This window comes from Saccostrea echinata, unplaced genomic scaffold, assembly GCF_033153115.1.
Source record: "Saccostrea echinata isolate AGI-Se365-2 ecotype Australia unplaced genomic scaffold, CSIRO_AGI_Sech_v1 ptg000002l, whole genome shotgun sequence".
Lineage (NCBI taxonomy): Eukaryota > Metazoa > Mollusca > Bivalvia > Ostreida > Ostreidae > Saccostrea > Saccostrea echinata.
Genome location: NW_026889751.1, coordinates 21,881,262 through 22,330,000, shown reverse-complemented (window position 1 = coordinate 22,330,000; position 448,739 = coordinate 21,881,262). Strand labels below are relative to the sequence as shown.

At 34.3% G+C, this 448,739-nt stretch overlaps 25 protein-coding genes across 28 annotated transcripts in view; 13 read left to right on the top strand and 12 right to left on the bottom strand.

The window, feature by feature from the left end:
* Positions 1-12,002, bottom strand: part of LOC133174818 (polyribonucleotide nucleotidyltransferase 1, mitochondrial-like) — a 30,228-nt gene extending 18,226 nt beyond the window's left edge. The window contains exons 1-15 of the mRNA XM_061309922.1: positions 11,833-12,002; positions 9,489-9,549; positions 9,327-9,401; positions 8,652-8,757; positions 8,489-8,538; positions 8,283-8,346; positions 8,002-8,055; positions 7,435-7,545; positions 6,548-6,740; positions 6,246-6,297; positions 5,433-5,490; positions 5,115-5,211; positions 2,785-2,887; positions 1,573-1,643; positions 1,120-1,156 (exon numbers count right to left, since the gene is read on the bottom strand). Coding sequence (XP_061165906.1) covers positions 1,120-1,156; positions 1,573-1,643; positions 2,785-2,887; positions 5,115-5,211; positions 5,433-5,490; positions 6,246-6,297; positions 6,548-6,740; positions 7,435-7,545; positions 8,002-8,055; positions 8,283-8,346; positions 8,489-8,538; positions 8,652-8,757; positions 9,327-9,401; positions 9,489-9,549; positions 11,833-11,939 — 1,239 coding nt within the window. The 5' untranslated portion in view covers positions 11,940-12,002. The remainder of the gene's footprint in view (positions 1-1,119; positions 1,157-1,572; positions 1,644-2,784; positions 2,888-5,114; positions 5,212-5,432; positions 5,491-6,245; positions 6,298-6,547; positions 6,741-7,434; positions 7,546-8,001; positions 8,056-8,282; positions 8,347-8,488; positions 8,539-8,651; positions 8,758-9,326; positions 9,402-9,488; positions 9,550-11,832) is intronic.
* An 18,787-nt stretch (positions 12,003-30,789) lies between these two features.
* Positions 30,790-262,076, bottom strand: LOC133174849 (tripartite motif-containing protein 2-like). 2 transcript variants are annotated; one of them, XM_061309962.1, is made up of 2 exons: positions 262,051-262,076; positions 30,790-32,610 (listed from the first exon to the last, which is right to left on the bottom strand). In XM_061309962.1, the coding sequence occupies exon 2, from the start codon at positions 32,596-32,598 to the stop codon at positions 30,904-30,906; it is 1,695 nt and encodes a 564-aa protein (XP_061165946.1). In that variant the 5' UTR covers positions 32,599-32,610; positions 262,051-262,076; the 3' UTR covers positions 30,790-30,903. The 2 variants fall into 2 exon arrangements, with proteins under 2 accessions (XP_061165946.1, XP_061165936.1); XM_061309952.1 differs by lacking the exon at positions 262,051-262,076 and adding an exon at positions 32,883-32,992.
* LOC133201537 (zinc finger MYM-type protein 2-like) lies at positions 39,382-41,226 on the bottom strand. The gene is made up of 2 exons (XM_061337343.1): positions 40,305-41,226; positions 39,382-40,139 (listed from the first exon to the last, which is right to left on the bottom strand). The coding sequence occupies exons 1-2, from the start codon at positions 40,993-40,995 to the stop codon at positions 39,481-39,483; spliced, it is 1,350 nt and encodes a 449-aa protein (XP_061193327.1). The 5' UTR covers positions 40,996-41,226; the 3' UTR covers positions 39,382-39,480.
* LOC133201527 (uncharacterized) lies at positions 60,103-68,961 on the top strand. The gene is made up of 8 exons (XM_061337333.1): positions 60,103-60,338; positions 61,087-61,267; positions 62,897-62,985; positions 63,597-63,734; positions 65,389-66,038; positions 66,453-66,592; positions 67,493-67,683; positions 68,753-68,961. The coding sequence occupies exons 2-8, from the start codon at positions 61,089-61,091 to the stop codon at positions 68,959-68,961; spliced, it is 1,596 nt and encodes a 531-aa protein (XP_061193317.1). The 5' UTR covers positions 60,103-60,338; positions 61,087-61,088.
* LOC133178151 (uncharacterized) lies at positions 69,022-69,567 on the top strand. Its single transcript, XM_061312903.1, has one exon. It carries the CDS (start codon positions 69,022-69,024, stop codon positions 69,565-69,567), a length of 546 nt encoding a protein of 181 aa, XP_061168887.1.
* On the bottom strand, positions 78,865-128,866 carry LOC133174916 (polyribonucleotide nucleotidyltransferase 1, mitochondrial-like). 2 transcript variants are annotated; one of them, XM_061310011.1, is made up of 16 exons: positions 128,720-128,866; positions 127,622-127,682; positions 127,463-127,537; positions 126,777-126,882; positions 126,614-126,663; positions 126,407-126,470; positions 126,125-126,178; positions 125,558-125,668; positions 124,389-124,581; positions 124,084-124,135; positions 122,973-123,030; positions 117,530-117,626; positions 116,195-116,297; positions 115,738-115,808; positions 115,257-115,293; positions 78,865-78,990 (listed from the first exon to the last, which is right to left on the bottom strand). In XM_061310011.1, the coding sequence occupies exons 1-16, from the start codon at positions 128,824-128,826 to the stop codon at positions 78,910-78,912; spliced, it is 1,320 nt and encodes a 439-aa protein (XP_061165995.1). In that variant the 5' UTR covers positions 128,827-128,866; the 3' UTR covers positions 78,865-78,909. The 2 variants fall into 2 exon arrangements, with proteins under 2 accessions (XP_061165995.1, XP_061166003.1); XM_061310019.1 differs by lacking the exons at positions 78,865-78,990; positions 115,257-115,293; positions 115,738-115,808 and adding an exon at positions 88,454-88,563.
* Positions 85,429-86,937, top strand: LOC133174933 (uncharacterized). The gene has a single exon (XM_061310029.1). The coding sequence runs from the start codon at positions 85,660-85,662 to the stop codon at positions 86,935-86,937; it is 1,278 nt and encodes a 425-aa protein (XP_061166013.1). The 5' UTR covers positions 85,429-85,659.
* On the bottom strand, positions 94,668-95,926 carry LOC133203161 (polyribonucleotide nucleotidyltransferase 1, mitochondrial-like). Its single transcript, XM_061339007.1, has 3 exons — positions 95,736-95,926; positions 95,480-95,531; positions 94,668-94,742 (listed from the first exon to the last, which is right to left on the bottom strand). Exons 1-3 carry the CDS (start codon positions 95,924-95,926, stop codon positions 94,668-94,670), a joined length of 318 nt encoding a protein of 105 aa, XP_061194991.1.
* On the top strand, positions 100,992-102,205 carry LOC133203150 (polyribonucleotide nucleotidyltransferase 1, mitochondrial-like). The gene is made up of 4 exons (XM_061338998.1): positions 100,992-101,071; positions 101,281-101,341; positions 101,430-101,504; positions 102,092-102,205. The coding sequence occupies exons 1-4, from the start codon at positions 100,992-100,994 to the stop codon at positions 102,203-102,205; spliced, it is 330 nt and encodes a 109-aa protein (XP_061194982.1).
* Positions 106,621-108,492, top strand: LOC133174944 (uncharacterized). The gene has a single exon (XM_061310039.1). The coding sequence runs from the start codon at positions 107,058-107,060 to the stop codon at positions 108,333-108,335; it is 1,278 nt and encodes a 425-aa protein (XP_061166023.1). The 5' UTR covers positions 106,621-107,057; the 3' UTR covers positions 108,336-108,492.
* LOC133175031 (kinetochore-associated protein 1-like) lies at positions 129,636-186,703 on the top strand. The gene is given in 64 exon segments (XM_061310124.1): positions 129,636-129,761; positions 130,259-130,373; positions 132,077-132,192; positions 134,751-134,817; positions 135,561-135,647; positions 135,995-136,101; positions 136,491-136,578; positions 136,997-137,061; positions 137,166-137,275; positions 137,700-137,844; positions 138,079-138,116; positions 138,240-138,302; positions 138,450-138,525; positions 138,636-138,761; positions 139,204-139,293; positions 139,543-139,611; positions 139,713-139,774; positions 139,876-139,984; positions 144,278-144,421; positions 144,643-144,699; positions 145,824-145,940; positions 146,433-146,552; positions 147,024-147,167; positions 148,882-148,980; positions 149,078-149,181; positions 149,976-150,072; positions 150,182-150,322; positions 153,824-153,943; positions 154,205-154,280; positions 154,383-154,447; positions 154,860-154,955; positions 155,081-155,109; positions 155,265-155,366; positions 159,352-159,610; positions 160,205-160,361; positions 160,683-160,840; positions 161,140-161,159; positions 161,161-161,236; positions 161,331-161,459; positions 161,738-161,854; positions 169,804-169,913; positions 170,006-170,183; positions 171,367-171,456; positions 172,273-172,365; positions 172,548-172,635; positions 172,785-172,843; positions 172,948-173,188; positions 173,484-173,557; positions 173,687-173,888; positions 174,021-174,142; positions 174,305-174,390; positions 174,482-174,551; positions 175,097-175,224; positions 178,784-178,812; positions 178,815-178,918; positions 180,257-180,352; positions 180,751-180,862; positions 181,762-181,825; positions 181,921-182,044; positions 184,590-184,676; positions 184,783-184,860; positions 184,862-184,929; positions 185,943-186,045; positions 186,437-186,703. Coding segments are annotated over 64 exon segments (6,540 nt in total). The 3' UTR covers positions 186,485-186,703.
* On the bottom strand, positions 150,945-152,994 carry LOC133174895 (pyrin-like). Its single transcript, XM_061309996.1, has 2 exons — positions 152,954-152,994; positions 150,945-152,680 (listed from the first exon to the last, which is right to left on the bottom strand). The coding sequence occupies exon 2, from the start codon at positions 152,663-152,665 to the stop codon at positions 150,974-150,976; it is 1,692 nt and encodes a 563-aa protein (XP_061165980.1). The 5' UTR covers positions 152,666-152,680; positions 152,954-152,994; the 3' UTR covers positions 150,945-150,973.
* Positions 223,545-225,246, top strand: LOC133174884 (uncharacterized). Its single transcript, XM_061309991.1, has one exon. It carries the CDS (start codon positions 223,552-223,554, stop codon positions 225,244-225,246), a length of 1,695 nt encoding a protein of 564 aa, XP_061165975.1. The 5' UTR covers positions 223,545-223,551.
* On the top strand, positions 238,371-318,510 carry LOC133175019 (kinetochore-associated protein 1-like). The gene is made up of 61 exons (XM_061310115.1): positions 238,371-238,500; positions 239,453-239,567; positions 240,602-240,717; positions 241,685-241,751; positions 242,498-242,584; positions 242,932-243,038; positions 243,425-243,512; positions 243,931-243,995; positions 244,100-244,209; positions 244,634-244,778; positions 245,014-245,051; positions 245,175-245,237; positions 245,385-245,460; positions 245,571-245,696; positions 246,139-246,228; positions 247,344-247,412; positions 247,514-247,575; positions 247,670-247,778; positions 252,836-252,979; positions 253,201-253,257; positions 253,455-253,571; positions 254,064-254,183; positions 254,793-254,936; positions 257,949-258,047; positions 258,145-258,248; positions 259,027-259,123; positions 259,233-259,373; positions 263,804-263,923; positions 264,041-264,116; positions 281,249-281,313; positions 281,649-281,744; positions 286,720-286,748; positions 286,904-287,005; positions 287,413-287,671; positions 289,105-289,261; positions 289,618-289,775; positions 293,834-293,929; positions 294,028-294,156; positions 295,902-296,018; positions 296,233-296,342; positions 296,434-296,611; positions 296,725-296,814; positions 297,135-297,230; positions 297,421-297,508; positions 297,658-297,716; positions 297,821-298,061; positions 298,357-298,430; positions 301,236-301,437; positions 304,000-304,121; positions 304,278-304,363; positions 304,466-304,535; positions 304,874-305,001; positions 305,213-305,348; positions 309,116-309,211; positions 309,347-309,458; positions 313,384-313,447; positions 313,558-313,681; positions 316,720-316,806; positions 316,913-317,058; positions 317,680-317,782; positions 318,184-318,510. Exons 1-61 carry the CDS (start codon positions 238,375-238,377, stop codon positions 318,229-318,231), a joined length of 6,546 nt encoding a protein of 2,181 aa, XP_061166099.1. The 5' UTR covers positions 238,371-238,374; the 3' UTR covers positions 318,232-318,510.
* LOC133201517 (myb-like protein X) lies at positions 270,612-273,629 on the top strand. Its single transcript, XM_061337323.1, has 3 exons — positions 270,612-271,828; positions 273,334-273,436; positions 273,569-273,629. Exons 1-3 carry the CDS (start codon positions 270,638-270,640, stop codon positions 273,604-273,606), a joined length of 1,332 nt encoding a protein of 443 aa, XP_061193307.1. The 5' UTR covers positions 270,612-270,637; the 3' UTR covers positions 273,607-273,629.
* Positions 318,511-319,566: 1,056 nt separating the features above from the next.
* Positions 319,567-324,891, bottom strand: LOC133178150 (tropomyosin-like). Its single transcript, XM_061312902.1, has 10 exons — positions 324,856-324,891; positions 323,299-323,385; positions 322,971-323,078; positions 322,617-322,708; positions 322,278-322,449; positions 321,925-322,005; positions 321,121-321,218; positions 320,765-320,782; positions 320,191-320,326; positions 319,567-320,001 (listed from the first exon to the last, which is right to left on the bottom strand). Exons 1-10 carry the CDS (start codon positions 324,889-324,891, stop codon positions 319,597-319,599), a joined length of 1,233 nt encoding a protein of 410 aa, XP_061168886.1. The 3' UTR covers positions 319,567-319,596.
* A 1,751-nt stretch (positions 324,892-326,642) lies between these two features.
* LOC133174625 (ATP-binding cassette sub-family G member 8-like) lies at positions 326,643-345,980 on the bottom strand. The gene is made up of 12 exons (XM_061309729.1): positions 345,909-345,980; positions 345,005-345,415; positions 342,449-342,684; positions 340,888-341,020; positions 340,343-340,466; positions 340,000-340,145; positions 334,100-334,310; positions 333,701-333,900; positions 333,453-333,529; positions 333,156-333,250; positions 327,876-328,048; positions 326,643-327,152 (listed from the first exon to the last, which is right to left on the bottom strand). Exons 2-12 carry the CDS (start codon positions 345,330-345,332, stop codon positions 326,887-326,889), a joined length of 1,989 nt encoding a protein of 662 aa, XP_061165713.1. The 5' UTR covers positions 345,333-345,415; positions 345,909-345,980; the 3' UTR covers positions 326,643-326,886.
* A 221-nt stretch (positions 345,981-346,201) lies between these two features.
* Positions 346,202-359,442, top strand: LOC133174636 (ATP-binding cassette sub-family G member 5-like). The gene is made up of 11 exons (XM_061309738.1): positions 346,202-346,415; positions 350,434-350,709; positions 351,652-351,884; positions 351,985-352,117; positions 352,339-352,608; positions 352,862-353,081; positions 353,323-353,522; positions 357,114-357,252; positions 357,849-358,034; positions 358,851-358,978; positions 359,106-359,442. The coding sequence occupies exons 2-11, from the start codon at positions 350,436-350,438 to the stop codon at positions 359,267-359,269; spliced, it is 1,947 nt and encodes a 648-aa protein (XP_061165722.1). The 5' UTR covers positions 346,202-346,415; positions 350,434-350,435; the 3' UTR covers positions 359,270-359,442.
* LOC133174615 (testis-specific serine/threonine-protein kinase 1-like) lies at positions 359,379-362,104 on the bottom strand. Its single transcript, XM_061309718.1, has 4 exons — positions 361,765-362,104; positions 361,412-361,560; positions 360,358-360,565; positions 359,379-359,900 (listed from the first exon to the last, which is right to left on the bottom strand). Exons 1-4 carry the CDS (start codon positions 362,044-362,046, stop codon positions 359,592-359,594), a joined length of 948 nt encoding a protein of 315 aa, XP_061165702.1. The 5' UTR covers positions 362,047-362,104; the 3' UTR covers positions 359,379-359,591.
* Positions 362,105-362,163: 59 nt separating this feature from the next.
* On the top strand, positions 362,164-363,572 carry LOC133174604 (testis-specific serine/threonine-protein kinase 1-like). The gene has a single exon (XM_061309708.1). It carries the CDS (start codon positions 362,236-362,238, stop codon positions 363,301-363,303), a length of 1,068 nt encoding a protein of 355 aa, XP_061165692.1. The 5' UTR covers positions 362,164-362,235; the 3' UTR covers positions 363,304-363,572.
* A 1,214-nt stretch (positions 363,573-364,786) lies between these two features.
* Positions 364,787-386,897, bottom strand: LOC133174716 (WD repeat-containing protein 64-like). Of its 2 annotated transcripts, XM_061309800.1 has the most exons (29): positions 386,564-386,895; positions 384,976-385,106; positions 384,323-384,431; positions 384,022-384,128; positions 381,777-381,806; positions 381,491-381,601; positions 381,077-381,306; positions 380,526-380,666; positions 380,280-380,413; positions 379,971-380,098; positions 379,744-379,828; positions 379,505-379,653; positions 379,306-379,429; positions 377,257-377,420; positions 376,823-377,014; positions 376,478-376,602; positions 375,936-376,073; positions 375,581-375,713; positions 375,085-375,187; positions 374,329-374,513; positions 373,561-373,666; positions 373,230-373,291; positions 372,890-373,002; positions 372,582-372,699; positions 372,408-372,499; positions 372,191-372,311; positions 369,104-369,184; positions 368,861-368,956; positions 364,787-365,133 (listed from the first exon to the last, which is right to left on the bottom strand). In XM_061309800.1, exons 1-29 carry the CDS (start codon positions 386,718-386,720, stop codon positions 364,990-364,992), a joined length of 3,609 nt encoding a protein of 1,202 aa, XP_061165784.1. In that variant the 5' UTR covers positions 386,721-386,895; the 3' UTR covers positions 364,787-364,989. The 2 variants fall into 2 exon arrangements, with proteins under 2 accessions (XP_061165784.1, XP_061165792.1); XM_061309808.1 differs by lacking the exons at positions 364,787-365,133; positions 368,861-368,956; positions 369,104-369,184 and adding an exon at positions 371,398-371,599 and having other exon boundaries at positions 386,564-386,897.
* Positions 386,898-390,175: 3,278 nt separating this feature from the next.
* On the bottom strand, positions 390,176-395,829 carry LOC133174593 (retinal homeobox protein Rx1-like). Its single transcript, XM_061309697.1, has 3 exons — positions 395,603-395,829; positions 391,773-391,990; positions 390,176-390,658 (listed from the first exon to the last, which is right to left on the bottom strand). Exons 1-3 carry the CDS (start codon positions 395,769-395,771, stop codon positions 390,254-390,256), a joined length of 792 nt encoding a protein of 263 aa, XP_061165681.1. The 5' UTR covers positions 395,772-395,829; the 3' UTR covers positions 390,176-390,253.
* A 9,310-nt stretch (positions 395,830-405,139) lies between these two features.
* On the top strand, positions 405,140-407,218 carry LOC133201511 (uncharacterized). The gene is made up of 2 exons (XM_061337311.1): positions 405,140-406,593; positions 406,851-407,218. The coding sequence occupies exons 1-2, from the start codon at positions 405,346-405,348 to the stop codon at positions 407,073-407,075; spliced, it is 1,473 nt and encodes a 490-aa protein (XP_061193295.1). The 5' UTR covers positions 405,140-405,345; the 3' UTR covers positions 407,076-407,218.
* Positions 407,219-430,135: 22,917 nt separating this feature from the next.
* On the top strand, positions 430,136-434,291 carry LOC133174561 (uncharacterized). The gene is made up of 4 exons (XM_061309670.1): positions 430,136-430,454; positions 432,213-432,773; positions 432,870-432,955; positions 433,284-434,291. The coding sequence occupies exons 2-4, from the start codon at positions 432,241-432,243 to the stop codon at positions 433,496-433,498; spliced, it is 834 nt and encodes a 277-aa protein (XP_061165654.1). The 5' UTR covers positions 430,136-430,454; positions 432,213-432,240; the 3' UTR covers positions 433,499-434,291.
* Positions 434,292-436,832: 2,541 nt separating this feature from the next.
* LOC133178149 (deleted in malignant brain tumors 1 protein-like) lies at positions 436,833-445,431 on the bottom strand. The gene is made up of 7 exons (XM_061312901.1): positions 445,298-445,431; positions 445,025-445,134; positions 440,466-440,630; positions 440,113-440,203; positions 439,879-440,003; positions 439,397-439,645; positions 436,833-437,158 (listed from the first exon to the last, which is right to left on the bottom strand). Exons 1-7 carry the CDS (start codon positions 445,429-445,431, stop codon positions 437,013-437,015), a joined length of 1,020 nt encoding a protein of 339 aa, XP_061168885.1. The 3' UTR covers positions 436,833-437,012.
* Positions 445,432-448,739: the final 3,308 nt, after the last annotated feature.

The window sequence follows — 448,739 nt, the reverse complement described above, 5'->3', positions numbered from 1 at the left end:
TCAACAATCAAAGTACAGTTGGAAATGTCTAGTCAAAGGTAGTGCACAAGTGAATTATGAATCTCTTGTCTCTACTGGAACAAAAGGTAAATTTTGAACAGCAGGTCAAACTTAAAGGTCAAGGTTATGGTGTCAAAAATCATAGTACATTCAGAAATGTTTTGTCACAGAAAATGCACAAGTAAATAAAATATGAAAGCTCTATTTCCTCAAGTGCATAAGATTTGCTAAGGTTAAAATTTTTGAAAAGTAGGTCATGAGTTCAAACACCATAGCACATTATAAAAAAGGTGTTGTTATAGGTAAGTTCATGTGAATGAAATACGGAAACCTTATCTTTCTCTCACTCAAAAGTTATATTCCATATTTTTTTTAAAAAGTAGGTAAAACTTAAAGGTCAAGGTCATGAGGTCAAAAATTATAGTACATTGGAAAGGTTTCAGCACAGGTAATGCATAAGTAAAATATAAAAGTCCTAACTTCTCTCATTCAGAAGTTATGACCAGGATACCAGTTTTTGTGATTTGTGACAGACACCAGACAACAAGTGTTCACTGATCAGAAATACTTGTACTTGAAGGAACTATTCGTATCTATGTTATCATTTCTAACTAATACTTGTACAAAACAAAGAAAACTTTAAACCAACATCTTAAGGTTGTAAATGCAGATATCATGTGTGGATACCATGGTTCAATATGGACTGTATCTAAAGTTGTAAACTAAAAAGACATAAAACAGATCACCAACACTTTGTGAAAATGCAGTACATAGATAAATCTACTGCATTCTAAGGAAATGGTGGTGATCTGTTTTATGTTTTTAAGTCTTTTAATACAAGTATAATGTATGTATTTCTTTAGATTTCAAAAATATCAAACTCTATTCTTGTCCATTTTATTCCATTAAGAAGGAAATGAATATCGTTCATTCAAGTTCCTTCAATTGATCAGAAGTTTTGAGACAAATTCCATATGTTCTGGAGAAAAGGTCAAAATGTGGAAATTTAACAGAGTGACAACAGAAAGGCAAATGGAAAAACAAGTTCATAAAAAAAGCTCACTCGAGTCACTGATTGACATGAGCTACATGTAAAATATATAATATTCTTTTACTTGCCTCGTAATGTAACATAAAATTCTTCTCCTTTGCACCACTGGAAAAAAGAAATGAGAACAAGTTGTAGCCAAAGCTTTACTAATATTGACAATATTTCAAACAATTTTCTGGAGATAAATTTAGAATTCTTTTTAGTTTCAAATACACTATACACCACCTGTTATTCTTGTTTGTCAAACTAATTACACTTTGAAAGAAAAACATAAAGCAACACAGATATCGGCATTATTATAACCCTTACTTTCAAAAAACAAAGGTGAAATGAAGCAGATTTTTGAATGTCTGCCTAAATATGTTTTGCACTTGTAAATTTACAAATGATCTTTGAATACAAAGGCTTGGAAGCAAATTTTGAAAAGACAAGACAGATTTTGTAATAGTAAAATAGTGATTGATCTCAGTGAGTTATCTCTCTTATCAGAGGGTCAATGAACCTTAATATAACAACATTACCTGATGAGCTGTGCAACAGGATCAAACTTTAATGACATGTCTAAAGAATCGTAAGCCATGGTGCACAGAACCTAAAAAATAGATGAGAACAGTTTCAGAGTATATGTGTAATGTTTGACAGACAATTTTTAATTAGTCTATCAGTGGGTTATGTCGTATGAGAGAAGTCAAGTTCATGTATATCTGTACTACAACATTACAATGTGTAACTTATAAACATGTACAGTACTAAAACTGTATACATGTACTTTAGAAATACAGTAAAACTTGTTTAGTAGGAATAACAATATATCAAATTTTTGAATAAAGCAAAGTTTTTTTGGACCCAAGCAAATTCTTATCAATTCAAATCTAGTAAAATTTTACAAGTATGACAAACTCTGTTCAAATGAATTTACAGAAACAGAAACTGATTTTTTTGTGTCCCATAGAGGATAGAAATTAAAAATAAATTGGCATCTTTTAAATGAAAGTTTTAAGATCTTAAAATTTTAAATACTGAACTGATATTGCTTTTTCTAATTTGAAATTTAATTCAAGGGAAAACTTTTGTACCTAATGGTAAGTTTTATATTTAATACTTCCCTGAAAATATATTTGGTAGTCATATTTGAAAAAAAATATTGCAAAAAACTGTAAATGATAGTATTGTTCTGCCACCTACCTCCAAGTCAAATTTCAAAAGTTAACATATTTGAATAATTTTTCATATTTATATAGATATTTATGTAAATTTTCATAAAAAATAACTCATTTGGGAAAACAAAGAGAGATAACTCTTTAATTTTGGTAAAAATTGCATTTTTTCACTATAGAAATCAACAGAAAATGGACATTATTTTTAAAACTTCTCCCCCCCCCACCCTTCTGAAAAGAGTTGTAAATAAGAGCAACTAAGTTTTAGACAGTGGTTTAAAAATTATTAATCAATTATTAATGCACTCTTCTTTGCATTCAGTCAAGTTTTAATGGCAGAAGTGCCATTTATATTGAATTAAATTGGTGTAAAATGTTGGCGGGAATCGAGAGTTAGCTTGCGTGGTTCTCTGCTACAATGCTCATAATGAATTTGTTAAACAGATGTAACAAACTTCATTGTAGGAATGTCTATCTCATAAAAATATCGCTGGAAAAAAGATGAGAGAAGAAAGGGACCCTTTCTGCTAATAATTTCTATAGATCACATATTGTATTGTGGTTTTTCTTTCTGACCTGTGTTTGACCTCTCTGGAAAAGAGAGGATCCATGCAAGGGTTTGAGTACGTCTACACTACAGGAAATGTTTCTGAGCTGTGTTAAACTTCTGCCATCACACCTGGTCAGGTTGTAAACAAAGATGTTATACATAAGCATAATTACAATTAATAGTAAACATTGCACAGTCAAACCTTATTATTTCAAACTTGATTGGGCAGAGAAAAAAGCTTCAATTATATCTAGGAATTCAAGATATTGTGGTTGAATTATGGTACCTAAAGAACAAGAGGCCAATGGACCACAATGCTCATCTGAGTTACTATATATAGCCCTTTTGTTCTTCATCAGCAGATTTTTTCCTATACAGTGGATTTTCGGTATCTGGAACACTAATATCTCCAAAACCATGGATGTGTCAAAGTGATTTGGAAGTCCCAACCATTTATTCTTTAAGTATTTTACCCTTTGTATCTCGAATCCTTAGATATCTCAAAGTTTTTCCATGGTTCCATCGAGTACGAGATAACTAGGTTTGAGTGTATATTCAAATGTAAAACTTAGATTACATATTGTGGCCCCACCCTACCCTATGGGGTCATGATTTGAAGAAACTTTTATCTACACTACCTGAGGATATTTCCATATAAATACAACTAAACACAACTTTACTTTTCTTGAGTAGAAGATATTTACGAGGGTTGTCCGGTAAAATCGTGGACAAAGCGTTTTTCTCGAAAAATAATGGGCGCACTAAGCTGAAATTTTCAGCAAATGTTTATTCATCATATTTAAGTGCATCTTTATTTTTTTTATGAAATATAGATTAAAATAAAGATTTTATTAAGCTTGAATGTGCACAGGGTACGGCCCTACGGCGCATGATCAAAATACCAGGGTTTCATTAGCAAATTCAGGAGTATTATTTCAAAATAAAGGTATCAGGGAGATAAAGTTGGGGTAAAAATTATCCCATTTTTAATCCACTTTCTATTATTTCGACTTCTGTAAAATATCAAGGCATTTGCTTAATTTTTGGCAGCTTCCCGAGCATTTGAAATGGGAAAGTGGTAAACGCAACACATGAAAAATGGCGACGTTTGGTGACGTTACGGCACACCGGAGAGCAGTTCATTTTGATTTAGGTGCAGTAATGATGCCCTTAGAAACTTTAAATGACTACAGAAGAAAAAAATATATAAAAATATCACTAGATCTTTAGTATACAAGTGAAATGGGAGTTTTCAAAGTGGAAGCTTTTGATCGGGTACCCGGGCAGAACAAAACATACAGACAAACAGCTACTGGCAATAGCAAAACACGCTGTAACTGTAGACCGTCGATATAAAATAGCCTATTAAGTTGAATGATAGTGAGAGTACTGTCCATAACTAATAATTCTTCAGAAGTAACTAATAAATCTTCAGAAGGTCCCATGTGTGTGCGAGATTGGTTCCTCAACTGTTTGGGGGGAAATAAAGGGAAAATCAAGTATGTGCTTCAATGAAATCCCCTAATTTAAGTGGGGCTTATCCAACTTTTATTTAGCAAAGAGGAAACGTGACGCTGCTTTAGACACTTTGATGTTATCATCCGTGCGCCGTAAGTTGATACCATACATAACATAAAGTCTCATATTTTTATTATTTGAGCAGAGATCTATTTGAAATTTGCTACGTATATTAAGGAAAAATGTACTAAAAAGTAGTGAAAGTTTTAGAATGGATTGATGATTATTTTTCAATCTAGACAACTTGTCCAAGATTTTACCGGACAATCCTCGTATATAGATTTATACTCTTTTCCATTATATTCCTATATAAAACTTTGATTTCCCATTTAGGCCCCACCCAACCCCAGGGGCTATGATTTAAACAAAGCTGAATCTACATTACCTGAAGATGCTTCCACATTTTCCTATAGAAAACTTTGATCACCATTAGTGGCCCTATCCTTCCCCTGGGGGTCTTGATTTGAAAAAAATTGAATCTTCACTATTTCAGAAAACTTTCACATAAGTTTCATATTTTCTGGCCCATTGGTTCTTGAGAAGTAGATATTCAAATGACCTCATCCAATTTTCATTATTTCTTAATTATCTCCCCTTGGAAGAGGGTATGGCTCTTCATTTGAACAAAGGACTATATATGATTAGAGTCAATTTTGGCCCCCCATATATTAACATTTTTTAAAAGTGATTCAGGTATGTAAAATTGCTTTTTATTTGTAGAAGAGTTTATTATAGAAATATTTTCAATATATTTTTCTCATTTATCCATGGTATTTAAGATTTTGATTTTCAATATATAGAAGTTAAAATGGATTGAAAAACTGTTTAAACAAAATACCTTTTCCCCATAGTAAAGATACTCTCCCTGAAGACTTGTTTAATACACCTCTGTATGTACTGATTTAAATCATCTTCTGTCATGGATGGATAAAGATCTACAACAGAGAAAAATTAAATGGTTTTAACTCTAAAACTGACAAAGCAAAGTCAATAATTATCTGAAACATATTTAAATATTTTGCATGATGGGCATATTTGGTAAGAGAGTGTGTCTCTTCATTTGAACAAATTCTAATCCCCTGCTTTGTGGAACACTGACATTTTGAATTGTTAATATTCTCTATTAAGCTGAGATAATTCTGACTATCTGACCCACCTTTTAATTCATTCATAACACCACTGACAATAAGCTTCACAGCTGAATCTCTTGAAAACTAAAAAAAAAAACCAAAATAAATGTGTACAATTCAAATGTAAAACTTATCTAAGTACAAATGTTTTTCTATATACTTTTACATGTACATGTAGATCTGAATCACATTTTTTATGACTTTTAAACTTATCAGATATTCCAGACCACTAAAGTTTTTTGCATTGCTCAATCGAATATGTGTGTAACTATAAAAAATATTACATGATTTTAGGATAACGTGAAATTGCCATCCTGCAAAAACCATTGTTGACAGAGGTTTTCATGGGTTAATAATTTCACATGTTACCCTAAAAAACATGCAATATATTTTTTGTTATACTGAATGTATTTAGAATGCATTTAAAGGAAAACATCAATGTGAACCATATGCACAAACATTCTGCACAGTTAACAACTTTTATACTGTTACCTGCCGTCACGCATTTTCAACCGTTGAAAGGTAACGTTACCTGGAGAGCATGATAAATCCCAAGTCGGGTAATAGTACTTTATAACAAATGTTTTTAAATAACTCAAATTTGACCAAATAAAAAACAATATAACTGTGCATACTTCCTATGGATCAACATCTAATAACATCATTATTTTCAGAATTTCTAAGTAGTCTCTCTTGTGAGAGTTTACTATCTACAGACATGTAATTAATGATTAAATTTCAATTAAAATTGACCCAATTAAAAATGGCCTTCAAATAAACTTATAAATTTCCATCTCCTGTTTAAAGATTGGGTGTTTTTCACAAAAAATTCATGCTACCTTATCATGATTGTAATCTGTAAACACCGCTTTCAACTTTGTATTGCACAACCTAAAAAATACAAAAAAGTTTGTTTAAATAGTGTCTTTCAAAAGCACAGCCAAGTAGAGACAATTTCTTCTAGTACATTTGTAAATGTGGTAATTTTTCTGCAAAATAAACTCTATTTTCTAAATTGTTTTTAAGATTTCCCTGTGAAAAATTCTTCGCAAAATAGATAAAAATGGCTGCTTTTAAAATATGGGAGAAAAACACTGATAAGTTTTCAACTCTCTCTCTTTATGAACCCTGCAATGAATACCTGTACACAGCATCTTGAATTTCTGTATCCTGAAATCTTGGAGGCAGACGTTTAGGAATATACTTATTTTCACTGGCTGATTTTCTCAGATCCTCAATACTTTCAATGATACTAAAAGACTCTTCGTAACCAACCTTAATGGCTTCCTTAAACAAATCGTAATCTACAGCATTGGCTCCTCCCTCCAGCATAACTATCAAAATTTATATCATTTAAAATTTTCTATCCACAATAATGTTAATTAAAACACACCAAAAACACTTTTAAATGTTTAAGAATGATATACAGTTCACTAGCAAGTAGTGGCATCTCGATATGAGAGAAAAATTCTCAAAAGGGATGAGAAACAAATAAACATTCCTTGCTTACCAGATGTTACCTTGAAGTCCATACCTTTAGACAATGTCTGTATTGTTCAGTGTCATTATAAGAGTGTTAACCTATTCATTGTTTAATTACTGGATATTTTTGCACCTAAATGTCATTATAAATGTGTTTACATATTCCTCATTTACTTAATGTAGACATGAGGTCCCTAGCTAAGGATTGTGTTGTTTATTGTTATTGTGAGAATGTTTACTGTTTACCTATTTATTGTTTACTGGATTAGAGATGAGGTCCCTAGCTAAGGATTGTGTTGTTTATTGTTATTGTGAGAGTGTTTACTGTTTACCTATTTATTGTTTACTGGATTAGAGATGAGGTCCCTAACTAAGGTTTCTGTTGGTTTTGTCATTGTATTTAACAGTACTTATTCCTTGTTTACTGGATGTTGACATGAGGTCCCTATCTAATGTTTCTGTAGCTAAATGTCCCTGCTTACTGGGATTAGATATGAGGTCTCCAGCTAAGGTTTTTATTGTTGAATGTCGTTATAGGATGTTTACCTATTCCTTGTTTACTGGATGTAACCACTAGGTTAATTTTACTCTGCTCCAGCTCACGGCGAAGTGGATTTATTACAAATTTATCATCTACATATCCAACCCTGACAGCTCCTACAAGAAAGAAGACATAAATGTATACCAAGTACTAAAAAAAAATTGAAATATAAGAATCTGAATGACCTTGACCTTGGAGATACAACAAAAGTATAGTGGCAACACAAGTGACAATAGGGTACACTTCTGGAATTTTATGTACATGCCCATTTTAAATGTCACAAGATGGGAAAAAAAGAACAAAAAGTCAAATTGATCTGTTAGGACTTTAAAAAACAAATCCAATACACCCTTGACCTTAAAAATAATCTTAAGAGAAATAATTCAGTAAACCAAGGTATTAATAAGCACTGTTTAAAGTATGATAAGTAATACTACATTAATTATAAAAATCTGACCTCAAAAAAAAATAAATGCATTGACAATCTACCTATATAAATATATGTGTACACTATGATTTTCCAGCATACAGAAGAATTAGTTGATAAATACATAAAAAGGACAACAACAGACCTACAGGACCGTTCCATTGATACTGTACAGAAGACACGGCTATGGCAGCTGATGCTGTATACAATAAAAAGAAATATACAATAAAAATTAAATATACAATAAAATGAAATATACGATAAAATAAAAATAATTAGATATTCTCACATCCCCAAAATTAAAATATTCCTTAACAGTTCAAAGAATTAGATGCAAGTTGAACATGTTATAGCTTTTTACTTTTACATCATTTATATACATTAATTTGTATTTGATTGAAGAAAATATGAATGATGTACATGTACCTGCATTGATACTGAGAATTGCGGGATCATTTTCTCCATCAACTGCTAATACATTGCAACACACCTAGAGAAGGATTGTGAACATTAGGCATAAAATAAATAAAATTCAGGCCGAAAAAAAATAATATCCAGAAATTATTCTTTATCATGTTTATCAATCAAAAAACATATACTTAAAAAAATTTCAAATTATAAACAATATGCACCTGAATTTCCCTGCTGCTTTCATCTGGAAAAAGAGGTCTTATTGATCGATCTGCAAAATTAAAATTGTTAATGAGTGCTTTGAACCTTTCACACCAAAATTTATCTTTTATTTTTTCAATCTAATCAACAACTTTTTTATGATGTTCATATGTCTTTATCTACCTATAACACGACTTGTGAGGATTTCACTCTCTGAAGGACCCCGTTCTCGACGGAAATAGTTCATAGGAATCCTCCCTGCTGCTGCTGCTTTCAGTCTGTAATCAACCTGCAATGTACAAGCATCATATAGCAAGTTAAGACCCTGTTGAAGTCTCTAACTAAAACTATTTCTCTAGACAAAATTCAAGTCATAAAAACTACTTTTCTGTATCTGGTTGCAGTTGATTGGATGAACATGACATATGCATAACAGTAAAATTGACGATGCCCTTTTTTATTTATTTATACACATTCAGTATAAAAATCTATGTGTAGCTAACATTTGTTTGTAAGTATATTTGCTGTAACATCTACCAAGAAACCCAAAATGCATCTCATATATCTACACTGTAATGTACATGCTGTAAACATTATACATGTACATGACATGTAAGCAGAATTAATCCTCACCTTATATTTCATAGAGAAAAAAAATATGGAAGATTTAGAAAAATAGCAAACTCTCATCCCCCTTGAATGCAAAAACTGAGTGAAAATTTTCAGAGATTTATATGCATTAAGTTTTGTTTTTAAGATTTTAGTTTAACTTTAAACATTAGTATGTAACAATATCGAAAAAAAAAATCAATCTTATGTATGTTATAATAGTGACATAACTGGCAGAGAGTCACTTACAGTGAGAGGAAGAAATGAAGATGGCTGGGATAGAGTTTTTGTCACTGCTGTTACAAGAACACTGGTTTCTCCTTGCTGAAACAAAATAAGAATAAACTGTCTGTAATGCAGAAAGTCTGATCAACAATGAAAACTCTCATTTAATGAGAATTTATAGAATACCTTTATAACTGCTGCACCATCTGCAAATTTGGCCAGTTTCCCTGTTTCTATGGTAAGTGTTCTGAACAATAGAAAAGAAAGAAATTGTTTGTTGTATTGTCATTCATGTTCAATTGTTCAAGAAATAATGTCACTCACATCACTGCCTAGTGCCTAGATTTCTGACCTTCAGCCTTTTGATGGACTAAGTATTATTTAAAAAATGGATTTGATTCAAAGTTTAGAAATTTAACTACGTACTTATTCATTGATTAAATTTAATACTGTAGTGAAATTGCATATGTAAATATATTCCCTATGACCTTTCATCCTGACCTCATAGCCACCCACCAGTGCCAGCATGCTTCCCAAGTCAGTTGAGTCCCGTCATCACCTTATACTAAGGTAGGCAACATTATAAAAGTAAAATCCACTATATTTTACTTCAATACTGTTGCACTCTCTACTGTGCGAGATCTCCAATGAGCATGATAATGAGTTATTCTGTGTAAGTTGACTTCTCATTCATTTATGTAAATATCACAATTTATAAAGGCATTATCCTGTTATTCGCTCCGCGGGGTGAATAATATTTGACGTTATGTCAAATGAAAACCATTGGTCGATGTGAGGTCAGTATTTGAGAGTTTTATAGGTGGAGGTGCTACTTAATACAGGAAACGGAAATCAAGAGTTCAGGACTGAATCTATATGTAGCCTACAAAATAAACATACAAATTTCAAGCGTTGTTTTATGTGTTATCTTCACAATATAAAATAAAAAATTTATAAATGAAATTTGAAAGTTTGCCTGTGTGCATAAACATTTTATGCAAGGACAAAGGGCCATACTTATTCACACCGGTGCGAATAACAGGAGTATATATATACCAACGATCTTTCCATTTTCAAACTAAAATGCTCTGGAAAGGGAAGATTTCCTGGGAAAAGGGTTTCTTTGGGGGAGAGTATATAAAAAATGGGGCTTGGAGTTTTTTGGGGGATATTCACTCTAAAATTGGCATTTTCTGAAAGGACATAGGGCCATTAGATACTTATTCGCACCGGTGTGAATAACAGAAATTATATACAGACAATCTTAATTTCCATTTTCAAGCTGAAATTCTCTGGATTTTGGGGGGATATTCATTGTGAAAAAGGCATATTTGGATGAAAATAGAGTTATACTTAATCGCACTGGTGCAAATGAACAGAGGTAGATTTTTTACAAATGCCATTCTCAATTGTTTAACAGTGTTAACTGAACCATAGGTGAACGCTATTCATGCATCTGTTAGTCATTGTTCCTATTGTTAGGAGTAAATGTGAAAGCGTATTTTTCTTTAATTGTTGTTATGGCATTGGATTCAAAGGTCAGATACAGTAAAGAGCGAAGAAATGATATCATGTATGTACAGAGATGTATTCCTTGTTTAAATGATATTATGTGGTTTGTAAATTCACATAAATATACAGGACTGTGTCTCTGCAAACGCATGGCTTCCTTACCTAATAGAAATTATAATTGAAATGGCATGAAAATAGGTTTATTCCGTTACAGGTGTATAAATAAACATAAAATATATTATACAGTTGAGTACATGATTAATTTCCTCAGTTTTAAATTAACGTGTAAACAAACAATAGATAAAACATGAAGATAATTATGGTTTATTCCCTAATAAAACAAGCATGAAAATATAATATATTTCACTTTATTCCCTGATAAATGAATGAACATGAAATTATTAATGAAAATAGGGTTTATTCCGTTACATTGTACAGAGAGTAACTTGATGAAATTTATTTCCTCTCACAAAAGAAATAAAGAAAATCACGGAATAAACGCTCTATATTATCTCACATTTAAAATTTCACTCAGTACTGAAATTTAATCGGGGTTAAAAAGAATTCCGACGAAATAAACGCTAATTTCTTAAAATATATATTCTTTCAAAGGGAAGTTTAAAATACGAAAAACATCATTTATTTGGGGTTTAAGAATATATGATAATCAAAGAAAAAATTACGACAGAATAAAGGCTAATTTCTTGAAATATATATTCTTTCAAAGGCAAGTATAAAATACAAAAAAGTCATTTAATCGGGGTTTTAGAATATAAATGATAATCAAAGAAAAAATTACGACGGAATAAAGGCTAATTTCTTAAAATATATATTCTTTCAAAGGCAAGTAGAAAAACATAACGTCAACAACGTCAAATATTATTCACTCCGCGGAGCAAATAACAGGATAATGCCTTTATAAAAACAAATTCAGCAAAAATTAACGTTAATTGCTTTAGCCTATTGCCTTATATACCATTCGTTATCATCAGCCAGAATTTTCTCTAAGAATTATTACCTGTTTCCAAGATTCACGGTTGACGCAGCTGATTGAAATCGTTTGATCACGTCCCACCGCTTGTATTTCAGCCATGTCTTTGATGGCATTTGAATTAATTTTGACATCGTTTTTATATGTAAGCTCTTTTTGATATTTTCATCATTTTTCACGCTGATGGCCAAAACACAAGGGCGCAGACATTTTGAAAAAAAGATAGCTTGAACATGATGTAATTCGAGTTATATTTATCTCACAATTTAGTCGGGTTTTCTACTTCCTTGATAAATGCTGTTTTTTATTTTCATATTTTAGTTATATTCTTCGATGTGTTATTTAAAAATATATAAAAAAGTATTTTTTTTTACCTTTATATAAATATACGAATAGATCAATCATTCAAATAACAAGAATTTGGAAAGCGCGCGAATTTTGTCTGCAGTATTTTTCATAGTATTTTGACATTGTGGACAAGCCTTATTTTGAGGTAAAATATGGTACAGCATGGTAAAATAATTGCAAAATACACAATTTAGCATTTGTTACCATTATCTATACCAAGATTATGTTACATTTATAAACTAAAGTCGTCTGCTAAACGTTGATACTGTGTGTTTTGAGTTCTATTCTTCATGTTGCATGTTGTCTGACTTTGAGACCCATTTTTTCTCCTTAATCCATTTGTCATTTTTAATACTAATAGTAGTTCACAATCTATAATTTTTCACGATATATATGTATAACTTGATGAAATTTATTTGTGTATTGCCATAGGCTTTGAAGAAAGGATTACCTATAGAAACTCAAAACAGGATTTGGATACTGTAAATCATGTTAATTTCTTATGTTTTATTTCCCCATAAATGTTAGTACATAAGTCTTTATTCATGTCATCATTCATTTTACCACCTGTAACTCTTCAGAAAAAATGCCATGGGATATTGTCAGTTCAGATTTTGGGGGAGAAGAAACGGTCAACTTTGGGCCGCGGGAGGAGTCAGGGTCAGCACTGTACCAGATTGATACCCTGGCTACAATATCATCACAAGAAAAGGTTAGACATGTAGAAGTGATGACTAGTTTTACTTTTAGTGCAGAACAGAGGAGCTCGACACAATTTATTTTGTCTCCTTACTTTTGATCACTCTAAAAATAGAAATGCATGTTTTTATTGGTAGTTGTGGTAAAAAAGTATGTGCCTAGCCCCTGAAAGTAGAAAGCAGGTCTGTCAATTCTACTAAAATTTTAAGAGATCTTTTACAAATCTTAGATGATCAATACTTTGCTTATATCCCATGTCACAAGGCAAGTGAAGATATGTAAAGAAAACTTTCCATTGAGTTTGTTTGTTAGAGTCACCAGATAGTTAATTAGTTATAATTTCTGATGGTAGAATGTCATATTCTGTATTGATGTTACTTATGTTGTACTTAAATTTGAATGGTCAATCTCAGAACTAAAGATATTTTACACTCTTGCCAACAAGAATCCAGTCATTTACATCATTTGTTGGATTCACTTTCAGGTATAATATTTTGTATATTTGTAGGAAACAGGAGTTCCCCATATTGTGAGTTCAATGAGAGGAGAATTAGCTTGCCTGTCTGTAGACAGACATGTCTCTGTGTTCACTGATTGTCAACACACCACCACTCTGGCTTATGGTGAGTTAAGATTGCCTGTCAGTATAAATTGTTTGTGATACTGCTACTATACTTAATCTTCAATATGCAGTCAAGGTAATTCAGGGTTTCAGATAGCAAAAACAAATAACTTCCTCACTGCACTGCCCATTAGTTCTCCATTTTGACTTTGAAAATCACCACCTACATTTATATTATTCTTTGCTCAGAAATATTAAAAAAGAATGACTAGATGTCAAAATGTTATGACCAAATGTTGATTAGGAAAGTATCCATGTTATATAAAGGAAAGGATCCAAAGTGGAAAGTTCGTTAACAGTTCAAAATCATAGGTACAAACAAAATCAAATTTTCTAAGAATTTAAATTTTTTTTTAAATCTGTCAGAGATTTATGTATCACAATAGATCTCCCAATAAATATTCACAATTTTTTTAAAGATCCCTTTTCCACACTTGAAATTTTCTTATAAAGTGCTGTTTTTTTTTTTTTTTTAATATTAATATTACAAGACTTAACTTTAATTACAAGTCTAATGTGATGTACACATAGATGCTGTTATAGAAGAAATGGCCCTGAGTGAAGATGGGGAGCTGATGATTCTGGGGGATTCTTCAGGGAGGCTTCATATTCTGGACACTGAGGCCTGTAAAATGATCTTCTCTCATGTGTGTACAAACTCTTTCCATCTTGCTTGCATGTTTAATGACAAATTAAATAAAGTTAATTTGACCAACCAATATCCCTGACATTAGGTATTAAAAGTACATGTATGAACTGTTATATGAAAAGCATCATTGTGTAGATTTACCTAAATAAGGCTCCAGGTCTTATTTCATTATAAATATGATAAATGGTCGAACCTTGTCACATGTATCTGGAACTCGTTGGGACCCAGAAAAAACTTTGAGTTATCCGATGATTCAAGATATCAAGGGTAGAATGCTTAAAGAATTAGAAGTTAGGATTTCCAAATCTTTTTGATATATCCATGGTATTCAAGATATCAGTGTTCGAGATAACCAAAGTGCAAATGTGTATGAATTATTTATTTTTGCGTCATTTAAACAGTCAGAGATCATTTAAAACATGCTTTAAAAAAAAACAAAAAAAAAGTTTTCAAAGAAAAATTTAAACATTCAAATGCTATAATTTAAAAAATGTATGAAAAACGGGTTTGGGATGTGTGTAATTAAACCATTTTGCTATAATTTAGATAAAGTAAATAGGCAGATTTGGAATACTGGAAACATTTTTTCCTATCTAAAACTTAAAAGTCTTATCCTTTCATGTCCTTGTAGATTGTTACACCACCTAACAGAGTGGGGAAAACATTTAGTCGGATCAAATGTTTTGACGCAGAAGAAGGTAATGTGGTATTTGTCTTTAGCGTACATTTATGTGAAATAATGTGAAAAAGTTCAATCCTCTTGTGATTTACAGTTTCAAATCTGTGTCTCCCCATAACTGTAAGGCATTGCTTCTGATTCATAGGAACAATATGTGAGATCTGTGTTTTTTTAGAATTAGAGTATGTTGTTTTTAAATGGAATAGATATACTTGCATTTCTATTTTGTTTCTCCATTTTAAAAATACATGTATTTTACTTCAGTTTAATGATTTGAATTAGATTAAATTTCTTAATATTGAATGAAGCACCTGTGTTTGTAGACATGGGCTCAAGCTCTGTTATTGTTTATGTTTACAGTTTACCAGGTGTGTTTGATTTGCTAACATTGCACACATCACTGAACACAACCTGACAGCACTTGTGTGTTGGTTTTGCTTTCTTACATTTCTGTTGTGACTTTTCCTGATTAACGTTTTAATATCTTTTGTGAATACTGCACAGATTTCTGATTTTATTGATATGTGAAGGATAAATTTTTGTTTGTGAAAGTACAGGAAAGTAGGACACTCAAACATGCCTGAAAATAATAATTTTGATAATTTTCAGCTATAAGGAGTTTCTAAACAAGTTTTTATAAAATATCAGTTTGAAATGCTTTGGCAACATGTACATATACATGTAGCTGCAAGTCATGAAATTTTACTGAAGACATAAACTTCATTACATTAACTTCATTACATGTATGTACTTGATGTTAAGTTGCCTATTGCTTTTTCAGGTTTGTACAATTTATTTGTGCTGGCAGTCAGTGGAGAACCGAAGATCTTGAAGAGTTTTAACAAGGAAACATTTTTGGCTGGAGGGGGTAAGGTCCTTTATCTATTTTACATGTCTGTCTATGGTTAAATGGGCAGAAGTAGAAGATAACACGTAATTTTAATAAAATAAAGCAAGTCTGGTTTGATTATCAAATCTTTGGAATGTTGCATAAATTTACAGGTTTTATTATTATTTCTTTTGTGTTCATGTTTTGAATCCCATCGTTTGTTTCTAATGAATACAATATAGTATACAGCCTCAGTATTACATGTATATATCTGCAAGCATCTGTAATATTGTAAATATCTGTAAGCTTGTTGTTCATTAAAGGCATGTATTTTGTAAGCTTTAGTATCATACAAATATCTGAGAGCCTTAGTATCATACATATACTTGTACAACTATATATTAAGTCTTGGAAGTATATACATGTATCTATGACTTTTTCAGATGGGATTCGTACCGTGCTGAAAGAGAAACTTATCTCGACCAACGTTAGTCAGGTCCATTCCTCAGTAACTGACTTGCTGTGTTTGGATGACAGCTTCATTACTATGGTAATGAGTAAACAGTGTTCAAATTTTACTTTTTACAAAAGCAACAGTGTTCAGTCTCTGAAATCCTTTAAACAAAAATTTATAAAGATAGTTTTCCTTGTGTACATTTTTAATAGTAAATATATAAGCATTAAGACTACTCCCAATAAGTATTTTTTGTCAGAATTTTTATTATAGATTTTTCTGCTTGATTTGATTTATAGGTACCTACATTGAACGTGTATGTAATTATGCTACAATGTACAAATCATGACTTGTTATTTGATGCAAGATTAACTGATGTTGAAAATCATTGCTTCTTGTAGTGTTTTCTACATGTGCTTCTTTGGAGGCTAAATTATCAAGAATACTAAGTTTGATTATAAAAAAAAGATGACTTGTTTTATTATAGGGGATTGGAGATGGAATTCTGGGAGTTTGGGAATGGGAAGGCAGGGAAGCAGTACTGGATGAGGAAGTTGGAGATTACTTAATCTCAGGTAAAAGTAGGAGATTACTTAATCTCAGGTAAAAGTTAAAGAAAATTTAATCTCAGGTAAAAGTTGGAGATTACCTAATCTCAGGTAAAAGTAAGAGATTACTTAATCTCAGGTAAAAGTTGGAGATAACCTAATCTCAGGTAAAAGTTGGAGATTACCTAATCTCAGGTAAAAGTTGGAGATTACCTAATCTCAGGTAAAAGTTGGAGATTACTTAATCTCAGGTAAAAGTTGGAGATTACTTAATCTCAGGTAAAAGTTTGAAATTTATTTTATATCAGGTAAAAATTGAAGAATAATTAAACTCGATTAAAAGTTGGGGATTTCTAATTTTAACATTGGAGATAACTTAATCTCAGGTAAAAGATTGAAGGAACATAATCTCAGGTAGATGTTGAAAATTGTGTAATCCCAGATAACAAAAAATGTCATTGATATATTAAAAAAATACCACATACTATTATATTAATGGTGATGTTACCTTTTACATGTTTTACAAATAAAGCTGCTATACTATTATAATTTTATGAAGAATTGGATGTACATGTATTTGTAAAACAGGGAACCTAAAGCCAGCAGTTCTAATTTCAGCCTCTGGAATTGTTCAAGGAAAAGTCACCAGTGATGGAAATTTCTTCTTCTCTTTCGATACCAAGGTATCATTAATATCTGATTTCTAGCAGTGAAGATTTTGTGTTACATTTATATAAAACATGTACAAATTGTTCTAATGATAAAAGTTGATTTATTCCTGTTACTGTTTAAGGGTAATTTGTGTCTGTGGACCACCCAGGCCTGGTTTCTTCTGAATCAGTGGACAGAGGTCCAAAGAGGTCAAAGTTCAGGAGTTTCAGTTAGTAGAAACAAGAGAAGTTCAGAATCAGGGGTAAGCATGCTAAATTTCAAACAAGAGAAGTTCAGAATCGGGGTAAGCATGGTAAAAGTCAAACAAGAGAAGTTCAGAATCAGGGGTAATCATGGTAAAAATCAAACGAGAAGTTCAGAATCAGGGGTAAGCATGGTAGAAGTCAAACAAGAGAAGTTCAGAATCAGGGGTAAGCATGGTAAAAGTCAAACAAGAGAAGTTCAAAATCGGGGTAAGCATTGTATAAGTCCAACAAGAGAAGTTCAGAATCAGGGGTAAGCATGGTAAAAGTCAAACAAGAGAAGTTCAGAATCAGGGGTAAGCATGGTAAAAATCAAACAAGAGAAGTTCAGAATCAGGGGTAAGCATGGTAAAAGTCAAACAAGAGAAGTTCAGAATCAGGGGTAAGCATAGTAAAAGTCCAACAAGAGAAGTTCAGAATCGGGGTAAGCATGGTAAAAGTCAAACAAGAGAAGTTCAGAATCAGGGGTAAGCATGGTAAAAGTCAAACAAGAGAAGTTCAGAATCAGGGATAAGCATGGTAAAAGTCAAACAAGAGAAGTTCAGAATCAGGGGTAAGCATGGTAAAAGTCAAACAAGAGAAGTTCAGAATCAGGGGTAAGCATGGTAAAAGTCAAACAAGAGAAGTTCAGAATCAGGGGTAAGCCTTTTATATTTAATTTGAGTTGAAATGTACCTGCAAAACTTTTGAAATGTTTTGAATGATTTATTGTCACTTTCCAGCTTACAGGACATGAGGCTGGCTCTGATCACTACACCAGTAGAAGGACACAGTACACTAATGATCCAGAGTCTGCCAAACTTTGAGAGTATCTACAACCTACAGCTGAATGCTCCCTGCTTCATCTCCGACTGTCTGCCTTCACAGGTAAGCTTATTATGTATCAGATCTTCACAGGTGAGCTTATTATGTATCAGATCTTCACAGGTGAGCTTATTATGTATCAGATCTTCACAGTTAAGCTTATTATGTACCAGATCTTCACAGGTAAGCTTGTTATGTATCAGATATCTGACTGTCTGCCTTCACAGGTAAGCTTATTATATATCAGATATCTGACTGTCTGCCTTCACAGGTAAGCTTATTATATATCAGATATCTGACTGTCTGCCTTCACAGGTAAACTTATTATATATCAGATCTTCATAGGTAAGATTATTATGTATCAGTTCTTTAATATATGTTGTTTTTTATACTTTGAGTTGTTTTTTTTTCATTATGGCAAAGTGAATCTGATAGGGTAAATGAAAATGTTTACAAATGCTTGATAAATAAACTTTGAAAAAAATGCTTGATAATTAAACTGTATGATAAATTAAGTCTTTGAAATAAATGCTTGGCACATACATGTATGCTTCATAATAAATATTGAATGTATTTTCTCTTTCAGGAATATTTATTTATAGTCGAGTGTTGTCCCCAACAGAGTAAGTGGTAACTCATTAAAAATTATGTATTTCATCATCTTCATAGATTGATTAAATATGATTCATAGATTGAAATATGGGTTAAAGAAGGTTTCATCAATATTAATTTCAATCTCTGTTTAGATATCCCAGTTTAGTATCCACAGTGAGATTCCGTTGTCTGATGGAGACCAATCCAGAAACCAGGTAATTGCAGGAAATGTGAAAATTTTCAGAAATATTGCAGAGAATTTCTATTAAATTCCCATGATGGCAGATTTTCATTGTCTAATTTTGGTAGCACATTTAATTTACATGTACATTGAAGATGTATCATTGATTATTTTTTTTTAGACTGTATCGTATCCTCTCCAAAAAGAAATTTGAAGAAGCAGTGCTGTTTGCCAAGATGTATCATTTAGAAATTGATGTAAGTGCACATTTGCCTAACAGAAGTATGATTATCAGACTCCTTTAAGTTGGAATTCTATGCATCATTGTCTCCCTTTTCTTGTAGCATGTAAATTCTTTGTTATTGTAGCATGTGTACAAGGTTAAAGTGAATTATCTGCTGGAGCAGTTGTCTCCCTGGAATATGAAGAAATATACAGAAGACACCACTAATGACCTGATAGAACAGCTCTGGGAATGTCTACAGTTTGTCAAGGTGGGAATTCTAAGAGACATTTACACTGTTTGTTCATTTCAGGATATACAGTCATGTGCATGTATGTAGTATGTTGACTAGTGCTTCTCTCTTTTTGCATCACATTAATGCTCACCTGTATAAGAAGTAGTAAACTATGTGAAGTACCCAGCTTTTATCTTGTTAACATATGGTGCTAAATTATGTTTCTTTGTATTAATCTGTGAAATACACACAGATGAAGGACTAAAATAGATACAAAAACTGGACTTCAGATTGTTTTTCTTACATTTTTCTTCATCTACATGTAGCAGTGTAATGCCAAAAGCAGGTACATGTATGTTTATGAAATGCTTATTAATATATAGAAAAGGGAAAGACAAGTGAGTAGCTCTGACTACATTTTGTTGTTTTTAGTCTTTACAGCTCTTACATTTCATTATAATGTGTTTCAATATTACAGGATGATTTAGAGCTGATAGAGAACTGTATGAACTCTGCCCTCCCAACACTGGGCCTCACACAACAAATGTTGGAGCATTGCAGAAAAATGGTGATTTTCTTGAATACAAGCAAACAAACAAATGCATGTTTAACACCCCCCCCCCCCCAAAAAAAAAAGCATTATGAAAAGATGCTCAATAACTAGTATTTACTAAAAAAAAAAAAAACTTCTAACAACAGATTTACAGTTGTAGAAGTTATCCCTTACAAATTAAGAGAAAAAAAAAGTGAAATTGTGTTTAAAGATGTTTGAATGGTTGTTCAGATTTTTCTTTTATTTCAAAAGTTGATGGAATTTCCTGAGCAAAAATTAGATACCAAAGGGAAGAAAAAACAGCACAGTTTAACCACCAAGGTAATTATGAAGAGCTGTTTCAAAAATAAGGTATATACATGCTGAAAAGCACTATTAACAGACACACAATTTTGAATTTATGATATTTTTTCTGCTTCAGTTAAATGAAATCTCTTGAAGGTTGAACACGTATCGTATGGCATACAGCTCCAATCAGTACAGGTACTGAATGAAAATAAAATGAACCTTATGTTTAATAATTTACTGTACACTGTACTTAAAAAAGAACAAGACATAGAGTGTTTATTTCTTTTTTAGTGCTGACAACTGGGACCATTTCAGAAAGGCTGATCTACTAGAGGAGGCTCAACACAACATGAGGATGGGGAATCTTAGTGTGGGACTCACCATCTGGGTCCAACATCAGGTGAATTAGGGGAATCTTAGTGTGGGACTCACCATCTGGGTCCAACATCAGGTGAATTAGGGGAATCTTAGTGTGGGACTCACCATCTGGGTCCAACATCAGGTGAATTAGGGGAATCTTAGTGTGGGGCTCACCATCTGGGTCCAACATCAGGTGAATTAGGGGAATCTTAGTGTGGGGCTCACCATCTGGGTCCAACATCAGGTGAATTAGGGGAATCTTAGTGTGGGGCTCACCATCTGGGTCCAACATCAGGTGAATTAGGGGAATCTTAGTGTGGGGCTCACCATCTGGGTCCAACATCAGGTGAATTAGGGGAATCTTAATGTGGGACTCACCATCTGGGTTCAACATCAGGTGAATAAGGGGAATCTTAGTGTGGGACTCACCATCTGGGTCCAACATCAGGTGAATTAGAGGAATCTTAGTGTGGGACTCACCATTTAGGTCCAACATCAGGTGAATTAGGGGAATCTTAGTGTGGGACTCACCATCTGGATCCAACATCAGGTGAATTAGGGGAATCTTAGTGTGGGACTCACCATCTAGGTCCAACATCAGGTGAATTAGGGGAATCTTAGTGTGGGGCTCACCATCTGGGTCCAACATCAGGTGAATTAGGGGAATCTTAATGTGGGACTCACCATCTGGGTTCAACATCAGGTGAATAAGGGGAATCTTAGTGTGGGACTCACCATCTGGGTCCAACATCAGGTGAATTAGAGGAATCTTAGTGTGGGACTCACCATTTAGGTCCAACATCAGGTGAATTAGGGGAATCTTAGTGTGGGACTCACCATCTGGATCCAACATTAGGTGATTTAAGGGAATCTTAGTGTGGGACTCACCATCTAGGTCCAACATCAGGTGAATTAGGGGAATCTTATTGTGGGACTCACCATCTAGGTCCAACATCAGGTGATTTAGGGGAATCTTAGTGTGGGACTCACCATCTAGGTCCAACATCAGGTGAATTAGGGGAATCTTAGTGTGGGACTCACCATCTAGGTTCAACATTGGGTGAATTAGGGGAACCTTAGTGTGGGACTCACCATTTAGGTCCAACATCAGGTGAATTAGGGGAATCTTAGTGTGGGACTCACCATCTGGATCCAACATCAGGTGATTTAGGGGAATCTTAGTGTGGGACTCACCATCTGGATCCAACATCAGGTGATTTAGGGGAATCTTAGTGTGGGACTCACCATCTAGGTCCAACATCAGGTGAATTAGGGGAATCTTAGTGTGGGACTCACCATCTAGGTCCAACATTGGGTGAATTAGGGGAATCTTAGTGTGGGACTCAGCATCTAGGTCCAACATTAGGTGAATAAGGGGAATCTTAGTGTGGAGCTCACCATCTGGGTCTAACATCAGGTGAATTGAGGAATCTTAGTGTGGGACTCACCATCTGGGTCCAACATCAGGTGAATTAGGGGAATCTTAGTTTGGGACTCACCTTCTGGGTCCAATTTCAGGTGAATTATTATTGTATATTCATCAGTCTACAGGGAATATTGGATCCAACAATAGGAGAAATGTAAATATAGCAAGAAATTTTGAATTCTCCATTCTACATCTGCAGATGTCAAAAATTGTGTTAAGAAGGAAAGATTCACTGTCTTTTGCTCCTGTCAATGCATGAACACAATGTTCATTTGGAATTTGTGTTCTCAAGTTTGACTTGTAGAATTGTACTGCTGCGTAAGAAAGGTTCATGAACTTATGCTCCTCTGGGTTGATCAGGAGAGAGTGCTTGATTTTTAGCTCTGCTGCTCAGAAACCAAAAGAGATGTCATAGTAAGGTGACAGTTGACTCTTCATGTCTGTAGCTGTCTATAAACTTTTTTTTTCAAAATGCTGATTCTACATTTTTGATCAAATTTCAATAAAACTTAGTACACAAGTAGGCTACCCTTAGATACATAATTCTCTTTGTTGTTTTTAGCTCACCTGAGCCAAAGGCTCAAGTGAGTTTTACTGATCACATTTAATTTGGCATCCGTCTGTTTGTAAACTTTAATATCTTTGACTTTTTCTCAAGAACCCCTTGGGCAATTTCAACCAAAGTTGTCACAAAGCACCCTTGGGTGAAGGGGATTAAAGTTTGTTAAAATGAAGGGCCATGCCCTCTTTCAAGGGGAGATAATTACGCATTAGTGAAAAATTAATTGCTCCATTTAAAAAAAATCTGAAGAACCACTTGGTCAGGAAAGAAAAACTTATGTGGAAATATCTTCAGGTAGTGTAGATTCAAATTTGTTCAAATCTTGACCCCTGGGGTATGGTGGGGCCACAATTGGTGATCAAAGTTTTACATAGGAATACATAGAAAGAATCTTTAAAAATCTTCTTCTCAAGAACAGCAAAGCTATGATTGGTCATATTTATATGGAAGCATCTTCGGGTTGTGTAGATTATAGTTTGTTCAAATCATGACACCCCCCCCCCCCCCCCCCCCCCCGCCCTGTAGGGTGTGGCCAGAATGGGCAATTAAAGTTTTACATAGGAATACATAGGAAAAAGCTTTAAAAATCTTCACCCCGGGAGTAGGGTGGGGAAACAATGCCGGATGATCATAGTTTTACAGAGGAATACATAGGAATATTTTTTTTAAAAGTCTCTCAAGATCTAGAGCAGCAATGCCATGATTAGTCATATTGATACAGGAGCATCCTCAGGTAGTGTAGATTTAAGTTTGTTAGAATCCTGACAGTAGAGCTACAGTCTTGTCAGAGACTTCTGGTTTAAAATTTCACATGGTTCTCAAGGATGAGGGAAGTGAGTGCTGAATTGCTTATGATTTGAAATATTTTTAAAGTATGAAAAGAAGAGAATGCCACATTATTATTTTGATGATTTATTATTGGCAAGAGAACCACATTAATCATGATGTTTATGTAATTTTCTAGGCTGGAAGAGAGTATTGATGTTGTTTTGTACCAGTAATTAGAGAAATATTATTATTTTGCCATTTTTAGTCTGAGTGAAAGAGAATCCTGAACTCTGGTATTGTGGACACCTTGTCTTATATACCAGAGAAAGAGTTGGCTGTAGAAATACTGGACATTATTATTTAGATGTTGTTTTTGTAGCCTGAGTGGGAGAGAATCCTGAAGCCTGGTGTTGTGGATGCCTTCATGTCTTATATACCAGAGAAAGAGTTGGCTGTAGAAATACTGCATATTATTATTTAGATGTTGTTTTTTAGTCTGAGTGGGAGAGAATCCTGAAGCCTGGTGTTGTAGATGCATTACTGTCTTATATACCAGAGAAAGTGAGAGCTGTAGAAATACTTGGTATTCTGAGGGACAGCATCATCCCTTATGTCATCAGACTCATTTCAGATAAACTGGTCAGAGGCCTATGAAATATTTTATTTTTAGTATTACAAATATAAAGTTATATTGATGTTTTGTTTTGGAAGTTTTCATAATGCAATAGGATATTATACTTAGAAAATAATTATTAAACATATTTCTTGCATAACCTAGGTCTGGAATTTCTAGTTGATATTGTTCTTAAACTTATTTTATGATGTTATTTTTCAGGAAAGCCTAGTCTCTTGGGTCCTCAGAAAAGCCACAAATCTTGAACTGATGGAAAAAGTAACAATTATTTATGATCATAAAGTGAATTACAATGCTTTTTTTCCCAAAGATTTTAATTCTCAATTTTTTTATGTTTTCACCAGTATTTTATGTTTACTGTAAACATGTTATTTCCTAGTACACTATACAATGTAAAGTACATGTATAGTAACATAGTAAGTACACTGATTATAAACTGTATGTTGTCTGTCAGAGTGCTTGGCCTCTGAATGGTCTGGAGTTTATGCGGTCCATCTATGATTATCTGTGTCAGGCCCTGGAGATACACTATACTGAGGATACCTGTGACCAGTCAGACCTCGTCAATAAGGTCTGTATAAAATCATACCTGAAGAAAGGGACCTCTGTGGTTTAAAATCTGTAATTTTTTTTAATTTATTTTTTTTCTATTGTTATGTAAAAAATATCAAGTTACCACTTGCAGAAAAAGCATTACTAGGCCATGTTATTACTTTTTATGTCCCCCTTCAAAGAAGGGGGGCATATTGCTTTGCTGCTGTCTGTCGGTCGGTCTGTATGTCTGTCGGTCCACCAACAGTTTTCGTTCATTTTCTTCGCAGAGGTAACACATACTGAAATGTAATTTGGTATACAGATTTATCATAAGAAAATCTAGGTTAAGTTCTGTTTTGGGTACGATCCAGCAATTTTTAGCTCACCTGAGCTGAAAGCTCAAGTGAGCTTTTCTGATCACCCGTTGTCCGTCGTCTGTCTTTCTAGCTGTCTTTCCGTCCGTCCGTCTGTAAACTTTTCACATTTTCAACTTCTTCTCAAGAACCACTGGGCCAGTTTTAACCAAACTTGATACAAAGCATCCACTGGGCCAGAAATGCTGAAACTTATATGGAAGCATCCTTGGGTAGTGTAGATTTTCAATTGTTAAAATCATGACCCCCGGGGGTAAGGCGGGGCCACAAAATGGAATCCAAGTTTTACATTGAAATGAATAGGAAAAATCTTTTAAAATCTTCTTCTCAAGAACCACTGGGCCAGAAAAGCTGAAACTTATGTGGAAGCATCCTGGGGTAGTGTAGATTCTAATTAAATTGTCAAAATCATGACCCCTAGGGGTAGGGTGGGGTCACAGTAGGTATTACAAGGGGGGGAGCATGGCCTAAGTTATTCAAGTGAGCGATGTGGCCCCTGGGCCTCTTGTTGACAGAGTTGTGCCCCTTGGACTTCGAAAAATACTTAATATTGCGATTACCTCACAGTTGTATAACTTAATGCCAATCTTTTGCGATGAAGTTGAGGAAACTCTTAATCTCGCGAGATTTCCGGGGCATGAATTACTTACGCTAGTGACAATCGAATGATTCGAACAATTAGGCCTAGTATGCCGAAAGTACAACGTATTGCAAGGGTTAAACTTCAAATAGTCATTCTAATTTTGAATGTTTAAAGTTGTTTTTTTTATCAGCTTCTAAAAGTAACGAATATCAGAAAGAAATGGTTGAATTTAATTAAAGAGTCGGCTTAGTGAAAAAGTATCAATAAAAATGTAAAACATGAGGACTAGATTCTCTTAAAATTTATAAGCGTGGTTCAGCGAATGTTCCGCAAGATATTTCACCAGGACTTCTTTCATATCTGCCCTTAAGAAATCCACAATGCTCGATCTTGTGTTGTATGCAACAGCACATTGCCCCCAGCTAACAGATGTTTCCTACCTTCACCTCGAAAGAGTTCCATTGAATTAAGTAATTGCGATATCAAGTAATCCAATTACATGTATTTGTAGTTTCCGTTCATTTTCTTCGCAGAGGCTGCACATACTGAAATGAAATTTGCAACTGAAATGAAATTTGATATACAGATTTATCATAAGAATATCTACATGTAGGTCAAATTTTGTTTTTAGGTATGATCAAACAATTTTTGACAGAGTTATGCCCCTTGGACTTGAAAAAATTCTAATTATTTGCAGTTTCTATTCATTTTCTTTGCAGAGGTTGCACATACTGAAATGAAATTTGTTATACAGATTTATCATAAAAACATCTAGGTCAAGTTTTGTTCTGGGTTTGATCGATCAATTTTTGACAGACTTATGCCCATTGGACTTGGAAAAATTTCAATGATTCAATGATTGGGGGGTGGGGGGGGGGGCATAAGTGTTTCACAAACATCTCTTGTTAATCAGGTTTTGAATCAGACACTTTAAATAAAGTTTTCATGTAGTTGAATTTGATTTTAATTTGCTTAATTTAATATACATGTAGATGTATATCTTATTCTTTACTCAGACCAAGATCAACATAACAGCTGTGTTGGACCCTGTGAAGAAACTGATCACAAATTTACAACACCTGTATGACTTCTACCACAAGTACAGGTGTTATCTGACCTTTGCTCAGTTCCTAGCTGTAAGTTATCACCTGTATGATCTGTACCACAAGTACAGGTGTTATCTGACCTTTGCTCAGTTCCTAGCTGTAAGTTGTCACCTGTATGATTTGTACCACAAGTACAGGTGTTATCTGACTTTTGCTCAGTTCCTAGCTGTAAGTTATCACCTGTATGACCTCTACCACAAGTACAGGTGTTATCTCACCTTTGCTCAGTTCTTAGCTGTAAGTATTCACCTGTATGACTTGTACCACAATATGTATTACAGTTAATACACATGTGTTCATGTGTATTACATATGTAACTGATGAGATTATGAAGGCAAATGATTTGCAATAAAGGACAAGATTAATATAAGTCTTATTCAAAATATTTTCCTACGATGCCACAGTTGTCAGAGACTATTGACGTTAGTATATTCTCTGTCATTATGAAATATTAATACCACCAGCTGGAGGTATTATTAAATGTTAGGCTATCTGCAGTAATTAAGCTTTATATTAGTTTAATCTAAGATTACAATAAATTTGTGATTAGATTTAAATAATTGGTTCTAGGAGACCACAGAGTCAGTGACCTTTAGGATGTTGGATAATGTGGTTGCCTTGGAAATGATTCAGACCCGCCTGACCCAGCAGATCCGACCTTACATGCAGGAGCATCACCTGAAAGAGGACACAGTCTTCACTAAATATGTCAAGCTTAGGTATAGAAAGAGGACACAGTCTTTTCAAAATGTGTCAAGGTCAGATTAAAAAATGATGAATCATACTATATTTTACTGTTATACTATATGTGTGTTGAGGTGAGGTATAGAGATAAAAAGTCCTGCAATGTTCCTGTCAGTTTAAACGTCAAACATTGCAACAGAAATATTTTTGTTATGAACAAACCATAGAATGCACAAAATAAATGTAAAGAATCATGAAAAAACACCATGAATTTTCTTTTGATTTCTTGAGCAAAACATTGACTGAATTTACAGTTATTCCCCTTTTCTTCAATAATTCTAATTGGTAAATAAATCATGCAAATATTATGCTTTCCACTCATTAGATTTTCTAGATCTTTTACTGCATAAATTCTGTGTGTTAGATTTCATTTATAGGAAAAAATAATTTCTTTGCAATTTTAAGTGTAGCCAGGCACAAGTGAGCTTTTGTGATCAAAATTGTCTGTTGTCATTCATGTGGTAGTTGTTGTAAACTTTTTATAATTTCATCTGTTTCTCCAGAACCACTAGGGTAATTTCAACCAAATCTGCCACAGAGTATTTTTGGGTGAAATGGATTCAAATTTGTTCAAGTGAAGGGGCACACTCTCTTCCGAGGGAAGATAATTATGAATTGGTGTAAAAATTAGTGGCATCAGTTAAAAATCTTCTCAAGAACAACTGGGCCGAAAAGATGAAACTTATATAAAAGCCTCCTGACGTAGTGAAGATTCAAGTATTTACCAATCATGACCCCCCTGGGGTAGGGTGGGACCACTCTGGGTGAACAAAGTTTTGTGTGGATATATACATGTAAATAGGAAAAATATAAAGGAAAATATTTAAATCTTCTTCACAATAACAGCAAAGCCATGATCAGTCAAATTTTCATATTTATAAGTAGTGCAGATTCAAATCATGACCCCTGGGGTAGGGTGGGGCCATAATGGGTAATCCAAGTTTTATATAGGAGAACATAGGAAAAATCTTCTCAAGAACAGCAAAGTCATGATTAGTCATATTTGTATGGAAGCATCCTATGTAGTGTAGATTCGAATTTGTTCAAATCGTGATCATTACCACCAACCCACCCCCACCCCCCGGATTAGGGTGGGGCCACAATGGACAATCAACGTTTTACATAGGAATACATAGGAAACATCTTTAAAAATTTTCATTTGAAGAACAGCAAAGCCATGATTAGTCATATTTATATGGAAATATGGAGACATCCTGAGGTAATGTAGAATCAAGTTTGTTCAAATCATGATCCCTTGGGGTAGGGTGGGGCCACAATGGTTGATCAAAGTTTTACATAGAAATACATAGCAAATGTTGCAATTTTGGTTGCATTTTCAGGATTTGTTAGAGAGAAGCATGGGACTGACCTCATTCTATGGAGAAGCTCCATGGGAAGCCAAAGTGACAGCAGTCATTGGTTGTATCAAAGATCCCAGGGTAGGGATAAGAAAGGCTCTCCAGAACTCTAGTTTTATATCCAGGCTTACAGTTGCACATTTGCTTCAGTAACTACATTTTACTTCTTTCTTTGTTGCAGTCAAAGTGTGAAGCCATTCTGGAGACAATGAAGATGGCACGTATTCCTCTGTCAGCTCAGATTGAGAAACTCATACAGGAGGGCATGGAATTAGAACATCCCAAGTCAGTGTATACTGCATATCAACATTATACCTCACAGCTACACTATTTAGCTATTTTTCATTCACAGATATACAGTGTTTATGACAATTATCATGATTTTTAAGTCAAAATTTGTCTTTTCCTTCGAGTTGCCTTAGCAATTAAGATTCATTGATCCTTTAAGAAGGGAGCTAACTCTTACTAGAATAATGGATTGTTAATCCTTTATAAATTGTTTAGTGAAAAACCCATTTCTTTCAAATTGTTTCCCACAATGTACAACTGTATGCTGAAATTGTACGCATTTTAATTCTAAATCTGATTTCTTTTGGAAAATCATAAGTGTTAGAGCAAACTTTCACATAAGTGTACAAAGGGAGGATAAACCTGTATTATTAGCTCATAACAACAAACTTTTTTGATTTCTTTTGTCCATACATGCCAGCTTTTGAAAATTCCCGTGCAGGATTTTGTGCATGATGACAATTTTCGAAGTTTTAAATAAGCGACATTTTGTCATGAAAATAAATATTTATCCCATTCTTTTTGAATTTATAATACTGATACATGTATCACTTATTAATACAGCTTAAGGATAAATAACACAAACATAATTTTTCCTTCCAAAATTCAATTATCTTAATTTGTTTAAATAGGTGGCTTTCTCACTAAAGAAGTGATATCTCTTTAGTTAAATAACATCATGTTTGACCAAGACACATAATCTGGTGAAAAATGGGAAAATGTACAACTTTCAGTTCAATAATTTTTGTCCTTGCAAAATTGAAAAAGTTAGCCTCACAGGAAGCACAGTTTATTGTCAAGACTTTCTTCATGACATCTAAACTGACTTGTTTTTAGATGTTATTTTCAATCCACAAAAAGTGAACTTAAGCAATTTTTCTCTAAAATGAGATAGATTTTTTTCAGAGCCACAGAGATACAGGAGCAATACAAGATGGTGACTGTCAGAAAACTGGTTCTGAAGTACGGAGTCAACCGGGTACCAGACAAACAGTCCAATGAGGTGTGTTTCTTTTACATATGTACTGTACATACAGTATAAAATATCTTCCTTCAAAACTTATATTCCTAGATAATTATTTGCAGGTTTCTAAATATAAATCTTTTTGTAGGACCTGATTAAGTACATCCTGGTCCAGGACAAGCCAGACTGTGTTCAGGACGCCCTGAGTGTGATGGAGGCATACGGTAACACAGAGTACGAACAGGAAATCTATCTCTTCAAGTGTAGAGATCTCATTCACAAAAACAAGGCAAGAATACAGCTTGTTCTGGTAACTTTTAGTTATCCAAGATAATAAAAGAAATTCTAACCCTAATTAAAAAGTTTTCATCCAAAATTGCAGTGGAAATCTTTTCATTGTCAAGTTCATTTTGCAGTGGGAATTACTTTATTTAGAGGAAATAATTCTTTTATATTGGGTTTGAAATATACATTGTATGTATTTTGAAAGTTTTTAGATGATTCTTAGATAGTGCTTTGTTTAGGGGGAAATGTGCTTAAACATATTTTTACACTACAGGACCAACACAAACCATTTTGAGAACCATACGTTATAAAACTCATTCAAAGTTTCACTTATTTTCTGTGGACACTCATTTCTTTTTGAATGATAAAAGATATGCATTGATAATAAGATTGAAATATGTATTATTGTAAGATTTAATAGAGCAGCATACTGATACATCAGTTATATTACATACCTTGTTAATTACATAGAATACAACACAGTTATGCATTTCACTGTACATATTTGATTTTTTTCACTTGTTTGTTTACCAATTGAGCAACAAACAGATTGTCATTTGTATCTGTACATAGTCCCAGGGGATCACTCAGTCCACAGTCTATGTAACGGAGGAACTGTCCATCCTGGTCTATGATGTGGACACATTCATTGTTAAAATCAGCTATAAGGATGTGACTCTGACTGTCTGTGGTGATTCCTAGTGGACTGAATGGTTTGTTCTTTAGAGCAGGAGTATGTTCAGTGTACCTGAATCTCAGTTTCCCGACCTGATTGACCACCACTACTGCTCTAGCTCCCAAGTCAGACACACAGATATCCAGGTTCTTGTTCTCAGTTATGTATCTTAGATAATCAGAACTAGGTGAATAGAGAGGTTTATCTTTATCATCAAACTGAATGCTTTGTTTCTCTGTGGAGCCAGAGTAACGGACAACTTTTGATTGTTTGTTATCATCACTGTCCATGATAACCAGGAGGTCACCAGAGGAGGTACTACAGACACCTATAGGTCTCCAGTTGTGTAGTCTGATCACCTCCTCTATCTTCTTATTCTTCACAATGTTCACAGTTCTATCATTGTAATCAGTATAAACTAGATCTCCACTTTTTGTCACTGCTATGCTATATGGTCTGTTCCCTGACTTGGTTGTGATTGACTTGAGTAGTGATCCCTGGTTGATGCTGTAGAGTTTCATGATGCTGCCACGTCCACATGTCCAGATTTCTTCATCACTCAGACAGGCCACATTGCAAAGGTTTCCATACCCAGTGTCTATGGTGGTGACAGTTCTTGGTTTATCAAGCAGCTGTTTGACTGGAGGAGAGGATCCAGCTTCTGGTGATTTCTGTGGTGTCTTCATGCTGTACCCATATTTATCTGATGTTAAAGAATTTGATGATAAAACTCCAAACAGTTTACTAAGTTCTTCTCCTTGGATTTTTCCTGGAATGAATTTGGGTAAAGATGGCATAATTTTGTGTGGAAGATTTCTGTATGTGTGTACATTGGATGTGACACTAAATAGTTTTGACAAGTCATTAGTGTCTGTTACAGTTTCCATTGAATTGATTTCTTCCTTGATGTCAGACATTGTCTTGTTTATTTCATCCAGATGTTTCTGTAGAGTTTGTAACTGTGTGTTTTTCATGACATCAACTTCAGCTTTAAGTTTCTTGACAAGTTTGTCAATTTCTCTGTGCCAGTCCTCTCCATGTTTTGTTATGGCTGTTGAGAGATCTCCATATTCCTTTTCAAACTGACTCATTCTGTTTTGTACATCAGAGGCAATGTCCTGGTAAGTTGGATAAATTGTATCAATTAATTCATTTCTTTCTTTTATAATTATGTCCTTCTTTTCATCCAGAACTTGCAAGATTTTAGACAATTCATGACCTAAATGTTGTTTTGATGCAAGACAGCTAAGACAGACAGGTATGTCACATTGTTTACAGTACATTTCACATCGATCTTTGTTATGAGATGTACATACAGGGTAGAGGGGAGTGGATTTCCTGGCCTGAAATTTAACAACTTTGTGATCCTTGGATTCATCAGATATCATGTGTTTTCCTACACAAGCTGTACACAGGTTGACAAGGCATGTATCACAGTGCATCTGTACCACAGCTGTCTCACACAGGTCACATCGCATCACGTCCTGGGCACTGGTACAGAGGTCCATCATTAGATTTTTTGACTGAAGAATTAAAATTCTACATAAATGATTTTGCATTTATTGACTGGTTTTGAGGGCAACATGATTTTTTTTGACTCCAGAACAACAAACTGCTTGAAGGCATTAGGTAGAGAAACATGTTGATAGACATATCATCATATTACATATACAAGGTATATTGGATCTTTATGGGAAGGAAATTTTATTCACCATAGTTAAAGCCCGCAGTACTGAATTGTTAATGACTTTTAGAATTGTTTTCATATGCACAGAAAAACTTGAACATTTTTTACCTGATTTCAATAATGGTGGCCGTCCTTGATCGATCTCCAAGTGCAGTCTCTATGTACTGTGATCACGTGACACACCTGTGTTATCTACCTGTCAGGTGTTTATACTTCCTGGTCTGGAAGGGGGATTTAAATACCTCAAACAACTGCTCTTTTAAATGCAAGATTTATTTTGTATAGATCATGAATTTTTTCATTTAATTTATTTCAAAGAGGTTAGAAAATTCCAATGTGCATACATATAAATATGTATAAAAAGAAAATTAATTTCATTCTTTATACATGTATGTAGAAATGAACTTAGATAGGGACTTTAAAAGGATCTTTTATACAAGTTTTGGGCTCCCTCCTCTATAATAGATTCTGAGATTCACAGTGGCCACTAGTTAGTCTATGGCAGAGAAAAGGCTTGTGAGGAATTTTGAATTGTGTTTTAATTCAAATATTACCCCAAAGATTAGGGCCGCAACAGCTAGTCAAAATTTTAAGAAGAAAATTATAAGAAAGATGGTAGAAATGTTCTCCTCTGAGACAGCTGGACCAAAGTTAATTATTTAAATTTACAGCATCTTCATGGCCCCTGGAAAGGAATGATGCCACAAGAGGAATTGATTCATAACTCTACATGAAAATGTAAAAAGGGGGGGGGGGTCTATAATAAGTTCAAGAAAACAAATAAGTCTATCTTGTTATCCAAATGTGATATAGATTCAATTGTTAAAACTGGTTTTCACAGGGATTATATCGATCATTCAGTAGGAGAATGGTGACTCAAGTAAACATGGGGCTTTTCGGTTTTTTATTTTTTAAACATTTTATGAGAGATCTGTGTGATATGTTTATTTTCTGTTGACAGTTATATGAGTGTATGGAGCTGCTGAGACAGTGCCCCACCCACTTGACCTTGACCTGCTGTCGTCACCTGATTGGATTTGTCATTGTTCACCTTAAAGACCCAGTCATCTTTGATAAAAATGTAAGCTCTAGCTGTGGGGAAAAACATTTGTGGTGAAATTTTAGCAGATTTTTTGTAAAATCAAAGAAGATGAAGGAAGTTCAAATATTCATGTAGATTTCTGATTAGGCTAAATGAAATTGATATTACACATTACCAACTTAAATTTCATTCAGAAACTGTAATGAGGATACCTCACAGGTTTTGGTATGGTAATGGTCCTAATGGGCCCTAAAACTGTTATTCAATTTTATGAAGCCTTATATAAATCTTTATTTCAGGTGTGCTTCATCAGAAAACAGCTGTTGTGTGAGGCTGGGATTTACCTGATCAAATTCATTATCAGCAGAATTCCAGGTTTATATCATAATGTCCACTTTTTAGCTCTTCTGAGCCAAAGGCTCAAAGAGCTAATGCTATGGCCATTTGTGCGGTGTGCGCAAACTTTTTAGAATATGGGCCATAACTCAAGAACCCCTTGGCCAATTATTGTGAAATTTGTCACAGGGTATCCTTGGCCCAAGGGCTCCCTTTTGTACTAAAACTGGGGTTGTGACCCTTTAACAAGGGGAGATAATTAGGAAAATAGAAACAAAAATACTGGTTGCTAAAAAATCTTCTTCTCAAGAACCACTGGGCAGATTATCACCAAACTTACACAAAAGGATGAGGATATGTTGTAGATTAAAATTTGCACGGAGATTTACCCTGGGGCAAAGGGCGTGGTCTCAAGGTCACTTCAAAGTTGACCAAAAATTACATTTTATTAAAATGTTGATATTTTGCTTACTATAAGGACTAGGATCATCAAATCTTGTCAGTTGGGGCATCTAAGGACCTCATATCATGTTGACTCAAAAGTAGGTCATGGTGACCTACTTTTTAGCTCACCTGAGCTGAAAGCTCAAGTGAGCTTTTCTGATCACATTTTGTCTGTAGTCCGTCTGTCTGTCCGTCTGTCTGTCCGTCTGTCCGTCCGTCTGTAAACTTTTCACATTTTTGACTTCTTCTCAAGAACCACTGGGCCAATTTCAACCAAACTTGCCACAAAGCATCCTTGCGTGAAGGGGGTTCAAGTTTGTTCAAATGAAGGGCCACGCCCTATTCCAAGGGGAGATAATTAAGAATTGGTGAAAATTTGGTGTCATCTTTTAAAAATCTTCTTCTCAAGAACCATTGGGCCAGAAAAGTTGAAACTTATGTGAAACCTTCATTACATAGTGTAGATTCAAGTTTGTTCAAATCATGACCCCCGGGGGTAGGATGGGGCCACAATGGGGTATCAAAGTTTTACATAGGAATATATAGGAAATTTTTTTAATAATCTTCTTCTCAAAAACAACAAAGCCACAATTAGTCATATTGATATGGAATCATCCTCAAGTAGTGTTGATTTAATTTTGTTCAAATCATGACCCCCGGGGGTAGGGCGGGGCAACAATGGGGGATCAAAGTTTTACATAGGAATATATATAGAAAAAATTCTGAAAAATCTTCTTCTAAAGAACAACAAAGCCAGAATTAGTCATATTGATATGGAATCATCCTCAGGTAGTGTTGATTCAATTTTGTTCAAATCATGACCCCCGGGGGTAGGGCGGGGCAACAATGGGGGATCAAAGTTTTACATAGGAATATATAATAGAAAAAATTCTGAAAAATCTTCTTCTAAAGAACAACAAAGTCAGAATTAGTCATATTGATATGGAATCATCCTCAGGTAGTGTTGATTCAATTTTGTTCAAATCATGACCCCCGGGGGTAGGGCGGGGCAACAATGGGGGATCAAAGTTTTACATAGGAATATATAATAGAAAAAATTCTGAAAAATCTTCTTCTAAAGAACAACAAAGCCAGAATTAGTCATATTGATATGGAATCATCCTCAGGTAGTGTTGATTCAATTTTGTTCAAATCATGACCCCCGGGGGTAGGGAGGGGCCACAATGGAGGATCAAATTTTTACATAGGAATATATAGGAAAATTCTTTGAAAATCTTCTTGTTAAGAACAACAAAGCCAGAATTAGTCATATTGATATGGAATCATCCTCAGGTAGTGTAGATTCAAGTTTTTTCAAATCATGACCCCCGGGGGTAGGGTGGGGCTACAATGGGGGATCAAATTTTTACATAGGAATATATAGGAAAATTTTTTAAAGATCTTTTCAAGAACAGGAAAGCCATGATTAGTCATATTGATATGGAAGCATCCCCAAGTATTGCAGATTCAAGTTTGTTCAATGCATCCTCCAGTAGTAGGGTGGGGCCATAATGGTGGATCAAAGTTTTATGAAAGAAAATATATAGGAAATATCTTTAAAAATATTCTTCTTAAGAACAACAAAGTCTTGATTAGTCATATTGATTTGGAAGCATCCTCAGGTAGTGTACATTCAAGTTTGTTCAAATCATGACCCCACCCCACCCCCCAACCCCAACCCCCAGGGTAGGGTGTCGGACATCTTTAAAATTCCGTTTTAAAGAACAGCAAAACCATGATTAGTTATCTGAATATAGCAGCATCCTCAGAAGGTTTATATTCAATTTCATTCAAAACATGGCACCTGGGGGTAGGGTATGCTTAGAACAGGCCATCAAAGCTTTATATGAATATATAAGAGGAGAAATCTGCTGACGAAGAACAACAGGGCCATATTGACTCAGGTGAGCGTTGTGGCCCATGGGCCTCTTGTTAAATTTTGCGGCCATTCTTTTTCAAAATGATTTAGAGGCATATTTTCAACAATTTAAGGCCTATGATCATCAATCTTTGTCAGTTGATGCATCTTGGGTCCTCAAAGTACGTCAACTAAAAAGTAGGTCACCTTGACCTACTTTTTGAATTTTATGGCTAATCTTTTTTAAAACAATTAAGGTCATTAATTCGAATACGGGGAGGCTTAGAATCATTAAATCTTGTAAGATGATGCATCTTGGGGCCATAAAACATATTTATTAAAAAGTAGATCACAGTGACCTACTTTTTGAACTTTGCAGGCATTCGACTTTAAAGAGTTTCAGAGGCAGAATTTGGACATTTTAAGTCCTATGATCATAAAACTGTGTAAGTTGATGCATCTTGGGTCCTCAGAAAAGGTCAACTGAAAAGTAGGTCACCGTGACCTACTTTTTAATTTATATGACTATAATTAAATATTTCAGGTACTAATTGGCTTAGAATCATCAAACTTTGTCAGTTGATGCATCTTGGGTCTGCGGAGTAGGTCAACTAAAAAGTAGGTCACAGTGACCTACTTTTGAAAATTTATGGCGTTAATTAAATATTTCGGGTACTAATTGGCTTAGAATCATCAAACTTTGTCAGTTGATGCGTCATGGGTCTTCGGAGTAGGTTGACTAAAAAGTAGGTCACCGTGACCTACTTTCGGAAAATTTATGGCTTTAATAAAATATTTCGGTTACTAATTGGCTTAGAATCATAAAACTTTGTCAGTTTATGCATCATGGGTCCTCGGAGTACAACAACTGAAAAGTAGGTCACTGTGACCTTTTTTTGAAAATTTATGGCTTTAATCAAATATTTCGGGTACTAATTGGCTTAGAATCATTAAACTTTGTCAGTTGATGCGTCTTGGGTCCTCGGAGTACAACAACTGAAAAGTAGGTCACGGTGGCCTACTTTTGAAATTTTATGGCTGTATTTAATATTTTCAGGAATTATTTGGTTTAGAATCCTCAAAATTTGTCAGTTGATGCAACTTTGGTCCTCGGGGTAGGCTGACTGAAAAGTAGGTCACCGTGACCTTCTTTTGAAAATTTATGGCTGTAATTAAATATTTTGGGTACTTATTGGCTAGAATCATCAAACTTTGTAAGTCGATGTATCTTTGGTCCTCGAAGTACAGCAACTGAAAAGTAGGTCACGGTGACCTACTTTTGAAAATTTATGGCTTTAATTAAATATTACAGGTACTAATTGGCTTAGAATCATCAAACTTTGTCAGTTGATGAATCTTGGGTCCTTGGAGTAAAACAATTGAAAAGTAGGTCACTTTGACCTACTTATAAATTTTATGGTTATAATTTTAAAAAATATTTTAGGTATTAATTGGCTTAGAATCATCAAACTTAGTTGATGGGTCCTCAGAGAATGACAAGTGATAAGTAGGTCACCACGACCAACTCTCAGGTACTAATTGGCTTAGAATCATCTTGGGTTCTCAGAGTGTGAATTGGAATTTCAAGGGTTTATCTAAATATACAGGATACTTCGAGGCTTCAAATAGAAGTGATAGGTTGTACGTTTATCAGAAGAGCGATTCAAGGCCCATGGGCCTCTTGTCTTTACACAAAATGATAAAATAGAATCAGTCCATAAAAAGAATGTTATGATATACATTTATATGTTCTTTTTTCCCCAGATCAATTTGAAGTTGAGGATTTGGAGGTCTTACTGATTAATGTAAAAAATGTCCATGCATTGCTGGTATGTTTTCTTCTATACATTCAATGTCTTAGTAGTCTGTTTATTCAGGTATCTATTCTATAAATTTGACTGACAATTGGTCAAGATAACTTTATACAACTTGAAACTGCCTTTTTGTTAGCAAATATAGTATATGTTGTTCTATCGTTGTTATAATTGAAGGTATTTCTTAATATTAAAACATAATACAGTTACATGTGTACATATGTGTTGTTTTCCTTTTGTCTATAGTATTGTATGATTTTGATCATTTTAGAGAAATACTAAGAACTAGGTGAAATTAACAGCATACAGAATTGTTTTTTTTTCAATGTGGCAATGCCATTATGTCAAGTTCCAGTCTGTGTATTTGTATTTCAGAAAGAATTCTCCATTTATCTAACACTAGACCAGTATGTTAAACCAGACTTCAGAAGGAAAACCCTGCATAGCTACATGGTGGACTTTTTCAAAAAGGTAATTTAATAAGGCTCAAAATCATTTCCTGACACTCTTGAATTTCATATTACATTAAAAAAAAAACATTGATAAAAAATACACAAATGTGAACTTGTAATCTTTCAGGAGAGCAGACATTGGACTGAAGCTTACAGGTGTGTATTGTGCTGACAGAAACAAATGTTAGGAGAGCTATTCTGATAAACCCAGTGGCATTCAGGGCTTGGGACACTAGGTTAAAGTTTCCGACCTACAATGCAATTAATTTAAAATGTAGAGTTGTGTAGATCTATGTAATTTTATGTTTCAGACTGGCAGAGATTTTACAGGTGTCTAACATTGAGATGGAAGGGGAGATGATCATGCAAGCTGCTAAAAAAGGAGAAATTAAAGATGTTCTCAGAATCTGCAGGTATGTACTAATAATAGTACTCTGTAATATTATACACCTATTTACTGTCTATGAGGACAATAGCAAGTTTATTGTCCCCCAAGACAGCAACTATTTCCCGAGGCGCAGCCGAGGGAAATAGTTGCTGTCGAGGGGGACAATAAACTTGCTATTGTCCGAATAGACAGTAAATAGGTGTTTTATTATACCGAAGTAGACTTTACTTGTGTCAGACTCTTCATTACAATAGAAGACAACATACAGAGCTCTTCTTGTTTAATAAATTTTTGAAATCAACAATAATAAAAATGTTCAACAATTAACATTTACACAAAAAAGTTCAATGAACAATGAATCATTTTTGCAATTTAATTCTTATCAAAATGGAAATGGATATTTGATCCACTAATATTTTGAATAGAAAAACCATGAGGGAGTTGGAAATTGTTGGTGGCCATATAATTAGGGATTTGGACATTGTTTGTAGCCGTGTAATTGTTTTCAAAGTTTTCTATGTTTTCGAGAACACTGTCCGTCAGAATATCTGGAATGTTTAAAGCATCATCCAGAAAATCTGGAAAGTTGGGAGCTTGTAAAGTCGAGGATGCTTGTGATTTACGGGGAATTTTCGGTGCTGGTTCGGTTTCTGATTTCACACAGCTACTCAGGATGTTGGAAATCTCCCTCTGCTTCTGCTCCCCAAGACGTTTAGTATATGAACGAACAGAGCTTTCAGACTTGTGCCCACTTATTTCCATGATATGTCTTGTCTCGATGCCATTTTCATCTAAATTCGTAATGCATGTCGCTCTTATGCAATGGTTGGTGTACCGTTTAGACAAACCTGCTTCCTCGCTCACTTTTGCCATAATTTTACCGAGGGTATTTTTCCCCACTGCCATGTTATCATACCATAGGTTCTCGGACATATTTTCTACTTTTTTGGGGCGTTGCCAAAAATAAGGATTTTGGGGGTGAAGCTTACTCAAGTATAGTTGAAATGCAGCAACAGGGCAGTCTTTGTCACCTGAAATATTAGTACATCTTATTAAAATAAAGTAGTTGGTGAAACTGTATCTTTTACATGTATAACATGTAATATTTATCATGTTTATAGCAGCTATATTTCACTTCTGATGTATCATAAGGATGGGTCTAATATTTTACCGTTACATTGTATAAAATGTTTTACCTGGATTCTCGTAAATTCGGCCTTCCTTGTCATCATGATCTCTAATGTCATCTCCTCGATGATTTTTTGTCTGTCTTTTTGTCTTCATTCTGATGTATTTACGTCCTAAGGAATCAGTGTTTATCTCGAAATCCTCTTTCTTCACCTCCCTCACATTTTCTCGTCCCCTGTTACAATTGTAGTAGATAAACTCAAAAAACACTCTATTCTGCAAAGATTGAGGATTGTCCAATTTAAAACAGTCACTTTGGTAAAGTTTTCTCAAGTCATCCTGCGTTATACTGTCCTTATGTTTTACGTCTCCGATGCCCTCTTTTTTCAGCTTGACCAAAACAGCTTTAAAAATTTCATTGGCGGACTTGTACTGTTCATTGTTTACAATATCTTCCTCTCGCGTTTTCAGGAAGTGCTTCTGTAATCCGAATCGCAGGGTGATCATGGACTTTTTAGCGTAGAAAGAACCATCCGTTTTACGAACCTCGCAGTAGAATTTCCTTAGTATCGTTACAACCTGAAGGGTTTCTGCTTGCTCAAGTTGCGTAATGTCTGTAATTTCACTGTTTTTAGCTCTCAAATATTCATTCAAGATGTTAGTAGATGCTTTAATTACTTTTTTAGTATTGACTGCATCCCTTTCATCCAATATACTCTCTAAATCCCCTTCCGTCAAGGATGCAAAGCGCTCTGCCATGATTGTCGTCTGGTAAACAGTTTAGAGTTATCGGACTTTGTGACGTCTTGATTTAGATAAAATCAGAAAAGATCCGAGATGAAAAGCGAGGGAAATCGAATGCTGCCGTTGAATAGTTTGAGGACTATTAATACCATGGGCAAATAGCACAAAAACTATTTAACGGTAGGGGCTGTTAAGATAAAATAGAAAGTTTATTCGACATATTTTTATATAGAAAAAATACACAGAGGTATAATAATTATAAATGTTAACACTTTTATAAGATATTTGCTAAATCTTATCATTATCTAACCTTTGACACTCTAAAAGTCACAAACTTAGAGAGAGAGAGAGTGGTATTGTAATTTACAGAATTTATTTTGGCTTTCTTTTCAATTGTCCTAGGACATCTTGTCATAAATAATGTCAATATTTTCTATCAAATTTTTACAATCTGAGTAACAGCAGTTTTACTAACCAATACTTGCAAGGATTAACTGGGTACTTGTTGACAACACTAGCAAGTAGAGATGTTAAGATTTTTGAAAAATATGTTTTTAAACTATTGAGTACAGTATGATTCTTGGGCCTGTTGTCTGAGATGTAATTATTTATGATTTAGGAAACTGCTGGACTCGGGTCCCTCAGAGAAGACTGCTGAGATTTTCTACAATGTGGCCTTGGTGCTACAAGAACTGTTAAGTGAATCAGAGAATGGAGGAGAGAACCTGAGGAGCTTACCTAAGATCACACATCACCTGGTGTGTCAGGCCATGAACATGTGCTCACCGAGTCTCCTGCCGAGTCTGATCACACTCAGTAAAGTGACGAGTCTCTGTGAAGCTGTAGACAGTCAATGTGAAGCAGCAAGCACCTGTCAGGTGAGTTTACTGCCTGTGTTTGCTAGGTAACAAGTCTCTGTGAAGCTGTAGACAGTCAATGTGAGGCAGCAAGCAGCTGTTAGGTGAGTTTACTATTGGTTTTTGTTAGGTAACAAGTCTCGGTGAAGCTGTAGACAGTCAATGTGAGGCAGCAAGCACCTGTCAGGTAAGTTTACTGTGTGTATTTGCTAGGTAACAAGTTTAGTTGATGGTGTAGACAGTCAATGTGAGGCAGCAAGCACGTGTCAGGTGAGTTTACTGTGTGTATTTGCTAGGTAACAAGTTTGGTTGATGGTATAGACAGTTAATGTGAGGCAGCAAGCACCTGTCAGGTGAGTTTACTGTGTGTATTTGCTAGGTAACAAGTTTGGTTGATGGTGTAGACAGTCAGTGTGAAGCAGTAAGTAACTGACAGGTGAGTTTACAGTGTTTATTTTATACAGTGTGTATTTTATTCTGTGTGAAGCTATAGACAGTCTATGCGAGACAGCAAGCCCCTGTCAGGTGAGTTTACTGTTTGTTAGATGATGAGAAGCTGTGAATAGTCAATGTGAGGCAGCCAGCACCTGTCAGGTAAGTTAACTATTTGTGAAGTGATATGAATTTGTAAAGCCATAGAGAGCTATTGTGAGCAGCAAGCACCTGTTAGGTGAGTTTATGGTGTTTGCTTGTTAGATGAGATAACTGGTTAATCTTCAAAAAGCTGTGAACAGTCAAATTGGGGCAGCATGCACCTGTCAGGTGAGTTTACAGTTTATTTTTGTCAGATGACAAGTCTGTTTTGTCAGATGACAACTCTTTGTAAGGCTATTGACAATCAGTGTAAGGCTGCAAGCACCTTTAAGATGAGTTTTAAATGCATGTTCAAGAAGAAAACAAGTGTGTGTAAGACAAAGTGTACCTGTCAGTTTAGTTTGCGTTAAGATGGTGAATTCATGTACACCAACACCTGTCCCGTGTATTTGCAATATGCATATGGAGAAAAAAATAAGCTCTTTCAAACTAACTTGTATGTCTTTCTTTGAAATGCCTCATATTTTTCCCCAAGCTTTATGTACAGTATTTACCTAATATACATTGTACAATACATTGTAAAATCTACATGTACATGCAATAACAAGGAGAATTTTGAGACAAGATTTACTGAACTAAAGCTCTATTTTTCCTAATTTTAGGATGAGATTTGGGAGGGAGTTGTTCAGGGCAGGACAGTGGACAGAGATTGGAGAATTGATGACTCGTTTCAGGATGATGCTCTTGTGATGAATTCACAGTTTGTCCTCCCACTGGTCGCAAAGTATGCAAAGTCACAGCCAGCTACCACAGCTAATGGTAAACTACAGACACAAATTATATATTAAAGTTATTCACCCATTTGAAAGGCAATGTTTTCAAGAAGAAATTTGAAATATATTTTAAATGCAAACAATTTTAGTATACCTTTTGGTGCAAATTATGAATGAATTCAAGATTCTTTGATTAAAGGATTGAATAAAACAGAGATGTTTGTAATACATGTAACTCCATGCAACTTTCAAGATGTAACTTTCTAAAATGTTGAAAAAGCATGTTTTAGAAAGTAAAAAAAAAGTTTAAAACTGTTTTATATATGCAAAATTACTTTTCTCATAGTTTGCTGAACAATTCACTCTCTTCAGAAAACTTTAATGTTTCTTTGATTGTCTACAGGAGATAAACTTAGCCCTGACCTGACAGCCCAGAAACAGACTGTGTTACCTGTCCTCCAACATCTCAAGGACAACAGTCATCACCTGCTGGCTCTACAGTTTGCCCTTCATATGACCTTCACTGCCATGGAAACCATTATGCCAGCCACAGAACAACATGTAATTTGTTTAATGGTGTCTAGAACTTAATAACTCAGTTGAGTAGCTTAGTGTAAGGTTATTTCTTTGCTGCATTTTAAAGTTTAATCTTTTTCCATATCTTTATTAGAGTAAGCAAAACCAGGAAATTTTTAGTCTTCACTTTCAATATAGCCAATGTAATGAAACAGCAAAGAAAGCATTAACAAAATGAAATCAGATTTAATTAAGAAAAATTGCAAAAAAAATTCCATTGTATGTTATGATATCTGGAGTGTATTGAAAAAAAGAATTGACCCATTTATTGATACTTTTAACACAGGACTCGAGCAACCCTGTGGATAATAATAAAGTGAATCAACTGATGCAGCAAAGTTCACCCCTCATCAGAGAGTTCACCTCAGCTCTTCTCATGAAGGTATGCTTGTGAGGAGATTGTTATAAAGCATAAGTTGTCTTGTTTTTTAGCACTACTGGTCAGAGACCAGAAGAGCTTATGCGATAGTAAGGTGTCCGACTGTCCGTCCGTCTGTCTGTCTTTCTGTCTGTCTTTCTGTCTGTCTGAAAACAATTTTTCAAAACGCTACTCCTCCTACAGTTTTGGTCTGATTTCAATATAACTTGGCACACAAGTAGACTACACTAAGATACATAATTCAGTGCATCAGTTTTTGATTTCAATGAATGTGTTGCCATGGGTACTAAAAATAGAAATTTCTGTGAAATTCCTTCAAAATGCTACTCCTCCTACAGTTTTGGTCTGATTTCAATATAACTTGGCACACAAGTAGATTACACTAAGATACATAATTTAGTGCATCGGATTTTGATATTGATGAACGGTGTTGCCATGGTTACTAAAAATAAAAATTCTGTGAATTTTTTTTAAAATGCTACTCCTCCTACAGTTTTGGTCTAATTTTAATATAACTTGGCACACAAAAAGACTATACTAAGATACATTAGTTATTCCATCGGTTTTTGATTTCGATGAACAGTGTTGCCATGGTTACTTAAAATATAAATTTCTGTGAAATTCCTTTAAAATGTTACTCCTCCTACAGTTTTCGTCTGATTTCAATCTAATTTGGCACACAATTAGAATACACTACGTTACATAATATGTATTTTGGTTTTGATTTCAGTGAATGGTGTTGTCATGGTTACTAAAAATAGAAATTTCTGTGAAGTACTTTCAAAACGCTACCCCTACAGTTTTGGATTGATTTCAATATAACTTGGCACAGAAGAAGACTACATTAAGATACACAAATCTATTTATTGTTGCATGTTGCAAAGTTTCAAATCCAAGTGCTACTTTGTTATACATACAGTCCAGTAGAGCTACAGTCTCATCAGAGACTTCTGGTTTCTTTGTTACATGTATATGTACAGACCAGTAGAGCTACAGTCTCCTCAGAGACTTCTGGTTCAATTCATAAATCTAATTGCATGCATTGAATACATATACAGGTTTTTAACTGTCAAGAAGTGGATCACAGACTGGCCCTGGCTTTACTCATCAACCGACCTAAAAACGAGGGACTGAAGATGATGATGAGCCTGATCAAAGCCTCGGGACACAAATATAAGAAACTGAGGGTAAGATTCATGAATTCATGTACGGTGTATGTAATGACAATATAATGACTATATGTTTTTAATTGTGTTGAACATTTTACGCTAAAAATATAATGTAAGCCTCTTCATGATAAAAAAATAAAATAATGAGAAAAGTATATGGTGTTACATGTATGTACACAGTATTCACTATAATATTAATAATTTTGTTTGGATAATGAAAGTGAACATGATTATTTTATAGGCTGTGGGTAATGTGTGTGCACTGAAAGTGAACATGTTTATTTACAGGCTATAGGTAATGTGGGTATAGGCATTGGTCAGCTTTATAGAGAGGCCTCAGCGATAGAGATGTGTGAGAAACTGAAAAAGAATGCCAGCTGGGGACACAGACTGGGGAAAATGAAGTTGAGAATATAAGGAGAAATACCATACAGACTGGGGAAAATGAAGGTGAGAACGTAAGGAGAAATATCACACCAAAATTTTTTTTCATTGGGAAGTAGAGAAACAATACTTGCCTAATCTACTAAGAATTACTAAAAACAAGGCAAATGTAAAGAGTTAAGGGAGATATCAATTTCTCAAAATAAATACACATGAATACCACAAAATTTCTTTGCTGAGTGTGCAACATTAAAACGAGTATGTGACTTATCAATTGATGAAGCTATGGCTTTTGTAGATTAATTTCAGTGAAGTATTTGGAAATCCTGACTGTGAAAAAAGAAAGTTGCTGCCGCAACTTGTTCAAAGTGAGGCAGCTTCTGTGTCCCTGATCCAAGAATTCTGTCGGTAAGAATTCAGAAATTAAAACAAAAATTCAACAAGATACACTATTGCATTAAATGTCTAGCTTTTACTTTCACTGAATTTATAATTGAAAGGGAGTTTTGTCTGGATGAGGATGAGGCATTGATGCTGTATCTGGATCACGTCTTCACCACACCTGAATATCCGGATCTGTTGAATGGAACATCAAAGCTAGATAAAGCTCGAATTGCTATCAGAGAAATCAGTGCCAAAGAATATCTGATGAAAAAACTAGTAACCATGTACAGCAAGGTACACCTGAAATTATAAAACGGAATTTCTTGATCATGTGGACTTTTGATGATTTTGGATGTGAAGCATGAAATACACTGCATTTTGAAATTGATCTTTTAGCTTTCAGACAGATTCCTATAATTATGAAACCTTGGCTTTCCTTTTGAATGAGATGCAGAGACTGGAAATTCAGGTAAATCAACTTCATCCAGACAAGGTACATGAAAAAAGAAAAATTAAAGGGAAACAATAATGTCCTTTATTAAGAATCAAAAATTTTATCTTATTTAATGAGGTTAGAAGGAGGCCACTATAAACCATCCATTATTCAAAACAACATTTTTAGGTCACCTGAGTGACTCAGGTGACCTATTGCTATCTCTTTTCGTCCGTCGTCATCTGAAAATGCATTAATACTTTGAAAATCTTCTCTACCCCTGGAGATTATTTTAACAAACTAAGTGCAAGATTATGATAGGCAAGGATTCCTCTTCCAAAATTGTGAAATATATTGCCCCAGGGTCAGGGGTTCTGGTGGAAAGGGGGGGTCTATTGATTATATAGTGATGAAGCATAATATCTTTGAAAAAGTTTATCTCTGCTTCTGGTTATAAAGCAAAGAAACTAAGTGTGTAGCTATAATGAGCAAGAGTGCTTCATTCAGAATTTTGAGATACATTGTCCCTGTGTCAGATGTTCTGGTGTAAGGGTGGGGCACTATTGATAATATAAAGAAAAGGCATTAATTCTATTAATTAATCCTGTCTGCTCCTTAGTGTTGAGCATATAAACAAATTGCATAGTCATGATGAATAAGAGTGCTTCTAACAGAAATTTTAAAACTTGTGGTCCCATCCCAGGGTCAGTGGTTCTGGCATTACGGGGAAGGGGGTGGGGCTATTGAGCTATTGATAATATAGTGGAAATGTGTTAATTCTTTGAAGTGCATAGTTATGATGCTGGGGGTAAATCTTCCAAATTTGAAAATTTCTTGACCCTGGGTCATGGGTTCTGGTGTTAGGTAGAGCTGTGTTGAATCTGTACTGAAAATACATTATACATGTGAAATTCTCTGCTTCTGGGCATATCAGAGGCAAACTGAGTAAAAGTTTTAATAAGCAATGGTATTTTTACCAGATTTTGATTTGGTCAAGCAATCAGGTCCTGGGCAGGGCTCTATTTTTATTCTACTAAGAGAAGTTATTCCCCTTTTCCATTCACCTACTGTAAATAATGTATTTGAAAGGTTAATAGAATAAGAGAATTATGCTAGAATTTTTATTTTATAATACAAAAAGTACTTTCTTAGTTTTAATGATCAGGTAGACCTGTAAATAATAGATAAATAGAAATGAGACAAAAATATCTTATTAAATGTTCTTCAAAGACCAAAACAGGTCAATGTGAGAGGTTATATTATGGCATTAAAGACTGATAGTTTGTTAATAGTCTACATGGTGATAGTGATGAGAAGGTTACAGATTAGAACTTAATTTATGAGTTGTTACTGAATATTAGACCAATTATTTTGTTGATCCTGATCTTCCTACTTTTCTTGCTTTTGGGAAACAAAGCTTCATCTATCAATTGATTTTATATCCTATGATCCTCTCAATTGCTGTGTAATACTCAGGTGACCGTTAAGGCCCTTGGGCCTCTTTTTTATGCCCCCGGATCGAAAGATCCCGGGGGTATATTGTTTTTGTCCTGTCTGTCTGTTTGTCTGTTTATCTGTTTGTCCGTTTGTCTGTCTGTTTGTCTGTCTGTCTGTTGTCAACTTTAACCTTGCCCATAACTTTTGATTGGTTGGAGCTATGACTTTCATATTTCACATGTGTATTCCTTGTGACAAGACCTTTCTTTGGGTACCATCATATTTGACCTTTTGACCTTAACCTTGGAGTTTGACCTACTTTTGCAAAATTTTATGAGACTTTAACCTTAGCCATAACTTCTGAACAGTTGGTGCTTGGGCTTTCAAACTTCACATGTGTATTCTTTGTGACAAGGCCTTCCTTTGGATATCAACAACTCTGACCATTTGACCTTGACCTTGGAGTTTGACCTACTTTTGAAAAACTTTAACCTTGGCCATAACTTTTGAACAGTTGGTGCTTAGGGTTTCAAAACTTCACATGTGTATTCCGTGTGACAAGACCTTCCTCTGGATATCAACCACTTTGACCCTTTGACCTTGACCTAGGAGTTTGACCTACTTTTGAAAAACTTTAACCTTGGCCATAACTTTTGAATGGTTGGAGCTAGGGCTTTCATACTTCACATATGTAATCCTTGCGACAAGACCTTCCTTTGGATACCAACCACCACTTTGACCCTTTGACCTTGACCTAGGAGTTTGACCTACTTTTGAAAAACTTTTACCTTGGCCATAACTTTTGAATGGTTGGTGCTAGGGCTTTCATACTTCACATATGTAATCCTTGTGACAAGTTCTTCCTTTGGATACCAACCACTTTGACCTTGACCTTGACTTTTATTCAAAAAACTTTAACCTTCGCCATAACTTCTGAACAGTTGTATCTAGGTCTTTCAAATTTCATAGGTGTATTCCTCGAGACAAGACCTTTCTTTGGGTATCAACATTTCTTATCTTTTGGCCTCGATTTTGACTTGCATTTGAAGAAACTTTAACCTTCGCCATAAGCTGCCATACGGGGACATCAGTGTTTCACAAACACATCTTGTTTTTTTTTTTTTTTTTTTTTTTTTTTTTTTTTTTTTTTTTGCAGTTTAGTCAATTTGAAACCCATTTGTGACTTTTTTTTGACCAACGAAACTTTCTCCATAAAAAAAACAATGGCCTATGGCCACATAAAATACAATGTACATTTTTGACAGTTAATATACATGAGTTTAAGTATCCTGTTTTGAATGTATCCTTTAATGTGTTAAGTCACTCACAGACAGCTTAATTTTTTTGTAGGTCTTGTTGTTGCTCAACTACTTGAGAGTTTATAAGAGGAAGTCAGAACCCACTAAGTATGAGGTACAGCACCACTCAGGAGAAAACAGGGATGATGTGAGTTTGTTGTTGTCTCATTATTTCCTAGAAATCATTCCTCTTGCATGTAAAAAAGGCATTGTAATTGCATTAGAAAAGAATTATAATTTTACCAAATATTGAAAAGAGAATTTCAGACTTTATTTGGTATGCAACTCAGGGATGTTAAATTACGAGCTACTAAAAAAAAATTACAACATTTTAAGCTTCAAATAATGAAGTGTTTACCTGCTGCCAGTAGAAACCATCTTCCATTTCATCCCCTGGTAAATGACGACTCCTGCAAAATCATCAATAAGGAATTTTCTATTATAAATACATTGTAAAAGATACAAATATACTGTTCCTTGTTGAACAGTATTTTTTATGTTTACGTGATAAAGTGATAAAGTATAGAAATCTCAGAGTGAGAAGTACATGACACAGAATTATAATCAATATCTATATTTCATTTGCAGCACCAGAGTTGACCAAGGAGACTATAGCTACCTGGTTGAACATGGCACCACTTTTAAAGGTAAATAATAGGCATTCCCTTTACTAGCATTCTGAGAGTTATCCATATAGTTTCTTTGTAAGGCAGTGTTTGTTTATCTCTACTTGTTTGTTTGATTAGCTGGACCGAGACCAGTTATTCTTGATGACCATCAGAAACATGGTACAGAGACACGTGGGTGTGGAAGAAATCCGGTCATCAGCCCGGAAATAATGCTGTGGACAAGGCGCAGTGGAACTGGGAGATGAAGGAAGCCAACACAGAACTTCTCAGTGATGTACAGGAGCTTCTGAAGCAGGTGTCTAACTGTGAAACAGCTATAGTCTGTGCTAAATGGATGGTAGCTGAGCTACCAATAGGTGAGTTAAGAGACAATTAGCAGAGTAAGTGGTGATAAACAGCTATGGCCTATGCTAAATGTATTGTTGATTCTACCTCTAGATGAGGAGAGAGACAATCAGTAGTAACCTCTAAGTGAGGTGATGAACAATCACTGTAGAATAACTACAGTGAAGTGATAAGACAGCAGAGTTACCCCTGTAACCAGTGAGGGAGAAGAATGCAAAGGACTAGTCCAGGGTTTGAACCCAGGCCCCCTAGTTAGGTGCTCTACTAATTGAGCTATCTGGCCACTGGCAGTCAAACCTGTCTGACTGCCATATTCCTCTTTCCTTAGAGGTCTTTGCCCCTGAAGAAATCCTGGCAGGTCTTTCACCTGTCACTTTCAGGGCATGGTCACGTCACCAGATGAACTGGCAAGGGAGAAAATGTGATGGTCCAGACCAGGATTCAAACCCGGGCCCAGTCTCTAGTTGGGAGCTCTACTGACTGTGCTCTCTGGCAATTGAACATGTCTGACCACTACACCTCTAAATAAGGTGATGCTATGGCTAGGTGAGGTGATGGATAATAAACGGAGTTACCTCTAAGGTGATGATCAAATAGAAGTGTTACAGCTGTGTGAGGTTGATCTGTTAGAGGAAGAAAATTAATAGAGCTATAGCTTTATGAGGTATATGTTATTATCAACTTTTTGAATGAGAAGAGATAAGCTTTCATATTTCGCATGTTCATTATTTGTGATAAGACACTCTAAATATATTATTAGCTCACCTGAGCCGAAGGCTCAAGTGAGCTTTTCTGATCACATTTTGTCCGGCGTCCGTCTGTCTGTCTGTCTGTCCATCTGTCTGTCTGTAAACTTTTCACATTTTTGACTTCTTCTCAAGAAACACTGGGCCAATTTCAACGAAACTTGCCACAAAGTATCCTTGGGTGAAGTGGATTCAAGTTTTTCAAATGAAGGGCCACACCCTCTTTCAAGGGGAGATAATTAGAAATTAGTAAAAAAAAATAATGGCATCATCTAAAAAGCTTCTTTTCAAGAACCACTGGGCCAGGAAAGATGAAACTTATGTGGAAACATTCTCAGGTAGTGTAGATTCAAGTTTGCTCAAATCATGACCCCCAGGGGTAGGATGGGGCCACAATGGGGGATCAAAGTATTACATAGGAATACATAAGAAAAATCTATAAAAATCTTCTTCTCAAGAACAGCAAAGCCAAGATTGTTCATATTTATATGGAAGCATACTCAGGTAGTGTGGATTCAAGTTTGTTCAAATCATGACCCCCAGGGGTAGGGTGGGGCCAGAACGGGTGATCAAAGTTTAGCACAAGAATACATATGAAAATTCTTTAAATCTCTTCTTATCAAGAAAAGCAAAGCCATGATTGGTCATATTTATATGGAAGCATAGATTCAACTTAGTTCAAGTCATGACCCCCCAGAATAGGGTTGGGCCACAATGGGGAATCAAAGTTTTGCATATAGGAATACATAAGAAAAATCTTTTTCTCAAGAACAGAAAAGCCATGATTAGTCATATTGATATGGAGGCATCCTCGGTTTGTGTAGAATAAAATTTATTCAAATGAGATCCCCAAGGGATAGGATGGGGCCAGAATGGGGGATCAAATTTTTACAAATAAATATATTGAAACATCTTCTGCTCAAAAACAGCAAAGCGATTTGTTATATTGATATGAAAGCATCATCAGGTAGTTTAAAATTCAAGTCCCCCTTCCATGTAAACTTTTCAGTACTGAACTCACTCAGGTGAGCGATGTGGCCCATTAGCCTCTTGTGAATTTTGACCCTGTGACCTTGACGTTTCAGTGTTTCACAAACATGTTTTTAAGATATCCACAAGGTGGCTGAGGAGATAGCTAGAGTGACCCACACTGACTTTCATAAGATGAGACTGACCCTCATCAATCAATGGCTTCCATCCTCATCCTCCAAACTTGCGGATGGAGAGTCAGTAAGTAATAAAATACAGAGAAGCTTTCCTCAACAATAATAAATAAATCTATCCAGCTGATGGAGAGAATCAATAAGAGGTTAAAATTCAGGGGAGCAATCCTCAGTATGTTTATATTGAGCTTTTTAGCTCTTCTGAGCCAAAGGCTCAAAGAGCTAATGCTATGGCCATTTGTGCGGTGTATGTAAACTTTTTAGAATATGGGCCATAACTCAAGAATCCCTTGGCCAATTATTGTCAAATTTGTCACAGGGTATCCTTGGCCCAAGGGCTTCCGTTTATACTAAAACTAGGGTTGTGACCGGAAAATAATTAGGAAAATAGAAACAAAAGTACTTGTTGCTAAGAAATCTTCTCAAGAACCACTGAGCAGATTATCACCAAACTTACAAAAAAGGAGGAGGATATGTTGTAGATTAAAGAAAATTGTTCAAGTCATCACCCTGGGGCAGGGGCATGGTCTCAAGGTCACTTCAAAGTTGACCAAAAATTACATTTTTAGAAATGTTGATATTTTGCTTACTGTAAGGACTAGGGTCATCAAATCTTGTCAGTTGATGCATTTAAGAACCTCGTATCATGTTGACTCAAAAGTAGGTCACAATGATCTACTATTTAAATTTTGCGGCCATTCTTTTTCAAAATGATTTAGAGGCAAATTTTGAACAATTTAATAATTCCTATGATCATCAAACTTTGTCAGTTGATGTATCTTGGGTCCTCGGAGTACGTCGACTAAAAAGTAGGTAACCTTGACCTACTTTTTGAATTTTATGGCTTATCATTTCAAAACAATTAAGGTCATTAATTCAAATACTGAAAGGTTTAGAATCATTAAATCTTGTAAGATGGTGTATTTTGGGGCCATAAAACATATTTATTAAAAAGTAGGTCACAGTGACCTACTTTTTGAACTTTGCAGGCGTTCGATTTCAAAGCGTTTAAGAGGCATAATTTGGACATCTTAAGGCCTATGTTCATAAAACTTTGTAAGTTGATGCATCTTGGGTCCTCGAAAAACGTCAACTGAAAAGTAGGTCACGGTGACCTACATTTCAATTTATATGACTATAATTAAATATTTCAGGTACTAATAGGCTTAGAATCAGCAAACTTTATCAGTTGATGCATCTTGGGTCTTCGGAGTAGGTCAACTGAAAAGTAGCTCACCGTGACCTACTTTTGAAAATTTATGGCTTTAATTAAATATTTCAGGTACTAATAGGCTTAGAATTATCAAATTTTGTCAGTTGATGCATCTTGGGTCCTCGGAGTGCAACAACTGAAAAGTATGTCACTGTGACCTACTTTTGGAATTTCATGGCTGTATTTAATATTTTCGGGTACTATTTGGCTTAGAATCATCAAAATTTGTCATTTGATGCTTCTTGGGTTTTCGGAGTAAGTCAACTAAAAAGGAGGTCACCATGACCTACTTTTGAAATTTTTATGGCTGTATTTAATATTTCAGGTACTAATTGGCTTAGAATCATTAAACTTTGTCAGTTATTATATATTGGGTCCTCGAAGTAGGTCGACTGAAAAGTAAGTCACCGCGATGTACTTTTCAAGTTATATGACTATAATTAAATATTTCTGGTACTAACTGGCGTAGAATCATCAAACTTTGTCATTTGTTGCATCTTTGATCTTCGGAGTAGGTCAACTGAAAAGTAGGTCACCGTGACCTACTTTTGAAAATTTATGGCTTTAATTAAATATTTCAGGTACTAATTGGCTTAGAATCATCAAACTTTGTCAGTTGATGCATCTTTGGTCCGCAGAGTTAGCCGACTGAAAAGGGGGTCACTGTGACCGTTTTTATTTAATTTTATGGCTTTACTTAAATATATCAGGTACTTATTGGCTTAGAATCATCAAACTTTGTCAGTTGATGCATCTTGGGTTCTGAAAGTATGTCACCTGAAAAGTAGGTCACTGTGACCTACTGTTGAAATTTTATGTTTACAATTTTAAAAATATTTTAGGTATTAATTGGCATCGAATCATCAAACTTAGTTGATCCATCTCAGGTCCTCGGAGAATGACAAGTGATAAGCAGGTCAACAAGACCTACTCTCATGTACTAATTGGCTTAGAATCATCTTGGGTTCTCAGAGTGTTTCAGCTAAAATGTAGGTCATGATGACCTACCTTTGGAATTTCAAGGCTTTGCCTAAATATACAGGATACTTAGAGGCTTCGAATAGAAGTGATAGGTTGTACAGTTTATCAGAAGAGTGATTCAAGGCCTTGGGGCCTCTTGTATTATCCTCCAAGTTGTCTGATGGAGAGTCGGTACAATGTAAGTGGTCCGAATTCAGGGAAGCCTTTCTTGATGATATTATTTGTATACATGTATACATATGCATGTATTTATCTAACTCTCTTTCATTCACAAATAGCTTTTGCAAGATTATGCTTAAAATTGTGAAAAAAGGGATATTTTCCGAAAAGATTTAGGTTTGTATTGAAAATTAAAATTGTTGTTGATTGTGATTTCAGACTGTAACATTTAACTTTGAGAGTCTAAAGTTGGCAGAACAAAGCATGATGAATGATACAGAAGATGAAATTATCAACTTAAAAAGGTAACGACTTTGTATAACTCATGTCTGGTGAACTGGAGCATGATCTTTTAGTGCTCAAACAACTGATGTTTTGTCTTTTTCCTTTGAGCAGAATTATGTACCTCTTTCAGCAAGGATCAGCTGAGGAGAATGTCACTTTTCTCCTTAACTTTGTTTTTGAGGTGAATTTTCCTTCAAACTTTGTTTTCCTTCAAACTTTGTATATTGGTAACTTTTTTTTTTTTTTTTTTTTTTACAATTTTGATGGTAATTTTTTGGACCTAGAATTTGATGATTTGACAAAGCATTAAAAAAGCAATTTGATTAATATACATAAGACTAAATTTTGTAGATGTTATCTACTTGTATAAGTGAGACAAAGCCTTTCATGAAAAGGCAAACACTTTATTTACAGCAAAGTTATATTTACAAGGAATTCTATCTAAACTGCTTTCAAATGATTCTAAAGCCAAGCACCTTTTTGTATCTTTTATTTTTTTTTTCACCTTTATTTGTATTCTGTATGCTAGAATCAGAATACTGGAGAAATGACTTCAGTCACAAACATGTGTAAGATGCGAGCCTTGCATTGCTTGCTGGAATTACGTCAAGATGAGATTGTATAGAAAATGTGTGGTCGTAATATTGAGGACCTTAGGTAGGGATTTTTTTTAAAAGTGATTTAATATTGAATATTATGGTTTTGTATCCTTGCACTAGAAAAATACATGTATACAAAAAACATAATGTAACTGCTTTTTTCTGTATGCTTTATTGATTTTTTTAAGTGGTTATATTGTTTAACTTCATTTTAATTCATCATCTTGAAATATCTCCCATGTTGTTTATCCAGGAATCTGCAGAAGAGGACCAGTTACCTGATAGCCCTGGAGAAGCTCCGCATACTGCACTCAGTGGAGACGTTTGAATCCTCCAACAAGGAGGGGCTGATCAAAGGAATCTGGAGGAACCACAGTCATCAAAAATCTGTAAGTCACTGATCAAAGGAGGAACCACAGTCATCAAAAATCTGTAAGTCACTGTAAAGGGAGGTAGGATAGATGTTGAACAAGCATTTGAAGGTTTAATGCCAATTTTTCAGAGGAGCCAGAAAAATTTAAAATAAAAAATTGCTTATTCATAGTTGCCCAACATTTTTTTATGCACAGATTGATATCTGAACTCTCTTCCTAATACTCCCAATGCAATGTCAAGAAAATGTGAAAAATGAAAATATCAAAGATTGGGATACATCATAACTAAATCTACTTATGGAATTCTACTTCTAGAATTTTCATCAATTCCCTTTCAATACAAAGCATGAAGTCTGACAATAAATTTTTTTCTACATAATTGCATAACCAGATTAAGTTTTATGGAATGGGTCCATTCCAAAGGATTTTTACCTGGACTAAATTTGCGTAGATGATGTATGTAGAGATACCTTCTTGCTAAACGCTGCAAGTTACATGTATAACTATTTTAAGCTGTTTAATGAAAGAAGATCTGATAATGAATTTACATAAAATGAATGGAGCTTACTGAACACTCACTTATTGTGAGACTTTACCCTGCTTACAGGTAACATCTTACAGGTAAGATTCATCAAAGTGAGCTTCATAATCTCTCTAACCTACTGTACATGTATGTCATAGCTGTTTGCCTGAGTTTAATCCACAGTGGATTTTGACTCTCTTTAAATTGATTACTTTCACAAATTAAAAAAGAAATGAACATTTCTACATCATTTGTCATATTCAGGCCTGCATGCTGGAAGCTGCCCTGTGTTTGAACTATAAAATTTATGATGTTCAGATCTGGAATGGAGTTTTACAACAGCTTGTTCACTTTGGTTTGGTATGAATTTTGTATCAACTCAGTTTTACAATAATACATGTAAATTCATACAAATTTCTAGAGGTAATTTTCAGGTAATTTTAAAGTAGAACCACTAATTTTTGTCTTGCGGTGTAGGTGTACAAATGTTTTCTGTTTTAGATGGACCAGCTGGAATATGTGGTAGGAAGACTGAATGCAGCACCAGAAGTCTGGCAGGCTTCCGTGTTCTCCGGAGCTTGGCAAACCATGTTAGTCACGCCACTTACAAAAGGTTAAATATTTATACCTCTTGTAAACAATCAGTTATAAAATCTTGTGAATAATTTGCTGTGTTCAAAAAGAAATGTTACACAGTGTTTGTAAATCTTTTGATTTAGGTCAGGTTAATATGTTTATGAATTAAGCTTTAGTTGTCTGGAGAAATGCATAATGTATGTCAAATTGATCAAGCTTATAAAAAGCCAAGCAAACCTAATTGTTTTTGTAGGTAAAGATCAAAATAAAGTTTATACTGTACTTTTAATACATAAATTAATTTATTCTACACTCAACTTAGGAAGTCGCCTTCAATTCTTCTTGTTCTTTGTTGATCGTCATTAGAAAAGGGACATTACTCTAAAATTCAAAGCTACATTGTTACATTGCCCCAAACCATAATTCATATTTTTTTAAAAGAAGAAAATAATGTTACAATTTAAAAAAAAAATAATTTGACTTTTAATAACCATACTTAAAATGACTGTATTCTTAGTTGCCATATTACTGTCTAAATAATAGCTATAGGCTGTCCACAATATATAGATGGTAGGTAAGCGACACCAGCTATCCAATGATAAAGTGACATCTTAGAGGTGGAAAAAATTGAGGGCAAGACAGTTGGCTAGAAATTGGATTAGATACTGATTTTCTTGTATGTTTCAATGGTTGCCCCATTGACAGAGGACCAATTAGACACTTGTGTTCACATCTTCAATTTGATAATTAGGTAAAACAAATTTAAAATACCTTTACCCTTCTATGAAGTACCTTAACCCTTCTATCTTTATTCTATTTAGATTTATAACCTGTAATCATGAGTACACTAATTACCAACAGGTGCCCTGTGCTGAGTGACACTAACATTATATCTGTGGTGAGACAGCAGTACCTGAAGCTGGAGCTCCCTCTGTGTGCGTTTGCTTGTGTGTCATTGTCAGACAACTCCGTACAGGAACGTCAGGTAAACATTAAAAAATACACAAAGTTATAAAAAAAACAGGAACGTCAGATAAACGCTAAAACACACAATCATAGTGACAGCAGGTAAACATTAAAAACATACACAAAACCTGCTGATTCTGAAAACAAAAATTGTGTTCTTTTCGTTAAGGTTACCTGGGCACCTGTGATGTCAACTATTACTAGCTTTAATATGCTTCTTAGATGCATGGTTTTAAAATGAATTTTATTTTACTTTTAGAATAAAAGAAGCAGCCTCATTACTGGGGATGTTATGCTCCCGGAATGCTCTACTGGCTAAAAGACTGGAATCCTATAAGGCTGATTCTGTATTTATGCTGAAAGTAAAATACCTAACTAATATCAAGTAGAGAATTTCTTCTCAATAGTAAAAATTGAGTACCGGTAAAAGTGTTTTTTCAAAGTTTATATTTAAAAATGATATGATTTTGTGAAATGAAATGATATTGTTTAAAGATGTTCGCTCCTGACACTTTTGAATCCACTGCGCAACTCGAAATGTCGTTATTCGATCTAATGTAAAATTTCTGATCAAGGAGCTTTCAAAGAATATAATGTTAAGACTTATTTTATTTAAACGTTTTATAAGTAGATACTTAAAAAGCACTTATATATATTTTAAGCCGAGATCATTCTTCCGAATGCGTTTCGCGCAATTTACGACATGCACTATTGTCGTCTGTTTACAAAACATCGACGGAAGGTGAAACGTCAAAAATGGGTAAAGTTAACAAGAAGAGTTGGTTCTGCACCGCTAAGGAGAGAGAGAGAAGAGAAAAAGTATCCAAACGTTTTCGAATTCGGTCTGCGATTAGAAAAGATCATTCCTACGCGGGATGCCCAGGGCTACGTCATGCCGCTCCTCAGACTTACCCAGACATTGGTCATGTCAACGAGGACATCATTATTGACGGGGACAGTTCCTCTGAGCCGGACAACACTTGGTCCACTGGCCGCCGGATTGTGGAACTCGGGGTTCTGGCCGAAGCCCTCAAAGCCTGTGATAAGTGTGGTGTCCCACTCCATCTCCATCACACCATAGGGATTAACACTTACGGATTGGCCGCTATCTTAAAGGTAATCTTATACTTTTTTGGTTGTTTTTTTTAACAATATATGAAAATTTGTTTAGGTAGTGTATATATGTTATCTGTGTAATTTACTGCCTTTTAAATGGAAAGATTACAGGACAAGGTATAATTCAGAGTTTTAACTTCTAAGCCTCTGTTCTCAGTACCCTGGCAGAATGTAGATTAGAAATAAATAATCTGTTCTGTTCTGTGTGTTTCCTGACAGGTGTTCTAATACTAGCTGACTAGACTCCCTCTATAGCATATATAAATTAGCAGTATAGTGGGCCATAGCTAGAGGCTTGTGTAGAAAAAAATCTCTCACTGTTTTATCAGTTATAACTGTATATCGTGATTTTTTATTGTGCCATATGTATGACTATCATGATATGAAGACTAACTACCAATATTTCATGCATAATCATAAGTTCTGAAAATAATATATATATAATATATTTTTCCATTCATAGCTTTGAATTATAAAAAAAAAATTAAATAATAAACAACCGTAACCAAGCATTTAGATATATATTTTTTAAACTTATCTTAGATCGATCCCAACACTTTTTAAAAAGTATTTGGTCCATTGCATGCATATTACAACTGGGGGGGGGGGGGGGGGGGAGTAATATGTGCAGTGAGGGTTGGTACACATTTTCGCCAGCAACTGCCAACAACACATACAGGATGAAAATATGTACTGTCGCAATAGCATTGCATGAAATAGACACGTCTGTCAGAGTTACACTCCAATCTACATTCACAAAATTAACACAAAAAAAATCTTCAAGAATCCTTATAACCATGGGTCGACAGTATGTGCAGTGAGGGTAGGCACATAAATGTCATCAGTGACAGTATGTACATGATTACTGTATAATTTTTCAGCCAGTAAAATTATAAGTTTATGAACGTCATTATGTGCAGTGAGGGTTGGTGCATAGTAATTGTCACAGACATCAATTATGTACAAATCAACAATATGCACAGTCATCCCCCTCCCCTTTAAAGAAATGTTTCTTCTATGGGGAATATTTTTTTATACACTATCACATTCTTAATACGCCAGCTGCTTGTTTTTATTGAAAATAAATTGTGTCAAACTTTATTTTAAAAAGTCCCTGTAATAGTATCATATACAGGTATATTGATTTTAAATCCATATTTTCATATATCCATCCCAAAAACTAGAGTAATGTAGCACACAAAACCCAGAATAAGGAGGTAAATAAATCCAAATTTTCTATGACCTTAGAATCAAAAACTGAAGGTAGGGTTTGCTGTTCATTTTTACAGCCAAGCTAGTTGCTTGAATTGAGAGAGTCAAACATTGTGAGAATGTTTTTAAATTTTTCAGATTCCATGTAGTAATTCTAATTGCAACTACGTGAATAATGTCCCAACAGGAAAGAGGCATGGAGTTCATCCTTCAAGAACTTGGGATGTAAATTCAAAACTTGGAACTGGTGAGATGTTATTTTTTATTATATGATTGAATAATTCCTAGGTCTGAGATTGGCTTAAATGCATATAAAAAGCAGTGAAAAACATGAAATATAGCTATAATTATATATGTATAAAACATGTGAAGAATGTCCCAAGGATTGTGGTTAGATATGGCTTTTTATCCAACTGTTGTGTGTTTTTATTCCCTTGTCAAGGCTTGGGTATCAAAACACACAACTTGTTTTGATATAAAATCATATCCAACCACACACCATGGAAGATTCTATATTTATTTTTACTGCATTGGACTAACAATACATCAGGAACTTCCTAATTGAAACAAATAATTCTTACATGTAAAAGTTAATTCAGGTGCACTCAACTTCATAACATTCAGGCACCTGTGGGGGGGGGGGGGGGGGGGGGGGGGGGGGGGGGGGTTGCAGGGTGCCTTGCCCCCTCTCAAACCTTTTTTCTGAAGGTTAATTTTTTTTATTTGGTATGTAAGTGTTCATTGAAAGGCTGGTCCCTCCTTTTTTTTATACGACCATCTATGACATGACAATCTATGACACGACATATTATATGTTATGGCTATCATGTCCATCCATCTGTCTGTCATATAATAAAACAGTTATTAACAGAATCACTGGTATACAATGATATTTGATTAATGATCCAATAGAGTATAATTATTTTTTCTTTAGGTTTTTTTATTCATCAGATAAAAGTAATACATGTACATGTACTGTTGACATTTATTTACAGCAATGATCCATGCGGGTGGAGGAGTTTCCCAATTTAATAGCATTTTGGCAGCACTTAATATACATCCGATTCACCATAAGATGGTTGCCAGCAGGCAGGCAGAGGTTGGTCCAGTTATAGAAGCTATTGCAGCAGACTCGACTAAACAAAGTTTAGAAGAAGAGAGCTTACTAACAGAAAGGTAATGAATTTTTATAAAATATCAGGAATAAAACATCAGATTTAAATCATTTCTTGTCATAGGGATTGCAAATGATTTTTATGTTGAATGACATACATGTGTATGAATTACATTTACCACCTTGTAAATATACTGACTACACGTATGAAGTTTACGGTACATGTATTACACATAGACCCTCATTTTTCATTAATTAATACATGTAGTTTTTAGGAATTTCATTCTTGTTCAGCTTTTGCTGATTTTGTATTGTACAGCTTAATAGGCATTCATTTACAAAATTTTCTAATGTCCTTAATAATTAAGAAATAAATAACAAGTTTAAAAACTTCAATGGGAATTGAAGTGGGTCGGTCACGTGATCAAATCCTGTGAAGGCCGAAGGCCTTCTCAGAAGATTTGATCACGTACCGACCCACTTCAATTCCCATTGAAGTTTTTAAACTTGTTATTTATTACTTATATATACATTTGAGATGGATAATCGAATGTAATCGAATATAAATATTGCACTAACTGTACGTTGTAGATTTTGACAAATTACGCTAGGTGTAAATTGGCTTGAAAAGCGGTTACGCTTCAAATTCATCTGGCAAAGGATTCTGTTTTGAAGGGAATATTCTGTGAAAGGCTACTTGTGATCAATCATATTGGTGTCTGGGAATTTTTGTATTCACGAGAACCCATATTCGATGTTAAAAAACACAAGAAACACGTCCGATGTTTGATAATAAAAAGTTGGAGGAATTTCGGTCGGAAAGGGATGGATGGAGACACTTGTCCGGACCAGATAGCTTGAAATCAAGTACAAAATTTGATAAAAACATAAAATCTACGATTTCAGTAAGGCATATTTATTAATTTATGATGTTAACATGGAGACACTGGCGACAGTTTACATTGTTAAGACAACGTCACAACGATCTCGATGATGGAGGTGTGCCTACCGAACTTCCAAAGTGCAGTATTTGTCAGTTGTTTGTGGCATGATTGCATTGCATTGACATTTTTCAACAGATTTTCAAATTTATTGTGAGTAAAGTTTAATGAAAAAAAAATTATAGCATTCAGAGGTCTGCGAGAAAAATAAGGGTAAACGTTGAGACTATGCAGCTCAGACATGAAACTTGTAACACGTAGTTTTCTATTCTCTATGTAAAATCGATCAAGAACTGTATTAAATACTCGTTTACATTGTAAATAAAATTATAATTATTTTACTTGCGTATTTTGTACATTTTTATGCATGAAAAACATGCTATATTGCTTAGTGGAGTAAGTCTTTTTATGTAGATATTACTGCGCTGTGTGATTAGGTCACGTAATGACCTATGACCTTCGAAAAACTTCATACAGGTATGAAGATATTTGCTCTCTGCATGTTTATATAACAGAGAGATACCACAAATGTATATATTTAAATATGAATTATCAATGAATTAATTACCAGGCTATTGTCATTGGAATTAGCATAAATTTTATATGTATGTATGTACTTTCTTGCAAATTGATAACATAACAGGACCACAAATAACGGCTCCTCGGATTATTTGTGAGAGGGGTGTTTCACTGTGATCTTGTGTGAAAATTTTTACAGTTATAATATGTCATATTGATATTTTTATGAAGGAAAATGGATGGTGAGAGAGAAATTTCTGCTTCTGTTGATGCGGGCTGGCAGAGAAGAGGTAGTGGAAAAGCTTACAACAGTTTATCTGGTAAGTATATTTACTAATACCTACATATATAATTATGTAGGCAGTTTGTGTTAAGGTCTTTTTGAATCTGTTTCATAGCAGAAGACCATGTACGAATTGTTCAAAGCATGGCCCCCAGGAATAGGATGGGGCCAGAATGAGGGATCAATTAGTCTTACATTGGAATATATATGAAAAAACTTTTAAAATCTTCTTATCATGCTCAAGAATAACTGAATCAAGAAAGAGTAAATTTCATGTGGACCTGAGTAAGAAATTGACTAAAATCAGGATCAAATTTTAAGAAATGCAAGTATACAGATAAAAAATTTTCTTCTCCATAGCTTCAAGGCTATGCTACATGTAGTCATATAATTTATAACATCCCCATATTGTCTTGATTCATAGACTCTTTGGAGTTACGATGGGGCAGTTGTATAAAAGAAATGTATGTTTAAACAGGGGATACACATTGGATGAATGTAGAAGGGGTAAAATGTGATAAAATATATTATTGCTCCCATCTCTGGAATTTCCAGGGGTCCCTGTTTTATGCCAGTTGTTTTGTTTGTAGATTTTTATAGATTGATCACTGTTTGTTATCTTCATCTTGTAATTATTTTGTCATTTAGGACATGCAACTATGATAGGAGCAAAGACTGGAAAAGTGCTAGATCGGAGCTGTAGAATAAAGTCATGTCGTATATGTGCACATGCTGCAAAGGAAAACCTGCCAGCAAGGCCCCACGTTTGTCAGAAAAATTGGGAAGGTATTGAAATCTGTTGTCAATTTATATGACAAAACAATAAAACCATAATTAGGCCCCTGTTAGAATTTTTGGGTGTCCTATAGTAATCACTCTGTCTGCCCATTTGTCCATCCATCTGTAAATTTTTCTGTAAACTTCTCAAGGGAAATCTCTGTGAAACCATGACATAATTCAACCATGCAATATTATACATTTAGCCCTTTGGGGAATATGATTTTTTACTTGGCTGAATAAATCTTATACTTCCCTCACGATCATGCAATAACAATTGTTTATTATACAGAAACAAGCAAAAACTTTAAAATTAAACATAAACTTTCAAATTCAGCACCCCTCTCAAATTCACTTTCAATTTTAGCATAAAGTTACTGAAACAATTTACAGAAGTCCCTTGGACAAATTATACACTCGGATGAAGCAATCAGAAATTTTGTGACTTGAATCAGGCTGTTGTGATGTCGACTACTCTAGGGAGTTTTCATTCAATGAACGATAACTATTACGGGAAAATGCACTAGGTTTCCAAAGAGGTTGAATATGATGAACAGCATGAAGATGACAGGGAAATATGAAGTTTTATAGCCCTGTCATGTGATAATCTACAACCAATTAGATAACCAATTAGATAAAGCTTTGTATAGAATAATTATATTGAGGTATAATAATATATAAATATTGATTGGGGTTGAGGACAACATTGATTGTATAAGTTCACAAGGTCCAAGTTCAAGATCAAATTACTATGCTATGATAAACATCTTCTCTATTACCTTAGGAAACATTTGCTTCATGGACATCCAAATTTTTAAATTTATTGCCTCCAGATCAGTTGACCTGTATTTATTTTTATACGCCCGTCTCACAAATCTGAAAGCTTGGGGGGGGGGGGGGGGGCTGCAGATGAGCAATTGTCAAGCTGTAACACAACCAGTTGAGGATCTTTAATGTAATATTTGTTATAATTAAAGCCTACACTACAGGAGATGTATAAACAAATATTATAAGGAATGGAAAAATCATTGAAATACTTGTATCAAGGTTGACATGATTTTCTTGCACTCTAAACTGTTTATGACAATTGAACAATATTTGATGGGTGTATTTAAGCAATGAATCATTATTTTTTGAAAGATATAGTCTCATAACTGCAACGGTGTGTGCAAACAAATTGAGTAACGCGCGTTAGCGCGTCATGAAAATATGCACACACCGTTGCAGTTAAGAGACTATATCTTTCAAAAAATAATGATTCATTACTTATATGTACATTTTTTAACTCTCTGCCTTGACTGCAAATGTGATTTATATTTCAAAACCCACGTATTATCCTTGTGTAAGCTACAGTAAATGGAAGAGCCAATGTAACAGCTTCTGGTCAATGTGAGCATGATTTTTGATTTTCACTTATGACGTTGTACTTCCTCGGCGATCAACAATTGTGACGTCAAAATAAAACGCATGCTTTAACCTTTTAACCCCCTTTCCGTGTTATGGTGTTTTGAATGCCATAGATTTCCACACACTTTATATGCAAAATACATATGTAATGTAAATATCATGCTGTGGTGGGCACTTTATTAGATCATTCAATTTGAGGTCCATGCATGCCTTGCGCTTTGTGATTTTTGATTACCAGAACCTTTGTTTATTTTAGGGAGTTCCAAAGCCATGGAACAAGACATGGTAGTGGAAATGGTGAAGAAAGTTAAAGAAAGTGGTGTCAGAGTCGCAACCATCATTGGTGATGATGATGCAGCCACCATATCACGTTTACGACATGAAGTTGATCCCACAAAAGAAAAGCAATCAGACAGGAACCATCTCAAGAAAAATCTTGCAAATCATCTCTACGCTCTGCAAAAGGTACACAAGTCTCTCACCACTAAAGTTATAAAATATATTCAAAAGTGCTGGAACTACATGGTTGCTCAAAATGTTGGAAATGAGGATGGGATTTCAACTGGTCTTGATGCCATGTATAAACACCCATTTGGGGACCATTCTTCATGTGGGGATTGGTGTAGCCATCGTGAAAATCCCAATATGAACTATAAGTCACTACCCTATGGAAAGTGTCTTTCTGACTCAAAGTTACAGAGTTCTTTGTTAGATCTTTTTACCAGATATAAGGGGATCAGCAAGAAGCTAGCTCACATGGGGTCAACTCAAGCTAATGAGTCGCTTAACATGACCATTGCCTCCAAAGCTCCCAAGCGATGTCATTTCAGTGGTTCAGCAAGTCTGGGGTACCGAGTTGCTGCCGGAGTAGCACAAAAGAACATTGGACACTCTTATGTAGCCAAGGTACCAAAAACATTTTAGTAAGCTTGAGTGTAAATATCATTTTTGTTGAAAATTTGTCATTTTCCACCTTTCAAATAAGTCATATAATTATCTTATTTTATTTAAGGAATGATTTTAATAGCTAAGCGGTTTATAAAAAAGCGTAAACTGTTCCAACCCACTTAATACCGTATAAATTGGGTAGCTATTAATTTCATTCCTTATAATTTAATTTTCATTCATTTAATGTAAGAAAAAAAGAGGATTGCCTTTCAAAAATGACTTCAAATTGTACAAAATTTAAATGTAACGTCAGGCGGATCGATACGTTTTTGACGCACGTCATTGTGACGTAGGTAACCCAATTTATACGATTTAAAGTAAATTTTTTATCCAATCAAATGGCGCGTTACAATCAGAATTAAATTATTACAGGTGAACATTAGAGCAGGCTTATCCCCTGGCACCTTCACTCATAAAGTAGCTGTACTGAGGGATTTACAGCACCGAAAGCCAAAAGCCATTGCCAACACCGTAAAAGCAAAAAGAAGGAGAATGAATCTGAAAGCCCAGAGGTAATTTGATATAACATGCTCAATGAGAATACATTAAGGTATTGACTTGAGACACATATCATGTAGAGCAGGAAGGCTTCTTCCATAATTGTCAATTTCATGACACTGGTAAAGAGTTCTGATCAAAATTTCTCTATAAATGATCAACTGTTATAAAGATTTTAACCCACCCAGTGGATTATATTATATTTACATTACCAAGTATTTATCCCTAACCCTTAATATTCTTTGCAAATTAGAAAAAATTCATGTTCATGTGAACTACCACGAGTGAGCAAGAATATCTCCATTTTGACGTCATAATACCATTTGCCTCTAAAAGACCTCTGAAATTTAGGTGCCAGCTGGCTCCTAATAAAAAAATATTTAGTCGCCAATACAAATTTTTAGTCGCCAGGCATATTTTACTTAGGCACCAATTTTAAAAGCTAATATTAGTCAATATATGAACTTATTGGTGCGACACAGCGGGTGTGGGGGATGGATCTAATGCGATTGTAACTATAGTAAAAATCAACAACAAATTAATATAAACCAGCTAAATTCCAAAAGGTTTTAACTTAAGCATGCTTGTAAAACTCTGTCATCTCAACCACTGTCTGGAGTCGTTTTAAGAAACTTGGACCTTATGAAATATTCTTTAAAACTAATAATATCAAGAATTGTATACAAAATTGTACATGATTTACAATTCGTGCAAAAATGATTGTTGGATGACATAAATTTGTGGCAAGTTGTCAGAAAAATAATGTATATATACATGTATCTTGATGATATGAAGGGGTGAAGCGTTGTAGTTCATGTACCTCATGAATTCTCAAAAAGTAGATTCATTTCTTAGATGATGTCTTATGGAAACTCTTGTCTACAGTGTATTACAATCATGTTATTTTTTTTTAGATTGCAGAGGATTGCCTGTCAAGAAAACAGGGAAGGCCCCACATATTCATCTGAGATTGGATTATGTCAGCAAACTGATACAATTCTTGCTAGTATTCCAAAACCATGCATTCGGCCAGAACCAGAAATAGTAAACTTCAGTGCAGAAACCCATTTACCTGTTTACTTTGACTTGGAAACAACTGGCTTGGGTACTTATATATTATAATCTTCAAATGTTTAGGTTTTTAGCTCACCTGAGCTGAAAGCTCAAGTGAGCTTTTTTGATTACATTTTGTCCATCTGTCTGTCCGTCTGTAAACTTTTCACATTTTCGACTTCTTCTCCAGAACCACTGAGCCGATTTCAACCAAACTTGCCACAAAGCATCCTTAGGTGAAGGGGGTTTAAATTTGTTCAAAAGAAGGGCCACACCCTCTTCCAAGGGGAGATAAGGAATTGGTGAAAATTTGGTGTCATCTTTTAAAAATCTTTTTGTCAAGAACCATTGGGCCAGAAAAGTTGAAACTTATGTGAAACCTTCATTACATAGTTTAGATTCAAATTTGTTCAAATCATGACCCCCGGGGGGTAGGATGGGGGCCACAATGAGGGATCAAATTTTTACATAGGAATATGTAGGAAAATTGTTTAAAAATCTTCATTAACGTTTATATGACGGAAAAGATAATGTAAAATCTATTTCATGTTTCAAAAAAATGGAGTCTGAACCCATTCTATATGAAAATTGAACATTTCTGGAAAAAAAATTTACGCTTCAACAAACTTGTTTATTTAAATCACACTGACATTAAACAGTACAAGCAGTCTTCGTAGCGTAGTGGTTAACGCGTTCAGTCTTACTCCTAACCGCGAGCCTTGGCCAGAGTTCAAATCATGCGTGAAACTATTGTTTTCTTTTTCACATATCTTAAAAAAATTAGTGAAAAATAAATTATTTGTCAATAATTTATTAAACAAAATATAGGAAGCAAATGTGTAAAAGATTATATTGACAATATAATTTTTGAAAAATATTACTTTTTATGAACAGTTAGAATTGAAAAATTTTACAGTAATGAAATTTATAATAGCATATAAATCTAGGACACTTATATTCATAACTGTTGTATTTAGGATAATTGGCTTCATGAATTAATTACTCAAAAATCAAGATTTAAATTGGCAATCTACATGTCATTTTACCAAGGTAAAGAGAACTTTTCAATACTTTGTATGATTTGGTTGATTTGTGTATTAATTATCCATCTAATATTTCAGATAGAACATGTCACATTACTCAGTTGGCATTTCTGGAAGAGGAAGAAGAGTTTCAAGTGTATGTTCTTCCAAAGAAACCAGTATCAAAAGAGGCAGAGAAAGTGACTGGAATAAGTGTAAAGAATGGAAAATTATTCCACTTTGAAAAGGAAAAAGATGCAGTATCAATTTCTGCAGCTATTGACAGCTTACTTAGTTTTTGTAATTGATTTGGTAAAAAATTGATTTTGTTTGGACATAACATCCAGTCATTTGACTGTCCCGTTCTTATGCATGCTTTACGTGCATGCAACAAAATAACTGAATTTTCAGAAGTAGTGGATGGTTTTGTGGACACTCTGAAACTCTTCAAACTTGTGAAACCTGGATTACCATCTTATCGACAGGAAAACCTTTGTGAATGTCTTTCAGATATAGTCTACTCTGCACACAATGCTGTAGATGATGTTGCGGCTTTGAAATCCCTAGTTCAGAGTTATTTCACACCAAGTGTTCTGAATAGCACTGATGTCAGAAGATCATCAATCACTGTTCAAAGCGTAATAGCCTCCTACTTCTACTCATGCCAAATTAGAACAAATTTGCCTTCTCTCCAGTCCCTAGTTGCAGGAAAAATCAGCAGCCAGGGTATTGCCAGAAAGATTGCTGGAAGTGGCCTTCTCTACAATCATCTGCAGATGGCATTTAATGCTGATACCGTGAATGGTATATCTAAGTTGTGTCAGGAAAAAACTGGAAACTCGGTGAGAGTTACGAAATCCCAAAAAATTATTAACAGTTTGAACAATTACTTTGCACAGTGTAATGAGAGCTGAAATTTTAATGAGTACATGTGTTTTCATAGTTTAAGTTTTGTTACTATTATGTTATGTCGGTTGCAGTAATTGGACTTTCCATGTTTATGTAAATCATATTATTACTATTTAGTCAAAAGGAGTGTTATAGCAGGGGCGGTAATTGGCCGCTCCAAGTTTTATGTATTATTTACTAGTATTTTGTTGAAAGGAGTGTTGTATTGGGGGCGGTAATTGGCTGCTCCAAGTTTTTTGTATTATATTCCAGTATTTTGTTGAAAGGAGTGTTACATCAGGGGCGGTAATTGGCCGCTCCAGGTTTTATGTATTATTTACTTGTATTTTATTGAAAGGAGTGTTACATCGGGGGCGGTAATTGGCCGCTCCAAATTTTATGTCCATCATATAATAACTTGCTATTTTGTTGAAAGGAGTGTTACATCCGGGGCGGTAATTGGCCGCTCCAAGTTTTATGTATTATTTACTAGTATTTTGTTGAAAGGAGTGTTGTATTGGGGGCGGTAATTGGCCGCTCCAAGTTTTTTGTATTATATTCCAGTATTTTGTTGAAAGGAGTGTTACATCGGGGGCGGTAATTGGCCGCTCCAGGTTTTATGTATTATTTACTAGTATTTTATTGAAAGGAGTGTTACATCGGGGGCGGTAATTGGCCGCTCCAAGTTTTATGTATTATTTACTAGTATTTTGTTGAAAGGAGTGTTGTTTCGGGGGCGGTAATTGGCCGCTCCAAATTTTATGTATTATTAACTAGTATTTAATTGAAAGGAGTGTTACATCGGGGGCGGTAATTGGCCGCTCCAAATTTTATGTCCATCATATAATAACTTGCTATTTTGTTGATAGGAATGTTACATCGGGGGCGGTAATTGGCCGCTCCAAATTTTATGTATTATTTACTAGTATTTTGTTGAAAGGAGTGTTGTTTCGGGGGCGGTAATTGGCCGCTCCAAGTTTTATGTATTATTTACTAGTATTTTATTGAAAGGAGTGTTACATCGGGGGCGGTAATTGGCCGCTCCAAATTTTATGTCCATCATATAATAACTTGCTATTTTGTTGAAAGGAGTGTTACATCGGGGGCGGTAATTGGCCGCTCCAAGTTTTATGTATTATTAACTAGTATTTAATTGAAAGGAGTGTTACATAGGGGGCGGTAACTGGCCGCTCTATGATTTATGTATTATTTACTAGTATTTTGTTGAAAGGAGTGTTATATCGGGGGTGGTAATTGGCCGCTCCAAATTTTATGTTCATCCTATAATAACTTGTTATTTTGTTGAAAGGAGTGTTACATCGGGGACGGTAATTGGCCGCTCCAAGTGTTATGTATTATATACCTGTATTTTTTGAAGGGAGTGTTGTATCGGGGGCGGTAATTGACCGCTCCAAACTTAATGTACATCCTATAGTCACTTGTTGTTTTAATTTGTGAAAGGAGTGTAATGTCGGGGGTGGTAATTGGCTGCTCCAAATTTTATGTGCATCTTATAATCACTTGCTATTTTGTAAAAGGAGTGTAATATTAGGTGCAGTAATTGGCTACTCCAAGTTTCATGTACATCCTATAATAACTTGCTATTTTTGTTGATAGGAGTGTTATATGGATGCGGTTAATTGATTTGTATTCATTATTTGACAGAGAATGTTTGGCTTAATATTCCACTAGCTTGGTCAACACATTGTGTTAATTTAAATAAATATTTATAAATATTAATGAGAATAGTTTTTTTGTTTGAATTCGGATTATCAAAATAATTAAAACTTGTTCTAAATGAGTGATTCTTGCCGCATTAATTGTTTGAAGTTGGAATCAGTAAAGAAATAATTTGGACTTCTTTTTGTATTCTGTGACCTTTTACTTGTTTATTAATGATGTTAGATTAAATACAAGATTACATAAACAATTATAAAAAAAAATATAAAGGTGATTTGTTTATTAATTGACATACACGATATGTGTTACAATATAGACCTCATAATAAAGGAACAACAGAGGAAATTCGGATTAACACTTTTTTTTTAAACCCAGAACACCAGATTTTTTATTGTTTATTGGAATCATCATAAAAATCCCTATACATATTCAAAGTATCAGAAAATTGACAATATTAATATTTTATTTTTAACGCATTTAAAATTGGTAGTTATTGGCTCATGTAAATTACCCCCTTTTGGCTATAAATTGGCCACAGTGTGTGTTTTACAGGGGAATGAAAATCGTATTATCGTTTTGAACTGATTAAGAATACTTGTCAAATTGAAATTATTAAATGGTTTTTATATTTTATTGATTTGACATACTTTTGGGGGGATTTAATTATGACATTGATTATTTCATGCAAATTTCAACATTTTACTTTCAATAAAACAGTACCCCCTTTGGGGCCCCATATCTGAATAATATGCACCACTTGAATATACACCACCTACATATTTTAGAACCACAATACTTATTAATTGTAATTAATGTGGTTTCCGGAGATTTTTTTATTTCAAAACTTCAGGAGCCAACATCCTTAAATGCATTTCTATGAATCTTGAAAGAATTATTACTACAAAATATATGTACATGTATGTTATTGGTCTTCACATATAAATTTCTTTTAAAAAATTTTGGTGTTATATTCTTTTTATAAGATAAAAGAACCTGTTGTTCTTTTTTCAACAATTTTTTTAAGAAACATTTTCATTTTTAGCTCACCTGAGCTGAAAGCTCAAGTGAGCTTTTCTGATCACCTGTTGTCCGGCGTCCGTTCGTCTGTCTGTCCATCCGTCTGTAAACTTTTCACATTTTCAACTTCTTCTCAAGAACCACTGAGCCAATTTTAACCAAAGTTGGTACAGAGCATCCTTGGGAGAAGGGGAATTAAAATTGTTAAAATGAAGGGCCAACCCCCCTTACAAGGGGAGATAATCAAGAAAAGACAAAAACAAGAAGTCTGTGAGCGAATGCTCACTAGTAATACCCCCGCTCTGATGTGAATATATGGTTACCCTCTCATGTTGACATCGAATTCATACAAAAATGAATCCCACCATCTGGCATGCCTTAACAAAGATTGTGCTAAAATTTCAAGCATCTTCGCTGAGTAGTTGCAGATAAAACTGTGAGAGAAATTTGGTACAGACAGATGCACGGATAAAATGGAAGTTGACGTCAGATATAAACAAAAATAAATCCCACCATATGGCCTGCCTAAACAAAGAGTGTGCTAAAATTTCAAGCATCTGTGATGAGTAGTCGCTGAGAAAACTGCAATGAAAAATTTGCTATGGACAGACGCACGGATAAACAGGAAGTTGATATCTAATTCATATAAAAACAAATCCCACCATTTGGCATGCCTAAACAAAGATTGTGCTAAAATTTCAAGCATCTTCGCTGAGTGGTTGCTGAGAAATATGCGACGGAAATTTGGTACAGACAGACGCACGGATAAACAGGAAGTTGACATCGGATTCGAACAAAAATGAATCCGACCATATGGCATGCCTAAACAAAGCTTGTGCTAAAATTTCAAGCACCTGCGCTGAGTAGTTGCTGAGAAAACTGCGACCAAAATTTGTGTTATGTATGGTACGGACAGACACACGGATTAACAGGAAGTTGACATCAGATTTGAACAAAAATGGATCCGACCATATGGCATGCCTAAACAAAGATTGTGCTAAAATTTCAAGCATCTGTGATGAGTAGTTGCTAAGAAAACTGTGACGAAAATTTGTTACGGACAGACACACAGACACACGGACAGACAGACAGACAGACACGCAAGGGTAAAACAGTATACCCCCTCTCCTTCGGAGCGGGGGTATAATTAGGTGGGGTCATTAAAAAATCTTCTTCTCAAGAACCACAGGACCAGAAAAGCTGAAACTTATGTGGAAATATCCTTGGGTAGTGTAGATTCTAAATTGTTCAAATCATGACCCCCGGGGGTAGGGCGGGGCCACAATAGGGAATCAAAGTTTTACATTGAAATATATAGGCAAAATCTTTGAAAATCTTCTTCTCGAGAACCACTGGGCCAGAAGAGCTGAAACTTACATGGAAGCATCCTTGGGTAGTGCAGATTCTAAATTGTTCAAATCATAGCCCCCGGGGGTAGAGCGGGGCCACAATAGGGAATCAAAGTTTTTCATTGAAATACATAGGCAAAATCTTTGAAAATCTTCTTCTCAAGAACCACTGGGCCAGAAAAGCTGAAACTTACGTGGAAGGATCCTTGGGTAGTGTAGATTCTAAATTCTTCAATTCATGGCCCCCGGGGGTAGGGCGGGGCCGCAATAAATATTACAAACGGGAGGTCTTATGTAGAACAGCAGGGCCAAAGTAACTCAGGTGAGCATTGTGGCCCATGGGCCTCTTGTTGTGCAAGTTGGTGGTGTGTGAATCACAAGGAATTGTCATGTAGGCATATTTCATGAAGCGTCAGCTCATGACATGTACTAAAAAGTGTGATATTTTTCTCTTTTCTTAGAAATATTTGGAACTACAAGGACATCAGGAGGTGAGGGAAATGATTTAGAAATTCTGGAAAATGTCAGCCAAAGGGAAAACCCCACAGTTCAAACAAAAAAATAGTGTTCATTACTACTAAAGTCTGCAATATTAACACAGATTCCACATAAAATCTATATACATGTAAATTCAAGAATTTTAGAAAAAGATTTTCTTGTATAAAAGCAATGCTATACATGAACTGTGGATAAAATGTTAATGACAAAATGTGTTCAAATAAAAACTTGAGATATAATAATATACATGCATATACAAGTGAATATAATTAACACACTGTTGTGTCTAATTTGGTCTATAATATGTTCATTTCAATAATTTATTATGCCATATTACATATATATTTACATGGAAATGTTTATGGATAAATATATCATTGATACGATGAAGCACTAGCTTATTATTCTCTGATTTTTTTTTCTGCATAATGAACAAGAGGCCCAAGGGCCTTAACAGTCACCTGAGTATAATACAACAATTTAGAGGATCCATAGAGTATAAAATGAACTGAAAGGTGAAGCTTTGTTGCCCAAAAGCAAGAAAAATAGGGTGATCAGGATCAACAAAATAATTATTCACTGATAGTTTATGAATTAGGTTCTAATCTGTTCCCCATTTATCACTATCACTATACAGTGTATTAAAAACCTATCAATGCTTCTGTACTATTTTAATTTCTTGCTCAAATCTCTTACATTGGCCTCTCTTGGTCTTTGATGAACATTTAATAAGACAAGTTATTTTTGTTCCATTTTTATTTATCTATTACTTACAAGTCTATCTGATCATTAAAACTATGAAAATACTTTTTGTATTATACAATAAAAATTCTTGCTTAATTCTCTTATTCTATTAACCTTTCAAGTACATTGTTTACAGTTATTAATTATCAAAAGTAAATGGCAAAGGGGAATAACTCCTCTCAGTAGAATACAAATTAATAGAGCCCTGGCCAGGACTAGAACACTTGAACAAATGGTCCAGATGTTCAAAATCTGGTAAAAATACCCTTCCTTATTAAAACTTTTAAACTTTTTGCCTCTGATATGCCCAAGTGCAGAGAAAATTTTTAAAGAAATAATGCAGTTTTACTTCAGATTCGCTATATTATCAATAGAGCTCCCCCCCCCTCCCCACCAAGAAACACTAGAGTCTCTCACCCTGGGACCAGAAGTTTGCTCATCATAAGTAATCACTTTGTTTATCTGCTTAACACTAAGGGGCAGACAGGATTATTTAATAGAATTAATGCGTTTTCAATATATTATCAAGAGCCCCACCCTTACACCAGCACATCTGACCCGGGTCATGCAATTCACTACTCTGGAAGAAGCACTCTTGCTCATCATAACTATATACTTAGCTTCTTTGCTTTTTAACCAGAAGCAGAAAAGAATATTTTCAAAGAAATTTTGCTTTTTCACTATATAATCAATAGAGTCCCCCCCCCCCCCCCCCCAAACCTTTTCACTAGAACCCTTGACCCTGGGACCATGAAATTCACAATTTTGGTAGAGTCACTCTTGCTTATCATAACTATGTATTTAATTTGTTTCAAAAATACCCAGGAGTAGAGAAGAAGATTTTCAAAGAAAGAATGCACTTTCACTATATGATCTGTATAGCCCCACCTAGCACCAGAACCCCTGACCCTGGGGCCATGCATTTCACAATTTTGGTAGAGTCACCCTTGCTTATCATAACTATGTATTCAATAATACCCAGGAGTAGAGAAGAAGATTTTCAAAGAAAGAATGCACTTTCACTATATGATCTATATAGCCCCCCCCCACCCCCCTCAGCACCAGAACCCCTTACCCTGGGGCCATGAATTTCACAATTTCGGTAGAGTCACTCTTGCTTAACATAATTATGTATTTAATTTGTTTAAACAATACCAAGGAGTAGAGAAGAAGATTTTCAAAGAAATAATGCACTTTCACTATATGATCTATATAGCCCCCCCCCCTCCCCACCTAGCAACAGAACCCCTGACCCTGGGGCTATGAATTTCACAATTTTGGTAGAGTCACTCTTGCTTATCATAACTATGTATTTAATTTGTTTCAATAATACCCAGGAGTAGAGAAGAAGATTTTCAAAGAAATAATGCACTTTCACTATATGATCTATATAACCCCACCCTAGCAACAGAACCCCTGACCCTGGGGCCATGAATTTCACAATTTTGGTAGAGTCATCCTTACTTATCATAACTATGTATTCAATTTGTTCCAATAATACCCAGGAGTAGAGAAGAAGATTTTCAAAGAAATAATGCACTTTCACTATATGATCTATATAGTGCCCCTCCCCCTCCCCCTAGCACCAGAACCCCTGACCCTGGGGCTATGAATTTCACAATTTTGGTAGAGTCACTCTTGCTTAACATAACTATGTATTTAATTTGTTTCAGTAATACCCAGGAGTAGAGAAGATTTTCAAAGAAATAATGCACTTTCACTATATGATCTATATAGCCCCGCCCTAGCACCAGAACTCCTGACCCTGGGGCCATGAATTTCACAATTTTGGTAGAGGGTTTAATGCTTATTACAATCATGCCAACAGTTTGACTGCTTGATGTCCAGGAGTAAAGAAGAAGATTTTTAAAGACTGCATTAATTTTGGTGGTTTTAGCCCCACCCCTCAGGCCCCAGGGGGGCAGGGACCATGATATTCAAAAATTTTGTTCCCCTTCACACATAGATGCCATATGCTAAAATTGGCTGAAATTGGTTCAGCGGTTTCAGAGAAGAAGCTGAAAATGTTCAAATGTTAACACACGACGGACGACGACGGACGAAAACAGATAGCAATAGGTCACCTGAGTGACTCAGGTGACCTAAAAATACAATGTACGTGTGATTTTTACTATCACTTTTATTGAATAATAATTTATTCAATAGCAGGTAACAAATAATGCCCATAAATCTCTCTCTCTCACACTCTTTTTCACTTGTTAAATAATAATTTTATTCAATAATGGTTAACAAATGAGGTCCAGAAATCTTTCTCACTCTCTTTTGTATTGCTCTCTTTCACACCCAAGAAATTATGAATTCCCATACATACCATAAAAACCTGTTTCCCAATTAAGGTAGTCCGATCCCCAGGTTCTGAAAATCAGCAATCTAGTAATTGGGAAAAAAAAACACGCAAAAATGTCTCTGAATTCACAGAGTAATATGTATTTACCCATAGTATTTCTTCAGAGTTCATCATTTTAGTTACCCGGTAATTACTCGTATCATATATAGGGACAATTATCAAATCTCAAATATATTTTCAGGAAACGCGAATAAAGGCACCAGCTTTGCATTTTCTAATTGAAAATTGATCAACAAATATATTTTAGGATAATAAACTATAGGTATATAGGCTTTTGGAGAATATTTTCATACTTGTGTAGTATTTTCGTTCTATTTACTTCAATTGTTATATAATAATATAATGTGAAAAGATTGTGCTATCATTGCAAGACATCACAGATCACTCCTAATTTCAAATCATACTAATTAGCATTGGTTTCTAAGCCAAGATTAAAGGAAATTCAATTTCTCTAAAAATATATTTATTTCTGTACTTTTATGGGGTACAAATGTAGAAATGTCAATTTTGTACAAGAGCGTTTCCAAGACTTTAAAGAACCTTGAATCATATTGAGATTGATGAAATGGAAATTGTTACACGAAAAGATTTCAATTTCAAGCTTCATTTAGAGACTTTTTAAATAAAATGATAATTTTAAAAGTTATCATTCATGGCTGAGGATCGGATATCCTTAAATGTTTGTTTACTATCACATCACAAAGCAAGCATTACTTTTGTCAGGTAAAGGTGACTTCACCATCTGAAATCTGTCTTCCTCATAGTCAACACTTAGTCTCATTGGATGCCTCACACTGGCAGCGTCTTTTTTGACCCTGGTATTGTCTTTTCCCCCTTTTGACCTCCTTACAGAGTGCCTGAATGAGTTGCCCCCCTTTTTTGAGGCAGATCTACTCAGAGAGAGGTCACTGTCAGAGTGTCTACTGTCACAACTGTCTGGTTGTTTGCTTGGAGAGGAGTTCACACTGTCAGAAAAAGTGATAATATCATTCCTAAAGGTTGCCTTCATGGATTCTTAAATGGATGAAACCAAACAAGATTCCAAATTCTTTATCTTTTAGTCTCTTTGTTCCAACTGTTCCTGAAGTGACTTCACCTTTAAAACATTCATTGATTTTTTAGAAGAAAAAATTATGCTCCACTGACTAGCTAGTACTGGTAAGGAAAACTAGCATGCAATTGTGGGTCAATAGGTCTTTTAGAATTTATTTACAAGTTTACACCAAAAATAAACTGGAAAAATTGCATGTATTCGTTATCCAGGTTCAATCAAGATGTACGGGGATTTTAAATACCTCGGGTTGTATTCCATACACCCTTTGGCTTTTTAATGATTTTTTTTCCTATGTAACCAAAAACCACCAATGGTGTTTCAAACTTTTGAGATTTACTAAGTGCTATAATGCATCATAACGTCATGTTGTTTACTTTGTGTGATAGAAAAACTGGATTGTGACATCACGATATTTACTCCTGTCTCAACCTGGATGTATGGAATTTACACCCAGCTTGCTAACTAATTAAATGTTGTGTCATTAGCTACAAAGGAAATAAAAAAGGGAGATACATGTATATAAATCATCAGACCTGTTCGTCTAGCTTGTTGATAAATATGTCTTTTGCTGTACTGTTTGCGGAAGCTACAGCCAGCTAGCTCAGCTCGGTACTTCTGTTAGTTCTGTACTGTAGATTCCAGAAGCATTCCACGCTTGCTATCTCCTTGTATACCCTATTTCTCTTCTGGCTGTTGCTGTACCAGGTCGTCCTATTTCATTGGTGGCATATGCTGGAAACTAAAAGAAGAACAATCATTAACATCATGGGATGTCTGCACTTCTTTCATGTTTTTAAGAAGTTATTAATTTGACTCATCATAAATTGGAAGCTATGAGATAAGTATGACAAAATTTAACCATGAAATAGAAAGCTCACAATAGGTTGGTAAATAAAGTTTTTAAATAAGATATCTTTGGGTCACAATGTTCAACAGAGTCTTATGACATGTAGCTGTAATTGAATGAAGTACAGTTACTATTGCATTTTAATTTCTTCAGTGTCAATATCCTTAATACCATAGATATTTCGAAGGGAGTTGGAAGTCCCTTCTACTTTTTCTATATGTAATGATTTACCGGTATCCTCAGTATTTTGAACTCTTGGATATCACTGTTCTTGAGTCCCATCAAGTTTGAAATAGCAAGGTTTGATTTCATTTTACTTCAACCCAAATTATTATTAGAAAAAGAAGCTATGGGCCTCAATGCTAACCTGAGTTACCCTGCATGGCTTTGTACTTCATCAAATTATTAAAAGTTTTTCTCTTTGTTCACATGAAAAAAAAGATCCAATCTGAGGCCCTAATCTGGCCACAAGAGGTCATGATATTCCAAACATGGACTAGATGCTTTAAAGATTTTTGTTAGATTGCATTGTAGCCATTATTACACATAGATGTGGGGTTTTAAACCATTATTTGTTTCTAAATCATTTAATCAGTAAAAGGTACTCAATACTTCATTCTGGTTAGGCCAAGATAAATAAATAGTGTGTTTCCTATTCCAACCTGAGAAAAAATAGGGTAGGTAGGTAGGGAAAACATTTTATTTTATTTTAATATTTTATTGGCAAGCATGCTACCATTTTCGCTGTCGAAACATTTTTGATTAATGTGTATAGAATATGCATTTTCTGAAACAGGGCAGTGATCAAAATTAGGATTTCTAATAGTGAAACTGGAGAAGTTTACTCCTGGAAAGATATTTGCGGATAATTTTTTTAGGCTCATATATTTTAGGGTCGGTCGGGCAACTGGAAACAAACTTGAGTGCTTCACATGGGCAATGATCGACATGTATGTCTGTTTAATCAATATATAATTTGACATGTGCTTCAAGCGTTGCTTCATTAATTACAATAAATTATTACAATGTTGAAATAAAAAACACCATTTTTTAAGGAAATCAGTGGAAGTACCTACATTAAAATATTCCAGAATATTCCACAATCTTGTAGTAAGGGAAAGCTAGGATTTTATATCATCAGTTTTAGAAAATAACTGATTTCTGAGATTATAAGGCAGGACATTATAGGGTCTAAGTTTCTTATATATATATATATATATATATATATATATATATATATATATATATATATATATATATATATATATATATATATAGGAACACAAATTGAAATAATATGTGATCTCAGATGATTTACAAAACGGTTTTCCTGAATGACCAACCATGAATTGAGCTTGTCCATTCCTGTAACTAACAAGACTAACAATTGAAAGATGAGCAAGAGCTCAAGAGCACTACGATAATTTGTGACAAGTTTGGTAAAACTAACCTAATACATCTAGAGAAAAAGTCAATAATGTTAAAAGTTTACCAAGTAACAGACGTAAAGATAGACTCCGGGCAAAATATGATCTAGAAAGCTCACTTGAGCTTTCAGCTTAGATAAGCTCTGATAAGCTATAAATTACCTTAGTGACTTAACGATTCATAACACAAACCAACAAAATGATGCATTGATTGATATGTTTTAACTGATTTTAATTAAAATGAAATTAATATTAATTTCTAAAGTAGAAATATATGAAGAAATTGGAGTTGGATTTCTTTGATTATAAATATGCAGCTTGGTGCCATCTTCTGAATAAATCTATACAAATTTTGGCACACATTTTATGACTCAATTATAATAAAACATCAAAAGGTATGCAGTGAGCCATAATTCACAGATATAAAATCTAAATTTCCACTACAGACCTGGAAGCATAAAAACCTAACAGGTAGATAACACAGGTAAGTCATGTGATCTGAATTCAAGTAACCAACTGGCAGCCATTTTTGTTTCAGATCAGGTAATGTCTGACCTTAGTTGCTCCCCCTTGTTCTTAAAAAAATGACCTCACTTCACCCCCTGGTGGCCATGATTTGAAAAAAATGATTGTTAATATGATTAATAAGTCCCAGTAGATCTTAAAAACCAAAAATCAAAACAAAACAAAACAAAAACACCTTTTTTCATGGGCAGGGATGCACTATCCAAACTTCAATAACATCTCTTTTAATGTTTAAATTAAAAAAATCTGGTAAAATGGGTCAATGATAAAGTTTTAAATTACGAAACATTTCATGTGCATGATAAACACTATATAGTACATAGAGGATATCCATATTGTGTAATTTTATAATTGCTTTATCCAATGAGTTAACAAGGCTTGCAATGTAAATATTTACCATTTCAATGAGTTGGATAAAACAGATATAAAATCACACAATTGTAGATATTCTGCTTATCTCAATTTTTCTTTTTAACAAAATTTTGAGATGTCCCTTGCAAAACTACCCTATAGGCTCTACTGATTGTTAAATTTCTCAATCGATGATGCATGATTTGATGCCAAAGCCCTGTTGATGCTGACATAGAGAAAAGAAAGTCATTTGTAGATATATACAATATTAAAACATAAAAAATTAGTTGCATCTTCTAAAACATAGATATCAAATACAGTTGAACTTCAGTATCTTGAACACTGTTATCTCGAATACCATGGATATGTCAAAATGATTTGGACGTACCCCTTATTCTTTAATCAAGTATTTTACCCTGGATATCTTGAATCCTCGGATATCTCAAACTTTTTTTTTTTGGTTCCACTGGGTTCTACAAAAGGAGGTTTGAGTGTATGTTGAAAATCTTTTGACTGTAAGTTAATTGTAATATTCCAACCAGGGATGGGGTCAATTACATTGGAAAGAAATTACATTGAATTACAATAACTTGCCAAAAACCTTCATTTAAATTACCATCACAAGGATTTTGAAATGTAATTAATTAAATTACAATTACTTTGCAAATGTAATTAATTAAATCACAAATTACATTTTATGAACTTACAATAAATAAATAGTCGTGAACGTTCTTTTATAGTCATGTCAGATTTAGTTACAACATTTTTTTTCTTACATGTACATTCTTTAGGAGTTCATTAAATTTTCTCAAATAAAGTGTCTCCAGCTAACTTCTCAAACAAGAGGCCCATGGGCCACATCGCTCACCTGAGCACATTGGCTAGGCAAAAGCACAAATCAGTTCATTATTGAAAAGATTACTGGGGAGGGGGGGGGGGACTTGAATTTTAAACTACCTTCCATGTCAATTTAACAAATGATTTTGTTGTACTTGAAATGATTTTAAAAATTTTTTTTCCATATATTCCTTTGTAAAAATTTGATCCCCCATTGTGGCTCCTCCCTATCCCAGGGGTCATCATTTGAACAAACTTGAATCTACACAATCTGAGGATGCTTCCATATCAATATGACTAAACATAGTTTTTCTGTTCTTGAGAAGAAATATTTTTTCTATATGTTCTTCTTAAAACTTTCAATCCCCCATTGGACCCAACCCTAACCCCGCAAAGGTGGATCCAGGGCTAGTGCGCCCCCGGTTTGAGTTTTTTTTTTTACGTAGAACTATTATGTCCATTATCCTAAAATCAAGGAAAAAACATGTCTTCTTTGTAAGAATTTTTAAAGGTTTTCCTATATATTGCTATATAAAACTTTAATCCTCCATAGTGGCCCCGCCCTGCCCCCGGGGGTCATGATTTGAACAAACTTGAATCTACACTACCTGAGGATATAACTCATCATGGCTTTGCTGTTCTTGAGAAGAAGATTTTTAAAGGTTTTTTCCTATATATTTCTATGTAAACTTAGATCCTCCATTGTGGCCCTGCCCTACCCCTGGGGGTCATGATTTGAACAAACTTGAATATACACTACCTGAGGATGTTTCCACATGAGTTTCATCTTTCCTGGCCCTGTGGTTCTTGAGAAGAAGATTTTTAAAAGATGCTATTAATTTTTCAATTCTCTATTATCTCCCCTTGAAAGAGGGCGTGGCCCTTCATTTGAACAAACTTGAATCCCCTTCACCCATAGATGCTTTGTGGCAAGTTTGGTTGAAATTGGCCCAGTGGTTCTGGAGAAGAAGATGAAATTTTGAAAAGTTTACAACGACAACTATGACAACGACAGACAACGGACAAATTTCGATCAGAAAAGCTCACCTGAGTCTTCGGCTCAGGTGAGCTAATAAAGTGTCTCCAGTTAAATTTGAAAGGTTTTTCCTTCAAAGTGAAGACACTTCCACTGGGGCATATGTGACAGGAATAGATAGAAACTGACTAGCAATTAGAAGACCGTGTTACCCATGTTTTTTTTTTTTACCTTAATTCAAATGTGTTAGAAAATTTGATGTCATTTTTATGCTTTCTGCTACCGGTATATATTTATACAAAACAATGATGTATTTTTGTCTTAATGTTTCCTTTTAAACATAAGCTATCTCAGAATATTGAAATACAATATCATAAATGCAAACACAAAGTGTGTAAAATACATATCTATTAAATTTCTCTGCCCTTAGGGCACTAATTACCACCTGATAATCACTCTAACACAAGCTGTTAACAGATACGGCAAACAAATGATTAGAAGCCATTGGACTACGCATTTCAATTGCTGTAATTAATTCATAAACAAGTTAGAAAAACTATTATGTTTATTTGTATATTAAACATAGAGAATATTTTGAAAGTTCCTTTTAAAAATACATAAGATAAAACAGCAATTCACTAAAAGTAGGAAATATGAATATTCCTGTAAGATATTAATCATCAAAATATTTTCCCCAAAAGATCAGTTAAGCTTTTTTGAATAGTGTATAGTGGGTTTGGGTGGGGGGATGTATTGATTTTTCATTCATTATACATCAATGTAATTGAAAAGTAATTGTGAATTACATGCATTTTCTCCAAAGTAATTAATTAAATTACAATTACTTGTAATTGAAAATTTGGCCAATTACACATTACTTTCAATTACATCAAAATTTGGAATTTCCAAGGATAAATGCCAAGGAATGCCTTCTTATGATTTTTATGCATTTTGTTTACGGTTGTAGATCTGTTATATATAGATCTTTGGTAAGTTATACGCTTATAGAATCATGTATGCATAGACGACTTTCACAATTACAAAAGTTATTTCCCTTTAAGGGGTGAATCTGGGGTTAGCTGGCCTAACTCACTGTTTTCCCTCTATAACATTACAAACTTTATGGGGCAGTGTCTTACAAATGAAATCTGTAAATACATGTTTATTATGTTTTCTTTATTGCCCAATATTATGGCAAAACAGGAAAGGTACAGAATTGACCAAAAGCATTTGAAGGTTTAAAATATTTACAGGTAAGTTACAAAGGATATATAGAAAAATTATCATTATGCTGACAAAGAGAGATAACTCTTTTAAAGAATGTGAAAGTCGCCTACTGTAGAAATTGTAGAAAGTGACTATACCTTACTGCATGGTCAAAACAACTTAACTGCTAGGCCTACCTATGTGCTATGCGGGGTGGGGGGTGGGGGGTCATTAAACTCCAATATTTGATTCAAATGACATTTCACTGAGATATATTGATAAAGCATACCGAGTCCCATTGATAAAGCAAAGGTTAAGGACAGGAGTAGTATATCCATTAAACTTACTAGATAAAATCTCTTATATCAATATTCATCCATCATAGGAAAACATACACTAAAATAAGAATATATTGTGTTTGGAATTTTTTTCTTAATTTTTATGCTTACTTCTTATGATGCAACTATACTCTTTACAAAAAGGGACTTTTTTGGGAGAATAACAAAGGTGTAAGTGAAGCTTGCATAGCACGCCCTCTAGTGAGATATTGGTTTCTAAGTGCGCCCTCTGGTGGGAGATTGGTTTTTAAGTGCGCCCTCTAGTGAGATATTGGTTTCTAAGTGCGCCCTCTGGTGAGAGATTGGTTTCTCAGTGTGTCCTCTGGTGAGAGATTGGTTTCTCAATGCGCCCTCTGGTGAGAGATTAGTTTCTCAATGCATCCTCTGGTGAGAGATTGACAAAAAGGTCTAAAAAGGTGATGTTCTATTGTAACATTCAGACAACATATATATATCTATTAATACTTCAGAGTCATGCTTTAATCATGGACCCCTGTACCAGTGCTCAGGACGTGATAAGATGTGACCTGTGTGAGACCGCTGTGGTACAGATGCACTGTGATACATGTCTTGTCAATCTGTGTAAGGCCTGTGTGGGAGAACACTTTTCTGCTGATGTCTCAACACCCCATAAAATTGTTCACTTTAAAGACAGAAAATCCACCCCCTCTACCCTGGATGTAAATTTCATGATGAAGAACGATGTAAACTGTACTGTAATCAATGTGACATTCCTGTATGCCATAAGTGCATTGCATCTGATCAACATCTAGGTCATAAAGTATTGGAAATCTTACAAGTTGTGGATGAAAAAAAGAATAAGTTCATAAAAGAACAAACCGAATTAAATGAGACAATTTATCCAACCTACCAGGACATTGCCTCTGATGTACAAAACAGAATGAGTCAGTTAGAAAAGGAATATGGAGATCTCTCAACAGCCATAACAAAACATGGAGAGGACTGGCACAGAGAAATTGACAAACTTGTCAAGAAACTTAAAGCTGAAGTTGATGAGATGAAAAACACACAGTTACAAACTCTACAGAGACATCTGGATGAAATAAACAAGACAATGTCTGACATCAAGGATGAAATCAATTCAATGGAAACTGTAACAGACACCAATGACTTGTCAAAACTATTTAGTGTCACATCCAATGTACACACATACAGAAATCTTCCACACAAAATTATGCCATCTTTACCCAAATTCATTCCAGGAAAAATCCAAGGAGAACAACTTAGTAACCTGTTTGGAGCCTTATCATCAAGTTCTTTAACATCAGATAAACATGGCTACAGCATGAAGACAACACAGAAATCACCAGAAGCTGGATCCTCTCCTCCAGTTAAACAGCTGCTTGATGAACCAGAGACTGTCAACACCATAGACACAGGGTATAAATATGAACTTAACAATTTGGCCTGTCTGAGTGATGAAGAAATCTGGACAACTGGATATGACAGCATCATGAAACTCTACAGCATCAATCAGGGATCACTACTCAAGTCAATCAGAACCAAGTCAGGGAACATACCATCTAACATAGCAGTGACAAAAAGTAGAGATCTAGTTTATACTGATTACAGTGATAGAACCGTGAACATTGTGAAGAATGAGAAGATAGAGGAGGTGATCAGACTAAAGAAATGGAGACCTAACAGTGTCTGTAGTACCTCCTTTGGTGACCTCCTGGTTATCATGGACAGTGATAATAAAAAACAAACAAAAGTTGTTCATTACTCTGGATCCACAGAGAAACAAACCATTCAGTTTGATGATAAAGGCAAACCTCTCTATTCACCTAGTTCTCGTAATTTAAGATACATAACTGAGAACAAGAACCTGGATATCTGTGTGTCTGATGAGGGAACTAAAGCAGTAGTGGTGGTCAACCAGGCCGGGAAACTGAGATTCAGGTACACTGGATATACTCCTGCTCCAAAGAACAAACCATTCAATCCACGAGGAATCACCACAAACAGTCAGAGTCACATCCTTACAGCTGATATTGACAATGACTGTGTTCACATCATAGACCAGGATGGACAGTTCCTCTGTTACATAAACTGTGGACTGAGTGTACCCTGGGGACTGTGTACAGATACAAATGACAATCTGTTTGTTGCTCAACAGAGAAATAAAAAAATGAAGAAAATCAAATACCTGCAGTGAAATCCAAGATTAATACCAAACATTTTCTTTGCTCAAATTTATCATTATATCAGTTTACTGTGTAAACTTCTATCTTTAAATAACACAACTGTTTCTATTAATAGCATAACTGAGAAACAAAAATAACAAGAAAATCAACTAAGAAATCCATTGCTATAATGTATATTTTTAATATCAAGACAAGTTTGCAGGCATCATATTTGTACAATATTTTAATTAAACATTTTTAATACTTTTTGGGGGTTTTATTTGGCTTGTTTTTCTTATTTCACCTAGTATAAAATCAAAAGTCAAAATATGCAAATTTAATGAAACTTGTTTTGAAAAGGAGGGGTAGGTCTTAATCAAGAAAGTTTTGTACAGAAAGAATGTATAAGAAACAAGCAAATAGAAAGAATTGTGGTCCCTAGCTTTTGGGCTCTTATTGGTTGTTGTGTAATGATTTATGGCACATTGTAACTGTTATGCGAAAAAGTTATATATTTTTAAGTAATACGATCTGCTTTCAAAAGTTACGACTGAAACTTAAATTTTTGAATGTCAAACTTGAGGTATGTGGTATGCAGTAAAAAATCATAGTACAGTTGGAGAGGTTTAGTCACAGGTAACGTACATGTCAAATATGAAAGACTTGTCTCCACTGGAACAAAACTTATGGCTGAGGTTGAATTTTTTTAAAAGTAGGTCAATCTTCAAGGTCAAGGTTATGATTTCAAAAATCATAATAGATCTAGAAAGGTATTGTCACAGGTAATGCACATGTAAATAAAATATGAAAGCCCTGTTTCCACAGGTGCACAAGATTAGCCTAGATTAAAATTTTTGAAAAGTAGGTCATGAGTTCAAACACCATAGCACATTCTAAAATGTCTTTTAAGTCTTTTAATACATGTACATGTATAATGTATGTATTTCTTTAGATTTCAAAAATATCCAACTCTATTCTTGTTCATTTTACTCCATTATGAAGGAAATAAATCTCCTGCATTCAAGTTCCTTCAATTGATCAGAAGTTTTGAGACAAATTTCATATGTTCTGAAGAAAAGGTCAAAATGTGGAAATTTAACTTGCCTCGTAATGTAACATGAAATTCTTCTCCTTTGCACCACTGGAAAAAAGAAATGAGAACATGTTTTAGCCATAGCTCTACCATACAACAATATTACAATTTTTTGAAGACAAATTGTGAATTCTTTTTATAATCATATACACTGTACTCCACCTGTACTTCTTGTTTGTCAAACTAAATCCACTTTGAAAGTTGAAAGAAAAACATTAAGCAACACAGATATAGGTATTATTATAACCCCTCTTTTTATCAAAAAGGTGGAATGAAGCAGGGTTATGAATGTCTGCCTAAATATGTTTTGCACTTGTAAATTTACAAAATATCTTTGAATACATAGGCACAAACTTCATTTAAATTTTTTAAAAATTTCTTGGAAGCAAATTTAAAAGACAAAACAGATTTTGTAATTGTATAAAATAGTGATTAATCCCAGTGAGTTATCTCTCTTATCAGAGGGTCAATGAATCTTAATATAACAACATTACCTGATAAGCTGGGCAACAGGGTCAAACTTTAATGACATGTCTAAAGAATCATAAGCCATGGTACACAGAACCTAAAGAACAGATGAGAAAAGTTTCAGAGTACATGTGTAATGTTTGACACACAATTTTTGATTTGCATGTCTACATATACTTGAAAGAAAATATATATTGTGAATTTGCTACAAAAATTAATAACACATTTGTCATACATATGCATAATTACAATTAATAGTAAACATTGTACAGTCAAACCTTATTATCTCAAACTTCACTGGGCAGAGAAAAAAACTTCAATATACTGTACATGTACATAAATTGGCATATTCAAAATTTAATGCAATCACTGGGTATAGAGTTGTTGGCATAATCATGAATCAGTGCCACACATGTCCGTGCCCGTGTATTGTATATATAAAAGATTCATTAGCGGTATTCATAAATTAGCGCATCGTTGTCTGCACCAAAGCCGTTAAAATATGAAGCCCGCTTTTTTAAGTACACATACAGTATCTAGGAATTCAATATATTGTGGTTGAATTATGGTTCCTAAAGAACAAGAGACCAATGGACCACAATGCTCATCTGAGTTACTATAGCCCTTCTGTTCTTCATCAGCAGATTTTTTTCCTATACAGTGGAACTTCGATATCTCGAACACCGATATCTCGAATACCTTGGATATGTCGAAGTGATTTGGAAGTCCAAACCACTTATTCTTTAAATATTTTACCCTTGATATCTCAAATCCTTAGATATCTCAAAGTTTTTCCTTGGTCCCATCGAGTTCAAAATAATGAGGTTTGACTGTATATTCAAATGTAAAACTTAGATTACATATTGTGGCCCCACCCTACCCTATGGGGTCATGATTTGAAGAAACTTTTATCTGCACTACCTGAGGATGCTTCCATATAAATACGACTAAACACTTTACTTTTCTTGAGTAGAAGATATTTATATAGATTTATAGATTCTTTTCCATTATATTCCTATATATAAAACTTTGATTTTCCATTTACGCACCACCCAACCCCAGGGGTTACGATTTAAACAAAGCTGAATCTACACTACCTGTGGATGCTTCCACATTTTCCTATAGAAAACTTTGATCACCCAAAGTGGCCCTATCCTTCCCCTGGGGGCTGTGGTTTAAAAAATTGAATTTTCACTATTTTAGAAAAATTTCACACAAGTTTCATATTTTCTGGCCCATTGCTTCGTGAGAAGTATATATTCAAATCACATAACCCAATTTTCACTATTTCTTAATTATCTCCCCTTAGAAGAGGGTGTTGCTCTTCATTTGAACAAAGGACTATTTATGATTAGAGTCAATTTTGGCCCCCATATATTAACATTTTTTAAAAGTGATTCAGGTACCGGTATGTACAATTTCTTTTTATATGTAGAATAGTGAAGATTTTGATTTTCAATATACAGAAGTTCAAATGGATTGAAAAACTGTTTAAACAAAATACCTTTTCCCTGTAGTAAAGATACTCTTCCTGAAGATTTGTTTAATACACCTCTGTATGTACTGGTTTAAATCATCTTCTGTCATGGATGGATAAAGATCTACAACAGAGAAAAATTAAATGGTTTTATCTCTAAAACTTACAGAAAAAATAATTAATTAAAGCATATTTGTAAATATTTTGCAATGACAGGCATATCCCCAAAAACTTTAAGAAAATTCTATCAAATTATTCCAAACCTATCATCAACATTAAAGAGTTATCCGTCATTAGCCAGTGCAATCATCGGCTAATGAAAATATCACCAAATTGCAGTAATCTGCTGTCAGATCTTTTGCTTTTTTCAGATATTCGACAACAAACATGTACCAGCAGGAAATCCAGCTCATAGGGATTGATGCAGAGAAAGGACAGCCAATCCAATATTGTGCACAAAAACCAGTCCAGAACTTGTGATTAAACTAACTTATAAGGACAGTGGTTAACATGTCTATCTTATAGTCTATTTTAATAGCCACAATACTTTAAGACTTTTTCAAAACCCTTGTTGCATTGTATTTAAGGGGGGAGGGTCCGGAGGGATGAGTGGGAGGGTTGTGAACACATCTGGCTCGTTGTTTCCCTGCCCAGCCATCAGACAAGTTGGTGGGCACATTGTTGGGTAGACAGGTTGTCTACAAAGTATTCAACCTATGGCAATGTGTAATAAAAGTCAAGTAAAAGTCAGGTAAGAAGTTTTCGATTGGGGTCGTAGCCAAGTCTGCTCCCCTCCACCTCTTGTAACAAGAGGGGAGGCTTATATTAGTACTGAAGTACTTGGGTGTAAAAGTACTGCTGACCAGTAGCAATCACCGGAAGCAGGGTATACAGATGTGCTTGCAGCTCTCTCGGTCCCAAATGTCTAGTACCTAAATTTGGGATCTCAGGCATCTCTGACCAACACAGGGCCACTGGTTTTGCCCGGTACTTATTAGTCGATATGACAGCTATCCCTTCTGGACCCTAATTCTTGATTGCACATTTTATGCAATGCAGCCATTTAATGCCAATTCCCTTATGTCCATCACAGTTATGAATAATGCAAGATTGTATATGCTTTTGTTCAAGTCTTTAATAAATGTAATGAAAATCATACAGCTGTTGTCTATTGTAAAGCTGGCACCAAGGAAAGGTCATGATGACCCTATGTGTAAAAAGTTAAGTAACAATGCATGTCAGGTCCTGAGGGGCAGTGATTACCTGACTGTTCAATTAATTAAAGCATATTTGTAAATATTTTGCAATGACAGGCATATTTGCTTAGAGAGTGTGGCTCTTCATTTGAACAAATTTAAATCCCCTGCTCTGTGGAACACTGACATTTTGAAAGAACGAGTGCACTTACAGGCCCCGGTAAAATGTGAAAAAATGAAGAACCAAATTAAGCATAATTTTTCATCTCAGATCATTAATTGGTATTTAAACCATAAGATTCAACAAATTTTATCAGTGGAATTCATGAATATACAAAGAGCAAAGCCTTACAATGTGGTAGAGGTCAGCGGACATTTGTGATTTTCTATAGTAAATCGAGGACCGTCATTCATTTCAAAGCTTTTGTTTACTGTCAGCCTAACGTTGTACAAACTTGTGCGAATGACAAAAAACGCATTATACATTATCTTATAAAACTTGTGTGAAAGTAGGAAATTTGTACAAGATTAATCTTGTACTTAAAATACTAAAAATGTATGAAAAGTCCAATGTTTTTCCTATAGCAAGCGAGAGCTATTTACCTGTTTGACCTTTGTTGAACCCACCCGTGGAATAAATTATTTAAAATACCGGTAGTCACGTGAGTTCTACTCAGGTAAACATTCCTCAAATGCTCACTGTAAAAGATAGCCACGTTTTGTATCATTACATCGAAGTCGTGCCACATAGAGAAATTTGTATGTATTAGGTTTTATGAACACGGATGGGTTAGGAGAGTTTAGTGTCGTTAATATGTCATCACCCATGAAAGCATCAAACATTTTGAACATTCTTGCAAGACAATGGTACCGGTAATGAAAGCCACCTAAGTACACTTTTTTTCATTTTAAAAATTCAAAGAATTAATGTTTTGAATCAAAATATTTATTGTATTATTTCAAATGCAAGCGTGCAAATTTCTTAGTTTGATCACTATGGCACGAGGCATCTATAAAACTTCATTTGATTTTTTCTCAGGTAAAATAGTGCAAGATTATCATTCGGAAAACACGCCCGTCAATGATCCACCATCAGATTGTTCAAGTGTCCGATTTAAATGTCTCCTCCTCTTGATTTAAATGAATGAAACTCAAAATAGGTTCGGTACAACTTTTCCGGATTTGGGGTATCTATAGGCATTTAAAAATCTTCATTTGTTTCAAATCCATGCTGATTTAGGTGATGTTTTAACGTGATTTTAATTAGAAATATCCACTTGTGTTTAACTATTACAAAAAAACCCATTTGGTAGTATATTCCAAAACAAACGGCACTGAAAAAGGACCCATTAAGCATTGCTTAAGTGCATTTGTCCTTTCACTACTCTCTATTAAGCTGAAATAATATTTTCTGTAAGACTATCTGACCCACCTTTTTAGCTCTTCTGAGCCAAAGGCTCAAAGAGCTAATGCTATGGCCATTTGTGCGGTGTGCGTAAACTTTTTAGAATATGGGCCATAACTCATGAACCCCTTGGCCAATTATTGTCAAATTTGTCACAGGGTATCCTTGGCCCAAGGGCTCCCTTTTATACTAAAACTGGGGTTGTGACCCTTTAACAAGGGGAGATAATTAGGAAAATAGAAACAAAAGTAATGGTTGCTAAAAAATCTTCTTCTCAAGAACCACTGAGCAGATTATCACCAAACTTACACAAAAGGATGAGGATATGTTGTAGATTAAAATTTGCACGGGGATTTACCCTGGGGCAAAGGGCGTGGTCTCAAGGTCACTTTAAAGTTGACCAAAAATTACATTTTATTAAAATGTTGATATTTTGCTTACTATAAGGACTAGGATCATCAAATCTTGTCAGTTGGTGCATCTAAGGACCTCATATCAAGTTGACTCAAAAGTAGGTCACGGTGACCTACTTTTCAAATTTTGCGGCCATTCTTTTTCATAATGATTTAGAGGCATATTTTGAACAATTTAAGGCCTATGATCATCAAACTTTGTCAGTTGATGCATCTTGGGTCGTCAAAGTACGTCACTTAAAAAGTAGGTCACCTTGACCTACTTTTTGAATTTTATGGCTAATCTTTTTTAAAACAATTAAGGTCATTAATTCGAATACGGGGAGGCTTAGAATCATTAAATCTTGTAAGATGATGCCTCTTGGGGCCATAAAACATATTTATTAAAAAGTAGGTCACAGTGACCTACTTTTTGAACTTTGCAGGCATTTGATTTCAAAGCGTTTTAGAAGCATAATTTGGACATTTTAAGTCCTATGATCATAAAACTTTGTAAGTTGATGCATCTTGGGTCCTCAAAAAAGGTCAACTGAAAAGTAGGTCACCGTGACCTACTTTTCAATTTATATGACTATAATTAAATATTTCAGGTACTAATTGGCTTAGAATCATCAAACTTTGTCAGTTGATGCGTCATGGGTCCTCGGAGTACAACAACTGAAAAGTAGGTCACGGTGACCTACTTTTGAAAATTTATGGCTTTAATTAAATATTTCGGGTACTAATTGGCTTACAATCATCAAACTTTGTCAGTTGATGCGTCATGGGTCTTCGGAGTAGGTCGACTAAAAAGTAGGTCACCGTGACCTACTTTCTGAAAATTTATGGCTTTAATTAAATATTTCGGGTACTAATTGGCTTAGAATCATAAAACTTTTCAGTTTATGCGTCATGGGTCCTTGGAGTACAACAACTGAAAAGTAGGTCACAGTGACCTACTTTTGAAAATTTATGGCTTTAATCAAATATTTCGGGTACTAATTGGTTTAGAATCATTAAACTTTGTCAGTTGATGCGTCTTGGGTCCTCGGAGTACAACAACTGAAAAGTAGGTCACGGTGACCTACTTTTGAAATTTTATGGCTGTATTTAATATTTTCAGGAATTATTTGGCTTAGAATCATCAAAATTTGTCAGTTGATGCATCTTTGGTCCTCGGAGTAGGTTGACTGAAAAGTAGGTCACTGTGACCTACTTTTGAAAATTTATGGCTGTAATTAAATATTTTGGGTACTTATTGGCTAGAATCATCAAATTTTGTCAGTCGATGTATCTTTGGTCCTCGGAGTACAGCAACTGAAAAGTAGGTCACGGTGACCTACTTTTGAAAATTTATGGCTTTAATTAAATATTACAGGTACTAATTGGCTTAGAATCATCAAACTTTGTCAGTTGATGCATCTTGGGTCCTTGGAGTAAAACAATTGAAAAGTAGGTCACTTTGACCCACTTATGAAATTTTATGATTATAATTTTAAAAAATATTTTAGGTATTAATTGGCTTAGAATCATCAAACTAAGTTGATGGGTCCTCAGAGAATGACAAGTGATAAGTAGGTCACCATGACCAACTCTCAGGTACTAATTGGCTTAGAATCATCTTGGGTTCTCAGAGTGTGAATTGGAATTTCAAGGGTTTATGCAAATATACAGGATACTTCGAGGCTTCAAATAGAAGTGATAGGTTGTACAGTTTATCAGAAGAGCGATTCAAGGCCCATGGGCCTCTTGTAATTCATTCATCACACCACTGACAATAAGTTTCACAGCTGAATCTCTTGAAAACTGAAAAAAAAAATAAATGTGTACAAATGTAAAATTAATCTAATACAAATGTTTTCTATATACTTTTAGTTCTGAATAACATTTTTTATGACTTTTTAACTTATCAGATATTCCAGACCAATAAGGTTTTTTTCATTGCTTAATTGAATATGTGTGTAACTCTAAAAATATTCCATGTTTTTAGGGTAACCTAAATTGTTATCCTGCAGAAACCATTGTTGACCGAGGTTTTCATGGGATAACAACTTCACGTTACCCTAAAAAAACATGCAATATATTTTTTGTTATACTGAATGTATTTAAAATGCATTTAAATGAAAACATCAATGTGAACCATATGCACAAACATTTTGTGCAGTTAACAATTTTTATACCATTACCTGCTGTCATGCATTTTCAACTGTTGAAAGGTAATGTTACCTGGAGGGCATGATTTAAGCACGAGTGGGGTAATAGTACTTTTTAACAAATGTGTGTTTTTTTTTTTTTTAAATCATATTTGACCAAATAAAAAACAGTATAAATGGGCATACTTCCTTTGGATCAATATCTAATAACATCATTATTTTCAGAATTTCAGAGTAGTCTCCCTTTTGGGAGTTTACCATCTACAGACATGTAATTAATGATTAAATTTCAATTAAAACTGACCTAATTAAAAATGGCCTTTAAATAAACTTATAAATTTCTATCTCCTGTGCATAGGTTGGGTGTTTTTCACGAAAATTTCATGCTACCTTGCCATGGTTGTAATCCATAAACACCACTGTCAACTTTGTGTTGCACAACCTAAAAAATACAAAAAAAGTTCCTTTAAACAGCATCTTTCAAAAGCACAGCCAAGTAGAGACAATTTCTTTTACCAAATTGTTTTTAAGATTTCCCTGGGAAAAATTCTTCGCAAAATAGATAAAAATGGCTGCTTTTAAAATATAGGAGAAAAACACTGACAAGTTTTCAATTCTCTCTCTTCATGAACCCTGCAATTAATACCTGTACACAGCATCCTGAATTTCTGTAACCTGAAATCTTGGAGGCAGACGTTTAGGAATATACTTATTTTCACTGGCTGAATTTCTCAGATCCTCTATACTTTCGATGATATTAAAAGACTCTTCGTAACCAACTTTAATGGCTTCCTTAAACAAATTGTAATCCACTGAGTTGGATCCTCCCTCCAGCATAATTATCAAAATTAATATCATTTAAGATTTTTTTATCCACAATAATGTTAATCAAAACACACCAAAAACACTTTTAAATGTTTAAGAATGATATACAGTTCACCGGCAAGTAGTGGTGCTGCAATATGAGTGAAAAATTCTCAAAAGTTATCCCTTTCTCAAAAGGGATGTTAAACAAACAAACAAACAATCCTTGTTTACTAGATGTTACCTTGAAGGCCCTACCTCTAGATAATGTCTGCATTGTTTACTGTCATTATAAGAGTGTTAACCTAATCATGTTTTTATACCTTAATGCCATTGTCAGAGGGTTTACATATTCCTCATTTAATTAAGGTAAACATGAGCTCCCAAGTTTAGATTTGTGTTGTTTCTTGTCATTGTGAGAGTGTTTACTGTTTACCTATTCATTGTTTACTGGATTAGAAATGAGGTCCCTAGCTAATATCTTCTTGCTAAATGTCATTGTAAGAGTGTTTATCTATTCTTTGTTTACTGGATTAGAGATGAGGTCCCTTGCTAATGTTTTACTAGCTAAATGTCATTGTAAGAGTGTTTACCTATTCTTTGTTAACTGGATTAGAGATGAGGTCCCTAGCTAAGGATGTCAGTGAAAGAGTGTTTACCTATTCCCTGTTTACTGGGATTAGATATGAGGTCTCTAGCTAAGGTTTTTGTTGTTGAATGGCATTATAGGATGATTACCTATTCCCTGTTTACTGGGATTAGATATGAGGTCTCTAGCTAAGGTTTTTGGTGTTGAATGTCGTTATAGGATGTTTACCTATTCCTTGTTTACTGGGATTAGATATGAGGTCTCTAGCTAAGGTTTTTGTAGCTGAATGTCACTGTACTAGTATTTACCTATTCCCTGTTTACTGGGATTAGATATGAGGTCTCTAGCTAAGGTTTTTGTTGTTGAATGGCGTTATAGGATGATTACCTATTCCCTGTTTACTGGGATTAGATATGAGGTCTCCAGCTAAGGTTTTTGTCGTTGAATGTCATTATAGGATGTTTACCTATTCCTTCTTTAATGGATGTGACCACTAGGTTGATTTTACTCTGCTCCAGCTCACGTCGAAGTGGATTTATTACAAATTTATCATCTACATATCCAACCCTGACAGCCCCTGCATGAAAAAAGATATAAATAAAAGCAAGCACTCAAAAAAGATTGCAATATAAGAATCTTAATGACCTTGACCTTAGAGATACAGAAGAGTAATAGGGACAACATACATGTAAGTGAAAACAAGACACACTTCCACAATATTATGTACATGTTTACCTGTATGTCCATTTTAAAATGTTTTATTTCCATTAGTGAACTCTTCAAAATTAGAGGCACGTTTGGTCGTCTGACTGGGACAGCATGGCGTTGCGGATAATACAAAACATGCCAATCTCAATCCAATTTTAAATGTTAAATGTATTTGTCATTCCAATTAAGAGTAGAAGAACTAAAAGACATATGTAAGAGAGTGAGAACCCTAAATTTATCATCCATTAATAAAAAATACGACATTTCCGAGGCATGTGTATTGTATTTAGATGTACCATACGATAAATAGATACCTACGATCAACAATAGATATAAATTGATATCGTTGTCATTCCTACTCTTGATGTATATAAAGTGCACAACAATAAAATATTTCATTTGCATTTTCTTAGGAATTGTTCATCGACATTCAACATATTGTTTACATGTTTATGTTATGTTTGTCCCAGTAATCCCGCGAGATTTGTACATTTTCTGACTTTTTCACAAAAGAGCGCACTAAGAAGTATAACTTTTCCATAGTGGAAATACAACGTATTGTCACAAGTTGAAAAAAAATCAATTATATCAGTTAAGACTTTAAAAAACAAAATCCAATATAGCCTTGACCTTAAAAATGATATTAAGAGAAAAAATCAAGAAAAGCACTGTTTAAAATACTGTATGATTGGTAAATAGTGGATAAATTTTTAAAATCTGACCTCAAAAAAGACAAATGCATCGGCAATCTATAAGTACATATACCTATACAAATATACATGTACACTATGTAAATCTATAATTTTTCCAGCATGAATAAGAATTTGACGATAAATACATAACAAGAGGCCCAAGGGCCACATCGCTCACCTGAGCACTGTGGCTAGGAAAAAAGGAAAAATCAGTTTAGTATTGAAAAGCTTAAATGCATAAGTGGTCCCAACCTACCCCTAAAAAGGGAGTGGGGGGGGGGGGGGGTCATGATTTGAACAAACTTGAATCTACACTATATGAGGATGCTTCCGTATAAATATGACAAACCGTGGCTCTGCTGTTCTTGAGATTTTTAAAGATTTTTCCTATATATTCCTATGTAAAACTTTGATCGTCCAATGTGGCCCCACCCAACCCCGGGGGTCATGATTTGAACAAACTTGAATCTACACCACCTGAGGATGCTTCCAAATAAATATGACCAATCATAGCTTTGCTGTTCTTGAGAAGAAGATTTTTGAAGATTTTTCCTATGTACACCTACATGTATGTTAATTGATCGTCCATTTTGGCCCCACCCTACCCCCGGGGGTCATGATTTGAACAAACTTGAATCTACACCACCTGAGGATGCTTCCATATAAATATGACCAATCATAGCTTTGCTGTTCTTGAGAAGAAGATTTTTGAAGATTTTTCCTATATATTCCAGACCTATGTAAAACTTTGATCGTCCAATGTGGCCCCACCCTACCCCCGGGGGTCATGATTTGTACAAACTTGAATCTACACCACCTGTGGATGCTTCCAAATAAATATGACCAATCATAGCTTTGCTGTTCTTGAGAAGAAGATTTTTGAAGATTTTTCCTATATATTCCTATGTAAAACTTTGATCGTCCATTGTGGCCCCACCCTATCCCCGGGGGTCATGATTTGAACAAACTTGAATCTACACTACCTGACAATAATTCCACATGAGTTTCATCTTTCCTGGCCCACTGGTTCTTGAGAAGAAGATTTTTCAATAATGCCATTAATTTTTTGCTATTTCGTAATTATCTCCCCTTGGAGGAGGGCGTGGCCCTTCATTTGAACAAACTTGAAACCCCTTCACCCAAGGATACTTTGTGCCAAGTTTGATTGAAATTGGCCCAGTAGTTCTGGAGAAGAAGATGAAAATGTGAAAAGTTTACGACAACAACGACGCCGACGACGACGCCGCCGACGACAGACAACGGACAAATTTTGATCAGAAAAGCTCACTTGAGCCTTCGGCTCAGGTGAGCTAAAAAGGACAACAGACCTACAGGACCATTCCACTGATACTGTACAGAAGACACGGCTATGGCAGCTGATGCTGTATACAATAAAATGAAATATACAAAACTTTTTGAAAACACTCTTCTTAATCAAATGGCATGGTCAGATGTGGATTTACTACGTATACTTATTTCAAATCATCCTCGACAGGTTGCAAAGTATTTGTATTTTTCATTTATGTGGAAACAGTCCGTTATGTTCAGAAAATAAGAATGTATTTCAGTGTCATATTCATCTACCAATAACTTTTATAACAGACACTTGCAATCTTAGCATACAAAATACATATACATGTATATATATCACAATTATGTTTATTTACTTTTTTGTTGATCTCTTAACGTTGTGCTCTTTATTTTCTTTATATATTGTATTTCAATTTTGTGTTTAAAGTAGCATATAGGCCCGATGGGCCGGGTGTTGATTGTTATTTTATACAGTTTGTAAACAAAGGATTTAATTATGTACACATGTCACTATAAATAAATAAATTACTTAGTTACTTACTTACTTATACAATAAAATGAAATATACAATAAAATGAAAATAATTAGATATTCTCACATCTTCAAAATTAGAATTATTCCTTAACATTTCAGAAAATAAGTTGAACATACATATTTACTATTTTGACTTGCTACAGCTTTTTTTCACAATGATATATAAATCATTCAATAGCTGATTGGAGAAAATATGAATGATGTACATGTACCTGCATTGATACTGAGAATTGCGGGATCATTTTCTCCATCAACTGCTAATACATTACAACACACCTAGAGAAGGATTGTGAACAATAAGCATGAAAAATAAATAAAATTCAGGCCCAAACATAAATAAAATGTAAATATATTCTTTATCAGTAAATTACATAAACTTTAAAAAATTTCAAATTATAAACAATATGCACCTGAATTTCCCTGTTGCTTTCATCTGGAAAAAGAGGTCTTATTAATCAATCTGCAAAATTAGAATTGTTAATGAGTGCTTTTAACCTTTCACACCAAAATTTATCTTTTTTCAATCTAATCAATAACTTTTTTCTGAGTGATGTTCTGATGTCTTTATCTACCTATAACATGACTGGTGAGGATTTTGCTCTCTGATGGACCCCGTTCTCGACGGAAATAGTTCATAGGAATCCTCCCACCTGCTGCTGTTTTCAGTCTGTAATCAACCTGTAATGTACAAGCATCATACAGTAAGTTAAGACCCTGATGATGTCTCTATCTGAAACTATTTTTCTAGACAAAATTCCAGTCATGAAAACTACTTTTCTGTATCTGGTTGCAATTGATTGGATGAACATGACATATGCATAACAGCAAAATTAACAATGCATTTTTTTAATTTATGCACATTCAGTATAAAAATCTATTGTAGCTAACATTTGCTTGTAAGTATATATGCTAGAACAGCTACCAAGAAACCCAAAATGCATCTGATATATCTACATTATATATAACAGCTTTCAATGTACATGCTGTAAACATTATACATGTACATGACATGTAAGCAGAATTAATCCTCACCTTATATTTCATACATAGAGAAAAAAAGTGGAAGCTTAAAAAAATAGCAAAATGGCAAACTCTCATCCCCCTTGAATGCCAAAACCAACTACTTCTTAGAGAAAATTCTGGCTGGTGAAATCGTATAGTGTATGTGCTAAAGCAATGGACGTTTATTTTTGCTGAATTTGTTTTTGAATTGATATTTATATAAGTGAATGAGAAGTCATCTTACACAGAATAATTCATCATCATGTTCATAGAAGATCTCATACAGTACTACTGTACGAGATCTTCTATGAATATGATGATGAATTATTCTGTTAGTAGAGAGTAACAGTGTTTAAATTTAATCAATGAATTAGTACGTACTTAAATTTCTAAACTTTGAATCAAATCCATGTATTTTAATAATACTTAGACTTAGTCCATCAAAAGGTCGAAAGTCAGAAATCTAGGCAGTGATGTGAGTGACATTATTTCTTGAACAATTGAACATCAATGACAATACTGCAAACAATTTTTTCTTTTCTATTGTTCAGAACACTTACCATAGAAACAGGGAAACTGGCCAAATTTGCAGATGGTGCAGCAGTTATAAAGGTATTCTAAAAATTCTCATTAAACGAGAGTCCTCATTGCTGATCAGACTTTCTGCATTACAGACAGTTTTATTCTTATTTTGTTTCAGCAAGGAGAAACCAGTGTTCTTGTAACAGCAGTGACAAAAACTCTGTCCCAGCCATCTTCATTTCTTCCTCTCACTGTGAGTGACTCTCTGTCAGTTATGTCACAATTATAACATATATAAGATTGGGTTTTTTTTCGATATTGTTACATACTAATGTTTTAAGTTAAGCTAAAATCTTAAAAACAAAACTTAATGCATATAAATCTCAGAAAATTTTCACTCGGTTTTGGCATTCAAGGGGGATGAGAGTTTGCCATTTTGCTATTTTTTTAAGCTTCCACTTTTTTTCTCTATGTATGAAATATAAGGTGAGGATTAATTCTGCTTACATGTCATGTACATGTATAATGTTTACAGCATGTACATTGAAAGCTGTTATATATAATGTAGATATATCAGATGCATTTTGGGTTTCTTGGTAGCTGTTCTAGCATATATACTTACAAGCAAATGTTAGCTACAAAAGATTTTTATACTGAATGTGCATAAATTAAAAAAATGCATTGTTAATTTTGCTGTTATGCATATGTCATGTTCATCCAATCAATTGCAACCAGATACAGAAAAGTAGTTTTCATGACTGGAATTTTGTCTAGAAAAATAGTTTCAGATAGAGACATCATCAGGGTCTTAACTTACTGTATGATGCTTGTACATTACAGGTTGATTACAGACTGAAAACAGCAGCAGGTGGGAGGATTCCTATGAACTATTTCCGTCGAGAACGGGGTCCATCAGAGAGCAAAATCCTCACCAGTCATGTTATAGGTAGATAAAGACATCAGAACATCACTCAGAAAAAAGTTATTGATTAGATTGAAAAAAGATAAATTTTGGTGTGAAAGGTTAAAAGCACTCATTAACAATTCTAATTTTGCAGATTGATTAATAAGACCTCTTTTTCCAGATGAAAGCAACAGGGAAATTCAGGTGCATATTGTTTATAATTTGAAATTTTTTAAAGTTTATGTAATTTACTGATAAAGAATATATTTACATTTTATTTATGTTTGGGCCTGAATTTTATTTATTTTTCATGCTTATTGTTCACAATCCTTCTCTAGGTGTGTTGCAATGTATTAGCAGTTGATGGAGAAAATGATCCCGCAATTCTCAGTATCAATGCAGGTACATGTACATCATTCATATTTTCTCCAATCAGCTATTGAATGATTTATATATCATTGTGAAAAAAAGCTGTAGCAAGTCAAAATAGTAAACATGTATGTTCAACTTATTTTCTGAAATGTTAAGGAATAATTCTAATTTTGAAGATGTGAGAATATCTAATTATTTTCATTTTATTGTATATTTCATTTTATTGTATAAGTAAGTAAGTAATTTATTTATTTATAGTGACATGTGTACATAATGTTCATTTGATTTTTACTGTAGTGAGCTGAGGGGGTAGGGGGTGTTAAGGTTAGGGTATGAATGCTAGTCTTTTACACTGAATTTTACAATTTTTATGGTCTGCAGACACGGATTTAGGAATTGAAGTTAGAGGGGGTGCCAAAAGTAGGCACGGGGTCTGGGGGCTGCCTTGAGGCTCCCAGTGGGTCCAGGATTCTAGAGATTTTGTAGGGTAAAAATGAGGTCTACCGAGTAGACAATTTTACATTTTCTTGACGAAGCTATGATTTACGCAACTTTGACAATTTTAGGGGGGCGGGCGCCAGGTGCACCCCCCCCTTAAATCTGCCACTGGTCTCCATTATAATGAAACATTAAAAGGTGTGCAGTAAGACATGATTCAAACAGGTAAAATTTAAATTCCCATTACAGACCAGGAAGTTTAAATATGAGACAGGTAGAAAACACAGGTAAACCAGTCATGTGACCTGAATTCCAGTATCAAGCTGGCGGCCATTACTGTTTTACATCAGGTAATGTTTAGTCTTTGTTGAAAATGTTGATGTTGACTTATTGTATAATTCTGCATTCTACAATCTATTCAAAAGTGAGAAAATCAGTTACTAGTAAGGTCTAAATTAACATAAATTGGCAATAAATACCAATATGTTATTATAGAGATTAATTTACCAGTACATTCTGCTTTCAAAATATTCTTTTCAGCAAATGGGGAGGCTTGTGTAGCGCAATCTTCACCTTACTCACATTGGCCTTGCTGATCTTAATTGAGAGGATTTTTAAAAAATGCCCCTTTCCCATGTTCTTATAAAACATTGACCTCACTTTACTCCCTGGGGGCATGATTTGAATAAATTTTATTGAATCCTCACTACCTGAAGATGCATGCATGTTAATATGAAAAATAAATTTCAGAAATTCTTGTGACCCCCCCCCCCCCCCACTTTTTTCATATTTTCCTTTACAAAATTTTCATCTTCCCATCAGAAGGCCTGACACAGATTTCTTTATATTAACTTTCTATCAATCCTCCTCTTCCTGAAAAGGAACATTTTCAAAGATTTTCTTCTATGCATCCCTATGTAAATCTTTGATCCCCAATTGTAGCCCAACCCTGGGTGCCATGAGGATATGCTATGCAAACTTTACTTAACCTCTAATATTGTCTAAATTACAAGAGTCTTGTAAAATGGGTAAATGATAAAGTTTTACAATGTACGTACCTTATTAATTTTATTTGCACAATAGACACAAAGATACATATAAAAGGATATCTATATTGTGTGATTTTATATTTGAGTTGAAATGGTGCATATTGGCTTGCTGAGCAAATATTCAACATTTCAACGAGTTGGATAAAGCAAATATAACAAAAATCACACGATTATAGATGTTCTGTTTATCTCAATCAATTTTAGTTTCTAACAAAGGATGTATTCACAATATCAAAAGAACTGACCTATAGGAGAACAAATTCCTGGAAAAAATGAGTTGACATTTAAAAAATCCGTGTTCATTAGTTGTTTTCTTTCATACATATGTCTAAATTTTTCATATTTGTATTTTGCACCTAAAACTTATTATTTACAACCTTAGAATAAACCTCCAAAGTTGGCCAAAACAGCATTTTGTCCGTTAAAGCGTTGATTTTTGCATGAAAGTTGTCCTAGAAGTCCTTCAGGGCAGGCCTGCCCCTAAATAAATTTGACAATGTGACATTTCGATAGGTTGGGATGTGAGGAATAATTTAAGATAGGATTTTTTTAGGGGCACCCCTGTCCTAGGGTCGAAATTCACAAAAAACCTACAAAAAAGTAAGGAAACCTGTTTTTGACAATCTGTTTCACATTTATACTTTGTATTACGATAGTCAGAATAGCTCAATTGATATTCGTGATGGCTATTCACATCGTGGGTAATTTTTTAAAGTCGGGGGTTCGAATCCACCTGGTGCCACATTTTTAACGTTTTAAATTCTCGCATTTTCAAAGACTATTTTTAATTAATTTTTTAAAAGGCTTGTGTATTTTCCTTCAATTATCTATCCTTTATGCATGTCCATTGTTGATATAAGAAGCACTAGAGAGAGCAAATCGTAACATTCCAATGTACCTAAAACATAGTCAAATGGAACTGTTCCTCAGTATAGCACACTTTCTTCGAGGACAAGAATAACTCACTCTGTGTTACTTGATACAGGTATTCTCAGCTGCAATGAGCTGCAATGGATTTCAATTAATTGTATGCGTTTCTTTGAATTTAACCACATTGCTTTTATTCCATCTTTACTACTAGTGCTTGTCTGGGTTAAAATGTTACGTATTGCTTGAATTATTTGAGCTTAATATATTAATTTAGTATAACATTCATGTACTTTTGTACTTAAGTTTTAAAACAGTAGGGCTATATATATCAGTTACTGCACTCCCTTGGAATTCATTTACTGTAACATATCATTTCCATACATCAATGGCATGTTCTATTATATCGAGGAAATAAGTTGTAAAATAACTTCATGTCAGGAATAGAATTGAGACTGTAGAATTACCATTATGTACAATGAAAAGCAAAGAAAAATATCAATTATTACATTTCGAGATAACAATCTCAAAATGCGTTGACAATATCATGCTATATAGTCAATGTCTATGAAAGGTTCCTCCAACCTCTACTACTGAAGTAAAGATTTTTGAAAAACATTTATTACATGCATTTAGCCTAAAGTCATTAACCGGAATGGAAATCGATAAGCTTTTTGTAAACGAAAAAAACAATCCCGGCCCTATAGGTCAGATCCCTATTTATATAGAAGTGAACCTTTTGAGATATCCCTTGCAAATCTACCCCATAGGCCCTACTGATTGTTAAATTTCTAAATCGATGATGCATGATTTGATGTTGTTACCCTGTTGATGCCGACATACAGTAAAGAAAGTTATTTGTAGATCTATACAAAATAAAAAAAAACAACATGAAATTAGTTGCATCTTCTAAAACATAGGTGACAAATATCTTGAAGATTTATTTCATAAAACTTTTGACTGAAAGTTGTAATATATTCCAAGGATAAATGCTGAGGAATGCCTTAATTCTCAGGATTTTCATGCATTAAGTGTACGGTGGTAGACCTGTTACATATAGATCTATGATATGCTTATAGAATCATGTAGGAAAGTATTGTAGAAAGTGACTAGACTTTTCTGCAAGGTCAAAAGAATCTCGCACTTACAACTTCTCAACTGCTAGGCCTACCTATGCAGAAAGGGGGGGGGGGGGGGATTGCACTATAATACACTGACGAAAATTGACATTTTAGTGAGATATATTGATAAAGCGTACCAATTCTCATTAATAAAGCAAAGTTTATGACATGTATAGTATCCATCACGCATATAAGATAAAATCTCTTATACCAATTTTTCCCCATCTTGAAAAACTCACTAAAACATCAATATATTGAGCATGGAATTTTTCTCCTGAATTTCTTTGCCTACTACATGGGATGCAACTACCCCCTTTACCAAGGTAGCACAATCTGATTAAAATCAGATCTTTAATATGCTCCGAAATTTTGATGTCCCTGTACAAAGTACAGCGAAATCAGAATTTCGAAGCGTAACAAAGATCTGATCTTAATCAGATTGCAAGGTAGCATCACTTTGGGGACATTAACAGGTGTTCAAGAGAAGCTTGCATAGCACGCCCTCTGGTAGGAGATTGGTTTCTCAGTGCACCTTCTGGTGAGAGATTGACAAAAAAAATCTAGTTTTTAATGATGTATTATTGTACATTCAAATTTAATATATATATCTATTTATACTTCAGTCACAAAATCTAATGATGGACCCCCGTACCAGTGCCCAGGATGTGATACGATGTGACCTGTGCGAGACTGCTGTGGTACAGATGCACTGTGATACATGTCTTGTCAACCTGTGTAAGGCCTGTGTGGGAGAACACATTTCAGCTGATCTCTCAAAACCTCATAAAGTTGGTGACTTCAAGGACAGAAAATCTTCCCCCCTCTTCCCTGGATGTAAATCCCATGATAAAGAACGATGTAAACTGTACTGTAATCAATGTGACATTCCTGTATGCCATAAGTGCATTGCATCTGATCAACATCTAGGTCATAAGGTATAAGAAATCTTGAAAGTTGTGGATGAAAAAAAGAATAAGTTAATAAAAGAACAAACTGAGCTAAATGAGACGATTTATCCAACCTACCAGGACATTGCCTCTGATGTACAAAACAGAATGAGTCGGTTAGAAAAGAAATATGGAAATCTTTCAACAGCCATAACAAATTATGGAGAGGACTGGTACAGAGAAATTGACAAACTTGTCAAGAAACTTAAAGCTGAAGTTGATCTGATGAAAAACACACAGTTACAAACTCTACAGAAACATCTGGATGAAATAAACAAGACAATGTCTGACATCAAGGAAGAAATCAATTCAATGGAAACTGCAACAGACACTAATGACTTGTCAAAACTATTTAGTGTCACATCCAATGTACACACATACAGAAATCTTCCATACAAAATAATGCCATCTTTACCTAAATTCATTCCAGGAAAAATCCAAGGAGAAGAACTTAATAAAATGTTTGGAGTCTTATCATCAAGTTATTTAACATCAGATAAACATGGCTACAGCATGAAGACACCACAGAAATCACCAGAAGCTGGATCCTCTCCTCCAGTCAAACAGCTGCTTGATGAACCAGAGACTGTCACCAACATAGACACTGGGTATAGAGATAACCTTTACAATGTGGCCTGTCTGAGTGATGAAGAAATCTGGACAAGTGGAAATGACATCACCATGAAACTCTACAGCATCAATCAGGGCTCACTACTCAAGTCAATCAGAACCAAGTCAGGAAACACATCATGGAACATAGCAGTGACAAAAAGTGGAGATCTAGTTTATACTGATTACTGGGATAGAACTGTGAACATTGTGAAGAATGAGAAGATAGAGGAGGTGATCAGACTACAGAAGTGGAGACCTAAAGGTGTCTGTAGTACCTCCTCTGGTGTTCTCCTGGTTATCATGGACAGTGTTGATAAAAAACAAACAAAAGTTGTCTGTTACTCTGGCTCTACAGAGAAACAAACCATTCAGTTTGATGATAAAGGTAAACGTCTTTATTCACCTGGTTCTTTTTATAACAGATACATATCTGAAAACAAGAACCTGGATATCTGTGTGTCTGATGATAGAGCTAAAGCAGTAGTGGTGGTCAATCAGGCCGGGAAACTGAGATTCAGGTACACTGGACATACTCCTGCTCCAAAGAACCAACCATTCAGTCCACTAGGAATCACCACAGACAGTCAGAGTCACATCCTTACAGTTGATTATAACAATCACTGTGTCCACATCATAGACCAGGATGGACAGTTCCTCTGTTACATAGACTGTGGACTGAGTGGACCCTGGGGACTGTGTACAGATACAAATGACAATCTGTTTGTTGCTCAAATGTGGAACAAACAAGTGAAGAAAATCAAATATCTAACGTGAAATTCAAGATTGCATAGATTGAAATAATATAATAAATATTTCTTCCTCCTCAAATTTATCATTATATCAGTTGACTGTGTAAACTTTTATCTGTAAATAACATGACTTTATCTATTAATAGTATAACACAAAAACAACAAGAAAATCATCTATGAAATCCATTGCTATAATATATATTTTATAAGGATGAGTTTAGTCATTATATTTAATAACTGTATAATATTTTAATCAAACAATTAAAAAAAAGTTTTTTGGGGGTTTTATTTGGTTTGTTTTTTCTTTCACTTTGTATAAAAACATAAGTAAAAACATGCAAATTCAATGATTTTTTATGCCCCCGTATCGAAGATTCGGGGGTATATAGTTTTTGCCCTGTTGGTCTGTCTGTCTGTCTGTTTGTCTGTTTGTCCTCAAAAACTTTAACATTGTCCATAACTTTTGATTGGTTGGAGCTATGGCTTTCATTTTCACATGTGTATTCCTTGTGACAAGACCTTTCTTTGGGTACCACCATATTTGACCTTGACCTTGTAGTTTGACCCAGTTTTGCAAAATTTTATCCAACTTTAACCTTGTCCATAACTTTTGAACAATTGGTGCTAAGGCTTTCATACTTCACAAGTGTAATTCTTGCGACAAGCCCTTCCTTTGGATACCAACAACTTTGACCCTTTGACCTTGACCTTGGAGTTTGACCTACTTTTGAAAAACTTTAACATTAGCCATAACTTTTGAATGATTGGCACTTCAGCTTTCATACTTCACATATGTAATCCTTATGACAAGAGATTCCTTTGAATAACAACAACTTTGACCCTTTGACCTTGGAGTTTGACCTACTTTTGAAAAACTTAAACCTTGGCCATAACTTTTGAACCATTGGTGCTAGACCTTTCATACTTCACATATGTAATCCTTGTGACAAGGCCTTCCTTTGGATACCAACAACTTAGACCCTTTGACCTTGGAGTTTGACCTACTTTTGAAAATTTTTAACCTTGGCCATAACTTTTGAACCATTGGTGCTAGGCCTTTCAAACTTCAAATATGTAATCCTTTTGACAAGACCTTCCCTTGGATACCAAAAACTTTTACCCTTTGACCTTGACCTTGGAGTTTGACCTACTTTTGAAAAACTTTAACCTTTGCCATAACTTTTGAACCACCGTTGGTGCTAGGGCTTTCATACTTCATATATGTAATCCTTGTGACAAGACCTTCCTTTGGACCTCCCTTGGAGTTTGACCTATTTTTGAAAAACTTAAACCTTGGTCATAACTTTTGAAGGGTTGGTGCTGCAGTTTTCATATTTCACCTGTATATTTCTTGTGAGAAGGCCTTTCCTAAGGCACCATTAATTTTGACCATTTGACCTTGACCTTGATGTTTGACTTACTTTTGAAAAACTTTAATCTTTTCTATATCTATTCAATGGTTGTTGCTAGGGCTTTCATATTTCACAGGTATATTCCTCGAGACAAGACCTTACTTTGGGTACCAACATATTTGATTTGCATTTGAGAAAGTTTAATCTTTGCTATAAGTTGCCATACGGGGGCATCAGTGTTTCACAAATACATCTTTTTTTTTAACAAGAATGTTTTGTACAGAAAGAATGTATGAGAAACAAGCAAATTGAGAGATCTCTGGTCCCTAGCTTTCAGGCTCTTATTGGTTGTGGCATATAAGCTCTTTTTCTGATACATGTAATTGTTTTTAACATTACTGAACTACACGAATAAAGTATTTTTTTTTAATGAAATTTTGCTCACAATATTTTTCACTAACAGACTGGTGTTACCAGTTTACTCTTGGGAAAGTAGACCCTCCAGATGTGACGGTCTACCATTGTGACCTTTATCAAAAGAGTAACATCGTAGGGGACGACCATTTGATGGGAGGGGGGCTGACAAAATTTTTTGAGTCAGATTATTTATTTTCATGCCAGCCAAAAACAGATTATTTATCTTCAACTTTTCGACATGATCAAGGACAGATTATTTATTTTCTTCATCACTGAAAAAAGTTCGACAAGCTCCCCCGCCCCCCCCCCCCAAAAAAAAAAGGAGGAGGGGAAGGGAAAAGTAGAACCAGACAAGGACAGATTATTTTCTTGCCAGATGAGGATGGATTATTTGTTTTCAACATTTTCAAGGACAAATTATTTATTTCCAAAATCTGTCAGCCCTAATCTCAGAATCAAATGGTCATCCCCTAGAGTAATGTGTGTAGATGGAAGTTACAGTATCATAAACTTGTTAAAAGCAACAGATCTATAAATATAAAAAAAAAAATACTACTGAATGATGTTTAATAAAACCTAATAAACAATTATAACTTTGGGTAATGAATTTTTAGTAAAATTTTTATGTATGTCCAGTAGAAGCCCTGTCAAAGCAAGAAAAAAATAAGAATTCAATGTTAAATGCTTGAAAATGCACCATTTGTAGCGACTTTTTACAAAAGATACCTTGGGAGAGGCCCCCAACCCCCATATGGGAGGGGGACACCCCCTTCCATCCCCCCTTCGGCCTCAACCCCCCCCCCCCCCCCCCCACTTGAATTTCTGGATCTGTCACTGGTTTTTGAATGTCAAACATGAGATACATGTCATGCAGTCAACAATCAAAGCACAGTTGGAAATGTCTAGTCAAAGGTAGTGCACAAGTGAATTATGAATCTCTTGTCTCCACTGGAACAAAAGGTAAATTTTGAACAGCAGGTCAAACTTTAAGGTCAAGGTGTCAAAAATCATTGTACATTCAGAAATGTTTTGTCACAGAAAATGCACAAGTAAATAGAATATGAAAGCTCTATTTCCTCAAGTGCATAAGATTTGCTAGGGTTAAAATTTCTGAAAAGTACGTCATGAGTTCAAACACCATAGCACATTCTAAAAAGGTGTTGTTATAGGTAATGTACATGTGAATGAAATACGGAAACCTTATCTTTCTCTCACTCAAAAGTTATATTCCATATTTTTTTGAAAAGTAGGTAAAACTTAAAGGTCAAGGTCATGGGGTCAAAAATTATAGTACACTGGAAAGGTTTCAGCACAAGTAATGCATAAGTAAAATATAAAAGTCCTAACTTCTCTCATTCAGAAGTTATGGCCAAGATACCAGTTTTTGTGATTTGTGACAGACACCAGACAAAAAGTGTTCACTGATCAGAAATACTTGTACTTGAAGCAACTATATGTATCTTTGTTGTAATTTCTAACTAATACTTGTACAAAACAAAGAAAACTGTAAACCAACATCTCAAGGTTGAAAATGTGGAAGATATCATGTGTGGATACCATGCAGAAGATATCATGTGTGGATACCATGGTGCAATATGGATTGTATCTAAAATTGTAAACTAAAAAGACATAAAACAGATCACCAATACTTTGTGAAAATGCAGTAGTAGACAAATCTACTGCTGCATTCTCAGGAAATGGTGGAGATCTGTTTTATGTTTTTAAGTCTTAAATTTTAATACAAGTATACTGTTTGTATTTCTTTAGATTTCAAATATATCCAATTCTATTCTTGTTCACTTTACTCCACTATGAAGGAAATAAATCTCCTGCATTCAACTTCCTTTAATTGATCAGAAGTTTTGAGACAAATTCCATATATTCTGGAGAAAAGGTCAAAATGTGGAAATTTAACTATGTGACAACAGAAAGGCAGATGGAAAATGACAGACTTCATTTAAACCAGAAGTCTCTGATGAGACTGTAGCTCTACTGTTTTGTACTTATAATGAAGGAACTTGAAACTATGCAAAAGCAATAAATTAGAATAATGATCCTTGGTTTTGTCTTGAAATCAAAAATCAATACAAAGAATTATGTACCATAGTGTAGTCTACTTGTGTGCCAAGTAATATTGAAATTGGACCAAACTGTAGGAAGAGTAGCATTTCAAAAGAATTTCAAAGAAATTTCTATTTTTAGTAACCATGACAAGGTGGTTCCTCAAAATTAAAAACTTATTAATAGAATTATGTATCTTAGTGTAGTGTGTTTGTGTACCAAGTTATATTGAAATCAGACAAAAACTGTAGGAGGAGTAGCATTTTGAAAGTATTTCACAGAAATTTCCAATCTTGGTAACCATGGCGATACCACTCATTAAAATCAACAAGAGGCCCATGGGCCACATCGCTCACCTGAGCACATTGGCTGGGCAAAAGCACAAATCAGTTCAGTATTGAAAAGATTACCGGGAAGGGGGGGGGGGGGGCTTGAATTTTAAACTACCTGATGATGCTTCCATGTCAATATAACAAATGGCTTTGTTGTTCTTGAGAAGATTTTTAAAAAAATTTCCTATATATTCCTTTGTAAAAATTTGATCCCCCATTGTGGCTCCTCCCTATCCCAGGGGTCATCATTTGAACTTGAATCTACACTACCTGAGGATGCTTCCATATCAGTATGACTAAACATAGCTTTCCTGTTCTTGGGAAGAAAATATTTTTTCTATATGTTTCCATATCAAAATGACTAATCATGGTTTGCAGTTCTTCAGAAGATATTTTCCTTTACATTTCTATTTAAAACTTTGATCCTCCATTGTGGCCCCATCCTACCCATGGGGGCCATGATTTGAATAAAATAGAATCTACACTACCTGAGGATGCTTCCACATAATAATACATCAATCAGGGCTTTGCTGTTCCTGAGAAGAAGATTTTTAAAATTTTTCCTATATATTTCTATGTAAAACTTTGATCCTTCATTGTGGCCCCACCCTAGCCCCGGGGGTCATGATTTGAATAAATTTGAATCTACACTACCTGTGGATGCTTCCATATAAATATATACCATCTGGGCTTTGCTGTTCCTGAGAAGAAGATTTTTCCTATATATTTCTATGTACAACTTTGATAGTCCATTGCAGCCCCGCCCTACCCCGGGGGGTCATGATTTGAACAAACTTGAATCTACACTACCTGAGGATGCTTCCATATAAATATGGCTCATCATGGCTTTGCTGTTCTTGAGAAGAAGATTTTTAAAGATTTTTCCTATATATTTCTATGTAAAACTTTGATCCTCCATTGTGGCCCTGCCCTACCCCCTGGGGTCATGATTTGAATAAACTTGAATCTACACTACCTGAGGATGCTTCCATATCAATATGACTCATCATGGCTTTGCTGTTCTTGACAAGAAGATTTTTAAAGATTTTTCCTATATATTTCTATGTAAAACTTTGATCCTCCATTGTGGCCCCGCCCTACCCCCGGGGGTCATGATTTGAACAAACTTGAATCTACACTACCTGAGGATGCTTCCATATAAATATATACCATCTGGGCTTTGCTGTTCCTGAGAAGAAGATTTTTAAAGATTTTTCCTATATATTTCTATGTAAAACTTTGATCCTCCATTGTGGCCTTGCCCTACCCCCTGGGGTCATGATTTGAACAAACTTGAATCTACACTACCTGAGGATGCTTCCATATAAATATGACTCATCATGACTTTGTTGTTCTTGAGAAGAAGATTTTTAAAGATTTTTCCTATATATTTCTATGTAAAACTTTGATCCTCCATTGTGGCCCTGCCCTACCCCCAGGGGTCATGGTTTGAACAAATTTGAATCTACACTACCTGAGGATGCTTCCACATAAATATGGCTCATCATGGCTTTGCTGTTCTTGAGAAGAAGATTTTTAAAGATTTTTCCTATATATTTCTATGTAAAACTTTGATCCTCCATTGTGGCCCTGCCCTACCCCCGGGGGTCATGATTTGAACAAACTTGAATCTACACTACCTGAGGATGCTTCCACATGAGTTTCATCTTTCCTGGCCCTACGGTTCTTGAGAAGAAGATTTTTAAATGATGCCATTATTTTTTCACTAAACCCTAATTATCTCCCCTTGAAAGAGGGCGTGGCCCTTCATTTGAACAAACTTGAATCCCCTTTACCCAAGGATACTTTGTGGCAAGTTTGGTAGAAATTGGCCCAGTGGTTCTTGAGAAGAAGTCGAAAATGTGAAAAGTTTACAGACAGACAGACGGACAGACAGACGGACAGACAGACAGACAGACAGACGGACAGACAGACGGACGCCGGACAAAATGTGATCAGAAAAGCTCACTTGAGCTTTCAGCTCAGGTGAGCTAAAAACCAATATACTGAATTATGTATCTTACTGTAGGCTACTTATGTGCCAGGTTATACATGTATTGAAATTAGACCAAAACTGTAGGTGGAGTAGCATTTTAAAGAATTTCACAGAAATTTCTATTTTAGTAACCATGGCAATGACAGTCATCAAAATCATAAACCGATGCTCTGAATTATGTATCTTAGTGAAGTCTACATGTGTACCAAGTTATATTAAAATCAGATAAAAACTGTAGGAGGAGTAGCATTTTGAAAGTAAATGTATTTCACAGAAATTTCTACTTTTAATTACCATGGCAATACCACTCATAAAAATCAAAAACCAATAAAATGAATTATGTATCTTTGTGTAGTCTACTTGTGTGCCAGGTTATATTGAAATCAGACCAAAACTGTAGGAGTTGTAGCATTTTAAAGAATTTCACAGAAATTTCTATTTCTAGTAACCATGGCAACACCCTTTTTCAAAATCAAAAACCGGTGCTCTGAATTATGTATCGTTATGTAGTCTACTTGTGTGCCAAGTTATACTGAAATCAGACATGAATAAACCAATTTTTTTGTGGGGTTAACCCCACAAAACAAAAGTAACCCCAGATTGCAGGAAAATACACAAGTTTTACCACACAGTGTAACTCTCGTAAGAACAGCGAGACAGACGGATGGACAACAGACACCTTACTATCGCATAAGCTCTTCTGGTCTCTGACCAGTAGAGCTAAAAAGTCACTTGAGTCATGGATTGAAATGAGCTACATGTAATACATATAATATTCTTTTACTTGCCTCATAATGTAACATGAAATTCTTTTCCTTTGCACCACTGAAAAAAAGAAATGAGAACAAGTTGTAGCCAAAGCTTTACCATATGACAATATTACAAACAATTTTTTGGAGATAAATTTAGAATTCTCTTTAGTATCAAATACACTAAACTCCACCTGTATTACTTGTTTGTCAACCTTTTAACTTTGAAAGAAAAACATAAAGCAACATAGATATGGGTATTATTATAACCCCTACTCTCATCAAAACAAAGGTGGAATGAAGCAGATTTATGAATGTCTGCCTAAATATGTTTTGCACTAGTTTTACAAATGGTCTTTGAATACATATGCACTAATTTCATTCAAATTTTAAAAATTTGCTTGGAAGCAATTTTAAAAGACAAAAAAGATTTTATAACAGTATAAAACAGTGATTGATCTAGTGAGTTATCTCTCTTATCAGAGGGTCAATGAACCTTAATACATAACAACAACATTACCTGATGAGCTGTGCAACAGGACCAAACTTTAATGACATGTCTAAAGAATCGTAAGCCATGGTGCACAGAACCTAAACAACAGATGAGAACAGTTTTAGACTATATGTGTAATGTTGACACACAATTTTTGATTTGTCTACATATACTTGAAAGAAAATATATATTGCGAATTTACTACATATATTAATAACACATTTTTTACACAGATGTAATGAATAACAGATATAAGTGAAGTAAATTCACAGGCCCCCAGGACTTTGCTATAATTGAGTTTGTCAAAAGGATCTTAGTTCTGGGCATGGCAGTCTTTAGGTCAAATATATAACCTCTCAAATTCATTGTAGGAATGTCTATCTCATAAAAAAAATCTCTGGAAAAAAAGATAAGAGTAGAAAGGGACCATTTCTGTTAATAATTTCTAAAGATAACACATAATATTGTAGTTTTTGTTTCTGACCTGTGTTTGGCCTCTCTGGAAAAGAGAGGATCCATGCAGGGGTTTGAGGACATCTACACTACAGGAAATATTTCTGAGCTGTGTTAAACTTCTGCCATCACACCTGGTCATGTTGTAAACAAAGATGTCATACATATGCATAATTACAATTAATAGTAAACATTACACAGTCAAACCTTACTATCTCAAACTTGACTGGGCAGGAAAAAAAAACTTCAATATACTGTACTTGTACATAAATTGGCGTATTCAAAATTTAATGCAATCACTGGGTATGGAGTTGTTGGCGTAATCAGGAATTAGCGCCACACATGTCCATGCCGTGTATTGTATATATAAAAGATTTATTAGCACTATTCATAAATTAGCGCATCATTGTCTGAACCAAAGCCGCTAAAATATGAAGCCCGCTTTTTTAAGTACACATACAGTATCTAGGAATTCAAGACATTGTGGTTGAATTATGGTACCTAAAGAACACTGTCAAGAGATCAATGGGCCACAATGCTCAAATGAGTTACTATAGCCCTTTTATTCTTCATTAGCAGATTTTTTTTCCTATCCAGTGGAACTTCGGTATCTCGAACACTGATATCTCGAATACTATGGATATGTCGAAATTGATTTGGAAGTCCCAACCACTTATTCTTTAAGTATTTTACCCTTGATATCTCAAATCCTTAGATATCTCAAAGTTTTTCCTTGATCCCATCGAGTTCGAGATAACGAGGTTCGACTGTATATTCAAATGTAAAACTTAGATTACATATTGTGGCCCCACCCTACCCTATGGGGTCATGATTTGAAGAAACTTTTATCTACACTAACTGATGCTTCCATATAAATACGACTAAACACAACTTTACTTTTCTTGAGTAGAAGATATTTATATAGATTTATAGATTCTTTTCCAATTTCCATTATATTACTATATAAATCTTTGAATTCCCATTTACGCCCCACCCAACCCCAGGGGCTATGATTTGAACAAAGCTGAATCTACACTACCTGAGGATGCTTCCACATTTTCCTATAGAAAACTTTGATCACCCATAGTGACCCTATCCTTCCCCTAGGGGTCGTGATTTGAAAAAATTGAATCTTCACTATTTCAGAAAACTTTCACATAAGTTTCATAATTTCTGGCACATTAGTTCTTGAGAAGTTATTTTTTCTTATTCTTATATGAGAAGTTATTCTTGCTTTTTATATGTAAAAGAGTTTAGAAATACATGTATTTTCAATATATTTTTCTCATTTATCCATGGTATTTAAGATTTTGATTTTCAATATACACAAGTTCAAATGGATTGAAAAACTGTCTAAACAAAATACCTTTTCCCCGTAGTAAAGATACTCTCCCTGAAGATTTGTTTAATACACCTCTGTATGTACTGATTTAAATCATCTTCTGTCATGGACAGATAAAGATCTAAAACAGAGAAAAATTAAATGATTTTATCTATAAAACTGACAGAGAAATAATAATCAGAAGCATATTTGTAAATATTTTGCATGATGGGAATATTTGGTAAGAGAGTGTGGCTCTTCATTGGAATAAATCTAAATCCCCTCCTTTGTGGAACACTGACATTCTGAAATGTTTCTACTCTCTATATGATAGGCATACATGTATTTGGTAAGAGAGAGTGGCTCTCCATTTGAACAAATCTAAATCCCCAGCCCCTTTTGAAATGTTACTACTCTCTATTAAGCTGAGATAATTCTGTAAGACTATCTGACCCACCTTTTAATTCATTCATCACACCACTGATAATTTACAATTAGACAAGGGTAAGGTACTTACCTGTAGGATAATTGGGATTATCCGAGTCCTCGTCGTACATTCAGAGCTAAATATGCAGTGTCCAGCGCATGCGCAGATACTGACCACTAATTCACAGAAACAATAAAAGTTTTCCCGCCACTACCCATCATAGTTAATACAGTGTGAGCAAAGAAGACACACAGTAACATCATGTAAATAGGGATGGGTAGGGAGGGATTTAGCTCTGAATGTACGACAAGGACTTGGATAATCCCAATTATCCTACAGGTAAGTACCTTACCCTTGTCTAATTGTAAATTATCCTTCGTCCTCTTACGTACATTCATAGCTAAATATGCAGATTTCAAAGATGTAAAAGTTCAACATCTTACCTATGTAGAGTTTTTCTGTAAAACCACTTTTCCAAAGGAACCATCGTCTATGCTTCTTTTATAAAACTTGTTGAAAGTCAATGAATTTGACCAGTCTGCTACACTCATGATATCCTTTACAGATAAACTAGCTTCCAAAGCAGCTGATGTTGATGCACTCCGAGTTGAATGTGCACCGAAGCCATGCACACCAGCATTTGTTAAAACGTTTAATCCATCGAGCTATAGTACAAGAAGTCACTGCTCTATGTGGTTTATGTAAAGAGACAAAGTTGAGCACTTTCTTAAATCCTTAGTTTTCTCAATATATGCTTGTAATGTGGATTTCACACACAATTTCTCACACTTAGGATAAGAAGGTAGAACTATTTTCTTCATAGGTTTGTCTGGCTTGGAAGTTTTAGTAAGTTTATCAATGACAAACACCACTTTGAAGGAAGAATAGACATTAATTTTAAATCCAGTAAAGCAATTGATTGTCCCTTATCTGCTGAAACTAAAGCTACTAATATAACAAGTTTGTAGGTTAAATACTTCAGTAATAAATTGCCATTACATGGTAATGATTTAATATATTTGAGAACAACTGAAACATCCCAAACTGTACAGTACTTCAGTTTAGTTGGATTCAAATTATATACACCTTTTAAAAACTGAATAACTGTTGGGTGTTTTCCAATGGCAAATCCATCAATTGGACTCACAGTTCCTGACAACATGGAACGGTAACTGTTTAAAGCACTGTAAGACTTGTTTTTCTGAAATTCATTTGATAAAAACTCTATTATGTCTATGACAGACACTGAAAAGGGATCCAAACTCCTGCCGCTACACCAGCCCAACCATAGTTTCCATGAGGATTGATACTGTTTTGTGGTTTTTGTTCTGCATGCATTACTGAGAATTTCCGCTGATTTTGTTGAAAAACCTCTTGCTTGGTACTGTCTCCGCATACAGTCCATGCGATTAGCTGTAAAGATTTCTGGAGTGGGTGGACATGATTTTTGTCGTAAGGTAGGATTAACATTTTGTCTTTTCTTGGTAGTAGAATTGGATTTTTGCAAGATAACTGGAGAACTTGGGGATACCACGGTTGTGTTGTCCAAAATGGTGTTACTAAGATCATGAGAGGATCGTCTCGTCTCACTTTCTGAAGGACTTGTGATATCAAGTTGAATGGGGGGAAAGCATTCGCTTTGAGATTCTTCCATGGAATTGAGAATGCGTCTGTCTTCCATGCCATTGGATCTGGTTGCCATGATACATACTGCGGGAGCTGATAATTCAGTCGACTGGCAAATAGGTCGACCTGAGGCTGAAATAGGTTCTGTACAATTCTGTGAAACATTTGTTGATTCAACTGCCATTCCATTTGATCTAAGAAGTGTCTGCTCAGAAAATCTGCTTTTACATTTTCTATTCTTGGAATATGTACTGCTGTCAAATGAATATTTCTTTGAATTGCCCATTCCCAAATTTCCTTTGCAATAGAATTCATGGTTTCTGAATGAGTTCCCCCCATGTGGTTTATGTATGCTACTGCTGATCTGTTGTCGATCTGTAACTTTATGTTCTGGTTCAATAGCTCTGGAACTAAAGTAAGTAGGGCAAATTGTACCGCTCTTAGTTCTAACACATTTATGTGTAGAAAAGTTTCCTCCTGAGTCCATCTGCCTGATACCTTCTGGTTGTTCATCACTCCCCCCCAACCTTTTTTCGATGCATCTGTCGTTATAACTATGTCTGGATCTTGGAAACGAATTGGCTTCCCATTGCACGTTTCCAAATTGTGGATCCACCAGTGAAGTTCCTGTCGAGCATTTGGAGAGAGTGTCATTGCTGCTTGGTACGATTGATTCTGGAATAAAGCTGATGTTTTGTCTTTTTCCAAAGAACGATGATGGAGGGGGCCTTGGTAAATGGCTGGGAATGCAGATACAATTAATCCGATCAAATGGCTGGGAATGCAGATACAATTAATCCGATCACATGAGCTACAGTTTGAATTTTGGGATTGACCATAGACAATAGGTTTTGAATTTCGACCAAAATTAGTTTGATTTTTTCTGAGGGTAGAAAAACTTTCATTTTCACAGTGTCTATAAAATAACCTAGGAACAGAATTTTTTGAGCTGGAATCAGAATAGATTTCTTTTGATTTATTACGAATCCAGCTTGCTGGAAGACTTTGAGGACTTTGGTACACATCTCTTGTGCTTGAAACATTGTCTGTGCTAGCCACAGAGAGTCGTCTATGTAAATTACTCCACGATGACCTTGAGTTCTGAGGAAGGACATTAGAGGTTTGGTACACTTTGTTAAAATCCGAGGAGCTGATTTCAGACCAAATGGAAGACACTGGAACTCGTATGTCTGATTTTCCCAAATGAATCTCAGATATTTCCGATGTAGATGGTAAATCGGTATACTGAAGTAAGCATCCTTCAGATCCACACTGATCAAGAAATCTCCTTCCTGTATTAGATTCAGGGCTGTCTGCAAAGTTTCCATCTTGAAATGTATTGTCTCTATGAATCTGTTCAGTGGTTTTAAATTGATTATTGGATGCATTCCGCCAGTCTTCTTGGGGACTAAAAATATTGTTGAGATAAATTGTTTTCGGTGATGCTGAACTGGTAAAATTGCTTGTTTTTGCAATAAAGAATTGATTTCGTCCTGAATAATTTGTGCTTTTTCCATGTTTTTCGGAGTTGGAGTAATCCTGGGTTTGTGCTGATAGGGATTCATCATAAATTCTATTCGGTATCCTTGAATAATATTGAGAATGTTCATGTCTGTAGTCAGTGAAGTCCAAAAAGTTACATGGTTTCGAAGCTGGCCTGCAATTACTGAGATTTGTGGTTCTTCCCAGCAGTGGTGTTGTTTGTTGATTTCCAGAATTTGAATTCCATTTGTATCCTTGGTAGTTTTTTGAATATGTTTTGTTGCTGACTGACTGTTTTCTGTTGGATCGAAAGGAATTGTTTTCTCGAAAGGAATTTGAACGATAATTCCTGCTAGATGCAGATGATTTTAGCATTTTGGTAGTGGCTCTTGATGCCTCTGATATGTCTTTGCAGACCTTGGTGAGTTCCGAACCAAACAACTCATCTGTGACCTTTTGCGTCTTCTTGCATAAGTCTTTATAATCTCCAGCAAATAAATGTTTAAGGGAATCTCTCCTGGCTACAGAAAGTTGGAATGAGGAATGTGAGAGGAGAAAAAGTGCATCTTCGGATATAGTATGTAGATCGGTAAGTAACTCATCATCAGGATTGTCCTTCCTAAGCTGGTGTAACTTCTCGGATAACAACGCTGTGGCATAAATGCCTCCAAACAAATTTCCCTGTGTCTTTTGTAGCCCTTGATCAGTGTCTTTTTGGAATCGGGACATTTTCCTGTAGATGGTTGCATTTATTGTGGGCACTATAAGATGTGGAATGTTGCTTGGTCTATCATATTTATCTCTGATATCTTTGATAAATGTTACATCAGCTTGGGATGTGCAAGCCTTATTTAGCATTGAAACTAAAGAACTATTTACATTTGCGGATGTTTTACCTTTGGTAAAGGCGTGGCCAAACCTTGTTTCATCCTCATAATCATCTGAAGAACTATCTTCCTCACTGTTATCTTCATCAGAGGTTTCATTATCATGTTCCATATCTTCATTCTCGTTTCGTTTTACACGTTTTCTGGAGGATTCCTTCTCCACTTTTTTACGTTTCATGGTTGTTTCCACTAAAGATGATAATTTGTTTATTGAATTCACAATGTCATTCAAACCAAGAGCATTGTGAAGAGACGAAACAGTTTCGCTGTTGAACACCATGGGCGCAGCCATGTCAGCTCTAGCGGAAGTCAACGTAAAAGTCGATCCAGTCAGTCTGGATTCCGGATACGCTTTCCCCTGAACAGGGAGGGCTGCCGAAACCTTCACTGAACGAGGTGAAATATCCGAAGCTATTTCAAGACTGGATACTGGTGTAGCGTAGACATTGCTACATGGAGCCGAGTGTCTCAGCCATCGGACTGGTGATCCTTGCGCCAAATGCGTTGGTATTAATGGCGGGCGGATCATGTTACACCCTGCCTCCGAAGTCATAGACGAGGCGCTGTCAGTTGCATTAGGTGGCAATGCCACAGAATAGGTGGAAATTCCACTTAAAAGAGGCGTAGAAGCCTGAGAAACACTCGTTTGGTGTTCAAACTCTTGATCCGCAATGCGGAGATTAGAGTTGGTGATAGCTTGGTCAGCGTGCCCCGCCATCTTCTGATGCTGGTAAGAGACGCTGGAATTTCATAAGGTGTCCTGTTCAACTTCCTTTACTTGTTCGATTATAATAAATTGTTCCTTAACAGAGTTATCCATAACTTCCACAAGAAAAAACGGTTAAAATAAACGAATCTGTGAAACAAAACACATACACACTGAATTACGTAAGTTGGTGGTCTATACTACGCGAGCACTGAATTAACTATGATGGGTAGTGGCGGGAAAACTTTCATTGTTTCTGTGAATTAGAGGTCAGTATCTGCGCATGCGCTGGACACTGCATATTTAGCTATGAATGTACGTAAGAGGACGAAGGATAATTCTGTACACTATCTGACCCACCTTTTAATTCATTCATCACACCACTGACAATAAGCTTCACAGCTGAATCTCTTGAAAACTGAAAAAATAAATGTGTACAATTCAAATGTAAAACTGATCTAAGTAAAAATGTTTTTCTGTTGTTGTAAATATACTTTTAGTTTTGAATCACATTTTTTAGGACCTTTAAACTTTCCAGATATTCCAGACCACTAAGGTTTTTATCATTGCTCAATCAAATATGTGTATAACTATAAAAATATTGCATATTTTTAGGGTAACGTGACATTGTCATCCTGCAAAAACCATTGTTGACCAAGGTTTTCATGGGATAACAATTTCATACTACCCTTAAAAACATGCAATATATTTTTTTTATACTGAATGTATTTTAATGCATTTAAAGGAAAACATCAATGTGAACCACCCGCGTGGCGCAGTGGTTAGAGCGTCTGCTCTAGAGTCGCGAAGTAAGGAGTTGATCCTTACGTCGCAGGTTTGAATCCCACTGTGGGACGTGGAGACCGGTCCTTCAGATGAGACGGTATAAACCGAGGTCCCGTGTTGCAGTAGGTGGCACGAAAAAGATCCCTCACTGTTCAATGACCGTAAGTGCCAAGTATAGGACAAAATTTGCAGCTCTCCACCGGCAAGTGGTGGCATCTCCATATGAGTGAAAATTCTCGAGAGGGATGTTAAACAATATACAATCAATCAATCAATCAATCAATGTGAACCATATGCACAAACATTCTGCACAGTTCACAATTTTTATACGATTACCTGCCGTCATGAATTTTCAACCATTGAAAGATAATGTTACCTGGAGGGCATGGTTTATGCACGAGTAGGGTAATAGTACTTTTTAACAAATGTTTTTGAATAAATCAAATTTGACCAAATAAAAAACAATATGACTGGGCATACTTCCTATGGATCAATATCTAATAACATCATTATTTTCAGAATTTCTAAGTAGTTTCCCTTTTGGGAGTTTCCTGTCTACAGATACGTAGATAATGAATAAATTTCAATTAAAATTGACCCAATTAAAAAAAGTCTTCAAATAAAGTAAATTTCCATCTCCTGTGCATAGGTTGAGTGCTTTCACAAAAATGTCATGCTATTATACCTTATCATGATTATAATCTGTAAACACTGCAGTCAACTTTGAATTGCACAACCTAAAATATAAAAGAAGTTCCTTCAAACAGTGTCTTTCAAAAGCACAGCCCAGGAAAGTCAGTTTCCCCTAAGAAATGTGGTCATTTTTTCCAAATTGTTTTTAGGATTCCAATGTGTAAAATTCTTCCCAAAAATATAAAAACAGCTGCTTTTAAAATATACTATTAGGTGAAAAACACAGACATGTTTTCAATTTTCCCAGACCCACTTCATGAACACAGCAATGAATATATGTCATGTACACCATAATACCTGTACACAGCATCCTGAATTTCTGTATCCTGGAACCTTGGAGGCAGACGTTTAGGTATATACTTATTTTCACTAGCTGATTTTCTCAGATCCTCGATACTTTCGATGATATTAAAAGACTCTTCGTAACCAACCTTAATGGCTTCCTTAAACAAATCGTAATCCACAGCATTGGCTCCTCCCTCCAGCATAACTATCAAAATTTATATCATTTAAAATTTTCTATCCACAATAATGTTAATAAAAACACACCAAAAACACTTTTAAATGTTTAAGAATGATATACAGTTCACCAGCAAATAGTGGCATCTCGATATGAGAGAAAAATTCTCGAAAGGGATGAGAAACAAATAAACATTCCTTGTTTACCAGTTGTTACCTTGAAGCCCCTACCTCTGGACAATGTCTGTATTGTTTAGTGTCATTATAAGAGTGTTTACCTATTCATTGTTTTAGTATTGGATGTTTTTGTACCTAAATGTCATTATAAATATGTTTACATATTCCTTTTTTACTTAATGTAGACACGACATCCCTAGCTAAGGTTTGTGTTGTTTATTGCTATTGTGAGAGTGTTTACTGTTTACCTATTCACTGTTTACTAGATTAGACATGAGGTCCCTAACTAAGGTATGTGTTGTTTATTGTTATTGTGAGAGAGTTTACTGTTTACCTATTTATTGTTTACTGGATTAGATATGAGGTCCCTAGCTAAGGTTTGTGTTGTTTATTGTTATTGTGAGAGAGTTTACTGTTTACCTATTTATTGTTTACTGGATTAGATATGAGGTCCCTAGCTAAGGTTTGTGTTGTTTATTGTTATTTTGAGAGTGTTTACTGTTTACCTATTTATTGTTTACTGGATTAGATATGAGGTCCCTAACTAAGGTTTGTATTGTTTATTGTTATTTTGAGAGTGTTTACTGTTTACCTATTTATTGTTTACTGGATTAGATATGAGGTCCCTTACTAAGGTTTCTGTTGGTTTTGTCATTGTATTTACCGGTACTTATTCCTTGTTTACTGGATGTTGACATGAGGTCCCTATCTAATGTTTTTGTAGCTAAATGTCACTGTATGAGTGTTTACCTATTCCCTGTTTACTGGGGTTAGATATGAGGTCTCTAGCTAAGGTTTTTTGTTGTTGAATGTCATTATAGGATGTTTACCTATTCCTTGTTTACTGGATGTAACCACTAGGTTGATTTTACTCTGCTCCAGCTCATGGCGAAGTGGATTTATTACAAATTTATCATCTACATATCCAACCCTGACAGCTCCTACAAGAAAGAAGACATAAATGTATACCAAGTCCTAAAAAAAAATTGAAATATAAGAATCTGAATGACCTTGACCTTGGAGATACAACAAAAGTATAGTGGTTACCCAAGTGACAATAGGGCACACTTCTGGAATTTTATGTACATGCCCATTTTAAATGTCACAAGATGGGAAAAAGAGAACAAAAAGTCAAATTGATCTGTTAGCTAGGACTTTAAAAAACAAATCCAATATAGCCTTGACCTTAAAAATAATCATAAGAGAAATTATTCAGTAAACTAAGGTATTAACAAGCATTGTTTTAAGTATGATGAGTAATACTAAATTAATTATAAAAATCTGACCTCAAAAAAGATAAATGCATTGACAATCTACCTATATAATACATGTACACCATGATTTTCCAGCATACAGAAGAATTAGTTGATAAATACATAAAAAGGACAACAACAGACCTACAGGACCATTCCATTGATACTGTACAGAAGACACGGCTATGGCAGCTGATGCTGTATACAAGAAAAAGAAATATATAATAAAAATTAAATATACAATAAAATGAAATATACGATAAAATAAAAATAATTAGATATTCTCACATCCCCAAAATTTGAAATATTCCTTAACAGTTTAAAGAATTAGATGTAAGTTGAACATGTTATAGTTTTTTACTTTTACATCATTTATATACATTAATTTGTATTTGATTGAAGAAAATATGAATGATGTACATGTACCTGCATTGATACTGAGAATTGCGGGATCATTTTCTCCATCAACTGCTAATACATTGCAACACACCTAGAAAAGGGATTGTGAACATTAGGCATAAAATAAATAAAATTCAGGCTGAAAAAAAATAATATCCAGAAATTATTCTTTATCATGTTTATCAATCAAAAAACATATACTTAAAAAAATTTCAAATTATAAACAATATGCACCTGAATTTCCCTGCTGCTTTCATCTGGAAAAAGAGGTCTTATTGATCGATCTGCAAAATTAAAATTGTTAATGAGTGCTTTGAACCTTTCACACCAAAATTTATCTTTCATTTTTTCAATCTAATCAACAACTTTTTTATGATGTTCATATGTCTTTATCTACCTATAACACGACTTGTGAGGATTTCACTCTCTGAAGGACCCCGTTCTCGACGGAAATAGTTCATAGGAATCCTCCCTGCTGCTGCTGCTTTCAGTCTGTAATCAACCTGCAATGTAAAAGCATCATATAGCAAGTTAAGACCCTGTTGAAGTCTCTAACTGAAACTATTTCTCTAGACAAAATTCAAGTCATAAAAACTACTTTTCTGTATCTGGTTGCAGTTGATTGGATGAACATGACATATGCATAACAGTAAAATTGACGATTCCTTTTTTATTTATTTATACACGTTCAGTATAAAAATCTATGTGTAGCTAACATTTGTTTGTAAGTATATTTGCTGTAACATCTACCAAGAAACCCAAAATGCATCTCATATATCTACACTGTAATGTACATGCTGTAAACATTATACATGTACATGACATGTAAGCAGAATTAATCCTCACCTTATATTTCATAGAGAAAAAAAATATGGAAGATTTAGAAAAATAGCAAAATAGCAAACTCTCATCCCCCTTGAATGCAAAAACTGAGTGAAAATTTTCAGAGATTTATATGCATTAAGTTTTGTTTTTAAGATTTTAGCTTAACTTTAAACATTAGTATGTAACAATATCGAAAAAAAAAAAAAATCAATCTTATGTATGTTATAATAGTGACATAACTGGCAGAGAGTCACTTACAGTGAGAGGAAGAAATGAAGATGGCTGGGATAGAGTTTTTGTCACTGCTGTTACAAGAACACTGGTTTCTCCTTGCTGAAACAAAATAAGAATAAAACTGTAATGCAGAAAGTCTGATCAACAATGAAAACTCTCATTTAATGAGAATTTATAGAATACCTTTATAACTGCTGCACCATCTGCAAATTTGGCCAGTTTCCCTGTTTCTATGGTAAGTGTTCTGAACAATAGAAAAGAAAGAAATTGTTTGCTGTATTGTCATTCATGTTCAATTGTTCAAGAAATAATTTCACTCACATCACTGCCTAGATTTCTGACCTTCAGCCTTTTGATGGACTAAGTATTATTTAAAAAATGGATTTGATTCAAAGTTTAGAAATTTAACTACATACTTATTCATTGATTAAATTTAATACTGTAGTGAAATTGCATATGTAAATATATTCCCTATGACCTTTCACCCTGACCTCATAGCCACCCACCAGTGCCGGCACGCTTCCCAAGTCAGTTGAGTCCCGTCATCACCTTATAGCGAGCGCAGAGAGAAGCGCTGCTCGCGAAGCGAGCTCAATAGACTAACGTGTAAGAACAGAGGAAATTCGGAATGAAATCTGTATATACGTCAGGCAAATTTTCTGGTGCAACATTCCCAGAATTCCTTCGCTACCAGGGTTCCATGCGAAATTCTTACAAAACATACAAAAGACCAAGGATAATAATTCAGTACCGAGAGATACGTTTACTTTTCTTTTTTTGCAGAGAGCTTAAAAGAAACAAAAAATAATTACATCTACTCTACAACGTATTTTCTTTTATTATTGCACAAGATCTTTAGTCTCGTTCAACCAGACGCTCGGCGGTCTCCGTAAATTCCGACGTCATGTGACGTCACAGTTTAGACTGTGTCTCGTGCGGTTTGACGTTTGAAGAGGCGGATCAAAGCTGCTATAGCTTTTTGATGGTACAACTGCGCTCGCCCCAACGGTCACACCGTAAAACATATTACTAAGGTAGGCGACATTATAAAAGTAAAATCCACTATATTAATTTACTTCAAAACTGTTGCACTCTCTACTGTGCGAGATCTCCTATGAGCATGATAATGAATTATTCTGTGTAAGTTCACTTCTCATTCATTTACGTAAATATCACAATTTATAAAAACAAATTCAGCAAACATTAACGTTAATTGCTTTAGCCTATTGCCTTATATACCATTCGTTATCATCAGCCAGAATTTTCTCTAAGAATTATTACCTGTTTCCAAGATTCACGGTTGACGCAGCTGATTGATATCGTTTGATCACGTCCCACCGCTTGTATTTCAGCCATGTCTTTGATGGCATTTGAATTAATTTTGACATCGTTTTTATATGTAAGCTCTTTTTGATATTTTCATCATTTTTCACGGTGATGGACAAAACACAAGGGCGCAGACATTTTGAAAAAAAAAAATGATATCTTGAACATGATGTAATTCGAGTTATATTTATCTCACAATTTAGTCGGGTTTTCTACTTCCTTGATAAATGCTGTTTTTTATTTTCATATTTTAGTTATATTCTTCGATGCGTTATTTACAAATATATAAAAAAGTATCTTTTTTACCTTTATATAAATATACGAATAGATCAATCATTCAAATAACAAGAATTTGGAAAGCGCGCGAATTTTGTCTGTGTATTTTAATTTTTCATAGTATTTTGACATTGTGGACAAGCCTTATTTTGAGGTAAAATATGGTACAGCATGGTAAAATAATTGCAAAATACACAATTTAGCATTTTTTCCTCCAGTATATCTATATCAAGATTATGTTACATTGATAAAGTCGTCTGCTAAATGTTGATACTGTGTGTTTTGAATTCTATTCATCATGTTGCATGTTGTCTGACTTTGAGACCCATTTTTCTCCTTAATCCATTTGTCAATTTTAATACTTATAGTAGTTCACAATCTATAATTTTTCATGATATATGTTTATAACTTGATTAAATTTATTTGTGCAATGTGCATAGACTTTGAAGAAAGGATTACCTATAGAAACTCAAAACAGGATTTGGATACCGTAAATTCATGTTAATTTCTTATGTTTTATTTTCCCGTAAATGTTAGTACATAAGTCTTTATTCATGTCATCATTTATTTTACCACCTGTAACTCTTCAGGAAAAATGCCATGGGATATTGTCAGTTCAGATTTTGGGGGAGAAGAAACGGTCAACTTTGGGCCGCGGGAGGAGTCAGGGTCAGCACTGTACCAGATTGATACCCTGGCTACAATATCATCACATGAAAAGGTTTGACATGCAGAAGTGATGTCTAGTTTAACTTTTAGTGTAGAACAGAGGAGCTCGACACAATTTATTTTGTCTCCTTACTTTTTGACCACTCTAAAAATAGAAATGCATGTTTTTATTGGTAGTTGTGGTAAAAAAGTATGTGCCTAGCCCCTGAAAGTAGAAAGCAGGTCTGTCAATTCTACTAAAATTTTTAGAGGTCTTTTACAAATCTTAGATGATCAATACTTTGCTTATATCCCATGTCACAAGGCAAGTGAAGATATGTAAAGAAAAACTTTCCATTGAGTTTGTTTGTTAGACTCACCAGATAGTTAATTAGTTATAATTTCTGATGGTAGAATGTCATATTCTGTATTGATATTACTTATGTTGTACTTAAATTTGAATGGTCAATCTCAGAACTACAGATATTTTACACTCTTGTCAACAAGAATCCAGTCATTTACATCATTTGTTGGATTCACTTTCAGGTATAATATTTTGTATATTTGTAGGAAACAGAAGTTCCTCATATTGTGAGTTCAGTAAGAGGAGAATTAGCTTGCCTGTCTGTAGATAGACATGTCTCTGTGTTCACTGATTGTCAACACACCACCACTCTGGCTTACGGTGAGTTAAGATTACCTGTCAGTATAAATTGTTTGTGATACTGCTACTATACTTAATCTTCAATATGCAGTCAAGGTAATTCAGGGTTTCAGACAGCAAAAACAAATAATTTCCTCACGGCACTGCCCATTAGTTCTCCATTTTGACTTTGAAAGTCACCACCTACATTTATATTATTCTTTGCTCAGAAATATTAAAAAAGAATGACTATATCTTGTCAAAATGTTATGACCAAATGTTGATTAGGAAAGTATCCATGTTATGTAAAGGAAAGGAACCAGAGTGGAAAGATTGTTAACAGTTCAAAATCATAGGCACAAACAAAATCAAATTTTCTAAGAATATAAAAAAAATTCTTTAATCTGTCAGAGATTTATGTATCACAATACATCTCCCAATAAATATTCACAATTTTTTTAAAGATCCCTTTTCCACACTTGAAATTTTCTTATAAAGTGCTATTTTTTTTATTATTATTATTATACAGTGGCTTCCATTTTATCGGATAGCGGTTAAACGAATATTTCGGCTATTTCAATATAATATCAGAGCACAAAACCATTTCTTATATATTTATTAATAATTTCACCTGATATTCTGATGAGAAAATATTGGAATTTCATTTTATCCGATACAAAAATTTGGACTATCATAGTGTTTATTGATAATCAGCACCTTGTTCACACCTCCAACTTCATATGTGAAGCCTTTGTTTACACAGTTTGACACCAATTACCTTGACTGGCTTGAGTACGACAATGAGGGGATAAGTTATGGCTGGACGCACACAGGCACCTTACCTGTGTCAATAGTGGGCATAGTAAATAGATATGTTTTGATTACAGTTGTGGTGATCAGCTTGGGTTCAATGATGCACTTGTTAATTATGACAATTATTTGCAATTTTTTCGGCGTGAAATTTTAATTATTGAACTGATTAGCTTGTGTATGACAATTTGCTTGGATAATGAAATAAGCCTATTCAATCGTTTAACTTGGTCAATTGGCTTAATATTTATTCACTTTTCAGTGCAAAATTTATGGTGAAAATCACAAATGGCCTGTTCTATAAATATACGTCTCATAATTCATACCATCTTTCTCCACATGGCTCTCAAAATCTCTCTTCAGCAGACAAGTACGAGACTGGTAAACTCACACACAGTATAAAATACGTAACCGTATTAAAGAAACAAATAAAAACGAAACAATTACGTATATTTAATATTTTTGTTTATTTTTAATTTACAATCTATCCAGGGAAAAATAGTTTATGGTTATTAGTCAAGCATTTAGTTTACTTCCGTTTCCAAAATGGCGACCATCGAAGAAGGAATGTAAACATGTGCTAAAGAAAGATGACAATAACTATCGAAGAATATATTCTATACATCAATTTATTTGAAAAAAAATTTCATATTAAATTCATAAGTAAGTGAAATAAATTATTTTTAGTAAAGTCATTAAGTAAACATGTCAAAAGAAAACGAAAGTGCAAGTTTGAAATTTGCTACGATGTATTATCAATACATGTAGCTCTATACAGTTATCTTTGGACTCGGTATGGAGCAATCGGCTATTCTAATATTCAGCAATTCGGATAAAACTAGACTGACAACTTGACTATTCGATAAAACGGGAACCACTGTATTAATATTACAAGACTTAACTTTAATTACAAATCTAATGTGATGTACACATAGATGCTGTTATAGAAGAAATGGCCCTGAGTGAAGATGGGGAGCTTATGATTCTGGGGGATTCTTCAGGGAGGCTTCATATTCTGGACACCGAGGCCTGTAAAATGATCTTCTCTCATGTATGTACAAACTCTTTCCATCTTGCTTGCATGTTTAATGACAAATTAGATAAAGTCAATTTGACCAACCAGTATCCTTGACATCAGGTATTAAAAGTACATATATGAACTGTTACTGTAAACCAACTTTTATTCGCGACGACTTTATTTCGCGATTTACAGAGGGTAAACTAGTTCGCGACGATTTATTTACGCGATCAAGTCTTTTTTTGATCTGTTGTTAATAGAAAAAGAGACTTTAAAGACCGGTTGGCGGCAAGAAATATTCGCGATGACGAGGCTCTCGCGAACCTTGCGAAAATTTCTCGCACGCGAATATAAGTTGGTTTACAGTATATGAAAAGCATCATTGTGTAGATTTACCTAAACAAGGCTCCAGGTCTTATTTCATTATAAATATGATAAACGATCAAACCTTGTTACATGTATCTGGAAATCATTGGGACCAAGAAAAAACTTTGAATTATCCGATGATTCAAGATAGTGATGGACCGATTGTCGCCGACGATCGATTGTCGGTCGTTAGGAGCTCTTCGATGCTACTAATCGATTACAAAATAAATGTCGCCGACATCGCTGACAAAAAATAATTTTGTAATACTTTAATTTTATCACCAAATCCATGTGCAAAGAGTTTTAAAGTAGTGCTGAATGTTTAAAATATCGAAGGTATCCATGCCATGTTGATATTTACCGCCATGATTGAATATAGGGTCAGACTAATAACAGAAAATGGACAATATTAAGAGATTTTACTATACACAGGAAAATATAATAGTACAGACAATCTGTAAACGTTATTATAATATGGAATACAAGTCCACATTCTGGATAACTACTTTTTAAACTTGTAATTCCAAGAAATAAATACATGTAATGCAAGGTGGGACTAATAACAGTAATATTTCCATTCAATATTTTTAATGAGATTTTTTTTAAAGCAAATTCACATTCAATATACAGGTAACTCTTGATGGCTCGAACTTCGATCTCTCGAAGTTCTTGATCGCTCGAAGTGAGTCTCCGGTCCCGAATTTTTCCACTATATAACTAAGCAAATTTACTCTTGATTTCTCGAACTCTTGATCTCTCGAAACCCTTGATCCCTCGAAGTCAAAATGCAGTCCCGCTATGCATATTCTATCAGAATTTACCCTCGATACCTCGAAGTGGCTATGTGTATACAAGATTATATAATTAGCACCTTTACCTGGACATTTAAATGGCCCCAGGCAGAAGACGCGGGTCTTGAGGAACAGGATGTTTATTCAGGTGACACTTATGCTGCAAGGTGATAATTGATTTATAATGAATCATATTTTGCCTATATGCTATTAAAATAATTATCATCGACTGTCTTACGATAATTTAGAGACGCGGTGTCATTGAAAAGTAGTAATTTATTAAAAGACAAAACACTAATTTAATTTTTATTTCGAGTCAGTGTCAAAGTTAAACGAAATATGAAAAAAAACAGAAACAGCCTCAATGTCAATATGACGACTATTATTGGACAAATACTTACAGAACATCGTTCAGTGATCATGTTTGGAATAGTCAATGCTATGTACGACGCTGTAGAATGTCGTTTTCATGTAACGAATGCGTAGTATGATGTCCGTATTACAAAGAATAAATAAATATACATGATATGACGATATACATTTTTGCTTTACTCAGTTTAATGAAATATTCATCTGAATTACGAAAATATATCGTTGTTTTATAAAAACCACGTGTAAAAGGTTAGCACTGCATGAAAATCATTACATCCGGTAAGACTAATTTTAAAACCTGTCAACAAACCCGGAAAATTCCGGACTCTTGAAAACTCGAACTCTTGATTTCTCGAAGTTTTCCCTCGGTCCCGCGGACTTCGAGGTTTCGAGAGTTACCTGTATATATATATATATATATATATATATATATTTTAAGTAAATAAATCCTACTTTTCACTTTATTAAAAGAAAAATTTATAAACATTTATGAATATAATTAATTAAATGAATTTTTTGGTGAAAATTTGAACTAAAATCTGAATAAGTTTTAATTTTTGATATTTATTTCATTTAACTCAAAAATTCGATTATAATCGATTTTTAATCGATTATGTGCAGCCGATTATTACCGATAATCGATTATGATTTTTTTCCAATTTCCCATCACTAATTCAAGATATCAAGGGTAGAAAGCTTAAAGAATTAGTAGTTAGGACTTCCAAGTCTTTTTGATATATCCATGGTATTCGAGATATCATTGTTTGAGATACCAAAGTGCAAATGTATATGAATTATTTATTTTTGCGTCATTTAAACAGTCAGAGATCATTTGAAACATGCTTTAAAAAGCCAAAGAAAATTTTTCAAGGAAAAAATTTAAACATTCAAATGTTTTGAATCCTTGCTATAATTTAAAAAATGTATGAAAAATGGTTTGGAATGTGTGTAATTAAACCATTTTGCTATAATTTAGATAAAGTAAAAATGCAGATTTGGAATACTGGAAAGATTTTTTTCCTCTCTAAAACTAAAAAGTCTTATCCTTGCATGTCCTTGTAGATTGTTACACCACCTAACAAAGTGGGGAAAACATTTAGTCGGATCAAATGTTTTGATGCAGAAGAAGGTAATGTGGTATTTGTCTTTAGCGTACATTTATGTGAAATAATGTTAAAAATTTCAATCCTCTTGTGATTTACAATTTCAAATCTGTGTCTCCCCATAACTGTAAGATGTTGTTTCTGATTCATAGGAACAATTTGTGAGATCTGTATTTTTTAGAATTAGAGTATGTTGTTTTTAAATGGACATAGACATAATTACATTTCTTTTTTGTTTCTCCATTTTAAAAATACATGTATTTTACTTCAGTTTAATGATTTGAATTGAGATTAAATTTCTTAATATTGAATGAAGCACCTGTGTTCGTAAACATGGGCTCAAGCTCTGTTATTTTTTATGTTTACATTTTACCAGGTGTGTTTGATTTGCTAACATTGCACACATCACTGAACACAACCTGACAGCACTTGTGTGTTGGTTTTGCTTTCTTACATTTCTGTTGTGACTTTTCCTGATTAACGTTACAATATCTTTTATTAATACTGCACAGATTTCTGATTTCATTGATATGTGAAGGATAAATTTTTTTATGTGAATGTGCAGGAAAGTAGGACACTCAAACATGTCTGAAAATAATAATTTTGACAATTTTCAGCTGTAAGGAGTTTCTAAGCAAGTATTTATAAAATATCAGTTTGAAATGCTTTGGCAACATGTACATATAGCTGCAAGTCGTGAAATTCTACTGAAGACATAAACTTCATTACATGTATGTACTTTATGTTAAGTTGCCTATTGCTTTTTCAGGTTTGTACAATTTATTTGTGCTGGCAGTCAGTGGAGAACTGAAGATCTTGAAGAGTTTTAACAAGGAAACATTTTTGGCTGGAGGGGGTAAGGTCCTTTATCAGTATATTTACATGTCTATCTATGGTTAAGTGGGCAGAAGTAGAAGATAACATGTAATTTTAATAAAATAAAGCAAGTCTGGTTTGATTATCAAATCTTTGGAATGTTGCATAGATTTACGGGTTTGATTATTATTTCTTTTGTATTCATGTTTTGAATCCAATCATTTGTTGCTAATGAATACAATGTAGTTTACAGCCTCAGTATTACATGTATATATCTACAAGCATCTGTAATATTGTATATATCTTTAAGCTTGTTGTTCATTAAAGGCATGTATTTATAAGCTTTAGTATCATACAAGTATGTACATGTATCTATGACTTTTTCAGATGGGATTCGTACCGTGCTGAAAGAGAAACTGATCTCGACCAACATTAGTCAGGTCCATTCCTCAGTAACTGACTTACTGTGTTTAGATGACAGCTTCATTACTATGGTAATGAGTAAACAGTGTTAAAATTTTGCTTTTTACAAAAGCAACAGTGTTCAGTCTCTGAAATCATTTAAACAAAAATATATAAAGATATTTTTCCTTGTGTACATTTTTAATAGTAAATATATAAGCATTAAGACTACTCCCAGTAAGTATTTTTTGTCAGAAGGTTTATTATAGATTTTTCTGCTTGATTTGATTTATAGGTACCTGCATTGAAAGTGTGTGTAATTATGCCACAATTAACAAATCATGACTTGTTATTTGATGCAGGGTTTACTGATGTTGAAAATCATTGCATCTCGTAGTGTATCTACATGTGCTTCTTTGGAGGCAAAATTATCAAGAGTACTAAGTTTGATAATAAAAATAGATGACTTGTTTCATTGTAGGGGATTGGAGATGGAATTCTGGGAGTTTGGGAATGGGAAGGCAGGGAAGCAGTTCTTGATGAGGAAGTTGGAGATTACTTAATCTCAGGTAAAAGTAGGAGATTACTTAATCTCAGGTAAAAGATGGAGAAAATTTAATCTCAGGTAAAAGTTTGAAAATTATTTTATCTCACGTAAAAATTGAAGAATAATTAAACTCGAGTAAAAGTTGTGGATTCTAAATCTCATTTAAATATTGGAGATAACTTAATCTCAAGTAAAAGATGGAAGGAACATAATCTCAGGTAGATGTTGAACATTGTGTAATCCCAGATAACAAAAAAATGTCATTGATATATCAAAAAGACCACATACTATTATATTTATGGTGATGTTACCTTTTACATGTTTTACAAATAAATATTGGCACAAAAACAAAAGCTGCTATACTATTATAATTTTATGAAGAATTGGATATACATGTATTTGTGAAACAGAAAACCTAAACCCAGCAGTTCTAATTTCAGCCTCTGGAATTGTACAAGGAAAAGTCACCAATGATGGAAATTTCTTATTCTCTTTGGATACCAAGGTATCATTAATATCTGATTTCTAGCAGTGAAGATTTTGTCTTATATAAAACATGTACAGATTGTTTTAATGATAAAAGTTAATTTATTCCTGTTATTGTTTTAGGGTAATTTGTGTCTGTGGAGCACCCAGGCCTGGTTTCTTCTGAAGCAGTGGACAGAGGTCAAAGTTCAGGAGTTCCAGTTATTAGAAACAAGAGAAGTTCAGAATCAGGGGTAAGCATAGTAAAAGTCCAACAAGAGAAGTTCAGAATCAGGGGTAAGCATGGTAAAAATCCAACAAGAGAAGTTCAGAATCAGGGGTAAGTACAGTAAAAGTCCAACAAGAGAAGTTCAGAATCAGGGGTAAGCATAGTAAAAATCCAACAAGAGAAGTTCAGAATCAGGGGTAAGCATAGTAAAAGTCCAACAAGAGAAGTTCAGAATCAGGGGTAAGCATAGTAAAAGTCCAACAAGAGAAGTTCAGAATCAGGGGTAAGAATTGTAAAAGTCCAACAAGAGAAGTTCAGAATCAGGGTAAGCATAGTAAAAGTCAAACGAGAAGTTCAGAATCGGAGGTAAGCCTTTTGTATTTAATTTGAGTTGAAATGTACCTGCAAAACCTTTGAAATGTTTTGAATGATTTATTGTAACTTTCCAGCTTACATGACATGAGGCTAGCTCTGATCACTACACCAGTAGAAGGACACAGTACACTGATGATCCAGAGTCTGCCAAACTTTGAGAGTATCTATAACTTACAGCTGAATGCTCCCTGCTTCATCTCCGACTGTCTGCCTTCACAGGTAAGCTTATTATGTATCAGTTCCTTATGTTTGTTGTTTCTTATACTTTGAGTTTTTTTTCCATATGGCAAAGTGGATCTGATAGAATGAATGAAAATGTTTACAAATGCTTGATAAATAAACTTTGAAAAAACTGCTTGGTAATTAGTCTGTTTGGTAGATTAACTTTTAAATAAATGCTTGGCACATACATGTATGCTTCATAATGAATATTGAATGTATTTTCTCTTTCAGGAATATTTATTTATAGTGGAGTGTTGTCCCGATGCAGAGTAAGTGATAACTCATTAAAAATTATGTATTTCTTCATTTTCATAGATTGATGAAATATGATTCATAGATTGAAATATGGGTTAAAGAATTTTTCATCAATGTTGATTTCAATCTCTGTTTAGATATCCCAGTTTAGTGTCCACAGTGAGATTCCGTTGTCTGACCGAGACCAATCCAGAATCCAGGTATTTACAGAAAGAGTGAAAATTTTCAGAAATATTGCAGAGAATTTCTGTTAAATTCCCATGATGGCAGATTTTTATTGTCTAATTTTGGTAGCACATTAAATTTGCATGTACATTGAAGATGTATCATTGATTATTTCTTTTCAGACTGTATCGTATCCTGTCCAAGAAGAAATTTGAAGAAGCAGTGCTGTTTGCAAAGATGTATCATTTAGAAATTGATGTAAGTGCACACTTGCCTAATAGAAGTATGATCAGACTATTACAAGTTGTAATTCTATGCATCATTATCTCCCTTTCTTATTGTAGCATGTAAACTCTTTGTTATTGTAGCATGTATACAAGGTAAAAGTGAATTATCTGCTAGAGCAGTTGTCTCCCTGGAATATGAAGAAATATACAGAAGACACCACTAATGACCTGATAGAGCAGCTCTGGGAATGTCTACAGTTTGTCAAGGTGGGAATTCTAAGAGACATCTACACTGTTTGTTCATTTCAGGATATACAGTCATGTGCATGTATGTACATGTAGTATGTTGACTGGCGCCTCTCTCTTTTTGCATCACATTTATACTCATCTGTATAAGAAGTAGTAAACTATGTGAAGTACCCAGCTTTTATCTTGTTAATATATGGTGCTAAATTATGTTTCTTTGTATTAATGTGTGAAATACACACAGATGAAGGACTAAAACAGATAACTGGAATTCACATTGTTTTTCTCACATTTTCTTGATCTACATATAAAAGCGTAATGCCAAAAGCAGATACATGTATGTTTATGAAATGCTTATTAATGTATAGAAAAGGAAAAGACAAGTGAGTAGCCTTGACTATGTTTTATTGTTTTTAGTCTTTACAGCTCTTACATTTCATTATAATGTGTTTCAATATTACAGGATGATTTAGAGCTGATAGAGAACTGTATGAACTCTGCCCTCCCTACACTGGGCCTCACACAACAAATGTTGGAGCATTGCAGAAAAATGGTGATTTTCTTGAATACAAGCAAACAAACAAATGCATGTTTAACACCCCCCCCCCCCCAAAAAAAAAAAAAGCATTATGAAAAGATGCTCAATAACTTGTATTTATTTAAAAAAACAAACAAACAAACTTCCAACAACAGTTTTACAGTTGTAGAAGTTATCCCTTACAAATTAAGAAAAAAAAAAATAAGTGAAATTGTGTTTAAAGATGTTTGAATGGTTGTTCAGATTTTTCTTTTATTTCAAAAGTTGATGGAATTTCCTGAGCAAAAATTAGATACCAAAGGGAAGAAAAAACAGCACAGTTTAACCACCAAGGTAATTATGAAGAGCTGTTTCAAAAATAAGATATATACATGCTGAAAAGCACCATTAACAAAGACACAATTTTGAAATTTATGACATTTTTTCTGCTTCAGTTGAATGAAATCTCTCGAAGATTGAACACGTATCGTATGGCATACAGCTCCAATCAGTACAGGTACTAAATGAAAATAAAATGAACCTTATGTTCAATAATTAACTGTACACTGTACACTGTACTTAAAAAAACATAACATGGAGTGTTTATTTCTTTTTTAGTGCTGACAACTGGGACCATTTCAGGAAGGCTGATCTACTAGAGGAGGCTCAACACAACATGAGGATGGGGAATCTTAGTGTGGGACTCACCATCTGGGTCCAACATCAGGTGAATTAGGGGAATCTTAGTGTGGGACTCACCATCTGGGTCCAACATCAGGTGAATTAGGGGAATCTTAGTGTGGGGCTCACCATCTGGGTCCAACATCAGGTGAATTAGGGGAATCTTAGTGTGGGGCTCACCATCTGGGTCCAACATCAGGTGAATTAGGGGAATCTTAGTGTGGGGCTCACCATCTGGGTCCAACATCAGGTGAATTAGGGGAATCTTAGTGTGGGGCTCACCATCTGGGTCCAACCTCAGGTGAATTAGGGGAATCTTAGTGTGGGGCTCACCATCTGGGTCCAACCTCAGGTGAATTAGGGGAATCTTAGTTTTGGACTCACCATCTGGGTCCACCATCAGGTGAATTAGGGGAATCTTAGTGTAGGACTCACCATCTGGGTCCAACATCAGGTGAATTAGGGGAATCTTAGTTTGGGGCTCACCATCTGGGTACAACCTCAGGTGAATTAGGGGAATCTTAGTTTTGGACTCACCATCTGGGTCCACCATCAGGTGAATTAGGGGAATCTTAGTGTAGGACTCACCATCTGGGTCCAACATCAGGTGAATTAGGGGAATCTTAGTGTGGGACTCACCATTTGGGTCCAACGTCAGGTGAATTATAATTGTATATTTATCAGCCTATGCTATGGGGAATATTGAATCCAACAATAGGAGAAATGTAAATATAGCAAGCAATTTTGAATTCTCCATTCTACATCTGCAGATGCCAAAAACTGTATTAAGAAGAAAAGATTCACTGTCTTTTGCTCCTGACAATGCATGAACACAATGTTCAGTGGAGTTTGTTCTCAAGTATGACTTGTAGAATTGTACTGCTGAGTAAGAAAGGTTTATGAACTTATGTTTCTCTGGGTTGATTGGGAGAGAATGCTCAAGTTTTAGCTCTACTGCTCAGAAACCGAAAGAGGTGTGATAGTAAGGTGTCAGTTGACTCTTCATGTCTGTAGCCGTCTATAAACTTTTTTTTTTCCAAAATGCTATTTCTACATTTTTGATCCAATTTCAATAAAACTTGATAGACTAGTAGACTACACTAAGATACATAATTCTCTTTCTTGTTTTTTAGCTCATCTGAGCTGAAGACTCAAGTGAGCTTTACTGATCACATTTAATTTGGCGTCCGTCTATCTGTAAACTTTTACATTTTCGACTTTTTTAGCTCACCTGAGCTGAAAGCTCAAGTGAGCTTTTCTGATCACCTGTTGTCGTCGTCCGTCCGTCCGTCTGTCCATCCGCCCGTCCGTCTGTAAACTTTTCACATTTTCAACTTCTTCTCAAGAACCTCTGGACCAATTTTTACCAAACTTGGTACAAAGCATCTTTGGGTGAAGGGAAGTTTAAATTGTTAAAATGAAGGGCCAAGCCTCCTTCAAAGGGGAGATAATCAAGAAAAGACACAAACTGGGTGGGGTCATTCAAAAATCTTCTTCTCAAGAACCACTGGGCAAGAAAGGCTGAAACTTAAGTGGAAGCATTCTTGGGTAGTGTAGATTTTAAATTGTTCAAATAATGACCCCTGGGGTTAGGTCGGGGCCACAAAAGGGAATCCAATTTTCTCATTGAAATATGTAGGAAAATTTTTAAATATCTTTTCAAGAACCACTGGGCTAGAAAAGCTGAAACTTAAATGGAAGCTTTCTGGAATAGTGTAGATTCTAATTGTTCAAATCATGACCCTTGGGGATAGGGTGAGGCCACAATAAGTACTACAAGGGGGGGAATCAGGTGAAAAACAGCAAGGCTAAAGTTACTCAGGTGAGTGTTGTGGCCCATGGGCCTCTTGTTTCTCAAGAACCCCTGGGCCAGTATCAACCAAACTTGCAACAAAGCATCCTTGGTTGAAGGGAATTCAAGTTTTTTCAAATGAAGGTCCACACCCTCATTCAAGGGAAGATACATGAAATTAAGAAGTTGCATTTTTTAAAAATCTTCTCAAGACCACGGGCCAAAAAACTCTTTCAAGGGGAGTTACATGTAATTACGCATGAGTGAAAAATTAATGGCATCTTTTTAAAAAATCTTCTCAATAACCACTTGGCTAGGAAAGTAGAAACTTATGTGGAAGTATCATTGATTGGGAAGGGCTTGCACCACGGGCCATAGTCACATTGAAGTGAAAATTGGCACATGAAATCAACCATTTGCCGGGCCAAGGTGCGCATTCAATTTTTAGCGATGTTAGTTGGAAATATTTTGCTTACGACTTTCTTACTTGTTTTACTTTCATTTTAAATGCAGTCATTTTAACACAACAGATCTCATTGGTTAAAATCTATCAAAAACTGCTTCCTGTTATATGAAGCCTCACAGTTCAATCCAAATTTTGACATTATTGATCCAAAAATATGGGTAAATCATATTGTGTGGGGGTTTCTTTAAATGTGCTGCACTGCAAAGGTGAAAAATAAGATCTGGTTAATAAAAAACATGTTTTCTTCTATACTTCATATTTGTTTGTCATTTTATTATTTCTTAAAATGGCCCTTCAGAATATATAGAAGACCCATTCATTTTCAAAATGGCCCATTAAAAATTTTGATGGTTGCACCATAGTCCCCTTGACCTTCATGGCCTTCCCAATCACTGAAGCATCCTCAGGTAGTGTAGATTCAAATTTGTTCATATCATGACCCCTGGGGTAGGGTGGGGCCACAATGGGTGATCAAAGTTTTACATAGAAATATATAGGGAAAAATCTTTAAAAATCTTCTTCTTCAGGGCTAGACAAATAGCATTGCCTGACGCCCGGGACAACCAATTTTGTTTGGCGGGCAAGTTATTTGATAAGTGGTACCTGCCCGCGGACAAGTGCTTCTCCAGTTAACAAAAAATCAAATGTTGTTTGTTTTATCGCTGTTGAAATGTAATGAATCACGGTAGAGCACCTGTTTTTCGCTGCTGTTCATTACTACATCGTATACTCGGTCAGAACTCCTCTAGAATTTACTCATTTATGTGTAGTTAAAATACACACAGGATGTAAAACATAGCAGCTATCGATTCCATGTCAAAAAAGTTGAAGAGGATTTTCGACCTTTTTAGGTATTGTAAAAAATAATGTAAAAATTCATGCCGTGAGTACAAACGTGTTATACTGATATTAAAATTGGAGCTGTTGACTGGCGATCACTGAAAGTCACAATCGACATGCAGTGGTGGTTTTCATAATCAAATACTTTATAATATTCAAAAAAAAAAAATTCTATCTTTCAGTATTTTTGGGATGTTAAAGTAATACAGAGAAAAGTTTAAATTATGCACACTGCACAAGAAATCTCCCTGGAACAAGACATACCACTAAATTTTTCCGTGCAAAAAATTAAGTGATTTTATGTCTAGTTTGGTCCCCATGTAGTGTATCAGTTGAGAAATATTTAATGTTTAACGATAATGCTTTAATTTTATGTTAATTAAGAAAAAGTGGGACAAGCATATTTTTTGGTAGGACAAGTAATTTTACGATGGTAACCTGTCCGAGGGCAAGTACTGAAAAATTCTATTTGTCTACCCCTGTTCTTAAGAACAGCAATGCTATGATTGGTCATATTTATATGGAAGCATCCTTGGGTTGAGTAGATTCAAATTTGTTCAACCCCCCCCCCCCCCCTTCCTGGGGTAGGGTGGGGCCACAATGGGTGATCAAAGTTTTACAGAGGAATACATATGAAAATTTATTTAAAAATCTTCTCAAGAGCAGCAGTGCCATGATTAGTCTTATTGATACAGGAGCATCCTCAGGTAGTGTAGATTTAAATTTGTTAGAATCCTGACAGTAGACTACAGTCTTGACAGAGACTTCTGGTTTAAAAATTTTACATGGTTCTAAAGGATAAGGGAAGAGAGTGCTGAATTATGTATGATTTGAAATATTTTAAAAGGATGAAAAGAAGAGAATGCAACATTATTATTTTGATGATTTATTATAGCCTGAATTGGCAAGAGAACCACATTAATTGTGATGTTGATGTAATTTCCTAGGCTGGAAGAGAGTATTGATGTTGTTTTGTAGTTGGAGAAATTTTATTATTTTGATGTTTTGTAGTCTGAGTGAGAGAGAATCCAGAACTCTGGTATTGTGGAGGCCTTGTGTTATATACCAGAGAAAGAGTTGGCTGTAGAAATACTGGACATTATAATTTAGATGTTGTTTTTGTAGTCTGAGTGGGAGAGAATACTGAAGCCTGGTGTTGTGGATGCCTTCCTGTCTTATATACCAGAGAAAGTGAGAGCTGTAGAAATACTGGACATTATTATTTAGATGTTGTTTTGTAGTCTGAGTGGGAGAGAATCTTGAAGCCTGGTGTGGTAGATGCCTTCCTGTCCTATATACCAGAGAAAGTGAAAGCTGTAGAAATACTTGGTATTCTGAGGGACAGCATCATCCCTTATGTCATCAGACTCATTCCAGATAAACTGGTCAGAGGCCTATTTTAAATATTTTATTTTTAGTATAACAAATATAAAGTTATATTGATGTTTTGTTTTGAAAGTTTTCATTATGCAATAGGATAGTATACATAGAGAATAACTATTAAACATAGGAAAGAATTAAACTGTCAAGTTTCTTGCATAACCTATAGGTCTGGAATTTCTTGTTATTATTGTTGTTAAACTTATTTTATGATGTTATTTTTCAGGAAAGCCTAGTCTCTTGGGTCATCAGAAAAGCCACAAATCTTGAACTGATGGTAAAAGTAACATTTATTATTGATCATAAAGTGAATTACAATGCTTTTTTTCCCAAAGATTTAATTCTCAATTTTTATTATGTTTTCACCAGTGTTTTATGTTTACTGTAAACATGTTATTTCCTAGTACACTATACAAAGTAAAGTACAGTAAACATCTTTTATAACGTATCTCAGGGGACTGTGATAAATCCTACGTTATAACCGGTGTACGTTATAAACGGAGACCGGAAGTACTCAATACACCTTTACCGTAAACACATTTCAAACCGCTAGTGTGTTATTCATAAAGTATGTAGAGTATGTAAATAAATGATTTACAGGTTATTTGGTTTCATTTCTTATATTAAGAAAGATTAATATTCAATAACATTTTATTTTCACAAACTATACATTATTTCAGCTGTATAATCTTGATGATCGTTAGATCATTTAAAAGAGTCTGTAATGTTTGTCTGTTTGCCTGACGACATTTATTTACAAAATTTTCCAGAGTTGCCAGAACGGAGAAAACACTATCTACCACACCTTCGAACGAGTTTACAAGTTCTAATTTCGGACATGCCTTTTGATCGTCTGGGTAGATGGTATGCACGTGTCAGGCACGGCCTCGTCGTCCTCACTGTCTACTATAATATTGAATCACTGTATTTTTCTTTCACTTGCTTAATTATATCATTTTCAGTCATATTGCTAATTTTAATTAATTTTACTGACTCAAAGTTGAACTTTATTCAAACAATTTATTATAAATACATCTACCTAAAACAACAAAGAAACCTCGTTAGAAAAATACCCATTACGGAGAAGCTATGAAGTCAACAAACCGTGACTAATTCGCCGTCACTGATAGAAAAGGTGTGAAACCAGGTGTCAGAATACGTTATAAGAGGTGTAATTATGTAACGGGACCAAATTTCTAATACTTTATAAGCGATATTACGTTATATACAAATACGTTGTAAGCGGTGTTTTTTCCAATGAAATATATAGACACTTTGTCGGGACTACGGAATGGCTACTTTACATCCGGAGATACTTTATAACCGAGTACGTTATAAAAGAAGTTTACTGTACATGTATAGTAACATAATAAGTACACTGATTATAAATTGTATGTTGTCTGTCAGAGTGCTTGGCCTCTGAATGGTCTGGAGTTTATGCGGTCCATCTATGACTGTCTGTGTCAGGCCCTGGAGATACACTACACTGAGGATACATGTGACCAGTCAGACCTCGTCAATAAGGTCTGTATAAAATTATATCTGAAGAAAGGGACCTCTGTGGTTTTAAATTTACATGTAGTTCTTTTTTATTTATTTTTTTTAAATATTGTTAAATGGAAAACATCAAGTTACCACTTGCAGAAAAAGCATTACTGTAGATTCCTTATTTTTCGCGAGTACTTATTTTCGCGAAATGGCTCTTAAACGTAATATCGCGAGAACAATAATTCGCGAGTGGACGGTTGATCAAGAGATTTTACACTGATTTTAGCACCATAAAAATTAAAGCGAGTAATTTTATTTCGCGAGTGGTGCTTCTCGCGTAATTACGCGATAATTAATTCCTCGCGTATATTTAGGAATCTACAGTACTTAGGCTAAGTTGCTACTTTTTAATCAAGTTTTGAATCTGACAATTTAAATGAAGTTTTCATGTAGTTAAATTTGATTTTAATTTGCTTTATAATTTAATATACAATGTACATGTAGATGTATATCTTATTCTTTACTCAGACCAAGATCAACATAGCAGCTGTGTTGGACCCTGTGAAGAAACTGATCACAAATTTACAACACCTGTATGACCTCTACCACAAGTACAGGTGTTATCTGACCTTTGCTCAGTTCCTAGCTGTAAGTAATCACCTGTATGATTTGTACTACAAGTACAGGTGTTATCTGACCTTTGCTCAGTTCCTAGCTGTAAGTTATCACCTGTATGATTTGTACTACAAGTACAGGTGTTATCTGACCTTTGCTCAGTTCCTAGCTGTAAGTTATCACCTGTATGATTTGTACTACAAGTACAGGTGTTATCTCACCTCTGCTCAGTTCCTAGCTGTAAGTTTAACAACTGATGAGATTATGAAGGCAAATGATTTGCAGTAAAGGACAAGATTAATAAAAGTCTTATTCAAAATTTTTTCCTAAGATGACACAGTTGTCAGAGACTTGATGCTAGTATATTCTCTATCATTATGAAATATTAATACCACCAGCTGAAGGTATTATTAAATGTTAGACTATCTACAGTAATTAAGCTTTATATTAATTTAATCTAAGATTCCAATTAATTTGTGAATAGATTTAAATAATTGGTTCTAGGAGACCACAGAGTCAGTGACCTTTAGGATGTTGGATAATGTGGTTGCCTTGGAGATGATTCAGACTCGCCTGACCCAGCAGATCCGACCTTACATGCAGGAGCATTACCTGAAAGAGGACACAGTCTTCACTAAATATGTCAAGGTCAGATAGAGATAGAGGACACAGTCTTTTCTAAATATGTCAAGTTCAGATACAGAAATATCATTGACAACACTACTGTATTAACTAAATGTGTGTCGACTGTCAATGTCCTAAAAAGAAAGAGGACACTGTCTCTTCTAAATACATGTATGTCAAGTTCAGATACAGAAATACCATTGACAGCACTACTGTATCAACTAAATGTGTGTCAAGGTCAGATACAGTCTTCACTAGTATGTCAAGGTCAGATATAGAAATACCATTGAAAGCAATACTGTCTTTAGTAAATGTGTTTCAAGGTCAGGCTCCGGGGCCATAAAACTGAGACGAGCTAACTTTTGTTCTAAGTCTCACTTTTACAAAAGGAATATATAGTGGAAAAGTGAGACTGAGATCAAAAGTGAGCTCATCTCAGTTTTATGGCCCAGGAACCAGATATAGAAAGAGGACACATGTCAAGGTTAAATTAAGAAATATGATGAATAATAACTACATTGTACTGTTATACTAAATGTGTATCGAGGTGAGGTCTAGAGATAAAAAGTCCTGCAATATTCCTGTCAGTTTAAACATCAAACATATATACAAACAGAAATATTTTTGTCATGAACAAACTACAGAATGCACAAAATAAATGTGGTAAAAAATCATTAAAAAAAAAATAACAGGAATTTTCTTTTGATTTCTTGAGCAAAACATTGAATGGATTTACTTGTACTTAGTTATTCCCCTTTTCTTCAGTAGTTCTGCTTGGTAAATAAATCATGCCAAAATTATGCTTTCCCTTCATTAGATTTTCTTAGATTTTTTACTAGATAAATTCTGTATGTTAGATTTCATTTATCAGAAAAATAATTTCTTTTGAAATTAGTTTGATGTTGGGCCTATATTGACTGGACTACAAATATATATACATAGAGAATTAAGTGCAGCCAGTATTTTTCTCATTTTTATCCGAAGGCTCAAGTGAGCTTTTCTGATCAAAATCGTTCATTGTCTGTTGTTGTTGTCCTTCATGTGGTCGTTGTTGTAAACTGTTTACAATTTCATCTTTTTCTCCAGAACCTCTAGACTAATTTCAACCAAATCTGCCACAGAGTATTTTTGGGTAAAAGGGATTCAAATTTGTTCAAGTGAAAGGGCACACCCTCTTTTGAGGGAAGATAATTATGAATTGGTGTTAAAAATTAAAGGCATCAGTTAAAAATCTTTTGAAGAACTACTGGGCCAGAAAAGATGAAATTAAATGAAAACCTCCTGACGTTTTGAAGATTCAAGTATTTACCAATCATGACCCCTGGGGGTAGTGTGGGACCACTGTAGGTGAACAAAGTTTTGTGTGTATATATAGGAAAAATCTTTAAATCTTCTTCACAAAAACAGCAAAGCCATGTATATATTTGTATGGAAGCATCCTTGGTAGTGTAGATTTGAATTTGTTTAAATCCCCCCCCCTCTACCTTCCACCCCACCCCCAGATTAGGGTGGGGCCACAATGGACAATCAACATTTACATAGGAAACATCTTTAAAAAAATTCATGTTAAGAACAGCAAAGCCATGATTAGTCATATTTATATGGAAGCATCCTCAGGTAATGTAAAATCAAGTTTGTTCAAATCATGATCCTTAGGGGTAGGGTGAGACCACAATGGGCGATCAACATTTTACATAGGAATACATAGCAAATGCTACAATTTTTGTTGCATTTTCAGGATTTGTTAGAGAGAAGCATGGGACTGACCTCATTCTATGGAGAAGCTCCATGGGAAGCCAAAGTGATAGCAGTCATTGGTTGTATCAAAGACCCCAGGGTAGGGACAAAAAAAGGCTCTCCAGAACTCTGGTCCTATATCCAGCCTTATAGTGGGACTCGTACTTCAGTAACTACATTTTACTTCTTTGTTGTAGTCCAAGTGTGAAGCCATTCTGGAGACGATGAAGATGGCACGTATTCCTCTGTCGGCTCAGATTGAGAAACTCATACAGGAGGGCATGGAATTAGAACATCCCAAGTCAGTATATACTGTATATCTTTACCTCACATCCCAAGTCACTATATACTGTATATCAACTTTACCTCACTGCTACACTATTTAACTATTTCTCATTCAAACATGTACAATGTTTTTGACAATTTAAGAAGGGAGATAACTATTACTGGAATAATGGACTGTTAATTCTTTATAAATTGTTAAGTAAAAAACCCATTTCTTTCAAATTGTTTCCCACAATGTACAACTGTATGCTGAAATTGTATGCATTTCAATTGTAAATCTGATTTCTTTTGGAAAATCAGAAGTGTTATAGCAAACTTTCACATAAGTGTACATAAGGAACTAAAGGAAGATAAACCTGTATTATTAGCTCATAACCAAAGGCAGATCCAGCCCCCCCCCCCCCCCCCCCCCCCCCCCCGCCCCCCCAAAATCAAGGGAAAAACATCTCTTATTTGTTAGAATTCGTCAGTTTCAAGGGGCTTTGCCCTCTCAAACTCCCACCAGGGCTTTGTCCTGGACCCGCTAGGGAGCTTCAATGCAGCCCCCGACTCCCCCTGCCTTCTACTTTGCCCCCCCCCCCCCCCCCCCCATTATGAAATTCCTGGATCCACCACTGATAGCAACAAACTTTTTTGATTTTTTTGTCCTTGCAGTATTGAAAAAGTTAGCCTCACAGGAAGCACAATATATTGTCAAGACCTTTCTACATGACACCTAAACTGACTTGTTTTTAGATTTCTGTTATATTGTCAATCCACAAAAAGTGAACTTAAGTAATTTTTCTTTAAACTCAGATAGATATTTTTCAGAGCCACAGAGATACAGGAGCAATACAAGATGGTGACTGTCAGAAAACTGGTTCTAAAGTACGGAGTCAACCGGGTACCAGACAAACAATCCAATGAGGCATGTTTCCTTTATTTATTTACTCCATATACAGTATACAATGTCTTCCTTCAGAACTTATATTTCTAGATAATTAATGGCAGGTTTCTAAATATAAATCTTTTTGTAGGACCTGATTAAGTACATCCTGGTCCAAGACAAACCAGACTGTGTTCAGGACGCCCTGAGTGTGATGGAGGCGTACGGTAACACAGAGTATGAACAGGAAATCTATCTCTTCAAGTGTAGAGATCTCATTCACAAAAACAAGGCAAGAATACAGCTTGTTCTGGTAACTTTTAGTTATACAAGATGATAACAAAAATTCTAACCCGAATCAAAGTTTAAGTCTAACATTTAATGAAATCCCTGTGATAGTCCAGTCAAGGAAGTGAAAAATTGGGCATAAACTAAAACTATATGTAAGTGCAACAGAAATATTTTTGTTTGAAAGTCTTGAGAAAAAAAATATAGTCTTCATAAAACGTTTTCATTTAAAATTGCTGTGGAAATCAAATAGTACATGTATATAGGATAAAATGCAATTATTTGCACAAATATGAACCATAAAATGTCTTTGTTTGTTATTACAGGAATTAACACAGGAATTATTGCAGAAAAAATTAGATGATTTTTAGATAGTGCTTTGTGTAGGGGGAAATATACTAAAACATATTTTTTACACTACAGGACCAACACAAACCATTTTCATAGGAAATACATTATAAAACCTGTATGTATTTGAAGTTTCACTTACATGTATTTTCTATGGACATTCATTATTTTTTTTAATGATTAAAGATGTGCTTTGATAATAAGACTGATATTTGTATATGTATTATTGTAAGATTCCATAGTGAAGCATACATCAGTAATATTACATAGCTCTTTAATTACATAGAATACAACACAGTTAAGCATTTCACAGCAGATATCTGATTTTCTTCACTTGTTTGTTTCTTAATTGAGCAACAAACAGATTGTCATTTGCATCTGTACACAGTCCCAAGGGATAACTCAGTCCACAGTCTATGTAACAGAGGAACTGTCCATCCTGGTCTATGATGTGGACACAGTCATTGTTAGAATCAGCTGTAGGGATGTGACTCTGACTGTCTGTGGTGATTCCTTGTGGACTGAATGATTGGTTCTTTGGAGCAGGAGTATGTCCAGTGTACCTGAATCTCAGTTTCCCGGACTGATTGACCACCACTACTGCATTAGCTACATCATCAGACACACAGATATCCTGGTTCTTGTTCTCAGTAACATATCTAAGACAAAAAGAACTAGGTGAATAGAGAGGTTTACCTTTATCATCAAACTGAATGCTTTTTTTCTCTGTGGAGCCTGAGTAACGGACAACTTTTGATTGTGTGTTATCATCACTGTCCATGATAACCAGGAGGTCACCAGAGGAGGTACTACAGACACCTTTAGGTTCCCAGTTCTGTAGTCTGATCACCTCCTCTATCTTCTCATTCTTCACAATGTTCACAGTTCTACCATTGTAATCAGTATAAACTAGATCTCCACTTTTTGTCACTGCTATGTTAGATGGCATGTTCCCTGACTTGGTTCTGATTGACTTGAGTCGTGATCCCTGATTGATGCTGAAGAGTTTCATGGTGCTGCCAGTTCCACTTGTCCAGATTTCTTCATCACTCAGACAAGCCACATTGTAAAGTTTGAAATACCCAGTGTCTATGTTGGTGACAGTCTCTGGTTCATCAAGCAGCTGTTTGACTGGAGGAGAGGATCCAGCTTCTGGTGATTTCTGTGGTGTCTTCATGCTGTAGCCATGTTTATCTGATGTTAAAGAACTTGATGATAAGGCTCCAAACATTTTACTAAGTTCTTCTCCATGGGTTTTTCCTGGAATGAATTTGGGTAAAGATGGCATTATTTTGTGTGGAAGATTTCTGTATGTGTGTACATTGGATGTGACACTAAATAGTTTTGACAAGTCATTAGTGTCTGTTACAGTTTCCATTGAATTGATTTCATCCTTGATGTCAGACATTTTCTTGCTTATTTCATCCAGATGTTTCTGTAGAGTTTGTAACTGTGTGTTTTTCATCTCATCAACTTCAGCTTTAAGTTTCATGAGAAGTTTGTCAATTTCTCTGTGCCAGTCCTCTCCATGTTTTGTTATGGCTGTAGAGAGATCTCCATATTCCTTTTCTAACTGACTCATTCTGTTTTGTACATCAGAGACAATGTCCTGGTAGGTTGGATAAATCGTCTCATTTAATTCATTTTTTTCTTTTATAATGATGTCCTTCTTTTCACCCACAACTTGCAAGATTTTAGATAATTCATGACCTAAATGTTGTTTTGATGCAAGACAGGTAAGACAGACAGGAATGTCACACTGATTACAGTACATTTCACATCGATCTTTGTTATGAGATTTACATTCAGGGTAGAGGGGAGTGGATTTCCTGGCCTGAAATTTCACAACTTTGTGATCCTTGGATTCATCAGATATCATGTGTTTTCCTACACAAGCTGTACACAGGTTGACAAGACATGTATCACAGTGCATCTGTACCACAGCAGTCTCACATAGGTCACATCGCATCACGTCTTGGGCACTGGTACGGGGGTCCATTGTTAGATGTTTTGACTGAAGAATAAAAATTCAACATAAATGATTTTGCATTTATTGACTGGTTTTGAGGGCTACATGATTTTTTTGGACTCCAGAACAAAAGATTGCTTGAAGCCATTAGACAGATAAACATGTTGATAGACATATTATCGTATTACATATACAAGGTATATTGGAACTTTATGGGAAGGAAATTTTGTTCACCATAGTTAAAGCCCACAGTACTGAATTTTCAATGACTTTCAGAATTGTTTTCATATGCACAGAAAAACTTGGAACATTTTTTACCTGATTTCAATAATGGTGGCTGTCCTTGATCGATCTCCAAGTGCAGTCTCTATGTACTCTGATCACATGACACACTTGTGTTATCTACCTGTCAGGTGTTTATACTTCCTGGTCTAGAAGGGGATTTAAATACCCCAAACAACTGCTCTTTTAAATGCAGGATTTATTTTTTATAGATCGTGAATTTTTTCATTTAATTTATTTTGAAAGAGGTTAGAAAATTCCAATGTGCATACATATAAATATGTATAAAAAGAAAATTAATTTCATACTTTATACATGTATGTAGAAATGAACTTAGATTGGAACTTTAAAAGGATCTTTTATACAAGTTTTGGGCTCCATCCTCTATTATAGATTCACATTGGCCACTAGTTAGTCTGTGGCAGAGAAAAGGCTTGTGAGGAATTTTTAATTGTGTTTTATTTCATATATTACCCCAAAGATTAGGGCCACAACAGCTAGTCAAAATTTTAAGAAGAAAATTATAAGAAAGATGGTAAAAATGTTCTCCTCTGAGACAGCTGGACCAAAGTTAATTATTTAAATTTACAGCATCTTCATGGACCCTCGAAAGGAATGATGCCACAAGAGGAATTGATTCATAACTCTAAATGAAAATGTGAAAAAAGGGGGGAGTGTCTATAATGAATAAGGGGTCAAAGTTTAAGAAAACAAAGTCACAATAAGTCTGTCTTGTTATCCAAATGTGATAAAGTTTCAATTGTTAAAACTGGTTTTCACAGTAAAGGATTATATTGATCATTCAGGAGGAGAATGGTGACTCAAGTAAACATGGGGCTCTTCAGTTTTTTATTTTTTAAACATTTCATTAGAGATCTGTGTGATATGTTTGTTTTCTGTTGACAGTTATATGAGTGTATGGAGCTGCTGAGACAGTGCCCCACCCACTTGACCTTGACCTGCTGTCGTCACCTGATAGGATTCGTCATTGTTCACCTTAAAGACCCAGTCATCTTTGATAAAAATGTAAGCTCTAGCTGTGGGAAAAACATTTGTGGTGAAATTTTAGCAGATTTTTAATTTAAATCAAAGAAGATGAAGGGAATTCAAATATACATGTAGAATTCTGATTAGGCTAACTAATATTACACTACCAACTTTAAATTTCATTGAAAATACTCTAAAAACTGTAATGAAAATACCTCAAAACACAGATGTGTGTAGGCCTTAGAACTGTAATTTCAATTTTATGTAGTCTTATATAAATCTTTATTTTACATGTTTTAGGTGTGCTTAATCAGACAACAGCTGTTGTGTGAGGCTGGGATTTACCTGATCAAATTCATTATCAGCAGAATTCCAGGTTTATATCATAATCATGATAATGTCCACTTTTTTTTTTACACAAAATGATTTTTAAAAAATCGTTATGATACACATTTATTTTTGTTCTTTTTTTTTCCAGATCAATTTGAAGTTGATGATTTGGAGTTCTTACTGTTTAATGTAAAAAATGTCCATGCATTGCTGGTATGTTTTCTTCTATACATTCAATGTCTAGTAGGCTGTTTATACTGGTATCTATTCTATAAATTTGACTGACAATTTGTCAAGATAACTTTATACAACTTGAAATGGCATTTTTGTTAGCATATATGGTATATGTAGTTCTGTCTTTCTGTTATAATTGAAGGTATTTCTTAATAAATATTATACAGTTACATGTATACATGTAACTGTATACATGTAACTGTATAATATTTATTAAGAAATACCTTCAATTATGTGTTGGTTTCCTTTTGTCTATAGTATTGTATGATACTGAGGATTTTAGAGAAATGTGTATTTAGGAACTACTGTAGGTGAAATTAATAGCATACAGAATTGTAATTTAACGTGGCAATGCTAGTATGTCAATTTCCAGTCTGTATTTTTATTTCAGAAAGAATTCTCCATTTATCTAACACTGGATCAGTATGTTAAACCAGACTTCAGAAGGAAAACCCTGCATACCTACATGGTGGACTTTTTCAAAAAGGTCATTTAATAAGGCTCAAAATCATTTCCTGGCATTCTTGAATTTCATATACATGTATATGTATTTTGTTTTTTTTTTCTGCATTTATAAAATTCTGGGAAAAAATACAACTTCTAATCTTTCAGGAGAGCAGACATTGGACTGAAGCTTACAGGTGTGTATTGTGCTGGCAGAAACAAAAGTTAGGAAAGCTATCCTGATAGACCCAGTGGCATTCAGGACAAAAGGCACTAGGTTGAAGTTTCTGACTTACAATGCAATAAATTGAAATCATAGAGTTGTGTAATACTGTGTATTTTTATGTTTCAGACTGGCAGAGATTTTACAGGTGTCTAACATTGAGATGGAAGGGGAGATGATCATGCAAGCTGCTAAAAAAGGAGAAATCAAAGATGTTCTCAGAATCTGCAAGTATGTACTAATAATAGTACTCTGTAATACATGTATATGTATTAGTGTTAACACTTTGGTAAGATACATGTATTTGCTAAATCTTATTAGGTCACCTGAGTTTACTCAGGTGACCTATTGCTATCCGGGGAACAAAATTTGTGAATTTCAGGGTCCCTGTCCCCCTGGGGCCTGAAGGGTGAGGCAAAAACCACTAAAATTAATGCAATCTTTAAAAATCTTCTTCTTTACTCCTGGACATCATGCAGTCAAACTGTTGGCATGATTGTAATAAGCATTGAGCCCTCTACCAAAATTGTGAAATTCATGGCCCCAGGGTTAGGGGTTCTGGGGCTAGGGTGGGGCTATATGGGTGTTGCTAAAATGCGGAACGGAAAGCGGAACGGAACGGAAAACGGAAAATCTTATATCAAATTATTTACTTCAAGCATATATAAATCAGACAGGAACCAGTATTCTTTATCATATAATTTATGTCTCATTAAAAAAAAATAACATAACAATGTAATTTATTCATGACCCCCCCCCCCCCCCCCCCAAGAACTTCATGCGGTGGTCAATGAAATACATACTAATTAGACAAACAGCCCAAGTATCTATCTGATACTCATTCATCACTTGTCCAAATCTAATTTTTAAAGCTTATTCACCAAAGACAAAACTCTCGTTTTTATCATTTATTATGAAACAGGCAATGGTGTTTTAAAACAGGGGCGGGGTGGGGTGGGTTGGCAGGAAAGAGAATAATTATGTACACATTTGTATTCCAGACAACGATCACTGACATTAAGGAAAGAATAGAGGACATGCTTATTAAACTATAGGCATGTGCGGATCTAGAGTGGGTTCGGGATGGGGTTCGGACCCACCGAAATTTGCAGAGTTATTACGTGTACATTGTAAAGTAAATATTTATTAAGAAAAATGACCTCCCTCCCCCCCCCCCCCCCCCAAAAAAAATCACGGACCCCTGTGAAGTTGATGGGAAAAGTACACATTAACCCACCCACCCCTAAAAATATCCTGAATCTGCTCTATCCACCGTCAGGCACTTGAAGCGAGGACAACGTAGGCTACATCTATGCATCATCCCCCCTCCCTACCAAATAATATATAAATTACGAGAGTTCATTTTCTGGAAAATGTGTGATTTCTCCATCATAGCAATTTTAATGTTATTCTGTGCAATCGGTCAGTGTTGTTTTCCAGTTTTACAATTTGGCCAAATACGGGGGATGGGTTGGGGATGCAGAGTTGTACGATATCTTGGTTATTCGTGCTTTAGGTACCTGTGCATCGAAAATTATGTTGTGTTCGCACATATAAATATCGAATACTGGCTATTCATTTTGATCAGAGTGGTCCATTATAAAGTTAATTCACTCATATCTCACCACAAGGTTTTATATATACCACGTGTATATATTTTATGTTTTCCGTACCATATGCTTTGCTTTTGTACTGGAAACTTCATATGAGAATACCGGTATACATGAAGAGATCAACTCATTCTTGATATCAAGGTTAAATATGAACAACACATATAATTTATATCGTTCTTGGTATAATTTGTATTTTTCAAGGGCTGTAAACTGGTATCATATTTTCCGTTTTCCGTTCCGCGTTTTAGCAACACCCGGGCTATATAGATCATATAGTAAAAGTGCATTATTTCTTTGAAAATCTTCTTCTCTGCTCCTGGGTATAAAATAAACTAACTAAGTACAAGTAGTTATGATAAGCAAGAATGCCTCTTCCAAAATTGCCCCTGGGTCGGGGTTCTGGTAAAGGGGGGGGGGGGGGCTCTATTGATTATATAGTGAAAATGCATTATTTCTTTGAAAATCTTCTTCTCTGCTCATCGGTATGAAATAAACTAACTAAGTACATAGTTATGATAAGCAAGAGTGCTTCTTCCAAAATTATGAATTTCATGGCCCCTGGGTCAGGGGTTCTGGTGAAAGGGGGAGGGGGCTCTATTGATTATATAGTGAAAATGCATTATTTCTTTGAAAATCTTCTCTATTGATTATATAGTGAAAATGCATTATTTCTTTGAAAATCTTCTTCTCTGCTCCTGGGTATTAAATAAACTAACTAAGTACATAGTTATGATGAGCAAGAGTGCCTCTTCCAAAATTTTGAATTTCATAGCCCCTGGGTCAGGGGTTCTGGTGAAAGGGGGAGGGGGCTCTATTGATTATATAGTGAAAATGCATTATTTCTTTGAAAATGTTCTTCTCTGCTCCTGGGTATTAAAGAAACTAACTAAGAACATGGTTATGATGAGCAAGAGTGCCTCTTCAGAAATTATGAATTTCATGGCCCCTGGGTCAGAGTATCTGGTGAAGGGGGGGGGGCTCTATTGATTATATAGTGAAAATGCATTATTTCTTTGAAAATCTTCTTCTCTGCTCATGGGTATTAAAGAAACTAACTAAGAACATGGTTATGATGAGCAAGAGTGCCTCTTCAGAAATTTTGAATTTCATGGCCCCTGGATCAGAGGTTCTGCTGTTAGGGTGGGGCTCTATTGATTATATAGTGAAAATGCATCAATTCTTTGAAAATCTTCTCTGCTCCTGGGTATTATTTAAACAAAGGAAGTGCATGGTTATGATAAGCAAGAATGCCTCTTCCAAAATTGTGAAATTCATGGCCCCAGGGTTATGTGATGTCATGTGGGATTCTTGTGAAAGGGGAGGGGGCTCTACTGATTATATAGTGAAAATTCATAATTTCTTTCAAAATATTTTTTTCTACTCCTGGTTATAAAGCAAAGAAACAAGTGTATAGTTATGATGAGCAAGGATGCTTTTACAAAATTTTTAAAACTTGTGGTCCCAGGGGTTCTGTTTTTTTTCTGGGGGGGGGGGGGGGGGGGGGGGCTCTATTGATAATATAGTGAAAATGTGTGAATTCTGTGAAAATCTTCAACTAATTGCATAGTTATGATGATGAGGGTACCTCTTCCAAATTTGTAAATTTCATGACCCTGGGTCATGGGTTCTGGTGTTAGGGTAGGGCTGTGTTAAATAGTAAAAATGCATTATTTCTTTGAAAATCTTCTCTGCTCCTCGGCATATTGGAGGCAAACAGAGTAAAAGTTTTAATAAGCAATGGTATTTTTACCAGAATTTTAAACATCTGGACCATTTGGTCAAGTGTTCTGGTCCTGGCCAGGGCTCTATTAATTTGTATTCTACTGAGTGAAGTTATTCCTCTTTGCCATTCCCCTTTGATAATTAATCACTGTAGATAATGTATTTGAAAGGTTAATAGAATAAGAGAATTATGCAAGAACATTGATTGTTTAATACAAAAAGTACTTTCCTAGTTTTAATGATCAGGTAGACTTGGAAATAATAGATGAATAAAAATGAAACAAAAATAACTTATCTTTTTAAATGTTCTTCAAAGGCCAAGTGAGGCCAATGTGAGAGGTAATAATATGGGGTTAAAAATAGATATTTTGTTAAAAGTTTGCTTGGTAATAGTGATAAATGAGGGACAGATAGATTAGATACTAGACCAATTATTTTGTTGATCTTAATCGTACTACCCGGTATTTTTGTTGCTTTTGGAAAAAAAGCTTCATTTTTCAGTTTATAGATCCTCTAAATTGTTGTACTCAGGTGATCGTTAAGGCCCTTGGACGTCTTGTTTTCTAACCTTTAAACACTAAAAGACACAATCTTAGAGTTAGTATGGTATTGTTATTTGCAGAATTTATTTTGACTATGCTTTCAATTTTCTTTGGACCTCTTGTCATAAATAATTTGAATCTTTTCTATCAAATTCTTAAAACTTGAGTAACCCTGTAATATACTTGTATCCTTTAATGGTTAGCAGGTTAAGTGGGTACTTGTTGACAACACTAATAAGTATGGATGTTAATATTTTTTGAAAATATGTTTTAAGTTTGGCAACTAACAGTTTGACCCTTGGGCCTGTTGTCTGACTGATGTAATTATTTGTGATTTAGGAAACTGCTGGACTCGGGTCCCTCAGAGAAGACTGCTGAGATTTTCTACAATGTGGCCTTGGTGCTACAAGAAGTGTTAAGTGAATCAGAGAATGGAGTAGAAAACCTGAGGAGCTTACCTAAGGTCACATATCAGCTGGTGTGTCAGGCCCTGAACATGTGCTCACCGAGTCTCCTGCCGAGTCTGATCACACTCAGTAAAGTGACAAGTCTTTGTGAAGCTGTAGACAGTCAATGTGAGGCAGCAAGCACCTATCAGGTGAGTTTATTGTGTGTGTTTGTTAGGTAACAAGTTTAGTTGAAGATGTAGACAGTCAACATGATGCAGCCAGCACCAGTCAGGTGAGTTTATTGTGTGTGTTTGTTAGGTAACAAGTTTGGTTGAAGATGTAGACACTCAATTTGAGGCAGCAAGCACCTGTCAGGTGAGTTTATTGTGTGTGTTTGTTAGGTAACGAGTTTAGTTGAAGATGTAGACATTTAATGTGAGGCAGCAAGCACCTGTCAGGTGAGTTTATTGTGTGTGTTTGTTAGGTAACAAGTTTGGTTGAAGATGTAGACAGTCAATATGATGCAGCCAGCACCTGTCAGGTGAGTTTATTGTGTGTGTTTGTTAGGTAACAAGTTTGGTTGAAGATGTAGACAGTCAATGTGAGGCAGCAAACACCTGTCAGGTGAGTTTATTGTGTGTGTTTGTTAGGTAATAAGTTTGGTTGAAGATGTAGACAGTCAATGTAAAGCAGCAAGCACCGGTCAGGTTAGTTTAATACATTGTAAAATCTACATGCACAGTAACATGGAGAATTTTGAGACAAGATTTACTGAACTAAAGCTCTATTTTTCCTAATTTTAGGATGAGATTTGGGAGGGAATTGTACAGGGCAAGACAGTGGACAGAGATTGGAGAATTGACAACTCATTTCAGGATGATGCTCTTGTGATGAATTCACAGTTTGTCCTCCCCCTGGTCGCAAAGTATGCAAAGTCACAGCCAGCTACCACAGCTAATGGTAAACTACAGACACAAATTATATATTAAAGGTTATTTACCCCTTTGAATGACAATGTTTTCAAGAAAAAATCTGAATTATATTTCAAATGCAAACAATTTTAGTATACCTGTTGGTGCAAATTATGAATGAATTCAAGATTCTATGTTTAAAGGATTGAATCAAACAAAGATGTTTGTAATAACTCCAACTTTCAAGATATAACTTTCTAAAATGTGGAAAAATCATGTTTTAGAAAGTAAAAAAAAGTTACTTTTCTATTAGTTCACTGAACAATTCACTCTCTTCAAAAGACTTTAATGTTTCTTTGATTGTCTCCAGAAGATAAATGTAGCCCTGGCCTGACAGCCCAGAAACAGACCCTGTTACCTGTCCTCCAACATCTCAAGGACAACAGTCATCATCTGCTGGCTCTACAGTTGGCCCTTCATATGACCTTCACTGCCATGGAAACCATAATGCCAGCCATAGAACAAGATGTAATTTGTTTAATGGTGTCTAGAACTTAATAACTCAGTTGAGTTGCATAGTGTAGGGTTATTTCATTGCTGCATTTTAAAGTTTAATATTTTTCAATACGTTTTTTTTAAAGTAAGCAAAACCAGGAAATTTTTAGTCTTCACTTTCAACAGAAAACATTAACAAAATGAAATCAGTGCTACAGTCGAATCAAGTTTTGCTAAGAAAAATTGCAAAAATTTTCCATTATACATGTATGTTATGATATCTGGAGTGTATTGAAAAAAATTGACCCATTTTATTGATACTTTTAACACAGGACTCAAGCAACCCTGTGGATAAATAATAAAGTGAATCAACTGATGCAGCAAAGTTCACCCCTCATCAGAGAGTTCACCTCAGCTCTTCTCATGAAGGTATGCTTGTGAGGAGGTTGTTATAAAGCATAAGTTGTTGTCTTGTTTTTTTTCTATTCATAAATCTAATTGCATGCATTGAATACATCTACAGGTTTTTAACTGTCAAGAAGTGGATCACAGACTGGCCCTGGCTCTACTCATCAACCGACCTAAAAAAGAGGGACTGAAGATGATGATGAGCCTGATCAAAGCCTCAGGACACAAATATAAGAAACTGAGGGTAAGATCCATGACTTCATGTATGGTGTATGTAATGACAATATAATAAGCTTCCTGACTATATGTCTTTAATTGTATTGAACATTTTACCCCAAAAAATATAATGTAAGGCTCTTAATGATGAAAAAATAAAATAATGTGAAAAGTATATAGTGTTACATGCATGTACAGTATTCACTGTAATATTAATAATTTTGTTTGAATATTGAAAGTGAACATGATTATTTTATAGGCTATGGGTAATGTCAGTGCAGTGAAAGTGAACATGTTTATTTTTAGGCTATGGGTAATGTTGGTATAGGCATTGGTCAGCTTTATAGAGAGGCATCAGTGATAGAGATGTGTGAGAAACTGAAAAAGAATGCCAGCTGGGGACACAGACTGGGGAAAATGAAGGTGAGAACATAAGGAAGAATACCACACAGACTGGGAAAATGAAGGTGAGAACATAAGGAGAAATACCACACAGACTGGGGAAAATGAAGGTGAGAACATAAGGAGAAATACCACACAGACTGGGGAAAATAAAGGTGAGAACATAAGGAGAAATACCACACAGACTGGGAAAATGAAGGTGAGAACATAAGGAGAAATACCACACAGACTGGGGGAAATGAAGGTGAGAACATAAAGTGAAATACCACAAAGACTGGGGAAAATAAAGGTGAGAACATAAGGAGAAATACCACACAGACTGGGAAAATGAAGGTGAGAACATAAGGAGAAATACCACACAGACTGGGGAAAATGAAGGTGAGAACATAACATGGCTCTCACACCACTTTTTGGGACTCGGGCCGGGGCCGTTCAAATTGGGAATATTTTCGTCATTTTGGGGAAAATTGGGAAAACCTGGTTCCTTATCGAAGCCGAACCATTTTATAAAATATACCTGGCATGCGCTAATTTATACAGTCCAACACAGAACTGGTATGTTTCACTTTCACTTGTTGGTGATTAAGTTTCATCGGTTAAGATTTTTTAGGTCACCTGAGTCACTCAGGTGACCTATTGCTATCTCTTTTCATCCGTTGTCGTTCGTAAACTTTTGAACATTTTCAGCTTCTTCTCTGGAACCAGCAAACCAATTTCAACCAATTTTGGCATATAGCATCTATGAGTGAAGGGGAACAAAAATTGTGAAATTTGTGGCCCCTGCCCCCCTGGGGCCTGAGGGGTGGGGCCAAAACCATCAAAATTAATGCAATCTTTAAAAATCTTCTTCTTTACTCCTGGACATCATGCAGTTAAACTGTTGGCATGATTGTAATAAGCATTGAGCCCTCTACCAAAATTGTGAAATTCATGGCCCCAGGGTCAGGGGTTCTGGTGCCAGGGCGGGGCTATATAAATCATGTAGTGAAAGTGCATTATTTCTTTGAAAATCTTCTCTACTCCTGGGTATTATTGAAACAAATTGAATACATAGTTATGATAAGCAGTGGTGTCTCTACCAAAATTGTGAAATTCATAGCCCCAGGGTCAGGGGTTCTGGTGTTAGGGCGGGGCTATATAGATCATATAGTGAAAGTGCATTATTTCTTTGCAAATCTTCTTCTCTACTCCTGGGTATTATTGAAACAATTTGAATACATAGTTATGATAAGCAAGAGTGACTCTTCCAAAATTGTGAAATTCATAGCCCCAGGGTCAGGGGTTCTGGTGCTAGGGCGGGGCTATATAGATCATATAGTGAAAGTGCATTATTTCTTTGAAAATCTTCTTCTCTACTCTTGGGTATTATTTAAAAAAATTAAATACAATTAAAAACAAATACATAGTTATGATAAGCAAGGATGTCTCTTCCAAAATTGTGAATTTCATGACCCCTGGATCAGAGGTTCTGTTGTTAGGGCGGCCTCTATTTATTATATAGTGAAAATGCATAAATTCTTTAAAAATCTTTTCTGCACCTGGGCATATCAGAGGCAAAAAGAGTAAAAGTTTTAATAAGGAAGGGTATTTTTACCAGATTTTTGAACATCAAGACCATTATGTCAAGTGTTCTGGTCCAGGCCAGGGCTCTATTATATTTGTATTCTACTGAGAGGAGTTATTCCCCTTTGCCATTTACTTGTGATAATTAATCACTGTAAATAATGTACTTGAAAGGTTAATAGAATAAGAGAATTATGCAAGAATTTTTATTGTATGATACAAAAATGTACTTTCATAATTTTAATGATCAGGTAGACTTGTAAGTAATAGATAAATAAAAATGAGACGAAAATAACTTGTCTTATTAAATGTTCATCAAAGACCAAGAGAGGCCAATATAAGAGATTTCAACAAGGAATTAATAGAGTAGAGAAGCACTGATAGTTTGTTTATATACTGTCTGGTGAGAGTGATAAATGGGGAACAGATTAGAACCTAATTTATGAACTGTTAATGAATACTAGACTAATTATTTTGTTGATCCTGATTACCCTATTTTTCTTGCTTTTGGGCAACAAAGCTTCACCTTTCAGTTCATTTTATACTCTATGGATCCTCTAATTTGTTGTATTATACTCAGGTGACCGTTAACGCCCTTGGGCCTCTTGTTAAAAAATATTTTGCTATAAAAAAAAATTGGGAAATTTACAGTTTGCTTTTGGGAAAAAAGGTACCTTTTTGCATTGGGAATGGAGCCGTTAAACGACCCCAATTATAGAGAATTGAGAGCCCTGCATAAAGAGAAATACCACACAGACTGGGGAAAATGAAGGTGAGAACATTTTTTATTTTTTTTGGTTTACGATTTTCTGTCTCAAAAAAATGCATTGGGTGGTCGAAAAATAAAAATAAAAATAATTTAGGATTCAACAGTTTCATTTTAAAATGCCACAGAGACTGGGGAAAATGAAGGTGAAATGCCACAGAGACTGAGGAAAATGAAGGTGAGAACATAAAGAGAAATACCACACAGACTGGGGAAAATGAAGGTGAGAACATAAAGAGAAATACCACACAGACTGGGGAAAATGAAGGTGAGAACAGAAAGAGAAATACCACACAGACTGGGGAAAATGAAGGTGAGAACATAAGGAAGAATACCACACAGACTGGGGAAAATGAAGGTGAGAACATAAAGAGAAATACCACACAGACTGGGGAAAATGAAGGTGAGAACATAAAGAGAAATACCACACAGACTGGGGAAAATGAAGGTGAGAACATAAAGAGAAATACCACACAGACTGGGGAAAATGAAGGTGAGAAGATAAAGAGAAATACCACACCAAAATTTTTTTTTTCAATGGGAAGTAGAGAAACAGTACTTGCCTAATCTACTAAGAATTACTGTAAGCAAGGCAAATGTAATAAGGGAGATGTCAATTCTATTTCGTCATAATTACTTCCGGAATTATGTGAGATAGTAGTACGCATGTGCAACCTCAGTGTGGTACGAGTTATGAATAGGGAAGGACGTGGTCTTTCTTTTAGCAACTTCAGTTCTCTCTGGGTTAACGTGGTTAACTCATTTTTTGTCATTACTTGGTATTGTAACTGGTAATTTTTAGACACGTTTATTAGTTTACAAAACTCGAGGAGTTTTGTTTTTACGACTACCATAAAGTGGTGTTACGACTTTTTTATGATAAAGTAGTAAAAATGGCGGAACAGATGATTCAAAAGAAACAATTACGTAGCACTACTAGCTTTGAGGAAGAAATAGATACAGAAAAGACAACAGACGAAACATTCAAGGGTAACGAGGTTACCAAAAAGAATAAAACCGAGGTTCAGGGAACAAAAACTAAGAAACACGGAAGTTCTGTTGGTACTACGGTAAGTGCTACAAGTACAAGGTCTAGCGGAACGAAAAAATCTATGAAAGTTGTGGCCGATGTCCATAACAAAGCCGATAGTGATAATACACAAAACGATAGTCAAATTATGGGTATATTGACTACAATACTTGAAAAGCAGAAAAAACATGATGAAATTATTGGCACGTTGAATAACAAAGTCAATAGAATAGAAAACGAATTTCAAGACTGTGATGATTACGAATGTTACGATGATGAAGCATATGACGAGAGTTGTAGTAATATTCAGTGCACTGATGATAATGTTGAAAATCCAGATAATACTTCTGGGAAAAGGAAGAGAGATCAGTTGGACACAGAAGCTGTTCAAGAAAATACAAGTTGTTTTATGAACATGAGCAAAAGATTTAAGAGCAGAGAAGTGTGTGATGTGAAAATAGATGAGACTTTGGCTACAAACATAACAGATTTGTTTAGAAATGGAATGAATGAAGATCAAAATTCAGATCTGATTAAAGATGAAAACAATGCAAGACCAGAAAAATGTGAAGGTCTAAAAGTTGTGAAGACAAACCACTTGTTTAGGATATTATATCTCAAGAAGCAAAAACTATTGATAGAAAAATGCAAAACATCGAAACCTCTGTTGTTAAAGGTTCCATTATCTTGGCCAAAGTTCTAAACAAATTAGCAGACTTGGAGAATGAATTGGATGATTCACATAAAACGAAATTGGGAAAGATAATAGATGAATGCAATGATAGTTAAGCACTCTTTGGACATGCAAATAGACAAGTGAACATGACAAGACGAGAGCTTATCAAGCCTGAATTGAGATATGAATACTTGCATTTGTGTGCACAAACTGTACCTTATACGTCATGGTTATTTGGTGACGATATTTCAAAAACGGCAAAAGAAATTGAAGATTGCAGTAAGATTGGTCATAAGCTGCAGTACAATAACAGAGGAGGATCATTCAGAGGTCGAATGAGAGGACGATTTAGAGGTCGCAGACCAAGAGGACGTGGAAATTATAGCAATTCTGCATATAATCCAAATTATGGATATTCGAACAGAAACAGTGGTGGAGTTAGTGGACAATTTTATCCAAAAAACTCCAAGAAGAGCAACACTCAACAGAAAAGCAAGACTCAATAAATGATGAGGTTAGTGAGAAAAGTGTTGAATTTTATGCAGGTAGATTGAAATATTTTTTCAAAGAATGGGAAAAAATTACATCAGATAAAAATGTATTACAGATAGTTGAAAAACTGTAAAATAGAATTTGTAGATGATGTAGCTCCAACAAAATGTAAATTGTATGAACCTAAATTTAATTCAGTAGAATCTGAAGTGATAGATCAAGAAATTGAGAGTTTATTAAAAATGGGAGCTATTGTTGAGGCAATTCCTGGACCAGATCAATTTCTGTCATCTATATTTGTTAGACCAAAGAAAAATGGGGAATACAGAGTTATTCTTAATTTAAAAAATCTAAATGAATATGTAGTGTACCATCATTTCAAGATGGATACTTTTGAATCTGCAGTAAATCTGGTCAAGGAAAATTGTTTTATGGCATCAATTGACATAAGACATGCCTATCATACAATTCCAATAGCAATGGAGCATCAAAAATATTTGAGATTTAGATGGAAAGGGAAAATATTTCAATATACCTGCTTACCATTTGGTTTGTCATCAGCACCTAGAATATTCACAAAGGTTCTCAAACCAATCTTTGCAAAGCTTAGAACATTAGGTTATCTTAGCATGACTTACATTGATGATGTTTTACTGTTTGGAGATACTATTGATGAGTGTAGAATGAATGTGAACATCACAAGAGAATATCTTGAAAAATTTGGTTTTGTGATTCATGGAAAGAAAAGTCAATTTGAACCCAAGAAGTGTATCACATTTTTGGGAAATGTAATAAATTCTGAAAGAATGACTACTGAATTGACTGAGGAGAAGAAAGACATTATTTATGAAGAATGCAAGTGTTTAATGAATAAAGATCGCGCTAAAATAAGTACTGTAGCTCGAGTCATTGGACTGATTATTTCGAGTTTCTCAGCTACAGAATTAGGAAAATTACATTACAGATTGCTAGAAACAGAGAAAATAAAGCATTTAAAAGAAGCTAAAGGGAATTTTGATTCCTTAATGCCAATCACTATAAAAATGAAAGAAGAACTAAGTTGGTGGTGTTCCAATATTCATTCTCAGATAAGACTTATCTCTAGAGGTAACCCAGAGATTACTATTCAAAGTGATGCATCTTTGTTAGGTTGGGGAGCAATATGCACACAAGATAATATCAGAACTGGTGGAAGATGGAAAGAAGAAGAAAAAATGAATCACATAAATTACTTAGAAATGCTTGCAATTTACTTTTCTTTGAGATCATTTGTGAATATTGTGAAAAACAAATATGTAAGAATATTATCAGATAATACTACTGCCATTAGTTATATTAATAATATGGGTGGCATAAAATCTCAAATTTGCAATAAACTTGCAGTGGAAGTATGGGAATGGTGTACTAAGAGAAACATTTGGTTGAAGTGTTCTCATATTCCAGGGAAAAATAACATAGAAGCAGACAAATTATCCAGAGAATTCAATGATCAAGTGGAATGGCAATTAGACCATGATATATTCTTACTAATTTGTTCAAAGCTAGGTTGTCCAGATATAGATTTGTTTGCATCAAGACTCAATGCACAAGTTGAAGTGTTTTGCTCATGGAAACAAGATCCAGAATGTAGTTATGTTGATGCATTTCCATTGAATTGGAGAACTTTTGATTATGTTTATATTTTTCCACCTTTTAGTTTGATGGGCTTGTGCATCAAGAAGATTCGGGAAGACCGGGCAAGAGGGATTATCATTGCCCCATTATGGCCCACTCAGACTTGGTTCACAGGATTAATGAAAAGTATAGTCAAGAATCCATTATTACTTCCGAGAAGGAAGGATCTACTTCTAAACCCTCACAAAAAGGAGACTCATCCTCTGTGGGAAGAAATGACCTTGATTGCATGCCAAGTGTCCGGCGAGCTTACAGAAATTTTGGATTTTCAAAAACAACTACCTCCATTATTATGGCATCATGGAGAATCGGTACTAAAAAACAATATCAAACGTTCATCAAAAGATGGTTTCAGTACTGCTCTGAATGGAAAATTAATCCAGTTTCACCATCTATAAATAATATTTTGGAATTCTTGACTTTACTTTTTGAAAATGGATTAAGTCACAGTTCACTCAATACCGCTCGGGGGGCTTTGTCAGCATTGGGCATAAAGTTAGATGGAACCAGTGTTGGATCCCATGCTCTTGTTATTAGATATATGAAAGGTGTTTATAACATTAGACCAACTAAACCCAAATATTCTGGAACACGGGATGTATCTTTAGTTCTACGACAGTTGAAGAAATGGTCTCCTGTAAAGACTTTAAGTTTGAAACAATTAACATTGAAACTGGTAATGTTAATTGCTTTGACAAATGCTGCACGAGCTCAGACAATTCATCTTATTTCTGTAAATAATGTGAAAAAGTGCTTTAATGAATACATATTTGAATACTTCAGACTGCTAAAGCAATGTAGACCAGGTTATAAAATGCCTGTTGTACACCCTCCAGATAGGAGACTTTGTATATACGTTGTGGTGAAGGAATATTTGTTAAAGACAGCACCTGTTAGAAATGGAGAACATTCACTTTTATTAAGTTATGTTAAACCTCATAAGGCAGTTACGAGAGACACAGTGTCCAGATGGATCAAAATGGTGATGAAACTTTCTGGAGTTAATACAGATGTATTTGGATCGCACAGTGTAAGATCTGCTTCAGTGTCAAAAGCAAAATCGGCAGCTGTGCCAGTAGATGAAATTTTAAGGAAGGCTGGATGGACTAATGCTACAACATTCTCCAAATTCTATGAAAAAGACATTATTGTTGAAAAAGAAAGTTTTGCTTCAGGTGTGCTTTGCAAGAAAAATTAGAGTGGGAGACAAGTTCTCAGTAAGTAGAATAGTATTATGATCATGTATTTTTCTTGTGTTTTGAAACATTTGATCATAATGCGCTTTGAAGTCTCACATAATTCCGGAAGTAATTATGACGAAATAGAATTTAAAAATTTGACGAGACTTACCCTGGTTAAGTTGAAGTCAGATTGTAATTCTATGAGTCATTATAATTACTGTAGGGATTATGTGCCTCCCACCACTCCCTGCACAGGGTTTTCAGATATTCATACATATCAGACCAATAATTCAAAAAGTAATAATAATTTAGGTAATTATGTACATTGACAAAATGATTACATTATGACCAAATGATTAAGTTTGAAGACTGAGGTTGCACATGCGTACTACTATCTCACATAATCCCTACAGTAATTATAATGACTCATAGAATTACAATCTGACTTCAACTTAACCAAGGTAAGTCTCGTCAAATTTTTAAATTTTTCAAAATACATATATATGCATACCACAAAATTTTGTGCTGAGTGTGCAACATTAAAACGAGTTTGTGACTTATCAATTGATGAAGCTATGGCTTTTATAGATTAATTTCAGTGAAGTATTTGGAAATCCTGACAGTGAGAAAAGAAAGTTACTGCCACAGCTCGTCCAAAGTGAGGCGGCTTCTGTTTCCCTGATCCAAGGATTCTGTCGGTAAGACTCTGGAAATTAAAACTACAACTCAACCAGATACACTATTGCATTAAATGTCTAGCTTTCATTGTCACTGAATTTATAATTGAAAGGGAGTTTTTTCTGGATGAGGATGAGGCATTGATGCTGTATCTGGATCACATCTTCACTTCACCTGAATCTCTGGATCTGTTGAATGGAACATCGAAGCTGGATAAAGCTCGAATTGCTATCAGAGAGATCAGTGCCAAAGACAATCTGATGAAAAAACTAGTAACCATGTACAGCAAGGTATTTATACCAGGATCCGGTTGCACGAACGTTAGTTAAATTTAACTGTCCATTAACTTCGTGTTAACGCGAAGTTAAATTTAACGGCAAGTTAAACCGGTTGGACAAAAGTTAACTAATAGTTAAAGCTTAATTAAGTTTTCTGATTTAACTAACAGATTTAACTGAGGTTACCTAGGTACATTAAATATTTAATTAAACATTAAAATCAAGATTGCGGACTTATTATCATTTCAAAACTTGCTTTCGGGGAAGGAAGAACTTCTAAAGAGATAATAGAAATGTCTGACTTGAGCAACACGCAAATTCAATCCCGATTTCTAATTTGCAAGCTTGTATAATACATGTGCATGTTGCAGATATATGTTGCGTTATTATCTGCAAAGAACAAATCGTTCCATATGAGTGGAGATGTAGGTATTTTTTTATCCGATTACACATACAATAAATGACATTATATTTTATCACAAAGCTCAGCAATAAAAAAAAAATAACTTCAGACAAGTTACTAAAAGGTAGGTTAATCGTTCAATTCCAAATACATCAGGCACGTAAAACGAGGAGGGTGTTCCTCTCCCACTTTTTGAGAGATTTTTTTATTTTTATATTCAATTTCCCCTCCCAAAAATTAATGCCTCGTGTTAGATCTTAATACAGAAAACTGCATTACATACTTTGTAATTGCATTGCACTTACTGCATGTAAAATGACCATATTTCAATGCAAAAAATTATATTTGGAGTAAATATCTTTAATAATATATTTTAAATATATTTAACAAATATAAGATTAACATGTAAGGTAAATAACCTTTGCAAATTAAAACATTTATGAATTGACGTCATTTTAATTATGACGTCAGAAATATTTCACCATAGGTAAGGGATATGCACGTGTAGAACGATTTTAACAGAGTTAACTATACGACATCAATTAAATGCGAGTTAACTAATTTATTTTTAATAGACTTTCGAACAACAATTTTTTAACTCACAGTTATGAAACTCGTTGTTAAAAATTTAACAGCTAATTACGACACTAACTGGAAGTTAATTTAACTAACGTTCGTGCAACCCGATCCTAAAATTATAAAACAGAATTTCTTGATCATGTGGACTTTTGATGATTTTGGATGTGAAGCATGGAATACACTGCATTTTGAAATTGATCTTTTACCTTTCAGACAGATTCTTATGATTATGAAACCTTGGCTTTCCTTTTGAATGAGATGCAGAGACTGGAAATTCAGATAAATCAACTTCATCCAGACAAGGTATTTGAAAAAAGAGGAATTAAAAGGAAACAATTCTGTCTTTTATTAAGAATCAAAAATTCTATCTTATTTAATGAGGTTAGAAGGAGGCCACTATAAACCATCCATTATTCAAAACAATATTTTTTTTTGTAGTTTAGTCAATTTGAAACCCATTTGTGACTTAATTTTTTTTGACCAAGGAAACTTTCTCCATAAAAGAAAACAATGGCCTATAGCCCAAGAAATACTTGTACAATGTAGATTTTTGACAGTTAAGGCTATATAAAATTGAAATTACGGTTCTCAGGCCCGCGCGCATCCGTATTGAGGTACCCACATTCCAAATTTTATCATATTTTTGATAAAATAAAAAGTTGGTAATGCGGAGACCAATCCGGAAAAAAAAGTTCTGCCCTCATTTTCTCATAGTTTGGTACTCGAATATCGCTTCCGGTAGCCATTTTCAAAGAAAACTTGGCTACTTTGTAGTTCATTGAAAAATACACTTGAAGATAAAGTTTACGATGTTCACACGTTGATAAGCAAGATAATGCAAACCTTTTGATCAGACATGGAAAGTATATCATGAACAAAGAATTTTTATCATAATTGTACAGAAAATTCGGTATAAAAAATGTACCTCCCTCATCTACTTTATCATCAATAAAATGATTTTAAAAAAAGGCCTCCCTCCCACATCTGTTTTGGAGAAAATTGGCCTGAGAACCAGAGAATTAAATTTATGTAGCCTAATAAACATTGGTTTAAGTATCCGTTTTTTGAATGTATCCTTTGATAGGTTAAGTCACTCACAGACAGCTTTATTTTGTGTAGGTCTTGTTGCTTAACTACTTGAGAGTTTATAAGAGGAAGTCAGAACCCTCTAAGTATGAGGTACAGCACCACTCAGGAGAAAACAGGGACGATGTGAGTTTGTTGTCTCATTATTTCCTAGAAATCATTCCTCTTGCCTGTAAAAAAAAGGCATTGTAATTGCATTGGAAAAGAATTATAATTTTACCAAATATTGAAAAGAGAATTTCAGACATTAATTGGTATGCAACTCAGGTATGTTAAATTATGAGCTACTGAAAAAAATACATTTTTAGCTTCAAATAATGGTGTGTTTACCTGCTGCCAGTAGAAACCGTCTTCCATTTCATCCCCTGGTAAATGATGACCCCTGGAAAATCATCAGTAAGGAATTGTCTATTCTAAATGCATTGTGAAAGACCAAATATACTGTTCCTTGTTCAATAGTATTTTTTACGTGATAAAGTATAGAAATCTCAGAGTGAGAAGTACATGACACTGAATTATAATCAATACTTATATTCGATTTGCAGCACCAGAGTTGACCAAGGAGACTATAGCTACCTGGTTGAACATGGCACCGCTTTTAAAGGTAAATGATAGGCATTCCTTATACTGGCATTCTGAGAGTTATCCATATAGTTTCTCTATAAGGCAGTGTTTGTTTATCTCTACTTGTTTGTTTCTGTTGATTAGCTGGACCGAGACCAGTTGTTCTTGATGACCATCAGAAACATGGTACAGAGACACGTGGGTGTGGTGAAGAAGTCCAGTCATCAGCCCAGAAATAATGCTGTCGACAAGGCACAGTGGAACTGGGAGATGAAGGAAGCCAACACAGAACTTCTGAGTGATGTACAGGAGCTTCTGAAGCAGGTGTATAACTGTGAAACAGCGATGGCCTGTGCTAAATGGATGGTAGCTGAGCTACCACCAGGTGAGTGGATAGACAATTAGCAGAGCAAGTAAGAATAAACAGCTATGGCCTGTGCTAAATGGATGGTAGCTGAGCTACCACTAGGTGAGTTGATAGACAATTAGCAGAGTAAGTAAGAATAAACAGCTATGGACTGTGCTAAATGGATGGTAGCTGAGCTACCACTAGGTGAGTGGATAGACAATTAGCAGAGTAAGTGGTAATAAACAGCTGAGGCCTGTGCTAAATGGATGGTAGCTAAGCTACCAATTATGTTACAAAAGGTTATGCTTTCTAATGCTTCATTTTGTTTTAGGTGTAGAGAAAGTACTTGCTCTGGCTGGCTGTATGACATACGCAGAGCTTTGGTATAAATCGGTCCCTGAAGATGTAAAAATACAACCTACAGTCTAATTTTTGTCTTATTGAAAATCTACATAAACATACAGTGTCTGTTCTTATAGTCATAATTCTTTAAGGATGTAATGATATTAAATATGTGTCTGCATAAATTTGTAGAATCCAACCAAGGAAAAAGCAAAGGCAGCTTACAAAAAGTTCCTGGGTGCCTACCAACGTTTGGCAACATAGCAAATTCTGTTTGTAAACAAAGTGGGAGAGCCCGATTTAGTGCAGTTGGCTGGAAATCCTGCCAAACTGATCTCCAAACTGTACGAACACCACAGCATCACACAGACAGATCCTTCACTGCCTAGACCAGGTAATTATTTGTTATAAGATACTAATACAACACCACAGCATCACACAGACAGATCCCTGATTGCCTAGACAAAACTATATGTAAATGAATTAACTGTCATTTAAAGCAATTATAATTTTGTTTTCTGTGAAGATATCCACAAGGTGGCTGAGGAGATAGCTAGAGTGACCCACACTGACCTTCATAAGATGAGACTGACCCTCATCAATCAATGGCTTCCATCCTCATCCTCCAAACTGGCTGATGGAGAGTCGGTAAGTACCCGTAGTCAAAATTCAAGGAAGCTCTCCTCAATAAGAATATTTTTACCAGTAATGAACATCTTGCTTTCAGGAATAATTTTTTTGCAAATTCTTGCAGGAAACTTTCAAACAAAAGGATATTTTCCTAAAAGATTTGATTCACACTTTTTACAGACTGTAACATTTAACTTTGAGAGTCTGAAGTTGGCAGAACAAAGCATAATGAATGATGCAGAAGATGAAATTATCAACTTAAAAAGGTAACGACTTGGTATAACTCATGTCTGGTGAACTGGAGCATGATCTTTTAGTGCTCAAAAAACTGATGTTTTGTCTTTTTCCTTTGAACAGAGTTCTGTACCTCCTTCAGCAAGGATCAGCTGAGGAGAATGTCACTTTTCTCCTTAACTTTGTCTTTGAGGTGAGTTTTCATTTTATAGCTTTGAACGGTGGTACTTAATTAAGCAAAAATTTGGTCTTTTTACATCATTGAGAATTAATTTTTAGATGATTGAATTTGATCATCCTGACAAAGCTACTTGTATTTATTTTATAATCAAGCAATGTAATTCTGCAGACTACATGTGAATTTTGTAAATGTTTTCATCTATGTGTATACAAATAAGACAAAGGATTTCAGAATAACGGTGTACATTTATGTGAGGCAAAATTGAATTTGCAAAGAACTTTTAAAAATCTTTTTAAAGGATTCTGAAGTAGACATTGTATTGTTAACTACTACTGTATACAGGGAAATTTTCGCTTCCGTTTTATTCTCGCCCCTCTCAGAGGTGGGCAAATTTAAAATGGGGCGAATTCCAAGAACATAGTATAATTTCTTAAAAAGAACTGCAACTGGGCGAATTTAAAATGGGGCAAAGATGTTTGCAAGTGTGAAAGGGCGAAAATAATACAGGGTGAAAATAACCCTGTATACAGTATTTTTTTTTTGCTTTTACATCTTAGAATCAGAATTCTGGAGAAATGACCTCAGTCACGAACATGTGTAAGATGCGAGCCTTGCATTGCTTGCTGGAGTTACGTCAAGATGAGATTGTCCAGAAAATGTGTGGACGTAGTATTGAGGAACTTAGGTAGGGATTTTGGGAGAGGGATATATAACTGGACGAATTTAACTTTGAATGTTATAGTTTTGGATCTTTTCACTTAAAAAAAAATTCACGTTTAGTGTATCTGCTTTTTTAGCTCACCTGAGCTGAAAGCTCAAGTGAGCTTTTCTGATCACATTTTGTCTGTAGTCCGTCTGTCTGTCTGTCTGTCCGTCCGTCTGTAAACTTTTCACATTTTCGACTTCTTCTCCAGAACCACTGGGCCAATTTCAACCAAACTTGCCACAAAGCATCCTTGGGTGAAGGGGGTTCAGGTTTGTTCAAATGAAGGGCCACGCCTTCTTCCAAGGGGAGATAATTAAGAATTGGTGAAAATTTGGTGTCATCTTTTAAAAATCTTCTTCTCAAGAACCATTGAGCCAGAAAAGTTAATACTTAGGTGAAACCTTCATTACATAGTGTAGATTCAAGTTTGTTCAAATCATGACCCCCGGGGGTAGGGTGGGGCCACAATGGGGGATCAAAGTTTTACATAGGAATATATAGGGAAAATCTTTAAAAATCTTCTTCTCAAGAACAACAAAGCCACAATGAGTCATATTGATATGGAATCATCCTCAGGTAGTGTAGATTCAAGTTTGTTCAAATCATGACCCCTGGGGGTAGGGTGGGGCCACAATGGGGGATCAAAGTTTTACATAGGAATATATAGGGAAAATCTTTAAAAATCTTCTTCTCAAGAACAACAAAGCCACAATTAGTCATATTGATATGGAATCATCTTCAAGTAGTGTAGATTCAAGTTTGTTCAAATCATGACCCCTGGGGGTAGGGTGGGGCTACAATGGGAGATCAAATTTATACATAGAAATATATAGGAAAATCTTTAAAAATCTTCTTCTCAAGAACAACTAAGCCACAATTAGTCATATTGATATGGAATCATCCCAAAATATTGTAGATTCAAGCTTGTTCAAGGCATCCTCCAGTAGTAGGGTGGGGCCATAATGGGGGATCAAAGTTTTACAAAAGAACATATACAGAAAATATCCTTAAAAATCTTCTTCAATCTCAAGAACAACAAAGCCATGATCAGTCATATTGATATGGGAGCATCCTCAGGTAGTGTACATTCAACTTTGTTCAAATCATGACCCCCTCCCCCCCCTCCCCCCCCCCCCCCCCCCCCCAGGGTTGGGTGTTAGACATATTTAAAATTCTGTTTTAAAGAACAGCAAAATCATGATTAGTTATATGAAGATAGAAGCATCTTCAGAAGGTTTATATTCAATTTCATTCAAAACATGGCACCTTGGGGTAGGGTATGCCTAGAACAGGCGATCAAAGCTTTATATATGAATATATAGGAGAAATATAGGAGAAGAAATCTGCTGACAAAGAACAGCAGGGCCATATTGACTCAGGTGAGCGTTGTGGCCCATGGGCCTCTTGTTAGCTCACCTGAGCTGAAAGCTCAAGTGAGCTTTTCTGATCACCCGTTGTCCGTCCGTCCGTCCGTCCGTCTGTCTGTAAACTTTTCACATTTTCAACTTCTTCTCAAGAACCACCGGGCCAATTTTAACCAAACTTGGTACAAAGTACCCTTGGGTGAAGGGGAGTTTAAATTGTTAAAATAAAGGGCCAAATCCCTTTACAAGGGGAGATAATCAAGAAAAGACAAAAATAGGGTGGGGTCATTAAAAAATCTTCTCCTCAAGAACCACTGGGCCAGAAAAGCTGAAACTTATATGGAAGCATCCTCTGGTAGTGTAGAATCTAAATTGTTCAAATCATGACCCCCGGGGGTAGGGCGGGGCCACAATAGGGAATCCAAGTTTACATTGAAATATTTAGGAAAAATCTTTACAAATCTTCTTCTCAAGAACCACTGGGCCAGAAAAGCTGAAACTTATATGGAAGCATCCTGGGGTAATGTAGAATCTAAATTGTTCAAATCATGACCCCCGGGGTAGGGCAGGGCCACAATAGGGAATCCAAGTTTTACATTGAAATATATAGGATAAATCTTTTAAATCTTCTTCTCAAGAACCACTGGGCCAGAAAAGCTGAACCTTATGTGGAAGCATCCTGGGGTAGTGTAGATTCTTAATTATTCAAATCATGACCCCCGGGGGTAGGACGGGGCCACAATAGGGAATCCAAGTTTTACATTGAAATATATAGGAAAAATCTTTAAAAATCTTTTTCTCAAGAACCAGGGCCAGAAAAGCTGTGACTTATGTGGAAGCATCCAGGGGTAGTAAAGATTCAAAATTGTTCAAACCATAATCCCCAGGGGTAGGGCGGGCCACAATAGGGAATCCAAGTTATACATTGAAATATATAGGAAAAATCTTAAAAAATCTTCTTAAGAACCACTGGGCCAGAAAAGCTGAATCTTATGTGGAAGCATCCTGGGGTAGTGAAGATTCTAAATTGTTCAAATCATGACCCCTGGGGGTAGGGCGGAGCCACAATAGGGAATCCAAGTTTTACATTGAAATATATAGGAAAAATTTTTTAAAATCTTCTTCTCAAGAACCACTGGGCTAGAAAAGCTGAAACTTAAGTGGAAGCATCCTCAAGTACTGAAGATTCTAAATTGTTCAAACCATGACCCCCGGGGGTAGGGCAGGGCCACAATAGGGAATCCAAGTTTTCAGGGTTCGACACTAACGTTAGTTCGTTAGTCTCAGACTAATACATTTTCATTCGGACTAATAAAATCTGCGGCTAATTAGTCCGAATGGACCAATAAAAATTCCTAGAAAACAATATGAATAATTTACCAATGTTCGATTTTCTACGACTTTTACTGGAAAACCTCACATTTATTTTTAGCTTTCTACCTTCTTGGCGGGTAGTTACATAATTTCAAGTCAGCGATTAATTTTTCGACTGATTGATATGAAGTAAAACGTTTTAGCGATTATAATTTATATGACACATAAAAGAAAGATGTCAGACATTCTGGATGTAATGTAAAGAGAAAAAGAACGAGATCGGGAATACGATCGTACCTGTTGATCGTGAGATTTCAATGAATCTGTGCTGTGGAATAAACCATTTCACGTAAATGCTTTGTTTATTTTAAAAAAGGTATAAAAACGTATATTGAAATGTTTGTTTTAAAATTAATGTTACAAAACATTGATGTTTCCTTTTTTTGACGGACTCATAAAATTGCTTGCAGACTAGTAAAAGTAAAGAAGCACTAGTCCGGCCGGACTAAAGCCTAAAAAAGTTAGTGTCGAACCCTGGTTTTACATTGAAATATATAAGAAAAATCTTTAAAAATCTTTTCAAGAACCACTGGACCAGAAAAGCTGAAACTTATATGGAAGCATCCTGGGGTAGTGTAGATTCTAAATTGTTTAAATCATGACCCCCAGGGGTAGGGCGGGGCCACAATAGGTATTACAATGGGGGAAATCTGGTAAAGAACTGCATGGCCAAAGTTACTCAGGTGAGCGATGTGGCCCATGGGCCTCTGTTCCGTATGCTTTATTTATTTTTAAGATGATATATTGTTTAAATTCATTTTAAGTCATCATCTTGAAATATCTCCATGTTGTTTATCCAGGAATCTGCTGAAGATGACAAGTTACCTGATAGCCTGGAGAAGCTCCACATACTGCACTCAGTGGAGACGTTTGAATCGTCCAACAAGGAGGGGCCGATCAAAGGAATCTGGAGGAACCACAGTCATCAAAAATCTGTAAGTCATTGTAAGGGGAGATAGGATATATGTTGAATAAGCATTTGAGGTTTTATTGCCAATTTTTCAGAGGAGCCAGAAATTTTTTTTTTAAAAAGTGCTTATTTATAGTTGCCCAACACTTTTTATGCAATGGTTGATATCTGAACTCTCTTCCTAATATTCCAAATGCAATGTCAAGAAAATGTAAATAAAGAATGTAACAAATGGGGTTATCTTAACTAGATCTACATTTGGAATTTTCATCAATCCCCTTTTGCTACAAAGCATATCCTGAAGTCTGACAATAAATTTTCTAGATACCGGGGCAATTGCACAGCCAGATTAAAGTTTTGGAATGGGCCCATTCCCAAGTATTTTTACCTTGATCAAATTTACATAGGTCGTGATGAATATAGAGATACATCTTCACATTGAACACAATGCTAAATGCTGAAAGTTATATGTATAACTACATGTATTTCAAGCTGTTTAATGAAAAATCTGATAATGAATTTAGATAAAATGAATGGAGCTTACTGAACACTCATTTATTGTGAGACTTTTCTCCTGCTTACATGTAACAGCTTACAGGTGACATTCATCAAAGTGAGCTTCATAATCTTTCTAACCTACAGTACATGTATGTCATATGTCAAGGGTGTTAACTTTTTTAATTAACAGTTCTTGGATAAGAGAAAACTCCGGACAGCTGTTCAATGTAATTTATTTATTTTCCATCTACATGATGGTATTTGATGCAGTATTTATGTTATATCATCAATGACATGGTGATCTACAATAAATATGAAAACTTACGTACCGTTCATTCACACATTAAATATTTAAATGAAATTTATATCAAATATTTAATTTATGAATTAATTTACTGAAAATATAAAATAGTTTAATTAAAATATCTTACCATGTAGACAGAATTTAAGCTCCTAATTATAGGTTAAGTTACGGACAACAACAGTCCTCGTAACGTCCGTCTATATCAGAGGGTTTTCATAAAGTGATTTAAAATAATATTACTGCATGCAAAGGTTAATAAAATTCGCGCCAGCCATGCGCAATGACTGGAAAAACCAATCAAACACACCCATATACATCCCATACTCACCGTATGACATCAGAGGTCATGAACTTACATACCATGAATGAATGAATGAATGAGATGACGCATGCGCAAATAATCATACATAGTAACATAGTAAATACTAATCCTGTGACACATACATGTAGGTATTTTCAAGCCATGACTTGACGGAGCATTTTAACTCAATGTATATTAATTACTTTCATAAAAAAAAAACAAGAGTGACACATCATTTATATATTATTTGTTATTTTCAGGCCTGTATGCTGGTAGCTGCCCTGTGTTTGGACTATAAAATTTATGATGTTCAGATCTGGAATGGAGTTTTAACACAGCTTGTTCACTTTGGTTTGGTATGGAGTTTGTATCAGCCCAGCTTTGCATTCATAGATTTCATACAAAATTCTAGAATTAAGGAAGCTCTAAACACTGCACACTAAAGAGTTCTGATCGTAAGGTACCTGGATAAGTTAATTGAATACATTATTTCTATGTATTTTACCAATAAAAGTAAATAACACTAATGCTAAATTGTCGACATTTTTTTTTCTGGGGGAAATATGTGTTAAAAATGAAATGGTTAGACTCAACATGTACTGCTTTAAATGATATATGTAAACTTGTAATTTTCTCAAAGTACAAAAGCATTTTTTTTGTTAGTGTTTAGAGCTGTCTTCATTTTCAGGTAATTTTAAAGTGGAACCACCAAGTTTTGTATTGCGTGTAGGTGTACAAATGTTTTCTGTTTTAGATGGACCAGCTGGAATATGTGTTAGGACGACTGAATGCAGCACCAAAAGTCTGGCAGGCTCCAATGTTCTCCAGAGCTTGGCAAACCATGTTAGTCACACCACTTACAAAAGGTTAGTTATCTAGACATCTTAGAAGCAATCAACATAAAATTTTGGAAAAAAGTTTGTTCTGTGCAATTAAAATATATACTGCTTAACGGAATGTTTGTTAATCTTATTAGCTGGGTTAATACATGTAAGAATTAGGCTTGTAAGTAGCTATTTGCAGAACTAATTATTTTTTTATTAGGCTCATAACAGGCCAAACAAACTTGTTTTTTTTTGTGGCTAAAGATCAAAATACACTAAAGGTTTGTGTTTAATATATAATTCATTCTACACTCATCAGAGAAAGTCTTCAATTCTTCAGGTTTTATCGATTACGTAGTAGAAAGGAACATTACTCTAAATTTCGAAGCTGCATTGTTACATAGGGAAAACCATAATCATTTCAAATTCTGCATAAATGAAGAAAATAATACATTAACTTTTGAAAATATGGCCAAAAAAAGTAATAGTTTCTCAGGCCAAAAATTCCAAAATTCAATGCGGTAGGCAGTTTTTTTTTTAAAGCAGGTATCATTCAACAAAATGATAATATCAACTGATTCTTACTTTTTTTGTTCTCTTACATTTATTATAATATGAATATGGGGAATAACTCGATTTTCTTTTTCAACCTGGAAAAATATAAAATTGAGTTATTTCCCTTTTCAATATGTCAATAAAATTGATCAATGCGGCAGTTTTTGACCTGATGTGGCAGTGCCTGAGAAACTATTGAATTTTTTTTTTTGCCTATTACTTTGACTTTAAATTGCTGTATTATCTACCTGCCATATTAATTTCTAAATAATAGCCATCCACTGTCTACAGAAATATAGACTACCAGCTATCCAATGAAAAAGTGACATGTAGGAGGTGAAAAATATCGAGGCAAGACAATTGGCTAAAAATAGATTTTATATCAGTGGTTGCCCCATTAACAGAGGACCAATTGGATACTTGTGTTCACATCTTCAATTTGATAATCAGGTAGAAAAAAAATTTATAAATACCATAACACTTCTTTCTTTATTCTATTTATATGATTTGTAACCTGTAATCCTGAGTACACTAATTACCAACAGGTGCCCTGTGCTGAGTGACACTAACATTATATCTGTGGTGAGACAGCAGTACTTGAAGCTGGAGCTCCCTCTGTGTGCGTTTGCTTGTGTGTTACTGTCAGACAACTCCATACAGGAACGTCAGGTAACCAACATAATATGCAGTTACAGTAACAAAAAATAACACGGTGGGACTGAGAGGATCAATAAAGTTGCTATGTATTCTCCTTCATTTGTTATATTCTGTTAAAATTTTGAGTTTTTGGCTCACCTGAACTGAAAGTTCAAATGTTTTTTTCTGATCACCTGTTGTCTGTCTGTCTGTAAACTTTTCACATTTTCGACCTTCTCATGAACCATTGAGCCCATTTTAACCAATTTTCACCAAAGTTGGTACAAATCATCCCTTGATAGAGGGGATTTTGAATTGTTAAAATGAAGGGCCAAGCTCCTTTCCAATGGGTATTAATATATGAAAGGTAAAAATAGGGTGGGGTCATTAAAAAATATTTATCAAGAACCACTAGGCCAGAAAAGCTAAAACTTGTCTGAAAGCTTTCTAAAGTTATGGGAAAAATTTTACAAACCTTCTTAAGAACCAAGGGACCAGAAAAGCTCAAACTTATCTGGAAACTTTCTAAGGTAGTGTAGATTCTAAACTGTTCAAATCATGGCTCTCAGGGATAGGGCAGGGACACAACAGGGAATCAAAAGTTTTACAATGAAATAGAACAATCTTTAAAAATCTTCTTCTCAAGAACCACTGGACTAGTGGAGCTGAGACTGATATATAGGAAACAAGATGTGTTTGTGAAACACTGATTACCCTGTATGGCAACGTATAGCAAAGGTTAAACTTTCGCAAATGCAAATCAAATATGTTGGTATCCAAAGTAAGGTCTTGTCTCTATACTTGTGAAATATGAAAGCCCTAGCAGCAACCATTGAATAGATATGGAAAAGGTTTAAGTTTTTCAAAAGTAAGTCAAACATCAAGGTCAAGGTCAAATGGTCAAACTTAATGGTGCCTAAGGTAAGGCCTTCTCACAAGAAATATACTGGTGAAATATGAAAATGAAGCACCAATCGTTCAAAAGTTATGACCATGAATTAAGTTTTTCAAAGTAGGTCAAGGTCAATAGATTACAGTTGTTTGTATTCAAAGGAAGGTCTTTTCACAAAGATTACATATGTAAAGTATGAAAGCCCTAGCATCAACGGTTCATAAGGTATGGCCAAGGTTAATGTTTTCCAAAAGTAGGTCAAACTCCAAGGTCAAGGTCAAAAGGTCAAAGTTGTTGGTATCCAAAGAGAGGTCTTGTCACAAGGATTACATATGTGAAGAATGAAAGCCCTAGCACCAACTGTTCAAAGGTATGGCCAAGGTTAAAGTTTTTCAAAAGTAGGTCAAACTCCAAGGTCAAAGGGTCAAAGTTGTTGGTATCCAAAGCAAGGTCTTGTCACAAGGATTACATATGCTAAGTATGAAAGCCTTAGCACCAACAGTTCAAAAGTTATGGCCAATGTTAAAGTTTTTCAAAAGTAGGTCAAACTCCAAGGTCGAGGTCAAAAGGTCAAATATGGTGGTACCCAAAGAAAGGTCTTGTCAAAAGGAATACATATGTGAAGTATGAAAGCCCTAGTACCAATCTTTCAAAAGTTATGGCCAAGGTTAAAGTTGGGAAAAATTTTGCAAAACTGGTTTTAACTCCAAGGTCAAGGTCAAAAGGTCAGATATGGTGGTACCCAAAGAAAGGTCTTGTCACAAGGAATACACATGTGAAATATGAAAGCCATAGCTCCAACCAATCAAAAGTTATGGGCAATGTTAAAGTTTTTGCGGACAAACAGACAGCTAGACAGACAGACAGACAGTCAGACAGACGGACGGACAGGGCAAAAACTATATACCCCCGAATCTTCGATACGGGGGCATAAAAAAATCTTTGAAAATCTTCTTTTGAAGATCTTTTCAAGAACCACTGGACCAAAACATTTGATACTTAGGCAGGGTTGTCCCCAAGACCTGGTGGTCATCATTTGATACTTAGGCAGGGTTGTCCCCAAGACCTGGTGGTCATCTATTATGATGCAATCCCCAGGTTATTCTGATATTCCCCCTCAACTCCCTCTTAGGAGGAAACCAGATCCTCTTCTACTTTTTTAATGTCCCCTTTTAATTCAAATCTTAGGGACAACCCTGCTTAGGTGAAAGCTTACATGTTGTAAATTGTTTAGATAGCGGTCCTTTGGTGTACCATGTGGCCACAATAGAGATTATATTATTTATGTGGAAGCATCATCTAGTAGTATAGAATCAGTTTTATTCAAATCGCTGCTCCTGTGTATAGGATTGGGCCACAGAAGGCGATCAAAATTTTACATACATGTAAGAATATATTTTTATTGGGAAAGAAATTTGATGCAGAATAGCAGGGATAAAGTGACTCGGGTAAGCACTATGGCCTATGGGCCTCTCGTTTAAGTTCATGTACCAGATGAGATAATATTCTTTAAAGGGAAGCATTTCATTACATTATTAGTGTTCCTTAAATAAATATTTTACTACACAAATAATGGACATCTTATACAAAAGTTCTAACAAAGAAGTTCAGGTTTTAATACTCAGTTAAAATCACAAGAAATATTGTCTGAAATAATGGAGGTATTTTTGCCATTCATATTTTTAGGAGATTTTAAGTCAGCATAGACTGGGCTTACTTAAAGACTGTGATAGACTGATGAAACATGGAATAATGGCTGTGGAAATCAAAAAGGTACAGGGCTAAAGACCTTACATTCACCTGAAGTAAATTATTATGATGTCAATATTTCCACTGATTTAGTCTTGCCTACAGCTCACAATGTGGAGTTTCTATTTAGGTAGAGGAAGCAGTATTTCTCTACCTCCTTGAAGCAGAAGATTTCCAAGAAGTATCTGAATCACCATTATCCAAGTCCTTTTTTTAAGTTTGCTGTAGAACATAACAACATAGATGGTATTCTTCAGTTTGCAGTCAGACATCAAAAGTGAGTGGAAAATGTATTTGTTGTAATCATTTTGATACATGTATGTTATCAAAGGATGTGCTTGTATAAGTACATGATATATACATGTATATGATACTTAATTTCTTCAGTCACATGACCCACTTGATCTGTAACTGATCAATAGAGTTAAACATGACTTGTCAGACTCGGTAACTGATTCAATTTGATATTATTAAAAATCTTTCAAAATTTCCACACTCAAGGTTCAATATTTGCATTTGCTATGTTTTTCTACTAAGCCAACTGTGAAATTGGTTTGAATGTCATTTTCATGTATACTCACGCATAGAACTATGCACAGAGAAACTCGCGCTAAAGTGACGTCACAATGAACTACAGAGACGTTAATAAAAATATGACGATAAAGGGCAGCGAGAAATTCAAACATTGAGTATATTTTTGGTGCTTTTGAACATGTAAAATGTAAATATAAGGAATGTTTTTCAGCTTAGTGTGAATTATTGGTGTGTAAATCACACAGACTTGCACATAGGCATATTTTTCATGAAGCGCTAGCGCGCTTCATGAAATATGCCTACGTGACAAGTCTGTGTGATTTACACACTAATAACTCCCACAGAACTTAAAAACATTCCTTAATTGATACGCTGAAAAAAGAGAGATAACTCTTAATGACATAAATGTCTATTATTCCATATTGATCTGTCAAGTTGAAATGTCTTTTTTGGTTCATTTTGCCCCGCAAGCTTTGATATGATTGTTTGTATTTACTAATATAATAATGTTCTTTTGGAAAATCATAAGAGTAAAGCAACATTTTGTATGAGTAAGCAGAGGATTTATGAACCTTGAACTGGCAAACATTATTCAAATTATGTATATGAACATAAATCTATTAGATCCATTGCTGATTCTGAAAACAAAAATTGTGTTCTTTTCGTTGTCACCCAGGTATATGTGATGTCAACTATCACTAGCTTTAATAAGCTTTTAGATGCATTGTATTGAAATGAATTTTATTTTGCTTTCAGAATAAAAGAAGCAGCCTCATTACTGGGGATGTTATGTTATCGGAATGCTCTCCTGGCTAAAAGACTGGAATCCTACAGGGCTGATTCTATATTTATGCTTAAGGTAAAATACCTAACTAATACGTGTATCAAGTAGAGAATTTCTTCTCAAGGGTAAAACTTGAGTGAAAGTGTATTTTCAAAGTTTATATTTAAATAGATATGATTTTTATTGTTTAAGTGCATTTCTATTAATCTTAAAAGAATTACTAGTATTACTCCAAAATACATGTATGTTATTGGTTTTCACATATAAATTTCTTTAAAAATTTTTTGCTGTTATATTCTTTTTATAAGATAAAAAGTCTGTTCTTGCTTCAACAATCTTTTTAAGAAATGTTTTCAGTTTTGTGTGACTTGGTGGTGTCCAAATCATAAGGAATTGTCACGTAGGCATATTTCATGAAGCGTCAGATCATGACATACTAAAAAGTGTGATATTTTCTTTTTTCTAGAAATATTTGGAACTACAAGGACATCAGCAGGTGAGCGAAATGATTTAGAAATTCTGAAAAATGTCATACAAAGGGAAAACTCCACAGTTCAAACAAAAAATAGTGTGCATTATTACTAAAATCTGCAATATTAACACAGATTCCACATAAAATCTATATACATGTAAATTCAAGAATTTTAGAAAAAGATTTTCGTGTATAAAAGCAATGCTATACATGAATTGTAAATAAAATGTTAGTAAATGACAAAATGTGTTAAATTGAAATCTGGAGATATAATTATATATATGTACGTTTGAATATAATTAACACACTGTTGTGGTCTATGATATGTTCATTTCAATAATTTATTATGCCATATTACATATATATTTACATGGAAATGTTTATGAATAAATATATCATTGTTAAAACAATGAAGCACTAGTTTATTTTTCTCTGATTTTTACCTCTACTGGTCAGAGACCAGAAGAGCTTATGCGATAGTAAGGTGTCCGTCGTCCGTCTGTCTGTCTGTCTGTCCGTCTGTCTGTAAACAATTTTTCAAAACGCTACTCCTCCTACAGTTTTGGTCTGATTTCAATATAACTTGGCACACAAGTAGACTACACTAAGATGCATAATTTAGTGCATCGGTTTTTGATTTCGATGAAGGGTGTTGCCATGGTTACTAAAAATAGAAATTTCTGTGAAATTCCTTTAAAACACTACTCCTCCTACAGTTTTGGTCTGATTTCAATATAACTTGGCACACAAGTAGACTACACTAAGATACATAATTTAGTGCATCGGTTTTTGATTTCAATGAACGGTGTCGTCATGGTTACTAAAAATAGAAATTTCTGTGAAATTCCTTTAAAACACTACTCCTCCTACAGTTTTGGTCTGATTTCAGTATAACTTGGCACACAAGTAGACTACACTAAGATACATAATTTAGTGCATCGGTTTTTGATTTCGATGAACGGTGTTGCCATGGTTACTAAAAATAGAAATTTCTGTGAAATTCCTTTAAAACACTACTCCTCCTACAGTTTTGGTCTGATTTCAATATAACTTGGCACACAAGTAGACTACACTAAGATACATAATTTAGTGCATCGGTTTTTGATTTCGATGAACGGTGTCGTCATGGTTACTAAAAATAGAAATTTCTGTGAAATTCCTTTAAAACACTACTCCTCCTACAGTTTTGGTCTGATTTCAATATAACTTGGCACACAAGTAGACTACACTAAGATACATAATTTAGTGCATTGGTTTTTGATTTCGATGAACGGTGTTGCCATGGTTACTAAAAATAGAAATTTCTGTGAAATTCCTTTAAAAGGCTACTCCTCCTACAGTTTTGGTCTGATTTCAGTATAACTTGGCACACAAGTAGACTACACTAAGATACATAATTTAGTGCATTGGTTTTTGATTTAGATGAACGGTGTTGCCATGGCTACTAAAAATAGAAATTTCTGTGAAATTCCTTTAAAACGTTACTCCTCCTACAGTTTTGGTCTGATTACAGTCTAATTTTGCACACAATAAGAATACACTAAGATACATTATATGTATTTCGGTTTTTGATTTCAGTGAATGGTGTTGTCATGGTTACTAAAAATAGAAATTTCTGTGAAATACTTTCAAAATGCTACTCCTCCTACAGTTTTCGTTTGATTTCAATGTAATTTGGCACAGAAGTAGACTACATTAAGATACATAATTCTATTTATTGTTTCTTGTTGCAAAGTTTCAAATCCAAGTGCTACTTTTCCTTTGTTATACGTACAGACCAGTAGAGCTACAGTCTCATCAGAGACTTCTGGTTTTTCTGCATAATGAAAAATACAATGTATGTGTCATTTACACTATCAATTTTATTAAATAGTAATTTATTCAATGGAAGGTAACAAATAATGCCCATAAATCTCTCCCTCTCTCTCTCTATCACTCATTTTATTAAATAATAATTTTATTCAATAATGGTTAACAAATGATATCCAGAAATTTTTCTCTCTCTGTGTTTTGTATTGCTCTCTTTTACACGCAAACAATTATGAATTCCCATACGTACCATAAACACCTGTTTCCCATTAAATGTCTGTTTACTTTCACATCCCAGAACAGGCATTACTTTTGTCAGGTAAAGGAGACTTCACCATCTGAAATCTGTCTTCCTCACAGTCAACACTTAGTCTCATTGGATACCTCACACTGGCAGCATTACTTTTGACCCTTGTATTGTCTTTTCCCCCTTCTGACCTCCTTACAGAGTGCCTGAATGAGTTGCCTCCCTTTTGTGAGGCAGATCTGCTCAGAGAGAGGTCACTGTCGAGTGTCTACTGGCACAACTGTCTGGTTGTTCGCTCGGAGAGGAGTTCACACTGTCAGACAAAGTGGTAGTGTCATTCCTAAAGGTTGCCTTCATGGTTTCTTCAATGGATGAAACCAAACAAGATTCCAAATTCTTTATCTTTTAGTCTCTTTGTTCCAACTGTTCCTGAAGTGACTTCACCTTTAAAACATTCATTGATTTTTTAAAAAGAAAAAATTATGCTCCACTGACTAGCTAGTACTGGTAAGGAAAACTAGCTTGCAATTGTGGGTCAATAGGTCTTTTAGAATTTATGTACAAGTTTACACCAAAAATAAACTGGAAAAATTGCATGTATTAGTTATCCAGGTTCAATCAAGATGTACGAGGATTTTAAATACCTCGGGTTGTATTCCATACACCCTTGGCTTTTTGATGAATTTTTTCTTATGTAATCAAAAACCAACCAATGGTGTTTCAAACTTTTGAGATTTACTAAGTGCTATAATGCATCATAACGTCATGTTGTTTACTTTTTGTGATAGAAAAACTGGATTTTGACTCACGATATTTACTCCTGTCTCAACCTGGATGTATGGAATTTACACCCAGCTTGCTAACTAATTAAATCTTGTGTTATAAGCTACAAAGGAAATAAAAAAGGGAGATACATGTACATACATGTATATAAATCATCAGACCTGTTTGTCTAGCTTGTTGATAAGTTTGTCTTTTGCTGTACTGTTAGCGGAAGCTGCAGCCAGCTCAGCTTGGTACTTCTGTTAGTTCTGTACTGTAGATTCCAGAAGCATTCCACACTTGCTATCTCCTTGTATGCCCTATTTCTCTTCTGGCTATTTCTGTACCAGGTCACCCTTTTTCATTTGTGGCATATGCTGGAAGCTAAAAGAACAATGATCATTAAAATCATGGGATGTCTGCACTTCTTTCATGTTTTTAAGAAGTTATTAATTTGACTCATCATAAATTGGAAGCTATGAGATAAGTATGACAAAATTTAACCATGAAATAGAAAGTTCACAATAGGTTGGTAAATAAAGTTTTTAAATAAGATATCTTTGGGTCACAATGTTCATCAGAGTCTTATGACATGTAGCTGTAATTGAATGAAGTACAGTTACTATTGCATTTTGATTTCTCCAGTGTCAATATCCTTAATACCATAGATATTATTGTACCAGTCAAGGTTTCAGATGCTGCAATTTCAGCTAAAGAATTACCAGGTTAATGTTTTTGGAGCAGATTAAAGTTTTTGGAGCAGGTCTCATTTCCAAGTAACTATAAGCCCTATATTGACCAAACTTGCACAGATGATACATCTAAGGATGCACACTACTGGACTTGCTTCGGATGCTGGATCTGACCTAAATTTTTGGGATGAGTGACCAGGTTAAAGTTTTTGGAGCAGATGTCATTTCCAAGTAATTATAAGCCCTATATTAACCAAACTTGCATGGATGATACATCTAAGGATGCACACTACTGGACTTGCTTCGGATGCTGGATTTGACTTACATTTTCCAGATGAGTGACCAGGTTAAAGTTTTTGGAGCAGATGTCATTTCCAAGTAACTATAAACCCTATATTGACTAAACTTGCATGGATGATACATCTAAGGATTCACACTACTGGACTTGCTTCGGATGCTGGATCTGACCTACATTTTCCGGATGAGTAACCAGGTTAAAGTTTTTTTGGAGTAGATCTCATTTCCAAGTAACTATAAGGCCTATCTGAACCAAACTTGCATGGATGATGCATCAAGCGACGAACAATCTCAAAACTTGCTTCGGATGCTGGATTTGACTTACATTTTCTGGATGAGTGACTAGTTTTAAGTTTTCAGATAAGTCTATTCCTAAGTAACTGCAAGCCCTATCAGACCAAAATTGCATAAATGTTGCATCTAGGGATGCACACTCCTAGATTATTAGTTTAGTGTGGGACTTTGCCTTACTTAAAGACAACATTCGTTGAGGTGAGCTCTGCAATCTCTGATTACCTATGTTTCTATATGTAATGATTTATCCTCAGTATCTTGAACTCTTGGGTATCACCATTCTAGAGTCCCATCAAGTTTGAAATAGCAAGGTTTGATTTCATTTAACTTCAACCCAAATTATTATTTGAAAAAGAAGCTATGGGCCTCAATGCTAACCTGAGTTACCCTGCATGGCTTTGTACTTCATCAAATTATTAAAAGTTTTTTTCTTTGTTCACATGAAAAAATAGATCCAATCTGAGGCCCTAATCTGGCCACAAGAGGTCATGACATTCTAAACATGGACTAGTTGCTTTAAAGATTTTTGTTAGATTGCATTGTAGCCATTATTACACATAGATGTGGGGTTTTAAACCATTAGTTTATGTTTTTAAATCATTTAATCAGTAAAAGGTACTCAATACTTCATTCTGGTTAGGCCAAGATAAATAAATAGACTAAGTGTGTTTCCTATTCCAACCTGAGAAAAAATAGGGTAGGTATGTAGGGAAAACATTTTATTTTTTTTTTAATATTTTATTGGCAAGCATGCCACCATTTTCGCTGTCAAAACATTTTTGATTAATGTGTATAGAATATGCATTTTCTGGAACAGGGCAGTGATCAAAATTAGGATTTCTAATAGTGAAACTGGAAAAGTTTACTCCTGGAAAGATATTTGCGGACAAATTTTTTAGGGTCAGCTCATATATTTTAGGGTTGGTCGGGCAACTGGAAACACAGAATTTATTTATCTAGGCCTTAAGTCTTTTTTCAATATTCAGTGTAGCGAAACTTGAGTGCTTAACATGGGCAATGACATGTATGTCTGTTTAATTAATATATAATTTGACATGTGCTTCAAGCGTTGCTTCATTAATTACAATTACAATGTTGAAATAAAAATCACCATTTTTTTTTTTTTAAGGAAATCAGTGGAAGTACCTACATTAAAATATTCAAGAATATTCCACATTCTTGTAGTAAGGGAAAACTAGGATTTTATATCATCAGTTTTAGAAAATAACTTATTTCTGAGATTATACAGTCGGGACATTATAGAGTCTAAGTTTCTTTTTTTTATATATAGGAACACAAATTGAAATAATATGTGATCTCAGATGATTTACAAAATGGTTTTCCTGAATGACCAACTTGTCCATTCCTGTAACAACTAACAAGACTAACAATTGAAAGATGAGCAAAAGCTCAAGAGCACTACGATAATTTGTGACAAGTTTGGTTAAAACTAACCTAATACATCTAGAGAAAAAGTCAATAATGTTAAAAGTTTACCAAGTAACAGACGTACAGATAGACTCCGGGCAAAATATGATCAAAAAAGCTCACTTGAGCTTTCAGCTTAGATAAGCTCTGATGAGCTATAAATTACCTTAGTGACTTAACGATTCATAACACAAACCAACAAAATGATGCATTGATTGATATGTTTTAACTGATTTTAATTACAAATGACATTAATTTTTTAATTTCTAAAATAGAAATATATGAAGAAATTGGAGTAGGATTTCTTTGATTATAAATATGCAGCTTGGTGCCATCTTCTGAATAAATCTATACAAATTTTGGCACACATTTTATGACTCAATTATAATAAAACATCAAAAGGTATGCAGTGAGCCATATTTCAGAGATATAAAATTTAAATTTCCACTACAGACCAGGAAGCATAACAAGAGGCCCATGGTCCACAACGCTCACCTGAATAACTTTGGCCCTGCTGTTCTTCACCTGATTTCCTACATTGTTATACCTTTTGTGGCCTCGCCCCCCCCCCCTCCCCCCCCCCCCCCCCCCGTGGTCATGATATGAACAATTTAGAATCTACACTAACCCCCAGGATGCTTCCACCTAAGTTTCAGCTTTTCTGCTCAGTGGTTCTTGAGAAGAAGATTTTTAAAGATTTTTACTACATATTTCAATGTAAAACTTGGATTCCCTATTGTGGCCCTGCCCTACCCCCCGTGGGTCATGATATCAACAATTTAGAATCTACACTACCCCAGGATGCTTCCACATAAGTTTCAGCTTTTCTGGCTTAGTGGTTCTTGAGAAGATTTTTCCTATATATTTCAATGTAAAACTTGGATTCCCTATTGTGGCCCCACCCTACCCCTAGGGGTCATGATTTGCACAATTTAGAATCTACATTATCCCAGGATGCTTCCACATAAGTTTCAGCTTTTCTGGCCCAGAGGTACTTGAGAAGAAGGTTTTTAACGATATTTTCCTATATATTTCAATGTAAAACTTGGATTCCCTATTGTGGCCCCGCCCTACCCCCGGGGTCATGATTTGAACAATATAGTATCTACACTACCCCAGGATGCTTCCACATACATTTCAGCTTTTCTGACCCAGTGGTTCTTGAGAAGAAGATTTTTAAAGTTTTTTCCTATATATTTCAATGTAAAACTTGGATTCCCTATTGTGGCCCCGCCCTACCCCCATGGGGCATGATTTGAACAATTTAGAATCTACATTATCCTAGGATGCTTCCACATAAGGTTCAGCTTTTATGACCCAGTGGTTCTTTAGAAGAAGATTTTTTAAGATATTTTCTACATATTCAATGTAAAACTTGGATTCCCTATTGTGGCCCCGCCCTACCCCCGGGGGTCATGATTTGAACAATTTAGAATCTACATTACCCCAGGATGCTTCCACATAAGTTTCAGCTTTTCTGGCTTAGTGGTTCTAGAGAAGAAGATTTTTTAATGACCCAACCCAATTTTTGTCTTTTCTTGATTATCTCCCCTTTGAAGGGGGTTTGGCCCTTCATTTTAACAATTTAAACTCCCCTTCACCCAAGGATGTTTTGTACCAAGTTTGGTTAAAATTGGCCAAGTGGTTCTTGAGAAGTTGAAAATGTGAAAAGTTTACAGACGGACGGACGACGGACAACGGGTGATCAGAAAAGCCCACTTGAGCTTTCAGCTCAGGTGAGCTAAAAACCTAACAGGTAGATAATACAGGTAAGTCATGTGATCTGAATTCAAGTATCCAGCCGGCAGCCATTACTGTTTCACATCAGGTAATGTCTGATCTTAGTTGCTCCCCCTTGTTCTTAAAAAAAATGACCTCACTTCACCCCCTGGTGGCCATGATTTGAAAAAAAAAGATTGTTAATATGAATAATAAGTCCCAGTAGATCTTAAAAACCAAAAAAACAAAACAAAACAAAACAAAACAAAAAAAAACAAAAACACCTTTTTTCATGGGCAGGGATATGAGGATGCACTATCCAAACTTCAATAACATCTCTTAATGTTTAAATTACAAAAATCTTGTAAAATGGGTCAATGATAAAGTTTTAAATTATTAAACATTTCATTTGCATGATAAACACTAATTTATATAGTACATAGAGGATATCCATATTGTGTAATTTTATAATTGCTTTATCCAACGAGTTAACAAGGCTTGCCATGTAAATATTTACCATTTCAACGAGTTGGATAAAACAGATATAAAATCACAATTATAGATATTCTGCTTATCTCAATTTTTCTTTTTAACAAAATTTTGAGATATCCCTTGCAAAACTACCCTATAGGCTCTGCTGATTGTTAAATTTCTCAATCGATGATGCATGATTTGATGCCATAGCCCTGTTGATGCTGACATACAGAAAAGAAAGTCATTTGTAGATATATACAATATTAAAACATAAAAACTTAGTTGCATCTTCTAAAACATAGATTGTATATATTGATTGTATATTGTTTTACGTCCCATTCGAGAATTTTTCACTCATATAGAGACGTCACCATATACCGGTGAAGGGCTTCAAATTTTGACCTTTACTCGGCACTCAGGGCCATTGAGCAGTGAGGGATCTTTATCGTGCCAACGCCTGCCGTGACACGGGGCCTCGGTTTTTAAGGTCTCATCCGAAAGACCCGCAACTTTCACTCCAAAGTGCCGAGCACATGGCGAAGGAACAGTTGCTACCTATTTTTTATCGACTTAGGTCTGTCGCGGCCGAGATTCGAACTCACGACCTCCCGATCACGGAGCGAGCGCTCTACCGACTGCGCTAAGGCTTCCACTCAATCGTTTAAAGTTGCGTGTCCAAAAATTAACCATTCAAAGGACAGGGATCTTCCAAGAATTGTTATGAATGAACTGCTGTAACTGGCAATTTTTATCAATAAACAATAGTTTTTTGAAATGAACTATAGATAACTTTTCCAATCCAGTGGAAAAGTGGCCCCAAACCATCTCACATCTAATTTTTTTTGTGTAGATTATACTGAAAGCACACTTTAGACCATAATTCTGCATTATCATGATATAAATACACAAGATTTACAATTATTAACCCCCTTATATGTATATTGCTGTATATTGAAACAGAATATAATGTTAAATCCATTACTCAGCAGTCTGAAATCCTTGACCTTTTCAGATATCTGAGAATAAATTGCATATATGAATATGTTTAATATGAATTTTATTAGCAAAATTTAAAAAAAAATGGATAAATCATATTAAAAGAAAGGATAAAATCACATGATGTCATTTACAAATCACATAAATACTTACACATAAATATTTAAGACATTCTACTTTTTAGCCAATCATTGATAAAGATCATGTATTATACCTTTTCTTCGAAATGCATTTTTATCATATAATTCTACAATAGCAATTAAAATGACCCCAGAAGTTTTATAAAAACAAAGAAATATACAATTTTAAAAATACATATTTCATAACAGTTAAAGCTAATGATCATCATCTCCAATAAATTGATCATTACTTAATGTTAAAAAAATATCATTGGCATCTTCCATAAAATATGCATGCATAAAACCATAGTATGAAATATTGTGATGAATTTTTAAATCTCATAAAATCAGAGATGACTTAAAATATCATCAATGAAATTAAGTGTCCCGAAGCTTTGAGCCAAAGTAAATCTACATAAAATACATTAACACTTTATTTACTTTTGTGCAAGGAAAAAAAATAATTCTCACAAGAAATCTGCATCAAGTGACATGCAAGCATCTAGAGCAAGCAATTAAATGCATTTCTATGGCTGTCTTTATTTATTAAAGTCTTTGTACATTTTTTTATTTGTCAAAAGGCTTTGTAATAGGCATTATCAGTTGTACTTATGTAAATTGAATCTTATAATATTATATACATGTATTTCAGAACCAGACATTAGCTAGTTTCTATCTACATAAAATGTATTTAGAATCTTAACTCTGACAGGTATATGTGACAGTCTGAAATATTGAAGGAATGGGTAAATCACTTTGTTGTCCATATCTATTATTTGTTACTGTTACAGATTGCGTGAGTCCATTTTCTGTGCACTCCATATAAACATAATTTATTTTCACTGTACATATCCATCATGCTGTGCATTTTACAATAAAAATAAAATGCATAATGTTCACAATCTGTGACACTATAAATACACACTGCAATAACTTTTAAAAATTAAGGTCAGATGTCTTAAACTTTCCCATTTCCAATGATGTCACTGGAGGAAACTTAATATTGTTGAGCAGTTTCTGGTAGTAGCTGAAAAAGAAATGTGATCTTATGAATTATACATTAACAATTTCCTTCTTAATTTACACCGAAACAAAAAAGGACTTTCATTTTACAAGTATTATTGGGGGGGGGGGGGGGGGGGAGAGTATGTGTTGATAATACTCTATATTTCTAAAAACAAAACAGAAACAAAAAAAAAAAAGAGAGAAAACAACAAAAAAAAAATAAAAAACAGGTTATTCTTATTTCATAACAAAATTTTACCTTGTACATGTTGTATATGAAATGTTCAGGCAAAGGGTTCCTCAAACACCGTTTGCCTATGTCAAATACTGTAGTGTGATGTAGTTTTGTATCTCAGCTAACGATCCCAATGTCAGTATTATCACAGCTACAGATGAAAGGTTGTCAATATAACCACTGCATATTTCTTTTTTTCACTACATATGCAGGACCAAAGATACAAGTTTTCGTTCACCAAATTAATCAGTCCGACACTTGAGAAAATAAATTACTCCCAGTCCTTCTTCAATCCTGTTCAGGATCTCCAAAGTACCTCCACAATATTCTTCATTTCCACCATCCTTCGCCAAGCATTAGTAATTTCCATTTACACTGGAAGAATAAAAGAAATTGACATTACATGAATACTCTGCAACTATGTATACAGTCAATGTAAATAAATTCAGGTAATTTTGATCATTCATTAGTATTTATTTGGATATTGATTACAAATGATACTTAAATAAAAAATAAATACAATTTTTTTAATTAGTGTAAACCACTGCGTTTATAAATAAATTACTGACAAAGTACATTGTTAATGTTCATTGTAAATGTTGCACATTATTACTATCATTAAGTACTGTACATGATGAGGCATTATCAATTTTTATCATTAATGCATGTCCATAGAATTATTCTGTTTTTTTTTTTTTAAAAATCAGATTTAATCCACTTAACTTTATTTGTACAGTTAAGAAACCGTGTTCAGGAGTCCATTATACAATGTACTCTGGTAAATCCAATCTGTAAGTCTGTAAAGTTGAAAACAAAATAATGAAAATTCAATTCCAGCAATTTTTAGTGTATTAAATATGCAGCACCAAAATCTCCATGTATACACTCAAATATGGGAAACTGAAACTATAATGTGGAAGAAAGTTTCTTTGCCTATACATCTGGAAGTTATTCAACTGCAATGTTATCCAAATTCAAAATTAAACTTCCAAACATTATCCAATTTTTACTTTTAGAGATTCATTACATATGTAGAGGCATTCTGAATGTCAGAAGCACCCCCATCAAATAGAGTAATTTTAAAATAAGAAGAAAAAAAAAACATGAAGCATTTTGCTTTCACATTTTATGAACAAGTTCAAAATGTACTCTTAAATTGATAGTGCCAATTAACCTTGAACATTAATAAAAAATAAATGTAAAATAATTTTCAACTGCTAAATAAATATAATTAAAATTGCCATTGATACAATACTTGCACATCATTTCAGTACAGCTTTTCCTGTTTACTATTCTGAATGCATCATTTATGAATTAGGAAAAGGTAATGTAAGCATTATTATAATTATTATTACCTGAGGTTCTCCTTCATGATATCCTCAAATCTGAATCAGAATATTTAAGGCTTTCTTTTTGGTTTTCTAGACTGCACTCCTCAGCAATTAACCAGAGAAAGTTAACAATTGTCACTTTTGGAAAAATAAAATGCAAGTGTCACATCACTGCAATAAATGCAAGTGTCACATCACTACTAAAAATGCAACTGTTATTTCACTGTCAATTCACTGCTAAGAATGCAAGGGTCACATCACAATCATTGTTATGGATTAATTAATACATCACATTATTCTATAGAAAAAATTATGAAGGAAACACAGTCACATATCCATAGAATATGTGTTAAAAAATCAAATGGTAATCACTGTTTAATTCAACAGTCATATTCGCACAATTCCATTTCCTGGTCAAAAGGAATGCAAAGGTACTGCCACCCTCACATCACTGGTGAAAAATGCAAGTATTATATCACTGCTAAAAATGCAATTGTCTTACAAATCAGAATCAACAATCAATGTTACGGATCAATACATCACTTCATTCAAAAAATTCAATCCAATGGAAATCAGTGTTCAATCCAACAGTCACATTCACACAAATCTCTCTTTTTTTTTAAAAGGACTGCAACAGTACTGCCACCCTCACATCCCCAGTGAAAAATGCAAGTGCCACATCACTGCTAAAAGTACAAGTGTCTTACACAAACCAACAATCAATCTTATGGATTAATACATCATGATCTTCCATATGAAAAATTACAAGGGAAACACAATCATAGTTCCATGGATTATGCATCAATTGAATGGAAATCACTGTTTAATTCAACAGTCACATTCACACAATTTGGCTTCACACAATTCCATGTCCTGGTCAAAAGAACTGCAAAGGTACTGCCTGCCTCAGTACTGCTGGACTGCCACCCTCAGCCAGACATATTTGACAATCCATTCTCCCAGGATCAAGAGAGGAATAATCTCAGAGGACTCATCATAAATAAAAAAAATTATATCACTGCTAAAAATGCAAGTGTCATATCACTGCTTAAAATGCAAGTGCCATATCACTGCTAAAAATGCAAGTGTCACATCACAATCAATGTTGCGGTAATTAAATCACATCCATACGAAAAATTATGAGGGAAACACAATCACATTTCCTTAGAATATGAGTTAAATAATCCAGTGGTAATCACTGTTTAAGCCAACAGTCAAATTCACACAATTCCATGTCCTGGTCCAAAGGACAACAAAGGCACTGCCACCCTCAATACTGCTGGACTGCCACCCTCAGCCAGACATCTTTGACAATCTTTTCTCCCAGGATCAAGAGAGGAATAATCTCAGAGGACTCATCACAAATAAAAAAAATTATATCACTGCTAAAAACGCAAGTGTCATATCTGCTTAAAATGCAAGTGCCATATCACTGCTAAAAATGCAAGTGTCACATCACTGCTAAAATTGCAAGTGTCACATCACTGCTAAAAATGTAAGTGTCATATCACTGCATAAATAGGCAAGTGTCGTATCACTGCAAAAAAAGGCAAGTTTCATATCACTACTAAAAATGCAAGTGTCACATCACTGCTAAAAATGCAAGCGTCATTTCTCTGCTAAAAATGCAAGCGTCATATCACTGCTAAAAATGCAAGTGTTGTCATATCACTGCTAAAAATGCAAGTGTCAAATCACAATCAATAGTGCGGATTAATAAATCACATCCATAGAAAAAATTAAGAGGGAAACACAATCACATTTCCTTAGAATATGAGTGAAAAATCCAATGGTAATCACTGTTTAAGCCAACAGTCAAATTCACACAATTCCATGTCCTGGTCCAAAGGACTGCAAAGGTACTGCCACCCTCAGTACTGCTTGACTGCCACCCCTTAGCCAGACATCTTTGACAATCCATTCTCCCAGGATCAAGAGAGGAATAATTTTACATGAACCATCACAAATAAAAAAAATTAAGGGTATCACTGCTAAAAATGCAAGCGTCAATTCACTGCTAAAAATGCAAGTGTCACATCACTGCTAAAAATGCAAGTGTCAATTCACTGCTAAAAATGCAAGTGTCATATCACTGCAAAAAAAGGCAAGTGTCATATCACTGCTAAAAATGCAAGTGTCTATATTCTATTTCCATATAGAAATTATCATTTTTACACTTCTTCAGGATCTGTCTTTAAGCAGAAAGAGTCTGTTAGTGTAAACACTGATCACATTGTTCTCGAAATGGGGCTGTATATTAACAAACGTTAGTGAAAAATTGCAAAAAATCAGAAATTTAAAATAATAAATTACAACATAAGAGAAATGAAAATCAAGAAGGTTTCTTTTTTCCATAGTTCCTCTGTTTGAGCTCCTCTAGCCAGCATTCAAATGACTGGGTTGCAGTTTCTACACAGTATACATTTCCATAATATTGTTTATGGCCAGGTGAATGTCGGTCTTTCTTGCACTTGCTGCACACAATTCCAGCAGTTTTCCTTATATATTTCCTGTGAATTACTCCAGCTTCCTCTTCTTGCTCTTTTCTTTTCCTATACCTGTGGGTGGAGTATGATATAGGTGTAGGAACTTGAATGCTGGAACTGTGAAGGAGGGGGGTGGTGGGTGGTTGAATCTGCAAGAACACTGGAGGTTGTTGTTGCTGTCCTGTGTGTTGAAATGCAGATGTGTTTAGAATAACTAGAGGCTGAGTGGGGACAAGGTGCTGCACAGGTGGAGCAGGTAAAGGATCAGAAGGTTGGATCACTCTTCTACTCTTCAACTTTACCATGCCTGCAGTGTTTGGAGGGAGAACAAACTCATGTGGATTATCAGCTTTTCCAGAGGGCAAGGACGCACGCTTCTGAAGAGGTGCAGGTAAACTTGCAGAAGCTGTCACTGGTGGCTTTGGAGGTCTGCTCCTTGTTCCAAGATGTACTTAGTTTGTTTCTTTCCACGGCGATTATACCTAAATGTAGAAGTATCTGTGTATTAATAGAGTATGAGAACAAAAGATATAACACAGTTAACAAGAGGCCCATGGGCCAAATCACTCAGCTGAGCACTTTGGATAGGAAAGAGCAGAAATCAGTTCAAAATTGAACATTTTAAATACAAATGTGGTTCTGACATTTGATCTATTGAGGCCTTGCCCTACCTCCAGGGGCATGACTGGAACACATTTGAAAAAAACCCTACCTAAGGATGCTTCTGAAGTCTGGCTTTGATATCCTTGAAAGAAAAATTTTATTGATATATTCCTTGTATATTTATTTATAACTCTGATCTCCTGTTGTGGCCCCACCCAAACCCCAGGGGTCCTGATTTAAACAAACCTGAATATACACTACCTGAGGATACTTCCATATAAATATGACTTAATCATGGCTTTGCTGTTCTTAAGAAGAAAATTTTTCAATATTTTTTCAATACATTCCTATGTAAAACTTTGATCCCCCATAGTGGCCCTACCCAACCCCAGGAGGGGGGGCATGACTTGAATAAATTTGAATGTTCTCTATCTGAGAATGCTTCCATATAAATATGACTTAACATGGCTTTGTTGTTTTTGAGAAGAAGATTTTAAAAGATCTTTCCTTTGTAAATTTTGGAACCCCCATTATGGCCCCACCTTAAAACCTGGGGTCATGATTTGAATAAATTTGATTCTTCTCTATGTAAAGAAGGTCTCACATAAGTTTGAACTTTTTTGGCCCAGTGGTTCTTGGGAAGATTTTGAAAGAGAAACTGTCTATTTTTTTTTTTACTATTTCTTAATTATCTCTCCTTGGAAATGGAAGTGGCCCTTCATTTGAACATCAATGACAGACAACGGACAAATTTTGATCAGGAAAGCTCACTTGAGCCTTTGGCTAAGGTGAGCTAAAAAGTACATCCAATTAAGACTTAGTAAGATTTCATCCCCCTCAAATAAGACTATTCCCCTTAAGTTTCACATCAGGAAATAGTACCGACCTCAGGGAGCTAGAATCTTGAAAAAAAAAAAACCTTAATTATACATATTTATTTTATATGTACATGTATGCTCATATCTAAAATATGTGTGTATACATTATTCTACTTTGTTGTATTTTCATAGTCGATACTAGGCCAGCAATTGCTCTTCCAACCCCCTATCTTTTCTCCTTACAAATATATTAATGCCTTAAAAGGAGAAACTACAGATTTAGTGCCAACAAAGAGTTGATTCTTGTAGCTGAACACAAGATGACTCAAGATTTTTAAGCTTATTCTAAGTCTAGGTTTTTAATCATTTACTTAAAAAAATCTGAGTTTTGTAAGCCAGCCAATTTGTAGATTACCAAATTTTTGTGAGCTAAATAGCAGGACAAAATTATCATGAATTTTGCCTATATTGGTCTATATAATCTTTAGAATACAAATATATGCAAGAATGAAATTTATCTCAAGCAGAGTTCCTCTTGTAATTGTGTGAAAATAAAGATCTTGTGAATAAAAAGTGATTTACATCGCAGTAATTTGAAAAGTGAATAATGTTAAGAAACGCAAAGGGTTTCATTCCAAGTTCAATACAGCATTTAATGTTTATTTTAATACAACTGCAAGCTTATTTTCCAGGTGGAGTAATTAGTTGCAATGTGATGCTGTTAGATAAATACATGTATAACAAAGTTTTTTTTCTTTTCTGTCCAAATAAAGTTCTTTAGAAGAAGATTTTTAAAAGATATCTCCATAATTTCAACAATTCATATTTAATTTCTCATTTAAAGAGGATGTGGCTTTAAGCTGCTCTTCATTTGAACATTTAAATCCCATTCACCCAACAGGTTGCAATTACAATTTGGCTGCAATTAATTTATCGTTATGTTCTTGTTAAAAGTGTACAGAAGGAGAAAATTACGAAAAATGCTCACTTAATTAAGACTTCATCTTAGATGAGCTTTAAAATAAAATCAAGAAATATAACTTGTAAATAGACTTGAGAAACAGCCTCAAGAGAGATTTGTTAATTTTTAAGCATTGCCAATGGAGTTTTGTACAAAGCAGATCAGGGAGATAATTCATTAATTATTTCTCATTATTTACTGAGCATGATCGATCGAGCCATTTTCTTTCCACCATAAATGAATCAGGAGGTCGCAACTGTAGTGTGTGCAGAGACAACTCTTTGAATATTAGATTGACTATAAATGTCTCTGGTTTTGTCATATGTCTCTGGTTTTGTCATAAATTAAACAAATCTCTGGATGAAGATCTCTTGATTCATACACCATCCATATGCCAGATGTGTGTGATCAGTATTGGACACAAGAGATATATTGCATGTGAATTTAAATATATTTTCCATATTTGTACATGCATGAGGTTAAATTAAGCAAATAAGCAATTAATTGATAAATATACTCTATATAGCAAAATAAATTTCAGCTATGCATGCATGTCCAATCACATCCACTAGGATTAGATTTGTGCACACTTACCAATGAATATCTTACAGCACCTTATAATTAAGAATTCAATTTAGATATATTGCTTTATTTTCAAAATTCAAAGTTCAAAGTATATACAGGGCGTTTCAGAAAACATGCTTTACTCTCCTCTTTTTACTGATATACAAACAGAAATATATATTATAAATGTTTTATTTAAAATTGTAGTAAATAGGCTCAAGATTTTATTGATAGCAAATATTTGGAAATAATTATCATTTGAATTAATCATAGAGGATATTCAATGTTTTGTAGTTGAATATGGAATTTATTTCATGAGTGGGACAGGATTTTTGGATATTTTCAGAGTGCGAAGCACAATTTTACAATTCATGTTATGAATTAAGTTACGATTGACATTCAACAAGAAGACCCAAACATTCCATTAAATTTTTTTTACCATTTCAATGCACTTTCTTGTACATCCTTTCATCCTATTGGACTAACCGTTTATTATTATACCTCATTGTAATTATTCTATACAACGTGTTATCTGATTGGTTTAAGATTATCATGTGACAGGGCCATAAAACTATGTATTTCCCAGCCGTCGCCATGCTTTTCATCATATTTAACCTTTTCTAAGACCTAGAGCACTTTCCCGCAATAGTTATTGTTCTAATTGAACATAACCTCCGAGAGTAGTAGACGTCACAACAGCCTGGTTCACGTCACAAAGTTGCTGATGGACTTCAGTAAATTGTTTCAGTAACACTTTGTGCCAAATTTCAAAGTTTATGCTTACTTTAACAGTTTTTGCTTGTTCCTGTGTAATAAACAATTTATTGCATGATCTTGAGGGAAACGAAGATTTATTCAGCCAAGAAATATATTCCCCTCGGTCGAAATTCTCGGGTAATATGATTTTTCTTGGCTGAGTAAATCTTCATGTTTCCCTTACAATCATGCAATAAATGTATAATATCTCCAAATTTCTAACATCAAATACATCATTAAGCTTCTTTTCAGACTGATAGAACATTTTCATAGAATATACAATATAGCTCTATGAACTGGCAACCAGCATCTATGGCCATTATAATTTTTATCCATCCGTGGACAGATTAATTAAGGTTATAAAATTGAACACAAACACACACTTAAAATGAACATATACTGGTATACAAATATTTGCAACACAATTTAATCTTTTGGGACTAACATCAAATTTTCCAAATTGATACAAAAAAAATTAAAGAACTAGTATTTTGTTTGTTTTTTTTTTTTTACTTTGTTTGGCAAATTCCCAAAATGATGATGAAAAATTGTACATTTTCTTCAAAGTAATGTTGTTTTCCCCAACTTGGTTTAAAAAGATAGGATTTTGATTTTAGGATGCAAGGATCCTAAACATAGGGAAAAAAAACTTGGATCCAATGGCCTAATATGCAAGTGTCTTACTTTTTATCATGAACAAAAATGTTTTAAAAGCCTGCTATTTATAAGATTGAGTGTGCAAGAGTTTTGAGTGATTACTATGAAATAGCAATACAGTACACTTATAAGGTGCTATTAATTAAAACTCAAAATTTAAAAAAAGGTACATTTTATGTTTTGAAAAATGTACGAGTTAATCATTTTTAAATGTTATGAACTGAAAAGTAGATTTAGAATATGCTTAATGATTAAAATAAACAATGTCAAATAATTCAATAATATATTTCTGGGAATATATATCCAAACATAAATGTAACCTAGATTTTCATAAAATGCTGTGAAAAGGGGAATAACTCTTGCATATTTTGCATTGTAAGAATATGGATTTTATAATTATATCTTTAAATTAAATTGTACCTATGTTTTTATGCATATCATTTAAGAGTGATTTCCATTTTTTTCTTTTTTAATTTTCTTTAAATATTTAGTTCCCTGTGTTTTATTATTCATTCAAGTTCTAAAGCATAACTCTGCAACTCATATTGTTGTCAGTTCACTGATCAATACTAAAACTGGTTGCTCATGTGAGGACCAAAAAAGAGTGTTTTGATGGTACTCCATAAGCAATCTCGATTATAAAATATGTGACAATCAAAGACATTTACCTGTTGAGGATCTCTCTAGCTCCAGCACATGTTGCAAAAGAGCCTCATCACTCATTTGGGTTGGTATTGCTAAAACAATGTTTTCACATAATCAGTATCTAAAACAATTACTAAAATAAAATACAATTATGGGCTGTTTGTAGGGATATATAAAAAATTATCAGATCAGACTGGGGTACATTGCAAAAATTTCAACTCATTTTGCTACTTCTCTTCAGAATTTCAGGTGATTATTACCGCTACATTTTATCAATACTAAACAGTCCTTAATAACTTTATTATACCAAAAAATCTAAATTTAATAACTGAAGTATTAAACATTAGTCAACCCCCTTTATGTTCTACTACCCATTGCTTTATTTCATACTACAGAATAATGTTGACAAATTTGTTTACTGATCCAGCATATATAATTATTAATTATACCAAAATTATTTCAAATATGAAATTTAATTGTAGTCAAAATGAAGATGACACAGTTGCATCTAAGGAGGGTATCACAAAATTGTCTCCATGCTAATGACATGCTTTAAACCAATAGGAATAACTGTAATTATTCTGATGAATAATAATAAATGCAAAAAAAAAATTAATGCTTCTGAAATCTTTTTTATGAATACAAGGAATTAAACAAATTAATACACATTTACTAATCGTAATATACTTACAAGGTTTTACACGTGTTGGAGACATTATCCTCCTGGCTCTCTCATGCAAAACCCTTGGTGATGTATGCCGGCTTAGGGCAAGAGATTTCATTGCCGAAACTGTTGCACTTGAAGATCTTGTGGAAGGTGCAGGAGTGGACAGCAGAGGCTCGGAAGCTAGTTGGGTAGACTGTTTCATTCGCACAGCTTCTCTTCCCTCTGCAAAACATACTTCCGGAACTTTTCTTTATTTATGGCTTGTGCATCTTTGGGTGGAGCTTTTGATTCCTTGGATGCTGCAGCCTCACTATCCATTTTCATTATAAGCCAACCAGCATATCCAAGGGCATTCTCTAATACCCACTTAAAAGTCTGTCCTCGGAATTTACCAAACTGAAGTTCATGTTCCCCCAGCACATCAACTTCAATGTTCACATCTCCTTTCTGTTGACGGACAGTGCGGATGGCCATAGCTCTCACTTGGTTATCTGGTTTTGCAGGACCCCAATATCCCCTCCTCTGATTTCTGCGCTCAACATTCAGAGCATTTAAGGAATCCGTCATATCTATTCTTCCACTAGTTCCTTTCCTGAATTTTGGTGGCTCCATTCTAAAATAATCAAATTTGTTTTTTAAATAAACTTCATGTATGTTATTTATAAGATTTAAAATATAAACCAGAACTGTCCAAAAGGGACAAATACCCTCCACTGGGTTTTTCAGAAAAGGTGCAAAATCACAAATATTTTACGGATCAAAGAGGTGTTCACAATTTGCTGAAACATTTAAGTGAAAATATAATTACTCATTATATTTTTTAATGAATGAAACTAAGGTGCAGTCATTAAAACATTAATACAAAAGATATGGACTGGACACAAATTATGAACTCTCTCTGTTAATGACCTTGAACTTGCACAATTGACCTTATGTCAAGGTCATGACACACACTTAGGTCATAAGTAAACTTTGTGTAAAATGGGAACTCACCAAGTTTATCCATAAGAAAGAAAGAGACAGGACACGGATTATGAACTTTCTCAGTGACCTTGAACTTGTCCAAATGAGCTTGGGTCAAGGTCATGACATATACTTAGGTCATGAACAATCTTTGTGTGGAGTATTAGTTTCTAATGTTCCTCCGTAAGAAGGATATGGACCACGAATTATGAGCTTTTTCTGTCAGTGACCTTGAACTTGCACAAATGACCTTGGGTCAAGGTCATGACACACTTTCAGATCATAAGCAATCTTTGTGAAAAATGGGAACTCACCAAGTTTATCCATAAGAAAGATATGGACCGGACACAAATTATGAACCTTTTCTTTCAGTGATCTTGAACTTGACCAAATGACCTTGGGTCAACGTTATGACACACCCTCGGGTCATGAACAATCTTTTTATGAAGTAGTAGATTCTAATGTTCCTCCGTAATAAAAATATGGACATTACACATTTGCACAGACAGACAGACAAGGTGATTCTTATATACTCCCCAAAGTTTGTTTGTGGGGAGGGGGTGGGGGTAATATATATATATATATATATATATATATATATATATATATATATATAAATATATATATATATATATATATATATATATATATATATATATATATATATATATATATAAACAAAGAAAATAAGCACCAATGCTTCTCGTGCTTTCTATTCTTTTTAACATTTACCATCTTTAAAGAGTAATCTAAAATAAAGTGTATCATTTCTGTTTTCACCTGTTATATTGTGCAAGGGGATGACAATTCAATTCTCAAGGGAGTTGGAAGATTTTGGAAATGATATGTCATTGATAATTATGAAAATACAAACATTCGGCCCTTATTGACAAGCAAGAAAATGAACAATCTGTCCTTGTCTGTTGCCACTATCCCCTCCCCTTTACGAAATAGTTTTGGTAGTTCGGGTGTTTCCCAATGTTTTTGCTTGTCAAACTTTTTTTCAGTGAAGAAGAATTAAACTAGTTATAATTGTAACGGGGATTATTAAAGATGTTCCCCAAATGCTCTGCAACTCCCTTTTTGTGTCTTAAATATTTCCAGTAAGCTTCATTAGAAAAGGCAATGAAGTATATATTGGTCAATAAATGCATTACATGTGCGCAGCGTGCACATGCATGCATGTGCAGGATGTTCATGTCATCTTGTCTATCTATAAAGCATCTTAATTCTGAGTATCAAAACCATACAAGTTACAGCTATATCAAGTATATATTTGTCATTTTAGCATTGCACACATGCCCACATGCAAGCATGTTCATGAAGACCATGTCATCTTGTATACACCATTAAAATATTTTAATATACTAAGTATCCAATAATTTCATCAAAAAGTTTAACAGGTTATACCATTTATATTGGTCACTTAAGCACTGCATGCAAGTGCAGGTGCATGCATGTGCATGATGACCATATCATCTTGTCTACACTTTTAATATGTTTCTATATTTTGAGTTTGAAAGCATTTCATCAAAAAGTATAAAAGTTACAGGTATATCAGGTATATTGTTCCTTTAATGCATTGCAAATGCATGTATGTTCAAGATGACCATATCATCTTGTCTACATTTCATCAAAAAGTATAAAAATTGTAGCTATATCAAGTCTCCTGATCACTGCAGCGTTGCACATACATATGTACATGCATGTGCATAATGACCATATCATCTTGTCTACACCTTTAATTTATTTTTATGTTCTGAGTTTCAAAGCATTTTATCAACAAGAGGCCCAAGGGCCTTAACGGTCACCTGAGTAGGACAATTTAGAGGATCCATAAACTGATATATGAAGCTTTGTTGCCCAAAAGCAAGAAAAACAGTATGATTAGGATCAACAAAATAATTGGTCTACTATCTATCTGTCCCCCATTTATCACTATTATCATGAAACTCTCAACAATTCAGTATCTATTATTTAATCCCCTATTAATACCTCTCACAATGGCATATCTTGGCCTTTGAAGAACATTTAAAAAGATAAGTTATTTTTGTCTCATTTTTATTCATCTATTATTTACAAGTCTACCTATCATTAAAACTATGAAAGTACTTTTTGTGTTATAAAATAAATGTTCTTGCATAATTCTCTTATTCTGTAAACCTTTCAAATACATTATTTACAGTGATCAATTATCAAAGGTGAATGGCAAAGGGGAATAACTTCGCTCAGTAGAATAAAATAAAATAGAGCCCTGCAGCTGGCCAGGACCAGAACACTGACTTAATGATCCAGATGTTCAAAATTCTGGTAAAAATATCCTTGCTTATTAAAGCTTTTACTCTGTTTGCCTCCAATATGCCCAGGAGCAGAGAAGATTTTCAAAAAAAAAAAGGCATTTTCACTACAGATTTAACACAGCCCTACCCAACACCAGAAACTATGACCCAGGGTCATGAAATTTACAGATTTGGAAGAGGTACCCTCATCATGATAACTATGCAATTAGTTGAAGATTTTCAAAGAATTCACACATTTTACTATATTATCAATAGAGTCCCCCCCCCATTCTGAGAAACACCACTGGGACCACAGGTTTTAAAAATTTTTATAAAAGCACCCTTGCTCATCAAATCTATACACTTGTTTCTTTACTTTATAACCAGGAGTAGAAAAAAATATTTTGAAAGAAATTATGCATTTTCACTATATTATCAATAGAGTCCCCCCCCCCCCCCATCAGAACCACTGACCCTGGGGCCATGAATTTCAAAATTTAGAAAGAGGCATTCTTGCTCATCATAACCATGCACTTCCTTTAATTAAATAATAACCCAGAGCAGAGAAGAAGATTTTCAAGGAATTAATGCATTTCCACTATATAATCAATAGAGTTCCGCCCTAACACCAGAACCCCTGACCCTTGGGCCATCAATTTCACAATTTTGGAAGAGGCACTCTTGCTCTTCATAACTATATACTTGGTTAGTTTATTTAATACCCAGGAACAGAGAGAAAGATTTTCAAAGAATTGATGCATTTTCACAATATAATCAATAGAGCCCCCCCCCTTTTCACCAGAACACCTGACCCTGGGGCCATGAAATTCAAAATTTTGGAAGAGGCAATCTTGCATAACAGAACAATGTACTTAGTTTGTTTAAATAATACCCAGGGGCAGAGAAGAAGATTTTCAAGAATTAATGCATTTTCACTATATATTCAATAGAGCCCTGCCCTAATACCAGAACCCCTGACCCTGGGGCCATGAAATTCACAATTTTGGAAGAATCACTCTTGCTCTTCATAACTATGTACTTAGTTAATTTATTTGATACCCAGGAACAGAGAAAAAGATTTTCAAAATAATAATGCACTTTCACTATATGAACTATATAGCCCCACCCTAGCACCAGAACCCCTGACCCTGGGGCCATAATTTCACAATTTTGATAGAGGGCTCAAAGCTTATTACAATCATGCCAACAGTTTGACTGCTTGATGTTCAGGAGTAAAGAAGAAGATTTTTAAAGATTGCATTAATTTTTGTGGTTTTAGCCCCACCCCTCAGGCCCCCTGGGGGGGGGGGGGGGGGGGGCAGGGACCATGAAATTCACAATTTTTGTTCTCCATTTACCCATAGATGCTTTATGCTAAATTTGGTTGAAATTGGTTAAGCGGTTTCAGAGAAGAAGCTAAAAATGTTCAAATGTTAACGCACGTCGCACGACAACGAACGAAAACGGATAGCAATAGGTCACCTGAGTGACTCAGGTGACCTAAAAATGGGTCTATCATCGACAAGAAACTTGAACTTGATATAAGTCATCAATATCAAGGATATACCAAAAAATTAGTGCATATTTATATGTAAGCAATACAAGAATTAGTTTCAGAACAGTTCATTACTGGAATTTTTCAAAGACTATGGGCTATATACATAAAATAAGTCACTCAAAATGTAACTTGAACTTTGTTTGTAAGTTCTCATTATCAAGAATTTACATACCAAAATTCAACTCATTATCTAGTAACAAGCAAAGAAAAGTTAAAGAAGAGGCCCTTGGGCCACAATGCTCATCTGAGTCAATATGGCCCTTCTGTTCTTCAATAGCAGATACGCATTATTAATATGTAATACTTTGATCCATGTTGTGACCCCACCCTATTCCCAGGTGTCTTGAATTTTAGAGATATAGCCAATCCTTATCCCCTCATTTCCCTGGGGTCATTATTTGAACAAACTTGAATCTACACTACATGATGATGCTTCTACCTCAATATGACTAACATGGCTTTTCTTTTCTGGAGAAAAATATTTTTAACCTATATATACACTTATATAAAACTTGAATCTACACTACCTGAGGATGCTTATACATCAATAAAACTAAACAAGGCTTTCTTTTCTTTTCTTGAGAAAAATATTTTTAACCTATATACACTTAAATAAACTTGAATCTGGCTTATACATCAAGGAGACTAAACATGGCTATGCTGTTCTTGAGAAGATTTTGTAAGACATCTTCTAAAATATTTCTTAATCCTATGATAAACTGATCCCCACTGTGGCCCCACCCTACCCCCAGGAGTTCATGATTTGAACAAATGTGAATTTAATCTACCAGCAGATGTTCCATTTTAATTTGACTAAATCTGGCTTAAATTTCTTCATCAGAAGATATTTAAAGATTTCTTTTTTATATTTTCCTTTGTTAAACTTTGATCCCAACTATGACTCCACCCTACCCCTGTGGTACATGGTGTTCAAATCTGAACTTTTGCTATGTAATGAAATTTTCACACAAGTTCACTTGAACATGTTGAATTAAATTTTTTTTAGGTCAGTTTAAACTAAGATGGAATAACAGAATAATGGTCAGAAATAGTAAACAATATTATTGCAGGGGCTTATATAATATAATTCTCTTAACATTTGATGCAGGGTTTATGCTACTTACATGGTACTTGCAATAAAATTGGCCAAGACTTCTCTAAAAGAGACTTTTAGTGGTACAGTCTGTCTGTCAGGAACAGCACTGGTTCAAACCCTGAAGTGGAAAAACAAAAATTGTTATTAGTTATAAAACAATGATTCGCATCACTCAGCCATTGCAAGTAAGTAAATATGAGGCCCAAGGACCACAATACTCACCTGAGTAACCTAACTGGAAGGGACTGAAAGAGGGAGAAAAATAAACAAAGAAGTCAGCAAATTGAATCAAAACTCTACTGAAGACTGCATTCAATCAAGTACATGTACATGCTTGAGCTATGTGTTTGCATATTATAAACCAAATCAGAATAATGTTCAATGTTTCAAAGTTTCATCTGTGTTCTTTATTGCTTTACTCTAATTTTTAAACACATTTATACCCTTTATCATTTCAAACTTTATATACAAAATTTTACAGTAAACAATTAAGTTTTAGATAATATCCTTTGAAAACATGGCTTTGACAATATTCAAACATATGATAAGGTATTACAGGTGTAGTAATCTTAACCTCAAATCATAGACATTGATAATTAAATAAACTCCACATATGAGGCATAATTATGTCTCAAACATTCATGAAATTCTGTCCATAAAGAAGCATGTTTTTACCATTGATGTAATGACAGCCAATTCAGCTCTGTTAAGACATTGTCGGATTATTCAGTTTGAGTGATTATTCAATATAACTAATTAATATGTACTTCAGTGTAGAGTCAATTTTTTGTTATATGAGCCCATGTCAATTGATATTGACTAAAGACATAAAATGAGCTACTTCATATTTTAGCTTGGTCTTTTTCTGTGTCTTCAGTCATTATCACTTTACATGTACAAGGGTCCTTATAACCACTTAGTGACCTACAGTGGTCCATAATTAATTGTATATTATTGCAGGGTTGTGTTTAACTTTTGAAACCTTAGGGGCCATGTGGGCACCTAACTTTACAATTGTTAAGGGCCCACAATGTGTTCCACGGGCCCACATTTAATGTGACATGATATTTTAAGTAAAAATAACAACCAAATTCTAAATTTATTTAACTGAGTTTTTTTTATTCCTGGTATCAATATGTTCGCTGTATTTGAATTTTCCTCACGTTTTCTCTTTTCTAAAAACTGAGATCTGAGAATACATTCATTACATTTTGTAGTGTTTAATCATACAACTGAAGCATCTATGGTTTATCAAGGGGGGCATATTAAATAATAAATTGCATACAACCCGTGATGAAGTTTTATTCCGATCTTTTTTTGTGCGCAATTGACACGATAATCCAAATTCTATCTATGAATAACGAGTCCGGATTGAGTATCCGACAACCATAGCCGATTGTTACAATAGTTCTATAAGAACAATCTCAAACTTTTGCCTCATATCAACAAATTTAACCGAGATTGCAAATTTAACCGCTTCGATAAATAGCCGTGTTTGATCAAAGTCACGTACATGTTTGACTAATATGCTTGCATGCGACACAAGTAGTCTAGGTTAGTAGAGCGTTTTCTTAAAACTGAAAGTACATACTATATAAATCTGATATGTGATTATGTTCCGGAAAAAAAATCGTTCACCATGCGGGCGACCAGATTTTAATATCTAATCGCCCACAGCAAATTTTACTCGCATTTGCAAGTGGTTATCCACAACCCTGTTGTTTTTCTCCATTGTTGCCAGCTATCTTATTGGCTCAAACTAAATCAGTTGACAATTTATAAAACATCTTCTAAACTTGGTGTTTCTATTTTAAGCTTATGTACCTCATGTCATATTCTTCTTTGATGCAACAATTGATGACAAAGTAAGTCTTTATAAACTAGATGTTTCTAAAAACAAACACTGTGGAATCATTTTAATTAGTGGGGGTCTATGTTCATGGGCAATCAAAATTTTGTTGGTTTGTGTGGATGTAATTCATTGGGTAACTTTGCACTTAGTGCTCTGTCAATATCCTCTCTCTATGGAGTTTATATATATTGTAGCCTCCCTACCAATAAGGTCATGATTTGGACAAATTTGAACTTGCACTATGTAATGAAGCTTTTACATTTCATTCTTTCTGACCCATTGTCGAGAAGATTTTTAAAAGATGAAAGTAAATTTACACTAATTCTTCATTATCTTACCTGGCAGAGGGCATGGACCTTCTGATAAACAATCTTGAATCCCTTATCCAAGGATGCTTTTTAGGTATAAGTGTTTGACTTATATTAACCCAGTGTTTCTGGAAAAGAGGATGAAAATGTGAAAAGTTTAGGCCAACAATAGCAATGATTACAAACATGCCAAATAAAAAGAATGGACAAATTCTGAACAGAAAAGGTTACTTAACAAGAGGCCAATCGGCCACATTGCTCACTTGAGCACACTGGCTAGGAAAAAGACACAAATCAGTTCAGTATTGTAAAGTGTACATGGGGGGATTGAATTTTAAACTACCTAAAAATGCTTCCATATCAATATAACAAGTGGCTTTGTTGTTCTTGAGGAGAAAATTTTAAAGATATATTCCTTTGTAAAAATTTGATCCTTCATTGTGGCCCCTCCCTACCCCAAGCATTCATGATTTGAAAAAACTTGAATCTACACTACTTGAGGATGCTTCCATATCAATATGACTAATCATGGCTTTTCTGTTCTTGAAAAGAAGATTTTTACCTATATATTCCTATGCAAAACTTTTATCCTCCATTGTGACCCCACCCTACCCCCAAGGTGTTATGATTTGGACAAACTTGAATCTACACTACCTGCGGATGCTTCCATTTCAAAATGACTAATCATGGATTTGCTATTCTCTAGAAGAAGATTTTTACAAAAATTTTTCTTATATATTCTTATGTACTTTTAAACTTTGATCCTCCATTGTGGCTCCACCCTACTCCCGGGGTGATGATTTGAACAAACTTGAATCTACACTTCCTGAGAATGTTTCCATATCAATATGACTAAACATTGCTGTGCTGTTCTTGAGAAGATTTTTCAAGATTTTTTCCTATATTTTCCTATGTACAACTTTGATCCCGAATTGTGGCCCCACCCTACCCCCGGAGTGATGATTTGAACAAACTTGAATCTACACTACCTGAGAATGCTTCCAAGTCCCATATCAATATGACTAAACATTGCTGTGCTGTTCTTGAGAAGATTTTTCAAGATTTTTTCCTATATATTCTTATGTACAACTTTGATCGCCCATTGTTGCCCCATCCTACCCCCGGGGGTCATGATTTGAACAAACTTGAATCTTTACTACCTGAGGATGCTTCAACATCAATATGATAAGACGTGGTTGTTCTGTTCTTGAGAAGAAGATTTTTCAAGTTTTTTTTCTCTAGATATTCTTTTGTAAAACTTTGATCCCCCACTGTGGCCCTTCCCTACTCACGGGGGTTATGATTTGAACAAATTTGAATCTATACAACTTGAGGATGCTTCCATAACGATATGACTAAACATGGCTTTGTTGTTCTCGAATGAGAAGATTTTTAAAGACTTTTCCCTATATATTCCTATGTAAAACTTTGATTCCCCATTGTGACCCCACCCTAACCCCGGGGGTCATGATTTGAGCAAATTTGAATCAACACTATGTAAAGAAGGTTTCCTATAAGTTTCAACTTTTTTGGCACAGTGGTTCTTGAGAAGAAGATTTTTAAAACATGCCACCAAATTGTCACTGTTTCTTTGTTACCGGTATCTCCCCTTGAATCAGGGAGTGGTCCTTCATTTGAATAAACTTGAATCCCTTTTACCCAAGAATGCATTGTGGCAAGTTTGTTTAAAATTGACCTAGAGGTTCTGGAGGAGAAGTTGAAAATGTGAAAAGTTTACAGACGGACGGACAGACAGACGGACTATAGACAAAATATGATCAGAAAAGCTCACTTGAGCTTTCAGCTCAGGTGAGCTAAAAATGCTATAATTTTTCATTTCTGATCTTTTCTGCACAGCAGTTTATTACAGAGTTACATTTTAATGAAACAAAAAGATTATGATTCACTTCAATACAAGGTACACCAAATGTATTACATATTTGTTTTTTTAACCTGTATTAATTGACTTCACAGCCTTTAGTTAGTAAATTTTACATACTGACCTCTATAAAAATTGACATATTAAAATATATTACCATTTGTCATATACAAATTTAAACTGAAAAATGTTTAAACTTTTATAAGACAACAACATACCACACAGTTCATTTACATCTATCTGCTATGTTTATCTTAATTATAATCTATGTGTTGGAAAAAAGATGATGCAACAATATTGCAAATAAGGCCATCTTTAAAAAATTGTTTGGTTGCCCTATCCAGATGTACTGGCTAAAAATGGAGTGACTAAAAAGTTTTTATAACATCCAGGAAGCAACAAATTTTTATGCATTCCAGAAAATAGATTTTGAAAATCAGCATTGTTGAAATTTTCTGGGGGGAAAAAAATTTGTCACCTACCTATACCAACCCATTTCTAACATTGTGAGTAGGGAGAGGGCAGACAAACATTATTTTAAGTTGGCCTAATACTGAAAATAATTTAAAGCTTATAATTAATTTGAATAAAATTTAAGAATGAGTTTACGCCATTACTACACAATTAGACAATATTAATGAATTTGATATCCAATGTATGCATAAAATTACTATTATAATAAGAATGCTCATTTATTAACCTAATTTATAATAAGATCGAAAAATTCCTAGATATCTATAACTGGATGAGATTCCAACATTCTTGAAATGATACATAGTTATACCTTTTTTTGACTCCGGGAATATTGTACTCCTTGGGTGGCTATAGGAGACTATTACATATGATAATTCATATCACTTCAATAACCCGAGTGGTCCCATGATCAACAAGAGGGCCAATAGTGGGCCCAAAGATTTTCACATATACTAACCATATGCTTAAAATATCTAACAAGTACAAATATTTTTATAATATTAAGTCAGTAAACTTTCTTCATGCTTGTATACCGTCACTTTATGCATTTTTTCTTAGAAGACCCTATTTCAGGTCATTTTGAATCTGATTCAGTCAACAAATCTTAGTACAATAATTGTTTTTTAGTTTATTTCAATAAAATAAAGTAAATTCACTTTAAAAGTTTATAATAACATTGCTTCCTGTTTGATACACAATTTCTACATGTTGCTTTGATGTATGATATTGTTTTTTGTGCAGATCATTGATTAAGAAATTACTCTCAAATTTTTAAACTTCTATATAGGGTGAGTTAACCATGCATCGGACACATACCTTGCTTCGGACAACTTTAATCAATAAACTTTCATTGAACTTTAGTCTCCCTGCGTTTTTATCTGCTTGTCTTGAAGGTGAAGATTTAAACTTTTTAATGATGACGACTTTTATTTTCATGTTGTGATAAAAATACAACAAGAATGGCCTTGAAATTACGTCATATTTTGCATCATCAATGGGGAGTAACCAAAATTTTACGATTTTGCAATTTTTTAGAGTTGTCGTTCTTTTAATTAGACTTCAATGGAATGAGTTGGACCTAGGTAAAATTTGTCAATGAATGATAATTTTAAGAAATTTTTCAAAAGTTTAACTTCAATGTAAATCTACTTCAGCTTCTCTTTGATGTTTGCAATAACCGTAATAGAATATGGGGTATTGTGCGTTCAGCAACATAACACAGTGTGGAATCAGAGTATTTATATGATAAATATAAAAAGTTCAAGTATATCATTGAGGGAGTCATCAAACTATCCAGCTTCCCAAGAGCAAGCCTATTTCTCAAATTGCAGCTGATATACTTTGTTTTAATTGTTATATCAATACAAAAATTTGACCAAACAACTTGTGAAGTTTTGCAAATCATACTTTGCAAAGAACAAATATTGTTTATATCCAGAATGTTATGTAGATAAAATAAATGAATAAATTCAATAGAAAAGCATTGCATTTGAATTACTTGTTTATAGAATACATTAATCTGCAACCAATAATCTGTGAATTAGGCCCTGCCTCCTTATGTGTAACTTTAATTAAGCAGCATAATATAACTATTCATGATTATATTTGGAACTTGCGCCCGAGGGTGACAACCCTACTCAGACCTGATAATTGGTGATGTCTCCCTTCTAAACAGTCCATAATAGTTTTATTATAGTTTTATTATTTATTATTAAGAATCAAAATTATTAGAAAGAGTAGAAAATAGTAGTCAAACCTCTTGTATTCTCCTATTCTGCTCTGATTCCATACTTTTAAAATATGTCAACAGACAACTTTGACTTCACCGTTAGAATCTATTTTTTTCCGATCCCGCATATATAGCAATTGTATAATTATGAGTTATCTCGCTTAAGCCACTTTATTTTTATTTAATTTGACAACACGGTTGTCACCTCGCAGGCTCGCTTGTGCTATTTCATTCTCATCTGAAGGGTGACAACAGTTGTCACCCTGTGCGTGAAGGAGACATCACGAATTGTCTCCCCTCACGTGACATGCTCTAAACCAATCAGATTGACTGTATAATTCTGAAGGATAATAATAGCTTTTGCATGAAAGTGAGGAAATAAACTAATGTAAATTCATATATAACAAGAAGTCTGTGATCCAATGCTCACTAGTTATAACCCCACTAATATGAATATATTATGTGAATATATCGGTAGGGACCGATGCATGGATAAACAGGAAGTTGACATCGGATTCATATAAAAATGATACCCACCATATGGCATGCCAAAACAAAGACCCATGTTAAAATTTCAAGCATCTGCAATGAGTAGTTGCTGAGAAAACTGCGGAAAAATTTTTGTTATGGACAGACACAGAGACCGACACACAAGGATAAAACAGTAAACCCCATCTCCTTCGCAGCAGGGGTATTAAATACAGTGTAAAACATTAGAAGTGATGTATAACAAACACATGATTAAAAGAATCTCCCAGATTTGTAGTTGGATGTTATCCAACTCGTGCGTTTTTCTCCCCTTGCCAAGACTCAGGGATAAAAAACACATAACTCATTGGATAAAAAATCATATCCAACCACAAATCATGGGAGTCGAGATCCTATAAATATGTATTGCTTCTTGATTGTCATATAGAATACTATTATAGCTGCATGTTGGATGTAGTCTTCAGTATTTATCATACATGTATTGAAAAAAAAATTATTATGAAATTCATTTTTCCTTCACAAGGTCTTTCTTTTATTTTTCAATAATAATTTTAAGGGATTTTGTGTATGCCCCTATTAAAATTAAATCACTGTCACTGTCAATTAGTAGTCTGAGAGCAGGGTTAAAAGCAATATTGTTTGTTAGATAAGTCTTATTACTGTAACAATGATCACTAGAACTAATGAGAAATTTAATGTTTTATGGTTATTGAGTGGTGAGGTGTGGATACAGAAATATTTTGCAAGGGGGGTCCATCCCAGTCAAATAATAAAAAAAAAAAAAAAAAAAACAACCTGGAAATTTCTTGACAAGCAAAAAAAAAAAAAAAAAACAAACAAAAAAAAAACAAAAAAAAAACAAATCTTTTTTCCAAAATGTGATAAACCTATTTTGAGGGAGGGGGGATCGCTCACTTCTAAAGCTTCATATCTATGACTTTTCATACCAACTTAACACGGGTTACAGTTTTTTAGGGGGAGGGGGTCTGTGTTTTCCGGGCGGGGGGAGGGGGTTCCAAGGTAACTCTCAGTTGGTTTAGTATATACATGTAATAACTGCAAATTCCAGGGGGGGGGGGTGGATTCCGGACCCCCCTCCCCTTCTAGATCTGCGCATGAATGGTTTCGTTCATGTTTTCCAACATTGTTTTAAAAGAATAAAAGTGAAATTAACAAAGGTTGGACAGAGTATATGCCTTATTTAGCAAAGAAACAATACTTTTTCATGTGCCTTTCCTTATCATCAAGTTTGAATATGTTTACCTTAAAATTGTGTTAAAATAAATTTTAATTTCATTATTAAATATATATAAATATTCTTGTTTGACTTAGGCCTACTTTATTAAAATACTATATCCTGAATGAGAAATAGCATAAAACTATTTAATTATGCATTTGTCATGACAAAATAAATATTCAATTCTGAATGCTACAATAAATATGGTAAAGAAATATTATTATTTCAATATGAATAAAAATATTAATTAGAAAATAGGAATAATGTTTTGGGTTTTTTTAAATCAATGTACAAGTTCCTACACCACGCGGTAATTCACTAGGCTAGGTGCGGGGGAGTTCGAATATGGGGATCTAGAAACTTCGGCGGTCTGTGTATTAGGATCGTTTAAGTCACTTGTTGAAATTTTAGAGTAGAGAATATCTCAAACAAAGCTTTTAGGGGGTGATTCATACTATGTCTAACAGTGTTAAACGGAAATTTCTTTAGTATTCTATAATATTTTGCCATAAAAAGACCGTGGGAATAAATTCACTGATGGGCGCTAGTTTTCATACACACTTTTTAAGAGTTAACATAATTTAATTACTTTCAAGCGGATTGCATTGGATACTACTAAAAAATTAAACAGTATGCCATATTTGTTAAAATAAACCTAGTTATTATCTATTTCGATACAAAAATTGGTAGTTTTAACGAACAACAAATCGTGGGAATTTTCCCGATTTCCTACTTTCGGCAATATGCGCACATACTCAAAGGTCACTTTTTGCACGTATAAAATAAGTAATGCATTCTCATGGCTCTTACCTATTTAACTCTCTTTCTTTCCACTATCTAAAAAACTTTTTACTGGCAATAATAAGTTGTGTCTGGTGACATGCGACATGCAGCCGACAGCTCGCTTACTGAAAATGAGGTCACTGACGTCAGAGGGTTTATGCTAATCATGGAAGAATCTTGGAAGAAGGCTACACTCTGATTGGTTGATTCTTGGAAGGACTTTAGGTAGCGATTGGTTACTGCTTCCAAGTTTTAATCGTAAACATTGCTTGGAATGTAGCGCTAAGGCTTCGCGCTACCGTGAACGGTTCTAAAACATAGATATCAAATACAATTGAACTTCAGTATCTTGAACACTGTTATCTCGAATACCATGGATATGTCAAAATGATTTGGATGTACCCCTTATTCTTTAATCAAGTATTTTACCCTGGATATCTTGAATCCTCGGATATCTCAAACTTTTTTTTTGGTTCCACTGGGTTCAACATAAGGAGGTTTGAGTGTTTGTTGAAAATCTTTTGACTGTAAGTTAATTGTAATATTCCAAGCAGGGATGGGGTCAATTACATTGGAAAGAAATTACATTGAATTACAATTACTTGCCAAAAACCTTCAATTAAATTACCATCACAAGGATTTTGAAATGTAATTAATTAAATTACAATTACTTTGCAAATGTAATTAATTAAATTACAAATTACATTTTATGAACTTATAATAAATAAATAGTCATGAACGTTCTTTTATAGTCATGTCAGATTTAGTTACAACATTTTTTTCTTACATTTACATTCTTAAGGTGTTCATTAAATTTTCTAAAATAAAGTGTCTCCAGCTAACTTCTCAAATAAAGTGTCTCCAGCTAACTTCTCAAATAAAGTGTCTCCAATTAACCTACGATTATCAAATTTGAAAGGTTTTTCCTTCACAGTGAAGACACTTCCACTGGAGCATATATGTGAGAGGAATAGATAGATACTGACTAGCAATTAGATTACCGTGTTACCCATGTTTTTTTCTTCACCTTAATTCAAATGTGTTAGAAAATTTGATGTAATTTTTATGCTTTCTGGTACCGGTATATATTTATGCAAAACAATGATGCATTTTTGCCTTAATGTTTCCTTTTAAACATGAGCTATCTCAGAATATTGAAATACAATATCATAAATGCAAATACAAAGTGTGTAAAATACATATCTATTAAATTTCTCTGCCATTAGGGCACTAATTACCACCTGATAATCACTCTAACACAAGCTGTTAACAGATATGGCAAACAAAGGATTAGAAGCCATTGGACTACGCATTTCAACTGCTGTAATTAATTCATAAACAAGTTAGAAAAACTATTATGTTTATTTGTATATTAAACACAGAGAATATTTTGAAAGTTCCTTTAAAAAAAACATGAGATAAAACAGCAATTCACTAAAAGTAGGAAATAGGAATATTCCTGTAAGATATCAACCATCAAAATATTTTCCCCAAAAGATCAGTTAAGCTTTTTTGAATAGTGTATAGTGGGTTTGGGTGGGGGGATGTATTGATTTTTCATTCATTATACATCAATGTAATTGAAAAGTAATTGTGAATTACATGCATTTTCTCTCAAGTAATTAATTAAATTACAATTACTTGTAATTGAAAATTTGGCCAATTGCACATTACTTTCAATTACATCAAAATTTGGAATTTCCAAGGATAAATGCCGAGGAATGCCTTCTTAGGATTTTTATGCATTTTGTTTACGGTTGTAGATCTGTTATATAAAGATCTTTGGTAAGTTATACGCTTATAGAATCATGTATGCATAGACGACTTTCACATTTACAAAAGTTATTTCCCTTTAAGGGGTGAATCTGGGGTTAGCTGGCCTAACTCACTGTTTTCGAATTCCCTCTATAACATTACAAACTTTATGGGGCAGTGTCTTACAAATGAAATCTGTAAATACATGTTTATTATGTTTTCTTTATTGCCCAATATTATGGCAAAACAGAAAAGGTACAGAATTGACCAAAAGCATTCAAAGGTTTAAAATATTTACAGGTAAGTTACAAAGGATATATATATAGAAAAATTATCATTATGCTGACAAAGAGAGATAACTCTTTAAAAGAATGTGAAAGTCGTCTACTGTAGAAATTGTAGAAAGTGACTATACCTTACTGCATGGTCAAACCAACTTAACTGCTAGGCCTACCTATGCAGGGGGGGGGGGGGGATCATTACACTCCGATATTTGATTCAAATGACATTTCACTGAGATATATTGATAAATCATACTGAGTCCCATTGATAAAGCAAAGGTTAAGGACAGGAGTAGTATATCCATTAAACTTACTAGATAAAATCTCTTATATCAATATTTCGTCCATCATATGAAAACATACACTAAAATATGAATATATTGTGTGTGGAATCTTTTTTCTTATTAATAAATTTTTTAATGCCTACTTCTTATGATGCAACTATACTCTTTACCAAAAGGGACTTTTTTGGGAGAATAACAAAGGTGTAAGTGAAGCTTGCATAGCATGCCCTCTAGTGAGAGATTGGTTTCTAAGTGCGCCCTCTGGTGGGAGATTGGTTTTTAAGTGCGCCCTCTAGTGAGATATTGGTTTCTAAGTGCACCCTCTGGTGAGAGATTGGTTTCTTGGTGCGTCTTCTGGTGAGAGATTGGTGTCTCAGTGCGCCCTCTGGAGAGAGATTGGTTTCTCAGTGCGTCCTCTGGCGAGAGATTGGTTTATCAATGCGCCCTCTGGTGAGAGATTAGTTTCTCAATGCATCCTCTGGTGAGAGATTGACAAAAAGGTCTAAAGAGGTGATGTTCTACTGTAACATTCAGACAACATATATATCTATTAATACTTCAGAGTCATGCTTTAATCATGAACCCCTGTACCAGTGCTCAGGATGTGATGCGATGTGACCTGTGCGAGACCCCTGTGGTACAGATGCACTGTGATACATGTCTTGTCAACCTGTGCAAGGCCTGTGTGGGAGAACACTTTTCTGCTGATGTCTCAACACCCCATAAAATTGTTCACTTTAAAGACAGAAAATCCACCCCCCTCTACCCTGGATGTAAATTTCATGACAAAGAACGATGTAAACTGTACTGTAATCAGTGTGGCATTCCTGTATGCCATAAGTGCATTGCATCAGATCAACATCTAGGTCATAAAGTATCGGAAATCTTACAAGTTGTGGAAGAAAAAAAGAATAAGTTCATAAAAGAGCAAACTGAATTAAATGAGACGATTTATCCAACCTACCAGGACATTGCCTCTGATGTACAAAACAGAATGAGTCAGTTAGAAAAGGAATATGGAGATCTCTCAACAGCCATAACAAAACATGGAGAGGACTGGCACAGAGAAATTGACAAGCTTGTCAAGAAACTTAAAGCTGAAGTTGATGAGATGAAAAACACACAGTTACAAACTCTACAAAAACATCTGGATGAAATAAACAAGACAATGTCTGACATCAAGGAAGAAATCCATTCAATTGAAATTGCTATAGACACTAATGACTTGTCAAAACTATTTAGTGTCACATCCAATGTATACACATACAGAAATCTTCCACACAAAATTATATCATCTTTACCCAAATTCATTGCAGGAAAAATCCAAGGAGAACAACTTAGTAACCTGTATGGAGCCTTATCATCAAGTTCTTTAACATCAGATAAACATGGCTACAGCATGAAGACAACACAGAAATCACCAGAAGCTGGATCCTCTCCTCCAGTTAAACAGCTGCTTGATGAACCAGAGACTGTCAACACCATAGACACTGGGTATAAATATGAACTTAACAATTTGGCCTGTCTGAGTGATGAAGAAATCTGGACAACTGGATATGACAGCATCATGAAACTCTACAGCATCAATCAGGGATCACTACTCAAGTCAATCAGAACCAAGTCAGGGTTCATACCATCTAACATAGCAGTGACAAAAAGTGGAGATCTAGTTTATACTGATTACAGTGATAGAACCGTGAACATTGTGAAGAATGAGAAGATAGAGGAGGTGATCAGACTAAAGAAATGGAGACCTAACGGTGTCTGTAGTACCTCCTTTGGTGACCTCCTGGTTATCATGGACAGTGATAATAAAAAACAAACAAAAGTTGTTCATTACTCTGGATCCACAGAGAAACAAACCATTCAGTTTGATGATAAAGGCAAACCTCTCTATTCACCTAGTTCTCGTAATTTAAGATACATAACTGAGAACAAGAACCTGGATATCTGTGTGTCTGATGAGGGAACTAAAGCAGTAGTGGTGGTCAACCAGGCTGGGAAACTGAGATTCAGGTACACTGGACATACTCCTGCTCCAAAGAACAAACCATTCAATCCACGAGGAATCACCACAAACAGTCAGAGTCACATCCTTACAGCTGATTCTAACAATGACTGTGTTCACATCATAGACCAGGATGGACAGTTCCTCTGTTACATAAACTGTGGACTGAGTGTACCCTGGGGACTGTGTACAGATACAAATGACAATCTGTTTGTTGCTCAACAGAGAAATAAAAAAATGAAGAAAATCAAATACCTGCAGTGAAATCCAAGATTAATACCAAACATTTTCTTTGCTCAAATTTATCATTATATCAGTTTACTGTGTAAACTTCTATCTTTAAATAACACAACTGTTTCTATTAATAGCATAACTGAGAAACAAAAATAACAAGAAAATCAACTAAGAAATCCATTGCTATAATGTATATTTTTAATATCAAGACAAGTTTGCAGGCATCATATTTGTACAATATTTTAATTAAACATTTTTAATACTTTTTGGGGGTTTTATTTGGCTTGTTTTTCTTATTTCACCTAGTATAAAATCAAAAGTCAAAATATGCAAATTTAATGAAACTTGTTTTGAAAAGGAGGGGTAGGTCTTAATCAAGAAAGTTTTGTACAGAAAGAATGTATAAGAAACAAGCAAATAGAAAGAATTGTGGTCCCTAGCTTTTGGGCTCTTATTGGTTGTTGTGTAATGATTTATGGCACATTGTAACTGTTGTGCGAAAAAGTTATATATTTTTAAGTAATACGATCTGCTTTCAAAAGTTACGACTGAAACTTAAATTTTTGAATGTCAAACTTGAGGTATGTGGTATGCAGTAAAAAATCATAGTACAGTTGGAGAGGTTTAGTCACAGGTAATGTTCATGTCAAATATGAAAGTCTTGTTTCCACTGGAACAAAACTTATGGCTGAGGTTGAATTTTTTAAAAAGTAGGTCAATCTTCAAGGTCAAGGTTATGATTTCAAAAATCATAATAGATCTAGAAAGGTATTGTCACAGGTAATGCACATGTAAATAAAATATGAAAGCCGTTTCCACAGGTGCACAAATTAGCCTAGATTAAAATTTTTGAAAAGTAGGTCATGAGTTCAAACACCATAGCACATTCTAAAATGTCTTTTAAGTCTTTTAATACATGTACATGTATAATGTATGTATTTCTTTAGATTTCAAAAATATCCAACTCTATTCTTGTTCATTTTACTCCATTATGAAGGAAATAAATCTCCTGCATTCAAGTTCCTTCAATTGATCAGAAGTTTTGAGACAAATTTCATATGTTCTGAAGAAAAGGTCAAAATGTGGAAATTTAACAGAGTGACAACAGAAAGGAAAATGGAAAAATGACAGAGTTCATTTAAAAAACTCACTTGAGTCATGGATTGACACAAGCTACATGTAAAACATATATTCTTTTACTTGCCTCATAATGTAACATGAAATTCTTCTCCTTTGCACCACTGGAAAAAAGAAATGAGAACATGTTTTAGCCATAGCTCTACCATACAACAATATTACAATTTTTTGAAGACAAATTGTGAATTGTGAATATAATCATATACACTGTACTCCACCTGTACTTCTTGTTTGTCAAACTAAATCCACTTTGAAAGTTGAAAGAAAAACATTAAGCAACACAGATATAGGTATTATTATAACCCCTCTTTTTATCAAAAAGGTGGAATGAAGCAGGGTTATGAATGTCTGCCTAAATATGTTTTGCACTTGTAAATTTACAAAATATCTTTGAATACATAGGCACAAACTTCATTTAAATTTTTTAAAAATTTCTTGGAAGCAATTTTAAAAGACAAAACAGATTTTGTAATTGTATAAAATAGTGATTAATCCCAGTGAGTTATCTCTCTTATCAGAGGGTCAATGAATCTTGACATAACAACATTACCTGATAAGCTGGGCAACAGGGTCAAACTTTAATGACATGTCTAAAGAATCATAAGCCATGGTACACAGAACCTAAAGAACAGATGAGAAAAGTTTCAGAGTACATGTGTAATGTTTGACACACAATTTTTGATTTGCATGTCTACATATACTTGAAAGAAAATATATATTGTGAATTTGCTACAAAAATTAATAACACATTTGTCATACATATGCATAATTACAATTAATAGTAAACATTGCACAGTCAAACCTTATTATCTCAAACTTCACTGGGCAGAGAAAAAAACTTCAATATACTGTACGTGTACATAAATTGGCATATTCAAAATTTAATGCAATCACTGGGTATAGAGTTGTTGGCATAATCATGAATCAGTGCCACACATGTCTGTGCCGTGTATTGTATATATAAAAGATTTATTAGCGGTATTCATAAATTAGCGCATCATTGTCTGCACCAAAGCCGCTAAAATATGAAGCCCGCTTTTTTAAGTACACATACAGTATCTAGGAATTCAATATATTGTGGTTGAATTATGGTTCCTAAAGAACAAGAGACCAATGGACCACAATGCTCATCTGAGTTACTATAGCCCTTCTGTTCTTCATCAGCAGATTTTTTTCCTATACAGTGGAACTTCGATATCTCGAACACCGATATCTCGAATACCTTGGATATGTCGAAGTGATTTGGAAGTCCAAACCACTTATTCTTTAAATATTTTACCCTTGATATCTCAAATCCTTAGATATCTCAAAGTTTTTCCATGGTCCCATCAAGTTCAAAATAATGAGATTTGACTGTATATTCAAATGTAAAACTTAGATTACATATTGTGGCCCCACCCTACCCTATGGGGTCATGATTTGAAGAAACTTTTATCTGCACTACCTGAGGATGCTTCCATATAAATACGACTAAACACTTTACTTTTCTTGAGTAGAAGATATTTATATAGATTTATAGATTCTTTTCCATTATATTCCTATATATAAAACTTTGATTTTCCATTTACGCACCACCCAACCCCAGGGGTTATGATTTAAACAAAGCTGAATCTACACTACCTGAGGATGCTTCCACATTTTCCTATAGAAAACTTTGATCACCCAAAGTGGCCCTATCCTTCCCCTGGGGGCTGTGGTTTAAAAAATTGAATTTTCACTATTTTAGAAAAATTTCACACAAGTTTCATATTTTCTGGCCCATTGCTTCGTGAGAAGTATATATTCAAATGACATAACCCAATTTTCACTATTTCTTAATTATCTCCCCTTAGAAGAGGGTGTTGCTCTTCATTTGAACAAAGGACTATTTATGATTAGAGTCAATTTTGGCCCCCATATATTAACATTTTTTAAAAGTGATTCAGGTACCGGTATGTACAATTTCTTTTTATATGTAGAATAGTTAAGATTTTGATTTTCAATATACAGAAGTTCAAATGGATTGAAAAACTGTTTAAACAAAATACCTTTTCCCTGTAGTAAAGATACTCTTCCTGAAGATTTGTTTAATACACCTCTGTATGTACTGGTTTAAATCATCTTCTGTCATGGATGGATAAAGATCTACAACAGAGAAAAATTAAATGGTTTTATCTCTAAAACTTACAGAAAAAATAATTAATTAAAGCATATTTGTAAATATTTTGCAATGACAGGCATATCCCCAAAAACTTTAAGAAAATTCTATCAAATTATTCCAAACCTATCATCAACATTAAAGAGTTATCCGTAATTAGCCAGTGCAATCATCGGCTAATGAAAATACCACCAAATTGCAGTAATCTGCTGTCAGATCTTTTGCTTTTTTCAGATATTCGACAACAAACATGTACCAGCAGGAAATCCAGCTCATAGGGATTGATGCGGAGAAAGGACAGCCAATCCAATATTGTGCACAAAAACCAGTCCAGAACTTGTGATTAAACTAACTTATAAGGACAGTGGTTAACATGTCTATCTTATAGTCTATTTTAATAGCCACAATACTTCAAGACTTTTTCAAAACCCTTGTTGCATTGTATTTAAGGGGGGAGGGTCCGGAGGGATGAGTGGGAGGGTTGTGAACACATCTGGCTCATTGTTTCCCTGCCCAGCCATCAGACAAGTTGGTGGGCACATTGTTGGGTAGACAGGTTATCTACAAAGTATCCAACCTATGGCAATGTGTAATAAAAGTCAAGTAAAAGTCGGGTAAGAAGTTTTCGATTGGGGTCGTAGCCAAGTCTGCAGGCCTAGGGCCCCCTCTACCTCTTGTAACAGGAGGGGAGGCTTAGTACTGAAGTACTTGGGTGTAAAAGTACTGCTGTCCAGTAGCAATCACCGGAAGCAGGGTATACAGATGTGCTTGCAGCTCTCTCGGTCCCAAATGTCTAGTACCTAAATTTGGGATCTCAGGCATCTCTGACCAACACAGGGCCACTGGTTTTGCCCAGTACTTATTAGTCGATATGACAGCTATCCCTTCTGGACCCTAATTCTTGATTGCACATCTTATGCAATGCAGCCATTTAATGCCAATTCCCTTATGTCCATCACAGTTATGAATAATGCAAGATTGTATATGCTTTTGTTCAAGTCTTTAATAAATGTAATGAAAATCATACAGCTGTTGTCTATTGTAAAGCTGGCACCAAGGAATGGTCATGATGACCCTATGTGTAAAAAGAATCAAGTAACAATGCATGTCAGGTCCTGAGGGTCAGTGATTACCTGACTGTTCAATTAATTAAAGCATATTTGTAAATATTTTGCAATGACAGGCATATTTGCTTAGAGAGTGTGGCTCTTCATTTGAACAAATATAAATCCCCTGCTCTGTGGAACACTGACATTTTGAAAGAACGAGTGCACTTACAGGCCCCGGTAAAATGTGAAAAAATGAAGAATCAAATTAAGCATAATTTTTCATCTTAGATCATTAATTGGTATTTAAACCATAAGATTCAACAAATTTTATCAGTGGAATTCATGAATATACAAAGAGCAAAGCCGTACAATGTGGTAGGGGTCAGCGGACATTTGTGATTTTCTATAGTAAATCGAGGACCGTCATTCATTTCAAAGCTTTTGTTTACTGTCAGCTTAACGTTGTACAAACTTGTGCGAATGACAAAAAACGCATTATACATTATCTTATAAAACTTGTGTGAAAGTAGGAAATTTGTACAAGATTAATCTTGTACTTTAAATACTAAAAATGTAGAAAAGTCCAATGTTTTTCCTATAGCAAGCGAGAGCTATTTACCTGTTTGACCTTTGTTGAACCCACCCGTGGAATAAATTATTTAAAATACCGGTAGTCACGTGAGTACTCAGGTAAACATTCCTCAAATGCTCACTGTAAAAGATAGCCACGTTTTGTATCATTATATCGAAGTCGTGCCACATAGAGAAATTTGTATGTATTAGGTTTTAAGAACACGGGTGGGTTAGGAGAGTTTAGTGTCGTTAAAATGTCATCACCCATGAAAGCATCAAACATTTTGAACATTCTTGCAAGACAATGGTACCGGTAATGAAAGCCACCTAAGTACACTTTTTTTCATTTTAAAAATTTAAAGAATTAATGTTTTGAAACAAAATGTTTATTGTATTATTTCAAATGCAAGCGTGCAAATTTCTTAGTTTAATCACTATGGCACGAGGCATCTATAAAACTTCATTTGATTTTTTCTCAGGTAAAATAGCGCAAGATTATCATTCGGAAAACACGCCCGTCAATGATCCACCATCAGATTGTTCAAGTGTCCAATTTAAATGTCTCCTCCTCTTGATTTAAATGAATGAAACTCAAAATAGGTTCGGTACAACTTTTCCGGATTTGGGGTATCTATAGGCATTTAAAAATCTTCATTTGTTTCAAATCCACGCTGATTTAGGTGATGTTTTAACGTGATTTTAATTAGAAATATCCACTTGTGTTTAACTACCGTATAGCGGGTATTTTATGCGGTTGTCCAATTTTTGCGGAATTTTGCGGATAGGACAAATCCGCAAAAATTACAATCGCAAAATATTTTTCAATATTTCTTCAGATATATATTTTATACATGCAAGTATGATAAGTTGTGCGTATGTCACAGGATTCTCATTAACGCAAGAAGCTGCGTACTGGACGCAGCAAAATTATTTGGGACGCAAGGTTCTTAAAAACGATGCGTCCGCAAACTCATGAGTGGACACGTCCTCGTTAGCGAGAATATTCGGGTGTCATCGAAAGTCGAAGATTTTAGATGTCACTCAGGATTTGTCCAAAACATATTGAATCAAAACGTTCCTGTAAATAATATCAATTTAATAATTTTATACAAAAGATCTTTTCTTGTACCTATTTCTTTATTTTATACGGATATGCATGTAGGCCTACATGTAAATGACTAAAAGAGATTTCGCAATTATTCGTCCAAACTCCGATATAGCTGCAAACAACACATATTAGCTTTTCTTTTTTTCTTTAACACTTTTTTCAATCTTGTGTTTTATCTTGAGACCATAATTACTGCTTGTATACACAATGTGGCTTGATTGTCTCGTGAATTTCACTCATTGCAGACGACTGACAGGATAAGTTACGCCTCATTACACATGGCACCTGTGATTGTATACGGTCAACTTTAGGTTACTTGATTATGCAACTGTTTGTTTGAGCTTAAAATATAAACACCAGGTTAATTTTGATGGCAATTAACTATAAGTGTATTTGTAGATATGGCTTGGATTCATTATCTATATATTTAAATATTTTAATACATCGCAAAAAAAAACGTTTGTTACAATGTAGAATAAAGATTTTTATTGTTGTTTGGGTGGACTGATACTGTAATAATTCATTTTAATTGGGACTCGACATAATTGTACAAAGACTAACTAAAAGATAGTAGTTTAATTAAGCTAAGTAGCTTAATACCAGTTCTCATGCACCTTTGATCAATATGTCTCAATGAATTTATAAAACGTAAACATGGCAGCTATCTGATAATTCTTAGAGTTTGGTGATCATACCAAGTATATTTTTTTTGCGGTATAATGCAACCGCAGAAATTGAAAACGCAGAAATTAATTTGCTATCTTTTAGGGGTTAAATCGCAAAAATTTCCAACCGCAGAAAATACCCGTTATACGGTATTACAAAAAAAAAACATTTGGTAATATATTCCAAAACAAACGGCACTGAAAAGGGACCCATTAAGCATTGCTTAAGTACATTTGTCCTTTCACTACTCTCTATTAAGCTGAAATAATATTTTCTGTAAGACTATCTGACAATTCTGGACACAATCTGACCCACCTTTTAATTCATTCATCACACCACTGACAATAAGCTTCACAGCTGAATCTCTTGAAAACTGAAAAAAAAAATAAATGTGTACAAATGTAAAATTAATCTAATACAAATGTTTTCTATATACTTTTAGTTCTGAATAACATTTTTTATGACTTTTTAACTTATCAGATATTCCAGACCAATAAGGTTTTTTTCATTGCTTAATTGAATATGTGTGTAACTCTAAAAATATTCCATGTTTTTAGGGTAACCTAAATTGTTATCCTGCAGAAACCATTGTTGACTGAGGTTTTCATGGGATAACAACTTCACGTTACCCTAAAAAAACATGCAATATATTTTTTGTTATACTGAATGTATTTAAAATGCATTTAAATGAAAACATCAATGTGAACCATATGCACAAACATTTTGTGCAGTTAACAATTTTTATACCATTACCTGCTGTCATGCATTTTCAACTGTTGAAAGGTAATGTTACCTGGAGGGCATGATTTAAGCACGAGTGGGGTAATAGTACTTTTTAACAAATGTGGGTTTTTTTTTTAAAATCATATTTGACCAAATAAAAAACAGTATAAATGGGCATACTTCCTTTGGATCAATATCTAATAACGTCATTATTTTCAGAATTTCAGAGTAGTCTCCCTTTTGGGAGTTTACCATCTACAGACATGTAATTAATGATTAAATTTCTCAGATCCTCTATACTTTCGATGATATTAAAAGACTCTTCGTAACCAACTTTAATGGCTTCCTTAAACAAATTGTAATCCACTGAGTTGGCTCCTCCCTCCAGCATAACTATCAAAATTTATATCATGTTAATCAAAACACACCAAAAACACTTTTAAATGTTTAAGAATGATATACAGTTCACTGGCAAGTAGTGGTGCTGCAATATGAGTGAAAAATTCTCAAAGGTTATCCCTTTCTCAAAAGGGATGTTAAACAAACAAACAAACAATCCTTGTTTACTAGATGTTACCTTGAAGGCCCTACCTCTAGATAATGTCTGCATTGTTTACTGTCATTATAAGAGTGTTAACCTAATCATGTTTTTATACCTTAATGCCATTGTCAGAGGGTTTACATATTCCTCATTTAATTAAGGTAAACATGAGCTCCCAAGTTTAGATTTGTGTTGTTTCTTGTCATTGTGAGAGTGTTTACTGTTTACCTATTCATTGTTTACTGGATTAGAGATGAGGTCCCTAGCTAATATCTTCTTGCTAAATGTCATTGTAAGAGTGTTTATCTATTCTTTGTTTACTGGATTAGAGATGAGGTCCCTTGCTATTGTTTTACTAGCTAAATGTCATTGTAAGAGTGTTTACCTATTCTTTGTTAACTGGATTAGAGATGAGGTCCCTAGCTAAGGATGTCAGTGTAAGAGTGTTTACCTATTCCCTGTTTACTGGGATTAGATATGAGGTCTCTAGCTAAGGTTTTTGTTGTTGAATGGCGTTATAGGATGATTACCTATTCCCTGTTTACTGAGATTAGATATGAGGTCTCTAGCTAAGGTTTTTGTTGTTGAATGTCGTTATAGGATGTTTACCTATTCCTTGTTTACTGGGATTAGATATGAGGTCTCTAGCTAAGGTTTTTGTAGCTGAATGTCACTGTACGAGTATTTACCTATTCCCTGTTTACTGGGATTAGATATGAGGTCTCTAGCTAAGGTTTTTGTTGTTGAATGGCGTTATAGGATGATTACCTATTCCCTGTTTACTGGGATTAGATATGAGGTCTCCAGCTAAGGTTTTTGTCGTTGAATGTCATTATAGGATGTTTACCTATTCCTTCTTTACTGGATGTGACCACTAGGTTGATTTTACTCTGCTCCAGCTCACGTCGAAGTGGATTTATTACAAATTTATCATCTACATATCCAACCCTGACAGCCCCTGCATGAAAAAAGATATAAATAAAAGCAAGCACTCAAAAAAGATTGCAATATAAGAATCTTAATGACCTTGTCCTTAGAGATATAGAAGAGTAATAGGGACAACATACATGTAAGTGAAAACAAGACACACTTCCACAATATTATGTACATGTTTACCTGTATGTCCATTTTAATATGTTTTATTTCCATTAGTGAACTCTTCAAAATTAGAGGCACGTTTGGTCGTCTGACTGGGACAGCATGGCGTTGCGGATAACACAAAACATGCCAATCTCAATCCAATTTTAAATGTTAAATGTATTTGTCATTCCAATTAAGAGTAGAAGAACTAAAAGACATATGTAAGAGAACGAGAACCCTAAATTTATCATCCATTAATTAAAAATACGACATTTCCGAGGCATGTGTATTGTATTTAGATGTACCATACGATAAATAGATACCTACGATCAACAATAGATATTATATAAATAGTGCACGTTTTTGAAGGTAACAGTTGAAATTGACACCCCAAGGAAAACCATTGTCAACCGACGCGTCATATTTATTTTAATATACTGAATGTCTTATTGATTTCGGATGTCATAAAAAAAGTTCGGAGATCGTCGTTAAGTTCACGCTTAGAAAGCTTTCAAACTCACCTCTTCTATTTTTCTCAATAAGATAGTTTTGGAAAAGATTTACCAACCTCTTTATTGTTTGTTAGCTACTCAAAAAGTCCTTTATCATCTAAAGTTTGCACTCACAAGGATGTTTCGTCTGTCGTTTGTTGTTTTCAAGTATACTACATTGGACGCAAGCTCTTATTGACGTTGTTTATTTGCCTTCTTTCAAACGCACAACTGACGTTTTGAGAATTCTACGGTGAACCGTACGCGCATGATTTGAACGCATGTGACATTTTCGTAATGTTACCCGTTGTCAACTGTGTTGCTAACGTTGAGGGTAATATTACGGATTGTTAAATGCGTCTAAACCAATCAGATTTTAGTATTTAACATGAAAGTATAATAAAAATTGATATCGTTGTCATTCCTACTCTTGATGTATATAAAGTGCACAACAATAAAATATTTCATTTGCATTTTCTTAGGAATTGTTCATAGACATTCAACATATTGTTTACATGTTTATGTTATGTTTGTCCCAGTAATCCCGCGAGATTTGTACATTTTCTGACTTTCTGACAAAAGAGCGCACTAAGAAGTATAACTTTTCCATAGTGGAAATACAACGTATTGTCACAAGTTGAAAAAAAATCAATTATATCAGTTAAGACTTTAAAAAACAAAATCCAATATAGCCTTGACCTTAAAAATGATATTAAGAGAAAAAATCAAGAAAAGCACTGTTTAAAATACTGTATGATTGGTAAATACTGGATAAATTTTTAAAATCTGACCTCAAAAAAGACAAATGCATCGGCAATCTATAAGTACATATACCTATACAAATATACATGTACACTATGTAAATCTATAATTTTTCCAGCATGAATAAGAATTTGATGATAAATACATAAAAAGGACAACAACAGACCTACAGGACCATTCCACTGATACTGTACAGAAGACACGGCTATGGCAGCTGATGCTGTATACAATAAAATGAAATATACAAAACTTTTTGAAAACACTCTTCTTAATCAAATGGCATGGTCAGATGTGGATTTACTACGTATACTTATTTCAAATCATCCTCGACAGGTTGCAAAGTATTTGTATTTTTCATTTATGTGGAGACAGTCCGTTATGTTCAGAAAATAAGAATGTATTTCAGTGTCATATTCATCTACCAATAACTTTTATAACAGACACTTGCAATCTTAGCATACAAAATACATATACATGTATATATATCACAATTATGTTTATTTACTTTTTTGTTGATCTCTTAACGTTGTGCTCTTTATTTTCTTTATATGATGGACCCCGTTCTCGAAATAGTTCATAGGAATCCTCTCAGCTGCTGCTGTTTTCAGTCTGTAATCAACCTGTAATGTACAAGCATCATACAGTAAGTTAAGACCCTGATGATGTCTCTATCTGAAACTATTTTTCTAGACAAAATTCCAGTCATGAAAACTACTTTTCTGTATCTGGTTGCAGTTGATTGGATGAACATGACAAATGCATAATAGCAAAATTAACAAAGCATTTTTTTTAATTTATGCACATTCAGTATAAAAATCTATTGTAGCTAACATTTGCTTGTAAGTATATATGCTATAACAGCTACCGAGAAACCCAAAATGCATCTGATATATCTACATTATATATAACAGCTTTCAATGTACCGGTACATGCTGTAAACATTATACATGTACATGACATGTAAGCAGAATTAATCCTCACCTTATATTTCATACATAGAGAAAAAAAGTGGAAGCTTTAAAAAATAGCAAAATGGCAAACTCTCATCCCCCTTGAATGCCAAAACCGAGTGAAAATTTTCAGAGATTTATATGCATTCAGTTTTGTTTTTAATATTTTAGCTTAACTTAAAACATTAGTATGTAACGATATCGAAAAAAAACAATCTTATATATGTTATAATAGTGACATAACTGACAGAGAGTCACTCACAGTGAGAGGAAGAAATGAAGATGGCTGGGATAGAGTTTTTGTCACTGCTGTTACAAGAACACTGCTGAAACAAAATAAGAATTAAACTGTCTGTAATGCAGAAAGTCTGATCAACAATTAAAACTCTCATTTAATGAGAATTTATAGAATACCTTTATAACTGCTGCACCATCTGCAAATTTGGCCAGTTTCCCTGTTTCTATGGTAAGTGTTCTGAACAATAGAAAAGAAAGAAATTGTTTGCTGTATTGTCATTCATGTTCAATTGTTCAAGAAATAATGTCACTCACATCACTGCCTAGATTTCTGACCTTCAGCCTTTTGATGGACTAAGTATTATTTAAAAATGGATTTTATTCAAAGTTTAGAAATTTAACTACGTTGATTAAATTTAATACTGTAGTGAAATTGCATATGTAAATACATTCCCTATGACCTTTCACCCTGACCTCATAGCAACCCACCAGTGCCGGCACGCTTCCCAAGTCAGTTGAGTCCCGTCATCACCTTATACTAAGGTAGGCGACATCATAAAAGTAAAATCCACTATATTTTACTTCAATACATTACTGTTGCACTCTCTACTGTGCAAGATCTCCAATGAGCATGATAATGAGTTATTCTGTGTAAGTTGACTTCTCATTCATTTATGTAAATATCACAATTTATAAAAACAAATTCAGCAAAAATTAACGTTAATTGCTTTAGCCTATTGCCTTATATACCATTCGTTATCATCAGCCAGAATTTTCTCTAAGAATTATTACCTGTTTCCAAGATTCACGGTTGACGCAGCTGATTGAAATCGTTTGATCACGTCCCACCGCTTGTATTTCAGCCATGTCTTTGATGGCATTTGAATTAATTTTGACATCGTTTTTATATGTAAGCTCTTTTTGATATTTTCATCATTTTTCACGCTGATGGCCAAAACACAAGGGCGCAGACATTTTGAAAAAAAAAAAGATAGCTTGAACATGATGTAATTCGAGTTATATTTATCTCACAATTTAGTCGGGTTTTCTACTTCCTTGATAAATGCTGTTTTTTATTTTCATATTTTAGTTATATTCTTCGATGTGTTATTTAAAAATATATAAAAAAAGTTGTTTTTTTTACCTTTATATAAATATACGAATAGATCAATCATTCAAATAACAAGAATTTGGAAAGCGCGCGAATTTTGTCTGCAGTATTTTTCATAGTATTTTGACATTGTGGACAAGCCTTATTTTGAGGTAAAATATGGTACAGCATGGTAAAATAATTGCAAAATACACAATTTAGCATTTTTTGCCCCAATATATCTATATCAAGATTATGTTACATTGATAAAGTCGTCTGCTAAATGTTGATACTGTGTGTTTTGAATTCTATTCATCATGTTGCATGTTGTCTGACTTTGAGACCCATTTTTTCTCCTTAATCCATTTGTCATTTTTGATACTAATAGTAGTTCACAATCTATAATTTTTCATGATATATGTTTATAACTTGATTAAATTTATTTGTGTATTGACATAGACTTTGAAGAAAGGATTACCTACAGAAACTCAAATCAGGATTTGGATACCATAAATTCATGTTAATTTCTTATGTTTTATTTTCCCGTAAATGTTAGTACATAAGTCTTTATTCATGTCATCATTTATTTTACCACCTGTAACTCTTCAGAAAAAATGCCATGGGATATTGTCAGTTCAGATTTTGGGGGAGAAGAAACGGTCAACTTTGGGCCGCGGGAGGAGTCAGGGTCAGCACTGTACCAGATTGATACCCTGGCTACAATATCATCACAAAAAAAGGTTTGACATGCAGAAGTGATGTCTAGTTTAACTTTTAGTGTAGAACAGAGGAGCTCGACAAAATTTATTTTGTCTCCTTACTTTTTGACCACTCTAAAAATAGAAATGCATGTTTTTATTGGTAGTTGTGGTCAAAAAGTATGTGCATAGCCCCTGAAAGTAGAGAGCAGGTCTGTCAATTCTACTTAAATTTTAAGAGATCTTTTACAAATCTTAGATGATCAATACTTTGCTTATATCCCATGTCACAAGGCAAGTGAATATATGTAAAGAAAAGTTTCCATTGAGTTTGTTTGTAAGACTCACCAGAGAGTTAATGAGTTATAATTTCTGATGGTAGAATGTCATATTCTGTATTGATATTACTTATGTTGCACTTAAATTTGAATGGTCTATATATATTATTATAACAGTAACTTGATCCGAAGAGCCGTATCATGTCGAGTTGACAGTCACGGATCATCAGATCAAACAAGACGCGAAGCGTCGAGTTTGATCTGATGATCTGCGCCTGTCAACGAGACGTGATACGGCTCTTCGGATCAAGTTACTGTTATAATGATAAATTTATTATATACCCCTTTACAACTAGCAAAGTATAATAAAAGGAAAAGTTTTTTGGATCAATTACATAACTTTTATCCATTAAACAAACCATTTTGTCAAGGAACTTTTTGATGCGCGAGAATAAAAACGTCATTTATCTGTGTACTATGTCATCAGTTTCAGAGAGGGGTGATATGGATTCAGAAAACCACAGTGTGGTGATCCGGAACGTCGGATCACACCGTCACGTGATTGCGTAAATTCAACAGTAAAACTGAGTGACAAACAGTCGGGTATATAATAAATCTCAGAACTAAAGATATTTTACACTCTTGCCAACAAGAATCCAGTAATTTACATCATTTGTTGGATTCACTTTCAGGTATAATATTTTGTATATTTGTAGGAAACAGAAGTTCCCCATATTGTGAGTTCAGTGAGAGGAGAATTAGCTTGCCTGTCTGTAGATAGACATGTCTCTGTGTTCACTGACTGTCAACACACCACCACTCTGGCTTATGGTGAGTTACAATCTAATTAAAATTAGACCTTTCATCTCGCTCTTCGTAAATTGATTTGTCGCTCGTGAAAGGATCTAACGAAACCCCGTTCAGGTCACGTTCTGTTGACCTTTGCGCCAACCAATCAGCTCATCGCCTCTGAAATTTTCGGTGTCATTACAGCTGCATCAGAACAGTGAAATATTACTAAATCAGTCCAGGGTATTCCGAATAGCAAACCAAGATGGCGACGTCCATGACGCCGCGGAAAGTGTATAGTTCGTCTAATATATGCTGCCTATGCGGGTTTTCTTTTACTGTTAAAGAGGTTGACAAGGATGGAACTGTTACATTTAAGAAGTTATCTAAGCTTAAACTTCGATTAAACGACGAAAAGCGAGAAGCGATTCGTGAAGTGACTGACATTCCAGAAAATGCAGACGGTGTATGCACCAAGTGTTTTGCAAAAGTTGAGAAGGTTGTTTCACGAGCGACAAATCAATTTACGAAGAGCGAGATGAAAGGTCTAATTTTAATTAGATTGGGTGAGTTAAGATTGCCTGTCAGTATAAATTGTTTGTGATACTGCTACTATACTTAATCTTCAATATGCAGTCAAGGTAATTCAGGGTTTCAGATAGCAAAAACAAATAACTTCCTCACTGCACTGCCCATTAGTTCTCTCATTTATATTATTCTTTGCTCAGAAATATTAAAAAAGAATGACAAGATCTTGTCAAAATGTTATGACCAAATGTTGATTAGGAAAGTATCCATGTTATGTAAAGGAAAGGATCCAAAGTGGAAAGTTCGTTAACAGTTCAAAATCATAGGCACAAACAAAATCAAATTTTCTAAGAATTTAAAAATTTTTTTCAATCTGTCAGAGATTTATGTATCACAATAGATCTCCCAATAAATATTCACAATTTTTTTTTAAAGATCCCTTTTCCACACTTGAAATTTTCTTATAAAGTGCTGTTTTTCTTTTTTATTATTATATTAATATTACAAGATTTAACTTTAATTACAAGTCTAATGTGATGTACACATAGATGCTGTTATAGAAGAAATGGCTCTGAGTGAAGATGGGGAGCTGATGATTCTGGGGGATTCTTCAGGGAGGCTTCATATTCTGGACACCGAGGCCTGTAAAATGATCTTCTCTCATGTATGTACAAACTCTTCCCATCTTGCTTGCATGTTTAATGACAAATTAGATAAAGTTAATTTGACCAACCAATATCCTTGACATCAGGTATTAAAGTACATATATGAACTGTTATATGAAAAGCGTCGTTTTGTAGATTTACCTTAACAAGGCTCCAGGTCTTATTTCATTATAAATATGATAAACAGTCAAACCTCGTTATCTGGAACTCGTTGGGACCAAGAAAAAACTTGAGTTATCTGATGATTCAAGATGTCAAGGGTAGAATGCTTGAAGAATTAGTAGTTAGGACTTCCAAATCTTTTTGATATATCCATAGTATTCGAGATATCAGTGTTCGAGATACCAATGTGCAAATGTGTATGAATTATTTATTTTTGCGTCATTTAAACAGTCAGAGATCATTTAACCCTCTTCCCGCAGTCACGCATTTTAACGCATATACCATTTCCTATTTCTAACGCAAAATCACACATATATCGTTTCCCCGCTATCATGCATTTTCACGCACTTTCAAAAGTAAATTTAATCTTCAATTTAATGCCAATTTCCTTCTAATTTATACTTGCTTAAATCTCATAAAATAAGAAAAGTTGTAATCTTATTAAAATATTACGTCATAATTAATTACGCTAAACTTTAGAGAAATTGTACCTCGCTATAAAGTGCTTGCGGGGAAAAGGTAACGTCATATTTCTATGACGTGAACATTAAGTGTATGTTGCGTCACAGTTCAGTAAGTTGTAAAGAGTTAAGACATGCTATAAAAAAACAAAAAAAAAGTTTCAAAGAGAAAATTTAAACATTCAAAGCTATGATTTAAAAAATGTATGAAAAACGGGTTTGGAATGTGTGTAATTAAACCATTTTGCTATAATTTAGATAAAGTAAAAAGGCAGATTTGGAATACTGGAAACATTTTTTCCTCTCTAAAACTAAAAAGTCTTATCCTTACATGTCCTTGTAGATTGTTACACCACCTAACAGAGTGGGGAAAACATTTAGTCGGATCAAATGTTTTGATGCAGAAGAAGGTAATGTGGTATTTGTCTTTAGCGTACATTTGTGTGAAATAATGTGAAAAAGTTCAGTCCTCTTGTGATTTACAATTTCAAATCTGTGTCTCCCCGTAACTGTAAGATATTGTTTCTGATTCATAGGAACAATTTGTGAGATTTATAGTGTTTTTAGAATTAGAGTGTGTTGTTTTTAAATGGACATAGACATACTTGCATTTCTTTTTTTATTTCTCACTTTTGAAAATACATGTATTTTACTTCAGTTTAATGATTTGAATTTAGATTAAATTTCTTAATATTGAATGAAGCACCTGTGTTCGTAAACATGGGCTCAAGTTCTGTTATTGTTTATGTTTACATTTTACCAGGTGTGTTTGATTTGCTAACATTGCACACATCACTGAACACAACCTGACAGCACTTGTGTGTTGGTTTTGCTTTCTTACATTTCTGTTGTGACTTTTCCTGATTAACGTTACAATATCTTTTATTGATACTGCACAGATTTCTGATTTCATTGATATGTGAAGGATAAATTTTTTTATGTGAATGTGCAGGAAAGTAGGACACTCAAACATGTCTGAAAATAATAATTTTGATAATTTTCAGCTGTAAGGAGTTTCTAAGCAAGTATTTATAAAATATCAGTTTGAAATGCTTTGGCAACATGTACATATAGCTGCAAGTCGTGAAATTCTACTGAAGACATAAACTTCATTACATGTATGTACTTGATGTTAAGTTGCCTATTGCTTTTTCAGGTTTGTACAATTTATTTGTGCTGGCAGTCAGTGGAGAACTGAAGATCTTGAAGAGTTTTAACAAGGAAACATTTTTGGCTGGAGGGGGTAAGGTCCTTTATCAATATATTTACATGTCTATCTATGGTTAAGTGGGCAGAAGTAGAAGATAACATGTAATTTTAATAAAATAAAGCAAGTCTGGTTTGATTATCAAATCTTTGGAATGTTGCATAGATTTATGGGTTTGATTATTATTTCTTTTGTATTCATGTTTTGAATCCAATCATTTGTTGCTAATGAATACAATGTAGTTTACAGCCTCAGTATTACATGTATATATCTACAAGCATCTGTAATATTGTATATATCTTTAAGCTTGTTGTTCATTAAAGGCATGTATTTATAAGCTTTAGTATCATACAAGTATGTACATGTATCTATGACTTTTTCAGATGGGATTCGTACCGTGCTGAAAGAGAAACTGATCTCGACCAACATTAGTCAGGTCCATTCCTCAGTAACTGACTTACTGTGTTTAGATGACAGCTTCATTACTATGGTAATGAGTAAACAGTGTTAAAATTTTGCTTTTTACAAAAGCAACAGTGTTCAGTCTCTGAAATCATTTAAACAAAAATATATAAAGATATTTTTCCTTGTGTACATTTTTAATAGTAAATATATAAGCATTAAGACTACTCCCAGTAAGTATTTTTTGTCAGAAGGTTTATTATAGATTTTTCTGCTTGATTTGATTTATAGGTACCTGCATTGAAAGTGTGTGTAATTATGCCACAATTAACAAATCATGACTTGTTATTTGATGCAGGGTTTACTGATGTTGAAAATCATTGCATCTTGTGTATCTACATGTGCTTCTTTGGAGGCAAAATTATCAAGAGTACTAAGTTTGATAATAAAAATAGATGACTTGTTTCATTGTAGGGGATTGGAGATGGAATTCTGGGAGTTTGGGAATGGGAAGGCAGGGAAGCAGTTCTTGATGAGGAAGTTGGAGATTACTTAATCTCAGGTAAAAGTAGGAGATTACTTAATCTCAGGTAAAAGATGGAGAAAATTTAATCTCAGGTAAAAGTTTGAAAATTATTTTATCTCACGTAAAAATTGAAGAATAATTAAACTCGAGTAAAAGTTGTGGATTCTAAATCTCATTTAAATGTTGGAGATAACTTAATCTCAAGTAAAAGATGGAAGGAACATAATCTCAGGTAGATGTTGAACATTGTGTAATCCCAGATGACAAAAAAATGTCATTGATATATCAAAAAGACCACATACTATTATATTTATGGTGATGTTACCTTTTACATGTTTTACAAATAAATATTGGCACAAAAACAAAAGCTGCTATACTATTATAATTTTATGAAGAATTGGATATACATGTATTTGTGAAACAGAAAACCTAAACCCAGCAGTTCTAATTTCAGCCTCTGGAATTGTACAAGGAAAAGTCACCAATGATGGAAATTTCTTATTCTCTTTGGATACCAAGGTATCATTAATATCTGATTTCTAGCAGTGAAGATTTTGTCTTATATAAAACATGTACAGATTGTTTTAATGATAAAAGTTAATTTATTCCTGTTATTGTTTTAGGGTAATTTGTGTCTGTGGAGCACCCAGGCCTGGTTTCTTCTGAAGCAGTGGACAGAGGTCAAAGTTCAGGAGTTCCAGTTATTAGAAACAAGAGAAGTTCAGAATCAGGGGTAAGCATAGTAAAAGTCCAACAAGAGAAGTTCAGAATCAGGGGTAAGCATGGTAAAAATCCAACAAGAGAAGTTCAGAATCAGGGGTAAGTACAGTAAAAGTCCAACAAGAGAAGTTCAGAATCAGGGGTAAGCATAGTAAAAATCCAACAAGAGAAGTTCAGAATCAGGGGTAAGCATAGTAAAAGTCCAACAAGAGAAGTTCAGAATCAGGGGTAAGCATAGTAAAAATCCAACAAGAGAAGTTCAGAATCAGGGGTAAGAATTGTAAAAGTCCAACAAGAGAAGTTCAGAATCAGGGTAAGCATAGTAAAAGTCAAACGAGAAGTTCAGAATCGGAGGTAAGCCTTTTGTATTTAATTTGAGTTGAAATGTACCTGCAAAACCTTTGAAATGTTTTGAATGATTTATTGTAACTTTCCAGCTTACATGACATGAGGCTAGCTCTGATCACTACACCAGTAGAAGGACACAGTACACTGATGATCCAGAGTCTGCCAAACTTTGAGAGTATCTATAACTTACAGCTGAATGCTCCCTGCTTCATCTCCGACTGTCTGCCTTCACAGGTAAGCTTATTATGTATCAGTTCCTTAATGTTTGTTGTTTCTTATACTTTGAGTTTTTTTTCCATATGGCAAAGTGGATCTGATAGAATGAATGAAAATGTTTACAAATGCTTGATAAATAAACTTTGAAAAAACTGCTTGGTAATTAGACTGTTTGGTAGATTAACTTTTAAATAAATGCTTGGCACATACATGTATGCTTCATAATGAATATTGAATGTATTTTCTCTTTCAGGAATATTTATTTATAGTGGAGTGTTGTCCCGATGCAGAGTAAGTGATAACTCATTAAAAATTATGTATTTCTTCATTTTCATAGATTGATGAAATATGATTCATAGATTGAAATATGGGTTAAAGAATTTTTCATCAATGTTGATTTCAATCTCTGTTTAGATATCCCAGTTTAGTGTCCACAGTGAGATTCCGTTGTCTGACCGAGACCAATCCAGAATCCAGGTATTTACAGAAAGAGTGAAAATTTTCAGAAATATTGCAGAGAATTTCTGTTAAATTCCCATGATGGCAGATTTTTATTGTCTAATTTTGGTAGCACATTAAATTTGCATGTACATTGAAGATGTATCATTGATTATTTCTTTTCAGACTGTATCGTATCCTGTCCAAGAAGAAATTTGAAGAAGCAGTGCTGTTTGCAAAGATGTATCATTTAGAAATTGATGTAAGTGCACACTTGCCTAATAGAAGTATGATCAGACTATTACAAGTTGTAATTCTATGCATCATTATCTCCCTTTCTTATTGTAGCATGTAAACTCTTTGTTATTGTAGCATGTATACAAGGTAAAAGTGAATTATCTGCTAGAGCAGTTGTCTCCCTGGAATATGAAGAAATATACAGAAGACACCACTAATGACCTGATAGAGCAGCTCTGGGAATGTCTACAGTTTGTCAAGGTGGGAATTCTAAGAGACATCTACACTGTTTGTTCATTTCAGGATATACAGTCATGTGCATGTATGTACATGTAGTATGTTGACTGGCACCTCTCTCTTTTTGCATCACATTAATGCTCATCTGTATAAGAAGTAGTAAACTATGTGCAGTACCCAGCTTTTATCTTGTTAATATATGGTGCTAAATTATGTTTCTTTGTATTAATGTGTGAAATACACACAGATGAAGGACTAAAACAGATAACTGGAATTCACATTGTTTTTCTTACATTTTCTTGATCTACATATAACAGCGTAATGCCAAAAGCAGATACATGTATGTTTATGAAATGCTTATTAATGTATAGAAAAGGAAAAGACAAGTGAGTAGCCTTGACTATGTTTTATTGTTTTTAGTCTTTACAGCTCTTACATTTCATTATAATGTGTTTCAATATTACAGGATGATTTAGAGCTGATAGAGAACTGTATGAACTCTGCCCTCCCTACACTGGGCCTCACACAACAAATGTTGGAGTATTGCAGAAAAATGGTGATTTTCTTGAATACCGTATAACGGGTATTTTCTGCGATTGGAAATTTTTGCGATTTAACCCCAAAAAGGTTGCAAATTAATTTCTGCGTTTTCAATTTCTGCGGTTGCACTATACCGCAAAAATTATTTACGGGGTATGATCATGCACTAAACTGTATGAATTATCAGAACGCTGTCATGTTTACGTTTTATAAATTCATTAAGACATACTGTTCAAAGGTGCATGAAAACTGGTATTTAGCTATTAGGCTTAATTAAACTACTATCTTTTAGTTAGTTTTTGTAAAAATATTTCGAGTACCAATTGAAATGAATTAATGCAGTGTACATGTAAGTCCACCCAAACAGCAATACAAATCTTTATTCTAACAGTTTTATGCGATCTATTAAAATACTAGTATTTAAATATGTGTAGATAATGATAATAAATACATCCAAACCATATTCTAAAATACATTTCTAGTTAACTGCCATCAAAATTAATTTGGTGTTTATATTTTAAGCTAAAACAAACAGTTGCATAATGAAGTACCCCAAAGTTGACGGTTAACAATGACAGGTGTCATGTGCATTGAGGCATAACTAATCCTGTCAGTCTTATGCATTAGGTGAAATTCACGAGACAATCGAGCCACATTGTGTATACAAGCAGCAATTATTGTCTCAATATAAAACACGTTTAAAAAAGAAAAGCTACCATGTCTTGTTTGCAGCTATCGGAGTTTGGACTAATAATTGCGAAATAGGTAGTGCCTATTAATTAATATGAATGAATATTGAAAAAAATATTTTGCGATTATAATTTTTGCGGATTTGTCCTATCCGCAAAATTCCGCAAAAATTGGACAACGGCAGAAAATACCCGTTATACAGTACAAGCAAACAAACAAATGCATGTTTAACACCCCCCCCCCCCCCCCCCCCCAAAAAAAAGTATTATGAAAAGATGCTCAATAACTTGTATTTATTTAAAAAAACAAACAAACAAACTTCCAACAACAGTTTTACAGTTGTAGAAGTTATCCCTTACAAATTAAGAAAAAAAAAAAATAAGTGAAATTGTGTTTAAAGATGTTTGAATGGTTGTTCAGATTTTTCTTTTATTTCAAAAGTTGATGGAATTTCCTGAGCAAAAATTAGATACCAAAGGGAAGAAAAAACAGCACAGTTTAACCACCAAGGTAATTATGAAGAGCTGTTTCAAAAATAAGATATATACATGCTGAAAAGCACCATTAACAAAGACACAATTTTGAAATTTATGACATTTTTTCTGCTTCAGTTGAATGAAATCTCTCGAAGATTGAACACGTATCGTATGGCATACAGCTCCAATCAGTACAGGTACTAAATGAAAATAAAATGAACCTTATGTTCAATAATTAACTGTACACTGTACTTAAAAAAACATAACATGGAGTGTTTATTTCTTTTTTAGTGCTGACAACTGGGACCATTTCAGAAAGGCTGATCTACTAGAGGAGGCTCAACACAACATGAGGATGGGGAATCTTAGTGTGGGACTCACCATCTGGGTCCAACATCAGGTGAATTAGGGGAATGTTGGTGTGGGGCTCACCATCTGGGTCCAACATCAGGTGAATTAGGGGAATGTTGGTGTGGGGCTCACCATCTGGGTCCAACATCAGGTGAATTAGGGGAATCTTGTGTGGGACTCACCATCTGGGTCCAACCTCAGGTGAATTAGGGGAATGTTGGTGTGGGACTCACCATCTGGGTCCAACATCAGGTGAATTAGGGGAATGTTGGTGTGGGACTCACCATCTGGGTCCAACATCAGGTGAATTAGGGGAATCTTAGTGTGGGGCTCACCATCTGGGTCCAACATCAGGTGAATTAGGGGAATCTTAGTGTGGGATTCACCATCTGGGTCCAACATCAGGTGAATTAGGGGAATCTTAGTGTGGGATTCACCATCTGGGTCCAACATCAGGTGAATTAGGGGAATCTTAGTGTGGGATTCACCATCTGGATCCAACATCAGGTGAATTAGGGAAATCTTAGTGTGGGACTCACCATCTGGATCCAACATCAGGTGAATTAGGGGAATCTTAGTGTGGGACTCACCATCTGGATCCAACATCAGGTGTCAAGGGGAATCTTAGTGGGGACTCACCATCTGGGTCCAACATCAGGTGAATTAGGGGAATCTTAGTGTGGGACTCACCATCTGGGTCCAACATCAGGTGAATTAGGGGAATCTTAGTGTGGGGCTCACCATCTGGGTCCAACATCAGGTGAATTAGGGGAATCTTAGTGTGGGGCTCACCATCTGGGTCCAACATCAGGTGAATTAGGGGAATCTTAGTGTGGGGCTCACCATCTGGGTCCAACATCAGGTGAATTAGAGGAATCTTAGTGTGGGACTCACCATCTGGATCCAACATCAGGTGAATTAGGGGAATCTTAGTGTGGGACTCACCATCTGGGTCCAACATCAGGTGAATTAGGGGAATCTTAGTGTGGGACTCACCATCTGGGTCCAACATCAGGTGAATTAGGGGAATGTTGGTGTGGGGCTCACCATCTGGGTCCAACATCAGGTGAATTAGGGGAATGTTGGTGTGGGGCTCACCATCTGGGTCCAACATCAGGTGAATTAGGGGAATCTTGTGTGGGACTCACCATCTGGGTCCAACCTCAGGTGAATTAGGGGAATGTTGGTGTGGGACTCACCATCTGGGTCCAACATCAGGTGAATTAGGGGAATGTTGGTGTGGGACTCACCATCTGGGTCCAACATCAGGTGAATTAGGGGAATCTTAGTGTGGGGCTCACCATCTGGGTCCAACATCAGGTGAATTAGGGGAATCTTAGTGTGGGATTCACCATCTGGGTCCAACATCAGGTGAATTAGGGGAATCTTAGTGTGGGATTCACCATCTGGGTCCAACATCAGGTGAATTAGGGGAATCTTAGTGTGGGATTCACCATCTGGATCCAACATCAGGTGAATTAGGGAAATCTTAGTGTGGGACTCACCATCTGGATCCAACATCAGGTGAATTAGGGGAATCTTAGTGTGGGACTCACCATCTGGATCCAACATCAGGTGTCAAGGGGAATCTTAGTGGGGACTCACCATCTGGGTCCAACATCAGGTGAATTAGGGGAATCTTAGTGTGGGACTCACCATCTGGGTCCAACATCAGGTGAATTAGGGGAATCTTAGTGTGGGGCTCACCATCTGGGTCCAACATCAGGTGAATTAGGGGAATCTTAGTGTGGGGCTCACCATCTGGGTCCAACATCAGGTGAATTAGGGGAATCTTAGTGTGGGGCTCACCATCTGGGTCCAACATCAGGTGAATTAGAGGAATCTTAGTGTGGGACTCACCATCTGGATCCAACATCAGGTGAATTAGGGGAATCTTAGTGTGGGACTCACCATCTGGGTCCAACATCAGGTGAATTAGGGGAATCTTAGTGTGGGACTCACCATCTGGGTCCAACATCAGGTGAATTAGGGGAATCTTAGTGTGGGGCTCACCATCTGGGTCCAACATCAGGTGAATTAGGGGAATCTTAGTTTGGGGCTCACCATCTGGGTCCAACATCAGGGGAATTAGGGGAATCTTAATGTGGGATTCACCATCTGGATCCATCATCAGGTGAATTAGGGGAATCTTAGTGTGGGACTCACCATCTGGGTCCAACATCAGGTGAATTAGGGGAATCTTAGTGTGGGACTCACCATTTGGGTCCAACGTCAGGTGAATTATAATTGTATATTTATCAGCCTATGCTATGGGGAATATTGAATCCAACAATAGGAGAAATGTAAATATAGCAAGCAATTTTGAATTCTCCATTCTACATCTGCAGATGCCAAAAACTGTATTAAGAAGAAAAGATTCACTGTCTTTTGCTCCTGACAATGCATGAACACAATGTTCAGTAGAGTTTGTTCTCAAGTATGACTTGTAGAATTGTACTGCTGAGTAAGAAAGGTTTATGAACTTATGTTTCTCTGGGTTGATTGGGAGAGAGTGCTCAAGTTTTAGCTCTACTGCTCAGAAACCGAAAGAGGTGTGATAGTAAGGTGTCAGTTGACTCTTCATGTCTGTAGCCGTCTATAAACTTTTTTTTTTTTCAAAATGCTATTTCTACATTTTTGATCCAATTTCAATAAAACTTGATAGACTAGTAGACTACACTAAGATACATAATTCTCTTTCTTGTTTTTTAGCTCATCTGAGCTGAAGACTCAAGTGAGCTTTACTGATCACATTTAATTTGGCGTCCGTCTATCTGTAAACTTTTACATTTTCGACTTTTTTAGCTCACCTGAGCTGAAAGCTCAAGTGAGCTTTTCTGATCACCTGTTGTCGTCGTCCGTCCGTCTGTCCATCCGCCCGTCCGTCTGTAAACTTTTCACATTTTCAACTTCTTCTCAAGAACCTCTGGACCAATTTTTACCAAACTTGGTACAAAGCATCCTTGGGTGAAGGGAAGTTTAAATTGTTAAAATGAAGGGCCAAGCCTCCTTCAAAGGGGAGATAATCAAGAAAAGACACAAACTGGGTGGGGTCATTCAAAAATCTTCTTCTCAAGAACCACTGGGCAAGAAAGGCTGAAACTTAAGTGGAAGCATTCTTGGGTAGTGTAGATTTTAAATTGTTCAAATAATGACCCCTGGGGTTAGGTCGGGGCCACAAAAGGGAATCCAATTTTCTCATTGAAATATGTAGGAAAATTTTTAAATATCTTTTCAAGAACCACTGGGCCAGAAAAGCTGAAACTTAAGTGGAAGCTTTCTGGAATAGTGTAGATTCTAATTGTTCAAATCATGACCCTTGGGGATAGGGTGAGGCCACAATAAGTACTACAAGGGGGGGAATCAGGTGAAAAACAGCAAGGCTAAAGTTACTCAGGTGAGTGTTGTTGCCCATGGGCCTCTTGTTTCTCAAGAACCCCTGGGCCAGTATCAACCAAACTTGCAACAAAGCATCCTTGGTTGAAGGGAATTCAAGTTTGTTCAAATGAAGGTCCACACCCTCATTCAAGGGAAGATACATGAAATTAAGAAGTTGCATTTTTTAAAAATCTTCTCAAGACCACGGGCCAAAAAACTCTTTCAAGGGGAGTTACATGTAATTACGCATGAGTGAAAAATTAATGGCATCTTTTTAAAAAATCTTCTCAATAACCACTTGGCTAGGAAAGAAGAAACTTATGTGGAAGTATCATTGATTGGGAAGGGCTTGCACCACAGGCCATAGTCACATTGAAGTGAAAATTGGCACATGAAATCAACCATTTGCCGGGCCAAGGTGTGCATTCAATTTTTAGCGATGTTAGTTGGAAATATTTTGCTTACGACTTTCTTACTTGTTTTACTTTCATTTTAAATGCAGTCATTTTAACACAACAAATCTCATTGGTTAAAATCCATCAAAAACTGCTTCCTGTTATGTGAAGCCTCACAGTTCAATCCAAATTTTGACGTTATTGATCCAAAAATATGGGTAAATCATATTGTGTGGGGGTTTCTTTAAATGTGCTGCACTGCAAAGGTGAAAAATAAGATCTGGTTAATAAAAAACATGTTTTCTTCTATACTTCATATTTGTTTGTCATTTTATTATTTCTTAAAATGGCCCTTCAGAATATATAGAAGACCCATTCATTTTCAAAATGGCCCATTAAAAATTTTGATGGTTGCACCATAGTCCCCTTGACCTTCATGGCCTTCCCAATCACTGAAGCATCCTCAGGTAGTGTAGATTCAAATTTGTTCATATCATGACCCCTGGGGTAGGGTGGGGCCACAATGGGTGATCAAAGTTTTACATAGAAATATATAGGGAAAAATCTTTAAAAATCTTCTTCTTAAGAACAGCAATGCTATGATTGGTCATATTTATATGGAAGCATCCTTGGGTTGAGTAGATTCAAATTTGTTCAACCCCCCCCCCTTCCTGGGGTAGGGTGGGGCCACAATGGGTGATCAAAGTTTTACAGAGGAATACATATGAAAATTTATTTAAAAATCTTCTCAAGAGCAGCAGTGCCATGATTAGTCTTATTGATACAGGAGCATCCTCAGGTAGTGTAGATTTAAATTTGTTAGAATCCTGACAGTAGACTACAGTCTTGACAGAGACTTCTGGTTTAAAAATTTTACATGGTTCTAAAGGATAAGGGAAGAGAGTGCTGAATTATGTATGATTTGAAATATTTTAAAAGGATGAAAAGAAGAGAATGCAACATTATTATTTTGATGATTTATTATAGCCTGAATTGGCAAGAGAACCACATTAATTATGATGTTGATGTAATTTCCTAGGCTGGAAGAGAGTATTGATGTTGTTTTGTAGTTGGAGAAATTTTATTATTTTGATGTTTTGTAGTCTGAGTGAGAGAGAATCCAGAACTCTGGTATTGTGGAGGCCTTGTGTTATATACCAGAGAAAGAGTTGGCTGTAGAAATACTGGACATTATAATTTAGATGTTGTTTTTGAAGTCTGAGTGGGAGAGAATACTGAAGCCTGGTGTTATGGATGCCTTCCTGTCTTATATACCAGAGAAAGTGAGAGCTGTAGAAATACTGGACATTATTATTTAGATTTTGTTTTGTAGTCTGAGTGGGAGAGAATCTTGAAGCCTGGTGTGGTAGATGCCTTCCTGTCCTATATACCAGAGAAAGTGAAAGCTGTAGAAATACTTGGTATTCTGAGGGACAGCATCATCCCTTATGTCATCAGACTCATTCCAGATAAACTGGTCAGAGGCCTATTTTAAATATTTTATTTTTAGTATAACAAATATAAAGTTATATTGATGTTTTGTTTTGAAAGTTTTCATTATGCAATAGGATAGTATACATAGAGAATAACTATTAAACATAGAAAAGAATTAAACTGTCAAGTTTCTTGCATAACCTATAGGTCTGGAATTTCTTGTTATTATTGTTGTTAAACTTATTTTATGATGTTATTTTTCAGGAAAGCCTAGTCTCTTGGGTCATCAGAAAAGCCACAAATCTTGAACTGATGGAAAAAGTAACATTTATTATTGATCATAAAGTGAATTACAATGCTTTTTTTCCCAAAGATTTTAATTCTCAATTTTTATTATGTTTTCACCAGTGTTTTATGTTTACTGTAAACATGTTATTTCCTAGTACACTATACAAAGTAAAGTACATGTATAGTAACATAATAAGTACACTGATTATAAACTGTATGTTGTCTGTCAGAGTGCTTGGCCTCTGAATGGTCTGGAGTTTATGCGGTCCATCTATGACTGTCTGTGTCAGGCCCTGGAGATACACTACACTGAGGATACATGTGACCAGTCAGACCTCGTCAATAAGGTCTGTATAAAATTATACCTGAAGAAAGGGACCTCTGTGGTTTTAAATTTACATGTAGTTCTTTTTTATTTATTTTTTTTAAATATTGTTAAATGGAAAACATCAAGTTACCACTTGCAGAAAAAGCATTACTGTAGATTCCTTATTTTTCGCGAGTACTTATTTTCGCGAAATGGCTCTTAAACGTCAAATCGCGAGAACAATAATTCGCGAGTGGACGGTTGATCAAGAGATTTTACACTGATTTTAGCACCATAAAAATTAAAGCGAGTAATTTTATTTCGCGAGTGGTGCTTCTCGCGTAATTACGCGATAATTAATTCCTCGCGTATATTTAGGAATCTACAGTACTTAGGCTAAGTTGCTACTTTTTAATCAAGTTTTGAATCTGACAATTTAAATGAAGTTTTCATGTAGTTAAATTTGATTTTAATTTGCTTTATAATTTAATATACAATGTACATGTAGATGTATATCTTATTCTTTACTCAGACCAAGATCAACATAGCAGCTGTGTTGGACCCTGTGAAGAAACTGATCACAAATTTACAACACCTGTATGACCTCTACCACAAGTACAGGTGTTATCTGACCTTTGCTCAGTTCCTAGCTGTAAGTTATCACCTGTATGATTTGTACCACAAGTACAGGTGTTATCTGACCTTTGCTCAGTTCCTAGTTGTAAGTTATCACCTGTATGATTTGTACTACAAGTACAGGTGTTATCTGACCTTTGCTCAGTTCCTAGCTGTAAGTAATCACCTGTATGATTTGTACTACAAGTACAGGTGTTATCTGACCTTTGCTCAGTTCCTAGCTGTAAGTAATCACCTGTATGATTTGTACTACAAGTACAGGTGTTATCTGACCTTTGCTCAGTTCCTAGCTGTAAGTTATCACCTGTATGATTTGTACTACAAGTACAGGTGTTATCTCACCTCTGCTCAGTTCCTAGCTGTAAGTTTAACAACTGATGAGATTATGAAGGCAAATGATTTGCAGTAAAGGACAAGATTAATAAAAGTCTTATTCAAAATTTTTTCCTAAGATGACACAGTTGTCAGAGACTTGATGCTAGTATATTCTCTATCATTATGAAATATTAATACCACCAGCTGGAGGTATTATTAAATGTTAGACTATCTACAGTAATTAAGCTTTATATTAATTTAATCTAAGATTCCAATTAATTTGTGAATAGATTTAAATAATTGGTTCTAGGAGACCACAGAGTCAGTGACCTTTAGGATGTTGGATAATGTGGTTGCCTTGGAGATGATTCAGACTCGCCTGACCCAGCAGATCCGACCTTACATGCAGGAGCATTACCTGAAAGAGGACACAGTCTTCACTAAATATGTCAAGGTCAGATAGAGATAGAGGACACAGTCTTTTCTAAATATGTCAAGTTCAGATACAGAAATATCATTGACAACACTACTGTATTAACTAAATGTGTGTCGACTGTCAATGTCACAAAAAGAAAGAGGACACTGTCTCTTCTAAATACATGTATGTCAAGTTCAGATACAGAAATACCATTGACAGCACTACTGTATCAACTAAATGTGTGTCAAGGTCAGATACAGTCTTCACTAGTATGTCAAGGTCAGATATAGAAATACCATTGAAAGCAATACTGTCTTTAGTAAATGTGTTTCAAGGTCAGGCTCCGGGGCCATAAAACTGAGACGAGCTAACTTTTGTTCTAAGTCTCACTTTTACAAAAGGAATATATAGTGGAAAAGTGAGACTGAGATCAAAAGTGAGCTCATCTCAGTTTTATGGCCCAGGAACCAGATATAGAAAGAGGACACATGTCAAGGTTAAATTAAGAAATATGATGAATAATAACTACATTGTACTGTTGTACTAAATGTGTATCGAGGTGAGGTCTAGAGATAAAAAGTCCTGCAATATTCCTGTCAGTTTAAACATCAAACATATATACAAACAGAAATATTTTTGTCATGAACAAACTACAGAATGCACAAAATAAATGTGGTAAAAAATCATTAAAAAAAAAAAACAGGAATTTTCTTTTGATTTCTTGAGCAAAACATTGAATGGATTTACTTGTACTTAGTTATTCCCCTTTTCTTCAGTAGTTCTGCTTGGTAAATAAATCATGCCAAAATTATGCTTTCCCTTCATTAGATTTTCTTAGATTTTTTACTAGATAAATTCTGTATGTTAGATTTCATTTATCAGAAAAATAATTTCTTTTGAAATTAGTTTGATGTTGGGCCTATATTGACTGGACTACAAATATATATACATAGAGAATTAAGTGCAGCCAGTATTTTTCTCATTTTTACCCGAAGGCTCAAGTGAGCTTTTCTGATCAAAATCGTTCATTGTCTGTTGTTGTTGTCCTTCATGTGGTCGTTGTTGTAAACTGTTTACAATTTCATCTTTTTCTCCAGAACCTCTAGACTAATTTCAACCAAATCTGCCACAGAGTATTTTTAGCTCACCTGAGCTGAAAACTCAAGTGAGCTTTTCTGATCACCCGTTGTCCGTCGTCCGTCCGTCTGTCTGTCCGCCGTCCGTCCGTCTGTAAACTTTTCACATTTTCAACTTCTTCTCAAGAACCACTGGGCCAATTTTAACCAAACTTGGTACAAAGTATCCTTGGGGGAAGGGGAGTTTAAATTTTTAAAATAAAGGACCAAGTCCCCTTACAAGGGGAGATAATCAAGAAAAGACAAAAATAGGGTGGGGTCATGAAAAAATCTTCTTCTCAAGAACCACTGGGCCAGAAAAGCTGAAACTTATGTGGAAGCATCCTGGGATAGTGAAAATTCTAAATTGTTAAAGTCATGACCCCCGGGGGTAGGGCGGGGCCACAATAGGAAATACAAGTTTTACATTGAAATATATAGGAAAAATCTTTAAAAATCTTCTTCTCAAGAACCACTGGGCCAGAAAAGCTGAATCTTATGTGGAAGCATCCTGGGGTAGTGTAGATTCTAAATTGTTCAAATCATGACTCCTGGGGGTAGGGCGAGGCCACAATAGGGAATACAAGTTTTACATTGAAATATATAGGAAAAATCTTTAAAAATCTTCTTCTCAAGAACCACTGGGCCAGAAAAGCTGAAACTTATGTGGAAGCATCCTGGGGTAGTGTAGATTCTAAATTGTTCAAATCATGACCCCCGGGGGTAGGGCGTGGCCACAATAGGAAATACAAGTTTTACATTGAAATATATAGGAAAAATCTTTAAAAATCTTCTTCTCAAGAACCACTGAGCCAGAAAAGCTGAAACTTTTTTTTGGAAGCATCCTGGGGTAGTGTAGATTCTAAATTGTTCAAATCATGACCCCCGGGGGTAGGGCGTGGCCACAATAGGAAATACAAGTTTTACATTGAAATATATAGGAAAAATCTTTAAAAATCTTCTTCTCAAGAACCACTGAGCCAGAAAAGCTGAAACTTATGTGGAAGCATCCTCAAGTAGTGTAGACTCTAAATTGTTCAAATCATGACCCCGGGGATAGGGCGGGGCCACAATAGGGGGAATCTCAAGTTTTACATTGAAATATATAGGAAAAATCTTTAAAAATCTTCTCAAAAACCACTGGACCAGAAAAACTGAAACTTATGTGGAAGCATCCTGGGGTAGTGTAGATTCTAAATTGTTCAAATCATGGCCCCTGGGGGTAGGATGGGGCCACAATAGGTATTCCAAGGGGGGAAGTCTGTTAATGAACAGCATGGCCAAAGTTACTCAGGTGAGCGATGTGGCCCATCGGCCTCTTGTTGGGTAAAAGGGATTCAAATTTGTTCAAGTGAAAGGGCACACCCTCTTTTGAGGGAAGATAATTATGAATTGGTGTTAAAAATTAAAGGCATCAGTTAAAAATCTTTTAAAGAACTACTGGGCCAGAAAAGATGAAATTTAAATGAAAACCTCCTGACGTTTTGAAGATTCAAGTATTTACCAATCATGACCCCTGGGGGTAGTGTGGGACCACTGTGGGTGAACAAAGTTTTGTGTGTATATATAGGAAAAATCTTTAAATCTTCTTCACAAAAACAGCAAAGCCATGTATATATTTGTATGGAAGCATCCTTGGTAGTGTAGATTTGAATTTGTTCAAATCCCCCCCCCCCTACCTTCCACCCCACCCCCGGATTAGGGTTGGGCCACAATGGACAATCAACATTTACATAGGAAACATCTTTAAAAAAATTCATGTTAAGAACAGCAAAGCCATGATTAGTCATATTTATATGGAAGCATCCTCAGGTAATGTAAAATCAAGTTTGTTCAAATCATGATCCTTAGGGGTAGGGTGAGACCACAATGGGCGATCAACATTTTACATAGGAATACATAGCAAATGCTACAATTTTTGTTGCATTTTCAGGATTTGTTAGAGAGAAGCATGGGACTGACCTCATTCTATGGAGAAGCTCCATGGGAAGCCAAAGTGATAGCAGTCATTGGTTGTATCAAAGACCCCAGGGTAGGGACAAAAAAAGGCTCTCCAGAACTCTGGTCCTATATCCAGCCTTATAGTGGGACTCGTACTTCAGTAACTACATTTTACTTCTTTGTTGTAGTCCAAGTGTGAAGCCATTCTGGAGACGATGAAGATGGCACGTATTCCTCTGTCGGCTCAGATTGAGAAACTCATACAGGAGGGCATGGAATTAGAACATCCCAAGTCAGTATATACTGTATATCTTTACCTCACATCGCAAGTCAGTATATACTGTATATCAACTTTACCTCACTGCTACACTATTTAACTATTTCTCATTCAAACATGTACAATGTTTTTGACAATTTAAGAAGGGAGATAACTATTACTGGAATAATGGACTGTTAATTCTTTATAAATTGTTAAGTAAAAAACCCATTTCTTTCAAATTGTTTCCCACAATGTACAACTGTATGCTGAAATTGTATGCATTTCAATTCTAAATCTGATTTCTTTTGGAAAATCAGAAGTGTTATAGCAAACTTTCACATAAGTGTACATAAGGAACTAAAGGAAGATAAACCTGTATTATTAGCTCATAGCCAAAGGCAGATCCAGCCCCCCCCCCCACCCCCTAAAATCAAGGGAAAAACATCTCTTATTTGTTAGAATTCGTCAGTTTCAAGGGGCTTTGCCCTCTCAAACCCCCACCAGGGCTTTGTCCTGGACCCGCTAGGGAGCTTCAATGCAGCCCCCGACTCCCCCTGCCTTCTACTTTGCCCCCCCCCCCCCCCCCCCCCCATTATGAAATTCCTGGATCCACCACTGATAGCCACAAACTTTTTTGATTTTTTTGTCCTTGCAGTATTGAAAAAGTTAGCCTCACAGGAAGCACAATATATTGTCAAGACCTTTCTACATGACACCTAAACTGACTTGTTTTTAGATTTCTGTTATATTGTCAATCCACAAAAAGTGAACTTAAGTAATTTTTCTTTAAATTCAGATAGATATTTTTCAGAGCCACAGAGATACAGGAGCAATACAAGATGGTGACTGTCAGAAAACTGGTTCTAAAGTACGGAGTCAACCGGGTACCAGACAAACAATCCAATGAGGCATGTTTCCTTTATTTATTTACTCCATATACAGTATACAATGTCTTCCTTCAGAACTTATATTTCTAGATAATTAATGGCAGGTTTCTAAATATAAATATTTTTGTAGGACCTGATTAAGTACATCCTGGTCCAAGACAAACCAGACTGTGTACAGGACGCCCTGAGTGTGATGGAGGCGTACGGTAACACAGAGTACGAACAGGAAATCTATCTCTTCAAGTGTAGAGATCTCATTCACAAAAACAAGGCAAGAATACAGCTTGTTCTGGTAACTTTTAGTTATACAAGATGATAACAAAAATTCTAACCTGAATCAAAGTTTAAGTCTAACATTTAATGAAATCCCTGTGATAGTCCAGTCAAGGAAGTGAAAAATTGGGCATAAACTAAAACTATATGTAAGTGCAACAGAAATATTTTTGTTTGAAAGTCTTGAGAAAAAAAATATAGTCTTCATAAAATGTTTTCATTTAAAATTGCTGTGGAAATCAAATAGTACATGTATATAGGGTAAAATGCAATTATTTGCACAAATATAAACCATAAAATGTCTTTGTTTGTTATTACAGGAATTAACACAGGAATTATTGCAGAAAAAATTAGATGATTTTTAGATAGTGCTTTGTGTAGGGGGAAATATACTAAAACATATTTTTTACACTACAGGACCAACACAAACCATTTTCATAGGAAATACATTATAAAACCTATATGTATTTGAAGTTTCACTTACATGTATTTTCTATGGACATTCATTATTTTTTTTAATGATTAAAGATGTGCTTTGATAATAAGACTGATATTTGTATATGTATTATTGTAAGATTCCATAGTGAAGCATACCGATACATCAGTAATATTACATAGCTCTTTAATTACATAGAATACAACACAGTTAAGCATTTCACAGCAGATATCTGATTTTCTTCACTTGTCTTTTGAACCAATGACACTGAGCAACAAACAGATTGTCATTTGCATCTGTACACAGTCCCAAGGGTACACTCAGTCCACAGTCTATGTAACAGAGGAACTGTCCATCCTGGTCTATGATGTGGACACAGTCATTGTTAGAATCAGCTGTAAGGATGTGACTCTGACTGTCTGTGGTGATTCCTCGTGGACTGAATGATTGGTTATTTGGAGCAGGAGTATGTCCAGTGTACCTGAATCTCAGTTTCCCGGACTGATTGACCACCACTACTGCATTAGCTACATCATCAGACACACAGATATCCAGGTTCTTGTTCTCAGTTATGTATCTTAGATAAAGAGAACTAGGTGAATAGAGAGGTTTACCTTTATCATCAAACTGAATGCTTTTTTTCTCTGTGGAGCCAGAGTAACGGACAACTTTTGATTGTTTGTTATCATTACTGTCCATGATAACCAGGAGGTCACCAGAGGAGGTACTACAGACACCTTTAGGTTCCCAGTTCTGTAGTCTGATCACCTCCTCTATCTTCTCATTCTTCACAATGTTCACAGTTCTATCACTGTAATCAGTATAAACTAGATCTCCACTTTTTGTCACTACTATGTTATATGGTATGATCCCTGACTTGGTTGTGATTGACTTGAGTAGTGATCCCTGATTGATGCTGTAGAGTTTCATGGTGCTGTCAAATCCACTTGTCCATATTTCTTCATCACTCAGACAGACCACGTTGTAAAGTTCTCCATACCCAGTGTCTATGGTGGTGACAGTCTCTGGTTCATCAAGCAGCTGTTTGACTGGAGGAGAGGATCCAGCTTCTGGTGATTTCTGTGTTGTCTTCATGCTGTAGCCATGTTTATTTGGTGTTAAAGAACTTGATGATAAGACTCCAAACATTTTACTAAGTTCTTCTCCTTGGATTTTTTCTGGAATGAATTTGAGTAAAGATGGTATAATTTTGTGTGGAAGATTTCTGTATGTGTGTACATTGGATGTGACACTAAATAGTTTTGACAAGTCATTGGTGTCTGTTACAGTTTCCATTGAATTGATTTCATCCTTGATGTCAGACATTGTCTTGTTTATTTCACCCAGATGTTTCTGTAGAGTTTGTAACTGTGTGTTTTTCAAGACATCAACTTCAGCTATAAGTTTCTTGACAAGTTTGTCAATTTCTCTGTGCCAGTCCTCTCCATGTTTTGTTATGGCCGTTGAGAGATCTCCATATTCCTTTTCTAACTGACTCATTCTGTTTTGTACATCAGAGGCAATGTCCTGGTAGGTTGGATAAATGGTATCATTTAATTCATTTCTCTCTGTTATAATCATGTCCTTCCTTTCAACCACAACTTGCAAGATTTTAGATAATTCATGACCTAAATGTTGTTTTGCTGCAAGACAGCTAAGACAGACAGGAATGTCACATTGTTTACAGTACATTTTACATCGTTCTTTACCATGGGATGTACATGCAGGATAGATCATATTAGATTTTCTATCCTTGAAATCAACAATTTTATGAGGTTTTGAGAGATCAGCAGAAATGTGCTCTCCCACACAGGTCTTACACAGGTTGACAAGACACGTATCACAGTGCATCTGTACCACAGCGGTCTCACAAAGGTCACATCGCATCACGTCCTGGGCACTGGTACGGGGGTCCATCATCAGATTCTGTGTCTGAAGCATAAAGATTCAACATAAATGATTACTGGTATACATTTATTTACTGGATTTGAGGGCAACAAAAGTTCTGTTAGACAAGAGAACCACACTTTACTAAAACAGATGCATGAAGCCATTAAGCAGAGAAATTTTGGAGATATACCCAGTACACACATATATAGATAAACAAGTCATTATATACAAGATTCATTGAATCTTCTTGTCATGGAAAATTTGCTCCCCATAATTAAGCTTATAAGGATTTTCTTTACTGTTTTTAAATGTACAGAAATGCTTAGGTTAGTCCTCCCATTTTTCTTACCTGACTTCAGTAATGGAGGTCGTCCTATTAATAATTATCTAAGTACAGTCTATGATCACATGCCATACCTGTGTTATCTACCTGTCAGGTGATTTTACTTCCTGGTCTAAAATGGGATTTAAATACCTTCAAAGCAATTGCTCTTTACCATGTTTACAAGACAGGACACTTTTATGAAGATTATTGCATATCAGTTTAATGAAACAATCACAATTTTCCATTTTATTAATAAATAAAGCAAAAGAAAAGTGATAACTCAATTGTGTGTATATACATATACGATTATGTAGAAAAGAACTACCGGTACTATTAGATTTTTTTTTTCCTTTTACCACAGCAAAGAAATTAAATAGTATTGTAGCAGATGCATGAATATTTTGATTTTAAGTAATCTGTAAAGTGCAGTAAAGTTCTGAAAACGTTATGTCGAATCAGATGGATTTTGAACATGAAGAAGAATTAATATACTCTTATTAATCACGGAGCAATTTATATACTTTATATGCAGATAAGATCTTGGAATTAAACTTTAAAAGGAGCTTTACCTGTTTTGGATACCCTCTTCTATGATAGCTTCATAATGGCCACTTGTAAGTCTGTGGAAAGAAAAGACTTGTGAAGAATTTTTAATTCTATTTTAATTCACATTACTGGTATAACCATAAAGACTAGGACTACAGTAGAGGGTCAAATATGTAAGAAGCAAAATGTAAGAAAGATTCATGCATGTAGAAATGTTCTCATCTAAAACAGCTGGACCACATTTAATCATTTTAACTTGCAGGATCTTCATGGCTCCTAGTGCAAGCATAATACCACAAGTGGTATTTAGTCATACTTTTACATGAAAATATAAGGGGGGGGGGGTGGTCCATAATTCTTCTATAGAGCAACAGAGAAATAAGATAAGTCAAATCAAATGTAATGTAGAGGTATATTTGTTCAGGTAACACCTGGGACCACAATAGGTTGTCAAAGTTAAAGAAAACAGGGTCAAAACTAGTCTTTTTATGTGCCCGGATCGATAGATCGGGGGCACATATTGTTTTTGTCCTGTATGTTTGTCTGTCTGTCTGTTGTAAACTTAACCTTCACCATAACTTTTGAACCATGAGAGATAGAAACATCATATTTGGTATGTTTACTCCACCAATTAAGCTCTTTCAAATGACACCAAGGTCAATGACCTTGTGACCTTGACTGTGACCTATATGCTAAAAATAGATTTTTCGAACCTTCACCATAACTTGAACCATAGGAGATAGAGACTTCATATTTGGTATGCATACTCCACTGATTAAGTTCTTTCAAATGGCACCAAGGTCAATGACCTTGTAAACTTGACTGTGACCTATATGCTAAAAATAGCTTTTTCGAACTTTGTTGCCGCCGGGTGCATAGTGTTTCACAAGCACATCTTGTTTAATATGAAAGTATTCATGTGTGATATAGATTCAAGGACTAGGTTGAGGCCAAAATTGGGGATCAAGGTTTCATTGTGCAGAAATATACTGACAATCACAGCAACAAAAATTCTCTGTTTTGTAAAGTTGATATCAAACCTCGATACATGTGAATTAGATGTGGTAAAACAAAGGACTTTCATCTTATTTCACAATAATGAATTATATTAATGATTCAGGAAGAGAATGGCGACACAGGTAAGCATTGTGGTCTATGGGCCACTTGTTTATTTTTAAAACCGTTTCTTTAAAGAAATTATCTGTGAGATATATTTGTTTTCTGTTGACAGTTATACGAGTGTATGGAGCTGCTGAGACAGTGCCCCACCCACTTGACCTTGACCTGCTGTCGTCACCTGATAGGATTCGTCATTGTTCACCTTAAAGACCCAGTCATCTTTGATAAAAATGTAAGCTCTAGCTGTGGGGAAAATGTGATGAAATTTTAGCAGATTTTAATTAACAGCAAAGAAAATGAAAAGAATTCAAAAATACATGTATATGTTTTATAAAAATTTTTATTTTAGGTTTGCTTCATCAGAAAACAATTGTTGTGTGAGGCTGGGATTTACTTGATCAAATTCATTATCAGCAGAATTCCAGGTGGGAATTAATAAACAGAATTGATTAAACCCCAAAATCAAAGAATTTTTCACAGGCAGATTATGAAATATGCATCATGAATTTCACATGAAATTCTTTGTGTGAAAGTTGTGTCAAGATTACACAAAAGAAAATCATAAATGTTCTTCCTTGTTAAGAGAGAATGTCACGAATCATCAAGCTTACTCAGTGTAATTGATGGAAACTTTAAAATTTAGAAATTTCGGGATTTTTGCGTTATTAAACTTCTTTAACAGTTTTATCATTTGTGGTAAAATTTTACAATGATTAGCCAAATCGTTTCCATGGTAACCATATATCAAAGTAAGTAAAATACACACTTTAGAAAAATTCAGATTCAGTCAATTTGCAGTACTTTTACATAGTACAAAAAATAAAAAAATTAATAAATATTAATAAAACGGATTAAAACTAGTTTTAAAAACTAGTACTTTTATATTTTGTCTGCATGTGAACAAAAACTTTTAAATTTTGATTAGTTTTTCTACATGCACTTGGCCTATTTTTGACCCTGTTTTGGTGACTGAATTCTCAAATCTACAACAAGAAAATAAATATCTGATGCTATTATCAAAAAGGTGAACATTATTACTGTTAATATCAAAATTAAAATTGAGAAGCATTCTTAAGTGGGCTTAAATTGAAAGGATTTTTTATCATACTGATGGGTACTTTTCCCATCTTTTATTGTCATGAATTACTTCCCTTGGAAGCTCTTCTGTGATAGAAACAAAAAATGTCGGCAGCCTTTGGATGTTCTGGAGCACTGACTCAAGGAAAATTCATGTTGTTTCAAGAGGGAAAAAGATTCATAAGCTTGGAATCTTTTCAACAACAAAAACCTTATGACAAATCAGGTAATACAATTTAAAAAAAAAAAACATATTTATTTCTAAAAGCGATCAGTCCCTTGCAGAATTATCCTGAGATATCCTAAGAAATCCTAAGATAATCTCAAGATTTATTCCTAGGATATCTTGAAAAAATCCCAGGATTGTTCCTAAGATATCCTGGGATGTTTTTGGAACAGGAATTCCTGGGATTTCCTTGGACAGTCCCAATAAAAGGGTTCTACAAAAATCCCAGGAATCAAAAAGCCAAGACTCCCCAGGATATCCCAAGACTTAAAATTGTCCCAGGAAACCAGGAATTCCTAGGATGTCCTAGGAAATCGGATATCCTAGGACATCTATTTTAAAATTTATGCATAAAAACAAAGCATAATTATAAAATCTCTGAAAAAATTTAATGGATTTATGTATTATAAACTTTCATGGCCACACAGAAAAAAATATTTGATAAAATAATAAAAAATGCTGATGGTATCTGATACAACTAATACTTTACAATTTTACTGCTATAACATTACAGTGCAATTATAAGAATCTATATAACTATGATTCAACATAATGATTTACACACAAGGGGGAAAAACAGATTTTCTTATTTTCAAGCTATGTTAATACATTCTGAAGTGGCTCTCGTAGAATATTAATGATATACAATGACAAATAATAATAAAAAATATTTAAATCAAACCTGGGGGAGGGGGGCTCTTCACTGCTGAAAGAATTCTGTACTAAAAAGAGTTTCAGATACCAAACAGAAACAATTCATAACAAAAATTAAAAAAAAAAAAGGGCCTTGACCTCTGACCATTTCACTTCAAAATCTATAGGAGTTATTAAAATGTTTAATTTATAAACAATATTAAATTTGTATTGACGATCAATCATGTCCCGCAGTGGGATAAGTCAAAAGGAGTTATGATATAAAATTTCATTGCAATATCTGAAGGTTTTCTAGAAATATTAAGAAAACCAAGTGTTATACAGACAGACAGACTGATTAACAGAAAGATAAACAGACCCAAATTAATATCCCCTGCACCTCATCAATCCGATTAAAGTCACCCAGCTTTAGTTGATCCCTAACGTATCTTCTTTAGCTGTACATTTTTCTTCCTCATCTTCAGTGGCCTTAGTTGCTGTTCTTGAAGCCTTGTGAGCTTTTTCTTCAGTCGACTTTTCATTTGTCTTCGCCATAATAAAATTTTACTTAATGTATTCCATTGTTTAGTCTGAATATGTAATTATTTCTAAGGGATTTAAATTAAACTTGTAAAATTTAGATCAATCTTTCAGATTCTACCAGTCCATCAAAATATATGTATTAGACCAAGTGAGATAGACCATTTTTCTCAAAAGATTTATTTTATTCACACTGGCACATACACTTAAACAAACATCAGCATGATGCTGGCCTCATATGGTGCAATTTCTACCTTTCAAGAAAATTGTAAATTATTTGACAGGACCAAGTTATGTCAAGTAAGTGTTGAAACCCAAATGCACCATTTAAAATTTAAATTTTGTAATTTGTTTGTAAATTGGGTCTTGTTTGAAAGATTGTGAAGACATGTACATTTGTATTTTTACATGAATTTATTCTTAAGTCAATGACTGATACCAAAAAAATATGATTTAAAGTTTTAGGAATCCATGTTTGTTAGGGACAACTTAATGCCAGGGAGACAGAAATTCTTAAACTCGTACATTATTTGAACAGCTTACCTTTTTTGGCATTATTCTCCTTGTCATTTGTTTCTTATTCCCTTAGTCTGAGTTAAACATTCTGCAAAGTTACCAATGAAATTTTTATTAGACATGTATATATTTGTACTTTTGTAATCATGAAATAAATTTTAATGACAGTTGATATTTCTTGCTGATTTTTTTTTTAGTGTTTTTCAGCGTTAAATTTTGCAAGTAAATCTTATGAGTTCTATGACATCTTGTTCAGTTTTCCCCACTAGATAGACAGATTAAAATGCTCCATAAACTTTCCAGTTTACAAATGAAAATTTTAACAAAAATGACAAAATACCTGATGCTTCCTTCTTCATTTAGTGGTCTCATGGTAGTTTCCAGTCTCATGATCCTTGCCAGGCTTCAAGGTTCTTACTAGAAACTAACAATACAATGCAGGCTTTATTAAAGAGTATAATTCCAAAAAATACACCATGTCAAAACATCAATGTAAATTTAACATTAACTAATACCTAATATCTGTTTATATAGTCTTCCACTAACTAAAGTTTAACATGCAAAACCTGGAAATATTTAACTGTGTATGTATGTTTGGTCTTCATGGACTTGACTGTATGCCAAAAAGTATTTAACCATATTGAATTCGTTTCTTCTGTTTAAAAAATTAATAAATATTGAAATAAACAACATATCATCTGCACTAAATTATATAGCAATATTTGTGTTTTAACGTTTCATCGTATTAAGTATTACAAAGAACCACTCGCCACTTACCCCACTGGCCAGGATATCTATACTTCTTCCAACATTCCCTTGACTGTAGGCCTAGCTAGACCAAGCTTTTTGGGAAAGAGAACATGCTTTAAGTGAAGAATAAGCGTCCATGATGGGCATCCATCCGTTGGACATTGCGTTACATTTTCACTATGTATCTAAACATTGCCGCTCCTTGAACTCCTATATTGCGCTTCTCGGTGAATTCTCGCGAGAAGATGCTTACAAGACGGTGTAAAGTGATTTCGTACCATACCATGAAAAAGCGGTTTGTCATTTTATTCTTGAAAATGATAATTTGTTGTGAATAAGAACTTATGTTTTTTCTACAAAAAGAAAGTATATTTTTTAGTGAACATTTTATGACAAATTAATATTCAAAGCTGAGTTGACAGGTGGTGTGTCCTTCATACACTGTGTGCTAATTGATCGAAGATCACTTTTTTGTACCACTTCTCGGAAGTTCGCGCGAGAGAATGCTGCAGACACGGTGTAGGGTATTTTGAATACCATTAAGTAGCTATTCCAGTTAACGCCATTTTAATCTTAAAATAGTAACAACCGGAAGGCACCTGGTAGCCATATCTGCATGCGTTTGTCGATGGGTCTTGGATCCTAGAAATAAATCGAGGTAAGTATTATTTGACGGACTTTGAGGTTGATGACAGTGGTGCGTAAGGTGTTTTTATGTTGGGGTATAGTTTGTGGTTTGCAAGAAAGCTCTTAAAACCTGTTAATTGTTTTTAAATCAATTGAGAACAACAAAAATATGTGCACAAGAAAGGTCGTTGCATTTGTATTTTCTATGATTCCTTGGCATTTATAGGAAGTAGCATGAATTTAGACATTTATAATGATTTTTTAAAGGCTATTGATTTTTATTGAAATGTAAAATGTGTTCTGTAACATTGCACATTTTTGCACGATTATTTTGAAAGTTGGTAGATTGGTCAACACAGGCATTTTCTGGGAATCAAATTACCTGCCCTTTATATAGTCCATTTCTTTATAGACTTCGGAAAACATATATTAATATAAAGACGTAAAAAGGCAAATTGGACATATAGGATCTTTCATGATTTGTGGTTGGGTATGATTTTTTTAAGGCTCGGGGATAAAACACACAATGAGTTTGATAAAAAAATCACATGTAACCAAAAAACATGGGAGTTTGTTTTTATCACATGTTTCACACATAGCTTTTTTATGCGTTATACTGTATTATATATATGTAAATCCTTAATATTTGACTTGATCAAATTCATGCAAAAGCCATTGTGATGTCACAACTGTGGATATGAAAATGATATCGTATGAGCAATGTCCACTGTATAAAGCAGTATTACAAGTGATAAAATGATTTTCTCATTAAAAAGTATATTATATTTTTTTTTTTTTGTCGTATTCTAGGACTTGAGAAATTACGAGTGACACAGTGACTGAATTTTTCCATAAAAGGTAAATATATCTCAATTTTTTTTTAAGCATAATTTGCTTTTATGTATGTGTGATATTTTTATTTCTTTTTTTGTTTTTATTTTCTTTGGTTCACTGTCTTTGTCTTTTATGTTTAGTTTATTGTCCTCATCTTGTATATTTAGTTTACTGTCTTTATTTTGTGCTTGTCTTCATTTTTTTTTTTTTTCATTTCATTTTGCACAGCATTCATGGTAAAAATTCAGTTAACACTCACTTTTTTGCACGTAATCATGGTTCTCACTTACTTAGGTGTTTACGAAATATATTTAAAGCATAAAAACCGTGCAAATTTTATGAAATACTTACACCATGAAGTGTGTGACGAATTGAAAATTGAATATACAAAAGTTAACAGAGTAAGTCTCTTGTACAAAGTAAATCGAATAAAAAAGGAAATAGATAAACTCAAGAAATACAGCAACAAAGACAAAATAAATTCATACTTAAACAATATCTTTCAATTACCCCAAACCAAAAACTCATTGATAAGTAATGGAAGTGGAGAGGAAGAGGAGAGTAAGGAAATTAGAAAAGAGGATTCATCAAAGGAACTGAGAGAAATGAAGGAAGATGAACTTTTGAAGGAGAAACTCAAAATTATATCGGAGCAGAATATTGTGATTGAACACCTACGAAGAGAGAATACGGCTCTTAAAGACAAAATAAGAGCTTTTAATGTTAGAAATACAAACAGAAAATTAAAAAAAAACCAAGAAAAAATAAAAAAAATTAGGAAATGTTATTAAAAATATGAAGACAAAAGAAAATGTTGAAAAAAAAGATAAAAGTGTACAGTGCAATACTATGAAAACAGTTATTGCAGACTTGAAGAAAGAAATAGATTTTTTAATGTCAGAAAAAGAAAGTAATTGTAATGATGATGATGTTGTACATATAAAAAAAAATATTGATTTTAGAGAGAATGGTAAAGGGAAACTGTACAATTTTAAATTAAGAAACTTATATTATAATTTTAGAAGTAGGAATATAGCTTTAGTACATATTGCCCCAATTATTAAATCTGTTTTAGATGTTTTTAATATTAATGTAGAAAATCTACCATCAAAGAGTACAGCAGGTATTTTAACCAGTGAAATGGGCGTAGTTTCGAGAAATCATTTAAATGAAGAACTTAAGAACAGTGCAAATATCACAATGCATAGAGACGCAACTACGAAGAAAGGGAAGCATTATTATGGAGTTCAGTTTAATACTGGTGACAAAGTTCTGTCTGCAGGTTTAAGAGAGGTCTGTGATGGAAAGGGGGAGACATATGTAGATATTACAAAAGATATTTTAATAGATATATCACAGAAAGAGGGTGACAGTGATACTATTTTAAACAATGTCTCTTGTTTTATGACCGACAGAAGTGCTACTGAACAAAAAGTAAATGATATTTTAAGTAAAGATATAGATCATAATGTACATTCTTTTAAATGTTCTATTCACCCCCTCCTGCAGTTTTCAGATGTATGTATAGAAGAAATTTTTAATATTGAACAAGAGTTGTCTTTAAGATTTCCTGGGTATACCCATTCATTGAAAGAGCCTTTTACTTTGTGTCTTTTAAAATCTGTATCGAAATTATTTTTTAAAGATGGGACTGGTGATCCCAATGATATACAAGTTTATATGAAAAATCATAGTGTTTCAGACATTCCCTTTGTAAAGTTTAGAGGCAATCGTTTTAATGTTATGTTTTATAATGCTGCAGGTACTTTTTTTATGCACAAACTTGTATTACAGTATTTTTATTCTTTGAAAGCTTCTTACACTTTTAATCAGAATTTTATTTTATTATGTTTGCAGAACAAAACATTTTTAACTCTTTTAAGATCACTTGGCATTTTATGCAAAATTATCACAGGACCTTATTTTTTAAAAGCAACAGAAGTTGGAAACATTTTAGATATGGGTTCTGTATTTCAGAGACTTTTATATGTTTTAGATTTGTTTATTGAAAATCCAATTTTAGCTTTGAACAATGAAGTTTCACTTTTTTATGGTCCATATTTTTATGACGAGGTTTTTGAATTTTTATTGAAAACTTCACTGAATGACAATCTTACATGTGTTTTTATAAAGCGTCTTTGTAATGTTTTAAAAAGGAAAGCCAGTAAACTATTTAGTGAATTTTTAAGTGGAGGGAAATATTTTAACATCAGTGGGAATGAATTAAAAGAGTGTAATTCATGTGATACAAATAACATTTGCCTGGAAATACTCATGGGACAATTAGATTTTAAATTAAAAGCATCCTCCACATCATCATTAAATTCCATCGAAAGTAGCATTTTATATTGTAATAACAGAACAGAAGAGTGGTTAAAGAAGAAGGATATAAGTGAACAACAAGAGATAATAGATCAGGCTCGTTCAGAAAATAGAACTTTTATGCTAAAAGACAGAGAGAAAAATGAAGAACTTTTTAGAAAACAAACAAAGATTTTAGAAGAAAAAGAAAAAGAAGCTAGAAGGAAGAAGGGAAAAAAATCAACTGAGTTAGATAGAGCAATAGAGGACATGAGAAAAGTTGGGCTTTGGGAGAGTGAAGGGAAGATTAGAGAAGAAATAGAGAAGCTGAAGACAAAAAAGGAGAAAGTAGAGACATTAAAGAGACAAATCAACATTTACAAAAAAGTTTTTAAAATTGAAAAAAACCAGAAGGAGTTGCTGCAGTTTTCTTCAAAAGGAAAGGTCTTTGATCATAACAAATTACTGGATAATCTTTTAAAATTCATAGAATTGAGAAGAAATGCACAAGAAACCAGATTCCATCCCGATGACTTAGTAGGTAAAGAAATTGTGCATACCTGGACTATAGAGAGTGGCGAAAACCAAGATTGGGAGGGCCAGATAAGGAGTTTTGAAAATGGAGTTTACAAAGTAATTGAATATGAGATTTTTACACTGTTTCACAGAATGCATTAATTGTGCATGGCACTTAATATCATAACAAATTTTGTAAAACATCCTCTAAATAAATTTACAAGAGGCCCAAGGGCCTTAATGGTCACCTGAGAACAATACAACAATGTAAAGGATCCATAGAAGAAAGAGTAAAATACAACTCAGGGCAGAGAAGAAGATTTTCAAAGAAATAATGCATTTTCAGTATATGATGAGTACCTACAGCTCCACCCTTACTACAAAATCCCTGACCCTGGGGCCATGAATTTTGATAAAGGGCTCAGTAATTAATACAATCGTGCCAAAAGTTTGACTGCTTATTGTCCAAACGTAAAGAAGAAGATTTTTTTTAAAAATTGCATTAATTTTGATGGTTTTAGTCCCAGGCTCCTTGGGGACAGGGACCATGAAATTCACAATTTTGTTCCCCCTTACCCATACATGCTATATTCCAAAATTGGTCGATATTGGTTCTGTTGTTCTAGAGAAGAAGTTGAAGATATTCAAATGTTCACAGACGAGATGCAAGACAACGGACGAAAACAGATAGAAATATAGAGTGATTTAGGTGACTTAAGAATGAAAAGTTTTATTTCAAAGAAAATCCAGATTTTAAGAAAAAAACTATTAGCGGTACCTGACAATAGTGGCATATGACATAATTTATTAAAGTATACTTTTGGTATTATAATTAATAACATACTTAAGAAGTAACTTAAAAATTTTCAAGGAGAGAACAGCTTGTATCTAGAATAATTTATTTGGAGTGTGAAAATGGATATAACGGAAGTTATTGGAAGTTGTTAAAGGTGACAAGATTTCATTTTCTTTAAAATATGTGCAGAAAGTCAAAGCGATGTATTAAACAGAAAAATGCAAAATGGTGGCATGTTGTACGTACCTTGCAAATTTTGAGTTTTTGGTGGATATTGCGTGAGATACAAAGTATATTAGCCTATCACTTTTTTGGGTAAAACAATCATGTTATACATTTAATAATGAGGTATAATAATAATTTAACACATATCCAGACCAGTGTGTTATTTAATGTAACACACTTTTTGTTAAGAAAAAAATCATCCTCAGTAAATATATAATTTCATCATTTTATTCATCAATTTGAGTAGACATCAGTCATCTTTTTGGTTCTCCATCATGATGCATTCATCACTAATTATTAATGGTAGTATATTTATGTCTTGTGCATGTTTTTAAATGTTAATTGTTTATATTAATGTTTTTGGTGTAAGGTGTATTGCCTAAATGTTCAATTGAAATTTATGTTTATATATACATGTATTTCAGTTATAAAATTTATAATTGTATCAGCCATACAAGTTAATTTCAAATATTTCATCACTTATTTATGGCTAATAAGAACAGGAATATAGTTTTATAAATGATATTTTAGATTGTGTACTTGTTTAATAAACAAAAGAGCTGATAAGAATGGGATTATAATTGTTCAAATTATATTTTAGGTTGTGAACTGGGATGATAAAGAAAGGAAGAATGGCAGTGAGTTTGAGTTAACAGAGAGGGAGATTAATATTGACATACAAGAAGGAAACCTATTTATAAAAGGTAATTTTTTATAGCATTTACATCTCATTTAACACCTTTCATTTACCGTATTTCTTCATTTCAGGAAAATTTTTTCCCTTTTTGAATGTAAAAGGTGATATAATTAATCATCTCTTATTTATTTTATTTTAGACACCACCAAACTGGATCACTGTTACTCAACATTTTGAAAAAGACTATAAATACAGACAGTAAGAGTTATCTTTCATTATATTTCTTTTTTTTTGATTTGGAGTAAGTTACAGTTATTGCCCTTTGGTGCTTTAGTCCTGCTCCTGCTATTAGTATTCATAGCAAGTTATATATTCACAGGAAGGGAGCCAATGAAATGTGTTTTATTTTTAACCATGTATTGTAGGTCAAGACCTTTTGGTGTTATTTTTAAAACTTATTTCTTATTTTCTAATTTTAGGTGGATTAGCTATATTAAGAGATAGCCCGACATTTTTACCGAGTCTTGTGAAAAGAAACACATATTTTTTTTTATCAGTGACAAAACGAACTGCATATTTGTAAAATAAAATATAAATGACCGTGCTCAACCAATTTTACTGATATAAAGTGTTACAGCACAAAAACTTTTCCAATTACGATGATGATACATTTATGCTAAGAACAATTTGTATGGAAACCGTCCAACACATATGGCGGATCGTGGAGCAGAACGTTGTTGTCACATTGTGCAGTAAACAACGACTTTTTTCACATCTGCAAGCCTGTCACGATATTTGTAAGTATTGTATTGCTTAGTGATGAATGAACATCAATATGTCTGACCGTTAGGGCAAGCGCAGTTTTATTGTTTTTAATAATTATTCTACAACTCTAAACCTCTGAAATGTTATTATGATCTCTGTTTATGACAATAAAATTTTCAGTAAACTCTTTTAGTTTTACTGCGTATTTTAGGTTCATCTTTAAAAAAAAAAAAACGATATTTAAGAAATAAACAACAATGTTAAAAAGTTCTTTGGGAAATGAACTTGGTTGGTCACGTGATCAAATCCTGTGAAGCCCGAAGGGCTTCTCAGAAGATTTGATCATGTACCAACCAAGTTCATTTCCCAGTGAACTTTTTAACATTGTTGTTTATTACTTTTATTTACATTTGAGACGAATATTCTGAAAAGAACTGCATTTATTACACGAACGGCCCGCCGTATTGCTATGTTGTGACGCGCAATGACCTAGAAGCTGTTTGGTCTTGAGAGTTCGCCTCGCTCCAACATTTGAATACTTACATTGATGTTCAGCAGTCCAGTTCAGGAAATATCTGTTCATAATGAAAAAAAACAATGATCGCTAGTGAGAATAATCTTACTTTTATTGTATGAGTTCTTAATATATGAAGTCAAAAGCGGTGGTATCGTCTTCAGTTTACATACCTTCAAAGGAATTTCGGGTTAAAAAAGGTAAGCGTGATTTTAGGCTAATAAAAAACATTCTTCACACCGAAGAAAGAACTAATGATCATTTTTGAACGATAAAAAACCCACATATGTTTCAATAATTTTACCTTTTTCATCGCTTTAACGGCTTAGAAGTTCCGAAACCAGTGTCACCGTGACAGAAATATGTAGACAAGATATCATCTCGCTGTGTGATTCGGTCACACCATGACCTCTGACCCCCTAATAAGTTCATACAGAATTGAACATATTTTCTCTTCAATAGGTTCATCTAAGAAAAAATATTTGCAAATGTAAATAATCAGTATTAAAAACAAAATGGGAAATAATATTATTCTCAAATTCTCCATACAACAAGATTCCTAGCCTCTCAGATTATTCAGACAAAATCTGATAAACCCGAACCGTTTTTAAGTCAGAAAGTGACGAAAGTATGATGTCGCATACAAAGTCATGTTTTCTGAGTATTCAGACGATATAGTTCTTAGGTTTGGAAATTGCATTTATAATATTAATTTAAATTTATTTAGTGTACTCTTGTTTCAATGACTCATGTTTAGTTTTCTTTTGTACAGTATCTCTGGCTGCTATGGGCGATGACAACAGTGAAATCATACAGATTCGGATGAAGATAATAATGATAATGATATCAAAGACAGTTTGATGAACCAAATGACACTGATAAAGAGAAGATACAAAGAATGATACTTCTAGCCAGGCATGTGACTTTGAAGATGATAGTTTTCTGTTTAGTAACCACCTCAAATCAGTGATTTGTTTTTCTGACATCCATTCAACGTTTGAAACTAGCTATTCCTGGTTTTAGAAATTGTTCATATGTAGACCATGCTCTTGCGTATCAAATCAAGTGAGAGATGTAAACCCCGTGATGAAGAAGATGTAGGAGAGTCATTTCTTATGTCATAATTTGAGCAAGATATGTTTAGCCAAAATGAAATGTGAAATGAAAACTGGAAATGACAGATGAAGAAAATTTACTGCTCCATCCTCCTGTATCCCTAATGGTCTTCTGAATTTAAAGCCATTGGAAAACCGACTTAAAGAGGAACACCTTATCTTTGGTGATACAATTATGGGGAAAAAAATATTACTTCTACAGGGAAACAAAAGTCATATTATTACTTGTATTGCAAGATGGCCAAATTTGTATGACCAGTGCTTTTGAAGAGAACTATGCTTGCACTCAGTGTCCCATGAACAAAGCATTCTAAAGATAGAGAGTACAATTTAATTCTAATGGATAAAGATCACCTCAGAAATGTTAAAACTTGTGTGATTTGAAAATGGTATAATATTGTTTGTCTGTAAACATGTTTTTCTGTAATACCTATTCATAACTCTTCCCTGACAGCTTCGGTATTTCAGAAAATATTCGATAGAAAAAAATAAATTGTACTAGGGTCAGTGTCTTTCTATGTATCAAGTATAATATGTGAGAATTGAAAATTTATTCTTTTTATGATTTTCTGGATATTATTCATTAAAAGCAATACATGTATAAATTCCTGTCATTATGTTATAACATTTATTAGCATGTGCATGTTTAAATAAATTTTAATTTGTCTTGTTTACGAAAGTCCTGACATTAAGTCAAAAGTCTTAGGAAATGGGAATATCATAAAAATAAGTAACTCCTGGCTTTACAATGAAATGTCCTGGCAAGATTTGGATTTGAAATGTTTAACACAGAAGTCCTGGGAGATCCCAGGAAGTCCTGAATTCAAATCCCAGGATTATTAATCTTAGGATTTCCTCATATCAGATTGTGAGGAAATCCTAGGAATTCTTGGGACATCTTAGGAATTCCTGAGAAGTATTTCAAAGTCAGGAATGATTTCTGCAAGGGGACTTTCTTCCTTATCCGAATTTTCTCCATTCATCTGTTTACAGTAAACTGGTAACTAAATGCATGTAAAATTCAAATGAATTAGTTTCCTTTGTTTATTATCCAAAAAAATCGCCACGCACATTACTTCAAATTATAAATATTTTTCCTTTTTGCAGAAATGTGCAGAAACAATTATATTCATTTGATGCAAATATTTTAATAACATGAATACAATGCACAGCTGATGCAGTGGCAATCAAGACCGACACCTATCGAACTGGTACATGTACGTATTTTCTCTATATTTATTTGTTATTGAAATGCCTAATACATCTATGTACATGTTATAATCACAGATGTTTTAATAATTATTTAAATTTATTTAACAGTTTAAAATGTTCTTAAAGCGAAACATTAATTTGTATAAACAACTGATAAATACATTTAAAAAAAACATTGAAATTCAGGTTGCGGATCAAAGATTTTTTTTTTGCAGTGGATGGAGTGGGGGTGGCAAACATAAAAAATTTGACATGCAAGAAAAAAAATTATAAAATCTCTGAAAAACCTTTTCAATTTCAGGATTGGGGGGGGGGGGGATGAAAAGATACTTTTTTAAGTCAATTCCTTCAGACATATTACTATGCTTACCAATATAAGAGGGATCTTTGTTTCCTTGGCAAAGGTCATATTACTGTTACTTTTACTATGAAATTCTTTAGATCAGATTTGCGCATGGAAATTGCAAATTACAATACATTAGTTAATTTTGCAAGATGACAGTGTCAAACTGATTTGTTTTCAGATAAAAGATAATGCATGAATGTATTATAAACATATTTCTATATTTCTTTCCTTTTTTACTCTACAAAAGCCAAGAAAAACGCTTGTTAGCAGCAGTACAGAATTTCATGTAAATTATACAGGGTAGCTCTACATGCAGATACATGTACTCTACACTCTACAGATTCAACAGAATATTTAAAAAATGCTGCTGGCATCTAGCAAAAAAGACAATTTAGCCTTTTGCAATTATTCACTGGTATTAGCAGTCATTTACTTTTAAATAGAAAGACTTATTAAATAAGAACAGAAATATAAATCATTATTTATTTATTTGTTGTTTATGTCTCTGATCAGAAGAAAAGAAATATTGTAAAATATATATATTTATATATATTTTTAATTTTGAGGGGTCAAATTTTCAAGGTTTGAGAAAAAATATTTAATTTCATGGTTGAAGAAGTGTGGCATTGTTAAAATTTATGAAACTCCATAAAATTAATGTTTCCACAGTACAATACTGCATCATAATGTACATGCCCATGCATGTAAAACCTTCCAATAGTGATCACTGAATTTTAATTCCCTCTGTCCATTAAAAAAAATGTTCTTAAATGTATTTTATTTCTTCCATTAAATATTTCTCAATTGTCAAGTTAAAGGACGTGTGTCATAACATTTTGACATTCACGGAAAAGTCAGTATAATAACAGGCATATTTTCAAGGTCAAACCTATAATTATAAATTTTTTTTTATACTTTCACAGAGAGAATGAAGAAATCATCTATTGAAACCAGTATCAGTTATACATGTATTAGGCACAGATGGATCTTAAGATAATGTAAGTATATTATCATGTATAATAATTATTGTTTTTTTTTTTTTTCATTTGCACCTTTTAGCTCACCTGAGCTGTAAGCTCAAGTGGTCACATTTGTTCAGTGTTCATCTGTCTGTCCAATTGTAAACTTTATAACTTCCTCTCCAGAAAAACAAGGCCAATTTCAACCACAAGTGTTACATAGCATCCCTGAGTAAAGGAAATCCAAGTTTATTCATAGAAAGGCCACACAATCTTTCAAGAGGGAGAAAAACCTAGTGAAAATTTAGTGGCATCTTTAAAAAAAAACAGAACCACTTGTCCAGATACATATGAGTTGAAACTTATGTGAAATTTTAATTATATAGTGTAGATCCAGTTCTGTTCAAATCTTGACCTTTTTGGGGTAGGATGGGGCCAAAAAGGGCAATCAAGGTCTTACATAGGGATATATAGGAAAAAAATCTTTAAAAATCTTCTTCTCAAAAACAGCAAGATCTTGATAAGTCATATTGATATGGAAGCATCTTCAGGTACCCCTATGTAGATTTAAATTTTTTCAAATCACGTTTCTTAAAATAAATTGTGTGAAGCATCCTAATTCATATCCTTATGAATTCTCAAAAGTTGAATTCATTGAATTCATTTCTTAAATGAACTCATTGTATCCTAGTGTGACAATAACAAGCAAAATTATAAATGGTGTGCAATATATTTTATGAGAAAATCAAAATTCCCAAGTCTTGTAGATACAAGCTGGGTTGAGTGGGGCTAAAATATGGAAGCAAATTTTACATTATACAGATCGGCTACATAAGTCATATTGCTATCCAACATATGCATTTGTTGTGAGTGGATTCAAGTATGCATAAGTCATGGCCTCTTGATGCTAGGGTACAGCCCCAGTAAGAACATGAATGTTTCATGGGAATATAGATTGGAATGTTTTTCAAAAACTTCTAAAAAATAATAGCATTGCATAGGTGGCTCAGGTGAGCAGTGTGGGCTATGGAACTCTTCTTCTTATTTTTTTTTCTTTTTATTCATAAATTGCTAATTTGAACCCAAGGTAATATTTTAATTTTACTCGGATTAAAGGAAAAAAACTATCCTTTGAGATTGTCAATTTTTCTCCATGTAGTTTGGGCAACTTTGTTTAATATTGTTTCATTTTTTTAAGTTTTTACACAGCAGTCAGATTCTCATGAGAGACTGTGATTGCTAGGGAGTCAAGACACAGACATGACTGAGACAAGTGAGATTACTGAAGCCACCAGCATTATGGGTCTCTCTGATTATGTTCCAAAAAGTACAGTTTGAGATGATTTCTTTGAATGCTGTAAACATGGGCATTGCCCTATCAAGAAACAGATGAAAATTAAATGGATTGAAGCTTTCATTGAATGAGGAATGACTAATCAATTAAAAGAAGAGAAATATTGAATTTAAGACAAATTATGTAAAGGTTACCCCCCCCCCCCCCAAAAAAAAATAAAATTCTCATAAATAAATTGACCATGCTTTTGTCTGAATTTTCATAAATACATGTAGTTCATTGGAGTGTTACCAACAGTTTTTGATAATTTAAGGGTTACAAAATGTCTGTTCAGCCCTGTTGCTGTGGACCTCATTTGGTTGCTATACACAGATTACATAAGTGATGCAGAAATTTGAATATGTTTTTATAATTCATAAGTGAGATGAAGCTAAATATCTTGTTTTCTGTATATAAATACATATTCTCCTTCATTTTTTTTCAGTGTTTTGAAAATACATTGGTTACTATGCAGTAAAACTGGTTGCTAAGGGCACATTACATAATTATTTCAACATTATATCATTTTATTTATTGATGTTGCAAGAGTATATTAACAAATATACATGAAATAGATCAATGTGGAAGAAATTGAAGGTTTTTTCCCTTAAAAATTGATGTGTGTTTTTAGCCTTAAAGTTTATATGGTGTAAAAACTTAAATTTTAACTGTTGCTATGGACATCATTTGGTTGCTATTGTTATCTCATGATATCACTATATTTATTGATAATGCAAGAGTGTATTAGCAAATATACATAAATAATTATCAATTTGGAAGAAATTGAAAGTTTTCCTTAAAATTTGCTGTGTATTTTTAACATTTTTAAGGGTTAAAAACATAAAATTTAACCGTTTTTTTCCACATAAACAATAAAGATGCTTCTCAATTTTATATGTCATTCTGGAAGATCAACCTGTATTGTGTAAGAATCAATTTCATTTTAATGCTCAGCTTGTTTTAGATTTTATATATATAAGTTTAAACTTGAGAGGTAATTTTAAATTTTTCAAACTGTAAAACTGTACAATATTTGTGTTGCCATGGCAACAAATGCCTAGGTATTTAGATTTGCTTTTAAACTTTTTTGTATATTATACATCTTCAATAATTAGCATAAAGTCTTTTGTAGGTGATATCTGTATTCTTTTTGTAAAGAATATTCTTTAAAAAATGTTAAAATTGAAGCTATTTTTCTTAACTTATGGTGGTTTCCATGGCAACACATAATAAGGGGAAAAAATAATACTTTCGTTGGTCAAACATCATTTTCATTTATGTGAAAGTTGTTTACTATGAACACTTTTTACAACCAATAAAAGAAAACAGTAGGTTAAAATTTTCAGTTTCCATCTGAAGCTTGATGATTCGTGACATTCTCTCTTAAATATTCACATGAAAGGAAGATTACATTGAAGTTTTCTTACAAATTTCACATGAATCTCTTTTTATTTCAGACACATGTAGCTATGTAGGCTTTGATGAATGCGATATGATTTATAATTATCTATGAACACTCCTTAATTGTACTGCTGATAAGTTTATATCATAGTTTTCACTTTTCTTTACACAAAATGATAAAAATAAAATCTGTATTTAAGAAGAACATTATGATATTTGATGTTTTGTTTTCAGATCGTTTTGAAGTTGAGGATTTAGAGTTTCTACTGTTTAATTTGAAAAATGTCCATGCCTTACTGGTATGTTTTCTTCTGTACAATCAAATTGTCTAGTAGGGTTGATATGTCAATTCTTTGAAAAATTAAACTTACAGTTTTGTTAAGATAACTTTATACAACTTGAAACTGCCTTTTTGTTAGCATAGTATATGCTGTTCTATCTTTAACTGAAGTTTTTTCTCAGTAAACATTATACAGTTACATGTGTGCCGCTCTCCTTTTGTCAATAATATTGTATGACTTTGATGATTTTAGAGAAATGTCTATAAACTATGTAAAATTAACAGCATACAGAATTGTATTTCAATGTGGCAATGCCAATATGTCAAGTTCCAGTATGTGTATTTGTATTTCAGAAAGAATTCTCCATTTATCTAACACTGGACCAGTATGTTAAACCAGACTTCAGAAGGAAAACCCTGCATAGCTACATGGTGGACTTTTTCAAAAAGGTAATTTAATAAGGCTCAAAATCATTTCCATGCATTCTTTAATTTCATATATACAGTACAGGCCACGAGTTTTCCCCGAAAAACACGGGGCCCCGTGGATCGCAAGTCCACGCTTTTGCGTGGACCTCGATCAATGTCGGCATCATTTCTACATAAAGAGAATTTAAAAAAAATATCTAAAATAAAATGTAAAACGTGTCAGATACACGCACATAATTCATAAACTCTCTGATAATTTAAGGATTATTGCAGTCTGTAATCTTGTAAAATATGGAGGTAAATATATATCACACACAAAAAAAGTTGAGTTTTGGTATACTGTACAAATATTACCTTATCCTGAAATTATTTAATGAAAAATGTGTAGAACGGTTAGCGAAAAAAAAAAAATCAATTACATGTAGCGAATGCAGTTCAGGGATGTACATGCATAGAATAAAAGCTTCTCTTATGATCAAAGTCTTTGTAAAGTTATTATCATGGTTTTAGAGAAAAAAAATATGTCGTTACATGTAGTAAAATCCCTGGCCTCTTTCAAGCTATTACGTTTGTCCCCCCCCCCCCCCCCCCCCCCCCTTCTAAATTAATCAAGAGTCTGAAGATTTTTTTATGTTACGCTATTGTGAAATAAAACAACCATAATCTAACAGGTTACATGTTTATATGTGTCTGAAAATGAATAATTTACAAAGTTAGTTTGTAATCAAGCCAAAGTATACGTGTGGTGGTGTAACTTGGTAGATGAATTTCGCTGAACGTCAGTTGAGTGTGTTATACACTTGATGTGGTAAAAGACGAACGAATTTGAAAGGTGTGATAAACACACAGCACCCCTGGCCCTCCGGCTGTGTCCCAATATATTTTTAAGAAAGGTGTGAACTCGGAACTGACCATAAGAATGTTTCAAATCACAAGACCTTCCGCTTAAACAGACTTTCTGGGCCATCTAGCGTCGTGCAATTTTGATTGACAGGTATAGCAGGATTTAGTGTGTAACCGAGAATAACATATTGCAACTGGGTTGACTATGAAACAATGTTACAGAATTTAAATAGTATTATAGAATGGTTAATTGTGACTTTAATAATGTAAATAAAACGAAGAATTAATTTTTTCTACAGATTTATGTGAAAGGGGGCTAAAAGAATCTCTCTTTCTCTCTCTCTGAATTTTTTTTTTTTTTACACACTTTTCAATTAAGGAAAAACTTATAAAATACTTACACTGAAAGGGTTTTAAAACATAAATACTAGTTTATAAAAAGGAAAAAAAAAGTCCGTTACGAGAAATACGCTTCGGAATTATTAAACGAAGAATTAAATGATTTTTTTTCTTTAGACATATGTGAAAGGGGGTTAAGAGCATCTCTCTCTCTCCTTCCTTTCTCTGGCATTGTTTCTTTACATAATTAAGGAAAAACATATTAAATTCTTACACCGAAAGGATTTTTAAAACAGAATTTATACTTACTACATGTAGTTTATGTAGAGAATTTATTCTGTTACTAAAATTACGCACATTATTGTACACAGGAATTTTGCTCTCGATTCTCGCTTATAAATTCAGAATAATAATTATAAGAGGGTACTACTAAACAGAGTACGATAGAGTACTTTAGAGTATGCTAGAAAAAATGTGTAGTTTAATGCAATTAAATTGTTTATTTATGTAAATATAACTCGATTAAACATTATTATAAACTAATATTGCAATATTTATTTCAAAATATTTGTTTTTAGCGCTATTTTGACAAGAAAATAACATTCATGATTCGATGCATTAAACTGTTAAAGATTATTAACACTCTGATCTCGATTAATATTTTGTTTCAGACTTACTAACTTCAACTAAATTTTATCAAAAATTAAATTTATTGCCCTATATAAATATTTTTTACATTAACAATGAAACATTTCAACATGTTCAAGTTAAATTAGATCGGGATCAAACGATAAACCGTCACCTGAAATCAGAATTTGAAATAACTCCTAAAATAAGGAAAACATACAAATCTAATTTAAAATATATATTCATTATGTTTAACTAAAGTAGAAAAAATACAAAAAGTAGTTAAATTGCATTAAATTATTAAATTTTACTAGCGTACTCTAAAGTACTCTATCGTACTAGCGTACTCTGTTTAGTAGGACCGCATGCAGCTTGGATCGTATACCACATGTAACACTGATCATGCCATTTCTTCGTTACGTGATTACGTGGGATAAAATTCTTCAGACATTAAAAATTTCAATCCAAATAATTTTAAAAAGTAACTAAACAACTTTACGAAATATGAACTTCTGGACGAACGGTAAATTCAACTCCATTTAATATTTCTGTTACTGATATTTAATCCTGTTACATGTATCATTAGTACAATTCAGAACACGTGTCAATGTCTTCTAGATTAGAAAACGATAATTATACATCAGGGTTTTCCACAAGGGGTTTTACCATGGCGGCCCGCCATGGTTAAAGGATGACTGCACTTAAGGACATGCGGAATTTGCGACAAAATAAACTTTCAAAACAAGCATTTTTCTTTTCATTGCATGAATGGTCAACATCCAATCCACAACTTTATGTAATTACGTTTAATAAAAGTGTGTATTTACGAAGTTCGAATCTGTTTTCAAAGGCAGGGGTCATCATAATTTCTTGAATTTTCGTTCGATAATGAGGACGCCCACTTTTTTACTGACTTTATACATAGTCAGCGCATGTTTGTCTATTGTTCTACGTTCAACAGTAGTTGTATATTTGCATAAATAATACTGTGTCAAAAGGAGATTAATAGACAAACATGCGCTCATGGTTAAAAAGAGAAAAAACTGCTTCTTCTTACATTCGCTCTCCGTGTTGTAACCAAGGACTGTGACATGTTGAATATTATAATTCACCACGTGATTTCTACCTCAGGTAACTTTGTGAATACTTAATTCCGTCACGTGACTTGTAAGGTAGCATGTTTTGTGCTAACTAGGACATTGTGTTCGAACACGTTAAGTCATCTGGCATTGATATGAAATCTGCTTTAATCACATTGACGTGCTCATATTGTTAATTTCGTTTTGAAACCTTTGTCAGAAGTGTATTTGTGCCATACAGAATAAAGAGGGAGATTGGAAAGAGTGATCACGTTAGCTTTTCCAAACATGTCATTGTTATTTATCAAGTCTAATTTTAGACCCATTCTTACAATGTTAGCTCCACCTCTCATGCATATCTAATGTTCAATCAAGGGCAGGTAAGTGTAAATTCACTATATTTGGAAAGCAATAAGGACAAAAAACATTGAATCATTTTATTGTATTACAGTCTAAGATCATTTTAAGATATAAATGTGGTTCCAAATTGACAATATTCTTTCATAAACATACAAAAGTGAGATAAGGTTTAGATATAAAAGCAACAGAAGCAACCGAAAAAGACCCAAAAACAGGTGTTAAGTGCAGTCATCCTTTATGTGCGCCATGGTTAAAGGAGCTGCGCCATGGTTAAAATCGGCGTCCGCCATGATTAAATTTTTATTTAATTTCAGTATTGATACCTACTTTTTAATAACGAGTAGTTAATTGTGTTTATACTATGACTGCCATGCACCTCGCACGCCTCGAGGGGAAGCGTCCAACTGGGCTAAACAAACACGGTCGTTGATCGGCAACTATGCTCTGAAGCGTGACAATGGAGAGTCAATCAGCTGATGATCAATATCTTGAGAGTTAATTATCCTATACACATGTAATTTCGGGGAATTCCAACGTGTTCACTATACGATAACAGATTTACAAAAGATGACATAACGAGCAGTAACAACATGATATAAATCGACACGCATCCGATTCAAGTTTCTGTGCCCAGAAAAAAAATTAACCCTTTCAAAATTTCCTATTCTTTGTATTTAATCAATTCCTCATGCTTTGTTTTTAAGTATTAACTTGATTATCTTTCTGATAAAATGTACATAAGAGCCAATCGTCGTCTTAGTTTTAGAGTTACCTCCCGTTTTAGGAAACGTTGCGTGGTGGTATTTTTAGCACTGGGGCATGTGGAGAAGTAAACAATGGAGAGAACTCGGCGAAAAATGCAATATGCATCAAATATTGCCCCTGGTTATATTAATTTACTTTTACCATGCATGCCATCAGTAAGTTTTCATGCAATTAAAAAGCTCAGACATAGGCAAGATATCGGTGTTCGTTCTTCTGTTTGTTTGTGTGTCTGTAACTATTTTTTCAAATTACTTCCCATTTATCAGTTTTAGTCATATTTAAATAAAACGTTTCATACAACAGGCAACATCAATTCTGTATATCAGTTTTTGAATAATGTTGCCATGGTTACTCTCTCACTGAAATTTCTTCAAAATGTTCCTATAGTTTTGGGCCAATTTTGATACACATTTGTAAAGTATGATACATAATCTTTTTTATATTTTTAGCTTTAAAAATTATTGGTTATTTCAACTTTTTGTGTTGCAGTGGTTAAGTTTTGTGAAACCCAATCATTGATTAATGAAGGTTAGAAAGTCTAATACTCATTCTTGTTTTCGGTCACATTTCGCCTTCGCGCAGCTTCCTCCATGGTTAAATTTTCAAATGTGGAGAACCCTGATACATATAAATCAATGTGCTAATTGTTTTAAACTCTTAAAATATTTTATCAGAACAAAATGATTTTTCTCTGTAATGCTATGGACACGGTGCGGCACGGAGGGAATTTTCTGGGCACGGTGCGACACGGGGTGCATTAGCTGGCATTTTTCTAGACACGGTGTGGCACGGTGTGCCTACCTGTGTATTTCAAATCCACACACACCGTGCTACACCGTGTACACAGTGTAACACAGAGCATTTCACACGGTGTGTTTTCCACCGTGCGACGGGGAAAACTCGTGGCCTGTACTGTACATGTATATCACTGCATTTAAAAAAAAAATTGATAAAAAATAATACATGAACTTCTAATCTTTCAGGAGAGCAGAAATTGGACAGAGGCTTACAGGTGTGTGTTGTGCTGACAAAAATGAATGTTAGGAAAGCTATTCTGATAAACCCAGTGGCATTCAGGACAAGGGGCACTAGGTTAAAGTTTCTGACTTACAATGCAATAAATTTAAAATGTAGAGTTGTGTAATACTGTGTAATTCTATTTTTCAGACTGGCAGAGATTTTACAGGTGTCTAATATTGAGATGGAAGGGGAGATGATCATGCAAGCTGCTAAAAATGGAGAAATCAAAGATGTTCTCAGAATCTGCAAGTATGTACTAATAATAGTACTCTGTAATACATGTATATGTATTAGTGTTAACACTTTGGTAAGATACATGTATTTGCTAAATCTTATTTTCTAACCTTTCGACTCTAAAAGACACAATCTTAGAGATAGTATGGTATTGTTATTTACATAATTTATTCTGACTGTGCTTTCAATGCTCTTTGGACCTCTTGTCATAAATGATTTTAATATTTTCTTTCAAATTCTTAAAACTTGAGCTACCCTGTAATATACTTGTATCCTTTAATGGTTAACAGATTAAGTGGGTACTTGTTGACAACACTAATAAGTATGGATGTTAATATTTTTTGAAAATATATTTTAAGTTTGGCAACTAACAAATTGACCCTTGGGCCTGTTGTCTGACTGATGTAATTATTTGTGATTAGGAAACTGCTGGACTCGGGTCCCTCAGAGAAGACTGCTGAGATTTTCTACAATGTGGCCTTGGTGCTACAAGAAGTGTTAAGTGAATCAGAGAATGGAGTAGAGAACCTGAGGAGCTTACCTAAGATCACACATCAACTGGTGTGTCAGGCCATGAACATGTGCTCACCGAGTCTCCTGCCGAGTCTGATCACACTCAGTAAAGTGACGAGTCTCTGTGAAGCTGTAGACAGTCAATGTGAAGCAGCAAGCACCTGTCAGGTGAGTTAACAGTGTGTATTTGTTAGGTGATTATTCTGTGTGAAGCTGTAGACATCAATGTGAAGCAGCAAGCACCTGTCAGGTGAGTTTACAGTGTGTATTTGTTAGGTGATTATTCTCTGTGAAGCTGTAGACATCAATGTGAAGCAGCAAGCACCTGTCAGGTGAGTTAACAGTGTGTATTTGTTAGGTGATTATTCTCTGTGAAGCTGTAGACATCAATGTGAAGCAGCAAGCACCTGTCAGGTGAGTTAACAGTGTGTATTTGTTAGGTGATTATTCTGTGTGAAGCTGTAGACATCAATGTGAAGCAGCAAGCACCTGTCAGGTGAGTTTACAGTGTGTATTTGTTAGGTGATTATTCTCTGTGAAGCTGTAGACATCAATGTGAAGCAGCAAGCACCTGTCAGGTGAGTTAACAGTGTGTATTTGTTAGATGATTATTCTGTGTGAAGCTGTAGACATCAATGTGAAGCAGCAAGCACCTGTCAGGTGAGTTTACAGTGTGTATTTGTTAGGTAACAAGTTTGGTTGAAGATGTAGACAGTCACTTTGAAGCATCCAGTACATGTCAGGTGAGTTTACTATTTGTGAAGTGATATGAGTTTGTAAAACCATAGACAGCCAATGTGAGCAGCAAGCACCTGTCAGGTGAGTTTATGGTGTGTGCTTGCTAGGTGAGATAACTGGTTAGTCTGCAAAAAGCTGTGAACAGTCAAAGTGGGGTGAGTTTACAGTTTGTTTTTGTCAGATGACGTCTTTTTTATCGGATGACAAATCTTTGTAAGGATATTGACAATCAATGTGAGGCTGCAAACACCTTTCAGATGAGTTTTCAATGCATGGTCAAGAAGATAACCAGTGTGTGTAAGACAAAGTGTGCCTGTCAGTTGAGTTTGCTGTAATATGGTGAATTCATGTACACTTACACCTGTCAGGTGCATTTGCAATATTCATATGGAGGAAAAAATAAGCTCTTTTAAACTAATGTTGTATGTCTTTCTTTGAAATGCCCCATATTTTAATGCCCCCCTTCGAAGAAGGGAGAGCATATTGCTTTGCTGCTGTCGGTCGGTCCACCAATAGATTCCATTCATTTTCCTTGCAGAGGTTGCACATACTGGAATGAAATTTGGTATACAGATTTATCACAAGGATATCTAGGTCAAGTTCTGTTTTGGGTACGATCGAGCAATTTCGGAGAGAATTATGCCCCTTGGACTTAGAAAAAATCCTATTATTTGCAGTTTCCATTCATTTTCTTTGCAGAGGTTCCCAAACTGAAATGAAATTTAGTATCCAGGTTTATCATAAGAATATCTAGGACAACTTCTGTTTTGGGTATGACCGAGCAATTTCGTACAGAGTTATGCCCCTTGGACTCAGAAAAATTCCAATTATTTGCAGTTTCCATTCAATTTCTTCAATTTTAGGATGAGATTTGGGAGGGAATTGTACAGGGCAAGACAGTGGACAGAGATTGGAGAATTGATGACTCATTTCAGGATGATGCTCTTGTGATGAATTCACAGTTTGTCCTCCCACTGGTCGCAAAGTATGCAGAGTCACAGCCAGCTACCACAGCTAATGGTAAACTACAGACACAATTTATGTATTAAAGGTTATTCACTCCTTTGAATGACAGTGTTTTCAAGAAGAAATCTGAATTATATTTCAAATGCAAACAATTTTAGTATACCTGTTGGTGCAGATTATGAATGAATTCAAGATTCTATGTTTAAAGGATTGAATAAAACAGATGTTTGTAATAACTCCAACTTTCAAGATGTAACTTTCTAAATTGTGGGAAAAAGCACATTTTAGAAAGTAAAAAAAAAGTTTAAAACTGTTTTATACATGTGTATTATGCAAAGTTATTTTTCTTAAACTTCACTGAACAATTCACTTTCTTCAAAAGGCTTTAATGTTTCTTTGATTTTCTACAGAAGATAAACCTAGCCCTGACCTGGCAGTCCAGAAACAGACTGTGTTACCTGTCCTCCAACATCTCAAGGACAATAGTCATCACCTGCTGGCTCTACAGTTTGCCCTTCATATGACCTTCAATGCCATGGAAACCATTATGCCAGCCACAGAACAACATGTAAGAACTGCAAACGCTAGTATTGTACTCCCGCCTACCTCTAAGTCAATTTTCAAAAGATAACATATTTAAATGATTTTTCATATTTATATAGATATTTATATGAACTTTCATAAAACATTACTTACTTGGGAAAACAGAGAGATATAACTCTATAATTTTGGTAAAACTTGTGTTTTTCACTATAGAAATCAACAGAAAATATTTGGTAAACATCTTTCCCTCCCCCCCCCCTTCCCCCCGTGAAACAAAAATTCCTTTTTATGGGTAATATGAATTGTTATTTCACAAATCAAATTATATGTTTAATTTTATATGGGTAAAACATAAGGAAAGATTGAAAGAACATTTATCCATTTCCAAAAATATTTTAAAATATGCTGATGCTTTCAAGCCTGATTTCAATGAGAAACCCCCTCTCATAAAAAAGAGCTGAAATTACAAGTAATTAACTATTTAACACTGGTATAAAAATTATTAATCAATTACCAGTGAACTCTTCTTTGCATTCAACAAAGATTTTATGGCCAAATTGCCATTAGTATCGAATTAAATGGGTGTAAAATGTAGGCGGGAATCGGGAGTTAGCGTGCGTAGTTCTTTGTTTAATGGTGTCTAGAACTTAATAACTCAGTTGACTTGCTTAGTGTAGGGTTATTTCATTGCTGCATTTTAAAGTTTTATCTTTTTCCACATCTTTATTAGAGTAGGCAAAACCAGGAAATTTTTAGTCTCCACTTTCAATATAGCCAATGTAATGAAACAGCAAAGAAAGCATTAACAAAATGTAATCAATGCTACAGTTGAATCAAATTTTACTAAGAAACTAGATGCGTTTCTTGTTGCTAGGGCAACAAGTGGTCTTCCGACCGAACTTTTCTCCAGATCGCTGTGCTACCTCACTTCATTTAATACTTTATTGAAGGTATTTTTTGTTTGCGTTTATGTAACACAGTCTTTCAACATAGATCATGATTATTAAAGGATTTCTGTAGAATCTCTGTTAAAAAAGCTTTAGAAAATAAGCAAAAACTATCATACAAGTCTTCACAGAGAAAAATATCATTTACAACTGAAAAAAGAGAGAAACAATCTCCCGCCCCAGCAGGATTCGAACCTGCAACAATACGAGAAAGTTTGGATCGGTCATATCTTTGCAATAAATGCATCAATCAAAATGATAAAAACATACTTAGAACTCTTAGAAGACTCTCTATTAACCCTGTAAATCCCAGAGAAAAATATTGAAAAACAAAAAAGTTACAAATTTAACATTTTTGAATTCACTTCCGTTTGCGACCGGAAGTACGAACAACGGAAAATAATGGTCGATCAACATATCTACATTTGATGCTCTATCACCTCAGCAAGTTTCATATTCATATCTTATCATATATATCGAAAGACCTTAATAATAACTAGTAAACTAATTGTTCAGAGAACAATTAGAGGCCTTTCCACCTTTTTAAGTGTTTTCGTGTCATTTAAGCTGAAAAAAAGAAAAATGCCAAAAAAAAAAAAAAGCAAAAAATGCAAAAAAAAAAAAAAAAAAAAAAATCCTCCTCCAGCTGGGATCGAACTCAAAACCCTTGGTTTGAAAGGCAGGTGCGCTAACCACTGTGCTACACATTCCGATAAAATTGGGTAAGTTAATTGTTTAAGACTATAGAATAAATACAAGCGTATTTTTAGAATCGGTAGGGGAAGAAAGAAGTTCCGTAAAAGGAAATAGTTCCTGAACTTGCAAGCAGTATATAAAATAACAAGGGACGGGCTGCATGAGAAAACGTTAACACTGTTCCCTAATGAAAATGTATTAATGGACTGTAGCCCGATTCATCGATATTGTGAGCATGCTGAATTTTTTGAAAATAGCTTTGTTGTAAGCTTAAAAGATCGGGTTCGGATTTTAACATTTCTGACTGAATATCTTGAAATAAATATGAAACATTTAAATAAGCATTTCTTTGGGTTAAATTAAATATGTGTAGCACAAATTAAACTCCCAACATGCATTTTTAGAAGGGAAACACGACAATGAAAGCAAGAATTGTTTTTGATATACCGAAAATCGCTATTTCTGGAAACTGATTAATTCTAAATAAAAATCAAATAAATTCCAAATGTAAAAGAAAGAGAGAATGCTTGGTATTAAAATGTCGTATCATATCAGGAGAATCGAATGCTACTAGCGACATCTGAAGAAATAGCCGATAAAAGGTTTAGGTCATTTCTTCGTTCACCTGCACTTTAATTTCAAACACAACAGAACTTGTAGTTTTTGCCGTGAAACTTCATGACTTCTATAAACTTACAAGACTCACCGTAAAACTCTCCAGAAAGATTCTCTGAGGTCTATACTATATTTGTACCAAATATGGTGTCGATCCGAGGGCTTGTTTGAATTTTACAGAAATATTCTACGTTGTTGTTGATGTGATTTTTTTTAAGAAGGGGGGGGGTTGAATTATTTATTTTATGCCTCTTTTAAACTAAGAATTGTAACTACTTTCACATCCTTAAGCCTGATTGTGACCTTTGGGTCAAGGTCATTACAAAATTAAAAAACCCAAACCAAAAAAAAAAAAAAAAAAAAAAAAAAAAAAAAAAAAAAAAAAACCAAACAAACCAATAAATCTTTACTTTCTATGTTTCTACCTGATTCTGGAGCTGGATGCATGTCCTTACTTTTCATTTGACCCAATGTCAAGGTCAAAGTTCAAGGTCATTTGGTGAATTGCTATATTTTACACATATATAAACGAATTTCTTATGTTTCTAAATGACCTTGACCTATATTTCAAGGTCAAAGTCAAATATGCCGATGCAGGTGGTCCCATGTCTCTAGGATACACCGTTTTAAAAAAAAAGTTCATTAAATGTAAGCAGCATAAACTTTCAGGGCCAGTAACTCATACAAGGGACCAAAGAATGCTTTTGCAATGATAGAATGAAGAGAGTACTAAATTAGTCGAAGACACTGATGAAGGCTTGGAATCTCTACGGTTTACGGTTTCGGAGGAGTAGCGATAACAAGGTTTTATTGCAAAAGGGATGACAACTTTTGAATGGGTCAAGCTTTGGGGACAAGAATGAAATCCTTAAAGTAGTTTTAGAAGGACATATTATAGATGCAAAGATATTCAGTATATGTTGAAAGGTTTTCTACAGAATCTCTGACAAAAAAGCTTTTAAAAATCAGCAAAAACTACCATACATGTTTTCAAAGAAAGAGAAGTCATTAGCAACTGAAAAAAGAGAAAAACAAAGGAAAAAAAAATTAACTGCTTCCAGCAGGATTCGAACCACAGACAGTGGGACAAAGTTTGGATCGGTCATATCTTTGCATTAAATGCACGCATTAAAATATTGAATACATATTTAGAATTCTTGTAAGACACTCTATAAACCCTGTAAATCCTAAAGAAAAATATTGAAAAACAAAAAAGTTGAAAAATTATACTTTTTGAATTCACTTCCGTTTGCGACCGGAAGTGCCAACGATGAAAAATAAAGGTTGTTCCCCATATTGGAATTTGATGTTCTATCTATTCATTGAGTTTCAATTTCATATCTTTAGCCGTTCTCGAGAAAAATTCTGGACAAAATGCCATTTAAAAAATACAAATTTCCCCAAAAATCACGAACGGAAGTGAATTTGGAAAAAATGAAAAACACGTCTGGAGATATTTACATGATGCATCTTCCCTGAAAAAATCTCTGAAATCTGCTTACTCACAGCTGAGATATCGCCATAACTATGAAAAAAAGAATAATAATAATAATAATAGAAAACAGACGGAAAACAATAAGGTCTTCTGAAGGAAGTTGGAAGACCTTAATAATAATAGAAAACAGACGAAAAACAATATGGTCTTCGGAAGGAAGTCGGAAGACCTTAATAATAGAAAACAGACGGAAAACAATAAGGTCTTCCAAAGGAAGTTGGAAGACCTTAAAAAACTGCAAAAGTTTTCCATTATACACATGTATGTTATAATATCTGGAGTGTATTGAAAAAAAATGACCCATTTATTTTAATGATACTTTTAACACAGGACTCAAGCAACCCTGTGGATAATAATAAAGTGAATCAACTGATGCAGCAAAGTTCACCCCTCATCAGGGAGTTCACCTCAGCTCTTCTCATGAAGGTATGTTTGTGAGGAGATTGTTATTTATAAAGCATAAGTTGTTGTCTTGTTTTTTTTCTATTCATGAATCTAATTGCATGCATTGAATACATCTACAGGTTTTTAACTGTCAAGAAGTGAATCACAGACTGGCCCTGGCTTTACTCATCAACCGACCTAAAAACGAGGGACTGAAGATGATGATGAGCCTGATTAAAGCCTCGGGACACAAGTATAAGAAACTGAGGGTAAGACTCATCATGTACAGTGAATATAATGACAGCACAATGAGTGTAAGATTCTTGACTTTGTATTGAACATTTAATGCTAAAAAAATTTTAATTTAAGCCTTTCAATGATGAAAAAATGAAATTATGTTAAAAGTATATAGTGTATAGAAGTACAGAAAAACAAACTTTTAATGAAGTGCAAAGGACAACAATTTTGCTTCTTTATGAATATAATGCATTATATCCATGAAGTTCACAATATGATTAGAAGCCACAGGGAATGAAAATCACTTTGCAGTCAGCTTCAATTCATTATGAGCATGTTCAGTGTGTTTTATTATGTCACCCCGAACGAAGTCGGGCGACATATTGCTTTTGTACGCATAAAAACATCCGGGGACTTTCTCGCAGATGGCTGGGGCATTCTTGCTGGAACTCTCCATAAAAGATGATGGCCAGAGGCCTGTTCAACAGAGCCTACGCTCGCGAGCGCTCGCCAAAATTCCTTATACCTCCAACAAAAATGAGTGCGAGCGCTGTTGAACACGCCTCAGCTGTATATATGTGGAAAAAATTTCAGTTTCAACATGGCTACCATTGCCATGGAAACGTGCGAAAAGTAGGGAATTTTGTCCGGGAGCATTCTCTCTGGTCCCTGGAACATTCATCATGAAACTTTATAGAAATGATGATCAATAATTGTAGTTGTGCTAAAATTTTCAAATTGTCAATTGTTGCCATGGAAACAGAGGAAAAGTAAAAATTCTTTAACTTCGATTTTCTCAGTAAATGCTCAAGCAATCATTTTGAAACTTTAATGAATGATTCCTTGCATTGTGTCAAAGTGATTTCTACTTTTAAAAAAAATGGAATTGGCCGTACACAGTTACCATAGAAACAAAACAGGAAAAAGGTATTATGCTCACGTATGTTCTCAGAGGTGGCTTGAACAATCTTGATGAAACTTTACAGAAATTATAATTAGAAACTCTAGGTGTGCAGTCAACATTCAAATTTTTCTAAATTCCTACCGTTGCCATGGAAACGGACGAAAAGTGAAACTTCTTTAATTTCTTTTTTTCTCAGTAACTACGCAAGCAATCTTTTGCAAACTTTAAAGGTTTATTCCTTCTACTGGATCAAATTGTTTTCTGCAAAAAAATTGGAGCAGGTCCACCGAAACGAAGTCATTTTTTGGTTCACCTTATTTTTGTACTCAAGTGTACTCATAGGTGGCTTTCAAAATCTTCATGAAACTTTACAGAAATAAAAATCACTAACCCTAGTTGTGCATGGGATATTTTATTTTTTCAAAGTTTGTCGCTGACGCCAGGTAAGGAACAAATGAATTGAGAAAAGTCGTGGTCACATGACCATAGTATGCTATCAGAAGTTTCTTTTAATCAAAGTACTGAAAGGACTGATACGAGTTGATGGTTGTCCAAGCTTAGCGGTGTTGCTTTAGTGATGAAAAAATGAAATGTCTATTTAGAAACAGAAATTTAAATTTTCATTTGATTTCTGATGTTAATTTACAGAATAATACACTTTTAGACCATTTCTAATAAAGCCAGTACGGGGCGACATACGCTATTGCTTGCAATAGCAGACTTTCTAGTTGTATTTGCTGTTATACATGTATAAATAATTTTGTTTGGAAGGAAGTAAGTGAACCTGTTTATTTTCAGGCTATGGGTAGTGTGTAGAGAAAGTGAATATGTTTATTTTAAGTGTGTAGTGAAAGTGAACATGTTTATTTATAGGCCATGGGTAATGTGGGTATAGGCATTGGTCAGCTTTATAGAGAGGCCTCAGTGATAGAGATGTGTGAGAAACTGAAAAAGAATGCCAGCTGGGGACACAGATTGGGAAAAATAAAGGTGAGAACATAAGGAAGAATGCCAAACCAAATAATCTACTAAGATTTACTGAGAACAGGGCAAATGTAATAAGTAAAGTGAGATGTCAATTTCTAAAATACATACACTGTACATTGTATACATGCATGCATACCAAGAAATTTTTAATGTGCTGAGTATGAAACATTAAAATGGTTATAGGAGTAATCAATTGATAAAGCTATGGCTTTTGTAGATAAATTTCAGTGAAGTATTTGGAAATCCTGACAGTGAAAAAAGAAAGTTGCTGCCGCAACTCGTCCAAAGTGAGGCAGCTTCTGTTTCCCTGATCCAAGAATTTTGTCGGTAAGACTGGAAATTAAAATGAAAACTCAGCCAGATACACTATTGCATTAAAATGTCTAGCTTTCATTGTCACTGAATTTATAATCGACAGGGAGTTTTGTCTGGATGAGGATGAGGCATTGATGCTGTATCTGGATCACGTCTTCACCACACCTGAATCTCCGGATCTGTTGAATGGAAAATCGAAGCTGGATAAAGCTCGAATTGCTATCAGAGAGATCAGTGCCAAAGACAATCTGATGAAAAAACTAGTAACCATGTACAGCAAGGTATTTATACCTGAAATTACAAAACGGAATTTCTTGATCCTGTGGTCTTTTGATGATTTTGGATGTGAAGCATGAAATACACTGCATTTTGAAATTGATCTTTGACCTTTCAGACAGATTCCTATGATTATGAAACCTTGGCTTTCCTTTTAAATGAGATGCAGAGACTGGAAATTCAGATAAATCAACTTCATCCAGACAAGGTACTTGAAAAAAGAGAAATTAAAGGGAAACAATTCTGTCTTTCATTAAGAATAAAAAATTATATCATATTTATTAAGGTTAGAAGGAGTCCACTATAAGCCATCCATTATTCAAAACAACCTTTTTTTGCAGTTAGTCAATTTGAAACCCATTTGTGAATTAATTTTTTTTTACCAAGGAAACTTTAAAAATCAATGGCTATGACCACATGAAATACAATGTAGATTTTTGAAAGTTATTATACATTAGTTTAAGTATCCTATTTTGAATGTATCCTTTGGTGGGTTAAGTCACTCACAGATAGCTTTATTTTGTGTAGGTCTTGTTGTTGCTTAACTACTTGAGAGTTTATAAGAGGAAGTCAGAACCCTCTAAGTATGAGGTACAGCACCACTCAGGAGAAAACAGGGACGATGTGAGTTTGTTGTTATCTCTTTATTTCCTAGAAATTATTCCTCTTGCATGTAAAAAAAAAAAAAGCATTGTAATTGCATGAGAAAAGAATTATAATATTACCAAATATTGAAAAGAGAATTTCAGACTTTAACTGATATGCAACTCAGGGATGTTAAATTACGAGCTACTAAAAAAAATACATTTTTAAGCTTCAAATAATGGAGTGTTTACCTGCTGCCAGTAAAAACCGTCTTCCATTTCATCCCCTGGTAAATGATGACCCCTGGAAAATCATCAGTAAGGAATTGTCTATTCTAAATACATTGTGAAAGACCAAATATATTGTTCCTTGTTCAATAGTATTTTTTACGTGATAAAGTATAGAAATCTCAGAGTGAGAAGTACATGACACTGAATTATAATCAATATTTATATTCGATTTGCAGCACCAGAGTTGACCAAGGAGACTATAGCTACCTGGTTGAACATGGCACCGCTTTTAAAGGTAAATAATAGGCATTCCTTATACTGGCATTCTGAGAGTTATCCATATAGTTTCTCTATAAGGCAGTGTTTGTTTATCTCTACTTGTTTGTTTCTGTTGATTAGCTGGACCGAGACCAGTTGTTCTTGATGACCATCAGAAACATGGTACAGAGACACGTGGGTGTGGTGAAGAAATCCGGTCATCAGCCCGGAAATAATGCTGTGGACAAGGCACAGTGGAACTGGGAGATGAAGGAGGCCAACACAGAACTTCTGAGTGATGTACAGGAGCTTCTGAAGCAGGTGTCTAACTGTGAAACAGCTATGGCCTGTGCTAAATGGATGGTAGCTGAGCTACCACTAGGTGAGTGGATAGACAATTAGCAGAGTAAGTTGTAATAAACAGCTGAGGTCTGTGCTAAATGGATGGTAGCTGAGCTACCACTAGGTGAGTGGATAGACAATTAGCAGAGTAAGTAAGAATAAACAGCTATGGCCTGTGCTAAATGGATGGTAGCTGAGCTACAACTAGGTGAGTGGATACACAATTAGCAGAGTTAGTGGTAATAAACAGCTGAGGCCTGTGCTAAATGGATGGTAGCTGAGCTACCAATTATGTTACAAAAGGTTAAGCTTTCTAATGCTTTATTTTGTTTTAGGTGCAGAGAAAGTACTTGCTCTGGCTGGCTGTATGACATATGCAGAGCTTTGGTATAAATCGGTCCCTGAAGATGTAAGTATACAACTTACAGTCTAATTTTTGTCTTATAGAAAATCTACACAAACATACAGTTTCTGTTCTTATAGTCATAATTCTTTAAGGATGTAATGATATTAAATATTTGTCTGCATAAAGGATCAGTGCACTTAAGCTATGAGAGTTGGGTCCCGATGCTTTGCCAAAAATAAATTTCCAAAATTTATAAACTTTTTGAATCGTTATTATTAAACAATATCTTAAGAGCAGGATTTGATATATTATATCAAATGGAAATATTAAATAATGCCGAGCGACACTGGTTTTTGCAACGGGGTATAGCAGTTTTGTCACATTTCTATTGTTATTCATATGTATACCATTTTTCAACGACATTGTTTACATCGAGCTGCAACTTGTCCATTCGTCTCATTTGCACAGAATGTGTATTATGATCTAAACTTATACATATCCAAAGGGCAATGTTGGACAATTTGCGGCTCATATGTAATTTTTTGAAAAATTCTCCAAACGTCAGTCGAGTTAGCTACTAAATTAACAGGTCACCGAGTGTCAACCTATTTTGACCCGTTTCATATCATAATCACTTTACTCACGTGACATTCCACTGTTAGATATGCTTTCATTGTGGCTGTCAATCAACTTCATGGCTGTACACACGAATATGTACATGTACTTAAGTACAAAATCTTACTATGGATAGACTTTTAATACAGTTAATCATAAGATTTTTCGAATCTTATAAAACTATTAAGAAAAGGGCAATGCTCTATTTCTTATACAAGTCTTAACTTACCTTTCATTTTTAATACAATCAAAAGTACTCACATTGGGGTCATCCTATTTTTATCATAACAAAAAAAAGGACATGGTAAATAATGGTCGACTTTAGCAGTAAACATACGTTTTATGGGAAGGAGATCAAAAGGAGTAACTACATGTGATTAAATGTTGTAAAAGTTGCATAAATGCTGCATTATCTATTCTAAATAACTTCTGGGGCCTTCTCTTTGCACCTCATCTAGCGATACATTATGTGCACCAAGTACACGTACGAGTGTTCCGCCGCTGTTTCCATAATGGTGGTCTTTTCAGTTTTAATGCAGTGCAGAGAGAGAGAGAGAGATAATGCGAGGGAAACACGTAGAAATACCTAAAGTCTATTAACAATCTAATAAGACATGTATAAGCGTAGACAAAGAATAATATAATAAGACATGTATAACAGGGAAGTATAATAATATAAATATAATACTTGTATTATATTACAAATCTCGCCGTGTGTACCGGCCTGAGCAACTTCAAAATATTGAAGAATTTTGCGAAAATTTTATTAAGGTCTTAAAGTTTACCTCATCTTCTTTCACTAAATTGTGTTTTTCGTTTGGAATTTTGAAAGAAATTCTGGTATTGCCAGTGCAAATCAGGTGCACAATTAGTAGGTATATGTAGCTGTGCTACCTCATGTTGCCTCTGTATTATGGTCTGCAAGCATCTACAGACACATCCCTAAACACTAGTATCATACGTGACAATATTTAGATTGCCGAAATGAAACAGATATTGAAGACATTTGCGAGTGATTATCAACATAGTAACGTTGTAGAATTTTCTTTGACCGTGTTTTTTAATATCAAATACACTTGTTCTGTCAAAAAATGTTAATTTAAATTACATTTATAATTTCTTTATTGCAAAATTAAAAAAAAACCCAGAGAACAATGAATAATATTTAATAACAATAGGCACAATTTAAGTAATTTACTCAATATATGTTACACCGATGTGGACCTTTTATTTCTTAATTCTAATGATTGTTTTATAAAAGTGCAAACAGTCAGTATAACTTCACGAGTTGGACTAAGTATATATATTCAAGTTTCTGTATGGGTGATTCGAGATAGAATGAGGAACAATAATTATTTAGCATGGCTTTTATAAGTATATTCCTTGCTTGTATATTACAATGACATTGTAAAAAGAAATGAAATTCATCATCAATAGCATAACATGAAGTGCATAATCTTCACAGATAGTTTGTATTTCTTGGAATTTTCATGTTAAGCTAGCAACTCAAATTTTCAGTTAAAACTTTATATTTCATTTCCAAGTGTTATTTATCTATACATGCATATAATAAAATATGTATCACCGTGAGTACTACATACATGTAATACTTTAATTGTTTCACTACACGTTTGTATTACTACATACAACATGTACAGTGAATTACGATTAAATGTAGTGTGACATCGAAGCCATGTAAATGTGAATCTTTCCTTAAAAATACATTAAGGAGGGGGAGGGGGGGGGCATTTTTTATACAGATATATACGAAAACTTAAGATATTGAGCTGATTCGGTGCTAGGCAGCAAACATATGGATACGGATCATAAAAATTATCAATATGTACGTATGGTCATGAATCATTTTTTATTTGTGTGAATCATACAACTACACAATCTCTCTCTCCTCCATTTAAATTCGTACTGTGGAGTCAATCTTGAAATATAGTGCAAATGTTTACGTTATGTGTCCACTTCCATGCGATTTAAATATCTCCGCCCATTTGCGTGTACCTTAAATTCGAAAGTGGTCTGTTCAAATTTCCGGAATTTAAGGCCTATACATGTTCTTTTCAATGACGTCGTGTGAAATTATAGAAATATGCTAAACAAAATATTCAAAGTAAAAATATCAAAAGCATATGTATGCACAATAATCATAGATAAACTTAGCGATATAGTCTAATTCAAGGCTTAAAATGGGTGGCCGAAAAGGTTCCAAATGACGCTCTAAAGTACACTCATTCTTTGTAGAATCCAACGAAGGAAAAAGCAAAAGCAGCTTACAAAAAGTTCCTGGGTGCCTACCAACGTTTGGCAACAGAGCAAATTCTGTTTGTAAACAAAGTCGGAGAGCCCGATTTAGTGCAGTTGGCTGGAAATCCTGCCAAACTGATCTCCAAACTGTACGAACACCACAGCATCACACAGACAGATCCTTCACTGCCTAGACCAGGTAATTATTTGTTATAAGATACTAATACAGCATCACACAGACAGATCCTTCACTGCCTAGACCTGGTAAATATTTGTTATAAGGTACTAATACAGCACCACAGTATCACACAGACAGATCCTTCACTGCCTAGACGAGGTAATTATTTGTTATAAGATACATGTATAATACAACACCACAGTATCACACAGACAGATCCTTCACTGCCTAGACCAGGTAATTATTTGTTATAAGATACTAATACAGCACCACAGTATCACACAGACAGATCCTTCACCACCTAGACGAGGTAAATATTTGTTAGAAGATACATGTATAATACAGCACCACAGTATCACACAGACACATCCTTCACTGCCTAGACCAGGTAAATATTTGTTATAAGATACATGTACAATACAGCACCACAGTATCACACAGACAGATCCTTCACTGCCTAGACGAGGTAAATATTTGTTATAAGATACATGTATAATACACCACCACAGTATCACACAGACAGATCCTTCAATGCCTAAACCATAGGGCTGTCACGAGTACCCGAAATAACCGAGAACCGCGGTCCAAGTTGTTCGGTTAGGTTCCGGTTCCATTTTTCCGTATTTCGGTTCGGGTCTGGTTTACATATTAGAGTCTGTTCAATACAAAAAATGGCGTCGAAATCAAAGGAATGGTGACGATAACAGTGATAAATAAACATCACAACTGAAATCTACTTCATTCCATGACAAAACACTTGTCACGGAAGTATAAGATAATTATCAAAACGAGCAGGAATGGTCAGGTTGTGGCTAATAGTAGGCCAAGTCACAGATGTCTAGACATTCTCATGGTTAAGACTTGTTTCCAATGTAAATTTAATGTAACAAATAAAGATTTTTCAAGTTAAATTCATGAAATTAAGGTTTAAAATAGATGTAAATACCCGACCCGAAAAACCCGAAACCGAACCGAAAATTTACAGAACCGACCCGACCCGAAAAACTTTGGAACCGTGACAGCCCTACTAGACCAGGTAATTATTTGTTATAAGATACATGTATAATACAACACCACAATATCACACAGACAGATCCTTCACTGCCTAGACCAGGTAATTATTTGTTATAAGATACTAATACAGCACCACAGTATCACACAGACAGATCCTTCACTGCCTAGGCCTGGTAATTATTTGTTATAAGATACATGTATAATACACCACCACAGTATCACGCAGACAGATCCTTCACTGCCTAGACCAGGTAATTATTTGTTATAAGATACATGTATAATACAGCACCACAGTATCACACAGACAGGTCCTTCATTGCCTAGACCAGGTAATTATTTGTTATAAGATTCATGTATAATACACCACCACAGTATCACGCAGACAGATCCTTCACTGCCTAGACGAGGTAAATATTTGTTATAAGATACATGTATAATACAACACCACAGTATCACACAGACAGATCCTTCACTGCCTAGACCAGGTAATTATTTGTTATAAGATACATGTATAATACAGCACCACAGTATCACACAGACAGATCCTTCACTGCCTAGACGAGGTAAATATTTGTTATAAGATACATGTATAATACAACACCACAGTATCACACAGACAGATCCTTCACTGCCTAGACCAGGTAATTATTTGTTATAAGATACATGTATTATACAGCACCACAGTATCACATAGACAGATCTTTCATTGCCTAGACCAGGTAATTATTTGTTATAAGATACATGTATAATACAGCACCACAGTATCACACAGAAATATCCTTCACTGCCTAGACGAGGTAAATATTTGTTATAAGATACATGTATAATACAACACCACAGTATCACACAGACAGATCCTTCACTGCCTAGACCAGGTAATTATTTGTTATAAGATACATGTATAATACAGCACCACAGTATCACACAGACAGATCCTTCACTGCCTAGATGAGGTAAATACTTGTTATAAGATACATGTATAATACACCACCACAGTACCACACAGATCCTTCAATGCCTAGACCAGGTAATTATTTGTTATAAGATACTAATACAGCACCACAGTATCACAAAGACAGATCCTTCACTGCCTAGACCTGGTATTTATTTGTTATAAGATACATGTATAATACAACACCACAGTATCACACAGACAGATCCTTCACTGCCTAGACCAGGTAATTTTATTATAAGATACATGTATAATACAGCACCACAGTATCACACAGACAGATCTTTAATTGCCTAGACCTGGTAACACTTGTAATTATGATACTAATATACATGTATGTACAGCACTTAGGTGACTTAGCTCAAATCAGAGTGGTTTTGCAAGAGTTGACACTGTTTTGGTTACAAAGCAAAGACATACATGTACATGTATATAAAATTTACTTGTACATGTAATTAAATTCATTCTTATTTGATATAATATTTCAAAAGTAAAATGTCTTTTCTTATTGGACAAAAAATGAGAAAAGATTCTGGTGGATTTATAAATTAAGGAAAAACTACATGTAAATGAATTAATTGTCATTTTAAGCAGTGATAATTTTGTTTTCTGTGAAGATATCCACAAGGTGGCAGAGGAGATAGCTAGAGTGACCCACACTGACCTTCATAAGATGAGACTGACCCTCATCAATCAATGGCTTCCATCCTCATCCTCCAAACTGACTGATGGAGAGTCGGTAAGTAGTCAAAATTCAGGGAAGCCTTCCTCAATAAGAATATTTTTACCAGTAAATAAACATCTTGCTTTCAGGAATAGTTTTTTCCTAATTCTTGCATGAAACTTTCAAACAAAAGGATATTTTCCTAAAAGATTTGATTAACACCTTTTACAGACCGTAACATTTAACTTTGAGAGTCTGAAGTTGGCAGAACAAAGCATGATGAATGATGCAGAAGATGAAATTATCAACTTAAAAAGGTAACGACTTGGTACAACTCATGTCTGGTGATTTTGTCATGATCTTGTCAGGATCTTTTAGTGCTGAAAAAAACTGATGTTTTGTCTTTTTCTTTTGAGCAGAGTTCTGTACCTCCTTCAGCAAGGATCAGCTGAGGAGAATGTCACTTTTCTCCTTAACTTTGTTTTTGAGGTGAGTTTTCCTTTTATAGTTTCAAATGGTGGTACTTAATTAAGCCAAAATTTGGTCTTTTTTACAATGTTGAGAATTAATTTTTAGATGATTGAATTTGAACATCCAGACAAAGCTACTTGTATTTATAATCAAGCAATGTGATTCTGCAGACTACATGTAAATGTTGTAGGTGTTTTCATCTATGTGTATACAAATAAGACAAAGCATTTCAGAATAACTGTACATTTATGTGAGGCAAAATTGAATTTGCAAAGAACTTTACAAAAATCTCTTTAAAGGATTCTGAAGTCAGACATTGTATTAATAACTACTATTTTTTTGCTTTTTCATCTTAGAATCAGAATACTGGAGAAATGACCTCAGTCACAAATATGTGTAAGATGCGAGCCTTACATTGCTTGCTGGAGTTACGTCAAGATGAGATTGTCCAGAAAATGTGTGGACGTAGTATTGAGGACCTTAGGTAGAGATTTTGGGATAGGGAATTTATAACTGGACTTGTTTTATGAAGAATTTAACTTTGAATGTTACAGTTTTCAAACTTTGCAATTCAAAATTTCATATTTTTAGTGTATTGTATTTTTTTCTGTATGCTTTATTAATTTTTAAGTGGTTACATTGTTTAAATCCACATAAAGTCATCATTTTGAAATATCTCCATGTTGATTATCCAGGAACCTGCTGAAGACGACCAGTTACCTGATAGCCCTGGAGAAGCTCCACATACTGCACTCAGTGGAGACGTTTGAATCCTCCAACAAGGAGGGGCTGATCAAAGGAATCTGGAGGAATCACAGTCATCAAAAATCTGTAAGTCATTGTAGTGGGAGGCAGGGTAGATGTTTAACTACCACTCGAAGGTTTTATTGCCATTTTTTTTTAGAGAAAACAGAAAAATTCAAAATAAAAAAGTGTTTATTCATAGTTGCCCAACATTTCTTGCAATGATTGATATCTGAACTCTCTGCCTTATACTCCCAATGCAATGTCAAAAAAATGTTTTAAAAAATGATATCAAAAATTGGGATATCATAACTAAATCTACTTTTGGAATTCTACTTCTAGAATTTTCATCAATTCCCTTTCAATACAAAGCATCAAGTCTGACAATAATTTTTTTCTACATAATTGCATAACCAGATTAAGTTTTATGGAATGGGTCCATTCCCAAGAATTTTTACCTTGACTAAATTTGCATAGATGATGAATGTAGAGATGCTTCCTTGCTAAATGCTGCAAGTTACATGTATAACTATTTCAAGCTGTTTAATGAAAGAAGATCTGATAATAAATTTACATAAAATGAATGGAGCTTACTGAACACTCATTTATTGTGAGACTTTTCTCCTCTTATAGGTAACATACATGAAAATGAGCTTCATTATCTCTCTAACCTACAATATTTCTAAGTCTAAGTCTTTGTCCGAGATAAAATTTCAAATAGTAAAAATACTGTATTTCTACATAAATCTACTGGTTCATCGATAGGCGTGGTGAAAAAAAAATCATGTGCGGGGCGGGACAAATAGAGAAAGAAGCGGGGCTTGTAGCACATGAATTTGCAGAATCAAGAGCATGTAAATATAAGGAATAACTGTCAGATTTTTAGCTCTTCTGAGCCAAAGGCTCAAAGAGCTAATGCTATGGCCATTTGTGCGGTGTGCGTAAACCTTTTAGAATATGGGCCATAACTCAAGAACCCTTGGCCAATTATTGTCAAATTTGTCACAGGGTATCCTTGGCCCAAGGGCTTCCTTTTATACTAAAACTAGGGTTGTGACCCTTTCACAAGGGGAGATAATTAGGAAAATAGAAACAAAAGTACTGGTTGCTAAAAAATCTTCTTCTCAAGAACCACTGGGCAGATTATCACCAAACTTACACAAAAGGATGAGGATATGTTGTAGATTAACATTTGCACAGGGATTTACCCTGGGGCAAAGGGAGTGGTCTCAAGGTCACTTCAAAGTTGCCAAAAAATTACATTTTATTAAAATGTTGATATTTTGCTTACTATAAGGACTAGGATCATCAAATCTTGTCAGTTGATGCATCTAAAGACCTCATATCATGTTGACTCAAAAGTAGGTCAAGGTGACCTACTTTTTAAATTTTGCGGCCATTCTTTTTCAAAATGATTTAGAGGCATATTTTGAACAATTTAAGGCCTACTTTGTCAGTTGATGCATCTTGAGTCCTCGAAGTACGTCAACTAAAAAGTAGGTCACCTTGACCTACTTTTTAGCTCACCTGAGCCGAAGGCTCAAGTGAGCTTTTCTGATTGAAATTTGTCCGTTGTCTGTCGTAGTCGTCGTTGTCGTAAACTTTTTTTATTTTCATCTTCTTCTCAAGAACCACTGGGCGAATTTCAACCAAACTTGCCACAAAGTATCCTTGGGTAAAGGGGAATCAAGTTTGTTCAAATGAAGGGCCACGCCTTCTTCCAAGGGGAGATAATTATGAATTCATGAAAAATTAATGGCATCATTTAAAAATCTTCTCAAAAACCACTGTGCTTGAAAATATGAAACTTATATGGAAGCATCCTCAGGTAGTGTAGATTCAAGTTTGTTCCAGTCATGACCCCCGGGGGTAGGGTGGGGCCACAATGGGTAATCAAAGTTTTACATAAGAAAACATAGGAAAAATCTTTAAAAATCTTCTTCTCAAGAACAGCAAATCCATGATTGGTCATATTTATATGGAAGCATCCTCAGGTAGTGTAGATTCAAGTTTGTTCAAATCATGACCCCCGGGTGAAGGGGTGGGTCCACAATGAGCGATCAAAGTTTTACATAGGAAAACATAGGAAAAATCTTTAAAAATCTTCTTCTCAATAACAGCAAAGTCATGATTGGTCATATTTATATGGAAGCATCCTCAGGTAGTGTAGATTCAAGTTTGTTCAAATCATGACCCCCAGGGGTAGGGTGGGCCACAATGGGGGATCAAAGTTTTACATAGGAATTTATAGGGAACATCTTTGAAAATCTTCTTCTCAAAGAACAGCAAAGCCATGATTAGTCATATTTAAATGGAAGATCATCAGGTAATATAGATTCAAATTTGTACAAATCATGATCCCCTGGAGAATAGAGGGGCCATAACAGGGGATCATACAAAGGAAAACAAAGGATATATCAATCAAAATTTTCTTCTTAAGAATAGCAAAGCCATTATTTGTCATATTAATTCAAAAGCATCCCTATACAGTTTAGATTCAAGTTAGTTCAAATAACCAAACCCCCCCCCCCCCCCCCCCCCCCGAACCAGTTTTATATTTAATTTTATATTTAAACTTTTCAAGACTGAATTGATTTCTGCTTTTTCCTAGCCAGAGTGCTCAGGTGAGCCTCTTGTTGAATTTTATAGCTAATCTTTTTCAAGACAATTAAGGTCATTAATTCGAATACGGAGAGGTTTAGAATCATTAAATCTTGTATGATGATGCATCTTGGGGCCATAAAACATATTTATTAAAAAGTAGGTCACAGTGACCTACTTTTTGAACTTTGCAGGCATTCGATTTCAAAGCGTTTTAGAGGCATAATTTGGACATTTTAAAGCCTATGATCTTAAAACTTTGTAAGTTGATGCATCTTAGGTCCTCAAAAACGTTGACTAAAAAGTAGGTCACCGTGACCTACTTTTGAAATTTTATTGCTTTAATTAAATATTTCAGGTACTAATTGGCTTAGAATCATCAAACTTTGTCACTTGATGCATCTTGGGTCCTTGGAGTACAACAATTGAAAAGTAGGTCACGGTGACCTACTTTTGAAATTTTATGGCTGTATTTAATATTTTCGGGTACTATTTGGCTTAGAATCATCAAACTTTGTCAGTTGATGCATCTTCGGTCCTCGGAGTATAGGTTGACTGAAAAGTAGGTCACCATGACCTACTTTTGAAAATTTATGGCTTTAATTAAATATTTTGGGTACTAATTGGCTTAGAATCATCAGATTTTGTCAGTTGATGCATCTTGGGTCCTTGGAGTACAACAACTGAAAAGTAGGTCACTTTGACCTAATTATAAAATTATATGGTTATAATTTTAAAAAATACTTTAGGTATTAATTGGCTTAGAGTCATCAAACTTAGTTGATGGGTCCTCAGAGAATGACAAGTGATAAGTAGGTCACCTGACCAACTCTCTGGTACTAGTTGGCTTAGAATCATCTTGGGTTCTCAGAATGTGAATTGGAATTTCAAGGGTTTATCTAAATATACAGGATACTTAGAGGTTTCAAATAGAAGTGATAGGTTGTACAGTTTATCAGAAGAGCGATTCAAGGCCCTTGGGCCTCTTGTTTGGTTTCATGATGATGATCAATCCATTGGCTTGCATGATAATTTTATGCATAAACGCCTTTGGCGTTTATGCAAATTATCATGCAAGCCAATCGATTGATCACATCATGAAATCAAAAAATTAAACAGTTATTCCTTAAGTACATGTATGTCATAGGTGTTTGCCTGAGTTTAATCCACAGTGGATTTTGACTCGCTTTAGATTGATTACTTACACAAATTAAAAAAGAAATGAACATCTCTACATTATTTGTCATATTTAGGCCTGCATGCTGGTAGCTGCCCTGTGTTTGGACTACAAAATTTATGATGTTCAGATCTGGAATGGAGTTTTACAACAGCTTGTTCACTTTGGTTTGGTATGGATTTTGTATCAACTCAGTTTTACATTAATAAATTTCACACAAATTTCTAGAAGTAATTTTCAGGTAATTTTAAAGTGGAACCACTCAGTTTTGTCTTGCCTGTAGATGTACAAATGTTTTCTGTTTTAGATGGACCAGCTGGAATATGTGTTAGGAAGACTGAATGCAGCACCAGAAGTCTGGCAGGCTTCCATGTTCTCCAGAGCTTGGCAAACCATGTTAGTCACGCCACTTACAAAAGGTTAAATATTTATACCTCTTGTAAACAATCAGTTATAAAAACTTGTGAATAATTTGCTATGTTCAAAAAAAAATGTTACACAGTGTTTGTAAATCTTTTGATTTAGGTCAGGTCAATATGTTTATGAATTAGGCTTTAGTTGTCTGGAGAAACGCGTAATGTATGTCAAATTGATCAAGCTTATAAAAAGCCAAGCAAACGTAATTTTTTTGTAGATAAAGATAAAAAAAAAATTTTTTACTGTACTTTTAATGCATAAATTAATTTATTCTACACTCATCTTAGGAAGTTGCCCTCAATTCTTCTTGTTCTTTGTTTATCATCATTAGAGAAGGGACATTACTCTAAAATTCAAAGCTACATTGTTACATTGGCTAAAACCATAATTCATATTTTTTTTTAAAAGAAGAAAATAATGTTACAATTTTTTATACTTTAAATAACCATACTTAAAATGACTGTATTTTTAGTTGCCATATTACTGTCTAAATAATACAGTCCCTGAAACGTTCTACTTTCCCACTTGAATGCTGAGCGAATGCTTAACGAACTGTGAGCGAACGCTGAACGAATGCAGAGCAAAAGGTGAGTGAACGATGTGTGAATGCTGAACGCAACTTGGTGAATGATGTGTGAACGCTGAACTGTGAGCGAACGCAGAACGCGAACGGAGCGCAAATGCGAATGCAAAGTGAACGGTGAACGCAAGATGAATGATTTATTCGGAATGCTTCTGATCTTTGCCTTCCATTGAAACCATTCTATTGTATTCTAATGTCAGGTGCTGAAAAATAGATAATAAATAAATAAACAAATCAATGATTAAATAAATAAATGCTACACAATTTTCTGAAGAAAGGTGATACATGCACATTAAGTATCTTTCTTGTATGATGTTTAAATTCAACTTTTTAATCACACAATTTTTGTCACTGTAAAACATTGTAATTGTTACCGAATGCTGTAGTATAAAAGAAAAAAATTATTTTAGTTGGAAAATGAATATGTATATTCTTATTTGATACAAATAACCATTACAAATAAGAGAAAACTTTTGACTTATAGAATGAATTACAACGGTTGTAACATCCATTCATTTATTTCGTGCCGAGGCGATTCCGTGTAAAATAATGCAAAAAAAAAAAACCCAAAAAATAAAGGTCTGTGGATGTATTCGCATTAATATACACTCGTATTTTAAATTCTTAATGCAATAATATATTTTTATGTGTCATTTCTATTTTTTGTGATGATTTAATGAGCAGACTACTTCTACATCTACCTGTAGACATTTCTCCGTGATTATACTCTGACAAGATAAATACAAAGAGGTATATTCATATTATTTGTTTTAGATTAAAATTTTAGAACTTGATATTTAAGTTATATGGTGTCAGAGTTTTGATTAAACAGACAAATGAGAGAGAGAGAGAGAGAGATTCCATTTTTGCCTCCCCCCTCTCAGGTTTCACCAAATGTTTGTACCTATATCAAACAAAAAAAGTTATTTTATTTCTAAATTAGTCAGGCAATGAAAGTAACTTTTTTAATCAACAAATCCATTTGTTTGACACTCATACTTATTTTCTTTTAATTTTCCTGCTTCAAGTTCACACAAAGTCCACGTGCTTGTCCTGTCAATCAAAATCAATCGACATTGTGCAGGTGTGAAAGTCTCGTCACACCGAAGATGAAGTGCTAGTATTTCAAACAAGTTTTAACATTTTTTTTTATCATTCCTATAGATTTGATTCCAACATTTCTAAAATAAATAAATAAATCAATAAAATACATTGGGCATTAACACTTGAATTTGAAAGTACTTTCTGCCATTTTAAAATACAGTGTATATTTTGAGCTACTATTGTTTAATGACTTTTTTAGATGCATGTTGTTTTGAGACTACAATTTTTTTTTGCTACAAAACACATTAACTTCTTTTTAAATGTTAATTGTTAATTAAAATATATAGGAAATACTGACTAAGTAACCGATTTAAGGGGAAATAAGGGGGGGGGGGGGCTCTTAATCATATTGAATGGCAAACATGTAAAGTTATGGTGAAGGAAGAATTTATCTTCTATATAACTATAGACTTTATATATTATAGTAGAGAAAATTCTGTAGTGTATTACATTTTAAATAAATATTTTTTAACCACACTATCAATTCAATTCGTTCCGAAGATATTAAATTGACAGGATATCCGCAGTACTATGTATAATTCTCAGAACTAGTTCTATCATGTATTTCTGTAGTATTTGAAAAAAAAAAGTGTTAGAAATAAATATTTTCTTTATTTTGCTGCAGTTGGTAAATTAATTGACTTGGATAATTATCTATCCATTAAAGATTTGTTGTCTATAACATAACAACAGAATGTTGCAGTGCTTGAAGTATCTAAATATTGCCCGTATTTAAATTTAATTTTTCAGCATTGTTCTACATAGGTACATAATTATACCCCCGCTCCGAAAGAGAGGGTATACTGTTTTACCCTTGTGTGTCTGTCTGTCTGTCTGTCTAGCTGTCTGTGTGTCTGTCCTTAACAAATTTTGGTCGCAGTTTTCTCAGCAACTACTCATTGCAGATGCTTGAAATTTTAGCACACTCTTTGTTTAGGCATGCCATATGATGGGATTCATTTTTGTACTAATCCGATGTCAACTTCCTGTTTATCCGTGCCTCTAACCGTACCATACATAACAAACTTTGGTCGCATTTTTCTCAGCAACTACTCATCCCAGGTGCTTGAAATTTTAACACACTCTTTGTTTAGGCATGCCATATGTTGGGTTTCATCATTTTTGTACAAATCCGATGTCAACTTCCTGTTTATTCGTGTGTCTGTCCGAATCATACATAACAAATTTGGTCATAGTTTTCTCAGCAACAACTCATCGCAGATGCTTGAAATTTTAGCACAATCTTTGTTTAGGCATGCCATATGGTGGGATTCATTTTTGTATGAATCTGATGTAAACTTCCTGTTTATCCGTGCGTCTGTCCGTTCCATACATAACAAATTTTGGTTGCAGTTTTCTTAGCAACTACTCATCGCAGATGCTTGAAATTTTAGCACAATCTTGTTTAGGCATGCCATATAATGGGATTCATTTTGGGACAAATTCGATGTCAACTTCTTGTTTATTCCTGTATCTGTCTGTACCATACATAACAAATTTTGGTTGCAATTTTCTCAGCAACTACTTATCGCAGGTGCTTGAAATCTTAACACAATATTTGTTTAGGCATGCCATATGTTGGGATTCATTTTTTACTAATCCAGTGTCAATTTCCTGATTATCACTGTGTTTGTCCATAACTGAACTTGTGTATTCACATCAGAGCGGGGGTATTATTAGTGAGCATTGGCTCACAGACTTCTTGTTCTAACAACATTTATTTTCCAGAGTAAATTACCTTACAGCTAAGTTAGAATAATAAAAAATAATAAGTTAGAATGTTGTGGATAATTTTTTCCCATGAGATAATGATTCTTTAAACACGATATGTTAATTATTGAATTAAAAAAGCTGTAAATCCTTACTAACAAAATGATAAGTCCTTTCACTTCGGAGTTCTGAATGACACTGAAGACTGAACGATAAGTGAACGGTGAATGCAAAGTGAACGAATGGAGAGCGAACGCTGAACGCTTTGTGAACGCTGAACGCAAAACTGTGAACGGAGAGCGAACGCTGAACGCACGGTGAACGAACGGTGAATGCACGCTGAACGAACGGAAAAATGGGAAAGTAGAACGTTTCAGGACTGTAGCTATAGGCTGTCCACAGAAATATAGATGGTAGGTAAGTGACACCAACTATCCAATGATAAAGTGACATCTTAGAGGTGGAAAAAATTGAGGGCAAGACAGTTGGCTAGAAATTGGATTAGATACTGATTTTCTTGTATGTTTCAGTGGTTGCCCCATTGACAGGGGACCAATTAGACACTTGTGTTCACATCTTCAATTTGATAATTAGGTAAAACAAATTTAAAATACCTTTACCCTTTTATGAAATACCTTAACCCTTCTCGCTTTATTCTATTTAGATTTATAACCTGTAATCATGAGTAAACTAATTACCAACAGGTGCCCTGTGCTGAGTGACACTAACATTATATCTGTGGTGAGACAGCAGTACCTGAAGCTAGAGCTCCCTCTGTGTGCGTTTGCTTGTGTGTTACTGTCAGACAACTCCATACAGGAACAGCAGGTAATCAAAGTAAAGTGCAGTTATTACAATTACAAAAAAATTAACATATTGTACGTGTACTTAAATTGGTGTATTCAAAATTTAGTTTAATCACTGGATTTGGAGTTGTTGGGGAAATCATGAATTAGGGCTATATATGTCCCTGCCATATATTGTATTTATAAATGATTTCTTAGGGGTATTCATGAATTAGTCATCGTTGTCTGCGCCAAAGCCGCTAAAATATGAAGCCTGCTTATTTAAGTACACCAACAGTAGATGGACTGAGAGAATCAATAAAGTTAGTAGTACTGCCCTTGATTTGTTATATTCTGTTAATATTTTGAGTTTTTTAGCTCACCTGAGCTGAAAGATCACACTAATGATCCGTTGTCTGGGGTCCGTCAGTCTGTCTCTCCGTCTGTAAACTTTTCACACTAAACTTTTCAAGAACCACTGGGCCAATTTTAAACAAAATTTGTACAAAGCATTTTTCGGTAAAGGAGATTCTGAATTGTTAAAATGAAGGGCTAAGCCCCTTTCCAGGGGGACGTAATCAAAAAAAGGCAAAAATAGGGTGGGGTCATTGAAAAAATCTTCTCAAGAATCGCTGGGCCAGATTAGCTGAAACTAGTGTGGAAGCATCCTGAGATAGTGTAGATTCTAAATTGTTCTAATCTAATAATGGCCCCCGTGAGTAGGGTGAGGTCATAATGAGGAATCAAATTTTGAAATATATGGGAAAATCTTCAAAAAATCTTCTGAAGGACCACTGGATTTAAAAAAAAAATTCTCTAAAACCTCAGGACCAAAAGAGCTAAAACAAATAAGTATAGGGAGTGTAGATTGTAAATTGTTCAGATCTTAGTCCTTTGGCCCACAATAGGAAATCAAAATTTAACATTGAAATATATTGGAAAAAAAATCTTTTTCTACACACAAGAATTCTGAAGTTGATACTGTTTTAAAAAGATGCTGGAGTTCCTCATTGACAACATTTATGTAGTCTTCAGTGACCAAGTCTTCCAACAATCTGTTGGAAATCCGGAGGGCACTAATTGTGCTCCTTTATTAACCGACCTGTTTTTATATTCGTATGAAGCAGAATTTATTCAAAAACTTCTACATGAGAAGAAGAAAACACTTACTGTGGCCTTCAACTCCACATTCAGATACATGTATTATCAATGACATATTAACAAGTAACAATAGTTATTTCTATTTATATGTCGACTCGATTTATCCCAGTGAACTTGAAATAAAAGACACCACAGAGTCTGCTAAATCTGCTTCATATTTAGATGTTTTACTGACTGTAAATAACAAAATTGTATGACAAACGAGAGGACTTCAGTTTTTCCATTGTCAACTTTCCTTAATAATGCAGTAATATTCCGCTGTCACCTGCATATAGTGTTTATGTCTCCTAACTTATTTGCTACTCAAAAGCATCCTCTGAGTACAATCAGATTTTAATCCGAGGCAGGTTACAAGTTAGATGGACCAGAAAAACTGAAACTTATGTGGAAGCTCCCTGAGGTAGTGTAGATTGTAAACTGTTCAGATTATGGTTCCAGGGGGTAGGATGGGGCCACAATAGGGAATCAAAGTTTTACAATAAAATATATAGAAAAAAATCTTTAAAAATTTTCTTCTCAAGAACCACTGGACCAGAAAAGATTACTGAGGTAGTGTAGATAGGGAATTGTTCAGATCATGGTCCCAGGGGGTAGAACATGTTCAGATCATGGTCCCAGGGGGTAGAACAGAAGAAAGATGATATTAATATGAAAGATTACTGAGGCAGTTTAGATTGTAAATTGTTCAGATCATGGTGGGGGGGGGGGGAACAATAGGAATTTTGTTGGGAAAATTTTTTAAAATTCTTCAAACAGCAAAACCATGATGAATCATATTCATGTGAAAGCATCCTCTGGTTGTGTACATTCATTTTTCTTCAACACCACCCCCTCTGTATAGGGTGGAGCCACAAAAGGTGATCAAAATTTTACATAAAGATATATTGGGAAAGAAATCTGATGTAGAATATCAGGGCCATAGTGACTCAGATGATGTTGTGGCCCATGACCCTCTTGTTTAAGTACATGTACTAGGCCACAATTAAAATATTGTTGGTTTGGCGTTGCCGACTTAGTCTTTATATGTTTGAGTTGGTAGGTAGGGAAAATATTTTTTTTTTTAAATTTAAATTTCAGAAATGGTACATGTTGTTAGTATCCGGGCGTCATGGGTTTCCGATAGTTTAACAACAACCACAGTCCGAATTGATTCTCAGTTTTGTCATTGATTTTCAAACCCTTTTAGTTTTAAACCTTTTAATATACATGGTATCAAAAATCACCGACATTAAATTCGTATAAAGTCGTTATCATGTGTACGAATCCAAACATGGCAGCTAGATTCATCTAGCAAATCAGACAGGACATTGTACCATGAAATTTCTATTTCGAACTGGTATATCTGATTCATCAGTTTACTTTTGCCATTTAAAACCACATTACCACAGAGAGTCATGCCATCAACTTCTGTTATACCGAGTTTACATTTTACCGCTTTCGACAGCCATATGCTTGGATTCGTGATACGCATTTATTCAACATCACATAGATGCTTATAAATGAAAACTGTTTGATCAATCAAGCGTTTACATGATTCTTTCCCATTCTGTATATATTCTGTACAAACACTTAAATCCGGATGAATATAACAGAATAAAAATTATGATCAGTATCTGTTGAAAAAATACTTCGGTCCACACCGATTTATGTGAGTCGACCGGCAACGCCAAACAAAGCTTATTTTATTTTTGGCCCTAGATAAGATAAAATCCTTTACACACAAGCATTTAAATACATTATTAGTGTGCCATAAATATTTTACCACAGAAATAGTGGGTGTCTTATACAAAAATTCTAACAAAGGAGTTAAGATTTTTTAATACTCAGTTACAATCTCAAGAAATATTGTGTACTTTACTATAAACTTAAACATAAACTTGCCTGAAATAATAGGGTAATTTTTGACATTTATATTTTTAGGAGATTCTAAGTCAGCATAGACTGGGCTTACTTAAAGATTGTAATAGATTGATGAAACATGGAATGATGGCAGTGGAAATCAAAAAGGTACTAGGCTAAACACCTTACATTCAGCTGATGTAAATTACTATGATGTCAATATTTCCACTGATTCAGTCTTGCCTACAGCTCACAATGTGGAGTTTCTATTTAGGTTGAGGAAGCAGTATTTCTCTACCTCCTTGACACAGAAGATTTCCAAGAAATATCTGAATCACCATTATCCAAGTCCTTTTTTAAGTTTGCTGTGGAACATAACAACATAGATGGTATTCTTCAGTTTGCAGTCAGACATCAAAAGTGAGTGGAAAATGTATTTGTTATAATCATTTTGATACAAGGTATGTTGTCAAAGGATGTGCATGCATGTATAAGTACATGATATATATGGTACTTAATTTCTTCAGTCACATGACCCACTTGATCTGTAAATAACTGACCAATAGAGTTAAACATGGCTTAATTGTCAGACTCAGTAACTGATTCAATTTGATATTAAAAATCTTTCAAAATTTCCACACTCAAGGTTCATTGATACGCTGAAAAAGAGAGATAACTCTTAATGACATAAATGTCTATTATTCCATATTGATCTGTCAAGTGTCTTTTTTGGTTCATTTTGCCCCGCAAGCTATGATATAATTGTTTGTATTTTAATTAAAAAATAATGTTCTTTTGGAGAAAAAATAAGAGTTAAAGCAACATTTTATATGAGTTAGCAGAGGGTTTATGAACCTTAAACAGGCAAACATAATTCAAATTATGTGTATGAACATAAATCTATTAGATCCATTGCCGATTCTGAAAAAAATTGTGTACCTTTTGTTAAGGTTATCTGAGTACATGTGATGTCAACTATTGCTAGCTTTAATAAAGCTTTTTAGATGCATTGTATTGAAATGAATTTTATTTTGCTTTCAGAATAAAAGAAGCAGCCTCATTACTGGGGATGTTATGTTCCCGGAATGCTCTCTTGGCTAAAAGACTGGAATCCTACAGGGCTGATTCTATATTTATGCTGAAGGTAAAATACCTAACTAATATCAAATAGAGAATTTCTTCTCAAGGGTAAAACTTGAGTAAAAGTGTATTTTCAAAGTTTATATTTAAAAATGATATGATTTTGTGAAATGAAATATTGTTTAATTTGCATTTCCATAATCCATTAAAAAGAATTTTTACTACAAAATACATGTATGTTATTGGTTTTCACATATAAATTTCTTTAAAAATTTTTTGCTGTTTTATTCTTTTTATAAGATAAAAGAAGTCTGTTGTTCTTTTTTCAACAATCTTTTTAAGAAATGTTTTCAGTTTTGTGTGAGTTGGTGTGTAAATCACAAAAAATTGTCACAAAGGCATATTTCATGAAGCATCAGATCATGACGTACTAAAAAGTGTGATATTTCTCTCTTTTTTTTCTAGAAATATTTGGAACTACAAGGACATCAGGAGGTGAGCGAAATGATTTAGAGATTCTGGAAAATGTCATCCAAAGGGAAAACTCCACAGTTCAAACAAAAAATAGTGTTCATTACGACTAAAGTCTGCAATATTAACACAGATTCCACATGAAATCTTTATACATGTATATTCAAGAATTTTAGAAAAAGATTTTCTTGTTTAAAAGCAATGCTATACATGAACTGTGGATAAAATGTTAATGACAAAATGTGTTCAAGTAAAATCTTGAGATAAAATAATATACATGCATGTACATGTGAATATAATTAACACACTGTTGTGTCTAATTTGGTCTATATTAATATGTTCATTTCAATAATTTATTATGCCATATTGCATATATAATAACATGAAAATGTTTATGGATAAATATATCATTGATAAAACAATGAAGCACTAGCTTATTATTCTCTGATTTTTTTTCCTGCATAATGAAAAATACAATGTACGTGTGATTTACACTATCATTTTTATTAAATAATAATTTATTCCATGGCAGGTAACAAATAATGCCCATTAATCTCTCTCTCTCTCTCACACTCTTTTTCACTTGTTAAATAATAATTTTATTCAATAATGGTTAACAAATGATGTCCAGAAATCTTTCTCAATCTCTTTTTGTATTGCTCTCTTTTACACCCAAGAAATTATGAATTCCCATACATACCATAAAAACCTGCTTCCCAATTAAGGTAGTCCGATCCCCAGGTTCTGAAAATCAGCAATCTAATAATTGAAAATACTCGCAAAAACGTTTCTGAATTCACAGAGTAACATGTATTTACCCATAGTATTTCTTAGAGTTCATCATTTTAGTTAATTTTTGTATATTATATAGGGAAAATTATCAAATCTCAAATATATTTCAGGAAATGCGAATAAAGGCACCAGCTTTGCATTTTCTAATTGAAAATTGTTCAAAAAATATATTTTAGGATAATAAATTATGGGTATCCAGGCTTTTGGAGAATATTTTCATACTTGTATGGTATTTTCATTCTCTTTACTTCAATTGTTATATAATATTATAATGCGAAAAGCTTGTCCTTTCATTGCAAGACATCACAGATCACTCCTAATTTCATATGCTAATTAGCATTGGTTTCTAAGCCAAGATTAAAGGAAATTCAATTTCTCTAAAAATATATTAATTTCTGTACTTTTATGGGGTACAAATGTACAAATGTCTATTTTGTACAAGAGCATTTCTAAGACTTTAAAGAACCTTGAATCATATTGAGATTGATGAAATGAAAATTGTTCCACGAAAAGATTTCAATTTCAAGCTTCATTTAGAGAATTTGAATAAAATGATAACTGTAAGAGTTATCATTCATGGCTGAGGATCGGATATCCTTAAATGTCTGTTTACTATCACATCACAGAACAAGCATTACTTTTGTCAGGTAAAGGAGACTTCACCATCTGAAATCTGTCTTCCTCATAGTCAACACTTAGTCTCATTGGATGCCTCACACTGGCAGTGTCTTTTTTGACCCTGGTATTGTCTTTTCCCCCTTCTGACCTCCTTACAGAGTGCCTGAATGAGTTGCCTCCCTTTTGTGAGGCAGATTTGCTCAGAGAGAGGTCACTGTCGGAGTGTCTACTGACACGACTGTCTGGTCGTTTGCTCGGAGAGGAGTTCACACTGTCAGACAAAGTGGTAGTGTCATTCCTAAAGGTCGCCTTCCTGGATTCTTCAATGGCCAAAACCAAACGAGACTCTAAGTTCTTTATCTTTTTGTCTCTTTGTTCCAACTGTTCATGAAGTGACTTCACCTTAAAGATATTCATTAAGTTTTTAATTAAACAAAATATTATACTCCATAGATTTTGCTGCAGCTAGCAGTACTGGAAAGACAAACAAGCTTGCAACTGTAGTTTGATAGTTTTTCATATTTGTTTTTTTTTTTTTTTTTCAAAATTACCGATATAAGATTTCTTCAAAAAAGAACTCAAGTATCAAACCTGTTCATCTAGCTTGTTGATAAGTATGTCCTTGGCTGTACTGTTAGAGGAAGCTGCAGCCAGCTCAGCTCGGTACTTCTGCACTGTAGATTCCAGCACGGTCTGTTTCTCAAGTATTCCACGCTTAGCTATCTCCCTGAGACAACAGACATTTAAATAAGAAAATAATCCTATCTTTAACTACTCTGTTGTGTATTGATGATATTATTTTGAAAAGTGTCTGTGAAAGCCTTTACTGTGATAATAAGTGAACATGCTTTATAAACCAAATGGAACATGTTATGATAAATAAAAATTCTAAAACTATTTTGATAAAGTCTGATTAGTTGCAGTAAGTAGATTTCAAATTTGTATTATTGTAATAAAACACCATCAGCAAGATGCTTACCCGTATTTCAAAAACAAGCACCCAATTCCTCAGCAAAAATCAGAACAATTATTTTGACATAAAACCAATATTATATCATATTTACCATGCAGTGACACATTCAATAACCTAGGTTGATTTTGTGCAAGGACTAACAATATTTAGCTTGATATGAAGAAAACTAAACTAAAAATTTTAATTACTTACAGCTTAAAACATTTTTGGCTAAAGTGTGAAATATGAATAAAGTTTAAAATTTATTGCAAGTTTTTCAGAATATTGTTCAAATCACAGGCACCAATCTCCATTTAAAAAAAGAATTGACCCCTTAGTACCCCCAGGGAACAAAAGTTCTTGGTATGAGTTTGATGCCTGTGGATAAATGACTAGCATGATTTTTTACAGAATCTATAAATTATATAATAAATCAATGTGAATTATTACAGAGATCTCTAATTTTCACTGTGGAGTTGATGTATTACTGTAATACATGTTATTATGTAATACTATTACATAATATGTGAATCAGAGATAGGTACAGAGGTTTAATTTGGTGTACTTACCAGTGTCTACGTGCTGTGGCTGATGGGTCTGATTTCTCCTGAGTCTCCTCCAGTCTCTGTTTATTTTTCTCTAACTCCTCTTTATGCTGCTCAATGTCCTACATTTATAGATGTTTGTATTCAATCAAAATGGCTTGAATATCATGTGATTTGTTTTCTACATAATTAAAAGTTGAATTTGAAACTATCAAAAAGGAGAGTTTTGCTTTGGAAAATGTTGTTGGAGAAAATATTTTGCAAAGAAAAAACAGGCAAAAGTAGTCCAAAAAAAAGAGAATTGCATTTTTATGTAGTATTATTTGGTTATCTTGGCCGTTTTGGCAATGATATGGCCACATTAAAGGTCCGAGATTTACATGGGAATTTAAATTGTCTTATCTTTTCTACATTTTGTAAGCTGTTACCTCCTCTAGATCCTGTAAAATCTGTTGTCTTATCTCTTCTGGATCCTGTGAACTCTGTTGTCTTACCCCCTTAAGATCCTATAAACTCTGTCTTACCTCTACTGGATCCTTTAAACTCTGTTGTCTTACCTCTTCTATATCCCATAAGCGCTGTTATTTTACCCCCTTTAGATCCTGTAAACTGTTATCTTACCCCTCTAATCCTGTAATATCTGTTGTTTTACTTCCTATAGATCTGTAAACTTAGTTGTCTTACCTCCTATATAACCTTTTCTAGATTTTGTAAACTCTGTTGTTTAACCTCCTTTAGATCCTGTAAACTCTGTTGTCTAACCTCCTTTAGATCCTGTAAACTCTGTTGTCTAACCTTTTCTAGATTTTGTAAACTCTGTTGTCTTACCTCTTCTAGATCCTGTAAACTCTGTTGTCTCTTCACACACCGTGCCTGTCGTCTGTCCAGGACTGACTCCAACTCTTCTATCTAAAAGTATTATTTCTAATTGGTGTATTATGTCTTCAATATTTTTGAAGTACTTGTAAAAATTCAAGAAGTTTCATAATTTGTTTTTGCCCTACTTTGATTTTGTTTAAAATAGATTTAATTCTACTTTTAATCCTAATCCTCTTGCTTTCGTGCATTCGGTTTTCATAATTGCAATGAATCCCTTTTCCATTAATTTGCATGTTGTCTTCTTGTATATTTGTAATCATTAGTGAGTTGACACGTTTTCGATCCCCTTCCGCACCCCTTACCTCCTGTTCGTAGTTCTCCAGGCTGACCAGACGTTGAGACAGTTCGTCCTCTTTGTCCACAATCTCTTTCTCTCTGTCCAGTTGGGCCTGTTTCTTCTCTAGATACGTCATATCCGCCTGGAGATTGTCCAGTTTTGTCTTCCAGTACTGTTCCACGGACGTCCCACCCAACCTTCCAATAAATAATAGATTGTAGAAAATGAGGGGTCAACCATACTAGCAAATGGACGCGGCAATTCTTTTTTATTATAGTTGCATCGAGATTAATTTTGGTAGAATGATTAACCCAGTATGGGATGGTGCATAATTATGCATGTAAGATTTTGAACCGTTTCTTACATTGTACTGTATCCATTCTTGATTTCTATGTTGTTTTCCTTATCCCTTTCTATGTTATCTGTATTGTTAAGAAGGTCCTTGTACTTGGAAATCTGCATAAATCATGGAAAAGAACGTTAAATTTGGAACACTTTGCAGTGGCGGATCCAGGAATATTGAAAGGGGGGCAGTTTGGGGGCGGGGTAGGGGCCCTCGGCCACACCAAAAAATTGATTTATTAAATCTAATGTATATTTTGGAGGGGGCGGCCCCCTGCCCCCCCCCCTCTAAATCCGCCAGTGCTTTGTCATAAGATCTAATCCACTTTATAAAATACATGTAGTTATGATCCAGTAAATACTAAAACCACGATACCTCTTGCTGGCACATCTGCCTAAACTGGAAGAGCTCCTTTCCAAGCTGCATCATTTCCATTCGGAACATTTTGCGACATTCTGCAAGAGCGTTGTAATCGGAATGTTTCTGAAATGGTTTTTTTTAAAAAAAAATGTGCGATGACATTAAATATACAATACCTCTATATGTAATCATTACGGTTATTGACTTGATATGGTTCTGTAAATGTCCGGGTTCTTTCTGTGCATTCTATTGCGAAAAATATCAAAATGTGTTATAATGAATCGGAAACCATCAAACTCTTTTCACTTGTCAGTATACATGTAAATAATTAACATTACCCTACCCTTTTCTTCTTTTTATGGGATCGATGCTTGGTTTTGTCCGGTCGTTCATTGTTATTAATGGTGATTTCTCCATTTGTTGTTGTCCCCTTGAACAAAAGAAAGACTAGCAATCTAATTCAGGGACTTTGTATCCTCCGTTAAAAAAAGAAATTAAATTTGCGTTGAACTTTGTGGATATAAAAGAAAATGGGGGGGGGGGGGGGGTAAGTAAATCCCAGTAACTTGACTGTGATTTGACACACAAAACAAATAAAAACCTTAACCATATATAACGATCATTTCTTTGATGTAACAGTTAAAGCAATATGAGCTGCAACTTTGATGTCAGAAATTTTTGTTGCAAAATTGTAATTAACTATTTCAACGACAGAAAAAAGAACGTTTATAAACTTCTGTTGTTCATATTTGGGATGGAAGAACTATTTATAAGCTCTGATTGAAGCAAAATTACAATATTGTCGTCCTGTACAATATTGATTTCTCTTATAATACTATAGATTTGATTGTACAGAATCCTTTATTCTGAAACAATTTGATACTTTATTTCTGTCTAATTGATCAAAAGTTTTAAATTACATACAAATTTATCATAAAAACACATTTTAACAGAAAAATAAAAATCTCAAAAATGCAGCTCATATTGCTTTAACATTTGTAAACTTGTCAGACCCCGTAGGAGGCAATTTCGGTTTGGGTGACACAACCATAAATTTTCAGTTTGGATGGGAACTACCAATCAAAAATTCCTTGACAAGCCAAAAAAGAAATAAAAAGGTCACCAGAGGTAATTGTATAATTATTGACGGGGCACATCAGTTAAGTAGCTTTGTTTCTATAGTATACCATATATTGACATATCGCCCACCCCCCTCCCATTTTCCTACGGCCATGCTTGATGAATTCATCTCCATACTTTTCCACAATCTCATAAGTGTCGAAAGCATTCATATATAAAATAGCAAGTACACACTAGGCAGAATTATCTTCCAGCTAAAGAATATGTACCGGTATATATTTATATTTGTGTGTGTTGGGGGGGGGGGGGGCTATGTCACCGTGAGAAGAAACGGCTGATAAATTCAAGAAGCGAAGTTGTGTGGGGGCGTGGATATTTGAATTGGGCTAAAAACTATGTTAAGATGAACTGTTTGTCTATTTAAATAACATTGTCAGCCAATTTATGACCAGATAAAACATTTAACGGTTTTGAAATCGGACTAACACCCGTAATATTTTTTAACATTGTATGTATAGATTGTTAAACTTTTAGCCTCGAGTCTTTACGTATAATTATCTGTATTGTTCTCGGTCCTTTAAACAACTTTAGCAATATTTAATTTCTATTTAATTTATACACATTGATCTGGAATTCTTTTCAATTCCAAAAATAAATTAAATTGATTGCTTATGTTTGCGAATTTTTTGGAGAAAAAAAGAAAAAAAATATAAACAAATTAAAATGTAATGTTGGAAAATAATTTATTTATTTTGAATTGAAACCAGGTTTATTTATCCGAGTCTTGCAACAATGTTTTAACCAGAAGTTCGATACTTACATTGCTCTCCGGCGACAATTCCTCGTGATTTTCCATCCTCGTTCAGACGAAGACATTAATAATTCCAAAAATCAAAATAACGATGAAGTATTCCACAACACAGGCTAAAACTTATGTCAACCAAGGTGTTTAAAGGGTCGTGACATGCCAGACTTACGAAGGTGTGACGGAATTGGAGCAATATTACCAGGGTATGATTTGAAGTAAAACCAAGAGCGGCGGTCAATAAAGCGGGTAATCAAAGATTAGCTTCCATGTCAATAGTGTAGACATCTAGAACACAGGCTGCCATTAAAATGCATATCTAACGACGACGAACTCGGAAAGAAGGGCATTTGGGGGTGTTGATTGATCCACTGGGATGATTTATCAGTTTCTCCTGAATATTTTATTATACCCGATTTCCTAGCTGCTCTTCGTTTAAAATAGCAGTTAATTCGGGGAGGTTGGGTTTATTTACTTTACGGTTTAGCATGTCTTTTCCGTGCTGAAGGAAGGGGTCCAATTTACCACACAGGATTACTGGTCGAATATTTTAAAGATCGGGATTATTCCCAGGTTAATGTTATTTACACTTTCATCGAAAAGAAAGTCCTGCCAGTAATTAACTTGTATACGTTTGAATAAATTTGAAAAGCTTTTCATATACTAGTACGTTTAACAAGTGAACTATGCATTCAGATTTATTTATATAATGTATATAGCAGGAAACTTTCATTACGTGAAGAAAAAAATTAAGAAATGTAATTATTTTCTTGATTCGATCTATGGCTTTCCAAATCCCCCCCCCCCCCCAAATGATAAATATATAATTCACAAATTTACATGTATCAAGCATTCTGAGAGTATTGCATTAGCAATACTAGCTAGTCCCCTACCGGCAAGTCTAATTTGGTTCCCATTAAAAAATGAAATTGCCGTAATTGCGTAAAAAAATAAATTAATTAAAGCGGAACAAAATGCAAAACTTGATTTATAATTAAAGGAAAACTTACATACCGATTTCTAACCGAAAAAAAAAAATATATATCAAAGAGCTATAAATGAAATTAAAGCAAGTTTAAAATACCACAAGGAACAAAAAGTGAATCGTTGTTAAAGATGCATTTTTTCTTTTTAGAGTTTTAATAAAGGTATATCAGCAGCGTTACCTAGCTTAGCCAGACTTATACATCTCTCTCACCTAGTGTTATCGTATGTTTGTTTGTTTGCTTTTTTAATTTTGGCTAGATTTATCTCTCTTAGCCTGAGTTATCTCTCTTAGCAGTTACCTTTTTATATAACAGTGCCATTCCACTTTAATGCCACCGCTGTAATCGATTAATTTGGTATGGCGTTTGAGTATTTTAGTGAAATACATAGTAATAGAAAATGGAAGAATCCCAAACAATACAGGGAGTGATAAAATACAACAGTAGCAACTTTCCATGATAAAGCAATTTTACACTGACATAAACTGCCCCAGACGTGATATTTATAGATTTTATTTCATTGAAAGCACAACGTACGTGAAGAAAAACAAATGTACATAAATTAAACAAATGCTAACGGGACATTCGTTGTCTTCAACAATCGATGACGTACTTGAATTTGAACGAAGCAAAATGTCAGATCACTTCACAACATTTAAAATGACATGATTTCAACCCAACATGGCATTCGAATGATCTGTGGAAAAAAATTGGCACAAAAAAGAGAGATTTGCTTTCGATGACCGCTTTCTTCCTTGAATCTCCAATACCACATATATATATATATATATATATATATATATATATATATATAAAAGACCTCTTTACAAAGATTTTTGACATCATAGCGAATCCAAAAATACAAATCCTTATATGCATGCACAGACTACCAAATAGATCAATGACTAGACTTAGTGTTAACGCACAGCATAAAAAATACGCGGATGATTCCGCTGAGTATGCAATAAAATAAAACCTTTTTTGACAAAAGGCACTCACAGATACGCTTCTTTTGATCGATAACAATAATAAGTTTGTAAAAAAAAAAAAAATAAATTAATCAAATTTGATGAGGTTTCTGTGGAATAAACTTCAATGCTATGAAATATAGCACCATATAAACTGCAATGGAGGCTAAAATCACGAGACATGAGTCGGAAACAGTGCTTCCGTCCAGCGAGTAGAGATGCAGTGCTTGATTTCCGGTATTGATGCACTGACGAGTGTCATTTAAGTTGCATGTAAAGTTTAGCCTAGATATCTCTGTCTGACACAATCCTTGGAAACCCCACTTTAGGTATGATATTTTTGACACCCACTGTAGACCTGTGAAAAAGAAATGTGAGACTTTAACATACTGTATTTGACTTTTCAGTTTTGTGTGCGTGGTAATTTGTGTGACTCTGGTAATTAAAAAAACAAACTTAAAGCTTATTTGGAAATGAAATTTTGACTTTATTGACGTGACTGTGAACAAGTTATTAGGTTTTAGGGGAAGATCCTTATATTGCAAGGGTGAATATTTGCTAAACTTGTTAGAAATACAAAGTCATTAATTAGAAATGATTTTTATTTCTTGAAGACTAATCTCCTTTTTAACTTAAGGACAGATGATACAAAAAAAATGGATGTCTGGATTGGTATATATTTTTGGATCTATTTTAGTTGCAAATGATGCAAATAACAAGTTCCTAAAATATTAAAAAAAACCGTAAACTTTCTATGATGTTCAAAATTCTACATTTCTGCAACCATCCTTATTAATCTATACAATTTTTTGTTACTATAAATCCAATTATTGTTAAATTTTGAGTAAAAAATTAAAATGTACTAGGTTAAACTTATTCCTTTTTCTTATATAAACATGACTTAGGTTCTTATTCTCAAGATTTTTGACAAAAGTTTGTATTATCTGTCCTTAATTAAAAGGAAAAGATTGTCTTGATTTCACCCAGAGTTTCATCGGAATGGAAAGGAGTACAAAATATACAATTACACTCAAGTACATTTTATTAACAAATCTTGTAGAAAGGGAATTGCAGTTCTCACCTTCAAATATATTTTCAAGATTGATGAAAAACCCGGCAGACATGAGGTACATTGAAAAGAAAGTCTGTGCTATGAAACAAGACATAGTGAACGTTGGCGTTAGACTGGAGGAGAGCATGGCTAGGGAACGGCTGCAGTAGACCATCAAGTAATTCAAAGCGAACACTCGGAAGGTGTAGGTCATTCGAAGCGGTAAGTCGTCTATCAAGAGGTTCCGACAAAAACATCAAAGTAACTTCATATTTTTGAGATTGAGAGGGCATAGTTATTGTGTTAATCCATAAGAGAGTCTATTTGATCTATCTGATCACTTTGCATTGTATTTTAATGCTCCGAAATGGTGATTTTAATGATTATGTGGTGTTTTCCCGTAGAACGAGTGTAAGAATCCATGAGAACAACTCACGTTTCTTAATGACAATAGTTATGAACTGCTGATTTATTCTGCGTCGACATCTTATTACTCTTTTAATATTACATTAGAGTATTGGACTACAGTATTATACTCATTATTTGCAATGTCTGCGACTGAAACTTCAGAGATCCTGGCACAGAGCCGTACTGTACTTTTTGGGCAATCTAATGAGGGCGAAATCTCACTGTCAACCATTCATACATTACTTACTCAGATGGATTCAAAACTATCGAATATTGAAGTAAAAAATGAAAGGTTTGAGACACGATTGTGTGAAATTGAAAAAAGAATGACCTCATTAGAGACTATACAGACATCAATAAGTGAACTTAAATCATCCTCTTCAAAGCTTGATACTGATGTGAAAAAGATTAGAAATGATTTTGGACAGCTTGAAACTAATGTGAGCGCATTAGGTAATGTGTTTGACTCGGTGAAAGAAACAGCAGACAAAAATAAAAAGACCGTTGATTATGTCAAGAAAAACCTGGACGAGTATACAGTTACTCAGAAAACATTAGAAGAAAAATTGACATCAGAAGTCCAAGCGTTAAAAGAAGCCAAGGAAAGACTAGAAGAATCTGTGACGGATCTCAAAGCCAGATCAATGCGGGATAACTTGGTATTCTCAGGGATCCCAGAGGACCAGGATGAGGATACAGAGGCTGTGATTCAGAACTTAATACGTCGGAGATTCAGGCTTGATTATGACATTCCTTTCGAGCGAGTGCACAGAATGGGCAGAGCAAATGAATTCAGCGAGTGGCCTAGAAATATAGTAGCCAAATTTACCTACTATAAGGATAGGGAGTACATCCGGCAAAATGCAGCCCGAAGATTACATGGAACGAATGTGTGGGTGAATGAACAATTTCCCCAAGAGATCGAGAATAGGAGAAAAAAACTGTATCCAGTCATGCGCCAAGCAAAACTCGACCACAAACGTGTAAAGCTAGTTCGAGACACTCTCTTCATAAATGGAGTTAAATACATCGCACCTCCTGAATCCGCCCCAGTGACTCAGAGTTACGCAAGAGTAGCACAACAAGAGCAAGGAGCTCCAACCCAGACGCCTAGACGGGATAACAAAAGAGCCCGGTATGGATCATCTCCGGATCATAACAGACAATAGGATCGCGCGGAGGAACAGACCCAGCGCCGTAAGGCTCAATTTGCAAATAATGTAAAAATTTTGTCATTAAATGTATGTGGGATAAAAAACAGACTGAATTATAGGGAATTTGTTGATTTCATCTCAAAATATGATATAATTGGATTAACAGAAACTAAAACTGATAATTCTGATAAAATACAAATACCTGGATTTGTTACTTATATGAAAAATAGACGTAAACTTTCCAATACCCGATCTGGGGGGATTATTGTAGCTATTAAAGATACTGTTGTGAAATATGTTAGCATGATAAATACAGATTGTAAATATGTTATGTGGTTCAAGATAAACAAAATTTTATTTAATACTACCAAAGATATAATTTGCGGAGTTGTCTATATACCTCCAGAAGGAAGTAGATATTCTTCCCCTGATTGTTTCATAGAAATTGAACAAGAGTTCCTCAACTTTAATAAAGATTCAAATTATTTTTGTATGCTTGGTGACTTTAATGCCAGAGTAGGCAATATGAATGATTTTTTCACAGCTGATGAATTTGTATTGAACCAAAACAATTGTAATGAAAACATGTATACTGATATTTTAACAAGATCCACGATATTTGAAAAATGTAATATACCATTAGAAAGAACTGTTAAAGACACCACGGTAAATAACTATGGGCATAAATTGATTGATTTTTGTAGGAATAATGAAATGTATATTGTAAATAGTCGTGTAGGCAACGACAAACTTAAGGGAGATTTAACTTGTAAAAATAGCAGCACTGTAGATTATGTTTTAGCCAGTGTGCATATTTTTGATTTGTTTAGTGATTTTGATGTTGTCGAATTTTGTAACCTATATTCTGATGTACATAATGCCTTATCAGTATCTTTATCTAGTTGTAAGACTGTTATTTCAAACGACACAGGTGTAAATCACTCAGGTGTAAAATTATGGTGTCCTAACAAATCAGTGGAGTTCTGTGGTAATATTGAAACACTTGCTGTAAATAACATTGAAAGTAAACTTGATGATTTAGGCGGTGATAATACTCATGTAACAAAGGAAAATATCAATCTTGTAACACGCGATATATGTGACGTGTTCTTTAGTGCGGCAAAAGAAACATTTGGGTACCATAAAGATAGAAGGGCTGGGGTTGAAAATAATTGTAATAAGCAATGGTTTAATCGGGACTGTAGAAACGCTAGAAAAAAGTTTCATCTCGCTAAACGTATGTATAATCGAAATAAATCGACCGAAAACAAGCGTAATTTGAATGCTATGAGTAAAATATATAAGAAAACAATGGACGAGAGCATAAAAAATAATAGAAAGAATATTGCCAAAAAACTCAAAGATTTGCATTCTACAAATCCCAAAGATTATTGGAAAATTTTGAATGCATCCGATAAAAATAAGAAATGTGCTGTTGATATAAATGACATGTATAATTTTTTGAAAGATATGAATGAAGATAAAAATTGTAATGTTGTTCCTGATAACTTAGATGAACAGGAAGATGTAGCGAATTTTTCAAATGATTTTTCAGTTGATATCCTAAACTGTGCTATCAGTGATGAAGAAATACTGAACAGTGTCAAAAAGCTTAAAAATAACAAAGCATGTGGTTTTGACAAAGTGTTTAATGAACATATTACTTCAACAATTACTATATTTTTACCCGTATATAGAAAACTGTTCAATTTAATATTTGATTCAGGTACCGTCCCGGATGAATGGTTAATTGGCATTGTTAAACCTATTTATAAAAATAAAGGTGATCCAACACAACCAGAAAATTATCGACCCATAACATTATTGAGCTGCTTAGGAAAATTATTTACAAGTATTTTATGCACACGTTTGGAAACATTTGCTGAAGAAGTAAATTTAATTAATGAGAGTCAAACAGGGTTTAGAAAAGGGTACTCAACTTTAGATCATATAGTTACCTTACAGTTTTTATGTCAGATTTTTTTTCAAAGAAAGAAAAAACTTTTCTGCGCTTTCATTGACTTTAAACAAGCCTTTGATACGGTTTGGAGATCTGGATTGTGGCATAAGCTATTTAAGAGTGGGGTTAGTGGAAAATGTTTTAACTACATCAAAAATATGTATATAGGAATTAAATCTATGATAAATCTGAATGGCACAACCACAGATTATTTTAACTGTAATGTTGGTGTTCGCCAAGGTGAAAATCTATCGCCTTTTTTATTTTCCTTATATATTAATGACCTGGAAGAGTTTCTCTCGGACAGAAATATTATTGGTTTACAAAGCATAACTGACGCTATTGAAGAAGAATTATATGTGTATCTTAAGCTTTTCATTTTGTTATATGCAGACGATACTGTTATCTTGGCTGAAACAGATGTAGATCTGCAAAAGGCTTTGGATGATTTTTATTTGTATTGTTCACAATGGAAACTTAATGTTAATGTTAGTAAGACAGAAATTCTAGTGTTTTCTAAAGGACCAATGTCAAAAAAGGTATTTTATTATAATAATAATGCAATTGAAAATGTAAAAGAATTCAAGTATCTTGGGATAATATTTTCACGCTCAGGTTCATTTTGTAAGGCCAAAAAACATTTATGTGAACAAGCACAGAAAGCAATGTATGGTGTTATAAGGAAGATAAGACAATTTAACTTACCAATTGAATGTCAGCTAGATCTTTTTGATAAAGTTGTTGTTCCAATTTTGACTTATGGCTGTGAAATTTGGGGTTATGAAAATCTCGACATCATTGAACGTGTACATTTAAAATTTTTAAAACATATTTTCCATTTAAAGAGTAGTACGCCCTCGTATATGGTGTATGGGGAGACTGGGCGATTCCCATTGTATATTAATATTTATACAAGAATGATCTCCTACTGGTTAAAATTACTTACCCCGAATTCTTTAGAAAACAAAATAGTTTGTGTTTTGTATAAATATCTATGTTCTCAATATTTTCAAGGAGGTCCAAAAAACCTATGGGTAGATTTCATTTATAAAATTTTAACCTCTTGTGGGTTCTCCAACATTTGGTATGAACAAAGTCCCATTGACAGGAATTGGGTACTTGCAGCAGTGAAGCAAAGATTAAGCGACCAATTTATTCAAAAATGGCATAGTGATATAAATAATTCATCAAAAGGTCAAATTTACAAAATTTTTAAGAGTGATTTTGGATTTGAAAAATATCTAAGTATTTTACCTAGTAAACTCCAAAAAATACTAATAAAATTTAGAACTTCAAACCACCACCTCCCAATTGAAACTGGTAGATGGTTAAATATTCCACTGGATGAAAGAGTTTGTAAATTGTGTAATACAGGGCAAATAGCAGACGAATATCATTTCATCCTAGAATGTAAAACATTGAACAGCATCAGAAAGAATCTTTTACATCCCAGATTTTGTAAAACGCCGAATACACTTAAGTTTTCTGAAATTATGTCAACGACAAACTTAAAAACTTTAAAAAACCTTTGTATATTTATATCTAAAATAAACGACACCGTCTGTCCTCCATAATTTAAATGTTATCATACCATTTTTTTTTTCTTCTTTTCTTCTTTCATTGTATGTTTATTGCTATACTATGTACATATGTATATGCCCCTCATTTATGCTATTGTATCATAATTATATTTATTATTTTTGTCACAATTATGACGACTAATTTATTGTACCTCATGTACCACTGATGTTGGTGTGAGTGAATAAAATGAAATGAAATGAAATGAAAAATACCCACACGTCCAAGGAAAACCCCACCAAGAAGTACACAGGAATCGTATACGTCACAACAAAGAACGTATGTAAAGGAAATTCACTCAAAACCTGCAAGAAGATTAATGTTTATTATATATCATTATGTCTCACAACTTCCAGCATCATATTGCTTTCACACTGTATCTCTTTATTGAAACGCAGACCCTTTTCGTGTGTCATATTTTTCAGCATTCAGAATATTCAGTAAAGATGAATTTACTTTGAACACGTGTTTTTCAAAAACAATAATAATAAAGAATCGACGACACACCTTGGCAAAGTAATACGCCGTTGTACCGTAAAGTCCGTCTTGAAGTTCGTAATACAAATGTTTCCGTTCTTTATGATCTGTAACAAATATCAGTTAATTAAGTTGTTTTTGCACTTAACGATCTACAAAGGGAAATAAAATGCAGCAATAAATATAGATATATCTTATCCGACTATCAGTGAGTGAGTACAGCGAACAAACGCTTTATAATAAAGCATCTGCTCGGGTTTGACAAACTTTATACATACAGACAGCGATGAGATCTAAGATGACGAGGTATGGATACATGGCGCCGATGATGTACATGAGACCAAACCAATCTCTGATCGTGTTCTGTCCTTTCTCCAGATGAAGGTAGATCAACCCTACCACCACAGACATGGAAAAGGCCTGTATAAACTGGGCTAGGACTAACATGTAGTCCTCAATCTGGTTACGAGTACACCGCCTGAAAGACACAAAGAGGGGAAAATGATTTAAAAATACAGTAAATCACTCGCACAGACCAAAGCAGTTTTCAACCTCGCTGTCATCAAGTCCATGACATACATATGAATGTCATTTTAATGCCATTTTACTTTGGAAGGACGGAAAATAGGCAAAAGGTCAAGGTTGCTAGGTCAAGGAAAAATCTTAAAACTACTCACCCAAACAGAACGGCAAACTGTCGGAATGGTCCCGGTGATCTGTCGACAATGTCCAGTGTAGACATGACGGGGAAGCTGAGGTTAGAGAGTTCCTCTGGCTCCTGTGGAACTTGGGAAACTGTACTCTCATAGTTACTGATTAACTTGTTCACAATCTGTTTCGTTTCCCTTTCCGTCTCCTCTGAGGTAGGATCGACTGTACCCAGATCAACTGAAACAAAGGAACTCAGGGTCAATTAATTAGTAAAACTGTAAAATCTTTTTATATCTTCATACGATATTGAACATTTATACTTTGCAATGATGCTTTATAAATGTATTGATTATAGACATGGATGATGAGCATCCAAAAGAGGCTCATGGGACACAATGCTCACTTGAGTCACTTGGGCCCTACTGTTCTTCATAGCACAGGAGTCTGAAGTTTTTATTGTGGAAAAAAAAAACGGAAAAAAATTATTCCTTCCTCTACTAAAAAACACCAGGAAGGCAACGCGTTTTGGAGATGACCCACCTAAAAATATGTCTGGGTTTAACCAGAAAAGTTTCTCGACTAATTCAGCAACCGCCGTGTTGAGTTATTTATTCAAGTAAAAAAGTCGCCCGCGTGGCGCAGTGGCTAGAGCGTTCGCTCTAGAGTCGCGGAGTAAGGAGTTGATCCTTACGTCGCGGGTTCGAATCCCACTGTGGGACGTGGAGACCGGTCCTTCGGATGAGACCGTATAAACCGAGGTCCCGTGTCGCTGTCAGGTGCTGGCACGAAAAAGATCCCTCACTGCTCGATGGCCCTGAGTGCCGAGTATAGGTCAAAATTTGCAGCTCTCCACCGGCAAGTGGTGGCGTCTCCATATGAGTGAAAAATTCTCGAGAGGGACATTAAACAATAAACAAATCAAGTAAAAAAAAAAATCCAAACTGCTTGCGACTAAGGGCCATATCAAGCTTTTTTCTTCTTGATAGCTCATCTCCGACTCAATGAAACTTAAAAGAGACGGAAGAGAACTCTGCATGCATAATTGAAGGCTAAACAAGCATTTTTAAATAAAATAAATGACTCTACTACGAAATTTGATTCAACTATTTCAAAGTATAATTACAATAACGGTCGAAACTTTTCAATTATTTTCCTTCTTAAATTACGATATGCAATCCATATTTATACAAGGCTGAATATAGTATTTTGCTATAGTTAATTTTCCTTTAGATTCTGGTCGGCCCCTCCACTTTTTGTTGCAGTAAGATCGAGTACTGGCAAATTCCAGGATTTGGACAGTTAATTTTTTCCCTTGTCAAGATTATTTGGGAAGCCCCCCCCCCCCACACACACACACACTTTTGATACCGTTGCTACGGGCCTGATTTAGCATCCTGATATTTTATTCTTTTCTCTTAAAAAATAAAATTGATATATATTTCTCAAATTGTCCGAAGGTGTAGTTTTTTACACTGAACATAAATATTCACATCTTCCCAAGTCAAGGGTTTTTGATCCACTGCGCACCACATATTGAGCTACAGAGCTTAATCAATTTTAAGAGATTGTGCAAGTCCTGCTTTAATTCTTAATTATCCTTAAAATATTTATATCACCATTCCTGATTGGAGCGGAGTGGATCAGAAACCCTCGACTTGGGAAGATGAAATAATCACTGCGTACTTAACTTCCGGTTGAGCGGCGTGGATTTAGGGATGAGCTGTCAAGGTGGAAAAAAAGGCTTGACACAGCCCATAGTCGACAAGCAGATTGGAATTTTTTACTTGAATAAATAGCTCAAACACTCCGGTTGCTAAATTATAGTCAAGAAATTTCCTGAGCTAAACCAAGACATATTTTAGGTGGGTCACCCACAAAACGCATCGCCATCCTGGTGTTTTTAGTAGAGGGTGGGATTTTTCCGGTATTTTTTTTTCACTATGAAAAACTTCATAGGCAGATTTTTATTTTCCTCTTTAATTTTGATTCCATAGTTTAGACCAAAATTTAGCCCTCAGAGAGCTACGATTTAATCAAAGTTTAATCCATACAACATTGGGATGTTTCTGATCCATATCAATACAATCAACATGGCCCTGCTACTTTGTAGAGGATTTTTCCCCCTGCATGTATACATGCATTATCTCTGTTTTCGGCCCTATTCTAACACCATGACTCATAATTTAAAAAAAAAAGATTCACATATTAACTTGCGTAATCATGTTTTGCTTTTTAATATGATAAATGTGGTCTTTCTACTCTTGGGGAAAAAATCTTCTTATATAAGCTCTTATAAAACTCTGATCTTCTGCTGTATCCTTAGCCTATTCCAGAGGGCCCTGATCTGAACAAATTTGAATATTAACTACCTTAGGATGCTTGCACATCAATATGACTAAAATTACTTCAGCTGTCCATAGCAGGAAGAATTTTAAAGATTTTTCATAAATATTCCTATGTTAAACTTTGATCTCCCATTGTGTCCTAGCCCTATCACCAGAGGTCATGAATTGAACAAACTTGAATCAACACTAGCTGAGAATGCTTCAATATAAATATGTCTAATTGTTGCTTTGCTGTTCTTAAGAAAATCTGTAAAGATTTTTCCTCTATATATTCGTATGTAAAACTTTGATCCCCTGTTATGGCCCAACCCTACCCCAAGGGACCACGATTTGAACAAACTTGAATCTACACTACATGAGAATGCCCCCGTATATATGTGTATGGAGAATTGTGGCTTTGCTGTTTTTTAGACGATTTTCAAAAAAATTTTCCTATATATTCCTATGAATCTACACTACATGAGGATCTTCCGTATTTTTTTATGAATAATTTGTGGCTTTGCTGTTCTTGTAAAGAAACTTTTTATATTTTTTTCCCTATATATTCCTGTGTAAAAGTTTGATCTCCTATTGTGATCCCGCCCTACCCCCGGGGGTCATGATTTGAACAAACATGAATCTACACTATCTGAAGATGATTCTAAGTAAAGCTCTTCTGTGTTCTTGAGAAGATTTTTAAAGATGTCCTATTTATATTTTCACCTTCGGCTCAGGTGAGCTCAAAGATAAAAAAAAATAATCAGCGAAGAAAAGTCAAAATAACTGTCTAGCATGAGATGAAAATATCGATTTATGTAATAAAGACTTGCATTTTGCTAACAAGAAAATCCCACGATATCCCATGGCGATTAGCATCAGATGTAATTATGACTGAGATTCAGCCAATGTTTTAATCACACTGATTGGATAACCCATAAGAGGCATACCTATTAATAATGGATTCCTGCAATAAATTTTAATTAACTAGACACCAAGATGGTTTGTACATGCAAAGCAACACTTCATGGAATAGGTCAATTTTTTCTCACTTTTATAATTCACATAAAATGTTGATGCTTTGTCTACTAGTGAAGATCTTCCGTCATTTCATAAATGATTTTGCGAGTGACCTTTTATGGATATCGGAACTTTTGTAATGAATTTTCTGGTGGTAAATGGAATTGAATTCTAACGAACAGCACCAATAAATGACGATTTCAGTACACGGGAGTCCATTATCAATTATCCAGGGATGGATCCTTGGTATGAACTCCGGGCACCTGTCAATCCTCTGTTACAGAATATAAATCTTCCATGTGTCTGCAACAAGCTCGAGCGAAAATAAACCCCTGTAGTTTAGGGAATTTTTTCTCTTCTTGTTCAATCTGGGTGCCTTTATAGTCATTTCTAAAAATTGTCTTCGTGACGTATTGTTTTCAATGCGATTCTCGCAAAAGACGAAAGTTTAAGTCTGATAAAGAACTGCGAACGATAACATTGTTCTCCCGCCTACCTCCAAGTCAATTTTCTAAAGTTAACATATTTGAATGATTTTTTATATTTATTTAGATATTTATATGAATTTTCATAAAATATTATTTGTTTAGGAAAACAAAGAGAGATAACTCTATAATTTGAGTAAAACTTGTGTTTTTCACTATAGAAATCAACGGGAAACGGAAAATATTTTTAAAACATCTCCCCCCCCCCGTGAAACAAAAATTCCTTTTTACAGGTAATATGGACTGTCATTTCACAAATTTATACTAAAGCTTTTTGTGTTTCACGGGGGGGAACATATGTTTACAGACAAAAAAATACAAAAATACTTATTTTTTCACCAATTTCAAAGGGTTTAACAACCAAATTATTGTATTTTATTAATAATATATGTTTAATTTTATATGCGTAAAACATAAGAAAAGATTTAAGGAACATTTATTCATATCCAAGAATATTTTAAAATGTGTTGATGCTTTAAAGCCCATTTCAATGGAAAATATCGTCTACTCCCCTTATTTAAAGAACTGGAATTATGGATAATTAACTATTTAACACTTGAATAAAAATTGCAGTCAATTACCATTGAACTGTTCTTTGCATCCAACAAAGATTTTACGGCCAAATTGCCATTAGTATTGAATTAAATGGGTTTAAAATGTAGGCGGGAATCGAGAGTTAGCGTGCGTAGTTCTTGCAACATTAACTGTGAGTGCATATTTAAGGAATCACTGTCTAATTAGGCTTTGCCCGTTATGCAAATTATCCCACGTTTCCAACTATCGTTGATGCCCTGGCATACTCTACTAACTAGACAGTGATTCCTTATATTTCCATTTCATTGTGAAATAAAATTGTAAATTTAGATTTAAAAATGTAGACTAATAGATTTAAATTACACGAGGCCTCACATGTCAATTTCAATAGTCCCCGCGCACTGACGTCAAACTCAAAGACAGCCGCACGAGAATTACATGCACATTAGGCCTTCTTAGCTCCTGACCTTTCGCTTGGCGAAATTTGCATTCCGGTGGAATGATCAAGAAACCAACTCTCCTAACTTTCAAAGAGTTATCACAGAGAAAACAAATAGAAATGGAAATATACTACAATTAATGCATTATGTAATATCAGAGTCATGATCAGGATGTTGACCTACGTGCACTGTTGCCAATAACAACCAAGTCAAGACACTATTTTTATGTTTTATATACAGTGATAAATTAAGGTATCGACCGTCTTATCACTTTAGAATTAGTTACCAGTGTCCCTAGAACATATACATGATGTCTTGGAAAAGTCATGCCTATATATCGATTGCATCACTGTTCAATATCTTGTAGCCAAAGAAACCTTGAAATCGAATTAGTAAGGCTTGACCTCATAAGGCGAGGATCGTTACTACTTAAGCTGATAAAAGTGTCTCTTTATTTGGAAAAAGCTCTCCATGTTCTCTAAATTTAATGTGCTTTGGGCAAGAAATAGACAATCAACAGAGAGCTTGTGACGCAGGTTTCTATTTTAGAAGTAAAAAAATTTCCAAAGAAATTTCTGTATTTTTAAGGACATGGTTGTTAAAATTGTGTATTTTGCTTTCTCGTGAAATGCTTCTAGTTCACACAGCATAGTCATTAGAAATGGAACCTTCATTAGAAACATGAGCATGCATGCATGCATCTGCAAAATTAGTTGTGAAGGAATGGAAATGTTTATGTGAATTTTTCAGTGGGTAAGAGTTTGAAATGAGAGCGAATTCCATCATTTTGGTTTATTTAGTACGTTCCTGTCTGCCAACCTTATTTAGCACAGTTTTTTTCACAGTTTGGACCTTTTTTAAAGCTGTGAAAGTCATTCCTCATCAACATGTTGAAAAAGATGGCAAAGGGCGTCTTCTTTGAATAAGTGTTGCTTACGTCATCTCGTCGATTTTTTTTAGCAAGAATTCCAAACTAATTTTAGAAATGCCCTACTATTCAATTTAATTTAATTAATATTTATTTCCAATAGGAGAAAGAGGTTAGACAGCAGGTTAAAACCCCTCTGTAAACCGTCTCCTACAGGTTTTTTTTTTTTTTGGGGGGGGGGGGGGCTTAGGGGCTTACCATAATAATCACAGGGATTGGTCAGTTGGGGGCAAGGATGACCAATGGAGGTGAAGTAAGGTACCATGTCAGCAGCCTTCCCGAAATACACCATCCTCCCACGTGACAGGATCATCACCAGGTCAAAGAGCTCAAATATATCAGACCTGAAAGAGTGAATAGAGTTCACTATTACTGAATCAATCAATATATGTCAACTTATCACTCGCAGATCTTCAATCACTCGCTAGTTTACAGCTTTTTGTGATATATGGAGTGTGTATTGGGATGAGGAGGGGGAAGAATTGGTGTACTGATACTTGACAAGTTGTGCGTCAGGAGGGGACAGAGAATCCATTTTTACCTTGGCTGATGGATTGACATCAGAACCGTTCTTGTGTTTTGGGCCATCTTCGATAAAGTTTCTACCAAACTGTGGGCCGTGAACGAATCAAGACCAGAGGTCGGTTCATCCAGAAAAAGTATACCTAGGAAAATAGATATATATTATCAAGACCATGAAAACTAATATTATTATAGATTATGACTGCATGCCTTTTCAAATAGCATGCATTTCTTCCTATTTTGCACAAGAAGTACATTAAAAACAATATCTACTACATATATTGGTATATCAAAGATTTCTATGAGGCTTTGCAGTTTATGTATTGTATAATTATATTCATTTTATTAGGAATACAATGTATATAATTTTCATATCCCATGATTAATATTTTTTTTCATCTCAGATTGCTGTTTTCTTATTCAATGCTCAGATGGATTTTTTTTTCTTTATTCGGTACACTATGATCAGTGTCCTAGGGCTCCAAGAGTACTGCTTGTACTTTAACACAATTTCTTTCACCCAAAATTGGCACCTTCTCGTATAAACATTGAAAGTAGTCTTACTCGGATCTAAAAGCATTTGTATTCCGATGCTGACTCTCCGCCTCTCCCCTCCGGAAACACCTCGGCTTTCTTCGTTACCGATCTTTGTATCCCACACATGTCTTAGACCAAGTTCTGAGATTACACCATCCACCTATTTTGATAAAATGATGGTCGAATAAAGTTTTAAGAATATGTATGTTAACAATAAGAAAGAGCTTTAAATGTTGGAAAATCCTTCATGTCCATCTGTAAAATAGCTGTTTCGACATTTGTGTATTCATTTGTAGTCGGCATGGTGGCGTTCTAGAATGAGTTAAAATTATTTTCTATAAGGGACGCAAAGGAAACATACAGACAAACAAACAAAATGAAATTTACACTAAATTTACAGAAAATAGATAAAATCGTCTCCGCTAGGAAATATATATAGAGAGGGGGAGGGAGAGAGAGAGAGATTGGATCATCCTGGCATTTCTCAGTTTTTTAAAAAGTTATTTTAAAAATAATTCGACATAATATTCATTAATTGTACTACAAATACATGTTATATAATTGATTAAAACGGGTGTTCCTTGATAGTCATAGTGTCATCTGCAGATAATTATTAATGCGCACGTGTAAAACAAATACAACCGCTTACCCTGTACATACAGGTATATCTATGCGTTATCAATGATAGTTTAAGCTTCAAAACAATTTCATAACAATTTTATCCATAAAGAATTTATTCGATAAAAATGTTAAAAACATAAACATATCCTATAGGTTAAGGGTTATCTAAGAGCAAATTATCGAAGGACAACTTAACAGCTGACATTCGTATCAACTTGCAATTTTTCAACGTTCTGATATCTTGCGCGTTTACTTACGATTGCAAGTTGTTGAGAATGTATATAGGCAAGGCAGCTGCAAGATAGTTTTTAAAATAAAGAAAAGGGATTCAACATCCAAAGAACACATGGACTTACACTGGGATATCCTTAACGTTAAATCCTGAGACAAACGTCTGCTGCAACAGTCCCTGTGGTGCAATGGCCATTTATATTTTATGGAGGGCCAGTCAGATTCGATTTAAAACCTGTTGGTTCATTCTTAGTACATGTAGATGAATTATAAACTAATATACGTAGATGATACTTATAGATGCAAACTGTGGATAAATATGTGTGTATCTTACATTTCTGTGGTCGGTTGGTCATGTTATTCTTTCTAGAATACACTTTTTTCTAAATATATACAACGACCAAATATGCAGAAATAACGCATTAAATTATAAAAATTTGAAATCGTGTTTCTTTTGTCTCTGATTATTGCTCACATGAAATGTTTTAAACAGGTTAATATTTACATGCATACATAAAAGAATTTTAATTCTACTTAGCGCTATGGAGTATCATCATTCTGTGAACTACATTTTCAAGATGAGAATGTACAGGCCTATAGAAGATAAATTTATAAAAGTCAAGAACACGTCTTTAATTGAACACATGTATTAAGGACTACAGTAATTAGTTAGAGACTTTGCCTCTTTTGTAAGTGGCATTAAATTTTAAGTTTACATCCGGTTTTCTATTTTTACCCTGTGCTCTATGTCCTCCTTAGAGACAGATGCTGGAAGTTTCAGCTGTGCTACAAACATAAGCGTTTCTTTGACCGTGAGGTGAGCTAGCAGACGATCGTCCTGTCTGACGTAAGCGGAGCAAGACCGCACCATTTGGCGAGTCCACGGCACACCATTCAGGAACATTTCCCCCTCGACGCTTCCGCCATCGTTCCGTCCTGCCAAAACGTCCAATAGGCTAGTCTTTCCGCTTCCTGGAATTTTTGAAAGAGAACAAGTGCATGACAAATTATGCGTTTGTTGACTTATAGCATGCCACTGTTTTACTGACTTTCTAGATTCTATGTGTACATACATGTACATAGAAGAGTGATATGAATTATTTATAACATGTATAGAGAAAATAATTAATTTTGTTTTCAATATGTTCTTGATTTTTTGGAAAACATCATTTAAATAGACAAATTGAATGAGAAACACCCACCCACCCTCTAAAAACCAATTATGGAATCCCTGTCTGCATGAAATATTCATAAGCTTATTTGTATAAGCTTGTTCAAAACCCATAGCTTTGTCTGCCAAAACAAATTAAACCAATCTAATTATTGAACAATTATTATAAACTACGGCCAAGAGCCAAGTTTACTAGCTCGTTAAACTAAGGTGCTTGTACTCGCAAAACTTGGTGGATTGTGATAACTAGGCATAATATTCAAAAATCTTGGATACTAGTAATTGTGTGTTACAATCCTTAAAGTAAAACGCACGTAACATTGCTTCAAGCTGCACATGAAAAGGTGTATGTGTCTATTGTCTATATAAGTACATGATTTCAGCATCTTTAAGTAAAGTAGATCTATCTAAAGAGTTCCCCTCTGACCCAAAACTCAAGCTATATGGATCACGCCCTTTGGATGACGCATGTGAATTGAAATTATCAGTTTCCATTCATATTTAAAGAAAGTTCGAATTTTCTTATGTATGGTTGTTTGACATAGTCATGTGTTAATTACGAGGATTGATCCAAAACTAATGTCAGAGCTGCTATAAAATCTTTAATAATCGAAAGTTTTGAAGAAAACTTTTTATACTAATACCTCTATCTATTTTGACTTTTGTCCTAAAATTCATTCAGATAATAAGCAACACTTTATAAAATACTTCAATAAATACAACCTTTTGTATCGTCTATCGTGATGCTACATAAGTTCTATGCAAAAGAAATGGATTTAAAAATAACATTTGGACAAAGATCAAATAAGTTTAATACTATACAACTCAAAACAAGACTTTTTAAAGCAAAATGGTAGTAATGATTATTAAAAAGAAGCAGGCACATGAGAGATTTAAAAGATATGCAGATGAACTGAAAGTGAGTGCCGAAAAAGTAACGTCATTACGACGTCAACATTCTTACCGAGCGGCGATAGACAAAACCTAAAGCTGTGTTTTAATCTTGATATATTACAAAGTACTTTATATAATCGAATGAAATTTTAAAGCAAAAATCAAAATAGATAGGGGTATAAGTATCTTAAATTTTATTGATAACATTTGATTATTTAAGATTTTATAGCAGTTGTGACATTTCTTTCGGATCAACCCTCGTGTATTTACTTGGAGCAAGATGCTGGTCTGTACACAACATAATAAAAATCTACACCAGTACTTTTACACTCAAGGGCAAGCTGACCCTCTTTTCAAAATTCATGTGAGTGCAATTCACAGATTCCTCGGTATTCAGGCGAAAATAAAGTGCTAATTATGCATCGTTAACAGTTGACAAAAAAAAAATCCAGAATTGCACCTTCTGATAAATAAGTAGTCTTGGAAACAGGGTATAAACAGTGTCCAATATTAAATGAAAAAAATGACTGCAACATCCCCAACCCACACGCATAAAAAAATATTAGAGACGGAAATCGTGATGTTTAAATTGGGACTCTAATAAACTAACCTTTATAAGTGTTAGTGGCTACAAAATCTCTAAAAGATCTTTGGTTTTCAAAATGTCTTCCTTAAATCGATATCTTATTTTCCTTCAAGTTATTATATTGTTCCTACGCACGTAACTGAACTATGCCATACATCAAAACCCGTGATATTCAACAAGACATTTTTCATCCTTTAAAAATCCTATATCCTTTGGCATTTTCTGTATTGCATTCTTAAAATTCTCTTTTTAGAAAGGTTACACAAACCGATCCAAGACCGTAAAATGTGGTTTATTAGAATTTTTTCGATGAATATATGAAATCGTTTTATGAAATTTTGAACGATGCATACCACCCTAAAAGACAAATTTTTATATTTTCTTAAATTGAATACATACACTTATATTACAAATTCCATTACCAAAGAGTGTTTACTCAATATTAAAGTGTTTAAATATCATCATGGGATAACTTATCGAATACTCTGATTTGATAAATAATAATATACCTGCATAGACAAGCAATGTTTAAGATTAAGATACCTCTGAACGTGTAAGTATAATTTTTTCATTACTGAATTGGTGGATAGAGATCGAGTAAAATAACTCGTTATTTGGAAAGATGCTTCTAAAAATCTCACCGGAAGTCCCAAGAATAGCCAAAATATGGCCGCTTCTGACGGAGAAGGTGACGTTTTGCAGCACTTGTTGGGGCATAGCATCATCACTCCATTCCCATGGCAACTGTAACGCGCCCAAACGCTGCAGTATGGACATTTTCTTTGGATTGACGATGTAGCTGACATTGCGAGCATTGATATCTACAGACAGACGCTCGTTGAAGCCGAAGTCTATGGCGTGTGCATGCGGACTGCCAAGCTGATGTTCCCCTCGGGAATTTTGCGTCATATCCATGGCTTCGTTAGGACGATAATAAACAGAGGGGTAGGCTCGAGATTGCGACCTCATTTTGATATCTGTGTACCCTTATCTTGTGGACTGGTAGTACACACTGTCTGGCTAGGTACAGACGTACTTGTCTATCTCAACAACTGAAAAGGAAGAAGTCAACAACCTCAATTGAAAGTATCAAAGAGTGAGTACTAACAACATACCCGAATATTTTGTTGTTGTTTACTCGTATATTCATTGAAGTAAAAGAAAACAGAAATTTAAAAAAAAAAATGAAATGCACGTAATACATATGTACTTGTAGGTTCATTTTACTCAAGCGAATTGAAATGATATAATACCTGTTAAAACACATGCACCTCTCGTGGTAAGAATGGCATTTAACTGTCCAATATAGACATGCAGTAAGACCAAGCTAATTTTCTGACCATAAGCAAGACGTGAAAATATTAGAAAATACCACGGCAATACTCTGTTTAATGTTAAATGATTGCAGTTTCAGATAAATGTTTCTATCGTAACGATAAAAGGAAATAGTGCGGAAAATAAACGTCCTTCCTGGTTTTTAAAACATGGAACAGTTAAGCAGACAGAATTTACTGAAACCGGTGTATAAGAGTATGTGAGACCTACCTCATGTCTGTGTGAGTCCTTCTGCAGCTTAATGGAGAGTTACAGTGCCCGAGTCTTGTAAATCGATCGATGACAATACGTCATTCTAAGTATTTGTAGATACAAAAGCCCAGTCCCTATATCTTTGGAACGGACTTAATCCACAAACCAGAATTCAAACATGTCGTGTTAGCCTTAAAGCTTATGTATTTGAAATATTTGTAGTCGATCGAGAATTGATTTTTTTTCTCATAAAAATAAGGTTTCGTTATCCTGGCTTCAAAACTAGACAGCTAACACTTTGGATTTGGTCCGGGTTTTTTGCCGTTTATAAAGAGAAATCAATATGCGATTTCTGCGCTTAACCATGTGATTCATACCAAAAGCATATTCCGTGTTATCTTGGTTTCTGAGATTAAAAAAAAAGTCTTGGAGGAGCAGGGAGGAAGAAGTATCGATCGACGGGGCCTTAACAAGGAAGATATATCATCGCCTGTCTCGTCAGTCGCGTCATCTCCCAATCTACAGGTAAAAAGGGCTTATTAACACTCTTCTATGAGCTGCATATAATCTCTGCTTTTTTTCTAGACCAATTTTAAGCATGTTTTTTTTCTATTCTTATAATGTTACTTTATTGCAATCCACGTGTGTATCGAGTTTATGTTGACGAGTCACGGTGCAGTGTTTGCATTGTCCCTGTATCGTAATGACGGATGACATTGGAATATTTATCTTCGTTTTCTTTATCTGATTTTATTGACCATTGTGTATTTACCCGTCTACCTGTAACTTTATCATTTAGTTTTATCGGCCTATGCGGCTTGAGGCATAACACTCATCCGGGTATTGATCTCTAGGAAGGTTTCCTGTGTGGGACTTCCGGTGCTGCGGCTACAGCACATAGTAAGTAGACAATTCCATCTCGCCATTGACAAAATTCTGACTAAGATCATTTTTTATTGATTGTTTATTAGTCATGTCATTTAGAACTCTGTTGAAATATTAAAATGTGAAATTAATCTTTTCGATAGATTATCATACCGATAGAGCTTTGATAATGGCATTGGATATTGAACAAAGACGTGTATAAGTCTCGGATATTAAAGCTATCCTTATGAATTGTTCATTTTTGTTTATTTTAAGTATTTATAAAATAGATCACTTTAAAGAACTTGTTAAGGTGAACGATACAGTTAATGAAAATTTTAATAATTAATTTTCACATCATTCACAAACAATGTTAATTTAAAAATTGAACCCTAATCCTATGAATTTCATTCAATAACTGTTTTATGTACATATCAAATGTATATATATGCAGTGCATTACACCGTATACAGTTGTACCTTTCTAATCCAATACAGATAGGAGAGTATTTTTTATATTAACTAGTGATAACGGTTCTACTTAGGTAAAATAAAGCAATTATCAGCTCATAGAATTATCTCCTAAATACTAAACAGAGAAATAATTCGATAGACCGTCTTATGTGTGCAGTGTTTCAGTATATTGAGTTACAAAATATTAAATACAAAAGCAAATGAAAATAAAACTGAACAAAAACATAGTTGACTTGGATAAAATACTGTATGCAGATACATGTACATGTATGAATACACGTAGGAAATCATTTTTGTTTGCGGTTATAACTTGCGACAAACAATGCTTTCATCATTGAATCAGTATACTATGTACAAGTTAACAAATGTGCACCGTAATTTACAGACCCTGAAACGTGCTACTACCCCACACGCACGCTGCACGAACGGTACACGCTCGCTACACGGTTTGCACGAAACGCTGCACGGTTTACACGAAACGCTACACGGTTTGCACCAAACGCTACACGGTTTACACGAAACGCTTTGCACGAAAGGCTGCACGAAACGCTTTGAAAACGTTTCTCACACGCTTTGGCCTCGATCTGGATATTCTGTTCGGAATCTCTCGGGCATTATTCATTTTTTTACAGGTTAAATATAGATTAATTTAGAGTCGCAATCTTTCACAGTATGTTTTAAATTAAAACTCGCTACACCTGTACTACATGTTTATAAACTGATAGAAATATTCAAAGTTTAGTAGATAATAATTCATGATTGTCTTTCCGTTTGTAATCCGCTTGTTTTAAGGTGATATGCCCATCATCGTCAGTGTACATCCTTTTTTTCTCTAAATTTTACACTGCAAGAGAAACATTTATATTTGTCCCTCATAATTTCTTTCGGCATTAATCTTTTTTATGTATTATATTAAAAACTCGTTTATTAGCGAAATATAACTCAAGTAATTAATTTTTAATGAATATTGTACCGTGTTTATTTCCGTGAACGGATCGATTTTCTTATGATTTAGCAGTAAGTTTATTTTATTTAATTAATTCAGGTTCACTTCTTTAATATGCAAAATTAATAAGTACATTGCAGAAAAGAGGATGATTATGCATTTAATTTCTTTCTCTCTTTTGGTCGGGGGCGAGGAGGGGGGGGGGGGAGATTACCGAGATCTTACTTGTGTATCTGTAAATCTGACATGGCTAAAGACCACCGGCAGTCGTTATAGTAATTATACTATCGGGAAAAAATTATTAGAGAAACAAGTAACTGTGCTTAAAAATATTCATGACTCCAGCGAGATTTTATAAAATAAAACATTTTATGCCAAATGGTAGTTTTAACATTTAAACGTTTTATTATAGAGTTTAATTTAACATTAGAATTCTATATATGGAAGAAAAACCCGCGGGGAGGGGGGGGGGGTATACAATATACATGTACCCATCACCTTGTAAATTCTTTCATTATAAAACTCGGTTAAGGGGAAATTTTATGTAATTTTCAAATAGTCACGGCACAACTTACCATGCAATATTCGTGTATACATGTCCAAGTACAGTACATGAAAACTCGAATATTTTAATACAAATTAAAGCTGCCCGATTTATAAAACAACTGATATGTAATTGTTATTTACATGTATAATTTATTTCTTAACTCTTTTTTATTGTGACTGCCAAACAATCTACTGATCACGGAAATTCGGGTCGATTAAAAATAAAATCCACGGGTATTATGTGTACCAATTAAATAAAAAAAAAAATAAGCATTTAATACTACAAATTTAAACTCAATCATTATTCTCGGGTATATATTAGACATGATTGATAAAAGATACATGTAAAAGCAGAACAAGTTTTCAGTTCCCTGTCCGTGGAGCCCGAGGTCGCTGTCGTAAATGACCTTGATCACATTCGCACATTGCAAATGGGAAGTTGAAGATTTAAATATTCCAATATATTTTAAGTGGTGCATCCGATGCACCACATAAATTAAGTATTTATTTCTTTATACAAAAGAAAGTCAATTATGCTTTTTAACACCCAGTACCGACAAATATTGAAATTTAAAGCTTGCGTTTTTGAATTGCGCCACCCCCCCCCCCCTTCTCGGTAATTTGTAATCCTGCGTTCGTAAATGCATGTGAATTATGCTCATAATTTCAATTATTAATCAACCAATGCTATGTGTTTGAAGACTATTAATGACACACATTTTTGATTAAAATTATTTAATACAATCTGGTAATAGACAAGAGCGGAGTCCTGATAAAATTTCGTTTGAAATTTCGTTTGTTGCTTTCTTTGGAAAATAAAATAAAAAAGATATGATCACTCCGATTGTGCATTTAAATCAATTCAATAAAAATGTTGCACATACACTGTTATTACATGTAATTAATTTGAATAAATTTCCTGTCCATCTTTATTTTTGAGGGAAAAAATAAAGAGAAACAAATTTAATATACATTACCGTGTAATTTTATTTTGTTGCTCTCATACTTTTTTTTTTATTTTACTCTTAAAATACATCCAGTATAATATCTCCGAATAATATTAGCTATAAACAACACCATTTGACATCCTGACCCATCGATAGCCATATTTAAAATGAAATGACTTCCGAATGAATCCTACACGTTTCTCACACGATTCTTGCACGAAAGTCGCACGTTTCTCACACGGTTCTTACACGAAAGTCGCACGTTTCTCACACGCTTCTCGCACGCTCGCTACACGGTTTGCACGAAACGCTTTGGAGCTTACACGAAACGCTGCACGGTTTACACGAAACGCTACACGGTTTGCACGAAACGCTGCACGGTTTACACGAAACGCTACACGGTTTGCACGAAACGAAAAGCGCACGAAAGTTACACGCTTTTTGGGGGTAGTAGCACGTTTCAGGGTCTGTAACACTCGGCACACCTCGGCCGATTCTTACCTCATCAAACTTTTGATGAAGGTGACGGAATCAGCCGAGGTTTGCCGAATGCGTAATTTAATTATTTCCCTTTTGTGTGTTGCAATCTTTAAGGGATTTTTTGTATGGCTGCTGTGTCATCCACGTTGTTTTTAAAATGGCGATTGTATCATATACTATACACTTTAACTGGAATTGGGAAAAATTCTATGAAAACTAATTATTAAAGTGTTTATATGTTGTATTTTTATTTATTTATTTTTCATTTGCATGTTGATAAAGAAAAGTTATGGAGACACGAAATGATGTTATGGAAAGCCCCAGCATCTTTGATCTGAATTATGTGCTGAGCAGTTGTTCAAACTTCTCCCCGGACTTAGAAGAAGAAGAGCGGGCATCAAAACCGACCTTGAACTTACTGGATGTTAATTATGAGGTCAAAGAAAGGGTTGGCCCGTGGTGGAAAGGGGCGTGTTTCCGGAGACAGCGGAAAAAGACCGTACTCCGTGACGTCACTGTGCAGTTAAAGAGCGGACAACTCACTGCAATACTCGGAAGTTCAGGTTCGATAACTGTTATTCGGTATCTTTTAGTTTCCTTTCATATAGAGAGAATTAGACTCTTTATAAGCAACTGGTCTAAGAACAAAACGTAAAACAAAAACTGTATTTCTGTGAAAAAGATTTTCAAAACGCTTATTTTCGTCCGATTTCAATAAAACTTGGTGCACAGAAAATACATGTATTGGTTTTTGATTCATATGAATGGCATAGCCAAGTTACTAAAAATAGAATTTTTTGTGTCAAAATGCTACATCACTTACAGTTTTAAACCAATTTTAATGAACAATAGTTTAAAGTGGACCACACCTTTCAAAGATGTTCTCATGGTTCCATTTTTTTTTGTAAACAAATTCATTCAAAATACTACTTTTCCTACAGTTTTGGTTTGATTTCAATAAAACTTTATACAAGTTAAGAAAAACATCACGATACATAAAGTCCAGGTTCAACTAGTCTCTTCTTCTCCACTATTATAAGAACAGAGCAGTAGAGCCACAATCTCTTCAGAGACATCTGGTTTTTGTTTACCTAATAGCAAAACGACAAAAGCTGACTGAAGAGAATTTTTTAACAAAAAAAGATCGGTGTTAAAGAATTCATGTTAATCCAAAGTAATTCGCATTGATTGGAGTCCTTGCTTGGGCTACATCGTATTGTTACCGAGCATCTCGAAAATGTTGACGTGATTTTCCTGGATTTTCCATAAAATATCAATGGTCTTCTATTTCTTGAAAAATGTAATATTTTATTTTAGATCCTTTATTTTTATTTATCAGTTTATTCATTATTCTGTTTTTGTTTGATTAAATTAAAAAAAAATTAGTGAACAATATTCAAATAAATCTGTCATTTTGTAAATTAAGTGACAGAAGTTTTACTTATAGAGTTTGAGTTGGCATGGAGAAATGAAAGTATGGTTCTGATAGAGTAGCTTTTTTTCAGGATCTGGTAAAACTTCCCTTTTGGATGTTATAGCCTGTAGAACAGAGGGTCAAGTGACAGGCAAGGTTTACTACAACAATTATGAATGTTCTAAAGAAGTGATAAAACAATACGGTGCCTACGTCATGCAGGCCGATCGTTTTCTCCACAATCTGACAGTGAGAGAGACGCTCCGATACGCCGCCTTTCTACGGCTGCCCGGTCGGACCAAACAATTCGAAATTGAAAACAAGGTTAAAACACAAAATTATGTTGAAATTGTCTTTCAAAGAAAATTTATACGAATGATTGTTATATATACTTAATGAATATCTATTTGTGCGTGTTGAACAGGTAAATAATGTTATAAATGAGATGGGATTAAAGAATGTGGCTGATAGCAGAATCGGAGGTTCCATAGTTCGAGGAATTTCTGGCGGTGAACGAAGAAGAGTTACAATTGCACTTCAGCTCTTACAAGATCCAAGTAATTCAATTGTTCCTGAAGTTGTGATGTTGCAACAAAACTACTTTAATGTACTATATACAATGGTTTTAAATTCTCTTTTAATACCTTTTATCTTAACCATGACAGAACATACGGATTTTTCTTATTTACACGAAGCATATTGGAATATCTAGCATTTTTTCTTTCATTTCTAACCATTTTTGTTCAAAATTATCATAAAATAATACCCATCACTCCAGAGATTTTGCTGCTAGACGAACCCACCACAGGCCTGGACAGTTACACGGCACACTATCTAGTCTCAAACCTCCGCGACATCGCACGAAGAGGTAAACTGGTTCTCCTCACAATTCATCAGCCTCGATCTGACATCTTTAAACTCTTTGACGAAGTCGGTATTCTCAGTATGGGTGATATGGTGTACTTTGGCGGAGCGGAACAGATGCTGGATCACTTTCAGAACATTGGATACCCGTGTCCTACGTATGCAAATCCATTGGATTTTTATGGTAGGTTTAATAAACGGTAGTCTCATTATCTACCCAGAGTGATCCAATATTCCCCTGACTCTTATATATCTTGACATGTGTGCACATGTCCAAATGTTGGGGGTTAGAGTCAGAGGAATCTCGGATAAAATCCAAAGTTATATCCTTCATTGGTAAGTATACCACAAAGAGAACAAGATAATCTGCTTTTTTAAAAACTTCACTGCCACATATATAAAGAATGATATGACAGTACAGCTAATTCCTTTCTCAGTTGACTTGGCCAGTATAGACAGAAGAGACCATCAAAGGGAACACGAAACCGCTACAAGAGTACGCCACCTGGTGGACACATTTTATAAATCAGAGATTCATAACGAGACTGTAAATGACGTCAATGAGGCAACAATGCGACCAACAAACAGAGCAACGATGCTTTATTTCTACAAACCACGACCGCCTAATGTGTTTCGGGTGATGTTTACCCTGTGGAAGTGAGTACTTCCATAGTATTATCAGACCCTCCCTTTAAAAGAAATTTTAATAAAATGGAAGAAAACGAAATAAAGTTTGAATAATGCACCTCTCTTCGTTAATTCGATGACGAGATTTAAAGGAAAAAAATAAAACAGGGCAGTTAGCATGTGTAATGAAAAAAAAAATTATCAGATTAACATGTTGCATTCGTTCATTTTCTTAAAGTATTGCAAGTAATCTACTTTCTCTTTCTTACAGACGAATGATGGTGAATTTGATGAGGGACCGGACGATCTACATTCCGCGCGTATTTATGTTGGCGCTCTTTGTTCCGTTTATCTGCGCCTTCCTGGGCCACATGAAAACGAACCAGGAAAGTATACAAGACAGGATTGGGTTGATGTATCAGTCCGCCAGTGTGCCCCCGTATGTCTCCATTCTTAATGCCGTGGCCATTTGTAAGTCAGTTCCTGCTCCATGCTAACATTTCACCTGCTTCTTTTCTAAGGGCGTTTGAAGAATATTCGGGGAATATTTTTCAAGGGGAGGGACTTATTTTTTCCCCACTTTTTAAAGTTTTTTTTAATAAAATATTTTATTTAAAGATTTCCCCGATATATTTACATTCTTGGACGCCCTATGCTTTTAATTTCTGAGCATCGTATGATGCGCTCCTTCTTTAGACATAGAAATGTGAAAGTGGATCAACTTTACGTCAAGCTATTGACAAATTTATTAATGATTTATGTAATTATAAAACTATTTATGTTATGCAAGACAGTTTTTTTGTTAAATAACTGACATTATCAAAAGCTACAGTACGTGTAGGAGTATTTATGACATGTTGTTTTCTGTGTTATTTTTTAACCTACTGACCAAACGTTATGTTACTTAGAGCACAATAACTCGGTGTTATTGATATTTTTATATTAATTTATTCAAAATTTTCAAAATCTCTAACTCTATGCACGATCCTTCTCTCCGTATATATACCTCTGCACGTGAACATGTTTGGGGTTGTATTTACGATGGAATAAAATTCGTGAAATTATATGTAGCACATATTGGGGTTTTTCACAATAATTATCAAATACTTTTTATCTTGGGTAACACTAAAGGAAAAGGTAGTGGTATAGACGAACCTCGCAAATACTAGGGCTGTCACGGTTCCAAAATTTTTCGGGTCGGGTCGGTTCTGTAAATTTTCGGTTCGGTTTCGGGTTTTTCGGGTCGGGTATTTACATCTATTTTAAACCTTAATTTTATGTATTTAACTTGAAAAATCTTTATTTGTTACATTAAATTTACATTGAAAACAAGTCTTAACCATGCGAACGTCTCGACATCGGTGACTTGGCCTACTATTAGCCACAACCTGACCATTCCTGCTCGTTTTGATAATTATCTAATGCATCCGTGACAAGTGTTTTGTCATGGAATGAAGTAGATTTCAGTTGTGATGTTTATTTATCACTGTTATCGTCATCATTCTTTTGATTTCGACGCCATTTTTTGTATTGAACACTCTAATATATAAACCGGACCCGAACCGAAATCCGGAAAAATGGAACCGGAACCGAACCGAACAACTTGGACCGCGGTTCTCGGTTATTTCGGGTACTCGTGACAGCCCTAGCAAATACAACCATTGCAAAAATATTCACGTTGACAGTGGTTTTCATCTCTTACCATTCATTCCTTTATGTCTATAAAGCTTTTGCAAACACTCTCATTTTTCCATGAATTAGTATTGTGTTCTTAGATCTATAGAGATAGATTTAAAATATTTATTAGAGTAGTAATCATTATCACGCTGTGTTTTTACGTAGTTCTTAAATATTAGATTTATGTGTCTGATACCTGAGCCAATATTCTGATTGAAAATTGTCCGTTATCCTCATTTTGTCTGATAGTCATACTAGTAAGTATATGCTAAACCATTTATTTTATTCTGGAGCAATCCATTAAAACGTGTCTGTGGTGATATTTAGATGCTGTATATATTTTCTTTTATTATGTGATTGGATAATTCCTAGCCCTCCGATTGGCTAAGATCCAGCATTGTAGAAAAAATACTACGCTATGTTCACCTGCACAAATGACCTTCCAGGTGAACATAAGGATTTATTTTTTTCTACATTGGACTACAAATAGATCGGCAAATTCCATATTGATACATATTGTTCTGGGAAGTTAATTCACTTGCACCCGACTTTAACTTCGGTTAACTTAACATTCGGGCACATAGAATTGGGAGGATGAGGTGGGGGAGCAAGGGGCCTGGCCCCATCCCACACTTTTTTCTAACAAATTTTACTTTTAAGTATGAAAATGTTCATTGAAAGGCTGCCCCCCCCCCTTCAACGTATATTGACCATATTATCCGGCTCCCCAAACCCCGATATAAGTAAAATTTGGAGTTTGGAGAATTCTCCTCTTGGGGGGGGGGGGGGGCTAGTCAAACATTTTTTTTCCTTTTCTTATAAACCCCCCTCCTTTAATTTTCAAACGTTCCTGACATTTATTTTTTCTACATAGCAACTAAATTAGAATTAAGAATTCCAAATTAATACAACTGGTTATGTTTATTTTAACCCCGCTTCTCTCATTGCGCTTGGCTGGGACTTCTGTAAATGTAAACAAGATGGCATGGATTGCTTCATGAGTTTGTTTTATTTAATCATTGAATCATGTAATAAAACAATTATTGTTATTTTTTCAGTCAATACGATGATTTAGCCACCTTAGAAGTACAATATTTACCTCGACCTTCGGGCTCGGTTAATATTGTACTCCTCAGGTGCCTAAATCATCGTATTGACCTCAAAAACAGCAATAATTGTATATAATCTATTTCGGTGGATGTAAACAAATGTTGGATTAGAACTCCAACATGGTTGCAATGATCTCTGATTTATTAATACATGGACTGGAATAGAATGTCTAAATGTATCTTTTAGTTCATTTGGAAATGCAATATCGTTCAGGAAAATTGTGGGCGGGGGTGGGGTCTGGTTTTTGTTGGGAGGGGCTACAAAACTTGTAGTCCCTAATCTGTCTTAAGAATGACTAGTATTTTTTTTCGTGTTTTATATAACTGTTGTGTTTTCCCGCTATCTTAGAATAACATTTTACTTTAATTAATATTGTTCTAGCACAAACACCAAAAAGTAACGATAAGCCTACATGGGTTATTTTTGTAGAAACCTAAAATTAATTCATTTTATCAATCTGATTTTAATTTTTTTAATTTATATTTATTTCATTTTCCCTTTATTATTTTTTTTTTCTGACAAGTAGTAATCCTTTTTTCATATTATTCCAATTCTTCTTCTTTTTTTTTTTTTTAAAGTAAATCATTTAAATTTATTGATGTTATTCTCACTTTTCCCATGAAATATATGATGCATGCTTTTGCAGTGCTGTAACGTACACTTATATGCATTTATAATATTCTCCACATCATATATAACGCCACATTCCCTATTTAAAAAGTTGGAGCAAAGAGAACGTGATATTGTGATGTGTGGCCTAAGCATTCAGGGAGGGAGATTACGGGGGCAAAGGACGGTATATGACCCGGGGGGAGGGGCTTTGGGTCAATTTCTTGTCCAAGATCTGCATGTTTATCAGGTGTACCTTTTTTTCAAAGTGCTTTAAGTTCCCTGGTCTGGTATATTTGCAAAAATGAAATAAAATTAAAACAGTGGTCTGTTTTTTTCCCCCATGACTATAAAGCATGGAATATTCATTTTTTCCTATTTTATTTTAAGTTCTACCTTATTTTAGCATGGAACTCTTATTAAGAACAGCATATAACGCATGCATGTTATTATTCTACTATATACAGCTTTCTGGCCTCCATGTTGCATATCTTCCAAAGTCTACTAACCATAATTCAAACTCCCAGAAATACTCCAAATTTTGATATTTTTAAAACACCCAGAAGTATTGTGTTTAAAAAAAATAAAATTATGCATCATTGTTTGTGTAAATATTAACATTTGTACGTGTGGCACAATAGATCCACACCCTATTTCTCTTTATAGTTCCACCTCTGAGGGATCTCTTCTACAGAGAATGTCGGGACGGTTTGTACTCCACTGCTACTTTTATTCTGACATATGCAATCCACATTCTACCTTTCCACATCATCGCCAGCTTCATCTTCAGTATCGTCGTCTACTGGTAAATATTTATCTCGTTAATTGTCAAATTTTAACCATAGCCAACTAGCTACCTTATTAAAACTTGCGTCATCAAGGCCGTCACCAGAAGGGTGGTCAGGGAGGAGTACACCGGGCCCTCACTTAAGTCAGAAGTGTTTTATAAATGGGTACCATTTCGGTGGGTTCTTGTGCATTGTGAAGTCTTTTCTTGAATATGCAAAAACTATTTTATACACAGGATTTATGAATGTTTCAACATGATACTTTAGAGCTTTTAATAAAAGGGATGCTTTCGCACCGAATGCACTTCCCCATTTGACGGCCTTGCACCGTGGTCATATTTAGCTCAATTTGTTTCACTACAGTAAAATTTTCTTTTATTGTTGTTCTGCAGAACATAAATCATTTTCAGCTGAGAGAAATTTGTTTCAATAATAAAATGTCCCCTTTCTCTGTTACTCAATTCAATTGTCATATTGTAATTTTTGAAATATTATACTTGAGTAAATACTGAAATACAAAACAATACATACATTGTCATATTGTAATTTTTGTATTTACTACCACCCGGTAAATTCAAAAATTACAATATGACACAATTAGAATCATTTTCAGGGTGACGGGGCTTTATCCGACATGGGATAGATTCGCCATCTATTACGCCGTGGTGTGTGCCCTCCACTTCATAGGGGAGATAATCACAGTTGGTACCATGGGAGTCCTCATCGACCCTAACATTGCCAATAGTACGTCAGCCCTGGTCTTAACAGCCTCTCTTCTCCTCGCCTCAGGACTTCTCAGGCAAGTAGTCTGACCTTTGAACTATTCAGACAATTATTTAATTAACATGGATTTAAGACTTATTTAGGCTAGGCTAGTAACGCGGATTTCATGACTTATTAGGCAATTTGAGAAATTTGTCTTCGGGACTTCTTTTAATTAAAAGCAAGAAGATGTAATTTTAAGTCAAGTACATGAACTTTGAACGAGAGACTTTGCAGTAACTTTTAAAAACCTCGAACAATTAGGTCTCAAGATCATCTGGTTTTAGAATTTATTACACCAGTAAATTGACTGTATTTCTCAGACAGACAACTGGACTTAGGTACACGTTATTCCAGCATTTAGTCTGGCCTTGAGGAATTTCAAAAGGTTGATTTGGCCTTAAGTAAGCTGGCCTTGGTTCATTTCAGGCAATTAATCAGTCATCGAGCAAACTAAGGAAAAACTGAATAGTTTTGCGTGTATAAGTAAACTGTCATTTCCGTCAAGTTGCTCTGACAAGCTTTCTACAAAGAAATTTTGATGTTGTTTTTGGGAACCACTAAAACATTGCTGAAAAATAAAGTTACAAAAACGTTTGTCATCATTGTGTTCAAAATATTGTGACGGACGAGTTTTACATATAGATTATCAGGGTTCTCCCTAAGACCCGGGGGCCGGGGAATTTTCCAACCGATAATGATGTAATTCCCTGGTTTTTCTGGTATTCCCTCTCAACCCCCTGTTAGGGAGGAACCCCAAACCCCCTTCTATTTTTTCAATGACCCCTGCTATTTCAATTCTTAGGGACAACTCTGGATTATATAAGCCTTTTCTTTTTTTCTTTAATTGTAGAAGTATCAAGAACATGTTGGAGATTTTCCAGTGGGCCAGTTGGCTCAGTGTTCATAAATACAGCACAGAAATTCTAATGGCCAACGAGTTTAATGGGCTCAACTTCACCTGCCCACCGCCTGATAAAGGTGGGCTATAAAACTGATATATTATGACGATGTCGCTAAATACAAGATTACGCACTTTGAATATTTGGATTTTGAAATACATTTTCGGAAAATAAGTGACTTAATTTTGCTTTATATTATTTTTTAGGAGTTTGTCAGTATGAGACGGGTAACCAGTATTTACGGGACTTCTATCCGGACGCCGTGGATAACATGCACACAAACTTCTGGGCTCTGGGAGGGTTTAGTGTTTCCTTTGTTGTGTTTACTATTATAGCCTTTAAAATCCGAGGGATACCGAACCTCAACTAGAGACCTTGATACCTCGCAACAACCGGACCTCTAATTCGTCACAATATTTGAAGAACACTCTGCCTCAGTTTGGCCAAAAAAATATTGACAAATAATACGACTTCCAAGAGACTGTTTAAAATTTTATTATTGACTTATTGTTACAACGAGATTTGTTTATTACTAAGGTAATATTTATTTATGTTGTTTAAATGTTTTTTATTGTTACATTGTTTGTGATAAATAAAACAGAAATCAACACACAATTAATGATAAAATATCTGAATTTCATAAACAGAAGGTGAAAATTAACTCTAACAAATCTAGATATAGTAAGGCCGCATCAATCACAACATTTGGCCCCGGCCAACTTGGACTTCAGGGTCTCGGACGCTTCCACCATTTTGGCCTCCCTGTCCTTTGCCTTCAGGGCCGCTGTATCCGGCTCGGCTTTTTTCTCTTGCATCCATGGGTGGTCCATCACGGTCGCTATGGTGGCTCGCCGTTTGACGTTTACTTCTAGAATCCGGTGAATCAGGTCCTTGCATTCTGCTGTTAATTTCTTGGATTTAGAGAATCCCACTTTTCTCTCTAATTGTTCTCGTACCATTTTCTTGATGTTGCTATCATCAAAAGGCATCGAGGCACAGACCTTTGTATACAACGGCAATAATTTTTTTTTATGCCATTCTAATTTTTCTTTAAGGACAGATGATATAACCATTTTTTAAACCATGAAAATAACAATTTTAGTGAATGTTTAATTATACAATGTATAAATAAAATGAATAAATTTAACCGCATAGATTTTAATTTTTCATTCAAAAATTCACAATGGTGTCCTATAAAATGAATAATTTTTACGATAATTATACAGAAAATAGTATAGATTTATATGGCGATCACAGAAAGGTAGAATTTTGAGCATCATAGAAATTTTACAATTTCTTTATACTTCAGAAATTTGATATTTGCATTATTTAAAACCAGAATAGGTCCAAATACATATACTAATCCAGGTATCTATTTTTGTTTGTAACGTCTGTCCTTGATTCTGAAGATTCAACATTTTGCATCTAGTATATAGGGTATATTACTATATTACTCACCATGATATACAGTATTACCCCCATGCTCCAGAGGTCATGAAAAGGGGCGTGGTAGGGGATTCCCTGAAGAATTTCCGGGGCGGCGTAAGCAGCACTTCCACAGAAGGTTTTACATATATCTCCGGGCTCGATCTTCCGACAGAAGCCGAAATCAGAAACTTTGATGTTGTTAAGACCATCCAGCAAAAGATTCTCGCACTTCATATCTCTGAAATGTACGGGATATCAAGTGTACTCTAAAATTCATTTTATTTTAATAATATACACTTATACATGTAATTAATTTCTTTCCTCCATCATATATTTGTCAATAAAATATACCAAAGAAAAAAATCTGTTTTGCTTTACTGCTAGATTTATCTATAGATGTTGTAATTAAGGTGGAAACTGTGCTAGAACAACGTATGGAAATCAGAAGGGTGTAAGGTATTCAAAAGATTGATTTTAATGGAGATTATACTGCAGATCACCAGATTTTCGCGACACCTTATTTTCGCAAGATAGTTTTTTGGGGTTTTATATCTACGAAGTTCGGTTATCGTTGCAAATAAACTTTTAGGAATATAAATATGCTAGAATGAAATTTTCACGAGCAGACGATGTTGCATAATAACGCAAAAATAAAGTTCTTGCAAATAAATAAAAATTTACAGTATACACGCAAATTCTCCCCACCTGTCTTGCCAATAAAGAATCTTGTTTTAACACGTTGGTGGAGGTAATCCACGTCACATCTCCACACTATGTTCACCTGTTGTTTATCCACATAAAATTTTCTTGTGAGCAATTTACTTAGGTGGAGATAATCCACACCAGACTTGCTTACATGGATAATATCATTTAGGTGGAGATAATCCACACCAGACTTGCTTACATGGATAATATCATTTAGCTGGAGGTAATCCACACAAGACTTATCTGTGCATGGCCGATGTTATTTTGGTGCAGATATCCCACGACAGACTTACCTGTGAACGATGTCAGTTAGGTGCATGGATAAAGTCCAAGTCAAAATTTCCAGTGAATGGTGTTATTTTAGAGGATGTAGACTCACCTGTGGACAATGTTGTTTTGGTGGAGGTAATCCACCGCTGAGCAGACCTGTCGGAACATGAGCTTTGCTTTGTCCTCCTCTATCGCCCCGCGAAGTTTGATGAATTCCAATAAATCTCCGTGACCAGCATACTCCATTATTATATATACCTGTATTGAATTAACATACTGTAAATGCGTTTACAAATTAAAAACAATATTTTTGACAGAAAATTGAAAAATTTGTTTGATACACATAAAAACTGTTTACGTTAAAAGACACCAATGAACTCTCGAAAAATGCATATACCTACATATATATTTAATTATGTAATCATAATGAAAATGAGTAAATGCATCCATCATTATGTTTACCTTGTTATGGAATTCCAGTAACTCAAAACATTGAACAATATGAGGGTGTTCCAAAGTGATGTGAATGGCAAGTTCCCGAGGTAAAAATTTCTCTCGGAAATCTCTAGGGGCTTTCTTTCTGTTGATTATTTTTACCGCTACCCTTTTCTGGTTCTTCTCCGAGTGCGCACTTTTCACTTTAGCATAAGAACCCTCCCCAAGAAGAGTTCCAAGACTGTAACCCCTTTTCTTTAGTTCTTCCTCCTCATCAGTTGAAGACATAAACTCAAGTTTTGAGCCCATAACTAAAATACATCATAGTCCACCCGGCATCAATGGCGCCAGATGACGGAGTGTAGACCATTGTGACGTCATTGTATTATTACGTTCTCTTCTTAACTCCGTATCAACACTGTCTCGTTTTCGTCATCGTTACCAAAAAACAGCAGTGTGATATCTTGAACAACTGCTGGAGCCTGTAACAAAGATTGGATGCCTCCGAGCAATAAAAAGCAGAAGTGTGCGATGGTTGAGAACCCTCCCGATTCTCAGAATTTGCAACACGAGCTGGAGATAATGCAAGGCGAAGTGGAAGCAGTAGAGGTCCGTCGTTCAACAGACAGATGCGAAGCCATAAAATACCGTCCCACCTACCGGGCTGTCCTCGCTAAGAGGGGCCTCTTAGTAAAACAGACCCTCGGAAGTGGCAGTTACTCAAAAGTAAAGTTTGCATACTATCTCACTGGGGATAGGGATAGGGCGGCTGTCAAGATTGTGGACAGGAACAAGGCCCCCAAAGACTTCCAACAGCGGTTTCTGCCAAGGGAAATCAAAATTTGGCCACAACTTAATCACCCAAACATTGTCAAACTCTTGGATATATTTGAGGACTCTAGGCGTGTATATATGGTGCTAGAGTTTGGAGAAAATGGCGATGTCCTTCGATATATTCAGCGTACTGGGGCGATTAAGGAAGGGATGGCGAGAAACTGGACTAAGCAAATCTGCGAGGCCGTTCGGTACCTCCATGAGCTAAATATCACCCATCGGGATCTCAAACTAGAAAACCTTCTTTTGGACAGTAACTACAACATAAAAATCTGCGATTTTGGATTTGTCAAAGAGGATCCCAACCGGGACCTTAGCAAAACATACTGTGGTTCCAAATCTTATGCTGCTCCAGAGATTTTAAAAGGGGAACCATACGATACTCAAAAAGCGGACATTTGGGCCATAGGCGTCATTTTATACATCTTTGTCACCGGAAAAATGCCATTTGATGAGAGTAAAGGAAATCACGGGGTGCTAGAGGAACACAAAAGGCTCAACTTCCCGTGGCATAAGATTAAAAAGAACGTATCGGAGGAATGCAGAGCTCTGATCTTATGGTGCTTCAAGTACGACTTCTCACAGCGGCCAGACGTTTATGATGTTCTCGGATGTATTTGGTTCAAAATGGGGATAAACCCAGAGACTACAGGCATGGAGGGACCCAGACCCATCACGGAAAAAGCGGAAACGTCCAGTAACCCGTCTGAATGCCCAGAGCAGAAGGTGTGATTTGATACACCCTATACTCAGAGATGTGCTGCGCATGCCCATTTTTATTTATGTTGTACATATTTCACTTGAACTGTGATAAGTATTTTAAAATTTCTCTACCTCAATATACATATTTAGATGCAGTTTTAATTGATAAAAATTTTATTGTTTGTAGGTATGTATATATTGTAAATATTTTTTCATTATGTACTAACTTGTATTTTAGTGTACTAACATTTATTTTGTAAAATGTACTTTTGTTACGCATATTAAATTGTTGGTAATAATTTCTTTTTTATATTTTTAGGAAATGATATTAAAATGCCACGTTTAACACAGGTGCTTAGAGACGGGACACCCACCCCCACTCCGTACCCCTGGGATATTCGATTCATTTTCTCTTAAATTTTGCCTACTCTCAAGAAGTGTATTATGCACTGCAGTCAGTGTGATTTTTTTTTTCATAAAGAGTAAAGATGAGTCGTCAATCCCTGGGTTACCGGGATGGAAATTGGGGGGGGGGGGGGCCGCAAGCTTCTTAAATATTATGTTGAAAATTTTGTATTTGCATATATATATATATATATATATATATATATATATATATATATATATATATATATATATATATATATATACATATCCAAAAAATTCAAAATTTGCAACATGGTGCATTACCAATCTAATTAAAATTAGATGTTCCGAATTCGATACCGCTCCTCAAACATCGTTTGAGAAGCGACAGCGGATACTGAACATCTATAGATGTAATTAGATTGGGTGTATTTCATGACCGATCGATTCATCTTTTCCTAATAATTTTTTTTTTTTTTGAAATAAAAAAAACTTGAAAGGAGAATGTGGTTTCACCTCATACAGATTCAATATGGGTTATCTGTCTTTGTTCCTGATCCTTTTGCAAGTGTATTAATTTTCAATATTCAAATACAGGAGGACACACTTCAAGTCGAAGCAATCTGAATACCCCATCACCTAACCAAGTAAAAATTTTCATTCGTCAACGAGTACATGACTAAAAATATGTCTAATGAAAATTATTACAAACGTAATTAGTGAAAGACAATAAACAGCTGATAAAAAGAAACGCGCCCCACATCTCTCTCTGCATTCAGTCAACATAGCAAAACTAAGAACTAAGATTAACTCTAGCTTAACTCCCTCCCCCTTCCGACTGGCCAACCATTTATATTAATAATTTATTTTTGTTAACACTTTTAAGTGCATTTTATGCTTCTACAATCTTTAATATTTCCGTGTCTCAAAATTTTCATTCTACTATCTTTAGTTATTTGAATACTCTTTGCGTATTATGAGAATTGGAATGAAGGGTGCGAAATATGTGTTACTAAATATAAATCGTACATATCGCGAAATAAATTTTCTACGGAAAATCAAATTTGATAGTAAGGGAATGAATTGCAGCCTCCAAGAATTGAGCTGAACAGAAAACGAGGCTTGGTTATTGCAAATTACACTCATCTTAAACAAACATAATTTTATTTTTGTGTATAAAAAGTTCTGAACAATAAATTATCTTAAATATAAAGTACATTCAAGTTAAAAATAAGTCTTGTTAAACAACATAGGCACTTCAAACGGGTGATCACAGATTTGCTTGTTTTGTATTAAAGTAAAAACAAACCAATTTATTAAATCGGTCCAATAATAATAGTTTTTCATTGTTTATGATAAGCGACTTTGTCTCCTTGGTGATGGGGTCACGAGGTTTGAAGACACGACAGAACGACTAGTAGAGGATCCCAGCACACTGCCACCTGGCGGCTTGACGATAGTCGTCTGTCGTCTCTGCATTTTGGCGGCAGGGGCCTTAAATCATAAAGGGAACCAGTTTAGCATACATGTGAATAACATAGTATTTGGGAATAAAATGAAAGCAGAAATATTTTCTATTTGATAAAACTGTACAATGTAATTATACATCACATTGGTTTATAAATACACAAGCACTGGAATATTCAACAACTGCATCAAATGATTTATAGTGACAAAATAAATGTTTGCATTCATCATTAATTAGTGGATTTTAATTAATTTCCAAGTATGTACACTACATTTTAGTGATGTGCATACATTCACGAAACAAACTGATGATAATAGGGTTACAAGTAAAACAATTAAGTTTACCTACTTTTTTTTTTTTGACTAATTATTATAAAATTATCCTGTTACATGTATGTGTTATTGGAACAGGTTAAGAAGGATGTTTATGTGAAAACTGGTTGTAAAACTAGAGGAACCTTAATGTTTCATCAGGGTTTTTTTAACTATATAGGCGTGCTTTCATGCAGTCAGTGGTAAAGATAATATGAAAATTTTTAATGAACACTTTTAACAAGTCTGCATTAAACATAAACTTAGTAGATGTATTATTTACTTTCATCAACAATCCTATATGAATTATTTAAATAATGTTATAATTACAAATTCATACACATTACCCTTCACATAAAGGAGCTGAAGGAACTGAACTGAAACTTAAGATAAATAATCCAATAAGACTGATTGTTTTACAATGCAGTTTACACGATCTGTCTGTTTTCTATCAGGTTCGCGCAAATAACTAAGGGGACGACCATTTGATTTTTTTTTTCGAGTCGGAATTTTCATTTTCATGCCAGTGAAGGATAAATTATTCATTTCCAAGATTATCGGGAAGAGATGGGGGAGGGGGGGGGGTCCGTAGCACCTGAAAAGGAGTACAGATTATTTTCTTGCCAGTTGAGAACAGATTATTTATTTCAACAATTTTGAAGAAATATTTTCTGCCACACTCATCACCCCCCCCCCCCCCCCCCCCTCAAATCAAATGGTCGTCTCCTAGATACGATGAGTCTAAGCGCTTTTTGTACTTTTCTAAAGATACTACAAAGTTATATATGTAAAGTCTTGTCACCCACTGCTGTGGAAGTGTTTCTGTGCTGAGTTCTTTCAATGTATCTATCTATTTGAAATTTTCCACTTTATCACTAAATTGATAATATTAAGCTATGTCATTACTACACTTCGGGTTAATAAAGATAAACTACCAATATATATGGTGTCCCTCCCCACCTGGAAAAAGTCCCTACAGTAAGAAAAGTTGAAAATGTCCTGCTTTCTTTCACAAGAAAAGAGACAATGAAAATTTTTTTGTTTTTTCTTTTTTGTCCCACAGAAAGTGCTGCCTTAAATCTGGCACTTGGACATCCCCTACCCAAAAACCAAATAAAAATTCTAAATATCTTGAAAAGGATTGTTCCTCTAAATTCTAAATAAATCCCTGAATCATTCTAGTATAGCATTACTCCACACACAAAAATCCTAATATTTAGACCTAAACATAAGCATAAAACTGTAACTGTCTTCCATCTCAGATATTTCATGCACTTGTGGATTATTCTTTAAAATAACATTAAGGACTTGTTGCATATCAATAATATAATGGTGTGCTGTACAGTCAATGCTTTGGTATAGATGATCAAGGTTTCAAATACATGAACATGCGTATGTACATATGCCTGCCTTAATTATGCCCACCCTCTTCTCCAAGGACTTGCTATTCACAGTGCAATATCCAAGCTCTCTTTCTAAATCTTTTTGCAAATAAAAAATCAAAATTTATCCCACAAATAAAGGAAATATGATAGACCTTTCATTAATAAACAAAGTCCATACTTTTCATCCTTGCAGAATTCAAGCTCAGTTTCCTCTGAACCTAAATCTACAGCAAACAGCAAATCATCCTTTGCATAGACAACAAATGCAGAACTTTGCCTTCTCAGTCTTTTTGTATTATATGCTGTTCTAGTTTACCCAGTGTCCACTCAAAAGTCCACTCACTTAGCATGCTTAGGAGCCAGATAAGTGTAGTAGTTAAACAGATGTGCTGTCTACTAGCTTATACCCACTCTAACCCATTCAAAAGCCAATGTTGTGCTGGAAATGGTCATAACTGTGTAGCCCATACCTTGTCAAGCCCATGCAAAAGCCCATATATTAAAATGGACAGGAATGGTTCCATTTGTGTACTTTTAAAGCCCATGCCCACTCAATCTTGTTAAGTTTCACTAAGTGCTTGGACGTTTGTTACTAGTGCAGTATCTAGCCCACTACCGACATCTTACCTAGTGTCTACGTTTCCTTATACTGGGCAGTCTAAGCCGCGGGTCTGCCTTAAGGGACTGATAAACCCGGGTCATATGGGGGACATACTGGGGTTTCCTCACCGTGATCATGGGTGGGGCAGAGATTGACACAGGCTGGGGAGACACACAATTATTAAAAACCACAGAACACTTGGAACATTAGATCAGTCATAAACCTACTTGTGACAAAGTGTTTTCTTAAAAAGAATCATCATGTCCCATTCATATCTGAAAATGAGTATTTTCTTCTTTCTCTAGTGATCAATACATTTTTTTCTGATTAAAGCTGAACACAAAGCTTTTAAAAGATTTGTCAGGATTTAATATATGTATGGGTATGGCAGTGCCTTTTAAAATCATGTCAGATCTCATTAAACCGTAAGTAACGGCTATTTAAAGTTTAAAGTGTATTGATTGCTTTTCAACATCATCTCAAAGTATGTTTTTTTGCAAGATTAATTTTAATACTGGCATTTAAAGATCTTTTTTTTTTAAAAGAATGTCTTTGAATGTACAACTCTTAAACCATTACAGGATAATTAACAGTGAATTCTGTGTGCTTCTTGGGTTTAAAAATTGGTGATTTTTTTTTAATGGGTAAATTTTTAATGGGATTCAAACCTGACAATTAAAAGTGACAATAAATCAGGTGATAAAAGTTTCACATCATGATATTTCAAATACCTACTCATCCACCTCATTCAGCTTTCTCCTGTAAATCAGTTCACGATCAAAATCACAATATTTTAAAATGTGCTAGCTGTATGCATTGTCATGCCTAACTGCTCATGTCATAGAAAATATGCCAAATAGTCTTATACTTCCTCCATTAGATTACAAAATTTAGGATGTTATCTCCCAACACATCAACAGAAATATACAGCAGTCAATAGATTATATACATGTATCGTCTCAATTAAGCTAAGTTTTCAAATTCTTTTTGAATAAATATTAAAAGCCGTGCACAGTAAACAGAAACTTGGAAGACAAGGACAAAATCTATATTAAAGAAAGTACAAACTGATTAAAAAAAAGTTCCTACATAAATACAAATATATTCTTGTTAATTTAAACTTGATTCACATGTATCAGCATGAGAAAAAATATTTAGAATTTATGAACCAAAACAAAACAAAAATTATATATTCTTCACTTATATTCAGCAAGTTTAAATTTTTTTCTCAATTATTTACATACTTTTAATTGTAAAATTCCTGAAATGTTCACCCCATACCCCCCCCCCCCCAATAAATTTCTGCAAAATTTTCAAACAAATAATTACTACACATCAAAACCACATTACATAATCCACATACAAGTACAAAAAAGAACCCTAAAGAGATGCATATAAATAACTACGGCCACCACCTGTAACATTTATATCTATTATATATATACTCATTTCTCACCTTGCTAGTATTTCCAAACAGGTAACTTTGTGATTCATCCTCCGTGGGAATTTTATAGCTCGGTTCAGGAATCGTCACTTTCTTGGGAGTTTTTATCTGTAAATAAATAAACATGTCCAGGCCTCTTATTAATTAAACGTAGTTGGAACTTCCACCTCAATTTGACATATCTATAGTATTGGAGATATTTGAGATATCCAGTTCTGTGATACTAAAGTTCAACTGTACCATATAAAATCTTACCCGGTATACTGGTAAAGCCCGGAACACTGCTCCTTGATTTTTGTCTGCAGTGTTAAAACTCTCCAGATGATGATTGTAGGCCTACAATTCAGATATATACCATATCTGTATTACACTCTGTATCTACTAGTGTAATTCAGTCAACTTAATCTATATTGAATTCATTTTTAGTCATTTTTGTCTTCCTTACAACAATTTTGTAAATATCTCTCTAGTTTACATTAATTTTTCAGTATGTATTATGATGGTGATAATTTTGATACCAAAAGTTTGTATGATACTAAAATATTGAAATACCCAGAATAAATTATGGTCACAGTATATGTATGCCAATTCACTCAATTGAAATTACATATATTTTGTGCTTGCTATTCTAAACTCAAGAAAAAACATATTTCATCAACCAACATGCAAATGACTATGTGCACACAAAAAACTTATGGATATTTCATTCACATTATATATGCACTAAGAAAAAAAATGAACAAAATTTTATTCTTAACAAAATGAAATAATATTCAAAAGCATTTTTTAAAATACATTTTGTACCTAAAAATGAATGTATTCTGATGTACCAAAGAATATTTTTTTTAATCTTTACATATCTGTATAATACACCCCTGTAAAAGACCCATGGAATGGTAAATAATTGCAAAACAAAAGAAGATCAACAAAATAGTCTGCAACACCTCAGAAACTTGCCTGTATATGCCAGTGCAATCTGAACTCTATCATAATTAATAGTGCTTTATTAGCATAGAAGTCAACATAATCAACCAGAAATTAGCCCTAAACCACATGGGCCTCTCTTTGTCTCAGAATAACATTTCTGTACATATTTAAGATAATTTTGTCTCATTTTCATTTGTCTATTATTTAAGAGTTAACCTGATTATCAAAAACTACAAAAGTACTTTTTATATTATGTATTGCTAATTCTTGTATATATTTTTTTAGTCAATTGACCTATCAATTACTTTACTAACATTGATTAATTATAAAAGTTGAGTAACAAAGGGGAAAAAACTTCTCTTAAAACTAAGCAAATATTCCTATACATAAGCATAATAGAGCCCTGGTCTAACTCTAGAGCCCCTGACCCAGGGGTCATGAATTTCACAACTGGGGAAGAAACACCATTGTTCTTCATTACTATGCACTTACAGAGTAGTTTGTCTGCTAAATACCCAAGAGCAGAGAAGATTTTAAAGAATTTATGCATTTTCCCTATGATCAATAAAGCCCTGTCCTAACACCAGAGTACCAGACCCTATTTTCACTTAATGATCAATAAAGCCCTGCACTAACACCAGAGTCCCAGACCCAGGGGCCATGAATTTCACAATTGTGGAAAAAGCACCCTTACTCTTCATTACTATGTATTAATTTACATGTAGTTTGTCTGCTTTATTCCCAGGAGCAGAGAAAAGAGAAAATTCGAAGAATTAATGCATTTTCTCTACATGATCTATAGAGCCCATCCTTAACTCCATAACCCCAACTCAGGATCCATGAATTTCACAATTTTGGAAGAAGCACTCTTGATCATTATAATCATGCACTATGTTTGTATATTAAATACCAAGGAGCAGAGAAGAAGATTTTCAAAGAATTAATGCACTTTCACTATATAATCAATAGAGCCATGCCTGCCTTAACGCAAGAAAACTCTGAACCAGAGGCCACAAATTTCACAATTTTGGAGGAGGCACTCTTGCTCTCTATAACAGTATCTATGCACTTAGTTTGTTTGCTAAACATACAGAAGGCAAGAAGAAGATTTTTATACTTTATGCATTTTCTATATGACCTATATAGTCCCACCCTAACACCAGAACCCCTGACCCTGAAGCCATGAATTTCACTTTTTTGGTACATGTAGAGGGCTAAACGCTCATTACAATCATGCCAAATAACAGTTTAACTGCTTGACATACAAGAGTTTAGAAGATTTTTGAAGATTGCACTAATTTTATGATTTTGGCCCCACCCTTCAGGGTACAGGAGGGCAGGGACCATGAAATTTTAAACTGTTATTACCCTTAACCGATACATTCTATACACCAAAATTGGTTGAAATTGATTCAGTGGTTCCAGAGAAGAAGCTTAAAATGTTCAAATGTTAAAGGATGACTGACATTGCACATTGCATGACAGACAAAAAATAGTAATAGGTCACCTGAGTGACTCAGGTGACCTTAAAATTTAGTTTAGTCAAAAAGTACAGGTAACTTTCATACTAGAGCAACATATCTACTTGTATTAAGCTGCTTTATAGCAAAATAATATTCAGTTTCTGTTTTATAATGAACACTAAAATTGCAAAGTCCTTGACCTTTGACATTAGCACATGATTCACTGGTGGCCTAAATGTGTTACAGTGTCACAACAGTGCAACTACACAACTTCCCAATTACCACTAGCAATTACTTTCTACTTTTGTATCTACGTATTTACCATTTTATTAGTATGGGATAAAACCTTCTTTAAATAATCCTGAAATCAAATTCTATATGCATTAACAATTCAACAGGCAAATAAAATATTATCAATTGGTTACTTGTATTTAAGTAAATATAAAATAAATTTATAATTATTGTTCTACATGAAAAAAGAAAAATATATATGATGGATAACTTCAGGTCTGAGTTTGAATGCCATCTTTGCAGTGACCTTTAGTCAGAGCAGACATTTTTTACCCGGTTTCTTTTCAGGGATTGAAGTTGTCTGAACCTTCTCTGAAATATCACAGTGCTAGAATGACTTTGTGAATTAGTGGGGTGGGGGTATGTACATACTTTAAATGCATAAATTTTACTTCTCACATATATACAGATAAACATAAAACAGCTTGCTATAGGATGACTGTGAATTAGTGGGTAGGAGGTTCTTTGAAAGCATTAATTAGTTTTACTGATTGCATATACAGATAAACATTAAACAAAAAACAAGTTGACATACAATACACTTGTGTATGCAACACAGCTATACTACCATTTACATATAAAAAAAACTTTGGTTATTTTGTATGAGGAAAGCAAAATTTTTTTTCTTCAGAGAAAATTTACCATAAACATAATGACTCACTTTGGGCTTAATAAGAGCTCCAAAGAATTTCCTATCTTCAGGCTGAGGAATGCGTTTAAAATTCTTCCGACCTGTTGTCTGTTTTTCGCGATTGTATGCTGAACGTCTAAAAGGCTGCCACCTGCAACATTTTTTAAAAATTGTGTTGATACAAAGTCATGTAAACACTCAGTCCTATTTGCAGGTATTTACACATTTACTTTATCAGAAAAAATACCTTTCATAGTCAACTACAAGTGGAAACTTTATATTGTCCTTGGTTCTTATTTTTTGTTTGGCACTTTTTACTTTGACTGGGGCAAGAGGAGCCTGAAAGAAAAACATTATTGAAATTCAATTCAATATTTTAGTATTTGGTGGAAAATACATCATCAGAAAAAAATATGCCTACCTCTGTAATATCATAAGGAAGAGTTGCAGGCCCTGCTGACTCTTCATTCCTTGGAAACACAAAAGGTCTATGCTGACTGAAAAAGCCTATAAAACGACCTTTGTGACCCCACCAAACCCTGTAAATAAAAATATGAACTGAAAATTACACAATAATAAAAATCAAAACCATCTTGCAGAACTCTAGTTACTTAAAAAGCATTGTAGGAGACATGAAATAATATGACTGTTACAAAAAGTGAACAGTTTGAGATGCTGGGATTTAAGAATAGAATGAAAAAGTAAAAGATGTGACTCCTGTGTGCTAACCTTACTGAACCATCTGTAGAGCCAGAAAATATTGCCTTGAGTTTGTCTATGTACATGAGGGACACAATCTTGACCAGGTGAGCTCGCCAACAAATCAGCTGTTTTACTGCATTCTAAAAAAAAAAAGCATTAATAAAGGTCAAGTACCAGCAATACGGATGGTTACAGAACTTTTAACAAATAAATTTAGTAAACATTTATGGGATTTCAACTTGAAAATTTTCTTGATTACATTTTCTTGCCATCTAAGAGATTGAACAACCCGATATATTTCTGTAGACAGTCAGTAACAAACCCAATATTTGCACAATTAATATCTGATATGCTTAAATTTACACACCTGCTCAGCAGACTCAGGGTTCTTCAACAGTTTATTAATGCTCCATAATGTAAGATATCCCTCTAGAGTAGGGGGGAAAAAGTAAAAAGGATTATAATCTTTAAAACATTACAATAGTCATATATATCATCTTTAAAGATTGAATTATGCTGTCACATTATCATGTGTAATGCAGGAGAGTCATCTGATGGTATAAATTTTAAATAATTGTTAAATATGTCATTCTATATTTTTACCATACAAATTATGTTTTACATCACATGTAATACATGTGATAAGAATTGTACCAATTACATATGTAATACTTGTAACAACTCGATGTAATACTAACTGATATCCCCTGTAATCATACAGTTACAATTCTCATCATGTGCGATACTGGTGACTGGGGTTCCTGTTCTACGAGTAACTGCTGATACCTCTCTCAGTAACTGCCCCTGAAAAATACAAGAGTATGTATCAAATTCCAATACATGTTGAACATTGGTTATCTCATGCTTGGCCTGATTGTTTCTTACAAAACTCTGTCTTCAATTCTCCGACAACATATGTTATCCCTACTATAAACAGTTAAACAATGAATAAATGTAAATCACCAACTGAGGGACAGCTAAAATGGCTATGTATCCATACTGTATACATTGAAATTTTCGCCCCCATTTTATTTTCGCCCAATATTCACCCTACACACAGGTGGGTGAATTTAAAAGGGGCGAATATTCAAAAAACAGTATAATTTGCTAAACAGAATTGTGACTGGGCGAATTTAAAATGGGGTAATATTGTTTGCAAGTGTGAAAGGGCGAAAATAACCCTGTATACAGTAGTTTTGTTTTTTTTTTTTTTTTACATCCAATTAGGTTTCTTTTTGAACTACCTGAAATGTGATTTTATAACAGGCATGACCTTGTCATACCTGTTTTCAATATAAAGGTGTTTAACTGTCACCAAATTTTAGGGTAAATTTTTACAGAAATCCATCACATAGAGTTCATATGGATGAATACTTGAATAGCTGAGATAAAATAGGTACTTATAAATGTATTGTGATACAGGCATATCCCTCTCTTTCCCTATCAGGAAAATTAATACAACCTACTTCCATTGTCCAGAATCTAATGTAGGAGTCCTGATGTACTGACACAAGGATAGGAGCGTAGACCTCTGTAATGTACTTATTCTCCTCATCCTCTGTATCCTCCTCATCAGACTCGCCCTTTGTCAGTCCATCCTCAGATTTGTCCTCATCTTTTTTCTCCTCACCATCATCATTCTTTATTTCCTCTGCACATAAAACAGTGATTTCTGTATAATGACAGCTTTTATGATCTATAAACAGTAACATGTGAATACTGTAAATGGTATGTTTTTTATGCCCCCGGATCGAAAGATTCCGGGGGTATATTATTTTTGTCCTGTGTGTCTGTCTGTTGTCAACTTTAACCTAGCCCATAACTATATTGCTGTCAAGGGTAAGGCTTTAATATTTGACATGAGTGTTCATTATGACAAGACCTTTCCATTGGTACAGAAATTTTGGTACAGAAAGATCCCGGGGGTATATTGTTTTTGTCCTGTCTGTCTGTCTGTTGTCAAATTTAACCTAGCCCATAACTATTGTGCTGTCAAGGGTAAGGCTTTAATATTTGACATGAGTGTTCATTATGACAAGACCTTTCCATTGGTACAGAAATTTTTGATCATGTGACCTCAACTGTGACCTTTGACCTACATTTGAAAAACTTTAACATTGGCCATAACTATTGCACTTTAGTCTACGTCCCACTCCAGAATTGTTACCATCGGGGGCATAGTGTTTCACAAACACATCTTGTTTCATTGTGTTTTTGGTTACCTTCTAGTTTTTCACTTGTTAAATCCTCTGTTTTCTCTAGTTCCACACCTTCCACTTTGGCTGTGATTTCATCTAACAGAGCCTTTTGTTTCTGAGTGTCAACCTTAAAGAAATCCAAAATATGTCTCTATGAAGGCAGAATGATGCTCCACCTACTCACTAAATTTGATTTTTTTTCCGTTAATATGACAATTTTTGAACATCAGATAGATTAAAGTGAAATTTGAACTAATTTGAAACATGTATACCATGCATGTACATGGCAAATTTTGAGACAATTATTCCAAAAAAATTACAAAAAATAAATTTTGACTAAATAATTTTAGAGTTACTTCTAACAGTAAAAGATAACCCTTCTGTAAAACAAATTACAATTTTTTAACACATATGTTGATTGCTTACATTCCATTAGATTAACATGTCCAATTTTTTCATATTCTTTTTCAAATGAAATTTATATTAGTTAAGAAAAAGACAAAGAAGTAAATAAGACTACCTGTACAGGAGCTGGAGCTGTGGAGAGCCTTGAGGCTCTAGAATTGGCTCGAGATACTCGGCGACTCGTTTTTTGAGATAACACTACTTGATCCTCTTCTTTCTCCAGCTCTTTCTCTTCCTCCTCCTTCTTCCTGTAATTTTACAACAAAATGATCTCCCCTCACTAAATGATCAATGTATTAAATCACTAAAAGAAAATCAATTCAGCATCAGATGTTCCATCCTCATGTATCTGACTTTCACTGGCAGCACATTTTCCTCAAACATGAAACTTCACATTAATATTAAACAGTTTTCTTTTTTCTGCAGTTTGACTGTTTTTCACAAGCTTGGCTATACAATAAGCAACTCACTTGACATAAGCTGGGTCGAGCTTCCTTTCACGATGTACCATGATTTTAATCATGTTGACTCTGCGTTCGTTACCCATCCTAGAGCGGGACTTGTTGGTAGATGATTCATCTTCTTCATCATCTTTAGGGAAATGGAATCTGCAGTATAGTAAAAAGTACACTTGACAAATCTGTTTTTCTGTAGAGGCATCTGGGAGTGATAGTCATAACCATTCCCTAATTAAAGGTAACTGACAAGCAATATGCTGAATTGTAAAAAAAAAAAAGGTGAGTGGATGGGAATTTAAATAGCTGCTGATAATACATGTAATACTATTACAAGATATCTCTATCATGTTTATCCTGCATGGATAACATACATAAACTTTATTCTACATATATTTTAAAAAAGAAAAATCAAATTAACTTGTATACTAGTAAACAATGTACACTTGATATCTCACTTAATACTGTCATCAAACATTCAAATTAAACTGAAGATCTCATATAAAAGACAAATATCTGAGACTGAAGGACCTAAAACTATTTTTAAGTACACTTACACTTTATCCACTTCTCCCTTCTGTATGTCCCAGAACACAATCGTACCGTTGGTACAACCTGTGATCAGAGTGCTGTCTGTGTACATCATAAAGCAGGAGATATCATGGGAACTCAAAATGTAGTCCTATAAAAGACAGATTTCACTTTTCTGAGAAATATTTCTACAAATATCTCATTCCCTAGAGTGTAAAATCCTCACAGATTTTTGAGAAAACAAACAAACATGTATAAAACAAGAGTAAGTAATATAACATCCCTTTTCATATTTGGAATACAGGTAAGAGTTACATGTACGAGAAACTGGCTGTTGGAAAATAAGGATATTTATATCCAAGGCAAAGTACCTTTTTAAACATGGATCCTACATGTGAGGATTTCCTTGACCCTAATGATTCCTGTGTAGTTTGACCTATATCTGGTAAAGGGTCAGTGGGAGGGAACAGGTCATCCCTGGGAGTGATGCCGGACTCTGCTGTGTAGTAATATACATCCAAAAACTCCCTGACCACCGGCAAGTCATAATTCTCATTAGTATCCTGCAGGGTGGAAATATATTTACAGTAGATTTACATGTGATTGAATGTAAATAATTAGAAAATAATGTTTTTACATTGACATTACAAACCAAAATTTGATTATTTGATACAAAAAATACAAAATATGCAAATTTGGGTTTTTTTTATTGTTTTTAGAGATCAAGTACTGTCTATGACTATGCACACAAGGTAGTTTTTGCAAAATATGTACAAATGAAGCTGATAGTTTCACATGTAATTACCAAAAGCATCCTAATTTTATTGTTCCATCCCACAGCCAGTAAAACACGGTCCCCCTGAAAGTATGTATAGGCCATTCCCACGATGCTAAGATCCTCATCCGAATGTCGACCTGATTTCTTCTTAATCACCTGACCCGACCCAAAATCCCACACCTTGATAGATCCTGTAAGCCATCAAATGTACAAATCACGTATACATGTATGCAGTAAACATTCAACTTGTATTAGGTATCTTAAGCTATTAAATATCAAGTACAAGTACCGTAAGTTTTGGAAGATAAGACAATACTTTTTTTCTCAGAACCGCTGGGGTCATCCTATTTAACGAATCTACCTATCTAAGGCTCAAGTTTACGAAAAAAGCCTCCAAATCAGTAAAATTTACGTCAATTTTAAAGCAAATCTGTGCCATTTTCGTATTTTTTAAAATTATTTTACCGAGAAAAAAATAATAAACAATAAAGAATTAAATATTTATTCCACTGATTTCTTACAAAATAAGTTCCATTAAATATCCGTCGATGTACCAAAAAAAACTTATTACCGGTATATCATCTAGTAATTAATGTCTCAAAGTATATTTACAACATGCTGTGTCCATCTTGTGAAGTTGGAAGTCACAGTCGTTTACTAAAAAGAAAACCGCAGCCGTATAAAAATTTAAAATACGGAAGAGTTTTCACAATCGCAATTGTAATCTTTTTTTAACCATTTATTTGTAACGATTAATTGAAATAGTATGCCTAAATATTTGTTCATTGTCTTGTGATATTTATTTAAATGTAAAATGCGTGAAGTAAATTGTTGCCAGTAAATTCCTAAATTTATTTACCAAATATACCGCTAGTAATAACTATTTTGTTTTATATCTTAATTAATTATAATAAAACGAACTTATCTTGAATATACTATTATACGTTTTTGGAAGTTATAAATTCATTTATTCACGATACATTATTTTTTTATTCACAGTTTTTTTTGTTTTTGTTTTACAAAAGAATATGTCAACGATGTTCTAAAATGGAAATGATTATTGTTTGATTTCGGGTATTTCCCTAATTATAGCTGTTTTATACTACCGTATTTAGGCCAAACAAAAAAATATGTGTGGTTCCGGTTACGCTTCCAAAAAAATTAGGGTAGGTAGGTAGGGATTTTTTTTTTTTTTTTTTTTTTTAACAAAATGATTTTCTTAATTTTTCCTAAATAATACCTATCACCTGATCACTGCTTTGCAAATAGCATTTAGATGTGGTGTGATAATATACTAGTCAATATTGGTAGGGGACACCTACATGCTAGCTTGCTTTGGATTTAACACTATTAAACACTTGCACTATGTTTTGCAAGGAGGCCGTCATTGCTGAAACTAAAACTTAAACTGGAGCCATTGATGGAAATTGGGGGAAATTCCGGAAAAAATTTGAAAATTGCCAAAAAAAGTGTAGGGTCGGGGGTATAAAATAGGGAAGGTCGGGTAACCGGAACCACACATATTTTTTTATTTGGCCTTATGTGTTTAATGACAGAGTCAAACTACGACGGCATTGAACATGTAAGTTGGAGAAAATACGTTATATCACAATTCAAGGAAGTTTTAACTACGTTTGTATAAAACACTATTAAAATACTGTACTCATAAAAATACCAGTTTATTTTCTCAATACGTTAATATCACAGGTTAAGTTAAAGAGGGTTACATGTTCTGATATGTAGTATCCACGTAAGAATCTCTAGAAATCGATAAACAAAGCCTCGTCCTATCTTCCAAATTTGTACTATCTAAGGATTTTTTAAAAATTACGGCTGAAAATGAGCCTTTCAACCTATACACCCCATCGACATATACCCCAAAACTTACGGTATATATATACTGTTTAATCATACACAATGTATACATACAGGGTATGTAGATGTAGTATGTACATGTATATGCAGTTTATATGATGTACATATATATTAAGTTCATGTATCTTCAGTTATTTCATTTAATTATTCTCCAAAATGACCAGTCACTTTAACCAGTTCATCACGTATACAACATCTCACCATCAAACCCGCCGGTAGCCATCCTGTAGCCAGACTTGTCCAGACAGATGGCTGTCACTTCCACATTGTCATCATGGGCATTGTTGATCGTTCCTACTCTTTTTCCTGTCTCTAGCTCCCAGATCTAAAGAAAAAAGAGATTGCCTATATTAACAATGTCAATTATGAATAAATGCTGACATGGTCTCTTAAATCTTACCTTGATATGAGATTCTGTACACATTGTGATGACCTGGTTGAGTTCTTTATTCAGTATGACCTGACTAATGGGGCGGTCATGTGTGTGGGGAACTTGCATTGTGTCTTGGACTGCTCTAGTCAAAGGCCATGAATCTATCACACTAGATCCTAAAATAGACAATAAACATTGTACAATTATTCCTCTCTTCTTAACAGTCATTTCAGATTATGAGTACAAAAGTCAAATTAAATTTTTACCTGTTAAGAGTCTGTCATGTTTTGTGTCAAATATCATAGAATAGATTCTCTTTTCACCAGGTCTCTCTTCATTGTCTGTGAAAACCTGTAAATAATGGCAAATTAATTTATCGATACATCTGTTATAAAAGGTCAAATCTCTAACAAAGCAAAATATAACACACCAACGTTCCGATTTTATATAAATTTTCTTTGAAATAATTTCAATCATAAAATTTTTAATTTACCTGCAAGCAGGTCAAGGTATGGATGTCCCATACTCTGAACACACGGGCTGTTGACAAACTGATCAGGTGTTGGTCTTTCTCATTACAACAAATGTCAACAATTGTAAACAAGTGGCCCATCAGTTTTCCTGCATTAAAACATTTTCATATAGAAAAGTTTGCTTTTGAACTTATATAGATAAAAAAGAAAAAAATAAAGTCAATGGTCAGATATTATAATGTTTACAAATCTGAAAGAGTGTCTCACATTTTACATTATGGATATACAAAAAACTAAAATGTCACATTCTGATGCTATCTTGTCTTTACCTGTGGGCCGAGAAAAGATGTGAGGGTGCCACACCCTGATGACCTTGTCCACGCCCCCGGTGGCAATTATGTTGGCTTTGGCACAGTAATCAAAACAATTCACCCCTTTATATATGGACACACCCCGTACCTCTCTGTAAGAGACCATTCATTATATGTCAAATTCACTTACAACATGTAATAAAAAATTAAAAAAAAAAAACCCATATTTTTTCTCAATGTAAACTGCAGAGATTAGTTTCTTACCCATCATCATATAGGCGATCTATTTCCTCTAGCACAAATGACTGCTTGCTGTGAGGTGAACAGGAGGCAAAACACCTCAGTTCAGGAAAATACTTCACCTTTAGCACCCAATCATGGTGGATTTTCCTCTTCTCTATTTTACTGAAGGTTTAATCAAGCTTTTTTTATATTTTCATCATTTAAAAAAAATCTATTATCATGATCATCAAAGTACTTGTATTTTTTTAAAGGTAAACCACCCCCTCCCCATGTTTGTAAGCTACATGTACTGTAAATGTATTACATTTAGCTGTGAATTCTTTTTGGTGCCTTTGGCGGAAAGCAACTTCTGCTACCCGAATTCAAGTACAACGCTAAATGTCTTGCACATATACGCATAAATAAGAAAATTAAGAACATGCGCAAAATCAAATCTGCGCTAATTTGTTAAAAAATCAATATACGCCAAATATCACACCCGCTAAATATAATACATTTACAGTATATTCTACTGTTTCTTAAACCATGTTCAATGATTTGCCCTAAAGCTATTTCACATTAAGCTCACTTACTATGACAATTTATCAAGCTCAATTGGGTAGTTAGGAATTGGTTGAGTATTCTGAATTTTTTCTGCATCTTTTGAGTTCTTTGTTGTCAAGTCTTTGCTAAGTATCCGCAGAACATTGATATAACCTTGATCATCTCCAAACAGCACCATATCCTCATGGAGATGGGAGGAAGTGGGGACCTGGCAGATACACTGAGGGGAGTTCTCAAAAGGCTTGATTGAGAACACATGCTGTAAAGTAAAAAAAAGATGAATGCCATCGGAAAAGTGCTTTTAAAAATGCAAAGAAATATTATCATAGCTATTTAATGTAAATGAAAGACTTAAGCATAGTACTCAATTTTTTATTCATTTACGCTGTGATACAGTGACTGTATTAGAGTTGACTAATGTACGTAGTAGAAATGAATCATACTTGATTTTTTCCCTTGGCTCTATGATCCCAAACCACTATACTTCTCTCTGTACAACACACTGCTCTGCGTATATTCGGCAGATAGTCACACCCTGTAACCCAGGCAGCCTCCTGTTCAAATACAAAGTAGGATTCATTAATAACAAGGGTACATGTATAAACTTCCCTAATATTTTATGTTTCTTCTAAATGGGATATACATTTTTTTTTACTCTACAAAATATTTTTTTTCAAAATGAAAGCCCTCTGAAACAAATTTCATAATAGTTTTTTTTTCTGTACTCACGTTAATATCAATGCATGCCTGCATTCGTAACTGTAATACAAAATATGAAAATATAACATGTTGTCTTCATTTAATGAAAATTACAGTTGATTGAAAAATAAACGAACTGTCTTCTGCAAGCTAAATCAAGTAGGAAATGCCGAATGGTAACTAATAAAAACATAGGTAATCAAAGATTACGAAGCTCACCTCGACGAATGTTATCTACATGTAAGGCAAATTTCACATCATATTTTTTTCTAGTTAGGGTACATCCCAAGATCAATATCCATGCAAGTTTGATTTAATTATAGATCTGCTCAAAAAACTTTTGACCTGTTTAGTAATCAAGAAAATTTTGGTCAGTTCCAACATCCAAAGCAAGTCTGGAAGTTTTCATCCTTAGATGCACCATCTATGCAAGTTTAATCATAACAGGCCATAATATTATATAGCTACTCCAAAAAATTACCCTGGTCACTCATCTGGAAAATGTACGTCAGATTCAGAATCCAAGGCAAGTCTGGAAGTATCCATCCCTAGATACATCATCCATGCTAATTTGGTTAAAATATGGCTAAAATTCACTCATGTGGAAAATCTAGGTCAGACCCAGCATTCGAAGCAGGTTGGTTAGTGTACATCCCTAGATGCATCATCCATGCAAGTTTGGTCCAGGTAGGGCTTATAGTTACTTGGGAACGAGACTACTCCTAAATCTAAACCTGGTCTCACATGTGGAAAATCTAGGTCAGATCCAGCTTCCGAAGCAAGTGTGGTAGTGTCCATCCCTAGATGCATCATCCATGCAAGTTTGGTCCAGGTAGGGCTTACAGTTACTTGGGAATGGACCTGCTCCTAAAACTTTAACTTGGTACACATCTGGAAAATCTACATCAGATCCAGCATCCGAACTAAGTGTGGCCATGTCCATCCCTAGATGCATCATCCATGCAAGTTTGGTCAAGGTAGGGCTTATAGTTACTTGGGAATGGACTTGCTCCTAAAACTTTAACCTGGTCACTCATCTGGAAAATCTAGGTCAGATCCAGCATCCGAAGCAAGTGTGGTAGTGTCCATCCCTAGATGCATCATCCATGCAAGTTTGGTCCAGGTAGGGCTTATAGTTACTTGGGAATGGACTTGCTCCTAAAACTTTAACCTGGTCACTCATCCGGAAAATCTACACTAGATCCAGCATCCGAAGCAAGTGTGGTAGTGTCCATCCCTAGATGCATCATCCATGCAAGTTTGGTCCAGGTAGGGCTTATAGTTACTTGGGAATGGACCTGCTCCTAAAACTTTAACCTGGTCACTCATCTGGAAAATCTAGGTCAGATCCAGCATCCGAAGCAAGTGTGGTAGTGTCCATCCCTAGATGCATCATCCATGCAAGTTTAGTCCAGGTAGGGCTTATAGTTACTTGGGAATGGACCTGCTCCTAAAACTTTAACCTGGTCACTCATCTGGAAAATCTAGGTCAGATCCAGCATCCGAAGCAAGTGTGGTAGTGTCCATCCCTAGATGCATCATCCATGCAAGTTTGGTCCAGGTAGGGCTGATAGTTACTTGGGAATGGACTTGCTCCTAAAACTTTAACCTGGTCACTCATCTGGAAAATCTAGGTCAGATCCAGCATCCGAAGCAAGTGTGGTAATGTCCATCCCTAGATGCATCATCCATGCAAGTTTGGTCCAGGTAGGGCTTATAGTTACTTGGGAATGGACTTGCTCCTAAACTTTAACCTGGTCATTCATCTGGAAAATCTAGGTCAGATCCAGCATCCGAAACAAGTGTGGTAGTGTCCATCCCTAGATGCATCATCCATGCAAGTTTGGTCCAGGTAGGGCTTATAGTTACTTGGGAATGGACCTGCTCCTAAAACTTTAACTTGGTCACTCATCTGGAAAATCTAGGTCAGATCCAGCATCCGAAGCAAGTGTGGTAGTGTTCATCCCTAGATGCATCATCCATGCAAGTTTGGTCCAGGTAGGGCTTATAGTTACTTGGGAATGGGACTTGCTCCTAAAACTTTAACCTGGGACGCCGACGCTAACGCCGACGCCGACACCGACGCCGACGCCGACGCCGGGGGTATAGCATAAGCTCATCTCGACTTCGTCGAGGTGAGCTAAAAAACCTTATCCTAAATTTCCGGCAATCGCATCTTCTCCGGCCTTTCGGACAGAGCTCGGAAACCTCGAGGTTGTTTTTCCGCTTGTCGGAAAGGCCCGATTAGTTGCGATTGAGTTTCCGGATTACTCACAGAGCTATTCCAAATGACAATGGCTCCTTTCTGTGATGCTGAAACGTATCCGTCCAATGAAGGGACATAGCGCAAACACTGCACGGTGTCACGACGAGTTTTATCACCTGTCGAAGGTAAGAAATGGCAGAATTTTATATAAAAGCCCAAGAGAGATCCTAATTATAGTACTTTTTAAAATCTTATATAGGTTGCTTCCTAAATTTTAATCCTGATAAAATAAAATACAGAAACCAGTTGCAAATAAAATGTTGTAATTTGGTAAGGGGGGGGGGGGTATTCGGTTACTGGCTTCACGCACCTGCCGCCTCTCCCACACGTCGTCGCTTAGAGACGGTGAAGATGCTGACTTCCTCCCCAACAGCTACCTCCTCGTGTTCCTCAGTGGCTGATTGGAAATACCCGAATAACTGGAAAACAACCAGAGATACTTACTGACTAAATTAAAAAATATCCAACCGACTAAAATAGAAAAAAACTACAATAGAAATATCCAAACAAAACCCCGAGAACTGAAATAAAATAGCTTACTAACTGAATTATAAATATCCAACCGACTATAAATAAAAAAATATCTAAACAAAAAAGTTTTTAAAAAATATATCCAAGCGATTTAAGTCGAAAAGATATCCTTACAACTGAAATGGAAAATATATATCCAAAAGACTAACAGGAGAAAAACATTCAAACAGCTGAAATAAGAATTATTCAACTAAATGAGGTAAAATTCCTATCAAATAATATGGAAAATTTCCTTTCTCTTTAAATAAGGAAATAGAAAGAAGACAAAAAAGAAGCAACCATTTTATTACATTAAAAAAATATACAAACAATTAAAAAGAAAAAAAGGAGAAAAAATACACATAAAATCAAAGAAAATGAATTTTTGATTAACTTGGGATATGACATCATAGAGGTCTGTCGTGTATGAGATAAATTTACACACAGACTTACCTCGCTCCAGTCCACTTTTGCATCCGGGTTGGTGGATATTTTTCTGTATATTGCTTTTAAATCCGCATTCTTTATGTCCGATCCAAAAAGATTCCTTATGGAATCACAAAATTGGTCAAACCGTAAACTCTCTGAAAAAAAAATCAAAGAGGAGCAATGAATATCCAAATCTTATTAGAAAGGATAGATTGATTAAAATTAGATATATATGCATTCTTCAGTTAAAGTGCATTAAGATCATTGCGTGATCCAAAAGAGTGCAGGAGTGCCCTCCCTCATTTAACAGGCCTTCGGAGAGAGAGAGAGAGAGAGAGAGAGAGAGAGAGAGAGAGAGAGACTCCTCTACCATATTGAATAAAACTGAAATTGCATCGATTCCCCCCCCCCCCGGGGGCCTCAATTAATTAATCGATTTTATCATTTATTTATCTATCTATCGTTTCTGTCCAAAGATGTGATTTTATTTATTTACACCCTTCTCCCATTTTGTCTTAATCCAACAACGTCCGGAAGATGAAACATTTTTCGCTAACATGACGCGGTGGACTGTGCTTTTCAAGTTCCTGTAAATTTTTAGAACGTTTAACATGTTCACAAATTGAATTTTGATCCAACACCACTCAGAGCGGACTGAATATTAATTAACAACACCCGTGTGGTGTAAGCCAATGTCCAAGAATAACAGTTTCCAAATCCACTCCACAATGCATTGACCCTTTGCATGAATAAAACGATTTCCCCATATACCAGTAAAATTTTCTTTTCATCATTATTCACGAAAAGTATCCTTTCAACCCCTAAAATTATCGTTGTCGCAGTATTAAAATCTCAGAATTTTTTAAGTTTTATCTCAGATGAACTTTCGATATATTCAAAACACTTAAAATTACACTGTTTATAGATATTATTTATCAATTTAATCTAAAACTGGAACCTGTACATTTTTCTTGCATCTATATACGAAAATTATCCCATGACACATTTTAAATGATTTTATTTTATTTTAACTGAAACAAAATTTGATGTACTTTTAAGCTTCGTCACAAACGAGACCTAGAATGGTCAACTTCCCCATATTTATATAGTAGACCTCCTAGACCTGGTACCTCGGTTTGGTAGTTTATCTTATTAAAGTGAAGTGTTTACCCAGTACTATAGAGCGAGATTTTAAGGATTAGTCCGAATGATATAAGCAAAATTGATCTAGCGAACAGTCATACTCAAGTAGAAGGGGTCAATAGTGGTGTATTTAATCAAAGTTTACTGCCCTTTAAAAGAAGCGGAAAAAAACAGTGATCACTATTTAGATAAATAAATGCTTTCTCAAATGCTGAACATATTAATTTCAACCCCCACCCACCCCACTCCCATTTTAATTCACTTAGGAACAATGACTGCAGCTAGCATAGTTTACATTATGTAAGTTTGTAGAGAGTGAATTTATGAATGAAGCCGTAATTGTTTAGTCAAACAAAATGTCATAAACTTTTGCCGCAATATATTGATTTCCATATGCAACTTTAACAAAGGATCTCGTAATAAACGGCTTTAATGAGAGGGAAAATCAATCAGTTTTCCGGGTATCTACCTGTAATCCATTGCCTCCTTTCTTCTGGAGTAGCCTCGACATCTTGGTATGTTATGTCCTTTATAAAACTCTCAAACTTATCTAGGCGGGTCTGAAACGTCCCCACGGTATAGGGACGGGCTAGGCCGTCTCCAGCCTGCTCCCCAATCTCAGACATGGTCAGAAAAACACACCTTGTCTTCCATGTAATTAATCATTCAAACACCCTTCACCTTGTTGATAAAACATGTAATTCACACACACACACGGCTTGGCTGCACTTTTCAGGTGTAGATTGGAATCTGTCATTACAATAGTCAGAAGAATTCGTTGATATCTACCATGCTGGCTGGTCAATACCCTATCTTGTGTTCAATCTCCTATATACCTGTACGAACGATACTCGCCATTTAAAAAGCGTCTTAGCAACCGATGTACGGAAGTCCTCGAGACTACGGGACAGGTGGATCTTATCGCAATACACTACTAAGGCTAACTTCTGATAACACACAAATTTTACATTGTCCCCGCGACAAAACGGGCTAAAAAATTGTAACAATGTGTCTTATGAATTAAGATAAATATGAAATTGTTAGCTCAATTCTTTATTTCGTTTGCAAGGTCGTTTTAAATCTACTTTTGCCATTTAAAAGCTCGTAAGGTGTATACTGTGTGAGAGGTAAATATACTGATGTATGTAATTAAGTGCTGTGTGGAAAATTTAAATATATATAAGCATATTGTGGAAGAGATTTAAACAACGTTTTTAACGGCAATATTAAGCTGCTTCTATAAAACTTCCCTCGCTCAACCGCATTTTAATTTCACTGCTATGGAATTTGTCTTAAATAAAATCACTGAAGGTTTGGTAAAGCTGTTATAATACTTTTGTGCGGTATAAAGTATATTTGTATTCGGGATATTAATAAACTGAATCAATTTTTAGAATTTCAAAAGTAGAATAATACACATAACTGAGAGAGAGAGGAGAAGAGGGTATATTGCTATCGACCCTACACCTGCCCCGCCCCTCCCTCCCCCTCCGGTATGGCATGCAAAGCATGAACATACTCGTGAACGAGAAGAGAAAGAAGTTGCGATTGAATTGTGAAGTGATAACTATAATTAATATATTTGAATCTAACGACTTTTAAAGGCGCAATGTATTATGTTGTGGAATAGGGAGAGGAACTGCCTTCTGTATGTTTTTTTTTTAATCAATGCTGACTGTACGTCGTCTTTAAGGCAAACATTTTCAAAACTGATATCCGAATGCAGTGCTTGATTTTATTTTTTAGATTTTTAAAGCAAGCGAGATAACTCTTTTCCGACGATGTCCAGGTTGAATGTTCATAACCCTCTTAATAAAATAACCTTCTTAATAAACATCATATCAAGACATTTAGTTATTTATCATGCAAAACCATAGTATGCAACAATTCAGCGTAATTTACATGGATCTTTGGTTGAAAGAAAGGTATCGGGCTCAACTCGTAATCCGAGTTCTGTTCTATAGAATGATGTAGAACGTTAAAACAACCATGTTAAGAATGATTTTGGATTAACAAAACACTCTTCTGTCACTAGAATTCTGGTATGATTCTTTTAATATTCGTATGAACTCAAGTTCATTCCCATGTTAACAAAAACTATTAAATATTTACACTGAAAAATGCAGGGGATATTTTTTTTTCAAAATAATTCTTTCTGAGAATTCACCAAATTTACAAAAATCGTTTTGCAGATTCAAATTTCATATATAATGACCCTTTGAGAAATATCATGTAGATTACAGATAAAATCGTTGAAATTGCACCTCTTCATGGCAGTGAGAAGAATTTTGGTCCCTCGCTCACCTGGTCTCAATTGCTCAGGTGCAATGATCAATTATAAATTGCAACTGTCTTGTCTGTCCATCATATTAATAAAAAATCTATATTTTTGAAGCCGTATGTTCTGATGCAGAAGTTATGGTCAAGGTTACAGTTTTTGAAAGTCGAGTGACTTCGAGGTCAAGGGCATGAGGTCAAAATTCATAGATTAGTACATTCGGTAAGGGTTAATTACAGGTAATGCACATTCGGATTCGGAAAAAGAAAGCCTGGTCTCGTCTGGTGCAAAAGTTAGACCAAAGTTAATTTTTTGGAAAGTAATCAAACTTCAAGTTCAAGGTCATGTGAAAAAGAACAATAGAACATTCGGAAAGGACTTACCACAGATAATGCATAGGTGAAATATAAAGCCCTGTCTCTCCAGCTGCAAAAGCTACGGCTATAAAAAAGTACGCCAAACTTCAAAGTCATGATCTAAACATCACGATCATAGAACATTCTGAAAGGTCTTGTCTTAGGTAATGAACAAGTGAAATATAAAAGCCTTATCTTCTCTTATTTTAAAAGTTATGACCAAGGTTAAAGTTTGCGACACATAGACGGACTGTCAGACAGAAGAATGAGATCCCAGGGAAAATTCATCGAAGTAACTGATGTTGTGTCCGTCAAATCTGATCATATAATAGCCCCATGGTATTTCACATCATATTAGTATTTTGTTTGTTTGGCTGGTTTGTTTTTTATGGATATTGTTGTTTGTTCCTTTTCTTATTTCTATGTGTTGAATGTAGGTTGAAAACTAATATAAAAATGAAATTTAAGATTTAATTTAATTAATGAGAATGAAAGCATACATGCATAACGTTATAATATATGTATTCATTTCCATGTGAGAACAAGGTGACTTCGGTGAGCGTTGTAGCCCAAAGGCCTTTTATTGGGACAAAATAATTACTTCGAACTATTTAAAATCCAAAACAAATTTAGTGCATGTTTCTCACCGAATTTTACTCTAGATGAATAAATTGATGAATTTTAAATTTTTATAGCAACATGTGACATTTTTTTTTTTTTTTTGCTTTTCATTGGGGTTCTATCACAACACTCCCAAGATACCGGTATTGAAAAATACAAGCTTCAAATATCAAGTTTCGTTGAAAAAGAAAAACGTCATATTTTGCTCACGTGGACAGGAATCAACATTGGAATCACCCTAATGTTCCTTATATCAATATTTATAAGTTTTATTTTTGGGGAGGGGGTTTTGGGGGTTAAATATTACCTCATTTAAAAATGAAAGTACACTGATTGTGAACTATGGTAACCATGCAATTGCTACTATTTGCAATTCTTGGTGACCTAACAGGCCATTGTTTACCATCTGATGAAGTTTGAACGCACCTTAACTTATATATTTTTGAAGAAATAAAAAAAAAAAAAAAACAGAACCATCAACGTCTAGCTACCAAACTGGGGAACTACAAAGTACATTGAAGAATTCATACATTTTGAAAAACTAAAACTACAGTGAACTGCACATATTAATAAAATGATGCTTTACTTACAAAAATACATATCACAATACACGTCACTAAAATTTATAGGGTTTATCAAATTTGACGTTTCCCCTTTCAAATGGGGAAAAGACGGAATTTGAAACAATAATAAAAAAAACAGAAAAAGACAGGAAATCTTCTACAGCGATATTTTTGTTCATTTTCAAAAAAGAATTTTTATTGATATTTGATCCCATTGTTAAAAAGTCCTTTTTCTGAACAAACAGGAAAAAAATCCCTTTGGTATATTTGAATTCTATATTGAAACAGAATTTGACAATGTACACATTTCATTTTCAGAATTACTCATGTAATAACAAATCTCAGTACTTTTTATCAACACTGTGCACATGTTCTTTTGCCTTCATTCTCAAGCATGCTATGCTAGAATTTCGGGGGTCAAAGTCTGTTATTCTCGGACACCCTCCCAAAACTCCCGGGAATCCTCGGTATGAATTACCTATACCATTGCTAGAATGTGCATATGGAGAGGGAAACAGATTAGGGTATGATGTCAAACAACTCTCTGGCGCAACTGACGTCACGCTGGATGATTCGGTGTTTTTCATAGACGGAGTAAGCCATGGATCGAGAGGTAAAGGTGATCCGAAGGCACCTGACGATTTTCGTGAAACTAGACCAGAAGTGAAATCTTCATTGATCCTCAGCGTCGAATTTTCCAGTTTGTCCTGACGTCGCCATTTAGCCCGTCTATTTTGAAACCACACCTGATATAAAAAAAAATAAAATGATTGAAAAAATTAGAAATTATATGACTTAGTTGTTCAATGGCAAAAGAAGTCTTTTTATATTCAATTTAATTTGTCAAAAACTTGACGACATATTCCGTAAAAGTAGGTCCCTCGGTTATTGATAAAAATATCCAGTTAATTGAATAACACGCTAAAAGACAGAGGGACAAAGACACCAAATACTACAGACGCCACTAAAAACGATTTTGTTTGATTTGGAATCAGTGGATACAATATCAAATCAGGGGCGAACAAGAAGGGGGCGGGGCGCGCCGCGTGACGTACCCTAGAGCTATGCAGACAGAGAGAAGATTGGTTTAAAAATCCCCCCTCGAAAAACTCTTGGATGCAATTAAAAACACTCGTCGCCTTTCTTTCCTTGATTCTGGGTTTATTCATGTGCATAATTGAGGGTTACTTTTGAGCCATTAACTTGTTAGTGGGGACGGCCTATAGCTGAGTTCGGATTAACTCAGTCACACGGCCAGCTGTCCCTCTGTATTGGACTCTAAAGTACAAAGTGAGTTGATCCCATGCTAAGTCAATTACTGAGGCTAAGAGCTGCAACAGAATGGTTTGGGTCTAACATCTCTATTGATATCTTTCATATAAACCTTGTTAGCAACAACGAAGTTACCCCCAGTCACATGAAAGACCCTTCTGTCACAAACGATAGCCATTGACAAGATGTATAAACTGTAATGAATCGAGCTAATGAACTTGTCTTTCACAATCAGTCCATTTTTTCAAATTAAAGTCAATTACATATGGGACTCGGATATTTTTATCATTCAGCAGACACCAAACTTTGAAATATAAACATGATACATAAAGCAAAACACTGAATTACGGCATCGGTTATTATTTTCGAACACAAGGAAGAAAAAGGATGAAGATGGAGAAAAGTATGTCAAGAATAAAATAAAAGAATAAAACAATCGGATGTCTAAATATGGTATAGGAACCCTGAACAAAAACAAAAAGTCTTTCCCGAACTTTTTAGAGTACTATATCTAAAATTTAATATTTCATTATTTGTTTTCAGGTGTAAAATATCAAATATATTATTTACATAATTATGAAAACATACCTGTACTCGGACTTCCGGGAGATCTATTTTCATGGCCAATTCCTCTCGACTGTACACATCCGGATAGTGCGACTTTTCGAATGCTCTTTCCAGCTCATGCAATTGATATGTTGTAAAAGTCGTGCGGTTTCGTCTTGTTTTCTTGCGGGGGTCCGAATTTCTTTCCATCTTCCCAGATTTTCTTCCATCAAAATTTCTCTGTAGCTTCATTTCGTTTCCTAAATTAATTTTATTATAATCAGCACATCGTACATCAAAGAAAAATAAATTCGAGGGAAAAATATTGAATGTCTTGAGAAGTTAGTCCAATCTAGCTTTTGGTCCATTTACCCCTGCATTACATTTAGGAAATAGATAAATTCGCTTGAGCGTGTGATTTATATTTTTGTTTTCTTTTGTGCAAAATATTTGCTTAAACCCACCTCAAATAAATTGAAAATCAACGATGCAAACTTCAGAGAACTATTTTGACAGAGAAGAGCCAAAATGACACGTCGAATGAGTTGTAAAGCTTGATACAATCTTTAATAAACCCGAGGTAACAAATGATAAAATTTGACATTTATCTTTTCGACACCCCTCTCAAATTACAACTCACAAAGGAGCCCGCGCCACCAAATGCCTCAAAATATATCATTAGGCGAGATTTTATAATTGAATTAAGTTTATTTTCCTCAAAATACACATACAAATTTCACAGCTCAATAGCTGTAAATGGGCGACAGTTTAGAGGAGAATGGGGAAATAAGACGACATTTAACACCCAGGATTCCTTTAACTTATTGGCGACATCTTTAGTTCTCAAATTGTTGCCCGTGTTGCGCCGCGCCGCGCTCTCTCGCTCAGCTAACGAGGTTGCTATTGAATTGAGATGTGACAGCGCATTACTATGTTGGTGTCTCGTTTCTCTCTTCAAAAATTATATTTTCTCAATGCAATTGTAGTGTCATTTAAGTTTAATACCTTCGATACAAATGCGCCTTTGATTTCAGTTTAACAAGATAAAAACTTTAATTAGGTTTGACGAGCCTCTTTTTGGCATATATTTATAAAGAGGAATCTTATAGCTTCCTTAATTGACATTTTCTATCGAGTTCATCTTGGATTACACGATGTGCAATGTAAAGTTTGATAATATGAATAGTGAAAATTTAATTGAAATTTGAATTTTTAATTGAAGGGCACATAATCTTAATTCTCTGTCTTGAGAATATTCCGTTTAAATTCATAATGAATACCAAATATTTTGTTAACTTAAAGTAGACTCAATTATGAAGAATGTGCTTGGTAGCCCTTTGTATTTTTTGTCTTTGTATTTGATGACGTTTCATTATTTTATTTATCAAATTGCTTGTTTGTGTTGTATTTGTTTTTGGCAAATACTATGTACAGTTGATGGTGCACGAGTTATAAGTCAATTGACATATTTTCAAAAGATCTTTTGAAACGTAGAGACATACGTATCATGAATAAATTTAAGACAAAAATCATTTAACTACTGAGCAAATATTGCAAAGATGAATGATCGAGCACAAGTATGTCGTTTTCTTCATTAAAAATATTTTAATTTAATGGAAAATTAAGGGATTAAAAATGAACAATTGCGATAGAATTTAATTATCAAGTGTTTTTTTTTTTTTTTTACCCATTTAGGGTCATTTTAAAAAACTTTTGTACATAATTTGACATTGAATATTAGGAGCATGGATTAGAAATTAATTCTGCAGTGAAATACTATAGCGTTCTCTTAACAAAACACTATTCTATACAGGGTTGGCCGGGAAATACCAGTGGTGGGAATTACCAGTGGTAAATACCGGTATTTCCCGTCCCGGGAAATACTACAAATTTTGTCTAAACTGGGAAATACTGGGAAATATAAAGTTAAAGATTTTTATTTCTTTAATTCATTCAATCTTATACAAAATTCAAAAATAAAATTAACATAAAAACAGAAGATGAATAATATTGAATATGTCTCAAATTGCAATTTAACATATTCAGAATGTATCACTACTCCAGGTCCCATACCCATAAGCATTCTGAAACATTTCCCTGGCTATGTGAAACTGAAGTTTTCCAAATCAAGTTTCTTTTCAGTTTTGTAAATTATTAAGTTTATTAATTATAAATCCAAGAACAAAACAAACTCATTTTAATCCTTCTATAAACACTGTAGTTATTACAATCAATCATGTTGTTTTAACAAATTGCTCTGGACAGTTTTGTGCTCCTGTTTTGAGAGATAATTACCTTGGGTAGAATTGAAAGGCTTCTTCTTAGGTTTGATATTATTATCCATTTCTGTACTGTATCTGTTTGTATCATATTGTACATGTATAGACTGATAAGCTCAAAAGCTTAAAATAACAATAATGAAGAAAGAAAGATATTTTTACCATACTCTACATTTAAGAATTTTCTTAGATCCTTTTTTAGTTACTTAAAAAACCAATTGGGATCTTAGGGTTCATTGGACCTTTATAGACTATAGCTGACTAAAGCATCAAACAAATGACACTCATGACTGGTATATGAATATACCGTTTTATAATTATATAAATGAATTACTTGGAAATTTTTTTAAATCAGGGACAGTGATACCAGGTAGATATCTTAGCCAATAAGATGTCAATATGAATGAAATATGTAGCTATTTCTTACTTCCCAGTATTTCCCGGGAAATACCAGTAATTCACGGTAATTACCAGTATTTCCCACCGTCCTGGGAAATATGAGTATTTCCCAGTTTTTTGCCAACCCTGATTCTATATGTTTTTTTAAATTAGAATAAATATCAATTTTTTTCTTATTTGTTATTAGTTAGACTATAAACGACATTTTTTTTTAAATTCTCATTCTCTTGAAATGATCATTGCCTAATCAGCCTACGTATTGTTTTACTATAGGCTATTATTTCACAACGTTAACAAACAACCACAAAATGAATTTAAAATATCAGAAATATTTTTGATAAATACCATTTTTTTGCGAGACTGTTTTAGTCTAAATTCATCGAAACACATTTTTTTTTTGTTTCAAGTAAGTATACAAAGGAATCTCTATTTGGAAGGCATTTTCCCTTAAGTTATTTGATTCTCCCCATATATTTATGGGCAAATTATCATCTAAAAATATAATATAAGCAGTGTTGTACATTAACTTACAAGTACAGTATTAAATCTAAACACGGAGTCTTCCTGACTCTTTAATTAATTTTGTACGTTTTAGAAAGGGTACACGATATAATTTATATCGGTAGGGAAATACTAATATTCTGTTTCCGAAACAAGGTGTTCGCATCTTGTACACTTTAGTCATTTCATCGTATTAGTAAAGATTCAAAGTTATCAATCATAAAAAAAAATAATAAAGATAAAGGTCTAGGAGTTTCAATGACATTTCGTCTACAAGAAACTCGTTTTTAACATTTTTGTTATTATGCCTACACAGTTTTTTTCTCGATTTTTTCTGATTAAGGTTTGTTTTATTACATGTACTAGTAAGCCGGCTTTCACCTTAATTTTAATTTCATGTAAAATTCTTATCAATTTTATTTTTGCTTTCATATATAATTCTGGTCAATTTTTATTTTACTTTGATATATAATTTTTACTTAGTGTATATTTCCCCGAAAAACTTTGAAGTCGAAAATATTATACTTTTTTTCTTACTTTAACGGCAATGTGGTGCAGGTACTAGTATGTTGGCTGTATTAAGAGGAAACGTTTCAATCAATACATGCTTATGTTAATTGCTATTTAAAGTGTAATTTAATTTTCATGAATTTTGATGTATATTTTAATATAAATTAAATTATCTATACTTACCTGTATCAGATGAAGATGGCTGAACTCGGGCATTTCCCTGCAAATGTTTTGTTCCGGAGTTAGAACATACGTTGTAATTCTCCCGCATTTCCTCTCGAATTCCTAAAAGAGCATCAATGCTATGGAACCCGGCTAGATTTGCCTGTCCCGGAAAATGAGTTGGCAACATTATTATCACTGGAACTCTAGAAATTGTTCTAGAACATGCTAATACTATTTATATTTCCTAAAAGTTTTCGTGTCAACGCGGCTTAAGCATTCATGAATTTCATAGGGAAAATCCGAGCCGAAGTCGAGCCTCCAATTTGATCATTTTGATTAATTCTAATAAAACAAAAGGAATTTTTAAACAAACTAGTCCTTAAATCGAATTAATAAGTATGCCACCAGGATGTAATTTGGTTTTGCGTGACGCTTAAGTCTTATAAATGAGCCTCAACTCCGTTCTCAAGTTTGGGTTTCTTCACGAGGAGACTTCTTATTGCTTGAAGTTTAGCTGGCAATTTGATCCTGAGAGACAGCAAACATACAATATGGATATAATAACCATCTCCCCAATTAGAAAGACGTCAAAAGCCATCACAGCCGGGGTATTATGCGCTGTTCATCTCTCGGTGATCGGGGCGGGGCTAGGCTGATGGCACCGCGGTCGCGAAAAGACGCGGTCTAGATAGCAGAACTTGCGATTTGTAACTTTTTATTCCTTCATACCTTATTTACTTGTGTATGTTGTTGTTTAGAAAACTGTATAAATTAATGCATTCAACGAGGACAAATTTAATCTCTATAGCGCTCATTAGATTGTTCCGCTAGAGGTCGCTTTTGACGTTTAATGCAATTGACAGATGTCACCATTGGTTTCATTGATCTCAAGGGATGATTCTTCTTGACCTCGGCGCCATCTATTGGCACTTTATTTTATTTTCTTAATCTGAGAAAAATGGATAGTCATTGTCAAACGTTAAACAATTGGTTATAAGGTACCAATTCGGACCTATATCTTTTATGTAAATCTAATATGTTTGTGTAGATTCAAATTCAAATTATGACCCTTTGGCTAGAATTGGGAAACAATTGTTGATCGAAATTGTGTGTAGATTTGGTTGGAAGAAAATGATGATTAGGCACGCTAAAAGTAAGATCATATATTTATGTACTAGATTTTATACACTGTGCAAAATTACGGCTTTTGGAGCAAGGATGGAGAAAGAATTTATGCGTTCCAGGCAAGCGTTATCGCTAAAGAGTGTCGGATTTGCTTTTGAGGCAGGTGAACATAAATTTAAGAAAACAGCCCAAGTTTTCCCATCTACGACATCTCGTACTACTGCAAATTTCCTCTGCCCTACTAGTCTTCATTGTTTTTTATGTCCCCGTAATCGAAGATTCGGGGGCATATAGTTTTTGCCCTGTCCGTCCGTCTGTCTGTCTGTTCGCAAAAACTTTAACCTTGCCCATCACTTTTGATTTGTTGAAGCTATTGCTCTCATATTTCACATGTGTATTCCTTGTGACAAGACCTTTTTTGGGTACCATAAAATTTGACTTTGACCTTGGAGTTTGACCCACTTTTGCAAAATTTTTTCAGATTTTAAAGTTGGCCATAACTTCTGAATAGTTGATGCTAGGGCTTTCAAACTTCACATGTGTATACTTTGTGACGAGAACTTCCTTTAAATACCAACAATTATGACCCTTTGACCTTGACCTTGGAGTTTGACCTACTTTTGAAAAAACGTTAACCTTGGCCATAACATTTAAACGGTTGGTACTAGGGCCTTTATATTTTACATGTGTAATCATTGTAACAAGACCTTCCTTTGAATACCAATAACTCTGACCTTGTCCTTGACCTTGGAGTTTGACCTACTTTTGCAAAACTTTAACCTTGGCCATAACTTTTGAACGTTTGGTGCTAGGGCTTTCATACTTCACATATGTAATCCTTGTGACAAGGCCTTCCTTTGGATACAACTTTGACCCTTTGACCTTGACCTTGGAGTTTGACCTACTTTTGCAAACTTTAACATTGGCCATAACTTTTGGACGGTTGGTGCTAAGGCTTTCATACTTCACATATGTAATTCTTTTAACGAGACCTTCCTTTGGATACCAATAACTTTGACCCTTTGATCTTGGAGTTTGACCTACTTTTGGAAAACTTTAACCTTGACCATTCTTTTGAATAGTTGGTGCTAGGGCTTTCATACTTCACATAATGTAATCCTTGTGACAAGACCTAAATTTGGATGCCAACAACTTTGACCCTTTGACCTTGGAGTTTGACCTACTTTTGAAAAACCTTAACCTTGGCCATAACATTTGAACGCTTGGTGCTAGGGCTTTCATATTTCACATGTGTATTTCTTGTGAGAAGGCCTTTCCTTGGGCACCATTAATTTTGACCATTTGAACTTGACCTTGATGTTTGACTTACTTTTGAAAAACTTTAACCTTTTCCATATCTGTTCAATGGTTGTTGCAAGGGTTTCCATATTTCATAGGTATATTCCTCGAGACAAGACCTTATTTTGGGTACCAACATATTTGATTTGCATTTGAGAAAGTTTATCCTCTGATATGAGTTGCCATACGGGGGCATCAGTGTTTCACAAACACATCTTGGTTTTATAACCATGAAACAAGATGACAAGAAATGTGTATTTTCTTTTTAAATTGCAGAGTTAATTTACACTTCTAATAAATAATCTACAACCTGGGTATTTGAATAGGTAACTTCTATCATAAAGAGAAATTACTCGGAATGCTTTGGGTTTTAAAAGTCCAGTCATTTTTTCCTTCTCTGATTTTTCCTTTGTACATGTAACTGGTAGGTTTCAAAATAATACCAAGCGCAAAATGGGAAATATGCCAAGCCAGTATAGAACGTGTGGGGGGGCACTTTTTTCTGCTATTGATGTAGTAAATTTTCATTTAGATGCTGGTTCTCCCGCCCCCCCCCCCCACCCCCACACACTTTTTGGTGCTGTTAGGTCGAGCAGTGGCAAATTCCAGAACTTGGAGGATTTTTTGGGAAGAGGGAAGTTGCCCCCCCCCCCCCATTTTTTGGATATTATATTTTTTCCCCCTTTTCTTGTCAGGTTTTCAAATTTTTTTGGAAGCCCCCCCCCCCCTTACACACACACTATCGAAACCATTGCTATGAGTCTGTTTACGATTAGTGTATTAAAGCATCTGCATGCAAAATAAATAAATTAATGTATAGGATTTAAACCTAACACTGAATTCTTTTCACGAATGAATAGCGGAGTAATCATAAAATATTTCAATAATATATGAACATTTTAACTTATTTTAAAGCTTCGATTATTTAAAACAATGAAATTGTTAAAGTGTCTGCTATGTAAAATTTTAATTGTTTTTAAGAGTCTTATACAAATTTCTTTAACCTCGATTTTGCATGCTCGAGATAAATAATTGTTTATTAAATAAGCTATACATTCACATCCTTACCATTGTAAATAAAACAGAAGCACAAATAATTTCTGTAATCAATTGTTTTTCATAAATCAAACGTCACTGCACCAATGTCCTTAACACAGACACATCGAAGGCCATTTTAACCAGAGGGGATTGTCGTTGGTTTGCCACCGAGCATTTTAACGCGCATTTTTAGAACTGGTAGAACTCTATTGACTTGAGCGAGAGACTTATCGGCCTTCAGAATGAAAGTCTTTACGTCGAAATCCACTTTTCCGATCAAAACAATTGGATTTTTCTCCAGCTTCACCATCTCGGCATGTTGGAACGTTGCATTCATGTGCAAGTAGTTGAAGTCATTCCTATACTTAATATAATCAGCTCTCAATTTTGCAACGTCTTTCGTGTTTTGTTTCACATCATTTGATTTCTTTGCCAGATCTGTAAGGGCTGTAGTATAGTCGATGGTGGCATTTCGGAGTTGCTCGGAGAGGTTGCGATATTCCTTCTCCACTTGGTCCAGCTTCGGCTTGATGTTCACGTATACATTCTGTGCGGTTTGTTGAAGGTTCTTAGCATCGCTGGACACCTTCATTAATCTAGTAGCCACTCCGCTGAGAGATGAGGTGAGGTTCTTCAGATCAGCTTTGGCGTCAGCCACAGGTTTCTTCAATCCGTCTATCGTTTTAGTTAAATCTGTCAATTTCTTCTGCTCATTCTGTCCAAGAGAGCGAACGTCAACCCGCAGATCTATAGCTTTGTTGGTCATGTTGGTTATTTCCACGTCCTGAGAAGATGGCGTGGCCGCGCGTTTACCTCTATGATGAGACACGTGAGACATGATCTTCGACTCCAAAATGGCGATCTTATTAAGTAAATTTGTCAGTTTTCTCTCTTGTGCTTGAAGTTTTTGTTCTATGCTGCTCATCACAATAGATCTGCTTCTTTCATTCGCTTTAAGTTCCATGGAAATATTGATCAACTTCCATTCCGCCGTTGATAATTCTGCAGCCTCTTTCTGAAGCGTCGGTTTAGCAGCACGCGGGTGTTGATTTCCGGTTGGGAGCGACTTAAAAATAGTTTTTAGACCATCAATCTGCTTCTGCAAGGCATTAAGATCGGACATCTGTTGACCCGAGTGTAACTGTCCAGCAGTAGTTTGAACGGTTGTCACTAAATTCATACTGGCTTTACCAATGACCTTGATTCCCTCAATCCCTCCCTCCAACTTCCATATTTTCTCCTCCAGGTCTCTATCCACACCACCCTGGGACTCACAAGACGCCCCCGGAGATTTGGGTATATTGTAATAGTAGCTACAGGAATTGGATCCCCACACAGCGCGAGACACGCCCAAAAGTAACCAAATATAGACTGCAACAGACTTCATGCTGGTAGTTACTTCTTTAAGGGATTAAATCAAGTCTGTCTGCCACCTGAACCCGAGTCGTATCTTATAGCCGAAAAACGTGAGTGATATTATGGAGTATAGGAGGCGTAAACGTCAGGCTTCGTAGATTAGACCGCGCAGTGATTGCCTGCTATCGACGACGGAAATGAACTTGTTTTACTGCCACCAATAAGATGAAAACAACTGTGACTGAAATCCCCTAGAATCGCTTATTGGTTGCATAATGATTTTGTTCCTAGCTTCCAATGGAATGTCGACAGAATACACTAATTGAAAGTTTGGCTGCAGCCATCAACCTCTTCTCTAATCTTATCGTAGGAGACAAACAGAAAATATTTCGGATTATGTGAAACTGTGAAATCAAGATTTCACGGGACCCGTGGTTTGAAATGACCAAATAAAATAGTGTTTTGTCAAAAGACTTACTCACGGCGCCGATTAAGAACCTCACATAATAGAAACTTTATCGTATTGTTTTTCATTGTTTAGATGTCAAACAGAGTTGTGAAACCAAACTCCCACCAAATCAGCTTATGAAACAACTAATTTTATGCGACCTCCATCCATTAGAAACTATATTTATCTCGAAATTTGAAATTTTCTTCTTCTGACAAACGTTCACATGACGATGATCTCATCTTTGTATATTTCTTCCCCCTCCAATATTAGAGACTTCCTCATACCTATTCCCAATTTACACTCGTTTGATGAATTTTATTCTTAAATACTTTCCTGTATGAATAATAAATTTATTAAAAATATTATTTATTTGATATTCTATATTATTTGACATTTAAACACGAAATTCTTTTGACGCAAAGAGGCTTATTTACATGTACCAATAATTTGATTTACTACTTTGAGCAAGTTAAAATATGTGTTGCTGTCGTTTAAAAAAAAACATATGTATACGTAAATTTATTTTCTGATAATAGAAAAAATAAATAACTAAAATGGGGTGTTAATTTTTAAACTGATTTGCTTGAAAAATCAAGTTTTAAATATTATCGAATACGTAATATTTTGACATGATTTCGTTTGATTTAATTAATTAATTAATTATTTTTTAATTAATTCAAAGTTTTTGAAGTATTTAATTAATTAGATTTTTTTAAATGTTATCGAATACGCCATTTTTTTTAACATGATTCGTTGAATTAATTAATAAATATTAATCTCTTATGATTTCGACTGGAATAATTATATTGATTCGTGGAAAAAGCTAAGGATGTAATTTCTTGTGATGGCAGTATCTGCAATTTCCTTAACAATTAATGTCTGAATTATTATTTACTACCTGGTTAACTTTGTCATGTAGGTACCCCTAACAAGACTGACCCCTGCCTGGACCCCTGCAGGTGTGTCCTTGTCTCTTACAAAGGAATAATATGTGTCAGATAAGGAAATGCCGGTGTTTATTAATTCAGTTTTCACAACATTTCATCCAAACCTTTATACATCTAGCAATCCTCAGACTGAAAGAACAATCATTGTGCACAAACAAAACTTAATTACATTGATCATGGAATTGGGAATCTAATAGTCATTGAAGATAACTTAATCTCTAAGAAACAATTAAGTAAATTAAAATCTGTAAAACTTTTAATTCTTTTTATTCACACTCCTTTCTATCAGCTTGTACACCCATCTCCACCATCCTTTCCGTCCACAAACGTTCAGCTAATATTTTCACTTTATTTTCTTAATACAAGGTACATGTATGTGACTTTTTGTGATTGGCTGCGGCCTATTGATTGATTGATTTATTGATTAATGGTTGATTCCCTCATAAGAACAAAGAGCACGAATTATTTGTTTGTTCGTTTTTTTGTTTGTTTTTTTTTAAAATGCAGGATCCTTTATTATTATCATTTTTTTAAAAAAACAAAACATTATTATGGTGTTTAATGTACGAAAGAGAAATTTGTAATATTTAATTTTATTTATTTTATAATTGTATGTGTGCAATTTTTTTGTATGTTTGTGTGTGTGTGGTGGTGGTGGTGGGGGGGGGGGGGGACTTACTTCGTTATTTACTAATATGTGTTTAAGGGGTAAAAGAATTCTTGAAAAATTGATTAATGGGTTTTCAACTTTTGTGCGCAGTTTTGCGCTATTTCTGATGTAAAACGGTTGAGAAGTAAATATACATATTATTTTTCACCTCCATATAATTTTCTTTAAAGGGAATGCTTTTTAAAAAAGTCAGAAGCTCATGTACGTTTTCCTCATAAAAGGGTGTCCGGCGTCCGTCCGTCCGTCTGTTGTCTGTCTTCTTTCATCTGTTGTCCGTAAACTTTCCACATTTTCGGCATTTTCTCCAGAACCAGTGGATCAATTTCAACCAAACTTGTCACAAAACATCCTTAATTGGTGAAGGGGATTTGTTAAAGATGAGTGCCATATCTTCTTTCAAGGGGGGATAATTAGAAAATATTCTTTTAAAGAAAAGAAAAGAATTGCAAGAAAGCTTCCTTTTTATAATAGATCTAAGTCTGTTCAACTCATGACCCTTAAGGCTAGGGTGGGGCCACAAAAGGGGGTCAAAGTGTAACAGAAAAATAAATGGAACAGAAAAACAGGACCATAATTAGTCATATGAGTATAAAAAAAAATCCTCAAGTAGTGCAGATTCAGATTTGTTGACCCCCGGAGGTAGGATGCGGCCACAATAGAGGATAAAGTTTTACATGGGGATATGTAGGAGGAAACCTTTAAAAATTCTATTCTCATAAACAGAAGGCCTTGATTAATGATATTAATATGCAAGCATCCTCAGATTAGTGCTAATTCAATTTATTTAATTCATGCCCCCGAGGGTAGGGTGGGGCCACAGTAGGGGATCAAGTTTTACATGGGAACATATTGGGAACACATTTTAATTTTTTTTTTCTCAAGAGAGATTAGTCATATTAATATGTAATTATATGTAATATGTAATAAATGTAATATATAATTATACTTATGTAGTGCAGATTAAAGTTTGTTTAAATTGTGACCCCCTGGGGGTAGAGTGGGCCACAATATGTTAAAGTTTTATACGGGAAAATTAATTTTTAAAAAAATCTTTAAACATTTTCTTCTCAAGAACAGCAGAGTCATGATTAGTAATATTCATCTGCAAGTAATGCAAGCATTTTTAGATAGTGCAGGTTCAAGGTTGTTCAAATTATGGACCTGTGGATAGTGGCCAAAATATATGATCGAAGTTTTACATTTGATCATAATGGGGAAAAATCATTTAAAATAGCAACAGAATTATGACTAATGATGTTAGTAAGCAAACATTCTCAGGTAGTGTAGAATCAAGTTTGTTCAAATCAAGGTCCCTGGGGGTAGAGTTTAGCCATTTAGAAGTTACTTAAAAATCTTCTCAAGAACAGCATTGTTATGATTAATCATATATTTGTTTATTATCAAGCATCCTTAAGAAGTGCCGATTAAGAGATGTGAGTCAGGCCCTCCAAGGAGGGGGGAATAAATTATTTTTTATAGGAAAATAAAAGAAAAAAATATCTAAGAATATTTTCATTTCAAAATCTATCAGAGCATGATTATTTATATTTATACGCAAGCATCCTCAATAATGCAGATTTAAGTTTGTTCAAATCATAACCCCAGAGTGTAGGATGGGACCACAAATGGGGTAAAAATTTATATAGGAATAAAGAGAAAAAATTAAAAATATTCTCAAGAACAAGTAGAGCAAATAACTCAGGTAAGCACTGTTGCCCTTCGGCTTGTTGTTTGTTGTCGTCTGATTTCTATCTATTTAGTATATTCCTAAGTAATCGTACATGTACCTGAAATAATTCTTATTATCTCGAGATCTGTAATATATCGATTTTGCAAACAGAATTGTGTATTTATGATTTTGCGGTTGGGTCTGGCGTGGTAATATTTATCCACACAAAGAAAAAATAAACTATATTTTGATTTATTATTTAGACTAAACACTCATATATAGATTTTTCTTTTACTCATTTAAAGCTCTTTTTCACAGAGAAGCTGCTATTTTTCAAGGCCAAAATGCATGCAGTACAAAAAGACTAATAAGTTGAATATTTACATGAAGTATAAATGTCCATGTACATGTATATCTTCTCAAGTTATCACAGAGGCGTGTATGTCTACATTGCGCAGCTTTTCAAGTAAAATACTGGTATACCCTAATGGTCACAACATGAAGAAAAATATTACACCAACTTACACGAAATCTAAATAGTCTTCATTCCTATCTTCGATAAACTCGAGGCAATTCGCCATGACCCCCATTTAATTGGTAGATAATCAGGACAACTGAGGAAAAGTTTATATACGTTTGGACTAAAAATGACAAGACTTTTCCTCTAAAACGGGTAAAAAAAACTGTTAGATTATAGATACATAGCAAAATGATGCTACACCTAGATATTACACGTCTAGAAAATTGGAACGAGTTTATAGTTTGGGAAAGAATCTAAAGTAAATTTAATTTGGTTGTATGTGGAGCCCCGCTCTGCAGTCTGGAATCGCCATTTATTTGGTAATTCTGACGCAAAGTGCTGAAACAGAGCACAGGGTGCAAGTTTCATGTTTTAGCGACAAAACCAGCCCCCAACCACTACCGATGGCTTTGTTTAAGTTTGACTCGGACAACTGGTCAACATCAGTGATTTTTTTTCAGTCCCTAAGATTACCAGGATGTCTTTTTCCTGAGAAACATGAAGCTGTTAGAAGCTTGTTTGTTCAGTTTGCCTTCTGCTCTCGTATCCGCCAATCATTCGCCAATTGTTTATGCAAACAAGATAAGCCCCACAACTCTCCCGCCCCTAAACTTATAAAGATCCAAGACATCCTGACCACTTTAATAAACGTCGTCTGCATCGGAACGGCTAATTCAGACTCAATAATGTACGGAAAACTCACGATATTCTTGGTGGCACTGGCGGCATGTTCTGCCCAGTTTATTCCAATCAAACCCCTGCCGACAAAATTGAGCCTCAAAACAACCACCACCCAGAAAGCCAAAGTGACGACGACAAAACCTCCCCAGCCCGCTCCTAACAGTGGGAACACTCAGAACAGTGGGACATGTACTTACCAATTCCATGTAGCAGATCCAAAAGGTGCGTGTGCTGGAACTTCCTCAGCTTTGGATAAGAAAGTGGATCAAGTGAAACAGGATCTAGATAAGACAAAGTTCCAATATGTGTCTCAGAACAGCATCATCCAGAGCACGCTAGCACGTATTCAGAGTGATGGTGCTAGTTATATGAGCAAGTTGAATGATTTGAATAATGAAGTCCAGAAACTAAAGCAGTTGGCGGCCACTGCGTCCACCGGAAGCGGAGGATCTTCTGGAAATTCTGCGGTGCTCAATCAGATGTTACACGACACCAAAGATTTACTTACAAAAGCCATCAGCGACATTAACGGTAAAATTTTCAACGTTACTATGCAATTGCAAAAGAGTGCTGTTGAAGAAATGAAGATTCAGACAGCTTTAAATAAACAGATCAACGACCAGACGACTAAGATAGCTGCTGCAGAACTAAAGCTTATTACACTTGAGAATATGCTGAAGAATATGCAGTCGGGATCCACACCTGTCGCCACAATGCCACCGGCGACAACAACCACCCAAGGCACGCGCAGCACAACAACTGGTGCTGCAAGTACCACAGGACCGGCGCCAACAGCGCCCACGGCTCTTCTAAACCAACTCAAGTCTCAACTCCAGAAACTCGAATTAGAGGTGAAACAAGTAGAACAGTCCCACTCTAAACAGATCACAGATCTGACACACAAAGCAGACCAAATCAAGACTGAAGTAACAAACCAGACACAAGAGATCGCCAATGCTAAAACCACATCACAGGCGGCATTCTCTAGGCTTAAAGTCACTGAACAGGAGGTCAAAGACGCCATCAACAATCTCACCCAGTTCCAGAAGGACGTCACGCCAAAAATGACTATTCTCCAACAGGAGATTTTGGAGACGAGCAAGAACGTCACTACAGTGATCAGCAATCTTCAGCAGCTCGGTGGAAACATTATCAAAGACAAAATACAGATCATAAAGAACAAAAACGATATAAAGAAACTCATTCCGGAGGCCCTCAAAGTCGAACAAGATCTGCAGAAACTCAACGGCACGGTAAGGGATTCAACTCTTCAATTTCTTTATTCGTAAAATTGTTGCAAGTTTTACAAATATATAAGAAGATTCGTTAATGTCACTATTAATGTCTTTAATCTACATTTTATCTTAATCTCACCTTATATATATCTTAAATCAAAATTCTTATATATATGTTAAATCAAAATTAAGAATTGAAAAGTCAATAAAAATAAATGTTGCAATTTAATGTGTGATATGCAAATAATTTCCATTGCTTCAACTCATTATTTCAGATAACACAACAAGCTGGAGAACTGCTGCAATTGGAACAGGATGTCCACGCTCTAAAAGGAAACTTCACCACCGCAAACGGAAAGACGGCCTTGCAGTATGTGGACGCCATTAAGACAGACATGAACACGAAGATGTCCAGTTTGAACACGACTCTCAGCTCGGCCACTTCGGACATCATGACCCTCATGGGTCAAGCAGCCCGGCTCAGTCAACTTTGTGGATAGTCACGTGACTTCTGGTTCTTGAGTGTCGTCATTAACACATCAAACAATAAGATGTCATTGTAACGTTGTACATTGTGATATTACGTCATGTCCTTTTGTCTGTATATTATGAGAATCGTGGCTTGATTACACTTGTTATATACATGCATATTTAGGCTTTTTGTGCTTATTAACAATTATTCAAATAAGTATTTTTTGCTTACATTGTCCGTGAGGATTCCAGTTTATCTTATTATGTTTTTAATCTGAACGCACAGTATGATGTTTAAAAAGAACATCCTCCCAAAGCGGCTACAATTTAAAGCTTAAAACACACTTATCAATTTATTGGTGGATAAGACCAATGATGTGACATATTAAGTCATAATATATTAATTTATTGATCAATTTTTTTTTTATTTTTTATAATAAATAGTCTGCATTACATTATATAATTCTTAAACCATTCAGTTCATAACCAGAATTAGCTGTATACTGTTAACTTCCAATTTATTTGAATCTGTAAAGTTTCAGATGTTTTGCTCGAGATTTTCTGTGTTCTTTCTAGTTTATTCTAATTTTTCTTCAATAAATTATTTCAAGACAGAAAGACGTTATACATGTACATTCTTTGATGAACAATTATTTTAAAAAATCAACCTTTTGCATAAATTTATGAATTTTTCTTAAGAAATGCACTTGTATTGCATCTACTTTAACCCCCCCCCCCCCCCCCGAAAAGCAGACGGTGCTTACACTTTACATTGAACTATATTACTGTTTACATGTAGCTAAACATCTTGCTCCGGGGCCATAAAACTTAGACGAGCTCACTTTTGATCTCAGTCTCTTTTTTCCACTATTAATTCCTTTGGTAAACGTGAGACTGTGGTCAAAAGTGAGCTCGTCTTAGTTTTATGGCACCAGAGCCTGGGCTTTTAATACTGAAATTTATTTTATATAATAAAGAACTGATTATACTTTAAATCTTGCAAAATTAATTTTATGAGTTTCTTGTGTAAAATACCTTTCAAAATTCTTGTTGAAAAAGATTCAAACAATTTTCAAATAAACTTGAAGAAGAAAATTTTTCTGAAAATATATTTTGGTCGTAGTTGTTTTGTAAAACAGGCCCAGAATATTATTGTCTACTGTCCAGCTAATTTCCACAAAATTAAACAACTTTTAGTTGTAACATTTAATTACAAAACTCGCTTTTAGAAAGAAATACAATGTTTTAGAAGGTACAAATATTTTAAAAGAAAAGGGTTAGGAAGTGGGGAAAAGGGGGGCATTAAAATTACAAAGCACATGAACATTTAAAAGAACATACATATATAACACACCGGTATCTTAATAATTCCTATGATTAAATCTAACTTGATTTTAAATACTTCCTCTCTTATGGAAAAACCTTTTCTCTATTCTCTCTAGAACTTTTCTGACTTTTAAAAAGTGTTGTTGATACCAGATACGTGTTTTAATGAACCTATCACTATCATAATTTGAAACTACTAGTGTACATGCATTCATGTTATCAATTTTTTTCCTTTAAAATAAATCATAAAACTTCATTGAACTATTATTTTACGTCAGAGTAATATACAATTTTTACCTATAATTAGAACATGATAAAAATTTATTTGAATCAAATTTTCGTTTTGACCAGAGACTTATATACTAGCATATAGGATCCTGTTTTGAATTCTACGTCCATAATCTACATATAAATAAAACTGGTAATAGATTCATATTCAGATCTTTGAAGGAAAAAATGTCGCAATACATTAGTTTTCAAAACATGCAAATGGCCATAGTGTATGAAAAATAAAATACATAAATTCCACATCTTCGTGGAACTATTCGGAGCATGGGCTTGTTATACAAACAGTCTCATTATGAACCTGTGACGTCATGCATCGCCATCTCGCGGCCATTAGCTGCACGGGGTGATGGAGTTTGGGAAAACTTTCCATTACTGGCGGGGAATGTTTCGGTGTCAGCTTTAGCCACAGCCTGATAAAGAGATAAAACCTAGCTCTCCCGTCTCCTGCAGTCATCAAAACAAAACTTCAAATCAACTGACTTTTAATTTACTTTTTAAATATTAATTTGCAAATCATAGGCATCTCCCATTAAAAACTCAGAAAAAGATTCCGAAATATGACATCGAAATTTTTATCATCTTTTTTTTAAAAAAATCTTTTGAATATTACCAAATCTTTTTTTCAGTTTTCACAGTGATTTTCCCCTAGCTTTATTTGAACAATTAGTGATTAGAAACAATGTACAGAACAATTATTATAGCATAAAAGGATCGCACACAAGTTTAGAAAAAAAAAAAAACAACACCAGTTAGGTTTCCTATCAATAAATTTCAATGTATACACTGTTCTCCAACGAATTTTTTTTTTTTACTTGAACAAAAAAATTGTTTAGTTTTACGAACAATTTAGACCAAGCATATATTCGATTTCAATATAAAAATTTGCGAAAAGACAAAATAACTCATAAGCTCACCAATGTAACTAATGTGATATACGATGTAATAAATAAAAAAAAATGTTAGACGAAATGAGATATTGCTCTGCAATCGACACAGCAAATTTTGCATTTTATATTAAAAAACGAAGTAAAAGAAGGTGTAACTAATATTAAATTGTTTCGTGGGTATTTAATATTTAAAAACAAACACAAGAAAACAATTCTATAAGTGTATTGGAAATCCCATTGCTTACATGTATTACCGGTAATTGTGATGTTTATGTCGACTTAAAGTCAAACCAAGTGACCAATCAAAAGCCAATCATCCTCTGATAGGGTCTGTCAACAAGGTTACTATGATAACGGTTTCCAGGCAATGACATCCTTACGGTAGCAAGAGCATGTGTGATAAATCAAACATCTCTCAAATATTACAATGTGGTCGAAAAAGGATGGGTTTGATGCGATCGCACCCCTTCAAAAAAACCGATAATATCATTTTTGAAGAAATATTCATTATTTGTCTTTCGTCTGTTGAAGATACTGTTGCTAGAATTTGTTTAAGTAATAATAATGCGGGTTGGAGTGTTCAAGAATGCACTAGAATCTAAGTAATGTTATACCTATTATAAAAGATTTTCTGATTTCTGGGATGAAGTGCCTCCTTTCATAACCTGCTGTCGTCCTGGTTCAAAGAATATAATGATTCACTGATTTTAATTTTCCCAACATTTCAAGAAAGACAACTCTAAGGACCGGGAGCTCTAAACACTGTACACTGAAGAGTTCGAGCAGAGTGCAATATGGTGCACTTCTACTTGTATTTAAACGAGCACAATTATTTTACTTGTCAATGTATTAGAAATATTCCCCCACCATCCTCCCTCCAAAGACAGCTTTTATATACAATTTGTCCTTGTGATTGAATGTTTATTTGGAAATTTGCATAATGTAAGTTTTGTTTCAAAGATCGATAACTCAAATTGTGTCCCTTTGAACAACGTTGACAAAACGGTCATTGATTTCTGCGTTATATTATGTAAATATTTAAGCAATGCTAACGAGTAACAGGCTCGTAAACTATATATAAGACGTTAGAGAGACATTCACAAATGACCATGTTTTAAAGTCAGAGTAAATAACGGTAATGTCGCGTGTAAAGGACTTAGTGTGAGCTTATCTCACTAAACAAGTACTGCTAAGCAGTATTGAAAAGCGCCTTTGATTGTTCTACAAATGTCCTTCGGCGCTTTTTGGAGTCTCAAAATATTCACTCATCAGTCAAACACGAAAGTTTATATATTTTTTTCACTGTTTTGCCTAATAAGAAAACTTAACCAAGTATGTTTTAATTAGACAGTACATCAAGCATTACAATGCAATGTATTGTAGGACAGTTATATTTTTATTTAAAAGCAAAATTAATTAGCTTGCAATTAAAAAACTTCACTTGACACTCAATTTTTCCTCGGGATGTTTCGCATATATCCATATCAGTCTTTCAATTAAAAAAAATCAGCAAAAGTAACTGTTCTTTGATGAGAACTTAGCTCTAAGTACTGTTATCAGAATATATTCTGTTTATCCTTCCTGGTGCTTATCTGCACCACTCTCAAAATTTACACTCATCAGTCAAACACGAGATTTCTCTCTTTTTCAATCTTTCATATATCCAAACTAGGCGTTGCATCAAATAATAAACAGCAATGAAAAAAAATTGTCGAAAAATCCTTCGACATTATTACTGCATTGTTAATTTAGATTCATATGAAAGAGAACAATCATAAATGAAAATATTCCATCCAGTCTGTTTTCAGAACATTTTTAAAAAGAAAACTATATTAGAAATTATGTTAATTTCCACCTTATTTTCAATACCATAATGTAAAACAAAAATGGAATTCATTTTATTGATTGACATTGCATTGTAGTGCAGTGCAATAAAATGCAGTTACATTGTAAATTCTTATAATGGTAAACAGTATAAATTCTCTTGCAAACAAACAAAAAATACACTCATCAGTCCAAAATTTTAAGGAGTGTTCATTTCTTCTGGATCTTTTGCGCATACCCAAACTAGTCGTTCGATAAAAAAAAACAGCAACATGTAACTTTGCGAAAGTCTTTCGACTTAATTACGGATTGTTAATTTTGATTCATATCAAAGAAAACAAATATTTAAGAATATGAGAATAAAAGAAATGCTCTCTAGTCTGTTTTTGAAACCTTTTTTTTTTCAAAGCATAAAATGAAAAAAAAAGTGTGTGTATTCAATCAGTTTTTAAATTCAATATTAGAAAAAAAAATTGACTAAGTTAATTTTGATTGAACAATTTGGCAGGCATCACAATGTATCGCATTGTACTGCAGCAGAGTGCAATATGGTGCACTTCTACTTGTATTTAAACAAGCACAATTATTTTACTTGTCAATGTATTAGAAATATTCCCCCACCATCCTCCCTCCAAAGACAGCTTTTATATACAATTTGTCCTTGTGATTGAATGTTTATTTGGAAATTTGCATAATGTAAGTTTTGTTTCAAAGATCGATAACTCAAATTGTGTCCCTTTGAACAACGTTGACAAAACGATCATTGATTTCTGCGTTATATTATGTAAATGTTTAAGCAATGCTAACGAGTAACAGGCTCGTAAACTATATATAAGACGTTAGAGAGACATTCACAAATGACCATGTTTTAAAGTCAGAGTAAATAACGGTAATGTCGCGTGTAAAGGACTTAGTGTGAGCTTATCTCACTAAACAAGTACTGCTAAGCAGTATTGAAAAGCGCCTTTGATTGTTCTACAAATGTCCTTCGGCGCTTTTTGGAGTCTCAAAATATTCACTCATCAGTCAAACACGAAAGTTTATATATTTTTTTCACTGTTTTGCCTAATAAGAAAACTTAACCAAGTATGTTTTAATTAGACAGTACATCAAGCATTACAATGCAATGTATTGTAGGACAGTTATATTTTTATTTAAAAGCAAAATTAATTAGCTTGCAATTAAAAAACTTCACTTGACACTCAATTTTTCCTCGGGATGTTTCGCATATATCCATATCAGTCTTTCAATTAAAAAAAATCAGCAAAAGTAACTGTTCTTTGATGAGAACTTAGCTCTAAGTACTGTTATCAGAATATATTCTGTTTATCCTTCCTGGTGCTTATCTGCACCACTCTCAAAATTTACACTCATCAGTCAAACACGAGATTTCTCTCTTTTTCAATCTTTCATATATCCAAACTAGGCGTTGCATCAAATAATAAACAGCAATGAAAAAAAATTGTCGAAAAATCCTTCGACATTATTACTGCATTGTTAATTTAGATTCATATGAAAGAGAACAATCATAAATGAAAATATTCCATCCAGTCTGTTTTCAGAACATTTTTAAAAAGAAAACTATATTAGAAATTATGTTAATTTCCACCTTATTTTCAATACCATAATGTAAAACAAAAATGGAATTCATTTTATTGATTGACATTGCATTGTAGTGCAGTGCAATAAAATGCAGTTACATTGTAAATTCTTATAATGGTAAACAGTATAAATTCTCTTGCAAACAAACAAAAAATACACTCATCAGTCCAAAATTTTAAGGAGTGTTCATTTCTTCTGGATCTTTTGCGCATACCCAAACTAGTCGTTCGATAAAAAAAAACAGCAACATGTAACTTTGCGAAAGTCTTTCGACTTAATTACGGATTGTTAATTTTGATTCATATCAAAGAAAACAAATATTTAAGAATATGAGAATAAAAGAAATGCTCTCTAGTCTGTTTTTGAAACCTTTTTTTTTTCAAAGCATAAAATGAAAAAAAAGTGTGTGTATTCAATCAGTTTTTAAATTCAATATTAGAAAAAAAAAATTGACTAAGTTAATTTTGATTGAACAATTTGGCAGGCATCACAATGTACAGTGCAGGAAACTAATTTTGTTACAGCATCGATGCTGATTTGAATGCTCCCTTTGCTTGCTGATTTGAATGCTTCCTTTGCTCGCTGATATAATGCTAGTAATCCTTATCCTGATGCTGTTTTATAATTAAGTCAATGCTACCGGAAGTAGCATCATGCTACCGGAAGTAGATAATGAATTTCAGCATTGCCGTTTAAAGCAATAAAAGTGCCTTTTACAATTATTTGATCATAATATCTCACTATGTATCAATAATGTGAATACTTTAACCAATATTCTTTCTTTCTTTTTTAATTTTTTACTGAATTAAAACTCATTGATTTTCTGATGCTAGTAGGATAATGCTGATTTTATGTAGGTCAATGCTGGTTTTATCCTTTGCTTGCTGATGCTGATCCTGGTAATGCTGTTTTTTAAATGCTGATGCTGATGCTAGCTCGATCCTGATGCTACTAATGCTTATCCTGATGCTGGTTTATGTAACAAAATTAGTTCCCTGCACTGTATCGCATTGTACTGCAGCAGAGTGCAATATGGTGCACTTCTACTTGTATTTAAACAAGCACAATTATTTTACTTGTCAATGTATTAGAAATATTCCCCCACCATCCTCCCTCCAAAGACAGCTTTTATATACAATTTGTCCTTGTGATTGAATGTTTATTTGGAAATTTGCATAATGTAAGTTTTGTTTCAAAGATCGATAACTCAAATTGTGTCCCTTTGAACAACGTTGACAAAACGATCATTGATTTCTGCGTTATATTATGTAAATGTTTAAGCAATGCTAACGAGTAACAGGCTCGTAAACTATATATAAGACGTTAGAGAGACATTCACAAATGACCATGTTTTAAAGTCAGAGTAAATAACGGTAATGTCGCGTGTAAAGGACTTAGTGTGAGCTTATCTCACTAAACAAGTACTGCTAAGCAGTATTGAAAAGCGCCTTTGATTGTTCTACAAATGTCCTTCGGCGCTTTTTGGAGTCTCAAAATATTCACTCATCAGTCAAACACGAAAGTTTATATATTTTTTTCACTGTTTTGCCTAATAAGAAAACTTAACCAAGTATGTTTTAATTAGACAGTACATCAAGCATTACAATGCAATGTATTGTAGGACAGTTATATTTTTATTTAAAAGCAAAATTAATTAGCTTGCAATTAAAAAACTTCACTTGACACTCAATTTTTCCTCGGGATGTTTCGCATATATCCATATCAGTCTTTCAATTAAAAAAAATCAGCAAAAGTAACTGTTCTTTGATGAGAACTTAGCTCTAAGTACTGTTATCAGAATATATTCTGTTTATCCTTCCTGGTGCTTATCTGCACCACTCTCAAAATTTACACTCATCAGTCAAACACGAGATTTCTCTCTTTTTCAATCTTTCATATATCCAAACTAGGCGTTGCATCAAATAATAAACAGCAATGAAAAAAAATTGTCGAAAAATCCTTCGACATTATTACTGCATTGTTAATTTAGATTCATATGAAAGAGAACAATCATAAATGAAAATATTCCATCCAGTCTGTTTTCAGAACATTTTTAAAAAGAAAACTATATTAGAAATTATGTTAATTTCCACCTTATTTTCAATACCATAATGTAAAACAAAAATGGAATTCATTTTATTGATTGACATTGCATTGTAGTGCAGTGCAATAAAATGCAGTTACATTGTAAATTCTTATAATGGTAAACAGTATAAATTCTCTTGCAAACAAACAAAAAATACACTCATCAGTCCAAAATTTTAAGGAGTGTTCATTTCTTCTGGATCTTTTGCGCATACCCAAACTAGTCGTTCGATAAAAAAAAACAGCAACATGTAACTTTGCGAAAGTCTTTCGACTTAATTACGGATTGTTAATTTTGATTCATATCAAAGAAAACAAATATTTAAGAATATGAGAATAAAAGAAATGCTCTCTAGTCTGTTTTTGAAACCTTTTTTTTTTCAAAGCATAAAATGAAAAAAAAGTGTGTGTATTCAATCAGTTTTTAAATTCAATATTAGAAAAAAAAAATTGACTAAGTTAATTTTGATTGAACAATTTGGCAGGCATCACAATGTACAGTGCAGGAAACTAATTTTGTTACAGCATCGATGCTGATTTGAATGCTCCCTTTGCTTGCTGATTTGAATGCTTCCTTTGCTCGCTGATATAATGCTAGTAATCCTTATCCTGATGCTGTTTTATAATTAAGTCAATGCTACCGGAAGTAGCATCATGCTACCGGAAGTAGATAATGAATTTCAGCATTGCCGTTTAAAGCAATAAAAGTGCCTTTTACAATTATTTGATCATAATATCTCACTATGTATCAATAATGTGAATACTTTAACCAATATTCTTTCTTTCTTTTTTAATTTTTTACTGAATTAAAACTCATTGATTTTCTGATGCTAGTAGGATAATGCTGATTTTATGTAGGTCAATGCTGGTTTTATCCTTTGCTTGCTGATGCTGATCCTGGTAATGCTGTTTTTTAAATGCTGATGCTGATGCTAGCTCGATCCTGATGCTACTAATGCTTATCCTGATGCTGGTTTATGTAACAAAATTAGTTCCCTGCACTGTATCGCATTGTACTGCAGCAGAGTGCAATATGGTGCACTTCTACTTGTATTTAAACAAGCACAATTATTTTACTTGTCAATGTATTAGAAATATTCCCCCACCATCCTCCCTCCAAAGACAGCTTTTATATACAATTTGTCCTTGTGATTGAATGTTTATTTGGAAATTTGCATAATGTAAGTTTTGTTTCAAAGATCGATAACTCAAATTGTGTCCCTTTGAACAACGTTGACAAAACGATCATTGATTTCTGCGTTATATTATGTAAATGTTTAAGCAATGCTAACGAGTAACAGGCTCGTAAACTATATATAAGACGTTAGAGAGACATTCACAAATGACCATGTTTTAAAGTCAGAGTAAATAACGGTAATGTCGCGTGTAAAGGACTTAGTGTGAGCTTATCTCACTAAACAAGTACTGCTAAGCAGTATTGAAAAGCGCCTTTGATTGTTCTACAAATGTCCTTCGGCGCTTTTTGGAGTCTCAAAATATTCACTCATCAGTCAAACACGAAAGTTTACATATTTTTTTCACTGTTTTGCCTAATAAGAAAACTTAACCAAGTATGTTTTAATTAGACAGTACATCAAGCATTACAATGCAATGTATTGTAGGACAGTTATATTTTTATTTAAAAGCAAAATTAATTAGCTTGCAATTAAAAAACTTCACTTGACACTCAATTTTTCCTCGGGATGTTTCGCATATATCCATATCAGTCTTTCAATTAAAAAAAATCAGCAAAAGTAACTGTTCTTTGATGAGAACTTAGCTCTAAGTACTGTTATCAGAATATATTCTGTTTATCCTTCCTGGTGCTTATCTGCACCACTCTCAAAATTTACACTCATCAGTCAAACACGAGATTTCTCTCTTTTTCAATCTTTCATATATCCAAACTAGGCGTTGCATCAAATAATAAACAGCAATGAAAAAAAATTGTCGAAAAATCCTTCGACATTATTACTGCATTGTTAATTTAGATTCATATGAAAGAGAACAATCATAAATGAAAATATTCCATCCAGTCTGTTTTCAGAACATTTTTAAAAAGAAAACTATATTAGAAATTATGTTAATTTCCACCTTATTTTCAATACCATAATGTAAAACAAAAATGGAATTCATTTTATTGATTGACATTGCATTGTAGTGCAGTGCAATAAAATGCAGTTACATTGTAAATTCTTATAATGGTAAACAGTATAAATTCTCTTGCAAACAAACAAAAAATACACTCATCAGTCCAAAATTTTAAGGAGTGTTCATTTCTTCTGGATCTTTTGCGCATACCCAAACTAGTCGTTCGATAAAAAAAAACAGCAACATGTAACTTTGCGAAAGTCTTTCGACTTAATTACGGATTGTTAATTTTGATTCATATCAAAGAAAACAAATATTTAAGAATATGAGAATAAAAGAAATGCTCTCTAGTCTGTTTTTGAAACCTTTTTTTTTTCAAAGCATAAAATGAAAAAAAAAGTGTGTGTATTCAATCAGTTTTTAAATTCAATTAAGAAAAAAAAAATTGACTAAGTTAATTTTGATTGAACAATTTGGCAGGCATCACAATGTATCGCATTGTACTGCAGCAGAGTGCAATATGGTGCACTTCTACTTGTATTTAAACAAGCACAATTATTTTACTTGTCAATGTATTAGAAATATTCCCCCACCATCCTCCCTCCAAAGACAGCTTTTATATACAATTTGTCCTTGTGATTGAATGTTTATTTGGAAGTTTGCATAATGTAAGTTTTGTTTCAAAGATCGATAACTCAAATTGTGTCCCTTTGAACAACGTTGACAAAACGATCATTGATTTCTGCGTTATATTATGTAAATGTTTAAGCAATGCTAACGAGTAACAGGCTCGTAAACTATATATAAGACGTTAGAGAGACATTCACAAATGACCATGTTTTAAAGTCAGAGTAAATAACGGTAATGTCGCGTGTAAAGGACTTAGTGTGAGCTTATCTCACTAAACAAGTACTGCTAAGCAGTATTGAAAAGCGCCTTTGATTGTTCTACAAATGTCCTTCGGCGCTTTTTGGAGTCTCAAAATATTCACTCATCAGTCAAACACGAAAGTTTATATATTTTTTTCACTGTTTTGCCTAATAAGAAAACTTAACCAAGTATGTTTTAATTAGACAGTACATCAAGCATTACAATGCAATGTATTGTAGGACAGTTATATTTTTATTTAAAAGCAAAATTAATTAGCTTGCAATTAAAAAACTTCACTTGACACTCAATTTTTCCTCGGGATGTTTCGCATATATCCATATCAGTCTTTCAATTAAAAAAAATCAGCAAAAGTAACTGTTCTTTGATGAGAACTTAGCTCTAAGTACTGTTATCAGAATATATTCTGTTTATCCTTCCTGGTGCTTATCTGCACCACTCTCAAAATTTACACTCATCAGTCAAACACGAGATTTCTCTCTTTTTCAATCTTTCATGTATCCAAACTAGGCGTTGCATCAAATAATAAACAGCAATGAAAAAAAATTGTCGAAAAATCCTTCGACATTATTACTGCATTGTTAATTTAGATTCATATGAAAGAGAACAATCATAAATGAAAATATTCCATCCAGTCTGTTTTCAGAACATTTTTAAAAAGAAAACTATATTAGAAATTATGTTAATTTCCACCTTATTTTCAATACCATAATGTAAAACAAAAATGGAATTCATTTTATTGATTGACATTGCATTGTAGTGCAGTGCAATAAAATGCAGTTACATTGTAAATTCTTATAATGGTAAACAGTATAAATTCTCTTGCAAACAAACAAAAAATACACTCATCAGTCCAAAATTTTAAGGAGTGTTCATTTCTTCTGGATCTTTTGCGCATACCCAAACTAGTCGTTCGATAAAAAAAAACAGCAACATGTAACTTTGCGAAAGTCTTTCGACTTAATTACGGATTGTTAATTTTGATTCATATCAAAGAAAACAAATATTTAAGAATATGAGAATAAAAGAAATGCTCTCTAGTCTGTTTTTGAAACCTTTTTTTTTTCAAAGCATAAAATGAAAAAAAAAGTGTGTGTATTCAATCAGTTTTTAAATTCAATTAAGAAAAAAAAAATTGACTAAGTTAATTTTGATTGAACAATTTGGCAGGCATCACAATGTATCGCATTGTACTGCAGCAGAGTGCAATATGGTGCACTTCTACTTGTATTTAAACAAGCACAATTATTTTACTTGTCAATGTATTAGAAATATTCCCCCACCATCCTCCCTCCAAAGACAGCTTTTATATACAATTTGTCCTTGTGATTGAATGTTTATTTGGAAATTTGCATAATGTAAGTTTTGTTTCAAAGATCGATAACTCAAATTGTGTCCCTTTGAACAACGTTGACAAAACGATCATTGATTTCTGCGTTATATTATGTAAATGTTTAAGCAATGCTAATGAGTAACAGGCTCGTAAACTATATATAAGACGTTAGAGAGACATTCACAAATGACCATGTTTTAAAGTCAGAGTAAATAACGGTAATGTCGCGTGTAAAGGACTTAGTGTGAGCTTATCTCACTAAACAAGTACTGCTAAGCAGTATTGAAAAGCGCCTTTGATTGTTCTACAAATGTCCTTCGGCGCTTTTTGGAGTCTCAAAATATTCACTCATCAGTCAAACACGAAAGTTTATATATTTTTTTCACTGTTTTGCCTAATAAGAAAACTTAACCAAGTATGTTTTAATTAGACAGTACATCAAGCATTACAATGCAATGTATTGTAGGACAGTTATATTTTTATTTAAAAGCAAAATTAATTAGCTTGCAATTAAAAAACTTCACTTGACACTCAATTTTTCCTCGGGATGTTTCGCATATATCCATATCAGTCTTTCAATTAAAAAAAATCAGCAAAAGTAACTGTTCTTTGATGAGAACTTAGCTCTAAGTACTGTTATCAGAATATATTCTGTTTATCCTTCCTGGTGCTTATCTGCACCACTCTCAAAATTTACACTCATCAGTCAAACACGAGATTTCTCTCTTTTTCAATCTTTCATATATCCAAACTAGGCGTTGCATCAAATAATAAACAGCAATGAAAAAAAATTGTCGAAAAATCCTTCGACATTATTACTGCATTGTTAATTTAGATTCATATGAAAGAGAACAATCATATAAGAAAATGGGAATGAAAATATTCCATCCAGTCTGTTTTCAGAACATTTTTAAAAAGAAAACTATATTAGAAATTATGTTAATTTCCACCTTATTTTCAATACCATAATGTAAAACAAAAATGGAATTCATTTTATTGATTGACATTGCATTGTAGTGCAGTGCAATAAAATGCAGTTACATTGTAAATTCTTATAATGGTAAACAGTATAAATTCTCTTGCAAACAAACAAAAAATACACTCATCAGTCCAAAATTTTAAGGAGTGTTCATTTCTTCTGGATCTTTTGCGCATACCCAAACTAGTCGTTCGATAAAAAAAAAACAGCAACATATAACTTTGCGAAAGTCTTTCGACTTAATTACGGATTGTTAATTTTGATTCATATCAAAGAAAACAAATATTTAAGAATATGAGAATAAAAGAAATGCTCTCTAGTCTGTTTTTGAAACCTTTTTTTTTAAGCATAAAATGAAAAAAAAGTGTGTGTATTCAATCAGTTTTTAAATTCAATTAAGAAAAAAAAATTGACTAAGTTAATTTTGATTGAACAATTTGGCAGGCATCACAATGTTTCGCATTGTATACTGCAGCAGAGTGCAATATGGTGCACTTCTACTTGTATTTAAACAAGCACAATTATTTTACTTGTCAATGTATTAGAAATATTCCCCCACCATCCTCCCTCCAAAGACAGCTTTTATATACAATTTGTCCTTGTGATTGAATGTTTATTTGGAAGTTTGCATAATGTAAGTTTTGTTTCAAAGATCGATAACTCAAATTGTGTCCCTTTGAACAACGTTGACAAAACGATCATTGATTTCTGCGTTATATTATGTAAATGTTTAAGCAATGCTAACGAGTAACAGGCTCGTAAACTATATATAAGACGTTAGAGAGACATTCACAAATGACCATGTTTTAAAGTCAGAGTAAATAACGGTAATGTCGCGTGTAAAGGACTTAGTGTGAGCTTATCTCACTAAACAAGTACTGCTAAGCAGTATTGAAAAGCGCCTTTGATTGTTCTACAAATGTCCTTCGGCGCTTTTTGGAGTCTCAAAATATTCACTCATCAGTCAAACACGAAAGTTTATATATTTTTTTCACTGTTTTGCCTAATAAGAAAACTTAACCAAGTATGTTTTAATTAGACAGTACATCAAGCATTACAATGCAATGTATTGTAGGACAGTTATATTTTTATTTAAAAGCAAAATTAATTAGCTTGCAATTAAAAAACTTCACTTGACACTCAATTTTTCCTCGGGATGTTTCGCATATATCCATATCAGTCTTTCAATTAAAAAAAATCAGCAAAAGTAACTGTTCTTTGATGAGAACTTAGCTCTAAGTACTGTTATCAGAATATATTCTGTTTATCCTTCCTGGTGCTTATCTGCACCACTCTCAAAATTTACACTCATCAGTCAAACACGAGATTTCTCTCTTTTTCAATCTTTCATATATCCAAACTAGGCGTTGCATCAAATAATAAACAGCAATGAAAAAAAATTGTCGAAAAATCCTTCGACATTATTACTGCATTGTTAATTTAGATTCATATGAAAGAGAACAATCATAAATGAAAATATTCCATCCAGTCTGTTTTCAGAACATTTTTAAAAAGAAAACTATATTAGAAATTATGTTAATTTCCACCTTATTTTCAATACCATAATGTAAAACAAAAATGGAATTCATTTTATTGATTGACATTGCATTGTAGTGCAGTGCAATAAAATGCAGTTACATTGTAAATTCTTATAATGGTAAACAGTATAAATTCTCTTGCAAACAAACAAAAAATACACACATCAGTCCAAAATTTTAAGGAGTGTTCATTTCTTCTGGATCTTTTGCGCATACCCAAACTAGTCGTTCGATAAAAAAAACAGCAACATGTAACTTTGCGAAAGTCTTTCGACTTAATTACGGATTGTAAATTTTGATTCATATCAAAGAAAACAAATATTTAAGAATATGAGAATAAAAGAAATGCTCTCTAGTCTGTTTTTGAAACCTTTTTTTTTTTAGCATAAAATGAAAAAAAAAAGTGTGTGTATTCAATCAGTTTTTAAATTCAATTAAGAAAAAAAAAATTGACTAAGTTAATTTTGATTGAACAATTTGGCAGGCATCACAATGTTTCGCATTGTACTGCAGCAGAGTGCAATATGGTGCACTTCTACTTGTATTTAAACAAGCACAATTATTTTACTTGTCAATGTATTAGAAATATTCCCCCACCATCCTCCCTCCAAAGACAGCTTTTATATACAATTTGTCCTTGTGATTGAATGTTTATTTGGAAATTTGCATAATGTAAGTTTTGTTTCAAAGATCGATAACTCAAATTGTGTCCCTTTGAACAACGTTGACAAAACGATCATTGATTTCTGCGTTATATTATGTAAATGTTTAAGCAATGCTAATGAGTAACAGGCTCGTAAACTATATATAAGACGTTAGAGAGACATTCACAAATGACCATGTTTTAAAGTCAGAGTAAATAACGGTAATGTCGCGTGTAAAGGACTTAGTGTGAGCTTATCTCACTAAACAAGTACTGCTAAGCAGTATTGAAAAGCGCCTTTGATTGTTCTACAAATGTCCTTCGGCGCTTTTTGGAGTCTCAAAATATTCACTCATCAGTCAAACACGAAAGTTTATATATTTTTTTCACTGTTTTGCCTAATAAGAAAACTTAACCAAGTATGTTTTAATTAGACAGTACATCAAGCATTACAATGCAATGTATTGTAGGACAGTTATATTTTTATTTAAAAGCAAAATTAATTAGCTTGCAATTAAAAAACTTCACTTGACACTCAATTTTTCCTCGGGATGTTTCGCATATATCCATATCAGTCTTTCAATTAAAAAAAATCAGCAAAAGTAACTGTTCTTTGATGAGAACTTAGCTCTAAGTACTGTTATCAGAATATATTCTGTTTATCCTTCCTGGTGCTTATCTGCACCACTCTCAAAATTTACACTCATCAGTCAAACACGAGATTTCTCTCTTTTTCAATCTTTCATATATCCAAACTAGGCGTTGCATCAAATAATAAACAGCAATGAAAAAAAATTGTCGAAAAATCCTTCGACATTATTACTGCATTGTTAATTTAGATTCATATGAAAGAGAACAATCATAAATGAAAATATTCCATCCAGTCTGTTTTCAGAACATTTTTAAAAAGAAAACTATATTAGAAATTATGTTAATTTCCACCTTATTTTCAATACCATAATGTAAAACAAAAATGGAATTCATTTTATTGATTGACATTGCATTGTAGTGCAGTGCAATAAAATGCAGTTACATTGTAAATTCTTATAATGGTAAACAGTATAAATTCTCTTGCAAACAAACAAAAAATACACTCATCAGTCCAAAATTTTAAGGAGTGTTCATTTCTTCTGGATCTTTTGCGCATACCCAAACTAGTCGTTCGATAAAAAAAAAACAGCAACATGTAACTTTGCGAAAGTCTTTCGACTTAATTACGGATTGTTAATTTTGATTCATATCAAAGAAAACAAATATTTAAGAATATGAGAATAAAAGAAATGCTCTCTAGTCTGTTTTGGAAACCTTTTTTTTTTTAAGCATAAAATGAAAAAAAAAGTGTGTGTATTCAATCAGTTTTTAAATTCAATTAAGAAAAAAAAAATTGACTAAGTTAATTTTGATTGAACAATTTGGCAGGCATCACAATGTTTCGCATTGTATACTGCAGCAGAGTGCAATATGGTGCACTTCTACTTGTATTTAAACAAGCACAATTATTTTACTTGTCAATGTATTAGAAATATTCCCCCACCATCCTCCCTCCAAAGACAGCTTTTATATACAATTTGTCCTTGTGATTGAATGTTTATTTGGAAGTTTGCATAATGTAAGTTTTGTTTCAAAGATCGATAACTCAAATTGTGTCCCTTTGAACAACGTTGACAAAACGATCATTGATTTCTGCGTTATATTATGTAAATGTTTAAGCAATGCTAACGAGTAACAGGCTCGTAAACTATATATAAGACGTTAGAGAGACATTCACAAATGACCATGTTTTAAAGTCAGAGTAAATAACGGTAATGTCGCGTGTAAAGGACTTAGTGTGAGCTTATCTCACTAAACAAGTACTGCTAAGCAGTATTGAAAAGCGCCTTTGATTGTTCTACAAATGTCCTTCGGCGCTTTTTGGAGTCTCAAAATATTCACTCATCAGTCAAACACGAAAGTTTATATATTTTTTTCACTGTTTTGCCTAATAAGAAAACTTAACCAAGTATGTTTTAATTAGACAGTACATCAAGCATTACAATGCAATGTATTGTAGGACAGTTATATTTTTATTTAAAAGCAAAATTAATTAGCTTGCAATTAAAAAACTTCACTTGACACTCAATTTTTCCTCGGGATGTTTCGCATATATCCATATCAGTCTTTCAATTAAAAAAAATCAGCAAAAGTAACTGTTCTTTGATGAGAACTTAGCTCTAAGTACTGTTATCAGAATATATTCTGTTTATCCTTCCTGGTGCTTATCTGCACCACTCTCAAAATTTACACTCATCAGTCAAACACGAGATTTCTCTCTTTTTCAATCTTTCATATATCCAAACTAGGCGTTGCATCAAATAATAAACAGCAATGAAAAAAAATTGTCGAAAAATCCTTCGACATTATTACTGCATTGTTAATTTAGATTCATATGAAAGAGAACAATCATAAATGAAAATATTCCATCCAGTCTGTTTTCAGAACATTTTTAAAAAGAAAACTATATTAGAAATTATGTTAATTTCCACCTTATTTTCAATACCATAATGTAAAACAAAAATGGAATTCATTTTATTGATTGACATTGCATTGTAGTGCAGTGCAATAAAATGCAGTTACATTGTAAATTCTTGTAATGGTAAACAGTATAAATTCTCTTGCAAACAAACAAAAAATACACTCATCAGTCCAAAATTTTAAGGAGTGTTCATTTCTTCTGGATCTTTTGCGCATACCCAAACTAGTCGTTCGATAAAAAAAACAGCAACATGTAACTTTGCGAAAGTCTTTCGACTTAATTACGGATTGTTAATTTTGATTCATATCAAAGAAAACAAATATTTAAGAATATGAGAATAAAAGAAATGCTCTCTAGTCTGTTTTGGAATTTTTTTTTTCAAAGCATAAAATGAAAAAAAAGTGTGTGTATTCAATCAGTTTTTAAATTCAATTAAGAAAAAAAAATTGACTAAGTTAATTTTGATTGAACAATTTGGCAGGCATCACAATGTTTCGCATTGTACTGCAGCAGAGTGCAATATGGTGCACTTCTACTTGTATTTAAACAAGCACAATTATTTTACTTGTCAATGTATTAGAAATATTCCCCCACCATCCTCCCTCCAAAGACAGCTTTTATATACAATTTGTCCTTGTGATTGAATGTTTATTTGGAAATTTGCATAATGTAAGTTTTGTTTCAAAGATCGATAACTCAAATTGTGTCCCTTTGAACAACGTTGACAAAACGATCATTGATTTCTGCGTTATATTATGTAAATGTTTAAGCAATGCTAACGAGTAACAGGCTTGTATACTATATATAAGACGTTAGAGAGATAATCAGAATCGACCATGTGTTAAAGTCAGAGTAAATAACGGTAAGGACTTGGTGTGAGCGTTTTCACTAATAAAACAAGTTCTGCTAAGCAGTACTGAAAATCGTCTTTGATTGTTCTACAAAGTCCTTCGGCGCTTTATTTGATTGAGTCTCAAAATATTCACTCATCAGTCAAACACGAAAGTTCATATTTTTTCACTGTTTTGCGTACCCGAAGAAGTGCAAAACAACAGGTCGCCCACGTTATGCAGTGTTTAGAGCGTTTGCTCTTGAATTGCGGATTTAGGAGTTGATCCTTAGGTCGACAGTTTGAATTCCACCGTGGGACGTGGAGACAGTCCTTCTGATGAGACTGTTTAAACGTATGTCCCGTGTTTCAGTAGATGCTGACACGAAAAAAATCCCTCACAGCTCAAAAGCCCTGACTGCCGAGTACATGTATAGAATTTGTAGCCCTTCACCAGCAAGTATAGTTGGATAATTCTCGAAAGGAATGTTAAACAAACAAACAAACAAATCGGCAAAAAAGAAACGTAGCTTCATTTGAAAGTCTTTAATTTGTAATTATTATCAATCTTAATTCGGATTTATAGTTAGAGAACAATCTTATTAAATTTTATCTAGTAATTATAAACAAAAGTAATCCATATAGTCTGTTTTTATGAGTACATTGAATTAGAAAAAGTGTAAATTTTAATCAATATTTAGGTTTATTCCCCCCCCCTTTCCCTTTTTGATACAAAAAGACGTTATGTTGATATTATTTAAGAGAGTGAATTGAGTTAATGAACAAAATATGTATGTATGACACATATGCTAAAGAGTATGGATGATCTCTTAATGATGATTCTCAAAAGCTTGCTAAGGGCTTTGTTTCCCCAAACTCCAAAACAGCACTCCGTTTTTAAATTTGTATGTCCGTGATGTCTTTTAAACGTCTTCCACTTTTTCCAGAGAGTAAACAAACAAACAAACAAAATGTCAATTTTTCGAGCACTAAAAATAGACGGATGATTGATTTTACAAAAAATACTTTTTTTCCCAAGCATTCGGAAAGATCAAACAGTCAAATTTGCATTTGAAAGTAAGAAAATATAACAAAATAGCAAATGTATTTGTGGAAAAATTGTTCTTCTATTTTTTTTTTTCAGTATTTTGAGACAAAACAGTCCTGGCCATTTACAATGCCCAGTACAATAAATCACTGTGTATAAATGCAGGATTGTCAAAACCTGAGAGATATGGTGATTGAATAATACTCACATAGGCCAATATTCATGAAGAAATTAATTAAAGTAAGTAAAAACGATTAACTTCATCCCTTGGTGGGTGCCCCCCCCCCTCCCCCGCTTTAACCCTCACAATATGTGGGTTTAAATAATACATCATAGTGTTCAAAACTTTAGAACCTAATTCTCTCCTAGGAAGACGATATCGATGCTACCGGGCATTGAAATGCAATAAAGTTCAGTTAACTAAAAATATTGCTTCCCCATTTATTCTGAGTTCCAACATATTAAGAAAGACAAGTTGACTCAATCTGTCTGGGAGTTATCTTTCCTACGGTACAAAGTGTCGGTTTTTGTTTTTTGTTTTGAGCTACCAGTTTTTCAGTTTCAGTTTATTCATCAAACCATAAAGTGTATCAAATTTAAAAAATTACAATATCTACATATACGAACTTGATAAAGATATACATAGTGTATCATTCAAGCACATAAAGCATTATTTTAAGGTTTGGTTAAGAAATTTCCCTTAGTTACACAGTTCCTGAACATTCCTGAACAATGCGAGGTAAATTTATGAATTCTAAACATTCACGATGTGTCATTATACATGTACCAATTTTTGAATACAAGTAACTTAAAATTACAATTGACCTTAAAGACAATATCCAATTAAAAAAAGAAATAATTATGAAACTGTGATGTTTTTAAAAGAATAATACGCTGTGTAAAGCCATTTACTCGAGGATGACCCATTAAAGCCATAGTAGGCTTAGTTTCTATGGGGTCCTCATAAATAGTAGTTTAGCACTAGAGATTTCATATTAATTAATAAAATTAAATTAGAATAATTAATCAAATAAGACAAGATATGTTTATAAAAACTAGTTGTATAAAAACTCATTTTCAGACATTTGTCATGTAAATTTTGAATTTACCGGGTGGCAGTAAATACAAAATTTACATCATGACAGCTAGATTTGTTTTCGATGGATTTTATCTTATCTGGAAGTGAGTTCCATTCATTCGAGAATTATACAGGAGCTATAATGAATTATATTGGTAAATATTAATAATGGTACGAGTTGGCTGCACAATTTCACGACCTTTCGAGTGCATTTGTACAACCACCGAGTGCTAATATTCACCAATAAAGGGCTAAGTTCCACATAACTCCTTTATTATAACACATAACTCCTTTATTATAAAGCTAAAATATTTTTCCGATTAATTGATATTATTTCTTTATATGAAATAACTCAAAATTAATGAGAATTATTCGATTTTGGTTTTTAAAGACACAGCGTCTGTCTGGAAGTGTTCAATATTTTACATCTTTTCAATGACATTACCGAGCATTAAGATTTGCTGATTAAGGTCTTTATTGAGGCTTATAGGCACTGAATTAACGGTTAGAAATTTCAATTTAGTAAAGAAATAGACAAAACTTACATGTACCTTGCTATTATGCCACTACCCATCATAAAGCTGTTGAACAGACGACATTTTTTTGTTTACAACGGGGCGTTCGATAATGAACGCTCGCATTCGGAATGTTTCGGGACATATAAACGCCAACATTCTTTTGAATTTTAACATTTTTTTTTATAATCGACAATTTATTAGCTATGTAATAAATTAAAATATTATTAATTTTGTTCGCTATTGCTCTTTAAATACAACTAATCCCAAGAATTTGAATTCTTCCTTATTTTAAAATCCAAGTATATCATTAACTGAAAACATCTCCTCACAGCGAGCTTTTAGAGCACAATTATCAGTTACCATTTAAAATTTCTTAAATTAATTTTAAAAGAAAGAGACCGCTTCTTAATTAACAATAAATTAAACTAGTTGCTGCCTTTGGCCCCAAGCCTAATATTTTCCTGAAAAATTAGCATGCAATTTTTCTATATCTTCAGCTGTATGCTTTATGTGACCACTTGGATTCAACCTAAGTAATTGTCTTTTTATATAGTATTTCATGTCTATAATAAGCGGATTTCCCAAAATATATTAAAAATAAAACATATGATTAAAATCATTTGTTTGTTAAAAGTCCGTTTGTGGCACAGTGTGTAGTAAATGGAGTTAAACAGTGAGTTGATTTTAATCTTGATTATAAAATAATTTAAAAAGGCGTCCTTTTTTGTAGTAAAAGTAAAATTCCAGAATGCTCTATCAAATGATGACAAACCAGGACCGTAGCATCGTTTTTAAAAGGTGGCCTAAAAAAAACAAAACAAAAAACTGCTTCTACTCGTCTACTCGAAAATCCTATTCCGTGTGTGGATGTAGGTGAGGGGTTTTTTTTTGGAGCGGGGGGGGGGAGTCTTTCTCAAACTTTTTGTATTTTTTTTTTCAGTGAAATCTGCATGACATCTTAGAACTTCCTAAGCCGTTATACATTCTGCAGAGTGTGTACGGGGCGGATCTATATAATAAGTCTGAATTTTCTTAGATCGAAGACATCAGTTTTAATTATTGAGGGGCATCCCGTGCCCCCCTCCCTATATATATATATATATATATATATATATATATATATATATATATATATATATATATATATATATATATATATATATATATATATATATATATATATAACAAGAATCTATAGAATGCATTCCCCTCACACACATTCAAAGATGATAGCAGCAAAGGTTCATGTAGACTAAATGTCCTTGATTGATAGCTGAGGTCGTAATCACCGACGATGTGTTTTGCTTACTTATATTTATCCCTGTAAAAGATGTTCTGAGCTGTTTAATAAACGTCTCGTGTACTCTTTAATGATTTTCAATTAGCATTCATTTTGTAAAGCTCCGAGCGCACGGTGTGTGAACATCACAATAAACAAATTACTCCCATTACAAAAATGGCTATATTTCAATTTAAATTGAATGGAGAGGAAATTAGAGAACTTTAGGGGAAGCAAAGGAATTTAAATAGATATAATGTTATCTTTTTAAAGATCTGACTCCCCCCTTCAATGTCAGAGATGACGTGACTGAATGTTTATTCCTTAACGATCCTTTTTTTCACTCACTCCTGCCTGTAAACAGTGCAGAATTATGCATGCATGGTAGTAATTCAACGTGATCATGGATTTAACAAGAAAAATAAGGTGGCTGGCCGTGTTCATCAAATAAGATTACAGTCGTCTGCTTCAATCAATACTTTGTGTAGTCTGCAGTAGTAAGCAGATAAAATAGAGTCATGGTCCACAAAGGCGGAAACGATTCTTAACTAATGTTTACCACCCAAACCTGAAATATCATATTTATATGTGAAATATTACCTTCTTTGGAGATAGAAAACAGATGAGGGGTCTTGGATGTCTTTTACACCATTTATAAAGGTAACATTCACTGCACCGTCATTGTGCACCGTCCATTATAGACTTAGTATACATGCAGGTAATCATTGAAACAAGGCAAGTGTTTTGTCATTCTCATCTCGTATATAGATATTGTTTGTCTTTATATTTGATTTAATTTTGTATAAAATAGTTACAGGGGTTTCATATTTCCAATTAAGCTTAAATCTCGATCAATATTGTAGGGAAATTCAAATTACGTGTACCTGTACTGTACAGGTACACGTTTCTACTACTGAATAGCTTATACAGTACATATTTTATGGTATTAAGCAGGTGATAAGTACATGTATATTGTCATATAACCCCCTTAATTCTTTATACACCTTAAGAAGCAAACAATGGCAAGGAGTTCCGAAGGAATAGTACATGAATATTATATATATATATATATATATATATATATATATATATATATATATATATATATATATATATATATATATATGCCTAAATGCTACAGCAGGGAATAATAATTTTTTACCTGTCCCTGTAATTTTATATTACTGATTAAAACCCTCAAAATTTTTAATACCTCTTTTTACACCTGAAGAGGCAAACAATGTAAAGAAATTGTGCAACACGTGCAGTACCTGTAAATCGTGATGTCAGGTATTGGACACACCTGTGCATGTTTAATTCTTTCAGACGTACCCACAATGAAACAGTCTGCAATCCAGAAAAAAAGTACGTAGGGCAAGAACATATCAAAAGACCTCAGGTAGCAAACCTCTAGATCAGGTTGTTAAAGTTTCACATAAATCGGTGACATAATCTCATCACCAAGAATTTTCATTTGCATTAAATTTTATTGCTCAATTCTTATCCCTCTGCAATTGTGCTCTACACTTTTTTCCACCGATAATTATCGTGAATCCAAGGAGTTTCAATACGAGATTTTAAATTTCAGCGAATGAATCATAAAAAGTAAGTTTTTAGTGAGCTTATGTAACATGAATAATCCTTTGAGATCCCATGACATTTTTGTCTGGCTATTTTATCTCTATATAAAATACTGAATATATACTTTAGTGGGCTATAGTTTTAAAAAGAACCAAGTCATACATCCTGAGCACTTTGTAATTCCTTACATTGAGAATCATAGCACATATAAGAAGTTGGTTTACTTGATTTTGCAAATTGATTTATTACTTCACAGGTAAATTTTTATATTCTAGACTATTAAATCTGTCCATATACAGAATTTAGGGGTACTCTAAATAACTTTGACCTAGCTCCTCCTCCTCCTCCTTCCAGAAAAATCTATATAACCGGATAATCAGACATTATTAAAGATGGGACACACTCAAAAAGTAGCTATGTTTTCTATAGTATATTAATTATATATCGGCAGAATTATTGTGCCCCCACCTTAGTTCCTACGGAATTTTGTAGATAGCAGTAAAAACAAAAAACTACATATAAATATCATATTGTAAATTTTGTATTTAATGCCAAGTGGTAAATTCAGCATTCATTTTATTCTGCATATTTATCAAAATTCTCACTTTTCACATGATCTACAGAGTATTTCTTGATCATGTTTAAATTTTATTATTAATAAAAGAAATGTCTATTGATCGGTAGAATTTTAATTTGGAAGACGTAATCGATCACGTAAGCTTTTTAAAAATGCATCAAGGTAAAAAAAAAAAGTCTGCATTTAATCATACGTTTGACTTAACGTTTTCTGTGTTCAGCTGTATAGGTGTATACATGTACAAACATCGTCTCTTCCAGGCAGGTGCTCGGATGAAATCATTATACTATGGAGATGTATAACGCAGAAAGCTACAGAAACCGAGATATTCTAGAAGTTGTCATTCAACAAAAAGAAGAGAAAAAAATTAAAGACAATGAAGAGAAACAAAAGGAACAAGTTTTGCACATGCGCCGAACACCGGAAATTGTCAGCAGACCATCAAGTCGAATGTCTTCCAAACAAACTTCTGTACAGACAGAACAAAAACCAAAAGAAAGTAATGTTATAAAAAGGTCTGAATACATTGCTCAAAACAATGTTTCACAAACTATTCAGAGCCTGGCGATTTTGTGTTTAGCTTCCTCTGTTGTTTTAATTTTGGATATTTATGTGTTTCTTGTGGGTACCGGTGATCCTCCTGAGGGAGGATTTAGGAACGGAAGTTTACTGACGTCATTGAAACAGTATGAGGATGTGACGGAAGTATTCACTGCTTTCTCAACTCTTGTGATGATTTTGTCAGCGAACTGTGTGTTGGTGTGTTCTATGCAATGTTTTATAGCTTCAAAAGTCATCAAGACTGTCGACGGCCCAGAAAGGTAAGTGCATTAAATTTTTGCATTAACGTGTTCGAAAAGTTCTCGAGAAACCACCCATATATTCTTGATTTTTAAATATCTGACTATATATTCCAGGGCTATGAAATACTTCCGTGAATGTTCCAGCAGCAGACTGGTTGCAGTAGTTGGCTTTTTCATATCATTTCCAGTTTTTCTGTTAAGTACGTATGCCAATATAATATTATATATTAATCGAAACTTCTCGTCAGCCACTCGATTAAGATAATGTATATGAAAATTAAGACATTTTTTTAAAAAATAATTTTGGTCATTCAACACCATTAATATTGAAATCGCTTTTAAGTCTTTGAAAACATAAAATGTAAGTTGTTCTTAAGCTATATATCCAGTATAATTTAAGAAACTAAGCGCCAAGAATACTAGCATATCTACAAGACTACGCTGACACATGTATAATTAAAATGGCCAAGAAATGCTTGACCAGTGTATCTTCTATCTGAAGCATTTTTAATACATCTTTTTTTTCAGCTTTAATGTTGTGTGTGGTGTTACGTTTAAAAAGGACGTCAGCTTTAACTGCTGTTGTGGTACTCATCATAGGAACAATGTTAGGTTTACTGTGTATGGTACAAAACATTTACCACTGGTACGACGAGATGTCAAGTGCTTCGAGGGGACTTCCGGCGTACAAAGATAGTAACAAAGACGATGACGAAAACAGAGATCTCAATACTCTAGTGTAGTTAGGACGATTCTTACTAGATTAGTTTGGAAATACTTTCAAATTTCGTTATCGGGAACTTGATGGAACCGAAATTTCCGAGGATTCGAGATGCCAAGGCTATAATGTAAAATTCACTTCGATATATCCGTAGTATTCGAGATATCGATGTTGAAGACACAAAAGTTCAACTGTATTGTGAGGATTGAATCTGAAACATATCGAAAGTGATTAACAAGGTGCTACTGCTTTCGATCATTGGAAACTCGGGGATTGATTTTGGATATGATGCATGTTGAAAATCAAGTGATTGTTGTTGGAGATGCAGATATTCATTCTACTGATTGATATTTCAGGAAATTATAAATATATATTCTATTTTATATCCGGTGCCATCATGTTTTATAAATTAGTCCTACTTTGTGATTTTTATCCAAAATTCGTTTTGAAAGAGTGAAAACAATTTATGGATGGCAATTACAGAGAGCAGGTGGATTTTAGTTATAAAAGAATGTGTGTTTTTATGTCATTTATAAGTTGCAGTTTTCATAATGTATGTGATTTATGAATTGCTTTGCATTGACTCTGTATTAGTTTACACAAGACTTGCAGCCCACACTGATTTTAGATATTTTTATGATGTATTTATATAATTTTTTAATGAACTAGATTCAAATTCTAGGTATCATGCAGGGCAAAGAATTGAAGATTTTTGTCACAAAGCCGACTTATTTTTTCTCCACCAAAAATCCCCCAAAAAAGAAACAAAAATTGGGTTACTTTAACGTACAGACAATAACTACCATTACAAAGTACCAATGGTGTGTTTTCTAAGTCTTTTTATTGTCTTTATTGCTTTGGAGGGAAAATGCGTGTTTAGAGTAAAAATCTTGTGTTTGAAGTTACTGATCTTGCAAAACTTTTACGCTTGGTTCAGAAAGCTAAACCAATCTACATGTACCAAAACAGTCCATACTAGTCAAATGAATATTCTTTACCCCTAGAAGACAAAAGAACAAAAACCAATATATATATATATATATATATATATATATATATATATATATATATATATATATATATATATATATATATATATATATAATCCCAGTTTTTAAACCAGTAAGAGTCTTCACAGCGGACATGTATCACTTATCTTTAAACAAGAGGCCCATGGGCCATAACGCTCACCTGAGTAACTTTGGCCTTGCTGTTTTTCACCTGATCCCCCCCCCCCCTTTTGTAGTACTTATTGTGGCCCTGCCCTACCCCGGGGGTCATGATTTGAACAGTTAGAATCTACACTACCCCAGAATGCTTCCACATAAGTTTCAGCTTTTCTGGCCCAGTGGTTCTAGGGAAGAAGATTTTTACTACATATTTCAATGTAAAACTTGGATTTCCTATTGTGGCCCCGCCCTACCCCGGGGGTCATGATTTGAACAGTTAGAATCTACACTACCCCAGAATGCTTCCACATAAGTTTCAGCTTTTCTGGCCCAGTGGTTCTAGGGAAGAAGATTTTTACTACATACTTCAATGTAAAACTTGGATTTCCTATTGTGGCCCCGCCCTATCCCCGGGGGTCATGATTTGAATAACTTAGAATCTACACTACCCCAGAATGCTTCCACCTAAGTTTCAGCTTTTCTGGCCCAGTGGTTCCTGAGAAGTTGTTTAAAGATTTTTACTATATAATTTATTTCAATGTAAAACTTGGATTCCCTGTTGTGGCCCCGCCCTACCCCCGGGGGTCATGATTTGAACAATTTAGACTACAATCTACACTACCCTAAAATGCTTCCATATAGGTTTCAGCTATTCTGGCCCAGTGGTTCTTGAGAAGATTTTTAAAGATTTTTATTACATACTTCAATGTGAAACTTGGATTCCCTATTGTGGCCCCGCCCTACCCCGGGGGTCATGATTTGAACAATTTAGAATCTACACTACCCAAGGATGCCTCGACATAAGTTTCAGCTTTTCTGGCCCAGTGGTTCTCGAGAAGACTTTTTAATGACCCCACCCAAATTTTGTCTTTTCTTGATTATCTCCCCTTTGAAGGAGGCTTGGCCCTTCATTTTAACAATTTAAACTTCCCTTTACCCAAAGATGCTTTGTACCAAGTTTGGTTAAAATTGGCCCAGTGGTTCTTGAGAAGAAGTTGAAAATGTGAAACATTTACAAACAGACGGACGACGGACAACGGGTGATCAGAAAAGTTCACTTGAGCTTTCGGCTCAGGTGAGCTAAAAAGGAAAGGAACCGCAAAGCGTAGCATCCCTTCGCTTAAGAGCACCTCGATCCCGATGTAAATTTTTACTTCCGTTACGCACACACTCGGAAGCTTGTAACAATGTCTCCTCCAACTTCGTTGGAAGGAAATAAAAACTAAAAACTTTAGTGTGACTGACTAAATCAGGGTCGCGTTATATTTTTAACAGATCTTCTATAAGAAAAATACGGTTATTGAAATGGTGAAAAGGACCGTCGGTCGGTCGGCTGCCGAAAGGTTACATCCTTTGTCCGGATATATGTAACTCTCCCTACAGTTTTCAAGATTAGAACTTTTTTATTTCTTAGATCAATTGTACATATATCAGAAATGTACACAGTACTTGGATTTTGATTTTTGAAAATTTATATAAACTACTTAGTCATTTTAATGCAGAATATGTTCATAGGGTACATATAGATATTGTTGGGATGTCACCTCCTGCAGTTTTCAGAATAGAAAGTCTTTTATAATTTGTATAAAAAATTCCAGTACTGTTCACACAAAAGAAAACCCGGTTTGCTGTCACATTGATAGCTTTTTCAGGAAGTGAAAAGTCATTCGCCTGATTTTTTTAAAAAAACTTAATTAATGCCTGATGGAAACATTAAACTCGTGTGAAAGCTACACATGTTGGAACTATGTGTTATGGTAAACCTGTTTAATGCACACGTGTCAAATCATATTTCAAATATACTATTATATTCAACTATGCTATCTTTAAATAACCATTCTTGCCAAAAAAGAAATTAAAAAAAAAACAAATACAAATCACAAGCAGTTAGCAAATTATGTAGCAAAAATTAATGTCCTCATCTCTGGAAATGGAAAATTTAAAGCTAGGTTTAAGTCAAAGAAAAATTGTTCAGAAGTTTGAGTCGAAAGAAAAATTTGTTCAGAAGTTTTTACCAGTTATCAATAATCAAGCAGATAAACGATACATGCACCCACACTGACAGGGTTTATTTTGTTGTACCTTTAAATATCAGACATACCAGATGAAAGAAAGGATCTGCAGGATAAACATTAGGGGTATTTATGCATTGTCTTAAGATGACAATATACATGTATACCCCTTTGAAGTGTTTTATACAAATATAGTAGACCCCTACAGAGTCCAGATTACTTCGCTATTTTCAAACTCATTTAAAAATCTTGACAAGTAAGATGTTCCTAGCATCATGAAAGAAAAAAAAACAGCTCACGCAGTATAAGTACACACAGCTGAAATGCTATACATAACCGATCAAAAAAATAATTATCAATCGTCTGGCTTCACTGCCTTCTTCTGTAAGTTGTGGCGTCGTATGATCATCAGTATAACAAGAGTACAAGAGAAGATTACCACAACTAAAGACCCGAAAACAATACCAATCACGATCCTAACATCCATGCACCTGTTCGAGTCTGAAAGATGAAAAACAATTTTCATAACAATAGGCCCATGGGCCACATTGCTCACCTAAGCACATTGGCTAGGAAGAAGCAGAAATCAATTCAGTATTGAACGGGGGGGGGGGGTTAAATTTACACTATTTCAAGATGTTTCCACATCAATATTACTAATCATGGCTATGCTGTTGTTTTTAAACATAAGATTTGAAAGATTTTTCCCTATGTTTTCTTATGTTAAACTCTGATCTCTCATTGTGACCCAACCCTAAATTTGAACAAATATGAATCTGCACTACCTGAGGATGCTTCTATAATAATATGACTAATTATGGCTTTGCTGTTCTTGAGCAGAAGGATTTTTTTCAAGATGATTCCTATATATTCTTATGCAAAACTTTGACCCTTTGTTGTGCACCCAACTCCTGGGGGTCATCATTTGAACAAACTTGATTCTACTATACCTAAGGTTGTTGCTGTATAAAAATGATTAATAATGGCTAACTTGTTCTTGAGAAGAAAATTTTAAAGATATATCCTATGTATTGTGTATTATCAGTTTCTTTCAAGGGATTTATAGATTCTCCTTTTACTCTGTCTGAGTTAATGACTGGATGAACAGAACAGCTCTGTCTGAGGGTATATCACACAGTACTTAAATTTTCTCTTATCTAAAGACGGGGACTGGGTAAGGTACTATTTGCACTGTGTTCCTCCCCTAGGTTCCCATTGATAGATAAGAACCGGCTGTCTATATTCTCTTCAGATTTACTACACAAAGAACTCAACATCAATTCCACTGGATACATTCCGCTGGTGTTTATAACTTTTTATACTTTAATTTTGCTCTTATCCTTAACGTTTTCCTTCCTTAATAGGGCCAAATTCTCTATCCTTAAATGCCCAGTACGTACATAATACTCTGATATTAATTTAAAGCACTTTACAGTAGAAAGTGATTTACCAACTGAAGAGAAAAATGTAATAAACAAAGCAGTAATTAATTAACAAAGATTGCATTGAAGTCTATGAAAACAAGCGATTTTTTTTAAAAATAAAAATTCAAATAAAAGAATAAAAATTAATACTGTGGTGGAAAGATGTATTAAAGCATCAGAAATGAATGACAATTAAAAACGATTTTCTTTACCAGGCAAGTTTTTAAAATTGATTTTTAATTAATCAAAAACAGAGGGAGATAACTCTTTCCAAAATTCAAGGTCATAAATGATCACACATCCAACACTTACATGTTTATAGTAATTAATGGAAATTATGTCTAAAATACTGAGTATTCAAACCCCTCACAACTGTTATATATTCAATTTCATTCAATCTTTTGCTATTGGGATGGAATACTAATTTGCTTTATTGCTGATTCAACATCCAACTTCTTCAGCTAGCTTCTGAATGCCTAGCATTCTTTAAGCTTTGCCTTATATACCCTTTGGTTTGGCTAGTCCATTCCAAGGGTTGTGAGGTTATTCCACTATTTGATGTCTTCAATACATTTTACTCAAATGCCCCTTAACCATTACCTATATATTCCTATGTAAAACGTTGACCCATTTTTTGGCCCCGCCCTACCCCAGGGGTTATGATTTGAACAAACTTGAATCTACACTACCTGAGGATACTTCTGTATTAATGTGACTAATACTAGTAATTGCTTAGCTGTTCTTAAGAAGATTATTAAAGATATTTCCTAAAAATTCCTATGGTAAACTTTAACCCCCTGTTGTGGCCCTGCCTACCCTCAAGGGTCACGATTGGAAAAAAAACTTGAATCTACACTACCTGAGGATACTTCTGTTATAATATGACTAATCATGGCTTTGCTGTTCTCGAGAAGAAGATTTTTAAAGACATTTCCTATATATTCCTATGTAAAATTCCGACCCCTCTTGTGGCCTCGCATGAACAGTATGGACAAACTGTAAAGAAGACCCTCAGGTATTGTCACCTGATGATGTTTAGGGGCAGCTTGTAAGAAAAAAAATACAAAATAATATAACAAGAATAAGAAAATTATATACACCTATATACAATAAAGGGAATAATGGCTCAATTGATAAAGGGAAGAAAATGTGAAATGTTTACAGATGACAGACAGACGCCGGACACTCTTTGATCACAAAAGCTCACTTGAGCCTTCGGCGCTCAGGTGAGCTAAAATGTATACATCTTATAACTATCTTTTTTCTCTCTGACCAGCTATAAATCACTATAAAAACTATTTCTGATCTAGATTACCTTTAGTGACCTTTGCGAAGTTTGATGAAGCTGTCTGAGTTGAGCTCATTTCCGTTGTCTGTTCCGTACTAGTAGTTGTATCTGTCACATTCGATTTGTATTTTATAAGAAAACCATGGCGTCCGACAGTATTGTCACTGAAGAACGATACCACAACAGATGACCCTGAAGAGGTAAAGGTGAAGGGCGCGACCTTTGGGTACTGAGAGCACACAGTTCTTACTGCATTATTATCACAACGGTCATTTCCTTCATCAAAAAGAAGGAATCGCTGTTGATTATTATTTATATGGGTAGATGTTGCTAACATAACTGTTATCATAGGCGTCGGAAGCAAATTGAAAGGGGGGGGGGTGGTACTTGAAAGGGGGGGGGGCTAAACGAACCAAAACATTTGGGGACTAAGCCCCAATTTTTAATGCCTATATTATATCTATCTGTTCCGACGCCTATACATCCAATCTAAACTGTATGCTACTCACCATCATTAATGTAGTACTTATCATAGTTACACTGCGTTGGAAGATCATCCTCTATGTCTGAAAACATGACGTCAAGATCAACATTTCCGGTAGCGCTTGTAATCATCCAGCGACAACTCTTACCACTGTTAAGAAGGATAAAAACGTTTTGTAAAATAATTTAATGTAAATATATGTACTCAGTTTATCGAACATTATTGAATTAATCATATTGAACTAATGTGACATTCTCACTTGTTATAAAGGCCAGGGAAATTCGGACTAGAAAGGAATTGTATGTTATCTCCTGCAAACAAGGACTGTGTAGATGTACATCCAGTTCCGGCTAAAACGAAACGAACATAAAACTTGCATTTGTTTCAATTATATAACAAGTATTTGGTGCAACTGGTCAATTACTCTTAGCAGTTTAATCATGTTGACATGAATGAAAGAAAATACATTTCAGAGATTCATATCGATTTGCATTCCTAGCAATTATTTCTTGCATCCGCTTGATTATACATGTGTATCAGTATGACTTAAAATTCATTAAAACATTTATCAGTACATGTAGTTGGTATACAGGGATAGATTTGGAAACATACAGTAGTCCTTCGCCGCAATAAAATCCAACTTGAACCCAGCCTTCTGCACGCTTGAGTCCGTTACCATTCGAAGGTAGGCGAATCGCTGTGTCGTCGAGTAGTGCGAAGGCGTGGCTGGTGTCCCACACTTGTTATTAGCAAGGACAGGGGTCGTTGCTGAGTTTCCTTTTAAAATCATGGGCTTCTAATTAACCACAATTAAGTTTAAAAGTCTGCATATCAGAAAATACCAAATAAAACAAACAAATGAAAGAAAAGAAAGAACAAATAAAACAAAACGAACATTAAAAAAAACATACTTGAACTAAACAAAACGAAAAACAAATCAAAAACATATAAAAATAAGTCATGCAAACAAAAGACAGAGTTGGAAATGCATAAATGGTGGAGATGGTGGAATTAATTCAGTCATTAGTAAACGATAGTACATTGTATTTTTATTTCAATTGTACTGATTTTTTTTTTCAATTATCGAATGAGCATATGTCCTTGCATAAAGTTTCAGCTCTCCAAGGAAATAAAATGAATATTTCTGATTTGATTTTATCTATTATCAATAAGTCTGCCTGAAGTACTTATGATATATTGTACTAGATAAAACATGCGCGAATCTAGAAGGGGGGGGGGCTAACAAAAAATTATTATACTTAATTATAGTTTACTATAGTTAACTATAGTGAAAACTTTGATACTTTGATTTACTATGAAACTTTACTCTAGGACTTTTTTGAGATTTCAAAGCCTAAAATCTCTAAAATTCGATAACAGTACTTTAAAATTTGGAAATAATGTGTGAATATACAAATAATATTTCAATTTAATATAATAAATGTGTAGGTATGAATTGAAGAACTAAAAATATAACGATCTAAAATCCATAGTAATATACTTTGATTTACTATAGTTAAAAAACTTTGATACTATAGTAAACTATAGTTAACTATAGTACTTTTTTGTTAGGGGGGTCGCGGAAGTCCTGACCCCACTGGTATTTGCAGAGTTGATTAAAGTATATACGAAGACAAAAACACAATGACTTTGGACCCCCTTACTATTACTATTAGCATGACAGTTCATGCATTTGCCTGCAAAGAAAAAATGGCATCCATCGATAGTATGACTGTGATAGAATCTGACAATTAAAGAAAATATGGTTCCCTAACCCTCAAATGAATAAGTAAATTGAAATTACTAGAAATAACTATTTATCATTTTATTAATACGTGTTTGCAACAATCCTCCAAAAGAGATTTGAGTCTGTCTTTACTGTAATTGTCAGTATACACGATCCAATTTGGAATACCGATCCCGATGTATTTTCATGGTATTCAAATATAAGTTTGTGTAGCAACTGAATATCATACAGTTTCAAAGTACCTTTTCATGAGCTAAACGTGTTCCAATAGTCCCTCAGAAGAGATTTCAGTCTGTTTTTACAGCAACTGTCAGTTTACACGATCCATTGTGGAATACCGATCCCGATGCATTTTCATCGTATTTAAATGTAAGTTTGTGTGGTAACTGAATATTATACAGTTTCAAAGTAGAGTTTCATGAGCTCATAAACATGTATAAATGCTAATTATTAAAATACTGCCTCTCAAAATTCAAAAATCATAAGTTAAATCAAACTGCCCAGGGTACCTTTTGCAAAGTAGGTTTAAGATAAAGGTCAAGTGAATTGTAAGGCTGGTTTTTTTTTTTTCATATTGTTGTATGACTAACAGTGCACATGCTTAATAGCATAGACTTACCTCTTAAATGTCAAAAATATGCTGTATATTGGCACTATGAACTTTTTTGAAAAGAAGATCAAAAGTCAAGGTCAGAAGTAACGAGGTCGGTAAACATGGTAATTTACAAAAGCCATTGTGCCAAGCAATATACGCAAAATATCAAATCCATACCTCTTACAGTTCTCGAGATATAGGGTGTGACAGACGGACAGACAGACAGACGCCGGGTAAATTGATCCCTTAGTGCCGCTCTGCTGTGCAGCCGACACAAAAATACTACGTGTCACTATGTTACGTTTCCGTATCTCAGTGGCAAATATGCACAGTCATTTTACTGAAAAAATTATGAGCACATCCAACTTATCGTTTTTTCGATACATAATTATAATCATAACTTATATTGTTATCGATTGCTTTATCATTATTTCCATGCCCCATTCACACCAAAGCTTTTTATTTACATTCATGTAGTGATAATTGCCTCTTTTTTTTCTTTTTTACATCGGGCTCGATGCCATATGATGTTCTAGAATTTTTCGTCAAGATTAAGATCGGTGAATTACGAAAACGATTTGCATATTTTGATTTTTAATCTGTTATCATAAGTTATTTCTTTTATATCACTTAAATCAAGTTTTATTTAAATATTTCAGTGTTGACGTTTTATGAAATAAATAAGCGATAACTTGCTTGTTGTCAGTGTCATAAAAAATTGCCAGTAACTTAGATCCGCCAACCGTAACCACTATCGCACTCCCCTTTTTGCTATTTCACGGCTGTTTATCGAAAATGAAAGTAGACATTTAATTAAATTTACGATAATAAACCATGCGAGTGAAATCTATGTATAGTTTATGGACATCACCTCATACCTAGTGTATTCTTAGAGGAGTAAGTATGAACTTTAGTGCAGGTGTTTCAGAGTTTATTTGCAAAATTTATTACTTTATAAGTATAGATGTTTTTCAACTTATTGTTTGTAATACATGTATTTCAATTTCGCGAAACATCTTTGGCACAGACACTTGTTTCGTATACAGGACATCCGGTCCTTTCTCTTTCCACAAGGTACCGAACTCAATTTCAGACTCACCCCACCCCACCCACTTCATATTTTATTTATTAATATATCAATAACCTACGTCTATAACATTATTTAGTTTGCTTCGAGAGACTTTTTCTATTGTAATGAAATCGTTCCTGTCATCCTTTATCGAGTCTCTTTCTTGTAAATCACGAATTTCTACCTCGTAAATTACCTCAACACTTTGTTAGCCTTTACAGAAGATACGTCAACTTCTGGTTAGGGTATAGTGCACGATAAAACCAGATATTTCAGAATGAAAAGCTCGGAAGTCTCGAAAATTTGAGATTCAAATCGTTATTAGATATTATAATTATCGATAAAGATAATATTTTAAAATTTATTCTAAATCTATCATCCCTTAAGGACATACGCAATGTACCTTACCTACTGATAATTTTTTAAGATATTCTTAATTTAAGATTATAGTGCCATCAGATGTTCATAGACAAAAAATCAGCATGCATTACCAGGGGTTTTGAAAAGACATCTATTGATGAAAATTCTAGTATAATTCAAAGAAAAATATACAAAAATTACTAAGCATAAATTCTAGATGTTTTGTTTATCCAAACTTGTTTTAGAAGAGGTGTACAACACCATATATAGACATTAAAATGTAGCACACAGTCCCTTTAAGTACTGAAACTCTTCAACTCCAGGGAGAAAGACAATAAAGTTCAAACTACGTTGCGTATGTCCTTAAAATGATTTATTTTCAATGTTTTCGAGGAAAAATTTTGCGGAGTTTAGCAAAAAATCCTAAAGGATGATAGATTAAAAATAAATCCTTTTTACTGATAATTAATATCAGAATTATAATTAAACGATTTTTATATCAAATTTTTACCGTTTAAAATTTATTGTACAACGAAAATGTGGTTATATTTTCATAATATGCAGACATGTTCTTTTTTTTTATCTTAGTTTGCACAGATTATATTCTGGAGGGTCACCGTTTTACAGAAGAACTTACGACTAAGACCAAAATGTAATTTTGTAAATAAGTTCCTTTTTTACATTAATATAAAAATGGTTTTGATCTTTTTAAAAAGAATTTAGAAAGATATATTTATTCAGGCAATTTCTTATCAATTTATTTATTTTTTAAGGTTTTATAATCACCAACAGGTTTTCGGATTAAGTTGTATTAAAGCTCTCGGGCCCCTGGACCTTTGGCATGCCATCATGCTTTGTGATTGCGTTGAACATTTCTTTTTTACCACTAGCTCTTAACAAAGCCAGCTTGCAAAACAAGTGAAAAACCATGTCATCAATATAGATAAGATTCAACTTGACGGAATTAATTATCTGTTTTCAGGCGACATTCTATTGTCAATGAGAACCTTGTTTTAAAAACAAGATGACATTACATGGCAAACAAGATTTTTTTCCTCCAGAAACTGAAAAGCAGTGCGTGTAAAAAGTGTTGTGAAGTACCTTTCGTATTCCTTTGAAATGCTATACAGGTACTTAAACATGCAGTAGACAAACAGATTGTGTGCACATCGAAATGTCCTGAAAAATTCCTGTCACGAAACGATCGAATAGAGAATCAATCTGTGTATACATATATACAGAGTAATGCGTGGGCTGTATATAAACAATCAATTCAAACGCTCACGTCGTAAAAAGTCATTTCTTTGAACTTAACACTCCTCTTGATTCGAATTAGAATATTTAATTTGGAATTCTAATACTTTTCACTTGGAATTTCCTAGAAATGACGAGTTACTCACCATCGTATATATAAACTTTATCTCCAGGGCACGCAGTATCCAACGTTAGAAATAACAAAAGACGGAGGTCATCCGCCCCCGAGTCGATCCGCCACCAACAATCCATGTTACTAAAAATAGATCACTTTTTTTTCGAACACATTCATAAGTACTGGTTTGTTCAAATAAATAGCAAAAAAAAAAAATATCATTCATCTGGAAAAAGTGACTCATTTACATCCTATTTAACGAGTGTTCTGAAGATTTTTCCTTTCTCAGATTGAATCCACCTACTTAATGTAGGATCCACTCCCTCCGTTGAATCCGACGGAAGTGAAGGATCGCCAGCTGGTATCGGCAGAAATTTCCTGTGTTGTTACGTCACAGAGGGCAGAGACAGATGCTATAGGACAAGAACGAAATTTCATTTGATTTGTTTTGAGTTATAAGATTTCATATGAACTGGATGTAATATTTACTGGTATCTGGATGGTTAAGTATAGTGTATTGTGTGTTCATCTACATTTATTTGTCTGTCAGAAGTGACGAGTTTCACCCCTTAATTTTTTTAATGTACATAGAAGTACGATGTTTTACCACTGCTTATTTCAGCAGTTTTTCATTTTAATTTAAATCAATTTAGCTATATATATATATATATATATATATATATATATATATATATATATATATATATATATATATATATATATAACCAAAATACACTGGATGCATGTACACGATCCTGAAACATAGGTCCTGTGTTATTTCGAACTCACCGATCATCGAAAGAATTTTCCCACAAATCCAGAACGCTTTTGATGTTGCCTTCTAAATTAGAAATGCATTCATTAACGCTTTTGATGTTGCCTTCTAAATTAGAAATGCATTCATTACATTCAGTAAAACATAGCTTAATATGTAATTTTGGTTAAAAAAAAAAGAAGAATTTACTTACAATTCTTTGTCTACAGAATTCTACCATTTCTTTGTTTCTCCGTTTTCTCTGTCTAAAAAATGGCGACTTAGATCAAGTATTTCGAACGGCATTTTTATTGATAGACATAGCTTCGGTCATTCGATTCTCTTTCAAAACTGTTAGTCTGCAATATCAAGTAATTTTTATATCCTCTTTACTTTAATTAAATAAGGCAGTTATAGCCTTTATGCGCCATATTTCGGTCAGTTACCTGTCATCACAAGGAATTTTTGCATTCTGTTTCACATTTTATGATTGATATGGAAATTGTTTCATTATATGTTAAAGAATAGTCAAAGAACTTTTATATTTGAAAGAACGGAAAACTACACGGACAAATGTTGAAATTTATATAGAAAGTTATTGAAAAAACCTAATTAAATATCTATTTCAATTTTTTTCAAATTAGGATTACACTCCAGACTTTTGTATAAATAATTGAAGTTACAAGAAAAGAAATCTCAGTTTTGCAATCACCGATGAATGAAAAGAAAGAATACAATTATTTTTATGATTTTTACGACTTTTATAAACTTATCATTGCCCTTACCTGTTCAATTGCAAGCCCCGAGGGGTGGACGTAGAACCTGTAATTCTGCCCTCATCCCACTTCTAAGTATTTTAAAAAGCGTGGTAACGTCTTATTTACCCCCATCACACTCGTTGACAGAGAGACTTTTAAATTCTGAATTGTTTTATCAACAGAAAATATCTATTAAAAGAACAGGAGGACATATCGGGATACATCATTTCTGAAACTTCAAACAGAATGTGTCTGCTTTGTGTATTGGGTGCTTATAGACATTTGACAACCCTCTGACTGTAAATTCTGAATGAAATATTCCTTTGAGGCCTGGAAAAACGTTTAGTTTTGATGGACAGGGACGTGACTTTTTGCATTTTATGCCCTCTTTTGTCTGCACTTTGTCTGGTATCGCCGGTACCCTATCTCAAACAACGACTTCTGAAACAATTAACGTACTTTAAGCTGAAGCATTTTAGAAATACAATAGAATCACATCCATAAAAGACGTAAAAGAGAAAAACCTAGAAGCGTTTCTTTTTCCACTTATAGACAAGACACAGAGTTTCGGTGTAATAATACAAGTCCCCTTAACTATTTAGCAAATTTTTACCTGACAAAAATTTGCTAATTGTAATACTCTCTCTCTCCCTCCCTCCTTCTCTCTCTCTCTCTAGTAGATAAGGTCGTCTTGATCAAATACATGTACATGTATACCGTTTTCTAATCAATAAACTTATGCTTCAATTTTGTAGTGTCCCCTTAACTTAAGAAATATTTTTCGCTAATGTGGGAATGTTTGTTATATTGCAGATTTTCGTCGGGGCGGGTGGGGGAAGGGAAGGAACTTTTCACGACACTGGCAGTTCTTTATCTAATTTTAAATTATTATAATATCTTATTAATTTTCCACATTTTAAAAAAAAAATGTATACAAGTCAGAGGAACAAGAATTATAAAAATGTCAGAAAAAATCAGTGTTCAGCTTTTTTAGATATAAAAATAATGGACTTTTCCTTCAAGAAAACAAGACAAAATGCAAAATCTGAAAGGAATTAGTATCATGTTGTAAATTTGGAATTCACTGGGTGGAGGTAAATTCAAATTTTTACAACATGATACATGTGTGAGGTGAAAGGGAACGTCACAAAATTCTTTTTAAGAGTGTTAACAAGCTTGTAAAAAAAATTACCTGTGTCTTACGAATTGAGTTAATTCGTTTAGAAGGTCAAGATCTCTTGAAACACTCTGGCGCAGTTTAAATGCACTCAAATGACACGGTGACAAAAGAATCATGTTAACGGGGGCGTGGACGTCGTGTATTTATATTGACGTTTTGTTTACAATTTTAAATTTTTATCTTTATTCAGAAAATGACTTCAGTTTAATGATTTGAACTTACATGATGAACTTCCATGACAACGGCATTCTTCATAATCTTTCATCAAACACATGTGTTTGTAAATATGGACACGAGCTCTGTTATTGTTTATGTTTATATTTTATCGGGTGTGTTCAATTTGCTAATTCCGCACACATCACTGAACGCAAACTGACAACACTGGTGTATTGCATCTGCTCTATTACATTTCTGTTCTGATTTTACTTGATAATAGTTTTAATATTTTTTATTAAAACACCATATGATATCTTTTTTAATACACCGCATGATAGATTTTCCACTTTTCTTAAATAAGGATAAAAGTTCGAGAAAGAGCAAGAATGTTTGACAATCAAACACCGAAACTAGTATGTTCGATAATTTTCAAATAAAAGAATTTCCTAGTCACGCTTTTATAATATATCGGTCTTAAATGCTTTCGCAACATGTACATGTATATGTCAATATTTACATTTGCAAATCTTTTCCCTTACATAACACCATTGAAAGCAACGCGTATCTATATCCGTATAAACGCAGGTTCCTCGCGTCATAAACGTTCGACGTAATTTCTCAGTGACGTCATAAAGGGTCAACGCACAAACAATGGATCAAATACGTGCCGTTGAGTTTGAAAAATAAAACGTTTCACGTTTTAAAGATTATTATCAGGAAAATATAAAATATGAATAAGTCATAAATGTAAATATAAGTAATAATGTATTATTTTTAAACATCTATTGGATATAAATACGAGTTGGTACGAGATCAAATTTACCATAAAGCCCTACGGGCTTTATGGAATTTGATCTCGTGACCAATCCGTATTTATATCCCGATAGATGTTTAAAAA

What these genes read in the sequence shown, in the direction of transcription:
- LOC133174849 (XM_061309962.1), bottom strand. Translation starts at nt 32,598, where the DNA reads ATGATGGACCTCTGTACCAGTGCCCAGGACGTGATGCGATGTGACCTG.
- LOC133201537 (XM_061337343.1), bottom strand. Translation starts at nt 40,995, where the DNA reads ATGGCAGAGCGCTTTGCATCCTTGACGGAAGGGGATTTAGAGAGTATA. An exon ending in CCGAATTTACGAGAATCCAG is followed by an intron (nt 40,140 to 40,304) that starts GTAAAACATTTT and finishes CTAATATTTCAG; the next exon opens with GTGACAAAGACTGCCCTGTT.
- LOC133201527 (XM_061337333.1), top strand. Translation starts at nt 61,089, where the DNA reads ATGATCCATGCGGGTGGAGGAGTTTCCCAATTTAATAGCATTTTGGCA. An exon ending in TTGTCAGAAAAATTGGGAAG is followed by an intron (nt 63,735 to 65,388) that starts GTATTGAAATCT and finishes TGTTTATTTTAG; the next exon opens with GGAGTTCCAAAGCCATGGAA. An exon ending in GACACTCTTATGTAGCCAAG is followed by an intron (nt 66,039 to 66,452) that starts GTACCAAAAACA and finishes AAATTATTACAG; the next exon opens with GTGAACATTAGAGCAGGCTT.
- LOC133178151 (XM_061312903.1), top strand. Translation starts at nt 69,022, where the DNA reads ATGCATGCTTTACGTGCATGCAACAAAATAACTGAATTTTCAGAAGTA.
- LOC133174933 (XM_061310029.1), top strand. Translation starts at nt 85,660, where the DNA reads ATGAGTCAGTTAGAAAAGGAATATGGAGATCTCTCAACAGCCATAACA.
- LOC133203161 (XM_061339007.1), bottom strand. Translation starts at nt 95,926, where the DNA reads ATGCTGGAGGGAGGATCCAACTCAGTGGATTACAATTTGTTTAAGGAA. An exon ending in ATTCAGGATGCTGTGTACAG is followed by an intron (nt 95,532 to 95,735) that starts GTATTAATTGCA and finishes TGTATTTTTTAG; the next exon opens with GTTGTGCAACACAAAGTTGA. An exon ending in TGGATTACAACCATGGCAAG is followed by an intron (nt 94,743 to 95,479) that starts GTAGCATGAAAT and finishes TTTTTTTTTCAG; the next exon opens with TTTTCAAGAGATTCAGCTGT.
- LOC133203150 (XM_061338998.1), top strand. Translation starts at nt 100,992, where the DNA reads ATGTTCATAGAAGATCTCATACAGTACTACTGTACGAGATCTTCTATG. An exon ending in AATTATTCTGTTAGTAGAGA is followed by an intron (nt 101,072 to 101,280) that starts GTAACAGTGTTT and finishes TCTATTGTTCAG; the next exon opens with AACACTTACCATAGAAACAG. An exon ending in ATGGTGCAGCAGTTATAAAG is followed by an intron (nt 101,342 to 101,429) that starts GTATTCTAAAAA and finishes ATTTTGTTTCAG; the next exon opens with CAAGGAGAAACCAGTGTTCT.
- LOC133174944 (XM_061310039.1), top strand. Translation starts at nt 107,058, where the DNA reads ATGAGTCGGTTAGAAAAGAAATATGGAAATCTTTCAACAGCCATAACA.
- LOC133174916 (XM_061310011.1), bottom strand. Translation starts at nt 128,826, where the DNA reads ATGTCAAAATTAATTCAAATGCCATCAAAGACATGGCTGAAATACAAG. An exon ending in CTTCATTTCTTCCTCTCACT is followed by an intron (nt 126,883 to 127,462) that starts GTAAGTGACTCT and finishes TTTACATTGCAG; the next exon opens with GTTGATTACAGACTGAAAGC. An exon ending in CAGATTATAATCATGATAAG is followed by an intron (nt 123,031 to 124,083) that starts GTATAATAGCAT and finishes TTATTTTTTCAG; the next exon opens with TTTTCAAGAGATTCAGCTGT.
- LOC133174895 (XM_061309996.1), bottom strand. Translation starts at nt 152,665, where the DNA reads ATGGACCCCCGTACCAGTGCCCAAGACGTGATGCGATGTGACCTATGT.
- LOC133174884 (XM_061309991.1), top strand. Translation starts at nt 223,552, where the DNA reads ATGAACCCCTGTACCAGTGCTCAGGATGTGATGCGATGTGACCTGTGC.
- LOC133175019 (XM_061310115.1), top strand. Translation starts at nt 238,375, where the DNA reads ATGCCATGGGATATTGTCAGTTCAGATTTTGGGGGAGAAGAAACGGTC. An exon ending in CCGACTGTCTGCCTTCACAG is followed by an intron (nt 244,779 to 245,013) that starts GTAAGCTTATTA and finishes TTTCTCTTTCAG; the next exon opens with GAATATTTATTTATAGTGGA. An exon ending in TCTTCACTAAATATGTCAAG is followed by an intron (nt 254,937 to 257,948) that starts GTCAGATAGAGA and finishes TTGCATTTTCAG; the next exon opens with GATTTGTTAGAGAGAAGCAT.
- LOC133201517 (XM_061337323.1), top strand. Translation starts at nt 270,638, where the DNA reads ATGTTTTATAATGCTGCAGGTACTTTTTTTATGCACAAACTTGTATTA. An exon ending in TTGAAAATGGAGTTTACAAA is followed by an intron (nt 271,829 to 273,333) that starts GTAATTGAATAT and finishes ATTATATTTTAG; the next exon opens with GTTGTGAACTGGGATGATAA. An exon ending in AGGAAACCTATTTATAAAAG is followed by an intron (nt 273,437 to 273,568) that starts GTAATTTTTTAT and finishes ATTTTATTTTAG; the next exon opens with ACACCACCAAACTGGATCAC.
- LOC133178150 (XM_061312902.1), bottom strand. Translation starts at nt 324,891, where the DNA reads ATGGAAAATCACGAGGAATTGTCGCCGGAGAGCAAT. An exon ending in AAGAATGGATACAGTACAAT is followed by an intron (nt 322,450 to 322,616) that starts GTAAGAAACGGT and finishes ATTTATTGGAAG; the next exon opens with GTTGGGTGGGACGTCCGTGG. An exon ending in TGGAGAACTACGAACAGGAG is followed by an intron (nt 322,006 to 322,277) that starts GTAAGGGGTGCG and finishes TAATACTTTTAG; the next exon opens with ATAGAAGAGTTGGAGTCAGT.
- LOC133174625 (XM_061309729.1), bottom strand. Translation starts at nt 345,332, where the DNA reads ATGAGGTCGCAATCTCGAGCCTACCCCTCTGTTTATTATCGTCCTAAC. An exon ending in CAATCCCTGTGATTATTATG is followed by an intron (nt 334,311 to 339,999) that starts GTAAGCCCCTAA and finishes CCTTTGTTTCAG; the next exon opens with TTGATCTGGGTACAGTCGAT. An exon ending in CTTAGATCTCATCGCTGTCT is followed by an intron (nt 333,530 to 333,700) that starts GTATGTATAAAG and finishes TATTTGTTACAG; the next exon opens with ATCATAAAGAACGGAAACAT.
- LOC133174636 (XM_061309738.1), top strand. Translation starts at nt 350,436, where the DNA reads ATGGAGACACGAAATGATGTTATGGAAAGCCCCAGCATCTTTGATCTG. An exon ending in TTCAGTATCGTCGTCTACTG is followed by an intron (nt 357,253 to 357,848) that starts GTAAATATTTAT and finishes AATCATTTTCAG; the next exon opens with GGTGACGGGGCTTTATCCGA. An exon ending in CTCGCCTCAGGACTTCTCAG is followed by an intron (nt 358,035 to 358,850) that starts GCAAGTAGTCTG and finishes CTTTAATTGTAG; the next exon opens with AAGTATCAAGAACATGTTGG.
- LOC133174615 (XM_061309718.1), bottom strand. Translation starts at nt 362,046, where the DNA reads ATGGGCTCAAAACTTGAGTTTATGTCTTCAACTGATGAGGAGGAAGAA. An exon ending in CAAAACAACATTGTCCACAG is followed by an intron (nt 360,566 to 361,411) that starts GTGAGTCTACAT and finishes CGTACATTTCAG; the next exon opens with AGATATGAAGTGCGAGAATC. An exon ending in GGGTAATACTGTATATCATG is followed by an intron (nt 359,901 to 360,357) that starts GTGAGTAATATA and finishes TTGTATACAAAG; the next exon opens with GTCTGTGCCTCGATGCCTTT.
- LOC133174604 (XM_061309708.1), top strand. Translation starts at nt 362,236, where the DNA reads ATGCCTCCGAGCAATAAAAAGCAGAAGTGTGCGATGGTTGAGAACCCT.
- LOC133174716 (XM_061309800.1), bottom strand. Translation starts at nt 386,720, where the DNA reads ATGTCTGAGATTGGGGAGCAGGCTGGAGACGGCCTAGCCCGTCCCTAT. An exon ending in GAGCCAAGGGAAAAAATCAA is followed by an intron (nt 381,307 to 381,490) that starts GTATGATTCATT and finishes TTTACTTTACAG; the next exon opens with CATGTGTTCTCAATCAAGCC. An exon ending in CTCGACCCAGCTTATGTCAA is followed by an intron (nt 375,714 to 375,935) that starts GTGAGTTGCTTA and finishes GTAAAATTACAG; the next exon opens with GAAGAAGGAGGAGGAAGAGA.
- LOC133174593 (XM_061309697.1), bottom strand. Translation starts at nt 395,771, where the DNA reads ATGTTGCCAACTCATTTTCCGGGACAGGCAAATCTAGCCGGGTTCCAT. An exon ending in GCCATCTTCATCTGATACAG is followed by an intron (nt 391,991 to 395,602) that starts GTAAGTATAGAT and finishes AAATTAATTTAG; the next exon opens with GAAACGAAATGAAGCTACAG. An exon ending in TCCCGGAAGTCCGAGTACAG is followed by an intron (nt 390,659 to 391,772) that starts GTATGTTTTCAT and finishes TTTTTATATCAG; the next exon opens with GTGTGGTTTCAAAATAGACG.
- LOC133201511 (XM_061337311.1), top strand. Translation starts at nt 405,346, where the DNA reads ATGTACGGAAAACTCACGATATTCTTGGTGGCACTGGCGGCATGTTCT. An exon ending in TGCAGAAACTCAACGGCACG is followed by an intron (nt 406,594 to 406,850) that starts GTAAGGGATTCA and finishes TCATTATTTCAG; the next exon opens with ATAACACAACAAGCTGGAGA.
- LOC133174561 (XM_061309670.1), top strand. Translation starts at nt 432,241, where the DNA reads ATGGAGATGTATAACGCAGAAAGCTACAGAAACCGAGATATTCTAGAA. An exon ending in ACTGTCGACGGCCCAGAAAG is followed by an intron (nt 432,774 to 432,869) that starts GTAAGTGCATTA and finishes TATATATTCCAG; the next exon opens with GGCTATGAAATACTTCCGTG. An exon ending in ATTTCCAGTTTTTCTGTTAA is followed by an intron (nt 432,956 to 433,283) that starts GTACGTATGCCA and finishes CTTTTTTTTCAG; the next exon opens with CTTTAATGTTGTGTGTGGTG.
- LOC133178149 (XM_061312901.1), bottom strand. Translation starts at nt 445,431, where the DNA reads ATGAAATTTCGTTCTTGTCCTATAGCATCTGTCTCTGCCCTCTGTGAC. An exon ending in GGGAGTGGATCCTACATTAA is followed by an intron (nt 445,135 to 445,297) that starts GTAGGTGGATTC and finishes ATCTATTTTTAG; the next exon opens with TAACATGGATTGTTGGTGGC. An exon ending in TAAAGTTTATATATACGATG is followed by an intron (nt 440,631 to 445,024) that starts GTGAGTAACTCG and finishes TGATTTTAAAAG; the next exon opens with GAAACTCAGCAACGACCCCT.